The sequence below is a fragment of the Heterodontus francisci genome, chromosome 4 (genome assembly GCF_036365525.1).
Source record: "Heterodontus francisci isolate sHetFra1 chromosome 4, sHetFra1.hap1, whole genome shotgun sequence".
Classification (NCBI taxonomy): Eukaryota; Metazoa; Chordata; class Chondrichthyes; order Heterodontiformes; family Heterodontidae; genus Heterodontus; species Heterodontus francisci.
This window is the reverse complement of record NC_090374.1, coordinates 18836688-19353081: the sequence shown is the minus strand read 5'-3', so window position 1 is coordinate 19353081 and position 516394 is coordinate 18836688. Positions and strand designations below refer to the sequence as shown.

Genomic DNA, 516394 nt, shown 5'->3' with positions numbered 1-516394 from the left:
TGAAGGGTGACCAATAGTTTGATCGAAAAGGTGGATAGTAGAGAGGGCCTTCAAGGGGGAGAGGGAGGTGGAGAGGTGAAGCTTAGCTGGCTGAAGACACGGCCACCAATAGTGGGGTGAACAGTAGTGGGTAGGAATGCACAAGAGGCCAGGTACAGACGAATGGAGAGCTCAGGGGGTGGGGAGGGGAGGGGCCGAGGGAGACATAAGAGCTTAGAGAAATAGAGAGGAGAAACACCATGAAGTGATTTCAACACAAGGATGAGAATTTTAAATCTGAGGCATTGCGACCTTTTTTTATTCTTTCATGAGATGTGGGCATTGGTGGCAAAGCCAGCATTGGTTGACTATCCCTAGTTGCCCTTGAAGGTGGCAGTGAGCCACCTTCTTGAACCACTGCAGTCCATCTGGTGCGGGTACACCCGCGGTGCTGTTAGAGAGGGTTTTGATCCAGCGGCAGTGAAGGAACAGCGATTTAGTTCCGAGTCAGGATGTTGTGACTTAGAGGGGAACATGCAGGTAGTGGTGTTCCCATGTGTCTTCTGTCCTTGTTCTTCTAGGTAGTAGAGGTTACAGGTTTGGAAGGTGCTGTTGAAGGAGACGTGGTGAGTTGCTACATCATATCTTGTACACACTACAGCAACTGTGCATTGATGGTGGAGGTTTAAGGTAATGGATGGCGTGGCAATCAAGAGGTCTGCCAAGCTTCCTGAGTGTTGGAGCCACACTCATCACACTCCTGACTTGTGCGTTGTAGATGGTGGACAGGCACTGGGGAGTCAGAAGTTGGGTTACTCACTGCAGAATTCCCAGCCTCTTTTGTAGCCACAATATTTATGTGGCTGCTCCAGTTGAGTTTCTGGTCAATGATAACCTCCAGGATGATGATGATGAGGGATTCAACGATGGTAATGCCGTTGAATGTCAAGGAGAGACAGTTAGATTCTCTCTTATTGTCATTGCTTGGCACTTCTTGCCACATATCAGCCCAAGCCTGAATATTATCCAGGTCGTGCTGCAAATGGACTGCTTCAGTATCTGAGGAGTTGTGAATGGTATTGAATCGTACGATCATCAATGAACATCCCTTCAGACCTTAGAATGGGGGGTGGGGGGGGAAGGTCATGGATAAAGTAGCTGAAAATGGTTGGACCGAGGAGAATGCCCTGAGGAACTCCTGCAGCAATGTCCTGGGAGCATTTAGCCTAAGATGCCATCTTGGTCACATCAGAGGCTCTTTCGTGCCTAACGTTTCCAGGACAAATTGCTCCCTGTTCCTCTGCCGGAGTTGCTGAGTATTTGCTGGCATTTTCTGTTTTGTTATTCATTTATGTTAGCTGGTTAGCTTTAGGTGAGATCAATCACAGAATAATACAGTGCAGAAGAGGCCCTTCGGCCCATCGAGTCTGCACCGATGCATTAAAGACACCTGACCTGTCTACCTAATCCCATTTGTCAGCACTTGGCCCATAGCCTTGAATGTTATGACGTGCCAAGTGCTCACCCAGGTACTTTTTAAAGGATGTGAGGCAACCCTCCTCTACCACCCTCCCAGGCAGGGTATTCCAGACTGTCACCACCCTCTGGGTAAAAAGGTTCTTCCTCAAATCAGTGGCGCAGTGGTTAGCACCGCAGCCTCACAGCTCCAGCGACCCGGGTTCAATTCTGGGTACTGCCTGTGTGGAGTTTGCAAGTTCTCCCTGTGTCTGCGTGGGTTTCCTCTGGGTGCTCCGGTGTCCTCCCACAGCCAAAAGACTTGCAGGTTGATAGGTAAATTGGCCATTATAAATTGCCCCTAGTATAGGTAGGTGGTAGGGGAATATAGGGACAGGTGAGGATGTGGTAGGAATATGGAATTAGTGTAAGATTAGTAAAAATGGGTGGTTAATGGTCGGCACAGACTAGGTGGGCCGAAGGGCCTGTTTCAGTGCTGTATCTCTAAATCAAATCTAAATCAATTAAACCTCCTGCCCCTCACCTTAAACTTGTGTCCCCTCGTAACTGACCCTTCAACTAAGGGGAACAGCTGCTCCCTATCCACCCTGTCCATGCCCCTCATAACCTTGTACACCTCGATCAGGTCACCCCTCAGTCTTCCCTGCTCCGGCAAAAACAACCCAAGCCTATCCAACCTCTCTTCATAGCTTAAATGTTCCATCCCAGGCAACATCCTGATGAATCGCCTCTGCACCACCTCCAGTGCAATCACATCCTTCCTATAATGTGGAGACCAGAATTGCACACAGTACTCCAGCTGTGGCCTTACCAAAGTTCTGTACAACTCCAACATGACCTCCCTGCTTTTGTAATCTATGCCTCGATTGATAAAGGCAAGTGTCCCAAATGCCTTTTTCACCACCCTAATAACCTGCTCTTCTGCCTTCAGAGATCTATGGACAAACACGCCAAAGTCCCTTTGTTCCTCGGAACTTCCCAGTGTCAGGCTATTCATTGAATACTTCCGTGTCACATTACTCCTTCCAAAGTGTATCATCTCACACTTTTCAGGATTAAATTCCATCTGCCACTTTTCTGCCCATTTGACCATCCCGTCTATATCTTCCTGTAACCCAAGACACTCAACCTCACTGTTAACCACTCGGCCAATCTTTGTGTCATCCGCGAACTTACTGATCCTACCCCCCACATAGTCATCTATGTCGTTTATATAAATGACAAACAATAGAGGACCCAGCACAGATCCCTGTGGTACGCCACTGGACACTGGCTTCCAGTCACTAAAACAGCCGTCTGTCATCACTCTCTGTCTCCTAAAGCTAAGCCAATTTTGAATCCACATTATCAAGTTACCTTGTATCCCATGTGCATTTGCTTTCTTGATAAGTCTCCCATGTGGGAACTTGTCAAAGGCTTTGCTGAAATCCATGTAAACTACATCAACTGCACTACCCTCATCTACACACCTGGTCACATGCTCAAAAAATTCAATCAAATTTGTTAGGCATGACCTCCCTCTGACAAAGCCATGCTAACTATTCCTAATCAAATTTTGCATCTCCAAGTGGAGATAGATTCTCTCCTTCAGAATTTTCTCCAATAGTTTCCCTACCACTGGGGTGAGACTCACTGGTCTGTAGTTCCCTGGCTTATCTCTACAACCTTTCTTAAATAGTCGGACCACATTAGCTGTTCTCCAGTCCTCTGGCACCTCCCCCGTGGCCAGGGAGGAATTAAAAATTTGGGCCAGAGCCCCTGCAATCTCCACCCTCGCCTCCCACAGCATCCTTTTTGAATGCCCCCCACTGCTTTTCTGTAGATTTCCCGAAGAGTAACTCTTTCCAGTCTACCTTGGCCAGATCCTGCCTTATTTTACTAAAATTCGCTCTCCCCCAATCCAAAACCTTTTTTGCAACTTGTCTATTTCTTTCTCCACAACAAGCTTAAATTGTTCCGAAGAAGGGTCACTGACCCGAAGCGTTAACTCTGCTTTCCTTTCCACAGATGCTGCCAGACCTGCTGAGTGGTTCCAGCATTTTTTGTTTTTATTTAAGCTTAAATTGTACCATGTTGTGGTCGCCATCACCAAAATGCTCCCCCACCAACACATCAACCACCTGTCTGGCTTCATTCCCCAGAATTTGGTCCAGCACTGCACCCTCCCTTGTTGGATCCTCTACATATTGAGCTAAAAAGTTCTCCTGTATACATTTTAGGAACTCCACTCCATCTAAGCCCTTAACATGATGATTATCCCAATTAATGTTGGGAAAGTTGAAATCACCTCATATAATTACCCTATTATTATTTTTACACACCTCTGCGAATTGCGCACATATTTGCTCCTCAATTTCCCGCTGACTATCTGGGGGACTATAATAAAGGGCGGCACTGTGGCGCAGTGGTTAGCACCGTAGCCTCACAGCTCCAGGGACCCAGGTTCAATTCTGGGTACTGCCTGTGCGGAGTTTGCAAGTTCTCCCTGTGACCGTGTGGGTTTTCGCCAGGTGCTCCGGTTTCCTCCCACCGCCAAAGACTTGCAGGTGATAGGTAAATTGGCCATTGTAAATTGCCCCTAGTGTAGGTAGGTGGTAGGGAATATGGGATTACTGTAGGATTAGTATAAATGGGTGGATCTTGGTCGGCACAGACTCGGTGGGCCGAAGGGCCTGTTTCAGTGCTGTATCTCTCAATAAATAAATAAAATAAACACCTCGCAATGTGGCTGTCCCTTTTTTATTCCTAAACTCTACCCATAAAGCTTCATTTGATGCCCCCTCCAAGATATCATCTCTCCTTACTGCAGTAACTGACTCCTTAACTAATATTGCAATGCCCCCTCCTCTTTTACCCCCTCCTCTGTCTCGCCTGAAGATTCTATATCCCGGGATATTGAGCTGCCATTCCTGCCCCTCCCTCAACCTTATCTCCGTGATGGCTACTATATCACAATTCCACGTCAATCATTGCCCTTAACTCATCCGTTTTACCTGCAATACTCCTGGCATTAAAGTAGAGACCATCCATCCTGGTTTTACTCCCTTGAAACTTACTTCCGCTGTATTCCCACTGACTTGTTTGCTTTCCTGTGTTTAGCTGTGACCCTATTCTGCAATCAACAACGGTGAGACGCTGCACACACAAGCAACGTTTCACTTATTCAAAAGCAAAATACCGGATGCTGGAAATCTGAAATAAAAAGAGTTTTGATGAAAGATCATTAACCTGAAATGTTGACACTATTTCACTCTCCACATATACTGGCAGACAGGCTGCATATATTCAGCATTTTCTGTTTTTATTTCACTTATTCAAAGTTTAGTCCTTCAAATAAGGCAAAGCACTTCTCATATCAAACAGATCTGATCGGGGGAACCAAGGTCAATCGAGTGTACAGTCCTTGAACTCAAACTTCCTGGGTCAAATCAGGAATCTAAATGTTCTCATAAAGCCTCTAAAGTATGCAACTACTTCTAAACTATAAAATCATATAATTAGAGGATGAAACCACAGCAGAAGACGGCCATTTGGCCCATCATGCCTGTGCTGGCTCTTTGAAAGAGTTATCCAATTGGTCCCACAATCCCTGCTCTTACCCCCATGGCCTGTAAAATTTGTCCACTTCAAGTAATTATCCAATTCTTAAGATGTGTATATATGAACAATTTATATAAATGGTTGACATGGATGAGATAATTTAATGCTATTCCCATTCACATCCCCATACATCTTCACTGCAGACCACCAGATCTATTGCATTTAAGCACGTCAGTGCAAAAGACAAGGCTGAACGATTTGCAACCATCTTCAGTCAGAAGTGCTGAGCAGATGATTAATCTTGCCCTCCTCCTGAGGTTCCCAGCATCACAATCTTCACCCAATTCAATTCACTCCACGTGATATCAAGAAATGGGTGAAGGCACTGATACTGCAAAGGCTATGGATCCTGACAACATTCTGGCTGTGATACTGAAGACATGTGCACCAGAACTAGCTGCAACCCTAGCCAAGCTGTTCCAGCACAGCTACAGTACAGACAGCTACCAAACAATGTGCAAAACTGGTGAAGTATGTCCTACCCACAAAAAGCATAACAAATCCAAGCTGGCCAATAACTGACCTATCAGTCTACACTCGATCACAAAGTGATGAAAGGTGTCGTCGACAGTGTTGCATTGGTACTTACTCGCCAATAACCTGCTCACTGATGCTCAGTTTGGATTCTGCCAGGGCCTCACAGCTCCAGATCTCGTTACAGCCTTAGTACAAACATGGACAAAAGAGCTGAATTCCAGAGATGAAGTGAGAGTGACTGCCCTGGACATCAAAGCAACATTTGACTGAGTGTAGCACCAAGGAACCCTAACAAAATTGAAGTCAATGAGAATCGGGGGCAAACTCTCCTCTGGCTGGAGTCACACCTGGCACAAAGAAAGATGGTTGTGGTTATTGCAGGCCAATCATCTCAGTTCCAGGACATTGCTTCAGGAGTTCCTCAGGGTAGAGTCCTAGGCCAACCAACTTCATCAATGACCTTCCCTCCATCATAAAGTCAGAAGTGGGGATGTGCGCTGATGATTCATAGTATTCCATTTGCAACTCATCAGATACTCATGTTTATATGCAGCAAGACCTGGGCAATATTCAAAATAAAAATAGAATATGCTGGAAATACTCAGCAGGTCAGGCAGCATCTGTGGAGAGAGAACTGGTTAGTTCTGATGAAAGGTCATTGACCTGAAACGTTAACTCTGCTTCTCTCTCCCCATTTGCTGCCTGACCTACTGAGTATTTCCAGCATTTTTTGTTTTTATTTCAGATTTCCAGCATCTGCAGTATTTGCTTTAATTTTGCTGCACAATATTCAGACTTGGGCTGATAACATTCGTGCCACACAAGTGCCAGGCTATGACCATCTCCCCAATAAGAGAAATTCTAACCATCTCCCATTGACGTTTAACGGCATTACCATCACTGAATTCCCTCCACTATCAACATCCTGGGGGTTACCATTGACCAGAAAGTAAATTGGGCCAGCCATATAGATACTGTGGCTCCAAGAACAGGTCAGAGGCTGGGAATTCTGTGGTGAGTAACTCACCTCCTGACTCGACAAATGCCATTTACAAGGTATAAGTCAGGAGCATGATGGAACGCTCTCCACTTGCCTGGATGACTGCAGCTCCAACAACATTCACACCATCCATGACAAAGCCACCCACTTGATTGGCACCCCATCCACCATCTTAAACATTCACTCCCTCCACCACTGACGCACAGTGAGTACCATATACAACTCGCCAAGGCTCCTTCGACAGCACCTTCCAAACCTGCAACCTCTACCACCTACAAGAACAAAAGCAGCAGATGCATGGGAACACCACCACCTGCAAGTCACACAGCATCCTGACTTGGAACTATATCATCGCTCCTGCACTGCCTCTGGGTCAAAATTCTGGGACTCCCTCCGTAACAACACTGTGGGTGTATCTACACCTGCACCTTCTCAACAGCAGTTAGAAATGGGCAGCTATTTCTGGCCTTGCCAGAAATGCTCATATCCCATGAATGATTAAAAAAAAGTCCTGCACAGTACCATGTATGGGTTCCTTCATACTGGACAAGCTAAATGTGTAGGTGCTTATCTTATTTTTGAGGCCTGGTTTACTTTACAGTACAGACATGAAAAGCAGGAAATCCTATCGCTCCATCTCCACTGTTCTTTTGAAAACACAGTTCACCCTTTCTCTTGCACATGTCTGCTAGCATGACGATGACAGATATTGACTGCTAATCCACTTAATAAGATGAAATTAATTATAACATATTGGTTATCTGAGAGAGATTAAAAGGCAATGATATCACTGAACAACACAAGTCACATCACATACATAACTGTGAAGCTCAAAGTATTTTACAATTGCCATCTGAACCCTTAACTGGAATTACTGCCTGTAACTGCTCCCATGTTTTCATTTGTTTTAAACAATGCGGCATGCAGCTTTCCTCAAGGTTATCCGGTGAGTTTATGAGACAGACAGATAATGAAGTCTTAGGCTTAGCCCCCAGTGTGATTGGGTTAATTTATCTCAGCTTGGATGTAGTAGGAAAATCTACAGTTAACCTGGCAATTTACACTAAATGGGATGCAAGAACAGACAGGAGCCTGAGAGCACATGCTGCTCCTAAACATGGGAGAAATGTATGCCCAAGGTACTTACTGACCCCTTAGCAAGGCTCAGAGCTATGGTGCTGTTGAGGACCTGCCAGCACTGACACTGCAGCTTCTTATATCAAGAAGCCATTGGCATTGGTCATAGAGGTCAGCAGTACCTTATCTTTCTCGCTCTCTCTTTTGTACTTGCAGGAGATGTGGGCACATAATGCCTGCGAAAGGGCCCAGACAGCAGGAGAGGTCCCCATCCTTCACATCCTCAGTACCATGGAAGCCACGGTTGCTCACCATGAGCAATTCGGAGAAGGCGAGATGGGCATTCCTGGTGGAGAGGATGAACAGAAACTGGAATAGGTAGATTAAGGGGATGCACTGCACTCCAGCCCATCTGACTGCATGTCGAAGACAGTGCTCCAGAGGCTTCTGCTCTCAAAGGCTAATTTTTATGATCTTGTCTCTCACAGCTTCAAACGTTGAGGCAGAAGGACAGATTACTGTTTTGACACCAAGCCAAGCGCTGTCAGAGATGACCTTAGAGCTAGAATCGTCAAGCCTCAAAAGCTCAGATACAGTCAGCATGGTGGCTCCTCGCATGTGCATAGAGAGGGTGGGACTGAGTGATAAGCATGTCATCAGTGTGCAGGAGGAGGTGAGAGAGGCAGAGGCAGCTGACGGAAGGCCTCTCAGAGAATGAAGGACAGACTCAGCCCTGCTCAGTTGGGCACAGATGCAGGGCCTCAGGAGTCACAAGAAAGGAGACTTTACCTGGACCATCAGCAACATGTCAGAGTTTCCTGAAGCAGTCATGGGCTGAGAATGGAGGAGCCCATTCAGCTCATGTGCGGCACCATGGCTTAGGACTTTGAGCACATGAGCTCCTCCATCGAGAGTGTGGCCAACCTCATGGACAGCCATATGCACCAACACTCACAGTGCATGCAGGAACTGCACACTGATTTTCACAGAATGCATGGCATACTCTGTAGCATGGACCGGTCAGTGGTGCTAGTGGCAGAGGATGCCAGTTGCACCCCAGTTGGTGGTTCCCTCCAGCCATCCAAAGCACCCCTCAGTCACTGAGAAGGATGAGGGGAGATGATGGCGTAGTGGTAATATCATTAGGCGAGTAATCCAGAGGCCTAGGCTAATGCCTTGAGGACTGGGTACACATTGGTACAAACGACGTAGGTAAAAAAAAGGGATGAGGTCCTAAAAGCAGAATATAGGGAATAGGGAGTAAGTTGAAAAGTAGGACCTCAAATTTCAGGATTACTACCAGTGCCACATGCTAGTCTGAGTAGAAATAGCAGGATATATCGGATGAATATGGGGCTGAAGAGATGATTTAAGGGGGAGGGTTTTAGATTCCTGGGACATTGGGACCAGCTCTGGGGGAGGTAGGACCAGTACAAACTTGACAGGTTACACCCAGGCAGGACCGGGACTGATGTCCGAGGGGGAGTATTTGCTAGAATGGTTAGGGAGGGTTTAAACTAAAATGGCAGGGGGATGGGAACCTTTGCAAGGAGTCAGAGGAGGGGGGATCAAAGACAAGAACAAAAGACAGTAAGGGGAATAAGAAAAGTGATAGGCAGAGAAATCAAGGGCCAGAATCAAACAGAGCCACAGTGAAAAATAGTGGGAAGGGGACAAGTAATGTTAAAAAGACAAGCGTTAAGGCTTTGTGCCTTAACGTGCGGAGCATTCACAATAAAGTGGATGAATTAATCATGCAAATAGATGTAAACGGGTATGATATAGTCGGGATTACTGAGACATGGCTGCAGGGTGACCAGGGATGGGAAATGAACATCCAGGGGTATTCAGTATTTAGGAAGGACAGACAAAAACCAAAAGGCAGTGGAGTTGCATTCCAGTTAAAGAGGAAATTAACACAATAGTGAAGAAGGATATTAGCTCTGACGATGTGGAATCTATATGGGTAGAGCTGAGAAACACTAAAGGGGCAAAAAACATTAGTGGGGGTTGTATATAGACCCCAAACTGTGCTGGTGATGTTGGGAATGGCAATAAACAGGAAATTAGAGACGCATGCGATAAAGGAACATGTGTAATTATGGGTGACTTTAATCTGCAGATAGATTGGGCAATCAAATTAGTCACAATACCGTAGAGGAGGAATTCATGGAGTGTATTCTGGATGGTTTTCTGGACCAATACGTTGAGGAACCAACTACAGAACAGGCCATCCTAGACTGAGTATTGTGTAATGAGAGAGGAATAATTGACAATCTAGTTGTGCGAGACCCTTTGTGGATGAGCGACCATAATATGATAGAATTCTTCCTCAAGATGGAGAGTGACGTAGTTGATTCTGAGACTAGGGTGCTGAATTTTAATAAAGGAAACTATGAAGGTATGAGGTGCGAGTTGCCTGTGATGGATTGGGAAACGTTACTTAAAGGGATGACGGTGGATAGGCAATGGCAAACATTCAAAGAGCGCATGGATGAACTGCAACAATTGTTTATTCCTGTCTGGCGCAAAAGTAAAACAGGAAAGGTAGCCAAACCATGGCTTACAAGGGAAATTAGAGATAGCATTAGATCCAAGAAAGAGGCATACAAATTCACCAGAAAAAAAAAAGACCTGAGGATTGGGAGCAGTTTAGAATTCAGCAACGGAGGACCAAGGGATTGATTAAGAAGGGGAAAATAGAGTACGAGAGCAAGCTTGCAGGGAACATTAAAACTGACTGTAAAGGTTTCTATAGGTATGTGAAGAGAAAAAGATTGGTGAAGACAAATGTAGGTCCCTTACAGTCAGAAACAGGGGAATTTATTATGGGGAATAAAGAAATGGCTGTCCAACGAGGGTGGCACAGTGGTGCAGTGGCTAGCACTGCAGCCGCACAGCTCCAGCGACGCGGGTTCGGTTCTGGGTACTGCCTGTGTGGAATTTGTAAATTCTCCCTGTGATCACGCGGGTTTCCTCCCACATGCCAAAGACTTGTGGGTTGTTAGGTAAATTGGCCATTGTAAAAAAAAAATGCCCCTTGTATAGGTAGGTGGTAGGAGAATTGGGGGAAGGTGGGGGTGAGAGAGAAAATGGGATTAATGTAGAATTAGTATAAATGGGTGGTTGATGGTCGGCGCGGACTCGTTGGGCCGAAGGGCCCGTTTTGGTGCTCTATGACTCTATAAATACATACTTTAGTTCTGTCCTTACAAAGAAGGACACAAATAACATACCAGAAATGTTGGGGAACACAGGGTTTAGTGAGAGGGAGCAACTGAAGGAAATCAGTATCAGTAGAGAAATTGATGGGATTGAAGGCCAATAAATCCCCAGGGCCTGATAATCTACATCCCAGAGTACTGAAGGAAGTGGCCCGAGAAATAGTGGTTGCATTGGTGGTCATCTTCCAAGATTCTATAGACTCTGGAACAGTTCCTACAGATTGGAGGGTAGCTAATGTAACCCCACTATTTAAAAAGGGAGGAAGAGAGAAAGCAGGGAATTATAGTCCAGTCAGCTTGACGTCGGTAGTGGGGAAAATTCGAGAGTCCATTATCAAAGATTTTATAGCAGAGCACTTGGAAAACAGTGGTAGAATCAGACAGAGTCAGCATGGATTTACAAAAGGGAAATCATGCTTGACAAATATACTAGAATTCTTCGAGGATTCCTCTTGCTCAATGTGGGAGCTCAGGGACATGGCTGATGTCCCTGACTCCTTCACGTGCAGGAAGTGTGTCCAACTGCAGCTCTTGTTAGACCGCATGACGGCTCTCGAGCTGCGGATGGACTCACTTTGGAGCATGCGCGATGCTGAGGAGGTCGTGGATAGCACGTTTAGTGAATTGGTCACACCGCAGATTAGGATTGCTGAGGGAGAAAGGGAATGGGTGACCAAAAGGCAGAGAAAGAGCAGGAAGGCAGCGCAGGAGTCCCCTGCGGTCATCTCCCTCCAAAACAAGTATACCGTTTTGGATACTGTTGAGGGAGATGGCTCACCAGGGGAAGGCAGCAGTAGCCAGGTTCATGGCACCGTGGCTGGCTCTGCTGTTCAGAAGGGCGGGAAAAAGAGTGGAAGGGCTATAGTCGTAGGGGATTCGATTGTAAGGGGAGTAGATAGGCGGTTCTGTGGTCGAAAACGAGGCTCCCGAATGGTATGTTGCCTCCCAGGTGCACGGGTCAGGGATGTCTCAGATCGGCTGCAGAACATTCTGAAAGGGGAGGGTGAACAGCCAGTTGTCGTTGTGCACATAGGCACCAATGATATAGGTAAAAAACGGGATGAGGTCCTACAAGCAGAGTTTAGGGAGTTAGGAGCCAAGTTAAAAAGTAGGACCTCAGAGGTAGTAATCTCAAGATTGCTACCAGTGCCACATGATAGTCAGAGTAGAAATGAAAGAATAGTCAGGATGAATGCGTGGCTTGAGAGATGGTGCAGGAAGGAGGAGTTCAGATTTTTGGGACATTGGGACCGGTTCTGGGGGAGGTGGGACTATTACAAATTGGACGGTCTACACCTGGGCCGGACTGGAACCAATGTCCTTGGGGGTGCTTTTGCTAACGCTGTTGGGGAGGGTTTAAACTAATGTGGCAGGGGGATGGGAACCAATTGAGGAGGTCAGTTGACAGTAAGGAGGTAGTAACAAAAGCCTGTAAGGAACTAGATAATGAAGTCAGTGTGACTAAGGGGAAGAGCAGGCAGGGAGCAGATGATGAATGTAAAGGGACTGGTGGTCTGAGGTGCATTTGTTTTAATGCAAGAAGTGTAGTAGGTAAGGCAGATGAACTTAGGGCTTGGATTAGTACCTGGGAGTATGATGTTATTGCTATTACTGAGACTTGGTTGAGGGAAGGGCATGATTGGCAACTAAATATCCCAGGATATCGATGCTTCAGGCGGGATAGAGAGGGAGGTAAAAGGGGTGGAGGAGTTGCATTACTGGTCAAAGAGGATATCACAGCTGTGCTGAAGGAGGGCACTATGGAGGACTCGAGCTGTGAGGCAATATGGACAGAACTCAGAAATAGGAAGGGTGCGGTAACAATGTTGGGGCTGTACTACAGGCCTCCCAACAGCGAGCGTAAGATAGAGGTACAAATATGTAAACAGATTATGGAAAGATGTAGGAGCAACAGGGTGGTGGTGATAGGAGATTTTAATTTTCCCAACATTGACTGGGATTCACTTAGTGTTAGAGGTCTAGATGGAGCAGAATTTGTAAGGAGCATCCAGGAGGGTTTTCTAGAGCAGTATGTAAATAGTCCAACTCGGGAAGGGGCCATACTGGACCTGGTGTTGGGGAATGAGCCCGGCCAGGTGTTTGAAGTTTCAGTAGGGGACTACTTTGGGACCGTAAGCTTTAAAATACTCATGGACAAAGACGAGAGTGGTCCTAAAGGAAGAGTGCTAAATTGGGGGAAGGCCAACTATACCAAAATTCGGCAGGAGCTGGGGAATGTAAATTGGGAGCAGCTGTTTGAAGGTAAATCCACATGTGATATGTGGGAGGCTTTTAAAGAGAGGTTGATTAGCGTGCAGGAGAGACATGTTCCTGTGAAAATGAGGGATAGAAATGGCAAGATTAGGGAACCATGGATGACAGGTGAAATTGTGAGACTAGCTAAGAGGAAAAAGGAAGCATACATAAGGTCTAGGCGGCTGATGAAAGACGAAGCTTTGAAAGAATATCGGGAATGTAGGACCAATCTGAAACGAGGAATTAAGAGGGCTAAAAGGGGTCATGAAATATCTTTAGCAAACAGGGTTAAAGAAAATCCCAAAGCCTTTTATTCATATATAAGGAGAAAGAGGGTAACTAGAGAAAGGATTGGCCCACTCAAGGACAAAGGAGGAATGTTATGCTTGGAGTCAGAGAAAGTGGGTGAGATTCTAAACGAGTACTTTGCATCGGTATTCACCGAGGAGAGGGACATGACGGATGTTGAGGTTAGGAACAGATGTTTGATTACTCTAGGTCAAGTCGGCATAAGGAGGGAGGAAGTGTTGGGTATTCTAAAGGGCATTAAGGTGGACAAGTCCCCAGGTCCGGATGGGATCTATCCCAGGTTACTGAGGGAAGCGAGAGAGGAAATAGCTGGGGCCTTAACAGATATCTTTGCAGCATCCTTAAACACGGGTGAGGTCCCGGAGGACTGGAGAATTGCTAATGTTGTCCCCTTGTTTAAGAAGGGTAGCAGGGATAATCCAGGTAATTATAGACCGGTGAGCCTGACGTCAGTGGTAGGGAAGCTGCTGGAGAAGATACTGAGGGATAGGATCTATTCCCATTTGGAAGAAATCAGTGATAGGCAACATGGTTTTGTGCAGAGAAGGTCATGTCTTACCAACTTAATAGAATTCTTTGAGGAAGTGACAAAGTTGATTGATGAGGGAAGGGCTGTCGATGTCATATACATGGACTTCAGTAAGGCGTTTGATAAGGTTCCCCATGGTAGGCTGATGGAGAAAGTGAAGGCGCATGGGGTCCAAGGTGTACTAGCTAGATGGATAAAGAACTGGCTGGGCAACAGGAGACAGAGAGTAGCAGTAGAAGGGAGTTTCTCAAAATGGAGACGTGTGACCAGTGGTGTTCCACAGGGATCCGTGCTGGGACCACTGTTGTTTGTGATATACATAAATGATTTGGAGGAAAGTATAGGTGGACTGATTAGCAAGTTTGCAGACGACACTAAGATTGGTGGAGTAGCAGATAGTGAAGGGGACTGTCAGAGAATACAGCAGAATATAGATAGATTGGAGAGTTGGGCAGAAAAATGGCAGATGGAGTTCAATCAGGGCAAATGCGAGGTGATGCATTTTGGAAGATCCAATTCAAGAGTGTACTATACAGTAAATGGAAAAGTCCTGGGGAAAATTGATGTCCAGAGAGATTTGGGTGTTCAGGTCCACTGTTCCCTGAAGGTGGCAACGCAGGTAAATAGAGTGGTCAAGAAGGCATAAGGCATGCTTTCCTTCATCGGACGGGGTATTGAGTACAAGAGTTGGCAGGTCATGTTACAGTTGTATAGGACTTTGGTTCGGCCACGTTTGGAATACTGCGTGCAGTTCTGGTCGCCACATTACCAAAAGGATGTGGATGCTTTGGAGAGGGTGCAGAGGAGGTTCACCAGGATGTTGCCTGGTATGGAGGGCGCTAGCTATGAAGAGAGGTTGAGTAGATTAGGATTATTTTCATTAGAAAGACGGAGGTTGAGGGGGGACCTGATTGAGGTGTACAAAATCATGAGAGGTCTCGACAGGGTGGATAGCAAGAGGCTTTTTCCCAGAGTGGGGGATTCAATTACTGGAGGACACGAGTTCAAAGTGAAAGGGGAAAAGTTTAGGGGGGATATGCGTGGAAAGTTCTTTACGCAGAGGGTGGTGGGTGCCTGGAACGCGTTGCCAGCGGAGGTGGTAGATGCGGGCACGATGGCGTCTTTTAAGATGTATCTAGACAGATACATGAATGGGCAGGAAGAAAAGAGATACAGACCCTTAGAAAATAGGCGACATGTTTAGATAGAGGATCTGGATCGGCGCAGGCTTGGAGGGCCGAAGGGCCTGTTCCTGTGCTGTAATTTTCTTTGTTCTTTGTTCTCTTTGTTCTTTGAGGATGTAACTAGTAGAGTTGATAAGGGGGAGCCAGTGGATGTGGTTTATTTGGACTTTCAGAAGGCTTTCAACAAAATCCCATATAAGAGATTAGCATGTAAAATTAAAGCACATGGGATTGGGGTTAGTGTATTGCGATGGATAGAAAATTGGTTGGCAGACAGAGAACAAAGGGTAGAGATAAATAGGTCTTTTTCCGAATGACAGGCAGTGACTAGTGGGATACCGCAGGGATCGATGCTTGGACCCCAGTTATTCACAATATACATTAATGATTTAGATGAGGGAACTAAATGTAATATCTCCAAATTTGCAGATGACACAAAACTGGGTGGGAGGGTGAGTTGTGAGGAGGATGCAGAGAAGCTTCAGGGTGATTTGGACAAGTTGAGTGAGTGGGCAAATGCATGGCTGATGCAGTATAATGTGGATAAATGTGAGGTTATTCACTTTGGTAACAAAAACAGGATGGCAGATTATTATTTGAACGGCTATAAACTGAGAGAGGGGAATATGCAGCGAGACCTGGATGTTCTCGTACACCAGTCGCTGAAAGTAAGCAAGCAGGTCCAACAGGCGGTAAAAAAGGCAAATGGCATGTTGGCCTTCATAGCGAGAGGATTCGAGTACAGGAGCAGGGATGTCTTTCTGCAATTATACAGGGCCTTGGTGACACCACACATGGAATATTGTGTGCAGTTCTGGTCTCCTTATCGGAGGAAGGATGTTCTTGCTATAGAGGAAGTGCAGTGAAGGTTTACCAGACTGATTCCTGGGATGGTGGGACTGACGTATGAGGAGAGATTGAGTCGGTTAGGATTATATTCGCTGGAGTTCAGAAGAGTGAGGAGGGATCTCATAGAAACCTATAAAATTCTAACAGAACTTGACAGGGTAGATACAGGAAGGATGTTGCCGATGGTGGGGGAGTCCAGAACCAGGGGTCATAGTCTAAGGATACGGGGTAAACCTTTCAGGACTGAGATGAGGAGAAATTTCTTCACCCAGAGAGTGGTGAGCCTGTAGAATTTGTTCCCACAGAAAGCAGTTGAGGCCAAAACATTGTATGCTTTCAAGGAGGAGTTAGATATAGCTCTTGGGGTGAAAGGCATCAAAGGATATGGGGCGAAAGCCGGAACAGGCTACTGAGTTGGATGATCAGCCACGATCATAATGAATGGCAGAGCAGGCTCAAAGGGCTGAATGGCCTACTCCTGCTCCTATTTTCTATGTTTCTATGACCTGGAGAGTCATAGTCTCCTGTGGCTCTGATTCTCCGACATCTCAAGGTTGCTCCGTCTTCGGCAGTAGACCCTAAGCTGAGGGTATGGTCTCCATTGCCTTCCTGCCTCTCATCCCTCTCCGCTACCCTCCTCACGCCCAGGGCTCTGCCTCCCCTGCAGAGTATTTTGCTTCTCAAGACCCAAAATCTGAGAGTATTGCTCCCAATGCCAGCTGCTGCCTTCCTTGCACTCAGGTGGCCTGCCAATTGTGTCTTTCCCCCCTCCCCTTATGTCCTCACGATGCTAGGAGGGTGACGAGCCCCTGCACTGCTCAAGCACGTGCTGAACACTCTCCCCACAACCAGTGCACACCCGATGGCACCTATGTGCCCCTCTGAACCATTCCCTCTTTTATACACCCAACTAAAGTGAGTTCCCTGAGATCAGAGGGAAACAGCGGGAGCGGGGCTAACCGCTGTTGTTGCTGCCACCAGTCTGTCAGTTCAGAGCCAGTGTTCAAAGTGTCACATCACAGGAAGGTAGGTAGGTGATTGGCTGGTGAGTATTTCCTAGTTATCTTATCTAAACTAGGGAATAAACTGGTGTGTCTTTCTTTTTTTAAAAGTATGCGTTATTACTACTAGTAAGGCATGTTAGGTATTAGTAGAGTTTATCAGTATTAATAAGGTTTATTAGCATTAGTAAGGTTAATTAATAGTAGTAAGGTTTATTAGTGTTGGTAAAGGTTTATTAGCAGTCATAAGATTATGAACTAATAGATAAAGGAATAGCTGGGCTACTCCAAACTCTTGAGTGCACATCCTGTGCTCCGTGGGAGCTCCAGGATGCTCGTCATATCCTGGATAACCATCTGTGCAGCAAGTATCAGTTGCAGCAGCTTGAGCTTGGAGTTTCAGAACTTGAGCAGCAAGGGGCATCACTGCGGTGCATCCGTGAGTTCGAGAGCTTCGTGGATAACATGTTTACAGATGTGGCCACCCTACTTAAGAGTATCCAGGGACAGAGGGAATGGGTGATCACCAGACATCAAAACAAAACAGTCAGGTAGTGCAGACGACTCCTAAATGCATCTCACTCTCCAAACATATTCAGTTCTGAAGACTGAGGAAGGTGACGGTCCATCTGGGGAGAACCGTTGGAGCCAAGCCATGGTACCACGGCTCGTTCAGCTGCATAGGGGCACAAAGAATACTGGAAGAGTGATAGTGATAGGAGATTCGATAATCAGGAACAGACAGGTGTTTCTGTGGCTGCAGACATAAATCCAGGATGGTATGTTGCCTTCTTGGTGCCAGGGTCAAGGATGTCACTGAGCAGCTGCAGAGCACCCTGAGGGAGGAGGGTAAACAGCCAGCAGTCGTGGTCCACATTGGTATCAACGACATAGGTAGGAAGAGGGATGTGGTCCTCCAGAAAGAGCTTAGTGAGTTAGGTAGGAAATTAGCAAGCAGGACCTCAAAATGAGTAATCTCTGGATTATTCCCAGTACCACGCACAAGTGAGTATAGAAATAGGAGGACAATGCCAATGAATGTGCAGCTGGAAAGATGGTGCAGGAGAGAGGGCTTTAGAATCCTTGGATACTGGGACCAGTTCTGGAGAAGGTGGGACCTGTAAAGGCCGGATGGGTTGCACCTGAACAGAGCTGGGACAAATTTCCTTGCTGGGCGATTTGCTAGTGCTTTGGGGGCAGGGTGGATGCTGGGAAGAGGGGATTTAAACTAACTAGGCAGGGATGTGGGAACCAAGAGGAAATATCAGAGAGGAATACCAAGGTGCACAGAATACTGGGAGAGATAATGGCACTAGAGTTGGGAATAGTAAGTTATTAAGTCAGAGTAAGGGAGAAAGTAATAAAGTCTAAATCAGGGTTCATGTGCATGTATGTGACTGCATGTAGTGTTCTTAATAGGATTGATGAGTTTGTCATGATCCTGTTGTTTTTTTCTCTCAGGAAATATTGTGGTATGCCTTTAAGGCAGCAAAAGATCAGTACTGCTTTAAGGCCGCCTCAGAAGTTATCAAGTGAAAGTGCATCTTGGTTGCCCTGGATACAACCATACAGAGAGGGAGAACAAACAAGCTTCAGGAGTTACCAAGTAAAGGTGCATCTTGGTGTCCCTGGATACAACCATACAGAGAGGGAGAACAAGCAAGCTTCAGGAGTTACCAAGTAAAGGTGCATCTTGGTGGCCCTGGATACAACCATACAGTGATTGAGGACAGGACATACAATGTTGCGATTGACTTTTGAAAAACTGGCTTTTGCAGAGACAGAGACAGACACAGCTGGGCCAGCATGAACTGAAGAAGTGATCTCAGTCAATTTAAACTGAAGGAAGTGAATTTAGACTGATTATTTTTACCCCTCAAAGTTCTAAAAGTTAAGCCAGATTGATTCTTTTTAAAGTGGTTGCGAGTTGTTGATCTGCTGTGGTCACCACTGGAAGGAAGAGGAGTTTGAAGCTTCGGATATTGGACTGAATTCCCAACTTCCTCATCGGACCCTGAAAGATTGCGAATGGACTTTGAATCAGAGGACCGTTTTATCAGGAAGTGTAAATCTGAAAGGACTTGATTGTTATTCCTATTTTTTAAATGTTGTTTTATCTTAGTAGCGTTTAAGATTTAAGTTTTTTTCTAATAAACAGTTAATTTGTTGATATCTAAAGATAGCTGGTTTGGTTCACCTTGTGATGAAACATAGGCATAACAGGCTTAATTAGGTATAATTTAGATATAATAATACATTATACCTTTTACAATTAAAGATTGAATAAATGGTCAGTTTTCAAGACTCACTGAAATCCCCGCAGCCTGATTTTGCAGCTAGGAACTAGGTGGGCTGCAATACCCATTTCTACCCCTTGGAGCCTGGAATGATTGATCCAAAGAATCATAGAATAGTTACAGCACAGAAGGAGGCCATTTGGTCCATCATGACCGTACAGGATCTCTGCTAGTCCCAATCCCCCACCTTTTCACCATAGCACTGCAAACGTTTTCTCTTTAAGTGCTTATCCAATTCCTTTATAAAAGCTCCAATTATATCTTCCTCCATCACACTCTCAGGCAGTGCATTCCAGATTTTAACCACTGTGCGTCACCACCGATTCTTTGTCCAATCATCTTAAATTGGTATCCTCTGGTTCTCGACCCTTACACCAATGGGAGCAAACTCTCTCTAACTATCTATAGAACCCTCATGAGTTTGAACACTTTCTGTCAAATCTCCTCTCAACTTTCTCCTCTAAGGAGAACAACCCCATCTTCTCCATTCTATGCGCGTAACTGAAGTCCCTCATTCCTGGAACTATTCTCATGAATCTCTCTAAAGCCTTCACATCCTTCCTAAAGTGCAGTGCCCAGAATTGGACAATACTCCAGCTGAGGCTGAACCAGAGTTTTATAAAAAGTTCATCATAACTTCCTTGCTTTTGTACTCTATGGCCCTATTTATAAAGCTTAGGATCCCGTATCCCTTTTTTTTAACCACTTTCTCAAACTGCCCTGCCACCTTCATTGATTTGTGCACATATACATGTAGGTCTCACTGTTCCTGCACCCCCTTTAGAATTGTACCCTTTATTTTATACTGCTTCTCCTTGTTTTTCCTACCAAAATGTACCACTCCACACTTCTCTGCATTGAATTTCATCTGCCATTCCATCAGTTTGTCTACCTCCTCTTGAAGTCTATCACCAACTTACTCAAAGTTCACAATACTTCCAAGTTTTGTGTCATCTTTAAATTTTGAAATTGTGTCATGCACATTCAAATTTAGGTCAGTAATAGAGATCAAGAAAAGCAGTGGGCCCAAGGAACAGTGATATACAGTCGAGTGGGTATTGCCCTGGGAGTCCTCAACATCAACTCTGGACCCCATGAAGTCTCATTGCATCAGGCCAAACATGGACAAGGAAACCTCTTGCTGATTACCACTGACTGCCCCTTTCAGCTCAGTTGAAAGCACTTGGAGGAAACACTGAGGGTGGCAAGGGCACAGAATGTACTCTGGGTGGGGGACTTCAACGTCCATCACCAAGAGTGGCTCGGTGGCACCATTACTGACCGAGCTGGCCGAGTCCTAAAGGACATATCTGCTAGACTGGGTATGCGGCAGATGGTGAGGGAACCAACAAGAGGGAAAAATATACTTGACCTTATCCTCATCAATCTGCCTGTCGCAGATGTATCTGTCCATGACAGTATTGGTCCCGCACAGTCCTTGCGGAGACAAAGTCCCATCTTCACATTGAGGATATCCTCCATCGTGTTGTGTGGCACTACCACGTGCAAAATGGGATAGATTTCGAACAGATCTAGCAATGCAAAACTGGGCATCCATGAGGCACTGAGGGCCCTCAGCTGCATCAAAATTGTACTCAACCATAATCTGTAACCTCATGGCCCGGCATATCCCCCACTCTACTATTACATCAAGCTGGGGGATCAACCCTGGTTCAATGAAGATTGCAGGAGGGCATGCCAGGAGCAGCACCAGGCATACCTCAAAATGAGGTGTCAACCTGGCGAAGCTACAAACCAGGACGACTTGCGTGCAAAACAGTGTAAGCAGCAAGCGATAGACAGAGCTAAGCGATCCCACAACCAACGGATCAGATCTAAGTTGTGCAGCCCGACCACATCCGGTCGTGAATGGTGGTGGACAATTAAACAACTAACTGGAGGCGATGGCTCCACAAATATCCCCATTCTCAATGATGGAGGAGTCCAGCACAGCAGTGCAAAAGATAAGGCTGAAGAATTTGCAACAATCTTCAGCCAGGAGTGCCGAGTGGATGATCCATCTCGGCCTCCTCCTAAAGTCCCCAGCATCACAGATGCCAGTCTTCAGCCAATTCGATTCACTCCGCATGATACCAAGAAACGACTGAAGGCACTGGATACTGCAAAAACTATGGGCCCTGACAACATTCCGGCAATAGTACTGAAGACCTATGCTCCAGAACTTGCCGCTCCCCTAGCCAAGCTGTTCCAGTACAGCTACAACACTGGCATCTACCCGACAATGTGGAAAATTGCCCGAGTATGTCCTGTACAAAAAAAGCAGGACAAATCCAACCCGACCAATTACCACCCAATCAGTCAACTCTCGATGGAAGGTGTCATTGACAGTGCTATCAAGCAGCACTTGCTTAGCAATAACCTGCTTAGTGACGCTCAGTTTGGGTTCCGCCAGGGCCACTCAGCTCCTGACCTCATTACAGCCTTGGTCCAAACATGGACAAAAGAGCTGAACTCAAGAGGTTAGGTGTGAGTGACTGCCCTTGACATCAAGGTAGCATTTGACTGAGTATGGCATCAAGGAGCCCTCGCAAAACTGGAGTCAATGGGAATCAGGGAAAACAGCCCACTTGGTCAGGACCCCCTTCACCACCTTAAACATTCACTTCCTCCACCATCAGGGCACAGTGGCAGCAGTGTGTACCATCAACAAGATGCACTACAGCAACTCACCAAATCTCTTTCGACAGCACCTTCCAAACCCGTGACCTCTATCACCTAGAAGAACAAGGGCAGCAGATGCATGGGAACATCACCACCTGCAGGTTTCCCTCCAAGTCACACACCATCCTGACTTGGAATTATATCGCTGTTCCTTCACTGTCGCTGAGACAAAATCCTGGAACTTCCTCCCCAACAGCACTGTGGGTGTACCTACCCCACATGGACTGCAGCAGTTCAAGAAGGTAGCTCACCACCACCTTCTCAAGGGCAACTAGGGTAGGGCAACTAAGGTTGGGCAACAAATGCTGGCCTTGCCAACGACGCCCACATCCCATGAAAGAATAAAAGCAATCTGTTATTTTACAAGATTAATTTTGCAAGGCGAGGCTCCCAGTGCAGATCGGAATAAAGCTTTAACACTATAGGTCTCACTGACCAAGCCGGGCTGTCGGTCAGAATTCATTGTCTCGAGACTGCACTATCATTTCTAATTCACAATGTAAAATGTTTAAAATTGTTGATGAGAGATTTAATTGAATGAGGAAGTATGAGACAACACTGAGTTTCAGAACGGTAGGAGGTGAATCAACAGGCAGTGATTTGGGTGAGAGCAAGTGAGAAGGACTCAAGTCTGATGGCGTGCAGTTGATAATTTTACATCAGCAGGAGGTCAGCTTCCTCAGTTAGTGACAGAACAGGGACGAAAACTTTCCACAGTTTGTCCTAACCAGCGGAAATCTGCAATATGAATTAGCAGATGACCTTGTACCATATAGTAGGGTGCCAACGGAAAAACAGATAGCAGGCACAGACAGATAGGAAGAAGCAACACCATTAACGCAATGTGCATATCCTGTAGACTTCCTCTGAAACAATGTACTGGTTCTTTTTATTTAAAAAACAAGCGTGTGACAATCAAACGACAGGAGTGGAAACTTGATCAAAGAATCATACAGCAGAAAAGGAGGCCATTAAGCTCATCATGCCTATGCTAGCTCCATCAAAGAGCTATCCGACTAGTTCTTCTCCTTTTCCATAACCCTGCAAATTTTTTCTTTTCAACTTTTTATTCAATCACCTTTTGAAAATTACTATTGAATCTGCTTCTGTCACCTTTTCAGGCATGGCATTCCAGATTGCCACAACTCATTGTGTAAAAAGAAAACTCATTTCCCTACTGGTTATAGAGTCATAGAGTCGTACAGCATAGAAACAGGCCCTTCGGCCCACCGCGTCCATGCCGACCATAATGTCTATCTATACTAATCCCACCTGCCTGCATTAATTCCATATCCCTCTATGCCTTGTTCATTCAAGTATCTGTCCAGATGCCTCTTAAATGTCGCTACTGTTCCTGCCTCCTCCACCTCCTCAGACAGCTCATTCCAGATACCCACTATTCTTTGTGTGAAGCATTTACCCCTTTGATCCTCTTAAAACCTCCTCCCTCTCACCTTAAATTTACTCTAGTTTTAGTCACCCTACCATGGGAAACAGACTCTGGCTATCTACCCTCTCATAATTCTATATACCTCTATCATGTCCCCTCTCAGCCTCCTTCGCTCCAGGGAAAACAAACCCAGCCTATCCAATCTCTCTTTATAACTCAAGCCCTCCAAACCAGGCAACATCCTTGTGAATTTTTTCTGCACCCTCTCTCGCTTAATCACATCTTTCCTGCAGTGCGGCGACCAGAACTGCACACAGTACTCCAAACGCGGCCTAACCAACGTTATGTACAACTGTAACATGAAGTCCCAACTCTTGTACTCAATGCCTCGGCCGATGAAGGCAAGCATGCCATACGCCTTCTTCACCATCCTGTCTACCTGTGTTGCCACTTTCAGGGAACTATGTACTTGCACCCCAAGATCTCTCTGCTCAACAACATTCCCCAGGGCCCTGCCATTCACTGTATATGTCCTGCCCTGGTTTAACTTCCCAAAATGCATCACTTCACATTTGTCTGCATTATATTCCATTTGCCAATCCCTTGCCCACTTTCCCAGTTGATCTATATCCTGTTGTAACCTTAGACAACCTTCTTCACTGTCCACTATACCACCAATTTTGGTGTCATGTGCAAACTTACTAATCATGTTTCTTTTTCCGATTAACTTAATTCTGTCTCCTCTGGTTACCAACTACCTATCTACTCTGTCAAAATCCCTCATAATTGTGGACACTTCGATAAAATCTCCCCTAAAGCTACATAGGATTGGAGAATGATATAGCGCTGCAAAATACCATGCAGCCCATCGTGTCTGTGCCAGCTTTTTGGTACAGCTATCCAATTAATCTCACTCCCCTACACTTTCTCGATAGCCCTGTAATTTTTTGCCCTTCAAGTATTTATCCAATTTGCTTTTGAATGTTACTAATGAATTTGCTTCCACCACCTTTTCAGGCAGTGCATTCTAGATCATAAAAACTGTTACGATCACCTGATTCATAGTTTGTATTAATTTTCTAGAGGTGACTTTTAATTTGGGAATTGATTTTTTTTAATGCAAGACAAATGAAAGCGCCTGGTTTGAGAATCTGGCAAACAAGCCTAGGGTGGTTACAAAACAAAGGGTGGCCCATGTTTATTTAGTAAGGTCATATTGGGAGGTGGAAAGACCCTACACAATGGGAACAACTTTTAACTTGTTGATGGAGACGGTATGTCTGCAGCTGCCATCATCAGAGGTTTAAATTATTCATATGATTTCCCAGAATAAAGAGAAGATTTGGAGTTGGAGGTTTGCTATCTGAGACATCTCACATGTACCACATTGCTATGGAGATATTGCTAGGGATATGCCTTTTGTGTCAGTTGTTTTTTTGGGTGCTTGCTCACACAGTCAATCAGTTGGCCTTTGGTCAGTCAGTTGGTTTTTGCAAGGCTGTTAGCTTTGAAAGCAGCTGGGCTCAGGAGCAAAGAGGCCATTGGGAACCAGGGGTGTTTCTATTTTGAGGCAGGCTGATGCTCAAGCTAGGAAGTCCAGATTCAGGAAGTGATCTCATATCTCGGAAAACAACTAAAGAATTTAGTAAATCAAAGTGAATTCCTAAGAGTTGTGGTACACATTGGATTGCTCCCAGGAGAAGTGAACAAACCGCCAAGATCCTGTAACGTATTGTGAAAATTCTTGGGTGGAAGTAACTATCGAATAAGAGTATTCTGTTGAGATCTAGGGCTGAATTTTACTAGTCCGAGGTCGTGGTGGGGTGGGGGGAGGGGGGCCCAGAAAATTCTTCTGGGAGAGGCCCGCCACAACCCCTGATGCCAGGAAGGCCCCGCTGCATTTTACCAGTGGCGGCGAGGCCTCAGTGCGGCCCCCCATCCCTGCCTCCACTCAGTAGCAGGGCCTTCATTTAAATATGCAAATGATATTACAGTTAAAGAATAATTACTTACCTGGTAGTGACGGCTGTCCCACGCCGATATTCTGGCCGCTGACCGGAACTCCCATGCCTTCGGAACTCCATTCCAAGTTCTGAGTCGTGACAATGGCGGGAAGGGGGGAGGAAACGGGGAAAACTGCTCCGATTGGTTGTGGGGATGGTGGGAAGGGGTTGAAGGTCAATGGTGCTGAAGTTGGGGGGGTGAAAGTTGGTCATTTAAAAAATTGGTTTTCTGGGGGATAGGTTATTTTATTCATTGAGAACTCAAGAGGGTGGGATGGGATAGGGGATTGAAGGTTTCACTAGAATTTTATTTCTCATTTCAGTGAGGCAGCACCTTTAAAAATTCAAATCTGCCTGAAGGGCTTGAAGCCCTTTAAAAATGGCACCAGTGCCGGCGCAGTGGTTCTGGACGGCATTGCCAGGGATGGAGCAGCCGCCCCGATGACGTCATCGGGGCGGCCGTTCTTCCCACTCCATTTAAATGAGCCCCTGTGCGAAATAGCGCAGGAGCTCGGCAGCGGCCACTCCATGTGCCCCTTGTTCTGGACTCCCCAACCAGGGGATACATCTTACCTGCATATACCCTGTCTATCCCTTTAGGTATTTTGTAGATTTCAATGAGATCATCTCTCATTCTTCGAAACTCTAGAGAATACAGGCCCAGTTTCCCCAACCTCTCTTCATAGGACAGTCCCACCATTTTGGGAACAAGTCTGGTGAATCTTCGTTGCACTCCCTCTATGGCAATAATATCCTTCCTAAGGTAAGGGGACCAAAACAGTACACAGTATTCCGGGTGCGGTCTAACCAAGGTTCTATACAATTAAAGCAAGACTTCACGACTCCTGTACTCAAATCCTCTTGCGATAAAGGCTAACATACCATTAGCCTTCCTAATTAATTGCTGCACCTACATGTTGGCTTTCAGTGACTTATTGACAAGGACACCCTTTGTACATCTACACTTTCTAATCTCTTACCATTTAAGAAATACTCTGCACATCTATTCCTCCTACCAAAGTGGAGAACTTCACATTTTTTCACATTATATTCCATCTGCCACATTCTTGCTCACTCACTCAGTCTGTCCAAATCCCCTTGAAGCCTCTTTGCATCTTCCTCACAACACACATTCCCACCTAGTTTTGTGTCATCCGCGAACTTGGAAATATTACATTTGGTCCCCACGTCCAAATCATTGACATATATTGTGAACAGCTGGGGTGTAAAGTTGTGTGGGAGGTGGTGGGTGCTGTTTCCATTGCCTTCCTGCCCCCACTGCAATTTTACAAGCGGCGGGGGAGGTGACAAACAGCCCACCCACCCCAAGCCAATTGAGGCCCTGAAGTGGCCAATTAATTGCCACTTCCAACTGCTACTGGTATTTTACCAGCGGCAGATGGGAACTTCAGTACCTGTGGAGGCCACGTGGTAAAACCAAGCAACCTCCATGCGGGCCTGGGCGGGTGGCCCTCCTGATTGGGCACCCTGTGCCCCACAGAGGGCACCCCCCCAGCCCCTTCAGGGCTATGGGCCAAATGCTGGAAGGTGGGATTAGGATGGGTAGCTCATTTTTCAGCCAGCACAGACACGATGGGCAGAGTGGCCTCTTTCAGTGCCATACATTTTTCTACATTTTCTAAATATTTTAAATATCTGAAAAGGAGGGATGTGAAGGAATGTAGGGAGGGAGCAGAGGAGTGGCAGTACGTGAATTGCTCTTTAGGAGAGCCAGCATGGACACGGATTTTGTTCCCAGCCCAATGTTGGCTTCCATGGTGGGGGAGGGCCGGAGAATCAGAGTGGTAGCGGCTGCCACGGAACAGAACACCGGGATTGCTGGGCCCAATCTTTCCTGCGGCAGGGAAACTCCGTGGCGGCCCCTCGACCGCTCTGCGACGGAACCCAAGTTAGCAAATTTAAATTACCTTTCTGTATTAATTAAATGTAATTCAACACAATCCTACCAGCCATTTCCAATCTTGTGCTCAACGTGTGGGACTCACATGCCTTCACTTTCCCCTCCTTGAAAAGCTGGCGCCACTGAACAAGAGTCCTTGGTACCTGCAAACGTTGGTAAGTAGTGCCCTGCTCTTATTCATTTTTGTAGAGAACTCAGATGTTTGTAGTGAAGTTAAATCACCAGAAATGAGGGGCGTTGGAACTCTGCATCCATTTCTCATGCATTGGCAAGGGGTGGGGGAAGGGGTTTGTCTGTCGGCAAGGGGATGGGGAAGGGGTCTATTCTGCATATGTCTGTCGGCAAGGAGAGGGAGAAAATGCTGGAAATACTCAATAGGTCAGGCAGCATGTGTGGAGAGAGAAGCAGAGTTAACGTTTCAGGTCAGTGACCTTTCATCAGAACTGGCAAAGGTTAGAAATGTATTAGGTTTTAAGCAAGTGAAGGTGGGGAGGTGGGGAAGAGAACAAAAGGAAAGGATAGGACAGAGGGCAGGAGATATGCCATGGAACAAAGTCAGAGGGAGTGGAATGCTTGTGGTGAAAGACAAAGCATTAGTCCAGAGACAGTGTTAATGGCAGAGTAATGAGCAGTTCTGTCCAAAAGCACAACATGAAAAACCAAGTTTAAGGCAGGCACATGGTAAAAAAATAAAATTTAATTTTTTTTTTAAAAAGCCCGTCATGCTCTGAAATTGTTGAACTCAATGTTGAGTCTGCAAGTCTCTAGTGTGCCTAATCAAAAGATGAGATGCTGTTCCTCGAGCTTGTGTTGATGTTCACTGGAACACTGCAGCAATCCCAGGACAGAGATGTGAGCATGAGAGCAGGGGGGAGTGTTGAAATGGCAAGCAACTGGAAGCTCGGGGTCCTGCTTACGGACTGAGCGGAGGTGTTCCGCAAAGCGGTCACCCAATCTGCGTTTGGTCTCCCCAATGTAGAGGAGACGTCATGGTGAGCAGCAAATACAGTATACTACATTGAAAGAAGTACAAGTAAATTGCTGATTCACCTGGAAGGAGTGTTTGGGGCCTTGGATAGTGAGGAGAGAGAAGGTAAAGAGGCAGGTATTACACCTCCTGTGATTGCAGGGGAAGGTGCCGTGGGAAGGGGACGAGGTGTCGGGAGTAGTGGAGTAGTGAACCAGAGTGTCGCAGAGGGAACGATCCCTTCGGAATGCTGACAAGGGAGGGACGATGTGTTTGGTGGTGACACTACAATGGAGGTGGTAGAAATGGTGGAGGACATGGAGGCTGGTGGGGTGGAAAGTGAGGACAAGGGGAACCCTGTCGTGGTTCAGGGAGGAAGGGGAAGGGGTGAGGGTAGAGGTGCAGGAAATGGGTCAGACACAGTTGAGGGCTCTGTCAACCACAGCGGCGGGGTGGGGGTGGGGGCGGGGAATCCTCGGTTGAGGAAAAAGGAAGACATATCAGAAGCACTGTTGTGGAAGGTTGCATCATCCGAACAGATGCGTCGGAGACGGAGAAACTGGGACAATGGAATGGAATCCTTACAGGAAACAGAGCGTGCGGAAGTGTAGACAAGATAGCTGTGCGAGTCTGTGGGCTTATAATGAATATTAGTGGACAGCCTATCCCTAGAGATGGAGACAAAGAAGTCGAGGAAGGGAAGGGAAATGTCGGAGATGGACCATGTAAATAAAGCAGTCCAAAAAGTCCAAAAGCATGACCCTGAGCTTCCGGTTGCTTGCCATTTCAACACTCCCCCCTGCTCTCGTGCCAACATTTCTGTCTTTGGCCTGCTCCAGTGTTCCAGTGAACATCAACACAAGCTCGAGGAGCAGCATCTGATCTTTCGATTAGGCACTCTACAGCCTTGCAGACTGAACATTGAGTTCAATAACTTCACAGCATGACTGGCCTTTTTTTTAACATTTTATTTAACCAAGTGCCTGCTTTTCATGTAGTCAGAGCTGCTCATTATTCTGCCATTAACACTCTCACTGGACTAATGCTTTATCTTTCACCACAAGCATTAACACACTCTTTGCCTTTGTCCCAGGACCGCTTTGTTATTTAATCTTTCCTGCCCTATCAAACACCTTCCCCTTTGTTCTCTTCCCCACCCCCCTCCCCTTCACTTGCTTAAAACTTAGTTCTTTTCTAACCTTTGCCAGTTCTGATGAAAGGTCACAGACCTGAAACGTTAACTTTGCTTCTCTGTCTGCCAGACCTGCTGAGTTTTTCCAACACTTTTTGCTTTGGGTCAGCATTCCTTTCTGATCTGCATCTTTTTATATTTGAACATAAAGTATTATAGTTTAAAGTGCATATGCTTCCAGCAGAATGGGTGTGAATTACCTGAGATCGCAATGTAAATGTGATGAATTTTCATGTTTTTCCTAGGGGGGAGGTGTTACGATCAACTGTTTCATGGTTTATATTAATTTCCTAGAGGTAACTTTTAATTTAGGAATTGAGTTTTTTTTAATGTAAGACACTTGGTTTGAGAAGCTGGCAAACAAGCTGAGTGTGGTTACAAATCAAAGGGTGACCCATGTTCATTTAGTGAGGCCATATTGGGAACTGTAAACACCCAATGGGAACCACTCAACTTGTTGATGGAGACAACGTGTCTGTAGCTGCTGTCATTAGGGGTTTAAATTATTCATATGATTTCTCAGATGAAGAGATTTGGAGTTGGAGGTAATTAGCAAAATTGCCATCTGGGACATCCCATATGTACCACATTGCTCTGGCGATAGATGTTGCTGGGGAGATCTCTTTTGGGTGAGGTGTTTTTTTTTGGGTGCTTGCTGACACAGTCAGTCAGTTCGCTTTTGGTCAGTCAGTTGGCTGTTGGAAAGCTGTTGGTTTTTGGAAAAGTAAGTTGGCTTTGAAAGCAGCTGGGCACAGGAGCAAAGAGGCTATTGGGAACCAGAGGTGTTTCTGTTTTGTGGTGCTTAAGCTGGGAAGTCCAGATTCGAGAGGTGATCCTCATACCTTGGAAGACAGCTAAGGAATTAAAAGAAATCAATGTGAATTCCTAAGAGCTGTGATACACTTTGGATTAGTCCCAGGAGAAGTGAATAAACCGCCAAGATCCTGTAACATATCATGAAAATTATTGAGGTGGAAGTAACAGTTGAATAGGAGTGTTCTGTTGAGATTTAGAGCTTAAAGTATTGGTCTTCATATTCTGTTAAGATTTTAAGTTTAAAATATGTTTCCATATTGTAGTGTTAGTAGTGTTTTCTTTGTTTAACTCTTGTAATTTTTTTAATTTAAAATGTGAAATCTTGTGGCGTAATTCTTTCAGTACTAACTGGATTTGGACTTTCTCTTTTTAAAAGTTAACTGTTCCTAATAGGATCGTAATGGAACTAACTAAAAAAAAAAAAATACCTCAGGCCACCTCTACTCTTTTGCCAAACTGCTTTAATGAGAACTCCAGCTTCTTTAGTGTCCCCATATAATTGAAGCCCCACCTCACTGGTACCACACCAGTAAACATCTTCTGCACCCTGTCCTAGGACCTATATTTTCATTTCTTTGGTTCATCATTCAGTGCATAAAAACCCATTTTGATGGGTTTAGTGTGTGCATTCTTTGGAACTATCGGCATCGTGATGGGTATATGCATATATCCCTCGTGAGTATTTGCAGGTGCCTGTGAGTCAGAAAACAGCCTCTGATACACACTGTGTCAGATCCCACATGAGAGATGACCACCTTGGTAACTAGGGTTGACTGGCAGCCTTGGAAGCGCAATGCCTCAAAGGGAGGAGAGGTTACAAGAAAAAATCTGGTGGAGAAAAAAAAGGCTACATATTTCTGCCTAACTTGTCAAGTTTTTGCTGCAACGTGATGCAAAATATATTTGGTTCCAAGAGGCTCACGGAAACAAGATTAAATTTTAATATAAAACAGAAGATTGTGGAAATACAATAAGATGAAACTTGGAACAAGAAGTACAATCCCATTGTGCTAAACAACAAGAAAGAAACATTACATAAATCTCAGATTACCTTACTGGCCAATTCATCTTATAAAGATGTCACTGGAAGGAAATAACAATGTTTTAGTTTACAATGTAATGTACTGTGCTTCCGCTATGAGTGAAGTTGATGAAGAATTGCAGGGTTTAACGGTATAGTTTTGCTGTAGTTAGCCAGGATTTAATAAATACCTAAAACATCTGTATAAAGTGTCAGCACGAAATAACCACCACCTAATCCCTCTTGTGCAGTGAGAGAATAAAACACTCCTGTCACGTTGCTGCTTGAATGGTGCAAATAAAGCTCAAGTGTAACATAATAATTTCCCCCCTTGTCATTCCCTCACTTATTGAATACCCGGAAATCTCATAGGGGGTGTGGTGGGTAGACGATTTCCACTATGTATTATGTGATAAGAGAATTTCAAGGCCACTTATGAGCTGCCTCTAAGATGGTACACTGGCAGCAGTGAGTTGGAACAAAGTCAACCCTGTGCCAGACTCCATAATCCAATGTTTGAGTCATGCAGGTCCATCGTCTTCCAAGAATACTGTTAATGATTACCAGCCACTCTGAATTATGTATGGAATGTACAGAAGTAAACCTGTCAATGGGGGTTTCTCACTCAGCTCAGATTCCCCTGTAAACCAATGCACTAAAGGCTGCAGGTGCTGGGTGAATTGGAATTTTCAACACTGAGGGTACAAGGGATATAGATTTTTAGATTTAGATTTAGATTTGGAGATACAGCACTGAAACAGGCCCTTCGGCCCACCGAGTCTGTGCCGACCATTAACCACCCATTTATACTAATCCTACACTAATCCCATATTCCTACCACATCCTCACCTGTTCCCCTACCACCTACCTATACTAGGGGCAATTTATAATGGCCAATTTACCTATCAACCTGCAAGGCTTTTGGCTGTGGGAGGAAACCCACGCAGACACAGGGAGAACTTGCAAACCCCACACAGGCAGTACCCAGAATTGAACCCGGGTCGCTGGAGCTGTGAGGCTGCGGCGCTAACCACTGCGCCACTGTGCCCCCCTCGATATGAAACAAAGGTAGGGAAAAAGAGCTAAGGTACAGATCAGCTTTGATATAACTGAATAGCAGAACAGGCTCAAGGGTAGTAGTCTCTGAAATAATCATCCTTTCTAATTTTTCTCTCCCCCACCGCCCATCCCACACCCCAGCAAGCACTGACTCATAATAAAAGCAAAATACTGCGGATGCTGGAAATCTGAAACAAAAACAAGAAATGCTGGAATCACTCAGCAGGTCTGGCAGCATCTGTGGAAAGAGAAGCAGAGTTAACGTTTCGGGACAGTGACCCTTCTTCGGAACTGACTCATGTTAGGCTACAGTTTCACTGCAAGCAGTCTGTTTTACTGTGGTGGCATCACAGCAGAGGCTGATCCACAAACATGTTCAGCTCCAGAAAGTCACGATCTAGTGATCAGGAGCAGAAATCCTGGCCTATTTTATATAGGAACAGCAGTAGTCCATTTAGCCCCTTAAGCCTCTTTTGGCCATTCAATTAAATCATAGGTGATCTATCTCAACTCCTTACCCACCTTTGCTCCATATTCTCTAATCATCTTTCCTAAAAAATATTCATCAATCTCAGTTTTGAAATTCTTAATTGACTCTACAGCTCGGTGAGGAAGGAAGTTCTAGATTTCCACAATTGTTTAGGTGAAGAAGTGCTTCCTGATATCACCTCTGAATGGCCTATCTTTAATTTTAAGGTTATACTCCCTTGGTCTGGACTCCCACAGTAGAGAAAATAGTTTCTCTCTACCTACCCTATCAAATCCTTTAATCATTTTAAACACCCCAATCAGATCGCTCCTTAATCTTCTATACTTAAAGAAATTTTCTCCTCTCAAACTCAGAGCTTCCAAAGCACCAGTAATGTTTCATGAGTTGATACCTTTATTGTATTCAAGATGGAAATAAACTGCGAGGGACATTCCTTCATGAGATATTGGACTGTTTGTATGTAATTATACTTACAAGAAATAAATTGCCCAAATCATTATATTCTCACCTTCTTTGCCTGCTTGTACGTTGCTTGGAAGCAGAGAGCTGTGAGTCAGAAAATAATAAAGGCCTCACCCTGACTGGAGTGGGGAGGAAATATCACACCATTATTAGTGCCAGACATTATGCAATAGCACAGTGACAGCTCTCAGGAACAAGCCAACAATCCTCCCTAAAAAAAAGTTAACACAAAGTTTATACTTGAGGCCAACCGGTTTCAGAATTATTTGCAATGCTGGTTCAAATCCGGTAGATTTTTTTTTTTTAGAAACAGCACAGAAACAGTCATTTGGCCCTCAGATCCACACTGGCATCTATGCTCCACAGAAGCTTCCTCCCACCTTACTTCATGCACCGAGCAATGCAATAGTTGGAATATTCACCGACAGTGTAGTTACTGCAGTCTTAAAATTCCCAATGCAGGAACTAATTTTATGGATCTCAATCAGTCTGCTGGTGAATTGTCATCTTCTACACCTTGTGTCATAAAAACTTAGGAAGCACACTGGACAACACACAATTGAGACAAGTGCAGCAGTGAAGTGCACTCTTCCCATTCTCTGCTATCACCACAATGGGTGATACTAATGGCACTCCTAATGTCCAGTTGCACAATATCTGGTATTGTGACAAAACATTTTCAGGGAACTTTCACCATTTAAACAACAGTGTCATAATTCTGCAGCATTAATCGCTCACTAATGCTTATCCATGATTATAGCTGAGGCCACTGGTTTCCACAGAGAAATGGTCAGACCACAGGATGTAATCAACCAAATATCCCATCAATGGCAACAGAACTTGATTGATTCAGCTACCAGAGGCCCTGATTATAAATGGATGGAGTCACGGAATGTGATCCCCAAAACACCAGTTTAAAAACTCCAGAATCCCATGAAATTAAAAACAGAAGTTCTGATGAAAGATCACCAACCTGAAACATTAACTCCTTCTCTCGCCACAGATGCTGCCTGACCTGCTGAGCATTTCCAACATTTTCTGTTTACATATTACACATATATACAAAATTAAAAACAGAATTTACAGTCACAATAAACCAGTGATCCTAATTACAGTAAAACACATTTTTACAGCAGATTTTCTATGAATTAACGACATAATTACCATGACAGTAAAAGCATTCCAAATCGATGTTGGATTTTTTGTACTTGTTACAGAAGTTTTTTTCTCCCACATACAAATATTTTCTAGGATTTATTAAAATGCAAGAAATCATATATTTTACATAATCTTTTTTTGTATTGCACTGTAGCAGGATCCTTGAGTACTAAGAAACTAACTAACAACATGTAAAATGCAGAGTGGAATTCATTTTTCCTTCATTTGAAATGAATACTTGAAAGTAAGTCTTTGGATTATTGATGAGACAGCAACTAGTCTCAATGTTTATACTGGAGACATTAAATGAAATACAATTAAAGGGGGAAGTATATCCTGCTGAATGGATTCTTAATATTATAAAGGCTGAGATCTGAGTTGTCCACTGTCACCTTCTTTTTAACCTTATCTTGCTGTTGCATTTCTTGCAAGTATCCTAAGACCAGGAGCGCAGTCTGGATACCAACATAGCCTATTCCCTTTAAGGTGACTCCTCAAGTCATCCCTGTGGGAATCTGGGGATAATTTCAGCTGCTTGGAAATTCCTGGAGGCCCATTTGAGGTTAGCAACTGCTTGTAGGTTGTAGTGCAGATCAGATGAACTCGGATGAAGCACCTGACTGACTTTCTGCTTTATGACATTCTTTTGCATCATGACAGCCAAAAGGTTTGTGAAAGAAAGAACCTGCATTTATATCATGCTTTTCACATCCTCCAGACATCCAGAAGAATCTCACAGCCAATTAATTACTCTTGAAGAGTAGTCACTCTCATTCTGTAACAAACGTAGCAGCCAATTTGCATACAAGGTCCCACAAACAGCAATTGGATGAATAAAATTATAAATCTATTCTCAAATAGCAATGAGTTTAAAAAGCTTGGGGCAGTAATTTCCTCAGGGGTTTCCTCCCATTGATCGATGTAACTTCAATGAAAGAACCAGATAAACCAGTTAAATATAAAGGGCTGGATTTTATGAGTGCGCCACAAATCACGGCGGCACACTTTGTAGCTGGCGGTCCGAACGCGCAGAGCGGCCGCCGCTGATCTCCCGTGATGTTTCGCGCGGGGGCTCATTTAAATGGAGGGGGCGGAGCGAGGGGGCGGCTGCTCCATCCCCAGCAATGGCATCCAGCGCCACCGCGCAGGCGCTATATTTAAAGGGCTTCAAGACCTTCAGGTGAATTTACATTTTTAGAAGCAAAGAAGGTGCAAAAGTGCAGTTACAGATGGAATTATATCTTCACTCCCCTCACCCACAACCCCAAGGAAGAATTGATTCATTAATTGCCCATTCCCCCCCACCTTTAATAACTTTAAACCTTAACCCCTTTAACCCCTTCCCACTATACCCCCTCCCACCAATAAAAAGTGTTTCCCCACTCCCCCACCTCCCTGCCCTGAGAATTACACTCCCTCCCCCCCCTCCCCATCAGTGTCTCGCCTTGCAACCCCAAACAGGGATCGGAAGGCATGGGATCTCTGGCCACCGACCGGAATATTGGCGTGGGACGGCCACGTGATCCAGGTAAATTCATTAATATTTATTTGAATTAATTTCACTACGCAAATGAAGACTCTGCCGCCGTGTGGCGGGGTGCCACACCGAGGTCTCGCCACCGGTAAAATGCGCCGGAGCCTTCTTGGCATCGAGGGTCAAGGCAGGCCCCTACCGGAAAATTCTCTGGGCCCCGCCCCGCCATGATCCCCGACATCGGAGGGCTGGTAAAATTCAGCCCAAGGTTTCTGCCAATCTTCCACTGAAGTCACAGTGGCCAGTTAGGAAAACCTCCCAAGTCCCAGCCTCCATCTCAATGCCAGAGAGAAAAAAAGTTAACAGAGGACCTGTTGAAGTACATTAATTAATAAGTGACCTAGAATCATACAGCACAGGAGGAGTCCATTCAAACCATTGTGCCTGTGCTGGCTCTTTGATAGAGCTATCCAATTAGTCCCACTTCTCCACCCTTCCCCTATAGCCCTGACAATTTTCCCCTTCAAGTATATATACAATTTCCTTTTGAAAGTTACTGTTGAATCTGTTTCCGCCACCCTTTCAGGCAGCGCATTCCAGGTCAAAACAACTCGTTACGTAAAAAATTGTTATTTTTCACCTACCCTCTGATTCTTTAGCCAACCCCCTAGCCAAGAAAATCCTGAGTCATACTTTAAAATAAGCCAGGATGATAGAAGCAGAAATCATAAATAAACTAAACATAAATTCAGAACAATAGTAGAGATGTAGATGTTAAAGGCATTCAAAACTGTTGGAAGCTAACATGAAATAGTTTGATTATTGGGTGGACAGGTTTTGGTGGGCCAAATGGCCTTATCTCATCCCGAGCTTTTCTTATGTTGACAACTGGGTACAGGGAGCTTGTGAGGGCACCGTTTTTAATATATAAAACACTATCCAGTAACACCACGAATGAAAACTACTGCCCATAGGCCAGTGTACTTACTGTTAATGCCACTGAAATTACACATTGAGGAGCTCTATAGGAAAGATCTTGCTACCAGGCTGCTCCCACCTTCAAACCCTAAAATGTAATGAGGGACAATTGAGAGATACCAGTTAAAGAACCTATATTTCTAAGGTTTCAATTATAGGACAATTCAGTAGAAGATACTCCTCTCTTTATAGTCAACTGTTTTCACTTATGTAACTAATCCTGTTCTCATCCCTCAGCAGGGATATGGCGTTAGAACATGCTCAAAAGAAAAAACATCAATAAAAGCTTTGATTTGCTTAAGCCACACTCAACTTACTTCACATTTCGTCAAAGTTCTCTCAAGATAATACATCAAAAAAACTTGACTGCTTAGTGTAAATAAATGCTCCTGGACATTGCCACAGGAGTTCTTCAGTACAGTGTCCTAGGTCAAACCATCTTCAACTGCTTCATCTTCTTCATAAAGTTAGAAGTGTGGATGTTTGCTGATGATTGTACATTGTTCAGTACTATTCGCAACTCTTCAGATACTGAAGCAGTCCATGTCCATAGGCAGCAAGACCTGGACAACATTCAGGCTTGGACTGACAAGTGCCAATCTCCAACAAGAGAGAATCTAACCATCTCCCCCATGACACTCAACAGCTGACTCCCCCACTATCAACATCCTGGGCTTACCATTGACCAGAAACTAAACTGGACCAGCCACATAAATACTGTGGCTAGAAGAGCAGGTCAGAGCCTGGGAATTCTGCAATGAACAACCCACATCCTGACGCCCCAAAGCCTGTCCAACATCTATAAGGCACAAGCCAGGAGTGTGATGGAATACTCTCCACTTACCTGGATGAATGCAGCTTCAACAACACACGGGAAACTCGACACTGTCCAGGACAGATCAGTCCGCTTGACTGGCACCCCATCCACCACCTTAAACATTCAATCCCGCCACCACTGACACACAGTGGCAGCAGTGTGTACCATCTACAAGATGCACTGCAGCAACTCACTATGCCTCCTTCTACAGCACCTTCCAAACCCCTGACCTCTTCCAACTAGAAGGACAAGGACAGCAGACGCATGGGAACACCACCACCTGCAAGTTCCCCTCCAAGTCACACACCATCCTGATTTGGAACTATATCGCCGTTCCTTCACTGGAACTCCTTCCTCAACAGCACTGTGGGTGCACCTGCACCAGACGGACTGCAGCGGTTCAAGAAGGCAGCTCACTACCACCTTCTCAAAGGCAATTAGGGATGAGCAACAAATGCCGGACTTGCCAGTGCTACCCACATCCCATGAAAAGAATTTTAAAAAATGTTACTACATTTTGGATACAAAATTGGCTTGGTGTTGGGAGACAGGGTGGAAGTGGAGGGTTGTTTTTCAGATTGGAGGCCGGTGAGCAGTGGTGTGCCGCAGGAATGAGTGCTGAGCCCTCTGTTGTTTGTCATATATATTAATGATTTGGATGTGAATGTAAGGGGCATGATCAGTAAGTTTGCAGATGACACCAAAATTGGTGGTATAGTGGACAGTGAAGAAGGTTGTCTACTGGGAAAGTGGGCAAGGGATTGGCAAATGGAATTTAACGCAGACAAGTGTGAAGTGATGCATTTTGGGAAGTTAAACCAGGGCAGGACATATACAGTGAATGGCAGGGCCCTGGGGAGTGTTGTTGAGCAGAGAGACCTTGGGGTGCAAGTACATAGTTCCCTGAAAGTGGCAACACAGGTAGACAGGGTGATGAAGAAGTCGTACGGCATGCTTGCCTTCATTGCTCAAGGCATTGAGTACAAGAGTTGGGACTTCATGTTACAGTTGTACATGATGTTAGTTAGGCCGCATTTGGAGTACTGTGTGCAGTTCTGGTTGCTGCACTACAGGAAAAATGTGATTAAGCGAGAGAGGGTACAGAAAATATTCATAAACATGTTGCCTGGTTTGGAGGGCTTGAGTTATAAACAGAGATTGGATAGGCTGGGTCTGTTTTCCCTGGAGCGAAGGAGGCTGAGAGGGGACATGATAGAGGTATATAAAATTATGAGAGGCAGAGATAGGGTAGATAGCCAGAGTCTGTTTCCCATGGTAGGGGTGACTAAAACTAGAGGGCATAGATTTAAGGTGAGAGGGAGGAGGTTTAAAGGGGATCAAAGGGGTACATTTTTCACACAAAGAATAGTGGGTATCTGGAATGAGCTGCCTGAGGAGGTGGTGGAGGTAGGAACAGTAGCGACATTTAAGAGGCACCTGGCCAGGTACTTGAATGAGAAAGACATAGAGGGATATGGAATTAATGCAGGCAGATGGGATTAGTATAGATAGGCATTATGGTCAGCATGGACGCAGTGGGCCGAAGGGCCTGTTTCTATGCTGTACGACTCTATGAGAAAACATGCCAATATTTTACTTGCCTAGTTTTAGCTACGACAATCAAATTTTAGAATCAATACAATTCATCATGTTTTAGTTGAACATCATCTGTTCTTATTTCTCCAACGTTTCAGATTTTAGAGTGGTTAATTTCTGTTCAATATTCCTAAGCTAGTGCTGGAGGTACAGGGTGAGGGTAACTAAATTGTCGGCACTAATTATCCAGTTTTTAGCAACAAATTAACTTTCCAAATATTACTTGAAACAAACATTTAGTGACCCTGAAAGAAGAAAAATGCATGATTGAGATTCAGACAAAAGTAGCCTTATGCTGTGCCTCCCATGTCTTACTCCTCTCACACTTTACTGTGATCAGTGATGGCAGTTCTGACATCCGATAAACCCCAGTGCGCATTCGCCCCTGGCAACATTTCAGTTCAGAAATATATCCTTCAAAACTCAGGTTCCCATCCGACTCTTCGGTTCTTGCCTCAGCATATTCTGATTTCACTCCATCAATGTCAATAATCTTGTTTACAGGAAGTCCTATGCAGGAGTGGTTGGTGCTCGGGGCCAAGGCAGCACTGTTTACACTTGTCTGTGTGTTAGGATTCTGTCCAAAGCAAGCAGGCTTCATCCAAGCAATCTTTCCCCTTTCATTCATCGAATCTTTAGAGGGGTAAGAAAAACAGACAAATTATGTTAACTACAAACAACAGGATTTAAGAACTAATGTGTCGGTTTATATCCAAAAAACGTGCACATTCTATGAAGACATGAAATGAATACCCTTTGTTCAGTATTATCAAGTTGCAACATATCATAGATATCATCAAACCGTGCTGAGGACTTCATATCAAAATCTTGAGCAACTAGTCAGATACACAGGTCAATGAGGTGAGATGGACCTTTTTTCTTTAGGTGCAAGACAGAAACATGTGTGAGATATCGGAATATATGAAGAATGCGTCTTGGCATTTTTATACAGACTGAAAGAAAAAATCCTGCAATCTCTGTAGTCACATCCTCACAATATCCCAAAGTACTTCATGTCTAAGCAACTACATCTGATGTGTTGTCATTAATGTTACACAGGTAAATCCGGCAGTTAGTACCGACATAGCAAGATCTCACAAATGGCATATTACCAATACAATCATGTAATTACAGGAAAATGCCACTCAGTGTGTAAAGCTTTGTGACTACAGTCTCACGCCACCTTTTGACTAGATGGTAAAAACACTGATAACATTTTTGTCTGCATCCTGGATCATGCTTATTGTAATTTGAACACTTTCCAAACTCGTGTCGTGGAAAAGACCTTACTATAAATCATCGTTTGTTTCAGTAAAAACATCAGTATTATAACCACAAGTCAGTTGTTTTATGCGTAGTAGGTTTGCTATCAAACAACCATAAAAGCTGCCAAAAAACTGTAGAAAATATATGTACATGTAAGGGGGAGTCACTGCGATGTCTGAGTAATATATTTATATGCAAATAATGTGGATAGCTGATTCAGAATTTTTAATGTCATTATCTAATGACTCATGATTTAAAGCGAATTCCCAAAATTGCATTAATGAATTGGAATGACTAACAGTCAAATTGCTAAATCTTCTATCATTATTTCATCTCTGAATGATTGGCTTGTCTTACTTACGTGTGTTATTCAGCACATTTACATATTGAACTAAACTGTGCACATTGTGGCTTTGATAAAAGTATCCAAGATGGTATTTTGCATCTCATAACTGTAACTAACTAAACAACCATACAGCATTCCACAGAAATCTGTTTTTCTCTGATGTCCATTTGACTTTGAATTTCTGCAGCATTAAGACTGCTACTGCAGCAGCCACTGGAATGTAAACATAGCAGACCTCCTTATGGTTCTGCTCATGGTATTTTGTCAGATCCACTTTTTTCAAAAATAAAGTCAACAGTATTGTAGCATGTAATGCATAATGTATTAATCTGCAATTAAATTACTGCAGCATTCTGTATCTCTTTGAAGACATAGGGCTGGATTTTACCAGCCCCCCTGACGTTGGGGTTCGTGGTGGGGTGGCCCAGAAAATGCATCCGGGAGAGGCCTGCCATGGGCCTTGACGCCGGGGAGGCCTCGCACCCCCCCTCACCCCATATTACTGCCGGCGTCGAGGCCTTGTGGCGGCCCCCCCACTCCCTGCCGCTCGGCGACGGGAGAAGGATTTAAATATGTTAATTAATGAATTAATTACCGACCTGCTCCCGTCGGCTGCCCACTGCCATATTCTGACTGGTTGTTGGGACTCCTGCGCTGCGTCTCTGGTTGGCGATCCGATGCGGGACACTAGCGGGGAGGGGGAGGTGGTAATTTTTCAGGGCAGAGGGGGAGGGGGCAGCAGGGTGAAACCATTTTGATTGGTCTGGGGGGTGCTGGGAAGGGGTTAGGTTCAAAGCGTATAAACTTTGGGGGGGGGGGGGGCGGTGGCGGGGAGGTCGGGACCGAAAGTTACCTTTTTTGGAGGGGGAGGAGTGGGGGGAGGGCAAATAATAATGTGTTTTGTCATTACGGGGTAGGAAAGGATATCGAAACTTTTATTAAGTTTTTAATTTTTAATTCACACTCCCTATTACTTTAAAAATGTTAATGAATTGGAAGGGCTTGAAGCCCTTTAAAAATGGCACTGGTGTCTGTGCGGTGGCGCCAGACGCCGCTGCCGGGGACGGAGCGTCCGCCTCCTCCACGTCATCGGGGAGGGGGCCGTCCGCTAGGCTATTTAAATGAGCGACCGCACAAAATATCATGGCGGCTCCACGGAGTAACGCTTGCACGTGCTGTGCTTTTGTCAGGCTCAATAAAGGATGGATGCACTTTGCAGGTCCTCAGGTCAGGTATATGTTAGACTGGGCACTGAGAGAGGAGCAGGGAGTGTCAACAAGAATTTGTAAAGACATGGTTGTGTCTGAACAATGTTTTGAATAAATCACAGAATGTCTACATAGAGACTGTGTATTTTTTCTGTGTCTTTTTAAATGCCAACAGCAATTGCACCATGTGGTCTTAAGGGGACACAGAGATACACACAGCACTTAAGCAGCAGAATTAAGTACGTATTCAGGACAAAGAAGCCCGCTTGTTCGGCACTCCATCTACCACAATAAACATGCACCTCCTCTACCAGCAGCGCAACATCGCTGCAGTTTGCACCAGCGACAAGATGCACTGGAACAGCGCGTCCAGGCTCCTTTGACACCCCCTCCCAAACCCGCAACCTCTACCATCTAGAAGGACAAGCGCAGCAGGCACATGGAAACGTCACCACCTCCAAGTCACACACCATCCTGACTTGGAAATATGTTACTGTTCTTTCATCGTTGTTGGGCCAAAATCCTGGAACTCCCTACCGAACAGCACTGTGGGAGTAACTTCACAGTACAGACTGCAGCAGTTCAAGGTGGTGGTTCACCATCACCTTCTCAAGGCATTTAGAGATGGGAAATAAATCCTGGCCTTGTCAGTTGCGCATACATCCTATGAACGAATGAATGGAACGTGGCATAATAGTTACAACCTTATAAAACTGTGTATCCAACAACCTATCATGAACAGAATTACATTAGATTTTCTAATTTTATATCAAAAGTGCAGTGCATTTGTAGCTTTAAGGTTGGAGGAGCTCAAGGTTATTTTTATGGATTTTCCAAAGGTGTGTGAGAATCCTTCATTTAAGAAACTAAAGTTAAGGCACTTGATTGAGTTTTTTGAGGAAGTGACAAAGATGATTGATGAAGGAAGGGCAGTGGATGTTATCTATATGGACTTGAGTAAAACCTTTGACAAGGTCCCTCATGGCAGACTGATACAAAAGGTGAAGTCACAAGGGATCAGAGGTGAGCTGGCAAGATGGATACAGAACTGGCTCAGTCACAGAAGACAGAGGGTAGCAGTGGAAGGGTGCTTTTCTGAATGGAGGGCTGTGACTAGTGGTGTTCCGCAGGGATCAGTGCTGGGACCTTTGCTGTTTGGAGTATATATAAATGATTTGGAGGAAGATGTAGCTGGTCTGATTAGTACGTTTGCGGACGACACAAAGGTTGGTGGAGATGCGGATAGTGATGAGGATTGTCAGAGGATACAGCAGGATATAGATCGGTTGGAGACTTGGGCGGAGAAATGGCAGATGGAGTTTAATCCGGTCAAATGTGAGGTAATGCATTTTGGAAGATCTAATACAGGTGGGAAGTATACAGTAAATGGCAGAACCCTTAGGAGTATTGACAGGCAGAGAGATCTGGGCGTACAGGTCCACAGGTCACTGAAAGTGGCAATGCAGGTGGATAAGGTAGTCAAGAAGGCATACGGCATGCTTGCCTTCATCGGTCGGGGCATAGAGTATAAAAATTGGCAAGTCATGCTGCAGCTGTACAGAACTTTAGTTAGGGCACACTTAGAATATTGCTTGCAATTCTGGTCGCCACACTACCAGAAAGACATGGAGGCTTTGGAGCGGGTACAGAAGAGGTTTACCAGGATGTTGCCTGCTCTGGAGGGCATTAGCTATGAGGAGAGGTTGGATAAACTCGGATTGTTTACACTGGAACGACGGAGGTGGAGGGGTGAAATGATAGAAGTTTACAAAGTTATGAGTGGCATGGACAGAGAGGATAGTCAGAAGCTTTTTCCCAGGGTGGAAGAGTCAGTTACTAGGGGACATAGGTTTAAGGTGCGAGGGGCAAAGTTTAGCGGGGATGTGCGAGGCAAGGGCGGCACAGTGGCGCAGTGGTTAGCACCGCAGCCTCACAGCTCCAGCGACCCGGGTTCAATTCTGGGTACTGCCTGTGTGGAGTTTGCAAGTTCTCCCTGTGTCTGCGTGGGTTTCCTCCGGGTGCTCCGGTTTCCTCCCACATGCCAAAGACTTGCAGGTTGATAGGTAAATTGGCCATTATAAATTGCCCCTAGTATAGGTAGGTGGTAGGGAAATATAGGGACAGGTGGGGATGTGGTAGGAATATGGAATTAGTGTAGGATTAGTATAAATGGGTGGTTGATGGTCGGCACAGACTCGGTGGGCCGAAGGGCCTGTTTCAGTGCTGTATCTCTAAAAAAAAAAAAATAAAAAAAAAAAAAAGTTCTTTACACAGAGGGTGGTGAGTGCCTGGAACTTGCTGCCGGGGGAGGTGGTGGAAGCAGGTACGATAGCGACGTTTAAGAGGCATCTTGACAAATACATGAATAGGATGGGCGGCACAGTGGCGCAGTGGTTAGCACCGCAGCCTCACAGCTCCAGCGACCCGGGTTCAATTCTGGGTACTGCCTGTGTGGAGTTTGCAAGTTCTCCCTGTGTCTGCGTGGGTTTCCTCCGGGTGCTCCGGTTTCCTCCCACATGCCAAAGACTTGCAGGTTGATAGGTTAATTGGCCATTATAAATTGCCCCTAGTATAGGTAGGGAAATATAGGGACAGGTGGGGATGTGGTAGGAATATGGGATTAGTGTAGGATTAGTATAAATGGGTGGTTGATGGTCGGCACAGACTCGGTGGGCCGAAGGGCCTGTTTCAGTGCTGTATCTCTAAACTAAACTAAACTAAGAGGGATACGGTCCCCGGAAGTGCAGAAGGTTTTAGTTTAGACAGACATCAAGATCGGCGCAGGCTTGGAGGCCGAATGGCCTGTTCCTGTGCTGTACTGTTCTTTGTTCTTTGTATGTCATTAAAGAGGATACTGCTGCATGGAAAGAGGGATGACTAGGGAACAGAAAGCAAAGGGTTGTAAGCAAATGGATATTTTCAGATTGGCTCAATGGGTTAGTTGGTGTTCTTCAGGGATCTGTGCTGGAATCTCTTTGGTTTTCCATTCATAGAAATTGAATCACAGAAATGATTTGGATACACGGAGAATGATATTGAAATAAACTAATATCGAGAAATGGTGACATAGATTGGGACCTGAAGATTGAAAGGTACATGACATTTAGGAAGGACAGGAAGTTAGGAAAAGGTGGAGGGGTGACTCTGTTAATTAATGATGGTACTAGCACAATAGAGAGGGATGACCTAAGTTCAAGAAACCAGGATGTAGAAGCAGCTTGGGTCGAGATGCGAAATGTTAAAGGCAAGAAGTCACTTGTCGGAGTGGTGTACAATCCCCCTAACAGTAGCCACACGGTAGGACAGGGTATAAAGGAAGAAATAATGGGAGCTTATCAGAAAGGTACGGTGATAATAATGGGGGATTTAAATCTACATATAGATTGGAAAAATCAGATGGGCACAGGTAGCCTAGATGAGGAGTTCATAGAATGTTTTAGGGATAGTTTCTTAGAACAACACATTCTGAAGCCAACCAGAGAGCAGGCTATACTATACCTCATACTGAACAAAGAGATAGAATTAATTAATGACCTCATGGTGAAGGCACCTCTAGACAGCAGCGATCATATTATGATTGAATTTTGTATTCAGTTTGAAGGTCAGAAGAGTGGGTCTAAGACGAGCATTTTAAACTTAAATAAGGGCAATTATGAGGGCATGAAAGCAGAGCGAGCTAAAGTGAACTGGCAAATTAGGTTAAGGGATAGGTCAATAGATATGCAGTGGCAGACATTTAAGGGGATATTTCAGAATACACAGAATAGATACATTCTAACGAGAAAGAAAAATTCCAAAGGGAGGACCCACCATCTGTGGTTAACTAAAAATGTTAAAAGATAGTATTGTCATGCAGACCCCCAAGAATGAGGCATATTAATTTTGCCATATGAACATTGATTTTAAACTGTTGCTGGTTTGAGTAAATGACTCATTAAACAGATCAGCCGTGGCTGGAAAAACCATTTATATACTAACAGACAGTGCTTATGGAGACAAAGAACCATTTCCTGACACATTCAACCCACAATGGACTTTGATCACCAGACATTGATGGTGAGGAAGCTCACATTCCAAGATGACTGCGAAGATGGCCGAATCCTCAAACAGACGTGGTCAAACCAGCTAGTCGGATGACGAACCTGCTGGGCAACCTGAGTTTTTTTGAATTGCACATACAGTTTAGGAGAGACACTGTTTGCTCCTGGACTGTAAAGACCCCTCCTGACTGGCTCGCCACAGCCTCTCCTGTTTGTTCCCATCCCTTTCTCATGGAGCTTCAAATCCACTGAAGACGTGAACGACAAGAGAGAATGGTTTATATCGAACAAGATTTAAGAAGAATACTGGGCCCCAACGAAATGCAAGACCTACCTACAATCAAGGACTGGGTGGCACAGTGGCACAGTGGTTAGCACTGCAGCCTCACAGCTCCAGGGACCCGGGTTCGATTCTGGGTACTGCCTGTGCGGAGTTTGCAAGTTCTCCCTGTGTCTGCGTGGGTTTCCTCCGGGTGCTCCGGTTTCCTCCCACATGCCAAAGACTTGCAGGTTGATAGGTTAATTGGCCATTATAAATTGACCCTAGTATAGGTAGGTGGTAGGGAAATATATAGGGACAGGTGGGGATGTTATTGGAATATGGGATTCGTGTAGGATTAGTATAAATGGGTGTTTGATGGTCGGCACAGACTCGGTGGGCCGAAGGGCCTGTTTTCAGTGCTGTATCTCTAAACAGACTCTACAGCGGTCTCGAAGAACAGTGACCAAAACCATCTTCAGAAATTGTCTCAAACATTTCCACTTTATTTCTTCTGCTCTTTTCTGTCTCTATCTGCATGTGTGTATCGCGTATGCATGCTAGCATGGGTGCGTTGCGTAGCATAGGTGTTAACCAAAATAGAGTTTAAGTTAAAGAAAAAGGAAGCATTCGTAAGGGCTGGAAGGCTAGGAACAGACGAATCCCTTCAGGCATATAAAGACAGTAGGAAGGAACTTAAGCAAGGAGTCAGGAAGGCTAAAAGGGGTCATGAAAAGTCATTGATAAACAGGATTAAGGAAAATCCCAAGGTTTTATATACGTATATAAAGAGCAAGAGGGTAACTAGGGAAAGGGTTGGCCCACTCAGGGACAGAGAAGGGAATCTATGTGTGGAGCCAAAGGAAATGGGCGAGGTACTAAATGAGTACTTTGCATCAGTATTCACCAAACAGAAGGACTTGGTGGATGATGAGCCTAGGGAAGAGAGTGTAGATAGTCTCAGTCATCTCATTATCAAAAAGGAGGAGGTGTTGGGTGTCTTGCAAAGCATTAAGGTAGATAAGTCCCCAGGGCCTGATGGGATCTACCCCAGAATACTGAGGGAAGCAAGGGAAGAAATTGCTGGGGCCTTGACAGAAATCTTTGCATCCTCATTGGCTACAGGTGAGGTCCCAGAGGGCTGGAGAATAGCCAATGTTGTTCCTTTGTTTAAGAAGGGTAGCATGGATAATCCAGGAAATTATAGGCCGGTGAGCCTTACGTCAGTGGTAGGGAAATTATTAGAGAGGATTCTTCGGGACAGAATTTACTCCCATTTGGAAACAAATGGACTTATTAGCGAGAGGCAGCATGGTTTTGTGAAGGGGAGGTCGTGTCTCACTAATTTGATTGAGTTTTTTGAGTAAGTGACAAAGATGATTGATGAAGGAAGGGTAGCGGATGTTATCTATATGGACCAGTAAAGCCTTTGACAAGGTCCCTCATGGCAGACTGGTACAAAAGGTGAAGTCACACGGGATCAGAGGTGAGCTGGCAAGATGGATACAGAACTGGCTCAGGCATAGAAGACAGAGGGTAGCAGTGGAAGGGTGCTTTTCTGAATGGAGGGATGTGACTAGTGGTGTTCCGCAGGGATCTGTGCTGGGACCTTTGCTCTTTGTAGTATATATAAATGATTTGGAGGAAAATGTAGCTCTGATTAGTAAGTTTGCGGACAACACAAAGGTTGGTGGAGTTGCAGATAGTGATGAGGATTGTCAGAGGATACAGCAGGATATCGATCGGTTGGAGACTTGAACGGAGAAATGGCAGATGGAGTTTAATCCGGACAAATGTGAGGTAATGCATTTTGGAAGACCTAATACAGGTGGGAGGTATACAGTAAATGGCAGAACCCTTAGGAGTATTGACAGGCAGAGAGATCTGGGCGTACAGGTCCACAGGTCACTGAAAGTGGCAGTGCAGGTGGATAAGGTAGTCAAGAAGGCATATGGCATGCTTGCCTTCATCGGTCGGGGCATAGAGTATAAAAATTGGCAAGTCATGCTGCAGCTGTACAGAACTTTAGTTAGGCCACACTTAGAATATTGCTTGCAATTCTGGTCACCACACTACAAGAAGGACATGGAGGCTTTGGAGCGGGTACAGAAGCGGTTTACCAGGATGTTGCCTGGTCTGGAGGGCATTAGCTATGAGGAGAGGTTGGATAAACTCGGATTGTTTTCACTGGAACGACGGAGGTGGAGGGGCGACATGATAGAGGTTTACAAAGTTATGAGCGACATGGACAGAGTGGATAGTCAGAAGCTTTTTCCCAGGGTGGAAGAGTCAGTTACTAGGGGACATAGGTTTAAGGTGAGAGGGGCAAAGTTTAGAGGGGATATGCGAGGCAAGTTCTTTACACAGAGGGTGGTGAGTGCCTGGAACTTGCTGCCGGGGGAGGTGGTGGAAGCAGGTACGATAGCGACGTTTAAGAGGCATCTTGACAAATACATGAATAGGATGGGAATAGAGGGATACGGTCCCCGGAAGTGCAGAAGGTTTAGTTTAGGCAGGCATCAAGATCGGCGCAGGCTTGGAGGGCTGAATGGCCTGTTCCTGTGCTGTACTGTTCTTTGCTCTTTGTTTAATAAATTTCAACATTTCTTCTTTAAACCTAAGAAAACTTGTTTGGCTGGTTTCTTTGCCTTACATTTGGAAAGCAGTGAACAAGGGCTCACTAAGGGGGAGCTAAAAAAAAACCGTGTGTTTAAAAATAAAATCCTGTTACGGTAAGACCAGCTGAGAGGGAACCCTAGGCCCCTTTCTCACCGGATCGTAACTATCAACAAAATAGTATCAAACTTAAAGAAAAAGCATATAATGGCACAAAGATGGGTGAAAGGTCAGAAAATATGATAGAATATAAAAAAAACAGCAAAGAATGACTAAGGAGGGAAAAATTAGAGCAGGACAGAAAGCTATCTAGAAATATAAAAAGATAGTAAGAGCTTTGATAGATATTTTAAAAAGAAAAGAGTTAACAAAGTGAATATTGGTCCTATAGAAAGTGAGTCTGGGGAATTAATAATGGAAAATAAGGAGATGGCAGATAAATTGAACAGGTATTTTGCATCAGTCTTCACTATAGAGGATACAAGTAACATCCCAGAAATAGCTGCAAATCAGGAAATGGAAGGGAGGGAGGAACTCAAGAAAATTACAATCACCAGGTAAGTGGTACTGAGCAAATTGTTGGAGCTACAGGCTGACTAGTCCCCGGGTCCTGATGGACTTCATCCTAGGGTGTTAAAAGAAGTGGCTAGTGAGATAGTTGATGTGTTGGTTGTAATTTTCTAAAATTCCCTAGTTTCGGGAAAGTTCTATTAGGTTGGAAAAAAGTTAATGTAACTCCTTTATTCAAAAAGGGAGGGATACAGAAAGCAGGAAACTACAGGCCAGTTAACTTAAGATCTATCATAGGGAAAATGTTAGAAGCTATTATTAAAGACATTATAGCAGGACACTTAGAAAAATTCAAGGGCATCAGGCAGAGTCAACATGGTTTTGTGAAAGGGAAATCATGTTTAACCAATTTATTGGAGTTTTTTGAAGAAGTAGCACATGCTGTGGATAAAGGGGAACTGATGGTGTGCCACATCAAAGGTTATTGTGGAAAATAAAAGCGCATGGTGTAAGGGGTAACATATTGGCATGGATAGAAGATTGGCTAGCTCACAGGAAACATACAGTAGACATAAATGGGTAATTTTCTAGTTGGCTAGATGTATCGAGTGATGTGCCAGATGGATCTATGCTGGGGTCTCAACTTTTTACAATTTACATAAATGATTTGGATGAAGGGAATGAAGGTAAGGTTGCTAAATTTGCTGATGACACAAAGATAGGTAGGAAAGCAAGTTGTGAAAAGAACATAAGGAGGCTATTGAGGGATATAGATAGGTTAAATGAGTGGGCAAAGATCTGGCAAATGGAGTATAATGTGGGAAAATGTGAAATTGTTCATTTTGGCAGGAAGAATAAAAAAGCATATTATCTAAATGGTGAGAGATTGCAGAGCTCTGAGATGCAGAGGGATCTAGGTGTCCTAGTGCATGAATCGCAAAAGGTTAGGATGCAGGAACAGCAAGTAATTAGGAAAGCTAATGGAATATTATCGTTTGTTATGAGGGGAATTGAATACTAAAGTAGGGAGTTTTTGCTTCAGTTATACAGGGCATTGGTGAGATCATATCTGAAGTAATGTGTACAGTGTTACAACCAGGTGAGAAAGGTGTCTAGGGGTCTTTTACAGTCTTCACCTGGTCTTATTGTAACAGGGTTTAATTTTAAACACACTGTGTTTTGAGCTCCCCCTTCGTGAATCCTTGTTCACAGCTTTCCAATTATAAGGCAAAGAAATGAGCACACCAGGTTTTCTTTAGGTTTAAAGGGTGTTTCTTGTTACTGTTTCTGTGTTTCCAGCTCACCGTACAGTCCTTGATTAGTTTAGTTTAGTTTAGAGATACAGCACTGAAACAGGCCCTTCGGCCCACCGAGTCTGTGCCGACCATCAACCACTCATTTATACTAATCCTACACTAATCCCATATTCCTACCACATCCCCACCTGTCCCTATATTTCCCTACCACCTACCTATACTAGGGTCAATTTATAATGGCCAATTAACCTATCAACCTGCAAGTCTTTGGCATGTGGGAGGAATCCGGAGCACCCGGAGGAAACCCACGCAGACACAGGGAGAACTTGCAAACTCCACACAGGCAGTACCCAGAATTGAACCCGGGTCGCTGGAGCTGTGAGGCTGCGGTGCTAACCACTGCAGCACTGTGCCGCCCTTACTTTTTGTGGGGGCCCAGTATTCTTCTTAAACCTTGTTCATTGTAGGAGACTTTTCTCCCTTGGTGTTCATATGTCTTCAATGGTTTCCAAAGCTGGTGAGAGTGAGATGACAGCAGACAGGAGAGAGGTCTTCTCAGTCCAGCAGCTAACAGCCTTTTGAGTTTCAAACACTCTGTTGGAAGTTCAAATTCAAAAAATCTCCAATAGCCAGCCATGTAACCAAACCAGTCCGACCACGTCTGTTTGGGTATTTGGCCATTTTAGCAGTTCAGCTGGAATTCTCGCCTTTCCACTTTCAATGTCTGGTAATCAAAAGCCCATTGTGGATTAAATTGGAGCAGGGAATAGCTCCTTTGAAGTACTTGTCTGTTTATATGCTAATGTCTCTCTTTCGCCAAAGTTTCCAATTGTTTTTTTAATGCAAGCTCTTCCTTCACGAACAATAGTTTAAAATCAATGTTCATGTGACAAAATTAATTTTTCTCATTCTTGGCAGGTGGGGGACTTGCCTGACAGCAGTATTGGTCTCCTTATTTAAGGAAGGATGTAAATAGGTTGGAAGCAGTTCAGAGAAGGTTTACTAGACTAATACCTGGGATGGGTGGGTTGTCTTATGAGGAAAGGTTGGACAGGCTAGGCTTGTATTGCTGGAGTTTAGAAGAGTAAGAGGCGACTTGATTGAAACATGTAAGATTTTGAGGGGTCTTGACAGGGTGGATGTGGAAAGGATGTTTTCTCTTGTGGGAGAATCAAGAACTAAGGGTCCTTTTTTAAAATTAAGGGGTCAACCATTTAAGACAGAGATGAAGAGAATTTTTTTCTCTCGGAGGGTTGTATGTCTTGGAACTCTCTTCCTCAAAAGACGGTGGAAGAGTCTTTGAATATTTTTAAGGCAGAGGTAGATAGATTCTTGATGAGCAAGAGATGAAAGGTTATCGGGGGTAGGCAGGAATGTGGAGTAGAGGTTACAATCATGATCGTATTGAATGGCAGAGCGGGCCAAGTGGTCTACTCCTGCTTCTGATTCGTATGTTCATATGTAACTCTGAGAAATTCTGTAACAGATTACAGAAGGATACAGGCAGGTTAGTGGAATGGACAGATAGTTGGCAGGTGCAGTCAATGCAGAGAAATGCAGGGTAGTGCATTTGGAGAAAAATAACAGTTGAAAGAAATTTACCCTGAATGGTCAAACACCTTATGGATATGGGAATGGAGAGATTGAAGGTTGCAGGTACAAATCTTTAAAGGTGAAGTGAAGGTAGAAAAGGCCACAAGAAAGGGAAATGGGATTCTTCACTTTCTACATAGGGGAACTGAATACAAATGTAGGAATTGATGTTGAATCTGTACAGAACATTGCTAAGGCCACAGTTGAAGTATTGCATGCAGTTCTGGATATGCTGCTATATATAGGAAGGATATTGAAACTATGAAAAGGGTACAGCAAAGATTCATTCCTATGATATCAGGAATAAAAGGATATAGTTGTGAAGGAAAGTTCATAAATATTAGCTTTTTCAGTGGATCAGAGGTTGGAAGGAGTGGACTAATTAGAGAATCATGCAAGCTTTTGGGCAGGTAAACACAGAATTTACAGCACAGAAACAGGCTATTCATCCTAACTGGTCTATGTTGGTGGCTGTGTTCTATATAAGCCTCCTCCCACCTTACTTCATCTAACCCTATCAGCATAACTTATACTTCTTTCTCCCTCATGTACTTATCCAGCTTCCCCTTAAATGCATCTATGCTATTCATCTCAATTACTGCACGTGGTAGCAAGTTCCATTTTCTAACCACACTCTGTGTAAATAAGTTCCTCCTGAATTCCTTACTTGATGTATTAGTGACTATCTTAGATTTATGACCTAGTTTTCAACTCACCATAAAGGAAAACATTTCCTCTATGTCTATCCTGGACGATTTTAAAGAAACTCCATTAGGTCACCCCTCAGCTTTTCTTTTCCAGAGAAAAAAACCTTAGCCTGTTTCATCTTTCCTGATAGTTAATACCTCTCAGTTCTGGTATCATCCTTGTTAATATATTTTGCACCTTCTCCATGGCTCTACATCCATTTTGTAATATTGGGCACATTACTCCAACTGTGAAAATCTTTTCTCATAGGTTGGCAAACTGGTAAACCGAGCATAGACTCAGAATTATCAGTAGAAGAATGAAGGGGAGAGTTAGAAGAAATGTTTTCAAAAAGATTATTAGAATATGTGAAAATGCTTCAGCACAAGTGTCTATTGAAGCAGAGACATCATTTATAATGAAATTGGATAAGTACTTGAAATGCATGAATATAAAATGTTATAAGCTAAAGATAGGGCAATGATATTTGAGCAGACAACACTAGCACCAGCCCCAGCATAATGGGCCAACAGGTCTCCTGTTCGGATTCTTTCTTTGTGTTACTTATGAAGTCAACTAAATTATATTTTCTGTGCCTTCCAGAGGTTAGAGAGTTCTTGCTGGCAGTTGATCCTCAGGTAAATAGGGTTTCTAGGTTTTTTTTAGATGCAACACAAAAATCTTCATTTGTGATAACTGAAGTGTAATGGGTGAAATAAAAAGCTTGTATTTTTATGGTACCTTATTACATCCATATGATATCCCAAGGTAGGTGGTACCAGTTGAGGGAGAAATTTTGGCTAGTACATGAGGAGAACTCCATTCACTTCTTCAAATGGTATCAAAGGATCCTTTCTATTCATCTGAACTGGAAGACAGCGCTTGGTTTAATGCTCCCTTCAATGTTGCATTACAGTATCAGCCTAGGATACATGCTTGGCATCGGACCTGAACCAATAACCTTATGACTCAAAGGCAATAACCAAGATGACATGCACTAAATGCTAGCAAATCTCCCAGGGAGCTGTTCATGAGTAGTCTGAACCATAGTGGTGGCTATCAAGAATGAAAGGTAGATAAAAAGATTCTTTAAATCTGATATTAGATGAACAGCATACTGTTCAAAACATTAAGGCAGAATTCTTTGTGCTGGGTCTCAAGGTCAGTCTACAGATTTTCTCTTTAGTCGGAAACCTGACTTAACAAATAGACTCTGGTTTGATGTTGCTGCAATTGTACCAGATGAAATGATTTATTAAAATAGGTAGGGCATCACCAAATGACTTTTGTTATTTAATCACTCCTGCTCTCCATCCTATCATAGAGCCTTCCCATTGCGCCCCCACCCCGTAACCCCATCCTTTTCCTTGATGCTGTACTTACAAACTGTTAATCTCCAACACCTTCCAGTTCTGAGGAAGGGTCATTGACCTGAAACTTTGGGTCCAATTTGAACCCATTCAAAACCCATCCACTTGCAGAGAGTTAAAACTGGGCCCATTAACTCTGTTTCAATTTCTCCAGATGCTGCCTAACCTGCTGAGTTTTTTCCAGCATTTTCTGTTTTATTCCATCACTGGATGGATAGATAGGTCATTTAAAACACTAAAGTTGTTTACAATGTTAACTGGGGCAAGCTACCTTGAGCATTTTCACTTTTGTACTCTTTTTTTTCAGCAGTTGCCCTTGCTTGTTTGTCCTACATAAATTAGATGGAGTTGAATGTAACTATGAAGTACCTACAATCCTTAAAAGTATAGACAACAAGCAGTGCCCTTTGCTCAATAAAATAATTGGCATAATTACAGCAAAATACTGTGGATGCTGGAAATCTGAAATAAAAACAGAAAGTGCTGGAAATACTCAGCAGGTCTGGTAGCATCTGTGGAGAGAGAAACAGAGTTAACGTTTCAGGTCAGTGATCTTTTATCAGAAATAATTGGCATGGCTTTCTCAGTACTAAAAATACAAAATTTGTCACTCTTACTTTCTCCACATTTTGCACCTTCCCTCCCATCCCTCCACCAATTGACCTGGGTTTTTATCTGGTTTTTCATCTCTTTCAGATTACATGACTTCCAAGTGGGTGGGGTGCATATGTATCATGTATGGTCTCCAAGGAATCACAATTGAGCAGGACAGACAGTCATTTGCTATCCACCACTGCTCATATATAACATAGTGGGGCCAAGCGTATTTTACTGATAGATCCCAGTAGGTGGGTTTACCAAAGAAACACTTATTTAACTGGCTTGATGTTTGCATTCTCTGATAAGGGCACGTAGTCAGTTCAGCAACTCAACAGAGATGCCAGAAGAAGCCAGCTTCTTTGTAAAGTTAGATTCATTCCATTCTGTATCTAAGACTGGGTGTGTCACAAATTGGTCACACAGGGATTACATTTAAGTTACTTATTTATTATGGCATTCAAAATGCTTGACAGTGGGGATACTGATCCATATGCATCATTGTCTAACTTTAATTTTTCCAGCAGGTTAATCAGATGTAGGGATTGGATACTGCAAAGGCTGTGGGCCCTGACAACATTCCAGCAATATTATTGAAGACTTGTGCTCCAGAACTGGCCAGGCCACTAGCCAAGCTGTTCCAATACAGCTACAACACAGGCATCTACCTTAGCAAATTGAAAAATTGCCCAGCTATGTCCTGTACGCAGAAAGCAGGACAAATGCAACCTAGCCAATTGCTGCCCTATCACTCTACTCTCAATCATCAGCAAAGTGATGGAAGGAGTCATCAACAGCGCTATCAAGCGGCAATTACTCAGCAATAACCTGCTCAGTGACAGTCAGTTTGAGTTCCGCCAGGGCCACTCAGCTCCTGACCTCATTACAGCCTTGGTCCAAACTTGGACAAAAGAGCTGAACTCAAGAGGTGAGGTGAGATTGACTGCCCTTGGCATCAAGGCAGCATTTGACCAAATGTGGCATCAAGGAGCCTGAGCAAAACTGGAGTCAATGGAAATCAGGGGGAAAACTCTCTGCTGGTTGGAGTCATACCTAGTGCAAAGGAAGATGGTTGTGGTTGTTGGTCAATCATCTCAGTTCCAGGATATCAGGAGTTCCTCAGGTTAGTGTCCTAGGCCTAACCATCTTCAGCTGATTCATCAATGACCTTCCCTCCATCATAAGGTTAGAAGTGAGGATATTCGCTCGTGATTGCACAAGTCGCAATTACTCAGATATGTGTCCATATGCAGCATGACCTGGGCAACATTCAAGTATGGGCTGATAAATGGCAAGTTACATTCGTGCCACACAAGTGCCAGGCAATGACCATCTCAAACAAGAGAGAATCCAACCATCTCCCCTTGACATTCAATGCCATTACCATCGCTGAATCCCTGACTATCAACATCCTGGGGGTTACCATTGACCAGAAACTGAACTGGACCAGCCATATAAGTACTGTGGCTACAAGATCAGGTCAGAGGCTGGGAATTAGCAACGAGTAGCCCACCTCCTGGCTCCCAAAGCCTGTCCACCATCTACAAGGCGCAAGTCAAACGTGTGATGGAATACTCTCCACTTGCCTGATTGGGTGCAGCTCCAGCAACATTCAAGAAGCTTGACACCATGCAGGACAAAGCAGCCTGCTTGATTGGCATCCCATCCCCACCTTCAACACTCACTCCCTCCAGCACTGCCGCACAGTGGCAGCAGTGTGTACCATCTACAAGATGCAATGCCACAACTCACCAAGGTTCCTTCGACAGCACCTAACGAACCCGCAACCTCTTCTACCTAGAAGGACAAGGGCAGCAGACACATGAGAACACAGCCATCTGCATGTTCCCCTCCAAGCCACACACTATCCTGACTTGGAACTATATCACTGTTCCTTCACTGTTGCGGGGTCAAAATCCTGGAACTCCCTTCCTAAGCACTTTAGGCGTACACCACATGGGCTAAAGCGGTTCAAGAAGACAGTTCATTGCCACCTTTTCAAGGGCAATTAGGGATGGGTAATAAATGCTGGCCTAGCCAGCGATGCTCACGTCCTGTGAAAAAAATTCTGATAATGCCAAGTTATGCTTAGTCTCGCGGTAGGGAAGAGTTTGAAGAGACAACATTACAACAACCTGCCTCAAAGTTGTACTATAACAAGCTCACAAGAGATTTGCACACTGGGACTTGAGACTCACGGTCCTTAAATTTGTCACCTTATCAGTCCCCCATCCAATTCTGCATTGTCGCCAAAGCGACAGCACATTCACCGATTTCATGGGACAATGGAAATTGATAGAGTGAATAGGAAGGACCTATTTCTGTTTCCAGAGAAGCCAATAACCATGGGGCATAGATTTAAAGTAATTATTGGAAGGATTACAGGGGGGTTGAGGAGTAATTATTTCACCCAGAGGGTGGTGGAGTTCTGGAATTCACTACCTGAAAGGATGGTAGAGGCAGAAACCCTCATCACATTTAAAAAAAACACTTGGATATGCACTTGAGGTGCTGTAACCTACAGTGTTATGGACCAAACAATTACACGGTAGGCGGCCATTTAACATAATGCAGGCGCTGGTCACTCCCAATCATTTGGCAGTGGCGGAAGACAAGACGCCGATTACGGTGTCAGCTGACAGAGGATCAGGTGCTGGCGCCATCTTTAAAAGCCTGCCAGCCCTGTATTCACTCCTGCCTTGCAGTCACTAGAAGGTTTGTTTACAGTGAGGCACAAAAATTCACAGCTGTTTCCTGCACCACCCAACCCCCATAGGAAGAGTGGACATGCTGGCACAGGGTAGACCAAGGGTGGCCCCACGCTTCAAACCTCACTGCAAATTCTCCTCCAGGTTGCAAGGGAAAGTTGGGAGGTTCTCTTCCCCAGCAATGGCAAGAAGAGGTCCTCCTGCCTACCAGCAAGCCTGGGTGGAAATTGCCGAGGAGGTCAGCAGCCATGGGGTCAACTGGGTCTAGTGCAGGAAAAGGCGCGACGCCTGAGGAGAGTCCTGCACCAGTACAGGAAACCCTCAGGCAACCAGGTTGCCATCCAAGCGTCAGGCACACAGAGGACGGCTGCCAAAGTCATCTCAGACCAAGGGACATCCTGATCAACAGCCTGCCTCCAGCACAGCTACTAGAGCAGGGGTCACACTGCGTAGGAACACCCACAAACATATCAAGAAAAGCACTTAGCCATTCTTGGGTATTCACGGGTGTTGCAAATATGTTGCTTGGAATTAAATGTTCTTTTGTGCCAATAATTAGCCATCATTGTTTGAAACCCATGTTCCATCATGCCTTAATTGTGAGCTACTGACTTCCAACTTACCCCTTAGTGCAGTGCTAATGTGACCTCAACCATCATTATCATGGCAATGTGATTGCAGATCTCATTAACATGCGTTCTCTCATCAGCATTAGCACGCATTGCAGCTGGTCGGCATTCAGAGAACACAGATGGAAAGGAGGCAGCAGACTCCCTGCATAATGTGAGTCCTTATTAAATTCTCAGTGAGTGGACATAAGGGTGGCTGAAAGCAGGTCATTTTGAGGTAGTCTCTTGCCTCCTTTGTGCATCGCTCAACATGTTTTGCTGCCATCGCTGTATTATCATCAACCATTGCCGGTTGTGCCGGTTTCTCCTCTGCGTCCTCATCGTCAGAGGATGATTGTTGCTCAGGCATATCTTCATTATGTAAGGCCTCCCCTCTCTGTAGTGCTAGATTGTGCAGAGCACAGTCCACCACGATATGCAGGACCCTCGACAGGGCATACTGCAGGGCTCCACCAGATCAATTGAGGCAGCAGAACCGCATCTTCAGCAGCCCAACGCCCTGCTTAATGGTTGTTCAGGTGGAGCCATGGCAAGTGGTATACCTCACCTGTGCTGCATTGTGAGGGTTCTTTACAGGTGTCAGAAGCCATGTCTTCAATGGGTCACCCTTGTCCCCGAGAATCTATTCCTGAAAGCGAGCAGGTGGTTTGAAAAGCTGAGGTGCCTGGGACCGTACAAGGCATCGTGGCTGCTTCCCAAAAAGCGGGCACACACCTGCAGCAAACCCTTTCAGTGGTCACAGATGTTGATTGAATGGAAGCCCTTCCTGTTGATGAAGGCGGCTGGTTGGTCCGTGGGAACCTTGATAGCCACATGCTTGCAATCTATTACACCATGCACCTGTGGGAATCCAGCTATGGTCCCAAAACCAATGGCCCTCTCGACCTGACTGTCAGGGTCAGTCTGGTAGCCCACAGTCGCCGTCTCTCTTGAATAGTGCATTGATCACCTCCTTGATGCAGTGATGGGCTGCGGCCTGCAAGACCCCACTCATGTCCCTGGTGGATCCCTGGAAAGATCCAGATGAGTAGAGGTTTAGTGCAACGGTACCGTTTAGGCCCAAATCCCAGAGGCTGCAAGTCATCCTGCAGAAGGCCGCATAAATTGGTGATGGCCTCGATGGAGAGCCAGTGACAGTGGCATTCGGACATTTGGAGATAGGTGATGCGAGTCCTGTAGACTCTCTGGCGCACGTGGGCCTTTCTTGGCCTGGCCAGCTGCTGCTGCTGTCGTGGTGGAGCTTCAGGGTCAGGCACACTTGCCTCTTGGGCCTGCCTCCACTGGAGGTGCCTCAACACATCAAGAGAATCCCAAAACAGAGGGTGTATGAAACCCACAGCAGATGCCCTGGGGCCTTTGAATCACTTCAGATGCAGAGACAACCCTGCCTTGGCAACGATACTTATCACTATTTGAACTGAAACTTACTGATGGGCCACCATATTTTCCAGCAATGTGAGCCACCACGCACAGTCACAACAATGCCCACCTACACCCAACCAAGCACTCACAGAGCCCCCGATACACAATACCCCCTTGCAGAGTTTACATCAGCAAAGCAACAATGGCCTCAGAACCCACCACTTTCCCTATACTGCAATGGTCAGGATACCTCCCTGTCAGGACACTGAGGCCTCCCGCCTGGGTGCTGCCAGCTTTTAACATTTGCAAAACTGAAGGAAAGTGAGTGCCACATGCCATTCACAAAATCACAGTCCAGTCATTAAATCAGAGATAATTACACTTAAATTCACGTTAAGCAGGATATCAGCAATTTAAATTAGATTGCCGTCACCTCGGGTCGTCAATGCCGCCATGGTAATTCCCCACCTCTGACAAAATCGGGAAACAACGTAACGACGCCAGATTTCAGAGCAGATGGCTCCGCTGCGATTCTCCGTTCCCCCATGCCACTGGAACCACCTGAAACAGCCGCACAAAATTCAGCCCCATATGTGCGAATATGAAAACAGGATCAAACTCTGTTACACCGTCAACATTGCTGAACAATCTGTTGATACTTGGAGGTTTACTTTTCAAATTGGCGGCCAGGTATTAAACTCGCTTTACAGATCGACCACCTGTTATAGAAATGACTGATTTTAATATCTACCAATTCCAGTTGAAAATCTACCCTTCACTGTCTAGACCAGGACTGTCCAAATATTTTCAGGCAGTTTATGCTAGGTCCGGGGAGCTAGTGAGCAAATTTCGAAAGATAAAGGCATTAAAAATTTATCTTACTCATAAAAACAACAAATGTGCATTTTTGCAAAGAAGCTTTAAATGAGAAGACTAATTTATTGACTTACTTTCTCATCGCTAGATTGAAAACCGATTTAGTGACATACCTGGCATTGTTTTTGCTTTAATAAGCAGTCAATCTCTGCCCAGACACTTGATGTAGCAATGCAGAGTATTCTGGATAGATGTCCATCTTTTAGGAGATCTTAATCTCTCTTCCCCTTCTCCCCGTGCTCTATGTGTGTGTGTCTCATTCTCTCTTCCCTCCCCTCTAGGACTGGGGGACACAGATTGAAAGTTTTGTGCAAAAAATGCCAGGGGAATATGAGGAAGCACCTTTTTACTTGGGTGGCAATGACCTGGAACTCGCTGCCAACAAGGGTGGTGGAAGTGGAGACGATCAATGACTTCAAGAGGAAGTTGGATGGCCGGTTTTCTTAAAACAAATGTCAGAACCTGCTGAAAAGCCCCTAGTCTGTTCCCGATGTCAGTAGCTGTCACCTGTGAAACTGACAGTGATTCGTTTTGAAAAGAAATGACTTTTCAAAGAACTTGAAAAGAGCGTTCCACTCTCTGCAATGGTGTGACAGTCAACAGCTGTCACCTGTGAAACTGACAGCGCAATAGTTTAAAAGCTGGACTGACAATGGGAAATTTCACATCTCCACTCACGATGAGGATGAGGAAAGGCCCCGGGAACAGTTTACATTCGCGGGCCAGATCAAAACCTTTGGCAGGCTGGATCCTGGCCCGCAGGCCGTATGTTGGACAACCATGGTCTAGACTTATACATGTGGGCGGCACAGTGGCGCAGTGGTTAGCACCGCAGCCTCACAGCTCCAGCGACCCGGGTTCAATTCTGGGTACTGCCTGTGTGGAGTTTGCAAGTTCTCCCTGTGTCTGCGTGGGTTTCCTCCGGGTGCTCCGGTTTCCTCCCACAGCCAAAAGACTTGCAGGTTGATAGGTAAATTGGCCATTATAAATTGCCCCTAGTATAGGTAGGTGGTAGGGGAATATAAAGACAGGTGAGGATGTATAGGGACAAGTGAGGATGTGGTAGGAATAGGGGATTAGTGTAGGATTAGTATAAATGGGTGGTTAATGGTCGGCACAGACTCGGTGGGCTGAAGGGCCTGTTTCAGTGCTGTATTTCTAAAATATTAAAAAAAAATGTAGAATAGGCATTGGGTGAGGTATTGGAGGACTGTTAGTACCTGTGGAACTATTTCTCTGTATGAATAAACATCCTGAGAAGGGAAAATGGTTGGGGGGGGGGGCACGGGTGCGCTGCAGAGGTAGCTAGAGGATGTGCCTTTTGGGCTAAAAAAAAATGATGAAAGCAAGCTTGAATATGTATGTTGTAATCACATTGATATCAATGCACACTTATTGTTTAACATGTTTCAAAGTCCCCATGACTATATAAGAAAATTGGATCTATTTTCTACATCTTCAGTTGCCTGCCTTATCTTCATATTATAACTTTGTCTATTGTTTCCCCATTCCTGAGTGAGGGGTGGAGTGGATCCAAGTGTTGTCTTCAACTGGTATGGTGGTACTGGTTCTAGGTAGTAAACTCGTTAACTTATTTGCCAACATATTGTCTTCAGAAGGCACAGTTAGAACTCTATAATTTATAATTCAACAAAAGAACAAGCAACTTTCTTAAATGAATGGTGTAATCCTTTGGCACCCAAGAAATCTAAAGTGATGGCTCAAAGGTAAGCATCACCCAAGAACTCTGCTTAGAGTAGGGGTTTAGTAAATCAGATTCAGTTTCTGAACTCCCATTGGCACCTCCAAGAAAATATCTTGCTTTACACTGGCTATGACACTTAAAAAAGGACTACCTCAAAAGGACTTGTATGTCTCTCTCCCTCAATCAAAAAAGAGGGATATTTAATTATTCCTGAGTAGTATGTGCTTGTATTCGAGTCTTCTAAGCTTCTTTCAATGAGGAAATTCTTCAATTTAAGCCTCCACAGTTTATTTCTCCTTCAATATGAGATAAAGGAGTTCAGTCCTGACACTGAGTGCAATGTATAAGAGATTGACGGTTAATTATTAAGACTTAGACTGCAGGCTGCCATCCAGGATCACCTGACTCACAAACTGCCTGAAGCTCAAACTTAGTTTAATTACTTCACGGGCAAGAATGAACTCTGTCCCTCGTCTCAGAACAAAGATCAATTGATATACTTTGCATCATCTCTATAGGAAATGCTGGCAGTGAACCATGTAAGTCTTGTAACAGGCATACTTAACCTACAAATATATTGGCTAAAAACATTATATACAAGCATTTCTCCTCGAGAAGAGGATTGGTTTCAGTTCGCTTCATGACAACAAGCTGAGGAATGAAGTCATCAGGTTACAAAAGTAGAAGAAATAATTCACATTTTTAGTCTGCTTGCATTACAGCAGACAGTTAATAACAAATTAATTTAAATAGACTGTGGACATACTGGAAAACTGGGGCTGTGTAAAATAGGAAGTGACCTTGAGAACCCAATACAAGTGCTACAACTATTTTCTCCCCTGGCCAATACAAACAGAAGGGAAAACAACCCCACAGTCAAGATATGACACACTGGGGCCAGATGTATAGAAGTTTATTTGAATGTTTCACAATGATGCCACGTAGCAACACGTCTTCAACAAAGGGGTAAAATACTTCCCAACATAGCACGTGCAACAGGAGTGGTACCTTTAAGCACTGTATTAATTCGCTGCCCCTTTTATAGTAAATCCCCAATCCTCCTTTTAGCACCCAAGGAGGCATCTCATGGGTGGTATGTATACTTTTCAATTTTCTAACTTACTGTGCAGCTAGATCAATCCCACACAAGTCTGTGTGGAAGATGAAGCTAAATGAACCAAGTATCTTGACACAATCCTTTTGTGTGAAATCCACTGTTCTTAAAAGATACTCAATAATTAGGATTTTATAATGGGTTTTATGACTCATTTAATTGACTCTATTGGAGTATAGGACACAAGTCCAGGCTAATAATTGCCCATATGCATGATCTAAGCTGTTACCACTTGGAAAACCAACCACTTGGAAGTCTGCTCTTTTCCCACAATTGAACAAGAAAAAAAGATTACGACATCCTGGATTGTTGTCAACTAACTTTCCAGCAATCAGATATAGTTTGGGAGCTGGATTCCAGTCAAGAAAGTTGTGAGACATGGATCGTTTTCAGCAGAGGATCAGGAAAGGAAGGGATTTTCCATTTCTCTTTAATGCCTCCAGATGCAAAACCAATTCTTTTATTTGTCTTTTTATCGCCTAATCTACTGTCACTTTAATGGCCTATATTCTGCATACCAAGGTCCCTCTGCTCCTCCACTCCATTTAAAATCTTACTATTTAAGGTGGGATTCTTGACCCTCTATTCTTAGTTTCAAACTCATATTTTTCTCCATGAAACAGCATCTACCTCTTCCCATCCTACATTTGCCTTCCTGCCATGATTCATAAAAGAATATAGCAGTGCAATGTTTTAGTTGATTTAGAGATACAGCACTGAAACAGGCCCTTTGGCCCACCGAGTCTGTGCCGACCATCAACCATCCATTTATACTAATCCTACACTAATCCCATATTCCTACCACATCCCCATCTGTCCCTATATTTCCTTACCACCTACCTATATTAGGGGCAATTTATAATGGCCAATTTACCTATCAACCTGCAAGTCTTTGGCATGTGGGAGGAAACCGGAGCACCCGGAGGAAACCCACGCAGACATAGGGAGAACTTGCAAACTCCACACAGGCAGTACCCAGGATTGAACCCGGGTCGCTGGAGCTGTGAGGTTGCGGTGCTAACCACTGCGCCGGTTATTTAACTGTGCAGCTAAATCAATCCCACATAAGTCTGTGTGGAAGATGAAACTATTTTTTTATTCATTCATTGGATATGGGCGTCACTGGCTAGGCCTGCATTTATTGCCCATCCTTAACTGTCCTTAAGAAGGTGGTGGCGAGCTGTCTCCTTGAACCGCTGCAGTCCTTGGGGCGTAGATACACCCACAGTGCTGTTAGGAAGGGAGTTCCAGGATCTTGACTCAGCAACAGTGAAGGAATGGCGATATAGTTCCAAGTCAGCATGGTGTATGGCTTGGAGGGGAACTTGCAGGTGGTGGTGCCCCCATGCATTGCTGCCTTCTAGGTGGTAGAAGTCGCAGGTTTGGAAGGTGCTGTCGAAGGAGCCTTGGTGAGTTGCTGCAGTGCATCTTGTAGATGGTACACACTATTGCCACTGTGCGTCGGTGGTGAAGGGAGTGAATGTTGAAGGTGGTAAATGGAGTGCCAATCAAGCAGGCTGCTTTGCCCTAGATGGTGTCGAGCTTCTTGAGTGTTGTTGGAGCTGCACTCATCCAGACAGGTGGAGAATATTCCATCACACTCCTGACTTATACCTTATTGATGATGGACAGGGATTGGGGAGACAGGAGGTGAGAATTCCTAGCCTCTGCCCTGTTCTTGTAGCCACAGGATTTATGTGGCTGGTCTAGTTCAGTTTCTGGTCAAGGGTAGCCACAGCATTTATGGGGCTGGTCCAGCTCAGTTTCTGGTCAATGGTAACCCCCAGGATGTTGATAGTGGGGGAATTCAGCGATGGTAATGCTACTGAACATCAAGGGGAGATGGTTAGATTCTCTCTTATGTGACATGGTTATTGCCTGGCACTTGTGTGGCACGAATGTTACAGTAGCAGCAGGACTTGGGGTAGCAGCAGAATTGTGGAACAGGGGGCTCAAGTCCATACTGATTCCACTACAATTTTACCTCCTCTATTCCATAGCAGCTTGTTTTCCACTTTCACTGCCCTCTTGTTATTAATGTGCATACAGAAAGCCTTTTCTTACTTACCTGCTATGTAAGTGCCCTGGAAAGACCATACCTGGAGTACTGTGAGCAGTTCTGGGCACCACACCTTAGGAAGGATATGTCGGCCTAGGAGGGAGTGCAGCGTAGATTTACCGCAATGATACCTGGACGCCAAGGGTTAAATTATGAGGAGGGATTACACAAACTAGGGTTGTATTACCTGGAATTTAGAAGGTTAAGGGGTGATTTGATCGAAGTTTTCAAGATTTTGAAAATTGATAGGCAGATGTACTGGAAAGGTTGGCTACGCTTAAGAGTGGATAAGTTGCCTGGTCCAGATGGCTTGCATCCCGGGGTGTTAAAGAAAGTGGCGGTGGAGATAGCGGAAAGGCTTGCCATAATCTTCCAATCTTCCCTCGATACAGGGGAGGTGCCAGTGGATTGGACAGTGACAAACGTGACATCGTTATTCATGAAAGGTTGCAAGGACATTCCTAATAACTACAGGCCGGTCAGTTTAACATCAGTGGTGGGTAAGGTTTTAGAAACAATAATCAGGGAAAAATCAACACACGCTTGGAGAAATTTGAGTTAATTAAGGAGAGCCAGCATGGATTTGTAAATGACAAACTAATTGAATTTTTTGATGAAGTAACAGAGAAGGTTGATGAAGGGAATGAATGGATGTTGTTTATATGGATTTTAAGAAAGCAATTGACATATACCTCATAAAAGGCTGTTTAACAAAATTGAGGCTCTGGAATAGCACAGAAAATAGCAAGCTGTGGTAAATGGTTGTTTTTCAAACTGGAAGATGGTAGACAGTGGTGTTTCCTAAGGGTCAGTGTTTGGACCACTGCTTTTTTGACATATATAAATGATTTGGATATTGGAATACAGAGTAAAATTTCAAAATTTGCCAATGATACCAAACTTGGAGGTATGGCAAACAGTGAGGATAATACCAACCGACTGTAACAGATCTTCGATAGGCTAGCAGAATTGCAGACAGTGGCAGATAGAATTTCATAAAGAGATGGGTGGGGTCATGCATTTTGGCAGAAGGGACAGGAAGAGGCAATGTGGACTAAATGGTAGTTCTAAAGAGTGTGCAGGGACAGAGGGACCTGCAAGTTCATGTGCATAGATCTTTGAAGGTGGCAGGAAAGATTGAGAGAGTAGTAAGCAAAGCATATGGGATCTTGGGCTTCATAAATAGAGGAATTGAGTACAAAAGCAGGGAAGTTATGCTGAATCTTTATAAAGCTCTGGTCAGGCCCAACTGCAGTATTGTATCCCGTTCTGGTGGTCATACTTTAGGCAGGATGAAAGGGTGCAGAGAGGATTTACCAGAATAGTTCCAGGCATGAGGAATTTTAGCTACAAGATTAGATTGGAGAAGTTTGGGTTGTTCTCCTTGGAGCAAAGGAAATTGAGGGGAGATTATGACAGGTTTAGATAAGGCTGACAAAGAAAAACTGTTCCTAAATGCTGATAGTACAAGGACAAAGGGACACAGATTTAAGTTTTTGGGCAAGAGATACGGGGGGGGGGGGGCTGTGAGGAAGAACTTTTTTTATGCAGGTCGTGGTAATGATCTGGAACTCGCTGCCTACAAGAGTGGTGAAAGCAGAGACCATCAATGATTTCAAAAGGGAATTGGATGGGCCCTTGAGGGAAACAAACTTGCAGGGATGTGGGGATCGAGCCAAAGAATAGGATTGGCTGGAGCGCTCTGCAGGGAGCCGGCCTGGGCTCAATGAGCTGAAAGGCCTCCTTATATGCCGTAAATGATTCTATGGGCAGGAGTTTCCTTTTTTTGGGGGGTGGGGGGGGGTGGGAAACGGACGACAGGACTGCTTCTGGGTCCCGATCCCACCTCAAGTAGGAGGATGGGTGGGTAACAGGTACAGCCCTCGATTTTTACATGGGCGGGACAAGGAGGGAGCAGGCCTAATTTAAATACACTACAGTAGCTATTACTATGGCTGCGTTTCATTGCATTACCTACTGGTGGAAAGACGTTTCAAGAAAGGCAGAGGCCTGGAATCCTCCTCAAGACAGTGAGGGAGAGGAGAGAGGTCCTCTTCCCAGATAATGCAGAAGGCGACCAAAAATCAAGCAAGCCTGGATGAGCTCACCAAACACTATGAGCAGACAGATCTGGGCCCAGTGTAGGAAGGGGTTCAATGACTATTTGCTCTGGCAAGGTGAGTGCAACGCCAAATCCTCAGGGCAGGCTCTGGGTATTAATCCTCCAGCAGACAGTCCAGCTGAGGAGCCTGAGGGCGCAGGCTGCTCCTAAACATGGGAGACGTGTGTGCCCAGGGCTCTTACTGACCCCTCAAAACGGATCAGAACCATAGTGCTGTTGAGGACCTACCAGCACTGATCAATGTAAAGAAGCTGCTGGCATTGTCCTTGCAGGAGAAATGGGTATATAATGCCCAGAAGATGGCCCAGACGGGAGGAGAGGTTCCATACCTAAAGTCATCACCAAAATGGAGGAGGGAGCCATGAACAGCACATGTCACTGACCAGGAGGAATTCAGGCAAGGTGAGATGGGTATCTGTGGAGGAGATGGTGCTCAGAGAGTGCAATGTGTTCATTAAGGGGGTGCACTGTACTCCACCCCATCCAAAAGCTGAAGACTGTGCTGTATTGGGAAGCCTCTGCACATGCAGAGGGTTCTGCTCTCCAAGCCAGTTCTCAGAATCTCTTGTCTTTCCCACAGATGCAGACATCGAGGCAATAAGACTTACTCCCTCACCATCAATGGGCCAAGTGCAGCCCACACAGAGTTTACATCAAGCGCCGTCGCAGCTTATAAGCGCTCCCTTCACCAGCGCAGATATAGTCACCTCAGTGGGTCCTCATGCAATTCAATAGGGTGGCACTGGGTGATGAGCAGGTCATGAGTACGCAGAAGGAGATGCCAGAAGCAGAGGCAGCTATGGGCAGTCCCCCTTGGAGGATGGAGGACAGACACAGCCCTGCTCAGTTGGCACAAATGCAGGGCCTCAGGAGTCACAAGAAAGGAAGCTCTACCTAGACCAGCAGCAGCAGATGTTCTCCCACATGTCAGAGTTCCCTGAGATAGTGTGGGGTTATGGTTTGAGAATGGAGGAGTCTATCCATAATGGCTCAGGGCTTTGCATGCATGAGCTCCTCCATTGATAGAATGGCCAACCTCATGGACAGCCATATGCAGCAGCACATGGAGTGCATACAGGAACTGCACTGACATTCACAGGGTGTCAGTGGGGCTAATGGTGCCAGGATGTCTGGAGGCGATGCCAGGTATGCCCCAACTGGTTCTCCCCTCCAGCCGTCCAGTGTGCCAGCCAAGGGCTGAGGCAACCACTGAGGAGAATGAGAGTGCCACATCTCATGGGCGCTACTGCCAAAATCTCAACATGGCCCTCAATAAGCCTTTACGTACCTTAATTGGCATCATTATGAGATTGACTCACGCTGGTGAAAGTTGCCAGCACCGGGAACAGCGACGGGAAACTGGCACGCTAGCCAGCGTTAGTATTTTCATTCCCTGCCCGCCGGGACCTCAAAATTCAGCTCTATGACATTTTAAGGGAAATAGGTAGGGTAGATAGAGAAAAACTACTTCCATTGGTTGGGGAGTCTGGGACTAGGTAGCATAGTATAAGAATTAGAGCTAGATCTTTCAGGTGTGAAATTAGGAAACACTATTACACAGAAAAGGTGGAAGAAGTTAGGAACTCTCGCCTGCAAACTGCAATTGATGCCAGATCAATTGTTAAATTTAAAACTAATTTTGATAGATTTTTGTTAACTGAAGGTATTAAGGGATATGGGGCAAAGCCGGGTATATGGAGTTAGGTCATAGATCAACATCCTGGGGGTTACCATTAACCAGAAACGGAACTGGAGTAGGCATATAAACACTGTGGCTACAAGACCAGGTCAGAGGCTGGGAATTCTGCAGCGAGTAATGCACCTCCTGACTCCCCAAGGCCTGTCCACTATCTACAGTCCATTTGCCTGGATGAGTGCAGCTCCAACAACACACAAGAAACAGCATAAAGAAGTAGAAATGAGGAATAAGGTGGATAATGTGAGAGTGTTGGACAGTACTAGAAAACGGAGTGGTTCCATATTAGATAGGAGCAGTCTGAGAAGGGCTACGAGTGGCGCAGTGGTTAGCACCGCAGCCTCACAGCTCCAGCGACCCGGGTTCAATTCTGGGTACTGCCTGTGTGGAGTTTGCAAGTTCTCCCTGTGTCTGCGTGGGTTTCCTCCGGGTGCTCCGGTTTCCTCCCACAACCAAAAGACTTGCGGGTTGATAGGTAAATTGGCCATTATAAATTGCCCCTAGTATAGGTAGGTGGTAGGGTAATATAGGGACAGGTGGGGATGTGATAGGAATATAGGATTAGTATAAATGGGTGGTTAATGGTCGGCACAGACTCGGTGGGCCGAAGGGCCTGTTTCAGTGCTGTATCTCTAAATCTAAATCTAAAATCAAATGCAAAGACAAGATTAGAGTGCGTGTATGTAAACGCACAAAGTATGCTGAATAAGGTTGATGAGCTACAAGCACAAGTAGCAGTCTAGGAGAATATGATGTAGTGGCAATAACGGAAATGTAGCTTAAAAATGGTGAGGACATGGAGCTTAATATATAAGGGTATAAAGTGTTCAGAAAAGATAGTGAAGGAGAAAAAGGGAGGTGGAGTGTTAGTACTGAGATTAGGGAAGAGATTGTAGTGTTGAAAAGAGGGCAGGTCATTGAGGGGGCAAGGACAGAATCCATTTGGTTAGAGTTGAGAGGCAAAAACGGTATGATCACACTACTAGGGGTATTCTATAGACCGCCACATAGAGAGAGATAGAGCAGGAAATCTGCAGGAAAATCACAGAGATATGCAATGGTGATATTGGGGGACTTTACTTACCCATATAATGATTGGGATAATTTTAGAGTAAAGGGAAAGAAGGGGGAGAAATTTCTAGATTGTGTTCAGGAGAATTTCCTTGATCTGTATGTCTCGGCCAAACTAAAGAGGAGGCATTGCTGGATCAAGTGTCTGGGGAAGCACTTGGGTAAGAGTGATCATCAATTCATAACATTTAGACTCGTAATGCAGAAAATCAAGGAACGATATCAAGTAGAATGGCAAAATTGGAAGAGGGCTAATTTCAACGCAATGAAAATGGATCTAGCCAGGATAAAATGGAACCAAAGACTGACAGGAAAAACTGGAACAGAAAAATGAGCTATCTTTAAGGAAGACAAGTTTCAGGTACAGACTAGGTACATTCCAACCATGCTGAAAGGTAGGGGAACCAAAAAACAGGGCTCCTTGGATGAAGAGGAAGATAGAGATCATGATGAAGCAAAAAAAAAAGAGCATGTATGATGCATGTCAGGTGAATTCTTCAAGTGAGAACTAGGCTAAATACAATAAGTTGAGAGGGGATGTGAAGAAGAAAATAAGACTGGCAAAGAGAGAATATGAGAATAGAATGGCAGTCAACATAAAAGGGAACCCAAAAATTTCTACCGGGATATAAATAGGAAGCGAGTAGTAAGAGATGGCATGGTGCCATTAACTGATAGTCCAAGGACTAGGGGACACAGATTGAAGATTTTTGGCAAGCAATGCAGGGGGAATGTGAGGAAGAACTTTTTTTACGCAGCGAATGGTAATGGCCTGGAACGCACTGCACATGAGGGTAGTGGAAGCGGAGATAATGATTTCAAGAGGAAATTGGATGGGCACATGAAGGAAATAAGCTTGCAGGACTACGGGGATCAAGTGGAGGAGTGGGACTGACTGAATTACATGGCGGCGTGATGGCATGGACTCGATGGGCCAAATGGCCTCCTTCTTTTCAATAAATGACACTATGACCATCCAGGGCGATCCATATTAAGTTTGAAAGTGACTACTCCAACCTCAAACAAGAATCTTAAACTTAAAGACAATTACGTAGGTATGATGGGGGGAGCTGTCTAAGGTTGATTGGGTAAATAGACTAAAAGGTATGGCAGTAAATGAACAGTAAAAACATTTGAAGGAACAATTCAAACGGCCGGATTTTAAAGGCCCTCTGTCACCGGGAATGGTGGCGGGGGGCAATGAAGATTGGAATGGGAGGCCCGCCACCGACCCCGACAGGCTCTGTATCAATCTCAGCAGGCGCCCCGCTGCTCAGCGATGGGACCCGCATTAAAATATGTTAATTGCTACTTACCATGTAGGCCGCAGCAATTCTTCCAGCACTTTGCAATCTTCATTCTGGCCGCCGACAATGCCGTGCCTTCGAATCCCTGTTCGGGAAAACGTGGCGTGACACCTGTGGGGCGGGGGGAGCGGGGTTAGAATGACTCAGATTGGTTGAGGGGGTGATGGGAAGGGGTAAAGGACAAAGCTGCTGAACTTTGCAGGGGGGGATGGTGGGGGAGGTCAAATTTTCAAAATATGTATTCTGGGGGGCGGGGGGAAGGGCATGAATGTTGTGATATGCCATTGGGATTGTGGGAGAATGCATGGGAAGACTTGAATTTTTTAAACTTTAAAGTTACTGGCCCTTTAAAAATTTCAAAGGTCTTTTCAGGCCGCAAGCCCTTTAAAAATGGCACCGGCCCCTGCACATTGGCGCCAGATGCTGCTGCTGGCGACGGCTTGTCTGCCCCCTCCACATCATCATGGGCGCAGGTGCCACAGCCATGCAAATGCGCCGCCGAGTTTGAAATCATGGCAGCTCTGTGACGTGGTCCCCGTGCGTGAAGGCCGCATTTTTTTACGCCCGACGCCTATTTCAGCGGTGGAGTCTTAAAATGCAGCCCAAAATGTTCAACAAAAATACATTCAATTAAAAAACAAAAACTCACCAAAAAAAATTCATCCTCGACTTACTCGGGAAGTTGAGGATAGTATTAGATTAAAAGAAGAGGCTTATAATGCTGTAAAGAATAGTAGTAAGCCTGAGGATTGGCAGTGTTTCAGAAACCAGCGAAAGGCAACCAAAAAGCTGATAAAAAGGGGAAAAAAATAGAATGAGAGTTAACTATCCAGTAATATAAAACCACGTCATGAGCTTTTAAAAGTATATAAAAAGGAAAGCAGCTAAAGTAAGTTTTGGTCCCTTAGAGGCAGAGACAGGAGAAATTATCAGGGGGAATGAAGAAATGGCAGAGGCATTGAACAAATATTTTGCGTCTGTCTTCACAGTAGAAGACACAAACCAGAAAAAGAGGGTAACCAATGGACTAATAAGAGTGATGAACTTAAGGTATTTAATATGAACTTAAAAAAAAGTATTGGAGAAACTTAAGGGACTAAATGCTGATAAACCCCCAGGACCTGATGGCCTATATCCTAGGGTTCGAAAAGAGGTAGCTGCAGAGATGCACTGGTTATGATTTTCCAAAATTCACTGGATTCTGGAATGGTCCCAACAGATTGCAAGTTAGCAATGTAACTTTATTATTTAAGAGAGGAGAGGGGAAACAGGTCAGTTAGCCTGACATCAGTCATCGGGAAAATGCTGGAATCTATTATTATGGAAGTCTTTACAACGCGCTTAGAAGAGCATAGTATGATCAGACAAAGTCAACATAGTTTTACAAAAGGGAAATCATGTTTGGCAAATTTATTGGAGTTGTTTGAGGGTGTAACTAGTAGGGTCGACAAAGAGGAACTGGTAGATTTAGTACACTTAGATTTCCAAAAGGCATTCAATAAGTCCGCCATACAAAAGGATAATATGCAAGATAAGGAGTTGAGAGTGATATATCAGCATGAAGGGAGGATTAGTAAACGGACAGGAAGCAGAGAGTAGGGATAAACAGTGCACGTTCAAATCGGCAGGCTATAACTGGTGGAGTGCCGCAAGAATCAATGTTACGGCCTCAGCAATTTACAATCTATACTAATGGCTTAGGCGAAGAGCCCAAGAGTGATGTATCTATGTTTGGTGATGATACAAAGTTAGGGGTGAATTGTAATTAGGTATGAATGTAAGCTGTGAAGAGGACACAAACGAGCTGCAAACAGATATAGACAGGTTAAGTGAATGGGCAACAAAGTGGCAGATGGAGGATAATGTGGGGAAGTATGAGTTTCTTCACTGTGGTAGTCAGAATAGAAAAGCATTCTTAAAAGGCATGAAACATTTAAATAAAACCAAAAACATGCTGGAAATACTCAGCAGGTCTTGCAAATGGCATGTTGGCTTTTATTGCAAGGGGATTGGAATACAGAACAAGGAAGTCTAGCAACAAATGTGTCGGGCTTTGGTGAGACCACACTGGTAAGTACTGGTCACAGTTTTGGTCTCCATATCTAAGGAAGGATACACTTGCCTTGGAGGCTGTAGTGAAGGCTCACGAGATTATGACGAAAGGTCACAGACCTGAAACATGAACTTTGTTTATCTCTTTGTTTCTGAGTATTTCCAGCATTTTCTGCTTTTGTTTCACTGCATTGTTTCTTGGGATGTGAGGTTATCCTACGATGAGAGGCTGAGTAAATTTGGTCCTGTCGTCTCTGGAGTTTGGAAGAGGTAATCTCATTGAAACATACAAGATTCTGAAAGGGCTTGACTGGGTAAACACAGAGGTTTCTCCCCCTGGCTGGGGAATCCAAAACACAGGGGCAAAGCCTCAGGATAAGGGGTCAATCATTTAGGAACTGAGATGAGGAGAAATTTCTAAACTCAGAGGATTATGAATTTTTGGAATTGCCTACCTCAGAGGGTTGTGGATGGTCCATTGTTGAGTACATTCAAAACTGAGATCAGTAGATTTTTGATCTCTCAGGGAATCAAGGGATATGGGGACTGTGCAGAAAAATGGTTAAGGTAGAATAACATCCTTAATTATACTGTATGGTGGAGCAGACAGAGGGGCCAAATAGTCTACTCCTACTCCTTTCTTGTAAATTCTTATGTTCAAAAGTCCACTTGCTTGGCACCTCACCCACCACCTTAAGCATTCAGTCCCTCCACCACCAGCGCACAGTGGTAGCAGTGCACATCATCTACAAGATGCACTGCAGCAACTCACCAGGGCTCCTTTGGCAGCACCTTCCAAACCCGCGACCTCTACCACCTAGAAGAACAAGGGCAGCAGACGCATGGGAACACCACACCTGCAAGTTCCCCTCCAAGCCACACACCATCCTGACTTGAAAATATATCACTGTTCCTTCATTGTTGCTGGGATCAAAATCCTGGAATTCCCTCCCTAATAACACTGTGGGCGTACCTACACCAGATGGACTGCAGCAGTTCAAGAAAGTGGCTCACCACCACCTTCTCCAGGGCAATTAGGAATGGGCAATAAATGCATGTCTTGCCAGCAACGCTCACATCCCATGAATAAATAAAAAAAGCCACAACCTCATTAAATGGGAGAACAGGCTTGAGGGGCTAAGTGGCATACTCCTGTCCCTCTGGCCGGAATTTTACCAGGAGCCGGTGGCCCTGGAAAACCGGGGGCGAGCCCGCCTCCGCCGGCCATGAAAGCCATGACTGTATTTTGCACTGCTCAGGCAATTAATTGCCTACGGTCGTGGCTTCCACCCCTCTGAAGCAGGATGTCCCCCCTCCAAGAGCTGCCAGCCAATCAGAGGAGCAGCATCTCTTCAGACCCAGTAGCGCCATTGGGAGCAGTGTTCATTGCTGGGAATATGGACTTCGGCCTCGGAAAAGTTAAGCTGGGTTGGGTTTTGCCAGAGTCAATCGCCAAGGCCCTGGCCAGGGGGGGGGAGGTTCGATGGAGAGGGTATGGGGGGTCTTTCTGCAGGGGAAGCCCTTTCCACGGTGTGGGGGGGGCGGGACCCACCATGGGGAACAGAATGCACTATCACAAGGGTCGCGCCCCAGCCATTTAGGAGGCCGCTAGATTTTACTAGATGGCCTCCCCAGGAGCCGAAGTACACATCCGTCGCTGGTAAAATACCAGCGGTGGGGGAAGAGGCCCTTAAGTGGCCACTTAAGGCCTCCATTGGCCCAAGGGTGGACGGACCGCCTGCCACCTCCCCCACCACTGGAAATATACTCAGGGGGAGGAGTTGGGGAGAGCCCAGTAAAATTCAGGTCTTTGTTCCGAATCTGGCTCTTACTGTCTTGGAGAGTTGGGTCAGGATAGGCAGCTAGAGTAGTAATGGAAAGACAGTAGGTATTCTACAAGTGCAAATCAAATGGAACGGAGGGACCTTCTTCATCTAAACCTTCTGGGTGTCTGCAAGCTTGTTGGTGTGACTGGAAGCTGAATACATACATAGCAAGAATCAGTAAGGCTTTCACATCACCACGGTTGTCACATATGTACAGTCACCTCTCACCATTTAATCTTTCAAGCCACATTTTATCCTTGCCATCACTATCTTTAGAACAACAGTTTACCAAAAAATCCAGCATTGCAATATTGTACACTTTAAATACATTGCAAGAAAAACAATTGTAAAATATTTTACAGTACAGACTGTTATTTCAGGTCACAAAAGTATAATCACATTTAATTTAAGGACAATTTTACATTCTCTCTTAAAGACCTTCTGCTGCCCTAGATCAACTTTTTGGAAAAAAAAGTGGGTGACTTTTTTTAAAATTTAAAGCACAGCCTAGCTTTTTAAAATATTCAAATTTTATGTCAACGAGTTCATAAATGAGGGCAAAGATGGAGTAAATACCAGTCAGCATTCTTTCAATCTGTGCCGTTTTCAATTTTATTTTGATTCCTTTCGAAACTACATGCATAATTACATAGGATTTTACAGCACAGAATCAGGACATTTGGCTCATCAGGTCCATGTCAGTGTTAATGCTCCGCATGAGCCTCCTCCCATCTTTCGTCATGGACGAAGCAGAGCAACAATTGGAATATTTAGCTGCAGCATGATGGCAGCAAACTCTAAACTCCCAATGCAGGTAACTAGTTTTATGAATCTCAATCAGTCTGTTGGTGAGCTGTCACTCTATGCACCTTGCCTCATAAAAATACTTAGGAAGCAATGTTTTATATTAATCTATTGACTACAAATTTACAAACAAAATGCCCTTATTGTGCTCAGTATCATTCTACTCCCAGGACTACAAGACTGTGATAAATGGGAAAGAATGGAAAGTTATTTATACAAGCATAATAGGAAAAATACATAAAAATTAAAATAATATTTAATAGTGTTAAACAACTTAGATTGAGAAAAAGGGATATCATCTCTTTAGAGAATTTAATATAAAAATTGAAAGACAGTAATACATCAGTGAAAAAATTTCTAACAGCTATGAAGCACAGAAAAATTGAAATGTAAGAATACGTTTTCAATTCGCTAGAGAGATTTATGACAATTAAATGTCATCTATATTAGTGTACAGAACGGGACAAGCAACAGACAGATCAATGTACATGTCATTATTAACAATATTTTTAAATCATTAAGTATTTGAGATTTATTAGATGAAGTCAAAGCAGCACAACTCTTTGGAATAAACAGAGGATTACCCAGTTATTATCCACAGAATATAAACTCCTGTTAACCCGAGGTCACATCTCATGAGGGACAACATCATGATTAAGTTGTGGCATTCAGGTTCTAAATGAATGTTTTTTCATCTTCAAACATAGGACAGCTAATATTTGTATTTTCTAAAATGTTAATAAACATTTGCTTGTGCAAGGTAACTTTCACAGACTTATGAGCAGCAAATAAAGACAAGCAGTGTTTCAGCAATTTATATGGAAGTCCAGCATCTATGGTTTTTACAACCACTTTTGAAGTAGTCATCTCTGTATTTACAGTCCTACCCACTTATCCTGAACACCTTTACGTTGATGTTGCACATATTGCAACAAAAAAAGTCCAGCAGTCCTAGTTCCTTCTCTGCACACTGATACCAAATACTTAGCACATATGATTTTTTACTATTTATTTATGGGATGTGGGTGTGTCTGGCAAGGCCAACATTTATTGCCCATTCCTAATTGGTCTTGAGAAGGTGGTGGTGAGCCACCTTGAACGGCTGCAGTACATGTGGTAGAGGGAGTTAGGAAGGGAGTTCCAGGAATTTGACATCAACATCAATAAACTCTGGCAGGCTGAATTCAGTAAAAATGTATTTGATCACTTCTTGTCTTCACTTGTGACATTTCAGTGAGTGTGATACGTGTTTATTAGGCCTATAAATTAGCTATGTTGCGAGTGTCCATCACAGTTTACTTAAGATGGATACCAAGACTGGAATTAAACACAAAACTTTCTTTGAGAACGCTTGAGAAGAACGCTCGTGCAAAGCAATTCAGAGCGAAATGTCCAGAAAAGTAGTCGGCCACAGAAGTCAGTGAAGTATAATAGCCTACATAGCTGGTCGAAATCTGCCAAATGTGTAAAGTCCAGGTATAAAGCAGGACCATCCACACTGCAGACAAAAGAAAGCTGCAAAATAGTCATTTCAAGATCCATCATGGTGTTGTGCATAAGAAAATTTGCAGTGAGGGTAAATGTGCTGACCGGTCTCGCTTTGCCTCGATGAGTCAAGGACTTGTCTCCATGAAATTCTGGAGGACTACAAATCTGGCTATTTTAATAGTGCAGATGAGATAAACCTATTCATTTATGGGATGTGGGTGTGTCTGGCAAGGCCAACAGTTATTGCCCATTCCTAATTGGTCTTGAGAAGGTGGTGGTGAGCCACCTTGACCACCACCTTGAGCACCAAGGGACAGTGTACTGGGGGTAAACAACAAAGACACTGTTTCAATTCTCATCAGCACCAATGTGAGAGGAATAGATAAGCTACAGCTTCTTCTAATCAGAAAATCAAAAAATCCAAAATGCTTTAAAAATATTAAACAACCACCAGTCGTGTCCAAGGTCAATGCCAAAGCCTGCATGATACTTAATTTTTTTTACAAGTTAGATTGAAACACACAACTGAAAGATGACAATGCTTGGTCAGAAAACAGTGCTTTTAGTCAATAAAACTGCTTTCTCATGTCAATACGAGCATTAACTCCCTTCCTCACAGCACTGTGGGTGCACCAACCCCACATGGACTGCAGTGGTTCCAGAAGGTAGCTCACCACCACCTTCTCAAGGGCAATTAGGGATGGGCAATAAATGCTGGCGTAGCCAGCGACGGCCACATCCCATGAACCAATAAAAAAAACTTAGTTTTGCTTCCTCCAAATACAGCGTCCTTAATTCAGACAGTGAATTAAGGGATTATTCAAAAGCTTAAATACCACTACCGAAAATTTTTAGCTCAAGAATTTCGAAGCTACTGATGCCAAGGAAGAGTGTACAGAAAATCTATAAGGTCGTTATACAATCTAATAAAAGGCTGGACATTGTCAAAACAAGAGACAATTCAAAATTGTTTTATGAGTGCTTATCTCTGCAACCTAAATTATGATGAATTCACAGCTGATGGAGTTGAAGAAGATGAAACCAGACTGTGTGAAGCTCTTGGCTTGCAAAAAGAGTTAATGAATCTGTTAACATAGATAAAAACGAATGGTGTACTGCAGCACTGGCAGACGAACGTATCATCGCTTCAGTAAAGAGGGGCCAGGATTACTGCCAAGACGCTGAGGAAACCGAAAACAATGAAGAGTCCAACAAAGTCAATATTTGTCACGCGACTTGCAAAAAATGCATTTAGCATGTGTGCAGGATTGCAGCCATTTATTTCTCAATCAAAGCCATTAACAGCGATGGAAGTAGCTAAGTATTTAGATAAGCGACATATAAGCTATGATCCGCAAAGGACACTTGCCGCGTTTGAAACTCTATTCTTAAATGACTATTCAAAAAAAATTAATATAAACAATAATTGTAAACAGAAATTTAACATTCAAAAATTCTGTGTTGATTTTATTTTTATGTATTATGCCCGTTTATATTGACAAAATTAGAAGGTGTTGATTTAAGTGGGTAGGACTGTATATGTGCATAATCTTAAGACTCTTAAAGCAAATATAAAATCTACTCAGGGTATCAAGCTCAACTGATACTGATACTCATTAACAAGATGGGAAGGTAGAATAAGTTATGTCATTTTGTTACAATTTGCCTGATGTGAAACGGATTCTGAAATGTCATTCAAAGCTTCTGCTAAGTGTGTAAGGTCCCCATGTACCCTTGTGACAATTTCTCAACCACCAGTGAATTAAAGTTTAATTTATGTGGAAACAAGAAGAATATGTTACAGCAATTATCCTAGAAAGTTCAGCAGGGCAGATAAAATATATCTTCAGACATAGTAGAACAGTTTACATAAAAGTAAATCCTGATTGGTAGATGCTCAATAAAACTTGACTCTTGTACGCCAATCCAGACCTTTTTCCATATATACTCTACAATGCTAGAACTATCAACAGTTAGACACTTAGAAAAGGTGTAAGCTGAAACTAGTGCATTATGTATCAAGTTTTTGGATAGTCTTTTCCAGTTTTTTTTTTCCTTTTAAACATGATCAATCTCAACACAATTAACCTATTTTAGAAGATTTTTTTTCTCTACAAACAGATATGCCACATTTAAATACCTGAAGTGGATCTGCAGTGTGAAGCGTTCTCCTGACCATCTGTGTATGGAGTTGGTGGAGTATAGTTAGCTATCTCCAGTTTACTGACAGTGGATGGTGGTGTTGGCGGGGGCGGTAACAATGTGCTGTTTGGGCTATTGATATCACCTTCTGCCACAAGAGTCAGATCAAATGCATTTTCATCCTCATAAGGTGGGACAGTTTCCGACTGCCAGTCTCCAAGCTGCTTTTCCCACCTCTGTTCATTGACATGTGGAATGGGAGAGACCGGCACATGGAAAGGTGCATCATTTGTCGGCTGAGTATCTGGCTTTACATAATCGGGTGGCACTAACACAGGCCGATGACAGTTATCTTGTTGATGTTTAGTCTTGGCTTTCACGTTGTTGGAGTTTTCGCTGAAATTCACTGATGAGATAGCTGTGCTGGAGTCTGTATTTACCAATTTATCAGACTGTTGTGCTGATATTACGCTCCTGTGCGCAGTTTGGCTTTTTTCCTCTCTCTTCCTACCATTTCCCTTATTTGCTGCAGGTGTGGAGGAGCCTGGTTCAAGTATGCTTGGCTTGAGGCGTAGAAAATCTGGAAGAACAAGGTCTTCTTTCTTCAGAAGTCCACGTTGATCATTCACTCGGTTACTCTGAGCTTTGGACAGAAGGTCAAAAAACTCTGCCACAATACAAAATAGAAAAATAAAAGTCAGAAAGGTAGTTATTTACTGTTTTACCCATATTTTTAAAAAAGTAAGCCTCTCAAAAAGTTAACATTTGGATTAAAGCCTAGATGTTATTTTTCCTGGGTAGAGGGTCCAGTTTGAGGTGTAATACATTCAAGTCCAGCCTGTTGGTTGACATCTTTGTCATCTACAAAAGATGATGGACATGCAGCAAACTATCCACTTAGGTGGGGTGTCTTCTCTTGGGGCACCTTTGCTGATGGCTGTGAAGGTCAATCCTTGAGAGGCAGGTTCTGCCACAACTGCTGCACGCGAAGCTGCCAAGTGACACTGTGAGTTTTTGTTTTTGGATTTGGTGCCTGTTGCCACTCTGCTGTAGCCATTGGTCAAACGAACATATGAATTAGGAGCAGAAGTAGGCCATTCGGCCCCTCGAGCCTGCTCCACCATTCAATAAGATCATGGCCGATCTGTTTGTGTCTCGAATTAAACATTCCCATCTACCCCCGATAACCTTTGGTTCCCTTGCCTAACAAGAATCTATCTACCTCCACCTTAAAAATATTCAATGACCCCGCCTCCACCACCTTCGAAGGTAGAGAGTTCCAAAGTTGCACAACCCTCAGAGAAAAAATTTCTCCTCATCTCTGTCCTAAAAGGGCAACTCCTACTTTTAAAACAGTACCCTCTAGTTCTGGACTCACCCACAAGAGGAAACTTCCTTTCCACATTCACCTTGTCAAGACCGTTCAGGATCTTATATACTTCAATCAAGTCTCCCCTCACTCTTCTAAACTCCAGGGAAAATAAGCCCAGTCTGTCCAACCTTTCCTCATCAGACAATTCGCTCATTCCAGGTATCAATCGAGTAAACCTCCTCTGAACCACCTCCAACACATTCACATCCTTCCTTAAATAAGGAGACCAAAACTGCACACAGTATTCGAGATGTGGCCTCACCAATGCCCTGTATAACTGAAACATAAAATCCTTACTTTTTTTTTCAATTCCTCTCGTAATAAAGGAAAGCATTCCATTAGCCTTCTTTATGACCTGCATATTAACTTTTTGTGACTCATGCACTAGAACACTTAAATCCCTCTGCACCTTGGAATTCTGCAGTCGTTCTCCGTTTAAGAAATACTCTGCTTTTTTATTCTTCCTGCTAAATTGAACTTTACATTTTCCCACATTATACTCCACCTGCCAGATATTTGCCCACTCACTCAATCTATCTATGTCGGTCTGCAACCTCCTTATGTCCTCTTCACAACATACTTTCCTACCTATCTTTGTGTCATCTGCAAATTTAGCTACCATGCCATCACTCCCCTCATCTAAGTCATTGATATAAATTGTAAAAAGTTGAAGACCCAGCACAGACCCCTGCGGATTCCACTTGTCACATCCTGCCAATCAGAAAAGGACCCATTTATGCATACTCTCTATTTTCTGCCAGCCAGCCAATCTTCTATCCATGCTAATATGTTACCCCCTACACTACTTTACGCAATAACCTTTTATGTGGCACCTTGTCAAATGCCTTCTGGCTCCCCTTTATCCACAGCGCATGTTACTCTTTCAAAGATCTCCAACAAATTGGCTAAACATGATCCCCCTTTCACAAAGCCACGCTGACTATTCCCGATTACCTTGAGTTTTTCTAAGTGCCCAGCTACAGCCTCTTTAATGATCGATTCTTATACCTCCCCCACAAAAGACGTCAAGCTAACTGGCCTATAGTTACCTGTTTTCTGCCTTCCCCCCTTCTTGAATAGAGGAGTTATATTTGCTACTTTCCAGACTGATGGAACCTTTCCAGAATCCAGCGAATTTTGAAAAATTAACACCAACGCATCTACTACCTCATTAGCCATCTCTTTTAAGACCCTATGATGAAGCCCATCAGGACCTGGGGACTTGTCAGCCCGCAGCTCCATCAGTTTGCTCAGTACCGCTTCCCTGGTGATTGTCATTTCACCAAGTTCCTCTCTTCCTTGCACCTCCTGATTTACAGTTATTACTGGAATATTTTTGTATTCTCTATCGTGAAGACAGAAGCAAAATATTTGTTCATTTCATCTGCCATTTCCTATTATCTACTATTAACTCCCCAACTCACTCTCTAGAGGACCTACTCTCATTTTACTTACTCTTTTCCTTTTTAAATACCTGTAGAAACTCTTGCTGTCTGATCTTACATTTCTAGCTAACTTCCTCTCATACTCTAATTTCTTTCACCTGATTAACCTTTTAGTCATTCTCTGCCGTTCTTTATATTCTGACCAATCATCTGACCTGCCATTCATCTTTGCGCAATTATATGCTTTTTCCTTAAGTCTGATGCTTTCCTTAACTTCTTTAGTTAACCACGGATGGTGGGTCCTCCCCTTAGAATTTTTCGAAGTATTGGTCGTTGTGGTAGTGCACACCAGTCCACAGGATCTGTCGCCATTTCCCTCTTTTGCCAGCTAGTGACTCTCAGGTGCGTCGGGCCTTCATGTCACACTTGCAAGCATCCTTGAAGTGGAGCTTTAGGCACCCCACTGGACGTCTGGCACCGGCTACCTCACCAAACAGAAGGTCCTTGGGTACGCGACCAACTTCCATCCTGTGGATGTGTCCAATCCTCCAAAGTCGCCTCTGATTAGTGCCAACACACTTGGGAACTCTGCCTTTGAGAGGACTGCCAAATTTGTGATTTTGCCCTGCCAGGATATACCCATGATGTGCCACAGACAGCGAAGATGGAAATTATTGAGCTTCTTTTCCTGGTAGATGTAAGTCGCCCATGCTTCACAGCCATACAGCAAGGTGCTGAGAACACCAGCCTTATAAACCATCAGCGTGGTCCTGAGGGTCAGCTTGGTGTTACCCCATGCACGTGTCGCGAGTCGGCCAAAGGTGTAGCTGATTTCCCTATGCATGTATCGAATTCTGCGTCAAGGAACAGATTGTTAGGAGCAGCCTACCTGCATGTCAATATGGTGCTTTTTTTTTATCTTCCCTGTCCAACTTGATACTGTCCTGATACTACTTTTTAGCCACAGAACCAAATACTATTTTACTTAAAAGGGATATAATTCGGAGGAGGGGCGTACAGTTCCCCAAAACAGACAAGGGAAACAAACAGTATCCTCGAGAGAAGTTCTGACAATAAAATGAAGCCTTAAGACTGAACACACAGAAAACATGCTGTGTCCTTATCCTTCTCCCCGACTCCTGTTGCCATCAAGCTGAGCAAAGATCTCAATCATCCTGAACCCTGTCTGATCCCAGCCCCTGAACTTGATCCAAAGTGCAGCATTGGTAGAATTCAAGAAAGGAAGTTCACCTGCTTATCTGATAACTCTGGGAAAATAACATTATAGGGCAGCACAGTGGCGCAGTGGTTAGCACCGCAGCCTCACAGCTCTAGCGACCCGGGTTTGGTTCTGGGTACTGCCTGTGTGGAGTTTGTAAGTTCTCCCTGCGACTGCGTGTGTTTCCTCCGGGTGCTCTGGTTTCCTCCCACGTGCCAAAGATTTGCGGGTTGATAGGTAAATTGGCCATCGTAAAAAAAAAATTGTCCCTATCTTAGGTAGGTAGGAGAATTGTGGGGATGTGAAAGGGAAAATGGGATTAATGTAGGATTAGTATAAATGGTTAGTTGATGGTCAGCGTGGACTTGTTGGGCCGAAGGGCCAACTGCTGTATCTCTCTATGTGAGTGGGAGAAACCCTGAAGAAGTGAACCTCCAAAATTGCAAAGCTATGTAATAGGTACATACTATATGGAGCGAGGGGGAGAGGGCAAGAGAGAGAAAGAAGTAAGGACAAAAGGACAGATGCATATATACAGTGCCTTTTACCACCTCAGATGTCTCTCCAAGTAAGTACTTTTGAAGTGTAGTCACTTTGTAGGGAAGTAGGGAAACATCACTTTCTACGTTGAAAATAACTAGCCAAATTCTTAAATTTTGTTAACGCCTTTATACATTCATTTAATAGCTTTTCTAAATCTCAAAAAGAGTGAAATAATTGGAAGAAATGATAATGAACAGAATTTTCTTACTGCTACAGAAGATAAAGAAAAGTAATTTTCTTCTTACAGCCAAATCATAACTAAAGTGTCAGCAGCATCATTAAACTACTTAAGAAGTGGCCCACTGTAACTTGCACACTAAAGTTCTTATTTATTATATTTAGAGATACAGCTCTGAAACAGGCCCTTTGGCCCACTGAGTCTGTGCCGACCATCAACCACCCATTTATACTAATCCTACATTAATCCCATTACCCTCTCACATCCCCACCTTCCCTCAATCACCTACCTATACTAGGGGCAATTTATAATGGCCAATTTACCTATCAACCAGTAAATCTTTGGCTGTGGGAGGAAACCAGAGCACCCGGCGAAAACCCACGCGGTGACAGGGAGAACTTGCAAACTCCGCACAGGCAGTCCCCAGAATTGAACCTGGGTCGCTGGAGCTGTGAGGCTGCGGTGCTAATCACTGCGCCACTCCTTTATATACAAAGACAAGGGATAAGCCTTCCTGTGGAGAAGTACTTGGTGCTTCCCCCTGTCTTGAGATTGGAGATTTTTCTGCATAAGAAAATCATAGTTTGTGAACCTGCATCCTATCATATATTTGCAACCTTGAACGAGATTATCTTTCCAACATTACAGTAGTGACTCCACTTCAAAAGTAACTCATTGGCTTTAAAGTGCTTTGGGATGGCCTGAGGTTCAGAAATGCACTATATAAATGCAAGTCCTTTTTTAAATCTGAAAGTTGATGTAGGATATGGTTATCTTTATTCATTCATCCTGCTCTAAAATTTGATGTAAATGTTCATTTGCCTTGCGGTAGTTTAACAAAATATGTTTAGAGTACGGTATTCTTCATAATTCTGGATGGACTGCAAAGTCACTTCTTATTTTAGAGTTGTTTTTGATCAGTATCATTGATAAGATACCTGGGTCAGGTTCGTGGTTCTGGTATGCAGCCAATAAATACAATGCCCTCACTTGGATTCTACAAAAGTCCTTGAATTACGGATGAGAAATTTGTCCTTTCAATATTAGGCTGCTTCTCCAGAGAATATTTCAAGGTGTAGAACGCCACGGTTAACAATTGTGGTTGCATGTCTGCCATTGGTGGGAGCAATTTGAAATGATGAATTAAGAACATCGTAGATGAAACATATACATTAAAGTACGCTGGGTTCAGTGGGTGTTGTTCTGTGTGTGGGGACCAATAGTTCATAGGACTTGTTGTAACACTGGAATGTCATGCAGACTTTTCATAATTGCATAGAATGGTTACAGCACAGAAGGAAGTCAAACGGCCCATCGTGTCTATGCCTGCTCTCTGCAACAGCAATCTACCAAGTCCCAAATGTTAGAGAAATTCCCAAGCCTGTTTGTGAAGAAGACATTGTACTTTGCATCGGTATTCACCGAGGAGAGGGACATGACGGATGTTGAGGTTAGGGACAGATGTTTGATTACTCTAGGTCAAGTCGGCATAAGGAGGGAGAAAGTGTTGGGTATTCTAAAAGGCATTAAGGTGGACAAGTCCCCAGGTCCGGATGGAATCTATCCCAGGTTTCTGTGGGAAGCGAGAGAGGAAATAGTTGGGGCCTTAACAGATATCTTTGCAACATCCTTAAACACGGGTGAGGTCCCGGAGGACTGGAGAATTGCTAATGTTGTCCCCTTGTTTAAGAAGGGTAGCAGGGATAATCCAGGTAATTATAGACCGGTGAGCCTGACGTCAGTGGTAGGGAAGCTGCTGGAGAAGATACTGAGGGATAGGATCTATTCCCATCTGGAAGAAAATGGGCTTATCAGTGATAGGCAACATGGTTTTGTGCAGGGAAGGTCATGTCTTACCAACTTAATAGAATTCTTTGAGGAAGTGACAAAGTTGATTGATGAGGGAAGGGCTGTAGATGTCATATACATGGACTTCAGTAAGGCGTTTGATAAGGTTCCCCATGGTAGGCTGATGGAGAAAGTGAAGGCGCATGGGGTCCAAGGTGTACTAGCTAGATGGATAAAGAACTGGCTGGGCAACAGGAGACAGAGAGTAGCAGTGGAAGGGAGTTTCTCAAAATGGAGACTTGTGACCAGTGGTGTTCCACAGGGATCCGTGCTGGGACCACTGTTGTTTGTGATATACATAAATGATTTGGAGGAAAGTATAGGTGGTCTGATTAGCAAGTTTGCAGACGACACTAAGATTGGTGGAGTAGCAGATAGTGAAGGGGACTGTCAGAGAATACAGCAGAATATAGATAGATTGGAGAGTTGGGCAGAAAAATGGCAGATGGAGTTCAATCAGGGCAAATGCGAGGTGATGCATTTTGGAAGATCCAATTCAAGAGTGAACTACACAGTAAATGGAAAAGTCCTGGGGAAAATTGATGTACAGAGAGATTTGGGTGTTCAGGTCCATTGTTCCCTGAAGGTGGCAACGCAGGTCAATAGAGTGGTCAAGAAGGCATACGGCATGCTTTCCTTCATCGGACGGGGTATTGAGTACAAGAGTTGGCAGGTCATGTTACAGTTGTATAGGACTTTGGTTCGGCCACATTTGGAATACTGCGTGCAGTTCTGGTCGCCACATTACCAAAAGGATGTGGATGCTTTGGAGAGGGTGCAGAGGAGATTCACCAGGATGTTGCCTGGTATGGAGGGCGCTAGCTATGAAGAGAGGTTGAGTAGATTAGGATTATTTTCATTAGAAAGACGGAGGTTGAGGGGGGACCTGATTGAGGTGTACAAAATCATGAGAGGCATAGACAGAGTGGATAGCAAGAAGCTTTTTCCCAGAGTGGGGGATTCAATTACAAGGGGCACGAGTTCAAAGTGAAAGGGGAAAAGTTTAGGGGGGATATGCGTGGAAATTTCTTTACGCAGAGGGTGGTGGGTGCATGGAACGCTTTGCCAGCGGAGGTGGTAGACGCGGGCACGATAGCGTCTTTTAAGATGTATCTAGACAGATACATGAATGGGCAGGAAGTAAAGAGATACAGACCCTTAGAAAATAGGCGACAGGTTTAGATAGAGGATTTGGATCGGCGTAGGCTTGGAGGGCCGAAGGGCCTGTTCCTGTGCTGTAATTTTCTTTGTTCTTTGACTAGGATGCTTTGGTGAGACTGTTTATTGCTTGCCACAGAGCTTACTTCTGCTCTCCAAACACCACCACCAGCGTGCTTGCTCGCTCTTTTTTATATTTACACTTGAATACAATTAACTAATTAACACCCAACACATGTTCACCCTATAATCTTGAACTACCAGATATTTATCATCCATCAACAGAACTTCAGACCCTAACAGCACTCCCCCGCCTTTTCCCTATTTTCCCCATTGCCCTGTAAATTTTTTAATTCTACCTCAAAAGTGAATGGAAACGTATATTTTTTTAGAAGTGCATTTGCTTCCTTCTTAATATACTTTTTAAGAGGTAGTTCCACGTACCACAACAAATGAGCACTAGATCAAACTCAAAAGCTCTCTGATTTTCGGAGGTTTAATCAAGCTGAATCTTAGCTGGCTTCGTTTATGATTCAGCACCAAAACTTCATTTTTTTTGTGCACAGCACTGCTTTTTCCCTCTTGTGAATGTTAGGCCTAATCCGAACTCAAACTAAGCTCAACCGTACACATCTTTACTGTATCTGACAATACATTTCACAATTTTGCTGATTCTACAGATGCAACAATTAAGACTTTTCTTCAGAATCTTAATAAGTCACTTCCCTAAATCCCTTTGCGCATCACCTCCTTCCTAATTTTGAAAAGCTTCCTACAACTTTTTTCTTCAACAACACCACCCCCTATAAAGTGCTTCAAGACATATCTGAGTAAGAAGCTATTTTATACTAATGTTCTCTGGATTATTAGTCCATTAAGTAGTTTACCTTCTACTTCATCCATATTTAGCTTTGGCTGTCTCTTTCTGTTTGTCCTTTGAATTACATCTTCTTTTTTCAAAGGTCGTGCATCTTTGGAAGATTTTCCATTATCTCCTCTCACTTTAACCGAAGAGGGCTTTTCCACAGGTCTTCCATCCTCCTGGTGTTGATAAGATTGATGAGTATAAATGAGAGATATGTTATTTTGCATCTAAAGACATCAGAATATATTAATATAATTTGAAGGCATTATCTAGTAAGGGACAACTGAAACTAAATATGGATGAGTAGAGGGGAAATTATTTACTGGACTAGTAATCTTAATAATAAAATTGATGAGCATAAATGAAAAATTTATGTTACATCTAAAAACATCAACAGAATATATTGATATAATCGGAGGGCACAGTAGCTGCCAAAGCATCTATTTTCCCATGTTATGCTATCTTTTTTTTAAAAATCTGCAAACATCAATGGCACAATAATATTTCTATAGCATATAAAAAGGTAAAAGTTTACCTTTACACCATTATTTTGTGTGCCAGTGTTGGAAGAGCCTGGTTTTCCTCCTGCAATCTTCTCTCTGTCTGTAAGTAAACAGTGTAATGCCACACACACTATTAAATGATCAGATGAAAGACTCAGTGACATTTTGACTGACTGATTTTACCTTTGATAATTTGGATAACTGTTAACGTTAACAATATTTATTCATTACTCTAACACTCTCCTCTGGTGTTCTCACAGTGTTACAGGTTACACTGTTTCTGTGGGGGGAGGCGGGGGGGCGGCGGGGGAGCACAACTCCGATGAAAGGAATTGGAAAATAATTTTGCTCCAATTTGATCAGCCTGAAAAAAAAATTTTTTTTTTTAGCTACTTCAGTTAAATGAATTTTTTTTCTGCCTGACATACCAGTTTAAGAAATAAATACCTATGGTAACCGTTTTTTTGTTACCCAAGATATCAAATTAGTATTTTATCTCAAAATAAAAGCAAAATACTGCGGATGCTGGAAATCTGAAATAAAAACAAGAAATGCTGGAATCACTCAGCAGGTCTGGCAGCATCTGTGGAAACAGAAGCAGAGTTAACGTTTCGGGTCAGTGATCCTTCTTCGGATTTTATCTCATCAGTTTAACATGTAGGTTTTTACAGTGAGAAATATAAAACTGACAATTAACAAATCAATATATTTTTACTGCACCTTGAGCAGCAAATTGGTAATCTGACTGGGTGATTAAGAGAGCAGAATAATGAGCATGAGGGAGGACAACAAAGCAAGATTGAGGGACTGGGTGCGGTGTGGCAGCAGCAGCTTGGACTGAGGACGATGCTGGGGGAGTAGGAAGAAACAAAGTAGGACTGATGGAAAGGATGCCATGCAACAACATCAGTACAACTGTGGATGGAGGATAACAGTGGAGTAGGAGACTTTAACAATTCCAGACAGCTGTGTAGGGCAGCAACAAAGTGGGACTGAGTGAAGGGGGAATGCAGTGTGGCATCAGAGCAGGATTGAAAGAGGGCTACCATAGTGAACTAAAACAGAGGAAGTTACTGAGGTGGTGCTATAGCCAGCAGCACTGAGGTGGGGGGGGGGGGGGGGCGGGGGGCACATCCAAACAACAGCAAAGTAGACTGAGGATCAGCTCTGCAGGGAAGAGACAGGTGAATTGAGTGAAGGAGGGAACTTTTTAAAAGGAAAATTGGAATTCCCATGGCATTGCTCACAGAATGATTGTAACAGTGGTGTCTGAGGTTAGCTGCACCGGGAGTCACAACAGCAACCTCAAAGCCAACTCAAACCTCAGGCTTCTAAGACAATTTTCATTCCTGCTTTTCACTGGTATATTGCTTATCAGTTTAGTTGTGATGTGTTACTCTTTTATGAATATGACATTTAAGCCCATCAGGTGAGAGACAAAAATATTTTGCATATACATTCGTATGATGCCTGAAGAGACACCAGAGGTACTACAAATAGAATGAAAGCTAAATGTAAGACTTTTATATATTATTTATATATATTCCTATCCTGAGTGGCGTGAAACAGGGCTGTGTTCTCGCACCTACACTGTTTGGGATTTTCTTCTCCCTGCTGCTCTCACATGCAGTCAAGTCTTCAGAAGAAGGAATTTTCCTCCACACAAGATCAGGTGGCAGGTTGTTCAACCTTGCCCGTCTAAGAGTGAAGTCCAAAGTACGGAAAGTCCTCATCAAGGAACTCCTCTTTGCTGACTATGCTGCTTTAACATCTCACACTGAAGAGTGCCTGCAGAGTCTCATCGACAGGTTTGCGGCTGCCTGCAATGAATTTGGCCTAACCATCAGCCTCAAGAAAACAAACATCATGGGGCAGGACGTCAGAAATGCTCCATCCATCAATATTGGCGACCACGCTCTGGAAGTGGTTCAAGAGTTCACCTACCTAGGCTCAACTATCACCAGTAACCTGTCTCTAGATGCAGAAATCAACAAGCGCATGGGAAAGGCTTCCACTGCTATGTCCAGACTGGCCAAGAGAGTGTGGGAAAATGGTGCACTGACACAGAACACAAAAGTCCGAATGTATCAAGCCTGTGTCCTCAGTACCTTGCTCTATGGCAGCGAGGCCTGGACAACGTATGTCAGCCAAGAGCGACGTCTCAATTCATTCCATCTTTTCTGCCTCCGGAGAATACTTGGCATCAGGTGGCAGGACCGTATCTCCAACACAGAAGTCCTCGAGGCGGCCAACATCCCCAGCACATACACGCTACTGAGCCAGCGGCGCTTGAGATGGCTTGGCCATGTGAGCCGCATGGAAGATGGCAGGATCCCCAAAGACACATTGTACAGCGAGCTCGCCACTGGTATCAGACCAACCGGCCGTCCATGTCTCCGCTTTAAAGACGTCTGCAAACGCGACATAAAGTCCTGTGACATTGATCACAAGTCGTGGGAGTCAGTTGCCAGCGTTCGCCAGAGCTGGCGGGCAGCCATAAAGGCGGGGCTAAAGTGTGGCGAGTCGAAGAGACTTAGCAGTTGCCTCTGAACCCACCTCAGGGGGGCCCATAAAATCCCAGCCATTAAGTACTAATGCTCAAGCTTTGTGATGCTTATAATATTAGCCAAGTTTTAGCAACACACAAATCTTTTGGCAATAAACTGTGGCAGAAAGTGTGGCATGTCTTTAAAAGTCTGCTGCTGCTGATGGCCCACAGCCCCTCATGGACGCCCAGTTTTGCATTGCTAGATCTGTTCTAAATCTATCCCATTTAGCATGGTGATAGTGCCACAACACGATAGTTGGTATTCTCAATGTGAAGACGGGACTTCTCTCCATAAGGACTGTGCGGTGGTCACTTCTGCCAATACTGTCATGGACAGATGCATCTGTGGCAGGTAGGTTGGTGAGGACGAGGTCAAGTATGTTTTTCCTCTTGTTGGTTCCATCACCACCTGCCTCAGACCCAGTCTAGCAGCTATGTCCTTTAGGACTCGGCCAGCTCAGTCAGTAGTGGTGCTACCGAGCCACTCTTGGTGATGGACATTGAAGTCCCCCACCCAGAGTACATTCTACGCCCTTGTCACCCTCAGTGCTTCCTCCAAGTGGTGTTCAACATGGAGGAGTACTGACTCATCAGCGAAGGGAGGGCGGTAGGTGGTAATCAGCAGGAGTTTTCCTTGCCCATGTTTGACCTGATGCCATGAGACTTCATGAGATCCGGAGTCGATGTGGAGGACTCCCAGGGCAACTCTCTCCCTACTGTGTACCACTGTGCTGCCACCTCTGCTGGCTCTGTCCTGCCGGTGGGACAAGACATACCTGGGGATAGTGATGGCAGTGTCTGGGACATTGTCTGTCAGGTATGATTCCGTGAGTATGACTATGTCAGGCTGTTGCTTGACTAGTTTGTGGGACAGCTCTCCCAACTTTGGCACAAGCCCCCAGAGGTTAGTAAGAAGGACTTTGCTGGATCGACAGGGCTGGTTTAGCTGTTGTCGTTTCCGGTGCCTAGGTCGATGCCGGGTGGTCCGTCCGGTTTCATTCATTTTTATTGACTTTGTAGCAGTTAGACACAACTGAGTGGCTTGCGAGGCCATTTCAGAGGGCATGTAAGAGTTAACCACATTGCTGTGGGTCTGGAGTCACATGTAGGCCAGACCAGGTAAGGACAGCAGAATTCTTTCCCTAAAGGAGATTAGTTACAAAAGTGCCTCTGTGTTTTGTTAAATATATTTTTTGAGGATTCCTTTTCGAAAGATTAAAGAAATGTTAAACTTTGGAGTTTTCAAAGGGAGTCATGTAAAGGTCACCCGACTTTGAAAAACAATCCCTGGAAATGTTTTTTAAAAGGGGCACTGAGAGGTCTTGTGAGAAAAACAAGTCTTTCCGGGAAACCACCTGACTTCCAGCTCAATCAACAACATAGAACTTTGGACACCTGGAGAAGTTGTTTACAAACAAATGACAGGTCAAGATTGATGGAGGTCAAAAGGTTGACCCCCTGTTGGTCTCACTTTTGAATTGTTTTGAGTTGGGGTTGAACTTTATAAAATGGGAGAGAACTTCCAAGGAGAGAAGAGAACTTCCAAAGAGAGAAGAGAATTCCCAAGGAAGGAGAGACGACCATAACCCAGCTCAGCTTTCCAGAACCTCTCTAAAAGACCCTAAGAAGTCCACTGTGTCAACTCATCTTGTCTCCAGTCTTTGAAGAAAACCTCTCAACGCCAATTGAAAAGAACTGTTCTAAAATATCCCAGTGACCTGTCTATGTGTACTCGGAGGCCAGACTGTATGCCAGTTTTGGAACACAACATATCTCATCTGCTGTTTCTCCAAGAACAAGCAAGTATTCAGCACAAGGGTTTTTTCTGTCTGTAACTGAGCTCCAAAAACTAAAATCCCTTTATTTTTCCAGTGAACTGGTGTATGTGTGCGTCTGTATGTGAGGGGCTAAGGTAAAAAGGGAACTTTAATATTTCAATCTGAGTGTTTATGCATTACTTCATTACAGGTTAAGACTTGTTTTAGAATAAACTGATAATTCTGTTGTTTATTAAAGAAACCTGATTGGTGTGTTTTATTCTGGGATAAAAATTGAGTCTATGATTGACTGTATTGGTAAGTGGGAAAAAATGTAAATACATGTTGTGGTCCGTGGAGAAGTGGAGCTAGAATAAACAGTGCACTCCTCCCACCTCGGTCATAACAGTGTTAATGCTTTGCTTTGTTACTGCATAAGTCTTGTTTGATAATAAACTGATAATTTTGTTCTTTATTAAAGAAACCTGGTTGCTGTATTTCATTCAGGGATTAAGAGTAGAGTATCTGATCGACCGCATCGGTAACTGGGTAAACATTTTAAAAAAATATATGTTGTGACCTGCGGAGTAGTGGAACTGTTTATTCTAGTTCCACTTCTCCACGGATCACAACATATATTTACATTTTTTTCCACTTACCAATATGGTCGATCATAGACTCAATTTTTATCCCAGAATAAAAATGAAAAGACAGTGCACTCTTCCCACCTCAGTCTAATAATTCCATTTATTATCATCTTGCCAAACTTAATTCAAACAGTAAAAACTAATAAAATAATTGGTCATTAAGTGATTAAAATTACTTGGTCAAATCATTATTCACTGAACTGTTTTGGACTCGAATAACAGTTATATACTAGAGCAGAGAAAAAAATCATTGAGGGGAAAAATGCACACCTCCTATATCGTGCTTACCTTTCTCCTTAACATATTCTGCAATATCCAAAACAACACGTTGTCCATCAAGATTAGAGATAGGAACTCCAAGATCTAAAGCCTCTGATTCTCCATTCTATGGAATATAAAAAACACAAAATATGTCTTTCAGTAACAAAAGGGAAGGGAAGGAAAGAAAGTTACACAGAAAAAATATGAGATAAGAATGAGAAAACAAATTGGTTCATAGGCGTCTCCTTGCTCTCAAGGCCCATGTGCTTACACCTTTTTATATCCACTTTACTGCTTCGATTAGCATTCCTCTACTTGTTGTTGAACTGTCAATTAAAGGCTCTTTTACTCGGCAGCACTTCTAAAAATATTTGTAACTAATAATTTCAAACACACTCAAAAGAACCGAACCCAATCCTGCTGACAGCAGGAATCTAGAGACTGAATTAGGACTGGTTTGATGAGGAAGTGGTTGGGGGTGGGATGGTAGGGTGGTACTGTGAGCAGATCGTCACAATGTCATTTTATCTTACAGATGCAGTTAGAATAACATTCATTAGCACCACTTTGGAGATGGAAAACATTAAATTCAAGCAAAGGTAAAGATATCAAGCCAAGTTGAATTGTGAAGTAAACAATGTAACTGAAATGACACAACACAAAGATAGGTGAGGTGAGAGTGACTGCCCTTGACATCAAGTCAGCATTTGACCCAGTATGGCATCAAGGAGCTCAAGAAAAACTGAAGTCAATGGGAATCAGGGGGATAACTCTCCACTGGTTAGAGTCATACCTAGCACAAAGGAAGATGATTGGGGTTGTTGGAGGTCAATCATCTCAGCTCCAGGACATCACTGCAGGAGTTCCTCAGGGTAGTTAGTGTCCTAGGCCCAACCATCTTCAGCTGCTTCATCATAAGGTCAGAAGTGGGGATCTTCGCTAATGACTGCACCATGTTCCAACACCACTGGTGACTCCTCAGATACTGAAGCACTCCATGTCCATATGCAGAAAGACCTGGATAATATCCAGGCTTGGTCTGATAAGTGGCATGTAACAGCCGTGCCACACAAGTGCCAGGCAATGACCATCACAAAAAAGAGAGAATCTAACCATCTCCCCTTGACGTTCAGTGGCATTACAATTGCTGAATCCCCCATTATCAACATCCTGGGGGGTCACCATTGACTAGAAACTGAACTGAACCAGCCACATAAATGCTGTGGCTACAAATGCAGGTCAGAGGTTGCAAATTCTGTGACTTCCCAAGCCTGTCCACCATCTACAAGGCACAAGTCAGGAGTGTGATGGAATACTCTCACTTGCCTGGATGGGTGCAGCTCCAACAACACTCAAGAAGCTCGACATCATCCAGGACAAAGCAGCCCACTTGATTGGTACCCCATCCACATTTACTCCCTTCAACACTGACACACAGTAGCAGTAATGTGTACTATTTACAAGATGTACTGTAGCAAAGCATAAAGGCTCCTTTGACAGTACCTTCCAAACCTACAACCTCTACCACCTAGAAGGACTAGGGCAGCAGATGCATGCGAATACCACCACCTGCAAGTACCCCTGCAAGCCACACACCATCCTGACTTGGAACTATATCACCGTTCCTTCACTGTCGCTGGGTCGAAATCCTCGAACCCCCTTCGTAACAGCACTGTTGGTGTACCTACACCCTAAGGACTGCAGAGGTTCAAGAAGGCAGCTCACCACCACCTTCTCCAGGGCAATTAGGGATGGGCAATAAATGCAGGCCTAGCCAGGGACACCCACATCACCCAAACGAATAAAAAAAGTATCACATAAAGCATTACATTTACAATAAATGGATCCAAACATTGGACTTTTAATCTATTACGAGAAGATCTCCCATGACATTGCATATGGCTATTTTACAACAAAGTGGCTGTTGGCTACCTTTTTGAACTGCTGCAGTATGAGTGGTAGGGACAATGCACAGAGATAGGGAGGTCCAGTATTATTTAGCTAGCCATCATGAAAGTTGGGCGATATATATCCAAGTTAGGATGGTGTGACTTCGAAGTGATGGTGTTTCCATCAGCACTTGCTGTCCTGGGTGGTGGACATTGCTTGTTTGGGAGATGCCGCCGAAGGAGCTTTGACAAATTGCTGCAGCCTAGATCAGGCTAGGGAATGGATATTTAGACTAGTGGGTGAAGTGCCAATCAAGCAGACTGCTTTGACCTGCATGGTATTGAACTTCATAAATGCTGTTACAGCTGTATGAATCCAGACAAGTAGAGAGTACTCCATTACATTCCTGAATTGTGTTTTGTTGGTGGTGGGGAGATTTAGGGAGTCGGGAGGCAAGCCATAGCATACGCAGCTTCTGAGTGCTCCATGATCTGACCTGCTCTCATAGCCACAGGATATGTGGCTGGTCCAGTTGAGTTTCTGGTCAATGGTGATCCCCAGTATGTTGATAGTGGGGCACTCAGCAATGGCAATGCCATTGAATATCATGGGGAGGTGATTAGATTCTGTCTTGTTGCAGCTGGTCATTCCTGGCACTTGTGTGGTAAGAATATTAATTGCTATTTATTGGCCTAAGCATGGATGTGAATCAGGTCATTCAGCTTGCGGGCACAGACTGCAATTTGCCCAAAATTTGCTGAATTATTTTTATAGTCATTCTTGGGATATGGGCGTTTCTGGCGAGGCCAGGGTTTATTGCCTATCCATAGTTGGCCATACAGCCAAGAACACATGCCATTAGGTTGGCACAGATTTTCTAGGAAATAATGGCATGAGTGACTCAGCCTGTTACTTCCAGGTGCCCTCTGCAACATGAACTTTGCTGAAAATTATGAGGTTTAATTTTTCTAGCTGCACCTCTCTATAAATCAATGGCAATGTCCAATTTGGTGGATTAGCACAGCTTTAATCAACGCTGCCACTTAAGACTGAACCAGAAGGCCACTGGTGACCTGGCAATGATTTACTGCTCAAAGATTGTTTTCTCTTAAGCTTTGCTGATTTATTTAGCTAAAGCAAAACTAATTGATCTTTGTGTGTGTTAGTTGGCAGGAATGTTTCCTGTTGAATGGAAATGAATTTCAGATAGCCATTTAACGATTGAACCCATTCACTGATCTCTGGTCGCTAATTTAGAATATTAATCTATTTAAAGAGTTAAGAGGACCAGTGGACACCATGCAGCTACAGTTGCACTAAATTTAAAGGCTGAGATATCTGACAAATTAATTATGAAACAACTAATTCCTACATATCTTGCATCAGTTTTGAACATCTTTCCCCTGCAGAACACGTGCTTTGAAATGAATTTGCCCACCAACATCTGAAAATGATTACAATTTAGAGGCCTCCAATTAGTTCACGTACCTGCAGCCACATAAGCAGCTCATATTACACCCAGGAATTATATTTCCAGAGCTTTAGAAAAAACAATAAAGAACTTGACGAGCAGATTTTTGACAAATTTCTGAAATGGGACAATGGAATAAAACATACTCTGAGGGAGACGATGGTGTAGTGGTAATGTCACTGGACTAGCAATCCAGAGGCCCAGGCTAATGCACTGGGTTCAATTCAATTAATAAATGCAATTAATTAATAAAGCTGGAACTGAAAGCTAGTCTCAGTAATAGTGCCATGAACTTATCATCGATTGTCGTAAAAACTCATCTGGTTCACTAATGTCCTTTAGGGAAGGAAATCTGCTGTCCTTACTCGTTCTGGCCTACATATAATTCTAGATCTACAGCAATGTGGCTGCCCTCTGAAATGGCCTAGCAAGCCACTCAGATGTTCAAGGGCAATTAGGGATGGGCAACAAATGCTGACCTTGCATTAATGTTTACGTGTTTCTCCTATAAAAGACACAAGATAATTTTATAGCTTATTCATTTCGTAAAGTATAGATTTTTTGTGTCTTTATGATACAAACCATATCTTGGATATTATCAGTTTTAGTTACTGATAACAGGTCATCAGCCGTTCAACTGGTCCGCTGTCTCCTTTTATTGGTTGGCCCTCAATAGGAAGGACAGTACCAAGAGCAGTGGTGGAGTAACATATCTCCATGTCCTCACCCCGACAGAGGCGATGACCATGGAACCGGCAGAGCAACAAGGCCATAGCTGATGGTCAGACAGAGGCACCTACCCACGAGAGTGAGTGAGCATCTCCTGGGCCACAAGGGTGTATTTGGTACCAAACAGCAATGCCGCGCATGTGATCATCACTGCATCACTGGAGGAGCAGTTGGGGTGGGTGGAATTTAACAATGGACAGACCCTAATCCTTCAAAGGCTAAGATTTCTCATGCAGGGCAAGATGATCGACATGAGAGAGGAGTTGAAGAGGCAGGGGAAAGGCAGCCACCTTTGAGGAGGAGGATGAGGGGGCCTCAGAGGGTGCACTGTCGCATCATTCCCTCATACCCTCCACCAGCACAGATAATCTCACGTTGGTGAGTAGTCACTTGCGTTTAGATTCAGGCACACAACCTGGTGAGCACATCACAGACACACCGGGGAAAATGACAGAGACTGAGAGGGCCCATCCCACTGGCAGTCGGGGGACTGTGGGAGGCCAGACCCATGCTCAGCCCCAGGCTGTTGATGTGCTGGTGTCAGCAGCAACACAAGAAAAGCTGCAGGGAGAGGTCAGGCAACATCAGGCAGAGATGCCAGAGTCTCTAGGTACACAAGTGCAGATGATGGAAGAGTCCATCTAGGCCTTGGATACTGCACTGCCTCTGCCCGTTGTGCATCTGACTTCCTCCATTGAGAGATTGGTGACTCTCATGAGAGCCACGACCAGCAGACCAGTCAGTGGCTGCCGGAGATGCATGCAGACAAGGGATAGGCATCAACATGTTGCACCACGGATATCTGACAAAATTATTGACTCAGCCACAAACATGGGGGTAATTAATCTATATATAAAGTGCATAGCCAACCGAATGCCATCAAAACATAGTCCGATTTAAAAAATTAATTTCCCACTATTTAGTGAGATACCTGACATTGTTTTTGCTTGCACAAGTAGCCAATGTCTACCTGTACACTTGATGTAGCGATGTGGAGATTCGGATAGGTGTCCATCCATCAGCAGTGATCTTGATCTTTTTCTCTCTCCTCTTGCTCTTTCTCTCCCTTTCTATATCAATACCTCTCCCCTCTCTGTGTCCATCTCTCTCCCCTATCTCTCTTCCCTCTGTGTACATCCCTCTCCCCTTTTTCTCTCTTCCCCCTCTGCCTCCCCCCCCCCCACCCCCCTCTTGTTGTTGCAGAGCAGAAACTCTCAGCTTTGTGGTTGGTCATATTTTTAAAAAATCAGTCATCAGTTTCAGTTTCAGACAGCTGCTTAAAGCAGCAACAGTGGCTATAGAACCTCAGATAGATTCATGGTTTTCGGCGGGCTTTTAAAAAAATTCAGAACCCGCCAGAAAACCATGCATCTGTCCGTGGTTCGGAAGCCGCTGACCTTGCTCTAAGCACCTGTCAGCTGTGAAACTGTAACCCACGGCTGTGATTTTGAAAAAAAGTCAGACTGGTTTGAAAGAAGAAGCCAATGGGAAATTTATTATCCTTGAAATTACCAGTCATGGACTTCAACATTTTTTACCACAGTCACTGCTGTCCATGTACAGACACGTTGTCGACCCCTGCTGCAGACCAGCACTCCATCATTTTGTCCATGAGCTCCATTCAGCGGTGGCAAGGCGAGAGAGAGACAAGGTAGCTAGAGTCTCCACCAAGTCCACATCGCTCACAGGTTGGCAGGGAGATGCAAGCGTGTCTTATAAGGCCCGAGGAGCGGCTGCCTTCCATACATGAGGGCTCCTCTCAGGGCGCTCCTGATGCGGACAGTGGCTCCAAAGCTCCTCGGCCAGTGATGCCAGCAACTCCCTCATTACAGCTGACAGAGGTGGTCCCTGCACCTGTGCAGGAGGCTCTCAGTGTACCGGGGCCCTCCAGGCCTCAGGCAGCCACAGGACGTCTTTCAAGGTCATCCCAAGTCAGGAGGCAGCAAAGACAGCAGCCTGCCTTCACCTCGGCTGACAGTACAGGGGGAGCACCATGTAGGAGTGCCTGGAAAAGATTTAAGAAGAACACCCAGATGCACTTAGGGGAATACTGGTGAAGATGTAATTGAAATCGGTAGTATTGTGTTTGCTGTGACGCAGAACAAAATAATGATATTCACGCACCACGGGGGAGGCAGTGATGTAGTGGTAATATCACTGGACTAGTAATCTAGAGGCCCTGGCTAATGCTCTGGGGACATGGATTCATATCCCACCATGGCAGATGGTGAAATTTGATTTCAATTAATAAAAAAAAAATCTGGAATTAAAAGCTAGTCTAATAGTGACCATGAAACCACTGTCAATTGTTGTAAAAACTCATCTGGTTCACTAATGTTCTTTAGGAAAGAAAATCTGCCATCCTTACCTGGTCTGGCCTACACGCGACTCCAGACCCACAGCAACACGGCTGACTCTTAAATGTCCTCTGAGATGGCCTAGCAAGCCACTCAGTTCAAGGGCAATTAGGGATAGGCAATAAATGCTGGCCTAGCCAGTAACGCCCACTTCCCACAAACAAAAAAAAAGTCTCCTTTTGTTTGTTGATGCCCTTTGGAGATTCATTTAAACCCTTCTTGCCAAGCAGCTGGATGCAAGAGACCAAGCAAGCTTAATGCTTTGGCTTTGCCAAAGTACACCTGGGTGCTGCAGTGCAGAAGAAAGGAGGTGACAACAAGGCTGCTTAAGGTTTATTTTGCAATTCCAGAAGGTGGTAAGGGTCAATGGAAACATGAATGTATAAGGGCGTCTTGTGCTTCCCTTGCGCGTAGCTCATATCGCCTTTCCTGCTGTGCCAGGGGCTCTTCATCTGACAAGGCCTGGGCAGCATCCTCCTCCGCATCATCATCATCATCATCATCGGAAGAGGCATCACACTCCACGATATCCTCACTTGTTACCCCTCTGTAGCACCAGGGTGTGCAGTTTACAGCAAACCACCACGATACACGAAACCCTCACTGGGACATATTGAAGAGCTGCCCCAGACCGATCTAGGAATGTGAATCGCACCTGAAAAGATGGTGTACACATCTGTATGTACCGTTTGCTGTGGTCACAGACCAGTTGTACACTGTGCGACTGGAAGCTCTTCCGGTTAAGGAAGGCAGCAAGCTGGTCAGTGGAAGTCTTGATTTGGAGGAAAATGTAGCTGGTCTGATTAGTAAGTTTGCAGACGACACAAAGATTGGTGGAGTTGCGGATAGTGATGAGGATTGTCAGAGGATACAGCAGGACATAGATCGGTTGGAGACTTGGGCAGAGAAATGGCAGATGGAGTTTAATCCGGACAAATGTGAGGTAATGCATTTTGGAACGTCTAATGCAGGTGGGAAGTATACAGTAAATGGCAGAACCCTTAGGAGTATTGACAGGCAGAGAGATTTGGGCGTACAGGTCCACAGGTCACTGAAAGTGGCAATGCAGGTGGATAAGGTAGTCAAGAAGGCATACGGCATGCTTGTCTTCATCGGTCGGGGCACAGAGTATAAAAATTGGCAAGTCATGCTGCAGCTGTACAGAACTTTAGTTAGGCCACACTTAGAATATTGCGTGCAATTCTGGTCGCCACACTACCAGAAGGACGTGGAGGCTTTGGAGAGGGTACAGAAGAGGTTTACCAGGATGTTGCCTGGACTGGAGGGCATTAGCTATGAGGAGAGGTTGGATAAACTCGGATTGTTTTCACTGGAACAACGGAGGTGGAGGGGCGACATGATGGAAGTTTACAAAGTTATGAGCGGCATGGACAGAGTGGATAGTCAGAACTTTTTTCCCAGGGTGGAAGAGTCAGTTACTAGGGGACATAGGTTTAAGGTGAGAGGGGCAAAGTTTAGAGGGGATGTGCGAGGCAAGTTCTTTACACAGAGGGTGGTGAGTGCCTGGAACTTGCTGCCGGGGGAGGTGGTGGAAGTAGGTACGATAGCGACGTTTAAGAGGCATCTTGACAAATACATGAATAGGATGGGAATAGAGGGATACGGTCCCCGGAAGTGCAGAAGGTTTTAGTTTAGGCAGGCATCAAGATCGGCGCAGGCTTGGAGGTCCAAACGGCCTGTTCCTATGCTGTACTGTTCTTTGTTCTTTGATGGCCATCTGCATGCAGTTGATAACCCCCTGCACCTGGGGGAATCCAGCCATAGCCCCAAATCCTATAGCCCTCTCAGCTTGAGAGTTAGGATCGGTGCAGCAGCGTACATAGTTGCCAGTCCTCCTGACAAAGGCATTGGTGACCTCCTTGATGCACCGATGAACTACAGACTGAGAGATTCCACACATATCTCCAGTGGACTCCTGGAATGATGTGGAGGCATAGCAGTTCAGTGCCAAGGTGACCTTCAGCACCACCGGCATCAGGTGCCCTCCAAGTCCCATGGGCCTCAGCTCATTCTGCATCATGGCACACGGATCATTGACCACCTCCCTGGAGAGGCGCAGTCTGTGGAGACACTGCCAATTGGACATCGTAAGGTAGTGAGCCTCAGCCGGTAGACCCTCCCTGGAGGGTAACTCCATTTGCACGCAGGAGGCAGCTGACATGCCCCTCTGCATCCTTCTAAAGCCTTCAGTGCCCGAGGCTAGACCTCCTGTGTGTGCCCACACAGCGTTAGTGCCCGTGCCGGTTCATGCTCCTTCCTCCCTCTCCGCTGCTCCTCCTCCTCAAAAAGGGCCTCGAAACCAGGGCGAATGAAGCCCATGAGAGGTTGCCTTGCACTGTGTAAGGCCTTCCAGCCAATGGGATCCTCTCCCTCCCCTCACACGACCTCCGAGGAGGTGGCACTACCATGATAGCACACTGATATTGGCTCCCCCACAGTCCTGTCACCTTGGCCCCTAATCCTGACAGTCTTTCCTGATGACCCCCCTCTTCTACCCTACTGGCCAAGTGACGCTGCCACACTTGATGACTTCCCAGTGAAGCCAACACTAAGCTCCTGTATCCTTGTCGCCTCCTTTCACCAGGCAAGGCCCTGAAGCCCCTTGGTTCCTATTCGCTACAAGGAAAATTAAAAATGGTGAATAAAACTGCTGTCAATTGGGCTCTTAAATACCTTAATTGGCTTCTCTTCTTGTGAATGTGTGAAGTCTGCCCTCCATGTCGGCCACCGACAGTAAAGTCCAGAAGGGATGTCATAGAGTCGGACAGAAACTTATCCATATTTTATGCACCACCACTCCCCCCACCTTCCTGTTTCAAATGGTCCCTTAAAATTCAGCCCCCAGTTTCAGCTCTAATCACAGAATTGTTACAGTGCAGAAGGAGGCCATTCATGTCCGCACCGACTCTCCGAATGAGCAATTCACCTAATGCCAATCCCCCACTGTCTCCCCATAACGCTGCACATTCTTCCTTTTCAGCTAACAGTCTAACTCCCTTTTGAAGGCCTCGATTGAACCTGCCTGTACCACACTCTCAGGCAGTGCACTCCAGATTGTAACCATTCACTGCGTGAAAACGCTTTTCCTCATGTTCCTTTTGCTTCTTCTGCCAATCACTTTAAATCTGTGCCCTCTCCTTCTCGATCCTTTCAAGAGTGGGAACAGTTTTTCCCTGTCCACTCTGTCCAAACCCCTCATGATTTTGAATAGCTCTATCAAATCTCCTCTCAGCCTTCTCGGCTTCAAGGAAAACAGTTCCAACTTCTCCAATCTATCTTCATAACTGAAATTCCTCACCCCTGGAACCATTCTCATGAATGTTTTCTGCACCCTTCACATTTTTCCTAAAGTGCGGCACCCAGAACTGAAGGCAATGCTCCAGTTGAGGCTGAACTAGTGTCTTGTACAAGTTCAACATAACCTCTTTGCTCCTGTACTCTATGCTATTAATAAAGCCCAGAACACTGTATGCTTTATTAACCGCTCCCTCAACCTGTCCTGCCACCTTCAACGACTTATGCACATATACCCCCAAGTGCCTTTGTTCCTGCACTCACTTTAGAGCTGTACCCTTTATGTTATATTGTCTCTCCATGTTCTTCCTACCAAAATGAATGATTTCACATTTCTCTGCAGTGAACTTCATCTGCCACTTGTCCGCCAATTGCACCAACTTGTCGATGTCCTTTTGAAGATTACACTAACTTCCTCACAGTTCACAATTGTTCCAAGTTTAGTATCAGCTGCAAATTTTGAAATTGTGCCCTATACACCAAGGTCTAGCTCATTAATATATATCAGGAAGAGCAAGGGTTCCAGCACTGACCCCTGAGGAACTCCACTACAAACCTTCCTCCAGCCCAAAGAACATCCATTAACCACTACTCTTTGTTTCCTGTCACTCAGTCAATTTCGTAACCATGTTGCTACTGTCCCTTTTATTCCATTAGCTATAACTTTGCTCACAAGTCTGTTGTGCAGCATTGTATCAAATGCCTTTTGGAAGTCAATGTACACCACATCCACAGCATTGCCCCCATCAACCCTCCCTGTTACCGCTTCAAACAACTCCAGCAAGATAGTTAAACATGATTTTCCCTTAACGAATCCGTGCTGACTTTCCTTAATTAACTATTAATCTATGTGACTATTAATTTGGATCCAAATTATTGTTTCTAGAAGTTTCCCCACCACCAAAGTTAAACTGACTGGCCTGTAGTTGCTGGGCTTATCTTTACACCCTTTTTTGAACAAGGGTGTAACATTTGCAATTCTCCAGTCCTCTGGCACCATCTGAGACTGGAAAATTATGGCCAGTGCCTCTGCAATTTCCACTCTCACTTCCCTCAGTATCCTTGGATGCATCTCAACCAGCCCTGGTGATTTCTCAACTTTAAGTATAGATAGCCTATCTAATACCTCTTTCCTATCAATTTTAAAGCATTCTACTGTATTAATTACCTCCTCTTTCACTGTGGCCTGGGTAACATCTTCTTTCTTGGTAAAGACAGATGCAAGGTATTCATTTAATATCTCAGCTATTCCCCCTGCCTCCGTGTGTAAATCCCCCTTTTGGTCCCTAATTGGCTCTATGCCACCTTTTACCACCCTTTAACTATTTATATGCTTATAGAAGATTTTTGAATTCCCTTTTATGTTAGCTGCCAGTCTCTTTTCATACAGGGCAGCACAGTGGCGCAGTGGTTAGCACCGCAGCCTCACAGCTCCAGCGACCCGGGTTCAGTTCTGGGTACTGCCTGTGTGGAGTTTGCCAGTTCTCCCTGTGACCGCGTGGGTTTCGGCTGGGTGCTCTGGTTTCCTCCCACAGCCAAAGACTTGCAGGTTGATAGGTAAATTGGCCATTGTAAATTGCCCTACTGTAGGTAGGAGGTTGGTGGGGATGTGGTAAGGAATATGGGATTAATGTAGGATTAGTATAAATGGGTGAACGTTGGTCAGCACAGACTTGGTGGGCCTGTTTCAGTGCTGTATCTCTCTTTGCTTTTTCACTTCCCCCTGAATCTTCTATATTCAGCCCTTGGTTCTCCATTGTATTATCTACCTGAGATCTGTCTCCTTCATCTCTATCTCTTTTGTCATCAAGGCAGCTCTGGATTTATTTGCCCTACCTTGCCTCTTCGAGGGAACATACCTTGACTGCGCCCAAACTATCTCTTCTTTGAAGGTAGCCCGTTGTCCAGCTACCATTTTTCCTACCAATGTTTGATTCCAATTTATTTGGCCCAGATCCATTGTTACCCCATTGAAGTTGCTTTCCCCCAAGATTGTTCATTGTCCTTTTCCATAACCAATCTAAACAGTAAGATACAATGCTCACTATCCCCTAAATATTCTTTTACTGATATTTGATCCACTTGGCCCAGATAATTCATATGAACATACAAATTAGAAGCAGGAGTAGGCCACTCAGCCCCTCGAGTCTGCTCCGCCATTCAATAAGATCATGGCTGATCTGATTGTAACTTCGACTCCACATTCCCACCTACCCCAACAGCCTTTCGCCCCATTGCTTATCACGAATCTATTTACCTCTGCCTTAAAAACATTTAAAGACTTGTCTTCCACTGCCTTTTGAGGAAGAGAGTTCCAAAGACTCACGCCCCTCAGAGAAAAAAATTCTCTTCATCTCTGTCTTAAGTAATAAATTCGCAAGAACCAGGTCCAGCAAAGCCTTCCCTTTCGTACTCATGTAGAAACATACTCTTGTAGAAAATTTTCCTGAACACACTCTTGCCCCTCTCTGCCCTTTACACTACTGCTATCCCAGTCTTTATTTGGATAGTTCAAGTCCCCCATTATAACTACCTTATAATTCTTGCATTTTTCTGTAATTTCCTTGCAAATTTGTTCCCCTTCATCCTTTCCACTAGTTGGTGGGTTATAGACCACACCGAGCAATGTAATTGGGCCTTTTTTGTTTCTTAGCTCTAGCCAAATAAATTCTGCCCTTGACCCCTCAGGGGTATCCTCTCTCTCCAGCACTGCAATGCTCTCCTTACTCAATACCATCACTCCTCCCCCTTTTCTGAACCTTGGGCTGGATTCTGTTATCCTGCTGCCGTTCACGGAATTGGGTGCGCAAAATGGCGGCAGTCCCAGCTGTGATGTTTTCGGCCACATCACTATGATTACACGGTGGGCGGCCACTTAGCATAATGACAGCAGCCGTGCACCCCAATCATGTGGCGGGAGCAGCATTGACAACGCTGTCCTGATGTTGGATTACACAGTTCAACCCTCCCCCCACAGTACCCACTCGCAGAGATCCCCCCTCCCCCCGCCACAGTACCCACTTGCAGAGCTTCCCCCTTTCCTCACATCTGCAGTTTGAGCAAAGTCCGATACTGAAAAATATTCATGAAGATAACAACGCATAACTTATCTAACCTTCGCAGGCACCGAGGACTCCCACCTCGGTGGCACCCGCTTCTCCAAAGACGGGAAAGTGAAGGCAAGTGAGTGCCACACGCCATTCAGATGATCGTGAACATCTGGTAGAATCCCAGTGATATATATGTACACACTAACGCATGCAAAATAGTATTTAACATATTTAAGCCACAATCCCGTCACTCCGCGGTGGAGGTGCTGCCACGGAACTTGGCTACCTCTGAGAAAATTGAAACCCAACAACAACAGGTTCCGTGGCGGACAAATCTGCGCTGATTCTCCACCCTCCCCAGGCCAGAAAACCCGCTTTCCAATGGCGTATAAAATCCAGCCCCAAGTATCCAGAAATATTTAACACCCAGTCCTGTCCTTCAAGTGGACATTAAAGATCCCATGACACCATTTAAAGAAGAGCAAGGAGTTCTCTCAGATGCTCTGACCAATATTCCTCAACTCACTGCTGACTGAGCAATTATACTGTTCACAAATGGTTGCTGACTGCCTAGATAACAGTTATAGCACTTTAAACACACTGTACACAAAGGACTTTGACCCATGTCTGTGAGATCTGATGAGGTGCAATTATAAATTCAAGTCTTTTTCCTTCCTTCTTATTTCCATATACTTACAATTCTAGCCACTAAGTCACTGAGATTTAAGCCGTATTTTGCCACCACTGGTCGTAGCACTTCTGTCACTGGTTTGGTGGGTTTGGCCTTTAGACCGACTGATCTATTTATCGGAACAAGGTCCAGCCTGAAAATGGAAGAAAGCGTATGCTGTCATATTTTAACCGCCTACTTTCAATCTCACAGCTGGAGTATTCAACCTTTAAGTATTCTCAAAAGCCAAACATTTTAACGAAACAGAAAATTTTATAACTTCATTTTTTCTTTACCTCATTGATTGCATAATCCTTTTCAACTGTGATTGCACTGAGTGCTACTGAAACAAAGGGGTATTTTTGCCTGCTTCCCCTTCACCTGTGCATTGTTAGAAAGGCACAAGTTGCAAGTTCCTTGTGTGAAAATTTGTGAACAATGCAATGTGAACCCACAAGTCTGTGGCACAATATGTTGGACAACTGATGCGCTGAATCATCGTGCCACCATTCTTCGCCCATCCAACCTAATTATCACAGGTTAAAAATAAATTTGATTTGGGACCTAGCTGCGAATCAAGTCCCAGCTCATGGGAAGGAATGTTGGCTGCAAGAGTCAAACATGAAAGAGACTTGTTCAGTCACAACCCATTTCTTAAAAGAAAAATACTGTGGGATGCTGGAAATCTGAAATAAAAACAGACAGTGCTGAAAATATTCAACAGGTCTGGCAGCATCTGTGGAGAGAGAAACAGAGTTAACATTTCAGATCGATGATCTTTCATCAGAGCTGGCAAAGGTTAGAAATGTAATAGATTTTGAGCAAGTGAAAGGTGGGGAAGCAGGGAGAGAAAAACAAAAGGGAAAGTCTGTGATAGGGCGGAGGGCCTAACTTTTGCCAGTTCTGATGAAAGATCATCAACCTGGAACGTTAACTCTGTTTCTCTCTCCACAGATGCTGCCTGACCTGCTGAGTATTTCCAGCATTTTCTGTTCTTATTACAACCCATTTCTTAGTGGGCTTAGGTCTAAAGGACAGAATTATCTCCTGAGGGACCACAGAATAGTTGTGGTAAATGGAAAATGTGAAGTAGGATTCACTCTGATGTTAAGGCTGTATGCATTGTTGGAGCAGAACTGTTTTATTCTGCTCTGAGCATTGCTTTTCCTTACCTGAGAGTCCTTGATACTGAAACTGAATGTCTCAAAATAGAAAGTACTATATTGCTCAAAAATAAGATCCCTCAAGCCGAATATAAAATTCATAAAAAGACAAGTCCCATGGCAGGAATTTCGTCAAGGCTTCTCCCACTCTGCCTGACTTAATTGGTAGAAGTTCTGTTTATGTGTCCATACCGCATTCCACTGAACTTCTGCCAAAGTTACAGCAACAGAGTGGAGAAACCAGCTCTGAGGAACTTCTCGGTGCTAAATATTTTAATAAATTTTTCTACCTGCTTTCCAAACTTATAAAAACTGATTTGAAATTTAAGTGATCTTTTGAAAAGCTAACAATGACTATTACAATCACAGTCGAGTTAGGAAGTATAGTGGTTATGTTATGTTAAGTAATCTACAGGCTGTGATTAATAATCCAGCAAAGTGACAATGAAGCTGTTGATTATTGTAAAAACCCAACAGGTTCACTAATGTTCTCTATGGAAGAAAACCTGCCATCCTTATCTGGTCTGGCCTATATGTGACTCCAGGGTCACACCAAACTGGCTGACTGTTAAATGCCCTCTGAGGTGGCTTAGCAAACCACTCATTGTATCGGATCAAGAAAGTTAACCTATCTCTGTAGCTTACCTACCTGTAACCTACTTCCCCCAGCCATAAAATTCCCCACCCCCACAACCTCCCATTCTGTTTCTCTGATTCTAGTCTCCTTTGTATCCTATTCCCTTTGCTTCAGCCACCTACCCTGTGCTCTGGAATTCCCTTCATTAACCCTCCACTTCTCCATCTCACGCTCCTCCTTTAAGATGCTCCTTAAGACCTATCTCTTTGACAGTGTGCTTGGTCATCTTCCTAATATACAAAAACTACTTTTGTTTTTTTACAATTTGGGTAGCGCTAGGAACATAGTATGCCATTTAGCCCCTCGAGCCTGTTCTGCCACTCAATGTGATCATGGCTGATCTGCAACCTAGCTCCATATATCGACCTTTGCCCCATACCCATAATACTGTTGGTTGATAAAAACCTTCAATCTCAATTTTAAAATCAACAATAACAAACATCGATCTAATGTATATCAATTGCTGTTACTGCAAATATCAACAGTCTTCTGACAGGTCTGCAACAGTTCACTGAACCTCAGGATTTAACTGATTCGGAAATAAAACAGACAATGGCGTCATTTCGTTAAGGCAAGCTGTCAAAATGGTTATCAGAATCCTGTTTCTAGGCCAAGCAAGGCCTATAATTGTCATTCTTCATCCCGACTAAATTGATTTCTAATGTGGTAGCCAAAGATCATTAGGAAAAAGCAGAGGCCATGGGTATATCCAAATGACGGAATATGTTTCAAATAGAAATTGTAAACAACACAGGCTTATTGGCTATAAAATTAAGAGTTCACAGTTCATTCACAGTTACATTTTGTAGATCACAACCGTCAGCTAGATTGCATCAATTAAAAATTTTAAAACTGAAGTTGATAGGTTTTTGTTAGGCAAAGGTTCCAAGTATTAGGGAACCAAGATGGGTAGAAGGACTCAGGATACAGATCAGCCATGATCTAATTGAATGGCAGAACAGACTTGAGGGGCCAATTCCTGTTCCAATGTTCCAATCATAATAATGTTAACTTACCGAAATAGTGTACGCTTCTCTAATCGAATCTCCCGTGAGTTCAATGTGCTACAGTCTTGATCAAGTACAAGAGGCTTAAAAAAAATTCAGAATTAATGCAAGTAAGCATTGGCAAAATATTGTTTAAAATAGTATGCAATAAAAAAATCCTCAATATGCCTTCTCCCAGAATTAACAATCACATTTGGCTTACTGACATGACACCCAAAAAACTAGTAAAGCAGTTTCAAACAGATTCAAAAAGCTGACAACTCAAGATTATGCATATGACAACAAATTATTAGATGGACTCTGTAGTTTAAACTTGCATTGAAAGCAACAAATACTAATGTTGAAGGAACGAGATTGGTGCTGCACTTTATAAGACAGTGCCAAACTCCCTCGTGACAAGCTGGCGTTCTTTTTCCTCTGTGCCTGCAAAATCGGCCTGGAACTCTTCTCCTGCTTTGACCTAGTTCATTACTTGCATTATTCTTCTCTCTGCCCTTCCATTCAGAATCATTTTCTCCACCAAATCAGCTCAATCTGGCTCCATTTCCTCCCCCATTATTCCCATTATTTAATGCGGAATGTTTTCCTTTCCTATTCCCTCAATTAATTCTGGCACGTCCTTTCCTGCCTATCACAAGTGGCATTCCTATCTTCTCCCCTAAATCCCCTGAAAGCAACCCGACAAACTACTGCTCCCTCCCTCTGTCCTTCCTATCATCTGTTCCCTTCTCACTTCAGCCCTGCTTCCTCTTCATTGCCAGCTATTACCCTCTCTTCACTGCTATTCCCCGGCCTTTTCAACATCAATTTTCATTGTCAACAATTTCTCACTCTTCACTGCCATTCAAATAAGGCGTATACAACCCTTAACTCAACCCCACCATCGCTGAAACTCTTAACCTCACCTTCCTTCAGACCATCAAAAGATGCACAGTGCAGTTTGACTTACCTTGTCACCTCCAACCAGAAAGAGATCTATGGCTGCCAACTGGATTTGTAGTTTTTCACAGAGCTCTGTCAGCAGTTGTCTAATAGAAAGGCCGGTTTGGATTGAAATTGTGTGCGACGAGCCATCTGGAAGACTCACAGTGCAATGTTTTGAAGGTTTTTCTCTCTGTGTCACAGGCACTTTGGTGGAATTATACTTTTGGAAAAAGAAGATCTTCGATCAGGCTTGAATACTAAAAGAGCAATAAACTGGAACACAATTGAAACCAGTGGATTCTAAATCAGTATTAATCCCTTATGGATAAAAGCTATAAGGATTTACAAAAAATGTTTGCTTGCCATTTTAAAATGATCTGTGCTTTGTGCCAGTTAGCTTTTGTTCTTTAAAAATCAAAATATTTGGTATAATGTTTATAGGTTATCTTATGAAACACACATGAATAGGTTCACTACTTTTTTTGTCAATCTATTGTTTTGAGAGAATCTGGCAGTTTTAGAGTTCCACCACCAGTGGTTCAACAGCAACTCTCCTGCCCACTTCCCAGTAGGATCACTGCCTGTCCAATTGTTCAACAGTTTTAAATTTAAAACTGTGTGATTCTTATGATTTGCCAGAAGATGCAACTATATTTCTTCATAATATCATAGAATCACAGAAAGTCTACGGCACAGAAAGAAGCCACTTGGCCCATCATGAATGCACAGAGCCACCCAGTCTAATCCCACCTTCCAACATTTGGTCCGTAGCCCTGCAGGTTACGGCATTTGAGGCTCAAACTATTTCACATGTTGGCTGATTGTGCTTGCCTTGGGGAATACAATTCTTCTGTACAACAGTTTAGAGTCATAAAGTCCAAATAGCACTGGAAGAGGCCATTCGGGCTGTTACAACTGAGGTGGGAGGAGTGCACTGTTAATTCAGTCCCACTTCTCCACAGGTCACAACATATCAATAAATGTTCCCATTTACCGAAACAGCCAATTAGATACTCTATTTGTCCCCAGAATAAAGCATACCAACCACGTTTCTTGAAGAAACAATAAAAATCATCCGTATATTATAAACCAAGTCTTAACCGATAATGAAGTAAATACATATGCAAATTGAGATATTAAAGCTCCTTATTTTTTCCCTAGGCCTCACGCACATGCACATACATCTAAAAAAGGGATAACTGAGGAAAAAAAGGGATTTTTGTTTACAGCTGTTACAAAGAAATAGAAGGAATAAAAAAAAACTTAGGCTGCGACGATATGGAAGTCCTGGGCGGGGTATCCCAAAGTTGAATAGATGGCTGCCACTAGGAGTCTTTCCAGGCAAGGTTGATGAACAGTTTACTTGGGTAGGCAAAAAAATTCAACTGCAGAGGGCTTTACATAGGTCTTACAGCAGGTGTGCAGCAACAAAGTTTCAGTTCTCACACGCATTCGGTATAAAGTCCTTTTAAAGTTGCAAGGTTTTTGCAACCATTCAGGGTGTCTTCAAAATGCAGCAGGCAACAGTACAACTTCATACAAACTTTTGCTTTTCCAGAGCAGGGATTCTTCAGAGAGGTAACAGTTTTCTTCTGAACTCCCTGGCAGGTCCATAAACAAATTCCAATTGCCTCTTTTAGCTCAAACCCATTGGCTTTTAACAGTTCAAAATGAAACGACTATTTTTTCCCAAGCAAGTTCCAAGGTAATCATAAATTCTCTCTTGTCACAACACAAAATAGCTCTCAAGTCAAACCCCCTGTGGTGTTTACTTGAAATCACATGCTTTCTGGCAAAACCTGTTTACAGTTCACCTTTTGTTAAACTTCCTTTTTAAAAAAACACCCAAAGGTCAACCTCTTCAGCTTTAAAATATAGATTCAAAATTTTAACAAAGATATATGGAAACTCTCATAACAGGCCCACTGAGTCCATGGCAGCTCTCTACAGAGCAACCCAGACAGTCCCATTCCACTGCTCCAACCCTTTAGTCCAGCAATTTTATTTCCCTCAGGTGCCTACCAACTTCCTTTTGAAATCATTCATCGTCACCATTTCTACCACCCTCGCAGGCTGCGAGTTCCAGGTCATTACCACTCGCTGTGTAAAAAAAGCTTTTCCACATAACCCCCTAACCCTCGCTGTATTTCTTGCCCAAAACCTTAAAACTGTATCCCACAGTCCTTGTACCATCAGCTAATGGGAACAGCTTTCCTTTATCTAACTTACCTAAACCTGTCATAATCTTGTACACCTCTACTGGATCTCCCCTCAATCTCCGTTGCTCCAAGGAGAACAACCTCAGAATCTCCAACATAACCTTGTAGCTAAATTCCCTCATCCATTGGAATTATTCTGATAAACCTCCTCTGCACCTTCTCTAGGACCTTCACATCCTTCCTAAAGTGTGGTGACCAGAACTGGATGCAAAACTCAGGTTGGAGTCTAACCAGAGCTGTACAAACATTTAGCATAACTTTCCTACTCCTATACTCAATACAATTTCTGAAGCCCAAGATTCCACATGCTTTGCTAACTACTCCCTCAATATGTCCTGCCACCTTCAAAGAACTATGCACATGAATCCTCAGGTCCCTCTGTCCCTGCGCACTCTTTAGAACTGTGCCATTAAAAACATAAGAACTAGGAGTAGGAGTAGGCAATTCAGCCCCTCGAGCCCGCTCCGCCATTCAATATCTCATCTTGGCCTCAACTCCACTTTCCTAGCTGTTCTCCATAACCCTTCAACCCTTTACTAAGTAAAAATCTGTCTACCTCCTCCTTACATTTACTCAATGTCCCGGCATCCACCGCATTCTGGGGTAGTGAATTCCACAGACTCACGACCCTTTGAGAGAAGTAATTTCTCCTCATCTCTGTTTTAAATCTGCTACCCCTTATCCTAAAACTATGACCTCTTGTTCTAGATTGCCCCACCAGAGGAAACATCCTCTCTACTTCTACTTTGTCAATCCCCTTAATCATCTTATATACTTCAATTAGATCTCCTCTCATTCTTCTAAACTCTAGAAAGTAAAGGCCTAAACTGCTCAATCTCTCTTCATAAGACAAACCCCTCATCTCTGGAATTAATCTAGTGAACCTCCTCTGAACTGCCTACAATGCAACTACATCCCTCCTCAAGTAAGGGGACCAATACTCCAGGTGCGGTCTCACTAATGCAGCAACACTTCCCTACTTTTATACTCTATTCCTTTAGCGATAAATGCCAAAATTCCATTTGCCTTCCTTATTACCTGCTGCACCTGCATACTAGTTTTCTGCGATTCATGCACGAGAACACCCAGATCCCTCTGCACTGAAGCACTCTGAAGTTTCTCTCCATTTAGATAATAATTTGCCTTTCTATTCTTCCGACCAAAATAGATAACCTCACACTTATCCACGTTAAAATCCATCTGCCAAATGTTGACCCATTCACTTAACTATCCATATCCATTTGTAAATTTCTTTATTGCAACTTACTATCCCACCTATTTTAGTGTCATCGGCAAATTTGGCTATAGTATCTTCTATCCCTGCATCCAAGTCATTAATACAGATTGTAAATAGTTGGGGCCCAAGGACTGAACCCTGTGGCACCCCACTAGTTACATCTTGCCAACCAGAAAAGGACCCATTTATCCCGACTCTCTGTTTTCTGTTGGCTAACCAATCCTCTATCCAAGCTAATAAATTGCCCCTACCCCCATGTAATCTTACCTTGTCTATGAACCTTTTGTGCAGCACCTTATCAAATGCCTTCTGGAAGTCCAGATATACTCCATCTACAGGATCCCCATTATCCACTTTGCTTGTTACCTCTTCGAAGAACTCTAGCAAATTAGTCAAACACGATTTACCCTTCATAAAACCAGGCTGACTCTGATGGATTGCGTTTTGACTTTCTAAATGTCCTGTTATTACTTCCTTAATAATGGATTCTAACAATTTCCCAACCACAGATGTTAAACTAACTGGTCTATAGTTTTCTACTTTCTGCCTCCCTCCTTTTTTGAATAAGGGGGTTATATTAGCATTTTTACAATCCACTGGAACCTCGCTGTGTCCCGCTCACTGAGTAAACTCTCTCTGTCTCTGGTCCCAGCATGATTCAGGTGGAGCCCATCCCATCGGAACTACTCCCTCCTCCTACTGGTGCCAATGTCCCACGAATTCAAACCCATTCCTCCCACACCAATCTTTGAGCCACGCATTTACCCCTTTAATCTAATTGACCCTGTGCCAATTAGCTCGTGGCTCAGGTAGTAATTCGGAGATTATTACCTTTTTGGTTCTGCTTTTTAATTTAGCTCCTAGCTGCTCATATTCCCTCAACAGAACGTCTATCCTCGTTCTACCTATATCGTTGGTACCTATGTGGACCATGACAACTGGATCTTTTCCCTCCCACTCCAAGTTCCTCTGCAGCCCAGATGAGATATCCTGTACCCTGGCACCAGGTAGGCAACACAGCCTTCGGAACACTCGATCCTGGCCACAGAGAACAATGTCTATGCCCCTAACTATACTATTCCCGATTACGACTACATTTCTCTTTTCTCCCCCCACTTGAATGGCTCCCTGTACCAAGGAGCTATGGTCAGTTTGCTCATCCTCCCTACAGTTCCTGCTCTAGTCCACACAGGGAGCAAGAATCTAGAACCTGTTGGACAAGGACAAGGGCTCAGGCTCCTGCAACACTACCTCCTGGATCCCTCTAACTGCCTCACTCATAGTCACACCCTCCTGTCCCTGACCACTAGCCGAATTCAAGGTAGTTAATCTAAGGAGTGTGACTATCTCCTGAAACACAGTGTCCAGGTAACTCTCCCCCTCCCTGATGTGTCACAGTGTCTGAAGCTCAGAATCCAGCTCATCAACTCTGAGCCGGAGTTCCTTGAGCATGCCAACACTTACTACAGATGTGGTCACTAGGAACCACAATGGGGTCCACTAGCTCCCACATCATGCAGGTACAGCACAATGCCTGGCCCTGCAACTCTATTTTATTTTATTAGATTTTAATTTGTTTTTTAAATTTCTGACTTGTCTTTAGCTTTTTAATCTGTAAAATATTTCTCCTATTCACCTTTAATCTGTAATCAACATAGAATAGGTAATTCAAATTAGCAATTACTTACTAACCAATGAACTTAACGGTTTTCCTGTAATGTCACTTTTTTTTTCACTCTGTTTTTACTCCCTTAACTTACCCAAAAATTAGATTATTTAAGCTCGGAACCTTGATTCCCTAAAAAAAACTACTTTTTTAAAAAAGAACTGCAGACCTTTCTCTTTACTTCAGTTACTTACCGAGCTATTTAGAATTTTTTCCTGACAGCTGTTTTTCACCAAGCAATCACCTTGCAGCTTTCCTGTGATGCCACTGTTGAATTTTTTTTCAAAACTGCAGCGCGCCTGGACTGCTCCCAGAAGGTAAGCCGGCTCGCACAGTGATCTCTGTCTCTCTCTCTATGTCTGTCTCTCTCTTCCCCCACCACCCCCCCACCCCCGGTCTCTTTGTGCTTTGGCTCTGCTCTCGCTGTGTCCCGCTTGCTGAGTGAATTCTCTCTCTCTCTCTCCCGGTCTCTGTGCTTTGGCTCTGCTCTCGCGGTGTCCCGCTCGCTGAGTGAACTCTCTCTCTCTCTCTCTCTCTCCTGGTCTCTCTGTGCTTTGGCACCACTGTCGCTGTGCCCCGCTTACTGAGTGAACTATCGCTCCGTCTCTCCCGGTCTCTTTATGTTCCGGCTCCGCTCTCGCAGTGTCCCGTTCGCTGAGTGAACTCTCTCTCTCTCTCTCGGTCTCTCTGGGCTCCGGCTCCACTCTCACTGTTTCCCGCTCGCTGAGTGAACGCTCGCTTTCTCCCGGTCTCTCAGTGCTTTGGCTCCGCTCTCGCTGTGTCCTGCTCGCTGAGTGAACTCTCTCTCTCTCCCAGTCTCTTTATGCTCTGGCTCTGCTCTCACGGTGTCCCGCTCACTGAGTGAACTCTCTCTCTCTCTCTCCCAGTCTCTTATGCTCTGGTTCTGCTCTCGCAGTGTCCCACTCGCTGAATGAACTCTCTCTCTCTCTCCCAGTCTCTCTATACTCCGGCTCTGCTCTCGCTGTGTCCCGCTGTCTGAGTGAACTCTCTCTTTCCTGGTCTCTTTATGCTCCGGCTCCGCTCTCGCAGTGTCCCACTCGCTGAGTGAACTCTCGCTCTCTCTCCCTGCCTTTCTATGCTTTGTTTCCGTTCTCGCTGTGTCCCGCTCACTGAGTGAACTCTCTCTCTGTCTCCCGATCTCTTTGTGCTCCGACTCCACTCTCGCTGTGTCCCGCTCGCTGAGTGAACTCTCTCTCTCTCTCCCGGTCTCTGTGCTTTGGCTCCACTCTCACTGTCCCTTTCGTGGAGTGAACTCTCTCTCTCTCCCAGTGACTTTATGCTCCGGCTCTGCTCTCGTGGTGTCCCGCTCGCTGAGTGAACTCTCTCTCTCTCCCAGTCACTTTATGCCCAGGCTCCGCTCTCGCGGTGTCCCGCTCGCTGAGTGAACTCTCGCTCTCTCTCCCGATCTTTCTATGCTTTGTCTCCGCTCTTGCTGTGTCCCGCTTGCTGAGTGAACTCTATCTCTCTCTCCCAGTCTCTTTATGCCCCGGCTCCGCTCTCGCTGTGTCCTGCTGGCTGAACTCTCTCTCTCTCTCCCGGTCTCTCTGTGCTCCGGCTCCACTCTCATTGTTTCCCGCTCGCTGAGTGAACGCTCGCTCTCTCCCGGTCTCTCTGTGCTTTGTCTCCGCTCTCACTGTGTCCCGCTCGCTGAGTGAACTCTCTCTCTCTCTCTCCCAGTCTCTTTATGCTCTGGCTCTGCTCTCGCAGTGTACTGCTCACTGAGTGAACTTTCTCTCTCTCTCTCCTGGTCTCTTTATGCTCCAGCTCCGCTCTCGCAGTGTCCCGCTCACTGAGTGAGCTCTCTCTCTCTTTCCCGGTCTCTTTGTGCTCTGGCTCCACTCTCACTGTGTCCCGCTCGTGGAATGAACTCTCTTGGACTGCCAGTCTCTTTGTGCTCCGGCTCCACTCTCGCTGTGTCCCGCTGGCTGAGTGAACTCTCTCTCTCTCTCTCCCGGTCTCTATGCTTTGGCTCCGCTCTCACTGTGTATCGCTCGCTGAGTGAACTCTCTCACTCTCTCCCCCTCTCCCAGTCTCTTTATGCTCTGGCTCTGGTCACGCGGTGTCCCGCTCGCTGAGTGAACTCTCGCTCTCTCTCCCGGTCTTTCTATGCTTTGTCTCCGCTCTTGCTGTGTCCCGCTCGCTGAGTGAACTCTATCTCTCTCTCCCAGTCTCTTTATGCCCCGGCTCCGCTCTCGCTGTGTCCTGCTGGCTGAGTGAACTCTCTCTCTCTCTCCCAGTCTCTCTGTGCTCTGGCTCCACTCTCATTGTTTCCCACTCGCTGAGTGAACGCTCGCTCTCTCCCGGTCTCTCTGTGCTTTGTCTCCGCTCTCACTGTGTCCCGCTCACTGAGTGAACTCTCTCTCTCTCTCTCCCAGTCTCTTTAAGCTCTGGCTCCGCTCTCGCAGTGTCCCGCTCGCTGAGTGAACTCTCTCTCTCTCCTGGTCTCTCTGTGCTTTGGCTCCGCTCTCGCTGTGTCCCGCTCACTGAGTGAACTTTCTCTCTCTCTCTCCTGGTCTCTTTATGCTCCAGCTCCGCTCTCGCAGTGTCCCGCTCGCTGAGTGAACTCTCGCTCTCTCTCATGGTCTTTCTATGCCTTGTCTCCCTTCTTGCTGTGTCCCGCTCACTAAGTGAGCTCTCTCTCTCTTTCCCGGTCTCTTTGTGCTCTGGCTCCACTCTCGGTGTGTCCCGCTGGCTGAGTGAACTCTCTCTCTCTCTCCTGGTCTCTGTGCTTTGGCTCCGCTCTCACTGTGTCCCGCTCGTGGAATGAACTCTCTTGGACTGCCGGTCTCTTTGTGCTCCGGCTCCACTCTCGCTGTGTCCCGCTGGCTGAGTGAACTCTCTCTCTCTCTCCCGGTCTCTATGCTTTGGCTCCGCTCTCACTGTGTATCGCTCGCTGAGTGAACTCTCTCTCTCTCTTTCCCAGTCTCTTTATGCTCCGGCTCTGCTCTCACGGTGTCCCGCTCGCTGAGTGAACTCTCGCTCTCTCTCCCGGTCTTTCTATGCTTTGTCTCCGCTCTCGCTGTGTCTCGCTCACTGAGTGAACTCTCTCTCTCTCTCTCCCGGTCTCTTTGTGCTCCGGCTCCGCTCTCACTGTGTCCTGCTCGCTGAGTGAACTCTCTCTCTCATTCCCAGTCTCTTTATGCTCCAGCTCCGCTCTCGCAGTGTCCCGCTCGCTGAGTGAACTCTCGCTCTCTCTCACGGTCTTTCTACGCTTTGTCTCAGCTCTCGCTGTGTCCCGCTCACTGAGTGAACTCTCTCTCTGTCTCCCGGTCTCTTTGTGCTCCGGCTCCACTCTCGCTGTGTCCCGCTGGCTGAGTGAACTCTCTCTCTCTCTCTTTCCCAGTCTCTGTGCTTTGGCTCCGCTCTCACTGTGTCCCACTCGCTGAGTGAACTCTCTCTCTCTTTCTCTCCCGGTCTCTTTGTGCACCGGCTCCGCTCTCACTGTGTCCCGCTCACTGAGTGAACTCTCGCTCTCTCTCCTGGTCTCTCTGTGCTCCGGCTCCGCTCTCCCTGTGTCCCACTCACTGAGTGGACTCTCTCTCTCTCTCCCGGTCTCTGTGCCTCGGCTCCACTCTCGCTGTATCCCACTCGCTGAGTGAATTCTCTCTCTCTGCTGGTCTCTGTGCCTCGGCTCCACTCTCGCTGTGTCCCACTCGCTGAGTGAATTCTCTCTCTCTCTCTCCCGGTCTCTGTGCCCCGGCTCCGCCCTCGCTGTGTCCCACTCGCTGAGTGAACTCTCGCTCTCTCTCCTGGTCTCTCTGTGCTCCGGCTCCGCTCTCCCTGCGTCCCACTCACTGAGTGGACTCTCTCTCTCTCTCCCGGTCTCTGTGCCTCGGCTCCACTCTCGCTGTATCCCACTCGCTGAGTGAATTCTCTCTCTCTGCTGGTCTCTGTGCCTCGGCTCCACTCTCGCTGTGTCCCACTCGCTGAGTGAATTCTCTCTCTCTCTCTCCCGGTCTCTGTGCCCCGGCTCCGCCCTCGCTGTGTCCCACTCGCTGAGTGAATTCTCTCTCGGTCTCTCTCCCGGTCTCTGTGCTCCAGCTCCACTCTCGCTGTGACCCGCTCACTGAGTGTATATTCTGTCCCTATCGCTTCTGCCAAAATGCATCACCTCACACTTAGCTGTATTAAATTTCATCTGCCACTTGTCTGCCCATTCTGCCAGCCTATCTATGTCCTGTTGGCATCATGACTGGTATCATCCTCACTGTTTGTCATACCTCCAAGTTTGGTATCATCGGCAAATTTTGAAATTTTACTCTGTATTCCAATATCCAAGTTCTATCACTGATCCTTGGGGAGCACCACTGTCTACCATCATCCAGTCTGAAAAACAACCATTCACCCCAACTCACAGCTTCCTATCCTTAAGCCAATTCTTTTTTTTATCAATGCTGACACTAACTCCCTCCTATTCCATGAGCCCTAATTTTGTTAACCAGCCTCTTGTGTAATTTTATGTCAAATACTTTCTTAAAATCAAGATAGACATCATCCACTGCATTCCCTGCATCAACTTTCTCTGTTACCTCATCAAAATTCAATTAGATTAGTCAAACATGATTTTCCTTTTACAAGATTTACGCATGTCTAGGACATTCAGGATTAAGGTGATCCACGAATAAGAAATGAACGTTTAGTTATAAAAGAACAAAAGATATCCCCTCAGCTTTATATATCCCATTCCTTTTTCAGTCAATTTTTTCCCCCTTCTCCTCTCTCGAAGGTGTTGACTCCTTTCTGGGTTTTAGCTCAAAGTGCCTGACTCCTTCTAGGGTCTCACACAAGTAACATTTTAACATCAGCCTAGCTGGAAGGCAGTTTGACTGTGGTGTCTAATCCTGTCTTTACCTGACACTCACATAAGTCTATATTCCAGCAAAGTTCACTGCAAAGCAATAAACAATTGAACTTTGGACAATTTTGCTCACTAAGCCAATGTGACTGAGGCCAATTGCAGTGACCCTTCTGCCCTGCCCCTCGGCCGGCACAAACACAGATCAGAGATAAAACCTGGGATTTTCCCAAACTGTATGGCACACTGGCTTAAACCAGCACACCTTACCCCAAGTCTTTTTTTTTTAAAAGAGAAATCTTGAAATAAATAAATATGAACAGATTTCTTCCTGCAAATTACCTAGAGCTGGTGAACCTCTACTAAACTAAGCAAATGTTTTCAAACAGTAGTCAAGGTTCAGATCCTCCAGAACCTCCACTTGTGAGCTGTGGGACTACTCCCATATTTCTGTTTAATTTGCACTAACCTCTTGTTTGTTATTTCCTGGACAGCCAGAAGCCATTCCTTCTGTGCTCGTGGAAGATGACATGGAGCCAAATGATTCCCGATGCCACTGAGACAGCCCATTACTTTCAGACAGGTCTAGTGAATGAGAGAAAGGATCCTCATTATATCAACATAAAATGATTTCCTGCAATCCTCTACCTTGTAAAACAACCTATTGCTGCTTTTGCTGCATAAAATTATGATACTTACAATAGTTTAAAAAGGTAGAAGATAATCTTAATATGGTTTAGTAGATGCAATCTAAAATGGTAGTGACCGAACCCTGTTTACATTGCCAGTTTTCTTTTTGGGCCTCTTTTCTCACTTCATTTAGATTTAGATTTAGAACATTACAGCGCAGTACAGGCCCTTCGGCCCTCGATGTTGCGCCGCCCTGTGAAACCATCTGACCTACACTATTCCATTTTCATCCATGTGTCTATCCAATGTCCACTTAAATGCCCTTAAAGTTGGCGAATCTACTACTGCTGCAGGCAGGGCGTTCCACGCCCTTACTACTCTCTGAGTAAAGAAACTACCTCTCACATCTGTCCGATATCTATCACCCCTCAACTTGAAGCTATGTCCCCTCGTGTTTGCCATCACCATCCGAGGAAAAAGACGCTCACTATCCACCCTATCTAACCCTCTGATTATCTTATATGTCTCTATTAAGTCACCTCTCCTCCTCCTTCTCTCCAACGAAAACAACCTCAAGTCCCTCAGCCTTTCCTCGTAAGACCTTCCCTCCATACCAGGCAACATCCTAGTAAATCTCCTCTGCACCCTTTCCATAGCTTCCACATCCTTCCTATAATGCGGTGACCAGAACTGCACGCAATACTCCAGGTGCGGTCTCACCAGAGTTTTGTACAGCTGCAGCATGACATCGTGGCTCCGAAACTTGACCCCCCTACTAATAAAAGCTAACACACCATATGCCTTCTTAACAGCCCTATTAACCTGGTTAGCAACCTTCAGGGATTTATGCACCTGGACACCAAGATCTCTCTGTTCATCTACAGTACCAAGAATCCTCCCATTAGCCCAGTACTCTGCATTCCTGTTACTCCTTCCAAAGTGAATCACCTCACACTTTTCCGCATTAAACTCCATTTGCCATCTCTCAGCCCAGCTCTGCAGCCTATCTATGTCTCTCTGTACCCGACAACATCCTTCGGCACTATCCACAACTCCACCGACCTTAGTGTCATCTGCAAATTTACTAACCCACCCTTCTACACCCTCTTCCAGGTCATTTATAAAAATGACAAACAGCAGTGGCCCCAAAACAGATCCTTGCGGTACACCACTAGTAACTAAACTCCAGGATGAACATTTGCCATCAACCACCACCCTCTGTCTTCTTTCAGCTAGCCAATTTCTGATCCAAAGCTCTAAATCACCTTCAACCCCATACTTGCGTATTTTCTGCAATAGCCTACCGTGGGGAACCTTATCAAACGCCTTACTGAAATCCATATACACCACATCCACTGCTTTACCCTCATCCACCTGTTTGGTCACCTTCTCGAAAAACTCAATAAGGTTTGTGAGGCACGACCTACCCGTCACAAAACCGTGCTGACTATCTCTAATGTACTTATTCTTTTCAAGATGATTATAAATCCTGTCTCTTATAAACTTTTCCAACATTTTACCCACAACCGAAGTAAGGCTCACAGGTCTATAATTACCAGGGCTGTCTCTACTCCCCTTCTTGAACAAGGGGACAACATTTGCAATCCTCCAGTCTTCCGGCACTATTCCTGTCGACAATGACGACATAAAGATCAAGGACAAAGGCTCTGCAATCTCCTCCCTAGCTTCCCAGAGAATCCTAGGATAAATCCCATCTGGCCCAGGGGACTTACCTATTTTCACACTTTCCAAAATTGCTAACACCTCCTCCTTGTGAACCTCAATCCCATCTAGCCTCGTAGCCTGAATCTCAGTATTCTCAACAACATTTTCTTTCTCTACTGTAAATACTGACGAAAAATATTCATTTAACACTTCCCCTATCTCCTCTGATTCCACACACAACTTCCCACTACTATCATTGATTGGCCCTAATCTAACTCTAGTCATTCTTTTATTCCTGATATACCTATAGAAAGCCTTAGGGTTTTCCCTGATCCGATCCACCAATGACTTCTCGTGTCCTCTCCTTGCTCTTCTTAGCTCTCCCTTTAGATCCTTCCTGGCTAGCTTGTAGCTCTCAAGCGCCCTAACTGAGCCTTCACGTCTCATCCTAACAAAAGCCTTCTTCTTCCTCTTGACAAGCGCTTCAACTTCTTTAGTAAACCACGGCTCCCTCGCACGACAACTTCCTCCCTGCCTCACAGGTACATACTTATCAAGGACACGCAGTAGCTGCTCCTTGAATAAGCTCCACATTTCGATTGTTCCCATCCCCTGCAGTTTCCTTCCCCATCCTACGCATCCTAAATCTTGCCTAATCGCATCATAATTTCCTTTCCCCCAGTTATAATTCTTGCCCTGCGGTATATACCTGTCCCTGCCCATCGCTAAGGTAAACCTAACCGAATTGTAATCACTATCACCAAAGTGCTCACCTACATCTAAATCTAACACCTGGCCGGGTTCATTTCCCAGTACCAAATCCAATGTGGCATCGCCCCTGGTTGGCCTGTCTACATACTGTGTCAGAAAACCCTCCTGCACACACTGGACAAAAACTGACCCATCTAAAGTACTCGAACTATAGTACTTCCAGTCGATATTTGGAAAGTTAAAGTCCCCCATAACAACTACCCTGTTACTCTCACCCCTGTCGAGAATCATCTTCGCTATCCTTTCCTCTACATCTCTGGAACTATTCGGAGGTCTATAAAAGACTCCCAACAGGGTAACCTCACCTCTCCTGTTTCTAACCTCAGCCCATACTACCTCAGTAGCCTCATCTGCTGCTGAACACCTCAATTGCTTCTGGGATGCTTTCCATCTTCCAGCTGACCTCCACATATTGATAGAAGACAATTTTACATGTATGAACCCAGATAGTTGAAGGAAAAAAAGACTTGTATTTCTATAGCGCCTTGCACAACCACAGGACACCCCAAAGCACTTTACAGCCTATCAAGTACTTTTGAAATGTTGTCACTGTTGTAAAGTAAACACAGTAGCCAATTTTCACACAGCAATATCCCACAAACAGCAATGTGATAAGACCATATAATCTGTTTTTGATATGTTGATGGGGGCTAAATATTGGCCCACAACACCAGGGATAACTTCCCTCTTTTTTTTGAAATGGTACCAGTGGATCTTTTACATTCACCTGAGAGAATTGACACAGCCTTGGGTTAATGTCTCTCCCTTTGTGGGAGAATCTATAACTAGGGGGTCACTGTTTAAAAATAAGGGGTCGCTCATCTAAGACAGAGATGAGGAGAATTTTTTTCTCTCAGAGGTTTGAGTCTTTGGAACTTTCTTCCTCAAAAGGCAGTGAAAGCAGAGTCTTTGAATATTTTTAAGGCAGAAGTGGATAGATTCTTGATAAGCAAGGGGGTGAAAGGTTAGCTGGGGTAGACGGGAATGTGGAGTTGAGGTTACAATCAGATCAGCCATGATCTTATTGAATGGCGGAGCAGGCTCAAGTGGCCTACTCCTGCTCCTAATTTGTATGTTCATATGTAACGTCTCATCTGAAAGACGCTCCCTCAGTACTGCACTGGAGTGTCAACAGAGGGACTTGGCTCAACTGTAGGGGGTATCAGCCAGGTTCAATTCTTCTGTCCATATCTATCAGGAGCATGGGGAGTGTTTGAATGTCTCCTCTCTCATCAAGAGCTGTTGAGGCCAACTGTAGTACCTTGACAAGATCAGCTAGCTCAGTACAGAGCACAGATCAAACCAGAGACCGTCCTGACCCTTATGGTTTAGTTACTCACTGACTTAATCAACTGAACCACCAGATGGAGTATTTACTATGTTGCCTAGATGACCTAAGTTTAAACAAAATTAATCATTAGGTAGTAATCTTATTAATATTGCAGTCTGCTGAAGCTATATCAATTTCAGTTAATTCCATACCACTGAATCAGCAAATAACAAAAGTCAGGGACAAGTGATCCAAATTAAAGACCCTTGTTTCTGACTGCTCATAATTTCAAACCAGTCTGTCTCAATTTCCAAACCTCAGTATAACATAGTAATCAACCTCAAATATATAGCCTCTCAAAGAACCAAATGATATTACTGCCATTAAAATTGAGACCATCTGTAATGGATGTTGACCAAGGCTGTAATGAGGTCAGGAGCTAAGTGGCCCTGGTGGAAACCAAACTGAGTGGCAGTGAGCAGGTTATTGCCAAGTAAGTGCTGCTTGATAGCACTGTCGACAATACCTTCCATCACTTTGCTGATAATCGAGAGTAGACTGAAAGGGTGGTAAGTGGCCAGGTGAATTTGACTTGCTTTTTGTATACAGGACATACTTGGGCAATTTTCCACATTGTTGGGTAGATGCCAGTGTTGTAGTTGTACTGGAACAGTTTGGCTAGGGGCGCCGCCAATTTTCAAGCACAAGTCTTCAGTAATATTGCTGGAATCTTGCCAGGGCTCATAGCCTTTGTCGTATCCAGTTCCTTCAGCCGTTTCTTTTCTCACATGGAGTGAATCGAATTGGCTGAAGACTGGCGTCTGTGATGCTGGGGACCTCAGGAGGAAGCCGAGATGGATCGTTCACTCGGCACTTCTGGCTGAAGATGGATGCAAATGCTTCAGCCTTGTCTTTTGCACTGCTGTGCTGGGCTCCTTCATCATTGAGAATGGGAATATTTGTGGAGCATCCCCTTCCTGTTAGTTGTTTAATTATCCGCCACCATTCACGGCCGGATGTTGCACAACTGCAAAGCTTAGATCGGTTGACTGTAGGATCGCTTAGCTCTGTCTATCACATGCTGCTTTCACTGTTTGGCATGCATGCAGTCCTGTGTTGTAGCTTCACCAGTTTGACACCTCGCATGCCCTTCTGCACTCTTCATTGAACGCAACTTTCACAACTACCCTTAAAGCCTCTCCAAGCTTATCTTGTCCATGAGATCACTTCCTGCTCTCTCAACCCTATTCTCCCCAAACTGCTGACCACTTAACTTCCATTTCTGGTCCCCATATTATCTGATATTGTTAATGGCTCGCTCTCCTCAGATACAGTCTCCTTCCCCTTTATATCTGCTGTCATCACCCCTCTCAAGAAAAACAACCCTTCACCTCTTTGCCCTTGCAAACTGATGCCCCATTTTCAACCTCCCTTTCCTCTCCAAGGAAGGTAGGCTGTCATCTACCAAATTTGTGCTCTACTTTCCAAGAACTCCACGTACCTGTCAGTACTGAAACGGCCTTTATTAAAGTCATAAATGACAGTCTTTGCGACTATGACACTGGTAAACTCTCTCTCCTCGTCCTTCTCGACCAATCTGCAACCTTTAGTAGTTGACCACATCATCCTTCTCCAAAACCTCTCCTCTGTCATCCAGTTGAGAGTGATTACATTCACTTGGTTCTATTGTAACCTATCCAGCTGTAACAAGAGAATCACCTGCAATGGCTTCTCTTCCTGCTCCTTCACCGTTACCGATGGTGCCTCTCCAAGGATCGATCTATCTTTAGGCCTTCCTATTTCTCACCTACATGCTGCCCCTCAGCAATATCATCTGAAAATATGTCAGATTCCACATATATGCAGGTGGCACCCAGATCTACCACCAACACCTCACTCAACCCCTCCACTAACACTAAATTGTCAGACTGAATTTGGCAATAAATACTCCAATAACCTCCCAATTATGTCCCATCAGTAAAGCAAGAAATCATTGGAAGCAGCCTGGATCTGTGCTTAAGAGCTAGAGTATCAGCCACACATGATGGAGACTTGTTTTGTTTAGCCTGTATCAGAATTAAATTTGCAGACCTGCACCTTTTTTTGATGCATTCTAATTTATGAATACTATTGTGGTAACTTCCCCTCTGAACTTTCTTCTTGTTCTATTTCAAATTTGCATTCCAGCATGCTTTCCCTCCTCCCTACATCCCTCGTATTGAAATCATGGCTCATTCCACAGTCTCCTACTCTAACTCACATTTTGAGCAAGAGCTCAAAACTACATATCTCTCATCTCCTGCAATCTTTCCCTCCTCCTACAATTTTTAGGCTTTTACAACCCAAACTTGATGGTACCTGATCAATACTTCTCGAGTTACCTCCTTTCCTTTTTGGTATCCTGCACTTTAGGTCTTGGCCACCCTGGATTCTCAGTCACAAAATTGTAAATATTGCGCTGAAATCAAAGCTTATTGAATGTTCCCCTACTCAAACTCAGTTTTTTCACATGAATGAAACCTGAGCGACTCTGCACCTCCTTCAATATTTTCTTCCTCTTAAAAGAAACAACACTTTTAAAATGTAGCTCGGCACCTGATATAATTGAATGGCAGCATAGGCTCAAGGAGCTGACTGGCCTACTCCTATTCCTATGTAATCAATCCTGCTTAATTTACTTCACCAATTTTCTTATTCTTTTCAACCTTATCATTGTACTGTAAAGCAAGCCATGCTTGGCCCTTAATATTTACTGAGAGATCACGATAAAAGACATCTACAGAATCTTAGATATAAACAATTTGTTAAAGTTTCCAAAGAATAATGTTATAGTAAACACTGTAAAAGATTCAAATTTCTGTCATCTTTGCAAGATAATTACAGAGGAGGGAGGCCTCATCCCTCAGCTCATTTTTGTTCACCAAACTAGAAATACCCTAGATTGCTCTCACTGGTTCTTAAATGATTCCATGGTCTCCCCTCCACTACTTTATTTACTTTTTTATATGTTTGAATATGTGTCCCCTTGTTCTTGAAATCTAGAACTGAGGGCCACAGTCTCAGAATATGGGGACTGAGATGAGGAGAAATCTTTTCAATCAAAGGAAAGTGGATCTTTGGAATTTTCTACTCCAGAGAGCTGTTGATGTTCAGTCATTGAATAAAGTCAAAACAATGAGATAAATAGATTTTTGGATACTAAGGGAATTAAAGGATATGGGGATAATAGAATTGAGGTTGAAGATCAGCGATGATCATACTGAATGATGATCAGAGATGGAGGTAAGAGAGGAGGGGGAGTTGCACTATTGATTAGGGAGGACATCACAGCAGTACTTAGAGAGGATATCCCGGGGGGAATGTCCAGCGAGGCCATATGGGTAGAACTTAGAAATAAGAAAGGGGTGATCACTTTGATGGGATTATACTATAGGCCCCCCCAGAGGGATCAGAGGGATGTGGAGGAGCATATATGTAGGGAAATCACAGGTCGGTGTAAGAATTATAGGGTTGTAATAGTAGGCGATTTTAACTTCCTTAATATTGACTGGGACTGCCTTAGTGCTAAGGGATCAGATGGGGAAGAATTTGTTAAGTGTGTCCGGGATAGTTTTCTGAAGCAGTATGTGGATGGCCCTACTAAAGAAGGGGCTACACTCGACCTCCTCTTAGGAAATGAGGATGGGCAGGTGGTTGATGTGTCAGTGGGGGAGCACTTTGGGGCCAGTGACCATAACTCTATTAGCTTCAAGATAGTTATGGAAAAGGATAGGACTGGTCCTCAGGTTGAAGTCCTAAGTTGGGGGAAGGCTAATTTCGATGGCATCAGACAGGAACTCTCAAAAGTTGAATGGGAGAGGCTGTTTACAGGTAAAGGGATGTCTGGCAAGTGGGAGGCTTTTAAAAGTGAGTTAGGAAGAGTTCAGGGCCGGCATGTTCCTGTTAGATGGAAGGGCAAGGTTGGCAAGTTTAGGGAACCTTGGTTGACGAGGGATATTGAGGGTCTGGTCAGGACAAAGATGGAGGCATTTGTCAAGTATAGGCAGAAGGGATCAAGCGAGTCCCTCCAGGAGTATAGGGGATGTAGGACTACACTTAAGAAGGAAATTAGGAGGGCGAAATGGGGCCATGAGATTTCCCTGGCAGATAAGATAAAGGAGAATCCTAAAAGATTCTTTAAGTATATTAAGAGTAAAAGGGTAGCAAGGGAGAGAGTAGGTCCCCTTAAGGATCAGTGTGGCAATCTATGTGTGGAGCCACGGGAAATGGGCGAGGTCTTAAATGAATATTTCTCGTCTGTATTTACCATGGAGAAGGTCATGGAAGCTAGTGAGTTCAAGGGAGGGAACACCGATATCCTGGAGCATATCAAAAATACAAAGGAGGAGGTGTTGGAGGTTTTGAAGCGCATTAAGGTGGATAAATCCCCAGGGCCTGACCAGGTATATCCTAGGATGCTATGGGAAACAAGGGAGGAGATTGCTGAGCCCCTGACAGAGATTTTGGTATCATCGTAAGCCACGGGTGAGGTACCGGAAGACTGGAGGATAGCTAATGTTTAGGGACATTACTTTTTATGTGACCATAACTCTATTAGCTTCAAGATAGTTATGGAAAAGGATAGGACTGGTCCTCAGGTTGAAGTCCTAAATTGGGGGAAGGCAATTTTTTAGGGACATTACTTTATTTAAGAAGGGCAGCAGGGATAAGCCAAGGAACTACAGGCCGGTGAGCCTTACATCAGTGGTTGGAAAGTTATTGGAAGGGATACTGAGAGACAGGATTTATATGCATTTGGAAAGGCATGGTCTGATTAGGGATAGTCAGCATAGCTTTGTGCGTGGGAAATCATGTCTCACAAATTTGATTGAGTTTTTGAGGAGATGACCAAGAGGACTGACGATGGCAGGACGATGGACGTTGTCTACATGGACTTTAGCAAGGCCTTTGACAAGGTCCCGCATGGTAGGCTGGTCCAGAAGGTTCGAACACTTGGGATCCAGGGTGAGCTAGCAAATTGGATACAAAATTGGCTTGGTGATAGGAGGCAGAGAGTGGTAGTGGAGGGTTGGTTTTCAGATTGGAGGCCAGTGATCAGTGGTGTGCTGCAGGGATTGTAGCTGGGCCCTCTGTTGTTTGTCATATATACTAATGACTTGGATGTGAATGTAGGGGGCATGATTAGTAAGTTTGCAGATGACACCAAAATTGGTGGTATAGTGGACAATGAAGAAGGTTGTCTAAGGTTACAACAGGATATAGATCAACTGGGAAAGTGGGCAAGGTAGTGGCAAATGGAATTTAACGCTGACAAGTGTGAAGTGATACAATTTGGGAAGTTAAACCAGGGCAGGACATATACAGTGAATGGCAGAGCCCTGGGGAGTGTTATTGAGCAGAGAGACCTTGGAGTGCAAGTACATAGTTCCCTGAAAGTGGCAACACAGGTAGACAGGGTGGTGAAGAAGGCGTATGGCATGCTTGCCTTCATCGGCCGAGGCACTGAGTACAAGAGTTGGGACGTTATGTTACAGTTGTACATAATGTTGGTTAGGCCGCATTTGGAGTACTGTGTGCAGTTCTGGTCGCCGCATTACAGGAAAGATGTAATTAAGCTAGAGAGGGTGCAGAAAAGATTTGCCTGGTTTGGAGGGCTTGAGTTATAAAGAGAAATTGGATAGGCTGGGTCTGTTTCCCTGGAGCGAAGGAGGCTGAGAGGGGACATGATAGAGGTATATAAAATTATGAGAGGCATAGATAGGGAAGATAGCCAGGGTCTGTTTCCCATGGTAGGGGTGACTAAAACTAGAGGGCATAGATTTAAGGTGAGAGGGAGGAGGTTTAAAGGGGATCAAAGGGGTAAATTTTTCACACAAAGAATAGTGGGTATCTGGAATGAGCTGCCTGAGGAGGTGGTGGAGGCAGGAACAGTAGCGACATTGAAGAGGCATCTGGACAGGTACTTGAATGAGCAAGGCATAGAGGGATATGGAATTAATGCAGGCAGGTGGGATTAGTATAGATCGGCATTATGGTCGGCACGGACGTGGTGGGCCGAAAGCCCTGTTTCTATGCTGTCCGACTCTCTGACTCTAATGGCAGAGCAGGCTCGAAGGACCAAATGTACTCCTTGCTCTATTTCTTATGTTCTTATCTTCTACTACACAATTTAATTTAAAGTAATATCCCTTATCTTCCATCGGCAAAGGGAAACCACTTTATACCCTCTTCCCTAGACATGCTCATCTCTCCTGCGTGGAGAAAAAAAAAGAGCAGAGGATCTGCCCTTAGTCAGAACACAGCCACAGCATGGCACCTCTTCCATCATTTTAACTATCTATTGGAATGCTATGTCTAGCTTTTAGCTGCTTCCTTTCCCATTTAAAAAGGCCAAGTTACTTCAGTCTCTCCTTTATTACTAGATCTCTAATGTTTGAATATCTTCCTTGTTTACTGGACCACAATTGATCAAAGTACTCAAGGAGCAGTCTGGCCAAAGTCAGTTTAATCATGAATTTCTGTGACCTGTAATCTACCGTAGTATGTAGTTGAACATTCTGTTAACTTTGTTGATTGCTCTGCATTGGTTGGGCATGTTCAACATCAAATCTACTAAGACTCCTGGATGTCTTTCAACTTCATCCTAAGCTACTTCAACACCATTCATGGAATAGATGTATTGCCTATTTTTCCTTCTAATGTGCAGCACCTTACACTGGCCCACAGAGAATCACTGAATGGTACCGCACAGAGGAGGCCATTTCCCATCGTGCCTGTTTATTGAATCAATTACAACTTAGCTTTTAATTGTGCTGTGTATCACAATCCCACAACAAATACTGTCCCTTTAAAAAACAGAAATGAGCTATTTAGCAGCATTAAAATGTACGCATATAGTACTGACCAGCATGTGAAGCTCCATTTTCTTTTCTCTTTTGTGTTCTTCCCAGGCTCCTTCGTGACCAGGAAAAAAATGTTCCCCTCTTCTTAATGCCATTGTCGTCTTCAAGTTCAATTGGTAGTAATCTGCCCGATTTAAATTTTGTACTGGACTGAACAAAAAAAGCCACCACTGGTGTGAATAAGGCTCGCGATTAGATAATTACCTCTGATGCTGTACAGGTTTGCCTGCCGATGGTTGTTATAAACTTAAACCTATTTAAAACTAAACAGAAAACACAGAGCCTTTCCATGTTTTAACTTCTTCCTGTCTCTTCCTGAATCAGTAAACTTCAAGGAAAATTTCCTTCCCATAAAACAGCAAGCTCCAAGTAAAAATCTTTTAAAATTTAATTTAATCTTTGAGAGGTTTGATGGTTATGAGAACAAATGTACTTTCTGTAAAATTTAAGTTCTCATTTTTAGCTCAACAAAGTATTCATATAATAGCTATTTATAAAGGAGAAGGAAACAGGCTAAGCAGGGTGAATATTAAGTTTATATTCACATATATGTCCAATAATTGTTCAGGTGAGAGATAAAGTGGTTGCAGAATAATGGCTGTTCTGTAGAACCTTATTATTAGAGTTTGTTCACTGAAGCACTCTTGCACTACCTATGCCAGTCAAAGAAATAGCCCTTGTAATAGATTTGCTTCCCATTACTAGTGTCCGTATGTTTGGCCTGCTATCTCTCAGCCTCTGCAGCTTTTCAGAAACATAGCAAAACCTGGAAAAGATGGAGGGCAAAAAGAAAGCAGAAATAAAATGATGTTCATGATCAATCTGATATTGGATTTAACACAAATCTGCTTGTGATTGCTCTAAAAAGTTATAGCCAGATGTACAAACACTAGCAGCAGGAGATGGAGATGCCCCAAAGTGAACCCCCACAGCTGATGCAAACAGAATCCGTTTGCTTTAACTAAATGCCAGGTTTTTTACTAACTCATCTCCACTGAAACTGATTGCCCAGCTCAGTCTTGACAGAATGTTTCTGTTTTCGTTCCAGATTTCCAGCATCTGTAGTTTTTTGCTCATCAGGTTTTGAAGTGTATTTCTTCCCTGCGAGTAATAACTAAACTATCTCTGCTACAAGAGCTTTCAAATGGAAATAATAGTAATCTAAAGAAAAAGCAATAAGAGTAAAGATCAGAGTACATAAATGCATAGCTTAAAGAAAAGGCTATAGCAAGTAATAAATAATACCCATTACAAGTAATGAAAAATAAGAGCACCTTAAATCATCTGGATAGCAATGTGCACAGCATCAACAACTAAAGGGAAATTGAAGGCAGTAATTTGAAAACAAATGTAAATGGATAATGGAAACATAGCTACAGAGTGGATAGGATTGGCAGTTGAATAGCGCAGGCTATAATGCATTTCGAAATGACGGAGGAGGAGGAAGGGGTGTTAGGGTCGTTTTTGTGTTTATCAGAAATAGCATAGCAGTAGCAAGAACTGACCAATAACTAACAAAAATAAATTAAAACAATCCATATGGATTGAGATAAAAGCTAAGAAAGCACCATCACACTATTAAGTATGGCCATCAAATAATGGAAGGGAATTTATGAAATGAGTCAGGACAGAATCATAAGGGATTTCATCTACCCCAAATAAACTGACAGAGAGAGTTAAAAGGGGAGAAAGGGTAGAGTTTTAACACAAACATAGGAACATAGAAACAAGAGAAGGCCATTTAGCCCCTGGAGTCTGTCCGCCATTCAATGAGATCATGGCTGATCTGCGAACTAACTCCATATAGATTCCAAGAGTGTATGGTGGATGCAAGTTCAATTGAAGCATTCAAAAGGTATATGAAAAGAAAGAATGTGCAGGGTTACAGGGAGAATGCAGGGGAATGGCAGTAGGTGAATTGTTCTTTCAAAGAACAGAACAGCACAGGAACAGGCCATTCGGCCCTCCAAGCCTGCGCCGATCTTGATGCCTGCCTAAACTAAAACCTTCTGCACTTCCGGGGACAGTATCCCTCTATTCCCATCCTATTCATGTATTTGTCAAGATGCCTCTTAAACGTCGCTATCATTCCTGCTTCCACCACCTCCCCCGGCAGCAAGTTCCAGGCACTCACCACCCTCTGTGTAAAGAACTTGCCTCGCACATCCCCTCTAAACTGTGCCCCTCTCACCTTAAACCTATGTCCCCAAGTAACTGACTCTTCCACCCTGAGAAAAAGCTTCTGACTATCTACTCTGTCCATGCCACTCATAACTTTGTAAACCTCTATCATGTCGCCCCTCCACCTCCGTCGTTCCAGTGAAAACAATCCGAGTTTATCCAACCTCTCCTCATAGCTAATGCCCTCCAGACCAGGCAACATCCTGGTAAACCTCTTCTGTACCCTCTCCAAAGTCTCCACGTCCTTCTGGTAGTGTGGTGACCAGAATTGCACGCAATATTCTAAGTGTGGCCTAACTAAAGTTCTGTACAGCTGCAGCATGACTTGCCAATTTTTATACTCTATGCCCCGACCGATGAAGGCAAGCATGCCGTATGCCTTCTTGACTACCTTATCCACCGGCGTTGCCACTTTCAGTGACCTGTGGATCTGTACGCCCAGATCTCTCTGCCTGTCAATACTCCTAAGGGTTCTGCCATTTACTGCATACTTCCCACCTGCATTAGACCTTCCAAAATGCATTACTTTCGGAGAACCAGTACAGACACTATGGGCCAAATGGCCTCCTTCTGCACTGTAACATCCAATTCTGTGATTCTATGACCTAATATATAAGAAGCCCAACAACAAAGTATGCACTGCCAATGGAAAATAACCACAGCAGGTAAGAGAAGTAAACTTGGGAGAATATTAGGGTGTAGTGATTACAAAGCCATTATTGTAAACCTTCATCAAGAAGAGATCCCAGCATTCTCAAACTGTATAAACAACTAGACAGGATGACAAAAGCAAATATGACTTAGCTTAGCTTAGGAAAGAGGTAAAAAGTCAATCAGAAAGGAAGAGTTGAAATATAAAATTAAAATGATCAAATATAGGAAGACATAATAAGGATTTTATAGAAATATAAGTAGCAATAGGAGAATAAGATAGATCACGAAAGATAAAACTCACAGGAGATACTAAAATGACAGGGATACTAAAAAGGTACTTTGCTTCAGTTTTCATTGAAGTACATGCATGAGGGAGAAGGAAAAAGAGGGATAAGGAGACAGAGTGGGGAAAAGTAACTAGAGTAGGAGGAGGCTTGTCTGGAGTATAAGCACCAGCATTAACCAGCCGGTCAAATAGCCTGTTTCTGTGCTGTAGATTCTATGTACTCTCTCTGGCATTGTAAAAGGGTCATAGAGTTATACAGCACAGAAACAGGCCCTTCAGCCCATTGTGTCTGTGCCGGCCATCAAGCACCTACCTATTCTATTCCCATTTTCCAGCACTTGGCCCCGAGCCTTGTGTGCTATGCATTTCAAGTGCTCATCTAAATACTTAAATGTTGTGATGGTTCCTGCCTCTGCCACCTCTTCAGGCAGTGTGTTCCAGATTCCAACCACCCACTGAGTGAAAAAGTTTTTCCTCAAATCCCCTCTAAACCTCCTGCTCCTTACCTTAAATATATGCCCCCTGGTTATTGACCCCTCTGCTAAGGGAAAGGGTTTCTTCCTATCTAATCTATCAATGCCCCTCATAATTTTGAACACCACAATCAGGTCCCCCCTCAGCCTTCTCTGCTCGAAAGAAAACAACCCTAGCCTTTTCTCTTCATAGCTGAAACGTTCCAGCCCAGGCAACATCCTGGTGAATCTCCTCTGCACCCGCTCCAGTGCAATCACATCCTTCCTATCGTGTAGTGACCAGAACTGTACACAGTACTCCAGCTGTGGCCGAACTAGCGTTTTATACAGCTCCATCATAACCTCCCTGCTCTTATATCCGATGCCTCAGCTAATAAAGGCAAGTATCCCATATGCCTTCCTAACCACCTTATCCACCTGTGCTGCTGCCTTCAGTGATCTATGGACAAGTACACCAAGGTCCCTCTGTACTTCATAGGGTCCTACCATCCATTGTTTAGTCCTCCCAAAATGCATCATCTCATACTTCTCAGGATTAAATTCCATTTGCCACTGCTCCGCCCATCATACCAGCCTGTAATCTAAGGTTTCCTCCTCACTATTTACGACACCACCAATTTTCGTGTCATCTGCAAACTTACTGATCATACCTCCTATATTCACATCTAAATCATTAATGTACACTACAAACAGCAACGATCCCAGCACCGATCCCTGCGGTGCACCACTGGTCACAGGCTTCCAATCACAAAAACAACCCTCGACCATCATTCTCTGCCTCCTGCCACTAAGTCAATTTTGGATCCAATTTGCCAAATTGCCCTGGATCCCTGAACCAATCTCCCATGCGGGACCTTATCAAAAGCCTTACTGAAGTCCATGTAGACGACATCAACTGCTTTACCCTCATCTATAAATCTAGTCACCTCCTCAAAAAATTCAATCAAGTTAGTTAGACATGATCTCCCCATGACAAAGCCATGCTGACTATCCCTGATTAATCCCTGCCTCTCCAACCGGAGATTAATCCTGTCCCTCAGAATTTTTTCCAATAGTTTCCCTACCACTGATGTTAGACTCACTGGCCTGTAATTACCTGGTTTATCCTTGCTGCCCTCCTTGAATAATGGTACCACATTCACTGTCCTCCAGTACTCTGGTACCTCTCCTGTGGCCTGAGAGGATTTGAAACTTTGTGTCAGAGCCCCTGCTATCTCCTCCCTTGCCTCACATAACAGCCTGGGATACATCTCATCTGGGCCTGGGGATTTATCCACTTTTAAGCCCGCTAAAACAGCTAATACTTTTTCCCTTTCAATACTAATATGTTCAAGTATATCATGATCCCCGTCCCTGATCTCTGCGCCTACACCATCCTTCTCCATAGTGAACACAGGTGAAAAGTAATCATTTAAAACCTCACTAATATCCTCCGGCTCCACACACAGATTGACACTTTGCTCCCTAATGGGCCCTACTCTTTCCCTGGTTATCCTTTTACCCTTAATATACTTATAAAATGCCTTAGGATTTTCCTTTATCTCGCCAGCCAGTGTTTTCTCATGTCCCCTCTACGCTCTTGTAATTACTTTTTTCAGTACCCCCCTACACTTTCTATACTCCTCGAGGGCCTCCGCTGTTTTCAGCGCTCTGAATCAGCCATCAGCCTCCTTTTTTTCCCTGATCCAATCCTCTATATCCCTTGACATCCAGAGTTCCCTGGACTTGCTGGTCCTACCCTTCACCTTAAGGGGTACATGTTGGCTCTGAACTCTCACTATTTCCTTTTTGAATGACTCCCAGTGGTCTGATGCAGACTTTCCGACAAGTAGCTGCCTCCAGTCCACTTTGGCCAGATCCTGTTTAATTTTTTTTTTTATTCATTCACGGGATGTGGGCTTCGCTGGCCAGGCCAGCATTTATTGCCCATCACCAATTGCCCTTGAGAAGGTGATGGTGAGCTGTCTGCCTGTGAACGCTGCAGTTCATGTGGGGTAGGTACACCCACAGTGCTGTTAGGAAGGGAGCTCCAGGATTTTGACCCAGCGACAGTGAAGGAACGGCGATATAGTTCCAAGTCAGGGTGGTGTGTGACTTGGAGGGGAACTTGCAGGTGGTGGTATTCCCATGCATCTGCTGCCCTTGTCCTTCTGGTTGGTAGAGGTCGCGGGTTTGGAAGGTGCTGTCGAAGGAGCCTTGGTGCATTGCTGCAGTGCATCTTGCAGATGGTACACACTGCTGCCACTGTGCGTCGGTGGTGCAGGGAGTGAATGTTTGTAGATGGGGTGCCAATCAAGTGGGCCGCTTTGTCCTGGATGGTGTCGAGCTTCTCGAGTGTTGTTGGAGCTGCACCCATCCAGGCAAGTGGAGAGTATTCCATCACACTCCTGACTTGTGCCTTGTAGATTGTGGACAGGCTTTGGGGAGTCAGGAGGTGAGTTACTCGCCTCAGGATTCCTAGCCTCTGACCTGCTCTTGTGGCCATGGTATTTATACGGCTGCTCCAGTTCAGTTTCTGGTCAATGGTAGCCCCCAGGATGTTGATAGTGAGGGATTCAGCGATGGTAATGGCGTTGAATGTCAAGGGGAGATGGTTAGATTCTCTTTTGTTGGAGATGGTCATTGCCTGGCACTTGTGTGGCACGAATGTTACTTGCCACTTATCAGCCCAAGCCTGGATATTGTCCAGGTCTTGCTGCATTTCTACACGGACTGCTTCAGTATCTGAGGAGTTGCGAATAGTGCTGAACATTGTGCAATCATCAGCGAACATCCCCACTTCTGACCTTATGATTGAAGGAAGGTCATTGATGAAACAGCTGAAGATGGTTGGGCCTAGGACACTACCCTGAGGTACACCTGCAGTGATGTCCTGGAGCTCAGATGATTGACCTCCAACAACCACAACCATCTTCCTTTGCGCTAGGTATGATTCCAGCCAGCGGAGGGTTTTCCCCCGATTCCCATTGACCTCAGTTTTGCTACGGCTCCTTGATGCCATACTCGGTCAAATGCTGCCTTGATGTCAAGGGCTCTCACCTCACCTCTTGAGTTCAGCTCTTTTGTCCATGTTTGAACCAAGGCTGTAATGAGGTCAGGAGCTGAGTGGCCCTGGAGGAACCCAAACTGAGCATCACTGAGCAGGTTGTTGCTAAGCAAGTGCCGCTTGATGGCACTGTTGATGACACCTTCCATCACTTTACTGATGATTGAGAGTAGGCTAATGGGGCGGTAGTTGGTCGGGTTGAATTTGTCCTGCTTTTTGTGTACAGGACATACTCGGGCAATTTTCCACATTGCAGGGTAGATGCCAGTGTTGTAGCTGTACTGGAACAGCTTGGCTAGGGGCGCGGCAAGTTCTGGAGCACAGGTCTTCAGTACTATTGCTGGAATATTGTCAGGGCCCATAGCTTTTGCAGTATCCAGTGCCTTCAGTCGTTTCTTGATATCACGTGGAGTGAATCGAATTGGCTGAAGTTTGGCATCTGTGATGCTGGGGACTTCAGGAGGAGGCCGAGATGGATCATCAACTCGGCACTTCTGGCTGAAGATTATTGCAAATGCTTCAGCCTTATCTTTCGCACTGATGTGCTGGGCTCCCTTATCATTGAGGATGGGGATATTTGTGGAGTCACCTCCTCCAGTTAGTTGTTTAATTGTCCACCACCATTCACGGCTGGATGTGGCAGGACTGCAGAGCTTAGATCTGATCCGTTGGTTATGGGATCGCTTAGCTCTGTCTATCGCATGCTGCTTACGCAGTTTGGCATGCAAGTAGTCCTGGCTTGTAGCTTCACCAGGTTGACACCTCATTTTTAGGTATGCCTGGTGCTGCTCCTGGCATGCCCTCCTGCACTCTTCATTGAACCAGGGTTGGTCTCCTGGCTTGATGGTAATGGTAGAGTGGGGGATATGCCGGGCCATGAGGTTACAGATTGTGGTTGAGTACAATTCTGCTGCTGCTGATGGCTCACAGCGCCTCATGGATGCCCAGTTTTGCATTGCTAGATCCGTTCGAAATCTATCCCATTCAGCATGGTGATAGTGCCACACAACACGATGGACGGTATCCTCAATGTGAAGGCGGGACTTTGTCTCCACAAGGACTGTGCGGTGGTCACTCCTACCAATACTGTCATAGACAGATGCATCCGCGGCAGGCAGATTGGTGAGGACGAGGTCGAGTATGTTTTTCCCTCGTGTTGGTTCCCCCACCACCTGCCGCAGACCCAGTCTAGCAGCCATGTCCTTTAGGACGGCCAGCTCAGTCAGTAGTGGTGCTACCGAGCCACTCATGGTGATGGACATTGAAGTCCCCCACCCAGAGTACATTTTGTGCCCTTGCCACCCTCAGTGCTTCCTCCAAGTGGTGTTCAACATGGAGGAGTACTGAGTCATCAGCTGAGGGAGGGCGGTAGGTGGTAATCAGTAGGAGGTTACCTTGCCCATATTTAACCTGATGCCATGAGACTTCATGAGGTCTGGAGTCGATGTTGAGGACTCCCAGGGCAACTCCCTCCCTACTGTATACCACTGTGCCACCACCTGTCTTGCCGGTGGGACAGGACGTACCCGGGGATGGTGATGGCAGTGTCTGGGACATTGTCTGTTAGGTATGATACCGTGAGTATGAGTATGTGAGGCTTGACTAGTCTGTGGGACAGCTCTCCCAACTTTGGCACAAGCCCCCAGGTGTTAGTAAGGAGGACTTTGCAGGGTCGACAGGGCTGGGTTTGCCGTTGTCGTTTCCGGTGCCTAGGTCGATGCCGGGTGTTCCGTCCGGTTTCATTCCTTTTTATCGACTTCGTAGCGGTTAGGTACAACTGAGTGGCTTGCTCGGCCATTTCAGACGGCATTTAAGAGTTAACCACATTGCTGTGGGTCTGGAGTCACATGTAGGCCAGACCAGGTAAGGACAGCAGATTTCCTTCCCTAAAGGACATTAGTGAACCAGATGGGTTTTTACAACAATCGACAATGGTTTCATGGCCTTCATTAGACTAGTTTTTAATTCCAGATTTTTATTAAGTTCAAATTCCACCTTCTGCTGTGGTGGGATTCGAACCCATGTCCCCAGAGGAATACCCTGGGTCGCTGGGTTACTAGTCCAGTGATAATACCACTACGCCACCGCCTACCCTTTTGGTCTTCCCCCAAGAAGTACCTTTATTTACGATCCATCTTTGTCCTTTTCCACAACTACCTTAAATCTTACAGTTATGGTCACTATCCCTGAAATGCTACCCCACTGACACTTCTATCACTTGTCCAGCTTCATTCCCAAGGATTAGGTCCCGTACTGCCCCTTCTCTTGTAGGACTTTCTACGTACTGGCTCAAAAAGCTCTCCTGTATGCATTTTAAGAATTCTGCCCCCTTTAAACCTTTTGCACTATCCCAATTGATATTAGGGAAGTTGAAATCCCCGACTATTATTACCCTATTATTTTTACACCTCTCTGAGATTTGCCTGCATGTCTGCTCATCTATCTCTCCCTGACTGTTTGGAGGCCTGAAGTACACTCCCAGCCTAGTGATTGCCCCCTTTTTGTTTATAAGTTCTACCCATATGGTATCATTTGAGGAACCTTCTGTGATATCATACCTCCTTCCTGCAGTAATTGACTCCTTGATCAACACTGTAATACCAGCTCCTCTTTTATCCCCTCCTCTGTCACGCCTGAAGATTCTATGCCCTGGAATATTGAGCTGCCAGTCCTGCCCCTCACTCAACCATGTCCCTGTGATAGCAATAATATCATAATGTCATGTGCTAATCAATGCCCTCTATTCATCTGCCTTCCTAGTAACAGTCCTTGCATTAAAATAGATGCAATCCAGCCTTGCATTTTTCACTTGTGCCTTAACAGGTCTATATTTGCTCTGCCTTCCAGACTGACTCTGTTTCTCTTCTGCATTTGACTGTGCATCACCCCTTACTGTACCTCCACTCTGTATCCCATCCTCCTGCCAAATTAGTTTAACCCCCACCTCCCTAAAAAGACTGCAAAGAATGAAAACATCATACAAACTGTAATAATTTAAATAAAATGACCTGAAATCGAAATGCTTTACATAGGCTCATGGGATATGAGGCAAATTTTGTCACTCCACTCCTTCACTAAGCAACTCAGGTCTCGGAATTGGCCCTGCAATATCATAACCCTATCTTTGATCCATTTTCCTGTCTAGCAAAGCTCCTTGCTGGGAATGGCGACTTGCAATATTTATTGTACAATTTATATTCCACTAGCAAATTGGCCTGATAATTTAAAGCACTTAAGCTGAAAGCCAGTTTAGTCAATGCTACAAGAGGGGCTAAAATCACAAGACCACATAATGGGCAATATTTTATGCTTCCCCACACCCCCCAGCCGCATTGGAGGTGGGGTGGGCATTTAATTGGGTGGATAGGAACTCGCACCTTCCCACCTTCACCCCAGTTAAGTCCATGGGAGGAAGGCCTGCAGACAGCCTTCCCATCCGGCTGCCAATTGAGGCCCTTAAGAGGCAATTAATACCCAATTAAGGGCCTCTTTCCGCCACTGCTGATATTAACTCAGTGGCAGCTGGGCCTGTCCCTACATGGGGAGCATGAGATGCAAGCCCGTGTGGGGTTGCCTGCGATGTAAGAGGGTGTGGGGGGTGTCCTTCATTCAAAGAACCCGGCATGGGGAGGGGTGGGAGGGGTTTGTTGTCAGCCAGCCCTCTGCCCTTGTTGCTGACTCCCCTGCATCCCCCTCCCCTGGGAAACCCCTACCGCCATCACATACCTCTGGCCTGGATTGCTCCGTGGTGAGCGTCACTCCGGCGGCAGCTACCACCTCCCTGCTGGCGCTGCTGAGCAAAAGGGCTGCTGACTTTTGATTGGCTAGCAGCTCAGCGGGCGGGACTTCCCACCCACCCCCCACCCCCCCGGTCCTTAACCCAGGAAAGACCCAGTGGTGGCCTCTCAAGTGCCTGATTGGCTCGTGATACGGTGGGCCTTCCTCAAAGGAGGCAACAGGGGTCTCTCGCCTGCTCTCTAGCTGGCAGCCGAGAACCCCCCCATCGCCTCCACAAAATTCCCCCAAATGCATCTGTTCATAAGTACTTGAATTTAATCTAGTTTAAGAGTAGCTAAACTTAATAGGGTAAAAATAAACAGATCCTTCAGCATTTGTGAAGTAAATACTTCAGGTGTATACCTTCATCAGATCTGAAAACTGAAAGATAAGCCATGTTGTAAGAGTAATTAGAGGAAAAAGGGGAGAAGAGCAAAAGAGACATTCGGGGTAAATTTCATCTTCACCACCTAGGTTGAGCAGATTGCCCCTCCATTGCAGAACCTACCTGATTTTCAACATAATTTCCATCATTTATTTTTATTTGTTCTCAGCACATCAGCATTTATTGCCCATTTCTAGTTGATCCAACAAGGTAGTGGTGGGCCTTCTCCTCGAATCGCTGCATTCTGTGTGCGGATGGTTCTCCCACAGTGGGTGATTCCAGGATATCGATCCAGTGACAATAAAGGAATGGAGGTATATGCCCAAGTAAGGATACTATGTGACCTGGAGCTAAATTTAGAGGTGATGACAATTTCCAATGACCTTGTTGCTCTTATCCTTCTCGATGGTGGAAGTCACAGTGGTTCAGATTTGCTGTCATAGTAAACTTGGTGAGCTGCTTCTCTCTTAAGCAGTCTGCAGGTCATTTGACTTATTAATTTCCTCATTGCCGTATCTGTTGTCTCTTTCCCCCTCATATCATTTTATCCTCTTACATCCCATAAAAGAGCACGAATATCTTTCAAATTCTTTCATAAAACTTTCAAATCTAGTGAATGGTAGATACCTGAAATGTTAACCTGCCTTTTCTCTACTAAGATGCTGATAGATTTACTGTACAATTTCAGCATTTTTATTTTCCTTACTTTGCTGCAGTCATTTTTCTGCAGCACAAATTGTGTCATTATAAAAGTCCTATTCAACTATCATTGCATTGGTAAGATTAAAATGATGATTATTTATTTATACTAGGACCATTAATTGGAATATGAATTACTATCTTCCCCATAAAGTTCATATTCACATAATATAATGCACATAAACATTCAATTTAAATAATTTGCACCAAAGTAAAAGAAGATTGCAGTTACCTAGCATTTTATTAGTTTCCACCACTATACTACTACAGCGATAATGAATGTGATTGTAGTGGAATACGAAAGATGCTTTCGTAGCTATGCTGCAACATGTTCTCAACCTCTTGCTACTTATAATGAACTGACAACACTAATTGGATTAACAAGTGTCTTATTTGCTTGTAGAAGTATGTAACTTCCTCATCTTTGGAGGCTGCACTTTTTTTCTTAATTCGTTGTTCTTCTCCCTCCACAATTTTCTTGTCTTCTTCTCTGGAGGCACGGGCAACATGCTGGGCTGCACTTCCATGGGCAGCCCACAGTACCTCACTCAAGTGCCAATGTATCATTTGAGTCTCAGAAGTGAGCACTGAGGTTATCAGAGCCCAAGCCCTTCTTCATTTACATGCTTACTTTCTGCATGGAACAGTGGATAATGATCAGGAATTGAGAACCATAGCTGTTTTTTCCCCTCATCCTATCCCAGGCCACTCAAATCACGTACAAGTTGAAGTTAAAAGAAAATTGATAGGTGAAATACGTACTTTGTTTGGGGTAGAATGGTTGGATCGGTCCGAGCTGGCACTGTGCCTTGAGGCAGGACTGCATGGTATCTGACAGGGATCAGGTAAGGAGCGGCCCTCCACTTCTGCCAACATGCATTCTTGGTACAGTGTTGATTTCAGAAAACGAGTGTAGCTGTCAAACTTCATCAGGTTAAAAATCTACTTGGGAGGAAAGAAATACCTTAATCTTTTTTCTAAAACTGTTGTTTTCAGATGAAAAGAAAGGGATAACATTACCTTGGCATACATAGTGAATGCTACTCAAGAGTATATAAATGTATAAAAATATGCAACTGAATAACAAGTAAAAGCAATGAATATATTGGAATCAATATGTGAAATCACTGGCTATGTGACTGAAAATTCCTTTGTAGGCTAAAATATTTTCTGTAATTAGGCTTAAATGACAATGTTATTACTTCTACTGAATACTAAATACTTCATGGTTTTTGAGCTATGAAATCGTGGGAAAAGAGCTTATCAGTGAAAGATGTAAATGAAGAAATGTTCTGCTTGTATTACTATACCTGCAGTTGCTGCTCTTTAAACATATCTGGGTGCGGTGCGTTAATGATATCATCAGCTAACTGTGCCTGGCTGTCGATATTGACAGGTGTGACTGCCTTGTTGGATAAAAAGTTGTTGTAGATCTCCCGAGCTCTATATAAAAGCTGTAAATGATAGAGGAATCATAGTCAAAGAATAAAAATCTGTAAAATGCATGTCTGCATGTTGGGGTTAAGTATCAGACAGCTACTGTTGTTAACACATGTATATTTAAAAAAAATTAAATTCAGAAACAAAGGAGAAAGATTGTAACTTTTTTAACCCTCACAAACTACAGTAACCATGCAGGCTGATGCACAATATGATAAATAACAAAACTTTCAACCAATTGTTGCAGAGAAGCACGTTTACTACAGGCCTCCCAACAGCCAGCGGGAGGTAGAGGAGCAGATATGTAGACAGATTTTGGAAAGATGTAAAGGTAACAGGGTTGTAGTGGTGGGTGATTTTAACTTCCCCTGGGACTCACTTAGTGCTAGGGGCTTCAATGGGGCAGAATTTGTAAGAAGCAGCCAGGAGGGCTTCTTGAAACAATACGTAGATAGTCCAACTAGGGATGGGGCCGTACTGGACCTGGTATTGGGGAATGAGCCCGGCCAGGTGGTCGAAGTTTCAGTAGGGGAGCATTTCGGGAACAGTGACCATAATTCCATAAGTTTTAAGGTACTTGTGGATAAGGATAAGAGTAGTCCTCGGGTGAAAGTGCTAAATTGGGGGAAGGCTAATTATAACAATATTAGGCAGGAACTGAAGAATTTAGATTGGGGGTGGCTATTTGAGGGTAAATCAACATCTGACATGTGGGAGTCTTTCAAACGTCAGTTGATTAGAATCCAGGACCAGCATGTTCCTGTGAGGAAGAAGCATAAGTTTGGCAAGTTTCGGGAACCTTGGATAACGCGGGTTATTGTGAGCCTAGTCAAAAAGAAAAAGGAAGCATTCGTAAGGGGTGGAAGGCTAGGAACAGACGAATCCCTTGAGGAATATAAAGACAGCAGGAAGGAACTTAAGCAAGGAGTCAGGAGGGCTAAAAGGGGTTTAGTTTAGTTTAGTTTAGTTTAGAGATACAGCACTGAAACAGGCCCTTCGGCCCACCGAGTCTGTGCCGACCATCAACCACCCATTTATACTAATCCTACACTAATCCCATATTCCTATCACATCCCCACCTGTCCCTATATATTTCCCTACCACCTACCTATACTAGGGGCAATTTATAATGGCCAATTAACCTATCAACCTGCAAGTCTTTGGCATGTGGGAGGAAACCGGAGCACCCGGAGGAAACCCACACAGACACAGGGAGAACTTGCAAACTCCGCACAGGCAGTACCCAGAATTGAACCCAGGTCCCTGGAGCTGTGAGGCTGCGGTGCTAACCACTGCGCCGCCCCCAGTACCTGCAATAAAACAAAAGCAAAATACCGCAGATGCTGGAAATCTGAAATAAAAGGAGAAAATGCTGGAAATATTCAGCAGGTCAGGCAGCATCTGTGGAGAGAGAAACAGAGTTAACGTTTCAGGCACATCGAACTGCTGCAGCCTGGAACTCGGAGTGCAAGAAGGAGGAATAACGAGGAGAAGCAATATAGTCCAACACTCACAGCAACCTACAATCCACCTCCATTACCATTGTGAGAAGTCATTGGCAAACAGGAATAAGGAAAATCCCAAGGCTTTTTATACGTATATAAAGAGCAAGAGGGTAACCAGGGAAAGGGTTGGCCCACTCAAGGACAAAGAAGGGAATCTATGTGTGGAGCCAGAGGAAATGGGCGAGGTACTAAATGAGTACTTTGCATCCGTATTCACCAAGGAGAAGGACTTGGTGGATGATGAGCCTAGGGAAGGGAGTGTAAATAGTCTCAGTCATCTCATTATCAAAATGGAGGAGGTGTTGGGTGTCTTTCAAAGCATTAAGGTAGATAAGTCCCCAGGGCCTGATGGGATCTACCCCAGAATACTGAGGGAGGCAAGGGAAGAAATTGCTGGGGCCTTGACAGAAATCTTTGCATCCTCATTGGCTACAGGTGAGGTCCCAGAGGACTGGAGAATAGTCAATGTTGTTCCTTTGTTTAAGAAGGGTAGCAAGGATAATCCAGTAAATTATAGGCTGGTGAGCCTTACGTCAGTGGTAGGGAAATTATTAGAGAGGATTCTTCGGGACAGGATTTACTCCCATTTGGAAACAAATGGACTTATTAGCAAGAGGCAGCATGGTTTTGTGAAGGGGAGGTCGTGTCTCACTAATTTGATTGAGTTTTTTGAGGCAGTGATGAAGATGATTGATGAAGGAAGGGCAGTGGATGTTATCTATATGGACTTCAGTAAAGCCTTTGACAAGGTCCCTCATGGCAGACTGGTACAAACGGTGAAGTCACACGGGATCAGAGGGGAGCTGGCAAGATGGATACAGAACTGGCTCGGTCACAGAAGACAGAGGGTAGCAGTGGAAGGGTGCTTTTCTGAATGGAGGGCTGTGACTAGTGGTGTTCCGCAGGGATCAGTGCTGGGACCTTTGCTGTTTGTAGTATATATAAATGATTTGGAGGAAAATGTAGCTGGTCTGATTAGTAAGTTTGCAGACGACACAAAGGTTGGTGGAGTTGCGGACAGTGATGAGGATTGCCAGAGGATACAGCAGGATATAGATCGGTTGGAGACTTGGGCGGAGAAATGGCAGATGGAGTTTAATCCGGACAAATGTGAGGTAATGCATTTTGGAAGGTCTAATGCAGGTGGGAAGTATACAGTAAATGGCAGAACAGCGGCACAGTGGTTAGCACCGCAGCCTCACAGCTCCAGCGACCCAGGTTCAATTCTGGATACTGCCTGTGTGGAGTTTGCAAGTTCTCCCTGTGTCTGCGTGGGTTTCCTCCGGGTGCTCTGGTTTCCTCCCACAAGCCAAAGACTTGCAGGTTGATAGGTAAATTGGCCATTATAAATTGCCCCTAGTATAGGCAGGTGTAGGGGAATATAGGGACATGTGAGGATGTGGTAGGAATATGGGATTAGTGTAGGATTAGTATAAATGGGTGGTTAATGGTCGGCACAGACTCGGTGGCCCGAAGGGCCTGTTTCAGTGCTGTATCTCTAAATCTAAATCTAAAACCCTTAGATCTGGGCGTACAGGTCCACAGGTCACTGAAAGTGGCAACGCAGGTGGATAAGGTAGTCAAGAAGGCATACGGCATGCTTGCCTTCATCGGTCAGGGCATAGAGTATAAAAATTGGCAAGTCATGCTGCAGCTGTACAGAACTTTAGTTAGGCCACACTTAGAATACTGCGTGCAATTCTGGTCGCCACACTACCAGAAGGACGTGGAGGATTTGGAGAGGGTACAGAAGAGGCTTACCAGGATGTTGCCTGGTCTGGAGGGCATTAGCTATGAGGAGAGGTTGGATAAACTCGGATTGTTTTCACTGGAACGACGGAGGTGGAGGGGCGACATGATAGAGGTTTACAAAGTTCTCAGCGGCATGGACAGAGTGGATAGTCAGAAGCTTTTTCCCAGAGTGGAAGAGTCAGTTACTAGGGGACATTGGTTTAAGGTGAGAGGGGCAAAATTTAGAGGGGATGTGCGAGGCAAGTTCTTTACACAGAGGGTGGTGAGTGCCTGGAACTTGTTGCCGGGGGAGGTGGTGGAAGCAGGTATCATAGAGATGTTTAAGAGGCATCTTGACAAATACATGAATAGGATGGGAATCGAGGGATACGGACCCCAGAAGTGCAGAAGGTTTTAGTTTAGGAAAGCATCAAGATCGGCGCAGGCTTGGAGGGCCGAATGGCCTGTTCCTGTGCTGTACTGTTCTTTGTTCTTTGTTTGTTCTTTGTTTTGGACTCATTTTATAAAGGAGCAAGGCGATTAAAAAACAACGTAAAATGCTTCCGATCGTAACTAAAAATACTTGCAATAGAAGTAGAACAAGTCCAGCCTAAAGCTCGAGCACTAATTAAATTATGGACTATGATGATGGTCGCTCTCTTTTTTAAAATGATCTCTCTTCCAGGCCCTGCTGCAGGGTGTGGAAGAACAACTTTCGTTGACTAGCCGAATACAAGTGTACTTGATCGCTGCTCAGTATCTTCCCAAATTAGACAGATCGAAATTAGAAGTTTGCTTTTTGTGTATTCTCATCCTAATGCATTTTGGCGCAATGCATTAGTTTGCCAATATACTGAATCATTTACACTGCCTTAGGTTGATTGTTCAAAAACTATTTTTGCAACAAATTCTAGGAGTGATACAAATTCAGAATAAATCATAAAATTGTACAGCATAGAATGAGGCTATTCATCCCATCAAGTCTGTGCAGGCTCTTTCAAAGATCAATCCAGTTAGTCCTACTACCCCGTTCTTTCTCCATACCCCTAAAAAAAATTTCCTCAAAGTTTTATCCAATTCCTTTTTGAAAACTACGATTGAATCTGTATCCACCACCCTATCAAGCAGTACATTCCAAATCTTAGCCACTTTTGCCTATCTGTGCTGTCTTGTTTATCAACCTATTGGCCACTGGAAATAGTTTTTTCTTTATTTACTCTACACCTTTCATTATTTTTAAACACCTCTGTCAAATCTCCTCTTAGCCTTCTCTGCTCTGAAGAGAACAACCCCAGCTTCTCCAATCTATCCATGTAATTAATCCCTCAGCCCTGGAACCACTCTAATAAATATCTTCTGTATCCTCTCTGTAACTAATTTAAACCCTACTTTCCAGAGATGTTCCCCAACTGTGATGTTCTCCACTTGACCCACTCCATTTCCCAGGATTAGAACCAGCAATGCCTCCTTGCTTGTTGGGCAGGAAACATAATGATGAAGAAAATTCTCCTGAACGCACTTCAGAAATTCCTCCCCTTCTCTGCCCTTAACAAAATCACTGCCCCGTTCAATACTGGGGAGGTTGAAGTCTCCCATTATCAATACTCTAAATAAAGTTCTTGCACTTCTCAGTAATTTGTTTGCAAAAATGCCCTTAACCCCTCAAGGACATTCTTTCTAGCACTTCAATATTTCCCTTCATCAAAACTGCTACCCTGCCTCCTTCTTTCCCTTCCTTATCTTTCCTGAAAATCTTGTACCAGAAACATTAAGAATCCAATCCTCCCCTTTTTTAATAAAATAAAAGCAAAATACTGCGGATGCTGGAAATCTGAAACAAAAACAAGAAATGCTGGATTCACTCAGCAGGTCTGGCAGCATCTGTGGAAAGAGAAGCAGAGTTAACGTTTCGGGTCAGTGACCCTTCTTCGGAACTGACAAATATTAGAAAAGTCACAGATTATAAACAAGTGAGGTGGGGGTTGGGCAAGAGATAACAAAGGAGAAGGTGCAGATTGGACCAGGCCACATAGCTGACCAAAAGGTCACGGAGCAAAGGCAAACAATATGTTAATGGTGTGTTGAAAGACAAAGCATTTTAAGCCTGCTAAGTCTACTAGAAAGTGTGGCAAAGGCAAAAAAAAATTGGTGGTGTTATGAATACAGCTGGACACTAAAATGGGAGAGTTATAGAGATGGGTTTCAATGTGTTGAGTGCCCATTTTCTCAGCCCTACCTTTTCTATTCTAGCATCTCAAAATGTGAGCATTTCACAGGTTTGACGTTCAGAAAGGTTAAATGGGCCTTTTCTTATTGTTCTAATACTAAGTAAATAAGGTACCAATGAGCAATAGTAATTGAAAGAAGGCTACTTCCCACAGGCCAATTTGTACACTTTCTCCAGAATGCCTCGCAATGTCTTGCTTGAGAGCATTCTCAACAGTACTCCAAACACACTACGCATGGTCAGAGGTAGGTATTAAGGATCACCTTACAGGAGGAAAGGTAGAGAGGCAGATGTTAGGTGCAGGAATTCCAGAGCTTAGGGGCTAGGAAGCTGAAGGCACAGCCACCAATGGTGGCAAAATTAAAATCGGGAATGCATAAGAGGCCAGAATAGGAGGTCAGCGATCCTAGAAAATTGTAAAGCTGGAGAAGACTACAGAGATAGGGAGCGCCGAGACAATGGGGGGGTTTTGAAAACAAGGATAAGAATTTTAAAATCAAGGTGCTGCCGGACAAGGAGCAAGCACAGAGACTTGGTGCAAGTTAGGATACGAGTTTTGGAAGAGCTCATGTTTACAGAGTATATTAGGTGGGAACCAGGTTGGGAGAGCATTGGAATAATCAATTTCAGAGGTAACAAATTCATGGATAAGGAGTAGCGGATGAGCTGAGATGGAAGTGGAAGTAGGCAGTCTTGATAATGGAATGGATATGTGGTTGGAAGCTCTACTTGGGGTCAAATATGACACCATGGCTGTGAACGGTCTGAATCAACCTCAGACAATGCATAGGGAGAGAGACGGAGTCAGTGGCAAAGGAACAGAGTATATGGCAGGTGCTGAAGATAATGGTCTTTATAATATTTAGTTGGAGATTTCTGCTCATCCAATACTGGATGTCTGAAAAGCAGAGAAACAATCAAAGACAACGGTGTGCTCGAGAGAGAGGTGATGGTGAATTAGTGCTGGCGTCATCAGCGACTTGTGAAACCTCCACGCTCTCTAAACTTCAGCTCAATCTATAACTCTACTGTCTGTATTCTAGCCTGCACCAAGTCCTACTCAGCAATCACTCCTGTTCTTACTGATCTACACTGGCTCATGCCTCCCCAACGCCCCATATTTAAATTCTCATCATGTGTTTGAACCTCTTCATCACCTCCCCCCTATCATGTAACCAAAGCAGCCCTGCAATACCCCCATCAAATTCTCCATCCTGATTCTAACCTTGTGTGCATTCCTCCCTCCTTTTGGTCGTACCTTCAGCCGTCATAGCCCCACAATCTGAAATTATTCCTTCAACTCCTCTACCTTTAATAACCTCCTCTGAACAAACTTTTGATCATCACTACAATTCATCTTTTTTGGTTCAATGTCCATTTTTGTTAATTTATACTTTAGATGTTTTCCTACATTAAAGGTGCTATATAAATGCAAGTTTTTTGAGGTCGGGTATTAGTAAGGCTTCTTTACATCTTTGGCGTAACATGGCACCCTTTCTCTTCACTAAGACACCACACTTTTTCCAGACCTCCTCCTGACTGCCATTTCAAGCTAATTTATATTTGATCAGTTATCGATAAATACGTAATATGCACTTTTAAATGAAATTTACTTAACAGAGATTTTAAGTTAAAAAGAGCAAAATACTGCCAATGTTGGTAAACAAACAAAAAAAATGTTGAAAATACTCAGCAGATCCTTTTGAAATGCAATAAGATAAAATTATGGATGTAAATAATATAATAATGTAAATACATTCTTCTTTCCACAGCTGCTGCCTGATCTGCTACGTGTTTCCCCAAATCACCATGTGACTGGCTTCAGCCTTTTAAAACTGACTTCTACCTATACTCCCTTTAAAAGTTATTAACAAGTCACTGGAATAGAGAGGGGGCAGTTAGCCAGCTCCTAATCACTACTCAGGTGACTTCTTCTGGAAGCGCACCTGTGCAGATGTCGAGATCGGATAGAATATGGCCTGGCAGTATTTTCAAGCATGGTCACAAAACCTATTAAGACTCATTAAGGAGAAGTACCATAGGGCTTTCTACGAAGAGTAAAGACCTTTAGGAGAGGAAGTGCAGAGGGACGGAAACCATTCATGAAAAGAAAACATTAATCTTTTAACATATTTCTCACCTGTTTCTTGTCATGTTGAGAGATTTGGCTGAAGTACTCGCAGTTCTGCCAGAACAAAATGTTTTCTTCACTGAATTCTTTCTTAAGGAACTCCTAACAACATAAAATAAAACATCCTGAATAATGAGCCATTATATAGAGTCATAGAGAGATACAGCACTGAAACAGGCCATTCGGCCCGACTCTCTGCTGACCAACAACCACCCATTTATACTAATCCTAATTAATCCCATATTCCCTACCACATCCCCATCATTCTCCTATCACCTACCTACACTAGGGGCAATTTACAATGGCCAATTTACCTATCAACCTGCAAGTCTTTGGCTGTGGAAGAAAACCGGAGCACCTGGCGGAATTATTAAATTATTAAATTATTATATTAAATTAAATTATTATATTAAATGATCCAATACAAACAGTAAGAAAAACTTGCATTAATATAGCACTTTTCATGCTCACCAGATATCTCAAAGCACATTACAGCCAATGAAGTACTTTTGAAGTGTAGTCACTGTTGTAATGTAGGAACAATATAGAAACAGTTCTATTTATCTTGCCTATTGTGATGCTCAATTCTAAGGAAAGTATACTTAAATAAAGATACTTTATATACTTATATATATATTTTTAATGTGGCAGCTTGGCTAAGTCAGTAACACTTGTGCATCTGAGCACTTTGAATCAGAACACAAAATCTGGACTGATATTCTGGCACATGGCTGAATGAATGCTGCCTTCAGTGCTGACCGCCAGAAGAATTGTCAAACGAAAGTCTCATTTCCCTTTTTCAGTCATTTGTATATACATTAAAAATCCACGGCACTATTCAAAGAAGAACTGGGAGTTCCCTAGTGTCCGTAGCCAGTTTTCTTCCATTGGCCAAAGACAGACTAACTGGTACTTCCTTTTGTGACTGTTGGGATCTTGGCACATGCAAAATAGCTGCTGCATTTGCCTACATGGCAAAACTTACTGCATTCAAAGTAATTTGTCATTTTTGAGAATTAAAAAACTATACGACTGCAAGTTTTTCTATTTTCTTTACTTGTGTTTGTTTACTAAAATTATTAGAAGACCGGCCCTGCAATAATTTCAAGAAGAAAAACCTTTTGGTAAATCAGTCAGCAGGCAAAATTAACAAAATATTGTGGTAATTTTCAACCAATTGAACCAAAAACATTCTCGAGACTTTTGCACATTGATTATCTTTAAAAACAGGGTGATGTTTATTAAAAAGTTGTAAAAGTCATTCCAAAATTATTTAAAATAACACGAGTACACATAAACATGTTGATGCCACTGTACACAAAAAATGACCTTTTCAGCACTGTAAGCAAGTTCACCTGCTCCATGCTTTGATGCATAAAAATCTATTAAAGATGCAACCATGCAAATCTTCACTTTTTGGGATTTTGATTCACTCAACATTTAAGCTTGTTTTTTAAAGAGTAAACTTGTTTCTTCCAAAAAGGATGGTGGGAGCCAGGAGGAAGAAACAGGAAAGAAAGCATTCTGTGCAAAAAAAATTAAGGTGGAATTGTTTCTATTCTAGGTAGAAAAAAGTAAAATCATGGAACAACTAACTCACCAACATTTTCTCAGTGGCAATTAGGGAATTGACAATAAATGCTGGCCTAGCCAGCCATGCTCACAGCCCATGAACGAATAAAAAAAAACTAGAAGAGTGAACATGGAAAAAATAGGATGAGCAGATTTTAAAAATATTTTTAATCTATTTCATGTCAATGTTAATCCTATAAGCTTAATGTTACTGCAAGAGAGCTACCAGGGAAATTGAAGCATTGTTAAGGTAACTTCATTTCACTGTTGCGATGTGCAAGTGTTGTCTCAATTTGTCACCGACTTGCAGGTTCAAGCCCCACTCCAAGCAATTTTGTTAGCTGACATGCGAACATGATATGAATTGAAACAAGAGAAAGTCTAAATTGCCGATTTATGAATACTTGCAATGCCTATTTCAAGTAGCAGCCACCAATAGAGTGCTAGCACACTGTCATGCAGACCCCCTCCTGCCAAGAATAAGGCACATTAACTTCACCACATGGACATTGAACTTAAAATTGTTGCTAGGAAGAAAAAAGGGCCTAACACAAGGAATTGCCAGGCCCCTCACCGGAAAGACATTTTTGCATACTAGCAGACAGTGTTGGAACAAAGGAACCAGTCCCTGCTCCCCAATGTACAGAAGACGTGCCAGACCAGTTTAATCACATAACTAACTGGCTGTTGCAGAGTTTTGAACTGAGAGTTTTAAATTGTCCACAGAGAATTTGAACTCAGAAAGCTGTTTGCTCCTGGACTGAAAAGACCTCTTGCGGTTGGCTCATTGCAGCCTCTCCTGTCTGCTCTGCTCTCATCTCTCTCACCAGCTTTGGAATCCATTGAAGTCACATGAACTCCAAGAGAGAAAAGTCTCCAACAGTGAACAAGGTTTAAGAAGAATACTGGGCCCCAATGAAATGCAAGAATTACCTATAAGCAAGAACTACCTACAAAAGGACTGCAGTGAGCTTGAAGCACAGTAACAAGAAACTCTTCAGGTATTGCGTCAAACCTTTCCACTTTATTTTTTCTTCTCTTTTCTCTCCCTAGATGCATGCGAGTATCACGTATGCATACTAGCGTGGGTGCATCGTGTTTCCATAGGCGTTAATCGAATTAAAGTTTTATTAAATTTCACTTTTCTTCTTTAAACGTAAGAAAGTCGGTTTGTGCTCATTTCTTTGCCTTATAATTGGAAAGCGGCGAACAAGGATTCACCAAGGGGGAGCTCAAATCCTGTTACCGTAAGACTAGGTGAAGGCTGAAAGGGACCCCTAGACACCTTTGTCACCTGGTCGTAACAGAAATTTGGGTGCTAGTGTCCGGAGTTTTACCCACAGACGAACAAGAGAAATTGGAAATGGGAAGCCAAATTGTTCCCAATCAAAAAAAGAGCAAGTTTTTAATACAGGTTTTCTTGTAGTTGTGTGTGATTGAATACTAACATGTTTGCAACTGAAGCTAGCAGCTCTCCAATCCAGGATGAAGTAAGTTGGGATGAGTTAAAAGCACTGTCTATGCAGGAGTTGAGGAAAATGGCTGAGTAGTGTGGGATCACTGTACGTGGCAAGGCTAGGAAATCTGAACTCCTAAGGCTAGTGGCCAACCATTTTTCCCTTAAATCAGAAGAAGAAGAACAGTGTTAGAAGTAGACCCAGACAGGGTACCACTAGCAAAGATACAACTGGAACAAAGGAAACTTGAATCTGAAGACATGGAAAGTGAAAGAGAAGAGAGAGAGGAGAGGGAGAAAGAGAGAGCCTTCCAGAAGTAATGGGAAGAAAATGAAAGGCAGGAGAGAGAGAGAGAGAGAGAGAGAGAGAGAGAGAGAGAGAGAGAGCGAGTGCAAAGAAAGAGAGCTGAAGGAGCTTGAGTTAACTCGGAGGGGGGGTGGGGTGTTGGTGACAGAGTAACCCCAGTAAAGCATGGCCAATATGGAGGAGTAGAATTCAGGGCTGGGTAAAAAATTGCTAAAGCTCGCTCAACTAATTCCAAAATTCAATGAGGAAGATGTGGATGCGTTTTTTTGTGTCATTTTGAGAAACTGGCAAAGCAGCTAAAATGGCCAGCTGAGACCTAGTCTCTTTTACTACAAAACAAACTAACCGGAAAAGCCCATGAGGTTTATTCCTTGTTGCCAGAAGAGAGTTCATCAAATTATGAACTGACCAAAAATGCTATCCTCGGGGCATATGAATTAGTACCCGAAGCCTATCGCCAAATGTTTAGTACCCTCAAAAAGCAAGCTAATCAAACTTATCTGGAGTTTGAAAGAAGTAACCAGCTGGCTTTTGACCAGTGGCTGAGGGCTCTTAAAAAACAGCTCAGCTAAGAGAATCTCAGGGAAGTAGTTCTGTTAGAGGAATTTAAAAACTCTCTCCCACTCTCAATAAAGACCCATGTAGAGGAGCAGCGAGTTCAGAGAGCCCAGAAAGCGGCCAATCTGGCCGATGAGTTTGCTTTAATTTATAAATCGGTTTCCTAGGGGAGAACCTTTCCTAATCATCCCCACAAATCCGAAAAGGACAAAGGGTGGAAGGTGATATACGCCCAGGCAGGAGACACAGGGGCCCTCCCCTAGTCGAAAAGCTGCTGTGAGCAAGAGTGAGACCCGGAGACCTGTGTGTTTCCATTGTAATAAGGCTGACTGCGAGCTAAAGGGAAAACCAGTCGGGTTAATCAGGGCACACCCACTCAGTGAAGGCAGGACTCTGATGGAAAGCACAGCAGAACAAGTTGTGGCTTTAACTGCAGCAAGAGTGAGACCCAGAAAGCTTACGGCTGCAAGTGCAGAAAAAATGTAATAGGATTCCTGAGGGTTATCAAGGCTTGGCGTCTGAAGGGAAAGTAACCCCATACCCTTCGAGTGGGGCAAGCAAGCCCATAGTAATTCTCAGGGACACAGGGGCCACTAGATCCCTCTTACTGGGAAAAGGCCTGACCTTTCCCCCAGAGAGTGCAGTAAGCCCCAGAATGGTGCTGAATGGTATTGGGGGGCAGTGTATGCCTGTACCTGTAAACCGGGTGCACCTGGAGTGCGATCTAGTTTCGGAACCGGTGACCGTAGGGATTGTCCCTAGTTTGCCTGGAGACGGGGTTGATCTGCTCCTAGGTAATGATCGGGTGGGGTAAAGGTGATAGCCCCCCCAGTAGTGAAAGAAAGACCGCAGGAGGTCAGAGAGACAGGGCAGTGGCAGGAGACGGACCCCTGCAGAGTCCCTGAATGCGTAGTGGATCAGGCCATGATCAAACCAGCTCCCCCAGAGGAGACTGAATAAGCAATGCAGGCAGATGACTCGGTCAGTCTGTCTAAGACTTTCTTTGGAAAGTTAGGAGACCCAGGGAATGAATTAAATGGATTTTCCCTAGCTGAGGCTCAGCGAGCCGACCCTGTATTACGAGAGTTAGCACAGGATGCCCAGTCTGAAAGTGAAGCAGAGGGATCCCTGATTGCTACTATTTAAAGAATGAGGTACTGATGGGAAAATGGAGTTCTCCTCACAGATCTGAGAGCAAGGAGTGGACAGTAGTCCACCAGTTAGTGGTGCCGCTGAGGTACATGCCAGTATACGAAAGACCAAAGCCCGCATAAGACAGCAGTTTGACCGGCCAAAACTCCACAAAGATGTGGTGGAGTACTGCAGGAGTTGCCACATGTGCCAGGATGAGAGGAAACCTGCACCCCTAAGTCCTATAGCGGTGTTAGGAGGACCCTCCAGCAGTGAGCTGGTGAACTGTAAGGGACCCCGCCGACAGCAAAAAGGGACAGGCAGGCACACGGTTGGCAAAAGTTTCGAAAGAGATGGGGAAAAAGTGACCAAAAGGGCAGGTTCAAGGAAGTCTGGAAGGAAGGCCGGATGAAAACGCTTACTGTCTGGTCAGCCAATCCCGAAAAATGTGAAAAGTAAGACCCCACATCCTCATATGTAAATGCAGACACTAGAAGCACCCCACCAGAGCTGCTAACAGCATTTACAGGAACCAGCAGAGACAAGGGGAGACCTCTAAGTGGGCACAGAAACCGCGAGGGTAATACCTAGTCGAAGTGCCACAGGAGAGTGCAGTCAAGTCTGCACAAATAACTACAGGTAGGAACGTCCCAGAGAACAAAGGGAAGATTAACAAAGAATGCTCCCCACAGTCAGAACCACCCATCCCCTGAAGTCAAAAGCCTTTGTATGACTTCGCAAAGCACTGAAAGAGAGTTCAGGATAGACCTGCTCACTACTAACTCTCCTGAAAAAATATTACCTCAGCAGGAACCCAACCCTAGGCAATCATGGCAATGGGCAAACTGAAGAAAAGCTTCCCCAAAGAACCACATGATTACTAGGATTCCAAAAAGGGGAAATTAAAGCAGCACTGGCACCCAGAAAAGACAATTTTACTAAGCTTTAAGATATATAAATGAATGGAAATGAATGAGAGAAATGCATGATTTTTCTTTCTGTATCTTATATTTCTCTCAAACCTTTTAATGAAATGTGCCTTTTTTTTCCAAATCGCATTTCATTCCCCTGGCAGGTGAAGATGTCATGCAGGCCCCCTCCTGCCAAGAGTGAAGCGCAATAATTTCACCACATGGACATTGAACTTAAAATTGTTGCTGGGAAGAAAAGAGGGCCTATCACAAAGAACTGCCAGGCCGCTCACCGGAAAGACATTTTTGCATACTAGCAGACAGTGTTGGAACAAAGGAACCAGTTTCTACTCCCCAATATACAGAAGACGTGCCAGACCAGTTTAGTCACATGACTGACTGGTTGTTGCAGAGTTTTGAAATGAGAGCTTTAAATTGGCCACAAAGATTTTGAATTCAGAAAGCTGTTTGCTCCTGGACTGAAAGGACCTCTCGTGGTTAGCTCGCCGCAGCCTCTCCTGCCTGCTCTGCTCTCATCTCTCTCTCACCAGTTTTGGAATCCATTAAAGTCACATGAACTTTTTTTTTATTCATTCATGGGATGTAGGCGTCACTAGCCAGGCCAGCATTTATTACCCATCCCTAAGTGCCCTTGAGAAGGTGGTGGTGAGCTGCCTTCTTGAACCGCTGCAGTCCATTTGGGGCAGGTATACCCACAGTGCTGTTAGGAAGGGAGTTCCAGGATTTTGACTCAGCGACAGGGAAGGAACGGTGATATAGTTCCAAGTCAGAATGGTGTGTGACTTGGAGGGGAACTTGCAAGTGGTGGTGTTCCCATGTATTTGCTGCCCTTGTCCTTCTAGTTGGTAGAGGTCGCGGGTTTGGAAGGTGCTGTCTAAGGAGCATTGGTGCATTGCTGCAGTGCATCTTGTAGATGGTACACACTGCTGCCACTGTGCGTCGGTGGTGGAGGGAGTGAATGTTTATAGATGGGGTGCCAATCAAGTGGGCTGCTTTGTCCTAGATGGCATCGAGCTTCTGGAGTGTTGTTGGAGCTGCACCCATCCAGGCATGTGGACAGTATTCCAGCACACTCCTGACTTGTGCCTTGTAGATGGTGGACAGGCTTTGGGGAGTCAGGAGGTGAGTTACTCGCCTCAGGAGTCCTAGCCTCTGACCTGCTCTTGTAGCCACGGTATTTATATGGCTACTCCAGTTCAGTTTCTGGTCAATGGTAGCCCCTAGGATGTTGATAGTGGTGGCTTCAGCGATGGTAATGCCGTTGAATGTCAAAGGGAGATGGTTAGATTTTCTCTTGTTGGAGATGGTCATTGCCTGGCACTTGTGTGGCGCGAATGTTTCTTGCCACTTATCAGCCCAAGCCTGGATATTGTCCAGGTCTTGCTGCATTTCTACACGGACTGCTTCAGTATCTGAGGAGTCACGAATGGTGCTGAACATTGTGCAATCATCAGCGAACATCCCCACTTCTGACCTTATGATTGAAGGAAGGTCATTGATGAAACAGCTGAAGATGGCTGGGCTTAGGACACTATCCTGAGGAACACATGCAGTGATGTCCAGGAGCTCAGATGATTGACCTCCAACAACCACAACCATCTTCCTTTGCGCTAGGTATGACTCCAGCCAGCAGAGGGTTTTCCCCCTGATTCCCATTGACTTCAGTTTTGCTAGGACTCCTTGATGCCATACTCGGTCAAATGCTGCCTTGATGTCAAGGGCAGTCACTTTCACCTCACCTCTTGAGTTCAGCTCTTTTCCCATGTTTGAACCAAGGCTGTAATGAGGTCAGGAGCTGAGTGGCCCTGGCGGAACCCAAAGTGAGCGTCACAGAGCAGGTTATTGCTATGCAAGTGCCGCTTGATGGCACTGTTGATGACACCTTCCATCACTTTACTGATGATTGAGAGTCGGCTGATGGGGCGGTAATTGGCTGGGTTGGACTTGTCCTGCTTTTTGTGTACAAGACATACCTGGGCAATTTTCCACATTGCAGGGTAGATGCCAGTGTTATAGCTGTACTGGAACAACTTGGCTAGAGGCGTGGCAAGTTCTGGTGCACAGGCCTTCGGTACTATTGCTGGAATATTGTCAGAGCCCATAGCTTTTGCAGTATCCAGTGCCTTCAGTCGCTTCTTGATATCACGCGAGTGAATTGAATTGGCTGACGTCTGGCATTTGTGATGCTGGGGACTTCAGGAGGAGGCTGAGATGGATCATCAACTCGGCAGTTCTGGCTGAAGACTGTTGCAAATGCTTCAGCATTATCTTTCGCACTGATGCGCTGGGCTCCCCCATCATTGAGGATGGGGATATTTGTGGAGCCACCTCCTCCAGTTAATTGTTTAATTGTCCACCACCATTCACGGCTGGATGTGGCAGGACTGCAGAGATAAGATCCGATCCGTTGGTTACGGGATCGCTTAGCTCTGTCTATCGCATGCTGCTTATGCAGTTTGGCATGCAAGTAGTCCTGGGTTGTAGCTTCACCAGGTTGACACCTCATTTTGAGGTATGCCTGGTGCTGCTCCTGGCATGCCCTCCTGCACTCTTCATTGAACCAGGGTTGGTCTCCTGGCTTGATGGTAATGGTGGAGTGGGGGATATGCCGGGCCATGAGGTTACAGATTGTGGTTGAGTACAGTTCTGCTGCAGCTGATGGCCCACAGCGCCTCATGGATGCCCAGTTTTGCATTGCTAGATCTGTTCGAAATCTATCCCATTTAGCACGATGATAGTGCCACACAACACGATGGACGGTATCCTCAACGTGAAGGCGGGACTGTCTCCACAAGGACTGTTCGGTGGGCACTCCTACCAATACTGTCATGGACAGAAGCATTTGCGGCAGGCAGATTGGTGAGGACGAGGTCCAGTATGTTTTTCCCTCGTGTCGGTTCCCCCACCACCCGCCACAGTCCCAGTCTAGCATTAATGTACTTTAGGACTCGGCCAGCTTGGTCAGTAGTGGTGCTACCGAGCCACTCTTGGTGATGGACATTGAAGTCCCCCACCCAGAGTACATTTTGTGCCTTTGCCACCCTCAATGCTTCCTCCAAGTGGTGTTCAACATGGAAGAGTACTGACTCTTCAGCTGAGGGAGGGCGGTAGGTGGTAATCAGTAGGAGGTTACCTTGCCCATGTTTGACCTGATGCCATAAGATTTAATGGGGTCCGGAGTCGATGTTGAGGACTCCCAGTGCAACTCCCTCCCTACTGTATACCACTGTGCCGCCACCTCTGGTGGGTCTGTCCTGCCAGTGGGACAGGACATACCTGGGGATGGTGACGGCAGCGTCTGGGACTTTGTCTGTAAGGTATGATTCCGTGAGTATGACTATGTCAGGCTGTTGCTTGACTAGTCTGTGGGACAGATCTCCCAACTTTGGCACAAGCCCCCAGATGTTAGTAAGGAGGACTTTGCAGGGTCAACAGGGCTGGGTTTGTTGTTGTTGATTCCGGTGCCTAGGTTGATGCCGGGTGGTCCGTCCGGTTTCATTCCTTTTTACTGACTTCGTAGCAGTTAGAACATAGAACATAGAAAAATACAGCACAGAACAGGCCCTTCGGCCCACGATGTTGTGCCGATCCTTTGTCCTCTGTCAAGGACAATTTAATCTATACCCCATCATTCTCCTTTATCCATATACCTATCCAAAAGCCTTTTGAAAGTCCCTAAAGTTTCTGACTCAACAACTTCCCCGGGCAAGGCATTCCATGCCTCGACCACTCTCTGGGTAAAGAACCTTCCCCTGACATCCCCCTTATATCTCCCACCCTTCACCTTAAATTTATGACCCCTTGTAACGCTTTGCTCCACCCGGGGAAAAAGTTTCTGACTGTCTACCCTATCTATTCCCCTGATCATCTTATAAACCTCTATCATGTCACCCCTCATCCTTCTCCTTTCTAATGAGAAGAGGCCTAGAATGTTCAGCCTTTCCTCGTAAGACTTATTCTCCATTCCAGGCAACATCCTGGTAAATCTCCTCTGCACCCTCTCCAAGGCTTCCACATCCTTCCTAAAATGAGGCGACCAGAACTGCACACAGTACTCCAAATGAGGCCTTACCAAGGTCCTGTACAGCTGCATCATCACCTCACGGCTCTTAAATTCAATCCCTCTGCTAATGAACGCTAACACCCCATATGCCTTCTTCACAGCCCTATCCACTTGAGTTGCAACTTTCAATGATCTATGCACATAGACCCCAAGGTCTCTCTGCTCCTCCACATGCCCAAGAACCCTACCGTTAACCCAGTATTTTGCATTCATGTTTGTCCTTCCAAAATGGACGACCTCACACTTTTCAGGGTTAAACTCCATCTGCCACTTTTCAGCCCAGCACTGCAACCTATCCAAGTCCCTTTGCAGACGACAATAGCCCTCCTCGGTATCCACAACTCCACCAACCTTTGTATCATCTGCAAATTTACTGACCCACCCTTCGACTTCCTCATCCAAGTCGTTAATAAAAATCACAAACAGGAGAGGACCCAGAACTGATCCCTGCGGCACGCCACTGGTAACTGGGCTCCAGGCTGAGTATTTACCATCTAAGACCACTCTCTGCCTTCTATCAGTTAGCCAATTCTTAATCCAATTGGCCACATTCCCCACTATCCCATGCCTCCTGACTTTCTCCATAAGTCTACCATGGGGGACCTTATCAAATGCCTTACTAAAATCCATGTACACCACATCCACTGGTTTACCCTCATCCACTTGCTTGGTCACCTGCTCAAAGAATTCAATCAGGCTTGTGAGGCAAGACCTACCCCTCACAAAACCGTGCTGACTGTCCCGAATCAAGCAGTGTCTTTCCAGATGCTCAGAAATCCTATCCCTCAGCACCTTTTCCATCAACTTGCCTACCACTGAAGTAAGACTAACTGGCCTGTAATTCCCAGGGTTGTTCCTATTCCCTTTCTTGAACAGGGGCACAACATTTGCCACCCTCCAATCACCTGGTACCACCCCCGTCAGCAGAGAAGATGAAAAGATCATTGCCAGCGGCCAGTTAGGTACAACTGAGTGGCTTGCTAGGCCATTTCAGAGGGCATGTAAGAGTTAACCACATTGCTGTGGGTCTGGAGTCACATGTAGGCCAGGCCAGGTAAGGACAGCAGATTTCCTTCCCTAAAGGACATTAGTGAAACAGATGGGGTTTTACAACAATCGACAATGGTTTCATGGCCATCATTAGACTAGCTTTTAATTCCAGATTTATTCATTAAATTCAAATTCCACCTTCTGCTGTGGTGGGATTCGAACCCATGTCCCCAGAGAAATACCCTGGGTCTCTGGGTTACTAGTCCAGTGATAATACCACTACGCCACCACCTACTCCAAGAGAGAAAAGTCTCCGACAGTGAACAAGGTTTGAGAAGAACACTGGGCCCCAAAGAAAAGCAAGAATTACCTACAAGTAAGAACTACCTACAAAAGGACTACAGTGAGCTTGAAGCACAGTAACAAGAAACTCTTCAGCTATTGCCTCAAACCTCTCCACTTTATTTTTTCTCTGCTCTTTTTTGTCCTTAGATGCATGTGTGCATTGCGTATGCATGTTAGCGTAGGCGCGACGTGTGTCCGCAGGCATTAACCGAATTAGAGTTTAAGTTTTAGTAAATTGCACTTTTCTTCTTTAAACCTAAGAAAGCCGGCCTGTGCTCTTTTCTTTGCCTTATAATTGGAAAGCGGTGAACAAGGATTCACCAAGGGGGAGTTCAAAACACGGTGTGTTTAAAACTAAATCCTGTTATAGTAAGTCCAGGTGAAGGCTGAAAGGGACCCCTAGACATCTTTCTCACCTAGTCATAACAACACTAAGAAACAACGATCTTTTCACCAGCCCAGTTATTAAATGGCTCATTCTGCCATTTTTTTGGTAAAAGAACTTGTTTATCAGTTCTTACTTGAATCTGTGTTGGTGATGACATATGCAACGAAAATAAAACCAACATTCTGTTAACAAGTGAAGTACATCGGATCAGGAGCAGTTGTACAGGACCAGAACAGACTACTTTGGTCCACCTGGCTGGACCCAAACTTCAAAAGAGCACGTTACACTCTTATATCCCCAAATCGCTTATTTCAACACAAAACTATGCAGTTCCTTCTTGAATATTCTGCCTCCGATGTCTCCCTGGGCTATCTTGACAGAATTTCATTTTTTAAAAAGTGCATCACAAGAGCATGCTATTCATCCTAACCAGTTGATGTTTATACCCCACGCAAGCAGTAGTCTTAATCCACTTGTCCCAACAGTTTCAAAGCCTCACAGAGCTCCGTATTAAAACAGTGTTACCACTCTCTAACTTAATTCTCTTACATTTAATCTTATATTTATGTCACCTCAACCACAGTTTCTACCTAACATGTGCCATCCCTTCATAATTTTAAACATTTCTTATTAAATTAAACTCTAGGTTCTAAAGAAACAGCACTATGTTTTCAAGTTTAGGTATTTGTGGTTCCTCATGCTAGGCAACATCTGAGTGAATCTACACTCTCTTGCCTCAACATCCTTCCCATCGTGTGACGGCCAAAACTTCATGCAGAACTCCTACTGTAGTCTTAGTACAGCTTTGCATCTCGACTTATATATTCTATACCTTTTGCCATAAAACTTAGCATTGCACTGTCTTTTGTTGTCAATTTGAGATGCTTTTTTAATGTCCTGTGAACCTCCAATCTGTTTGCTCTTCCACAGCACCCAGCGTTCTCCCATTTAAAGTACAATTATTACATTTTTTTTCACATCTTTCCTCAAACTAGCAGCATCGTAGTCCATCTGCATTGTAACTCTGAGGCTTTAATATCTTTCTTGTAATGAAGAGCCCAATAATGGACACAGTACTCTAATTGTGTTATTATTTTATGTAAGATCATTAAAACTTGTTTTTTATATTTTTAACAAAATCCCTTGCATGTTCCTTTGATCCTTAGAATTACTCACCCTAGTTTAGCACTGGCTGCACTCTCGCCAGCCTTATATCCAAATAACTGAAAAACATAGTGAATAGAAGTCCCAGAGTGAAACACTGTGAGGCACTGCAAACCAATCACTCTGAGAAACTTCCCTTGACTCATGCTGCCGGCGTCTTTCTATCTAACCAGTTTCAAATCTAATTTGCTACCTTCCCCTTAATTCCACAACTCTTAATCTTATGTTGTTTTGTTTGGTACCTTGTTAAAAGCTTTCTGAAAATCCATCTAGACCACATCCAATGCATTGCTCCACATCCATCATATCTTCAACCTCTTCACGATTGGTCAAGCATGATCTTCCTGTTCAGCAATTCTTATTGACTACTCCTAAATAGTTCTCCATATATTTGTTCCATATATTCCCCACCTACGTGTTAAGCAATTAAATGAAAAAACTATCCACCTTTCTTCTTCTGAGCTCGAATCTTGGCCTCTGATTAGAGTTTATGGTTATGTCAAATATATTATTCAGTTTCAGTTTCTCTATTCCTCTTAGAGCCTAAGAAATGCTGATAAGATTTCCTGAACCGTTTTTCCTCTAATGAGGCAAAATAATATAAAAAGATTTAATCTATTTGATAGCAACATTTTTTAAACATAATTTCTGAGCAAAATTAATTGCTGCTTCAAGATTTTCCTCAGAGACATGTTTGCTAATTCACTGCAGGTTACATCCATTTAGTAACAAAGTACCATATTCTTGGCTACTTTTAGAGAGGTTTTATCAACTAGCCAAAGATATATTATTCAAATATGAAAAAATAAACTCCTGCAGCAGAGATATCAGTATCATTCTGGATCTATGAGATGCATAGATGCATGTTCTATTCTCAGAACTTACGTCTAACTTATGATCAAAGTATAATTCAGAAGACATCTCATGTTTGGTGCCAGCCAGATATTTTAATGCAATCATACCAACAAAAGAACAAGAATAGAGGCATACTCGGATTTATTTTGGTTTACTTTCCATGTGCTAATTTCTGAAGGTAAAGCAGCTCAAATAAACCTAGAATCTAATTTGTTTTTGTAACAGCCAAATGTTTAGAAATTGTCGAAAAATAGGCAGAACTGCTGAAAACAGTCGCCCCCAGATACCAATATGTAAAAATTTATCTGTCACAATAAACCAGTGACAGTATTATGACAAGAACAGCTAAATGACAAAAAAAACCTTTAAAACTTTTGCATAACCAGTTGAATTTCAGGTGCAGTTCACAATTTTATAACATACTGCAAAATGATTTTAGGCATGAATATAAGAGGAAATGAAGATGCTTTGATTGATAGTTTCCATCCTACGCAGATGACAGGCAAACCAAGAGGGAGGAGCACAGGAGATAAAAGTCAAATGAAACCAAATGAAGAACGAATTGTTAGTGGAAGCTACAACTGACAGGAAGGACTTCAAACAGATTTAAAATATAAAGCTTTTTTATTAATTGTCATGCAGGCCCCCCCATCTGCCAAGCGCAAGGCATATTAATTGCGCCACATGGATATTAAATTTAAAACTGTTGCTGGAGTGAAGAAAGGACTTGCTTTAAAAAAGATTGTCAGATCTTGACTGGAAAGACATTTGAATATTAACAGACTGCTTGGAAAGGACAAAGGACCATTCCCTGACACATTCAACCCACAATGGACTTTTGATCACCAGACGTTGAAGGTGCAGGAGCCTGCATTCCAGGTTGACTGCTAAGATGGCTGACTATACAAATGGACATGGTCAAACCAGCTAGGCACATGACTAACTTGCTGGGCAACCTGAGTTTTTTGAATCTGTACAGTTTGTGGCAGAAAGCAGAATGCTCCTGGACTGAGAAGATCTCATCTGGCTGGCTTGCCATAGCCTCTCCTGGCTGCCTGCTCCCATCTCTTTCTCACAAGCCTCTGAATCCACATGAACCCCAAGAGAGAAAAGTCTCCTACAGCGAACATGGTTTAAGAATACTGGGCCCCAACGAAAAGCAAGATCTACCTACAATCAAGGACTTTACAGTGAGCTTGAAGACCCATATCAATAACCCTCTTCAGATATTGCCTCAAATTTTTCTGCTTTATTTTTCTTCTGCTGTTTTCTGTCCCTATCTGCATGTGTGTATCGCATATGCATGCTAGCCTGGGCGTGTCGTGTATCCCTAGACGTCAACCGAATTAGAGTTTAAGTTTAATAAATTTCAACTTTTCTTCTTTAAACCTAAGAAAGCCTGTTTGTGCTGCTTTCTTTGCCTTGTAATTGGAAAGCGGTGAACAAGGATTTACCAAGGGAGAACACGGTGTGTTTAAAATTAAAGTCTGTTACAGTAAGACCAGGTGAAGGCTGAAAAGGAACCCTAGACCTCTTTCTCACCTGGTCGTAACATAATCAAAAATGCTAACTCTCGCTCCCAAAATGGTTAATAGGTAAACGTATCATCTTGCCATCATTCTCTCAAGTCTCTTGACAACTTACTCAACAAGTAAGTCTTCCTTTTTTTAAAATCTCATCCCTCCTGTCCTCGTTAAGCCTCTGCCTCAAGCAACTAACCATAGTCAGTGACTTATCTAAACTCAGCCTGTTAGCTCTATTCCAACATCTTCATCCTCCTGTCTTTACTCAAGCTCCCCATGCAAATAAACACTACTATAACCACCAATAGCCATCTCTTGGACCTCTCCACCTCCAAGGCGTTGCTCACCAACAATGCAATCTTTTGCCCATTTCCTCACCTCCATCGTTCATATATCTTTAACTGCCTTCAACCTTTCTTCACTCATGCTCTAACAGTGAATAAATTGACTCCCTGAATCCTGCAATACTTCACTTAAATGCCATTTTACAAGTGACGCTAGGCAATGAGTATCAACAAACAATTTCCCCTTAATGGCATTACAGCCAAGTTGATCCCATCCTCGCCAAAGTACCACATATTTGTATTTTCTTGCATGTCATTGGATAGCGATTCAGGAGAGGCAAACAACCCCTTCCTAGCCCACAGTGTCAGGCAAACCTGCCAAGACTGAGGCACACATTATTTTGCCACATGAACGTTAAAACTTAAAATTGCAAGCCCCTGACTGGAAGGACATTTATAAAGTACTAGCAGTGTTGGAACAACGGGGACAGTCATTGCTTCCCCAATACGCAGAAGAAGTGGTCAGACCAGTTTTTGTCACATGACTAACTGGCTGTTACAGAGAATTTGAACTTCCAACAAAGGATTTGAACTGAGACAAAGCCGTATGCTCATGGAGTGAAGATCTCTCCTGGAACTGAAGCAAGAATTACCTCCTCTCATCCTGCCTGCTTCTATCTCCTCCTTGTGAAAACACATGAAACTCAAAGTGAGATAAGTTTCCTACATGAACAAGGTTTTTTAGAAGACTACTGGGCCCCAAGGAAAAACAATTCTACTTACAAAAGGAGTACAGTGAGCTCGAAGCACCGCAACAAGATATTGCCTCAAACCCCTCTCTACTATATTTTCCTCTTCTCTTTTCTGTCCCCATCTGCATACGATATTGCATGTGCATGCTAGCGTGGGCGCGTCGTATATCCATATGTGTAACCAATGCTGCTTTAACATCTCACACTGAAGAATGCCTGCAGAGTCTCATCGACAGGTTTGCGTCTGCCTGCAATGAATTTGGCCTAACCATCAGCCTCAAGAAAACGAACATCATGGGGCAGGATGTCAGAAATGCTCCATCCATCAATATTGGCGACCACGCTCTGGAAGTGGTTCAAGAGTTCACCTACCTAGGCTCAACTATCACCAGTAACCTGTCTCTAGATGCAGAAATCAACAAGCGCATGGGTAAGGCTTCCACTGCTATGTTCAGACTGGCCAAGAGAGTGTGGGAAAATGGCGCACTGACACGGAACACAAAAGTCCGAGTGTATCAGGCCTGTGTCCTCAGTACCTTGCTCTACGGCAGCGAGGCCTGGACAACGTATGCCAGCCAAGAGCGACGTCTCAATTCATTCCATCTTCGCTGCCTTCGGAGAATACTTGGCATCAGGTGGCAGGACTATATCTCCAACACAGAAGTCCTTGAAGCGGCCAACATCCCCAGCTTATACACACTACTGAGTCAGCGGCGCTTGAGATGGCTTGGCCATGTGAGCCGCATGGAAGATGGCAGGATCCCCAAAGACACATTGTACAGCGAGCTCGCCACTGGTATCAGACCCACCGGCCGTCCATGTCTCCGTTATAAAGACGTCTGCAAACGCGACATGAAATCGTGTGACATTGATCACAAGTCGTGGGAGTCAGTTGCCAGCATTCGCCAGAGCTGGCGGGCAGCCATAAAGACAGGGCTAAATTGTGGCGAGTCGAAGAGACTTAGTAGTTGGCAGGAAAAAAGACAGAGGCGCAAGGGGAGAGCCAACTGTGCAACAGCCCCAACAAACAAATTTCTCTGCAGCACCTGTGGAAGAGCCTGTCACTCCAGAATTGGCCTTTATAGCCACTCCAGGCGCTGCTTCACAAACCACTGACCACCTCCAGGCGCGTATCCATTGTCTCTCGAGATAAGGAGGCCCAAAAGAAACCATATTAGAGTTTAAGCTTAAGATTTAATAAATTTCATCTTTCTTCTTTAAACCAAAGAAAGCCTGCTTGTGCTCATTTCTTTGCCTTACAATTGGAAAGTTGTTAACAAGGATTCACAAAGGGGGAACTCAAAACACAGTGCGTTTAAAATTAAACCCTGTTATAATAAGACCAGTTGAAGATAGCAACAGACCCCTAGACACATTTCTCATCTGGTCGTAACAACAGTAATTCACCTACCATTGTGCCAACTGAGATTAACTAGCTTGGTTTGACTAGGAGCAAATCTGGGGCCTTTCCCACAGTCCTGTTGAAAAGCTTATGAACATTTGGCTTTTTAGGGAAAACCGCAGTAGTTCCTATACAAAGTTCTATATTGTAAAAGTTCCATATTGTAAATGTTGAAAAAATTATCAAAATCATCTGAATGCGAACTTACAAAGTTACTTCATCGCTTTTCTATTCTACTGGATTTTAAACAATTAGTTCAGAGACATTAGGCACAGTTACCCCAGAGAACAGTTGAATCCTATAAAGGGGGTAAATTACAAAAATCAAGAATGGGGACGAGCTGTTATCAAAGATTAGAGTGGGTCATGTAAAAGCTGAAAAAAATTACTATTAAACAGAAAAAAAGCTTAAACACGTGACAACTGACTGCTCCAGTCAAAGCCCCCATTCAAACTATACAATTCTGATTGTGGTGGGAGAAACGCATTGTTAATTCAATCCCGTCCTTCCACAGATCGCCTGATATATCATTTAAAACTTTCCAAATTAAAGAAAGACCCAACCAAATTGTACTATCTATTAACCCCAGAATGAGGCTAGCCAAACCAGGTGTCTTTAAATTAACAAATTAACTGTTTAATTAGAAAAATTTAATTCTTAAACAGTACGACGATATAAACAACATTAAAAATAGAAAACAACTGCCTGAGGTGAAAAAGTCCAAGGTTGCTTCCTAGTCCTCACAGCCATCCAAATGGGGAGAAATAAGGTTCTTCAACAGCAGAACAGTCCGTAGTCTAATTCCAGCAGTAAGTGATGCTTCCCTTCTCCAGTAATGACCGCAGCAGATCAACAACAATCTGGCTTCAAAGTTTTTGAGGGATAAAAGATTGTCACAGTTTAACTCCCCTTCCTTCAGTTTAAATTAGCTAAGAGGTCTCCTTTCTGTCTGAGCTGTCTGTCTGTATCCTCTGTTAGAACAGGCTGTTTGCACTATCAACCAGTTCAAAATTAAATTGTAACAAATGTATCTCTCGATGCTCAGTCCGAGTGGCTGTATCCAAGGTAATGAGAATGCACCCTTTGAATCGCAGTCTCCGAATGGCTGTATCCAAGGCAACGATTCAATCTATTCATTTTGTCATACCTTTCTTCAAAAACATATCTAATTATCTCAAACACTCTGTAGCACACTTCCAGCAGGCAGAAGACATACACAGTCGTACACGGGTAAACTTCAGACATTAACCACATCGCTCACCCTCGAAGGGTCATATTTCCCTTTCCAGAGTCGTATTACAGTAAATAGAGTTTACTTACAGAGAAGTATCTGACGCCAACTGGATCTTGCAGGAGTCGTTCAAAGCACACAGCCCAACTAGCCACTTGCCGCTCTGCATGTTTTCTGCAACTCTGGACACTGGGAAGACTGGCATTGCTGTTGATGCTGTTCTCACTGTTGTAGTTCTTGAGATCTGCACAGTTTAACTCTGCCAAACAAGAACAACCTTGTAACTCAAATAAATTTGTATTGTGCAGCATTGTAACCAAAATCAAGTCAGTGTCATCATAAACATTGAAAATAATAGAATCACAAGGCCCAAATTTCACTGTCAGTAGCGAAGTGAAGGCGCTCGCCATTGTCCAGTAACCTCTGGAGCATGGATTTCCCCTTTCACAATGTCAGTTTGAATCTGGTGTCGAGGCAACGGGGACTCTCCAGGCATCTTTTTTTTAATTCATTCCTGGGGTGTGGGCATCACTGGCTAGGCCTGCATTTATTGCCCATCCCTAATTGCCCTTGAGAAGGAGCTACCTTCTTGAACCGCTGTCCTTGGGGTATAGGTACACCTTTAGTGCTGTTAGGAAAGGAGTTCCAGGATTCTGACCCCGCAACAGTGAAGGAATGGCGATATAAGTCAGGATGGTGTGTGGCTTGGAGGGGAACTTGGTGTTCCCATGCATCTGCTGCCCTTGTCCCTCTAGATAGAGGTCGCAGGTTTGGAAGATGCTGTTGAAGAAGCCTTGGTGAGTTGCTGCAGTGCATCTTGTAGATGGTACACACTGCTGCCACTGTGCGTCGAGTGGCAGTCAAGCGGACTACTTTGTCCTGGATGGTGTCGAGCATCTTGAGTGTTGTTAGAACTGCACCCATCCGGGTAAGTGAAAAGTATTCCATCACATTCCTGACTTGTGCCTTGTAGAAGATGGACAGGTATTGGGGAGAGGTGGTGAGTTACTCTCTGAAGAATTCCCAGCCTTTGACCTACTCTAGTAGCCACAGTAGTTATGTGGCCTGACAACAGTGATGCCATCAAGCAGGATAAGCAGCCAATTATATTGAAATATTCTCACAGACAGAAAACTAGGAAGTAAAATGCACTGAATTTATCACTTTTAAATTAAAATTTTACAGCGGGTGAAATAAATGATCGGGAAATCTACATGGGATTGTGGTTGAAGCTGAAATATCATAAAAAAATAAAAATAAGTCATTTAAAAATGTGATATTTATATCATAACGAAGAAACTGTTCAGTCACTGTTATGAATTTAGTACATTGTTAAAAGCTCAGTTACCTCATTCAACAAAGAGGAATATTTTCAAGGATTTTTACAGCGAGACTAATAATGTAAAAGGGCAAGTTTGTGTCAGTTCAATGACATTTACTTGATTGCAGTCTGAGGAGGGTTGGGGAGGGCGGTGGGGAGGGGTGGAAGCCTTCAACAGCACACCCCATGGGAAAGCATAGAATCACTGACAGCAACTTCTGCATTTCTGCTTTTAACTGCACAGGTACAGATTCCAGAAGTTTTTTTTTATTCTTTCATGGGATGTGGGCTTCGCTGACTAGGCCAGTATTTGTTGCCCATACTAATTGCCCTCGACAACTGAGTATCTTGCCAGGCCACTTCAGAGGGCAGTTAAGAGTCAACCACATTGCTGTGAGTCTGGAGTCACATGTAGGCCAGACCAAGTAAGGACAGCAGATTTCCTTTCCTAATGGACATTAGTGAACCAGATGGGTTTTATGACAATCAATGATAGTTTCATGGCACTATTCCGGAGACTAGCTTTCAATTCCAGATTTTTTTTAATTAATTGAACTTATAAATTAATTGAATTTAAATTCCATCAGTTGCCATGGTGGAATTTGAACCCTTGTCCCCAAGGCATTGCTCTGGGCCTCTGGATACTAGTTCAGTGACATTACCACTTCACCACCATCTCCCACTGCAATCAGTTTCAGAGGAGTAATGACAGCAAATGCGCTCCGTCATTATTACCATAAAAGCTGGCTCATAGAATCTTATAACATAGAAGGAAGCTACTTAGTCTACTGTGCCTGCCCAAGAGCTGTCCAATTAGAAAGTGAGGTAGTTCAATCTGAAGCCACGGTGTTAAATTTAAACAAAGGAAATTATAAAGCTATAAGTGGCAAATTGGCTGATAGATTGGGAAAATACATTAAAAGGTATGACAGTACATAGGCAATGGATAGTCTTTAAAGAATTATTACATAGTTTACAGCAACTATATATTCCGCCAAGGCAGAAAAACACAAAAGGAAAAGGCAGTCAACCATGGCTAACAATGGAAGTCAAGGATTGTATAAGATTAAAAGAAAAGGCCTATAAAGTTGCCAGAGGACTTTAGAATACAGCGAAGGAGGAGCAAGAAACTGATAAAGAAAGGGAGAATAGAATATGAATGTAAACTAGCAAAAAACATAAAAATGGACTGTAAAAGCTTCTATAGGTACATAAAAAGGAAATGTTTGCCGAAAACAAATGTGGGTTCATTACAGGCAGAGTCGGGAGAATTTATATTGGGGAATCGAGAAATGGCAGAGAAGCTAAATGATTACTTTGTGTCTGTCTTCATTGAGGAAGATACAAGAAATCTCCCAGAATTAGAGATCCGAGGAACTAGGGAGAATGAGGAATTGAAGGAAATTAGTAGTAGTAAGAAGGTTGTATTGGAGAAATTAATGGGGCTGAAGGTTTATAAGTCCCCAGTACCCACAGCTCCAGCTCTGTAATGCGGGTAGCCAGTAGATGCAGATGGTTACACTTCCTGCACACATGGTCGTCGGGGACACTGGAAGCATCCCTGATTTGCCACATAGCACAGCAGGAGCATATCAGGGGTGCGAGCTCTCCTGCTATGACTTACCTTTAGATTACTTAGTTACTCCCTTTAATTAAAAAATACTATTTACGCTAAGGGCCTTGTTCGACTCCAAACACTACCCACTACAATCTAAAGCCCTTAATAAATTACACTAATTAAGAAAAAACACTTTGGTAGTACTAACCTTACCACTGATACGGTAAGATTTGAGGTTTTTTTTCAAAAAAGAACTTTCCCCTTATTATTTTTTAAGCTATTTACAGGCACCAACAGCGGTTACCTACCCAATCAATCACCTTGCAGCTTTCCTGTGATGTCACTGTTGATTTTTTTTTTATTATTATTTCAAAACTCCGGCATGCCTGGACTGTTCTCCGCTCCCGGAAGGTAAGTGTCTAGTCCAAGATCCTCGGGCTCTATTTATCCGCACCTCTCTCGGCGTTCTCCCCTCAGGTCTGCTCCACTCCGGGAAGGTAAGTGTCTAGGCCGCGATCCTCGGGCTCTATTTATCCGCTCCTCTTTCGGCGTTCTCCCCGCAGGTCCACTCCTCTCCACTCCCGGAAGGTAAGTGTCTAGGCCGTGCTCCTTGGGCTCTATTTATCCGGTCCTCTCTCGGCGTTCTCCCCACAGGTCCGCTCCGTTCCCTTTAAGAAGGGACGGAGAGAGTAAAGAGGGAATTACAGACTTGTTAGCCTTACAGCAATAGTAGGGAAAATGCTAGAATCTATTCTAAACAATGTGATAAATGGACACTTGGATAATAATGATCTGATTGGGCATAGTCAACAGGAATTTATGAATGGGATATCATGTTTGACTAACCTGTTGGGGTTTTTTTTGAGGATGTTACTAACAGAATAGATAAAGGGGAGTTGGTAGATGTAGTATATTTGGATTTTCAGAAGGCTTTTGATAAAGTCCCACACAGGAGATTGGTTAAAGAGATTAAAGCACATGGAGGTAATATACTGGCATTGATTAAGGATTGGTTAACAGGCAGAAAACAGAGAGTAGGAATAAATGGGTCATTCTCCCGTTGGCAGGCTGAGACTAGTGGGGTACAGCAAGGATCAGTACTTGGGCCCCAGCTGTTCACAATATATATCAATGATTTGGATGTGGGGACCAAATGTAATATTTCTAAGTTTGCGGATGACACTAAACTAGGTGGGAATGCGTGTTGTGAAGAAGATGCAAAGCGACTTCAGGGGGATTTAGACATACTTAGTGAGTGGGCAAGAACGTGACAGATGGAATATAATGTGGAAAAATCCACTTTGGTAGGAGGAATAGATGTGCAGAGTATTCCTTAAATGGTAAGAGATTGGAAAGTGTACAAAGGGACCTGGTTGTCCTCATCAATAAGTCACTGAAAGCTAACATGCAGGTGCAGCAAGCAATTAGGAAGGCTAATGGTATGTTAGCCTTTATCGCAAGAGGATTTGCGTACAGGAGTAGTGAAGTCTTGCTTCAATTGTATAGAACCTTGGTCAGACCGCACCCGGAGTACTGTGTGCAGTTTTGGTCCCCTTACCTTAGGAAGGATATTGGCACTGTGGGGGTGGGGTGCGTTTAAATGTTTCTGGAGCACTGTTCCTCTGGTCAGCCACCGCAAGGCTGCCCTCCTTTCACTGGCCATGTTTTTGCCACCTCAGGGGCCTGCCTACTGACTGGAAAATTCCAGTCAGCATGGCAGAGGTCCCTTAAATAGCCTTTATTGGTTGCTCACCACTTGCAGGTGGTGCCATTTTGCACTCGAACTGGCCTGTTTGAAAGTGGCCTGTAGATGGGAAGATGCTAGCAAACTGGTATGTTGCTCTCCCATGATGATTTTTCTGCCCGGGCACCTCCAGTCCTGCCTCCATGGCTATTGGAAAATCTGTGTTACAGGACAATTCTTTTAAGAAATTACCGATTTGAAAAATACTGGACGGGAAAAACAAGTAGTCTAAGCTTATTCTCAACCACATTTAGCACTTTTAAACTGGCATTCTTACAGAGGAGACGGATAAACACAGTGCAATCATCAGCAAACATCACCACTTCTCACCTTATGCTGGAGGAAGTTCCCTGATGAAGCAGCTGAAGATGGGCCAAGGACACTACCCTGAGGAACTCCTGCAGCAATGTCCAGTGGCTGAGATGATTGGACTCCAACAACCACAACCATCTTCCGCCATGCTAGCTATGAATCCAACCAGTGAAGAGTTTTCCTCCTGATTCCCATTGACTTGAATTTTGCCAGGGCTCCTTGATGCCACACTCAGTCAATTGCTGCCTTGATGTCAACAGCAGTCACTCTCAACTCACCTCTGGAATTCAGCTCTTTGGCACACATTTGGACCAATGCTGGAACCAAGTCTGGAGCTGAGTGACCCTGGCAGAACTCAAACATTTTTAAAATTCAGTCATGGGATGTGGGCACTGCTTTATTGCCCAACCCTAATTGCCCTTGGGAAGGTGGTGGTGAGCTGCCTTCTTGAACTATTGCAGGTACACTAATAGTGCTGTTAGCGTGGGAGTTCCAGGATTTTGACATCAGTCACAGTGCAGGAACGGTTATATAGTTCCATGTCAGGATGGTATGTGGCTTGGAGGGGAACTTGCAGGAGGTGGTGTTCCCATGCATCTGCTACCCTTGTCCTTCTAGGTGGTGGAGGTCATGGGTTTGGAAGGTGCTGTCGAAGGAGCCTTGGTGAATTGCTGCAGTGCATCTTGTAGATGGTACATACTTCTGCCACTGTGCTTCGCTGGTAGCGGGAGTGAATGCTGAAGATGGTGGATGGGGTGCCAATCAAGTGGGCTGCTTTGTCCTGGATGGTGTCGAGCTTGAGTGTTGTTGGAGCTACACTCATCTAGGCAAGTGGAGAATATTCCATCACACTCCTGACTTGTACTTTGCAGATGGTGGACAGGCACTGGGGAGACAGGAGGTGAGTTACTCACCTCAGAATTCCCAGCTTCTGATCTTCTGACCTGCCCTTGTAGTCACAGCATTTACGTGGCTGGTCCAGTTCAGTTTCTGGTCAATGGTGACCCCCAGGTATATACTGATCATAACCCATAACTTTTATGGCAAAATTTAAAACTCAGAATGCCAGAATATTTCAATGGAGTTTACTGTTCCAGCCCCATCACTTAAAAATTGTCCACATTTCAGGAATAAATGTTTTCGCAGATGCTTTGTCGCAAATCTAAATTTGTTTGAGTTATACGAGTAAAGATGGTACAAAGCAAAATTGTATTAACTACAAGAGTGAATGGGGGATGAGTGAGAGAATGTGTTTAAAATGTTTTCAACTTCTGTTTTTATAAATTGTAATGAAACGCATTCAAAAATGGTGTTTCATTTCCCCAAGGGTGGAGGTGTTACGGAGTTTCCATTTTTTTGTTAAAACTTGAGAATCAATATTTTAAAAAACTGTAAAGGATTTCATGGACATTGAATCATCTGGAGATTGTTGAACTTTGTTTTTTTAAAAAGGAAGGGCAACAAGAGGTTGACCTGTAAACAAGTACTGGAAAACATGTGATTTCAAGTAAACACAGTAGGTGTTCTCGCCTGAAGGGACAGATCTTTACCAGACCACAATATATGGCTGTCACAGGACTGTTGCTGAACTGTTTTTAGTTTCACTTTGAACTGTAGGTTTTTGGACTAAAAGAAGCAGTTGGAGAATTCTCCATTCCTCTACCTATCTGCTCCTTAAAACACTGCTTAAAATCTACCTCTTTACCCAAGCTTTTGGCCGTCTGTCCTAATATCTCCTTATGTGGCTCAGTTCAAACACCATAGGCATTTTACCATGGTAAAGATGTGACATAAATGCAGATTGTTGTTAATAAAATGATGGGCCATGTTCTATGACCTCACTTACCACACTATTTACTTATGTCATAGAGTCATTATGGCACAGAAGAAAGCCACTCAGCGCATTGAGTCCATGCCGGCTCTCTGGAAGTTCAAGAGCAAGATGATGCTCTCATTTCCTCTTTCTAGCTCATGCTAGTTAGTGATGTTTCTCCTTCTCAGCTTCAATTTCATAGTTCTTGCTATTTTTCCAATCTACATTACTGCCATTTTCTCTAGATAAAGCTCCCACTCTCTCAATTAAAACTCTTGTTCCCTTAGCTGGAATTTTCTCTCTTCCTTGCATTTTCCTCTGCTGCTAAATAGGCCATTTCTGTTTCTGGCTCTTTTGTCCTGGTTGACAAATTTAGTTACTCCCTTTTCTGTTCACATTCAAATTTTAAATTTGTATCGCCTTCGTCACCAGTGTAACTGTCACCAACTGTTATGAATTTGCAACCCACCTCCCCCGCCCCCCGCCCATGGATATTAACTCAGTGTTCTCTGCTCACTTACGAGATCTGGTTGCCTGCTTCTTATGGTCCTGTATCTACCGGCACATTGGCAGAATCTGGGAGTATAGTAATGAAGTCCATTGGGCAAGACAATGTTTATTTCAATTCTGAAGATGCTTTATTCCATAGTAGGCAAAACATGCAGAACATAGAAGAGATATTTGGTATAATCAATATAACTTCTCTTCAAGTACTATTCAACAATAACGATCACATGTGCACTGTCCCAATTAAATGGGCTTTTTACTGAACATAAAAACATAATTCGCCCAGCCCAAAGGAAAAGTTCTCTTGTGTCCTGCTGCTCCTGTAGCTTTGATGTATGTGCTCTGATTTTTAAAAGCATCTCTCAAAGCACACACAGAGATCAAAACAGGTTCCCAACATCAAGGCACAAAGTGATTTTCTGGACAACCAGACAAGTGTCAGTTGTCTGGATTTTGAGAAACATTTTTCCACCTCACATTACAATCTGTAAGATTTAAGGTAGTTATGGAAAAGGACAAAGATGGACCAGAAATAAAGGTACTGGATTGGGGCAGGCCAATTTCAATATAATAAAACAGAATCTGGCCAAAGTGGACTGGTAGCAGCTACTTGTAGGAAAGTCTACATCAGATCAGTGGGAGTCACTCAAAGAGGAAATTGTGAGAGTTCAGAGCCAACATGTACCCATTAAGGTGAAGGGTAGGACTAACAGGCCCACGGAACCCTGGATGTCAAGGGATATAGAGGATTGGATCAGGAAATAAAAGGAGGCTGATGGCAGATCCCAAGCGCTGAAAACAGCGGAGGCACTAGAGGAGTATAGAAAGTGTAGGGTGGCACTTAAAAAAGTAATTAGGAGAGCAAAGAGAGGACATGTAAAAACACTGGCGGGCAAGGTAAAGGAAAATTCCAAGGCGTTTTACAAGTATATTAAGGGTAAGAGGATAACCAGGGAAAGAGTAAGGCCCATTAGGGACCAACGTTGCAATCTTTGTGTGGAGCCGGAGGACATAGGTGAGGTTTTAAATGATTACTTTTCATTGGTGTTCACTATGGAGAGCGACGATGTAGGTGTAGAGATCAGGGAGGCGGATTGTGATATACTTGAACATATTAGCATTGAAATGGAGGAAATATTAGCTGTTTTAGCGGGCTTAAAAGTGGATAAATCCTCAGGCCCAGATGAGATGTATCCCAGTCTGCTATGTGAAGCAAGGGAGGAGATAGCAGGGGCTCTGACACAAATTTTCAAATCCTCCCTGCCACAGGAGGGGTACCAGAGGATTGGTGGACAGCAAATGTGATACCATTATTCAAGAAGGGTAGCAGGGATAAACCAGGTAATTATAGGCCGGTGAGTCTACCATCAGTGGTTGGGAAAATATTGGAAAAAATTCTGAGGGACAGGATTAATCTCCACTTGGAGAGGCAGGGATTAATCAGGGATAGTCAGCATGCTTTGTCAGGGGGAGATCGTGTCTAACTAACTTGATTGAATTATTCGAGGAGGTGACTAGATGTGTCGATGAGGGTAAAGCAGTAAATGTTGTATATATGGATTTCAGTAAGGCTTTTGATGAGGTCCCGCATGGGAGATTGGTTAAGAAAGTAAGAGCCCATGGGATCCAGGGCAATTTGGCAAATTGGATCCAAAATTGGCTTAGTGGCAGGAGGCAGAGGGTAATGGTTGAGGGCTGTTTTTGCGATTGGAAGCCTGTGACCAGTGGTGTACCACAGGGATCGGTGCTGGGACCCTTGCTGTTTGTAGTGTACGTTAATGATTTAGACGTGAATATAGGAGGTGTGATCAGTAAGTTCGCAGATGACACAAAAATTGGTGGTGTTATAAATAGTGAGGAGGAAATCCTTAGATTACAGGGAGATATAGATGGGCTGGTAATATGGGCGGAGCAGTGGCAAAGGATTTTAACCCAGAGAGTTGTGAGGTAATGCATTTTGGGAGGACTAACAAGGCAAGGAAATATACAATGGATGGTAGGACCCTAGGAAGTACAGAAGGTGAGAAGGACCTTGGTGTACTTGTCCTTAGATCACTGAAGGCAGCAGCACAGGTAGATAAGGTGGTTAGGAAGGCAGATGGGACATTTGCCTTTATTAGCCGAGGCATAGAATATAACAGCAGGGAGGTTATGATGGAGCTATATAAAGCACCAGTTAGGTCACAGCTGGAGTATAGTCACCACACTAGAGGAAGGATGTGATTGCACTGGAGAGGATGCAGAGGAAATTCACCAGGATGTTACCTGGGCAGGAGCATTTCAGCTATGAAGAGAGACTGAAAAGGCTAGGGTTGTTTTGCTTGGAGCAGAGAAGGCTGAGGGGGGACATGATTGGGGTGTACAAGATTATGAGGGGCATTGATATATTAGATAGGAAGAAACTTTTTCCCTTAGCGGAGGGGTCAAGAAGCAGGGAGCATAGATTCACCGAGGAGAGGGACATGACGGATGTTGAGGTTAGGGACAGATGTTTGGTTACTCTAGGTCAAGTCGGCATAAGGAGGGAGGAAGTGTTGGGTATTCTAAAAGGCATTAAGGTGGACAAGTCCCCAGGTCCGTATGGGATCTATCCCAGGTTTCTGTGGGAAGCGAGAGAGGAAATAGCTGGGGCCTTAACAGATATCTTTGCAGCATCCTTAAACACGGGTGAGGTCCCGGAGGACTGGAGAATTGCTAATGTTGTCCCCTTGTTTAAGAAGGGTAGCAGGGATAATCCAGGTAATTATAGACCGGTGAGTCTGACGTCAGTGGTAGGGAAGCTGCTGGAGAAGATACTGAGGGATAGGATCTATTCCCATTTGGAAGAAAATGGGCTTATCAGTGATAGGCAACATGGTTTTGTGCAGGGAAGGTCATGTCTTACCAACTTAATAGAATTCTTTGAGGAAGTGACAAAGTTGATTGATGAGGGAAGGGCTGTAGATGTCATATACATGGACTTCAGTAAGGCGTTTGATAAGGTTCCCCATGGTAGGCTGATGGAGAAAGTGAAGTCGCATGGGATCCAGGGTGTACTAGCTAGATGGATAAAGAACTGGCTGGGCAACAGGAGACAGAGAGTAGCAGTGGAAGGGAGTTTCTCAAAATGGAGACGTGTGACCAGTGGTGTTCCACAGGGATCCGTGCTGGGACCACTGTTGTTTGTGATATACATAAATGATTTGGAGGAAAGTATAGGTGGTCTGATTAGCAAGTTTGCAGATGACACTAAGATTGGTGGAGTAGCAGATAGTGAAGGGGACTGTCAGAGAATACAGCAGAATATAGATAGATTGGAGAGTTGGGCAGAGAAATGGCAGATGGAGTTCAATCAGGGCAAATGCGAGGTGATGCATTTTGGAAGATCCAATTCAAGAGTGAACTATACAGTAAATGGAAAAGTCCTGGGGAAAATTGATGTACAGAGAGATTTGGGTGTTCAGGTCCATTGTTCCCTGAAGGTGGCAACGCAGGTAAATAGAGTGGTCAAGAAGGCATACGGCATTCTTTCCTTCATCGGACGGGGTATTGAGTACAAGGGTTGGCAGGTCATGTTACAGTTGTCTAGGACTTTGGTTCGGCCACATTTGGAATACTGCGTGCAGTTCTGGTCGCCACATTACCAAAAGGATGTAGATGCTTTGGAGAGGGTGCAGAGGAGGTTCACCAGGATGTTGCCTGGTATGGAGGGCGCGAGCTATGAAGAGAGGATGAGTAGATTAGGATTATTTTCATTAGAAAGATGGAGGTTGAGGGGGGACCTGATTGAGGTGTACAAAATCATGAGAGGTATAGACAGGGTGGATAGCAAGAAGCTTTTTCCCAGAGTGGGGGATTCAAATACTGGGGGTCACAAATTCAAAGTGAGAGGGGAAAAGTTTCGGGGGGATATGCGTGGAAAGTTCTTTACGCAGAGGGTGGTGGGTGCCTGGAACGCGTTGCCAGCGGAGGTAACTCTCAACCGCCCTAACTGAGCCTTCACGTCTCATCCTAACATAAGCCTTCTTCTTCCTCTTGACAAGCGCTTCAACTTCTTTAGTAAACCACGGCTCCCTCGCTCGACAACTTCCTCCCTGCCTCACAGGTACATACTTATCAAGGACACGCAGTAGCTGCTCCTTGAATAAGCTCCACATTTCGATTGTTCCCATCCCCTGCAGTTTCCTTCCCCATCCTACGCATCCTAAATCTTGCCTAATCGCATCATAATTTCCTTTCCCCCAGCTTTAATTCTTGCCCTGCGGTATATACCTGTCCCTGCCCATCGCTAAGGTAAACCTAACCGAATTGTGATCACTATCACCAAAGTGCTCACCTACATCTAAATCTGACACCTGGCCGGGTTCATTACCCAGTACCAAATCCAATGTGGCATCGCCCCTGGTTGGCCTGTCTACATACTGTGTCAGAAAACCCTCCTGCACACACTGGACAAAAACTGACCCATCTAAAGTACTCGAACTATAGTATTTCCAGTCAATATTTGGAAAGTTAAAGTCCCCCATAACAACTACCCTGTTACTCTCGCTCCTGTCGAGAATCATCTTCGCTATCCTTTCCTCTACATCTCTGGAACTATTCGGAGGTCTATAGAAGACTCCCAAACAGGGTGACCTCTCCTCTCCTGTTTCTAACCTCGGCCCATACTACCTCAGTAGACGAGTCCTCAAACGTCCTTTCTGCCGCTGTAATACTCTCCTTGATTAACAATGCCACACCCCCCCCTCTTTTACCATCTTCTCTGTTCTGACTGAAACATCTAAATCCTGGAACCTGCAACATCCATTCCTGCCCCTGCTCTACCCATGTCTCCGAAATGGCCACAACATCGAGATCCCAGGTACCAACCCATGCTGCAAGCTCACCCACCTTATTCCGGATGCTCCTGGCGTTGAAGTCGACACACTTTAAACCAAGTTCTTGCTTGCCAGTGCCCTCTTGCGTCCTTGTAACCTTATCCTTGACCTCACTACTCTCAACATCCTGTACACTGGAACTACAATTTAGGTTCCCATTCCCCTGCTGAATTAGTTTAAACCCCCCCGAAGAGCACTAGCAAATCTCCCCCCCAGGATATTGGTACCCCTCCATGAAGACAGACACAAAGTAATTATTTAGCTTCTCTGCCATTTCTATTTCCCATTATAAATTCTCCTGTCTCTGCCTGTAATGGACCCACATTTGTCTCTGCTAATTTTTTCCTTTTAACATACCTATAGAAGCTTTACAATCAGGCAGAGTCAGGAGAATTTATAATGGGGAACAAAGAAAAGGCAGAGAAGCTAAATAATTACTTTGTGTCTGTCTTCACAGAGGAAGATACATGAAATCTCCCAGAATTAGAGATCCAAGGGACTAGGGAGAATGAGGAATTGAAGGAAATTAGTATTAGGAAGAAGAAATTGAATTGAAGAAATTAATGGGGCTGAAGGTTGGTAAGTCCCCAGGACCTGATATTCTACATCCCAGAGTGTTGAAAGAGGTAGCTATGGAGATGGTCGATGCATTGAACAAACAAAGAACAAAGAATAGTACAGCACAGGAACAGGCCATTTGGCCCTCCAAGCCTGCGCCAATCTTGATGCCCATCTAAACTAACACCTTCTGCACTTCCGGGGCCCATGTCCCTCTATTCCCTTCCTGGTTGTGGGAAGGGCATGATTAGCAACTAAATATCCCAGGATATCGATGCTTCAGGCGGGATAGAGAGGGAGGTAAAAGGGGTGGAGGAGTTGCATTACTGGTCAAAGAGGATATCACAGCTGTGCTGAAGGAGGGCACTATGGAGGACTCGAGCAGTGAGGCAATATGGGCAGAACTCAGAAATAGGAAGGGTGCGGTAACAATGTTGGGGCTGTACTACAGGCCTCCCAACAGCGAGCGTGAGATAGAGGTACAAATATGTAAACAGATTATGGAAAGATGTAGGAGCAACAGGGTGGTGGTGATAGGAGATTTTAATTTTCCCTACGTTGACTGGGATTCACTTAGTGTTAGAGGTCCAGATGGAGCAGAATTTGTAAGGAGCATCCAGGAGGGTTTTCTAGAGCAGGATGTAAATATCCAACTCGGGAAGGGGCCATACTGGACCTGGTGTTGGGGAATGAGCCCGGCTAGGTGGTTGACGTTTCAGTAGGGGACTACTTTGGGAATAGTGATCACAATTCCGTAAGTTTTAGAATACTCATGGACAAAGACAAGAGTGGTCCTAAAGGAAGAGTGCTAAATTGGGGGAAGGCCAACTATACCAAAATTCGGCAGGAGCTGGGGAATGTAGATTGGGAGCAGCTGTTTGAAGGTAAATCCACATGTGATAAGTGGGAGGCTTTTAAAGAGAGGTTGATTAGCGTGCAGGAGAGACATGTTCCTGTGAAAATGAGGGATAGAAATGGCAAGATTAGGGTACCATGGATGACAGGTGAAATTGTGAGACTAGCTAAGAGGAAAAAGGAAGTATACATAAGGTCTAGGAGGCTGTAGAAAGACGAAGCTTTGAAAGAATATCGGGAATGTAGGACCAATCTGAAACGAGGAATTAAGAGGGCTAAAAGGGGTCATGAAATATCTTTAGCAAACAGGGTTAAGGAAAATCCCAAAGCCTTTTATTCATATACAAGGAGCAAGAGGGTAACTAGAGAAAGGATTAGCCCACTCAAGGACAAAGGAGGAAAGTTATGCGTGGAGTCAGAGAAAATGGGTGAGATTCTAAACGAGTACTTTGCATCGGTATTCACCGAGGAGAGGGACATGACGGATGTTGAGGTTAGGGACAGATGTTTGATTACTCTAGGTCAAGTCGGCATAAGGAGGGAGGGAGTGTTGGGTATTCTAAAAGGCATTAAGGTGGACAAGTCCCCAGGTCCGGATGGGATCTATCCCAGGTTTCTGTGGGAAGCGAGAGAGGAAATAGCTGGGGCCTTAACAGATATCTTTGCAGCATCCTTAAACACGGGTGAGGTCCCGGAGGACTGGAGAATTGCTAATGTTGTCCCCTTGTTTAAGAAGGGTAGCAGGGATAATCCAGGTAATTATAGACCGGTGAGTCTGACGTCAGTGGTAGGGAAGCTGCTGGAGAAGATACTGAGGGATAGGATCTATTCCCATTTGGAAGAAAATGGGCTTATCAGTGATAGGCAACATGGTTTTGTGCAGGGAAGGTCATGTCTTACCAACTTAATAGAATTCTTTGAGGAAGTGACAAAGTTGATTGATGAGGGAAGGGCTGTAGATGTCATATACATGGACTTCAGTAAGGCGTTTGATAAGGTTCCCCATGGTAGGCTGATGGAGAAAGTGAAGTCGCATGGGGTCCAGGGTGTCCTCGCCAGATGGATAAAGAACTGGCTGGGCAACAGGAGACAGAGAGTAGCAGTGGAAGGGCGTTTCTCAAAATGGAGACGTGTGACCAGTGGTGTTCCACAGGGATCCGTGCTGGGACCACTGTTGTTTGTGACATACATAAATGATTTGGAGGAAAGTATAGGTGGTCTGATTAGCAAGTTTGCAGACGACACTAAGATTGGTGGAGTAGCAGATACTGAAGGGGACTGTCAGAGAATACAGCAGAATATAGATAGATTGGAGAGTTGGGCAGAGAAATGGCAGATGGAGTTCAATCAAGGCAAATGCGAGGTGATGCATTTTGGAAGATCCAATTCAAGAGTGAACTATACAGTAAATGGAAAAGTCCTGGGGAAAATTGATGTACAGAGAGATTTGGGTGTTCAGGTCCATTGTTCCCTGAAGGTGGCAACGCAGGTAAATAGAGTGGTCAAGAAGGCATACGGCATGCTTTCCTTCATCGGACGGGGTATTGAGTACAAGGGTTGGCAGGTCATATTACAGTTGTATAAGAGTTTGGTTCGGCCACATTTGGAATACTGCGTGCAGTTCTGGTCGCCACATTACCAAAAGGATGTGGATGCTTTGGAGAAGGTGCAGAGGAGGTTCACCAGGATGTTGCCTGGTATGGAGGGCGCTAGCTATGAAGAGAGATTGAGTAGATTAGGATTATTTCCATTAGATAGACGGAGGTTGAGGGGGGACCTGATTGAGGTGTACAAAATCATGAGAGGTATGGACAGGGTGGATAGCAAGAAGCTTTTTCCCAGACTGGGGGATTCAATTACTAGGGGTCACGAGTTCAAAGTGAGAGGGGAAAAGTTTAGGGGGGATATGCGTGGAAAGTTCTTTACGCAGAGGGTGGTGGGTGCCTGGAACGCGTTGCCAGCTGAGGTGGTAGACGCGGGCACGATAGCGTCTTTTAAGATGTATCTAGACAGATACATGAATGGGCAGGAAGCAAAGAGATACAGACCCTTAGAAAATAGGCGACATGTTTAGATAGAGGATCTGGATCGGCGCAGGCTTGGAGGGCCGAAGGGCCTGTTCCTGTGCTGTAATTTTCTTTGTTCTTTGGATTCATATATTTGTCACTATGTCTCTTAAACGTCGCTATCGTATCTGCTTCCACCACCTCCCCTGGCAGCAAGTTCCAGGCACTCACCACCCTCTGTGTAAAAAAGCTTGCCTCGCACATCCCCTCTAAACTTTGCTCCTCGCACCTTAAACTTATGTCCCCTAGTAACTGACTCTTCCACCCTGGGAAAAAGCTTCTGACTATCCACTCTGTCCATGCCGCTCATAAGTTTGTCAACCTCTATCATGTCGCCCCTCCACCTTCGTCGTTCCAGTGAAAACAATCCGAGTTTTCTGAACCTCTCCTCATAGCTAATGCCCTCCAGACCAGGCAACATCCTGGTAAACCTCCTCTGTACCCTCTCCAAAGCCTCCACATCCTTCTGGTAGTGTGGCGACCAGAATTTCACGCAATATTCTAAGTGTGGCCTAACTAAGTTTCTGTACAGCTGCAACATGACTTGCCAATTTTTATACTCTATGCCCTGACCGATGAAGGCAAGCATGCCGTATGCCTTCTTGACTACCTTATCCACCTGCGTTGCCACTTTCAGTGACCTGTGGACCTGCACGCCCAGATCGCTCTGCCTGTCAATACTCCTTAGGGTTCTGCCATTTACTGTTTACCTCCCACCTGCATTAGACCTTCCAAAATGCATTACCTCACATTTGTCCGGATTAAACTCCATCTGCCATTTCTCCGCCCAAGTCTCCAACCGATCTATATCCTGCTGTATCCTCTGGCAATCCTCATCACTGTCCGCAACTCCATCAATCTTTGTGTCGTCCGCAAACTTACTAATCAGACCAGCTACATTTTCCTCCAAATCATTTATATATACTACAAACAGCAAAGGTCCCAGCACTGATCCCTGCGCAATACCACTAGTCACATCCCTCCATTCAGAAAAACACCCATCCACTGATACCCTCTGTCTTCTGTGACTGAGCCAGTTCTGTATCCATCTTGCCAGCTCCCCTCTGATCCCGTGTGACTTCACCTTTTGCACCAGTCTGCCATGCGGGACCTTGTCAAAGGCTTTACTAAAGTCCATATGGACAACATTCACTGCGCTTCCCTCATCAATCATCTTCGTCACTTCCTCAAAAAACTCAATCAAATTAGTAAGACACGACCTCCCCTTCACAAAACCATGCTGTCTCTCGCTAATAAGTTCGTTTGTTTCCAAATGGGAGTAAATCCTGTCCCAAAGAATCCTCTCTAATAGTTTCCCTACCACTGACGTAAGGCTCACCGGCCTATCATTTCCTGGATTATCCTTACCACCCTTCTTAAACAAAGGAACAACATTGGCTATTCTCCAGTCCTCTGGGACCTCACCTGTAGCCAATGAGGATGCAAAGATTTCTGTCAAGGCCCCAGCAATTTCTTCCCTTGCCTCCCTCAGTATTCTAGGGTAGATCCCATCAGGCCCTGGGGACTTATCTACCTTAATGCTTTGCAAGACACCCAACACCTCCTCCTTTTTGATAACGAGATGACTGAGACTATCTGCACTCCCTTCCCTAGGCTCATCATCCACCAAGTCCTTCTCCTTGGTGAATACGGATGCAAAGTACTCATTTAGCACCTCACCCATTTCCTCTGGCTCCATGCATAGATTCCCATCTCTGTCCTTGAGTGGGCCAACCCTTTCCCTGGTTACCCTCTTGCTCTTTATATATGTATAAAAAGCCTTGGGATTTTCCTTCATCCTGTTTGCCAATGACTTTTCATGACCCCTTTTAGCCCTCCTAACTCCTTGCTTAAGTTCCTTCCTACTGTCTTTATATTCCTCAAGTGCTTCATCTGTTCCTAGCCTTCCAGCCCTTACAAATGCTTCCTTTTTCTTTTTGACTAGGCTCACAATATCCCGTGTTATCCAAGCTTCCCGAAACTTGCCAAACTTGTCTTTCTTCCTCACAGGAACATGCTGGTCCTGGATTCTAATCAGCTGACATTTGAAAGACTCCCACATGTCAGATGTTGATTTACCCTCAAACAGCCGCCCCCAATCTAAATTCTTCAGTTCCTGCCTAATATTGTTATAATTAGCCTTTCCCCAATTTAGCACCTTCCTCTGAGGACTACTCTTATCCTTATCCACAAGTACCTTAAAACTTATGGAATTATGGTCACTGCTCCCGAAATGCTCCCCCACTGAAACTTCAACCACCTGGCCGGGTTCATTCCCCAATACCAGGTCCAGAATGGCCCCATCCCTAGTTGGACTATCTACATACTGTTTCAAGAAGCCCGCCTGGATGCTCCTCACAAATCCTGCCCCATCCAAGCCCCTAGAACTAAGTGAGTCCCAAACAATATTGGGGAAGTTAAAATCACCCACCACTACAACCCTTCCAAAATTCTATAGATTCTGGCGCGGCTCCTGCAGATTCGAAAGGAGCAAATGTCACCCCACTATTTAAGAAGGGAGGGAGAGAGAAAACAGGTAACTCAAGACCTGTTAGACTTACATCAATAGTAGGGAAAATGCAAGAATCTATTCTAAACAATGTGATAAATGGACACTTGGATAATAAAGATCTGATTGGGCATAGTCAACATGGATTCATGAATGGGAAATCATGTTTGATGAACATGGGTTTTTTTGAGGATGTTACTAACAGAATTGACAAAGGGTAGTCGGTGGACGTAGTATACTTGGATTTTCAGAAGGCTTTTGATAACGTACCACATCCCACACAGGAGATTGGTTAACAAAATTAAAGCACGTGGGATAGGAGCTAATATACTGGCATTGATTAAGGATTGGTTAACAGACAGAAAACAGAGAGTCGAAATAAATGGGTCATTCTCCCATTGGCAGGCTGTGATTAGTGGGGTACCACAGGGATCAGTACTTGGGCCCCAGCTGTTCACAATATATATCAACAATTTGGATGTGGGGACCAAGTGTAATATTTCCAAGTTCGCAGATGACACAAAACTAGGAGGGAATGCATGTTGTGAGGAAGATGCAAACCGTTTCACGGGGATTTGGACAGACTTAGTGAGTGGGCAAGAACATGGCAGATGGACTATAACATGGAAAAATGTGAGGTTATCCACTTTGGTAGCAGAAACAGATGTCCAGAGTATTTCTTAAATGATAAGTGATTAGTGTAGAAGTACAAAGGGACCTGGGTGTCCTCGTCAATACGTCACTGAAAGCTAACATGCAGGTTCGGCAAGCAATTAAGAAGGCTAATGGTATGTTAGCCTTTATCGCAAGAGGATTTGAGTACAGGAGTAGTGAAGTCTTGCTTCAATTGTATAGAACCTTGGTTAGACCGCACTTGGAGTACTGTGTGCAGTTTTGGTCCCCTTACCTTAGGAAAGATATTATTGCTATAGAGGGAGTGCAGCGATGGTTCACCAGAATTGTTCCCGGGATGGTAGGACTGTCCTCTTAAGAGAGATTGGGGAAACTGGGCCTGTATTCTCTAGAGTTTCAAAGAATGAGAGATAATCTCATTGAAACCTATAAAATACTTTGAGGAATAGACAGGATAGATGCAGCTAAGATGTTTCCCGTGGTTGAGGAGCCGAGAACCAGGGGACACAGTTTCAAAATAAGGGGGAAGCCACTAAGGACCGAGATGAGGAGAAATTTCCTTACTCAGAGGGTTGTGAATCTTTGGAATTCTCTACCCCAGAGGGCTGTGAAAGCTCAGTCATTGAGTATGTTTAAAGTAGAGATTGACCGATTTCTAAATACCAATGACAGAAAGAAATATGGGGATAGTGTGGGAAAAAGGCATTGAAGTGGATGATCACCCATGAATATATTGAATAGTGGAGCAGATTTGATGGGCTGAATGGCCTACTCCTGCTCCTATATTCCTAATCCACATTTATATTTCTTGCTAGTTCACATTCATATTCTATTCTCTCTTTCTTTATCAATTTCTTGGTCCTCCTTTGCTGGATTCTAAAATTCTCCCAATCGTCCAGCTTACGATTTTTTTGGTAACTTTATAAGCCTCCACCTTTGATCTAATACTATCCTTAACTTCCGTTGTTAGCCACAGCTGACTCGCTTTCCCTAATGGGTTCTTTGCCTTAAATGAATGTATGTCTCGCTTTCCCTATTGGGTTCTTTTGTCTTAAAGGAATGTATGTTTTTTGAAAACCATGCATTCATTCTTTAAATACTAGCCATTGCCTATCTACCATCAAACCTTCTAATGTATTTTTCCAATCCGTCACTTGCTCCTCATACCTTCATAATTGCCCTTCTTTAGATTTAAGACTCTAGTTTCAGATTAAACTAATCTTTTTCAAACTTTATGAAATTTCTATCATACAATGGTCACTTTTACCACCAGATTATTAATTAGGCCTTTCTCATTGCATAATACTAGATCCAAAATAGCCTGCTCCCTAGTTGGTTCCTCAACATATTGCTCCAGAAAACCATCTCGGACACGTTCTTGGAATTCTTCTTCCATTGAATTGGTGCTCATTAGTTACCCAGTCTATATGTAGATTGAATTACTGCATTGCCCTTGCTACATGCACTTCTAATTTCCTGATTTATACTATGTCATACATTACCACTACTGTTTGGTGGCCTGTAAACTACTCCTACCAATAATTGTGGCCCTTGTTGTTTCTTAGCTCCACCCAAACAGATTCTACACCCTGTTCTTCCGATCGAAGATCCTTTCTCACAAATGCACTAAATCCCATCCCTTATCAGAACTACCCCCACCCCGCCACTTCCTTTTCCTTTTTGCCTGCCCCTCCTAAATGTGGAATCTCCTTTAATATTTAGTTCCCGATCTTGGTCACCGTGGTTCTAAAAGAGGTAGCTACAGATGTAGTGGATGCAGTAGCTGTGATTTTCCAAAATTCCCTGGATCTAGAATAGTCCCAGCATATTGGAAGTTGGCAAATGTAACACCACAATTCAAGAAAGGAGAGAGAGAGAGAAAACAGGGAACTAAAGACCAATTAGCCTGACATTAGTCTTCAGGGAAATGCTGGAATCTATTATTAAGGAAGTCTTAACAATGCATTTAGAAAATCATAGTATGACTAGACAAAGTCAACATGGTTTTACAAAAGGGAAATCCTAATTGACAAATCTATTAGAGTTTTTTGAGCATGTAACTGGTAGGGTTGATAAGAGGGAACCAGTATACTTGGATTTCCAAAAAGCATTCAATAAGGTGCCATATAAAAGGTTAATACACAATATAAGGGCTCATAGAGTTCGGGCTAGCATGGATAGAGGATTGGTGAATGGACAGGAAGCAAAGAATAAATAAATGGGGCATTTTCAAGTTGGCAGGCTATGACTGGAAGAGTGCTGCAAGAATTAGTTCTGGTGCCTCAGTCATTTACAACCCATATTTACAACCTTAAACAAAGAGACCAAGAGTAATGTGTCCATGTTTGCTGACGATATAAAGCTAGGTAGCTTCTGAGCTATTTTCCACACTTTTGATTTATATGTTTCCAACCTCTTAATTGCTGCCATTTTACTTTGAACCAATCAAGTAAGTGTGATGGCACAAATGTCATCGCCAAAAGCAAAGGTGTACAGGTCACAAGACTTTTGATAGATACATTTATGGATAGAACACACATATATACATCTCCCATTGTAGACAGACTTAGAGTGAATCCTTCGCTCATCAAGAATGAAGTATTCTAAAGCTGAGAGGATAAACGGGGCAGTGTCAAGTTGGCAAGGTGCAACTTGTGGAGTGCCGCAAAGGTCAGTGCTGGGGCCTCAGCTATATTAATGACTTAGACGAAGAGGCCGAGAGTAATGTATCCAAGTGTGCTGGCAATAAAAAGCTAGGTGGGAATGTAAGCAGTGAGGAAGACGTAAAGGTTAAGCCAGTGAGCAATAAGGTGGTAGGTGCACTATAAGGTGGGGTAGTGTATGGTTATTCAATTTGGTAATAAAGAGGTGGGAAGTAGCGAACTATAGCTGCTCCCTTCTCAGGCCTGGAGGACAAGATCACACCTACTTTTGTGCTTATCTAGGACCCTGCCAGTTGGTGCCTTCAACATTAACAACAACATCAAGAGTTAATGGCTAAGAGAGTAAACCCAACAAAATCTGGAGTGGAGTCCCAATAGGCAGTTGGTGTTTCCCTCAGGTTAGCACCTTCCGGCAACCGAATAGGCCACAGGCTTTCATTTTTCCTCTGGACACCAGCCTACGGGGTCGAGAGGCGGGTGCAGATGCTGGACAAATATGCATCTCCTAAAACCATGTCTAGGCTACACAGCAAACCAAGAAAGGTAACCTTTCAGCTTAGACGCTGGAATGTGAGGACTGTGTGTCCTTGAATGAACAGCGACCCACACTCCACAGCTAGTGTACATGAGACAGCCCTGATTGACCGTGCGCTACACAAGCTTGGTGTCGACATTGCTGCTCGACAAGAAACCACATTAGCTGACACAGGCTCTCTTCGAGAGGCTAATTACACCTTCTACTGGCATGGAAAGAGTGCTGAAGATCATCATCAGCATGGTGTAGGGTTCACATTGAGCAACCAGCTGACACAGCAATCAGCAGCAACCTCTGACAGCCTCATCTCCCAGCGGTAATCATCCGATGGAGGCAATCAACATCATATGTGTCTACGCACCAACTCTGAACGCCAACATCTCAGATAAAGAGCATTTCTATGACTCTCAGTGACATTCTGAGGAACATCCAAAATGGCAAGAGGCTATTCATCAAGGGTGACTTCAACGCACATGTTGGGGCAGACAGTGATACATGGCCAACGTGCCTTGGTCGTTATGGGGTGGGCAAGATAAACAATAATGGACAACGCCTTCTTGAGCTTTGTGCCCTGAATGAACTCTGCATCACCAACATCTTCTTCCTGCGCAGACATTGCCACAAGGTATCATGGCGTCACCCAAGGTCTAGTCATTGGCACCAACTAGACCTAGTCATCACAAGGAGGAGCAATCTTCCCAGTATTCTTCACACCCGCACCTACCGTAGGGCAGATTGCGACACTGACCATTCTCTTATCAGCAGCAGAGTGAAGGTTCAGCCCTGAAAGTTCCAAAGCTCCAAACATGATGGCCCGTCAGGCATCAACATCCCTTGCACAAGCAATGCAGTCAAATACCACCACTTCGCACTGTCGCTACCAAAGCCTTGACAGGAAGCACCGATGCCAGCATTGATGAAGCTTGGAAGTCATTAAGCTCAATCATCTATGAAGCAGCAGAAGCATCATTCGATAAAGGCGGAACCCGCAACAAGGGCTTGTTTGAGACCTACTTAGTTGCAATGATATCTGTTATTGATACAAAAACAAGGCCTAATGATGCAGAACATAAATCCAACAGCTAAGACACTGCATTACCTGAAAGTAGCAAAGACGGCCATGCAAAGGAGAGGGAGATACTGCACAAACAAACACTGGATCAGCTTATGTCAAGAAATCCAAACTGCATGTAACAAAGGAAATCTACGAGCTATGTACAAAGGGATCAAGAGGGCGGTTGGCCCTGCCGTCATCAAAGTTGCTCCCCTGAAGGCGGCAGATGATGAAGTATTCACCGACAGAAGTAAACAAATGTCCCACCGGGCTGAACACTACTGTGAGCTGTACTCCTGAGAGTCTGCACTCTATGCTCTTCCACAACTTCCTTTGATGAATGAGTTAGAGGAAGAACCCTCATCACTGGAGCTTGAGAAGACCATAAACCGCCTAGCAAACAGAAGGGCACCAGGAAAGGGCAGATTCCGACCTGAACTGCTCAAGCACGAAAAGTCCCATCTATTGCCACATCTTTAAGACCTTCTCCTTCTTTTCTACTGGAAAGTAGGCTCTGTTCCACAGGAGATGCCAAAATCATCACACTATACAAAAATAAAGGCGACAGAGGAGACTGCAACAACTATAGGGGCATCTCACTCCTTAGCGTCACGGGGAATGCCTTTGCTAGGGTCATACTTAAAAGACTCCATTTACTTGCAGACTGAGTGTACCTGGAAGTGCAGTGCGATTTCTGTGCCAGCAGGTCTTCTGTGGATATGATCTTCTTCATACACCAGCTATAAGAGAACTGTAGGGAACAGAATATACCCCTTTACCTTACTTTTGTAGCTCTCATTAAGGCATTCAAAACCAGCAGCAGAGCAGGGCTTTACAAGATTTTGAGAAAAAGTGGCTGTCCACCGAAGCTCCTCAGTCTCATTTGCTCCTTTCATGACAACATGCACCGCACTGTACAGGTTGATGGCTCCTCTTCCGATAGTTTTGGAGTGAAGAATGGAGTGAAAAAGGCTCGTGTCCTAGCCCCCACACTGTTTGGCATGTTCTTCTCCATGCTCCTGACCTTTGCCATCCGTGCAGATATGGAAGGAGTCTACTTGCACACTAGGTCAGACGGCAAGCTCTACAATCTATCAAGGCTGAAAGTGAAGACAAAAACACATCACGTCTTGATCAGAGAACTCCTCTACACTGATGATGCTGCGCTAGCCGCTCACACGGAAACTCAGCTACAGAGACTCGTGGATTGTCTCTCCAGTGCCTGTAACGTATTCTCCTTGACAATAAGCGTCAAGAAAACTGTGGTCATGGGGCAAGGTGTTGCATTTCCACCCCTGATCGCACTAAATAACACCCCATTGGAAGTGGTTAACAAATTCTGCTACCTTGCGCCTACAGTGACAATCTGTCCCTTGATGCAGAGCTCGATACATGCATAGGGAAAGCAGCTACCAACTTTGGCCGACTTGCGAAACGCGCATGGACTAACACCAAGCTGACGGTTTATAAGGCCTGTGTTCTCAGCACCTTGCTGTATGGCTGTGAAACATGGGTGACATACAGCTATCAGGAAAACAAGCTTAATCATTTCCATCTTCGCTGTCTGCGGTGCATTATGGGTATATCCTGGCAGGACAAAATCACACATGTGGCAGTCCTCTCAAAGGCAGAGCTCCCAAGTGTGTTGGCACTAATCAAACAGAGGTGGCTTTGGTGAATCGGTCATGTCCGCAAGATGGAAGTCGGTCGCATACCCAAGATCCTCTGTGTGGTGAGGTAGCCAAGGCCAGACAACCAGAGGGGTGCCTAAAGCTCCGCTTCAAGGATGCTTGCAAGTATGACATGAAGGCCCTAAATGTCGACTGTCACACTTGGGAGTCACTAGCTGGTGAAAGAGAGAAATGGCGACACTTCCTGTCGACTGGTGTGCACGAGCATAATGAGCAGTTGCTACAGAAGCTTGGCAACAGGCGCCAACATTAAAACAACAACTCACAGCCTCACTTGGCAGCTTCACGTGCAGCACTTAGGTAGAGCCTGCCTCTCAGGGATTGGCCTTCACAGCCATCAGCAAAGGTGCACCAAAAGGAGACACCCCACCTAAATGGATTGTTTGCTGCGTGTGCATCATCTTTCACAGATGGAAGGATGCCAACCGCAATAAGAATAGAAAAGCAGAATATTTTTAAAAACATTAAACTTTTAAATGTTTATGTTCAGAGAAACTAAGTTGTGCTCATACAACGAACACAGAAAGTTAGCATGCAGGTACAGCAAGCAATTAGGAAGACAAATGACATATTGGCCTTTATTGCAAGGGGATTGAAGTACAAGAATAAGCAAATCTTGCTACAGTTATATAGGGCTTTGGTGAGACCATACCTAGAGTACAAAACATGGTTTTCATCTCCATATTTAAGGAAGGATATACTTGCATTAGAGGCGGTACAGGGACGATTCACTAGATTAGTTCCTGGGATGAGAGGGTTGTTCTATAAGAGGCTGAGCAAATTGAGTGGAAACTCTCTGGAGTTTAAAGAATGAGAGGTGATCTCATTGAAGCATACAAGATTGTGAAGGGGCTTGATAGGTTAGAGACTGAGAGGTTGTTTCCCCTGGCTGAGAAATCTAGAACACAGGGACACAGTCTCAGGATAAGGGGATGATCATTTAGGACTGAGATGAGGAAAAATGAGGAAGCAGTTTGGGTAGAGATGAGGAATGATAAAGGCAAGAAATCACTTGTGGGAGTGGTGTAACAGTAATCACATGGTAGGACAGTGCATAAAGGAAGAATAAGGGAGCTTGTCAGAAAGGTAACGCGATAATCATGGGGAATTTTAATCTACATATAGACTGGAAAAATCAGTTAGGTAAAGGTAGCCTAGATGAGTCAAAGAATGTTTTCCGGATAGTTTCTTAGAACAGCACGTTCTGGAGCCAACCAGAGAGCTGGCGAGACTAGACCAGGTATTGTGCAATGAGATAGGATTACTTAATGAGCTGACAGTGAAGGTGCCCCTAGGCAGCAGCAATCATAATATGATTGAATTTTACATTCAGTTTGAGGGAGAGAAGAGTGGGTCTGAGACAAGTATTTTAAACTTAAGTAAGGGCAATTATGAGGGCATGAAAGCAGCTAAAGTGAACTGGCAAACTAGGTTAAGGGATAGGTCAACAGAGATGTAGTGGCAGACATTTCAGAGAATATTTCAGAATACACAGAATAGATACATTCCAACGAGAAAGAAAAATTCCAAGGGGAGGACCCACCATCCCCGTGGTTAACTAAAAAAGTTAAAGATAGTATCAAATTTAAAGAAAAAGCATATAATTGCACAAAGATGGGTGGCAGGTCAGAAGATTGGACCGAATATAAAAAAAAGCAAAGAATGACTAAAAGACTGATAAGGAGGGAAAAATTAGACTACGAGAAAAAGTTAGCTATAGTAAGAGTTTCTATACACATTTAAAAAAGAAAAGAGATAAAGTGAGGATTGGCTCTAGAGGAAGAGTGTCTCGGGAATTAATAATGGAAAATAAGGAGATGGCAGATAAATTGAATAGATATTTTGTATCGGTCTTCAGTATAGAGGGTACAAGTAACGTCCCAGAAATAGCTGTAAATCAGGAAATGGAAGGGAAGGAGGCACTCAAGAAAATTACAATCACCAGGGAAGTGATACTGAGCAAATTGTTGGAGCTGCGGGCTGACAAGTCCCTGAGTCCTGATGGACGTCATCCGAGGGTCTTAAAAGTGGCTAGTAAGATAGTTGATGCATTGCTGTTACTTTTCCAAAATTTCCATAGATTCAGGGAAGGTTCCATTAGATTGGTAAATAGCCACTGTAACTCCTTTATTCAAAAAGGGAGGGAGACAGAAAACAGGAAACTACAGGCCAGTTAGCTTAACATACGAATTAGGAGCAGAAGTAGGCCATTCAGCCTCTCGAGCCTGCTCTGCCATTCAATAAGATCATGGTTAATCTGTTTCTGTTTCGAATTTCACACTCCCATCTACCCCCGATAATCATTGATTCCCTTGCCTAACAAGAACACATCTACTTCCACCTTAAAAATATTCAATGACCCCGTCTCCACCCCCTTAAGAGGCAGAGAATTCCAAAGTTGCACAACCCTCTGAGAGAAAAAATTTCTCCTCATCTCCGTCCTAAAAGGGCGACCCCTAACTTTCAAACAGTGCCCCCTAGTTCTGGATTCACCCACAAGAGGAAACATCCCCTCCACATCCACCCTGTCAAGACGTTAAGGATCTTATATACTTCAACAAAGTTTTCCTTTACTCTTCTAAACTCCAGTGAAAATAAGCCCAGTCTGTCCAACCTTCCCTCAAAAGACAACCCGCTCATTCTGGGTATCAATCTAGTAAACTTCCTCTGAACTTCCTCCAACACATTCACATCCTTCCTTAAATAAGGTGACCAAAACTGCACACAGTATTCGTGATGTGGTCTCACCAATGCCCTGTATAACTGAAGCATAACATCCTTACTTATATTTTCAATTCCTCTCGTAATAAAGGATAACATTCCATCAGCCTTCTTTATTCCTTGCTGTACCTGCATACTAGCCTTTAGTGACTCATGCACTAGAACACCTAAATCCTTCTGCACCTTGGAATTCTGCAGTCCTTTCCCATTTAAGAAATACTCTGCTTTTTTATTCTTCCTGTCAAAGTGAATAACTTCATTTTTTCCCACATTATACTTCATCTGCCAGATTTTTGCCCACTCACTCAACCTATCTATAATAGGTCTGCAACCTCCTTATGTCCTCTTCACAACATACTTTCCTACCTATCTTTGTGTCATCTGCAAATTTAGCTACCACGCCATCACTCCTCTCATCTCAGTTATTGCTATAAATTGTAAAGAGTTGAAAAGTTGAGGCCCCAGCACAGACTCCTGCCTGCAGGACTCCACTCATCACATCCTGCCAATCAGAAAAGAACCCATTTATGCATACTCTGTTCTCTGCCAGCCAATCTTCTTTCCATGCTAATATGTTACCCCATACACCATGAGCTCCTACTTTACGCATAACCTTTTATGTGGCACCTTGTCAAATGCCTTCTGGAAATCCAAGTGCAGGACGTCAACGGGCTCCCTTTTATCCACAGCGCATGTTACCCCTTCAAAGAACTCCAATAAATTGGTTAAACATGATTTCCCTTTCATAAAACCATGCTGACTATTCTCGATTACCTTGAGTTTTTCTAAGTGCCCAGCTATAGCCTCCTTAATGATCGATTCTAACACCTTTCCCACAACAGACATCAAGCTAACTGGCCGATAGTTACCTGTTTTCTGCCTCCCCACCTTCTTGAATAGAGGTTATATTTGCTATTTTCCAGTCCGATGGAACCTTTCCAGAATCTAGCGAATTTTGAACAATTAACACTGACGCATTAACCACCTCTTTTAAGACCCTAGGATGAAGCCCATCAGGACCTGGGGACTCGTCAGCCCGCAACTCCATTAGTTTGGTCAGTACCACTTCCCTGGTGATTGTAATTTCACCAAGTTCCTCTTTTCTTTCCACCTCCTGATTTATAGCCATTACTGGAATGTTTTTAGTATCCTCTATAGTGAAGACAGAAGCAAAGTATTTGTTCATTTCATCCGCCATTTCCTTATTATCTACTATTAACTTCCTCAAAAGGCAATGTAAGTAGAGTCTTTGAATATTTTTAAGGCAGAATTAGATATATTCTTGATAAGCAAGGGGATGAAAGGCTAATCGGGGCTAGGTGGGAATGTGGAGTTGAGGTTACAACCAGATCAGCCATGATCTTACTGAATGGCAGAGTAGGCTTGAGGGGTCGAGTGGCCTACTCTTGCTCTTAATTCGTATATTCGTATGTTCTTCACTCGAAGGGTTGTGAATCTTTGGAATTCTCTACCCCCGATGGTCATGGATGCTCCATCCTTGAATATATTTAAGGCTGAGATGGACAGATTGTTGGTCTCTCTGGGAATCAAGGGATATGGGGAGCGGGCAGAAAAGTGGAGTTGAAGCCAAAGATCACCACAGTCGTATTGAATGGCAGAGCAAGCTCGAGGGGCCATATGGTCTACTCCTGCTCCTATTTCTTCAGTTCTTATATTTAGGTATGCCCGCTGCTGCTCCTGGCATGCTCTCCTACATGCCTCTATCTTGAGTTTGTTCCTTTTACACTATTCCTTGATCCATGGAACTCTCTGCATTGAATTGATTATGACCAGCACTTGGAAAAAAAAAGTGTATTTCCTACTAAACAGGTAATAACATACCCTGTCTTGTTGACTGCCATATTGTTTTTACTCTCAAATTAAAGAAACAATTATCTTAAGACGAAGTCTATCAAATAGCTACAATTATCTGCATCAAACTGAAAGAGATCTTTCTGATTTCCAAATAGTTTAATGTACAGCTCTCAGTGGGTGGGTTTTGCCAGTTCTGCATGGAAAAAATATATGCACTTTACTCTCTTCCTCTCACTAAATGTATCAGTTCAGTATTTATCTTATCTTAAAAGAAATACATTAACTTTGGTATTTTAAGTTCAATTAATCTTTGTTCACAGTAGCACAAACATTTCTAACTACAAACAAAATCCACTGCGTTAGGCACACAAGTGTAAAAGTCACAGTAGATATTCGCCATTCCCTGTCTTTGCTGAAAACAGTGGGTGTACCACTAATTCCATGGTTGGCAGTCACCCTCGCACCAATGGCCATTCGACTGTGAATGTCAGCAGGCTACCTGCCTTCAGACGCACTCGGTCTGCATGGTGTGGATTCATATTCAGTAATGCATTTATCAGCTGAGCGAGTTGGGAAGTTGGTTGCTATACTAACTTTTAAACAAGGTGATTGTGCTGCTTTGAAAGACTGTCTACCATATCATATCACAGTTACTTATCAAAATACTGAAACCTAGCCATCACTGCAATTCTAGGCTACGGTGAACAGAGGAACATCAGAACAGTTCATTCTGTTAGGCTTATACTTTTGAGGTTTCTGTCCCAAAAACTGCCTCAAGCATAATTTTGGCACTAGCTATATTAAGATAATCTTTTGCATTTCATAGCAAATATCACAGAACAGAATACATAGCTAAAAGGCATACTCTGGCCCTTCTTACCTGACTGTACCTGGTAGGATCCACTGTAGTGTCGTCTCACCAAATATTTTAAACTATTCACTGGAAGCCAACTTCCAGAATCCATGCCAGTCTCAACTGTACTTTCCCAGTAACAACTGGAAGCTAACTACTGTCAGCCTCTGTGACATTTTGTACAGATTATCTAATTCTGAAATCAAGAAAATGCAGTTCACTCTCTGAATAGTTGAAGATGCACAAGACACCAGTTCAGTTTGCCTCCCCGCATGATCAAAATTATTCTTTTCCTCATGACCACAAGTACAGGAAACAGATAGAATGTCAAAGACAAAGCTTTAATCGTGCTAGCTAAATTATTTAGGAGGCGTTATACCCTGCAGTTACCACAGAAACATAAATTATTGATGAAACAGTGGGGTGGGGGGGGGGGGGGGAAATCACGTGTGATCTAGCACTGAGGAGAGAACTACAGGGAAGTATCCTATGTATAGGAAATGCTAGCTGAATTATTTTAGGAAAGAAAACTGCTCTGGGGATCATTTTTAAAGCTGCCCTGCAGTTACAAGAAAATAGAACTTGGATATTACTGATGAGATTGTCAGCACTTTTTTTTTTAAAGAAAATTATAAATGTAAAAGATAGCTGTGGACTGCTTGTTTAACTTTCAATTTTTAAAGTATAGAAAGGAAGTTACACACTGATTGTACATCAATGTGAAGTCAAAGAAGTGCGATACTGCCTCCTTCAGGTGCTCTCACACTCAACATAAAATGCCAAACTGATATCAGCTCTCATGCTCTACTTATATCTCTGGTCCAGAAACCACTTTACAGCCATGTAAAATTTGCAACTTGCACTAACTGTAGCATTCAGATTTTTTTTAAACTTAATTATACTGTAAGGTAACTGTTATTTGTTAATATGTATTTCAGCAGAAGAAAAGTACTAAAATAAATATTGCTAGGCAATATTTATGGCTGGGCTGGGGAGGCAGTGGCATAGTGGTAACCCAGAGACCCAGGCTACTGCTCTGGGGACATGGGTCCAAATCCCACCATGGCAGATGGTGAAATTTGAATTCAATTAATCTGAAATTAAAAAGCTAGTCTAATGGTGACCATGAAACCATTGTTGATTGTTGTAAAAACACATTGGTTCACTAACGTCCTTTAAGGAAGGAAATCTGCCATTCTTATGGTCTGGCTTACATGTGACGCCAGACCCACAGCAATGTGGATGACTCTTAAAATGCCCTCTGAAATGGCCTAGCAAGCCACTCAGTTATATCAAACCGCTACAAAGTCTAAGAAAAGAATGAAACCAGACAGAGCACCTGGCATTGACCTAGGCGCTGGAAAGGACAACCCAGCCCTGTCAACTATGCAAAGTCCTCCTTACTAACATCTGGGGGCCTGTGCCAAAATTGGGAGAGCTGTTCCACAGACTAGTCAAGCAACAGCCTCACAAAGTCGTACTTGCGGAATCATGCCTTACACACCATCACCATCCCAGGGTATGTCCTGTCCCACCGGCAGGACAGACGCACCAGAGGTGGCGGCACAGTGATAAACAGTAGGGAGGGAGTTGCCCTGGGAGTCCTCAACATTGATTCCGCAGCCCCTGAAGTCTCATGGCATCAGGTCATGGGCAGGAAAACCTCCTTCTGATTACCACCTACCGTCCCGCCACAGCTGATGAATCAATGCTTCTCCATGTTCAACACCAACTGGAAGAAGCACTGAGGGTAGCAAGGGTACAGAATGTACTCTGGGTGAGGGACTTCAATGTCCATCATCAATAGTGGCTTGGTAGCACCACTACTGACTGAGCTGGCTGAGTCCGAAAGGACATAGCTATTAGACTGGGTCTGCGGCAGGTGGTGAGGGAACCAACAGGAGGGAAAAACCTACCTGACCTTGTCCTCACCAGTCTACCTGTCGTAGGAGTGATCACTGCACAGTCCTTTTGGAGACAAAGTCCCATCTTCATGTTGAGGCTACCCACCATCATGTTGTGTGGCAGTACCACCGTGCTGAATGGGACACATTTCGAACAAACCTAGCAACTCAAAACTGGGCATTGATGAGGCGCTGTGGACCATCAACAGCAGCAGAATTGTATTCAACTGCAGTCTGTAACCTCATGGCCCGGCATATCCCCCATTCTACCATTACTATCAAGCCGGGGACCAACCCTAGTTCAATGAAGAGAGTAGGAGGGCACGCCAGGAGGAGCACCAGGCATACATAAAAATGAGGTGTTGGCCTGATGAAGCTACAACACAGGACTATTTGCATGCCAAACAGTCGAAGCAGCATGCAACAGATGGGGCTAAGCGATCCCACAACCAACAAATCAGGTCTAAACTCTGCAGTCCTGCCACATCCAGTCATGAATCGTGGTGGACAACTAAACAACCGACAGGAGGAGGAGGCTCCACACATATCGCGATCCTCAACAATGGGTGAGCCCAGCACATCAGTGCAAAAGACAAGGCTGCAGCATTTGCATCCATCTTCAGCCAGAAGTGCAGAGTGGATGATCCATCTCGGATTCTTCCTGAGGTCCTCAGCATCACAAATGCCAGTCTTCAGCCAATCTCATTCACCCCACGTGATATCAAGAAATGGCTGAAGGAACTGGATACTTCAAAGGCTATGGGCCCTGATTACATTTCGGCACTAGTACTGAAGACTTGTGCTCCAAAACTGGCCGCACCCCTATCTAAGCTACAACACAGGCATCTACCTGGCAATATGGAAAATTGCCCAGCTATGTCCTGTCCTCAAAAACTAGGACGTCCAACCCAGCCAATTACCGCCCCATCAGTCTACTCTCAATCATCAGCAAAGTGATGGAAGGTGTCGTCGACAGTGCCATCAAGCAGCACTTGCTCAGCAATCACCTGCTCAGTGACACTCAGTTTGGGTTCCGCCAGGACCACTCAGCTCCTGACCTCATTACAGCCTAGGTCCAAACATGAACAAAAGAGCTGAACTCCAGAGGTGAGGTGAGAGTGACTGTCCTTGATATCAAGGCAGCATTTGACCGAGTGTGGCATCAAGGAGCCCTAGCAAAACTGGAGTCAATGGGAATCGGGGGGGAAAACTCTCCACTGATTGGAGTCATACCTAGCACAAAGGAAGATGGTTGTGGTTGTTGGAGGTCAATCATCTCAGTCCCAGGACATCACTGCAGGAGTTCCTCAGGGTAGTGTCCTACCATTATAAGGTCAGACGTAGGGATGTTCACTGATGATTACACAATGTTCGGCACTATTCGCGACTCCTCAGATACTGAAGCAGTCCCTGTCCAGATGCAGGAAGACCTGGACAACATCCAGGTTTGGGCTGATGCAAGTTACATTTACAGCACACAAGTGCCAGGCAATGACCATCTCCACCAAGAGAGAATTCAACCATCTCCCCTTGAAATTCAATGGCATTACCATCGCTGAATCCTCCATTACCAGCATCCTGGGGGGGTCACCATTGACCAGAAACTGGACTGGAACAGCCATCTAAGTACTGTGGCTACAAGAGCAGGTCAGAGGCTGGGAATTCTATGGTAACTCACCACCTGACTCCCCAATGCCTGTCCACCATCGACAAGCCACAGGTCAGGAGTGTGATGGAATACTCTCCACTTGCCTGGATGAATGCAGCTCCAGCAACGCTCAAGAAGCTCGACACCATTCCAGGACAAAGCAGCCTGCTTGACTGGCACCCCATACACCACCTTCAACATTCACTCCCTTCACCACCAATGCACAGTGGCAGCAGTGTGTACGATCTACAAGATGCACTGTAGCAACTCAACAAGGCTCCTTCGACTACACCTTCCAAACCCACGACCTCTACCACTTAGAAGGACAAGGGCAGCAGATGCATGGGAACAGCACCACCTGCAAGTTCCCCTCCAAGCTATACACCATCCTGACTTGGAACTATATCGCCGTTCCTTCACTGTCACTGGGTCAAAATTCTGGAACTCCCTTCATAACAGCACTGTAGTGTACCTATACCCCAAGGACTGCAGCGGTTCAAGAAGGCAGCTCACCACCACCTTCTCAAGGATAATTAGAGATGGGCAATAAATGCTGGCCTCAACAGCGACGCCCACATCCCACGAACGAAAAAAAAATTGATATTCACTAATGTTTAATTTTAAATCCTTACTTTAAGGCTTTAGATGTAAGGCTTAGGTTAGTAAAGGGCCAAGTTCACTAAAAGCATAAGATTGCAGAATAGAAGCATTTTGTGTCTGGAAAGGGTTGCGACGATAGAGTTAATCTGTCCCTCGTTATTCCAGATCCTTCCTTCCGGCTGAGGATCAGTATTAAGCTGGGACGAGCTAAGTATTCATTAAATACACAAACTCTCTTCATTACAAACCTATTGCAAAATACAGATTAAGAAAAACCAAACACAGCAGCCTCACTCACAGGCCAACCTAAACTTTTTTTTAAATTATTCGTTCATGAGATGTGGGTATCGCTGGCTAGGCCAGCGTTTACTGTCCATCCCTAGTTGCCCTTGAGTAAGTGGTGGTGAGCTGCCTTCTTGAACTGCTGCAGTCCTTGGGGTGTAGTCCCAGTGCTGTTAGGAAGGGAGTTCCAGGATTTCGACCCAGTAAGAGTGAAGGAATGGTGATATAGTTCCATGTCAGGATGGTGTGTGGATTGGAGGGGAATTTGCAGGTGGTGGTGTTCCCATGCATCTGCTGTCCTGGTCTTTCTAAATGGTAGAGGTCGTTTGGAAGGTGCTGTCAAAGGAGCCTTGGTGAATTGCTGCAGTGCATCTTGCAGATGGTACACACTGCTGCCACTGTGCGTCAGTGGTAAAGAGAGTGAATGTTGAAAGTGATGGATGGGGTACCAATCAAGCAGGCTGGAATGGTATCGAGCTTCTTGAGCTTTGTTGGAGCTGCACCCACCCAGGCAAGTGAAGAATATTCCATCACACTCCTGACTTGTGCCTTGTAGATAGATAGTGGACAGGCATAGGGGTGACAGGAGGCGAGTTACTCATGACAGAATTTCCAGCCTCTGACCTGCTCTTGTAGGCTGGTGCAGTTCAGTTTCTGGTCAATAGTAACCCCCAAGATGTTGATACTGAGGGTTTCACCGATGGTAATGCCATTGAACGTTAAGGGGAGATGGTTAGATTCTCTCTTGTTTGAGATGGTTATTGCCTGGTACTTACGTGGCACGACTGTAACTTGCCACTTATCAGCCCAAGCCTGGATGTTGTCTAGGTCTTGCTGCATCTGGACACGGGCTGCTTCAGTAACTGAGGAGTCACGAATGGTGCTGAACATTGTGCAATCATCAGCAAACATCCCCCCTTCTGACCTTATGATGGAGGAAAAGTCACTGATGAAGCAGCTGAAGATGGTTGAGCCTAGGACACTACCCTGAGGAACTCCTACAGTGATGTCCTGGGACTGAGATGATTGACCTCCAACAACCACAGCCATCTTCCTTTGGGCTAGGTTATGACTCCAACCAGTGGAGGGTTGTCCCCCTGATTTCCATTGACTCCAGTTTTGCTAGGGCTCCTTAATGTCACACTCGGTCAAATGCTGTCTTGATGTCAAGGGTAGTCACTCTCACCTCTTGGAGTTCAACTCTTTTGTCCATGTTTGGACGAAGGCTGTAATGAGGTCAGGAGGTGAGTAGTCCTGGAGGAATCCAAACTGAGTATCAGTGAACACATTACTGCTGAGCAAGTGCCACTTGATAGAAGTGTCGACAACCCTTTCCATTTCTTTGCTGATGATCGAGAGCCGACTGATAGGGCGATAATTGGCGGCCGGTTTGAATATGTCCTGCGTTTTGAGGACAGGACATACCTGGGCAATTTTCCACATTGCCAGGTAAATGCCAGTGTTGTAGCTTAGCTAGGGGCGTGGCTAGTTTTGGAGCACAAGTCTTCAGTACTATTGCCGGAATGTTGTCAGGGCCCATAGCCTTTGAAGTATCCAGTTTCTTCAGCCCTATCATGGGATCACGTAGAGTGAATCGGATTTGCTGAAGTCTGATATCTGTGATGCTGGGGACCTCAGGAGGAGGCCGAGATACATCATCCACTCTGCACTTATGGCTGAGATGGATGCAAATGCTTCAGCCTTGTCTTTTGCACTGATGTGCTGGGCTCACCGATTGTTGAGGATGGGGATATCTGTGGAACCTCCTCCTCCTGTCAGTTGTTTAGTTGTCCACCACCATTCACGACTGGATGTGGCAGGACTGCAGAGTTTAGATCTGATCCGTTGGTTGTGGGATCGCTTAGCCCTGTCTATGGCATGCTGCTTCCGCAGTTTGGCATGAAAGCAGTCCTGTGTTGTGGCATCACCAGGCTGACATCTCATTATGTATGCCTGGTGCTGCTCCTGGCAAGCTCTCCTGCACTCTTCATTGAACCAGGGTTGGTTCCCCGGCTTGATGGTAATGGTAGAATGGGGGATATGCCGGGCCATGAGATTACAGATTTTGGTTGAATACAATTTTTCTGCTGCTGATGGCCACATTGCCTCATGGATGCCCAGTTTTGCATTGCTAGATCTGTTCGAAATGTATCCCATTTAGCACAGTGGCAGTGCCACACAACCCAATGGTGGGTATCCTCAATGTGAAGACGGGACTTTGTCTCCGCAAGTACTGTGCGGTTGTCACTCCTACCAGTTCTGTGATTGACAGATGCATCTGTGACGGGTAGATTGGCGAGGACGAGGTCAAGTAGAGTTTTCCCTCTTGTTGGTTCCCTCACCACCTGGTGCAGACCCAGTCTAGCAGTTATGTCATTTAGGACTTGGCCAGCTCGGTCAGTAGTGGTAGTACTGAGCCACTCTTGGTGATGGACATTGAAGGCCCCCACCCAGAGTACATTCTGTACCCTACACTGAGACAAATTAATTTTTATTTTTACAACATGCTGCTGGAATAGCAACTTCATTTTATTCTTGAAAGTGAATGGTTTATCAATCATCTAATTGGCATTGTTACTGGATGTGAGTTTTTTCACTGATTTGCTGTCTCTAGTGTAGTAAATTTAGTGAAGTGCACTCAGAAATAAACTTGTTCATGCAGAAGTATCTGTGGTATGGGCAAGACATTATGGATTCACATTACTTGGTGAAGTTAAATTATCTTAAAAACATAAACAATGAACTCCATACATCAATGGACTCTTTGGATTTCCAGGATGCTGACATAATATACCATATACACAAAAATCTATTGTTTCCAAAGTATCTTTTACATAATTTGGAAATTCTTCATGTATTTATGGACAGTATTGGCTTACATAAGCAAAATGACAGTTTCTGCAGTGAACGGTTTTCTGAGCTGGCTAGTGAAAAAAGGGCCATTATGTTTGGCGGCTTTTACTCTACTTCACTGTCTCAGACCAGTCCTGTCGGAAAGCTATCACTTCAAAACTTTTGAATATGCCTTTACCTTACTGATGTCTGGCTAATATGGAGTGGAATTAATCAGAAAACCCTTGATACTGTAGTTTGGCTAGTGGTTATGTTAGATGCCCTTGAGTAGCCAGGCTGCAACATTCAAGAAGCTCATCATCATCCAAGATGGTTCGGTGCTCCTGCCATTGAAGTGACTATCTACCTCCTCCATCGCTGGGTGCACTGTGTTGCACCGCAGCAAATTGGGCATATATTGCCACTCCATCATTATTGGGTTAATATCCTGGAAGTTCCTACCTAATATCATTTGTGGAAGCACCACTGCCACAGGATGGCAGTACTTCCAGGAGAAGACCCACCACCACTTATTCAGGGCAACTTGGATAGGAAGAGGCCATTCAACACATTGGGGCTGCACCGGCTCTTTAAAAGATCAATTCTGTTAGTCCCACTCACCCGCTCTTTTTCCATATCCCTGCAAATTCTCAAGTATTTAATCCCTTTTGAAAACTACCACTACCACCATCCTATCAGGCAGTGCATTCCAAATCCTAACCATGCGTTTTTTCTTATATCACCTCTGGCTCTTTTGCCAATCACCTTAAATCTGTGCTCTTTGGTTATCAATCCTTCAGCCGTTAGAAATAGTTTTTCTTCATTTACTCTATCAAATTATTTCTATCAAATCTCCTCTTCGACTTCTCTGCTCTGAGGAGAGCAACCCCAGGTTCTCCAGTCTATCCATGTAACCTTAATCCATCATCCTTGGATCCACTCTAGTAAATTTCTTCTGTCCCTCTTCAAAACCTTCACATCCTTCCTAAAGTGTGATGCCTAGAACTGGACAGAATACTCAATCTGGTATTTAGTATAACTTCCTAGCTTTTGTACTCTTTGCTTCTATTTATCAAGTCCAGGATCCTTTATGCTTTATAAACTGCTTTGTTAACCTGCCCTGCCACCTTCAAATATTTGTGCATAAACACCCCAGGTATCTCTGCTCTTGCACTCCCTTTAAATGGACAATCAATGTGGTGTTGCCAGTGTTGCCTGCATCCTAAGAACAAATACATTAAAAATCTAAATCTGCTCAGATTAGATAGAAACTAACAGGCACATCTACTGCAGTAAATTGCACTGCACATATGGGGCAGAATATTATCCTAACAGACACACACACAGGAGAGGCCAATAGCAAGGCAGGAACCTGTTTGATTCAGTAGTGGGCTTTGCCATGACTCTTTCAATCTGGCTCAGTTATTAGCATCCCGCTTCTGGGTTTCCCAGCCAGAGAAGATGGGCAGGATGTCATGCCGAATCTGTCAAAGGAAAGATTTCTAGTTAAAGGGACTCAGGTCGGCATCAGAATTGCTGAACTGTATATTGTTTCCTGAGGCTTCAGCAACCAAAAGAATGGAAAGGATATCTGCAAACCTCAACACCAGGTCTCTGACTCTTACCGGGAGGTCCTGCTGCGGGATCTGAGGGACTGAAATAAGGTGACGTTTACCAAGGATGGGAGGAAGACACCAACCTCTCAAACCAAGCAGGCTTGTATGGAAGTGGCCAAGGAGGTGAGCAGCAGAAGTGTCGTCTCTTGAACCTAGAAGGACCTCAGGGGGCAAGGAAAGGTGAGTGGCATAACACTTTCAGGTGCCAAGACCAACACTCTGACTTTACCCACATTCTCCTGTGGAATACTCCTCAGACCAACACACCTTCCAGCTCCACTCATTCCCCTCTCTCCAGGCACCTCCTCACGTCAACGTCTGAAAGGTCAGCACTCACACTCACCTTCATCTTTGTGCCATCTCACATCCATGCCCTTCACCCCTCGCCACACAATCCATTTCTCACACTCACAACTCTCTGTTTTCTCTCCTTGCAGAGAAAGGGGGCTGGATTTTTAAAGCCCACTGGGGGCAGGAGCAGATGCGTGTGCAATTTAAAGATTGCGTACTCGGAGGTTGGCACTTGGTCCTGCCACCTCCGAAATGAGATGCCAATTTTAAAGGGATGCCGGGAGGGAGAAAACGTCAACCCTGCAAGCCTCCAATTAAGTGCCTATTGAGCTCACTAAGGAGCTCATTAACAGGCTTGTCAGCAGCAGTTTTGAATTTTTAAAGGAATGACATGGAGAAAACATCTGGAATACGGTGGGGTATACAAGTCGTCAACACTGCAGGAGACCATGAGGGCTATGGGAAAGTCGGATTAAAATAAAGCAGCAGCCCAAAATAAAGCTCAGATGCTTCAAAAATGCCACAGAGTCGCCATTGCTGGAGCTGGAAAGCTTGCTTTTCTCAGTGGTGAGTGGTAGCAATCTGGAGAGGGAAGTGAGCCCGCTGGCATCATTTGGGCAGTTGTGGTTAGCAGGGGAAGGCCTGGTAAACGCTCAAAGCCCAGCTAAAGAACTTTAGATGGGAACAGGCTACTCTGACATTGGACAGAGCAGCCTGGATGAGCTTCAGCAGAAACAACCTCCTGGACAGCAGGAGGTCAGAGCAGCATAACTGGGGGCTTCAAGGGGAAGAAGGCACTACCCAAGAATTGGGTCTACCACCCAAGAGTCAGTTACCTGCAAATAACAGAGCGCCAGTGCCATAGGAGGCTACACATATCCAGGCGGATGGTCTCGGACCTGTGTACTCTGATCCACAATGATCTAAAGCCTTGGGGCCCCGGTGGCAGTCCCCTACCTGCAGCCATAAAGGTCAGCGCCGCCCTGTATTTCTATGCAACCGGGTCATTCCAGGGATCAGCTGTGGACCGAGGTGGCATCTCGCAATTGGCAGATCATAATGGCATCAGTAGGTCATATTCATAGACCATATTCAGGAGAGCAGGGGACTACATCCACTTTGACACGGATGGGCCAGCGCAGGCACAGAGGGCATTGGGTTCTGCCTCCATCGAAGGATTCTGCTAGGTGCAGGGCATCATCGATTGCGGCCAGCTGGCTATCAGCACACCCAGTGAGATCCATCAACAGGAAACGCTTCCACTCCTTCAATGTCCAACTGGTCTGTGACCACAACAAAAGCTCCCTTCATGTATGCGCTTGCTTTCCTGCAGCTGTCATGACGCCTTCATCCTCTGCCAGTCCAGGTTGCCTAGGATCTTCATTCCTTTCCCTAAAGAGTGTGGATGGATCATAGGGGATAAGTGAAATTCCTTGAAGAGGTGGCTACTGTATCCTCTATGGGAGCCCTAGACAAAGGCACAGAGATGATACAAACAATGCCACCTGCTCAAAAGCTCAACCATTGAGCAGGCCATCAGGCTTCTGAAGAAGCAATTCTGGTACCTGAACCAGTTGGGTGGCATCCTCCAATACCCTCCTTCAATGGTCTTTGCCAATGTGGTGGTCTGCTACGCGTTCCATAGCATGGCCCTCCAGAGAGGCATGGACCCGGAGGACAGTGAGGCCCTGGAAGGAGACAGCTCATTGGGGGAGGAGCAGGAGGAAAGAGAGGAGAAGGAAGCAGGGACAGAAGGGGAATAACACTAAACAGAGAGGTGTCCTGTTGCACAACAAGGTGGCTTCCTCCTGCCACCCTCCGGGAAGAGGACCTCCCTCCTCTCCAACACTGCCTTCAGCAATAGTGCCAGGCCTTCGGCTCCCCTGTGACATTTCACATCCCTCTGGTGAAGTGCAAACTTTTGGCACAAAACACAGATCTCTCCCTCAGGACAACCAACAGCCTCAGTGAAGACTGCCATGGGATGTCCAAATGAGCCCCACACTTGATTTGATTCACCTCCATTCCCAGCCCCACTTGCTCTAAGGAAACCCATCTCTACACCAATTAAGGGCTTACCCATTTGAAAATCTGGATCAGTTTCTCACCTGAGGCAGGTTTCTGACCCAAAACCAAACCCAGCTCCTGTTTCCCACCTCCGTAACAAAAATCCAGCCCAGAGAGCGCCGAAGGAGAGGCAGAGAAACAGGGGCCATAGGGGAGGAGGTTGGCCCTCCAGTGCACAATGCATTTCCACCTGATCCACTGAGCATGAGGTATTGTTCCAGGAGGCTACAAATCATTAATGACCTGGTTTCCTTTCTTACAACCTGCTCTGAGACTACTATGGCTGGTTTCCTTTCTTACAGTCTGAGAGGGTCAAACCCACTGTTCTTCAGGTGTTGCCCTTGCAATCTCGGTTTTTCAAAAAAAAGTCTTTGATCTGTGTACTCTGTTGCCCTGGTAACCAAGATTTCAGTCTTGTCCTGAAGCAGAGTGGATGTGAGATCACCTGATTTCTCAGACTCCATCTTAAACTTTTAAAATCACAGTTTTTAAAACATAATCATGTTACAAAGTCCAGTGTTCATAACACTGGTTAAACCCTCAGTTAATTGAGCATTAAAAAATTGAAATTTCTTACAAAACAGCTCCACAGGGGTTTGCTGCTTGCCTGCAAACGGTCCTGGGTTAAACCCACAAGTGGGTGGGATCATGTCGGGTCCCTAACCCAATGCCATTTTTTGGGGCTTTAACCCCACCCACAACCCTGTCCGCACCCAAACCTACTCCCTTGTTGGCAGTTAGAATTCTTCCTGTGGTCTTAGAATATTAACCTGTATGTGGTAACTTGTTGAGTGCCTGATCTACCCAGTTTGTATCTTACTCTGATGGCTTCAAGTGGGCTACTTAGTTTGAATAAGACAGGCTAGAAAATAGTTTTCAGAAAATGACCAAGGTGAAAAACCTTGAAATATGGGTCTGAAATCAAAAGAGAATTGGCAACCAAATACATATTACAAATAAAGCCTACAAGATGCTTATTATTGAATAATATGGATGAGCGAGTCTGGCCAGACAAAACATCCGTAGTCTGCAGGCGACTGTATCACCTGAGTAAGCCTTGTTTATAGCCCCACGTACATCATGACAGAAAGAGGGAAACCAACACAGAAAATCGTAAGCTGAATCCCCAGGTACGTAAATACTCACTCACAAGGGACTATATAACTATATTGTTACATAGGGGTGGCGCAGTGGTTAGCACTGCAGCCTCACAGCTCCAGCAACCCGGGTTCGGTTCTGGGTACTGCTTGTGTGGAATTTGCAAGCTCTCCCTGTGACCGCGTGGGTTTCTGCCGGGTGCTCCGGTTTCCACCCACAGCCAAAGACTTGCAGGTTGATAGGCAAATTGGCCATTGTAAATTGCCCCTAGTGTAGGTAGGTGGTCGGAGAATTGAGGGAAGGTGGGGATGTGGTAGGGAATATGGGGTTAATGTAGGATTAGTATAAATGGGTGGTTGATGGTCGGCACAGACTCGGTGGGCCAAAGGGCCTGTTTCAGTGCTGTATCTCTCTATGACTCTATATTGGTTATAACACTATTCTTTAACTTCTAGGATTTGATTTTAAATCTAGTTTATACTAATAGAATATATGTCTCTTCTCTCAGACTATCAAGTCATAAAGGAGATTAGACTGAGCAGGCCCAACTCAATGCCCAATGGAAATGTAGGGGAAAACAGCCCAAGATAACAGTCAGAGGTAATACAAGACTGACTGGTATAGGAAATGGATTTGATATTGCAAACTGATGCAGCGTGAAGAGACTAGGCAAGCTGGCATCATTCTCCTTAGAGCAAAGATAGTTAAAGGGAGATTTAATAAAGGTGTTCAAAATTACAAGGAATTTGATATGGAGTAAATTTCCATTGGTGGGTAGTTGGGTAACCAGAGGATACAGATTTAAGATAATTGACATACAAACATACGTACATACATACGAACATACGAATTAGGAGCAGGAGTAGGCCAGTTGGCCCCTTGAGCCTGCTCCGTCATTCAACAAGTTCATGGTTGGTCTGACTGCAACCTCAACTCCAGATTCCCACCTACCCTCGATAACCTTTCACCTGCTTACTTATCAAGAATCTATCTACCTCTGCCTTTTGAGGAAGAGTTCCAAAGACTCACGACCCTAAGAGGAAAAGATTTCTCCTCATCTCTGTCTTAAATGGGCAACCCCCTTATTTTTAAACAGTGACCCCTAGTTCTAGATTCGCCCACAAGTGGAAATATCATTTCCACATCCACCCTGTCAAGACCCCTCAGGATCTTGTATGCTTCAATCAAGTCACCTCTTACTCTTCTAAACTCCAGCGGATACAAGCCGAGCCTGTCCAACCTTTCCTCATAAGACAATGAGCCCATTCTAGGTATTAGTCCAGTAAACCTTCTCTGAACTGCTTCCAATGCATTTATATCCTTCCTTAAATAAGGAGACCAATACTGTACACAGTACTCCAGATGTGGTCTCACCAATGTCCTGTATAACTGAAGCATAACCTCCCTATTTTTGTACCTAATTACTTGCTGTAATTACTTGCTGTACCTGCATACCAAACTTTTGTGATTCATGCACGAGGACACCCAGATCCCTCTGCATCTCAGAGCTCTGCAATCTCTCAACATTTAGATAATATGCTTCTTTGTTATTCTTCCTGCCAAAATGGAGAATTCCACATTTTCCCACATTATACTCCATTTGCTAGATCTTTGCCCACCCACTTAACCTATCTGTATCCCTTTGTAGCCACCTTATGTCCTCTTCACAACTTACTTTCCTACCTATCGGTCTGTCATTAGAAAATTAGCAACCATACCTTCGGTCCCTTCATCCAAGTCATTTATATAAAATGTAAAAAGTTGAGGCCCCAGCACAGATCCCTGTGGCACACCACCCATTACATCTTGCCAACCAGAAAATGACCCATTTATGCCTACTCTCTGTTTTCTGTTAGCTCACCAATCTTCTAACCATGCTAATATCTTACCCTCTTCACCATGAGCTTTTATTTTCTGCAATAACCTTTGATGTGGCACCTTATCAAATGCCTTCTGGAAATGTAAGTACGGTACATCCACTGGTTCCCCTTTATCCACAGCACGTTACTTCTTCAAAGAACTCCAACAAATTGGTTAAACATGATTTTCCCTTTTACAAAACCATGTTGACTCTGCCTGATTACTTCAAATTTTTCTAAGTGCCCTGTTATAATATCTTTAATAATAGCTTCTAATATTTTCCCTATGACAGATGTTAAGCTAACTGGCCTGTAGTTTCCTGCTTTCTGTCTACCTCCCTTTTTGAAGAAAGGAGTTACATTCGCTATTTTCCAATCTAATGGAACCTTCCTCGAATCTGGGGAATTTTGAAAAATTAAAACCAACGCATCAACTATCGCACTAGCCAGTTCTTTTAAGACCCTAGGATGAAGTCCATCAGGACCTGGGGACTTATCAGCTCGCAGCTCCAACAATTTGCTCAGTACCACTTCCCTGGTGATTGTAATTTTCTTGAGTGCCTCCCTCCCTTCCATTTCCTGATTTACAGCTATTTCTAGGATTTTACTTGTATCCTCTATAAAATAATCGGGGAGGGAAGGAGCTGTTTTTTTAAAAATAAAGTTACTTATTATGATCTGGATGAAAGGGGGAAGCAGTGGAATCCGATTGAATAATAATTTTCAAGAGGGAATTGGATATATACTAGAAAAGGAAAAAAAAATGCAGAGCGCTGGAGAAAAAGACCATAGAACCAAAGAAAAATTACGGCAAAGAAGGAGGCTATTCAGCCCATCGTGTCCGTGCCGGGCGAAAAAACAAGACACCCAATCTAATCCCACCTTCCAGCACATGAACCATAGCCTTGCAGGTTACAGCATTTCAGGTGACGTCCAGGTACCTTTTAAAAGAACTGAGGATTTTTGACTCCACCATCATTCCTGGCAGTGAATTCCAGACACCCACCACCCTCTGGGTGAAAAAGTTTTTCCTCATGGCCCCTCTAATCCTTCTACCAATCATCTTAAATGTGTGCCTCCAGTAACTGACCTCTCCACTAGGGGAAACAGGTCCTTCTTGTCTACTCTATCTAGGCCCCTCATAACTTTGTATACCTCAATTAAGTCAGCCCTCAGCCTCCCCTGTTTTAAGGAAAACAACCCTAGCCTATCTAATCTTTCCTCATAACTGCAACTTTCAAGTCCTGGCAACATTCTTGTAAATCTCCTCTGTACTCTCTCCAGAGCATTTATGTCCTTCCTATAATGCGGTGACCAGAACTGTACGCAACACTCCAGCTGTGGTCTAACCACCGTTTTATACAGTTCCAGCATTACATCCCTGCTTTTGTATACTATACCTCAGCCAACAAAGGAAAGCATACCATATGCCTTCTTCACCACTCTATCTACCTGTCCTGCCGTCTTCCCAGACCTGTGGACATGCACTCCAAGGTCTCTCAATTCTTCTACCCCTCTTGATATCCTTACATTTATTGTGTATTCCCTCGCTTTGTTTGCCCTCCCAAATGCATTACCTCACACTTTTCTGGATTGAATTCCATTTGCCAGTTTTCCGCCCACTCAACCAAACCATTGATATCATTCTGGAGTCTAAAGCTATTCTCTTCACTATCAACTACACGGCCAATTTTTGTGTCATCAGCAAATTTCCCAAGCATGCCTCCCACATTTAAGTCCAAATCATTAATATATACCACAACAACAAGGGACCCAACACTGAGCCCTGTGGAACACCACTGGAAACCGCTTTCCATTTGCAAAAACATATTAGATTAGATTAGATTAGAGATACAGCACTGAAACAGGCCCTTCGGCCCACCGAGTCTGTGCCGAACATCAACCACCCATTTATACTAATCCTACACTAATCCCATATTCCTACCAAACATCCCCACCTATTCCTACCAAACATCCCCACCTATTCCTATATTTCCCTACCACCTACCTATACTAGTGACAATTTATAATGGCCAATTTACCTATCAACCTGCAAGTCTTTTGGCTTGTGGGAGGAAACCGGAGCACCCGGAGAAAACCCACGCAGACACAGGGAGAACTTGCAAACTCCACACAGGCAGTACCCGGAATCGAACCCGGGTCCCTGGAGCTGTGAGGCTGCGGTGCTAACCACTGCGCCACTGTGCCGCCCATATGTCGACTACTACCCTTTGTTTCCTGTCACTGAGCCAATTTTGGATCCAACCTGCCATATTCCCCTGTATCCCATGGGGTTTCATTTTACTGACCAGTCTGCCATGTAGGACCTTGTCAAATGCCTTACTAAAATCCATGTAGACTACATCCACTGTACTACCATCATCAATCCTCCTTGTTATTTCCTTAAAAAACTCAATCAAGTTAGTAAGACATGACCTTCCCTTAACAAATCCATGCTGATTATCCCTGATGAATCCATGCCTTTCTAAGTGGCAGTTTATCCTGTCCCTCAGAATTGATTCTAATAATTTACCCAACACCGAGGTTAGACAGACCGGCCTGTAATTATTTGGCCTATCCCTCACACCCTTTTTAAACAGTGGTACAATGTTCGCAGACCTCCAATCCTCTGGTACCTCTCCTGTATCCAGTGAGGATTTGAAGATGATCCTCACCGCATCCGCTATTTCCGCCCTGGCTACCTTTAACAACCTGGGATGCAATCCATCCGGCCCTGGCAACTTATCCACTTTCAAGGATGTCAGACCCTCTAGTACTTCCTCTCTCATTATGCTTATCACATCTAATATATCTAATATATCTAATACATCTAATAATCCTCTTTAACTACAATGTCTGCATCATCCCTCTCCTTTGTGAAGACAGAGACAAAAAACTCATTAAGAACCCTGCCCACATCTTCTCATCCATGTGTAAGTTCCCTTGTACCCCACTGATAGGCCCTATCCTTGCCTTAGTTATCCTCTTGCTCTTAATGTACTGATAAAACATCTTTGGGTTTTCTTTGATTTTACCTGCCAATAATTTTTCATGTCCTCGCTTGGCTTTTCCCTTTTAACTTCACCCCTGCACTTTGTATACTCCTCTAGGCTTTCTAAAGTATTACATTTTTTGTGATTGTCATAAGCTTTCTTTTTCAGCTTTAACTTACCCTGTAAGCTTCTGGATAACCAGGGGCTCTCACCAGGGTAGTTGAAATCCCCAACTATTATTGCCCTATAGTTTTTGCACTCAGATATTTACCTACATATTTACCTATCTCCCTCTCACTATTTGGGAGTCGATGATACTGTCCTTGTAGTGTGGCTGCCCCTTTTTTATTTCTGATCTCCACCCATTATGGCCTCACTTAATTTAACATATCATCCCTCCTCACAGCTGTTATTGATTCCTTAACCAATAATGCTACACCCCTCCATTTTTATCCGCCTCTCTATCCCGCCTGAAAACTCAATATCCAGGGATGTTGAGCTGCCTTCTTGCCCCTCTTTAAGCCAAGTTTCCATTATAGCAATGATATTGTGTTGCCATGTGTCTATCTGTGCCCTACGCTCATCAACTTTATTTACTATACTCCTTGCATTTAAATAAATACCTTTTGACACTGCAAATTCCTGTGCTGCACACTTTTTAACCTTTGCTTCTTCTGTCTTTCAGAGTCACGGGCTAATTATTTGCCTCCCATTCCCTGCCCTGACATTGTGCTATCTGAAACTGCCCTCAGGTTCCCAACCCCCTGCCAAACTAGTTTAAACCATCCCCAACAGTACTAGCAAACCTTCCTGCAAGGATATTTGTCCCAGTTCTGTTCAGGTGTACAGCTCCCACCTTCCCCAGAACCGGTCCCAATGCCTAAGAATTCTGAAGCCCTCCCTCCTACATCATCTCTCGAGCCACGCATTCATCTGGTGTATTCTCCTATTTCTATATTCATTAGCATGTGGGAGTAATCACCCTTAAACATGGGTGAGGTCCCGGAGGACTGGAGAATTGCTAATGTTGTCCCCTTGTTTAAGAAGGGTAGCAGGGATAATCCAGGTAATTATAGACCGGTGAGCCTGACATCAGTGGTAGGGAAGCTGCTGGAGAAGATACTGAGGGATAGGATCTATTCCCATTTGGAAGAAAATGGGCTTATCAGTGATAGGCAACATGGTTTTGTGCAGGGAAGGTCATGTCTTACCAACTTAATAGAATTCTTTGAGGAAGTGACAAAGTTGATTGATGAGGGAAGGGCTGTAGATGTCATATACATGGACTTCAGTAAGGCGTTTGATAAGGTTCCCCATGGTAGGCTGATGGAGAAAGTGAAGTCGCATGGGATCCAGGGTGTACTAGCTAGATGGATAAAGAACTGGCTGGGCAACAGGAGACAGAGAGTAGCAGTGGAAGGGAGTTTCTCAAAATGGAGACGTGTGACCAGTGGTGTTCCACAAGGATCCGTGCTGGGACCACTGTTGTTTGTGATATACATAAATGATTTGGAGGAAAGTATAGGTGGTCTGATTAGCAAGTTTGCAGACCACACTAAGATTGGTGGAGTAGCAGATAGTGAAGGGGACTGTCAGAGAATACAGCAGAATATAGATAGACTGGAGAGTTGGGCAGAGAAATGGCAGATGGAGTTCAATCAGGGCAAATGCGAGGTGATGCATTTTGGAAGATCCAATTCAAGAGTGAACTATACAGTAAATGGAAAAGTCCTGGGGAAAATTGATGTCCAGAGAGATTTGGGTGTTCAGGTCCATTGTTCCCTGAAGGCGGCAACGCAGATCAATAGAGTGGTCAAAAAGGCATATGGCATGCTTTCCTTCATCGGACGGGGTATTGAGTACAAGGGTTGGCAGGTCATGTTACAGTTGTATAAGACTTTGGTTCAGCCACATTTGGAATACTGCGTGCAGTTCTGGTCGCCACATTACCAAAAGGATGTGGATGCTTTGGAGAGGGTGCAGAGGAAGTTCACCAGGATGTTGCCTGGTATGGAGGGCGCTAGCTATGAAGAAAGGTTGAGTAGATTAGGATTATTTTCATTAGAAAGATGGAGGTTGAGGGGGGACCTGATTGAGGTGTACAAAATCATGAGAGGTATAGACAGGGTGGATAGCAAGAAGCTTTTTCCCAGAGTGGGGGATTCAATTACTAGGGGTCACTAGTTCAAAGTGAGAGGGGAAAAGTTTAGGGGGGATATGCGTGGAAAGTTCTTTACGCAGAGGGTGGTGGGTGCCTGGAACCCGTTGCCAGCGGAGGTGGTAGACGCGGGCACGATAGCGTCTTTTAAGATGTATCTAGACAGATACATGACTGGGCAGGAAGCAAAGAGATACAGACCCTTAGAAAATAGACAACATGTTTAGATAGAGGATCTGGATCGGCACAGGCTTGGAGGGCCGAAGGGCCTGTTCCTGTGCTGTAATTTTCTTTGTTCTTTGTAATCCAGAGATTACTGCCCTTGAGATCCTGCTTGCTAATGCCTTTCCTAACTCCCTAAACTCAGCCCGCAGGAACTCATCCGTCTTTCTTCCTATATTGTTGGTACCAATGTGGACCACGACCTCTGGCTGTGCACCCTCACCCTCCAGAATGCCATGTAGCCGCATGGTGATATCCATGACCCTTGCACCGGGGAGGCAACATACCATCCTGGAATCACATCTGCGACCACAGAAACGCCTATCTGTTCCCCTAACTATAGAATCCCCGACCGCTATTGCTCCGTTGTCTTTTCTCCTCCGTCCCTGCACAGCTGAGCCACGCTTGGGACTCCGGTCATGCCTCTCGTTGCACTCTCAAGAGGAACCCTCTCTCACATCGGTACTCAGAACTGAATACCAGTTAGAAATTACAATGCTCTCCGGAGACTCTTGCACTACCTGCCTTGATCTTCTTGTCTGTCTGTCAGCCACCCAGTCCCTCTCTGCCTGTACTCCCTTAAGCTCCAGGGTGATTTCCGACACAGACACGATGGACCAAGTGACCTCTTTCTGTGCCTTAAACTTTCTATGATTCTATGACTACCTCCTGAAATGTGCTATCCACGTAGTTCTCTGCCTCGCGGATGCTCCACAGTGACTTCAGCCACCACTCAAGTTCCAGAACCTGGAGCTCAAGATTCTGCAACCGGTGACACTTCCTGCAGATGTGCTTGCCAAGGACATGTTGCGTCCATGACTTCCCACATACCGCAGAAGACACATTCCACTTGGCCGAGCTGCCCTGCCATACCTTAGCTTTACAAACTAATTATTGCTAATGTAATAAGTAGAATAACTTACCAATTACTTGTCAATCAGCTTCTTTCAAAGGGAGCAACAATCCTATTACTAGACTTTTATCACGTTCTTATCAAAGAGTCAGGCAGACTGGTCTATCATCAACACCCTGGCATGAGGTATTGGATCACCAGTCTGCCACAGAGGCAAACTGATTCCGTTCTTCCATCACTAGGTGTGCCATCGTGAAGGCAGAGACCTCAGCTATAATTTGAGTATGGAGAGTAAAACTAGAAGCCATAAGCTTGCAGTACATCTGTGAATGTGTTTTCTCAGGCAAAAGGTTCACTGAAATAGTGCATTTTTTTACACAAACTACAATTGCAGGAATAAGAGTAGCAAAGTTCCAACACTGCATTCTAGTGTTCAGCTATGCTTTATCAAATGCCAATGTGTCAGCTAAGAAACTAACATAATATACACTGGCAAGGTTGACTCAAATCCTGGGAAATGCAATGTGCTGACGACAGCTTGGATGTAACTTACACCCGGTTTGCAAATTATAGGGCTCTGAATTGCCTAACCAATTATAGGGCTCTGAATTGCCCAACCATAGCCATCGGTCATCACCACTCCCTACAAACAGCATGGAATCACAGAATTAGTCCTTATTTGTACACAGATAATATAAGTTATTTTTAAACCAGATAGAATGTAAGAGAAAGATCATATATAAGTACCTGATCTGATGGGAAAACACAAACCACCTTGATTATAAGATTATCAATCACAAATACCGCCAAGAAAATCTGAATACTCTGCAGTGTCTGCCGACAACAAAATCTGTTTACGGACCCCAAAATTCATTTAGCAAAGTAGTTAATGCCAAATTAGGAACAGAAAATAAATTAAAATATGAAATGTACACCCTACCATGTCTTGTCTTTACTTATCTGAAAATGTGCACTAACCTCCATCGGAGACAGCTGCTGTCTGTAAGAAAGGAGAGAGACATGAGTGAGAACACTTCATTACTATGATATAAAATATTTTCTTTGCTGTTTTGTTGAGAAACTAAATATCAACGATGAATGTAAGCAGCTTCCAAAACAAATATGTTCACTCTGAAGTGAAAAGGAAAGACAGGCCCTGCCAGAATGAGCCAAGATGCATTTTTTCCAGCAGATGTTAGCACCTCCCTCGTAACTCCTCCTAATGGCACTTTCTAACAGATGAAAAAAAAGGGTAAAGGAGAGACTACATTTCTTACCGTAATCCCACAAACAATATACTTTGATGTTGAATAAGCGCTAGAATAAAAGACAATATTTCCAAATATTTGAAGTTCTGCATCTAACTTTATGTAGCAGTTAACCTACTGAGCAGCACATTGTCTAGCAGTTAAAAAGTTTCCTTTTTCCATCTAAATGGCTCCACGATGTAATGTTATAAAGAACACCTGACCAGGAGAAAAATTCTATTTCAGATGGGGGGAATGAAATGAAGCAAAGAGAACTGGACTATAGCTATCTACGCAACAGCTGAAACTTAGGGCAGCTTGGAGGGGAACACAGAGGCAGGGGGCAAACAAAATGGCAGGGGGTGCCATTCCCAACATTGCCCAGGCCTCCTGCCGTTTTGTCCGGAGCGGAGAAGGCTGAGGACAGCTTTCCCGCCCCAGGCTAATTGCAAACCTTAAGTGGCCAATTATTGGCCATTTGAGGGCCTCTTTCAGCCGCCACCTCAATTTTGTAGAAGGCGGAGGGGCCCGCCGCCACAGGGAGACAGGTAAAGCCTGGTGGCCTCCTAGCAGGGTGGAACGGGTCCCTCCTTTGGAGGCAATCTGGGGCCCTCCAAGTTGCGATTGTGGCCCCCCCCCACCCCCAGGAAAGACACCACCCCCTCCCTAGTAATTGTGCCAGGACACTATCATCCTTTGTTGTAAAGACCCATCTAGTTCATTAATGGCCTTTAGGTAAGGATGTGAAGGTTACAGAGAGGGTACAGTAAAGATTCATGAGAATAGTTGCAGGGATGAGAGACTTCAGCTACGTGGATAGATTGGAGAAGCTGGGGTTGTTCTCCTCAGAACAGAGAAGGTTGAAGGGAGATTTTATAGAAGTGCTCAAAATCATAAGAGTCTAGACAGAGCAGATAGAAACTGTTCCCATTGATGCATGGAACGAGAACTACAGAACTACAGGACACCGGTTTAAGGTGATTGGCAAAAGAACCAATGCAACTACTGAGCTCTGGGAAGCACTGGCTGTGAGTGTGCAGGAGGCAGATTCAATCCTGGCTTTCAAAAGAGAATTGGACAAGCATCTGAAGAGAGAGAATTTGCAGGACTACAGGGAAAAGGTATGGAAGTGGGACTAGCTGAATTGCTTCTGCAGAGGGCTGGCATGGACTCGATGGGCTGAATGACCTCCTTCTGTGCTGTACCCATTTTATGATTCTGTGAAATCTGCCATCCCTACCTGGTCTGCCCTACATGTGAGTCCAGGCCCACAGCAATGTTATTGACTCTTAACTGCCCTCTGTAATGGCCTAGCGATCCTCTTAGCTCCAGGGCAACAAATGCTGGCCTGCCAGTTACGATGACATCCCATGAATGAATAATTTTTAAAAAAGACTGGTTTAAGTCAGTAGAGCGAAACAGGTTCATTGTGATTCTGCATCCGGTTTTACATTGCACCCCATCTACTTTCCACTTTAGTACACAGAACAACAGTTCAAGCTCTTTTTGGAGACTCGACTAGTTTCACTGTCAGTTTTACTTGGTTTGAAATTAAAAATCTTGGCAATAGTTTCCAAGTCAATGGAAAGTAAAAACTGGTGCGAAGTATAAAGGGCTTCCGATTCACTATCACCCACTTCGCACGACTGAGCTAGACCAATTTCATTCCCAATATGTTTTAAGGTCCAGTCTTGAACTTTGTTCAAATAAATTTTCAAATCATCTTCCACAGTGATTTTTCTTTGGCTTACTGTAAATACAGACAATATACTAACATAATTCAAAAGAGCAGGATAATTGGATATCAGCTTGCTGTACATAATTCAGACTGTTTTTGTAAGTTTTCCTTGTAGTAAAGGTGTGGTGCATAAGCACTGAAACATCCTACATAAAAAGGTACATTAGAACCTTTATCCTACTGAACAAGTCAGAAATTCAAGTTTGCAAAACAAATGTTCGGTCTAAGTAAAACATGGAATGGTAAGTTTCCCTGTTAGGTACTAGTTAATTTACTTAATATTTTTATTAATAATCAATACAAATATGCATTTTAATATATGACCAACAATACAGTATAATTGTTTACGCTAAATTGTAAGTGGAATCCTAATCACACATAACCCCATATTTTCACTCAGACACCTACTGGTGATTAGCATTTCAAAGTGTAATACTTGCACAGATAACCATAAATACGAGCCTTCAATTTCTAAGCAACTGAAGATATGCCTCATGCAGACAGACCAGGAATCAACGTTTAAAGCTACAGTGCAAAGATTTTCTTGCTGAGAGAAGTGATGCAACATTTAAAAAAAATATATAGTGAAAGATTTATGAGCATGTACAGACATGAATTATATGCTCTACATATAAAAGCTTGTGTAAGAAAATCAAACAACAACTTGTCAATTATGCACGCAACCTCTCAACGGCAAACTATATTATTATTGGTTAATATCAGAACAACTTAGATTTATAGAGCGCTCCTTATGCAAGAGAAGTTTTCATGGCATTTTACAAGGAAGGATGGGGGCAGAGGGTGGAAAAAAATACTGAGTGCAAAATTAAGGAATTTCTAAAGGCATGGATTAAGGAGGTTCTTGAAGGTGGTGAGCGACTTAGCAAATTAGACTTGTCAGGACAGTGCAGAGGGCAGGAGCCAATAGTTGAAGTGGAGGAGGTGACCAGGGATAATTCAGAATTAGAATGGAGGGAGCATGCAGGGAATAATAACTGATTTTTCAAAGAGGGTAAGGCAAGGCCACAATAGGGGAAGGCTAATTTCGATGGCATCAGACAGGAACTCTCAAAAGTTGAATGGGAGAGGCTGTTTACAGGTAAAGGGACGTCTGGCAAGTGGGAGGCTTTTAAAAGTGAGATAGGAAGAGTTCAGGGCCGGCATGTTCCTGTTAGATGGAAGGGCAAGGCTGGCGAGTTTAGGGAACCTTGGTTGACGAGGGATATTGAGGGTCTGGTCAGGACAAAGAAGGAGGCATTTGTCAGGTATAGGCAGCTAGGATCGAGCGAGTCCCTTGAGTATAGGGGATGTAGGATTAACTTAAGAAGGAAATCAGGAGGGTGAAATGGGGCCATGAGATTTCCCTGGCAGATAAGATAAAGGAGAACCATAAAAGATTCTATAAGTATATTAAGAGTAAAAGGGTAGCTAGGAAGAGAGTAGGTCCCCTTAAGGATCAGTGTGGCAATCTATGTGCGGAGCCACGGGAAATGGGCAAGGACTTAAATGAATATTTCTCGTCCGTATTTACCGTGGAGAAGGTCATGGAAGCTAGTGAGTTCAAGGGAGGGAACACCGATAACCTGAAGCATATCAACAGTACAAAGGAGGAGATGTTGGAGGTATTGAAGCACATCAAGGTGGATAAATCCCCAGGGCCTGACCAGGTGTATCCTAGGATGCTATGGGAAACAAGGGAGGAGATTGCTGGGGCCCTGGCAGAGATTTTGGTATCATCGTTAGCCACGGGTGAGGTACCGGAAGACTGGAGGATAGCTAATGTTGTGCCTTTATTTAAGAAGGGCAGCAGGGATAAGCCAGGGAACAACAGGCCGGTGAGCCTTACATCAGTGGTAGGAAAGTTATTGGAAGGGATTCTGAGAGACAGGATTAAGCTAGAGAGGGCGCAGAAAAGATTTGCCTGGTTTGGAGGGCGTGAGTTATGAAGAGAAATTGGATAGGCTGGGTCTGTTTCCCTGGAGCGAAGGATGCTGAGAGGGGACATGATAGAGGTATATAAAATTATGAGAGGCACAGATAGGGTAGATAGCCAAAGTCTGTTTCCCATGGTAGGGGTGACTAAAACTAGAGGGCATAGATTTAAGGTGAGAGGGAGGAGGTTTAAAGGGGATCAAAGGGGTAAATTTTTCACACAAAGAATAGTGGGTATCTGGAATGAGCTGCCTGAGGAGGTGGTGGAGGCAGGAACAGTAGCGACATTTAAGAGGCATCTGGACAGATACTTGAATGAGCAAGGCATGGAGGGATATGGAATTAATGCAGGCAGGAGGGATTAGTATAGATAGGCATTATGGTCGGGATGGACACGGTGGGCCGAAGGGCCTGTTTCTATGCCGTACGACTCTATGACTCTAATGGGCTTTGCCAAAGAGAAGTATGATGAAATCAATTCATTATGAGACAGAGAGCCAAAGTGACCTGGCTGAGGATTGTGTGATGGGTGTCTGGGACAGGAATTAGGCAATGAAGCTCCAGGTTAGCTGATGTTTATTAATGGAATGGGACAAGGTGGCGATGAGAATGTCTGAGAAAGCAATCTTCCAGATGATAAAAATCTGAAAAGTTATATCACTTCCTCATAGTCTACAATAATCAAGCTGCAGTAGCCTGTTTCTCCCCTGAAAAATGAATTACAAATCTTCACAAAATATATTTTTTTTTTACAGCCTGTGGAGATATAATTCCGCAACAAAATGTTTATTTAAGGTCTCAAAGCCCCTTCACAGCACACACCAATCTGATCTGGCAAGATTTAAGAACCTCATACAAAACTTTCAGTGGCACAATAATTGGTTTTCAACTCTCTCAAAAAATCTCAAAGCAATATTAATTCTACTCCACAAAGCTGGCAACTGCTCTGAACAGCTGCAATGCACATAGCAATTACACACTCAACTGACGCCAGTCTCCATATGTAGAGGCTTTTTCAGATGAGCAAGTATTTTGCAGCTTTCATTGTCCTCAAGCACCACAACTGACCAGAGCTTATATTAACCTGAATCGCAGAATACCAAAACTCGTGCATTAAATTTTCTGAGAGTCATTTGACAACTTCCTTATTCTTTTTTTGACTTTTTTTTAAAAAAACAGGATGTGAGCATCGCTAGGAGGCCACTATTTATTGCCCATCCCTATTTGTCCTTGGATGTGACAATTGTCATGGGTGACCACACAATCCTCCTCCAAAGCCTCTCCACTGTCATCCATTCTTATCTACCTAATCGTAGCCAGAGAATCACTTGCAATAGCTTCTCTTCCTATTCCTGTACCATTACCTCTGGTGTCCCACCAAGGATCTATCCTTGGCCCTGTCCTATTTCCCATCTACATGTTGGTGATATCATCCAAAAGCATGGTGTTAGTTTTCACATGCACACTGTCAACACTCAGCTCTACCTCACCATCACTTATCTCGACTCCTCCACTGTTGCCAAATTATGACTGCTTATCCGACATCCAACACTGAATGAGCAGAAATCTCCTCCAATTAAATATTGGGAAGACTGAAACCATTGTTTTCGGTTCCCACTCCAAACTCCATTCCCTAGCTACAGACTACATCCCTCTCCCTGGAAACTGTCTGAGATTAAGCCAGTCTGTTCACAATCTTCATGTCACATTCCACCCCGAGATGAGCTTCTGCCTATTTTCACCTCCGTAACATCTCCCAACTTCACCAATGTCTCAGCTCATAGAGTCAGAGCTATACAGCACAGAAACAGGCACTTCGGCCAATCGTGTCTGTGCCGGCCAACAAGCACCTATCTATTCTAATCTCATTTTCAGCACTTGGCCCGTAGCCATATATGCTATGGCGTTTCAAATGCTCATCTAAATACTACTTAAATGTTGAGGGTTCCTGCCTGTACCACCCCTTCAGGCAGTGTGTTCCAGATCCAAACCTCCTCTAAACCTCCTGCCCCTTACCTTAAATCTATGCCCCCTAGTTATTGACACCTCCGCTAAGGGAAAAGTTTCTTCCTATCTACCCTATCTATGCCCCTCATAATTTTGTATACCTCAATCAGGTCCCCCCCTCAGCCTTCTCTGCTCTAAGGAAAACAACTCGTGCCTATCCAGTCTCTCTTCACAGCTGAAATGCTCCAGCCTAGGCAACATCCTGGTGAATTGCCTCTGCACCCTATCCAGCGCAATCATATCCTTCCTATAGTGTGGCGACCAGAACTGTACACAGTACTCTAGCTGTGGCCGAACTAGCGTTTGATACAGCTCCATCATAACCTCCCTGCTCTTATATGCTATGCCTCAGCTAATAAAGGCAAGTATCCCATATGCCTTCCTAATCACCTTATCCACCTGTGCTGCTGCCTTCAGTGATCTATGGACAAGTAGACCAAGGTCCCTCTGACCAGCTGTACTTCCTAGAGTCCTACCACTAATTGTATATTCCCTTACCTTGTTAGTCCTCCCAAAATGCATCACCTCACACTTCTCAGGATTAAACTCCATTTGCCACTGCTCTGCCCATCTCACCAGCCCAACTATATCGTCCTGTAATCTAAGGCTTTCCTCCTCACTATCTACGAATTTACTGATCATACCTCCTATATTCAGGTCTAAATCATTAATGTACACCACAAACACCACTGGTCACAGGCTTCCAATCACAAAAACAACCCTCGACCATTACCCTCCTGCCACTAAGCCAATTTTGGATCCAATTTGCCAAATATCCCTGGATCCCATGGGCTCTTACCTTCTTAACCAATCTCCCATGCGGGACCTCATCAAAGGCCTTATTGAAGTCCATGTAGACTATATCAACTGCTTTACCCTCATCTACACATCTAATCATCTCTTCGAAAAATTCAATCAAGTTTGTTAGACATGATCTCCCCCTGACAAAGCCATGCTGACTTTTCTTGATTAATCCCTGCCTCTCCAACCGGAGATTAATCCTATCCCTCAGAATTTTCCCCAATAATTTCCCAACCACTGATGTTAGACTCACTGGCCTGTAATTACCTGGTTTATCTCTGCTACCCTTCTTGAATAATGGTATCACATTTGCTGTCCTCCAGTCCTCTGGCACCTCTCCTGTGGCCAGAGATTTTTGAAAATTTGTGTCAGATCCCCAGCTATCTCCTCCCTTGTCTCACATAACAGACTGGGATACCTCTCATCTGGGCCTGGGGATTTAACCACATTTAAGCCCGCTAAAACCGCCTATACCTCCTTCCTTTCAATGCTAATTTGTTCGAGTATACCACAGTCCCCCTCCTTGATCTCTACACCTACATCGTCCTTCTCCATAGTGAACACAGATGAAAAGTAATCATTTAAAACTGCACCTATATCTTCCGGCTCCACACATAGAGTGCCACTTTGGTCCCTAATGGGCCCTACCTACCCTTTCCCTGGTTATCCTCTTGCACTTAATAAACATATAAAATGCCTTGGGATTTTCCTTTATCTTGCCCGCCAGTGTTTTTTCATGTTCCCTCTTCGCTCTCCTAATTATTTTTTAAGCACCTCCCTACACTTCCTATACTCCTCCAGGGCCTCCACTGTTTTCAGCCCTCTGAAATCCGCTATAAGCCTCCTTTTCTTTCCTTATCTAATCCTCTGCTGTTGAAACCCTAATTCGTGCCTTTGTTACCTCTAGACGACTTTTCCAATGCATCCCTGGTTGATCTCCCACATTCTACTCTCCGTAAACTGGAGGCCGTCCAAAACTCTGTTACCTGTGTCTTAACTAACATATAAACATAGAAAATAGGAGCAGGAGTAACCCATTCGGCCCCTCGAGCCTGCTCCGCCATTCATTATGATCATGGCTGATCATCCAACCCAGTAACCTGTTCCCACTTTTGCCCCATACCCTTTGATGCCTTTAGACCCAAGAGCTATATCTAACTCCTTCTTGAAAACATACAATGTTTTGGCCTCAACTGCTTTCTGTGGTAGCGAATTCCACAGACTCCCCACCCTCTAGGTGAAGGAATTTCTCCTCATCTCAGTCCTGAAAGGTTTACCCCGTATCCTTAGACTATGACCCCTGGTTCTGGACTCCCCCACCATCAGGAACATCCTTCCTGCATCTACCCTGTCAAGTCCTGTTAGAATTTTATAGGTTTCTATGAGATCCCACCTCACTCTTCTGAACTCCAGTGAATATAATCCTAATCGACTCAATCTCTCCTCATCTGTCAGTCCCGCCATCCCAGGAATCAGTCTGGTAAACCTTCGCTGCACTCCCTCTATAGCAAGAAGATCCTTCCTCAGATAAGGAGACCAAAACTGCACACACTATTCCAGGTGTGGCCTCACCAAGGCCCTGTATAATCCCTGCTCCTGTACTCAAATCCTTTCGCTATGAAGGCCAACATACCATTTGCCTTTTTTACCGCTTGTTGGACCTTCATGATTACCTTCAGCGACTGGTGTAGGAGAACACCCAGGTCTCGTTGCATATTCCCTTCTCTCAGTTTACAGCTGTTCAGATAATAATCTGCCTTCCTGTTTTTGCTACCAAAGTGGATAACCTCACATTTATTCACATTATACTGTATCTGCCATGCATTTGCTGACTCAACTTGTCCAAATCACCCTGAAGCCTCTCTGCATCCTCCTCACAACTCATCCTCCTCCCCGCTTTTATGTCATCCGCAAATTTGGAGATATTACATTTAGTTCCCTCATCTAAATCATTAATATATATATTGTGAATAGCTGGGCTCCTAGCACCAATCCCTGCGGTACCCCGCTAGTCACTGTCTGCCATTCCGAAAAAGGCCTATTATCCCTACTCTTTGTTTGCTGTCTGCCAACCAATTTTCTATCCATCGCAGTACCCCCAATCCCATGCGCTTTAATTTTACACGCTAATCTCTTATGTGGGATTTTGTCGAAAGCCTTCTGAAAGTCCAAATAAACCACATCCACCGGCTCCCCCTCATCAACTCTACTAGTTACATCCTCGAAGAATTCTAGTAGATTTGCCAAGCATGATTTCCCTTTCGTAAATCCATGCTGACTCTACCCGATTCTACCACTGTTCTCCAAGTGCTCTGCTATAAAATCTTTGATAATGGACTCTAGAATTTTCCCCACTACCGATGTCAGGCTGACTGGTCTATAATTCCCTGCTTTCTCTCTACCTCCCTTTTTAAATAGTGGGGTTACATTAGCTACCCTCCAATCTGTAGGAACTGTTCCAGAGTCTATAGAATCTTGGAAGATGACCACCAATGCATCCACTATTTCTAGGGCCACTTCCTTAAGTACTCTGGGATGCATACTATCAGATCCTGGGGATTTATCGGCCTTCAATCCCATCAATTTCCCCAACACCATTTCTCTACTAATACTGATTTCCTTCAGTTCCCCCCACTTTTGTGTTCCCCAACATTTCTGGTTTGATATTTGTGACCTCATGTGTGAAGACAGAACCAAAGTATGCATTTAGTCGGTCAGCCATGTCTTTGTTCCCCATAATAAATTCCCCTGTTACTGACTGTAATGGACCTATATTTGTCTTCACCAATCTTTTTCTCTTCACATACCTATAGAAGCTTTTACAGTCAGTTTTTATGTTCCCTGCAAGCTTGTCCTCGTACTCTCCTTTCCCCTTCTTAATCAATCCCTTGGTCCTCCTTTGCTGAATTCTAAACTGCTCCCAAACCTCAGGTGTGTTGTTTTTTCTGGCGAATTTATATGCCTCTTCCTTGGATCTAATGCTATTTCTAATTTCCCTAGTAAGCCATGGTTTGGCAACCTTTCCCGTTTTACTTTTGCGCCAGACAGGGATAAAGAATTGTTGCAGTTCATCGCTGCGCTCTTTAAATGTTTGCCATTGCCTATCCACCGTCATCCCTTTACGGAACGTTTCCCAATCCGTCATAGACAACTCGCGCCTCATACCTTCCTTTACTAAGATTCAGTAAGTCCCACTCCCCTATTAGCTCTGTATTCACTGACCTACTACATTGGCTTGGGGTCAAGCAACATCTTAATTTTAAAATTCTCATCCATGTTTTCAAATCCCTCCATGGCCTCACCCCTCCTTATCTCTGTAATCTCCTCCAGCCCCACAACCCTCCAAGGTAACTGCGCTCCTCTAATTCTGGCCTTTTGTGCATCCCTGATTTTAACAGCTCCACCATTGGTGGCTGTGCCTTCAGCTACCTGGGCCCCAAGCTCTGGAAGTCCCTCCCTACACCATTCTGCCACGCTTCCTCTTTTAAGGCATTCCTTGAAACCTACCTCTTTGAACAAGCTTTTGATCATCAGACCTAATATCTCCTTTTGTGGATTGGTGTCATGCTTTGTTTTATAATGCTCTTGAAAGCATCTTGGGACATTTCATTACATAAAGGCACTAGATGAATATTAGTTGTTGTCGTTGGCAAATTCAGCAGATAAGCTAGCTCATCTGACTTTTCCATTATTAAAATTAATGACTTAATTAAAACCAAAAGCAAGAAAATTGAATACTTCCATCAAATGCAGCTCCAATCACAGTTGGATAGGGTGCTGAGGCAGGGTGCGGTTGCGTGGAGTCTCAGAAACTTGCCTTTTCATTTTTAGGTCTGATTTAATTTAATCAGAGTTAGCAGCAACCCCCTGTGAATGCCATCCTTTGATGTAGAACGGCCCGATTTTATTTTACAGAAGTCTGTGCACCATCTAAGAACTATGAAGTCTCCAAAACATTTTTACTGGGACTCCGACAATTGTAGTCAAGAGTTTAAAAGTTGTACATTTTTGGTCATGCCAAGTTCTAGCTGACAATTTAGGAACAGCCTGAAAAAGCACATCACTGGGCACAATTTAAATTAATGTGCTTAGTTTGCTACACTTTTAACATATAGAATCATATGTGGTGATCCTGCTTCAAAAGAATATATATTAAACTAGGTCAATCATTATTTACAATATTTCATGTTTTGACGAAAGAATATTGAATCTGGACAACTCCATTTTTTTGGCTGGGTTATTTGCAGCCAGTAATTAAAAAATTTCCTGTTTCTGCATTTCATGCTTTATTTAGCGCCGTTTTTAAACATTACTATCTGTGGCACAGATTCCTCACTTTTTTTTTATTCATGCATGGGATGTGGGCGTCGCTGGCCAGGCCAGCATTTATTGCCCATCCCTAATTGCCCTTGAGAAGGTGGTGGTGAGCTGCCTTCTTGAATTGTTGTAGTCCATGTGGGGTTGATACACCCATAGTGCTGTTAGGAAGGGAGTTCTAGGATTATGATCCGGCGACAGTGAAGGAACGGCGATATAGTTCTAAGTCAGGATGGTGTGTGACTTGGAGGGGAACTTGCAGGTGGTGATATTCCCATGCATTTGCTGCCCTTGTCCTTCTAGTTGGTAGAGGTCGCGGATTTGGAAGGTGCTGTATAAGGAGCATTGGTGCGTTGCTGCAGTGCATCTTGTAGGTGGTACACACTGCTGCCACTGTGCATCGGTGGTGGAGGGAGTGAATGTTTGTAGATGGGGTGCCAATCAAGCGGGCTGCTTTGTCCTGGATGCTGTCAAGCTTCTTGAGTGTTATTGGAGCTGCAACTATCCAGGCAAGTGGAGAGTATTCTAACACACTCCTGACTTGTGCCTTGTAGATGGTGGATAGGCTTTGGGGAGTCAGGAGGTGAGTTACTCGCTGCATGATTCCTAGCCTCTGACCTGTTCTTGTAGCCATGATATTTATATGGCGACTACAGTTCAGTTTCTGGTCAATGGTAGCTTCTGACCTTATGATGGAAGGAAGGTTATTGATGAAGCAGCTGAAGATGGTTGGGCCTAGGACACTACCCTGAGGAACTCCTGCAGTGATGTCCTGGAGCTCAGCTGATTGACGTCCAACAACCACAACCATCTTCCTTTGAGCTAGGTATAACTCCAACCAGCGGAGAGATTTCCCCGATTCCCATTGACTTCAGTTTTGCTAGGGCTCCTTGATGCCATACTCAGTCAAATGCTGCCTTGATGTCAAGGGCAGTCACTCTCACCTCACCTCTTGAGTTCAGCTCTTTTGTCCATGTCTGAACCAAGGCTGTAATGAGGTCAGGAGCTGAGCTGCCCTGGCAGAACCCAAACTGATCGTCACTGAGCAGGCTATTGCTAAACAAGTGCCGCTTGATGGCACTGTTGATGACATCTTCCATCACTTTACTGATGATTGAGAGTAGGCTGATGGGGCAGTAATTTTCCAGGTTGGACTTGTCCTGCTTTCTGTGTACAGGACATACTCGGGCAATTTTCCACATTGCAGGGTAGATGCCAGTGTTGTAGCTGTACTGGAATAGCTTGGCTAGGTGCGCGGCATGTTCTGGAGCACAGGTCTTCAGTACTATTGCCGGAATATTGTGAGGGCCTATAGCTTTTGCAGTATCTGCTGCCTTCAGTCGTTTCTTGATATCACGCGGAGTGAATCGAATTGGCTGAAGTCGGCCATCTGTGATGTTGGAGACTTTAGGAGGAGGCCGAGATGCATCATCAACTCGGCACTTCTGGTTGAAGATTGTTGCAAATGCTTCAGCCTTATCTTTCGCACTGATGTGCTGGACTCCTCCGTCATTGATGATGGGGTTATTTGTGGAGCCACCTCCTCCAGGTAGTTATTTAATTGCCCACCACCATTCACGGCTGTATGTGGCAGGACTGCAGAGCTTAGATCTGATCCGTTGGTTATGGGATCGCTTAGCTCTGTCTATCGCATGCTGCTTACGCAGTTTGGCATGCAGATAGTCCTGTGTTGTAGCTTCACTGGATTGACACCTCATTTTGAGGTATGCCTGGTGCTGCTCCTGGCATGCCCTCCTGCACTCTTCATTGAACCAGGGTTGGCCTCCTGGCTTGACGGTAATGGTAGAGTGGGGGATATGCCGGGCCATGAGGTTACAGATTGTGGTTGAGTACAATTCTGCTGCTGCTGATGGCCCACAGTGCCTCGTGGATGCCCAGTTTTGCATTGCTAGATCTGTTCGAAATCTATCCCATTTTGCACGGTGGTAGTGCCACACAACACGATGGAAGGTCTCCTCAATGTGAAGGCGGGACTTCGTCTCCACAAGGACTGTGCGGTGGTCACTCCTACCAATACTGTCACGGACAGATGCATCTACGGCAGGCAGATTGGTGAGGACGAGGTCAAGTATGTTTTTCCCTCTTGTTGGTTCCCTCACCACCTGCCGCATACCCAGTTTAGCAGTATGTCTTTTAGGACTCGGCCAGCTTGGTCAGTACTGGTGCTACTGAACCACTCTTGGTGATGGACATTGAAGTCCCCCACCTAGTGTACATTCTGTGCCCTTGCCACCCTCAGTTCTTCCTCCAAGTGCTGTTCAACATGGAGGCGTACTGACTCATCAGCTGAGGGTGGGCAGTAAGTGGTAATCAGCAGCAGGTTTCCTTGTCCATGTTTGACCTGATGCCAGGAGACTTCATGGGGTCCGGAGTCGATGTTGAGGACTCCCAGGGCAACTCCCTCCCAACCGTACACCACTGTGTCGCCAGCTCTGCTGGGTCTGTCCTGCCGGTGGGACAGGACATACTTGGGGATAGTGGTGGCAGTGTCTGGGACATTGTCTGTCAGGTATGATTCCATGAGTATAACTATGTCATATCTGTTGCTTGACTAGTCTGTGGGACAGCTCTCCCAACTTTGGCACAAGCCCCCAGATGTTAGTAAGGATTGCAGGGTTTACAGGGCTGGGTTTGCCATTGTCGTTTCCGGTACCTAGGTCGATGCCGGTTGGTCCGCCCACTTTCATTCCTTTTTATTGACTTCGTAGTGGTTAGATACAACTGAGTAAAAACAAGAAATGCTGGAAATACTCAGCAGGTCTGGCAGCATCTGTGGAGAGAGAAGCAGAGTTAACGTTTCAGGTCAGTGACCCTTCTTCAGAACTGGCAAATATTAGAAATGTGAAAGGTTATAAGCAAGTAAAGCGCAGGTGGGGCAAGAGATAACAAAGGTTTAGATAGGACAAGGTCACAGCTTGCTAGGCCAATTCACAAGGCATCTAAGAGTCAACCACATTGCTGTGGGTCTGGAGTCACATGTAGGCCAGCAGATTTCCTTCTCTAAAGGAAATTAGTGACCAGATGGGTTTTTACAACAATCGACAATGGTTTCATGGCCATCATTAGACTAGCTTTTTAATTCCAGATTTATTAATTGAATTCAAATTCCATATGGTGGGATTTGAACCCATAACCCATGAGCAATACCCTGGGTCTCTGGGTTACTACTCCAGTGACAATACCACTACGCCACCGCCTCATCCTTGTTGCAAAATGGTATTAAGTACAAGATTACTTCTTACTCTTTAATGAACTTGAATCCTGCAAAATTGGCAGATAATAGTTACTACCTCCATGGAAGTAAATAAAGAAGTCAATCACATCTCTCTTCTTCAGGGCAAATCAGCGACCACAATAAAGCCATAAAAGGAAATTATTCTGAAGTCATTTTTAAAATCACAGCAAATAGAAAGTGTCAGAAACACAGACCTGTAAATGGTAGCCCTGAAGAAAGGGTGGGGAAGCATGAATTAATCGTTTGTTTAAACAGCAAAGGGAATTACAATTGCATACAATAATGGACTGAAATATGTTCCACAGCTGTCCAATTATCAAGTTAACACAAACAAGGACATTTTCAATTCTTTTCCATATCAGTAAGCTATCTGACAATGAAACGTGACCAGGTTAAATACTGTAGTTGATATATCCAGTACACAAAAGGTGGCAAAATGACAAACATATGAACAAGAAAACATAGAAACTTGTTTATATCAAAAGAAACCAAACAAAATATGGCCCTTCAAATCTCTTCAAGGTTAAGTGGCTATTTTGCAAATTTCTTTAGTATAGCAAGAAAAATCTTTGGAACCATCTCAGCTTCCAAATGAAGCTACTGGAATGCTGCAATTCAGATGAAGTTTAGATCCATTGGTCAATAAATGTCCTCTGATCAAACTTTATGAATAGGAACAGATCATACTTGACCCTGCAATTACATCTGCTTTACATAATATTTACAGAACTCATTTCATTGACTTAGGGCTGGATTTTGGTCCCAAGATGACGTTGGGTTCCGTGGTGGATGTGGGGGCTGGAAAACCGGAGCAGCAGTGGCTACCACAGAACCAGAAGCCGGATTGTTGGGCTCAATCTTCCCAGTGGCAGGGAAGTTCTGTGGCGGCCCCTCCACCCCCCTGCTACGGGACCCGACTTAGCATATTTAAATTACACATTTACATGAATAAAGGCAGAAGGGGGGGGGGGGGAGGGGGAACTGGGGAAAGGGGAGGAAGAGGGAGGAGGAAAGGGGAGGAAGAGGGAGGGGGAAAGGGTGGTTGAAGTGGGGAGGAGGAAGGGGTAAGGGGGGGGAAGAGGGTGGAGAAGGGATGGAAGGGGGAAAGGGGTGGGAAGAGGGTGGGAAGGTGAAGTAGGGGAGGGGGAAGGGTGGGAAGGGAGGAAGTGTGAAAGGGAGGAAGGGGGAGGTGGAGAAGGAAGTGGGGGGAAGCGGGGGAAGCGGGGGAAGCAGGGGAAGGGGTGAACTCTGCACTTTGTTGAACAGCCTTTTAAAAATGGCACCAGCACTTGCAGATCCCATTGCACTATTTGAAGAGTTAAGGAATTCTCTCAATCTCCTAGTCAATATTTATTCTTCAACAATGACCATTAAAAAACACAGATTATGTGGTCACTGTTGTTTGTGAAGCCTTGCTGTGCACAAACTGGCTGCTAGATTTGTCAAAATACAACAGTGATTACACTTCAAAAGACCTTCATTGGCTATAAAAATAAAAAAACAAAAAAGATGGAAATACTCATTGGGTCATGTCGCATCTGCAGAGAAAAAGTCAGTCAGTCAACATTTTAAGGACATAATAATAAAAGCAAAATACTGCGGATGCTGGAAGTCTGAAATAAAAACAAAAGGTGCTGGAAAAACTCAGCCGGTCTGGCAGCATCTGTGGAGAGAGAAGCAGAGTTAACGTTTCAGGTCAGTGACCCTTCTTCAGAACTCATTTTAAGGACACTTTGATTACCTGAGGCACGATATAAATTCAAGGTTTTTTTATATATATAGTGTTCAAGTTAAAACTTCCGGAAATAAACTGGGAAAAAACAGCTAAATCAGTAAACTTTATCTGATATATGATTAAACATCTGTTTATGGTACAAACTCTCTCCAAGAATTTGTAAATAAGCACAAATCTACAACATTTAGATAGAATTTCACCTGATGGCACTCCACAGATGCAGCTAAGTGGCAGAACGCCAAACTATACTGCAATGTTATCTTTTTTTAAAAACTTGAATAATTCGATTCTATACCACAAATATCACCAGAGAAGCAATCAAAGAAGAAAATAAAACTACATATGAAAGTAGGGTTGGAGAAAAGGCAATTTGGCCTAGTCTACTCCTTCCACAACCTACACTACCATAGGGATGGAAGTAGGCCATTCCGCCCCTCGAGCCTGCTCTGCCATGTAATGTGATCATACTGATCCATCCTTCAACTCCATTCACCTATCTTTGAGCCAATACTTTGGACACCCTCACCGAACAAAGATCTATCTCAATCTTCAAAACTCAACTTGTCCCAGCACTCCCAGCCTTTTAGAGGGAAGAATTCCAAATTTATTCTACCCTTTATCAAAAAGCGCTTTTTGATATCCCTACTAAATGCCCTGGCTGGAATTTTAAGATTATGCCCGCACCCCCCCCATACTTGATTCCTCCACCAGAAGAAATGGTTCCTCAGTATCTATTGCTTTTTTTGTTTAAACATTTGATCACCCCAGTCTCCTATACTCAAGTGAATACAAGCCAAATTTATGCAGCCTGTCCTGGTAATTTAATCCTCTAAAACCCAGTGTCTTGCTGGTGAATCTGAGCTAGATAGACCAAATAATTACAGGCCAGTCAGTCGAACCTCTGTAGTGGGCAGATTATTGTAATCTATTCTGAGAGACAGGATAAACTGTCACTTAGAAAGGCACAGGTAAATCAGGGATAGTCAGCATGGATTTGTTAAGGGAAGATTGTGTTTGACCAACTTGATCGAATTTTTTGAAGTAACAAGGAAGATAGATGAGGGTAGTGCAGTTGATGTGGTCTACATGGATTTTAGCAAGGCTTTTGACAAGGTCCCATATGGCAGACTGGTTAAAAAAATTAAATTCCAAGGGATCCAGCGAAATGCAACAAGGTGGATACAAAATTGGCTCAGTGGCAGGAAACAAAGGGTCATTGTTGACAGCTGTTTTAGCGACTGGAAGGCTGTTTCCAGTGGCGTTCAAAAGGGCTCAGTACTGGGTCCCCTGCTTTTTGTGGTGCATATTAACGACTTGGACATAAATGTAGCGGGCATTATCAAGAAGTTTGTGGATGACACAAAGATTGGCCAAGTGATAGATAGCGAGGAGGATAGCTCATTACAGAAAGGATGTAATTGCACTAGAGAGGGTAGAGGTAATTTACGAGGATGTTGCCAGGAATGGAAAAATGCAGCTATGAGGAAAGATTGGATAGGCTGGGGTTGTTCTCCTTGGAACAGAGAAGGCTGAGGGGAGATCTGATTGAAATGTACAAAATTTTGAGGGGCCTGGATAGAGTGGAGGTGAAGGGTTTATTCACCTTAGCAGAGAGGTCAGTGACAAGGGGGCGTAGATTTAAAGTGATTGGTAGAAAAATTAGAGGGAAGATGAGGAAAAACTTTTTCACCCAGAGGGTGGTGATGGGCTGGAACTCACTGCCTGAAAGGGTAGTTGAGGCAGAGACTCTGAACTCATTCAAAAGGAGTCTGGATATGTACCTCAAGTGCCGTAAATTGCAGGGCTACAGACCAAATGCTGGAAGGTGGGATTAGAATAGGCGGACTGTTTTTCGGCCGGCACAGACACGATGGGCCAAGTGGCCTCTTTCTGTGCCTTAAACTTTCTATGATTCTATGACTCATGAACTGACAGCCTAATAAACAGCATGACTTGCTCCAAATGAGCCACACTCATGGTAAACAGGATGTGATAGCTCAGAATTGGGTTATTAAACAGTGGAAAAGAATGATCAGGATCCTGTATCAGATGACACAGAATGTGCACCATGGAAAAAGGCCATTCAGCCTAACTAATCTGTGCCAGTATTATGTTCCACACAAGCCTCATCCCACCCTACTTCAACTAACCCTTTCAGCATAAACTTCTATTCCTTTCTCCCTCATGTACATATCTGCCTTCCCTTGAAATGCAGTTATGCTATTTGCCTCAACCACTCCATGTGCTATAAGAAGTGCTTCATTTTGGTAGTTCAACATTGACTGACATGTCAACTTTGTGAAGAACTACAACAGCAGTGCATGATATGTTTGGGCGCAAAAGTACAACGTATGAGAAACTTTATAAATAGTACAAAATTCTAGAACATGAGCTCCCTTATGAGCTTCAATGGGTAAATTTCATAACAAGCTCATGTAGTATGATGTCCCAGATTTAATCCTGGGATTATGTTCAATTATCAGTCTTAGTTAAGGCACCGGTAATAGTGCAGGAAGATACTACAATTGGCTTCTCTTTAGGGTGGTGGGATGGGCAGGAAAGGGAGGAGGATAATCAGCCAGGTTTTGAACCCTGCTACAAGTACATATGTGGGCATCATGTGAAGATGGGTTTGAGTTTGGTTATGATGATTCTCTTGAACAAATAGGCCATTAATAGGCTTCAATATGAGACAAACACTTATACAAAGAACCAGAAGGTCAGGACACCCAGCAAACTGTTCCTCTGTAGGAGATAGTATTTTCAAAACACATGGCATGGGAGGGGCAGGTAAAGTTGTTCTTGACCAAATAAAGTAATTCAGTGAAAATTTATAGTTAAAAAATCAAAAAATAAATTTATATAGAAAAATAATTTGGAGAAGGTCTAAAAAAAGAATTTTGCTGCTGCACAAATGTTCAATTATATACTGATTCACTAACAATATGTTGGGGGCTGTTCATTAGTAACAAAATTACAATAGTAAAGGAACGCTGAACTCACCAGTGTCAGTGTCATAACACAAATGGCAGGCTGTCTCAAACATAACCACAGAGTAAATCTACTTTTTATTCAATGGAATCCAGGAAAAAATCCCAAGATACATAATAATGAACACTGGCACACCAAAGTCTGCTGTCAATCCTTAAAATATTTTACGAATCACATAAAAAAATACACATGTAAACCCCCAGTTGTTTTAATCAATGAGACTACAAGACACCAATATTCCATTATGCCATTGCTAATTATAGACCAAAATATACAAATTCTTCAAATTAGTGCAGTGAATCTTTACACTGAAGTGCCAAAATAATCTCTTAAATATGGTTTACAGAGGTAGCGTCGTCATGAATGAAGGATTAATAGACTTAGCGCTTCTTGAAAAGCTCTGAACTTTCTACAGGAAGTATTATATAGGCAATGTTTTTAACAAAAAATATTTATATAATTTGACATTACAAAATCTGCTCTACAAGACCTACATCAATGCCAGTTTAGGTAATAAAATATAAAGCAAGCCAATTCAAGGTACCACCACATAATTGCAGGCACCAACCAATTTTAAAAACCCTGACTTATCATGTACATACCATTAACTTCTGCCGAGCATGAAAATTTTTGGAAGAAAACCTTCTTCTGTACATAACGAACTGCTTGGTTTAATAAGTTGTTTCCAACAATAGGACTGACTGTGCCTATGTAACATGCAGGCTTTGCAGGATCAATTTACAGTATTGTGTTATTTCAGCGCCGTGTCTGTACATGTTAACCACAACTTTGACAAGGCAGTCAACTGGGAAGTTTCTTACAATTCTTCTCAGGTTATCCATAGCAACACCAGAAGTTATTGGTTAATTTGATACTCCTATATTGACAGACACTCTCTCATCTCCGTTTCAGAGTTACTAGTGGATGGAAATCATAGAACATGCTTACTTCACACACAGACCAAATCCATTCCAACATCATGTCCGCATTCAACCTGAAACTACCACTGATAATTGCAGGATAATTTGAACAAATCACTTAAAATCACATTAGATCAGCGGCCCTGGCAATCTCCTCTGGGTCGTGTGAGCAATTTCACAGGGCATCCACTATCACAGAATCATAGAATGGTTGCAGCACAGAAGGAGGCCATTCGGCCCATCGTGTCAGTGCCGGCTCTTTGCATCAGCAACTCATCTCGTCCCATTTACCCGCAGCCTTGCAAATGTTTTCTCGTCAGATAATTATCCTTAACAGGGTAGATGCTGAGAGGATGTTTCCCTCATGCGGGAATTTAGAACAAGGGGACATAGTTTCAGAATAAGGGAATGCCCATTTAGGACAGAAATGAGGAGGAAATTCTTCTCTCAGAGGGTCATGGATGAGTGCAGCTCCAACAACACTCAAGAAGCTTAACACCATTCCAGGACAAAGCAGCCCCCTTGATTGGAACCCCATTTACCACCTTCAACATTCACTCCCTCCACCACTGCACAGTGGCAGCAGTGTGTACCATCTACAAGATGCACTGCAGCAATTTACCAAGGCTCCTTAGACAGCACCTTCTAAACCCACTACCTCTACCATCTAAAAAGACAAGGGCAGCAGAAGCATGGGAACACCATCACCTGCAAGTTCCCCTCCAAGCCGCACACCATCCTGACTTGAAAGTATATCGCCGTTCCTTCACTGTCGCTGGGTCAAAACCCTGGAACTCCCTTCCTAATAGCATTGTTGGTGTACCTAAATCCCAAAGACAGCAATGGTTCAAGAAGGCAGCTCACCACCACCTTCTCAAGAGCAATTAGGGATGGGCAATAAATGCAGGCCTAGCTAGTGACGCCCACATCCCACGAACGAACAAAAAAAACATGTTTTTCACTGGGAAGTTCTCCTGACTGATCATTTAAGATAGTTGTTTTTATAAGTTGTTTGAAGTATCATGCTACAATTTAACTTGCTTTTGATTTGTGTGGTCCCTATCCCTGATATTGTCTTGCTGCTATTTTAGTTTGAGACAATTACTAACAAACTGTGATGGTAAAATGTTGATAAAGAATTTTACCATTAAATGTTGACCAAGAGTATTACCATTATAACATGTGGACATAAAAAAAGTGAATTAAAAATTGTGGCAGAGGTTAGCTTGGACAGGAATTGTATACCATACCCAAGATGTTTGTTTCTCAGTAATAGCTTCACCAGGATCGTGACCGGGCAGGTAACTCAAAAAGATTGAGCTGATAGGGCCTTAAAACATTTCTATGAAAATACTAGGTGTATCAGAACTAAACTGTTAGAGGTACAGTCTTAGATGCGTGGCTATGGAGAGCATGGAAATAATATGTATTTCCGGGACTTGACTAGATGCAAATGATTGGTCAGAACTAAAGGCTTATAAGGGATTTCAAAATGATAGACTCCGACTTTAGCAGTTGAAGAAGGCAGCTCACTTCCATCTGCTCAAGGGCAATTCGGGATGGGCAATAAATGCTGGCCTTGCCAGGAACACCCACATCCCACGAATGAATAAAAAAGGCAGAGATTGCTACGCATGGCATCATAGAGTCTTTATTATCAGAGTCATTTATGGCATAGGAGGCCATTCGGCCCATGAGTCTAGCTCTCCGTGAAGTAATCCAGTCAGTCCCACTCCCCCGCTCAATCCCCGTAGCTCTGCAATACAGGTGCCACATCAAAAGTTATTGCGGGGTAACATTCTGGCATGGATAGAAGATTGGATAGCTAACAGGAAACAGAGAGTAGGCATAAATGGGCCATTTTTTGGTTGGCAAGATGTAATGAGTGGTGTGCCGCAGGGTTCATTACTGGGGCCTCAACTTTTTACAATTTATATAAATACCTTCGAAACCCGCGACCTCAACCAACTAGAAGGCAAGGGCAGCAAATACTTGGCTGAAGGGACTGAAGGTATGGTTGCTAATGACACAAAGATAGGTAGGAAAGTAAGTTGTGAAGAGGACAAAAGGAGGCTATAAAGGGATATAAACAGGTTAAGTGAGTGAACAATGACCTGGCAGAAAGAGCTGTAAATCAGGAAATGGAAGGGAGGGAGGAACTCAGGAAAATTACAATCATCAGGGAAATGGTACTGAGCAATTTGTTGCAGCTGCGGGCTGACAGGTCCCCGAGTCCTGATGGACTTCATCCTAGGGTCTTAAAAAAACTGGCGAGTGAGATAGCTGATGCGTTGGTTTTAATTTTCCAAAATTCCCCAGATTTGGGAAGGTTCCATTAGATTGGAAAATAGTGTATGCAACTCCTTTATTCAAAAAGGGAGACAGAAAGCAGGAAACTACAGGCCAGTTAGCTTAACATCTGTCATAGGGAAAATGTTAGAGGCTATTATTAAAGACGTTATAGTAGGGCACTTAGAAAAATTTAAGGTAATCAGGAAGAGTCAACATGGTTTTGTGAAAGGGAAATCATGTTTAACCAACTTATTGGAGTTCATGTGCTGTGGATAAAGTGGAACCGGTGGATGTAGTGTACTTACATTTCCAGAAGGCATTGGATAAGGTGCCACATCAAAGGTTATTGCAAAAAATAAAAACTTGTGGTGTCAGCGCAACATATAGGCATGGAAAGAAGATTGGCTGGTTAACAGGAAACAGAGAGTAGGCATAAATGGGTCATTTTCTGGTTGGCAAGATGTAATGAGTGGTGTGCCACAGGGATCAGTGCTGGGGCCTCAACTTTTAAAAATTTATATAAATGACTTGGATGAAGGGACCGAAGGTATGGTTGCTAAATTTGCTGATGACACAAAGATAGGTAGGAAAGTAAGTTGTGAAAAGGAGTTGTCAGGAGGCTACAAAGGGATATAGGTGAGTGGGCAAAGTTCTGGCAAATGGAGTATAATGTGGAAAAATGTGAAATTGTCCATTTTGGCAGGAAGAATAAAAAAGGAGCATATTATCTAAATTGTGAGAGATTGCAAAGCTTTGGGATACAGAGGGATCTGGGTGTCCCAGTGCATGATTCACAAAAGGTTAGTATGCAGGAACAGCAAGTAATTAGGAAATCTAACAGAATGTTATAATTTATTACGAGGGGAATTGAATACAAAAGTAGTGAGGTTATGCTGCAGTTATACAGTGCATTGGTGAGACCACATCTTTAGTACTGTGTATTGGTCTCCTTATTTAAGGAAGGATGTAAATGCACTGGAAGCAGTTCAGAGAAGGTTTGAGATGGGCAATAAATGCTAGCCTAGCCAGCAACACCCACATCCCATGAACGAATAACTGGAATGGGCGGGTTGTCTTATGAGGAAAGGTTCAACAGGCTAGGCTTGTATCCGCTGGAGTTTAGAAGAGTAAGAGGCGACTTGATTGAAATATGTAAGGTCGTGAGCGGTCTTGACAGGGTGTATGTGGAAAGGATGTTTCCTCTTGTGGAAGAATCTAGAACGAGGGGTCACTGTTTAAAAATAAGGGGTCACCCATTTAACACAGAGATGAGGAGAAATTTTTTCTCTCAGAGGGTTGAGTGTCTTTGGAATTCTCTTCCTCAAAAGGCGGTGGAAACAGAGTCTTTGAATATTTTTAAGGCAGAGGGAGATAAATTCTTGATAAGCAAGGGCATGAAAGATTATTGGGGGTAGCCAGAACGTGGAGTTGAGGTTACAATCAGATCAGCCATGATCCTGTTGAATGGCAGAGCAGACTCGAGGGGCCGAATGGCCTGCTCCTGCTCCTAATTCCTATGTTTGTATGTATAACTGAAGCTATTTGGGTTCAGGTAGAATAAGCTCTTGCCCCTAAATTGATCACTGACTCAGAGAAGGAGGGTTGTGGATAAGTATGGGGGAACTCAGGGAGTTGTCAAGTGGTGGAAATCAGGCTTGAGTTCTCAGCCTCTAGGGCCAAACATAACTACAGAGAATATGAAACTGGGGAAGGGGAGAGAGCAGATAGGGAGGCAGCCAAACCATCAGTTTAGCATCTGGAAATGGGTTGGACAGGTAGGCCTGAGCTCTGGACTCAAGGCCAGTCTATGATAACTGAGAAAGGGAAACAAAATGAATAGAAATCAGAAAGGCCATAGCTGGAGGCCTGGATTAGGAAGCTTGGGTAACTGTTACAAATTTTCAGCTCCAGGGAAATAGGGTAAATGGCCAAAAATCAGCAACCCAGCCTCCTCCCAGAAAATCAAGTAGAAAAACAAAATAGTGGTAGACTTAGGTGACTCATGCCGCCATGTGTCTAGGTTCCGGCAGTTACACTTGACAAGATAATGCTGCTATAGCCTTTTCTCAATGATATCTGTTGACAAAAAATGTGTTGAAATCATGATACAAAAAGTAAAGTTACTATGGATAGAACCTGCCTACCATACAAAAGACCTAACATACTATAAATATTTACTTACGGAGGGGAGACTAGATGGCACTGTGACAAGAAAAGTTTTGTAATATTTCCCGAACCACTCCTTAATCCAAGCACCATAACAGTTTCCATTATAGTTAAAGTTTACTTCAAATTCATCATTTCAATTACTCATCTCATGTAAAATGAAAACAAAATATATAATAATGAAGAGCTGTGGGATACAATCTATATGTTGCTCAGCCCGACTCAATCATAGGATCTTTTAGACATGAACTATAGATTAGGTCATTATGTGCACAGTATATTTGTCCTAAGAGATCTGTCCCTTGTGACAAAGCAGGACATTTGTTTTTAAGACTTACAATTTCCAAAATCAAAAATGCAGGAGGTCCTAAACAATAAGTGCCAAATTCATCACTTCCCTAGCAAGAAGTAAAATAGACAAAATAACTAAAAATAAAAGTAAAATGGGGGGCCCGTCACTCTGAAATTATTGAACTCAATTTTCAGTCCGGCAGGCTGTAGTGTGCCTAATCAGTAAATGAGATGCTGTTCCTCAAGCTTGCGTTGATGTTCACTGGAACACTGCAGCAAGTCCAGGAAAGAGATGTGAGCATGAGAGCAGGGGGGAGTGTTGAAATGGCAAGCAACCGGAAGCTCAGGGTCCTGCTTGCGGACTGAGCGGAGGTGTTCCGCAAAGCGGTCACCCAGTCTGCGTTTGGTCCCCCCAATGTAGAGGAGACCACATTGTGAGCAGCGAATACAGTATACTACATTGAAAGAAGTACAAGTAAATCGCTGCTTCACCTGAAAGGAGTGTTTGGGGCATGGGATAGTGAGGAGAGAGGAGGTAAATGGGCAGGTATTACACCTCCTGCGATTGCAGGGGAAGGTGCCATGGGACGGGGACGAGGTGGTGGGGGTAATGGAGGAGTGGACCAGGGTGTCGCGGAGGGAATGATCCCTTCGGAATGCTGACAGGAGAAGGGAGGGGAAGATGCGTTTGGTAGTGGCATCACGCTGGAGGTGGTGGAAATGGCGGAGGATGATCCTTTGGATATGGCAACTGATGGGGTGGAAAGTGAGGACAAGGGGAACCTTGTCACAGTTCTGGGAGGGAGGGGAAGGGGTGAGGGTAGAGGTGCGGGAAATGGGCCGGACACGGTTGAGGGCCCTGTCAACAACAGTGGGAGGGAATCCTCGGTTGAGGGAAAAGGAGGTCATATCAGAAGCACCGTCATGGAAGGTAGCATCATCAGAGTAGATGCGTCGGAGACGGAGAAACTGGGAGAATGGAATGGAGTCCTTACAGGAGGTACATTGATGATTGTATCTGTGCCGTTTCCTGCTCCCGCCCCGAACTGGAAAACCTTATCAACTTTGCTTCCAATTTCCACCCTTCTCTCACCTTTACATGGTTCATCTCTGACACTTCCCTTCCCTGACTTCTCTGTCTCCATCTCTGGGGATAGGTTGTCTACTAATATCCATTGTAAGCCCACCGACTCCCACAGTTACCTGGACTACACTTCTTCACACCCTACCTCCTGTAAGGACTCCATTCCATTCGCCCAGTTTCTCCGTTGAATGTCAAGGGGAGATGGTTAGATTCTCTTTTGTTGGAGATGGCCATTGCCTGGCACTTGTGTGGCGCGAATGTTACTTGCCATTTATCAGCCCAAGCCTGGATATTGTCCAGGTCTTGCTGCATTTCTCCACAGACTGCTTCAGTATCTGAGGAGTCACGAATGGTGCTGAACATTGTGCAATCATCAGCGAACATCCCCACTTCTGACCTTATGATGGAAAGAAGGTCATTGATGTAGCAGCTGAAGATGGTTGGGCCTAGGACACTACCCTGAGGAACTCCTGCAGTGATGTCCTGGAGCTCAGCTAATTCAACAACCACAACCATCTTCCTTTGTGCTAGGTATGACTCCAGCCAGCGGAGGGTTTTCCCCGATTCCCATTGACCTCAGTTTTGCTCGGGCTCCTTGATGCCATACTTGGTCAAATGCTGCCTTGATGTCAAGGGCAGTCACTCTCACCTCACCTCTTGAGTTCAGCTCTTTTGTGCATGTTTGAACCAAGGCTGAAATGAGGTCAGGAGCTGAGTGGCCCTGGCGGAACCCAAACTGAGCGTCACTGAATAGGTTATTGCTAAGCAAGTGCCGCTTGATGGCACTGTTGTTGACATCTTCCATCACCTTACTGATGATTGAGAGTAGGCTGATGGAGTGGTAATTGGCCGGGTTGGACTTGTCCTGCTTTTTGTGTACAGGACATACCTGGGCAATTTTCCACATTGCAGGGTAGATGCCAGTGTTGTAGCTGTACTGGAACAGCTTGGCTAGGGGCGCAGCAAGTTCTGGAGCACAGGTCTTCAGTACTATTGCCGGAATATTGTCAGGGCCCATAGCTTTCGGAGTATCCAGAGCCTTCAGTCGTTTCTTGATATCACGAGGAGTGAATTGAATTAGCTGAAGTCTGGCATCTGTGATTTTGGGGACTTCAGGAGGAGGCAGAGATGCATCATCAACTCGGCACTTCTGGCTGAAGATTGTTGCAAATGCTTCTGCCTTATCTTTCGCACTGATGTGCTGGGCTCCTCCGTCATTGATGATGGGGATATTTGTGGAGCAACCTCCTCCAGTTAGTTGTTTAATTGTCCACCACCATTCATGGCTGGATGTGGCAGGACTGCAGAGCTTAGATCTGATCCGTTGGTTATGGGATCGCTTAGCTCTGTGGATCGCTTAGCTCTGTGTATCGCATGCTGCTTACGCAGTTTGGCATGCAAGTAGTCCTGGGTTGTAGCTTCACCAGGTTGACACCTCATTTTGAGGTATGCCTGGTGCTGCTCCTGGCATGCCCTCCTGCACTCTTCATTGAACCAGGGTTGGTCTCCTGGCTTGATGGTAATGGTAGAGTGGGGAATATGCCAGGCCATGAGGTTACAGACTGTGGTTGAGTACAATTCTGCTGCTTCTGATGGCCCACAGCGCCTCATGGATGCCCAGTTTTGCATTGCTAGTTCTGTTCGAAATCTATCCCATTTAGCACGGTGATAGTGCCACACAACACGATGGATGGTATCCTTAATGTGAAGGCGGGACTTTGTCTCCACAAGGACTGTGCGGTGGTCACTCCTACCAATACTGTCATGGATAGAAGCATCTGCGGCAGGCAGATTGGTGAGGACGAGGTCAAGTATGTTTTTCCCTTGTGTTGGTTCCCCCACCACCTGCCGCAGACCCAGTCTAGCAGCTATGTCCTTTAGGGCTCGACCAGCTCGGTCAGTAGTGGTGCTACCGAGCCACTCTTGGTGATGGACATTGAAGTCCCCCACCCAGAGTACATTTTGTGCCCTTGCCACCCTCAGTGCTTCCTCCAAGTGGTGTTCAACATGGAGGAGTACTGACTCATCAGCTGAGGGAGTGCAGTAGGTGGTAATCAGTAGCAGGTTATCTTGCCCATGTTTGACCTGATGCCATGAGACTTCATGGGATCCGGAGTCGATGTTGAGGACTCCCAGGGCAACTCCCTCCCTACTGTATACCACTGTGCCACCACCTCTGGTGGGTCTGTCCTGCCGGTGTGACAGGACATACCCGGGGATAGTGATGGCATTGTCTGGGACATTGTCAGTAAGGTATGATTCCGTGAGTATGACTATTGTCATGGCTGTTGCTTGACTAGTCTGATGGACAGCTCTCCCAACTTTGGCACAAGCCTCCAGATGTTAGTAAGGAGGACTTTGCAGGGTCTTTGCTCATAGTAGTAAGGTTTATTAGAATTGGCAAACTTTATTAGCATTGGTAAGGTCTATTACCAGCAGGAAGGTCTACATAGCTGCGTAATCAAGAAAAGTATAACTTTAGTTGAAGGTGGTACGAGCATTTAATAAGCACAGTAAATTCTACGATATGTCGGAATTATTCTAAGTTAATTAAGAAAGTAAATTAACTAATAGCATAAATAACAATGGCAGGACAGGTGTTATGTTGCAGCTGTGGTATGAGGGAGCTCCTGGATGCCAAGGCGATCCAGGACAAACACATCTGCAGAAAGTGCAAGCAGCTAAAGGAATTCCAGATCAGGATTACCAATCTGGAAGCCAAACTGCAAACACTGCGCAACATAAGTGAGAGGGAGAAATACCTGGGCACTTTGTTCCAGAGGACGGTTGCACCTCTTAAAATAGGATCATGTGTTTTTGTCTGCAGTGACAGACAGGAGGATATGACCGTGAGCGAGGCAGATAAAGTGGCCGAACTGACAGTCGTGGAGGAGCAATTGTCAAACAAGTTTGAGGTGCTCTCAACCTGTGTGGATAAAAGCAAGGTCTGCAAGGTGGATGAGCAGACTGGCCATGGCACTGTTGTACAGAAAGCCATTCAAGTGGGGGGTGCAAAAAGGAATGTAGTGGTCGTAGGGGATAGCATAGTGAGGGGGATTGACACTGTTCTGTGCAGCCAAGAGCACGAGTACAGAAGGCTGTGTTGCCTGCCCAGTGCCAGCGTTTGGGACATCTGCTCAGGGCTGGACAGGAACTTGGAGTGAGAGGGGGGAAGATCCAGTTGTCGTGGTCCATGTAGGTACCAATGACATAGGCAGGACTAGGAAAGAGGTTCTGCTTAGACAGTATGAGGGGTTAGGCAACAAACTGAAGAGCAGAACCTCAAGGGTAATAATCTCTTGATTATTACCTGAGCCACATGCCAACTGGCAGAGGGCACATGAGATTAAAGAAATGAATACGTGGCTCAAAGACTATTGTGGGAGAAGTGGGTATCGGTTCCTGGGGCACTGGCACCAGTACTGGGGAAAGTGGGGGCTGTACCGTTGGATGGTCTGTACCTAATATGTGCTGAGACCAGTGTTCTAGCAAATCATATAACAAGGGAAGTAGAGAGGGCATTAAACTAAATAAGTGGGGTGAGGGATCAAGCCTGGGTAGACATAGCAAACCAAGGGGTAGAGTCATGGCAGGAGAGCAGAATATGGAAAATGAAGGTCAGAGAATGGCAGGAAGGGAGATAGAGAAAAAACCTAAGAACACACCAACAGTCAAGAGTAGATGTTACAAAGATAACAAAAAGACAAAACTTAAAGGCTCTGTATCTGAATGCACATAGCATTCATAACAAAGTAGACGAACTGATAGCGCACACTGAAGTAAATAAATACGATCTGATAGCCGTTACGAAGACATGGCTGCAGGATGACAAGGATTGGGTCCTCAATATTGAGGAGTACATAACATTTAAGAAAAAATAGGAAGCTAGGTAAAGGTAGAGGGGTAGCACTGTTAATCAAGGATGGCTTTGGTGCAATAGTTAGAGATGACCTTCGTTCAGGAGATCAGGATCTAGAATCAATTTGGGTGAAGATGAGGAATAGTAGGGGAAAGAAGTCACTAGTGGGAGTGGTTTACAGGCCCCCTAACAGTAACCACAATGTAGGACGAAGTATCTCAGAGGAGATATTGGGTGCTTGTGATAAAGGGATGACAATAATCATGGGTGATTTTAATCTGCATATAAACGGGAAAAATCAGATTGGCAATAGTAGACTAGAAGAGGAGCTCATAGAATGTTTTTGAGATCGTTTCTTGGAGAAGAACGTTCTGGAACCAACCAGAGAGCAGGTTATATTAGACTTGGTATTATGTAACGTGACATAATTAATTAATGACTTCAGAGTAAAGGCACCTCTAGGTAGCAGCGACCACAATATGATTAAATTTTACATTCAGTTTGAAAGAGAGATGAGTGGGTCTAAGACTAGTATTTTAAACTTAAATAAAGGCAACTATGTGGGCATGAAAGCTAAGCTAGCTGAAGTGAACTGGGTTACTAGGTTGGGAGATAGATCAATAGAGAAGCAGTGACAGACATTTAAGGGGATATTTCAGAATACTCAGAATAAGTATATTCCTAATATAAAGAAAAATTCTAAAGGGAGGGCCCACCATCCGTGGTTAACTGAAGAAGTTAAGGAAAGCATTAAACTTAAAGAAAAAGCATATAATCATGCAAAGATGAATGGCAGGTCAGATGATTGGTCAGAATATCAAGTACGGCAGAGAAGGACTAAAAGTTTAATCAGGGGAACAAAATTAGAGTATGAGAGGAAGTTATCTAGAAATGTAAAAACGGATAGCAAGGGTTTCTACAGATATTTAAAAAGAAAAAAAGAGTAAGTAAAATAAGTGTTGGTCCTCTAGAGAGTGAGAATGGAGAGTTAATAGTAGATTATAGGAAATGGCAGATAAAATGAACAATATCTTGCTTCTGTCTTCACGATAGAGGATACAAAAAACATTCCAGTAACAGCTGTAAATCAGGAGGTAGAAGGAAAAGAGGAACTTGGTGAAAATTACAATCACCAGGGAAGCGGTATTAACCAAACTAATGGAGTTGTGGGCTGACAAGTCCCCAGGTCCTGATGGGCTTCATCCTAAGGTCTTAAAAGAGGTGGCTAATGAGGTAGTAGATGTGTTGATGTTAATTTTTCAAAATTTGCTAAATTCTGTAAGGTTCCATCAGACTGGAAAATAGCAAATATAACCCCTCTATTCAAGAAGGGGGAGAGGCAGAAAACAGGTAACTATAGGCCAGTTAGCTTACGTCTGTCGTGGGGAAGGTGCTAGAATCGATCATTAAGGAGGCTATAGCTGAGCACTTAGAAAAACTCAAGGTAATTGGGAATAGTCAGCATGGTTTTGTGAAAGGGAAATCATGTTTAACCAATTTATTGGAGTTCTTTGAAGGAGTAACATGCGCTGTGGATAAAGGGGAACTCATTGACATACAGTACTTGGATTTCCAGAAGGTATTTGACATGGTGCCACATAACAGGTTATTGTGCAAAGTAGGAGCTCATGGTGTATGGGGTAACATATTACCACAGATAGAAGATTGGCTGGCTGGCAGAAAACAGAGAGTATGCATAAATGGCTCCTTTTCTGATTAGCAGGATGTGATGAGTGGATTCCCACAGGGGTCTGTGCTGGGGCCTCAATCATTTACAATTTATATCAATGACTTAGATGAGGGGAGCGATGGCATGGTAGTTAAATTTGCAGATGACACAAAGATAAGTAGGAAAGTATGTTGTGAAGAGGACATAAGGAGGTTGCAGACCGATAGATTGAGTGGGCAAAAATCTGGCAGAATTCCGAGGTGCAGAGGGAGCTAGGTGTTCTAGTGCATGAGTCACAAAAGGTTAACATGCAGGTACAGCAAGTAATAAAGAAGGCTAATGGAATGCTATCCTTTATTACGAAAGGAATTGAAAATAAAAGTAAGGATGTAATGCTTCAGTTATACAGGGCACTGGTGAGACCACATCTCGAAAAACCGTGAGCAGTTTTGGTCTCCTTATTTAAGGAAGGATGTGAGTGCATTGGAGGCAGTTCAGAGGAGGTTTACTGGATTGATATCTGGAATGAGCGGCTTGTCTTCTGAGGAAAGACTGGGCTTGTTATCACTGGAGCTTGGAAGAGTGAGGGGAGATTTTATTGAAGTATATAAGATCCTGAACGGTCCTGACAGGGTGAATGTGGAGGGGATGTTTCCTCTTGTGGATGAGTCCAGAACTAGGGGGCACTGTTCGAAAATTAGGGTCGCCCATTTAAGACAGAGATGAGGAGAAATTTTTCTCTGAGGGTTGTACGACTTTGGTATTCTCTGCCTCAGAAGGTGGTGGAAGCAGGGTCATTGAATAATTTTGAGGCAGGGGTAGATAGATTCTTGTTGGGCAAGGGAATCAGATGTAGATGGGAGCGTGGAATTCGAGACAGAAACAGATTAGCCATGATCCTAACGAGCTGAATAGCCTACATCTGCTCCTAATTCATATGGTCATATGGTGACCTTCTACCCCCGCAAAGTTCATAAACTCTAATCCTCAACCCCTTCCCATCATCCCCCATCCAATACAAAGCGCTCCCCCCACCACTCCCCTCCTCAAGACCTGAGAAAATCACCTCCTCCCTCCTCCCCAGAGGTATCATACCTCGTTTCCCCAAACAGGGATTTGAAGGCACAGCATTGCCGGCTGCCAAAATGAAGATCGTAACCTGCTGTCTGAATCACAGCGGCTGGCATGTTAAAGAATGGTAAGTGCCCATCTACATATTGTAATGCAGGTCCCGTCGCCGAGCGGCAGGGGTGGGGGGGGGGGGGTGTGGAGGTGGGGTTGCGGCATGAGGCCTCGCCGTCACTGCTGAGATTGGGACGGGCCTTGCTGGCATCGAGGTCGGCGGCGGGCCTCAACCCGCAATTTTCATGTGCGCCCCCACCCACGCCACCGTTCCCGATGTCGAGTGTTCTATAAGAACATGAGAAATAGGAGCAGGAGTAAGCCATTCAACCCCTCCAGCCTGCCCCACCATTCAATAAGATCATGGCTGATCTGTCCCAGGTCTCAACTCCTCTTTCTGGCCTGCTCCGCATAACCCTCGACTCCCCGAGATTTCAAAAATCTACCTTCTCCTTAAATACATTTAGTAACCTAGCCTCCACAACTCTCTGAGGTAGAGAATTCCAGAGATTCACCACCCTCTGAGAAGAAATTCCTTCGCATCTCAGTTTTAAATGTGTATTCTGTATCTATGTCCCCTAGCTCGAGATTCCCCCACCAGTGGAAACATATTCTCAACATCTACCCTGTCGAGCCCCCTTAAAATCTTATATGTTTCAATAAGATCACCTCTCATTCTTCTCCAATGAATAAAGGCCTAGCCTGTTTAGCCGTTCTTGATAAGACAACCCCCTCATCCCAGGAATTAGCCTAGTGAACCTTTTCTGAACTGCCTCCAATGCTAGTATACCCTTCCTTAAATATGGGGACCAAAATTGTACGCAGTACTCCAGGTGTGGCCTCACTAACACCCTGTACAGTTATAATAAGACTTCCCATTTTGATACTCTAACCCCTAGCAATAAAGGCCAAAATTCCAGTTGCCTTCCTAATTACTTGCTGCACCTGCATGCTAACTTTCTGTGTTTCATGTACAAGAACACCCAGATCCCCCTGTACTGCAGTATTTTGTAGTCTTTCTCCATCTAAATAATAATCTGCCTTTTTATTCTTCCTACCAAAGTAGATGACTTCACGCTTTACCACATTGAACTCCATCTGCCAAGCTTTTCCCCACTCATTTAACCTATCTATATCCCTTTGCAGATTCCGTGTGCCCTCATCACAACATGCCTTCCCACCTATTTTTGTATAGTCAGCAAATTTGGATACATTACACTCTGTCCCTCCCTCCCAGTCATTAATATAGATCGTAAATAGTTGAAGCCCTCGGACCGATCCTTGCAGCACCCCACTAGTTATGGCTTTCCAACCTGAAAAAGACCCATTGATCCCAACTCTCCACCTTCTGTGTGTTAGCTAATCCTCAATCCATGCCAAGACATTACCCCCAATACCCTGACCTCGTATTTTGTGCAATAATCTTTTATGTGGCACCTTGTCGAACGCCTTCTGAAAATCCAAATACACTACATCTACCGGTTCACCTTTATCCACTTTGCTTGATATATCCACAAAGAACTCTAACAAATTTGTCAAACATGATTGCCCTTTCATAAAACCATGTTGACTCTGTTTGATTGCATTATGTTTTTCTAAATGTCCTGCTATTTCTTCCTTAATAATGGACTCTAGCATTTTCCCAATGACAGATGTTAAGCTAACTGGTCTATAGTTTCCTGCTTTCTGTCTCCCTCCTTTCTTGAATGGAGGTGGGACTATTACAAATTGGACGGTCTACACCTGGGCCGGACTGGAACCAATGTCCTTGGGGGTGCTTTTGCTAACGCTGTTGGGGAGGGTTTAAACTAATGTGGCAGGGGGATGGGAACCAAATGAGGTCAGTGGAGAGTAAGGAGGTAGTAACTAAAGCCTCTAAGGAACTAGATAATGAAGTCAGCGTGACGAAGGGAAAGAGTAGGCAGGGAGCAGATGATGAAAGCAAAGGGACTGGTGGTCTGAGGTGCATTTGTTTTAATGCAAGAAGTGTAGTAGGTAAGGCAGATGAACTTAGGGCTTGGATTAGTACCTGGGAGTATGATGTTATTGCTATTACTGAGACTTGGTTAAGGGAAGGGCATGATTGGCAACTAAATATCCCAGGATACCGATGCTTCAGGCGGGATAGAGAGGGAGGTAAAAGGGGTGGAGGAGTTGCATTACTGGACAAAGAGGATATCACAGCTGTGCTGAAGGAAGGCACTATGGAGGACTCGAGCTGTGAGGCAATATGGGCAGAACTCAGAAATAGGAAGGGTGCGGTAACAATGTTGGGGCTGTACTACAGGCCTCCCAACAGCGAGCGTGAGATAGAGGTACAAATATGTAAACAGATTATGGAAAGATGTAGGAGCAACAGGGTGGTGGTGATAGGAGATTTTAATTTTCCCAACATTGACTGGGATTCACTTAGTGTTAGAGGTCTAGATGGAGCAGAATTTGTAAGGAGCATCCAGGAGGGTTTTCTCGAGCAGTATGTAAATAGTTCTACTCGGGAAGGGGCCATACTGGACCTGGTGTTGGGGAATGAGCCGGGCCAGGTGGTTGACGTTTCAGTAGGGGACTACTTTGGGAATAGTGATCACAATTCCGTAAGTTTTAGAATACTCATGGACAAAGACGAGAGTGGTCCTAAAGGAAGAGTGCTAAATTGGGGGAAGGCCAACTATACCAAAATTCGGCAGGAGCTGGGGAATGTAGATTGGGAGCAGCTGTTTGAAGGTAAATCCACATTTGATATGTGGGAGGCTTTTAAAGAGAGATTGATTAGCGTGCAGGAGAGACATGTTCCTGTGAAAATGAGGGATAGAAATGGCAAGATTAGGGTACCATGGATGACAGGTGAAATTGTGAGACTAGCTAAGAGGAAAAAGGAAGCATACATAAGGTCCAGGCGGCTGAAGAAAGACGAAGCTTTGAAAGAATATCGGGATTGTAGGCGCAATCTGAAACGAGGAATTAAGAGGGCTAAAAGGGGTCATGAAATATCTTTAGCAAACAGGGTTAAGGAAAATCCCAAAGCCTTTTATTCATATATAAGGAGCAAGAGGGTAACTAGAGAAAGGATTGGCCCACTCAAGGACAAAGGAGGAAAGTTATGCGTGGAGTCAGAGAAAATGGGTGAGATTCTAAACGAGTACTTTGCATCGGTATTCACCGAGGAGAGGGACATGACGGATGTTGAGGTTAGGGACAGATGTTTGATTACTCTCGGTCACGGCGTAAGGAGGGAGGAAGTGTTGGGTATTCTAAAAGGCATTAAGGTGGACAAGTCCCCAGGTCCGGATGGGATCTATCCCAGGTTACTGAGGGAAGCGAGAGAGGAAATAGATGGGGCCTTAACAGATATCTTTGCAGCATCCTTAAACACGGGTGAGGTCCCAGAGGACTGGAGAATTGCTAATGGTGTCCCCTTGTTTAAGAAGGGTAGCAGGGATAATCCAGGTAATTACAGACCGGTGAGCCTGACGTCAGTGGTAGGGAAGCGGCTGGAGAAGATACTGAGGGATAGGATCTATTCCCATTTGGAAGAAAATGGGCTTATCAGTGATAGGCAACATGGTTTTGTGCAGGGAAGGTCATGTCTTACCAACTTAATAGAATTCTTTGAGGAAGTGACAAAGTTGATTGATGAGGGAAGGGCTGTAGATGTCGTATACATGGACTTCAGTAAGGCGTTTGATAAGGTTCCCCATGGTAGGCTGATGGAGAAAGTGAAGGCGCATGGGGTCCAAGGTGTACTAGCTAGATGGATAAAGAACTGGCTGGGCAACAGGAGACCGAGAGTAGCAGTGGAAGGGAGTTTCTCAAAATGGAGACGTGTGACCAGTGGTGTTCCACAGGGATCCGTGCTGGGACCACTGTTGTTTGTGATATACATAAATGATTTGGAGGAAAGTATAGGTGGTCTGATTAGCAAGTTTGCAGACCACACTAAGATTGGTGGAGTAGCAGATAGTGAAGGGGACTGTCAGAGAATACAGCAGAATATAGATAGACTGGAGAGTTGGGCACAGAAATGGCAGATGGAGTTCAATCAGGGCAAATGCGAGGTGATGCATTTTAGAAGATCCAATTCAAGAGTGAACTATACAGTAAATGGAAAAGTCCTGGGGAAAATTGATGTACAGAGAGATTTGGGTGTTCAGGTCCATTGTTCCCTGAAGATGGCAACGCAGGTCAATAGAGTGGTCAAGAAGGCATACGGCATGCTTTCCTTCATCGGACGGGGTATTGAGTACAAGAGTTGGCAGGTCATGTTACAGTTGTATAGGACTTTGGTTCGGCCACATTTGGAATACTGCGTGCAGTTCTGGTCGCCACATTACCAAAAGGATGTAGATGCTTTGGAGAGGGTGCAGAGGAGGTTCACCAGGATGTTGCCTGGTATGGAGGGTGCTAGCTATGAAGAGAGGTTGAGTAGATTAGGATTATTTTCATTAGAAAGACGGAGGTTGAGGGGGGACCTGATTGAGGTGTACAAAATCATGAGAGGTATAGACAGGGTGGATAGCAAGAAGCTTTTTCCCAGAGTGGGGGATTCAATTACAAAGGGACACAAGTTCAAAGTGAAAGGGGAAATGTTTAGGGGGGATATGCGTGGAAAGTTCTTTACGCAGAGGGTGGTGGGTGCCTGGAACGCATTGCCAGTGGAGGTGGTAGACGCGGGCACGATAGTGTCGTTTAAGATGTATCTAGACAGATACATGAATGGGCAGGAAGTAAAGAGATACAGACCCTTAGAAAACAGGCGACAGGTTTAGATAGAGGATTTGGATCGGCGTCGGCTTGGAGGGCCGAAGGGCCTGTTCCTGTGCTGTAATTTTCTTTGTTCTTTGAATAGGGGTGTCACATTAGCAGTTTTCCAATCCATTGGCACCCTACAGGAATCCAGTGAGTTTCGGTATATTACGACCAATGCCTCCACTATCTCTTCAGCCACTTCTTTTAAAACCCTTGCATGCAGGCCATCAGGTCCTGGTGACTTGTCTGCCTTTAGTCCCATCAGTTTGTCCAGCACCTTTTCCCTCATGACAGAGATTGTTACAAGTTCCTCCCTCCCATTTACACCTTGCTCATCTATTATTGTTGGGATGTTTATAGTGTCCTCCACCGTGATGACCAATGCAAACTATTGGTTTAATTTATCTGCCATTTCCCTGTTCCGTTATTAATTCCCCAGTCTTATCCTCTAAGGGTCCCACACTTACTTCAGCTACTCTCTTCCTTTTGATATACCCGTAGAAGCTCTGTTTTTATATTTCTTTCCAATTTACTCTCATAATCAATTTTCTCCCTCTTTATTAGTTTTTGTCATCCGCTGCTGGATTCTAAAAAATTCCCAATCCTCTGGCCTACCACTAGCTTTTGCCGCTTTGTATGCCTTTGTTTTTGATTTGATACTCTCCTTAACTTCCTTTGTTTTCCATGGATGGTTCATCGTTCTCATCGAGTCCTTCCTTCTGACCGGAATAAATGTTTGCTGAGTGTTATGAAATATCTGCTTAAAAGTCTGCCACTGCTCCTCTACTGACTTTCCCTGTTGTCTATTTTCCCCAGCCCGCTCTTGACAACTCTTTCTTCATACCTCTACAATTGCCCTTGTTTAAGTTGAAGGCCAAGAGAGTGTGGGAAAATGGCGCACTGACACGGAACACAAAAGTCCGAGTGTATCAGGCCTGTGTCCTCAGTACCTTGCTCTACGGCAGCGAGGCCTGGACAACGTATGCCAGCCAAGAGCGACGTCTCAATTCATTCCATCTTCGCTGCCTTCGGAGAATACTTGGCATCAGGTGGCAGGACTATATCTCCAACACAGAAGTCCTTGAAGCGGCCAACATCCCCAGCTTATACACACTACTGAGTCAGCGGCGCTTGAGATGGCTTGGCCATGTGAGCCGCATGGAAGATGGCAGGATCCCCAAAGACACATTGTACAGCGAGCTCGCCACTGGTATCAGACCCACCGGCCGTCCATGTCTCCGTTATAAAGACGTCTGCAATCGTGTGACATTGATCACAAGTCGTGGGAGTCAGTTGCCAGCATTCGCCAGAGCTGGCGGGCAGCCATAAAGACAGGGCTAAATTGTGGCGAGTCGAAGAGACTTAGTAGTTGGCAGGAAAAAAGACAGAGGCGCAAGGGGAGAGCCAACTGTGCAACAGCCCCAACAAACAAATTTCTCTGCAGCACCTGTGGAAGAGCCTGTCACTCCAGAATTGGCCTTTATAGCCACTCCAGGCGCTGCTTCACAAACCACTGACCACCTCCAGGCGCGTATCCATTGTCTCTCGAGATAAGGAGGCCCAAAAGAAAGAAAGTTGAAGATACTAGTTTGAGACCCGAGTTGAATTTGAAATTCTACCATGTTATGATCACTTCCCCCTAGAAGATCCTTAACTGTAAAATTCAACCCATTCGCTCTCACACAACAGGAGAGTGTTTTTCTCATACAGGTTCACTACATCATTGTGCTAATTCTTGTTAATTATATATAATTAGCCAATTAATCTTTTTTTTATTCTTACATGGGATGTGAAAGAATTGTCACGGTTGTGAGAAGTATGACAATGAAAAAATATACTCTAACTGAAGAGTGAATAAAAATTGCCCTTTGCGCATGTGTCAGTACTGCGCCACCTAGTGGTTGCATTGTCAGCAAACGCTGACACATGTGCAAATGCAGCCTCATCCACTGAAACGTCACTGTCTGCAACGTCAGTAATAAAGATGGCACTGCTCAATTTCTCACAAAAAACAAATTAAACCCAAACCCCCTCAGTGGCTGTGATTGCCGCCTCCATCCCACCCTCCAACAGTATCCCGCTCCCTTCTGCCACCATGCTTCTCTTCGCCATTCCCTCCCGCGCCCATCTGGCCAGAAGAAACCGTTCTGCACATGTGCGCTGCTGGGAACGAACTGATGACATCGGCGCCATTGCCTGCATTGTCATGAGTCACTTTGAAAAAAATTGGACAAAGCTGTAAAAGATGGCCACAGGTGAACTCGAACATTGCCACAATGTCTGTTTAGAACAAAGGATGCCTAACTAGGTTGAAAAGTGTCAATTGCACCCAGCCTGAAACATTCCTGAATTGAATGGGTTCTACTGAAACAAAGAAGGTATTCAGTGGAAACATCATAACCAGATTATTCTCATCTGGGCCATTGTGTGATCATTATAGGGGAGAAATCAAAGCTGTAAATTCTACATTTTCAACTTTTGCAGCAGTGAATTGTAATTAATCCTCTGTCTTCAAAATGAACTTTCAATCAATAGACAGAGTTATACAGTACAGAAACAGGCCCTTCGGCCCATCGTGTCCATCAAAAGAGAAACCTACAAACACGTCAGGCCTGCAACCAAAGAAAATTTGACCAAGAGAATTCAACAGGTTTACCATGAACCCTGAAACACTACCACACTTGAAACCCTTTTCATCTCTAAATGTCTCTTCTTGTGTGTGTGCGCAAGTGAATGCGAGTGGATGCAACTGGAACAATTTCAGGATAAGGCATATTGCTCAATAAATAATTAATCTTCTGTTTTAAACCTACAAGAAAACCTATTGCTGTCTGTTTATTTGACAAATAAAATATAAAGGGGTTAAACCCTAATAACAAAAAGCACTTGCTGCTGTCAGGTGGGAGTTAAACAGTGGGTGCCACCAACACGCCTCACCACGTGGCTGTAACAGAATAAAAAAAACAAATATGAGATTAATTGGCTAATTATACATAATTTGTAACATTTAAATCTACATTCTACCAAAGTAGAATTTAAACTTTTATTCACTATTATGAACGAGTCTCATAAAATGATTACTTCTTTGTTTTGTTTGGTAGACTATATGTTGGCATGTTATAGTCATGAAAATATTGGGAGTTGATGTCAAATTGCCTTTTGATAGATCCCATTTTTCATGTTTCTTACTTTTCTCATGCTGAATTTAATTGTATTCTATTTGCTAAGAAAACATGGAACAAGAAAAGGATACAGATACCTCTGAATCTTTTCCACCCTCCTACTTTAAAATTCTATTTTATTTGTTCATGACAGAGACTTCCACATTCTAACTACAGGATTATAGTTGGAATATTGTGTACTCCATTATAGGACTCAAATATAATGGAAAAAGAGTCATTGGATGTTACAGGTCATGGGGTTATAGTTAAATTGAAACTTCAATGCTACTACCTTGCTTTTGCATTCTACTTCCCCAGATCCAAAACTAAAAAATTCTTTCGTCCTTTTTTTCTCGTCTTACCTACTCATGGTGGCACCTCTAAATGATCACTATGTTCCATTTAAAATCTTACCATTTGAGGCATTTCCTTTGTCAATACTGCCATCTAAAATGTACTCCACTTTTTTTCTGCATTGGGTTGATTCCTCCAAACAACCCCAAAACACAATCCTAGTCCTATTTTGATTTAAAACTGCTCTGTTTACATCAAACTCCAGCTAAGTCACTGAGCAAGTAGAAATGTGCAGTATAAAGTCGATGTTGAAGTTTATCTTTTCTGCTGGAATCACCTTGATTTTCTCCTCTGTGCTTGCTATGCTTGTTTCATGCAGTGAAATACCTGATGTGAAGACAACTGCTTTTAAATATCCTTCCAGTGTACTTGAGAGGGCAACGTCTGTTGTTAATAATCTCTTTGTTGGTCAAAGGTGCCAATTATACCAGAAGTGGAAAACCAAAATACTAATTTAGATGATAACATGAGATATCTTATTCGTCCTAAGTTACCTGATTCTAATGCGAGGGAAAGAATCATTGTTTTTAATTTCAAACAGCTTTCCTGTTGCTATTTAGCCAATGTTTCTTATGTTAAATGTTAAGCACCAGGTTTTTCAGTTTGATCCCATTCTATTCCATTGTGTTGACTTGCTGGAGGGATCAATTTTGTCTCAACCTCCATTTTAAAGTAAAGTACAATAAAACAGGAAGCAGGTAACATTTTTCAATCAGGAATTTCTACAAGACCATTCTCTTGGTGAGCACGAAATTTATTTTCTGCTGCTAGTTTCAACAGCAATGTGAGTCAAGTAAATATTGCAAAAAAGATTGCAGTCATTTATGTTTTTGTAGCTAGATTTTGTTCATTATGATGAATGAGTCTCAAAATGATTAGTTATTAAATGTTATTCTGCAGTTTTATGCCATTTCATCAGCTTTAATTGGCACACATGTTACAACAAGCCTTTTCCCAAGACCAACTCTTATGCGAGTGCCTCGGGACAATCCATACTTTTATGGATTATGAAGTATGGCAATGCTGTTCACATAGAACAAATAATAACTGCAGAAGCTCCATGACTTTAGCAAACTGTAAATAGCCAATAACCTCAGCACACAAGAAAAGGCTGCCAAAAAAGGCAATAAAATGACAAAAGAGTCCAAGCGTGTCCATTTATTCATTTATGTGTCAACAAGACATTTAAACAGTTCTATTTTAAGACTAACAGCTGATTTTCAGCTAACACTTGCCTAAAATGATGGGAAATACCAACAGGAGTTTGAAATGTTGGATACACAGTGTATAGTGTTGAAGGCAGAGAAAAGGCTCTTATGATAACAACAGAATTAAAGCTCTGAAGACAGTTCTTTCAGTCTAGCTTCCAAGTAAGCAGACTGCTTCAGGATTACAGAATGTGAGCTATCAGGTGTCTGGTTGCTGGAAACTCTTTCCAAGAAATAAAAAAGCTATGCATATTTTTAAAGGATGACCACCCCATTTCAATGGTATCACATCTTGCTTAAAACATAACAGTATTTCTGTAAACATCTGAGTGGTAGTAAAATACTATAAATGTTGCCTTTCAGTAGTGGCTACACCAAAAAAAAACTTCATGTCAAAGAGAACGTCTATTGTAATCCCAAGCCACAAGGTCTAATTCCTGCTAATTGTTGATCCTTCACAGAACAGAACAGTTATGATCCATCCTCAGAAACCCAAACATAGAAAAGAAGTGGGTGAATCTACCTATCAGCATTAGTTCATTTGCACTGTGTTCTCAGCAGTTTTAAACAAAGCACCTCTAGGGTCATGAGAAGAAAACAGACACATACTTCCAGCATGAAGGAAATGGAGCTTGTGCTGTTCAGACCAATATGAATTCAACCTCTCAGCAGATAACAATGGTATTGGGAGCATTACTGAAGAGAGCTGATTCACAGGACAGAAGCAGGTAATGGTGAAAGAAAAAGAAAACTAAGCTTTCTGAAATTGCTGGAGCTATAGAAAAGTCATGCCATGGAAAGCGATCAGTCAAAAAACAGTAATGTAGGTTGTAAATCTTCTAGAGATTTACTTGCTTACCTTTACAGGGAGAAATGAAGAGAGCTAGAACAGTTCTTCAAGACAATTCAGCATTTAAAGGACATAGTAGAGGGTTTTGTTTTATTGCCCATCCCTAATTGCCCTTGAACTGACTTGCTAGGCCATTTCAGAGGACATTTTAAGAGTCAACCACATTGTTGTGGGTCTGGAGTCACATGTAGGCCAGGCCAGGCCAGGACAGCAGATTTCCTTCGCTAAAGGACATTAGTGAACCAGATGAGTCTTTACAACAATCGACAATGTTTTCATGGACACCATTTGACTGATTCCATATTTATTAATTGAATACAAATTTCACCATCTGCTATAGTGGTATTCGACCTCATGTCCCCAGAGCACTAGCCTGGGCCTCTGCATTACTAACTAGTCCAGTGACATTACCACTATGCCACCGCCTTCCAAACTCAGCAGCTAAGGGGTGAACTAATAGGGAAAACTGCAAATGATGGACTGAATTTTATAGTCCGCCACTGGTCCTGTCAGTGGGACCAGACGAGGGTGGCGTCACTGCTCATCAAGTGTGTGGGTGGCTAACTGCGATCAGGCGGCAGCCAGCCCACCTGAGGTGTGGGGATGTCCCATTGGAGGTCAGGGGCAGGAGACGAACAAAGGAGTCCTGCTTAAACTGCTGCTTCACTGAGTGACTTTGTTGCTGATCTCCCTGGCGCTGGTGTACTGCTGTGCTGCCGACACGCCATGGATGCAGTCCCCCTGCTGCAGGCTCCCTCCCAGCTGGAGTTCCTGTGATGGTGTACTGCTGTGCTGCTGACTCCTCCTGGCTGGAGCCCCCGTGCTGCTGGCCCCCTCCCATCTGGAGTTCCTGTGGTGGTCTATTTCTGTGCTGCTAACCTCCTTGGCTGGGTACTGCTGTGTTGCTGATGCCCCCTGACTGGGATTCCTGTGTTGCTGTACTGGGCCTCATAAGGCCAGAGCTGACTGATAGACAAGAGGGACCATGTCAGGCAGAAGACACCAGGTGACCCCATGGTTCAGTGATGACTACCTGCGGCTTCTCCACCTGTAAGGCTGCAAGGGAAAGGCATAAGCTCCTCTCACCGTGATGGCAGGAAGAGACCCTCCCCTCCTGACCAAGAAAGCCTAGACAGAGATCGCAGAGGAGGTCAGCAGATGTGGGGTCACAGGAGGATCAATGAACTCATTCGTTCTGCCAAGGTGAGTCTTCCATACCCATCCCGCCTTTGGGATTTGCATGTGGTCATGCAGGAGGGAGCATGACATGGTCAGGCAGTGGTTGCAAAGGGGGTGGCAAGGAGCTGAGGCAACAGCAGGTCATGCCAGATGCATGGCTACATCTCCAAGGCAGCCGTACTTTTATCCTAGCTTGCCTCCTGCACATCCCTTGAGAGCAGATGTTTTGGAGGGGGCATTTGGGAGCCACCATCAGGGGCCAAAGGGATGCCACCAGAACAAGGGCCCAGCTGGGAAGTCAACAGTGTCCCTCCTTTAGCTCACAGGAGAAAATAGGGAAACAACAGGGAAAAAGCAAACACTGGAGGTGGACATCCCGGACATCTGAGAACTGACTATGGCAAAGGCGGCAGCCCTGGAACTAGCAGGCTCCGAGGGCAGCCGATCTTTGGCAGAGAGACTGGAGGGTTCACCCAAAAGAGTGAGGAGGTATTGTAGCCTCCACCAATCTTCTAGAGAACTACATCACGCATGGTTGGTATAGCCAGATCCATGCAGCAGGACCCCTAAATGTTTGTGATGAAAATAGAAAGTGCCGGAAAAGCTCAGCAGGTCTGGCAGCATGTGTGGAGAGAGAAATAGAGTTAACGTTTCAAGTTTGTGATCTTTCATTAGAAAGGTTTATCGTGAAAGGGAGAAGGAGATGAAGCACCTGGTGTCTTCTCCAGGTCCTCATCTATCTGTGGTCAACAAGGAGGTTCAAGTGAGAGTTGAAAGGGAGGAGGAGAGACTGACTTCCATGTCTGGAGGGTGTCCTCGGGTGCTCCTAAGCCACTCCGCCAGTGACCCCAGCTCCAATTGCTGTGACGACTGAGGAGGCTCCTGCAGCTATGCAGGAACCCCTTAGCCAGCCAGGGCCCACCAGGCATCAAGCAGCCAGAGGACGCCAGCTAGTTATCCCAGGCCACAGGATAGCATATTCAGCAACCTGCCATCACCTCAGCTGCCAGGACACAGGGAGCACTTCACAGAAGCGAGCGACAAAGAGCACCTAAATGCATTTGGGGTTTCATGGGTGTGTGCAATTTTGTCTTGTAATTGGGTATTGTGAACATTTAAATAAATGGAGGTCACTATGATTGTTTAGAATCTCACACTTTCCCTGCTGCCATGTCAGATGCCACCCTTCACACTTACTCCCTCAATGCGATGCCAGTGCAGGAGCAGGTTGCGTATAGAAATCTTTTCAGCTTTGTACATGTACCTGGTGAGCCTCGGCGCAAAGTGCAGGAGTGCGGTGGTGACATGCAGAATACAGTGAGGTGAGTATTTATTGAGTTCCCTTGGGGCGGGCATCATGGTGGCAGAAACCAGACATGTATGAAATTATCCCGAGCCTCCCTTGCACGTCTCTCAATGACCCTTGCCTCCAGTACAAAGGCTTTATCATCCTACACGGCCTGCTTGGCATCCTCCTCGTTGGATGAGGCATGGTGATCAATGAAGTCCTCTTGATGCAAGCCTTTGCCCCCTTTGCATTGCTACCTTGTGCAGAGCATAGCAGACCATCTCAATACATAAGACCCTGGAGCATACTGCAGGACTCTACTCGATCCAGGCACTGAAATCTCACCTTCAGCAGCCCAATAGCCTACTCAATGGTTGCTTGAGTTGACCCATGGTAGGTCTTGTACCTCTCCTCTGCTGCAGTATGAGGGTTCCTCACAGGCGTCAGTAACATGTCTTCAATGGGTAGCCTTTGTCCCCAAGAACCTATCCCTGAAGGCAAGCGGGAGCCGGGAATGGCTGTGGCACCTGGAAGTGCTGAAGTATTTAGGCGCCGTAGCCTCTTCCTGGAAAGCGGACACATGCCTGCAGGAAACGCTTTGGGTAGTCGCAGACGAGTTGAATACTGATTGAATGGAATCCCTTCCTGTTGATGAAGGCTGCTGTCTCTACAAGGGAGCCTTGATGGTTACAGGCATGCAATCAATATCACGCACCTGTGGAAATCCAGTGATGGCTCCAAATCCGATGGCCCTCTCCGCCTGACTGTCAGGATCTGTCCAGTACCGTATATAGTCGCCGGCCCTCTTGAATAGGGTATTGGGCACCACCTTGGTTGGGCTGTTGCTCACTCTTGTCCCCAGTGAATCGCTGCAAAGAACAGGAGTCATAAATGTTGAGTGCCATGGTGATCCTCGGGCCCAGGGGCATAGGATGTCCACCAACGCCCATGGGTCGCAGCCCATCCTGCAGCATAGCACATAAGTCAGTGACGGCCTCCCTGGAGAGCCACAGTCTTTGCTGACACCGCCGCTCTGACATCTAGAAGTGTGAAGTGAGTCCGGTACACACACTGCTACAGATAAGCCCTTCTTGGCACGGCCGCCTGCTATGGCTCTCCTGGTTGATTTTCACCAGCGTTGCCTGGCCTTGCCTCCCTCTGAGTCTCTGCTGCGCGGCACGAATATCTATAAAGACTGGGTGTATGAGATTGCAGCTAGTCACTCCCCCTCCTATGTGCTGTCTCTGGAAAAATGACCTTGCCTTTGGAGTCTTCCCCTTGCCACTCCCCTCTGATCACAGGGCAAATGCCCCACTATGTCCACCCATTCTGTGAAGGCTGCACACCCCTCTGCACCCGCCCTTGCCGTGAGGTTGCACCTCCTCTGCACCCACCCTTGCCATGACAGCTGCACCCCTTCAGCACCCACACGTACCGAGGGCTGCACACCTTCTGCATGCACCCTTGCCTCGAGGGCCACACACCCTCTGCACGCACCCTTGCCATGAGGGTTACACCACCACCCTTGCCATGAGGGCTACACCTCCTCTGCACCCACCCTTGCCATGACAGCTGCACCCCTGCGGCACCACACTTACCGTGAGGGCTGCACACCTTCTACATGCACCCTTGCCTCGAGGGCCACACACCCTCTGCATGCACCCTTGCCTTGAGGGCCACACACCCTCTGCACGCACCCTTGCCATGAGGGCCGCACCCACTCTGCATGCACCCTTGCCATGAGGGCCGCACCCACTCTGCATGCAACCTTGCCGTGAGGGCTGCACCCATTCTGCATTCAACCTTGCTGTGAGGGCTGCACCCATTCTGCATTCAACCTTGCCTCGAGGTCCGCACCCACTGTGGACACACCCTTGCCTCGAGGGCCACATCCCCTCTGCACCTACCCTTGCCGTGAAGGCTGCACCCGCCCATGCCGTGAGGGCTGTGCTGCTGTCACGCAATGACCACCTACCACTCGTTCCCCTTCTGGATTCATCCAACACTCCCCATGGCTGCCTTCCCACGGTGGCACCGAGGCCTTGCCTTGATGCCCCCACCTTTAAATAGCCGGAGCTCTGAAGACACACAATCCCCCTACGCTGTTCATTAAATACAAACCTTCCCCCACTTCCCCCCACCACCCCATTTAATTTGAGTCAGGCCGGTCAATACCTTTTCAGCATTTATAATTGCAGTCCCCTCGTATTGTTGCAAGAACGCTGCCTTGGACCTTTCCCACCACTGACAAATTCTGGAACCAACGTCATGACCTCAGGTTTCCAGCAAGCGCCTCTCCTCCCAATTTCCCCCCACGCCGTCACTCCCACTCCTAATAAAATCCAGCCTGATCTGTGCAAATATCATTAGTGAACTCAAATTTCTTCCTAAAATAAAATAACGAAGAATAAAACATAACCGCACAACAAAAGCAGTGCAGACTAATAACACTATCAACATCAGCGAAGGAACTTACATGTCAGACTAGGGGAGGTAGTCAGTGGCCCGTGCCCCTGAATTTTATGAAGAGTTTCACTGGGTCCCCAACCATTGCACTAGAAAGTAGTAAGGACGCAATTGCATTCCTGGGCTTTTTCTAGAAAACAAAACCGGGACACCAATATATACTCACTATCATGGATATGGCTACTCGGTTCCCAGAGGCCATTCCCTTAAGAACAATTTCTGCTACGGTGGTGGTCGAGAAGATAACCCAGTTCTTCACTAGATATGGATTACCGACTGAGATTCAGTCAGATCAAGGTTCCAATTTTATGTCTAAAATTTTTCAGGAGGTTATGGGTAATTTGGGTAAAACACAGTTACAGTCTTCAGCATACCACCCACAGACACAAGGAGTTTTAGAAAGGTATCATCAGACCCTCAAAACGATGATTCGGGCATACCGTCATGAACATACCAATGATTGGGATAAAGGACTAGAATCAGATTGAAAGTTGGCAAATGATCACCGCTTTTCAAGAAAGGAGGGGGAGAGAAAACAGGGAACTGCAGGCCAGTTAGCCTAACAGCAGTCATTGAGAAGATGCTGGAAACTATTATAAAAGAAGTCTTAACATTGCACTTGGAAAAGCATAGTACGAATAGAACAAGTCAGCATGGTTTTACTAAAGGGAGATCTTGTTTAACAAATTTATTCGAGTTTTTTGAGGATGTATCTAGTAGAGTAGATAAAGGGGAACCAGCAGATGTAGCATACATGGATTTCCAAAAGACATTCGATAAGATGCCACACAAAAGATTAATAGGCAAGATAAAGGCTCAGAGTGTTGGGGGTAATATATTAACGTGGATAGAGGATTTGTTGACAGACAGGAAGCAGAGAGTGGACATAAATGGAGCATTCTCAAGTTGGCAGGCAGTGAACAGTGGGGTGCCGCAAGGATCAGTGCTGGCGCCTCAGCTATTTACAATCTATATTAACGACTTGGATGAAGAGACAGAGTAATGTATCTAAGTTTGCTGATGATACAAAGCTCGGTGGAAAGGTAAGCTGTGGGGGGACATAGAGAGGCTGCAAAGAGATATAGATAGGCTAAGTGAGTGGGCAAAAAGATGGCAAATGGATTATATTGTTTGGAAGTGTGAAGTTGTTCACTTCATCATAATAATAGAAAAGCAGAATATTTTTTAAAAGGTGTGAAACTGGAAAGTGTTGATGTTCAGACAGACTTGGGGGGACTTCAACAAGGAAAGCACAAAGTTAACAGCAGGTGCAGCAGGCTATTAGGAAGGCAAATGGCATGTTGGCCTTTATTGCAACGGGATTGGAGTACAGGAATAAACAAGTTTCACTAAAACTGGATTGGGCTTTGGTGAAACTGCACCTGGAATACGGTGTGCAGTTTTGGTCTCCACATTTAAGGATATACTTGAACTGGAGTGAAGATTTACTAAATTGTCTATCTAGCCAAGCTGTTCCAGTACAGCTACAACACTGGCATCTACCCGGCAATGTGTAAAATTGCCCTGGTATGTCCTGGACACAAAAAGCAGGACAAATTCAACCCGGCCAATTACCGCCCCCTCAGTCTATTCTCAATCATCCCCACCTTCCCTCAATTCCCCTACCACCTACCTATATCTTTGGCTGTGGGAGGAAACCGGAGCGCCCGGCAAAAACCCACGCGGTCACAGGGAGAACTTGCAAACCCCGCACAGGCAGTACCCAGAATTGGACCACCTTATCTACCTGTGCTGCTGCTTTCAGTGATCTATGGACAAGTCCACCAAGGTCCCTCTAACTCCCTGTACCTCCTAGAGACCTATCGCTCATTGTATATTTCCTTGCCTTGTTCTTCCTCTTCTTTGGCCTCCTTGTCTCGAGAGACAATGGGTAAGCGCCAAGAGGTGGTCAGTGGTTTGTGGAGCAGCGCCTGGAGAGGCTATAAAGGCCAATTCTAGAGTGACAGACTCTTCCACAGGTGCTGCAGATAAAATTGGTTGTCAGGGCTGTTTCGCAGTTGGCTCTCCCCTTGCGCTTCTGTCTTTTTTCCTGCCAACTGCTAAGTCTCTTCGACTCGCCACAATTTAGCCCTGCCTTATGGTTGCCCGCCAGCTCTGGCGATCGCTGGCAACTGACTCCCACAACTTGTGATCAATGTCACAGGACTTTGATGTCGCGTTTGCAGACGTCTTTAAAGCGGAGACATGGACGGCCGGTGGGTCTGATACCAGTGGCGAGCTCGCTGTACAATATGTCTTTGGGGATCCTGCCATTTTCCATGCAGCTCACATGGCCAAGCCATCTCAAGCGCCGCTGACTCAATAGTGTGTATAAGCTGGGAATGTTGGCCGCCTCGAGGACTTCTGTGTTGGAGATACGGTCCTGCCACCTGATGCCAAGGATTCTCCGGAGGCAGCGAAGATGGAATGAATTGAGACGTCGCTCTTGGCTGACATACGTTGTCCAGGCCTTGCTGCCGTAGAGCAAGGTACTGAGGACACGGGCTTGATACACGCGGACTTTTGTGTTCCGTGTCAGTGCGCCATTTCCCACACTCTCTTGGCCAGTCTGGACTTAGCAGTGGAAGCCTTTCCCATGCGCTTGTTGATTTCTGCATCGAGAGACAGGTTACTGGTGATAGTTGAGCCTAGGTAGGTGAACTCTTGAACCACTTCCAGAGCGTAGTCACCAATATTGATGGATGGAGCTTTTCTGACATCCTGTCCCATGATGTTCGTTTTCTTGAGGCTGATAGTTAGGCCAAATTCGTTGCAGGCAGCCGCAAACCTGTCGATGAGATTCTGCAGACACTCTTCAGCGTGAGATGTTAATGCAGCATCGTCAGCAAACAGGAGTTCCCTGATGAGGACTTTCCGTACTTTGGTCTTCGCTCTTAGACGGGCAAGGTTGAACAACCTGCCACCTGACCTTGCGTGGAGGAAAATTCCTTCTTCTGAAGACCTGAACGCATGTGAGAGCAGCAGGGAGAAGAAAATCCCAAACAGTGTGGGTGCGAGAACACAGCCCTGTTTCACGCCACTCAGGATAGGAAAGGGGTCTGATGAGGCGCCGCAATGCTGAATTGTGCCTTTCATATTGTCATGGAATGAGGTGATGATACTTAGTAGCTTTAGTGCACATCTGATCTTTTCTAGTAGTCTGAAGAGACCACGTCTGCTGACGAGGTCAAAGGCTTTGGTGAGAACAATGAAAGCCATGTTAGTCCTCCCAAAATGCATTACCTCACACTTCTCAGGATTAAATTCCATTTGCCACTGCTCTGACCATCTTACCAGCCCATCGATATTATTCTGCAATCTGAGGCTTTCCTCCTCACTATCTACGACACCACCAATTTACATGTCATCTGCGAACATACTGATCATACCTCCTATATTCACATCTAAATCATTAATGTATACCACAAACAGCAAGGGTCCCAGCACCAATCCCTACGGTACACCACTGGTCACAGGCTTCCAATTGCAAAAACAACCCTCGACCATCACCCTCTGCCTTCTGCCACCAAGCCAATTATGGATCCACTTTACAAAATTGCCCTGGATCCCATGGGCTCTTACCTTCTTAACCAATCTCCCATGTGGGGCCTTATCAAAGGCCTTACTGAAGTCCATGTCGACTACATCAATTGCTTTACCCTCATCTGCACATCTAATCACCTCCTCGAAAAATTCAATCAAGTTTGTTAGATATGATCTCCCCCTGACAAAGCCATGCTGACTTTTTTTGATTAATCCCTGCCTCTCCAACCGGAGATTAATCCTATCCCTCAGAATTTTTCCCAATAGTTTTCCAACCACTGATGTTAGACTCACCGGCCTGTAATTACCTGTCCTCCAGTCCTCTGGCACCTCTACTGTGGCCAGAGATTTTTGAAAATTTGTGTCAGAGCCCCGGCTATCTCCTCCCTTGTCTCACATAACAGCCTAGGATACATCTCATCTGGGCTTAGGGATTTTATCCACTTTTAAACCCGCTAAAACTGCTAATACTTCCTCTCTTTCAATGCTAATTTGTTCCAGTATATCACAATCCCCCTCCCTGATCTCTACACCTAAATCATCCTTCTCCGTAGTGAACACAGATGAAAAGTAATCATTTAAAACCTCACCTACGCCTTCCGGCTCCACACATAGATTGCCACTTTGGTCCCTAATGGGCACTACTCTTTCCCTGGTTATCCTCTTGCACTCAATATACTTATAAAACACCTTGGGATTTTCCTTTATCTTGCCTGCCAGTGTTTTTTCATGTCCCCTCTTCACTCTCCTAATTACTTTTTAAGTACCCCCCTACACTTTCTTTACTCCTCCAGGGCCTCCGCTCTTTTCAGCCCTCTGAATCTGCCATAAGCCTCCTTTTTTTTCCTTATCCAATCCTCTGCTGCTGAAACCCTCATTCGTGCCTTTATTACCTCTACATGACTATTCCAATGCACCTGTGGCTGGTCTCCCACATTCTACTCTCCATAAACTGGAGGCCATCCAAAACTCTGTTACCTGGGTCTTAACCCACACTAAGTCCCATTCTCCTATTACCTCTGTGCTCACTGACCTACTACGCTGGCTTGGGGTCAAGCAACATCTTAATTTTAAAATTCTCATCCATGTTTTCAAATCCCTCCATGACCTCGCCCCTCCCTATCTTTGTAATTTCCTCCAGCCCCATAACCCTCCCAGGTAACTGCGCTCCTCATATTCTGGCCTCTTGTGCATCCCTGATTTTAATCACTCCACCACTGGTGATGCGCCTTCAGCTACCTGGGCCCCAAGCTCTGGAAGTCCCTCCCTACACCTCTCTACCTCGCTTTCCTCCTTTAAGACATTCCTTAAAACCTACCTCTTTGAACAAGCTTTTGATCATCTGACCTAATATCTCCTTTTGTGGCTTGGTGTCATGCTGTTTTATAATGCTCCTGAAAGCATCTTGGCTGAAGCAGTCCGTGTAGAAATGCAGCAACACCTGGACAATATCCAGGCTTGGGCTGATAAGTGGCAAGTAACATTCACACCACACAAGTGCCAGGCAATGACCATCTCAAACAAGAGAGAATCTAACCACCTCCCCTTGACATTCAATGGCATTACCATTGCTGAATCCCCCACTACCAACATCCAGGGGGTTACCATTGACCAGAAACTCAACTGGAGTAGCCATATAAATAAGAGCAGGTCAGAGGCTAGGAATTCTGCGGCAAGTATGTCTCAATTAGATTGCCTCTCATTCTTCTAAACTTTTTTTTTATTCATTCATGGGATGTGGGTGTCGTTGGCTAGGCCAACATTTATTGCCCATCCCTAATAGCCCTTGAGGAGGTGATGGTGAGCTAATTGCTTGAACAGCTGCAGTCCATGTGGGATAGGTACACCCCGAGTGCTGTTAGGAATGGCAATATGTTTCCAAGTTGGGATGGTCTGTCCTCCTGACTCCCCAAAGCCTGTCCACCATCTACAAAGCACATGTCAGGAGTGTGATGGAATACTCTCCACTTGCCTGGATGGGTGCAGCTCTAACAACAGTCAAGAAGCTTGATACCATCCAGAACAAAGAAGCTGGCTTGATTGGCACCCCATTCACAACATTTACTCCCTCCACCACCGACACACAGTGGCAGCAGTGGGTACCATCTACAAGATGCTCTGCAGCAACGCACCAAGCTTCCTTCAACAGCACCTTCCAAACCTGCAACCTCCACCATCTAGAAGGACAAGGGCAGCAGATGCATGAGTACACCACCACCTGCAAGTTCCCCTCCAAGCCACAGACCATCCCAACTTGGAAACATATTGCCATTCCTAACAGCACTCGGGGTGTACCTATCCCACATGGACTGCAGCTGTTCAAGCAATTAGCTCACCATCACCTCCTCAAGGGCTATTAGGGATGGGCAATAAATGTTGGCCTAGCCAACGACACCCACATCCCATGAATGAATAAAAAAAAAGTTTAGAAGAATGAGAGGCAATCTAATTGAGACATACAAGATTCTGAAAGGGCTTGATAGGGTAGAAGCTGAGAGACTGTTTCTTAGGGTCACAATCTCAGGATAAGGGGCCGATCATTCAGAATTGAGATGAGGAGAAATTATTACACTCAAAGGGCTGTGAATCTTTGGAATTCTCTACCCCAGAGGGCTATGGATGCTCCATTGTTGAATACATTTAAGGCTGGGATAGACAGATTTTTGGTCTCACAGGGAATCAAGGGATATGGAGGTGGGCAGGAAAGTGGAATTGAAGCCCAAGATCAGCCATGATTGTATTGAATGGCAGAGCAGGCTCGATGGGCAATATGGTCTACTTCTGCTCCTATTCATTGTGTTCTTTTGTTTGCCACTAGGGATTCACCTAATGAATCTACCCGTTTTAGTCCTTTTGAATTAGATTATGGACATGAGATAAGAGGTCCTCTTAAACTAGATAAAGATAGGTTTTTCAGAACAGAGGGACGAATATTCTGTGCTAGATTATGTATCAGTGTTCCAGGAACAGCTCACGAGAGCTCAGAAACACCTTAAAGCTTCCCAAACAACTATGAAAAAATGGGCAGACAAGAATGCCAAGACCTGAACATTTCAATCAGGGGTTATGGTGTTAGATGTACAACCTTAGCCACATATGATGTGGCTGTAGGGGAATCCTTTCCAATAAAACAGGCCCAGGTGAAAGCAGAAATGCAATACATGCTGGAAAACCACCTAACTGAACCCATTCAAAAGCAGCTAGAGGTCCCCAGTGGTACCAGTACCTAAACCTAACGGTTCAAGTAGACTTTGCATAGACTACAGAAAAGTTGCTCTAGTTATAGTCCCAAAGGACCATCGGCATCGCTCGCCATTAGAGACAGTTGGTGATGTATAGCTTGAGGGTCACCATTCCTCAAGCATGGGGTAAAGCGAAGAGGCAGGCCTCCATGAGCTACCACAGCCAGTATGGGGATTGAACCCACGCTGTTGGCGTCTTTCTGCATCACACTCTAGCCATCTAACCAACTGCAGTAACAAAGACAGAAGACTGTATTGACAGAGTGGGCAGTGCCAGTTTCTTTCAAAAATAGATTTGTTAAAAGGATACAGGCAAGTTCCTTCAACACCCCAAGCTAAAGAAATATCCGCCTTTGTCACACCAGACAGTCTTTTCCAATGCCGAGTGATACCATTCGAGCTAAAAAATGCCCCAGAAACCTTTCAGAGACTAATGAACCAAGTGGTAATTAGTGTTCCTAACTGTGCAGTTTACCTTGATAATGAGCTGGTGCAGTGACACTTGGAAGAACCACTTGGAACAACTAGAAGTTCTGTTTAGAAAATTACAATCGGCTGATTTAGTAATAAACCATGCCAAAAATGAATTTACAAAAGCAAGAATGACCTCCCTTTGGCATATAGTAGGGCTAGGACAAGTGTTGCCAAGAACAATGAAAATACAAGCATTGGTGGAGTTCCCTACCCCTAAGACTAAGCAAGAAATCATGAGGTTTTGGGGGAATTGTGGTTTCTACCGCAAGTTTGTACCAAATTTTAGCTGCCTCAACAAGCCTCCCGACAGCGGGAGGTAGAGGAGCAGATATGTAGACAGATTTTGGAAAGATGTAAAGGTAACAGGGTTGTAGTGGTGGGTGATTTTAACTTCCCCTATATTGACTGGGACTCACTTAGTGCTAGGGGCTTGGATGGGGCAAAATTTGTAAGGAGCATCCAGGAGAGCTTCTTGAAACAATATGTAGATAGTCCAACTAGGGAAGAGGCCATACTGGACGTGGTATTGGGGAATGAGCCCAGCCAAGTGGTCGAAGTCTCAGTCGGGGAGCATTTCGGGAACAGTGACCATAATTCCGTAAGTTTTAAGGTACTTGTGGATAAGGATAACAGTAGTCCTCGGGTGAAGGTGCTAAATTGGGAGAAGGCTAATTATAACAATATTAGGCAGTAACTGAAGAATTTAGATTGGGGGCGGCTGTTTGAGGGTAAATCAACATCTGACATGTGGGAGTCTTTCAAACGTCAGTTGATTAGAATCTAGGACCGGCATGTTCCTGTGAGGATGAAGGATAAGTTTGGCAAGTTTCGGGAACCTTGGATAACGAAGGACATTGTGAGCCTAGTCAAAAAGAAAAAGGAAGCATTCATAAGGACTAGAAGGCTGGGAACAGCCAAAGTCCTTGAGGAATATAAAGAAAGTAGGAAGGAACAAGGCATCAGGAGGGCTAAAAGGGGTCATGAAAAGTCATTGGTAAACAGGATTCAGGAAAATCCCAAGGCTTTTTATACGTATATAAAGAGCAAGAGGGTAACAGGGAAAGGGTTGGCCCACTCAAGGACAGAGAAGGGAATCTATGTGTGGAGCCAGAGGAAATGGGCGAGGTACAAAATGAGTACTTTGCATCAGTATTCACCAAAGAGGACTTGGTGGATGATGAGTCTAGGGAAGGGAATGTAGATAGTCAGGGTCACATCGTTATCAAAAAGGAGGTGTTGGGCGTCTTGCAAAGCATTAAGGTAGATAAGTCCCCAGGGCCTGATGGGATCTACCCCAGAATACTGAGGGAGGCAAGGGAAGAAATTGCTGGGGCCTTGACAGAAATCTTTGTATCCTCATTAGCTACAGGTGAGGTCCCAGAGGACTGGAGAATAGCCAATGCTGTTCCTTTGTTTAAGGGTAGCAAGGATAATCCAGGAAATTATAGACCGGTGAGCCTTACGTCAGTGGTAGGGAAATTATTGGAGAGGATTCTTCGGGACAGGATTTCCTCCCATTTGGAAACAAACGAACTTATTAGCGAGAGGCAGCATGGTTTTGTGAAGGGGAGGTCATGTCTCACTAACTTGATATGAGTGTTTTGAGGAAGTGACAAAGATGATTGATGAAGGAAGGGCAGTGGATGTCGTCTACATGGACTTCAGTAAAGCCTTTGACAAGGTCCCGCATGGCAGACTGGTACAAAAGGTGAAGTCAGACGGGATCAGAGGTGAGTTGGCAAGATGGATACAGAACTGGCTCGGTCATAGAAGACAGAGGGGAGCAGTGGAAGGGTGCTTTTCTGAATAGAGGGCTGTGACTAGTGGTGTTCTGCAGGGATCAGTGCTGGGGCCTTTGCTGTTTGTATTATATATAAATGATTTGGAGGAAAATGTAGCTGGTCTGATCAGTAAGTTTGCAGATGACACAAAGGTTGGTGGAGTTGCGGATAGTGATAAGGATTGTCAGAGGATACAGCAGGACATAGATCGGTTGGAGACTTGGGCGGAGAAATGGCAGATGGAGTTTAATCCGGACAGATGTGAGGTAATGCATTTTGGAAGATCTAATACAGGTGGGAAGTATACAGTAAATGGCAGAACCTTTAGGAGTATTGACAGGCAGAGAAATCTGGACGTACAGGTCCACAGGTTACTGAAAGTGGCAACGCAGGTGGATAAGGTAGTCAAGAAGGCATATGGCATGCTTGCCTTCATCGGTCGGGGCATAGAGTATAAAAATTGGCAAGTCATGCTGCAGCTGTACAGAACTTTAGTTAGGCCACACTTAGAATACTGCGTGCAATTCTGGTCGCCACACTACCAGAAGGACGTGGAGGCTTTGGAGAGGGTACAGAAGAGGTTTACTAGGATGTTGCCTGGTCTGGAAGGCATTAGCTATGAGGAGAGGTTGGATAAACTCGGATTGTTTTCACTGAAACGATGGAAGTGGAGGGCATGATAGAGGTTTACAAAGTTATGAGTGGCATCGACAGAGTGGATAGTCAGATGCTTTTTCCCAGGGTGTAAGAGTCAGTTACTGGGGGACATAGGTTTAAGGTGAGAGGGGCAAAGTTTAGAGGGGTTGTGCGAGGCAAGTTCTTTACACAGAGGGTGGTGAGTGCCTGGAACTTGCTGCCGGGGGAGGTGGTGGAAGCAGGTACGATAGCGAAGTTTAAGAGGCATCTTGACAAATACATGAATAGGATGGGAATAGAAGGATACGGTCCCCGGAAGTGCAGAAGATTTTAGTTTAGGCAGGCATCAAAATCGGCGCAGGCTTGGAGGGAAGAATGGCCTGTTCCTGTGCTGTACTGTTCTTTGTTCACTGCTCCACTGACAGATTTACCACAGAAAAAAGAAAACAAGGTAGTGTGGTCAGGAGAGTGCCAAGCATCTTTTGAGAGGCTGAAAGCCATTTTAATTGATGAACCAGTGTTGGCTGCTCCAAATTTCACTAAGCCCTTCAAGGTAGCAATTGATATAGTGACCTGGGGGTTGGTGCAGTCCTGCTACAAGACGACGAATCAGGCATAGAAAGGCCAGTGGGATACTTTTCCAAAAGCTAAAACGACACCAAAAAAGATATTCAACAGTGGAAAAAGAAACCCCAGGTTTATTATTGGCTCTTAAACATTTTGAAGTATATGTCCGCCACAACTACAGAGACACTGGTATATACCATCATAACCCCCTAGCATTTGTGGAAAAATTCAAAAACCGGAATGCCGACTATTCCAATGGAGTTTACTATTGCAACCTGATCACTTAAAGATTATCCACATTACGGGCAAAAATAATGTAATTGCAGATGCTTTATCTAGAATCGAACTTTGCTTTGAGTTATCTGAGTGCAAAGAGAGTACAAAGCAGGACTGTAATAGCTATAGGTAAAGAGTGAATGGGTATGAGCATGAAAATGTGTTTTAAAATTTTCATTTTTTTTCTCCATACTTGGTAATGAAACGCATTTAAAAATGTCGTTTCATGTCTCCAAGGGTGGAGGTGTTCCGAGTGCTTCCATTTTTTTGTTAAATTTTGAAGATGTGTGGTTTAAAACTGAAAAGGAGTCCATGGATGTTTTTTCTTTGATAAGGGTCACTGAGAGGTCTGAACCATAAAAAGTTACTGGAAGGCACCTGTCTTCAAATAATTACCCAGCAGGGGTTGTTTTTGACTTGGGGAGATGTTTACTAAGTGACAGGTCAAGATTTATAGAGGTCAGGAGGCTTGACTTCTGGCATGTTTTCGGTTTCACTTTGAATTGTTACAAAAGGCAGTTGGGGATGAACAGTGGTTTGAAAAGGAGTTGAAGAATCAACTTGCCAAGAAAAGCAAATGACCCCCAACTCAGTCAGTTCCAGCTCTTTGGAAAAAAAACCCTACCAGTTTTCCATTTCTCGAGAAACTGAGAGGCAAGTGCAAGAAGCAGACTGAAACTGCTGTAAGGTCTGTCTGAAATCTCTGGAAGCTTTGGAAAGGGTGCAGAGGAGATTTACTAGGATGTTGCCTGGTATGGAGGGAAGGTCTTACGAGGAAAGGCTGAGGGACTTGAGGTTGTTTTCGTTGGAGAGAAGGAGGAGGAGAGGTGACTTAATAGAGACATATAAGATAATCAGAGGGTTAGATAGGGTGGATAGTGAGAGTCTTTTTCCTCGGATGGTGATGGCAAACATGAGGGGACATAGCTTTAAGTTGAGGGGTGATAGATATAGGACAGATGTTAGAGGTAGTTTCTTTACTCAGAGAGTAGTAGGGGCGTGGAACGCCCTGCCTGCAACAGTAGTAGACTCGCCAACTTTAAGGGCATTTAAGTGGTCATTGGATAGACATATGGATGAAAATGGAATAGTGTAGGTCAGATGGTTTCACAGGTCGGCGCAACATCGAGGGCCGAAGGGCCTGTACTGCGCTGTAATGTTCTAATTCTAATTCTCTGTTGCTGCATTTCTCCTGGAAAGCCTATCCAAATTGATCTTCAGCGTCGCCTGAAAAGAACTGCTCTAGGAAGATCTCAATGACAGCCATCTATATGCATTTGGGACACCAAACTAAAAAAAAAAGGACAACTTTCCATATCTACTTTTTATCTTCTTCAAAAATTAGCATGTATTTAGTCCAAGTGTTTTTTTGTCTTTTTTTTGTAACAGAGCCCTAAAACCGTCTCCAATGCAAGTATATCCTTCCTTAAATATGGAGACCAAAACTGCACAAAGTACTCCAGGTGCGATCTCACCAAAGCCCTATACAATTGTAGCAAGACCTCTTTACTCTTGTACTCCAATCCCCTTGCAATAAAGGCCAACATGCCATTTGCCTTCCTAATTGCTTGCTGTACCTACAAACTAATTTTCTGTGTTCCTTGTACAAGTACACCCAAGACCCTCTAAACAATAAACCTTTGCCAATTCTGATGAAAGGTCACATACCTGAAAAGTTAACTTTGTTTCTCTCTCCACAGATGCTATCAGACCTGCTGAATATTTCCAGCATTTTCTGTTTTTATTTACAAGTTTCATGTCTTTTAAAAAATATTCTGCTTTTCTATTCTTACTACCAAAGAGCTCTAAGGACACCAGCCCCACCTTCTCTAGTTCTCCACTTACATCCCTAGTATGATTCTAGGGCAGCACAGTGGCGCAGTGGTTAGCACCGCAGCCTCACAGCTCCAGCGACCCGGGTTCAATTCTGGGTACTGCCTGTGTGGAGTTTGCAAGTTCTCCCTGTGTCTGCGTGGGTTTCCTCCGGGTGCTCCGGTTTCCTCCCACATGTCAAAGACTTGCAGGTTGATAGGTAAATTGGCCATTGTAAATTGCCCCTAGTATAGGTAGGTGGTATGGAAATATAGGGACAGATGGGGATGTGGTAGGAATATGGAATTAGTGTAGGATTAGTATAAATGGGTGGTTGATTGTCGGCACAGACTCGATGGGCCGAAGGGCCTGTTTCAGTGCTGTATCTCTAAATAAAAATAAAATAAATAAAAATAAATCTCTTCTGCACCATCTCCTAAGGCCTTAACATCCTTCCTAAAGTGTGCTGCCCAGATTTGGACAAATATATACTAGCTGAGTGTTAACAAGTGATTGATAAAGGTTTAGCTTTAAAGGTTTTGCTCTTATACTCTAGATAAGCTCCATAGCCCAAGTTTCAGCAAGTCTTGGGCTAACGCACCTTTGTGCGTATGTTCTAGGCATGCCACCCACTCCGAGCTGGTTTTTAGCACTCGCCTAATGTAATCTGATTACCCCAACAGAGAGCTGAGCTGGATATAATTTTAGCAACAAATCAAATGGAGCAGGTTGCAGCATCTTCAATAAACAATGTGCTGCACCATGCAATCCTCCACTTGATCTCACTGTAACAATGTGCAGACACAATGACTCTTTCCTATAGAAAGGAAAGAAAAATTAAGGGTCACATCAGCTACTTCCATACAGGAGAAAATATTTTGCAATTGCCATGTACAAACAAGAAAGGTGGGGAGAAAATGCCTCCTTAAAAAGGGAATGGGCTTACAGTCAAGCCAATCTATGTGCAGGATGCTGCACAAACCACATTTAGCAGAATAACCAGAGTGAACATATAGCAATGGAAAATAATCATGCTGCTGGCAGAACCAGACTTGACCCAGACACTACTTTAATGTCTGGACTGCCACATCTTATATAACAGCAAGAAGCTGCAATACATAACCTTCATTAGCAGTATTCACTGCCAGCACAACATGGGGGAAAGCAAAATTTACAAGGAAAAAGCAAGAACATTCTCCCTACACTGTACTTGTTGATGGCAGACAGCAAGAGCAATGTATGCTAAACTATGCCACCCATCTTTGGCAGTGTCAAAGTAGTGTTCTCACACGATATATATGCACTTCATATCAGTTGTAGAACTAAAATAAAACAAGCTGATTTAACATTTAACTTCACTCATAATATACACAATGCTCATAATGCTGATCTCCAAGAATAAAACTTAATTCGATATTGACTGAGGAATAAGAAATTCGTGAACATTTTTCTCCAGATGGTCATACAGCAAGGCATTACTACCCCCTGCTGTCTGGTTAAAAGTAATTACTATAAATTGTTAACTAACACAAATAAAACTAATATTTTTATTAAACCTCAAACTTGTGTTTACGTTTATATAAAAGTTGCAGAAAACTACATTTTTTTTAAAAGTTGTTCAAAGGCATTAAAGTAGTGTCTGGGTCAAGTCTGGTTCTACTTACCCAATTTTTAAGTTTTTATATATTTAAACACAGTATATATTGTATACAGTAAAACTGATAAAGACCAATCATAAATTGCTGCTTAATACTGGATGGCAAAGCATGCAACATTAATTTTTCAAGTGTATCTTACACTCCAACACTTTTTACTTCCTGTTCCTTACAATAGTAGTTATGGCAAACAATCTCAAAGTATTAATTTTTCTTAATTTACCACTTTTAAATTTACAACTCTAACCAGCATTACAAATCTTTTGAGAAATTTAAATATTTACATCAGAGCATATTCATATCCAGCACCAGGTCAAGCAAAAGACAATGGTTTTTCTTACCCGATTGTCTAATAAATATGCTCCATATATTATGAAGCTTTCAGAAAATCTCCTTGGCACAGATTATAGCACACGGTTTTTAAAAGGATACTGCTCAATATCAATGCTTGACTTTCCTAAGATTTTATGTGAAAAAATATTTCTGTTCGATACAGTACCATCATTCCCTCGGTTCCTCCCTTCTGTGTTTTCTCTCTCTCCAGACTAAATGCTATTTTTCCAGCTGCCCACTGCCTCAGCATGTTAAATGCCCTGAGGCTGCACAACAACGTTGCACTAGCATGCTCAGTAAAAGAAAACCAATAATAGAGAAAAATACCCTGTCACTCAGGAATTTTTAAATCTTTGATTGCAACATAGACCTGAGGATCAAGAGGTGGGGAAGGAAAATCAAACCTGCTGTTTTTACAACATCCTACCAAACTTAATTTAGGTGTTTATCAGTAAACTAAAGTGCTCCAGTATAAATTTATAGCATTAAGCACTCACTGATTGGATTCACTCAAATATTGCTCCCCTATTAGTCCAATTAGTATCCAGCCGTGTCAAACTTGTACAAACATCACTCAAGATCGGCACAGGCTTGGAGGGCCGAATGGCCGGTTCCTGTGCTGTACTGTTCTTTGTTCTTTTTTTATATTAAAACAAAGCTGCAGATCCCAAGACAATATTAAACTAAGGGCTGGATTTTGTTCCCAGCCCAACGTTGGGATCTTTCCAGCGGCGGTGGGCGGGGTGGGGGGTGGGAAATGCCTCTGCCTCGGGGGGAGGACGCCTCTGAAAATGAGGCGCCCTCCCTGTGGGCTTGGGGGGGGGGGGGGATATCACTCCTTCCTGTCAGTTCATGGCCTACGGAGGAACCCCGGCCCTGGTGACCCCACCTCACCTACCTTGGGTCCAGGGTTCCAACGCTGGGCCTGAGTCCGAGGCCTCTTCAGTACTGGCAGCTTTTGGGGGGTGGATCCCCTTCCCTATTAGGTGTTTAAAGGGATGGGGATCCCACCTCATTCAACTTTGACCCCAAAGACTTGAGGATCACTCAGGAAGTCAGAAAAAAATGAAAAGGCGGGGTTCCCCCTTCCTTTTCGGCCCGACACTAGGAGCTCTACCTGCATAAAATTCAGCCCTAAATTTCTAAACAGAGGCTGTATAATAATGCATTTTATTGTCCTTCTAAGATTTCAACAACTCAGTAAATGCAACAAACAAATTAATGGTTTGGATTTTGCAGCACTAATGAAGGTGAAACTGTCAGCATTCATCGCTGTTACTCTACTTTAACTGACAGCAACTTCAGGATTTCGCACATGTAACAGTCTAATTCCCTTTTGAATGCTTCACTTGAACCTGCCTCCACCACACTCTCATGCAGTGCATTCTAGACCTTAATCACTCGCTGCATGAAAAAGATTTTCCTCATGTCACTTTTGCTTCTTTTATCAATTACTTTAAATCTGCGCCCTCTCGTTCTTGATCCTTTCACGAGTGGGAACAGTTTCACCCTATTTACACTGTCCAGACCCCTCATGATTTTGAATACCTCTGTCAAATCTCTTCTCAGCCTTCACTTCCCCAAGGAAAACAGCCCCAACTTCTCCAATCTATCTTTATAACTGCAGTTCCTCATCCCTGGAACCATTCTCGTGAATCTTTTGTGCAACCTCTCTAACACCTTCACATTCTTACGAAAGTGTGGCGCCCAGAAGGGGACGCAATACTCCAACGAGAAGGCGGGAGAAGGCAGGTGAAATGCTCATTCGGAAAGCTCGTGCAGACACAATCAGCTGAATGGCCTCCTTCTGTGCTATAACAGTTCTGTGATTCTATGTTCAAAATAATGCAGAAATCCACAAGCTGGGTACTGCCTGTGCGGAGTTTGCAAGTTCTCCCTGTGACCGGGTTTTCGCCGGGTGCTCCGGCTTCCTCCCACAGCCAAAGACTTGCAGGTTGATAGGTAAATTGGCCATTGTAAATTGCCCCTAGTTAAGGTAGGTGATAGGGATTATGGGATTACTGCAGGGTTAGTATAAATGGGTGGTTGTTGGTCAGCATAGACTCGGTGGGCCGAAGGGCCTGTTTCAGTGCTGTATCTCTAAATAAATAAATTTAAAAAAATTAAAAAGCTGCTGTCTGTGAATCAACACTCCTCCTGTGGGTGCACTGTTGAGATCCCCCAGACTGCAATCCCCAAGTAATCAGTGACTTGATGAAAACTTCCACTTTTACGTTGTTAGCCTCACTGCAAAAACCCTTGAAAAAGTTCCATCTTGTTGAATGAGGTGTACTAACTTCATAATTACTGATAAACACTCCCACTGGTCCTCAAAAGCTAATTTTATAGTTATGGAATGTCAAATTTTTCCATTAAAATAAAAAAAATACACTTTAAAAAACTGCTTATAATCACAGGATTATAAGAGCAGAAGTAGGCCATTCAGCCCTTCGAGCTGCTCCGCCACTCTAGATCATGGCTGATCATCTACCTCAACGCCATATTCCCACACTATCCCTATATTCCTTGATGTCATTAGCAACTAGAAATCTATCAATCTCGGTCTTGAACTTGTCAGTGATTGAGCTTCCACAGCCCTGTGGGGCAGAGAATTACAAAGATTCACCACCCTCTGAGTGAAGAAGTTTCTCCTCATCTCAGTCCTACATGGCTTGCGCTTTATTCTGAGATTGTGTTCCCTGGTTCTAGACCCCACAGCCAGGGGAAATATCCTTTCTGCATCTATCCTGTCTATCCCTTTAAAAATGTTGTAAGTTCCTGTGAGATCGCCTCTCATTCTTCTAAACTCCATCGCATATAGGCCCAGCCTCCTCAATCGCTCCTCACAGGACAATCCCACCAACCCAGGAATCAGTCTGGTGAACCTTCGCTGCACTCTCTGTATGGCAAATATATCCTTCCTCAGACAAGGGGACCAGAACTGCACACAATATTCCAGATCATTTTAGCTTCTATCTTAATTTCTAATATTATGACCGAGGCTGGAGATCAAAACAGATCCACAGATCAAAACATATATTTACATGTTTTTACCCAGTTACTGATGCCAATTATATACTTTATCTATTTTAGTTTCAGAATAAAATCTACCAACCAGGTTTCTTTAATAAACAACAAAATTAATCATTTTTATTATAAAACCAGACCCATTCAATAAAGATGCAAAGCTTTAACAAACAGTCTGTAAGAGTACAGTATAAATATATACCCTTCTAAAATAACCCCAACATATACGCACACCATGCACTCCCTCTAGGGTAAGTAGTCCTTCCCTCACTAAGGAGACCAAAACTGCACAATGTACTTCAGGTATGGCCTCACCATGTCCTGAATGGAATAACATGCTCTTAAGAGAATATGGTCAGAAGATGCCAAAAATTGAGACAGTGCTCATCAATACAAAACTTTTCCTAGCAACATGCACAAGATATATAATTTGATCAGTTTTAGAATTGCTTTGAATAATTACGAATAAGGAAGGCCATGTTAACTTGTGCATCCAGAAAGTTCCTAAAGCTCCCTCACTGAAGCAACCAATTATTTCTTCAGTGGTTCCAGGTTTTTTTCTTCCACCACCATCTGGAAAGCCAGGTCCTTTGTTTATTGGACCATAAACCACTTAACAAATTTTCCATTTCAGTAGCAGCTCAAAGGATCAGTGGTTGTATAAGAAATATTAGAAAGTGCACAATTTAACAGTTTAATTTTAAATGAGTCACATCAATCATAAAAATAATTAGCAGTGTGACACAAGATTTTTCAACTTCCAAAGCTTACAACCAAATCTACCCAACCATGTACAGCGGAAGCACCTAGAGTCAACATCAGCAAGCTCCTTATCTATTTAAAAACCCACAGTAATTACACTTCTCCACATTTCTGAAGTAAGTGGTAGATGCTAAAGAACACAGAAAGGTTCTTATATTTAAACAAAAGCACGTGTGATATATAACAGTTATTGATGGAGTCCTTCATTTTGAAAGTTGTTCCATTCGCTTGACTGCAGCTTCTTCATTTTGTAACTTGTTAGGAAGGCTTAGGACTGCTCGCAAAAATTTCTCAAATATTAAACATCATATTCAAAAATTCATTCCATGACAATATGAAAGGCACAATTCAACATGGTGGCTCCTCATCAGACCCCTTTCCTATCCTGAGTGGCGCGAAACAGGGCTGTGTTCTCACACCCACACTTTTTGGGATTTTCTTCTCCCTGCTGCTCTCACATGCGTTCAAGTCCTCGGAAGAAGGAATTTTCCTCCACACAAGATCAGGGGGCAGGTTGTTCAACCTTGCCCGTCTAAGAGCGAAGTCCAAAGTATGGAAAGTCCTTATCAGGGAACACCTCTTTGCTGACGATGCTGCTTTAACATCTCACACTGAAGAGTGCCTGCAGAGTCTCATCGACAGGTTTGCGGCTGCCTGCAATGAATTTGGCCTAACCATCAGCCTCAAGAAAATGAACATCATGGGGCAGGATATCAGAAATGCTCCATCCATCAATATTGGCGACCACGCTCTGGAAGTGGTTCAAGAGTTCACCTACCTAGGCTCAACTATCACCAGTAACCTGTCTCTCGATGCAGAAATCAACAAGCGCATGAGAAAGGCTTCCACTGCTATGTCCAGACTGGCCAAGAGAGTGTGGGAAAATGGTGCACTGACACGGAACACAAAAGTCCAAGTGTATCAAGCCTGTGTCCTCAGTACCTTGCTCTATGGCAGCAAGGCCTGGACAACGTATGTCAGCCAAGAGCGACGTCTCAATTCATTCCATCTTCGCTGCCTCCGGAGAATACTTGGCATCAGGTGGCAGGACCGTATCTCCAACACAGAAGTCCTCGAGGCGGCCAACATCACCAGCTTATACACACTACTGAGTCAGCGGCGCTTGAGATGGCTTGGCCATGTGAGCCGCATGGAAGATGGCAGGATCCCCAAAGACACATTGTACAGCGAGCTCGCCACTGGTATCAGACCCATCGGCCGTCCATGTCTCCGCTTTAAAGACGTCTGCAAACGCGACATGAAATCCTGTGACATTGATCACAAGTCGTGGGAGTCAGTTTCCAGCATTCGCCAGAGCTGGCGGACAGCCATAAAGGCGGGGCTAAAGTGTGGCGAGTCGAAGAGACTTAGCAGTTGGCAGGAAAAAAGACAGAGGCGCAAGGGAAGAGCCAACTGTGTAACAGCCCTGACAATCAAATTTTTCTGCAGCACCTGTGGAAGAGCATGTCACTCTAGAATTGGCCTTTATAGCCACTCCAGGCGCTGCTCCACACACCACTGACGACCTCCAGGCGCTTACCCATTGTCTCTCGAGATAAGGAGGCCAAAGAAGAAGATGATTCAAAAATTAATAGTTTCACCTGTTTACTTTCAGTTCATCAGTATTATTACCACAGAATACAAGAAGTATTTCAAACACTTATGTCATTGATACCCTTAAAATTATTATAGGCAGAAATTTAAAAAATAAAGACAAAACAACTCAAAACAGTACTCGATATATTGTTATTATATATCATAGAAATTTACAGCACCAAAGCAGGCCATTCGACGCATCGTGAGCACGCCAGCTGACAAGTAGCCACCCTGCCTAATCCCACTTGGTGCATAGCCTTGTAAGTTATGCCACTTCAAGTACATAGCTGAGTAATTTCTAAATGTTGAGAATTTGTGCCCCTACCACTCTTTCAAACACTAAGCTCCAGATCCCCAACACCCTCTGGGTGAAAACATTTGCCCTCTAAACCTCCTACCTCTTACCCTAAATCTATGCCCTCTGGCTATGATTCCCTCAGCCAAGAGGAATAGGGCCTTCCTATCCACTCTATCTAGAACCCTCATAATGTTGTGCACTTCAATTAGATCTCCCCTCAGCCTCCCCTGTTCCAAAGAAAACAACGCAAGCCTTAATCCAATCCAGGCAACATCCTTGTAAATTTCCTCTCAACCCTCTCTCTTGCAATCACATCCTTCCTATAGAGTGGTGACCAGAACTGCACACAGTATTCCAGCTGTGGCCTAACTTGTGTTTTATACAGTACCAGCATAACCTCCCCTGCTCTTGTATTCTACAGCTCGGCTAATAAAGGCAAATATCCCGTATGCCTTCTTGACCACTTTATGTACCTGCCCAACCACCTTCAGAGATCTGCAGCCACGGACTCGAAGGTTCCTCTGCTCCTCTCCACCTCAATATCCTACCATTTATTGTATATTCCCTTGCCTTGTTAGCCTGCCCCAAATGCATTACCCCACACACTGCTCTGGACTGAACTCCCATTTGCCACTGTTCTGCCCACCTGAATAGTCGCAGAATCACAGAATCACAGCACAGGAGGAGGCCATTTGGCCCATCATGTCTGCACCAGCTCTCCAAATAAAGAATTCACCCGATCCCATTCCCCTGCCTTCTCCCCGTAACCCTACACATTCTTCCTTTTCAGATAACAGTCTAATTCCCTTTTGAATGCTTTGATTGAACCTGCCTCCACCACACTCTCTGGTAGTGCATTCCAAATCCTAACTGCTCGCTGCGTGAAGAGGTTTTTCCTCATGTTTCAATTGCTTCTTTTGCCAATCACATTAAATCTGCGTCCTTTCATTCTCGATCCTTTCATGAACGTGACCAGTTTTTACCAATCCATTTTGTCCAGACCTCTCATGATTTTGAATTTCTCAATCAAATCCTCTCTCAGCCTGCTCTTCCCCAAGGAAAACAGTTCCAACTTCTCTAATCTATCTTCATATCTGAAGTTCCTCATCCCTGGAACCATTCTCATGAATCTTTTCTGTACTCTCTCCAATGCCTTCACATCTTTCCTAAAGTGCCCTGCCCAGAACTGGACACAATACTCCAGTTGAGGCCAAACTAGTGTCTTATACAAGTTTAACATAACCTCCTTGCTCTTGTATTCCATGCTCCTATTAATAAAGCCTAGGATACTGTATGCTTTATTAATCACGCTCTCAACCTGTCCTGCCATTTTCAATGACTTATGTACATATACACCCAGGTCCTTCTGTTCCTTCACCCCCTTTAGAGATGTACCTTTATGTTATATTGTCTCCCCATGTCTTCCAACCAAAAAGAATTACTTCACATTTCTCCAGATTGAACTTCATCTGCCACGTCCACCCGTTCCAACAACTTGTCTATGTGCTTTTGAAATTCTACACTATCCTCCTCGCAGTTCACAATGCTTCCAAGTTTCATATCATCCACAAATTTTGAAATTGTACCCTATATACCAATGTTCTAGGTCATTAATATATCAGGAAGAACAAGGGTCCCAACACTGTTCCCTGGGGAACTCCACCACAAACCTTCCTCCAGCCTGAAGAACATCCATTAACCACTAATCTCTGTTTCCTGTCACAGAGCCGATTTCAGATCCATTTTGCTACTGTCCCTTTTATTCCACAAACTATAATTTTTCTCACAAGTCTGTTGTGCACACTGCAGCAAATGCCTTTTGGAAGTCCATGTGCACCACATCTACAGCATTGCCCTCATCAACCCTCTCTGTTACCGCTTCAACAAAACTCCAGCAAGTTAGTTAAACATGATTTTCCCTTAACGAATTTGTGCTGGCTTTCCTTAATTAACCAACATTTGTCCATGTTACTAATAATTTGGTTTTGTTTCTAGAAGTTATTGCAATTATTGCTTCTAGAAGTTATTATTGTTTCTAGAAGTTTCCCCACCACCGAAGTAAACTGACTGGCCTGTAGTTGCTGGGCTTGCCTTTACATCCTTTTTTGAACAAGGGTGTAACATTTGCAATTCTCCAGTCCTCTGGCACTACCCGAGCCTAAGGAAGACTGAAAAATTATGGCCAGTGCCTCTGCAATTTCCACTCTCACTTCTCTCATCTCATCCAGCCCTGGTGCTTTATCAACTTTAAGTATGGATAGCCTACCTAAAACTTCCTCCTTATCAATTTTAAATCCTTCTGCTCTGTTAATTATCTCCTCTTTCACTGTGGCCTGGGTAGCATCTTCCTCTTTAGGAAAGACAGATGCCAAGTATTCATTTAATACCTTAGCTATTCCCCCGGTCTCCATGCGTAAATCCCCCTTTTGGGCCTTAATCGGTCCTACTCTACCTTTTACCATCCTTTTACTATTTATATACCTATACAAGACTTTGGGATTCCCTTTTATGTTAGCTGCCCGTCTCTTTTCATTCTTTGCTTCTCTTATTTGCATTTTCACTTCTCGTCTTAGCCTTCTATATTCAGCCTGGTTCTCCATAGTATTGTTTACCTGCCATCTGTCATAAGCACACTTTTTCTTCTTCATCTTCATCTCTATCTCTATCTCTTCTGTCATCCAAGGAGCTCTGAATGAATTTGCCCTAACTTTCCGCTTCGAGGGAATATAACTTGACTGTACCTGAACTCTCTCTTCTTTGAAGGTAGCCCATTGTTCAGCTACTGTTTTACCTTCCAACCTTTGATTTCAATTTATTCGGCCCAGATCCATTCTTACCTGATTGAAGTTGGCTTTCCTCCAGTTAATTATTCTTATTTTAGATTGTTCTTGTCCTTTTCCATAACCAACTTAAACCTTATGATACAATGATCATTGTGCTCATTGCTATCTTCCTGCAGTCTACACCTTTCTTCTTTATTAATAACCACAAGGCCAATTTTTGTATCATCTGCAAATTTCTTAATCATAACCCCCAAATTCAAGTCCAAATCATTGACATATACCATCAAAAGCAACAGACCGACTACTGAGCCCTGTGAAACCCCACTGGAACATAGCAACAGGAGTAGGCCATTCAGCCGGCTCCACCATTCAATGCGATCATGGCTGATCATCCACTTCAATGCCTTTTTCCCACACTATCCTCATATCCCCTTATCTCATTTGTATTTAGAAGTCTGTCACTCTCTGCTTTAAACATACTTAATGACACAGTCCTCTGGGGTAGAGAATTGCAAAGAAATTTCTCCTTATCTCGGTCCTAAGTGGCTTCCCCCTTATTTTGAAATTGTGCCCCCAACCAGGGGAAATATCTTAGCTGCATCTACCCTGTCTATCCATTTAAGTATTTTGTAGGTTTCAATGAGATCACATCTCATTCTTCGAAACTCGAGAGAATACAGGCCCAGTTTCTCCAATCTCTCTTCATAGGACAGTCCTGCCATCCTGGGAACAAGTCTGGTAAACCTTCGTTGCACTCCCTCTATGACAATAATATAATTCCTAAGGTAAGGGGACCAAAACTGCACACAGTACTCCAGATGCAGTCCAAGCAAGTTCTATACAATTGAAGCAACACTTCACTACTCCTGTACTCAAATCCTCTTGTGATAAAGGCTAACATACCATTAGCCTTCTTAATGGCTTGCTGCACCTGCATGTTAGCTTTCAGTGACTTATTGACAAGGACACCCAGATCCCTTTGTACATCTACACTTTCTAATCTCTTACCATTTAAGAAATACTCTGCATATCTATTCACCCTACCAAAGTGGAGAACCTTATGTTTTTCCACATTATATTCCATCTGCCATGCTCTTGCCCACTCACTAATTCTTTCCAAATCCCCTTGAAACCACTTTGCACCTTCCTCACAACACACATTCCCATCTAGTTTTGTGTCATCCATGAATTTGGAAATACTATATTTGGTCCCCACATCCAAATTATTGATATATATTGTGAACAGCTGGGGCCCACGCACTGATCCCTGCGGTAACCCACTAGTAACAGCCTGTCAACATGAGAATGACCTGTTTATTTTACTCTGTAAGCGATTCTGTAACCCGTACCCCCTTACTACAGTTCTTAGACTATAGGAATTACAAGAACAAAATTACACATGACACAGGGTTTGGCTTAACCATGAATTGTTGTTTTATTGAATCTAATAATATCCCTAATACAGACCACCTCTATGGTTTGTTGTAGCAGAAATAAAACAAAACTGTCCTCAGTACAAAGCCTCCTGCAGTAACTTAAAATTGACACCCAATTCCCAGCTGAACCCTTCAGCAATTTGACCTCTGTTCCCAGTTACCCAAAACAAAGTCATTATGACTTGGCTCTTCACTTCCCAGTTACGCAAAACAAAGTCACTACAACTTGGCTTGCACTTACAAATTTCAGGCAAAAACACTATGCTTTTGTCCCAAAACCCTCAGATCAAGATCACTACGATTTGGCTGAACCACAAATACGGGCAAAACACTCCGCTTTGTCCTAAACGCTCAGACCAATATCACAACGAATTGGCTGAACACAAATACAGGGAAAAACACTACGTTTTTCTTCCAATCCCTCAGACCAAGATCACTACGATTTAGCTGAAAACACTTAGAATCACCCACACAGCCGGTCGGTCCCGGTGTTGATTGTAGGTCCTGAGACAAGATGACCAACTTTGACCCTTCTTCCGACTGCAGCCCCCACAGTACAAACCCCTTCAAGAATTGACTGAAAAACTTAATCACCCACACGGCTGGTCATTACCAATGTTGATTATGGGCCTGCACCTGTGCGCCCAGTCCCCGTCCTTCTTCACATAACTGCAGTGCCAATCCCTTCGATCTTGTCCTTTTTATGATGATCCTTATCGAAATATCATGAACACACCTCCCGAAGCCATCCTGCTGGATGGTCAGCACCTAGCACCTTTTAATCTCTTTCCTCTGTTACCTGCCTGGTCCAGACAGATCCATTTAGTGCTGATGTTATTTCCATGACTGAGAACAATGAACTCCACCAAGGTAGCCCAGGCTCCAGAGCTGATATAAATGACAAAGGTTTCTCTCTTGTCTTGACAGGAATGAATGCTGTGATCTGGGGCTGATTAGTTGTAACAATGGCCTCCCAATTACTTAACATGATGGCAGTTATCCTGTGTCACTGTAATGATAATGTCCTAAATTCCAGTCCTTTAACAGCATCAGTTCTGTTGTGATGTTGGAATGTTTGAAATTGAGCCATCGGAATGCAGCCTGCCTCTGTGATTTTTATTGAGGTTTGGCTCTCATTCACAGTACTATTGTCATGGGGGTTGGGGTTCCTTCCCCATACGCCACAAAGTCCAGTTTTAAAGTCCAGTTAGGGGGGGGGGGGTAGGGGATTCCGATCCTACAACTCTCTGTTTTCTGCCTATTAACCAATCCTTAATCCATGCGAGTATACTACATCCGATCCCATGTGCTTTAATTTTGCTAACCATCCTCCTGTGGGGGACTTTATCAAAAGCCTTCTGAAAATCCACGTATACCACATCAACCAACTCCCCTTTATCAATTGTCAGCAACATCCCTAAAAAACTCCAACAGGTTCATCAAACATGATTTCCCATTCATAAATCCATGTTGACTATGCCCAATCAGATCATTATTATCCAAGTGTCCATTTATTACATCTTTTAGAATAGATTCTAGCATTTTCCCAACGACTGATGTAAGGCTAACAGGTCTGTAATTCCCTCTTTACTCTCTCCCTCCCTTCTTAAATAGTGGGGTGACATTTGCGACCTTCCAATCTGCAGGAGCCGCTCCAGAATCTATAGAATTTTGGAATATGATCACCAATGCATCCACTATCTCCATAGCTACCTCTTTCAACACTCTGGGATGTAGAATATCAGGTCCTGGGAACTTATCAACCTTCAGCCCCACTAATTTCTTCAATACAACCTTCCTAATACTAATTTCCTTCAATTCCTCATTCTCCCTAGTCCCTTGGATCTCTCATTATGGGAGATTTCTTGTATCTTCCTCAGTGAAGGCAAGAAGGCATACGGCATGCTTTCCTTCATCGGACGGGGTATTGAGTACAAGAGTTGGCAGGTCATGTTACAGTTGTATAAGACTTTGGTTCGGCCACATTTGGAATACTGCGTGCAGTTCTGGTCGCCACATTACCAAAAGGATGTAGATGCTTTGGAGAGGGTGCAGAGGAGGTTCACCAGGATGTTGCCTGGTATGGAGGGCGCTAGCTATGAAGAGAGGTTGAGTAGATTAGGATTATTTTCATTAGAAAGATGGAGGTTAAGGGGGGACCTGATTGAGGTGTACAAAATCATGAGGGGTATAGACAGGGTGGCTAGCAAGAAGCTTTTTCCCAGAGTGGGGGATTCAATTACTAGGGGTCACGAGTTCAAAGTGAGAGGGGAAAAGTTTAGGGGGGATATGCGTGGAAAGTTCTTTACGCAGAGGGTGGTGGGTGCCTGGAACGCGTTACCAGAGGAGGTGGCAGACGCGGGCATGATAGCATCTTTTAAGATGTATCTAGACAGATACATGAATGGGCAGGAAGCAAAGAGATACAGACCCTTAGAAAATAGGCGACATGTTTAGATAGAGGATCTGGATCGGCCCAGGCTTGGAGGGCCGAAGGGCCTGTTCCTGTGCTGTAATTTTCTTTGTTCTTTGTTCTTCTTTGTTCTTTGAAGACAGACACAAAGTAATCATTTAGCTTCTCTGCCATTTCTCTATTCCCCAATATAAATTCTCCTGACTCTGCCAGTAATGGACCCACATTTATCTTAGCCAAACGTCTCCTTTTTATGTACCTGTAGAAGCTTTTACGGCCCGTTTTTATATTTTTTGCTAGCTTACATTCATATTCTATTCTCCCTTTCTTCATCAGTTTCTTCGTCCTCCTTTGCTATATTCTAAAATCCTTTCAATCCTCGGGTTTATTACTATTTCTGTCAACTTTATAGGCCTTTTCTCTTAATCTTATACAATCCTTAACTTCCTTTGTTATCCACGGTTGACTGCCTTTACTTTTGGGGTTTTGTGCCTTGAAAGAATGTATAGTTGTTGTTAACTATGTAATATTTCTTTAAAGACTATCCATTGCCTATTGTTACGACCAACCGCTCTAGTCAAAGCCCCCTATCAAAATATACGATTCTGATTGTGGTGGGAGAAACGCACTGTTGATTCAATTCCGTCCCTCCACAGATTGCCTAACATATTATTTTAAAACTTTCCAAATTATGAAAGACCCAGCTAAATTGTACTATCTATTAACCCCCAAATGAGGCTAATCAAACCAGGTGTCCTTAAATCAACAAATTAACTGTTTAATTAATATAAACAACATTTAAAATAGAAAAAAATAGAGTCCTTGCAAATTTACAGCCCAATGTTGCTTGAAGTCCTCACAGCCGTCCAATGGGTGGAAAAAAAGGTTCTTCAACAATAGAACAGTCCGTAGTCGAATTCCACCAGTAATTGATGCTTTCCTTCTTCATTGATGGACTTCAACAATTAACAACTTGCAAACACTTTCAATGGAATCACTTTAGAGTTTTTGAGGAATAAAAGATTGTCACAGTCTAACTTCCCTTCCTTCAGTTTAAATTATCAGAGATCTCAGTTTTGGCCTGACTTTTGTAGAATTTTGAAAGATAGTAATAATTAAACAGACTAAATTCTCTTCCTTCAGTTTAAATGGCTGAGAGCTCTTCTTTCAGGTACTAACACCAGCTGTCTGTGTTCTGTTAGAACAGACTGTGTTCAACTAAAAAGCCAGTTCAAAATTGAATTGTAACAAATGTATTGCTTGATGCTCAGTCCAAATGGCTGTATCCAAGGTAACGAGAATGCACCCTTTGAATCGCAGTCTCCGAATGGCTATTGCCAGGTAACCAGGATGCATTCTCCGAAGCTGGTTGGTTCCCTCTCCATATAGTCGTATCAAACGGCAACCAAAAATGCATTTTCTATAACTCCTCAGGCTTGCTGGTTCTTAAAGCAGTATGGCTCCTTTTCCAGCCTTAAAGACACACCACATATTCCACAGAGAAAAAAAACTACAGGACCATGACACTATGTACTGTCATACCTTTGAAAGTATTTTCCCAAACCACCTCAGCTAATTTGCCCCTCATACCTTCATAATTTCCTTTGTTCAAATTTAACACCCTGGCTTCAGATTGAACTATTTCACTTTCAAACGCAATGTAAAATTCTATCACATTATGGTCACTCATCCGTAAAGGTTCTTTTCTCTTCGTCTCTTTGGCCTCTTTGTCTCGAGAGACAATGGGTAAGTGCCTGGAGGTGGTCAGTGGTTTGTGAAGCAGCGCGTGGAGTGGCTATAAAGGCCAATTCTAGAGTGACAGACTCTTCCACAGGCGCGGCAGACAAAATTGGTTGTCGGGGCTGTTACACAGTTGGCTCTCCCCTTGCGCTTCTGTCTTTTTTCCTGCCAACTGCTAAGTCTCTTCGATTCGCCACTCTTTAGCCCCGCCTTTATGGCTGCCTGCCAGCTCTGGCAATCACTGGCAACTGACTCCCACGACTTGCGGTCAATGTCACAGGACTTCATGCCGCGTTTGCAGACGTCTTTAAAGCGGAGACATGGACGGCCGGTGGGTATAATACCAGTGACGAGCTCGCTGTACGATGTGTCCTTGGGGATCCTGCCATCTTCCATGCGGCTCACATGGCCAAGCCATCTCAAGCATCGCTGGCTCAGTAGGGTGTATATGCTGGGGATGTTGGCCGCCTCGAGGACTTCTGTGTTGGAGATACCGTCCTGCCACCTGATGCCAAGGATTCTCCGGAGGCAGCGAAGATGGAATGAATTGAGACATCGCTCTTGGCTGACATACTTTGTCCAGGCCTCACTGCCATAGAGCAAGGTGCTGAGGACACAGGCTTAATACACTTGGACTTTTGTGTTCCGTGCCAGTGCGCCATTTTCCCACACTCTCTTGGCCAGTCTGGACATAGCAGCGGACGCTTTTCCCATGCGCGTGTTGATTTCTGCATCGAGAGACAGGTTACTGGTGACAGTTGAGCCTGGGTAGGTGAACTCTTGAACCACTTCCAGAGCGTGGTCGGCGATATTGATAGATGGAGCATTTCTGATGCCCTATCCCATGATGTTCGTTTTCTTGAGGCTGATGGTGAGGCCAAATTCGTTGCAGGCAGCCGCAAACCTGTCGATAAGTCTCTGCAGACACTCTTCTGTGTGGGATGTTAATGCAGAATCGTCAGTAAAGAGGAGTTCCCTAATGAGGACCTTCCGTACTTTGGTCTTCGCTCTTAGACGGGCAAGGTTGAACAACCTGCCATCTGATCTTGTGTGGAGGAAAATTCCTACTTTGAAGACTTGAACGCATGTGAGAGCAGCAGGGAGAAGAAGATCCCAAACAGTGTCGGTGCAAGAACACAGCCCTGTTTCACGCCACTCAGGATAGGAAAGGGGTCTGATGAGGCACCGCTATGCTGAATTGTGCCTTTCATATTGTCATGGAATGAGGTGATGATACTCAGTAGCTTTGGTGGACAACCGATCTTTGCTAGCAGTCTGAAGAGACCATGTCTGCTAACAATGTCAAAGGCTTTGGTGAGATCTATGGAAGCAATGTAGAGAGGCATCTGTTGTTCGCGGCATTTCTCCTATAGCTGGCAAAGGGAGAACAGCATGTCAATGGTGGATCTTGGATAGTGCCAACGGAGGTTACCACAGGGAGATACGTCGAGCTCGACCATGGTTTGGTAGTATTTTGAAGAATGATTGAAAAGCAGCTCGATGGATATCATCTGCTGAGAAACCCGTTGTCCGCCTGGGCTGTGGAGCTCTACTCATGCTGGTGCGGCCACTATGTGAGCTACGCGCCCACCTGGAAGGTGCTGGCCAGGGACGTGAAAGGCGGCCCGTGTGCCCATGAGGCAATCGCGAGGCTCAGGGCCTCAATCCGGCCTCGGTCGCCCTTCCGCTGTCACAGCTGGGAGCTGGGAAAGAAGCTCCACCGTGAGCTCGATGGCGAACACGAGCGCAGTGTCAGCTGGAGGACGCTGATATCAAGGAGGCCATGCAGGCTGTGGGCTGGCCCGCTCGCTCGGGTCGCAATCCCAGCCGGACCCCTCCCCCCCTGCACTGATAATGAAGTCAGTGTGACTAAGGGGAAGAACAGGCAGGGAGCAGATGATGAATATAAAGGGACTGGTGGTCTGAGGTGCATTTGTTTTAATGCAAGAAGTGTAGTAGGTAAGGCAGATGAACTTAGGGCTTGGATTAGTACCTGGGAGTATGATGTTATTGCTATTACTGAGACTTGGTTGAGGGAAGGGCATGATTGGCAACTAAATATCCCAGGATATCGATGCTTCAGGCGGGATAGAGAGGGAGGTAAAAGGGATGGAGGAGTTGCATTACTGGTCAAAGAGGATATCACAGCTGTGCTGAAGGAGGGCACTATGGAGGACTCGAGCAGTGAGGCAATATGGACAGAACTCAGAAATAGGAAGGGTGCGGTAACAATGTTGGGGCTGTACTACAGGCCTCCCAACAGCGAGCGTGAGATAGAGGTACAAATATGTAAACAGATTATGGAAAGATGTAGGAGCAACAGGGTGGTGATGATAGGAGATTTTAATTTTCCCAACATTGACTGGGATTCGCTTAGTGTTAGAGGTCCAGATGGAGCAGAATTTGTAAGGAGCATCCAGGAAGGTTTTCTAGAGCAGTATGTAAATAGTCCAACTCGGGAAGGGGCCATACTGGACCTGGTGTTGGGGAATGAGCCCGGCCAGGTTGTTGAAGTTTCAGTCGGGGACTACTTTGGGAATAGTGATCACAATTCCGTAAGCTTTAAAATACTCATGGACAAAGACGAGAGTGGTCCTAAAGGAAGAGTGCTAAATTGGGGGAAGGCCAACTATACCAAAATTCGGCAGGAGCTGGGAAATGTAGATTGGGAGCAGCTGTTTGAAGGTAAATCCACATGTGATATGTGGGAGGCTTTGAAAGAGAGGTTGATTAGCGTTCAGGAGAGACATGTTCCTGTGAAAATGAGGGATAGAAATGGCAAGATTAGGGAACCATGGATGACAGGTGAAATTGTGAGACTAGCTAAGAGGAAAAAGGAAGCATACATAAGGTCTAGGAGGCTGATGAAAGACGAAGCTTTGAAAGAATATCGGGAATGTAGGACCAATCTGAAACGAGGAATTAAGAGGGCTAAAAGGGGTCATGAAATATCTTTAGCAAACAGGGTTAAGGAAAATCCCAAAGCCTTTTATTCATATATAAGGAGAAAGAGGGTAACTAGAGAAAGGATTGGCCCACTAAAGGACAAAGGAGGAATGTTATGCTTGGACTCAGAGAAAATGGGTGAGATTCTAAACGAGTACTTTGCATCGGTATTCACCGAGGAGAGGGACATGACGGATGTTGAGGTTAGGAACAGATGTTTGATTACTCTAGGTCAAGTCGGCATAAGGAGGGAGGAAGTGTTGGGTATTCTAAAGGGCATTAAGGTGGACAAGTCCCCAGGTCCGGATGGGATCTATCCCAGGTTACTGAGGGAAGCGAGAGAGGAAATAGCTGGGGCCTTAACAGATATCTTTGCAGCATCCTTAAACACGGGTGAGGTCCCGGAGGACTGGAGAATTGCTAATGTTGTCCCCTTGTTTAAGAAGGGTAGCAGGGATAATCCAGGTAATTATAGACCGGTGAGCCTGACGTCAGTGGTAGGGAAGCTGCTGGAGAAGATACTGAGGGATAGGATCTATTCCCATTTGGAAGAAAATGGGCTCATCAGTGATAGGCAACATGGTTTTGTGCAGGGAAGGTCATGTCTTACCAACTTAATAGAATTCTTTGAGGAAGTGACAAAGTTGATTGATGAGGGAAGGGCTGTCGATGTCATATACATGGACTTCAGTAAGGCGTTTGATAAGGTTCCCCATGGCAGGCTGATGGAGAAAGTGAAGGCGCTTGGGGTCCAAGGTGTACTAGCTAGATGGATAAAGAACTGGCTGGGCAACAGGAGACAGAGAGTAGCAGTAGAGGGGAGTTTCTCAAAATGGAGACGTGTGACCAGTGGTGTTCCACAGGGATCCGTGCTGGGACCACTGTTGTTTGTGATGTACATTAATGATTTGGAGGAAAGTATAGGTGGACTGATTAGCAAGTTTGCAGACGACACTAAGATTGGTGGAGTAGCAGATAGTGAAGGGGACTGTCAGAGAATACAGCAGAATATAGATAGATTGGAGAGTTGGGCAGAGAAATGGCAGATGGAGTTCAATCAGGGCAAATGCGAGGTGATGCATTTTGGAAGATCCAATTCAAGAGTGAACTATACAGTAAATGGAAAAGTCCTGGGGAAAATTGATGTCCAGAGAGATTTGGGTGTTCAGGTCCACTGTTCCCTGAAGGTGGCAACGCAGGTAAATAGAGTGGTCAAGAAGGCATACGGCATGCTTTCCTTCATCGGACGGGGCATTGAGTACAAGAGTTGGCAGGTCATGTTACAGTTGTATAGGACTTTGGTTCGGCCACATTTGGAATACTGCGTACAGTTCTGGTCGCCACATTATCAAAAGGATGTGGATGCTTTGGAGAGGGTGCAGAGGAGGTTCACCAGGATGTTGCCTGGCATGGAGGGCGCTAGCTATGAAGAGAGGTTGAGTAGATTAGGATTATTTTCATTAGAAAGACGGAGGTTGAGGGGGGACCTGATTGAGGTGTACAAAATCATGAGAGGTATAGACAGGGTGGACAGCAAGAGGCTTTTTCCCAGAGTGGGGGTTTCAATTACTAGAGGACACGAGTTCAAAGTGAAAGGGGAAATGTTTAGGGGGGATATGCGTGGAAAGTTCTTTACGCAGAGGGTGGTGGGCACCTGGAACGCGTTGCCAGCGGAGGTGGTAGACGCGGGCACGATGGAGTCTTTTAAGATGTATCTAGACAGATACATGAATGGGCAGGAAGAAAAGAGATACAGAACCTTAGAAAATAGGCGACATGTTTAGAGAGAGGATCTGGATCGGCGCAGGCTTGGAGGGCCGAAGGGCCTGTTCCTGTGCTGTAATTATCTTTGTTCTGTGTTTGTTCTTTCTCACCCTCTCCCTCTTCCTTACCATCTCACCCCCCCTCCTTCCCATCTCGCCCCCTGCACCCCCTTCCTCCCACATCCTCATCCCCCCCAGCACCCCCACCCCCTCACACTCTTTCCAGCTCACCCCCATTCCCCCCAACCTCTCACACCCGCACCCCCTTCCCCCATCCCCTTCCCAGCTCCCCCTCACAACCCCCGCATCCCCTTCCCCCCGCACCCCTCCCCCCGGCATCCCCGCACCCTCTTCCCCCATGAAATCACACAGCTTACTTGTTAGGGCCCCTGCTCAGGGATAGGAGTTAACAACCCCACTGCCTTGTGGGCGTCTCGGGAGAGACTAAGGCTAAGGGAGTAAACCCTAACAGAAAATCCGGAGCGGAACCCCGAAGGCGGTCATGTGTCACCTTTGGCATGTTTCCGGCAGTTCCTGCAGCCATACTGGTGCCAAACTTTGTGCTCTGCACGCCTTTGGACCCCACTAGAAAGGCCGAGAGGGCGGGTTTTGACGCTTGGGCAACTCACAACCTCCATACATCGCCCAGGCATGCGCCATGGAGAGGTCACTCCATAGTCGCCTCACAGCGACCAAACCAACACGGAAGGCGGCAGTTACAGGTTATAAGTCCAGCTCAACTGGCATAGCGATTGGGCGCCACGGGTTGCCTTTGTCGGTGGGAGAGGTCATTGCATCTGACTGGACAGCTACTGCCCGCCTCAAACCGGGCAGACCCTGGTCAGTAAGGTTCTGTCCCGCCACAGTCCACCTGCTTCAATGGTTGCTTGGAGCTCAGGGTCATTGCCCGACAAGTGGACTGTAACACCGCACCAAACAGCATGACAAAAAAAGGAAAGAAGGTACCAGCCCTACGTTTTGCAAGCTGGAACGTCAGAACTATGTGTCCTGGCCTGTCGGAAGACCTTACACAAATCAACGATTCTCGGGAAACCGCCATCATTAACAATGAGCTCAGTAGACTCAATGTGGACATTGCAGCACTTCAGGAGACACGCCTACCTGCGAGCGGATCTCTAAGAGCAAGACAACACCTTCTTCTGGCAGGGTAGGGATCCTGAAGAACCAAGACAGCATAGAGTGGGCTTTGCCATCAGAAACTTTTTGTTCAGTATGATAGAGCCACCTTCAAACTGCTCGGAACGCATATTGTCCATCCGACTGCTCACTGCCTCTGGTCCAGTACACCTACTCAGCGTCTATGCTCCAACACTCTGCTCCACACCTGAAATTAAAGACCAATTCTACAAGGAACTCCATAATATCATTAGTAGCATTCCCAATACCGAACAATTATTCCTGCTGGGGGACTTTAACGTCAGGGTTGGGGCCGACCACGACTCATGGCCCTCCTGCCTTGGGCGCTATGGCATTGGAAGGATGAATGAGAATGGACAGAGACTGCTGGAGCTGTGTATCTATCACAACCTCTGCATCACCAACTCGTTCTTTCATACTAAACCCTGTCACCAGGTTTCATGGAGACACCCAAGATCACGTCATTGGCACCAGCTGGACCTCATCGTCACAAGGCGAGCATCTAAAAAGTGTCCAAATCACATGCAGCTTCCACAGTGCGGACTGCGACACCGACCACTCCCTGGTGTGCAGCAAAGATAGACTCAAACAAAAGAAGCTTCATCACTCCAAGCAGAACTGCCGCCCGCGCATCAACACCAGCAGAATTTCTTATCCACAGCTGCTACATAAGTTTCTAAATTTACTTGAAAAAGCCCTTCAAAACACTCCTACAGGGAATGCAGAGACCAAGTGGGCCCACATCAGAGACACCATCTATGACTCAGCAATGACCACCTATGGCAAACATGAGAAGCAGAATGCAGACTGGTTTCAATCTCACTTTGAAGAGTTGGAACCTGTCATAGCCGCTAAGTGCATTGTATTGTTGAATTACAAGAAACCCCCCAGCGAGTTAACATCCGTAGCACTTAAAGTAGCCAGAGGCGCCGCACAAAGAACAGCCAGGTGCTGTGCAAATGACTACTGGCAACACCTATGCAGTCGTATTCACCTGGCCTCCGACACTGGAAACATCAGAGGAATGTATGATGGCATTAAGAGAGCTTTTGGGCCAACCATCAAGAAGATCGCCCCCCTCAAGTCTAAATCAGGGGAAACGATCACTGACCAACGCAAGCAAATGGACCGCTGGGTGGAGCACTACCTAGAACTGTACTCCAGGGAAAATGTTGTCACTGAGACCGCTCTCAATGCAGCCCAGTCTCTGCCTGTCATGGATGAGCTGGACGAACAGCCAACAAAATAGGAACTCAGTGATGCCATTGATTCTCTAGCCAGTGGAAACGCCTCTGGGAAGGACGGCATTACCCCTGAAATAATCAAGGGTGCCAAGCCTGCTATATTCTCAGCACTCCATGAACTGCTTTGCCTGTGCAGGGATGAGGGAGCAGTACCACAGGACATGCGCAATGCCAATATCATCACCCTCTATAAGAACAAGGGTGACCACGGTGACTGCAACAACTACCGTGGAATCTCCCTGCTCAGCATAGTGGGGAAAGTCTTCGCTCGAGTCGTTTTAAACAGGCTCCAGAAGCTGGCTGAGCGTGTCTACCCTAAGGCACAGTGTGGCTTTTGAGCAGAGAAGGGTTCTTTTACAACAAGATTATTAATTAGCCCTTTCTCATTACATAATACTGGATCTAAAATAATCTGTTTTCCAGTCGGTTCTTCAACATACTGTCGGTTCCTCAACGTACTACTGGAAACAGCCTTCCAGGCACAAAAATCTATTTAGTAGATATTTAGCCGTATGTGGAGGCAGAGGATGTTGGTATGAACACTTTGGATCTGTTTTTGTAAGTGAGGGCAATAGGAAAATGATGGTCAGAGCCTCCATTATTTCTTCTCTTGCTCCTCTTAACAGTCTATGATACATTTCGTCCAGGCCTGGGGATTTATCCACTTTCAAAGATGTTAAATTGCTTAATACGTCTCATTCACTATGTTAATTGCATCTAATATTTCACACTCCTCCTCCCTTATTGAAATGCCTCTATCATCCCTCTCTTGCGAAAACAGTTCCAAAGTGTTCACACCAACATCCTCTGCCCCCACACACAGCGTAATATCTACTAAATAGATTTTTTTCAGCTTTTTACAGCATTCAATCGGAACAATAGGAAAATTCAAAACCACGAAACCAAAGAATAGAATTTCAGCACTTTCACAGGAGAGAATTTTCAATAATTATATCACATTCTCAGCTAGCAATAAGTAGTATTTGCACAGCAGTGCAAAGCACATTTGAAAGAAACTAATCTCATACAAATAAATAAACTGCTCCTTTTGATCTTTCATGTTTACAGCACATCTGGAACAAAACTAAAAATGACAGACAAATAGGGTTTTTGACAGATTAAGCAGCTTTGCCCTACCACGTAAAAACACAATCCAATCCCAAACTGCAGTCTGAGAATTTATTTTACCTCCTTTTCTGAAGGAAAACAGTAATAAAAAGGCAAACTGTAATTGGCAGCAAGAGATTTCTCAAGAAACTTTGTAAAGATAGCCAAGAGATTGGCCATATAAGCTAACTTTTCAATAGTGCGATACCCACAACAGCACATTGGAAGGCTAGTTTTAGAAACAGACTAATTATTTTGTAAATATTCTAAGTTTGCTTCATCTACATTTTTTTAAGATTGGCTTCTAAATGTCTAAACCGTAATCCTGCCAACATTTTACTAATAAACCTCAATGAAGAGGTTTGTGGTTGAAATGAGACAGCTTTAGGGGCTGTAGTACACATTAGGAGGGATCTTAATCCAATGCACCCTGTGCAAACCAGCAAAACAGGAGTTAAAATCAAGCAGATCTTTTTCTGTTCCAATGCCACCCCACAGCAACTTTGTATATGCTAATTGGAAACCTACCATCGTTTTGTCACTGAAAGTTGTCAGACCAAGGTATTGAAAAAAAACTTTTCTTTGTTAGCTTCTGCCATCTCAGGCTCCCCTCCCTTGTCACATCCAAAACTCTGCTAACCTCCAAACCGCTCCCCCAACCCTGTGGGAATCTACTAAACTGCACCCCTCCATGACTTGCCTCCAGTCTGCCTGATCTGTGCCTGCCAGCAGCCTGCCAGCCACCTACCTTTTAAGCTTGGCTGCTACCTGGTGGGATGTTAATGAGACCCAGCCATTAAAATGTCTGAGGCTCCCAGATGGGAAGCTTTGAGTCTCCCCCAGCTTTACATCTGGGAGTTAAAATTAGTGCTATTGTCAAAATATTTCATACCTTCATTGGGCCTTGGAGTTTTTTGGACCATAGAATTTTTAAACTTACCTCTAAATCATCCAACGACCGAGTTATACTGAAACGTTTTGATCTTCCATATGATCGCCTAACAGAAGAACGTTGGGGAGCCTGTGGGAATCCAACTGAAATTCCAGAAAACCTTGCACCCTAAAAAATGAAACATAATATATGAAATCAGTTTCATAATATAATTTGTAAAACTGAAAAGAAAACTTCCACAATAGCTGAGCGGAAAAATGCATTGCATGTGCAGTACCATGTTAAACACACCAGGAATACGCAAATTTAAAAGCAAAATACTGGGGATGCTGGAAATCTGAAATAAAAACAGAAAATGCTGGATATACTCAGCAGGTCAGGCAGCATCTGTGGAGAGAAAGAGAGTTTCAGGTCAATAACCTTCCATCAGAACTGGGAAAAGTTAGAAATGGAATAGGTTTTAAGCAGGTGAAATGGGGGAGGGTGGAAAAAGAACAAAAGGGAAGGTCTGATTAAATGTCAAAAGACTTGGTGGTCCAGGGCCAAAGGGAGTTGCGATGGGACAAGTAAAGAAACAAAATATGTGTCTAGAGTGGGTTAGAATGGCAGAATGATGAAAAGCTGCTGTTCAAAAGCAAAAATAAGGATAAGACTGAAACATGCAAAGGAAAGGAAACAAATGAGGGACAGAGTTTATGGTCCGAAATTGTTGAACTAAATGTTGAGTCTGGATGGCTGTAAAGTGCCTAATTGAAAGATGGGGTGCCGTTCCTTGAGCTTAATTGAGCTTCATTAGAACACTGCAGTAGGCAGAGATCAGAGAGATCAGCGTGAGAGCAAGGTGGAGAATTAAAATGTCAGATGACCGGAAGCTCAACATCCTCCCTGAGGACTGAACAGATGTGTTTCACAAAACGGTCACCTAATCTGCATTTGCACATGTACATTGCTGTTTCACCATCAGGGCAGGTGTTGCATCTCCTCCGCTTGCAATGGGAAGTGCCATGGGAAAGAGACAGGGCTGTTGGGGATGATTGAGGAGGAGATGCAATATCTTCCCTTTTACCTCCTCTCTCTTCACCATCCAAGGCCCCAAACACGCTTTCCTGGTGAAACAGCGATTTACGTGTACTCTTTCAATTTATAATACTGTATTCACTGCTCACAATGCGGTCTGCTCTACTTGGTGGCAGACCGAATGCAGCTTGTCCCATCAACTCTTTTGTCATTTAATCTCTCCTGTCTTCCATCCTATCACAGACATTCCCTTTTGTGCTTTTTTCACCCTCCCCTAGTTCACCTGCTTAAAACCTATTCCATTTCTAACTTTTCTCAGTTCTGATGAAAGGTTATTGACCTGAAATGTTAACTCTGTTTCTCTGTCCACAGATGCTACCTGGCCTGCTGAGTATATCCAGCATTTTCCGTTTTTAAATGCAAGTTTAATCCTGATATGCTCTAAATTACCCAATCTCAATTTAAAAAGCAGCCTGCAATTCCAGGTTTGGGAGGGGAAAAAATTGACAATATTTCCTTTTCTGAGAAGGCTCCTACAAAGCATCAGCCTTGGCTCAAATATAAACAGGAAGTGCTGATGAAAGGTTACAGACCTGAAACGTTAACTCTGTTTCTCTCTCCACAGATGCTACCAGACCTGCTGAGTATTTCCAGCACTTTCTGTTTTTATTTCAGATTTCCAGCATCAGCAGTACTTTGCTTTTATATCAAGTCTTAGCACAGTGGGTAGCACTATTGCCTCTGAGTAAGGTGATTATGGGTTCAAGCCCCACTCCAGAGGTCTGAGTACATAATCTAGGCTGACACAAGATCCTGTACACCTCTTAGTTAAACATCAGAGATTCTATGGCACTATTCAGAGAAGTGCACCCATTGACTAGCTGACATTTATCCTCAACCAGCGCCATGAAAATTGATTTTTATTTATTCGGGGTGGCAAATCGAAAAATATTTCTCCTGCTCTTCGTTAAATTTCCTATCTAAAGCCTACTATTATGTCCTTGTACAAGACTGGGGGTGGCGATGGCGTAGTGGTACTGTCTGTACTAGTAGTCCAAAGACTTAGGCTAGTGCTCCAGGGATCGAATCCCACCATGGCAGACGGTGAAATTTGAATTCAATTAATAAATCTCAAATTAAAAACTAGTCTAATGATGACCATGAAACCAATGTCAATTGTTTTAAAAACTCATCAGGTTCACTAATGTCCTTTAGGAAAGGAAATCTGCCATCCTGACCTGGATCTGGCCTACATCCCACAAACGAATAAAAAAAGATTAGTCAGGCTTCAGGTAGTTAGACTCAGAGTCATTTATGGCACAGAAGGAGGCCATTCAGCTCATCGAGTCCATGTCCAGTCAGTCCCACTACACTGCAGCCCCCAACCCCCTCTCATCAATCCCTGTAGCCCTGCAAGTTTATTTCCCTGAAGCAGTCATCCAACCTCCTCTTGAAGTGATTGATTGCATCCGTTTTCACCACCCTTGTGGGCAGCGAGTTCCAGGTCATTATCACCCACTGAATACAAAAGTTCTTCCTCCTGCATCTCTTCCCCAAAACCTTCAATCTGTGTTCCCTAGTCCTTGTACCATTAGTTAATGTTGTTATGACCAAGGCTGGACTAATGTACTGTAAATTCAGTCCCACTACTCCACAGGTCATAGCATATCAAATAAATTTTCCCACCTACCAAAAAGTAGCCAAATTAAACACTGTATTTTTCCCCCAGAATAAAACACACCAAACCAGATTTCTTTAAACAACAATGACATTAACTATTTATTAGAAAAGAAATAATAGGTCTTAACTACTAATAAGATAAATCTATATATGAAAAACCCCTTATTCCCTTAAGCCTCACACAGACACACTTTCAAAAAGAAACCAGTTAACAAGGAAAAAAGGATTTTTGGTTTCAGCAACCAGTCTGCTTGGGTTTTTAAATACAGCAGTCTGGCAGTAAAAGCTTTCTTGAGATTTCAGGATCTCCCAAAACACAGGAGGCGACAGGAACCACTCTGGATGCAGGAATTCTTCAAAGACTAGAGACAATAGGAATCTGCCACCTTTCAAATACAGGATTCCTTTTCAAGAGATGCAAGTCTCCTTGACAAGGAGAGGTAACACTTTTTCTAGGTCTTTCTGCCTTGCTCCAGGCAGGTCAAAGTAAGATTTCAAATGCCTGCCCTTTGCCCAATTCACTGGCTCTGTAAAGAGTCCATAGTAGTAGAAACATAGTAACTTAGGAGCAGGAGTAGACCATTCAGCCCATCGAGCCTTCCCCGCCATTGAATATGATCATGGCTGATCATCCACTTCAATGCCTTTTTCCCACACTATCCTCATATCCCCTTATCTCATTTGTGTTTAGAAATCTGTCACTCTCTGCTTTAAACATACTCAATGACTGAGCTTCCACAGCCCTCTGGGGTAGAGAATTCCGAAGATTCACAGCCCTCCGAGTAAAGAAATTTTTCCTCATCTCTATCCTAAGTGCCTTCCCCCTAATTTTGAAATTGTGCCCCCTGGTTCTAGACTCCCCAATCAGGGGAAACATCTTAGCTGCATCTACCCTGTCTATCCATTTAAGTATTTTGTAGGCTTCAATAAGATCACATCTCATTCTTTGAAACTCTTGAGAATACAGGCCCAGTTTCCCTAATCTCTCTTCATAGGACAGTCCCACCATCCCAGGAACAAATCTGGAGAACCTTCGTTGCACTCCCTCTATGGCAATAATATAATTCCTAAGGCAAGGGGACCAAAACTGCACACAGTACTCCAGGTGCAGTCTACCCAACGTTCTATACAATTGAAGCAAGACTTCACTACTCCTGTACTCAAATCTTCTTGTGATAAAGGCTAACATACCATTAGCCTTCTTAATTGCTTGCTGCACCTGCAGGTTAGCTTTCAGTGACTTATTGACAAGGACACCCAGGTCCCTTTGTACATCTACACTTTCTAATCTCTTACCATTTAAGAAATACTCTGCATATCTATTCCTCCTACCAAAGTGGAGAACCTCACATTTTTCCACATTATATTCCATCTGCCACGTTCTTGCCCACTCACCAAGTCTGTCCAAATTCCCTTGAAGACGCTTTGCATCTTCCTCACAACACACATTCCCATCTAATTTTGTGTCATCCGCAAACTTGGAACTACTACATTCGGTCCCCACATCCAAATCATTGATATATATTGTGAACAGCTGGGGCCCAAGCATTGATCCCTGCGGTGACCCACTAGTCACAGCCTGCCAATGCAAAAATGACCCGTTTATTCCTACTCGCTGTTTTCTGCCTACTAACCAATCCTTAACCCGTGCCAGTATATTACTTCCGATCCCATGTGCTTGAATTTTACTAACCAACCTCCTGGGGGGACTTTATCAAAAGCCCTCTAAAAATCCAAGGATACCACATCCACCGACTCCCCTTTATCAATTCTGTGAGAAACATCCCCAAAAAGCTCCAACAGGTTCTTTAAACATGATTTCCCACTTATATATCCATGTTGACTATGCCCAATCAGATCATTATTATTCAAGCGTCCATTTATCACATCCTTTAGATAAGATTCTATCATTTTCCCAATGATTGATGTAAGACTAACAGGTCTGTAATTCCATATCCAAGATGAAAAGAACCTTCCTGAACATGGTCACATATCCAAACACAGTGGCTGGAATTTTCCGCCACCCCAGTGAGCCAGATGATGGCGTAAAATGGAGTGGGAGGCTCCGGGAGGCCTTCCCGACCCATTCCTGCCTCCGCCCCACTTCACGTAGGGCGGGGTGGGGGGGGGGGGGGGGGGGTGCGGTTGCGGAGAACAGGCCGCCCGCCCCAGGTCATTCAAGCTCCTTAAGTTGTCAATTAACAGCCACTTAAGGGCCTTCACCCGCCTCCATAAGGATTTGAATAGATATTTTGCATCAGTTGTCACTATTGAGGATACAAGTAACATCCCAGTATTAGCCATAAGTCAAGAAATGGAAGGGAGAGAGGAACTCAAGAAAATTACAATCGCCAGGGAAGTTGTACTGAACAAATTGTTGGAGCTGCGGACTGACAAGTCCCCGGGTCCTGATGGACTTTATCCTGGGGTGTTAAAAGAAGTGGCTAGTGAGTTTGTTGAAGTATTAGTTTCGCAGAAGGTTCCATTAGATTGGAAAATAGCAAATGTAACTCCTTTATTCAAAAAGGGAGGGAGACAGAAAGCAGGAAACTACAGGCCAGTAAGCTTAACATCTGTCCGAGGGAAAATGGTAGAAGCTATTATTAAAGACGTTATAGCAGGGCACTTAGAAAAATTCAAGGTAATCAGGCAGAATAAACATTGTTTTGTGAAAGGGAAATCATGTTTAACCAATTTATTGGAGTTCTTTGAGGGAGTTACATGTGCTGTGGATAAAGGGGGACTGGGGATGTATTGTACTTAGATTTCCAGAAAGCATTTGATAAGGTGCCACATAAAAGGTTATTGTGGAAAATAAAAGCTCATGGTGTAGGGGATAACATATTGGCATGGATAGAAGATTGATTAACTAACAGGAAACAGAGAGTAAGCATAAATGGGTCATTTTCTGGTTGTGAAGACATAACAAGTGGTGTGCCAAAGGGATCTGTGATGGGGCCTCAACTTTTTATAATTTATGACTTAGATGAAGAGACCGAAGGTATGGTTGCTAAATTTGCTGATGACACAAAGATAGGTAGGAAAGTAATTTGTGAAGAGGACATAAGGGGGCTACAAAGGGATATAGATAGGTTAAGCGAGTGGGCAAAGACTTGGCAAATGGAGTATAATGTGGGAAAGTGTGAAACTGTCCACGTTGGCAGAAAGAATAAAAAAGAAGCATATTATCTAAATAGTGAGAGATCCTAAGGGGTCTTGACAGGGTGGATGTGGAAAGGATGTTTCCCCATCTGGGAGAATCTCGAACTGGGGGTCACTGTTTAAAAATAAGGGGTCGACCGTTTAAGACAGAGATGAGGAGAAATTTTTTTCTGCAATCCTCTGGCACCTCCCCCATATCCTGGGAAGATTGTAAAATTATGGCAAGCCCTTCCACTCTCTCCACCCCCACTTCCTTTAGCAACCTGGCATGTGAGCCATCTAGACCAGTTGACTTATCTACCCCAAGCATAGCCAGCCTTTTTAGCACCTCCCCCTACTCTTTAATTTTTACCCTATCCAATGCCTCTACTCTCTCCACTCCTACTGATATTGTCAAATTCCATTTCTTTAGTGAATACTGATACAAAGTATCAGTATATTTAGCCTTGCCCTGTGCTTCTAAGTATATATTACCCTCTTTGCCCCTAATAGGCCGAATTCCACCTCTTACTACTCACTTACTATTTACATGCCGCTAGAAGATCTTTGGGTTTCCTTTTACATTGACTGCCATTCTATTCTCATTTCTCTCCGCTACTCTTCACCTCCCCTCTCAACTTATTGCATATGGCCTGGTTCTCACTTGAAGAATTCACCTGACATGCATCATACACCTGCTTTAGTTTCATCATCATCTCCATCTCCCTCGTCATCCAAGGAGCCCTGTTATTGGTTCCCCTACCTTTCACCCTTGTTGGAATGTACTTAGCTTGTACCTGAAGCCTCCCTTCCTTAAATATAACCCACTGTTCCGATACAGCTCTTCCTGTCAGTCTTTGATTTCATTTTACCCTGGCTAGATCCCTTCTCATCATGTTGAAATTAGCCCTCTTCCAATCTAGACATTCTACTTTATTTTATTCCTTTCTTTTCTGAATTACTGGTCTAAATCTTATGATACAAGTTTCACTCCTGTCCAAGTGCTCCCCGACAAGACACTTGGTCCACGTTATTTCACAGCACCAGACCCAGCAATGCCTCCTTTCTAGTTGGGCTGAGAATTTACTGATCAAAGAAGTTCTCCTGAACACATTTCAAAATTCATGCCCCTCCATACCCTTTAAAATTATCCCAATTGGCATTTGGGTAATTCAAGTGCCCAATATCACTACTCTATAGTTCATGCGCATGGTGATATCGGTGATATTGAAGCTTTAGAAGGGGGTGACGATTAATGATTTTAAAAAGAAAAAAACTTGCAGAGCTACGAAGATCCAGCAGGGGAATGGGACCAACTGGATTTCTCCACCGAGAGCCAGGTGGGCAGGATGGCCTCCTTCTATGACGTAAATAACTCTATGATAATAAGGACTCTCTATGGTTCAGAGGAGAGACACTAAACTAATTCCCAGATTAAAGCATCATAGTTATCAAAATAAGCTAAAAGATTTAGGAGTCTACACTTTAGAGAAGCTAGACTTAGGGGTGAATAAGTACGTCAAAGTTTATGAAAATCATTTATGATGGGAATAGATTGTGTTTGAGTAGACAGTTTGTTCCAATTAATTAGGTTAGGGAGGACCAGTGGTCTCAATTTTAAGTTACATAAGGCCAAATCTAGGTTTGATGTTAGGAGGTGGTTCTTTTCCCAGATAATACTAGACCTCTGGAACAGGTTGCCAGCTTGTGCAGTGGATACTGATTCCCTGAATTTCCTCAAGTGACAGCAGATCCTCTTTCTGGCTGGGGTGGAGGAAATCACAGACATAAAAGATTCTATGGCACTATTCAAAGCAGTGCATGAGAGTTCTCCCATTGACTGGACAAAAGGTAGGTACTGTAGAGAATTATATGGTCCAGAGCGATCTTCCGAACTAGTTTCAATCGCCTGGACAAACCAGAGGGTCTATTCCTGTCCGCCATTGTTTGTATCTTTGTAATCTTTTATCTAGGCCCCCTCACCCAACTAGAAGTAGTCTGTTTCTATTTACCATGCCTCATTACTTAATTTTAAATGCCTCAATCAAATAACCTGGATTCTCCTTTGTTCTGAAGGAAACAGCTCCAATTTTTCTCAAAAAACAACTAATGCAGTCAACAATGGCGGAATAGAGGAATTGGGGGGGGGGGGGGGGGGAGAAAGAGATTGCTCCTAAAGTACAAAATAGAGCCAGCAAGGTAGCCCAAGGAAGATATTGATGGTCTGGTCAGATGGGCAGAAAAGTGACAAATGGAATTCAACCTGGAGAAGTGTGAGGTGATGCATTTGGGGAGGTCAAACAAGGCAAAGGAATACATGATTAATGGAAAAATACTGAGAAGTGTAGAGGAACTGAGGGACCTTGGAGTGAATGTCCACAGATCCCTGAAGGTAGCAGGACAGGTCGATAAGGTGGTTAAGGCATATGGAATCCTTTCCTTTATTAGCCGAGGTATAAAATACAAGGGCTGGAAGGTTATGCTGGAACTGTATAACTAATTGGATAGGCCACAACTTGAGTACTGTGTGCAGTTCTAGTCACCTCATTACAGAAAGAACGTAATTGCACTAGAGAGGGTACAGAGAAGATTTACGAGGATGTTACCAGGACTGGAAAAGTGCAGTGATGAAGAAAGATTAGATAAGCTTCGGTTGTTCTCCTTGGAACAGAGAAGGCTGAGGGGAGAGCTGATTGAAATGCACTAAATTTTGAGGGGCCTGGATAGAGTGGAGGTGAAGGGTCTATTCACTCTAGTAGAGAGATCAGTGACAAGGGGGCATAGATTTAAAGTGATTGGTAGAAAAATTAGAGGGGAGATGAGGAAAAGCTTTTTCACCCAGAGGGTGGTGGTGGTCTGGGCCTGATAGGGTTGTTGAGGCAGAGACCCTCAACTCATTCAAAAGGAGTCTGGATATGCACCTCAAGTGCCGAAAGCTGCAGGGCTACAGGCCAAATGCTGGAAGGTGGAATTAGAATAGCTGGATTGTTTTTCGGCTGGCACAGACATGATGGGCTAAGTGGCCTCTTTCTGTGCCCTAAACTTTCTATGATTCAATGAGAAAAATATAAAGACAAGTAAATTAGAAAACTGGATAAGGGTCTCTTAGCTAAATAGAGCTAAATAGAAAATGAGAAATCTTAGAATGAATGTCAAGCATTTTTGTAAACATATTTGATTCCACTGTGCTCGTGAAACGTGATAAGATGAGGAAGTTAAGGAATACAAGTCACTGAATCATGCGAGAACATTTAAACAGGTCAGCAAAATCTGTCACATATTTAACAGATCCTGAACAGCAAAAATGCAATAATTACATGGACAGCCTTAGGCACAAAAAGGAAAAGAAACAGCTCTTTTTTATTTACATTATACTACAAAGAATTTAAAAAGGAATATTTTAAATGCTATGTTTAATTTATTCCATACTGGGGTGGTGGTGGTGATGAGATGCTGTGCTGCAGTATGTTAAGGTGCAGGTCCATACTTGCTACACTCATGCAGAAAATTTTTAATCTTATCTAAAACTTCTGGACGAAGAGAAAAACGTATACACAGACTGGGGAAAAACAAATGGCAAGTTAAATCTTGCCATTCTTATTCACTTTATGGCAACCAGCTAAGGGGCCTAATCGGCAGCAATGACAGAAAATTGCCAGTCCACCGTCTCCACTTGGAATGATACATAGCTAGTCTTGGAAAGGCTAGCAAAAAAGCTTACTTTATTCCATGCAAAATGAGTATTTTTGCTTTATACAACTTTCTGGTTAAATTGTTCTTGAACAATTTGACCTGTTCTTGAACAATTTGATGAACAAATTTTTAAATTTAATATGTGACAACCAAACCCCACCCAGCTCCATCTAGTGCCTTATGAAATATGATGTTTCTTCCCCTGATCCTATGGAACAAACGTGTTGCCAGAATCCCAAAATTTTAATTATGCTAGATCTGCTGCATGGCCTTAATTTCCTCCATTAAAATAATATTTAATAATCTTTCGCAGATACTCAGTTAAACTACCCATCACAGGTACAGATGGGATAATTCAGTTTCTTAAAAAAAAGTACAGATCTAGACTAGATCAAGTAAGGCAGGAAGACACAAAAAATTTAAGCTAATCAGCAAAAACAGGGCAGCAAAGGAATGAGAAAGAGAACAGGGAAAAGAAGTGTTTACAATTTTTAATGAAAACTAGATATCTCTCGCACTATTCATAGGATATCCAGTTTCTTGAGCAGTTTCTGATGTTTTACATATATCATTCTTCCTCCCAGCCTGAGTTAACCAAGTTGCTATTTAGTCATATATCTGTGATAACTTTCTGGTATATGAATTGTCACCCGATACCCACTAAAATCCTCAAGTAAAATTCAAAGGAAACAAATACTAAACGTAAACTAAAGAGCTGAAAAATTTTCCCAAAAGTCTGGGAAGTTTTTTCAGGTGTTGTGAGGCAGATAACTGCTGCTTTCTTTTTTAAAAGCTCAAATGCGTTTGGAAACAGTCATTCCTTTGACAGTGCCGGAAAGTGAAGTAAGCGGGCTCAGTCTGCAGCACAGAGCCTCAAAGCACAATATTACAGCCAGTGGAATGAAATAAAATGTCGTTATCTCCGAAGTCTGACTCACTGATTAACCAGGACACAGAATAGCTCAGAGAGCTGAATTTATGTTGAGAAATATTACAAACACAAAAATAAAAGCTGTATATAACTAATTTCATATTTAGGTTAAGTATGTCGGAAAATGTAATTGCTAGAGGGTTGGAATATAAATAAGCTCATTATAACTCTGTTACAGTAGGATCCTAGAGATACTTTAGAAAGCTTTTCCACCTTCTTAGCAGAACTAGAAAACTTTTTCTGCATGGTTTTCTGAAGTAAATTTACAAAAATGTTTGCATTGATTAATAGTCAATTCCACTGTTCATATTGCTGCCACCTAGTGGAGCTGACATGTCTTGGTAATACTGATTTCCAATATTCAATTATATTTCTTAATTTTGTAGAATCACGTTTGAATGCTGGGCATATTAATCATTCATTTGTTGGTGTTATCTTCTTCCCAGAAGGTTGACTACTATGGATCTCCACCTTGTCTGTCCTGTGCTGCCCTTACACACTCTGCACAGGTCAACTGCATCCAGTCTATTTACATCCATCATCCATTTTCTTCTCGGCTTTCCTCTCCTACGTTTTCCGTCCATCTTTCCTTCCAATAATTGTCTCTACCTTCTACTCTAATTATTGTGACCAAAATACTGTACCTTTCTCTCTTTGATGTTATGCACTAATTTCCTCTTTTCTCCAGTCTTTTCCAGCACTTCCTCATATGTCTTTCTGTCTGTGCAGGATATGTGGAACATCCTCTATTATGTCCACATCTCGAATGCACTCTTTATTTATTTAGAGATACTGCACTGAAACAGGCCCTTCGGCCCACTGAGTCTGTGCCGACCATCAACCACCTATTTATACTAATCCTACATTAATCCCATATTCCGACCACATCCCCACCTTCCCTCAATTCCCCTACCACCTACCTATACTAGGGGCAATTTATAATGGCCAATTTACCTATCAACCTGCAAGTCTTTGGCTGTGGGAGGAAACCGGAGCACCCAGCGGAAACCCACGCGGTCACAGGGAGAACTTGCAAACTCCGCACAGGCAGTACCCAGAACCGAACCCTGGTCACTGGAGCTTGATGTCAGTAGGAGACGGAGAAGGATTATTCACTCAGCAATTTTGTCTGTTGTCACTTACAGGCATTTCAGCCTCACCTCTTGCTCCCATTTGCTGGTAACCAGCACAGTTAAGGATGGGCATCTTAGCAGTACACTCTAATGTCCGCCACCCAGAGTACATAGGTGCCCTTGCTACCTTCAGATGTTTAACTTGGAGAAGTACTAATTCGCTAATTATGTGGGCACGATCAACAGGCGTTTTCCTTGATTTTGTTTAACCTGAAGTCATGAGACGTCACGGATTCAGAAGCAATGTTGAGGAATCCCAAGGACGCAACCTCCAAACTGTATGTTACTGTGTGTGGCTCCCACCATGTGTCTATACATTTGATGAAACAGAACAAACTTGGGTAATGGAGGAATGGAAGATGTTAGATGATATAAATGATTCTGTGACTACTATGACACGCTGCTGCTTAACTAGTCCATGGGACAGCGTTCCCAACTTGAGCACCTGCCCCATGACGTCTATGGGGAGTATTTTGCAGGACCAACTGTGGTAAAATTGCCGTAGTCTTATCCCGATACAATGCTTGGATCATTGCAGATCGATCCATCCAATTTTCTTATCGCACTTTGCAGCAATTGTTTAGAACTCAGTCGTTTGTTAAGCCACTTCAAAGAGTATTAAGAATCAACCACCTAATGTGACGACTAGAGTCACCAGCAGGACAGACCAACTAAAGGTGAACCAGCTATGTTTTTGTGACAATCAAAAAGCGCTCATTGTTGTTTTCATGATGCGAGCCACAAATTACCAGTTTTTATTGAATTCAATTTCATTATTTGCTTAAGGAATTTGAACTCACAACCCAGAAACTATTAAGTTACTGTAGTAACAGAAAATGCTGGAAATAGTCAGCAGATCAGATAACATCCATGGAAAGTGAATCAACGCCACTCAATGACCTTTCATCAGAAAGTTACTGTACCTGGTTATATAAAAATAACATACTTCTCTGCTTTCACAACACTTTATAAAAGTGTTTTTACAATGTTTACTCTTATTATGGAATAGCTATGATGTCTTTGATATTGATGGTGAGAGATACGAGAAGTGCTGTTAAGAAAGAGGATACTTACAGGCAAGTATAATTTTTCAAGTTACACATTTTATTTAAACCATACTATTAGAAGTTTAACTGAATGAAGAATGGAAACTGGGTGATGCAGTGGGGTGGCAAACTGCCCTTTCAGATCCAGGAGTGGGGAATCCATTTATACAGTTGGGATGTCTTGACCAAGTGCTGGCTGCACAGGCCACACACGAAACAAGTCTAGGGCCTAGACACAACTCAGTTGCATACTTCTACAAAAACTGCCTAAAATTTGGTACAAATTTGAAACTTCTCTCAAAGATAGTTGACCTATGAAATGGAATGTTTATTTTGGTGCATTAGAAGGCTTTCTGCAGTTAAGATATTACTTCAATGGAAGCCACAAGAATGTGTAATTTGTATTGAACAAGATTTACACGTCTTTGGGACATGAGACATTGCAGACTACATGGCACTTCTAAGTACCTTCACTGAAAAACACATATCTGTATAGTTGGATAGCACTACAAACGAATTGCCAACAAAGCCAAGGTCATTCCTCGACACACGGATCAAATTAAAGCGACTGGCAAGGCTATAGGGGCTTGCTGGACACTTTGCATGAGCAAGCTATCAGTCCTGTGTAATACTTGCAAGTTCCGTGTAATCTGCCAGGTAATATGTTGTGCCTGCAGCACATGGGAGCTCCTGGATGTCACAGCAATCCATGGCAACCACACCTGTAGTAAGTATCTGCAGCTTGAGGAGCTTAGGCTTAGAATTAACGAGCTGGAGGCTGAGCTGCAGACATTATGATGCATCAGGGAGGGGGAAAGTTACCTGGACACATTGTTCCAGAAGGCAGTCACACCCCTTAGGATAGGGTCGTCTGATTTGGTCAGTCATCAGGGACAGGAGGGTTTGACTGAGTCAGGCAGGGAGGGGATCGAGAAGGTAGGAGTGGAGAAACCTCAGCCCTTGCAATTGAGCAACAAGTTCAAGGTTCTTGCAGCTTGTATGGCCAAGAGTGAGGGCTGTAGCATGAACGAGCAGACTGACCATGGCACCGTGGTACAGGAAGCCATTCAAGTGAGGTGGCGGGGGGTGGGAGGGAGAGCAGTTAAAAGGAATGCAGTGGTTGTATGGGTCAGTGTCGTCAGGGGTTATACAGTTCTCTGCAGCCAAGAATGGAAAAGCGGTATACTATTTAAGTGGTGAGAGATTGCAGAACTTGGTGGTACAGAGGGATTGGGTGTCCTGGTACATGACTCACAAAATGTTAGCATGCAGGTGATTAGGAAGGCAAATGGAATGTTGGCGTTTATTGCAAGGGAGTGGAATAAAAAAATAGGAACGTTTTACGGCAGCTGTTCAAGGCTTTGGTGAGATGACATCTGGAGTACTGTGTACAGTTCTGGATATAGTTGCCTTAGAGGCAGTTCAGAGAAGGTTCACTCGACTTATTCCTGGGATGAAGGACTTATATCATGAAGAAAGGGTGAACAGGTTGGGCCTTTAACCAATGGAGTTTAGAAGAACGAGAGGTGATCTTATTGAAGTACATAAGATCCTGAAGGGTCTTGATAGGGTGGATACTGGGAAGATATTTCCTCTGTGGGGAAGACTACAACTAGAGGACACAGTCTAAAATTAAGAGGTCTTCCTTTGAAGGTGAGGTGAAATTTTTTCTCTGAGAATCATTAGTCTATGAAATTCTCTTCCCCAGAAAACAGTGGAGGCTGGGTCATTGAATTTATTCAAGGCTGAGTTAGATAGATTTTTGATAGACAAAGGAGTTAAGAGTTATGGGGGGCAGAGAAGAAAGTGGAGTTGAGATCACAACCAGATCAGCCATGATTTTATCGAATGCCGAAGCAGGCTTGAAGGGCCGAAAGGCCTATTCCTGTTCCTATGTTCCTAAATTGGATGTGCGTTTCCTGCATGACAAGAGTGACTACACTTCAAAAGTGCTTCACCGACTGTAAGGCACTTTGGAACGTTCTGAGGTCATGAAAAGCACCATGAAAATGCAAGTATTTACCTACGTTTCACTGAGATTACGGAAGCATTTTTGACAATAGGATAAGTAGGCACAGGCAATTCTAACGTTCCAATAAATTCTGACCACGCAGAAAGCTGGGACCATGAATTGAATAAGAAATATCTTCAGTCGAAAAGATTCAATCTCCAAACTGTGCTGAGTTGGCTTACTTCTGCCACAGTGGTAGGAATGCTAAAATTAGTTACAGCTGTGGGCTAGGAGCAAGGGGGTATGGGGGGATTTTTTTTTTTGAAAAACACAGCCAAGGTTCCTTTCTGCGCCTGATTATTTAGGGAACCCTGCTGGTAGTTGCCTTTTATTCTTCTTCTTCTTTGGCCTCCTTGTCTCAAGACAATGGGTAAGTGTCTGGAGGTGGTCAGTGGTTTGTGCAGAAGCGCCTGGAGTGGCTATAAAGGCCAATTCTAGAGTGGCAGACTCTTCCATAGGTGCCCGCCAGCTCTGGTGATCGCTGGCAACTGACTCCCATGACTTGTGATCAATGTCAAAGGACTTCATGTCGCGTTTGCAGACGTCTTTAAAGCGGAGACATGGACGGCTGGTGGGTCTGGTACCAGTGACGAGCTCGCAGTACAATGTGTCCTTGGGGATCCTGCCATCATCCATGCGGCTCACATGGCCAAGCCACCTTAGGCGCCGCTGGCTTAGTAGGGTGAATATGTGCGAGGACTTCTGTGTTGGTAGTACGGTCCTGCCACCTGATGCCAAGGATTCTCCGGAGGCAGCGAAGATGGAATGAATTGAGACGTCGCTCTTGGCTGATGTACGTTGTCCAGGCCTCTCTGCCATAGAGCAAGGTACTGAGGACACAGGCTTGATACACTTGGACTTTTGTGTTCTGTGTCAGTGCGCCATTTTCCCACACTCTCTTGGCCAGTCTGGACATAGCAGAGGAAGCCTTTCCCATGCGCTTGTTTAATTCTGCATCGAGAGACAGGTTACTGGTGATAGTTGAGCCTAGGTAGGTGAACTCTTGAACCACTTCCAGAGTGTGGTCGCCGATATTGATAGGTGGGGCATTTCTGACGTCCTGTCCCATGATGTTCGTTTTCTTGAGGCTGATGGTGAGGCCAAATGCATTGCAGGCAGCCGCAAACCTGTCGATGAGTCTCTGCAGACACTCTCCAGTGTGAGATGTCAATGCAGCATCGTCAGCAAAGAGGAGTTCCCTGATGAGGATTTTCCATACTTTTCTCCTCGCTTTTAGACGGGCAAGGTTGAACAACCTGCCACCTGATCTTGTGTGGAGGAAAATTCCTTCTTCTGAGGACCTAAATGCATGTGAGAGCAGCAAGGAGAAGAAGATCCCAAACAGTGTAGGTGCAAGAACACAGCCCTGTTTCACACCGCTCAGGATTGGAATGGGGTCTGATGAGGGAGCAGCTCAAAGTTATACAGGCTCTTTTTAAGTTGACTTCTTGCTGGGGCACCTATTTTAATGGACCAATCAGAGTGACACTGGGTTTCCCCAGGGTCACTAAACGAGGATCAGCACAGTTGCCCCTTTAAGGGCACCACTAATATTGGAAAGAACCATACGGGCCACTCAAACTAAAACAAGCTCAATGTAAGCAATATTATCGCAATTTCACCATACAGGAACAAAGATTGTTATGGCAAAACCCTAGGGCACTACAATATTCTCTTCTCTTTGGCCTCCTTGTCTCGAGAGACAATGGGTAAGCGCCTGGAGGTCGTCAGTGGTGTGTGGAGCAGCGCCTGGAGTGGCTATAAAGGCCAATATTAGAGTGACAGACTCTTCCACAGGTGCTGCAGTAGAAATTGCTTGTCGGGGCTGTTACACAGTTGGCTCTCCCCTTGCACTTCTGTCTTTTTTGCTGCCAACTGCTAAGTCTCTCCGACTCGCCACACTTTAGCCTCGCGTTTATGGCTGCCTGCCAGCTCTGGCGATCACTGGCAACTGACTCCCATGACTCGTGATCAATGTCACAGGATTTCATGTCGCGTTTGCAGACGTCTTTAAAGCGGAGACATGGACGGCCGGTGGGTCTGGTACCAGTGGCGAGCTCGCTGTACAATGTGTCTTTGGGGATCCTGCCATCTTCCATGAGGCTCACATGACCAAGCCATCTCAAGCACCGCTGAATCAGTAGTGTGTATAAGCTGGGGATGTTGGCCGCCTCGAGGACTTCTGTGTTGGAGATACGGTCCTCCACCTGATGCCAAGGATTCTCCGGAGGCAGAGAAGATGGAATGAATTGAGACGTCGCTCTTGGCTGACATACATTGTCCAGGCCTCACTGCCATAGAGCAAGGTACTGAGGACACAGGCTTGATACACTCGGACCTTTGTGTTCAGTGTCAGTGCGCCATTTTCCCACACTCTCTTGGCCAGTCTGGACATAACAGTGGAAGCCTTTCCCATGCGCTTGTTGATTTCTACATCGAGAGACAGGTTACTGGTGATAGTTGAGCCTCGGTAGGTGAACTCTTGAACCACGTCTAGAGCGTGGTCGCCGATATTGATGGATGGAGTATTTCTGACGTTCTGCCCCATGATGTTCGTTTTCTTGAGGCTGATGGTTAGGCCAAATTCGTTGCAGGCAGCCACAAACCTGTCGATGAGACTCTGCAGACACTCTTCAGTGTTACAGCAGCATCGTCAGCAAAGGAGTTCCCTGATGAGGATTTTCCGTACTTTGGTCTTCGCTCTTAGATGGGCAAGGTTGAACAACATGCCCCCTGATCTTGTGTGGAGGAAAATTCCTTCTTCTGAAGACTTGACCGCATGTGAGAGCAGCAGGGAGAAGAAAATCCCAAACAGTGTCGGTGCGAGAACACAGCCCTGTTTCACGCCACTCAGGATAGGAAAGGGGTCAGATGAGGCGCCGCTATGCTGAATTGTGCCTTTCATATTGTCATGGAATGAGGTGATGATACTTAGTAGCTTTGGTGGACATCCGATCTTTTCTAGTCGTCTGAAGAGACCACGTCTGCTGACGAAGTCAAAGGCTTTGGTGAGATCAATGAAAGCAACGTAGAGGGGCATCTGTTGTTCGCGGCATTTCTCCTGTATCTGACGAAGGGAGAACAGCATGTCAATGGTCGATCTCTGTGCACGAAAGCCACACTGTGCCTCAGGGTATACGCGCTCGGCCAGCTTCTGGAGCCTGTTTAAAGCGACTCGAGCAAAGACTTTCCCCACTATGCTGAGCAGGGAGATTCCACGGTAGTTGTTGCAGTCACCGCGGTCACCTTTGTTTTTATAGAGGGTGATAATATTGGCATCACGCATGTCCTGAGGTACTGCTACCTCGTCCCAGCACAGGCAAAGCAGTTCATGGAGTGCTGAGAGTATAGCAGGCTTGGCACTCTTGATTATTTCAGGGGTAATGCCATCCTTCCCAGGGGCTTTTCCGCTGGCTAAAGAATCAATGGCATCACTGAATTCCGATTTTGTTGGCTGTACGTCCAGCTCATCCATGACTGGTAGAGGCTGGGCTGCACTGAGGGCGGTCTCAGTGACAACATTCTCAACCCAGCGGTCCATTTGCTTGCATTGGTCAGTGATTGTGTCCCCTGATTTAGATTTGAGGGGGGCAATCTTCTTGATGGTTAGGGTTAGGGTTAGGGTTAGGGTTAGCTCTCTTAAAGCTCTCTTAATGCCATCATACATTCCTCTGATGTTTCCGGTGTCTGAGGCCAGCTGAATATGACTGCATAGGTGTAGCCAGTAGTCATTTGCGCAGTGCCTGGCTGTTCTTTGTGCAGTGCTTCTGGCTGCTTTAAGTGCTACGGATGTTAACTCGCTGGGGGCTTTCTTGTAGTTCAACACTGCAATGCGTTTAGCGGCTATGACATGTTCCAGCTCTTCAAAATGAGATTGAAACCAGTCTGCATTACTCTTCACACGTTTTCCATAGGTGGTCATTGCTGACTCATAGATGGCGTCTCTGATGTGGGCCCACTTGGTCTCAGCATCCCCTGTGGGAGTGTTTTGAAGGGCCTTTACAAGTGAATTTAGAAATTTTTGTAACAGCTGTGGGTGAGAAATTCTGCTCGTGTTGATGTGCGGGTGGCCCTTCTGCTTGGAGTGATGCAGCTTCTTTGGTTTGAGTCTAACCTTGCTGCACACCAGGGAGTGGTTGGTGTCGCAGTCCGCACTGTGGAAGCTGCGTGTGACTTGAACACTGTTTAAGGAGGCTCGCCTTGTGACGATGAGGTCCAGCTGGTGCCAACGACGTGATCTTGGGTGCCTCCATGAAACCTGGTGACAGGGTTTAGTGTGAAAGAACGAGTTGGTGATGCAGAGGTTATGATAGGTACACAACTCAAGCAGTCTCTGTCCATCCTCATTCATCCTTCCAACACCATAGCGCCCAAGGCAGGAGGGCCATGAGCCATGGTCGGCCCCAACCCTGGCATTAAAGTCCCCCAGCAGGAACAGGTGTTCGGTGTTGGGGATGCTACTGATGATATTATGGAGTTCCTCGTAGAACTGGTCTTTAGCTTCAGGTGGGGAGCAGAGTGTTGGGGCATAGATGCTGAGTAGGTGTACTGGACCAGAGGCGGTGAGCTGTCGGATGGACAGTATGCGTTCCGAGCCATTTGAAGGAGGCTCTATCATGCTGAGCAAAGAGTTTCTGATGGCGAAGCCCACTCCATGCTGTCTTGGTTCTTCAGGATCCCTACCCTGCCAGAAGAAGGTGTCTCCTGAAGTGCTGCAATGTCTACATTGAGTCTACTGAGCTCGTTGTTCATGATGGCAGTTTTCCGAGAATCGTTGATTTGTGTAAGGTCTTCCGACAGGCCAGGACACATAGTTCTGACGTTCCAGCTTGCAAAACAAAGGGCTGGTACCTTCTTTCCTTTTTACGTGCTGTTTGGTGCGGTGTTGCAGTCCACTTTTCAGGCAATGACCCTGAGTTCCAACCACCCATTGAAGCAGGTGGACTGTGGCGGGACAGAACCTTATTGACTGGGGGCTGCCCGGTTTGAGGCGGGCGGTAGCTGTCCAGTGAGGTGCGATGACCTCTCCCACTGACAAAGGCAACCCGTGGTGCCCAATCTCTACGGCAATTGAGCTGGACTTATAACCCGTAACTGCTGCCTTCCGTGTTGTTTCGGTCGCTGTGAGGCGACTATGGAGTGACCTCTCCATGGCGCATGCCTGGGCGAATGTACGGAGGTTGAGAGTTGCCCAAGCGTCAAAACCCCCCTCTCGGCCTTTCTGATGGGGTCCAAAGGAGTGCAGAGCACGACGTTTGGCACCAGTATGGCTGCAGGAACTGCAGGAAACATGCCAAAGGTGACACATGACCGCCTACGGGGTTCCGCTCCGGATTTTCTGTTCGGGTTTACTCCCTTAGCCTTGGTCTCTCCCGAGACGCCCACAAGGCAGTGGGCTTGTTCGGGCCCCTACACAGGGGTAGGAGGATGCCGGTGGGAGGAGAGGATGCGAGGGGGAGGGGTGGAGGGAAGGGGGTGCGAGGAGGAGCTGGGAAGGGGACTGTATGGGGGAAGGGGTGTGCAGGAAAAGGGGGTGCAGGGGGAAGATGGTGCAAGGGGGGAGCTGGGAAGGGGTTGCGAAGGCGGAAGGGGGTGGGGGAGGGGGGTGAGCAGGGAGAGTGGAGCGGGGAAGGGGAGGGTGGGGGGGAAGGGGTTGGGGGAAAAGGGGGTGCAGATAATAAACCATTTCATCAGTTCCCACCATCGACGCCGGGAAAGCTCATCCGCGTCCTCCGGGAGGTGAGCGACAACCTCGGATGCCAGTACCAGCAGGAATTTGCCGACATTGCGCTGCAGATGCGCTACGAGCCTCACATCTCCCTCGGGCGTTTTGAAGTTGTGGCCAAGGAGCCGTTCGTGGTTTTTTACGTGTTCGGGGCACCTTTTTCTCAAGGCTTCCCCTCTGTCATAGTCTTATTACCCTAGGGTTCCGCTGCTCCTTCCTCTCTACAATGGACTTACTACACGCCGTGGCCGCGGACAATCTGGACGGTGTAGACAACAGGATAGAAGATCAGAGTATCAGAGTACTTTGCAATTTCGTCCGGATTTCATTCAATTTCATTGAGTGCTCAATGAGGAAAACAAAGAGCAGGTATGGCTGGGGGAGGGGGGAGGGCAGTGGGCCCATGTAACATTAAACTAGCTGTTAACTTGTAGTTAGGGTTAGAATAAAGAGCCAGGGGAATTTAAACAGTTTAAGAGGGTAGATTGGGGGAGAAAGCACTAAGAAAGGGAGCAGATGGCCATGGATAGAGTTGCACAGCAAGGGAGCTTCCTCGGGAGCTTATAGCCCAGGAGCCATCTTGAACTGGCCACAATATAAAACAAACAATAACAAGGTCTAGCAGGCGTTCTCAACTTTTTTGCTTTTGATGCCCTCCTCCCGTGTTATAAAAATTCCACAGAACTCTGTAACATTTTTCTGTATAAAATTTAGATATACAATTAAGCATATATTTAGCAATATTGTTTTATTTACAACTTGACTGCTATCTTCCAGTCTTTTCCCTTCTTGGGCTGATATTCTCTCTTTTCTCTTCGACAAACATCTCACAAAATTATCCTTCCAAATTGCACTCTTTTGTACCTTAAGCACCATTTTGTTTTAAATGCATATACTCTATAAATATGGACATAGTTCTAATTCCCGATGAGTGGAACTAAGGAGACATCAGAGCCGTGATGAAAACATGGACACTGATTTGACACACATAATTAAGCTACTGGGGAAACAAGAGATGAAGATTTAAGTCATGGCCTCTCTCTCTGGCACCGTTCCTAAATGTGGTACAGAGAGAAAATAATTTACATGATCTTTACACAAGTCCTGATGCTACAGAATACACTAAAATGTAATCAGACGTTGACTCACTGAATTTCCTTGCCAAAAAGAATTTCTCATCAAACTAAAATCTTGCTTGAAGTGCTAGTAGCCAAATATAAAGTATGCTTGTGAACTGAGTATGGCAGCAAGGAGCCCGAGCAAAACTGAAGTCAATGGGAATTAGGGGGGAAACTCTCTGTTGGTTGGAGTCATAACTAGCGCAAAGCAAGATGATTGTGGTTGTTGGAGGTCAATCATCTCAGCTCCAGGACATCACTGCAGAAGTTCCTCAGGGTAGTGTCCTAGGCCCAGCCATCTTCAGCTGCAGTCAATATAGTGCAGATACAACAACAATACTGTTAGGAAGGGAGTTCCAGGATTTTGACCCAGCGACAGTGAAGGAATGGCAATATAGTTCCAAGTCAGTATGGTGTGTGGCTTGAACGGGAACTTGCAGGTGGTGGTGTTCCCATGCATCTGCTGCCTTTGTTCTTCTAGGTGGTAGAGGTCATGAGTTTGGAAGCTGCTGTCGAAGGAGCCTTGGTGGGTTGCTGCAGTGCATCTTGTAGATGGTACAAACTGCTGCCACTGTGTGTCGGTGGAAGAGGGAGTGAATATCGAAAGTGGTGCATGGGGTGCCAAACAGGCTACTTTGTCCTGGATGGTGTCGAGCCTCTTGAGTGCTGTTGGAGCTGCACCCATCCAGGCAAGTGAACAGCATTCCAAAACACTCCTGAATTGTGCCTTGTAGATAATGGACAGGAGGTGTGTTACATCACAGAATAATACAGTGCAGAAGAGGCCCTTCGGCCCATCGAGTCTGCACCAATACATTAAAACACCTGACCTGTCTACCTAATCCCATTTGCCAGCACTTGGCCCATAGCCTTGAATGTTATGACGTTCCAAGTGCTCATCCAGGTACTTTTTAAAGGATGTGAGGCAACCTGCCTCTACCACCCTCCCAGGCAGGGCATTCCAGACCATCACCACCCTCTGGGTAAAAAGGTTCTTCCTCAAATTCCCCGCCCCTCACCTTAAACCTGTGACCCCTCGTAACTGACCCTTCAACTGAGGGGAACAGCTGCTCCCTATCCACCCTCCTCATAATTTTGTACACCTCGATCAGGTCACCCCTCAGTCTTCTCTGCTCCAGTGAAAACAACCCAAGCCTATCCAACCTCTCTTCATAGCTTAAATGTTCCATCCCAGGCAACATCCTGGTGAATCGCCTCTGCACCCCCTCCAGTGCAATCACATCCTTCCGATAATGTGGCGACCAGATTTGCACACAGTACTCCAGCTGTGGCCTTACCAAAGTTCTGTACAACTCCAACATGACCTCCCTGCTTTTGTAATCTATTAATTTACATACCACAGAACTCCCAGCATCTGCCCTACTCTTGCAGCCACAGTACTTATATGGCTACTCCAGTTCAGTTTCTGGTCAATGGTAACCCTCCAGGATGTTGATAGTGGGGGTTTCAGCTATGGTAACATTGAATGTCATGGGGAGATGGTTGGATTCTCTCTTGTTGGAGATGGTCATTGCCCTGGCATTTGTTTATTTTATTTATTTAGAGATATAGCACTGAAACAGGCCCTTCAGCCCACTGAGTCTGTGCCAACCATCCACCCATTTATACTAATCCTACATTAATCCCATATTCCTACCACATCCCCACAATTCCCCTACCACCTACCTATACTAGGGGCAATTTATAATGGCCAATTTACCTATCAACCTGCAAGTCTTTGACTGTGGGAGGAAACTGGAGCACCCGGCGAAAACCCATGCGGTCACAGGGATAACTTGCAAACTCCACACAGGCAGTACCCAGAATCGAACCCGGGTCGCTGGAGTTGTGAGGCTAACCACTGCGCCACTGTGCCGCAAACATTACTTGCCACTTATCAGTTCAAACATGAATGTTATCCAGGTCTTCCTGCATTTCTACACGGACTGCTTCAGTATCTTGAGGAGTAGTCGCAAATGGTGCTGAACATGATACAATCATCAACGAACATCCCCACTTCTGACCTTACGATGGAGGGAAGGTCATTGATGAAACAACTGAAGATGACTGGGCCTAGGACACTACCCTGGGGAACTCCTGCAGTCATGTCCTGAGACTGAGATGATTGACCTCTAACAACCTTTGTGCTGGGTATGACACCAACCAGTGGAGAGTTTTCCCCTTGATTTCCACTGACTCCAGTTTTGCTAGGGCTCCTTGATGCCATACTTAGTCAAATACTGCCTTGATGGCAAGGACAGTCACTTGTGCCACACCTTCGGAGTTCATGTCTTTTGTTCATGTTTGTCCAAGGCTGTATATATTGGGGGTTCCCCAGGGGTTGGTGTTGGGAACCCTGCTTTTCTTTATATATTAATGACCTAGACATAGCTGTAAAAGGCACAATTTCAAAACTTGTGGATGACACAAAACTTGCAAATATTGTGAACTGTGAGGAGGATAGTGATAAAATATCAATAGGACATTGACCGGCTGCTGCAATGAGGGGAACAAGTGGCAGAAATTATTTAATGCAGAAAAATGTGAAGTGTTTCATTTTCGTAGGAAGAACGAAGAAAGGCAATATAAATTAAAGGGTACAATTCTAAAGTGGGTGCAGGAGCAGAGGGACCTAGATGTATATGTCCACAATGGTTTAGTGAAGAGTGCAGGAGGGCATGCCAGGAAGCAGCACCAGGCATACCTAAAAATGAGGTGTCAACCTGGTGAAGCTACAACACAGGACTGCATGCATGACGAACAGCGGAAGCAGCATGCTATCGACAGAACTAAATGATTCCCCCAACCAACAGTTCAGATCTAAGCTCCGAAGTTCCGCCACATTCGTCGTGAATGGCGGTGGACAATTAAATAATTAACTGGAGGAGGAGGTTCCACAGCAGCAGTGCAAAAGACAAGGCTGAAGCATTTGGGACCATTTTCAGCCAGATGTGCCGTGTGGATGATCCATCTCGGCCTTCTCCTGAAGTCCTCAGCATCACAGATGCCAGTCTTCAGCCAATCCGATTCACTCCACTTGATATCAAGAAATGGCTAAAGGCACTGGATACTGCAAATGCTATGGGTTCTGACAACATTCCGGCAATAGTACCGAAAATTTGTGCTCCAGAACTGACCGCACCCGTAGCTAAGCTGTTCTAGTACAATTATAGCACTGACATCTACCCGACAATGTGGAAAGTTGCCCAGGTATGTCCTGTCTACAAAAAGTAGGACAAATCCAACCCGACCAATTACCGCCCCATCAGTCTACTCTCAATCATCAGCAAAGTGATGGGAGGTGTCGTGTCCAGTGCAACCTAGCGGCACTTAATCAATAACCTGCTCAGTGACACTCAGTTTGGATTCTGCCAGGGCCACTCATGCAAGCTTGAGGCTGTAATTGGGCGAATCAAAGGCATCTTGCGTGACAATGGTTACCTTGATCAGCTCATTCCTCACTGTATATCGCGCAAACTCATAAACGGGCTTAAGGCTGACATTTTCAGCCCTGAAAAGTGCCCAATCTACCTCAGGTTACCCTGGAAGGGTAATGTATCCCAAAAATTTGAGCAACAGTTGAAGCTAGCTGTTTCACGCTGCTACTATGCAGTAGCAACACTTGTGGTGTGCGCCACTAATGGGATGCTGCCATCGAGCCAAAAAGACGTTCTGCCTATCACACAAATGAGTAATGTGATATATGAATTTCAATGCCAGTGTGATGCGCGGTACATAGGCCGTACGCCCCAAAGACTGGCAGATCACATCAAACAGCATGTCCCTTCCGCTGTTTGCAAAGGGCAAGATACAGACCATACCCAACCAGCCCGTGCTTGCAAAACTCAAAACACAGTGTCTAACATTAGATGGGATTCCGTGATTGGACAACATTTGCTAAATAATCCTCAGTGTGCTAAGAATTACGCTGACAACCAATTTAAGATAGTCAGTCAGGCTCACAGTGTGGCACATTTGTGCGTACTGGAAACTACATATATTAATACACAGGGCCCTGTCCTTTGCAGACAGAAAGAACATGTACACACATTGTGCCTGTTTCAGCTAAACAAAATAAGTGAAAGCCATTCGCTGGTTCATTCCTCAGGGCAATGCCTGGACCAGTCAGAGTCAAGCTACCTGGTTTAAATTTCAAACAAAGCTGGGCAGTTAACTGTCAGTCACCATAAACTGCATTCTCCATGGCAATCACAGTCCACTTGCCAACTAATCAGCACTCTCTTCTCATACAGTATAAATTTGTTGCTTTCCCTTACATTGGTATTCTTGCGAATTGTCCTGATAATGAGTGCAAGACAAAAAGCTTCGACAAAATGTCTCCATTTTCAGCAATAGTCAAATTATCAAATATTTGGCCAATGGTTTTCTTTTTGTCTTTTTCTTGTAACAGATCTCTGCAGGGAGAATTTCTGTATTTTTTTTTAGTGTGTGAGTTTGTGTGTGGGGGAATTTTAAAAGGGAACTTTCATATTTCAGTCTGTGTGTTAATGCTTTGCTTTGTTACTGGATAAGTCTTGTTTTATAATAAACTAATAATTTTGTTCTTTATTAAAGAAACCTGGTTGGTGTAGTTTATTCTGGGATAGAGTACAGCATATGATTGTGACCTGTGAAGAAGTGGAACTAGAAAAGACAGTGCACTCCTCCTACCTCGGTTGTAACAAGATAGACAGCTCATAAGAAGAAACAGATCTGGGAAAAAGGCGGGGGGAGGGGGGGAAAGAGGATGGGGTGGGGGCAATATAGAAGGAGAGAGAATAATTTGCGGTGAGGACAAAGGTGATAAAGGTGATTGCAGTGAAATAAAAGATATATCGGAGACCCAGAGGTTGCGTGAAGAGTTACAGAATAGCAGAGGGAGAAGAAAGCATGGAAAATTTGGCAAAATAGAGACGGTTCCAGTGGCCCAGGAATGTGGTGGAAGAAAAACCAGGATGCAGACTATCACACTAGTTCTGTCGTGGATAGGGATCCCCATACCATACACCACCCAACAGCCTCCCCTATACCCGAACAAGGAATGGACTGAAAACCAAGATTCGAGAAGTGCAAGTTTTCAGGCCCAGAAAGAATTTAGGAGAGGGAGGGTGGCCCAGAATTTGCTGGGTCTTGTGGTGTGCCCTATTTGTTAAATTTATTTTCCCTCACCCTTCAGCTCAAATATTTTTTGTGCTGCAATTTGTTGGAAGTGTGAGGTCAACGGGCATTTGAAACCTTGGTGAACAACAGAACAAACAGTCTATCTCCTTAATGAATGAGATCCAAGGAGAGAGAATGAAACTAATGCACGCTGGAGAAGGCAACAGGGTGAATTAAGAGTCAAATTAGGTACCAAAAGAGAAATAGAAGGAAAGAAAGTTTAAATTAAGAGAGGGAAAAAAAAGAGAAAGAAAGGGATAGCAAGAAAAAAAAATTAAGTACTGCTAAGAACACTTTACTACCTGCAAGAATGAGACTCCACAGTTTCAGTTGTTTCCTTTGTGGGCCAGAGAGATTTAGTGGCATTGCAGGAATGTATTTCTCATCATTAAAAGGATCCATACACCAATAAAAGTACTCAGCCTAACTTTCTGCAGTGAGTTTAATTTGTTTTAAACCGCAGCAATTTCTTGAAACTCACGGGGAAGTTGATGGCAGGCTCCCATTTTCAAGAGGCCAACAGCGAAGCAGCATAAAGTGTCCAGCAACTTGCGGTGATTGGCAACTAACTGGTACCTTTTCCGCTCCACAAATTGCTGGCTTATTTACGCGCTAACGACAGCACGCACATTAAACTCGCCATATAGCTCCAGAAAATTCTGGACAGGTATCTTATGACAGAATATAAAAATAATATTCTCAGTTTACCCGATTTATTAATCTAAACTAAGCCAGGAAAGTAACATGACGAGATAACAAAGTTCTTCCTGATGAAACAGATGAAACATCAGGAAGAACTTTACTCAAATAATGATACCGTTTATAATAATCTGTTCGGCAAAAACATTGGATACGCTCAAAATGCAGCTGGACGCTATAACATGAGAGTTCAGGTATTGGTGGAATGAACTTCAATAAGATGAATAGCCCTTTTACATCCCTAAATTTTATGTTCTAAAGTAGTAGTAGGCCCCATCCCAGCTTCTTCTTACTAGCTTCCAATAATGTAATTACTAACAGTCTTACTCTTGCCCCACAAGTAATTTGCTTTTTAATAAAGACTTGCTAATAGCAGTCATCCCATGAATTTTCTTTTTTTTTGTAGGATGTGATCATCACTGGCAGGGCCACCATTTGTTGCCCATCCCTAATTTCCCTTGAGCTAACTGGCTTGTAGGCCATTTCAGAGGACATTTTAAGAGTCAACCACATTGCTGTGTGTCTGGAGTCACATGTAGGCCAGACCAGGTAAGGATGGCAGATCTCCTTCCCTAAAGGACATTAGTGAACCAGATGGGTTTTTACAACAATCGACAATGGTTTCATGGTCATTAGACTAGCTTTTACTTCCAGATATATTAATTGAATTCAAATTTCACCATCTGTGATGGTGGGATTTGAACCCATTTGAACCCAGAGCATTTGACTGGACTCTGGATTGCTATTCCAGTGACATTACCACTATGCCACCGCCACCCCCTAGCAGAAACACATGACTAGATCACTTTTTTTTTCAATTCATGCGGCTTAAGGGATTAAATGTCGTGCAGGACACCAGGGGAAACTCATCTGCTCTTCTTGAAAATAGTGCCATGGGATCTTTTACATCGGAAAGATACTCCATGAGTGCATCGCTTCCTCAATCCAGCACTGAGTTGACAGTCCAGTTTATGTGCTCAGTCTGGAAGTGGGATTTGAATCCACAACCTTCTGACTCAAAAAGGTACGAACAATACCACTGAGCCAAGCCGACATTTACCGAAAAAAAAGTGGCATGATGGTGAGAACTGCAATATGGAACAAAAAGCAACTAGGAAGATATTCTCTACCAAAAATCCACTGCCAACCTGGGGTTTGGCTACCAACAAAAAAAATCAAAGTCTTAGAATTCAATGAATGTTTTGTTCACACTCCACCTCCACTTGCAACTTTTCTCCCTCCTTTTCCTGAAGCTATTATTTTTTATTTGTTCCTGGGATGTGGGCGTCGCTGGCCAGGCCAGCATTTATTGCCCATCCCTAATAGCCCTTGAGAAGGTGGTGCAGTCCATGTGGGGTAGGTACACCTACAGTGTTGTGAGGAATTGAGTTCCAGGATTTTGACCCAGTGATAGTGAAGGAACGGCGATATTGTTCCAATTTGAAGGAACGGCGATATAGTTCCAAGTCAGGATGGTGTGTGGCTTGGAGGGGAGTTTCCAGGTGGTGGTGTTCCCATGCATCTGCTGCCCTTGTCCTTCTAGGTGGTAGAGGTCGTGGATCTGGAAGGTGCTCTCGAAGGAGCCTTGGTGCGTTGCATCTTGTAGATGGTACACACTGCTGCCACTGTGCATCAGTGGTGGAGGGAGTGAATGTTTGTAAATGGGGTGCCAATCAAGCAGGCTGCTTTGTCCTGGATGGTGTCGAGCTTCTTGAGCATTGTTGGAGCTGCACCCATCCAGGCAAGTGGAGAGTATTCCATCATACTCCTGACTTGTGCCTTGTAGATGGTGGACAGGCTCTGGGGAGTCAGGAGGTGAGTTACTTGCCGCAGGGTTCCTAACCTCTGACCTGCTCATGTGGCCACTGTATTTAATTGGCTACTCCAGATCAGTTTCTGGTCAATGGTAACACCCAGGATGCTGATAGTTGGGGATCAGCGATCGTAATGCCATTGAACATCAAGGGGAGATGGCTAAATTCTCTCTTTTTGGAGATGGTCATTACCTGGCACTTGTGTGGCGCGAAGGTTACTTGCAACTTATCAACCCAAGCCTGGATGTTGCTGCATTTCTACACGGACTGCTTCAGTATCTGAGGAGTTGCAAATGGTGCTGAACATTGTGCAATCATCAGCGAACATCCCCACTTCTGACCTTATCATTGAAGGAAGATCATTGATGAACAATATGAAGATGGTTCGGCCGAGGACCTCCTGCAGTGATGTCCCAAAGCTGAGATAATTGACCTCCAACAACAACAACCATCTTCCTTTGTGCTAAATACGACTCCAACCAGCGGAGAGTTTTCCCCAATTCCCATTGACTCCAGTTTTCTAGGGCTCCTTGATGCCATACTCGGTCAAATGCTGCCTTGATGTCAAGGCAGTCACTTTCACCCTCTTGAGTTCAGCTCTTTTGTCCACGTTTGAACCAAGGCTATAATGAAGTCAGGGGCTGAATGGCCCTGGCGGTATCCAAACTGAGCGTCACTGAGCAGGTTATTGCTAAGCAAGTGCCACTTGATAGCGCTGTCGACGACACCTTCCATCACTTTACTGATGATTGAGTGTAGACTGATAAGGTGGTAATTGGCCGAGTTGGACTTGTCCTGCTTTTTGTGTACAGGACATACCTGGGCAATTTTCCACATTGCCGGGTAGGTGCCAGTGTTGTAGCTGTACTGGAACAACTTAGCTAGGGGCACGGCAAGTTCTAGAGCACAGGTCTTCAGTACTATTGCCGGAATATTGTCACGGCCCAAAGCCTTTGCAGTATCCAGTGCCTTCGGTTATAGAGTCATAGATTCATAGAGAGATACAGCACTGAAACAGGCCCTTCGGCCCACCGAGTCTGTGCCGACCATCAACCACCCATTTATACTAATCCTACATTAATCCCATATTCCCTACCATTCTCCTACCTACACTGGGGGCAATTTACAATGGCCAATTTACCTATCAACCTGCAAGTCTTTGGCGGTGGGAGGAAACCGGAGCACCCGGCAGAAACCCACGCGGTCACAGGGAGAACTTGCAAACTCCGCAAAGACAGTACGCAGAAGTGAACCCGGGTCGCTGGAGCTGTGAGGCTGCAGTGCTAACCACTGTGCCACCTGTTTCTCATAATACTGAACTAAATTGCCCATACAAAAATATTATTGGTTCCATTCCATTAAATGCGTTGCCAAAATGTTTAATTTACTGTTTCTCCATTCAATTTTTCCCACAAGTGGAGACAGTGGTAATGGCACTGAACTTGTAATCCAGAAGCCCAAACTAATGTCCTCCCACCACAGCAGCTGGTGGAATATAATTCAATTTTGGGTGGCACAGTGGTTAGCACCGCAGCCTCACAGCTCCAGCGACCCGGGTTCACTTATGTCTACTGTCTGTGCGGAGTTTGCAAGTTCTCCCTGTGACCATGTGGGTTTCCGCCAGGTGCTCCGGTTTCCAACCACAGCCAAAGACTTGCAGGTTGATAGATAAATTGGCCATTGCTAGTGTAGGTCGGTGGTCGGGGAATTGAGGGGTTGTGGTAGGAATATGAGATTAATGCACGATTAGTATAAATGGGTGGTTGATGGTTGGCACAGACTCAGTGGGCCGAAGTGCCTGTTTCCGTGCTGTATCTCTAAATAAAATAAATAAATAAAATAATTAATGAATTCAATGAATTAATAAAAATCTGGAACTGAAAGCTAGTCTCAGTACTGGTGCCATGGAACTATCCATTGTTGTAAAAACCCATCTGGTTTCGGAAAGTAAATCTGCTGTCCTTACCTGACCTGGCCTACATGTGACTCCACACCCACAGTAATGTGGCTGACTCTTAACTGCCCTCTGAAATGACCTAGGCTAGCCACTCAGTTGTCAAGGGCAATTAGGGATGGGCAACAAATACTGGCCTTGCCAGCAACTCCCACATCCCATGAAACAATTTTTAAAAAGGTACTCTACTTGGCCTTTTAATTACTAATACAGAATGCCCAAATCCTTTAAACTCTTTTGAACTTCCAATTTTCGACATTTTCAAGTAGCCCCGCCAATGATCATGTGAAAAATACTTCAAGTCATTATCTGGAAATCCACTCATGCAAGTCCTCATGCGCAAGTCTAGATACCTAATCTTCACAGGCAATTTGACCACCAAAGGAAGCACGGCCAAGCTGGATTCTGTATCTTGTTCTCTCACGTACGTATATGCACTTGCTTGCTAGCAGGAATAACTATATAATAAATTAAGAGCACAAATCCTGCTCCAGGATTGCAAATCCCAATTACTGACTGAGATCTTCCAACTCAGCAGACCAAACACTAACCCTGCAACCATCTGGTTTCCAAAGTGTGGTGCCTCTACTCACTTTGTGATAGAGGCATTGACCTGAAGAACTGGGCCTTTCTACTCTCAAAAAGCGTAGGATGTAGGGTTAAAGTGTTTAAAATGATGAAGGGACTAGATCGTGTCTATCTAAACAGTCAATAAACCAGATAATTAGGAAAAGTGAGGGGTCATGCATATAAGCTATGAAAGTTTAGATGTCTGGAAAATATTCTTTACGCTGAATGTTGTCAGCACTTGGAACAGACACCAGTTTGTGCAGAGAGCGTGAATTTCCTGCAACAGTTCAAACAGAAGCTAGGCAAGTTTCTTTCAATGGTTATCATCAATGGGTTTAGTTGGTGGCAGTGAGCTTTCTCCTCCAGCCACTGCAGTTCTCGTGATGATGGTGCTTCCACAATGGTGTTTGGTATTGAATGTTGAACTAGTGTTGAGGAAGAAACAGCTATATACGTCTAATTCAGCAGTGTTCCCATAATACTGAGCTCTTGTCCTTGTGGTTGCTGTTACACAAGAGGGAGATGTGTCAAGTAACATTGGTGAGTTGTTGCAGTGCATCTATTGATCATAGGTACTTCAACCATAGTGCACATGGTGAAGAGGGTGGATGTTGAGTCCAGAGGTAATGATGTTGTTGTTATTACAGAGACTTGGTTGAGAGAAGGACAGGATTGGCAGCTAAATGTTCCAGGATTCAGAAGTTTCAGGCGGGATAGAGGGGGATGTAAAAGGGGTGGGGGTGTTGCATTGCTGGTTAAGGAGAATATCACAGCTGTACTGTGGGAAGACACCTCAGAGGGGTCATGCAGCGAGGCAATATGGGTGGAGCTCAGGAATAGGAAGGGTGCAGTCACGATGTTGAGGGTTTACTACAAGCCTCCCAACAGCCAGCGGGAGGTAGAGGAGCAGATATGTAGACAGATTTTGGAACGATGTAAAGGTAACAGGGTTGTGGTGGTGGGTGATTTTAACTTACCCTATATTGACTGGGACTCACTTAGTGCTAGGGGCTTGGATGGGGCAGAATTTGAGAGGAGCATCCAGGAGAGCTTCTTGAAACAATATGTAGATAGTCCAACTAGGGATGGGGCCATACTGGACCTGGTATTGGGAAATGAGCCCGGCCAGGTGGTCGCAGTTTCAGTAGGGGAGCATTTCGGGAACAGTGACCATAATTCCATAAATTTTAAGGTACTTGTGGATAAGGATAAGAGTAGTTCTCGGGTGAAGGTGCTAAATTGGGGGAAGGCTAATTATAACAATATTAGGCAGGAACTGAAGAATTTAGATTGGGGATGGCTGTTTGAGGATAAATCAACATCTGACATGTGGGAGTCTTTCAAATGTCAGTTGATTAGCAACCAGGACCAGCATGTGAGGAAGAAGGATAAGTTTGGCAAGTTTCGGGAACCTTGGATAACGCGGGATATTGTGAGCCTAGTCAAAAAGAAAAAGGAAGCATTCGTAAGGGCTGGAAGGCTAGGAACAGACGAATCCCTTGAGGAATATAAAGACAGTAGGAAGGAACTTAAGCAAGGAGTCAAGAGGGGCTAAAAGGGGTCATGAAAAGTCATTGGCAAACAGGATTAAGGAAAATCCCAAGGCTTTTTATACATATATAAAGAGCAAGAGGGTAACCAGGGAAAGGGTTGGCCCACTCAAGGACAGAGAAGGGAATCTATGTGGGGAGCCAGAGCAAATGGGCAAGGTACTAAATGAGTACTTTGCATCAGTATTCACCAAGGAAAAGGACTTGGTGGATGATGAGCCTAGGGAAGGGAGTGTAGATAGTCTCAGTCATCTCATTATCAAAAAGGAGGAGGTGTTGGGCGTCTTGCAAAGCATTAAGGTAGATAAGTCCCCAGGGCCTGATGGGATCTACCCCAGAATACTGAGAGAGGCAAGGGAAGAAATTGCTGGGGCCTTGACAGAAATCTTTGCATCCTCATTGGCTACAGGTGAGGTCCCAGAGGACTGGAGAATAGCCAATGTTGTTCCTTTGTTTAAGAAGGGTAGCAAGGATAATCCAGGAAATTATAGGCCGGTGAGCCTTACGTCAGTGGTAGGGAAATTATTAGAGAGGATTCTTCGGGACAGGATTTACTCCCATTTGGAAACAAATGGACTGATTAGCAAGAGGCAGCATGGTTTTATGAAGGGGAGGTCATGTCTCACTAATTTGATTGAGTTTTTTGAGTAAGTGACAAAGATGATTGATGAAGGAAGGGCAGTGGATGTTATCTATATGGACTTCAGTAAAGCCTTTGACAAGGTCCCTCATGGCAGACTGATACAAAAGGTGAAGTCACATGGGATCAGAGGGGAGCTGGCAAGATGGATACAGAACTGGCTCGGTCATAGAAGACAGAGGGGAGCAGTGGAAGGGTGCTTTTCTGAATGGAGGGATGTGACTAGTGGTGTTCCACAGGGATCAGTGCTGGGACCTTTGCTGTTTGTAGTATATATAAATGATTTGGAGGAAAATGTAGCTGGTCTGATTAGTAAGTTTGTGGACAACACAAAGGTTGGTGGAGTTGCGGACAGTGATGAGGATTGTCAGAGGATACAGCAGGATATAGATCGGTTGGAGACTAGGGCGGAGAAATGGCAGATGGAGTTTAATTCAGACAAATGTGAGGTAATGCATTTTGGAAGGTCTAATGCAGGTGGGAAGTATACAGTAAATGGCAGAACCCTTAGGAGTATTGACAGGCAAAGAGATCTGGGCGTACAGGTCCACAGGTCACTGAAAGTGGCAACGCAGGTGGATAAGGTAGTCAAGAAGGCATACGGCATGCTTGCCTTCATCGGTCAGGGCATAGAGTGTAAAAATAGGCAAGTTATGCTGCAGCTGTACAGAACTTTAGTTAGGCCACACTTAGAATATTGCGTGCAATTCTGGTCGCCACACTACCAGAAGGACGTGGAGGCTTTGGAGAGGGTACAGAAGAGGTTTACCAGGATGTTGCCTGGTCTGGAGGGCATTAGCTATGAGGAGAGGTTGGATAAACTCGGATTGTTTTCACTGGAACGACGGAGGTGGAGGGGCGACATGATAGAGGTTTGCAAAGTTATAAGCTGCATGGACAGAGTGGATAGTCAGAAGCTTTTTCCCAGGGTGGAGGAGTCATTTACTATGGGACATAGGTTTAAGGTGAGAGGGGCAAAGTTTAGAGGGGATGTGCGAGGCAAGTTCTTTACACAGAGGGTGGTGAGTGCCTGGAACTTGTTGCCAGGAGAGGTGGTGGAAGCAGGTACCATAGAGACGTTTAAGAGGCATCTTGACAAATCCATGAATAGGATGGGAATAGAGGGATACGGACCCCGGAAGTGCAGCAGGTTTTAGTTTAGGCAGGCATCAAGATCGGCGCAGGCTTGGAGGGCCGAATGGCCTGTTCCTGTGCTGTACTGTTCTTTGTTCTTTGATAAATCAAGCAAATTCTCTGTCCTGGGTAATGTCAAGCTTCTTGAATGCTGCTGTGCCTGTAACCATCCAGATGACTGGTGAGTACTCCTGACTCTAAGAAAGCCAACAACAGTCAAATATACCTGCTTTCTTATGGAACTCCCATAAGTAAGCAGTTCCATAGCGTCCAAGGCAGCATAGCACAGTCAATTCTCATTCACAATGAGGAGTGTTTAAGACTGGAACATGCAGTATCAAATGAACAGTTAGCGTGAAGCCTCAAACACTCTCCAACGGAACTTAGAACCATATAGGGCCCAGAATTGCACTGGCATCTACAGAAGCTGACTTTAGATTAACAAGAACTTAACTGGAGGAGTCAATGTACTGAAAGCATTCCAACATAATAGAGATATTCAAATGGTGCAATATATTAGAAACAAGCAGCTACAGAAATAAAAGGAAAATACTGTGGATGCCGGAAATCTGAAATAAAAACAAGAAATGTTGGAAATACTCAGCAGGTCTGGCAGCATCTGTGGAGAGAGAAGTAGAGTTAACGTTTCAGGTCAGTGACCCTTCTTCAGAACCATCTACAGAAATATTGGTTCACTTCACCCTAAGGCAAATAATAGATTCAATTATCAGATATAAACTTGAAAATGATGTGTACAAGTACAACTTAATAAACAGCAGTTAACATGGATTCAGAAGCAACACACCATGCCTAATCAGCCTCCGTGAACATGTGTACTGTTTTGGACACAACAATACAGGAAAGACACTAAAACCACACAGAGTGTACAGTGTATGTTCACGAGGATGAGGAGGGATGAGAAACTACAAGTTAGGTTATTACAGTAAGACAAAGAGACACAGGTTCAAACAAGTTAAAGACAAATTTAGGATTGATATCAGGAAGTTCCTGTACACACAAAAAGTGATGGACATGGAATGAACTTCTGAATAGCATAGGAGAAGCAAAAACCTTAGAATTTAAGAAACACTTGAATGTTGCAATTCACTTTAAGATCCTCGTCACATTTCAATTATTTGTACTAGGAAGAATTTTGGGGTGGTTTGGATCAATAGATTTGTTAGGTAACAATGTTAAGTGACATGGAATAAAGGCAACTAAATGGAGTTGAGGTGCAGATCAGCCATGACCTAAATGGCTGGCAGTTGATACTTGATGGGTTGACTGGCTTACTCCTGTGAAGTAAATGCTATTAATTAGGCTACCAATCAAAAAGGGGCCATCTGGCCCATTCAGTCCATTTTGGGACTCCACGTAAGCAATTAAATTCCAATCAGCAGATGATTAAATCCACACAACACACATTAGATGCAGAACGATGCTTTTTGCTACCATAATTATGCATACTAACTATGAGCAGGAATAGGCTATTCAGCCCCTCGAGCCTGCTCCACCATTCTATAAGATCATGCCTGATCTGTTTGTGGACTCAACTCCACTTTCCTGTCTACCTCCGATAACCTTTGACTCCTTTGTTTGTCAAGAATCTGTCTACTTCTGTCTTAGAAACATTCAATAACCCTGCCTCCACCACTCTCCAGGGAAGACAGTTCCACAGACTCATGAACCTCTGACGGAAAAAAATTCTCATCTCTGTCTTAAATGGGAGACGCCTTATTTTTAAACTGTGCCCCCTAGTTTTAGTCTTGCCCACAAGGGGAAACATCCTTTCAACCTCCACCCTGTCAAGTTCCTTCAGAATCTTATATGTTTCAATAAAATCACCTCTCATCCTTCTAAACTCCAATGAATAAAGACCCAAATTGTCCAATATTTCTTCATAAGATAACCCACCTCATCCCAGGAATCAGCCGAGTAAACCTTCTCTGACCTGCTTCCAATGCAATTATATCCTTACTTAAGAAGACCAAAACTGTACACAATACTCTAGATGGGGTCTCACCAATGCCCTGTACAACTGTTCTGTTGAATATCTGTTTGATATTCCATTCCCCTGGCAATAAACAACAACATTGTATTTATTTTCTTAATCACTTACTGTACCCGCATACTGACTTTTTATGTTTTGTGTACAAAGACCCCCAGATCCTTCTGCATCTCAGAGTTCTGCAATCTCTCTCTATTTAAATAATATATTGCTTTTCTATTCTTCCTGCCAAAGTGGAAAAGTTCACACTTTCGCACATTATGCTCCATCTGCCAAATCTTTGCAAACTATCTATATCCCTTCACAGACTCCTTATGCCTGCTTCACAACTTACTCTATCTTTGTGTCATCAGCAAATCTAGCAACCATATATTCTGTCCCTTCATCCATGTCATTAATATAGACTGTAAATAGTTGAAGCCCCATCATTGATTCCTATGACAGTCCACTAGTTACAGCTTGCCAATCTGAAAAAGATCCATTTATGCCTACTCTCAGTTTCCTGTTAACTAACCAATCCTCTATCCATGCTTATATATGTTCCCTCCATACCATGGGTTCTTATTTTGTTTAGTAACCTTTCATGTGGCACCTTGTCAAATGCCTTCTGGAAATCCAAGAACACCACATCCACAGGTTCCCCTTTATCCACATTGGTTGTTACTTTCTCAAAGAACTCTAATAAATTAGTCAAACACAATTTTCCTTTCACAAAACCATGTTGACTCCGACTGATTGCATCGAGATTTTCTAAATGACTTGATATAACCTCATTAATAATAGATTCCAGCATTTTCCCTATGACAGATGTTAAGCGAGCTGGCCTGTAGTTTCCTGCTTTCTGTTTTCATCCTTTCTTGAATAGCAGAGTTACATTCGCTATTCTCCAATCTGGTGGGACCTTTCCAGAATCTAGGAAATTCTGGAAAATTAAAGTCAGTGCATCCACTATCTCAGCAGCTACTTCTTTTAAGACCCTAGGATGAAGTCCATCAGGGCCTTGTCTGCTTTTAGTTCGAATAATTTTATCAGTACTCTTTCCCTGGTGATGGTAATTCTTTTAAGTTCCTCCCTGCCTTTCAACTCTTGATTCACAATTATTTCTGGGATGTTATTTGTATCCTCTACAGTGAAGACAGATGCAAAGAATCTATTCAATTCCTCCGCCAATTCCTTATGTTCCATTATTAAGTCACCAGACTCACTCTCTGGAGGACCAACACTCACTTTACTTACTCGTTTCCTTTTTAAAATACATGCAGAGTCTATTACTATCTGTTTTTATATCTCTAGCTAGCTTTCTCTTGTACTCTAATTTCTCCATCATTATTCTTTTGGTCATTCTTTGCTGTTTTTATATTCTGTCCAATCTTCTGAACTGCCAGTTCTCTTCGCTGAATTGTACGCTTTTCTTTCAACTTGATACTATCTTTAACTTCCTTAGTTAGTCAAGGATGGGTGCGTCCTTCCCCTAGAGTCTTTCTTTCTCACTGGAATGTATCTTTGCTGAGTTTTATGAAATATCTCCTTAAATGTCTGCCACTGCATCTCTATTGACCAATCCCTTAACCTAATTTCCCAGTTTACTTTAGCTAGCTCTGCCTTCAAAGCCTCATAATTACCCTTATTTAAGTTAGTCTTAGATCCACTAGTCTTAGATCCACTCTTCTCACCCTCAAACTAAACGCGAAATTCAATCATGTTGTGATCACTGCAACCTAGGGGCGGCTTTACTATGAAGTCATTAATGAATTCTGTCTTGTTACATATTACCAGATCTAGAACAGCCTACTCTCTGGGTGACTCTAGAACATGCTGCTCTAAGAAATATTCCATGAACTCACCTTCTAGGCTACCTTTGCCAATCTGATTTGTCCAATCTATCTGCAGATCAAAATCACCCATGATTATTTCCCAACCTTTCTCACAGGCCCTCATTATTTCTTCCTGTATGCCCCATCCGACAGCGTGGCTACTGTTAGGGGGCCTATAAACTACTCCCACAAGTCCACAAGTGACTTCCTACCTTTACGATTTCTTATCTCTACCCAAACTGATTCTACATCTTGGTTTTTAGAACTAAGGTCACCTCTCGCTATTGTACTAATGTCATCTTTAATTAACAGAGCTGCCCCTCCACCTTTTTCTAGTTTCCTGTCCTTCCGAAATGTCATGTACCCTTGAATACTCAGGTCCCAGCCGATCAGATCATACATATTTATTTCTATTTGAGCTATCACTTCATTTGTTTTGTTATGAATGCTGCGCACATTCAAATACAGAGCCTTTAGTTCTGTCTTGTTACTATTTATGCAACCTCTAGCCTTAATTGCTTCCACACTCTTAATTTTGTACATTTTGTCTCTTCCAGCCATGTTTTGATTGTTATTTCCCTTATTGCTACCTTGGTCTCTTGCCTTGTCCTCTCTATTTAATTTATCATATAGACACATAGAAAATAGGAGCAGGAGTAGGCCATTCAGCCCTTCGAGACTGCTCCGCCATTCATTATGATCATGGCTGATCATCCAACTCAGTAGCCTGTTCTCGCTTTCTCCCCATATCCTTTGATGCCTTTCACCCCAAGAGCTATATCCAACTCCTTCTTGAAAACATACAATGTTTTGGCCTCAACTGCTTTCTGTGGTAGCGAATTCCACAGGCTCACCACTCTCTGGCTGAAGGAATTTCTCCTCATTTCAGTCCTGAAAGGTTTACCCCGTATCCTTAGACTATGACCCCTGGTTCTGGACTCCCCCACCATCGGGAACATCCTTCCTGCATCTATCCTGTCAAGGCCTGTTAGAATTTTATAGGTTTCTATGAGATCCCTCCTCACTCTTCTGAACTCCAGCGAATATAATCCTAGCTGACTCAATCTCTCATACGTCAGTCCCACCATCCCAGGAATCAATCTGGTAAACCTTTGCTGCACTCCCTCTATAGCAAGGATATCCTTCCTCAGATAAGGAGACCAAAACTGCACACAATATTCCAGGTGTGGCCTCACCAAGGCCCTGTATAATTGCAGCAAGACATCCCTGCTCCTGTACTTGAATCCTCTCACTATAAAGGCCAACATACCATTTGCCTTATTTACCACCTGTTGCACCTGCATGCTTACCTTCAGCGACTGGTGTACGAGAACACCCAGGTTCTCGTTACATATTCCCCTCTCTCAGTTTATAGCCGTTCAGATAATAATCTGCCTTCCTGTTTTTGCATAACCTCAGTTCTGAAGAAGGGTCACTGATCTGAAACGTTAACTCTGCTTCTCTCTCCACAGATGCTGCCAGAACTGCTGAGTATTTCCAGCATTTCTTGCTTTTATTTGTAATAGTGATGCTAAGTCTGTATCAGAGGCTTGGTATATATTACCAAGAAAACCCAATATGCCAAATGAGAAATATTAAATTCATCATCAATTGGAAACTTACATTAGATTTTTAATGGGAAAATCCTACAGTTAACTTTTTAAAAAAATAGCAGCCAAGATGGCCACTGCAATACTAGGAGATTGAACTGGAGTCAAAAGTCTAACAAGAAGCCCAGCCAGGAAAATACTGAGTAGATTATGCAGATCATCCTTGTTAGCAGGACAATCAAAGCTATCTTGAGGCATTCATAAGTGAAGACATTCCTCCAGGGGATAAACACTGACAACACCACCTGAGAGAGGTTTTAGACTTTGGACAAAATTATGAGCGGCATAGATAGGGAAACTTTTTCCCTTAGCGGACGTGTCAATAAACAGGGGGCATAGATTTAAGGTAAGGGGCAGGAGGTTTAGAGGGGATTTGACAAAAAGAATTTTCACCCAGAGGGCGGTTAGAATCTGGAACAAACTGCCTGAAGGGGGTGGTAGAGGCAGGAAAGGAACCCGCACAACATTTAAGAAGTATCTAGATGAGCACTTGAAATGCCGTAGCATACAAGGCTGCGGGCCAAGTGCTGGAAAATGGGATTAGAATAGATCGGAGCTTGATGACCGGCATGGACATGATGGGCCGAAGGGCCTGTTTCTGTGCTGTATAACTCTATGACCTCATTAAAAACAATGGGGATTGAGAACCATGTGACCATCTGTCCATCTGTGAAAAACTGGGAGTTTTGTGACACAGGGAAGACAAGTAGTAACTGAGTGTGCAGCAGCAGAGAAGGCTGGGTGCCTCCATTTCTCTCTCTCTCTCCAGAAAACATCAAGCTTGAAAACCGTCTGTGACTGTGGACCCTGCAAGACTACAGATTGCTACAGCCAGAAACCAGAGGAAGAAAGCAAACTACAATTCTGCCTTCAAGAAAATCCAGAGCAGAGCAGGCCAGCCACAGCATGCATTATGACCAACCAAGGACTTCAAGAGTACAGCTCCAGCCAGACAATCACTGAATCATCCAACCTCAAACTGTGTATTTAACTTTTATTTATTCTGGACTTTAATCCAACCAAAAACCCTACTTTCCACATTATGATCTATTTGTGTGTGTGCGATTCTCGTGTGTTTGTGTGCGTGAAATGTGCAGCGTATTTTTTTATTATTTTTAAATCGGGGTTAGAGTAGTAAGTGTAATAAACGTAACTCTTTCTTGTTTAAACTCAAGAAAACCATTCCGATTGGTCTTTCACAATCATAGTAAATGTAAAAGGTAAAACACTCACAGAGGTGGTAAGTACAACCACTGTTTAAAAGGTATAAACCCGGGGAGCCCGAGACACTGCCCCCCCCTCCCTGCCTCCTCATCTGGCTGTAACAATATAATTTGTTATTTTTGATAGGATTAAGATTGAATTTCAGTGAGCAATGCGTTGTATATGTTCATACATAAAATACACCAGCTTGTTGGTTTACATGTTGTCTTGTCTCACTCAAGTGACTAGTTTGCTTGTAGGAGAAATGCACACTGGGGCACATACAAGATTACAGCATTCAGTTCACATAACATTATCATTATAACTATTATACCATAAACTGGGGGTTATGATGTGAGCAGATATTGGACAGCAAAGGTTAACACCTGATCATTGGGTCATGGGATCCACTTAGAGCAGCGACAGCTGAAGCCGAGCCAAAGATAATATCTAAGGCAGACCGAAAATTTGTAAGAGTCATTCTGCACAGAAGAAACTAAGGGTGACTAAACAGCCTTCTTCATCCATATTTAACTTGTTATCGCTATCCTGACCAAGTAAGTATGTAAGTGAGAGACCTAAGCTATTCTATGGTCTGCCACTTGGAAGTGGGCAACAGAGGGTACAGTGACTTAGTCACACTTTCCTTCCCTATAAGTAAGTGTTCAGCCTCTGCTCAAATGTTCCCCATTGCGGCATGGTTCAGATTGTGAACTACATGGGGAATAAAAGACATTAAACTTGCATATTGCATGTCCCAGAAACTGGGGCTTCTTTATAACGTGCCCCATATTATCTATGCAAAATTGCAATATTTACATGAGATAAAAATACATAAAAAGATACATCGAGTTCTTACAATCAGCATTCATATTATTTATTATAAAAACAAAATACTGCAGATGCTGGAGATCTGAAATAAAAACAAGAAATGCTGGAAATACTCAGCAGGTCTGGCAGCATCTTGGAGAGAGAAGCAGAGTTAACGTTTCAGGTTAGTGACCCTTCATCAGGACTGGCAAATATTAGAAATGTAATAGGTTTTAAGCAAGTAAAGCAGGGGTGGGGCAAGAGATAACAAAAGAGGTGTTGATAGGACAAGGTCACAGAGAATAACTGACCAGAAGGTCATGGAGAAAAGGCAAACGGTATGTTAATGGTGCGGTGAAAGACAAAGCGTTAGTACAGAAAGGGTGTTAACTGACAGAAAAATGAACAGCCCTGGCCCCAAGCAAAAACACGAAAAAACAGTGGGTAGGCACAGTAGAAACAAACTAAAACTAAAATAAAACAAACAAATGAAAAAGAAAAAATAACTAAAAATAAAAAGTGGGGCCCATAATGCTCTGAAATTATTGAACTCAATGTTCAGTCTAGCAGGCTGTGGCGTGCCTGATTTTTTCTTTTTTCTTTATTTGTTTGTTTTACTTTAGTTTGTTTCTATTGTGCCTACCCGCTGTTTTTTTTTTCATATTCCTACCACATCCCCACCTGTTCCTATATTTCCCTACCACCTACCTATACTATGGGCAATTTATAATGGCCAATTTACCTATCAACCTGCAAGTCTTTGGCATGTGGGAGGAAACCGGAGCACCCGGAGGAAACCCACGCAGACACAGGGAGAACTTGCAAACTCCACACAGGCAGTACCCAGAATTGAACCCGGGTCGCTGGAGCTGTGAGGCTGCGGTGCTAACCACTGTGCCACTGTGCAGCAGTGTTGAGACAACAAAAACACAAGTTTGCAAAAGCAAAACACTGCAGATGCTGGAAAGCGTAAATGAAAACAGAAAATGCTGGAAATACTCAGCAGGTTTAGCAGCACCTGTGGAGAGAGAAACAGAGTTAACATTTCAGGTTTATCAGACCTGGGAAATGTTAGAAATATAATAGGTTTTGAGCAAGTGAAAGAGAAGAGGGTGGGAAGAACAAAAGGGAAGGTGTGTGATAGGGTGGAGGGCAAGAGAAATTAAATGATAAAAGGTTGCAAGGTGCAAGGTCAAAGGGAGTGGTAATGGGACAAGTAAAGAAATATGATGTGTCTAGAGGAGGCAGAACACATGCCATTAAACACAAAGTAAAGGAAATAAGAAAGAACTGAAAATAAAAAAACAAACCAGCCAAGGAGTAGAGAACAAAATGGGGACAGAGGTTATGATCTAAAACGTTGAACTCAATGTCGAGTCCAGAAGGCTGTTAAGTGCTCAGTCTGTTGAACGAGTTTGCGTTGAGCTTCAGTGGAACTGTAGCAGGCCAAGGACAGAAAGGTCAGAGTGGGAGCAAGGTGGAGAATTAAAATGACAGGCACCTGGAAGCTTGGGGTCATGCTTGTGGGCTGAATGGAGGTTCCGCCAAGCGGCCACCCAGTCTGTGTAGAGGAGACCACATTGTGAGCAGCGAATACAGTATCCTAAATTGAAAGTACTACAAGAAAATTGCTGTTTCACTTGAAAGGAGTGCTTGGGATAAAAGCAGAAAGGACTGGAAATACTCAGCAAGTCTGGCAGCATCTAAGGAGTTTTTGGGGCCTGGGAGGGTGAGAAGGCTGGGGAAGGGGTGACAGCAGAATTGCATGAAACAGAACGAACACAGTTGAGGGCCCTGTCAATCACAAGTCAGGAAGGTGGTGGGGGGAGGGCGGAATCCTCGGTTCAGGAAAAAGGAAGACAGATCAAAATCATTCATGTGGAAAACTGCATCGCCCAAACAGATGCGACGGAGACAGAGAATGGAAGAGAGTCTTACAGGAAGCAGGGTCTGCGGAAGTGTAGCCAAGATAGCTGTGCAAGTCAGCGGGCTTATAGTGAGTGAATAAAAGCAAAATACTGCGGATGCTGGAAATCTGAAACAAAAACAAGAAATGCTGGATTCACTCAGCAGGTCTGGCAGCATCTGTGGAAAGAGAAGCAGAGTTAACGTTTCGGGTCAGTGACCCGAAACGTTAACTCTGCTTCTCTTTCCACAGATGCTGCCAGACCTGCTGAGTGAATCCAGCATTTCTTGTTTTTGTTATAGTGAGTGAATATTGGCTGATATATAGATATATATACCCTTTTCTGGAGATAGACTAACATAGGTTTGATGGGCCAAATAACCTCCTTCTGAGCTGAAATTTCTATGGTTCAATTGTCTTAAAATCCTCACACTGATTACATTTGGAACCCAAAGATTTGCTCATTTGGATGGTATATGCAAGAGTCCCAATTCTTTAAAAGCTACATTTAGAAGTATTAAAAGTCACATATAGGATTTTCTACTTTACAACTATATCCTGACTATTGCAATTCATTTACATTTACAACTACATTTGACTTCCTTAAAAGAATATTAAACCTAACTCCTGGGAAAACTGGATTTTGCATTTTAACAGACGAGAATGCCATTCAAAATTAAGTCAGCCTGACAATGTATAAGGCTACAAGCCTTGTAGCAAAATATGTATTCATCTCATGGAGCCTATGGCTAGAGCTAATTAGAGTCATAGAGTTATACAGCACAGAAACAGGTCCTTCGGCCCATCGTGTCTGTGCCGGCCATCAAGCACCCACCTATTCTAATCCCATTTTCCAGCACTTGGCCCGTAACCTTGTATGCTATGGCATTTCAAGTGCTCATCTAGATACTTCTTAAATGTTGTGAAGGTCCCTGCCTCTACCACCTCTTCAGGAAGTGCGTTACAGATTCCAACCACCCTCTGAGAGAAAATCTTTTTCCTCAAATCCCCTCTAAACCTCCTGCCCCTTATCTTAAATCTATGCTCCCTGGTTATTGACCCCTCTGCTAAGGGAAAAAGTTTCTTCCTATCTAACCTATCAATGCCCCTCATAATTTTGTACACCTCAATCATATCCCCCCTCAGCCTTCTCTGCTCCAAGGAAAACAACCCTAGCCTTTTCAGTCTGTCTTCACAGCTGAAATGCTCCAGCCCAGGCAACATCCTGGTGAATCTCCTCTGCATCCTCTCCAGTGCAATCACATCCTTCCTATAGTGTGGTGCCCAGAACTGTACACAGTATTCCAGCTGTGGCCTAACTAGCATTTAGTCTTCCAGGCAGACTCAGTTTCTCTTTTATATTTGACTGTGCATCACCCCCTACTGTACCTCCACTCTGTATCCCATCCCCCTGCCAAATTAGTTTAAACCACACCACCCTCCCCCCCCCCCCCCACCCTCCCAAGGGCACCAGCAAACCTCCCAGCAAGGATGTTGGTCCCGTTCCAGTTCAGGTGCAACCCGTCCAACTTGTACAGGTCCCACCTTTGCCAGAAACAGACCCAGTGATCCAGGAAACTAAAGTCGTACCTCCTGCACCATCGCCTCAGCCATGCATTCATCTGCTCCATCCTCCTATTCCTATATTTACTAGCACGTAGCACCGGACGTAATTCCAAGATTACATAATTCTCTATTATTACTTGATAAAAATCCTTGTTAATAGGTAGAGGGTTCAGCAGGTTCAAACATGCTAGTGAAACAGTGGAATAACCTTTAAAACATAGAGGCATAGAGTTATGTACAGCATAGAAGGAGGCTATTTGGCTCTTCGAGACAATGCCAGTTCTCTGCGGAGCAATCCAGTCAATCCCATCCCCTGCTCAATCCCCATAGCCTTGCAAGTTTATTTTCCTTCGTGCCCATCCAATATCCTTTTGAAATCATTGATTGTCTCAACTTACACCACCCTCGTGGGCAGCGAGTTCTAGGTCATTACAACTCGCTGCGTAGAAAAGCTCTTCCTCACATTCCCCTTGCACGTCTTGCCCAAAGCTTTCAATCTGTATCCCCTAGTCCTTGTACCATCATTTAATGGCAACAGTTTTTCCTTGTCAAACTTATCTAAGCCTGTCATAATCTTATACACCTCAATTAAATCTTCCCTCAATCTCCTTTACTATCTTTGGCCTCCTTGTCTCGAGAGACAATGGGTAAGCGCCTGGAGGTGGTCAGTGGTTTGTGAAGCAGCGCCTGGAGTGGCTATAAAGGCCAATTCTAGAGTGACAGACTCTTCCACAGGTGCTGCAGATAAAATTGGTTGTCAGGGCTGTTACACAGTTGGCTCTCTCCTTGCGCTTCTGTCTTTTTTCCTGCCAAATGCTAAGTCTCTTCGACTCGCCACGCTTTAGCCCCACCTTTATGGCTGCCCGCAAGCTCTGGCAATCACTGGCAACTGACTCCCAAGGCTTGTGATCAATGTCAAAGGACTTCATGTCACATTTGCAGACGTCTTTAAAGCGGAGACATGGACGGCCGGTGGGTCTGATACCAGTGGCGAGCTCGCTGTACAATGTGTCCTTGGGGATCCTGACATCTTCCATGCGGCTCACATGGCCAAGCCATTTCAGGGGCCGCTGGCTTAGTAGGGTGTATATGCTGGGGATGTTGGCTACCTCGAGGACTTCTGTGTTGGAGATACGGTCCTGCCACCTGATGCCAAGGATTCTCTGGAGGCAGCGAAGATGGAATGAATTGAGACGTTGCTCTTGGCTGACATACATTGTCCAGGCCTCGCTGCCATACAGCAAGGTACTGAGGACACAGGCTTGATACACTCGGACTTTTGTGTTCTGTGTCAGTGCACCATTTTCCCACACTCTCTTGACCAGTCTGGACATAGCAGAGGAAGCCTTTCCGATTCGCTTGTTGAATTCTGCATCGAGAGACAGGTCACTGGTGATAGTTGAGCCTGGGTAGATGAACTCTTGAACCACTTCCAGAGTGTGGTCGCCGATATTTACAGATGGGGCATTTCTGACGTCCTGTCCCATGATGTTCGTTTTCTTGAGGCTGATGGTTCGGCCAAATTCAGTGCAGGCAGCAGCAATCCTGTCGATGAGTCTCTGCAGACACTCTTCAGTGTGAGATGTTAATGCAGTATTGTCAGCAAAGAGGAGTTCCCTGATGAGGACTTTCCGTACTTTGGTCTTCGCTCTTAGACGGGCAAGGTTGAACAACCTGCCACCTGATCTTGTGTGGAGGAAAATTCCTTCTTCTGAAAACTTGAACGCATGTGAGAGCAGCAGGGAGAAGAAGATCCCTAACAGTGTAGGTGCGAGAACACAGCCCTGTTTCACGCCACTCAGGATAGGAAAGGGGTCTGATGAGGTGCCGCTATGCTGAATTGTGCCTTTCATATCGTCATGGAATGAGCTGATGATACTTAGTAGCTTTGGTGGGCATCCAATCTTTTCTCGTAGTCTGAAGAGACCACGTCTGCTGACGAGGTCAAAGGCTTTGGTGAGATCAATGAAAGCAACGTAGAGGGGCATCTGTTGTTCACGGCATTTCTACTGTAGCTGGCGAAGGGAGAACAGCATGTCAATGGTGGATCTCTCTGCTCAAAAGCCACACTGTGCCTCAGGGTAGACACACTCAGCCAGCTTCTGCAGCCTGTTTAAAGCGACTCGAGCGAAGACTTTCCCCACTATGCTGAGCAGGGATATTCCACGGTAGTTGTTGCAGTCACCGCGGTCACCCTTGTTCTTATAGAGGGTGATGATATTGGCATCGCGCATGTCCTGTGGTACTGCTCCCTCGTCCCAGCACAGTCAAAGCAGTTCGTGCAGTGCTGAAAGTATAGCAGGCTTGGCACTCTTGATGATTTCAGGGGTAATGCCGTCCTTCCCTGGGGCTTTTCCGCTGGCTAGAGAATCAATGGCATCACTGAGTTCCGATTTTGTTGGCTGTACGTCCAGCTCATCCATGACTGGCAGAGACTGGGCTGCATTGAGGGCGGTCTCAGTGACACATTTTCCCTGGAGTACAGTTCTAGGTAGTGTTCCACCCAGCGGTCCATTTGCTTGCATTGGTCAGTGATTGTGTCCCCTGATTTAAATTTGAGGGGGACAATCTTCTTGATGGTTGGCCCAAAAGCTCTCTTAATGCCATCATACATTCCTCTGATATTTCCGGTGTCAGAGACCAGCTGAATATGACTGCATAGGTGTTGCCAGTAGTCATTTGCGCAGCGCCTGGCTGTTCTTTGTGCAGCACTTCTGGCTGCTTTAAGTGCTACGATGTTAACCCGCTGGGGGCTTTCTTGTAGTTCAGCAGTGCAATGCGTTTAGCGGCTATGACAGGTTCCAGCTCTTCAATCTGAGATTGAAACCAGTCTGCATTCGGCTTCACACGTTTGCCATAGGTGGTCATTGCTGAGTCATAGATGGAATCTCTGATGTGGGCCCAATTGGTCTCTGCATCCCCTGTGGGAGTGTTTTGAAGGGCTTTTTCAAGTGAATTTAGAAACTTACGTAACAGCTGTGGATGAGAAATTCTGCTCGTGTTGATGCACGTGCGGCCCTTCTGCTTGGAGTGATGCAGCTTCTTTGGTTTGAGGCTAACCTTGCTGCACACCAGGGAGTGGTCGGTGTTGCAGTCTGCACTGTGGAAGCTGTGTGTGATTGTATTGTATCATCATAAAATTTTGAACTTCAACTCTGTATTCCAAGATCCAGATCATTTATACATAGCAAAAAAGCAGGGGTCCCAGCACTGACCCTTGGGGAATGCCAGTGTCTACCATCCTTTACTACAGGCAGAACAAACCCAGCTTTTCCAACATAACCTTGTAACCAAAATTCCTCATCCCTGGAACTATTCTGGTAAATGTCCTCAGCACCCTCTCAAGGACCCTCACATCCTTCCTGAAGTGTGGTGCCGAAAACTGGATGCAGTACTCTTGTTGGAGCCTAACCAGAGCTCTTTGAAGGTTCAGCATAATGTCCCTGCATTTCGACTCTATGCCTCTATTTATGAAGCCCATTTGCTAACAACTCTCTCAATATGTCCTGCCATCTTCAAAGATCAATGCACATGTACCCCCAGGTCCCTCTAAAACTGAGCACCCTTCAGAACTGTACTATTAGGTCTATATTGCCTCACCCTACCCCTTTTGCCAAAATGCATTGTCTCACACTTGTGTGTATTAAATTCCATCTGCCGCATTTCTGCCCATTCTGCTAGCCGATCTCTGTCCCGTTGCAGGCAGTTCATATCATCCTCACTGTTTGCAACTCCTCCAAGTTTTGTATCATCATAACATTTTGAATTTCAACTCTGTATTCCAAGATCCAGATCATTTATACATAGCAAAATAGCAGGGGTCCTAGCACTGACCCTTGGGGAACGCCAGTGTCTACCATCCTCCAGTTTGGAAAATAACCATTTACCACAATTCGCTGTTTTCTGTCCTTCATCCAATTTTTTATCGAATTGGACCATGACCCTCCTGTTCTATGAGCCTCAACTTTGTTAACCAGCCTTTTATGGTGTACTTTATCAAACATTTTCTTAAAATCCATGTAGATAACCTCCACTGCTTTCCCTTCATCAACCTTCTACGTTACCTCACCAAAATATTCAATTAGATTAGTCAAGCATGATCTGCCTTAAACAAATCCGTACTGGCTATCCAAGTGCCTGTTGATATTTTCCTATTAATGCTTCTAAAACCGTATCCACCACAGATGTTAAACTAACTGGTCTGCAGTTGCTAGGACTGTCCTTACACCCTTTCTTGGAGGGTGTCACATTTGCTACTCTCCAGTCCTCTGGCACCTCCCCAGATTATGGCAAGCCCTTCCGCTATCTCCACTCCCACCTCTTCCTTTAGCAACCCGTTTTTGGTTCCCCTACCTTTCGCCCTTGTGGAAATGTGCCTGGCCTGTACCTGAAGCATCTCTTCCTTAAAGTTGTTCCGTTACAATATTTCCTATCAGTCTTTGATTCCATTTTATCCTAGCTAGATCCCTTCTCATCGCATTGAAATTAGTCTCTTCCAATCTATTCTAATTCTACCTTATAGCATACCTTGCTTTTCTGCATTACGAGTCTAAACCTTTTGAGACGATGATCATTCTTACCCAAGAGCTCCCCGACAGTCACTTGGTCCACTTGACCCACTTCATTTCCCAGCACCAGATCCAGCAATGCCTCCTTTCTAGTTGGGCCACGAACATACTGATCAAGGAAGTTCTCCTAAACATAATCCAGAAATTCTTCACCCTCCTTTCCCTTTACCCTAAAATTATTCCAATCTATATGGGCTTGTTAAATCCAATGTTTTTTTTAAATGGAGACTGCCAAGAGTTTATAAATAAAACCAAGCAGAAATTTAGATTTTGAGCATGTGGCCAAGTTTCTGACTGGTTTGTGGCCAATGATCTCAACATGGGCAGTCTATCTTCAGGCATCACTCTCTCCCTCCCTACCATCATAACTGTAGACATTTGAATTTTGTTGCCTAACTGTGAAGACTGGATATTAAAAAAAACACAGTCGTAGGGTACAGAAACAGAAAATGTCAGAAATACTCAGCAGGTCAGGCAGTATCTGTGGAGAAAGAAACAATTAATGGGCTGGATTTGCAGGGTGGAGGGGTGGGAGGAGGCAGTCAACAGCGAACTGTCAGAGTTTGGCGTCATTACCCTTCTAAAACTGACTGCAACCAACTGCTGGATCTCACAGAGACACTTACTTCGTGGTCAGTGGCAAGAGCCCTTGCTTCACTGCTGACCATGAAATCCGGCCCAATGTTTCAAGTTGCAACATCTTTTAAGCAAGCACAGAGGCCGGTAAGGGAGAGGAGGAAAGAACAAAGGAGGTCTGTGATAGGGTGGAAAGCAGGAGAAATTAAATGATAAAAGGGATGATGGTGCAAAGCAAAAGGGGAATGATAATGGGACAAATAAAGAAACAAAAGATGGTTCTTGAGGAGCTGTAAATGAGAATAGCAGAACCAGCACCAGCACCTGCTGTCTGAAAAAATGTGAGCAGTGGTTATGATCTGAAATTATTGAACCCAATATTGAGAAGGGAAATGTGTAAAGTGCCTAACTCAAATTTCCATTAAGCATCATTGGAACAGTGTGGGAGACAGAGGACAGAAAGATCAGAGTGAGATGGGGAATTCAAATGGCAGGTGATCAGAAGCTCAGTGTCACACTTGCAGGCTGAACGGATGTGTTCAGCAAATTTATCAACCGAACTGCATTTGGTCTTTTCAATTTAGATGAGATCACATCATGAGCAGCAAATACAGTATACTAAATTGAAAGAAGTACAAGTAAATCACAGTTTCACCTGGATGGGATGAGGTGAAAGGGAAGGGAATGTGCTGCAATCTTCTGCGCTTGCGCGGAAAGGTGCCAGGATGGGAATGAGGGGGTGTTGGGAATGAGTGAAGAGTGGACCAGTGTGTCGTGTAGGGAATGATCCTTTCAGAATGCTGAAAAGGGGGTGAGGGGGGTGGGGGGAATTTGTTTGGTCATGCTATCGCGCTGGAGGTAGCAGAAATGGTGGAGGATGATTAACTGAATGCAGAGGCTAGTGGGCCAGAAGGTGAGGACAAAGGATACCCTATCTGGGAAGGAGGGGAAGGGATGAAGACTGAAGTGCAGAAAATGGAGCAAACTTGGTCGAGGGCTCTGTTAACAGTGGAGGGGAATCCGTTGAGAGAAAAGGAAGACATATCGGAAGCACTGGTGTGTAAGGTGTCGCTATCAGAACAGAAGAAATGGGATGAACAAACTACCTTTACAGGAAACAGGCTGGGAAGAAGCACAATCGAGGTAACTGTGGAAGTCAGTGGGTCTATTTTACATATTGGTTGACAGCCTACCCCAGAAATTAAACTAGGCAAGTTGAGGAAGAGAAGAGCCAGGGACACATCATGTAAAGATGTAGAAGGGATGGAAACTGGAAGCAAAGTTGATTCAATTTTTCAGCTCAGGACGAGCGCAGGAATCAGCACTGATTCAGTCATTAATGTACTGGAAAAAGAGGAGAGGGAGGTGGCCAGAGTAGGACTGGGACAAAGAATGTTCCACATAATCCCACGAGAAGGCAGGCATAGCTAGGACCCATATGGGTTCCCACAGCAACACCTGAAGGAAGTGAGTGGAGTAAAAGGAGAAGCTGTTTAATGCAAGAACAAGTACAGAGGAGGGTGGTAGTGTAAGCAGATTGGGTGGGCCTCCATTCAAAGGAAGGATTGACGGCCTACAGGCCGCACTGGTGAGGATTGGAGGTGTAGAAGGACTGGACACCCATAATGGAAAGGAGGCGGTTAGGGCCAGGAAACCGGAAACTACGATGGAGGGTATTGGAAGAGAGCAGACATCTCGCAAGCTAAATAAAGTTGCTGTAAGTCATCTGCCACAGGAGTAATCAGAAGACTTTTTTTTAATAACTTTGTGAAGCTGCGATCTGCCTCTTTGCTGCTGCATCACATAAAAAGAAATTAAATAAATTGAGCAAAGTCTGCAAAATAAGTCCATCTTCTTTGAATTTGAAAGTTTTTGTTCCCCTTTGTGTTGGTGTGTTGCTTTCAGTATTGCTTTCAATACATATTTCTGCACTACGTTACATCTGGTCTTTGTTGAAAAAAAATAAATGCTGTATTGCAAAATGTTTATTAGCTATTTTTAAGGAAGCCTGGGGAGTCACTGGAGAACCTAGCTAACTTTTTTCATTTGCTGGAATTATCGCCAGCCTCCCTTGCTGCATGACATCAACAGCAAGCAATAAATAGAAGTCTGCAAAGGTCGACAGTGCCAACTTGTAGTGATTTTTATTCCCTTGCTGTTTGTGCTGCTTTTCCTTTAGGAAATACTGTACGATAAAAATAGAATGTGCATCCTGTTAAGACCTGTACATTTGATCTGTTGGAAGCCTGTAACTAGCAGATCTTTTCGGTGAGCCTGTGACTGTTAGATCTCTTATTGTTGATCAATTACTTTGTTATTAGCATCTAATCAAATGGAACGAGAAGATCTTAAAAAGGCTTTTTGACTCAATAAGCCGATTCAAATCTAGAATTTTTGAATGGCTACTCTAGGGGGGGGGGACGGTAGCATAGTGGTAATGTTACTGGAATAGTAATCTAGAGGCCTGGACTAATGCTTTGGAGGTATGAGTTCAAATCCCACCATGGCAGCTGGAAAATTTAAATTCAGTTAATTAATAAATAAATCTAGAATTAAAAGCTAGTCTAATGATGACCATGAAACCATTGTCAATTGTCATAAAAACCCAGCTGGTTCCTTGAGGGAAGAAAATCTGCTATCCTACATGTGACTCCAGACCCACAACAATGTGGTTGATTCTTAAATGCCCTCTGAATGCTGGGCAAGCCACTCAGTTTATCAAACCCCGACAAAATCGATAAGGAATGAAACCAGACAGACCACCCGGCATTGACCTAGGCACCGGAAATGACAATGGCTAACCTGACCTGCAAAGTCCTCCTTACTAACATCTGGGGGCTTGTGCCAAAGTTGGGAGAGCTGTCCCACAGACTAGTCAAGCAACAGCCTGACATCGTCATACTCTCCAAATCACACCTCACATTGTGTCAGACACCACCATCACGATCCCTGGGTATATCCTGTCCGACCGGCAGGACAGACCCAGCAGAGGTGGCAGCACAGTGGAATACAGTTGGGAGGGAGTTACCCTGTGAGTCCACAACATCAACACCGGACCCCATAAAGTCTTATGGCATCAGGTCAAAAATGGGCAAAGAGATCTCCTACTGATTACAACCTACTGCATCCCCTCCTCCCCCCTCACGCTCCCCCATCAGCTGATGAATCAGTACTCCTCCATGTTGAATCATAGAACATCATAGAAAGAGGCCACATGACCCAGCGTGTCTGTGCGGCCGAAAAACGATCCACCTATTCTAATCCCACCTTCCAACAGTTGGTCTGTAGGCCTGCAGCTTACGGCACTTGAGGGGCACATCCACACTCCTTTAGAATGAGTTGAGGGTCTCTGCCTCAACTACCCTTTCAGGCAGTGAGTTCCAGAGCACCACCACCCTCTGGGTGAAAATGCTTTTCCTCATCTCCCCTCTAATTTTTCTACCAATCACTTTAAATCTATGCCCCGTCATCACTGACCTCCCTGCTAAGGTGAATAGACCCTTTACCTCCACTCTATCCAGGCCCCTCAAAACTTTGTACATTTCAATCAGATCTCCCCTCAGCCTTCTCTGTTCCAAGGAGAACAACCCCAGACTATTCATTCGTTCCTCAGAGGTGCATTTTTCCATTCCTGGCAACATCCTCGTAAATCACCTCTGTACCCTCTCTAGTGCAATTACATCCTTTCTGTAATGAGGTGACCGGAACTGCACACAGTACTCAAGTTGTGGCCTAACCACAGTTCCAGCATACCCTCCCTGCTCCTGTATTCTATACCTTGGTTAATAAAGGAAAGGATTCCATATGCCTTCTTAACCACCTTATCAACCTGTCCTGCTACCTTCAGGGATCTGTGGACATTCACTCCAAGGTCCCTCATTTCCTCTACACTTCTCAGTATTTTCCCATTAATAGTTTATTCTCTTTCCTTATTTGACCTCCCCATATGCATCACCTCACACTTCTCCAGGTTGAATTCCATTTGCCACTTTTCTGCCCATCTGACCAGGCCATCAATATCTTCCTGCAGCCTTCAGTTACCCTTCTCACTATCGACCATATAGCCAATTTTGTGTTGTCTGCAAACTTCTTGATCATGCCCCACTACATTTACGTCCAAATCGTTAATATACAACACAAAACTGAGCCTTGTAGAACGCCACTGGAAACAGCACTTCAGTTGTAAAAACACCAGTCAACAATTACCCTTTGTTTTCTGCCACTGAGCCAATTTTGTATCCACTTTGCTGCATTTCCTTGGATCCCATGGGATTTTATTTTTTAACCAGTCTGCCATGTGGGACCTTGTCAAAACCCTTGCTAAAATCCATGTAGACCACATCAACTGCACTACCTTCAAAGAAACATAAAAACATAGAAAATAGGAGCAGCAGTAGGCCATTCGGCCCTTCACGCCTGCTCCACCATTCATTATGATCATGGTTGATCATCCAACTCAGTAACCTGTTCCCACTTTCGCCCCATATCCTTTGATCCCTTTAAACCCAAGAGCTATATCCAACTCCTTCTTGAAAGCATACAATGCTATGGCCTCAACTGCTTTCTGTGGTAGCGAATTCCACAGGCTCACCACTCTCTAGGTGAAGAAATTTCTCCTCATCTCAGTCCTGAAAGGTTTACCCCGTATCCTTAGACTATGACCCATGGTTCTGGACTCCCCCACCATCAGGAACATCCTTCCTGCATCTACCCTGTCAAGTCCTGTTAGAATTTTGTAGGTTTCTATGAGATCCCCCCTCACTCTTCGGAACTCCAGCGAATATAATCCTAACCGACTCAATCTCTCCTCATTCGTCAGTCCCGCCATCCCAGGAATCAGTCTGGTAAACCTTCGCTGCACTCCCTCTATAGTAAGAACATCCCTCCTCAAATAAGGAGACCAAAACTGCAGACAATATTTCAGGTGTGGCCTCACCAAGGCCCTGTATAATTGCAGCAAGACATCCCTGCTCCTGTACTCGAATCCTTTCCTTGTTACTACTTCAAAAGAAAAACGATCAAGTTGTCAAACAAGATCTTCCCTTAACAAATCCATGCTGACTATCCTTGATTAACCTGTGCCCAAGTGACAGAATCTATTTTGCGAGACAGGATAAACTAATAGTTTGCCCACTACTGAGGTTAGACTGACTGGCCTGAAATTATTCAGTCTATCCTTCGCTCCCTTTTTAAACAGAGGTACAAGGTTAGCAATTCTCCAATCCTCCGGCACCACACCTGTATCCAGTGAGGACTGGAAAATAAAAACAAGAAATGCTGGAATCACTCAGCAGGTCTGGCAGCATCTGTGGAAAGAGAAGCAGAGTTAACTCTGCTTCTCTTTCCACAGATGCTGCCAGACCTGCTGAGTGATTCCAGCATTTCTTGTTTTTGTTTCAGATTTCCAGCATCCGCAGTATTTTGATTTTATTTTATTAGAGGACTGGAAAATGATGGTCAGACCTTCTGCTATTTCCTCTCTTGCTTCTTTTAACAGCCTAGGATACATTTCATCTGGCCCTGTGATTTAACAACTTTCAAGGATTCTAATCCCATTAATACTTCCTCTCTCCCTATGTTTATCACATCCAATACTTCACACTCTCCCTCTTTAACTACAATATCTGAATTGTCCCCCTCTTTTGTGAAGACAGACGCAAAGTATTCATTAAGAATATCTTTCACTCCTGCACATAGGTTACCTTTTTGTTCTTTTATGGGCCCTACTCTCTCCTTGGTTATCCTCTTACTCTTAACGTATTGATAAAACATCTTTGGCTTCACCTTGATTTTGCTTTCCAATATTCTTTCATGCCCTCTCTTTGCTTTCCTCATTTCCTTTTTGATTTCACCCCTCCACCTTCTATACTTCTCTCGGCTTTCTGTAGGAGTGAACACCACTTGGAGGAAGCACTGAGGGTGGCAAGGGCACAGAATGTACTCTGGGTGGGGGACTTAAATGTCCATCACCAAGAGTTGCTCAGCAGTACCATTACTGACATAGGACATAGCTACTAGACTGCGTCTGTGGCAGTAGGCGAGGGAACCAAAAAGAGGGAAAAAACATACTCACTGATCTGCCTGTCACAGATGCATCTGTCTGTGACAGCCACACAGTCCTTGTGGAGACAAAGTCACGTCTTCACATTGAGGATACTCTCCATCGCGTTGTGTGGCACTACCACTGTGCTAAATGGGATAGATTCCGAACAGATCTAGCAATGTAAAACTGGGCATCTATGAGGTGCTGCAGGCCATCAGCAGCAGCAGAATTGTACTCAACCACAGTCTGTATGTCACCTCATGGCCCTGCATATCCACACTCTACCGTTACCATCAAGGTGAGGGATCAACCCTGGATCAATGAAGAGTGCAGAAGGGAATGCCAGGAGCAGCACCAGGTATACCTCAAAATGAGGTGTCAACCTGGTGAAGCTACAACACAGGACTACTTGCGTGTCAAACCGCGTAAGCAGCATGCGATAGACAGAGCTAAGTGATTCCACAACCAACAGATGAGATCTAAGCTCTGCAGTCCTGCCACATCCAGTCGTGAATGGTGGTGGACAATTAAATTAACTGGAGGAGGTGGTTCCACAAATATTCCCATCCTCAATGATGGGGGAGTCCAGCACATCAGTGCAAAAGACAAGGCTGAAGCATTTGCAACAAGTGCCGAGTGGATGATCCATCTCGGCCTCCTCCTGAGGTCCCCAGCATCACAGATGCCAGACTTCAAGCCAATTCGATTCACTCCATGTGATATCAAGAAATGACTGAAGGCACTGGATACTGCAAAGGCTATGGGCCCTGACAATATTCCAGCAATAGTACTGAAGACCTGTGCTCCAGAACTTGCTGCATCTCTAGCCAAACTGTTCCACTACCCTGCAATGTGGAAAATTGTCAGCTATGTCCTGTCCACAAAAAGCAGGACAAGTCCAACCTGGCCAATTACCGCTCTATCAGTCTACGCTCGATCAACAGTAAAGTGATTGAGGTGTCATTGACCTATCAAGCGGCACTTGCTTAGCAATAACCTGCTCAGTTTGGGTTCCGCCAGAGCCACTCAGCTCCTGACCTCATTACAGCCTTGGCTCAAACATGGACAAACCTGGGAGGTCAATCATCTCAACTCCAGGACATCACTGCAGGAGTTCCTCAGGGTGGTGTCCTAGGCCCAATTATCTTCAGCTGCTTCATCAATAACCTTCCTTCATAAGGTCAGAAGTCAGGATCTTCGCTGATGATTGCACAATATTCAGAGCCATTTGTGACTCCTCAGATACTGAAGCAGTCCATGTAGAAATGCAGCAAGACCTGGACAATATGCAGGCTTGCGCTGATAAGTGGCAAATAACATTCGCGCCACACAAGCGCCAGGCAATGACTATCTCCAACAAAAGAGAATCTAACCATCTCCCCATTACGATCCTGAATCCCCCACTATCAACATCCTGGGGGCTACCATTGACCAGAAACTGAATTGGAGTCAACATATAAATACCGTGGCTACAAGAGCAGGTCAGAGGATAGGAATTCTGTGACGAGTAACTCACCTCCTGACTCCCCAAAGGCTGTCCACCATCAGCAAGGCACAAGTCAGGAGTGTGATGGAATACTCTCCACTTGCCTGGATGAGTGAAGCTCCAACAACACTCAAGAAGCTCGACACCATCCAGGACAAAGCAGCCCACTTGATTGGCACCCCATCCACAAACATTCACTCCCACCACCACCGACGCACAGTGGCAGCAGTGTGTCCTAGTTACTAAAAGTGATGATCTAATTATAAGCTATATCCTGATGGGAAGCTAATGAGATCACAAAGGCTCCCACTGCAACAAACTCTATGGTTACTATTCTTGTCATAAGTGTTTATGGTAAGCATAACATCTATTAGGGATGAGCAATAAATGCTGGCCTAGCAAGCAACGCCCACATCCCATGAATGAATATAAAACATATCCAAGCTTCATTTGACTGCTTCTAAAAGTAGTATCCTTGGCCATTTAACATCATATTTTTACCATGCATCTAATGCAATTAAGTTTCAGTTTCAAACATTGGCATTAATTACAGACGCACATTATCCATCTGTGCAGTGCGAGCCCATAGACCTAGTTAATTAGGCACAATGGATGAATAATTTAGGCTCATCTGAAACTCTAAGACATGCTTTTGTCCGAATTCACCGCGTAGCAATCTTCAGAAATGAACTCAACAGGAATCAGCAGACACTTGCTTGGTTAATGGCACTTATCCTGATGAGAGAAATTCTCCCAAATGCAAAATTAAAGGCTAAACATTACCATGAAAATGAAGATCAAGTTTTCAAAGGATCTTGAAAAGTGCAAAAAAAGATTAATTTATACATAATTGAACTATCAGCAAACTTTTGTAGGATAAATACAATCTCGATGAAAAAACATTATGTTCCTAAACTATAATTTATTAAATAATGATTAAACAGTTATATTAAGATACCCAGAAAATTATGCACCATTTATCACAGGTTTTTCAAGGATAACAGCTGCCAAGGCCTCAGCTATGATTAAATTAGGGCAGTTATGAGTTTAATTTGATTTCAGTACTCATGCACTAGTTCAGATAGTTTATTAATAGTTCTAATTCCTGTTCCCTGACCATGGTTTCCCAAATCAGTTCTCATTTCTGCCATTTGAACATACATTAATATAGAACACATCTAAATGCATAATTTTAATGAAGCACCACAACCTGATTCATGGAAGTTATGACCTTGAGTCCAAGACAATACCCAGTTCAAGCGTTTGCATGATCTTAACTGCTAACAATGTCTACAGTTATGAAGAGAGACTTGAGAGGTTAGAGCTATTATTCCCCACATTACAGCAGAGAAATTTAAGAGTGATCTGACAGAGGTCTTCAAGTTTATGGCAGATTATGACAGTAATAAGAGGACACAACTTGAAGGTAATCCCAAAATGATTAGCTGGCTTTCGCTTTAAAATGTAGAATCCTCTTATCACCTGTTTTTGAAGGACTTTTAGAAAATTGCTCAGAAATAGAAATGTTAAAAGGATTCAGGGGAAGAATGCAGGAGATGACTAGCTGGGTCAAGAAAATAAAAACAACAGACTTGATGCGTCAAATGGTCTATTACTGTGCTGTCACATTCTATGATTCAATAAAAGCACATCCTAAAAGCCAAAAAAAGACTTCCAAAAGCATTTACTCAGCATTCATTCATAAGACATCAAACCATCCTCCAAATAAAAGTGTAACTTATTAAAATGTCAGTAACACGTAAAACAGATTCCTGTCACAAAATTATTGTTGGTGCATCAAATCATTATTGAACAGAATAAAGGCAAACAAGCCCTATAGAAAATCTTAACTAGATTACAAGATACCATATTGGTACTTAAGGTGATTGGTAGAAGGAACAGAGGGGACATGAGGGAAAACTTTTTCAGCCAGAGGGTGGGTATCTAGAATTCATTGCCCCAATTGGTGTCGGAGGCAGAAACCCTCAACTCAATTAAAAGGTACCTGAAGTGCTGTAACCTGCAAGGCTAGGGACCAGATGCTGGAAGGTGGGATTAGATTGAGCAGCTAGTCTTTTCAGCCGATGCAGACACGATGGCTCAAAGTGAACTTTTGAAATGTAGTCACTGTTGTAATTTAGGAAGCATGGCAACCAATTTGTGCACAGCAAGCTCCCACAAAGAATAATGCAATAATGACCAGATAATCTGTTTGTGTTATTGATTGGAGGATAAATATTGGCCAGGACAAGGGGGATAACTCCACTGCTCTTCTTCGAAATCGTGCCGTGGGAGCTTTTGCGTCCACCTGAGTGCAGACAAGGCCTCGGTTTAATGTCTCATCAGGAAAACAAATGAAACATTAAATACTTCAGCAGGTTGCAATTCACCTCTTGGCAATACTCAAGTCAAAATCTTCCCACAACCAATTACAGATCTGCAACCAGTACTTGAATCTGGTATTATTTACACAAAATACTCCAGACAAAAATCATGTTTGGAAGGATAAAATATATAGTTGTCATTACCTACAGTTATCGTACAGAAGGAGTTCTTCACAGTTCAAATATGAAGTTTTTCGCTTGCTGAAAGTTAAAGATTCAGTTCTGCCATAGACACCTTCTCGGCTTTGGTAACATCAATTACTGCTACAGGCAGTCTAAGCATCATTTATAGGAGTTGACTCAAACCATACAAGTATTAATACTTGTACAATAGTGTGACATGAGGGTCTAACAACAGAGCCCCATGCAATCTAAACTGTACATCCATGTCTTCTGCTTGTATATTTCTTCAATCTTTCTAGTAGCGAAACTCAGTTAAAATCATTAAGCGGATTTATTCTACAGCATGATGAGGGTCCAGAGCAACAGTTATGATCAGAGCTAATTAGTAGAATCAGTAAAACGTATCCATGCAATTATATAAAAATAGTGAATATGCTCTGCTGCCCTAGTTTAGATAGTCCACTTACAGAGTAGCTCCTCTCCATTCCGTTCTACAGTCTAGGGGAGCACCTTCGCTCCTTGTAATCTTGTCCCTACTGGGAATTATTAACTCATCATTTACTCTGTTGCAAAAACTAGATTACCTTTTAGGTGTCTGTCTTTTCTATCTTTTTACCCCGTGTTTGACAGAAAACCCTTTCCTGGAAATCCCTGTCTAACACAGTAGGCAAAAGGTGTTTTCCACTTTGTCAGACCCACTAACAAACCCTTTATTGGTTAGTGTCTGGGGAAAACAATTTCCATTTAAGATAACGACCAACCTCTTTGTTTTAAGCTTGACGAGAATTCACAGTACTTTTAAAACTCAGCAATATAAGTCGCTCTTCTTCCAAATCATTTCCTGGGAAAATGGTGAAAAAAATTATACCCATTATTATACTTTGCCGAAATCCTAGAAACAAATGCTACAAACCTGGAAATATATTAGTCTTTATTATCACAGAGTCATTTATGGCATAGGAGGCCATTCAGCCCATTGGAGTCCATGCCGGCTCTGCGTGGAGCAATCCAGTCAGTCCCACTCCCCCGCTTGATCCCCGTAGCTCTGCAAGTTTATTTCCTTCAAGTGCCCATCCAATTTCCTCTTAAAAGCATAACCATCTCCGCTTCTACCACCCTCGTGGGCAGCGAGTTCCAGGTCATTATCACTTGCTGTGTATAAAGGGTCTTCCTCGCAGTCCCCTGTATCTCTTGCCCAAAACCTTCAATCTGTTTCTCCTAGTTCTTGTACCATCAGTTAACGGGAACATTTTTCTTTGTCTAACGTATCTAAGCATATCAAATCAATCAATTTTTACTCAACCAAATTTCTGTCAGATACTGGTCCAGAAATTCCATGATTCTGCATTCTTATTTCATACGCGGATGCTATCGAAGAAACTGTCTCAATTGGAAAGAAATTGGTTTAGCTGTGAAATAAGAGCGGACATCAGAAAAATTTAATGTGGATAAGTAATCACTTTTTAGTTCCTGCTCCAAAGATATTTCCCTCTCCCACCACCACCTATTATTTCTACACCTGCAACTCCAAAGATAAGAACATTAAGAAATAGGAGCTGGAGTCAGACATTTGGTCCTTCGAGCCTGCTCCCCCATTCAATAAGATCATGACTGAGATTCTACCTCAACTCCACCTTCCCGCACTATCTCTATATCCTGTAATTCCCAAAAATCTTTCAATATCTGTCTTGAATATACTAAACAACTGAGCATCCACAGCTCTCTGGGGTAGATAATTCCAAAGATTCACAGCCCTCTGAGTGAAGAACTTTCTCCTCATCTCAGTGCTAAATGGTCAACCCCTTATTCTGAGACTGCGACCCTGTGTTCTAGATTCCCCAGCCAGGGGAATACTTTTCTCAGCATCTACCCTGTCAAGCACCTGAAGAATTTTATAGGTTTCAATTAGATTCTCTCTCACTCTTCCAAACTCCAGGGAATGTAGGCCTAGTCTACACAATGTCTCCTCATAGGTCCCAAGGAACCAGTCTAGTGAACCTTCATTGCACTCCCTCTAGGGAAAGTATGTCCTTCCTCTATACACTACTGAACAACTACTGGGACTAACAATCACTTCATTTAGTGTTTCAATTATGTTATTAGATAAATATCTCTTCACCTGGAAAATGCACAATTAGCAATACTAGATGTGATTACAATCTGTCTTACAAAAGATCAAGGTGAACTGAAGAAAGCTGATGTTCATGTTCAAGGTTTTCCCCTATTTGGCAAGACTATAAAGAAATCCTATTATTCAGTTGAAAAAGAATTTAAGTACACAATAGCGTACAGTTATCCTGTCATTTTTGCTTTGTTATTTTTCACTTTTAAGTTATACAAAAGTGTCAGCAATGCTGTGGAGTCCCATTTTGACTAACTGAAACAGTGAGACGCGCTCAGGAAGACTATTTTACCTCCTTCGGCTCGCAATTGAACATAACCAGCTCCATATTAGACAAAGTGCAAGAAATGTTCAGGGGATCTGATGAACTCATGGGTGCTTTATAAACTTTAGCAGAGCATTTCTTCACATGTTCTGAAAATCCAGCTGTTGCTATCTGTACTTTTGAAACGTGAACTCAAGAATGGAATTCATAACCAAACAATATAACAGGAATCTTTATAAGACCATAAGAAATAGGAGCAGGAGGAGGTCATTGGGCCCCTCGAGCCTGCTCCACCATTAAATAAAATCACAGCTGATCTAATTTTGGCCTCAACTCCATTTTCCTGTCTCTTCCCCATAACCCTGGACTCCCCTACTGTTCAAGAATCTGATTATTTCAGCCTTGAATATTATCAAAGACTCAGCTTCCACAGCTCTCTGCGGCTACCACTCAGACCAGTAGTGCAATATGGCTATAGCTTGAAATAGTTTTTAAGGAGGATGTTGGAAACAAAACTGAGAATCCTGGCTCCCCCCGCCCCCCACTCCATCCACAATGGAATACCTTCACTTATAACTTAAATGTGAGAACCCAATTCATCTCCACTACTGACAATTTCAGACTGGACTAACCTCTTCAGCTAAGAATAAAACCATGTTCTGAAACACATTACTTTAAAAAGTGACTGAACAAAAAAGAGGCAATAGATATGTTTCATTATATTCCTTCCATGTCTATTTGTCAATTACATAATTTACATGCATTGGATACGTCAGTTTCTTACAATGCATTAGAGTTCATTTAAACTCCATGTCATTTCGTGGCAATGTTTTAAAATGCCTGGTCAACATGGAGTAAAGGTATTGCAACAATGGCTGTAGTGCATGTAAAGATTTTGCCGCACTACAGATGCAGTATCTTCAGTATGTACGCACATACCATGGACACCCTGCTTCCGTCAGCCGACTTCACAGCGACTTAAAGCCTTTGTAAACGCTTTTTACTGCAAAGGGAAGATAAATCAACTTTAAGGTAAGGTCGATGTATTCTGTAGCATGTAAAGAGTAGTGGAGTTGTTTAGAATTATTACAAGCACATGCAATAAGCTAGCTGAAGCCCAAACAGAATGAATGACCGTTCCATGCTTGCAATTATGTGGCAATTTTGGTAGCTACAAAGGATAAAATTGAAACATGCTATGTCAGCATTCTTAAAAACAAATTCTGCGAAGCAAAAAGGGGGAAAAAAATCAGTTCTACTGTGCACTTTTCACAACTTACCAGAGACATCATACTAAAAGATAAAGCATATTGTACACTAACAAATCATATACATTTTTTGGTGTCCCACCCTTACCTTTTTGTCTTTGCTTTTCTTGTTATTTTGTTGCATCCCAAACATTTTTTCCATCCCAAACAATTTACTTGTCAGTTCATTCTTTTGAGCTACAATGCGAAAAGGCTGGCCTAAGCCACTTCCAACTCTATACTTTTCGGTCTGAATCTTGCTCATTGGAGGGGGAAGATCCTGCTTCAGTGTACTACAATTAACACTGGACAGTCCATCTGTGGATTCTGCATAGGATTCCTGATCACTGCTGCTACAGTACTGCCAGTCCTTACGGATATGAAGGGGAAGCCATCTTGGAGTTGCACAAGGAGGACTGTTTATTATATCTGATTTCTTAGCTGAAGTAAACACAGACCATGGAGATGCTCCTGGAACATCAAGCCGAGAAGGAGGACCAAGGTGTCTGTTACCATTATGCAAAGAGCAGTCACTCTGTGCCAACTCTGAAAGTCGAGGTGTATGAAATTTGCCTTCCAGGTCCGGACGACAACCATTCCACTGCGAAGTACCTTGCATCTGTCCTTTACCTTGTATATTACCCCAGGCACCATGGGGGCCATGTTTGTTTGAGCTGGTACCCAGATCAACAACTAAAACTCTACTACTCTTTTCCTCCTGACTATGGCATCCAATTCCACTATCACTGTTACTACCAATACTATTGTTCTGCTGGCCATCAGATAAGTCCCCATCAAGAAAAGCTCTTGCACGCATGCTTTCAAATGACTCCCCCATGTCCTTGTACAACACAGACACAAACTGAAGAACAGGCTGAGAGGAAGGGGGAAACTCCAAGCAGCCACTGGTATCTGGATCTGGCGTGCACTCAATACTAAACCGCCGAGCAATACCCTGGTGAATTTTATGCTGACAGAGATCTGGATCTACCATGAAGACATGACATGAAGTCCTCAGTCCACCATCATTTTCATTAGCAAGGCTATGATCATCAGACATCTGCATGGTGACCAATCCAAAGAATCTTCGGTCATCCGGGCACACAGCACTGAAGGCCAACTTTTCTGCAGGGTACATAGCTAGAACAATATTTTTGTCATTGAAAAGCTTAATGCAGTCATGCATTATCTTCATTAGGACAAGGGAATGAATCTTTTGCTCAGCACGCAAGCGTCGCATGCAGCCACGGATGGCCTGTAAGCTATCATTTTCCAGATTTGAACTCGTTAAAGGCAATTCAATGGAACCTAAGTAGCCTACTATCATGCCAACATTCAAAATGCTCGCATCTAGGACAAATCCATCTTGGTTTTCAAGGCCATTGACAAAGACGGAGTCATCATTCAACACCTTCATTACTTCTTCTTCAGAAAGTGAATTGTGGCTTGTTTTTGCACTTCCAAGTTTGGTCGGAAATCCACTGACTTTTTCAGTCACTTGTCTTTGTTGCTGTATATAATTCCTAACACATTTTGTAGGATTACTGGAATTGTCAAAAAGCATTTTAAATATGCCACCTGACTGTACATCAGCAACAACCTTTTCAGCTCTGTTTAGACCCAGTATTTTTGACTTTGGCTTACTGTTTATCCAAGCTGCTTTGCCTTCATTGAAATAAAGTTCTTCATCGCTAGAACCTGTATCAGAGTGACTACGACCCTCAGCAATGACAAGCCGTAGTACTCCTGTACATTGTCCTATCAGTTTCACAACATCTTCGTGAGAGGCTTTAGAGACATTAATATCATTAACATTAAGTATGCGATCGCCAGATCGAAGCCCAACATAATGTGCTGGGCTTCCTTTCAGAATGCAGCTAAGCACACAAGGAGCTTGTCCAGAAAGAGTGAATCCATATCCAGTTCTTCCTCTAGCAATATCTACATTCCTCATCCGAATGGAAGGATTAGTGCATGAACGACGTTTCACTTGATCAGCTTGTCTATGCATTGTTTATATTCCTACTACAGCACAACATTAAACTTGAAGGATAACTGAAATGGCCAGGGACTGACCGGTCAGTTGAGTGTTTTAGGAAAATATTTACTGTAACCATGTCTTTAAATGCCACTCTAGCTCACGCAAGCTGTACCAATAAAAACATCTGAAAGGAAAAGAATAGAATAATATCAAAACAAGTTCCACATAAGCCATAGCTAGAAAAGACAGCAAATACTTAACTTAGAACCTGAAGTTCCACCCACATCAAGTTTATAATATAAGTCTCTCATTTCATTTGGGAGGACTTTTGCAGAAAAGTTGTCAAAACAATCAAGTAGGGCATTCTTGTTAACATGAAAATTTCATATTAAGCCATTTTTGACCTTTGCGCTCTTAAACGATATGCATCTGGGCTGGTGCTGATCTGTTAACAGGAATATACAGCAACAATTTATCCTGTTATAGACACTGTACTTTCAGCATTTGGCCTTGCATACATGACAGGTGGAATTCTAATTCATAGAGAGCTTTTTTGATCTGACAGCATTTTCTCTCCCAAAAGATAGTTTTTGCAGGCTCACTGTAAATAAATACCATTGTGTAAAAGAAAATGCAGGAAGAAAGAGAAACACTCCATTTATTGTGAAGAACTTACAAAATGTTGTGTTCTGTCACCACAAAACATTTTTACAGTATACTATAGTATAGAAGATTAGATTAGATTAGAGATACAGCACTGAAACAGGCCCTTCGGCCCACCGAGTCTGTGCCGAACATCAACCACCCATTTATACTAATCCTACACTAATCCCATATTCCTACCAAACATCCCCACCTGTCCCTATATTTCCCTACCACCTACCTATACTAGTGACAATTTATAATGGCCAATTTACCTATCAACCTGCAAGAACTTCCACAGAACACAAACTTAGTAGAAAATGGCTAATTTTCAATTATTGCAAATGTCTACAATAAATAACAAACTTCCATAGAACTGATAGAAAATTAATTGGATTTATGTTGTCAATTTAAATCTTATTCTAATAAAAATAAACGTCCCCAAAAACAGAAACTTTTATAGCAACCATACTAAAAAAAAATCTTCTGTAATATTTTCAATAGTAAATGAACCTTTGCTCCATTTTAAAGTATAATTTTTAAAAGTGATGATCCACACCAAATTCATAATTCAAAATTCCACATATTCTCAACTATATATCCGTAAACAAGCAAGTAACGATCAAGAATTCCAAATAGTGTCTCGAGTTAAAAGATTTAAAACCCCAACCGTCTCCATCACATTTGCAATTCATACTAGGTTTTAAAAACATTACAATTTACCAGATTCAGAATCTATTTATCAAGAGGGGCAAAGCACAGCTAAAACAGTACAGTAGGGCACTTTGGGTTCTTATAGATACCCCAGAACAGGTTTTACACCAAAAAGCAATCAAACTACATCTGGAAAGAGATGGACCTAAGGTCAAGACAAGGCTCACTTGTTTGACTACATGGATTGCCTAGATTTCAGCAGGTCGGGCGCGGTTTAAAGCTTTCTTTTTTATCGGATCGATAAAATTTACCTACAGTTTGATTTTTAGCCGTTGTGTTTCGGCGCTAAAGATAAGGACTCAGATATCACACCCAGAATAAAACGCCAGATAAAATCCCACCCCCCTCAAAATGATGAGGATTTTCCTCTTGCGTGGCACAACATAAAATACAAAACTAAACAACCGCACAATGTTGAATGAAACAGGACACACGACAAATAATTAATTAGACAACAATGGACTGCATTTTTCCAATCCTTTACATACCGAGGCATCTTATTCCCAAATCCAACGCGCATTAAATACATTTGCACTGCTTCTACACATTACTTTGAATCCGTGCCATAAATGGATGCCCATTCCCCTGGGGATCACTCCAAATGGCTCCTCGGTCTCAACTTTGGAGACTTCTTTCTCCACACCGCAAAAAACTTCCAGGATTGCTACACTGCGAGAAGGAAAGGGGGGGCGGGGCAAAACGCGGACCCTAACCTGATAGCGGACGCATCCGCCACTTAGTGGCGGCGTTTAGTGTTTCGGCACCGTCGCTAAGGGCAACCGCGACTTCTATTGGAGAAACCAGCCATCATTCAGCATCAATACTCCGCCCCTCTCCCCATCAGGTTTGGTTGACCGTTAACAGCAGAGAGTTAGGTTGGAAAGAAAGGAGCTGTAACATTAACCTGTCCGTTTCTCGACGACCACATCACATATTTGAAACTATATATTTTTTTGCAAACGTATTTTTTACACATTAAGATGATTGACGAGGTACTGCTTTTCCCCTGATGAAGAGATTTGGAGAAATAAACATTCCATTGCTCCGCGACCATTGTCAACTAAAAACACGCATAACAATAGGGATGTGCAAAAAAAAACGGTTATCTTGGATCCTAACCGCTTAATTGATACCCGTTACAATAGAAGTTCGTAATAAAAAAGTTAGTTAAAAAATGCGTTTTTCTTTATATCACAAAACTTTCAACTTGGGAGTTGGGGGAAGAAAAATAAATCAGTCGATGCGTCAAACTGGTTGTAAAGACGCTTCCAGAATGTTTTGTTTTAATGTCGTTCAATTGATTGACACCCCCCTCCAATCGTGCCGGGAGGCTCACTAACGTGGATGATCCGTTAGGTTTTGAATTGGAACGTTCGTTGGAAGCACGTTCCAGGCGCTCGAGCGTCTCGCTCTACAAAGAACAGAAGTCAAGAGCAACGGTCACCCCATCACGTCAACCGCCCTCAAGCGCCTGCCACGCGCACCCGCGCAGGCGCACAGCCACACACACACACACCTACACACCACTCATTCATCCAACCAACCATCAAAGATGGTCAGCCCCCACCTTTGAAACAAAAGATAGGAATTCGCATTGATAAAGCCACACCCACAGGGTATCGCCTTGCCAATGAAGTACTTTCTTTGAAGCGCAGCCGCAATGCCAATTCATGCACAGCAAGATCCCACAAACAGCGACGCGGTAACAACCATGTGATTGCAGGACAAATACCAGGACCAGGACTCGCCCTGCTTTTCTCCAGCGTAGTGACCTGTCAGATCTTTTGCGTTCCACCTGAGAGGGCAGACAGGGCCTCGCTTGACATCTCATCCAAAAGATGGCACCTCTGACAGTACAGCACTCCCTCAGTACTGCACTGGACATCAACCTCGGTTTTCCTTGCTTAAGTGTCTGGACTGGGACTTGAACCCACAAGCTTGAACAGGCAAACATGCAACAGGGACTCTTACAACACATTCATTGTTTTAACCACAATGTTGCTGTTAAATGCTGATGATCTTCATGCAAAAAGTTGCCTTTTTGAAGGTTTTTTTGATGGGTTTAAGGAGAAACTGTTTCCACTGGCACGAGGGTTCAGTGACCAGAGGACAAGCGTTGATGGCCATTGGCAAAAAGAACCAGAGGTGGCATGAGGGAAAAAAATAAATTTTCATGTAGCAAGTTATGGGGATCTGCAACGCACTGCCTGAAAGGAAAAAGATCCAATAATATCAAATGTGAATTACATAAATATTTGAAAAAGATAACATTGCAGGGTATTGGGAAAGAGCAGAGGAGTGGACTCATTGAATAACTCTTTGAAAGAGCTGGCATAACACAATGGACTGATGGTCACTTCCTGTGCTGTATCATTCTATGATTTAGCCTTTATTATGAAGGTGTTTCCAATTTGAATAATTTTTGAGGACTTGTGTTTAAAAGACTGTTTAAAAGAAGAGGTGCCAGACTTGATTTTTTTAAAAGGGTCACTGGAAGGACATTTGGGACTACGTTTAAAACAAACACTTACTGGAAGAGGCAATGAAGTTAAATCAACCTAAGGAGCCATGCTGGCTATTGGAGTTATTTACAGAGAAGTCACATGTCTGGGTTTATGGCTCAGGAGTTTTGGTTTGATTATTGGACATTGTTTGAGTGCAGTTGGGGTGTAAGCCTGCTAAGAGAGAGAGAGAACCAGCTCATCCTATTCCACCTCTTTGAGAAACCTGAGAATCCAGTCTGAGAAATGCAGCATTTCTCCTGAAAAGCCTGCCAGTCTAATCCGCAACGTCGCCTGAAGAGAACCGCTCTGGAATGATCCCAGTGACAGCTGTCTCTGTGTACCTGGACACCAGACCAAAGGAACATTCCATATATTATCCTTTTTCTTCAACAATTAACAAGTAGTTGTTTAGTAGTACAGAACTTGAGTATTGCTGATAATAGAGACATTATGTTGAAGCTTTTCATCTTGCACTCATCAGGACAATCTGAAAGAATACCAATGTAAGGGAAAACAAGTATAAATTTGTTGTTTTCCCTTACATTGGTATTACATTGGTTCTCAGTACCTTGCTCTACGGCAGCAAGGCCTGGACAACGTATGCCAGCCAAGAGCGACGTCTCAATTCATTCCATCTTCGTTGCCTCCGGAGAATCCTTGGCATCAGGTGGCAGGACCGTATCTCCAACACAGAAGTCCTCGAGGTGGCCAACATCCCCAGCTTATACACCCTACTGAGTCAGCGGCGCTTGAGATGGCTTGGCCATGTGAGCTGCATGGAAGATGGCAGGATCCCCAAGGACACATTGTACAGCGAGCTCGCCACTGGTATCAGACCCACCGGCCGTCCATGTCTCCGCTTTAAAGACGTCTGCAAACGTGACATGAAGTCCTGTGACATTGATCACAAGTCGTGGGAGTCAGTTGCCAGCGATCGCCAGAGCTGGCGGGCAGCCATAAAGGCGGGGCTAAAGTTTGGCAAGTCGAAGAGACTTAGCAGTTGGCAGGAAAAAAGACAGAGGCGCAAGGGGAGAGCCAACTGCGAAACAGCCCTGACAACCAATTTTATCTGCAGCACCTGTGGAAGAGTCTGTCACTCTAGTATTGGCCTTTATAGCCACTCCAAGTGCTGCTCCACAAACCACTGACCACCTCCAGGCGCTTACCCATTGTCTCCGGAGACAAGGAGGCAAAAGAAGAAGGTATTCTTGAGAATTGACCTGATGAGTGCAAGACAAAAAGCTTTGACATAATGTCTCTATTATCAGCAATTAACAAGTATTTGGCCAAAGTTTTCTTTTTTGTCTTTTTTGTAAAGTTAATCTCTGCAGAGAAAGCATCTTTATTTTTTGTTTAACTTGTGTATGTGTTGGGTTATTTAGAAGGGAACTTTCATATTTCAACCTGTGAGTTAATAAGCTTTGCATCTTAATTTATTATTAAAACAAGACTTATTCAATAAATAATTTTGTTGTTTATTAAAGAAACCTGGTTGGCAGATTTTATTCTGAAACTAAAATAGATCAATTATATAATTGGCCATATCGGTAACTGGGTAAAACATTGAAATATATGTTGTGACCCGTGGAGAAGTGCAACTAGAGAAAGACAGTGCACTCCTCCAGCCTAGGTCATAACGCCTTCTTTATTGTCCCTCAGAAACTGTCTCAAATTACTGCACACACCAGAGTGTGATGCCCAGAATGGAACCAGCACTCCAGATGAGGCCTAACCAGTACTTCATAAACGTGTGCTTTTGTACTCTACCCCTCTATTAATAAAGCCAAGGCTCCCATATGCATTTTTATGCTTTCTCAACTTGTCCTGTCACCTTCCATGATTTGTGTCCAACTTCCGAAATCAGTCCTAAATTTGGCTCGTGCCAGATTGTAGCTGGGCCTCGTTATCCTACTATCATTCTTTCCCTTGAAGTGCTGCTTTGGTTAATGTTCTATAAAGTTACACTCCTTCACTCATCACATTCCCCATTTTCACAGTGTCTGCCACATAGTAGAAGGACAACATCAACAAAGAACTAATTCTGTAAACCCACCACAATGATTTTCTGGGTCTTACCCAGTTGGTTGGAAAAGATATTAGAGAGCTTGGTGAGAGTATAATAGTTCCTTTGTATGGTTATTGGATAAGTTACAAATGCTACATGTGAAGATGAAAGTGCAGCTTATCGTCCACACAAATCAAATCACTAAACCTTCAGAAAGATTAGCAAGGCGATATCTCAGTTGCAGTGAATAAAAAGCAAGATTTTGTGCAAGGCAAAACTCTTAATACATTTTAAGCAGCATACCAAAAGACTCTATAAGGTCAGTTCATGTTTTAGTGCTATGCAGTGTCTCTAAGCAACAAGATAAGACCTACGACTCATTTAGCTACTTTCATGTGGGTGCCTTGCAGTTCAGAGTGGGCCTTTCCATGAACCGAGAACAAAAAGAAAACTTTTTCATGTGTTATTGTGAATTACAAATAAAAGCTAATAAACAATTTAAACCAAAGACCTCTGTCTCCAGGAGAAAATCCTGTAAAGAAATCATAGTTGATATACAAAACAGTATATTTTTCTAAAATTTCTGTGATTAATAGATCTCTGTGTTGTCCAGTTGGCTGTAAACCAGCTGGCTCAGATGGATTGTTTTTAATAAACATACTGCACATGCAGAAGTTGAAATGAAAATAAAAACACCAATTGTGCTTTTACACTTTTAGAAGTGTGCACAATGTATAGGCCCCTGTGTGTGAACCCCAATGTTGTTTCTGCCATTCCTATTTCCTTAAGCATACAGTTTAGCTTTCATACCGATCAGACTACTTTATAGTTGACCTACAGAAAGGGGGATAACATTCTTCTGCAATTCTTAGAGCTCCATGATATAGCTGGTAGTATTCTAAAGAAATATCTTTCTCCTCATTTCAAAGGGATCCCTGATGATTACTATTTTAAGATGAAACGTCCAACCCTTAAAGATTCTCTCAAAATTTCTTGGGTATGTAAAACAGTTTCTCAAATAATATAAGAAGCTGGTAGTGGCGGAGAGGTGTTACTTCAAATACAGTACACATTAGAAGGGGAACAAATGATGAACTAGGACAAGCACGAAGACATCATACTTTAGTGTCACTGCCTGCCTAAAATTAAGAACCGGTATGAAAATGCTAGCTGTAATCAGAACGCTGCCACATGCTTATGGATGAAAAAACAGTTTCAAAAATATAGGGCTGAATCTTCTGGACTTTGAAGATTTTCGTCAGTCAGTTCACTGTTCGGTCTTGATCCCATTCACAGCAGCAGTCTGCCTCCCGGGGTAATTTTACAGGAGGCACCCAATTAAGAGGCCGCCTCTGAGATCACTGCCCAATTAGGGATAGCGAGCAGGTTGTGACGGCAGGAGCGCACGTCACCACGTGAAACTGCAAGGCCAGTCGGCATCCTTCACTGAGTATGCAGTGAGTGTATTGGTAGTGTGCATGATGCACGAGACGGCTGGACAAAACGGCAGAGTGGAACAGCTAGAGGCCACAACCACCACTTCCTCACCACCAGCACTTTTCCTTCCTGCTGTCTCCAGGAGATTAGAAGGAAATGGCAAGCATCTGCTTGTGGACCACTTCAGGCTTGCCGATTTGCATCTTCAGGCAGTAGATTTATTTTGGCATGGTATTTTTATTATTCATTCATGGGATGTGGGCGTCACTGGCTAGGCCAGCATTTATTGCCCATCCCTAACTGCCCTTGAGAAGGTGGTGGTGAGCTGCCTTCTTGAACCACTGCAGTCCATGTGGGTTAGGTACACCCACAGTGCTGATAGGAAGAGTGTTCCAGGATTTTGACCCAGCGACAGTGAAGGAATGGCGATATAGTTCCAAGTCAGGCTGGTGTGTGACTTGGAGGTGGTGATGTTCCCATGCATCTGCTGCCCTTGTCCTTCGAGGTAGTAGAGGTTGCGGGTTTGGAAGGTGCTGTTCTAAGGAGCCTTGGTGCGTTGCTGCAGTGGATCTTGTAGATGTTACACACTGCTGCCACTGTGCGTCAGTGGTGGAGGGAGTGAATGTCTGTGGATGGTGTGCCAATCAAGTGGGCTGCCTTGTTCTGGATGGTGTCGAGCTTCTTGAGTGTTGTTGGAGCTGCACCCATCCAGGCAAGTGGAGAGTATTCCATCACACTCCTGACTTGTGTCGTGTAGATGGTGGACAGGCTTTGGGGGGTCAGGAGGTGAGTTAGTCGCCTCAGGATTCCTAGCCTCTGACCTACTCTTGTAGCCATGGTATTTATATGGCTTAAAAACAAGAAATGCTGGAACCACTCAGCAGGTCTGGCAGCATCTGTGGAAAGTTTTTATTTCAGATTTCCAGCATCCGCAGTACTCCAGTTCAGTTTCTGGTCAATGGTAGCCCCTAGGATGTTGATAGTGGGGGATTCAGCGATGGTAATACCATTGAATGTCAAGGGGAGATGGTTAGACTCTCTCTTGTTGGAGATGGTCATTGCCTGGCACTTGTGTGGCACGAATGTTACTTGCCACTTATCAGCCCAAGCCTGGATATTGTCCACGTCTTGTTGCATCTCTACATGGACTGCTTCAGTATCTGAGGAGTCGCGAATGGTATTGAATATTGTGCAATCATCAGCGAACATCCCCACTTCTGACCTTATGATTGAAGGAAGGTCATTGATGAAGCAGCTGAAGATGGTTGGGCCTACCCTGAGGAATTCCCGCAGTGATGTCCTGGAGCTCAGATGATTGACCTCCAAAAACAACAACCATCTTCCTTTGCACTAGGTATTACTCCAACCAGCAGAGTGTTTTTCCCTGATTCCCATTGACTTCAGTTTTGCTAGGGCTCCTTGATGCCATACTCGGTCAAATGCTGCCTTGATGCCAAGGGCACTCACTCTCACCTCACCTCTCGAGTTCAGCTCTTTTGTCCATGTTTGAACCAAGGCTGTAATGAGGTCAGGAGCTGGGTGGCCCTGGTGGAACCCAAACTGAGCGTCACTGAGCAGGTGATTGCTGAGCAAGTGCTGCTTGATGGCACTGTTGATGACACTTTCCATCACTGTACTGATGATTGAGAGTAGACTGATGGGGCGGTAATTGGCCGGGTTGGACTTGTCCTGCTTTTTGTGTACAGGACATACCTGGGCAATTTTCCACATTGCCGGGTAGATGTCAGTGTTGTAGCTATACTGGAACAGCTTGGTTAGGGGGGGGTGGCAAGTTCTGGAGCACATGTCTTCAGTACTATTGCCGGAATATTGTCAGGGCCCATAGCCTTTGCAGTATCCAGTGCCTTCAGTCGTTTCTTGATATCACGTGGAGTGAATCGAATTGGCTGAAGTCCGGCATCTGTAATGCTGGGGACTTCAGGAGGGGGCCGAGATGGATCATCAACTCGGCACTTCTGGCTGAAGATTGTTGCAAATGCTTCTGCCTTATCTTTCGCACTGATTTGCTGGGCTCTCCCATCATTGAAGGGGATATTTGTGGAGCCACCTCCTCCAGTTAGTTGTTTAATTGTCTACCACCATTCACAACTGGATGTGGCAGGACTGCAGAGCTAAGATCTGATCCGTTGGTTATGGGATCACTTAGCTCTGTATATTGCATGCTGCTTACGCAGTTTGGCACACAAGTAATCCTGGGTTGTAGCTTCGCCAGGTTGACACCTCATTTTGAGGTATGCCTGGTGCTGCTCCTGGCATGCCCTCCTGACTCTTCATTGAACCAGGGTTGGTCTCCTGGCTGATGGTAATGTTAGAGTGGGGGATATGCCGGGCCATGAGGTTACAGATTGTGGTTGAGTACAATTCTGCTGCTGCTGATGGCCCACAGCGTCTCATGGATGCCCAGTTTTGCATTGCTAGATCTGTTTGAAATCTATCCCATTTAGCACAATGATAGTGCCACACAACACGATGGATGGTATCCTCAATGTGAAGGCAGGACTTCGTCTCCACAAGGGCTGTGTGGTGTTCACTCCTACCAATACAGTCATGGACAGAAGCATCTGCAGCAGGCAGATTGGTGAGGACAAGGCCAAGTATGTTTTTCCCTCGTGTTGGTTCCCCCATCACCTGCTGCAGACCCAGTCTAGCAGGCATGTCCTTTAGTGCTCTGACCTCCAGCTCTGTATATGCTTCCTGTTTCGTGATGAGCTGCAGACATGGTGGGGGGCCCAGGCAAATCCGGTAATCTAATTTATATCGGAAAATTGCTGATAATTGGTTGATGAGCCTTAATTGACTTCCCACCACTGCCAGGCAAATTGCTGTCACCACATTGAAGCAATCTCTGGAAAAAGCGTAAGCAGGTGGGAATGTGTTGGGGAACCAGCACAACACCTTTCTCCATGATTTTGCCAGCCCCTGCACCCCCACATCCCTTCAAACGTGCCTCCAAGTGGTTGGGAAAATTCCACCCATAAATTGTATTTTAGGAAGGGAAGCACAGACTAAGTCCATTACAGAATCTCATCGATACAATATTCCATTATTTCCTGCAACAGTGACTACACTTCAAAAGTACTTCATTAACTTTAAAGTGTTTTGGGATGTCCTGAGGTTGTGAATGCACAATATAAATGCAAATCTTTCTTTTGATTATTTTAATATAGACACCCAGATAGCTCAAGCTGGTTCATCAGCGGGTCATTGAGCCACGTTTGATCATTGGTCTGTGCTGAATTGGTTAATTTCAGTTCAGAGAAAAATGAAAGAGTTCCTGCTGTTAATAGCTGCCCTGCGTGCATGGGTGAAGGTGGTTTGAGGAAGGATCAGGCTAAACTGCAGTACCATTCTGTCGACAAATAGTCTGCCAACACTAGTCAAGATAGAGATGAAGATTAGTACCTTGCACAAGGTACTGCACGGCAGCGTACTCGTAGAGCCATAGACCATAGGAGTCAACACCTTCAGGAAAGAAAACTAGCAGGCCCCATTGCTCCTGAGGATAAACATGAACGCCAGTGGCACTCTTAAAAGTCAGCTGGTAAAATTTCAGCATTCACCTGGGCGATGAACAAACGACAGTCACCAACTCACCAAGACAATCAAGCAAACCCAACCATATTGAGTTGCTTCATCAATGACCTTTCCTCGATCATAAGTGGGGATGTTCAATGATGAATGCACTGTTCAGCACCATTCGCAACTCCTCAGCTACTGAAGCAGTCGGTGTCCATATGCAAGACCTGGACAACATTCAGGCTTGGGCTGATAAGTGGCAAGTAACAATCATGGCACACAAGTGCCAGGTAATGACTATTTCTAACAAGAGAGAATTTAACCATCTCTGTCTGATGTTCAATGGGATTACCATCACTGAATCCACCACCAACAGCCTGGGGGGGGTTCACTATCGCCAGAACCTTAACTCAACCAGCCCTAGAGATACTGTGGCTACAAGAACAGGTCAAAGCCTGGAAATTCTGCTGCGTGTCACACACGTTCTCACTTCCCAAAGCTTGTCCACCATCTACAAGGCATCGGACCACGAGGCAGCCAAGGAACACCAGGAAGGTACTGCAGAGATCCGCAGAGTACATCTTGCCCTCCAATCGTTATTCAGTTTTGAATACTGGTGAGAGTGATGGTTCTGTGGGAAGTGCAAGTAGAGCCAAGTCCATGGCACCATGAGTGGTTAACTGCATAGGTGAGGAGGAAGAAGAGTGGAAGAGCAATACAGGTAGGGGATTTGATAGTGAGGGGAACAGACAGGCGTTTCTGCGGCTACAAAGGTGACTCCAGGATGGTATATTCCCTCCCTGGTGCCAGGGTCAAGGGTGTTATTGAAAGGCTGCAGGATATGCTGGGCGTTGGGGGGGGGGCGGGGGGAGAAAGTGGGGTGGTGGAAGGGTGAACAGTCAGAAAGAGGGATGTGGTCCTGAAGGCAGAGTTTCATGAGACATGGTTGAAAGAAGGGCAGGAATGTCAGCTTAACATTCCTGGTTACAGGGTTTTCAGACGAGTTGGAGAGGAGATAAAAAAAAAAAGAGGTTGCAATAAAGAAACAATTTTAGCTTCAAGAAGGGATGATACGGTAGAAAGATCATCAAATGAGGCCATATGGGCTGAATGGAAGAACAAAAATTGAGCAATCATACTACTGGGAGTGTACCATAGACCTCCAAACACTCAAGAGGGAGATAGAAGAGCAAATATGTAGTGAAAAAGCAATAGGGCAGTGATAAGAGGGGATTTCAAATACCCTATAAACTGGGATAGATTTAGTGTGAAAGGCACAGAGGGAGCAGAATTCTTAAAATACATTCAGGAGAACTTTTTTTACCCAGTATGTAGCAAGCCCAACAAGAAAGGGGATAGTTCTGGACATAGCTTTAGGGAATGAAGCTGGGCAGGTGGATGGGGTATCAGTTGGGAAGCACTTTGCTAGAAGTGGTCATAATTCAGTTAAATTTATGGAAAAGGACATAAAAGTTCTCAACTGTGGAAAAGCTGATGTTACTAAGCTGAGATGTAATTCAACTAAAGCTACTTTAAGGTAAATCAGTGCCAGATCAGTGGGAGGCATTCAAGGAAGATATAGGGAGGGTTCAGGGCAAGTCTGTTTCTTTCAGGAAAGAGAGTGGAACTAACAAATCCAAAGCCTGGCAGATGTCAAGAGGCTTAAAGGAGAGGATAAAGAAAAAAAGGGAAGCTTATGACAGATACTGAGGGCTCAATACTGCAGAAAACTTAGAGATGTATAAAAAGTGTAGGGGCGAAATTAAAGAAGAAATTACGAAAGTAAAGAGAGGGCATGAAAAAATATTGTCAAGACTTTTTAGCAATAGATAAAGAGCAAGAGGATAACTAAAGAAAAAGTAGGGTCTATTAGGGACCATAAGGGTGAAGGCGGAGGATGTTGGCATGGTTCTTAATACTTTGCATCCATTTTCACAAAAGAGAGGGACGATTCATGCACTGCAATTAGGGAGGAGGAGCGAGAGATATTCAAAATTAACATAGCAAGAGAGGAACTATTAAGGGGTTTAACATCTTGAAAGTGGATAAATCCCCAGGCCTAGACTGTTAAGGGAAGTAAGAGAAGAAATAGCAGAAGCTTTGACCATCATTTTTCAAACCTCTTCAGGTACAGGCGTGGCGTGCCAGATGACTGGAAGGTAGCTAACAGTGTATCATTGCTCAAAAAGGGAGTAATTACATGCAAGTCAGCTTAACCTTGGCAGTGGGAAGATTATTGTAAAATATTCTGAGTGATAGAATAAATCTTCATTTAGAAAGACACAGAATAATCAAGGACAGTCAGCATGGATTTAAGGGAAGTTCAGGTCTTACTAACATGATTGAAAAGGAGGGTCGATGAGTGTAGTGCATTTAATGTAGCCTATATGGATTTTACAAGATTCTTGGTAAGGTCCCACATGGCAGACTGCTCATGAAAGTAAGAGTCCATGGGATCCAAAACAAGGATCCAAAATTAGCTTAGAGGCAGGAAGCAAAGAATAATGGTCGATGGGTGTTTTTTATGAATGGAAGGCCATTTCCAGTGGGGTTCCATAGGGCTCAGTGCTAGGTCCCTTGCTTTTTGTGATAAATGCCAATGACTTGGACTTGAATGTAGGGGGTATGATTAAGAAGTTTTCAGATGATACAGAAATTGGCTGTGTCGTTAATAATTATGAAGTTGTAGACTGTAGGAAGATAGCAATGGACTAGTCAGGTGGAACAGATATCAAATGGAGTTCGATCCAGTGTGTGAGATAATGCATTTAGGAGAGGCAAACAAGGGAATACACAATAAATGGTAGGATACTGAGAAGTGTAGAGGAATGGAGGGACCTTGGAGTACATGCCCATAGTTCCTGATGGTGGTTGGACAGGTAGATAAGGTGGTCAAGAAGGTATATGGGATACTTGCCTTCATTAGCTGATGCATACAGTCTTTGAGCTGGGAGGTTGTATTGGAACTGTACAAAACACTGGTGGGGCCACAGCTAGAGTACTGCATGCAGTTCTGGTCACTGCACTATAGGAAAGATGTGATTGCACTAGAGAGGATACACAGGAGATTCATGAGGATGATGCCTGACCTGGAAAAATGTTAAGTTATGAGGAAGGATTGAATAGAGTTGTTTTCTTTGGAACAGAGGAGGCTGAGGGAGACCTAATTGAAGTGCATAAAATTATGAGATAGATAGAGTGGATAGGAAAGCCCTATTTCCCTTGGCTGAGGGGTCCAGAACCAAGAGGCATAGATTTAGGGTAAAAGACAGAAGGTTTAAAAGGAATTTAAAGAGACACTTTTTGACCCAGAGGATGGTGGGTATCTGGAACTCACTGCCTGAAAGGGTGGTAGAGGCAGAAACCCCCTTAACATTTAAAAAGTACTTGGATATGAAGTGCCGTAACCTACAAGGTTATGGATCAAGAATCGGAAAGTGGGATTGGCATGATGACTCCACGTTGATTGGGACGGACATGATGACCTGAATAGCCTCCATCCATGCTGTAACTTCCTATGATTTCTTAAGTCAGGAGTGTGATGGAATACTCTCCACTTGCCTGGGGTGGGTGCGGCTCCAACTCTCAAGAAGCACGACACCATCCAGGACAAAACAGCCCGCTTGATCGGCATCCCAAGCACCATCTTAAAACATTCACTCCCCCCCCCTACTGGCACACAGTGAAGCAATGTGTACCACTTACAAGATGCACTGCAGCAACTTACCAAGGCTCCTGAGACAGCACCTTCCAAACCTGCAACATGGGCAGCAGATGCAAGGGAATATCACCACCTGCACGCTCCCCTCCAAGTCACACACCTGCCTGACTTGGAACAATGTCACCGTTCCTTCACTGTCGCTGGGTCAAAGTCCTCAAACTCCCTCTTAAACAGCACATTGGATGTACCTACAACACATGGACTGCAGCGGTTTATCTCCACCTTCTCCAGGGCAATTAGGGATGGGCAATATTTGCTCACACCCCATCAACAAATAGAAAAAGAAAGCCACTGTTACCAATGACACACCACCTGTTGCACAGAACTAAAACTCCTTCACCTCTGGTTATAATGCTCTAGAAACAAAGAACCCAAAGATCCTTTCCATCCACCAAGCCAGTCCTTAAGGTCACACTTCAATTAACCTGTCCAACAAAGATTTATCGTCCATCAAGATTTTTAACACCCTCTGCCTCTACTGCCTTCCTAACTTTGCTGCTTTACATGTTCTGTGTATTCACCTTTTCCACGTCCACTTATTCTAAAGGTTTGCGTCATTATTGAACACTGCTACCAGCTCCAGTTTATCAAATCCCTTTATGATCTTAAATATCTCAATATCCTCTCTAAGTTGTCTTTTTTCAAATGTAAACATAGCTAGTACCCATAGTATTTAATTTAGGTTACATAAGCAAAATACCGCAGATGCTGGAAATCTGAAACAAAAACAGAAAATGCTGGAATTACTCAGGTCAGGCAGCATCTGTGGAGAGGAAAAAGTGTTAATGCTTTAGATCTGCGTGACCTTTCATCAGAACTGCAAAGTCCTCCTCCCAAAATTCCGGCCAAATTGGGAAAACTGTCCCACAGATGAGGCAAGCAACAGCCTGACAATAGTCATACTCAGTAAATCATAGCTGACAGCCAATATCCCAGACTCCACGATCGCCATCCCTGGGTATATCCTGTCTAGACCTACCAGAGGTGGCGGCACAGTGGTATATAAGTCAGAAGGGAGTTGCCCTGGGACTTCTCAACATTGACTCTCGACCCCATGAAATCCCACGGCATCAGGTCAAACATGGGAAAGGAAACCTCCTGCTGATTACCGCCTACCGCCCTCCCTCAGCTAATGAATCAATACTCCATTGAGTATTGATCTATACCACTTGAAAGAAGCATGAGGGTAGCAAAGACACAGCATGTACTTTGGCTGGGGAACTTGAATGTCCATTGGCTTGATAGCACAACTGACCAAGCTGGCTGAGTCCTGAAGGACCTATCTGCCAGACTGGGCCTGTGGCAGATGGTAAGGGGACCAACAAAAGGGAAAAACCTACTTCACCTCAACCTCATCAATCTACCTTTCACAAGGTGCATCTGTTCATGACAGAATTGGTAGGAGTGACCACTGCACAGTACTTGTGGAGATGAAGTGTTTGTGTGACACTGACACTGTGCTAAATGGGATAGATTCAGAACAGATCTAGCAGCTCAAAACTGGGCATCCAAGAGGTGCTCTGGACCATCAGCAATAGCAGAATTGTATTCAACCACAATCTGTAATCTCATGGCTTATATCTCCTTCTCTCAATCATTACCATTAAGCCAGGGGATCAACCCTGATTCAATGCGGAGTGCACGAGCACATGCCAAGCATACACAGGACTACATGCATGCTAAACAGTGGAAGCAGCATGTGATAGCCAGAACAAAGCGATCCCCTCCAAATTTAGCATCACCAACATACGGAGCTTTAATCCTCCAAATAACTAACGTACATTGAAACAGCCATGGTCTCAAAACCTATCCTTGCAGTAACTTGTTAGTTACATTATGTGGTACTTACAGCACAGAAACAGGCCATTTGGCCCAACTGGTCCATGCTCCAAACAAGCCTCCTCTCACCCACCTTCATTTATCCCCATCATACCCTTTTATTCCTTTTCCCCTCATGTCCTTATCTAGCTTCCACTTAAATGCATCTATGCTATTTACCCCAACTACTCCATGAGGTAGCGAGTTCCACATTGGAAGTACTCTCTGGGTGAAGAAGTTTCTCCTGATTGCCTATTGGGCTTATTAGTGACTACCGTATATTTATGGCCACTACTTTTAGTTGTACTTTTAGTCGCCCTCAAAAGTGCAAACATTTATCTATGACTATCCTAGCAAACCTCGTTAAAATTTTTAATTCTATCAGGTCACTCCTCAGCCTTCTCTTTTCTGGAGTATATTTATTGCAATGAACCAACCACGCAACACTTTTAGTGCTCAGTTTTTTTTATATATAACTTTGACAGTTATCTAATTGCATTTTTCCCAGATGTGCCAAAAAATATTTCCAGAACATCGTTGGTTTTGAACATGATGAGCATGCAGTTCAATGGCTCACGGGTAAACTGTACACTCAAGTTTTCTTCCCTTAGAACCAACAGTATACTGTTTTGTGTCATAGGAATGAAAACATCTGTAAACAACTACTGTAATAAGCTCAGTTAAGTGCTCTTTTTCCTTCTTTCAACAATTTGTAAAGCATGCTCATTACTAATTTAATGTACAAGCATTGTGTAGGAATCTGGTATACATAGTTTTATTATTTATATTCTGTCTTCTCATATCTTCATACATGATGCCTTACTGCATCACTGATCTTACAACTAAAATAAAAATTGCTAACACAGCAAGTTAATGCCGCTAAGACAAACCTTACTTTAAATTTAAAATGAGACATCCTCATTTCAGAATATAAAACGTCACAAATTACAGGTACCATGTTTCAGTAAGTCCTTTTATTTTTCAAAGTGCAAATTAAGTCATTTAGAATTAAAATGCAACATTTCAGTTATGGTTTTAATGGGTACTATGAGGACTAACACTTAATACAAGGGCTCTAGCCATGTGTCTGTCATAGCCATTGTATAAACATAGTCAGATCAAGAGTCTCTGTGGAATTTAGAAGCAGCTCCACCGTACCTGTATTACTATTGACAGTCTGTTCAGCTATATATATATATATATGTATACATATATAAATAAAAATAGACACCCTGTCTAACTTGGGACACAGCAACAGTATGGCAGGAAGTTGTCACAATATATACCATGAGTAAATCTCCACTGTGTAATGGTAAGAACTTAGCCTATTGGCTAAGTCTAAGTTTGTTAGATACTGTTGTCGGCAATATATAAATCACATTGCAGAACATGACAGAAGCACAAGGTTGTACAGCATTAAATTTGGAAACTACGATGAAAATTCAAGTTCCCTTCCCCATCCTGCCCCCCACCTCTCAACCCCAAACATCAAGTAGGAGGTTAACTACAGCAGACTTAAAAGAACGTGGTGGTCCTGCCATTTCATTCAATGTTCTCATTAACATGTGCAACCAAGCAAGTGTCTGTCCCAGTATTAGACATGTGGAAGATGATAAGACAAGATGTGTTCACACACATTCACCTTAACAAAACATGAGAATGCTTGATGTGGATAGCAACATGACTACAAACACTATTAAAAAAAAATTATTGCTTTACTGAAGCATTTCTAAGGTTGATTCTGTCTCAAAACACCAAAAATTGAATTATATAGTCAAGTAATGATTTAAATCAGTAAATGCATGATTAGTTTAGGGTTTTCTTGCCACTTTATATATTCAACTGCATATCATAACTCTGATTTGGGGAAAAATTGAGTAATTGCAAACAAATTAAAACTTTACAAAAACAGCTCAAGTTCAGTTTGTTAACATTTGCGTTTTGCTATAATAATCCATCATAGGGTTTTGATATTCTAGTCTGATCTCATTGTGAAACAATTTAGCCAGACAGACAAAAGACAAAAAAAAGAGATCTGGAAATGTTATGGAAGTTCATATATGGAAAACACTGACTAATTTGAACACGGACTCTTGTGTTGAGGTGACGAATAGTTATAAACTCTGACTTGCTGTAATGTTTAACCTCATAATATCAAACCCACGTGCTAAATTTCATTTTCCACTAAATAGGTCATCTTGATAGAATTGGTTCATTTTTTCCCTTCTCAAATATGACCTGAATACCAGATCGTGTTATGTCTAACTTCACAGCTAATAATAAATATATTTTTCTTTGTATAGTACATAGACACACTATTTCATTAAGAAATCAAATGCCGTTTGATGGAAATTGTGAACTCAATGCTGCATTATGGGCCCGCACCAAATCAAAATAAATATTCACTCATACATCACAGCCACGCCTGTTTTGAAACCTCACTCAGACTTCATCCACAGCCAAAGACAGACAGACATAGAAGACATTCAACATAGTGGTTTTGTTCATTGCAAGTTATGTGATAAATTCATGCATCACAGGTTTTACAATTGTACATACTTTACATGATATATAAATCTTCGGTTAAAAGACAAGTTTTACTGATATTACCACATCTTACATCCTGAGAAGATTAATGTTTTGTGATTATATGCACTAAATTAGACATACAACCACATTACAACAAGTAACTGAAAGAGTCAGAACATTTGGAAGGAACATGCTGAGAGTGTGACTTGAGAATACTGAGATTGCTGCAAAGGGACTCTTGTGTCCTGTCCCATCCCACTGAGTATGCCACTGTGTTTAAGAAGTCCTCTCCACATGTCAAGTCCCCAGACACTGCAATTCAGAACTGCGCAACCTGGTGAATGCTTCGCAAGCAGGTCAACAGCTGATGATATGGGCTGCCAGGAGTTGCCACCATTTCAAAGACTGACTGGAAGGCACGGCGATCCAGCTCCTCATCAATCTGTTTCCTGTAGAAGTCCATGGCCAACAAGCAGAAGAGGTTTACATCCATTTGTTCAGATTTTCCCATTCGGCTGATAATGTGGGGGAGGCTGCAAGTCCAGTTAAGAAATCATTTCACTGTAACCATACTGTGATCTGTTCTGTAATGGCATTAACGTCATGTTTGATCTAGACCAGTTTTCTAACCTTCCCAGATAATATGCATCAAGCCAATTACAATTCTTACCAAGCTCAAGTAGGAGCACACGGCTTCCTTTAACCCCTCCCTTTCTATTTCACAAAACATTCACAAAATCTCTCATTACATCTTAGTTATTACGATCTCCAGAATAGGCTAACACTTCCGTGCAGTACTGAGAGAGTGCTGCATATTGGAGATGTCATTCTGTTGGATAAGACATTAAAGCGAGGTCCCATGTTCCCTCTCAGGTAAAATACACCATGGCACCATTTGGAAAAGCAGCAATAGAATTCTCTCCGGTGGTTCTGGCCAACATTCATCTCTCAACTAATATCACTGAAATAGATTATCCAGTTGTTAACTCATTACTATTTGAGGGAGCTGGGTCAAAATCCTGAAACTCCCTCCCTTACAGTACCGTGGGTGTACTTACTCCACATGGAATGCAGCAGTTCAAGAAGGAGACTCACCATCACCTTCTGATAGGCAATTAATGCTGGCCTTGCCAGCAATGCCCACACATCCCATGAACCAAAAAAAACTTGGCCTGCATAAATTGGATGCTGTATTCCCATTTATAGGATATTTATAGGTCTATTCATCTACACTCACCCACACATTCTATGAACATGGGTACAGAAGAGTAAATCAACAGATATGGCTAAAGGTTACAAAAATGATAAAAGGACAAAACTAAAGGCCCTGTATCTGAATGCACGTAGCATTCAAAACAAAACAGATGAACTGAGAGCACAAATAGAAATAAATAAGTACGATCTGATAGCCATTACAGAGACATGGCTGCAGGATGACATGGATTGGGACCTGAATATTGAAAGGTACATGACATTTAGGAAGGACCGGAAGCTAGGAAAAGGTGAAGGGGTGGCTCTGTTATTTAATGATGGTATTAGCACAATAGAGAGGGAATTACTTCAGTTCAGGAGACCAGGATGTAGAAGCAGTTTGGGTAGAGATGAGAAATCATAAAAGCAAGAAGTCACTTGTGGGAATGGTGTACAGGCCACCTACATTAACCACACTGTAGGACGGGTTATAAAGGAAGAAATAACGGCAGCCTGTCAGAAAAGTACAGTGATAATTATAGGGGATTTTAACCTACATATAGACTGGAAAAACAGTTGAGCAGAGGTAGCCTAGATTAGGAGTACATAGAATGTTTTCTGAATAATTTCTTGGAACAATATGTTCTGGAGCCAGACAGCAGGCTATACTAGACCTGGTATTAAGGATGTAAATGCGTTGGAGGCAGTACAGAGAAGGTTTACTAGACTAATACCTGGAATGGGCTGGCTGTCGTATGAGGAAAGATTGGACAGACTAGGCTTGTATCCGCTGAAACTTAGAAGAGTAAGAGGCGAATTGATTGAAACATATAAGATCCTGACGGGTCTTGACAGGGTGGATGTGGACGTTTCTCCTTGTGGGAGAATCTCGAACTAGGGGTCACTGTTTAAAAATAAGGGGTCGCCCATTTAAGACAGCGATGAGGAGAAATTTTTTCTCTCAGAGGGTCATGAGTCTTTGGAATTCTCTTCCTCAAAAGGCGGTGAAAGCAGAGTCTTTGAATATTTTTAAGGCAGAAGTAGATGGATTCTTGATAAGCAAGGGGGTGGAAGATTATCAGGGGTAGGTGAAAACGTGGAGTAATCAGTTCAGCCATGAGCTTATTGAATGGCGGAACAGGCTCAAAGGGCTGAGTGGCCTACTCCTGCTCTTAATTCGTATGTCCCCTTTATTACAAGAGTAATTACATTTCAAACATACCTCATTGGCTGTAAAACACTTTGGGACGTCCTGAGGTTGTGAAAGACGCTATATAAATGCAAGTCTTTCAAGTTGTATGAAATGAAGAGATTTTGGGAAAACATTTAAACTATTTTGTAAGAGCTAATTTATGGTCATGTATGTTCTTTTAAGTGAACTTGTGCAAGCTTAATTTTGAAAATAACAAGTTATAGGGCAGACCTGTATCTGATTTTTCTACTTTATTCCACACTATTTGACAAATACGGTGGGACATGGATTCAAGTCCATTATCCAGAAGATCTCAGCTGTGCCCTCCAGAAGGGAGGAAGTCACTCAGGCATCCTCCTGCACACCTCTCGAAGCTTAAAACTACAGTGAATAAGGCTGCAGAGTCAGTTCTGATGAAAGGTCACAGACCTGAAACGTTAACTCTGCTTCTCTCTCCACAGATGCTGCCTGACCTGCTGAGTATTTCCAGCACTTTCTGTTTTTATTAGTCAGGCTATTCAGCCCAACTGATCTATGACTCCTCCCACTTCAATTACGTCTTTCCACCCTGCCCTCCGTATTCTTCTATCACTTTCCCCTTTATGTATACACCAAGCTTCCCCTTAAATGTGACACTTTTCTCTGCTGCAATCAATCCATGTGGCAGCAAGTTCCAAATTTTCACCACTCAGTGTAAAGAAATTCCTCCTCAATTCTTTCTGATCTATTTAGTGCGCACCTTGTATTTATGCACCCCACCCTGTGCTAGCTGCAGTGTAGCTCAGGGAGACCCAGAATGAAAAAAAAGAGCAAAAATACAATAAAAGGCTTTTAGTGAATGATTTAAAACTAGAAAACTTACTTAGCATCTTTCATGACCTCAGGACTTCCCAAAGCACTTTACAGCCAATGAAGTACTTTTGAAGTGCAGTGTTGTAACATAGAAGTGCTGGAGTCGTGATATTTGTAAAGCTATTCTTACAAGATTTATACATTAATCTGTACACTGCACTGTATGACAACTACAGTCAAACAAAGCCAGACTAGTCACTAAAATATTGCTGCCCATTTCAAATACTCCACTGACTGCACCCTTGGCAGAACACAGCAACTGCTCCAGGTAATAGCAGATCCTGAAGCTCGCATCAACAGCTTGGCTCAATCACAATCTGGTGCAACATCCATTCGAGCCTCTAAGTATGCGAATAATTAACAAGGATACAGAGCCGAGATCCATGCACTGGTTGAAGCACTGACGAAGAAACAGGAGAGGCTCCACATTGCCATTGCTATTGGTGTTCTCTGCGTAAAGTTTGAAAGTGACAACATTACCCAGTCCCTCACCATGGAAGATTGTCCAGTATTATGTAAAGTCTGAAACACCTGCAAAGGAAAGAACACACAGAATCTCTCTGAATTCAGGACAGAATTATTAAATAGTTTCACGTGCCAAGAAAGCTGACATGTAATACTGTAGAGTACATGCGAGCAGCTTTGACTCAACAACCTTACAATACAATTAACGTAAAGAACATCAGTAACATGGAAATTAATGGAACTAAAAAGTGAGAAATCCTCAGGACCTGACGGTTTCCATCCGAGGGTGTTAAAGGAAGTAGGGGAGCACATTGTAGATGCCCTAACTATCGTCTTTCAGAGTTCCCTAGATTCAGGAGTGGTCCCTCTGGATTGGAAAGTTGCACATGTCACTCCACTTTTTAAGAAGGGTGAAAGGGGGAACCAAGGAAATTACAGACCAGTTAGCCTGACATCTGTGGTGGGCAAGTTGCTGGAGTCTATAATCAAGGATAGGGTGACTGAACACCTAGAAAAATTTCAGTTAATCAGGGACAGCCAGCATGGATTCATGACGGGAAGGTCATGCCTGACAAATCACATTGAATGTTTTGAAGAGGTAACTAAGGTAGTGGACAGGGGAATGTCTATGGATGTTATTTATATGGACTTCCAGAAGGCATCTGATAAAGTCCCACATGAGAGACTGTTAACTAAGGGAGAAGCCCATGAAGTTGAGGGCAAATTATTGACATGGTTAGGAAGTTGGTTGAGTGGTAGGCGACAGAGAGTGGGGATAATGGGTAAGTACTCCGATTGGCAGGATGTGACTCGTGGTGTCCCGCAGGGATCTGTGTTGGGGCCTCAATTATTCACATTATTCATTAACGACTTGGATGATGGCATAGTAAGTCATATATCCAAATTTGCTGATGATACAAAGTTAGACGGCATTGTAGACAGTCTAGATGATAGCATAAAATTGCAAAGAGATATTGACAGACTAGGTGAATGGGCAAGACTGTGGCAGATGGATTTCAATGTGGGCAAATGTGAGATTATCCATTTTGGACCAAAAAAGGATCGAGCAGGGTACTTTCTAAATGGGAAGAGGTTAAATACAGTGGCTGTCCAAAGAGACTTGGGGGTTCAGGTGCATAGATCTTTAAAATGCCACGAGCATTTGGGGCGGCACAGTGGCGCAGTGGTTAGCACCGCAGCCTCACAGCTCCAGCGACCCGGGTCCAATTCCGGGTACTGCCTGTGTGGAGTTTGCAAGTTCTCCCTGCGTCTGCGTGGGTTTCCTCCGGGTGCTCCGGTTTCCTCCCACATGCCAAAGACTTGCAGGTTGATAGGTAAATTGGCCATTATAAAATTGCCCCTAGTATAGGTAGGTGGTAGGGAAAATATAGGGACAGGTGGGGATGTGGTAGGAATATGGAATTAGTGTAGGATTAGTATAAATGGGTGGTTGATGGTCGGCACAGACTCGGTGGGCCGAAGGGCCTGTTTTAGTGCTGTATCTCTAAAACTAAAATAATCATAAAAGGTGAATGGAATGCTAGCCTTTATATCTAGAGGATTGGAGTGTAAAGACACAGAGGTTATGCTGCAGCTGTACAAAACCCTGGTTAGAGCCCACTTGGAGTACTGTGAGCAGTTCTGGGCACCACACCTTAGGAAGGATATATTGGTCTTGGAGGGAGTGCAACGTAGGTTTACAAGAATGACACCTGGACTACAGGGGTTAAGTTACGAGGAGAGATTACACAAATTAGGCCTGTTTTCGCTAGAATTTAGAAGGTTAAGGGGTGATCTGATCGAAATCTTCAAGATATGAACAGGAAAAGACAGGCTAGATAAAGATAAACTATTTCCACTGGTTGGAGATTCTAAAACTAGATGGCATAGTCTAAAAATTAGGACCAGACGGTTCAGGAGAGATGTTAGGAAGCACTTCTTCACGCAAAGGGTAGTAGAGGTTTGGAACTCTCTCCCAGAAACAGCAGTTGAAGCTAGAACAGTTGTTCATTTTAAATCTGAGATAGACAGATTTTTGTTAAGCAAAGATATTAAGGGATATGGGCCAACGGCAGGTATATGGAGTTAGGCCGCTGATCAGCCATGATCTCATTGAATGGCGGGACAGGCTCGAGGGGCTGAATGGCCTACTCCTGTTCCTATGTCCCTAACAACCTCATTAAGTTCCCTATTCCAGTCGCACTGAGGCTCCACATTGAGCCAAAGCCAATTTTTTCTTGGGGGTGGAGGGGGGTAAAGAAGAGAGAAAATTAGAGCAGGGATGGTCACTGGCTCCTTCTCATCCACCTCTTGCAAATCAGAGGTTGAGCATGCCTGGACCATCTGTCCTTTTACTCCCACTAGGACTTGTAACCTGTGAAACCAGAGAGCAGGACAGCAAGAAGGAAAGTAGTTACTGAGAACAATCACACGATTGTCTATGTTAGGGGACTTAATTGGCGAGAAAAATCTTAAAATTCTCATATATGGTCTAAATTTTAAGCTTTTACTAAGCTATAGTAAATAGTTCTATATTTTACATGCACATTTATTTTGTGATGCACCCCTGTGTGGAAGCCTCATTAATCACCAAATCAACTCTTAAGGGGAAGCTAGGTATGTACATGAGGCAGAAAGGAATAGAAACATATGCTGATAGGATGAGATGAAATAGGGCGGGAGGTGCCTTGTGCACAGCGTTGAGACCAGCACATACTAGTTGGGTTGAATGGCCTGTTTCTATGCTGTAAATTCTATGAAATAGAAGAAAGCAGAATACCTTATAAACGACTGTGGCCATGAATTGTGGGTAGGGCTGCTGATTGGAAATAAATTCTCCAATGACCTTGTTCATCACGTCTTGAGGTGGAAAGAAGTCATCAAGGAACTGTGGAAGGATCCGTGCCACAACCCGTGCCTCACAGGGGAAGCCCCTCCTGATTCTATCAACAAAGAAAAACAAACTCAATTATCTCTAAAAAGGTGACAAACAACTTGGACGAACATAAAAAAAAACGTTATTCTTTCTGCCATCATTCGGTGCCTTAAATGCAGCAAGACCACAAGTAAATTCAGCACATCATAAGGATCCTTTCCTGAATTGGCAGGTAGAGTATATTAACAATGCATTATTTTGATTCACGCCGGTCTATAGTTTTAGATGGCTGGACACACTCTGGTCCCTCATCCAAATGCCCATTTCTTTAGTTCCAAAGCTGATCAATAAGTGCCATCACAGTAAAACTCAGAAGTCTGCTCACCCAATGCCACATTCACTGCCCAGAGATATTAAAGCCTGTTGTGCTGATGCTCACCACCACCCCAGCTACTCAAACCTAGGTCAGAGCCCAATGTGGGGCCTTTTTGTTTTTTATGGCTCAGTGCCATATACCTTAAGGTGCATATTTTAGTTGAGACAGGCATCAAGATCGGCGCAGGCTTGGAGGGCCGAACGGCCTGTTTCTGTGCTGTACTGTTCTTTGTACCCACTGAGCCACCAGGAGAGCTTGAGGAGTTTTTAAAAAATTCTAAACGGTAAAAAAAAAACTTCAAAAGGATACAGTACTTTAAAAAAAAAACCTGACTGCCATTTGCTTGGTCTATGCGATAATTGATGCACAGTTGGAAAGGCGCAAAATTGCCCAGTACGCACAAGACTGCACAGCTGAATTCAGAAACAGCAGCTCCTAAACTAAAGCATTCGATCTTCTACTTACTTTAGGTCTTTATCCCCTTAAGTACAGAACACCCTTCTGAATAGTATTTTGTTTCCATCGACACAAAGTGATTTGTGTTGATTTCTAAAGTTAATTGTAAGCAGAATGTTCACAGAACAAGTCTCGATACTTCAACATTCTACTTTTCATATGCATTGATTTTGGTACTGAGTGTGCCACGATTCCCACTGTGAAAGGGTCTCAGAATGCCTCTATTTTTCCCTTTGATAAATGCACCATTCAGTCCAGAGAGCTCTTCTGTGTTGTCCACTGTTGTCCGATAGCTAGTTCTACACTGCGGACACCCAGCAGTTATACAGTTATGTTTACTCAGCTGACCTACTCAAACCTCATTGTATTCCGCACCAAAAACCACCAGGCTAAATCCAAAAAGCCCCGAGAAAAGTTTTCAGAAAGCAAATTAAAGAACTTTGGGGAGAACTGAGGGCCGCAGACAGAGCGGATTCATTTACAGAACAATGATCAATTTACAGAGATGGTTTAAAATCAGCTATAAATCATGGGCTTGTAGCCTTTAAACAATCACCCACTTCAACTTGAAACAAGGAGGGAATTCCAAAGCTTCGGGCTGAGGCAGCGACAAAAATTGGAATACGAAAGAGGCCAGAATTGGAGGAGTGCAGGGATCTTGCAGGGTTGTAGACAACGTTCTCTCCAAGCTGCGCAGTCCTGCAGCAACCTGGTAGCGCTCGTGCAGGTCCCACGCAAGTCAGCCCTTTTAAGTTAGTGCATGTGCATGGCCACATAACAAGATTTAAAGGGCCTGTGCATTTAAACGAATCAGTCACACACTAGAAAAAAATTTAAAGGGTGCATTTGTTGTGGGGCCGAAGGTTACAGATAGGGAGGAATTTGAAAATAAGGATGAGAATTTTAAAGTAGAGGCGTTGCCAGATGGGGAGCCAATGTAGGTCAGTGAGCACAGGGATAGTGGGCGAACTGGACTTGGTGCAGCAAGTTAGGATACAGGCAGCAGAGTTTTGGATGAACTCAAGTTTACAGAGGGTGGAAGGTCAGAGGCTGGGTGGGGGAGCATTAGAGTAATCGAGTCTAGAGATACCAAAGGCTTGGATGAGGGTTTCAGGAGTAGATGAGCTGAGGCAGGGGTGGAGATTGGCGATGTTACAGAGGTGGAAGTAGGTGGTCTCAGAGATGGTAGCACAACGAAGCGGAGAGGCAATTCAGTCAGTTCTACTTGGGTCCACTCTTTGAGCTATCCAATTAGTACCACTCCCCTGCTCTTCCTCCATCACCTTGTAAGTGTTCCCTTCTAGTATTTATCCAATTCCCTTTTGAATCTTACTATTGAATCTGTTTCCACCACCCTTTCAAGTATGCGTTCCAGATCACAACTCCCAGCATTAAAAAAACATTTGTTCTTTTACTAATGAAGAGGACATGGAAACGGAAGGTTACCTCAGAGTCAAATAAGTGCCTAAGTGGTGAACAGTCTGGTTTAGACTCAGACATTGGTCAGGGAGAGGGAAAGAGTCGTTGTCTAGGGAACAGAGCTCATGGTGGATACCGAAGGCAATAGCTCTGGACTTGCCAACATTTAACAGTTTCGGCCAAAAGCATAGATTGTAATAGGCTTTGAAAAGGAGAGGGAACGTAAGCTGACGTAGCTTTGATTAAGTTCCGGCACTTATAGATGGAAAGATTAGCCTCAAAAAAGTAACTTGGAGCCAGAAGAGCAGAGTTGGGCACAGGCTTGGTACATGTGGGTGGAGATTTCTTCAACAGTTAAACTTCTCTACGAATCAACAAGAATAAAAATCCCACCTGTCAAAGAGAACGGACACTCGCTCCATTGCCACAATAACGGACTCGCTGTCTGGAGCCGTGGTGTCAGTTTCTGAACTCCGACCAGGGCTGCTCTTTTCCTTGCCTGCTCACAGCACAAACAATTCAGTGTTACATAAATAATGTACACATCTGCAACTATGACCCATTACCGATCTAGGAAGGGAAGGTCCCACCCCTGCCCAGCGTAGCCTACACAACACTCCAGTCCCAAACCCTGTGGCTGCCTCTTTGTGCCCTAGGAAGCTGTAAAAACAAAGAGGCAGCCACAGGGTTTGGGACTGGAATCTTCTGCAGGCTACGCTGGGCAGTGATGGGAGCTTCCCTTGCTAGATCGGTTTTTACAACATCTGGCCACAAAATAAGTAGATTCACAAATAAATTTCACAACTTGCCATAAAAATTCTTTCAATCTTAGAAAACAGGAGGCCAGTCGGCCCATCGTGCCTGTAACAGTTATCCAATTAGATCCATCACCTGCTTTTCCCCATAGGCCTGCAAATGTTTTCATCTCAAGTATGTATCCAGTTCCAGATTACCATTTTGTAAATTTTCTTTCCCTCATTTCCCTCTTTAATTTTTTGCCAATTATCTTAAATCTGTTTCCTCTGGTTATCGACCCTCCTACCAAAAGAAACCCTTATCTACTCCATCAAAATCCCTCAATTTTGAATGCCTCTATTAAATCTCACCTTAACCTTCTCTGCTGTAAGCAGAACAATCCCAGCATCTCTAGCCTCTCTGGGGTTTGATCTCATGAACTATTGACCATTATATCCTCATATTCTCCCTGCGTCTCTTCCCCAAAACCTTCAATCTGCATCCCCTCGGCCTTGTACCATTAGTTAATGGGAGGTTTTTCCTTGTCTATCTTATCTAAGCCTGCCACAATCTTGTACACTTCTATTAAATCTGGCTTTTTCAACACAATCTTATAACTAAAATCCCTCACCCCTGGAACCATTCTGGTACATCTCCTCTGCACCCTCTCAAGGACATTCACATAAAAAAAGGTGGATACAAAATTGGCTCAGTGGCAGGAAACAAAAAGTAATTGTTGACGGATATTTTTGCGACTGGAGGGCTGTTTCCAGTGGCGTTCCGCAGTGCTCAGTCCGGGCCCTCTGCTTTTTGTAGTATATATTAACGGTTTGGACGTAAATGTAGGGGGCATGAGGTTTGCAGACGACACAAAGATTGGCCGTGTGGTAGATAGTGAGGAGAATAGCTATAGGCTGCAGGAAGATATTGACGGTCTGGTCAGATGGACAGAAAAGTGGCAAATGGAATTCAACCCAGAGTAGTGCGAGGTGCTGCATTTGGGGAGGTCACGCAAGGCAGAGGAATACACAATTAATGGGAAAATACTGAAGTGTAGAAGAAGTGAGGGACCGTGGAGTGAATGTCCACAGATCTCTGAAGGTAGAAGGACAGGTTGATAAGGTGGCATAGGGAATCCTTTCCTTTATTAGGCGAGGTATAGAATACAAGAGCAGGAAGGTTATGCTGGAACTGTAGAAATCATTAGTTAGGCCACAACCTGAGTACTGCGTGACTTTTTGGTCACCTCATTACAGAAAGGACATAATTGAACTAGAGAGGGCGTTGCTGGAACTGGAAAAATGCAACTATGAGGAAAGATTGGATGGGCTGGGATTGTTCTCCTTGGAACAAAGGCGGCGGAGGGGAGATCTGATTGAAACGTACAAAACTTTGAGGGGCCTGGATAGAGTGGAGTTGAAGGGCCTATTTACCTTGGGAGAGAGGTCAGTGACTAGGGGGTGTAGATTCAAAGTGATTGGTAGAAAGATTAGAGGGACATGAGGAAAAGCTTTTTAACCCAGAGGATGGTAGGGGTCTGGAACTCACTGCCTGAGGCAGGAATCCTCAACTCATTCAAAAGGAGTCTGGATATGTACATCAAGTGCCGTAACCTGCAGGGCTATGGACCAAATGCTGGAAGTTGGGATTAGTCTGGGTGGACTGTTTTTCAGCCGGCAGTAATGGGCCAAGTGGCCTCTTTCTGTGCCGTAAACCTTCTATGATTCTATGATCCTTCCTAAAGTGTGGTGACCAGAACTGGATGTAATACTCCAGTTGGGGCCTTTAGAGCTTTATAAAAGGTTCAGCCTAATGTCCCTGCTTTTGTACTCAATGCCATTATTTATTAATCCCATATGCTTCTCTAACCACTCTCTCAATATGTCCTGCCATTGATTGATGCAGATGCACCCCCAGGTCCCTCAGTCCCTGCACACTCTTTAGAACTGTGTCATTAAGTATATATTGCCACTCCCTAATCCTTCTGCCAAAATGCATCACCTCACTCTTGTCAGTATTAAATTCCATCTACCACCTTTCTGCCCATTCTGCAACCCTATGCCCTGTTGCAGACGGTTCACATCATCCTCACTATTTGCCACATCTCCAAGTTTAGTGTCATTGGCAAATTTTGAGATGCTACTCTGTATTCCAAGATCCAAGTCATTTATATACAGCAAAAAAAAACGGTGGTCCTAACACTGACCCTTGGGGAACACCATTGTCTACCATCCTCCAGTCTGAAAAATAAACATTTACTACTGTTAACAGAAACTGCCTTTCCCCTCGAGAACAAAAAAAATGCTTCTTCAAGAAAATAAGAAACTCAAAATATAGTGAACCTTTCCTAGTTCAAGTTTATTGCTCAGGCTATTATCTCGTAGCAAGTAAAGAGGTGCGCTCTCATGCAATATCTCAACACATCATCACAGTACCTGTGTACATGCAGGTTAGCATCAGTCCCAGGGCAGCCATGGCTCGGTGAGGACTGTGCATATTCAATCTATCCACGCTGAGTTTCACCAGGGCCTCCCCGTCCAAACGCGAAAGCTGCTCCGAGAGAAGAAGTCGTTCCATTCCACGCAACACGCAGTGGTAGATTATGGAAGGTGTGGACTCCTCACTGGCAGAGACCATTACTCCACACATCTAAAAATCAGGAACAGCTTGTTACACAGAAATGGCATATTTATGCAACACACTGACAACACAGCCTATTCTCAATGGGTGACACAAACGACAGCTTCATTTGGAGATGCTTGTTTCACTATGTTTGCGGGAAGTTTGGAATATTTTAGGACGGGAAAAAATTTGCTTCCTTGCAACTAACCTTTTATCAAAATATTACAGTACAAACCATTGATAGTTTGCTGTATGTCAGCTTACTTCAGTAGGTAGCACTCATTCTTGGCTCTAATCAGAAGACTTTGGGTTCAAACCACACTTTAGGGACTTGACCACATAGACAATCAGAAACCGGTGAACCTCCTGATTGGCATTGCTCGATTACTCTCTGCCTTAATCAGCTCAGCCATTCAGGAAGCCGAAGTTGCAAGATTTCAAAGCAGCCCGCTTGATTGGCACCCCACCTACAAACATTCACTCCCTCCACGGCTGCGTTTGCTGGCAATGCTACCACTAGGTGGCGCTGCAGTGCCACATGCGCAAATGCAGCCTGTACCACTAAAATGTCACAGTCTACGACGTCAGCAGCTGCCAGGACTAAAGATGGCGCTGCTCAAATAATCACATGAAGGCAACCTAACCACATGGCAGCACACAATGGCAGGAGGGAGAGAGCGAGCGCGACCGCGAGCGGTAGGAGGAGAGCGCACCCGTCACCACCAAGGTCTTCGGCCACGCTCTCCCCGCTTCCCCCAACCCCGCTCTCTGCTTGCATTACTCGATGACCTAATCTGCGCATGCGCCAACCAGTCCTGGCAATGCGGAACGCAGCGCATGCGCAGAGAGTAGGAGCCAATCTGCGCATGTGCATGGAGTGGCGCAGTCTGATGACATCAGCTGCTGGCTGCGTTGTCGATAATCACTTTGTAAACATTTTTGGGCTGCCACCAAATATTTCTGTAGTGCTCAGTGTTGAATATTCAGATTCTCCAAAGCCAGCCTTTAGGGCCGCCAAGTAAGTTGCAGAAGCACTTCAGACAAGTTACAGATGCTGTTGTTCTTTCTAGCAGGCATAAAAAATACAGACACACATAGCCACCTTGGTAGTGGGACATCTTGTACCTGGTTGGACACACATCGTTCAAAATGCATATTTGAACAACAGGGATAAAAAGCAGTGATCTCCAAATAGTCCAAAGTTGAGTGTGGTGTAATCGTTTCCAGTGGCGGGAACATAAGAAATAGGAGCAGGAGTAGGCCATTTGGCCCCTCAAGCCTGCCCCGCCATTCAATAAGATCATGACTGATCTGCCCCAGACCTCAACTCCTCTTTCATGCCAGCTCTTCATAGCCCTCAACTCCGCAATACTTCAAAAATCTATCTACCTCCTCTTTAAATACTTTCTGCGATCTAGCCTACACAACTGGGGTAGAGAATTCCAGACATTCACTACCCTCAGAGAAGAAATTCCTTTGCATCTCAGTTTTAAATGAGTGTCCCTTATTCTGTAACTATGTCCCCTAGTTTGAGATTCCCCCACTAGTGGAAACATCTTGTCAACATCTACCCTGTCAAGCCCCCTCAGAATATTGTACATTTCAATAAGATCACCCCTCATTCTTCTAAACTCTAATGAATAAAGGCCTAACCTGTTTAGCCGTTCTTGATAAGTCAACCCCTTCATCCTAGGAATCAGCCTAGTGAATCTCTTCTGAACTGCCTCCAATGCCAGTCTATCCTTTCTTAAATACAGGGACCAAAACTGTACACAGTATTCCAGGTGCGGCCTCACCAACACCCTGTACAGTTGTAACAAGACTTCCCTATTTTTAAACTCCCGAGCAATAAAGGCCAAAATTCCATTTGCCTTCTTAATTACTTGCTGCACCTGCATGTTAACTTTTTGTGTTTCATGCACAAGAACACCCAGATCCCTCTGTGCTGCACTTTTTTGGAGTCCCTCTCCATTTAAATAGTCTGCCTTTTGATTCTTCCTACCAAAGTGCATGACCTCACACTTTCCTACATTTAACTCCATCTGCCAAGTTTTTGCCCACTCACTCAACCTATCTATAAATCCCCTTGCAGATTCCTTATGTCCTCATCACAACATGCCCTCCCACCTATTTTTGTATCGTCAGCAAATTTGGATATATTACACTCTGCCCCCTCCTCCAATTCATTAACATAGATAATAAATAATTGAGGACCTAGGAGTGATCCTTGTGGCCCTCCACTAGTTATGTCTTTCCAACCAGAAAAAGACCCATTAATCCTGACACTGTCTTCTGTCAGTTAATCCTCAATCCATGCTAATACATAATCCCCAATACTGTGAGCTCCTATCTTGTGCAATAATCTTTTATTTGGCACTTTATCGAATGCCTTCTGGAAATCCAAATACACTACATATACCGGTTCCCCTTTATCAACTCTGCTTGTTATATCCGAAGAACTCTAGCAAATTTGTCAAACATGAGCAAGGAAGCACACCTGAACAGTGCCAAAATCAATCAAGACACAAACACTGAACGTCTATGAGCTCATCATCTTCTGGCAAGTCTATGCTCCTAAGGCAACGACAGTCTAGCTGCTTGCCGTTCAGGATGTCCTCCTCTACTACCCTCCCTCGTGAAATTAAATGCTCTCCAATTCCCTCATTACCATGTTGGGAGTGGTTGAGACAAATAGCTTGATGTTTTTAAGGGGAAGCTAGGTGAGCAGATGAGGGGCCAAAGGAATGAAAGGACATATGTTGATAGGCCTTGATGAGGAAGATGGGAGGAAGCTCATGTGTAGCGAGTTTATGTTGTAAATTCTATGTAATGCTGGTATTGATATTGAAATGTTACCGTTACACTTAAATATGTTCCATCGATTCTACAGCACAGAAACAGGTTATTGTCCCAACTGGTCCATGCTGGCGTTTATGCTCCACATGAGCCTCCTCCCAGCTTTCTTCATCTCACCCTATCTGCACAACCATCAATTACTTTCTTCCTCATCAGCTCCTCCTTAAATGCATCTATACTATTTGCCTCAACTACTCCTTATGGCAGAGAGTTACATATTTTCACCACTCTAGGTAAAAACATTCCTCCTGAATATCCTATTGGATTTACTAATGACTAGCTTATACTTATGGTCCCTAATTTTGGATCCCCCACAAGTGGAAACATTTTATCTACATCTACTCCATCAAACCCTGTCATGATCTTTGAGACATCTAACACACTACCCCTCAGTCTTCTCTTTTCTGGAGAAAAGAATACCAGCCTGTTCATCCTTTCTTGATAGTTCTAACCTCTCAGTTCTGGTACCATCCTTATAATTTTTTTTCACACCTTCTCCAATGCTTCTATATCCTTTTATCATCATTTGGGGACAAGAGTGTACAGTACTCCTAGTGTGGTCTAACCAAGATTCTGTACAAGTTTAACATAACTCCTCTACTTTTCCCTCTAGAAATAAACCCCAGTGCTTGGTTTGTTTCTTTAACAGCCTTATTGAGCTTCATCTCTACTTTTAGTGATACAAGTAAGCAATACCTGAATGATGCCTGCAGTAAATTCATGGCCCACATCGAGTGGGTAGTTTTCGATCAGGTAAAAGGCCGTTGCACACATCACCAACACATGTTGTTGGTTATGGATATTGACACAGCTGCAGGGGGATAAAACAATTGGTCATTAACACAGCATGTGATCAGGTGTTTATGTGACTATACTATATGACTCTATGAGCATACAAGGCTACGGGCCAAGTGCAGAAAAATGGGATTAGATTGGATGGGTGCTTGGTGGTCAGCACAGACGCTTTGGGCCGAAGGGCCTGTTTTTGTGCTGTATAACTATGACTTTAGGTGCTCTGTTTCCATTGGCACACAGGCCATTTTACATCTAACATATCATTCTTTACAACAATGTAGCATTCTTTATCTCCCTGCAACACTTGCAAAACATTTCAAATTCTTACATTATGTGCACTGAGTTGTGAAGAACAGTAAGTCACAGTAATTACAGATTTTGTCTGTTCCCAAACTTGGGTTTTGTCTTAGCATTTTAGCATAACACTAGCATGCAGCAGTACTGGAGACATCACGTGTGACTTGAGGGTAGTGGGTGGCAATAATCAAGACAATGAATTAACAGCAGTATACAGAGTCTGTGAACCAGACGTGTTTTTACAATAATCTATAAATTTCATGGTCACTTTGATATTAGTTTTTCTGAATCCAGACTTATTTAATTAACTGAATTTAAATTCGCCAACTGCCACGGTAGGATTTAAACTCGAGCATTAGTTGAGGCCTCTGTATTACTAGTCCTGTGACATGCCCACTTTGCTATCATTTCTGATGCTGAAAGGTATAAAACAAATATAGCACACCAGTTAATAAATAATTTGGGACATGGCATGTGGTGAGTGTAGCATTCCGAGGAGCAACAGGTGATTGTGGATCCATGGTTCCTAAAGCTCTCCACCACTGGGGAGTTTATCTCATCTCATTTCGGAGTCTGGTGCAAATTAATTAACAAGAAATGGATTGCTGTGATTAGTTAACAACGCCATTATCTTTGTATCACATGGCCACCAGGATGGTATAAGGCGAACTAGATGGACCTTGATCTTTTGTCCAGCAATTCCAATATTGATTACTAAAGCAAAGAGAGAATAGTGATCCCACTCAGGATATCAAGCATCTGTGGAGAGGATTGACAAGTTGAAATTCTGAATACTGAACCTTCTCTATTTTCTAGTTTGGGTTCACATTTATACCATCTGTAGCTTTTTTTTTTGCTTATTGTTAGGAATTTATAATCTTTTTGACAATTATTCATCATTTTTCCAAAATGAGAAAAAAAAACTGATGAAGCAACTACAGCAGGAGCACAGCTTGAAAGTATTTTAAGAGATATTTCCTTCAAAATGGAAGCACCACTGTGTGTACATAAATCAACTGCCATGTTCACAGAGGGAACAGTTATGAAATGAACTGCAGGAATTATGAAATAAAAGTAAACTGCTGAACTAAGCTACAAGAAAATGGACACTTTGCTACCTGGCAACATGGAAGGAGGTCAGGTGATCCCCTCCTGTACTGCCAATCAACACATTTGTCTGTTGAAGATGGCACCATTATTAATGCCTGGAATTGCTTTGAGGCCCACTGATATGTAAAACAGCCCATTTCATGCTAACGACTCCTATCAAAAATTAAGCTAGCAAAGGCATTTGCAGACAGATTGTCCCTAATGCCAAGGCCAAGATAATAGGTGTGAAATAACACCTATCAAAATGGACCCCATTCAGACGCTAGAAGTAACAATCGTCCCCACATCCCTGGACATTGTATGAACACTCCAGGAGACAGCATCTTGAGTCACCTGACTAAAACCAAAACCTGCTAAATTTTTAGCTTAAAAGTAGTAACATCTCTGAGAGGGGCTGTGAGACAGAACACCATTCCAGCTGGAGAAGCTGAGAGATCAACCCAGTTAAGCAAGGAGCCCTGCCAGAACCATCTTTAAATTACTAAGGCAGAGAGTCGGCAAGGTGACCTTGAAAACTCCCCATCTTAGAAACTGAACCAGGACTTGCACCACTAACTTCGGGCTGAGTTTTAACCAAAGAAGTCTGCAACACTTCAATAATTCCAAGACAAGAAACATTCAGGCCTGCAACGCTGTTAAAAATTCCTCCCGAAAAACCAAGGTTGTTTCAAAGTGAACTCTCTTTACAACAATCGGACTCTATTGCATGCCAACATCTACTCTCTATCTTTTCTTGCGTATGCATGTGTGCGTGTGAGACTGGGTGAGGTTGCGATCATTTTCAGGTATTGCATAGTGAAGTTTTTTAAAAGCCTATGAGCAAATCTGTTATTTGTCTGTTTATTTGACCCTTAAACACTCAGGAACTAAAACACTATTTGTTAAAACAGCTGCCCTTACCATTTCCCACCTGTCTGTAACACAATATTTATCTCAAGGTGAAATTCAGTTCTTTTTTATATCCTAGAGACCTTTGTAACAATGCAACATCGTGTGATCATGCACAGCGACAAACAACATTCTTAATCTTACTATCCTCTCACTGATGAACCCTCCTTAAAGTTCTAAAACCAAGGCACATGCAATGCATCCAAAAAGATGAGGATAAATCCCGTACTGTGCAATTCCACGCAGATTGGCTAGCAGGTAAACACTAATGGTTGGAATGAGCTGCTTTGCTGTCTCATCCAATAGATCACACTCCAGAATGTACAGGATTCCATGCAGTGCTCCTATTCGAGATGGCATGTGGGTACTGCGCATCGTGGTCTCCAACAGACGACTTATCGGCTCCGCAATGGCCTTATCCTACAAAACAGCAGTATGAACAACAAATAAATCCCTACAAAGATCTTAATCGCACAGGTTCAAAATTCTTGTATTTATACACACAGATTTTTTTATTCAACAGAATGATGTAGATTTCACAACATTGAAACAGGCCAGTCAGGCTAACTGATGCTGTTTATGCTCCACCCCTCATCATCTAACCCTATCAGCATATCCTTCTATTCCTTTCTCCCTCCTATGTATTCAGCTTCCCTTTAAATCCATCTGTTATTCAACTAACGGCTCCATGTGGTAGTGAGTTCCACATTCTAACTACTCTGTTGGTAAAGAAGTTTCTCCTGCATTCCCTATTGGATTTATTAGCAATTATTATACTTATAATCTATGCTATAAATATGCAAAGGTGAATAAGCAAAGTCATATAGAAGAACTGTACTTTCTCTGATACTAGTAACAGTTTAAATCCCCAGTTGGCTGACGTTGCCATTTATTTCTTGTAGCAACAACCAAAGCATTAGGTAGGGATTCACTGCAGTGCTTCAAAAAACAAGTTCCTGAGGCAAGGACATATCCATTTAGACTATAGGTAAGGGCTATCTGAAATTACTGATTTCAGTTGCTACAATCTGTAGCTTATTTCATTGTATTCTGGAGTCAAAGAAGAAGCTCCCAGATTGATTTCCTAAACTGACTCAAAATTTCTTCCTGGTTTCTTTGCCCCTCCCAGAACGAGTGCAACTGATGGGCCACGTAGGCTGCACAGTGCATAGATGAGACAAGCTTGATGGACTAATGAGGTGTTTCCCCAACAATACACAGATGGATGAATATAGGTGAAGATGTATACGAACACAGTTAGGGTGAAAAACAGTATATTATGGCTGAAATCCTAAGGGAAAGTTCTCTCAAGGTTTGGACATTTTCCACTACAAACTGTCTGGAACAAGGGAGCAACGGGATTTCCTACAGACTTCAGCATATTTCCAGCTTTCTTAACCAGCCGACAGGGTGGGTTTTTTTCCTCCTCTTCCTTACCATGCCCAGAACAGCTGCTGCTTTGCAGATGGCGGGGACCAGATACTGATTCAGAATCTCATCTTCCGCTGGATGAATTTTTTGAAGTTCTGTCAGAGTGCTGTACATCATCTCAAACTGGGTCCGCTCGGTAAACAAATCTGAGACTGCCAAAAGCTGCAACGGAAACGCACCTTTCAACAATGGTGGGAGCTAATTGTCATCTATTCATTCTAAATTTGTACAGTTTACAGTATTTCAAATGGGTAACACCAACACTCAAAGTGGAATCTCATCAGAAAAATATACAAGACTAGAAATTCTTATTGAACCATACAAAGGGAGGGTAGAAGGAAGGGGAAAGTGAGGGGGGTGGCGATGGTGGGCAAAGGAAGGGGAGGGAGAGAGATGGAGATGAATCTCAAGGCTGGAAGAAAAAGAAAACAAAGGCAAAGACTATTTCTTGACTGGAATTGGGTATGCAGTGACTATAAGTGAGCGCCAACAAGCGGATACACAGTTACAGTTTGTGTGGACAGCTCGCCGGAGAAGCTGCATGAACTCCATTATAGGAAATCTGTAAAACAACTTGCATTTATATAAGACCTTTAACGTAGTAAAACATCCCAAGGCACTTCACAGAAATGTTATCAAGCTAAACTTGACACCGAGCCACATGAGATATTAGGACAGACGACCAAAAGCTTTGTCAAAGATAATAAAAACGGAAAATGCTGGAAATACTCAGGTCAGGCAGTATCTGTGGAGAGAAATAGTGTTAACGTTTCAGGTCGGAAAGGCCACTGTTGTTGATGCAGAAATTCTTTTGAAGGGGAATGAGGCAGTTTACGTGAAAAAGGATATTGAAGGTTGAGCCTAGGGTGGAGTGTTCACATCAAGAACAACACTAGTGCAGATTTAACTGACCTGTTTCTGTGCTTTATCCTTCTATGATTCATTTTAAAAATTGTATGCTTACTTTCTCATTTCAGTGATTCTTTCAGTAAGCTCTTCATTAGTTCTGCTTTCTTACCCCACCCACACAACCACCACTCAACCTCCTCGCTCCATCCCATCTGTCTTGCATTTATCTTGGTTGCAACAGCTGGGGCCCTGCTCAATGGGTCAGGCAATGAATTATCCCTAGCATGCCCGAGATCCTGGCGTCTGTCCTGTGACTTTTCCAGGATTCTGTAATGTGTGTAAAATGCCAGATCTGCACTTCACAAATACAAAAACTCAAGATGTACTGGACAATAGATCAGTACTTAGCAATTCCACATCTTAATGTAAAATATTCACAACCAACTGAATGTTTAACAGTATTTATTTATTTAGAGATATAGCACTGAAACAGGCCCTTCGGCCCACCGAGTCTGTGCCGACCATCAACCACCCATTTATACTAACCCTACACTAATCCCATATTCCCTACCACATCCCCACCATTCTCCTACCACCTACCTATACTAGGGGCAATTTATAATGGCCAATTCACCTATCAACCTGCAAGTCTTTGGCATGTGGGAGGAATCCGGAGCACCCGGAGGAAACCCACGCGATTCACAGGGAGAACTTGCAAACACAGCCAGTACCCAGAATTGAACCCGAGTCGCCAGAGCTGTGAGGCTGTGGTGCTAACCACTGTGCCACCCAAATGGGGAAATTTAATGGCTAACATTTATTTTGACTTTAAAATGCATACATAAATCCACGAAAGGTTCTGATGAAAGAGCACAGACCTGAAACGTTAACTGAGTATTTCTCTCTCCACAGGTGCGACCAGACCTGCTGAGTGTTTCCAGCATTTTCTGTTTTTATTTCAGGTTTTCAGCATCAGCAGTATTTTGCTTTTGTATAAATTGAAACCTGGATAGTAACTTAGCAGACTTGCATATATTCATCCCTTTAACATAGTAAAATACATTCAGGTACATCACAAGCCCCAGTTTCTTGGCTTTGCATTAGTTTAACTGATTTGCAAGAAATGCTCAAAGATTTATCTTGCCCCCCCTTAACGGCTCTGTGAGGAACTGCACAGCATTAAAATGAAGGCATCAACTGTAGTTCAGTAGGGACCGCTCTTGTCTCTGAATCAGAAGATTGTGGGTTCAAGCCTCACTCCAGAATCTTGAGCACACACTAACACTCCCAGTGCAGTACTAAGGGAGTGCTGTGCTGTCAGAGGTGTCATCTTTTAGATGAGATGTTAAACTGATGCCTCGTCTGCCCTCTTTGGTCGAAGCAAAAGATCCCACGGCATAATATTTTAGAGCAAGGGAGTTCTCTCTCAAACCATATTACTAAAAAGAGATATTTGGCCAATAACACATTCAGAAAAATCAAAGTGCAATGTCACAGAAAAGCAGGTAAGTCATTGGATGGTGAGTATATTTCTTTTTTTTTTTTACCTCTCTAAATTAGGACATTGGTTTGAACCAGGAGCCAGGAAATTAAAATTTTCAATCAGGGATAAAAATAAGTGAATTACTAATAAGAGTATTAGCACAGAGCAGGTCTAGAGGAATTAAGTGAAATTAAAAGTTTAAACAAAGTATTAACAAGATTCCAAAAGAGGGAAGAAAGATTTTTTTCAGATCATGGATGGGCAGCTGAGACCTGTTGCCTGCAAATCCTGCATCACGTGCAAAATTCAGGACACTCTGCCTTAGGGGATCACGCGTGTAGGAAGTGACTCCAGTTGCTGGAGCTCAGGATTTTCCAGCTCTAGGGACAGCTGGAGTCACTGCAAAGCATCAGGGAGGCTGAGACTTTCCTGGATCATGTGTTCCAGGAGGTGGCCACACCAGAGACAGAGCACGCTCAGGACAGTAGATGGGTGGCTGTTACGATCATGTGAGGAGGGGTCACAAGGCTCACCTCTTGCCCTTCCTCTTTCATTAAAAGGTTGTAAAAAAAAAACCACACATGCTCATTCTCAAATTCACACATTAATCTTAGAATTGCTGCAACAGCTATTCTGGTTAAATTTTTTGGAGATTTGTCATAACCCTTCCTTTGGCTGAGGTACTGTTAAGAAATTGCATTTCTTTCAGGTTATGTGTTCTCCAATTGGGTTAAAGTTTCTCTAGTATCAATTTGTAATGCTCTGGGAATGTGCATCTCAATAAACGTGTGGTTGCTGGTGAAGCTTGAGGTATGCAAATTTCCATGACTGCTTGTGGCAAGTCCTCCTGTATGTACAAACTTTAACCTTTCAACTGCTGTTTCAGCAACACGTAGCTTTAATCAATCAGGTTCCAGCAACTTGCTAATTTTTCTCTCGAAAGTGATAGTGAGTATTTTTTTTTTTGTGGGGTGTCAGAGATTTCATCTGGGCCCTGTTCTTGTTGAGTTCTGAAATGAAATTGTTGGGTTTGATTGGTTTTGGATTTGGGACCTGATCATTGGGTTTTTCAGTGGGTTGATCCACACTTTTAGTTTTCTGATGAGTTACACAAGTGCTATTTACTTTAGGACAGTTTTCCTTCCCTTTTCCCTTCATTGTGGGGACGATCTTTACTCTAATCTGCCCCATGTCCTCTGGGACATGACTGCTTGCAGGTGTCTGCCCAGCTTTCACTGCACGCCCCTGTGGCACTTCAACTAGGTGAGGCACCTCCCTCACATTTGGCTTGCCATTTTAGGAACATTCCTTGTCTTTGCAGATTTCTGTAAATGCTGTTAGCAGCCTTTTTAGGGCATCCCTTTGTTCTGCAAGTAAGTAGGAGAGTGCGGGGTCTAATTTTTCTAACATTTCAGGGTTGGTTAACCGGACAGTAGGGGGTTCAATTTGGGAATCCTCCAGATCTTCCTCTATCTTGTCGTCACTGTCCCCTTCCTTCCTGATTGTCAGACCTGTGCTCGTCTGCCCTCTTCCCGGCTGTGGTATTGTTTTAACATGTTAATGTGGCACAGCCTTTGTTTTTCCTATGGTCTGGGGTGTCAATTAAATAATTTACCTGGTTAATCCTTTTTCTCACGCGGGATGGGCCACTGAACTGGGCTTTCAAGGGTTCACTGTGAATTGGGAGTAGGACGAGCACATGATCTCCAGGCCAAAACGTTCTGGCCTTGGCATGATTGTCTGCCTGCCTTTTCATAGCTGTCAGGGAGTTAGAAACATAGAAAAATAGGAGTAGGCCATTCGGCCCTTCGAGCCTGCACTGCCATTCAATACAATCATGACTGATCATCCAAACTCAGTACCCTGTTCTCGCTTTCTCCTTGTATCCCTTGATCACTTTAGCCCTAAGAACTAGCTCTTTCTTGAATATATTTAATGATTTGGCCTCAACTGTTTTCTGTGGTTGAGAATTCCACAGGTTCACCAATCTCTGGGTGAAGAAATCCCTCCTCATCTCAGTCCTAAACGGCTCACCCCTTATCCTTAGACTGTGACCCCTGGTCCTGGACTACCCCGCCATCGGGAACATCCTTCCTGCATCTAGTCTGTCCAGTCCTGTTAGAATTTTGTAGGTTTTTTTGTAGAGTTTTTAAGGTGTTCCTGAGCTACTGCACAGGCTTTCGTGAGCCGCTCCCAGAACATGCGTCTCAAAAACCTCTCCTTGATTAGTTTAAGAGGGCCTCTCACCTTGTGTCCATAAACTAATTCAAAGGGACTAAAGCTGGTGGACTCATTGGTGAGTCCCTGGTGGCAAACAGGAGAAATCCCAGCCCTTTGTCCCAGTCATGGAGGTACTTGTAGCAGTATGCCTGATCATTGGCTTTAGGATCTGGTGGTACCGTTCCAAAGCCCCTTGTGACTGTGGCTGGTCGGCTGAGGATTTGAGTTGGGTTATGCCCAGATTACCCATGACTTTTTGAAAGATTCCAGACATGAAATTCATGCCCTGATCCGACTGAATCTCAGCAGGCAGCACTGGTAAAGAATTGGGTTAGCCCCTCCACCACTACCTTGGCAGAGATAGTTCTTAGGGGAATGGCCTCTGGGAATTGGGTATCCACATCCATAATGGTGAGAAGATACTGGTAGCCACCTTTTGTTTTCGGCAGGGGTCCCACACAATTCACAAGCACTCTGCTGAAGGGTTCCCCAAAAGCCGGCCTGGGAATTAGGGGTGCGGGTTTTATTGCAGGTTGGGGCTTCCCCACAACCTGGCACGTGTGGCAAGTTTTACAGAACTCCACCACATCTTTGTGTTTTGCCAGTCAAAATGCTATCTTTTGCGGGCTTGGGTTTTTTGTACACTGACATGTCCAGCCATTGGAAGCTCGTGGGCTATTCTTAGTATTTCCTTACGGTACCTTGGCGGCACCACTATCTGGTAAACCACTGTCCATTCTTTTGTCCACAGTTCTGTGAGGCGGTCTTCATTTACTCATCAGCACCTCATTCTTTAAATAGTAGCACGCTGTGACTCTCTCTGCTACAGTTTTGGTTTGGGCAGTCTGCGCTAACTTTAATACCGGGTCGCTTGCTGAGCCTCGTCTAAGGAAAATCGGTTTAACTCGCCCTCTAACTTCCCAAAGAAGGTTTTAGATAACTAGACAGTAGAGTCATCTGTCTGCAGTGCCAATTCAGCCTCCTCTGGTGGAGCTCGTTTGGCCACGGGCTGCGTCACCACACAATCAGGGAAAATGCCGGGGACCTTCTCCTGCAATTGCTCGGGTCTCCCTGATCTCTTTTGGTCTCTGTAAACTAGTGGGGAAACTATCACCTTTGCTCTGCCAGGAGCAGGTCAACCCCATCCATCGGTAGACTAGGGATAATCCACAGGGTCACATGCCAGGTGCACCCGATATAAAGGTACGGGCATACACCCCACCCCACCCCTCTGATACCACTCATTAACACCCTAGCATTCAATGCATTCTCTGGGGGAAAGGTCATGCCTTTTCCCAGCAGAAGGGAATTGGGTAACCCCTGTATTTCCAAGTATAATTATGGGCTTGCTTGTCTCATTTAAGGGGTATGGGGTCACTTTTCCTTGTGACACAAAATCCGGGTAACTTTCAGGGATTTTGTTAAGTTTTCCCACACTCTCAGCGGTAGGTTTACTGGGTCTTACTGCCTGCTCTGCTGTGCTTTCCATCAGGGCCCCTTTTTCTGCATTGGACTGGTGCACCCTGATTAATCCTACAGGTTTTCCCTGTAACTTCCAACAGTAAGCTGAAAGGTGACTTGCCTTGTTACAAGGGGAAACACACAGGTCTTTGGGCAAAACTCCTGCTCTCAGCACCTGGCCTGAGGAGGGCCCACTGAGTGTCCAGCTTTTCATTCTCATTCATGGCTGTTCAGTCTCCTATCACCCGCCCACCTTTTATCCTTTCCAAGTTTTTGGGGTGACTAGGAAAGGGTTTTCCTTGGGGTAAGGGATTGTCAACAAGCGTAAATTCATCAGCCAGAAATAGGGCTTGTCTGGCTCTTGGAACCTTCAATTCCTCTATGTGGGTTTTAATGCGAAGGGGAAACGAGTTTTTAAACTCAGAGAAGGATCACCTCTCTGAGGTTTTCATATGTGGGCTGTAGCTTGAGTGCCCGTAAACACTGGTTAAAAGCAAGCTGCTTACTTCTTTCAAACTCGAACTAAGTTTGTTCAGGCTGCTTTCGGAGGGTTCAGAACTTTTGGCGGCGCATCTCCAGTACTAGCTCATATGCGCCCAGGATAGCATTTTTAGTCATCTCAGTCTAATGAACTCTCAAATGGCAACACTGAATAAACCTCGTGGGCTTTTCCTGTTAGTTTGCTTTAGAATAACAGCGTCCAGCTCTCTGTCAGCCATTTCAAAAGTGATGTAAAGTACTTCCACATCCCTTTCATTTAACTTTGGAATCAACTGGGAGAACTTTAAAGAGCTCAGCACTCGCTCCTGAGCGAGGCATAGCTCCCTCACCATATGTGCCTTCACTGGGTGCATTGGGTCTTTCCCTAGTTAGTTCGAGCAGCCTGAACTCCCTTTCCTCCTCCTCCTTTCAGAAAGTTTGTTCTTTTTCCCTTTTTTGACAGTCTCTCTGCTCTTTCTTTCTCTGGAATTCAAATTCTATTCTTGTCTCCTCTGTTCCAGCTGTATCTTAGCTAACATTACCCTGTCTGTTTGACTCTAAAGCTGTCTCCTGTTCTTCAGTTTCAAGCGCAAAATGGTTGGCCACAAGTTTTAGGATTTCGTGTTTCCTAGCCTTTGGATGGATAGTAATCTCTAACTGCCCAGCTATGTTCCTCAACTCTTCAACAGATAGGGCTTTTAACCTGTCCCAAGTTACTTCACTCTGGCTTAGGAAGGTACTGGTCTAGAATGTGGACATGCTGGTACTCTAGCAGCGAAAACCACAAGAAACAAGACGGGCCAAGTGTGCTGTAAACTTCCTATGATTCAATGAAAACCTGTATTGAAGTTTTAAAAATTTTGATGAGGATTAATATGGGTTCCCACTTTCAATTTCTTGTTTGTCACTGGGTTATGACCATGGACTTGAGCCCCCAAATTTCTGTCACGATCAGGTGACAAGGCTCCCCTCGAACTTCTTCTGATCTGATCACAACAGGGTTTATTCCTTTTTTCAAAGTGAATGTGCTTACCACTTCAGTGAGTGTTTTACCTTTGTTGTAATCGTAAAAAGAACAATTGACAGGTTTTCTTGAGTTTAAACAAGAAAAAGGCGAGTTTATTATACTTAAAAATCTAAACCCGATCTAAATAAAATAACGCTACACTTACACACACACACGCAGATGAGGAATAGAAGCAAAATACTGCGGATGCTGGAAATCTGAAACAAAAACAAGAAATGCTGGAACCACTCAGCAGGTCTGGCAGCATCTGTGGAAAGAAAAGTAGAGTTAACGTTTCGGGTCAGTGACTCTTCTTCAGAACTCCGAAGGGTCACTGACCCAAAACGTTAACTCTGCTTCTCTTTCCACAGATGCTGCCAGACCTGCTGAGTGGTTCCAGCATTTCTTGTTTTTATTTCAGATGAGGAATAGATTGTGTTGGATTAGAGTCCAGAGCAATTAAAGTAACACACAGTCTGTGCTGACTGGTGACTTTAGTGGTCTTCGGGTTGAATTTGTGGCCCTAAAGTGCCGCGTCGATAGTTGTTCTAGGAGGCAGTTGAGCAGATTGCTTTATTCTCGGTGTCTTTGGCTTGGAACTAGCAGCTGGCAATTAGGCTTCACACACCCCACCAGGAATTCTGGAGAGACACAACCCTTCTGGCTTTTTTTTTTATTCATTCCTGAGATGAGGGCATCACTGGCTAGGCCAACATTTACTGCCCATCCCTAATTGCCCTTGAGAAAGTAGCGATGAGCAGCCTTCTTGAACCGCTGCAGTCCATGTGGGGTAGGTACACCTACAATGTTGTTGGGAAGGCAGTTCCAGGATTTTGACCCAGCGACGGTGAAGGAACGGTGATACAGTTCCAAGTCAGGATGGTGTGGGGCTTGGACAGGAGCTTGCAGGTGATGTTTCCATGCGACTGCTGCCCTTGTCCTTCTAGGTGGTGGAGGTCACGATTTTGGAAGGTGCTGTCTAAGGAGCCTTGGTGCGTTGCTGCAGTGCATCTTATAGATGGTACACACTGCTGCCACTGTTCATCGATTGTGGAGGGACTGAATTTTTGTGGATAGGGTGCCAATCAAGCGGGCTGCATTGTCCTGGTTGGTGTCGAGCTTCTTAAGTGTTGGAGCTGCAACTATCCAGGCAAGTGGAGAGTATTTCATCACACTCCTGACTTGTGCCTTGTCGATAGTGAACAGGCTTTGGGGAGTCAGTAGGCGAGTTACTCGCCGCAGGATTCCTAGCCTCTGACCTGCTCTTGTAGCCACGTTATTTACATGGCTACTCCAGTTCAGTTTCTGGTCAATGGTAACCCCCAGGATGTTGATAGTGGGGGATTCAGTGATCGTAATGCCATTGAATGTCAAAGGGAGATGGTCAGATTCTCTCTTGTTGGAGATGGTCATTGCTTGGCACTTGTGTGGCGCAGATGTCACTTGCCACTTATCAGACAAAATCCAGATACTGTCCAGATCTTGCTGCAGTTCTACACAGATTGCTTCAGTATCTGAGGAGTTGCGAATGGTGAACATTGTGCAATCATCAGCGAACATCCCCAATTCTGACCTTATCATTGAAGGAAGGTCATCGATGAACCAGCTGAAGATGGTTGGGCCTAGGACACTACCCTGAGGAACTCCAGTGATGTCCTGGAGCTGAGATGATTGACCTCCAACAACCACAACCATCTTCCTTTGCGCTAGGTACAACTTCAATCAGCGGAAAGTTTTCCCCGATTCTCATTGACTGCAGTTTTGCTAGGGCTCCTTGATGCCATACTCGGTCAAGTGCTGCCTTGATGTCAAGGGCACTCACTCTCACCTCTTGAGTTCAGCTCTTTTGTCCATGTTTGAACCAAGGCTGTAATGAGGTCAGGAGCTGAGTGGCCCTGGCAGAACCCAAACTGAGTGTCACTGAGCAGGTTATTGCTAAGCAAGTGCTGCTTGATAGCACTGTTGATAACACCTTCCATCACTTTACTGATGATTGAGAGTAGAATGATGGGGCAGTAATTGGCCAGGTTGGACTTGTCATGCTTTTTATGCACAGGACATACCTGGGCAATTTTCCACATTGCCGGGTAGATGCCAGTGTTGCACAGATTGAGTCCCTGGCTTATCTGCTTGTCCAAGGGAAACTCCCAGCTTTCAGAGAGATGGATGACAGTCACATGTCTGTCACAGTGTATTCTCTGGCACCTTCTAATGAGATTCAAGTTTAGGAATTTCCATCTCTCAAGCCTCATGGTGCCAATGTTTTCCCCTCGAGGGGCTCGCCCTTTCAATGTTAATATCCCAGGATGGCTTTGAATATCTTGCTAATGAAAACAATCTCAGGTAGTTCAATCAATATGGTAAGCCATTGTTTTGGGTACAGGATAATCAGACATATGCCTCCACTTTTGATGCCTTGGAATGTGCAAGATTTTCAAATGTAAATGGTGGCAGCCATTTTTAGCTGTAGCAAAGTCTTTGTAAAAGTTATCTGCAATATTCCAACTTTCCTTTGTTTTAAAAAAAAGTTTAATGCGAGTTTCCAACTGATGAATTAAAATCCTCGTTTGGCACAGCATATTTTCTTGACGGTAGCCATCCAGAAGAGTAGGAAGAGGCAAGAAGTGCAGCATTGTGTCTTCAGGGTATGTGCCTCTCAAACTGGTACTCAGCTTTGGAGACTGCTGGAAGTCTCGACACCTTGAAGGAGTGCAGTCCAGACCATGGCACCAATGGGCAAGTGACTACATTGGTGGTGGGGGGGGGGGGGGGGGGGTTGGAGATCAGCAAAGTGTAGAAATACAGTTATAGAAGATTCCATAGTTAGGGGGACAGACAGACATTTCTGTAACTGTCATCATGAATCCCAAATGGTCTGTGGCTTCCCTGGTGCCAAGGTAAAGATCACAGACAGGGTGCAGAATATTCTTAGAGGGAAGCAGAGATTGTGGTACACATCGATAGCAATGACAGAGGGGGCAGATATTGAAGTCCTGCAGTCAGACTGCCAAGGAGCTAGGGAGGAAGTCAAAAAGTAGACCTCGAAGGTAGTAATCTCTGGATTATTCCCAGTGCCACTGGCTAGCAAGAGTATGAACAGGAAGATAGGGAGGATCAATGTGTGGTTTGAAGCATAGTGCAAAAGAGGGAAGGTTCCAGATTCTTGTGACCAGTTCTAGGGTAGCAGGCACCTATTCAAAAGAGATAGCTTACACTTCAACAGGACTGGGACCAATGACTTTGCGAGAAGGTTCACTAGTGTGGTTGGGGAGGGTTTAAAATAAATTGGCAGAGGGATGAGAACCAGCATATGGAAGTAGAAAAGAGAAATAAGGTGCATAAAGGATTGAGAGCATTGGATAGTACTACAGAAGGAAGTAGTACCATATTAGATAGCAGACTAAGAAAGACTACGAGGAATACAAAGACAAGTTTAGACTGCATGAATGCAAATGCACAAAGTGTGGTGAATAAGGTTGATGAGCTGCAAGCACAAGTAGCTATCTGGGGATTTGATGTAGTGGCAATAACGGAAAGGTGGCTTATAAATGGTGAGCACTCAAGGGAACAAAGCGTTCAGAAAAGATAGGGAGAGCAAAAAGGGCGGCAACTTGGCAGTACTGATTCGGGAAGACATTGTAGTGAGGATGTCCTTGACAGGGCAAGGACAGAATCCATTTGGTTCAATTTGTGAATGAAGAAAGGTATGATCACGCTACTGGGGGTATTCTATAGGCCTCTAAATAGTGAGAGAGATAGAGCAGCAAATCTGCAAGGAAATCACAGAGGTGCAAGAACTATAGAGTGGTGATAATGGGGGACTTAAATTACCCAAATATCGATTGAGATAACGTTAAGAGTAAGGGGAAAGGAGGGGGAGGAATTTTGGATGTGTGTTCAGGAGAACTTCCGTAACCAGTATGTTCTCGGTCCAATTAGAAAGGAGGCATTGCTGGATCTGGTGCTGGGGTGGGCCAAGTGGACCAAGTGTTTGTGGGGGAACATTTGGCTGAGTGATCTTGCATCATTAGGTTTAGACTAGCAATGGAGAAGAGCAAGGGACAATATAAAGTAGAACTTCTAAATTTGAAGAGGGCCAACTTCAATGGGATGAAGTGGGGGGGGGGTCTAGCCAGGGTAAAATGGAACCAAAGTTTAAGAGGAAATACGTTAATCGAACAATGGGTTATATTTGAGGAAGAGATGCTTCAGGTACAGACTAGGTACATTCCAACAAGGGGCAAAAGGTAGGGGGAATTAAATGCAGGGCTTCTTGGATGAGGGAGATGAAGAATATGATTAAACCAAAAAAAAAGTGGGGCATGGGATGCACGTCAGATGAATGCTTCAAGCAGGAACCAGGCCAAATACAATAAGTTGAGAAGGGAAGTGAAGAGGAAAATATGACTGGCAAAGAGAGAATAGAATGGCAGTCAACATAAAAGGGAACCCAAAAATCTTCTACTGGCATGTAAATAGTAAGCCGGTAGGAAGAGGCAGAGTGGGGCCTATTAGGGGCAAAGAGGGTGATATTTATCCTAAAAGGTGCAAGGCAAGGCTAGAATACTTAATGAGTACTTTGCATCTGTTTACTAAGCAAGAGGCTGCTGACAAAATATCAGTGAAAGCAGAGATGGTAGTGGCAATGGATAGGGTAAAACTTGATAGGCAGGATGTACTGGAAAGGCTGGCGATTCTTAGAATGGATAAGTTACCTCGTCTGGATGGTTTGCATCCTAGCTTGCCAAGGGAAGTGGGGATGGAGATAGCAGAAAAGCTTGGCATAATCTTCAAAACTTCCCTAAATATAGGGGAGATGGCTGGTCATTTTAACATCAGTGGAGACTAAGGTGTTAGAAACAATAATCAAGGAAAGAATTAACAGGCACTTGGAGAGATGAGAGTTAATTAAGGAGAGCCAGCACAGATCTGGAAAAGGCACATCGTGTTTGACTAATCTAATTGAATTTGTTGATGAGGAAAAGGTGGTGGATGTTGTCTATATGTCTAGCGTTTTCTTAAAATCCAAAGTACCACATAAATGGCTGGTTAACAAAATTGAGCCTCATGGAATAGAAGGGTCAGTGTCAGTTTGGATAAAAAATTGGCTTAAGGAAACAGCAAGTTGTGGTAAATGGTTGTTTTTCAAACTGGAGGATGGTAGACAGTGGTGGTCAAAATTTGCCAATGACACCAAACTTGGAAGTGTGGCAGACAGCGATGAGGATAGCACATGACTGCAACAGGCCATAGATAGGCTAGCAGAATGTGCAGACAAGTGGCAGATGGAATTGAATACAGAGAAGTGTGAAGTAATGCATTTTGGCAGAAAGGATAGGGAGAGGCAGTACAGACTTAAGGACACAGTTCTAAAGAGGATTCAGGGACAGTAGGACCTTGGGGTTCATGCACATTGATTTTTGAAAGTGGGAGAACATATTTAGAGTGTAGTTAGCAAAGCATATGGGATCTTGGGCTTCAAGAATAGAGGGTACTGAATACAAAAGCAGGGAAGTCATGCTGAACACCGATAAAGCTCTGGTTTGGCCACAACTAGTGTATTTTGTCCAGCTCTGGTCACCACACTTTTGGAAGGATGCCAAGGAGGGTCCTTGACGGGGTGCAGAGCAGATTGCCAGAATGGTTCCAGGATGAGGGATTTTAACTACAAGGTTAGAATCAGAAGCTGGGGTTGTTCGCCTTGGAGCAAATAGGCTGAGGGGGGATTTGTACAAGATTATGACAGGTTTAGATGAAATAGACAAAGAAAAGTTGTTTCCATTACCTGACGGTACAAGGACTAGGGGACACAGATTTAAAGTTTTGGGCAGGAGATACAGGGGGATGTGAGGAAGAACCTTTTTTTTTTTTAAACACAGCAAGTTAAATGACCTGCAATGTGCTGCCTACGAGGGTGGTGGAAGCAGAGACATTCAATGATTTAAAAAGGAAACTGGATAGGCACTTGAGGGAAATAAAATTGCAGGGCTATGGAAATAGAGCAGAGTACTGGGACTGACTGGATTGCTCTACAGAGAGCCATAATGGATTTGATGGGCTGAATGGCCTCCTTCTATGCCATTATGACTGTGCTGGACCTGTTGCACACAAATTGCCTGCCACTTTTTTTTTCTAAAAACAGATTATCTGGTAATTATCATATTGCTGTTTGCAGTAGAGGTGTGCAAAGGAAACCCGACCCAAGTCCGAATGCTGGACCCAGAAACCCAACACGACCCGAACTTGACACATGCCGTCGGGGTAAGGTCGGGTAGCAGGCCTTTACCCATGTACTGATGTAAAGGCCTGCCACCCGACCCGACCCTGACGGGTCCCAACGACATGTGTCTAGTTCGGGTCGGGTGGGGTCGGACTTCCAGGTCCAGAATTCGGGCTCACGTCGGCTTTCCTTTGCATACCTCTAGTTTGCAGGACCTTGCTGTGCACAAATTGGCTGCCACATTTGCTACATTATAGAAGTGAGTACACTTCAAAAGTACTTCATTGTCTGTAAAATGCTCAAGATTTTGGAAGTCATTATATAAATACTAGTTCGTTCTTTCTCAGCACAGGATAGTACTGAGCCATATAGATCAGATAGGTTCCCAATCTGGGATGAGGAGACTTTTTCAAAGCACCACAATTGGCTTCAGCGGCTCTGCAAAGTGTGGGCGGTGGAGGAGGGGGGAGCTGGTAAAGAGAGATACAGAATTCCTGCTCGCTATCCAGTGCACTGGAAAAGGTCCCTGCTTCACAATCAGATCCAACACTTACCGATCTTACCACCTCACTGACTAGGACGACGGGGGTTTTCTTGCCAGTGTTCGTGGGAAGGACCCACTGACTGTAGAGCTCCAGCAGGAATTGAGAACATGAATGAATGTCAACCCCAGCTCGATGCTTCCTGGAAATAAAGTGTGTTAAGTGTTAAAGGTTGTTCAAACACGCTATAAACTAAATTTCTGCAGAACGAAGCAAAGATATTGTTAGCATTATCTGTACTACCTTTACAGGTCAGCTTAATTCAGTAGACCGCACTCTCTTCTCTCAAGGTTATGTGCATAATCAATGGTGATGTTCCAATGCAGTTCTGAGTGCTGCATTGTGAAAAGTGTTTTAGATAACATGCGAAAGCCTGCTTGTTCAGAACACTGGAAGCTGTAAGTCGAAGACAGTTGAGCTCAGACAAATCTCTTCTGCCCGTATCCCAACAAACAAAGTCCTGTTCACCCATCACTCCTGTGCTTGCTGACCTACACTGGCATCCGGTCTACCAACACCTTAATTTTAAAATTCTCAGCCTTGTTTTTAAATCCCTTCATGATCTCCTCCTTCCCTATCGCTAACCTCCTCTGGGACTACAACCCTCTGAGATCTCTGCACTCCTCCAATTCTGGCATCTTGCGTATCCTGATTTTAATCTCCCCTCCACTGGCAGCCATGTTTTCAGCTGTTGAGGGCCGAAACTCTGGAATTCCCTTCCGAAACCTCTCTAGCTCCATCTCCCCCTTTAAGGTGCTCTTTAGAACCTACCTCTTTGACCATGTTTTCCGCCATCCATCCTAATATCTCATCTGGCTCGGTGCCAAACTTTGTCTGATAATGCTCCTGTGAAGTGTCTTGGGACATTTTACCACATTAAAGGTGCTATAGAAATGCAAGTTTTTGTAGTATTCGGGAACAGCAAAAACAAATGAGCTAAAGGGCTTTCTTTGTCCAACCAATCCTGTGATTTCACATGGCCACAGACGGATGCTAACAACTAAGTATATGAACATAGAAAATAGGAGGAGTAGGCCATTCAGCCCCTTGAGCCTGTCCCACCATTCAACAGATCATGGCTCATCATCTGCCTCTACACCATTTTCCCCCACTATCCCCATATCCCTTGACGTCATTAGTATTCAGAAATCTATCAATTTCTGTCTTGAACATGCTCAATGATTGAGCTTCCTCAGCCCTCTGGCGTAGAGAATTCCATAGATTCACCACCCCTCTGAGTAAAGAAATTCCTCCTCATCTCAGTCTTAAATGGCCTGCCCCTTATTCTGAGACTGTGTCCCCTAGCTCTAGACCCACCAGCCAGAGGAAACGTCCTGCCCATATCTACCCTGTCACATTCTATAGGAATTTTGTAAGTTTCAATGAGATCACCTCTCATTCTTCGAAACGCTAGAGAATACAGGCCCAGTTTCTGCAATCTCTCCTCATAAAACAATCCCACCCATCCCAGGGATTAGTCTGGTGAACCTCTGTTGCACTCCCTCTATGGCAAACATATCCTTCCTTAGATAAGGAGACCATAACAGTACACAATACTCCAGCTGTGGTCTCACCAAGCCTTTATACAATTGTAGCAAAACTTCTTTACTCCTGTACTCAAATCCCCTTGCAATGAAGGCCAACATACTATTTGCCTTCCTAATTGCTTGCTGTACCTGCAGACTAGCTTTCAGTGACTCACGAACAAGGACACCCAGGTCCCTTTGGACATCAACACTCTCACCGTAGAGGAAATACTCTGCCTTTCTGTTGTTTCTATCGAAGTGGATAACTTTACGCTAATTCACATTATATTCCATCTATCATGTTCTTGCCCATTCACTTAGCCTGTCCAAATTCCCTGGAAGCCTTGCATCCTCCTCACAACTTACATTCCCACCTAGTTTTGTCTCATCAGCAAGTTTGGAATTATTACGTTCGGTCTCCATATCCAAATCATTAAGATAGATTGTGAACAGCTGTGGCCCAAGCAGTGATCCTTGCAGTACCCCACTAGTAACAGCCTGCCATCCTGAGAATGACCCATTTATTCCTACTTTCTGTCTATTAACCAATTCTCAATCCATAGCAGTATATTACTTCCAATCCCATGTTCTCTAATTTTGTTTACTAACCTGTGTGGAACTTTATCAAAAGCCTTCTGAAAATCCAAATACACCACATTTACTGATTGTCCTTTATCTATGTTACAAGTAACATCCTCAAAAAAACTCCAATAAGTTTGTCAAACATTTTCCTTTCATAAATCTATATTGACTCCACCCAATCATATTATTTTCTAAGTATCCAGTTAACATATCCTTCATAATAGATTCTAACATTTTCCCCACATTTCCCCATTCTCCAACACAAACTCTCCTGTCTCTGTCTGCAATGGACCCACATTCGTCATTGCCCCTCTTTTTCTTTTCACATACCTAAAGAAGCTTTTACAGTCCGGCTTTATGTTTCTAGCTAGTTTGCATTCATAATCTCTTTTCCCTTTGTCAGTTTCTTGGTCCTCCTTTGTTGGACTCTAAATTGCTCCCAATCCTCGGGTTTACCACTTTTTCTGCTGACCTTAGAAGCCACTTCCTTTGACCTAATGCAATCTTTAACTTCTTTTGTTAGCCACGGTTGATTAACCCGTCCTGTTGGGTTTTTGTGTCTTAGAGGAATGTATATTTGTTGTAAACTGTGTAATACTTCTTTAAATACTAGCCATTTGGTCCCCTTACCTCAGGAAGGATATTATTGCCATACAGGGAGTGCAACAAAGCTCCACCAGACTTGTTCCAGGGATAACGGGACTGTCCTGTGAAGAGACATTGGGGAAACTGGGCCTATATTCTCTAGAATTTTGAAGAATGAGAAGTGAACTCATTGAAACCTACAAAATATTTAAAGGGACAGACAGGGTAGATGCAGCTAAGATGTTTCCCCTGGTTGAGGAGTCCAGAACCAAGGGACACAACTTCAAAATAAGGGGGAAGCCACTTAGGACAGACCTGAGGAGAAATTTCTTTACTCAGAGGGTTGTGAATCTTTGGAATTCTCTGCCCCAGAGGGCTGTGGAAGCTCAGTCATTGAGTATGTTTAAAGCAAAGACTGACAGATTTCTAAATACAGATGATATAAGGGGATATGAGGATCGTGTGGGAAAAGGCATTTAAGTGGATGATCAGCCATGATCGTATTGCTTTATGGGCTGAATGGCCTATTCCTGCTCCTATGTTCCTATGCCTATCTGTCAAATCTTTTCATGTATTTTCCCAATCCACCTTAGCCAACATGCCCCTCATACCTTTGTAGTTTCCTTTGCTCAGATTAAAGACTGTAGTTTCATTATGAACTGTACTTCTTTCAAACTTCATGTAAAGTTCTATCATAAAATTCTCATTGCATAAAATTTTGTTAATCTACTACCATATGGCATATGCAGCCTGTGGTGTGGCATTAAGCCATTCAAACCAGAAGATATTAGGTCAATGCTGAACCAGCTAATCTTAGCAGCAGTAGGGAGTGCTATGATTGGCTTTCATTGTCTCTGGGTTCAGCAGGCCTGTGGACATGAATTGTGAATCATTGATCTGAAAATCAGAATTTGGCCACGTTCATCAAAAGAGCTGATTCTGTGTGGCAGATTCAGGTTCACAGTACTCCATGTTACTGTTGATTGAACAGACAGCTTGGCTTCTTGATATTTGGAAGAGGATGATCTGCTGGGAGCATGGGATTCTTCCTATCTGACTTCAGATAACCCTGAAAACCCACAGATTGCATTGGCAATTTTAGCTGGTTGATCAATATTTTGAACACCTCTATCAAATCTTCTCTTCACCTTCTCTGCTGTAAGGAGAACAACCCAGCTTCTCCAAACTCTCCATATAAAACTTGAAGTTCCTCATCCCTGGTACCATTCTAGTAAATCTCTCCTGCACCCTCCCCAAGGCCTTGACATCCTTCTTAAAGTGTGATATCCAAAATTGAAGACACTAATTCAAATGAGGCCTAAACAGTGTTTTATAAAGGTTTAGCATAACTTCCTTGCTTTTGCACGCTATTCCTTTATTAATAAACCCAAGGATCCCGTATGCATTTTTCACAATCTTCTCAACTATCCTGCCACCTTCAAAGTGTACATACACCCCCAGACCTCTTGGTTCCTGCAACCCTTTTAAAATTATACCCTTTTGTTTATATTGCCTCTCCTCATTCTTCCTACAAAAAATGCATTACTTCACAGTTGGGGAGACAGTGGCATAGTAGCAATGTCACTGGACTAGTAATCCAAAGCCCAGGCAAATGCTCTGGGGACATGGGCTCGAATTCCACCATGGCAGATGGTGAAATTTGAATTCAATTAATAAATCTGGAATTAAAAGCTAGTCTAATGATGACCATTGTCAATAGTCATAAAAATCCATCTGGTTCACAAATGTCCTTTAGGGAACGAAATCAGATGGTTTCACAGGTCGGCGCAACATCGAGGGCTGAAGGGCCTGTACTGCGCTGTAATGTTCTATGTTCTATCTGCTGTCCTTACCTACTTTTGCTTACATGTGACTGACTCTTATAATGCCCTCTGAAATGGCCTAGCAAGCAAGCCACTCAGTTCAAGGGCAATTAGGGATGGCCCAGCCAGCGACGCACACATCCCACAAACAAAGAAAAAAAGTTCTCTGCATTAAATTTCATCTGTTAAGTGTCTACCCATTTTACCAGTCTATGTCCTTCTTGGGTTCTGTTACTGCACTCCTCATTGTTTAGTACATTTTCAAGTTTGTATCACCTACAAACTAGTTGCCTGGTTTAACTCTCTCCTCTTTTTTAAACAGGGATGTAACATTTGTAATCATAGAGCCATAGAATCAGAGAGATACAGCACTGGAACAGGCCCTTCCGCCCACTGAGTCTGTACTGACCAACAACCACCCATTTATACTAATCCTACATTAATCCCATATTCCCTACCACACCCCCACCATTCTCCTACCACCTACCTACACTGGGGACAATTTACAATAGCCAATTTACCTATCAACCTGCAAGTCTTTGGCTGTGGGAGGAAACCGGAGCAGTCGGCGGAAACCCACGCGGTCACAGGGAGTACTCCACAAAGGCAGTACCCAGAACTGAACCCGGGTCCCTGGAACTGTGAGGCTGCGGTACTAACCACTGCGCCACTGTCCCGCCCCAGTCCTCTGGCACCATTTCCATATCCAAGGAGAACTGGACTTTTCTAGGCTAAGGGATCTTTGTTGGGGCCTCAATTATTCACATTATTCATTACGACTTGGGTGATGGCATAGTAAGTCATATATCCAAATTTGCTGATGATACAAAGTTAGGCAGCATTGTAGACAGTCTAGATGATAGCATAAAATTGCAAGGAGATAGTGACAGACTAGGTGAATGGGCAAAACTGTGGCAGATGGATTTCAATGCAGGGAAGTGTGAGGTTATCCATTTTGGACCAAAAAAGGATACAGCAGGGTACTTTCTAAATGGGAAGAGGTTAAGTACAGCTGTTGTCCAAAGAGACTTGGGCGTTCAGGTGCATAGATCTTGAAAATGCCACAAGCAAGTGCAGAAAATAATCAAAGACTAATGGAATGCTAGCCTTTATATCTAGAGGACTGGAGTATAAAGACACAGAGGTTATGCTGCAGCTGTACAAAACCCTGGTTAGACCCCATTTGGAGTACTGTGAGCAGTTCTGGGCACCACACATATATTGGCCTTGGAGGGAGTGCAACATAGGTTTACAAGAATGATACCTGGACGACAGGGGTTAAGTTACGAGGAGAGATTACACAAATTAGGCCTGTTTTCGCTAGAATTTAGAAGGTTAAGGGGTGATTTGATTGAAGTCTTCAAGATATGAACAGGAAAAGACAGGCTAGATAAAGATAAACTATTTCCACTGGTTTGATATTCTAAAACTAGGGGGCATAGTCTAAAGATTAGGACCAGACGGTTCAGGAGAGATGTTAGGAAGCACTTCTTCACGCAAAGGGTGATAGAGGTTTGGAACTCTCTCCCAGAAACAGCAGTTGAAGCTAGAAAAGTTGTTAATTTTAAAACGGAGACAGATTTTTGTTAAGCAAAGATATTAAGGGATATGGGCCAAAGGCAGGTATATGGAGTTAGGCCGCGGATCAGCCATGATCTCATTGAATGGCGGGACAGGCTCGAGGGGCTGAATGGCCAACTCCTGTTCCTATCTTCCTATGTTCCTAAGTGGGGTGTGTTCCTACATGGAGCGAGTGCACATTCCATATCAAGCCATCATAAAGTCTATATCTGTGAATTTTTTTAGTAGTTTGGTTTGGACACTCAACGATAGTGATGGGATTGTGCACATCAAGGCATGTGGCAGACCAAAATAAAAGACGTGTTGCACTTAGTAAATATATACTCTACCAACGTCGGAATCTTGGTTCACAGTTTGCCTGTATTCTGTGCACACTTGCCTCATAGGTCAGACTCCTAACCTTTTTTGCTAAAGCTGTGCAGTGGTGGCACAGTGTGACTGATTGTCTGATAGTGGGTTCAGTGAGATTGAGTCATAGAGTCATAGAGAGATACAGCACTGAAGCAGGCCCTTCGGCCCACCGAGTCTGTGCCAACCATCAGCCACTCATTTATACTAAGCCTACATTAATCTCATATTCCCTACCACATCCCCACCTTCCCTCAATTCTCCTACCACCTACCTACACTAAGGGCAATTTACCATGGCCAATTTACCTACCAACCTGCAAGTCTTTGGCTGACAGAGACAAGAATTGACACATTACTTGTTGGTGAAAATCTAGACTGACCTAGAATTTATTGGAGAGGTTGGAGGTGAGGATGTAGCAGGCACATCACTTTCATCTTCCTCATCTTGACCCCACTCCTCTTCTCTCAAGGGGGTTATGTTGTTTCCCAGCCAAACAGAATGAATGGAGACCTGTGCATAGTGGACAAACACCTCATGAATTCAAAATCAAGTCTGAATAGCATCATTTCATAAGTATTTAGTTTGTTCCTTTCTTCTCTTCTGAAAGTTCAAAATCTTGTTGCGATGCAGCTCCAGGGGTCTGAAGCAACCCTTCCATCGGTTTCCATTCTACATGCTTAAGCCTGGGCAATCAGTGTCAATAGGCTACCGAGTCATGCAGGGCATCACAGCTCACCTTCAAACCCTACACAAATCCATCCAAGAATTAGTGGTTAAATGCATTACTGGGTCAAATGTTTGATTCCTGGTCCTTGAAAAATTGGTAATCACAGTTCGTGCAACAGCATGGGTCTACAAAAGAGGGGTTTGGAAACTTCAGAGTGTCCGCACTGCATAAACATGCAGCAGCCTCCTTCCTGCTATCTGTGAGAAGGCACATATACAGATAATGGGCTGGGACAGAGTAATGCTCGGCTGTAAAATTCACCACTGCTAAATAATCTGTGGAAACTGAACACCAAACACACTTTTACCATACCTGCCCCAGTTTATAATCCATGTTCCCCATTTCCCGTTCTGTGTTTATCTGCAGTAAAAGCTTTTCATGGCTTATCAGGACACCTACATTTAATTTAAAAAACACAATAAGTTGATTAAAAACAGGTTCAATAAATAACATACTTTTAATTACAATTGAAGGTATAAGCTGAGTTTCTCTGATAATCTTAGCCCTCTATTGACTTTACACAATGCTGGGAAACATTCCAAAATGTACATCATGGCTGAGCTCAGCACTGCACTGTTTAATAAAACTTAACTCCTGGCATTACAATGTAGTCCAGCTGTTGATCTCCCTCAGGCTTTCTCACTCGCAACTCTCCATGGATTACAGAAAGATCTAATTGCATGCTCTTGGTCCAATGACACAGAATGTACATCATAGATGACTGATTCCTGAGGCCCCACCCCCCACCCCATCCTCATTTACTGTCTATATTTTATAAATGCTCTGAGTAAATACATCACTTCAAGAATGCTTTGAACTGATCCAGAACCACCACAGACGCATTAGGAAGGTTCAACAGAGATTTGTGCCAACACTTAGCACCAACAATGACTAACTGGCAGGTTGAATGTTACCAGTACAACATACCGGATGTGGAATGGGAGAGGGATGGAACAGGGTCCCATGCCTGATAAGGATAGTGCGATGCTATGTTGTCCCTTTTTGATACCATTGCTTGGATTTCTCGCTCCACTATTCCCCGAATGACACTCAGTTTTCTTCCAAACCTGTGAACGCGATTGTTAAAGCGTCAGATCAGCCAAACACGTGTCATCAAGAAAATAACAGTAGGTGCGACAAGTATTATGTCAAAAACCTTGACAAAGTTCAAAACTTCAGGAGAGGGGTAACGGGTGCTGACCCCATCATAAAAACAATCCATTTGCTCGATTCATGAACTTGTTACTTGTGGTTCAGCATTTGACAACACCCCTGTGGAGTGCCTTGAAACATTTTGCTGCATTTAAGGCACTATATAAATGCAAGTTGTTGTTAAGAAATACATTGTTGCAGATTAAAAAATAACTGGCAGGTTAATTCAGTCATGCTTGCAGCTGGATATGCAGATGATGTATAACTGACCTTGTGTCCAGAGCCTTCAGAGCTTTATTACGGGGCTGATGCTCAAGACAACTGGTGGCTGGATTCCCTGCCACTGGAATCGACATCGCACTTAGCACCAAGGACGTTATCGCTTGCACTGCAAGAATATTAATCTGGGTCCTCTCTGTATCCTCCTTAATAAGAATAAGAGGATGCTGTCACAACGAGAGAAATGGATTTTACAAGGACACAAAACAGACATCCAAGTTTTACAAATATTACCAAAACTGTGAAATTGTCAGCTGCTCAAAGCTCACAGGAACAGCAGGAGGCTATTCAGCCCGCGAACCTGTCTCCCCAATTAGATCATGGCTGATCTGCATCTTAATTCCATCAACCTGCTTTGGCTTCGTAATCCTGAACACCCTTGCCTAGAAAAAAACTACTAATCTCAGTTTTGACATTTTCAACTGACTCCTAGCCTGAACAGCTTTTTGGGGAAGAGCTCCAGATTTCCACCACCTATTGTGTGAAGAGGTACTTCTTGACATTAACCCTAAATGGCCTAGGTCTAATATTTAGGTAATGGCCCCTTGTGCTCGAGTCCCCCACCAGAGCAAATAGTTTCTCTCTTATCTACCCTATCAACTCCTTTCATCATCTTAAACACCTCAATCAGATCACCCCTTAATCTTCTATACTCGAGATAATGCAAGCCTAGTCTGTGAAACAACCATGCAAGGTTTTAGGAGAAGTGCAGCTATCAATCGGAGACTGGGGCATGCTCAGTGCAGCCTGGTTATAAACACAGATGGATCTCAATCTGACCGGTGCCAAGACGCTGCTACAATAGGGCTTCAATACAAACACAACTCATTTTTCATCTTAGGACAACATAGGTGGGACTGTCTGCTTTCTCCTCATGCTAAAGAAAACTGTGCAAGATTTTTGAAACATTTCAGAGGCATGAGAAGCTAGATAAATGTAAGTCTTCACAGGGAGGTTCAATGATTTGCCAAACCATTTTAAAAACACAGCTTTGCACCTCACCAGAGCTATGCTGCAGCTGCTGCAAACCCAAAGCCATGAGAGGCAATTTCTTGAAGAGCTTTGTGCACCATTTGGATTTATTGTGCTTGAGTATTGGATCAAGAACCAACACGTATGTTGCACCAACACGTTCCATCTTGATGTGCTCCACAACCACTGTGTCACATTGTCATATAATATTAACGACTAAATATAAGAAACACTTTTAAAAAGTTTAGTTACATAATGATTTAATCTAAACTCATCACCTCCAAAAATAAGAGACAAGTGTAAGCATTACTGTCAATCATATACTACAATGGATGCTTCACACCTGGTCAGGTACATGCAGCTAAATGTCTATTCACATTCTGCAGATACATCCAGCCAAACACCTGATCACGTCCTGCTGCAGTTTTCAGCAAAAGCTAGCAGAATGTTTTATTTCCTAACTGCATCACGTGAACAAGTTGAGGTCTTTGCATATTTCGATAGTTCTACATTTTATGCCAATTTTTCTTGCAACAACACTCAGCTGTAGCCAGTATACATATTCAGAGCACATTGCAATGTTGCAGGAGAGTTGTAAAGAGATGTTTAAACAGATGGCAGGCCACACTTTCGTGTAGAAGAGGAAACATAAGAAATAGGAGCAAGAGTTGGTCATTTGGCTGATCCGCTACTGTTTTTGTTATCCGTTTAATGGGATGTGGGCGTTGCTGGCAAGACCAGCAGTTGTTGCAGATCCCTAGTTGTCCTTGAGAATCTGGAGTTGAGCTGCCTTCTTGAATCGCTGCAGTCCATGTGGTGTAGGCACACCCACAGTGCTGTCAGGGAGTGTGTTCCAGAATTTTGACCCAGTGACAGTGAAGAAATGGCGATATATTTCAAAGTCAGGATGGTGTGTGGCTTAGAGGAGAACTTGCAGATCGCAGTGCTCCCATGCATCTGCTATCCTTGTCCTTCTAGGTGGTAGAAGTCGTGGGTTTGGAAGATGCTGTCGAAGGAGATGTGGTGATTTGCTGCAGTGCATCTTGTATATGGTACATGCTGCTGCCACTGTGCGTCGATGGTGGAGGGAGCGAATGTTTAAGGTGGTGGGTGGGATACCAACCAAGCAGGCTGCATTGTCCTGGATGGTGATGAGCTTCGAGTGCTGTTGGAGCTACACTCATCCAGGCAAGTGGACAGTATTCCATTACACTCCTGACTTGTGGACAGGCTTTGGGAAGTCAGGAGATGAGTTACGCAGAATTCCCAGCCTCTCACCTGCTCTTGTAGCCACAGTACTTAGGTGGCTGCTCCAGTTCAGTTTCTGGTCAATGGTAACCATAGGATGTTGATAGTGGGGGATTCAGCGATGGTAATGCCATTGAACGTCATGGGGAGATACTTAGATTCTCTCTTGTTGGAGATCATCATTGCCTGGCACAAATGTTTCTTGCCACTTATCAGCCCAAGCCTGAATGTTGTCCAGGTCTTGCTGCATGTGGACACGGACCGCTTCAGTATCAACTCCACCTTCCCACACTATTCCCATATCCCTTAATTCCTTTGGTATCCCAAGATCTAGCGATCTCAGTCTTGAATATACTCATTGACTGAGCATCCACAGCTCTCTGGGGTAGAGAATTCCAAATGTTCACAATCCTACGAGTGAAGAAATTTATCATCTTGGTCCTATATGGCCAACTACTTATTCTGAGACTGGGAGCCCATGTTCTAGATTCCCCAACTAGGGGGAATAACCTCTCAGCATCTACAATTTGCAGGAATCTTAATGTGTTTCAGCGTTCACCAAGTAACAATAACATTATTGAAAATATGCAGATGTTTCTTGTAATTCCAAGCAATGGGCTGCCTCTAGCATACATTAAATATTATTCCCCTGACAGTCTGAGGAGAGTATCTAATCTGTAACTGGGTACACAAAAGCAATATGGGGTCAGTCCCACTCACTAAGTAGCCTGGCTGAGCTCCAAAGGAACCATGGATCTAGACCTGTGCCCTACTGCAGTGTAATACTTTGATATAGATCATTTTAATCATTAACCATTCTAAGTTACCCATTTCTGACAGTCAATTATCAAGTTGAAAAATCTACTAAATTAAGTCCAAATGGATTACAGTCCCACAAATTCCAGTCTTCTCCAATAGCTGCACCAAATGGTCATCATGGGTAAGTTGAGAGGCAAGTGCAGGCAGGCTGTGTGACTATAGGGATATTGCAATTAATCTCACACTTATCATTTGACATCCATAAATTTTCACATCCAGCAGGGAGATCTGCTGAATAGCAATCAGGAGCAAGAATCTTGGCTGCTTTTCCCCTCCTTGACCTAGAGGAGGCACTTAGACCAACTGCAACACTGTCACTGCTACTCACGACTTAAGATTAACTAACTCAGCATGATCGTCCTGTGGTGCTACATGGCTGCCTTTAACAAATGGGTCACATGAAACCCAGTTAAGAATTGAGATTTATTTCAATTGTACGTTACCCTCCTTATTTATTACCCCTTCTGTATTCATTGTCTGTTTTGAATTGGCCAATCTCCTGTCGAGTCGGCTCCGGTATACAAGTATGTAATCCAGTGACAAATCTCCCTTCGCTTTTCACCATGTGTCTGACCTCTGTGTGTCATCCTTCCTCCACAGACATGGGCAAGATTAGAGACCCAGTAGTGCAGGAGAAAAAGCAAAAGAATGGGCAAATTGAACCTAAGATACCCCAGTCCAGTGCACTACCAACTTCTTCATTCTCAAAATACCAATTCCCCATATCTCTATTCCTCTAATCTCCATGTCCATTTGGTTGTACCTCTTGTGGAACTACTTCTTCCTGGTCCATCGCTAGTGGCTGAGTCACAAGCACACCAAGTAGAGTTGCCCAGGTTTCCTCAAACTGAGTGCGGCTTGTCCATCCTGAAACAGAAGAAACCAACTGTAGCATTTCTGATTCTTTCACTTCAAAACAAACTACATTGACTCTCGTTCAATGCTTACAAAATTTGGCATGTGGCCAAAGGGCCAAGAGCACAATGGTGCAACATGAAAGCCAATTCTAATGGACTTCTGTGGAATTATGAGTCTATAAATGAACAGCAGCCAGTAAAATCCAGACTAAGATCCATTTTCTGAGAAGTTTTTGCCACTTACCAAGAACATTTATCCTGTAGATGAACTCTTTGAAGACCTCTTTTTCCTGAAGGAACTCAACTGGAATTTCAGGAAGATTTGTACCAAATTCACCCCCAGCTTGTGGTGACCATCCCAACTTCCACACCTGAGGAAAGTTGATTGAGAGTTCATGGTCAGGGAACATTCTTCACATATAATGAGGTTTGTGACATGCAAGCTCATAATTGCTTACTTGCCTGTAAATCTTGACAGAGATTAAGTGATGTCCATGATGTATGAAACATACACCCTTCTAGATTAGATTAGATTAGATTAGATTAGAGATACAGCACTGAAACAGGCCCTTCGGCCCACCGAGTCTGTGCCGAACATCAACCACCCATTTATACTAATCCTACACTAATCCCATATTCCTACCAAACATCCCCACCTGTCCCTATATTTCCCTACCACCTACCTATACTAGTGACAATTTATAATGGCCAATTTACCTATCAACCTGCAAGTCTTTTGGCTTGTGGGAGGAAACCGGAGCACCCGGAGAAAACCCACGCAGACACAGGGAGAACTTGCAAACTCCACACAGGCAGTACCCGGAATCGAACCCGGGTCCCTAGAGCTGTGAGGCTGCGGTGCTAACCACTGCGCCACTGTGCCGCCCTATAAATTGAATTTAAATTCCACCAGCTGCCATGATGGGATTTGAACCCATGTCCCCGGGGCATTAGACTACACCACTGTCTTACTAAAGTGTTTTAGACAGTGTCACAAGCCATTAGTTCAATTATCATTTTGTTGCTGTTCCCTTATCTATCAGCCACAGGAGTTTAAACTGGGACGGGATAATAAAATCAACACACCTCAGCACCAATAGATTTCAATTTTGAACAATTTGGAATGAAAAACAAAGGAGAAAGGACGAGGCCCATACTGCAGGAGATCAAGGATGAAAACGGCAAGAGAAAAGGCAAGGTAAGACGAGAGGGTGGTGCCAAGTCTGAAAGCTTTAGATGGAAGAACAGACTGAGTGAGGTGAGACAGGATGCTGCCAAGTATGAGGAAACACAAATACTGAGAAAGGCTTGAAAAATTGGATCTTTTTTTCTTAGAATAATGCAGATTACTGGACGATATGAAAGAAGTATTTAAAATTAAGAAAGGTTAGGACAGCGTATTTAAAGCGGACTGTTTCCAGGGGCCACAGATGGAGTCATACAGCACAGAAACAGGCTTTTTGGCCCATCATGTCCGTGCCAGCCATCAAGCACCTAACTATTCTAATCCCATTTTCCAGCACTTGGCCCATAGCGTTGTATGCTATGGCGTTTCAAATGCTCATCTTAATAATACTTAAATGTTGTGAGGGTACCTGCCTCTACCACCTCTTCAGGCAGTATGTTCCAGATTCCAACCACCCTCAGTGAAATTATTTTTCCTCAAATCCCTTCTAAACCTCCTGTCCCTTACCTTAAATCTATGCCCCCTGGTTACTGAACCCTCCACTAAGGGAAAAAGTTTCTTCCTATCTAAGCTATCAATGCCCCTCATAATTTTATATACCTCAATCAGGTCCCCATTCAGCCTTCACTGCTCTAAGGAAAACAACCCTAGCCTTTTCAGTCTCTCTTCATAGCTGAAATGCTCCAGCCTAGGCAACATCCTGGTGAATCTCCTCTGCACCCTCTCAAGTGCAATCACATTCTTCCTATAGTGTGCTAACCAGAACTGTACACAGTACTCCAGCTGTGGCCTAACTAGCGTTTTATACAGCTCCATCGTAACCTCCCTGCTCTTATATTCTATGCCTCAGCTGATAAAGGCAAGTATCCCATATGCCTTCCTAACCACCTTATCTACTTGTGCTGCTGCCTTCAGTGATCTATGGAAAAGTACACCAAGGTACCTCTGATCCTCTGTACTTCCTAGGGTCCTACCACCCATTGTGTATTCCCTCGCCTTGATAGTCCTCCCAAAATGCATAATCTCACACTTCAGGATTAAATTCCATTTGCCACTGCTCCGCCCATTTTACCAGCCTATCTATATCGTCCTGTAATCTAAGGCTTTCCTCCTCATTATTTACACCACCAATTTTCGTGTCATCTGCGAGCTTACTGATCATACCTCCTACATTCACGTCTAAATCATTAATGTACACTAGAAACAGCAAGGGTCCCAGCAACGATCCCTGTGGTACATCACTGGTAACAGGCTTCCACTCACAAAAACAACCCTCGACCATCACCCTCTGCCTCCTGCCACTAAGCCAATTTTGGATCCAATTTGCCAAATTGCCCTGGATCTCATGGGCTCTTACCTTCTTAACCAATCTCCCATGCAAGATTAAACGCAAGAGATTTATAACAGAGTGCAGGAGGAAGTTCTTGACAGAGATGTGAGAATATGGAATTCATTTCCGAGGGTAGTGGTTGAAGAAATAATGTTAACATTCATGATTAGGTTGGATAAGTGGATGAAGGATAAGGGCTTGAAGGGGTATGGGAACAGGGTGATTCATGCAATTAGGACTATTTACTAATTTTAAGCTTAAATTAACTAGAAGGCAATCAATATATTCTATTGAACAAGTTCTTCAAAGGCATGAGAAAATTTAATTTGAAAAGTGATGACTGAATTTCATATACCTGCTGTATTAAAACACTAAAAAAATGTTAAATAGAAACAGAAAATAACATAAGAAATAGGAGGAGTTGGCCATTCGGCCCCTCAAGCCTGCTCTGCCATTCAATAAGATCATGGCTAATCCAATTGTGGCCTTAACTCCACTTTCCCACCCACCCCCATAACCCTCGACCCACTTGTAAATCAAAATGTGTCGAAATCAGCCTTGAATATATTCAATGATCCAGCCTCACTGCTCTCTGGGCAAGAGAATTCCAAAGATTAACAACCCACAGAGAAGAAATTCCTCCTCATTTCAGTCTTAAAAGGGAGAGTCCTTATTTTGAAACGGTGCCCCCTAGTTCTAAATTCCCCCACTAGAGAAAACATCCTCACAGCATTTACCCTGTCAAGCCCTTCAGAATCTTATAATTTCAATCTTATAGAACAGTTTCAATAATATCTGTTCTCATTGTTCTAAACTCTAATGAGTATAGGCCCAACCTGATCAACTTTTCCTCATAAGACCACTCCATCACAGGAATCAGCCTAGCGAACCTGCTCTGAACTGCTTCCAATGCAAGTTTATCCCTCTTTAAGAAAGGAGACCAAAATTATGCAGTACTCTAAGTGTAGTCTCACCAATGCGGTGTACAGCTGTAGCAAGACTTACCCACTTTTATACTCCATCCCCCTTGCAATAAAGGCCAACATTCCATTTGCCCTCTTAATTACTTGCTGTACCTGCATGTTGACTTTTTGTGATTCATGTACAAGGACACCCAGATTCCCCCCCCACCCCCGAACTGCAACATTCTGCAGTCTCTCTTCCATGTAAACAGTTGAGGCCCCAGCACTGATTCCTGTGGCACTCCACTAGCCACAGTTTGCCAACCTGAAATGCCCCATTTATCGCGACTCTGTTCACTGTTAGTTAGCCAGTACTCTACCCATGATAATATATTATCCCCAACACCATGAGCTCTTGCCTTGTGCAGTAACCTCTTATGAGACACCTTAATGAACGCCTTTTGGAAATCCGAATAAACCACATCTACCGGATTCCCCTTTATCTAACCTGCTTATTACTTCCTCAAAGGACTCTAATAAATGTCAAACACTATTTTCCTTTCATAAAACAATGCTGACTCTGTCTTATTGTATTATGATTTTCTAGATATCCTACGACTACTTCCTTAATAATGGATTCCAGCATTTTCCCAATGACAGACATTAGGCTAACTGGCCCAGAGTTTCTTGCTTTCTGTCGTGACCCCCTCCCGCTTTTTTGAAGAGGTGTTACATTTGGGATGTTTCCAAAATCTCGGGATTCATCCACTACCTCTGCAGCCACTTCTTTTAAGATCCTAGGATACAGTCATGCAGATCCAGGAGAATTGTCAGCCATTAGTCTTCCTAGTACATTTTCTCTAGTCATAGTTTTAAGTTCCTCTCTCCCTTTTGCCTCTTGATTTTCTGCCATTCTCGGGATGCTTTTTGTGTCTTCTACTTTGAAGACAGATAGAAAATGCTTGTTCAAAGTCCCTGCCATTTCCCCCTTTCCCATTATTAATTCCCTAGTCTCAACCTCTAAGGGATTTCAGTTACTCTCTTGCTTTTTATCTATTTGTAGAATGATAGAAATCTATGTCCTGTGCCACCAGCAGGACAGACTAATCAGAGGTGGCAGCACAGTGGTATACAGTTGGGAGTGTTGCCCTGGGAGTCCTCAATGTCGATTCTGGACCCCATGAAGTCTCATGACATAAGGCTAAACATGGACAAGGAAACCTCCTGCCCTCCTCCCACCTCAGCTGATGAATCAGTGCTTCTCCATGTTAAACACCAACAGGAAGAAGCACTGAGGGTAGCAAGGGCACAGAATGTACTCTGTGTGGGGGTCTTCAATGTCCATCACCAAGAGTGGCTCAGTAGCAGCACTACTGACCAAGCTGGTCACGTCCTGAAGGACATATCTGCCAGACTGGGTCAACAGTAGGTGATGAAGGCACCAAGAGGGAAAAACCTACTTGACTTTGATCTCACCAATCTACCTGTTGCAGATGCATCTGTTCATGACAGCATTGGTAAGAGTGACCACCGCATGACCCTTGTGAAAATGAAGTCCCATCTTCAAACGGATGATACCATCCATTATATTGTGTGCCACTACCACCTTGCTAAGTGGGGTACATACATGGCAGCTCAAAACAGGGAATCCATGAGGTGCTGTGGGCTATAAGCAGCAGCAGCATTGTATTCAACCACAATCTGTAACCTTATCACCCGGCATATCCCTCACTTTACCATTACCATCAAGCCAAGGTATCAAATAAAAGCAAAATACTGCAGATGTTGGAAATCTGAAATAAAAACAAAGTGCTGGAAATACTCAACAGGTCAGGCAACATCTGTGGAGAGAGAAGCAGAGTTAACACTTTAGGTCTGTGACCTTTCATCAGAACAGCCTGACCTGCTGAGTATTTCCAGCACTTTGTTTTTATTTAAGCCAAGAAATCAACCCTGGTCCAACAAAGCGTGCAGGAAAGCATGCCAGGACAGCATCAGAAATACCTCAAAATGAGGTGTCAACCTGGTGAAGCTACAACACTGGACTACTTGCATGCCAATCAGCAGAGGCAGCGGGCAACAGACACAGCCAAGCGATCCCACAACCAAAGGATCAGATCGAAGCTCTCCAGTCCTGCCACATCCAGACGTGAATGGTGCTGGACAATTAAACAACTAACAAGAAGAGGAGGCTCCACAAATATCCCCATCTTCAATGATGGAGGTGTTCAGATAAGTCCAGCAAAAGATAAGGCTAAAGCATTTGCAACCATCTTCAGCCAGAAGTGCCGAGATCCATTTTGGCCTCCTCCTGAGGTCCCCAGCATATATCTTCTGCCAATCCTATTCACTCCATGTGATATCAAGAAAGGGCTGAAGGCACTGGATACTGCAAAGGCTATGTGCCGATAACATTCCGGCAATTGAACTGAAGACCTATGCTCCAGAAGTTGCCGCGATCCCAAGCCAAACTGTTCCGGTACAGCAACAACAGGCATTTATCCAGCAATGTGGAAAAATGCCCAGGTATGTCCTGTCCACAAAAAGCAGGACAAGTCCAATCCAGCCAATTACTTTCCCCATCAGTCTACTGTCAATCAACAGAAAAGTGATGACAATGCTATCAAGCAGCACTTAAACAGCAACAGCTTGCTCACGATGCTCAGTTTGGGTTCCGCCAGGGCCATTCAGCTCCTGAGCTCATTACAGCCTTGTCCAAACATGGACAGAAGAGCTGAACTCAAGAGGTGAGGTGAGGGTGACTGCCCTTGATATCAAAGCGGTATTTGACCGAGCGTGCCATCAAGGAGCCCTAGCCAAATTGAAGACAATGGGAATCAAAGGGGAAACTCTTCATTGGTTGGAGTCATACCAAGCGCAAAGGAAAATGGTTGTGGTTGTTGGAAGTCAATCATCTCAGCTCCAGGGCACTGCTCCAGGAGTTCTGTAGGGCAGCGTCCTCGGCCCAACCACCTTATGCTACTTCATCAATGACCTACCGTCCATCATAAGGTCAGAAGTGGGGATATTCACTGATGATTTTATGATATTCAGCACCATTCACAACTCCTCGTTTACTGAAGCAGTTTGTGTTCATATGCAGCAAGACCTGGACAACATTCAGGCTTGGGCTAAAAAGTGGCAAATAACATTCGCGCCATACAAGTGCTGAGCAATGGCCTTCTCCAACAGGAGAGATTCTAACCATCTTCCCTTGACAATTAATGGCATTACCATCGCTGAATCCCTCACCATTAACATTCTGGGGGTTACCGTTGACCAGAAACTGAACTGGACCTGCATATAACTACTGTGGCTACAAGAGCAGGTCAGAGGCTGGGAATTCTGCGGCAAATAACTCATCTCCTGATTCCCCAAAACCTGTCCACCATCTACAAGACACAAGTCAGGGTGATGGAATACTCTCCACTTGCCTGGATGGGTGCAGCTCCAACAACAGTCAAGAAGCTCGACACCATCCAGGACAAAGCAGCCCGCTAAATTAGCACCCCACCCACCACCTGAACCATTCCCTCCCTCCACCACTGACATGCAGTGGGAGCAGTGTGTACCATCTACAAGATGCACTGCAGCAATTCACCACACCTTCTTCGATAGCACCTAACAAACCCACTTCTACCGAGAAGTGCTCCCATATCCCATAAAAATAATTTTTTAAAAATTTGACCGCAGGACCTGCAACACACCCTACATTTGATAAATATGCCACACCTAAAACATGAACCCAATTTTCTCTTTTCAGATGATGACTGGATTGCCGTGTATTTCCACAACCTTCTATTTTTATTTGTTTTTTTAACTCGTTCTTGGGAAGCGAGTGTCGCTGGTAAGGCCAGCATCTACTGTCCATGCATAATTGGCCTCAAGAAGGTGTTGATGAGCCTTGCTTTTAATTCCTTTCCCATCTCTGAGGAAACACAACTCAGTAGTCAGATATTAAAATACAATATATCTAACAAAGAACAAAAATCAACCTGCTATCCAAATATTAAGTGCTATTGGTTTACAAATCCTTTTGAGAACATAAGAAATAGGAGCAGAAATACAGACCCTCAAGCCTGCTCTGCCATTAAATATGATCATGGCTTACGTTTTGCCTTAACTCCATTTTCCCACCTGTTCCCCACAGTCCTTGATTCCCTAAGGGATAAAAAAACTGCCTTGAATATACTCTGATGGAGCCTCCACAACCCTCTGGGGAAGAGAATTCCACAGATTCACAACACCCTGAAATTTCTCATCTCACTCTTCAATCATCGACCCTTTACCCTGAGACTGTGTCAGATACCCTAGATTCCCCAGCCAAGGGAAACAACCTCTCAGTGTCCATCCTGGCCATATTTTAATACTGCAACAATTTTCTGGTCAACCAGACCAGACTGCTTCACATGAATTCTTCAAGCCCAGGAAGGACAATCAAGTTACCCATACTCACCAATGGAGGGGTGCGGGTGTAGCTGTTAACCACAGGCAGTCTGGCTAAGCTAATACCAATATTCCTGAGAGTCGGGTTCAAGAACGCTGGGATTCGTGTGTTGCTGGCATGCCCAAAGGACAGAACAGACTGGAGACACTCCACCATTTCAGTCATCACATTGCAGGCCTTTGTTATGCACTTGGATCCTAAAATAGAAGAAAGTGAAAGGGTCAGACCTCTATAACCTCGATCACAACTGCAAACCAAAATACTACACAGCTCAACTGCTCCAACCAGGTAGGAAGAAAATACATATGAAAATGTTAACCAAAAGAGACAAAGACTTGCATTTATTTTTCATTTCAACAGACCTCTCAGGAACATTTTAAAATATTTCACACAACTTGACTTTGATGTAAAGTAACCCGTGTGCAAGCAACTGTCTTCACATGAATTTGTACATCGGCCAGTGTACTGAGAGTTTTGGACAGAACTCAGTCAGTTTCTTCTGAAGGAATTTATTTTGACTTGGTCCTTTTTTTTATTCTTTCATGGGATGTGGGTGTCACAGGCCAGGCCAGCACTTATTGCCCATCCCTAATTGCCCTTGAACGGAGTGGCTTGCTAGGCCATTTCGAGGGCATGTAAGAGTCAACCACATTGCTGTGGATCTGGAGTCACATGTAGGCCAGACCAGGTAAGGACAGCAGATTTCCTTCCCGAAAGGACATTAGTGAACCAGATGGGTTTTTACAACAATCGACAATGGTTTCATGGCCATCATTAGATTAGCTTTAAATTCCAGATTTATTAATTGAATTCAAATTCCATCTTCTGCTGTGGTGGGATTCGAACCCATGTCTCCAGAGCAATACCTGGGTCTCTGGGTTACTAGTCCAGCGACCATACCAGTACGCCACCTGAAGCCTCAATTTTAAGTAATTCTTCAGACTAAAAAAAAGTTACCTCAAGGGGAGGTGATTTGCTTCTTGACATTCTTGCTTGAGCAGAAGGGCACAGATTCAAACTTCACTCCAGGACATCAGCACACAACTTAAATCGACACCTAGTACTAAGGGAGTGCTGCAATGACAGAGGTGCCACCTTTGGGCTGAGTTATTAAACCAAGGTTCTGTTTGCCTGTTCAGATGGATGCAATAGATCCCACTGTACTATTGGAAGAACATGGCAGTTCTCCTGGTGTACTGGTTAACATTTTTCCCTCGATCAACATCAAGAAAACAATCAAGACAAGATTGGGACTGACTGGATTGCTCTTTGAAAAAGCCGGCAGAGTTGATGGTCGAATGGCTTTGTTCTGTGCTGTAGTATTCTCTGTACAGTTGTTTAGTTAACGATGAAGTTATACATTCACGGTGAGAGTTTACCGTGCGCATTGGCTGCTGCATTTCCTACAATATAATGGGGACAAAACTCCAAAAGTAATTAACTGGCTGTCTAGCACTTCTGGATGCTGAGGTTGTGAAAGGTGCAATGTAAATATAAGTTCCTTCATTTCTTTGTGTTACTGGCTATTAACAGTCAGGGTTGTCTTGCTGGTACATTGCATTTGTGAATTTCTAATGTGGACAAATGTGGTCACACTGAGAAGAAATGTATCTTTCTGTTTGTGATTACCACAATCATCTGAACAGGAATCCACACTGAATGGAAAGACATTGAAAGGTGTGAATGAACAGCGAATCATGGGTTTAAAACACATGATTCACTGAAAGTGAGAGTACAGTAGGTAAAGCCCTAAAAAATCCCAAAATTCTGTTGGCTTTAATGATAGCACCACAGACGACATGAGGAATTTATTTTAATGCAACAAGTGATTAGGGAATTTGGAATGCATTGCCTGATAGGTTGGTGGATACAGATTCAATAGTAGCCTTCAAAAGGGATTTGGATAAATACTTGGAGAAAATATTGCAGGGATATGGGAAAGACAAGATTGGGACTGACTGGATTGCTCTTTGAAAAAGCCGGCACCGTGTTTATGGGTCGAATGGCTTTGTTCTGTGCTGTAGTATTCTGTGCAGCTGTTTAGTTAACGATGAAGTTATACATTGGTTAGGTCTCAGTTGGAGTAATGGGTTTAGGTTTGGGAACCTTATTACAGGAAGGGTATTAATACCATCACGTACAGCATAGATTCACCAGTATGATGCCAGGGGTATAAACCTGGAGACACGAGATGCTGTGACTACCTCCACTGGAGTAGAGACTGTTAAAAAGAGATTTAATAAAGGCTTTTAAAGTTATGAAGAGTTTTGATAGAGTGAATAGGGTAAGACTGGCTGGGAGGTCAGTGATGAGGAGTCACTAATTTACATTGAAACCCTTCCCTCGCTCTCAAAGAAATTCTGTTACACAGAGGACTGTTGGAGCACTGAATGCTTTGCACAGGGAGTGGCTGAGACAGAGACCTTTACGTCGTTTAAGGAAAAGGTGGCTAAATATTTGAAACAGATGATGATATAAGACTATGGGGAAAGAACAGTGCAGCAAGTTCAGTTTTGGATCACTCTAGCAAAGAACTGCCCCAGATACAACAGGCTGAATGGCCTTTCCTGTTGTAAACTTCTACAGCTCTACAGTAAGTGGGTATCAATACCCCCAAGAACTACAGGAGATAAATTTGACTTAACTGTCACATTCAAATGTTAGCAGACAGCTATGATAGTTGGAGTTTCTTTTTGATGAGGGAACAATGTGAAGCCACATTTACTTACGCTCATAGACATTCGCACTCTCTTCATCTTCAACTGTAATTCCATTGGTATTTGACTTTCTGCTCTCCTCATGAAGAAGCAGCTGCTCTCCTGGTTCAACCACCACTGAACAAACAAATAAATGAATCACAAGTCTGGAGAGTCAGACAGCAGGTGAGAGGTGCAATCACTGAACTCGGGGTTGAGATTTTTCATTCCACTGAGCTATTTTCTTCAAATAAAGATACAGTCCCATTACCTCATTTACTATGTTAACAAAAGGATGTCTGCTTAACACATTACAGAAATTCTGAAAACAGTCTAATGATATCTATTTGAGCCAGAGGTTTTCAAATGCATGTGGGGTCCTGCCAGACTACTGACACACTCTTGGGGATCTCTTACAGACACTGACACACTTCTGAGAACCCCCCCCCTGCAAATGCTGACAATTCCTGGGAACCTCCTGCAAATACTGACACACTCCTGAGGCCTGGGATAAGCTACAAGGAGATATTAATAAACTTGTAGTATGGGTGTCCAATTACCAAATTCATTTCAATATGGGCAAGGACAGTTTGACTAGATACATTCCAATTAGGGCGAAAGATAGGGAATCAAAAACAGGGTTCCTTGGAAAAGGAGGAAGATAAGAGATGATGATGAAACAAGAAAAAAAAGGGTGTCAGATGAATTCATTAAGTGAGAACTAGGCCAAATGCAATAAGTTGAGAGGGGAGGTGAAGAGGAAAATAAGACTGGCAAAGAGAACATGAGAATAGAAGGGCAGTCAACATAAAGAGAACCCAAAGATCTCCTACCTATGTAAATACTAAGTGGGGCCTATTAGGGACAAAGAAGGTAACATATGCATATAGTCGCAGTGCAAGGCTAAAATACTTAATGAGTACTTTGTATCAGTGTTTATTAAGGAAGAGGAATCGGTAGAAGCAGAGCGACCAGAGGCAATGGATAAGGTAAAAACTAAGAGGGAGGAGATACTGGAAAGGGTACGTAAGTCAACTGTTCCGGGTGGTCTGCATCCCAGATTACTAAAGGAAGTGATCACAAGGGTACGTAAGTCAACTGTGCCTGGTGTTCTGCATCCCAGATTACTAAAGGAAGTGATCCCAAGGGTCAGTGCTAGGAACACTGCATTTTTTGCTATATGTAAATGACTTGATTCTTGGATTACAGAATAGAATTTCAAAATTTGCCAAACATATTAAACTTGTAGGAGTGGCAAAGAGTGAGGATGATATAAATCGCCTGCAACAGGGCATAGACAGGCCAGCAGAACGAGTGGACAAGTGGCAGATGGAATTCAATACAGAGAAGGGTGAGGTGATGCATTTTGGCAGTGAGGCAATATAGACTTAATAGCACAGTTCTAACAAGTGTGCAGGAACAGATGGACATGGGGGTGTTATGTGCACTGATCTTTGAAGGTGGCCAGATATATTCAGAGAATGTTTGGCAATTCATATGGGATCTTCGGCTTCATAAATAGAGGCATATAGTAGGGAAGTTATACTGAACATTTATAAAGCTCTGGTTAGGCCCCAACTAGAGTGCTGTTTTCAGTTCTTGTCACCACACTTTAGGAAGGATGTGAGGATCCTTGAGAGGGTGTACAGGAGATTTAACAGAATAGTTCCAAAGATGGAGGATTTTACTTAATGTTAGAACAGTGTACAAGGAGACTGGCTGCTGGGCGGTTGCGCTTTGACTTCACGGTCACACTGACGATATAGCAGTCTCCTCACTGGCTTCAGGGTCTGAAGTGTACTGGCTGCGGGGTGATCTCAATCAAGTCTCTCAGATTATGATCAAGATTATGACAAGTTAAGATCTGGTAGACAAGGAAAATTGTTCCCATTAATTGATGGTGCAAGGACTAGGGGACACAGTTTGAAGGCTTTGGCCAGGAGATGCAGGGGAAATGTGATTAAGAACTTTTTTATGCAGCAAAACAGCATGCAGTTTGCAAGCTGAGTGTGGAGGTATGAGTTTGGTGAGTGGCGAGTTCGGTGAAGAGGGAAGGAGGTGCTCTTTTTTCTACTTTTTTTTTTAAACCATCCAGTATTTGGTTCTTGCTTCGCTGCAGTGAAAGGAGCTGGTTAATGAGTAACTGATAAGCTATTGCACTTATAATAGACTGTAAAGTTAAGGTATGGCAGGATAGCTCGGCCAAGTGGGGTGTACAGCCTGTGGCATGTGGGAAGTCATGGACGCACCATGCGTCCTAGACAAATGCAGCTGAAGGAAGCGTCACCGGCTGCACAAGCTTGAGCTCCGGGTTTCGGAATGCGAGCGATGGCTGAAGTCATTGTGGTTCATCCGCGAGGCAGAGAACTACGTGAATAGCACATTCAGGGAGGTGGTCACACCACAGGTTAGGAGCATGCAGGCAGATAGGGAATGGGTGACCGCCAGGCAGTCGAAGAGGACCAGGCAGGGACTACAGGAGTCCCCTGAGATGACCTCACTTGTTAATCAGTTTTCCATTTTGGAGACTGGTGAGGGTGATGGCTCCTCAGAGAAGTGCACTCAGAGCCAAGTTTGTGGCACCACAGGTGGCTCAGCTACATAGGAGGGGAGGAAGAGGAGTGGAAGAGCAATAATGATAGAGCATTCGTTAGTTAGGGGAACAGACAGGCGTTTCTGCGGCCATAGGCGCGACTCCAGGATGGTGCCAGGGTCAAAGATATCACGGAGCGGCTGCAGAACATTCTTCTGGGGAAGGGTGAACAGCCAGAGGTCATGGTTCATGTTGGTACCAATGACATAGGGGATGAGGTCCTGAAAGCAGGTTATAGGGAGCTCGGAAGATTAAAAAGCAGGACCTCAAAAGCAGTAATCTCAGGATTACTCCCAGTCCCATGTGTGAGTGAGCATAGGAATAGAAGACTTGAGCGATTGAACAAGTGGCTGCAGAATTGGTGCAGGAGGTATGGTATCAGATTTCTGAGGCATTGGGATCAGTTCTGGGGCAGGTGGGACTTGTACAAGATGGACGGGTTGCATCTTAGCAGGACTGGGATGAATATCCTCACAGGGAGATTTGCTAGTGCTGTTGGGGAGTGTCTAAACTAGATTGGCAGGGGATGAGAACCTGAGAGGGAGCTCAGATTGGAGGGAAGCAAAACTGGTAACTTGTCAGGGGTGTGGGAACCAGCAGCAAATATCAGAGGAAAACCAAATTGCGCAGAATACTGGGGGAGATAGATAGCACCAGGGAATAGTAAATGATCAGGTGGGGTCAGATTAAGGGAGGAAGTAATTAAGTCGATATCAGGGTTAGTGTGCATGTAGGTGAATACACAGAGTGTGGTTAATAAGATCAGTGAGTTATAGGCACAGATTGACATGTGGAAGTATGACGTTGTGGCTATAACTGAGACCTGGCTTAAAGAAGGGTAGGATTGGGTGTTAAATATTCCTAGATACAAGGTGTTGAGGAAAGACAGGAAAGGGAAAAAAGGGGGAGGGATGGCAGTATTAATTAAGGAGAGCATTGTAGTGTCGGAGAAAAAGTCATAGAATCATTGAATGTTTAAGGCATAGAAATAGGCCACGTGGCCCATCATGTCTGTGCCGGCCAAAAAACGATCCACCCATTCTAATCCCACCTTCCAGCATTTGGTCCTTAGCCTTGAAGATTACTGCATTTGAGGTGCAAATCCAGACTCCTTTTGAATGAGTAGAGGGTTTCTGCCTCAATTACCCTTTCCGGCAGTGAGCTCCAGACCCTCACCAACCTCTGGGTGAAGTAGTTTTTCCTCATCTCCCCTCTAGTTTTTCTACCAGTCTTTAATGCATCGGTGCAGACTCGATGGGCCGAAGGGCCTCTTCTGCACTGTATTATTCTGAGATACCAATCACTTTAAATCTAAGCAGAGAGGTAAGTGACTAAAAGGCAAAGGTGAATAGACCCTTCACCTCCACTCCATCCAGGCCCCTCAAAACTTTGTACATTCCCCTCCGCTTTCTCTGTTTTGAGAACAACTCCAGCCTATCCAATCTTTCCTAATAGCAGCATTTTTCCATTCCTGGCAACATCCTCGTAAATCTCCTCTGTACCCTCTCTCGTGCAATTATATCCTTTCTGTAAGGAGGTGACCACAGCTGCACACAGTACTCAAGTTGTGGTCTGATTAATGAGTTATACAGTTCCAGCATGACCTCCCCATTCCAGTATTCTATACCTTGGTTAATAAAGGAAAGGATTCCATATGCCTTCTTAACCACCTTATCAACCTGTCCTGCTACCTTCAGAGATCTGTGGACATTCACTCCAAGGTCCCTCACTTCCTCTACACTTCTCAGTATTTTCCCATTGACTGTGTATTCCTTTGCCTTGTTTGACCTCCCCAAATACATCACCTCACGCTTCTGCAGGTTGAATTCCATTTGCACTTTTCTGCCTATCTGACCAGACCATCAATATCTCCCTGCAGCCTTCAGCTATCCTCCTCGCTATCTACCACATGGCCAATCTTTGTGTCGTCTGCAAACTTCTGGATCATGCCCCCGATATTTACATCCGAATCGTCAATATATACCACAAAAAATAGGGGAACCAGTACTGAGCGCTGCGGAATGCCACGGGAAACAGCTCTCCAGTCGCAAAAACATCCATCAACAATTACCCTTTGTTCCCTGTCATTGAGCCAATTTTGTATTCAACTTGCTGCATTTCCCTGGATCCCATGGGGTTTTATTATTTTTTTTAACCAGTCTGCTGTGTGGGACCTTGTCAAAAGCCTTGCTAAAATCCATGTAGACCACATCAACTGCACTACTCTCATGTATCTTTCTTGTTACTTATTCAAAAAATTCAATCAAGTTGGTCATACAAGATCTTCCCTGAACAAATCCATGCTGACTATCCTTGACTCATCTGTGCCTTTCTAACTGATAGTTTATCCTATCTCTCAGAACAGATTCCAATCATTTGACCACTACTGAGGTTAGACTGACTGGCCTGTAATTATTCGGTCGATTCCTTGCTCCCTTTTTAAACAGAGGTACAACATTAGCATCAATTAATGGGAACAATTTTCCTTGTCTACCAGATCTTAACTTGTCATAATCTTGATCATAATCTGAGAGACTTGATTGAGATCACCCCGTAGCCAGTACACGTCGGACCCTGAAGCCAGAGAGGAGACTGCTATATCGTCAGTGTGACCTGTGAACCGTGAAGTCAAAGCGCAACCGCCCAGTGGTCAGTCTCCTTGTACACTGTTCTAACATTAAATAACTAAACATTAAGTGAAATCCCCCATCCCTGGAACTATTCTGTTAAATCTCCTGTACACCCTCTCAAGGATCCTCACATCCTTCCTAATGTGTGGTGACAAGAACTGAAAGCAGTACTCTAGTTGGGGCCTAACCCCTATATACTAAATATACATGGCTGCAGGGTTAGACGTCATGATAATCCAACAATCATGGTGTGGAACAGGCTTGATAGTTAGATCAGCTGGTCTTTACCTGCCCATCAATTATGTACTATTTCATTAAACATGCTACACCTAACCTGGGAGTGCTTGATGTTAGAGAGTGCTCAACAGTGACACTCATTGCACCAAATAGAAAACAGTTCACTCCCACAGCACTAATATTCTTCACTCGGACGGCCACGTATGTTACCAAAAAAAAGCAACATGTTTTGACTTAATTTCTCTAACCGATGAAAAAAATCCTTACTTGCTTCGATGATGAACCGAATGCAGTTGATAACCGAGCAGGCTTGAGTTACATAGGCTACAGACGCCATCAGGTTCCAAATGCCGGGCTGCTGCAGAACTAAGCAGCAACAATCCAAAGCAGCTTGCAGGTCCAGACTTAGAGGAACTTGATCATGCATCAACTGCCAACAGAGCGCCTGAATGACAAAATGCCAAATTCAGACAGAGTTAAAAACACACAACTATTATAGCAACATGCACAGAATTATAGAATGCACTGCACAACAAACAGGTAATTTGGCCCACCTGGTCTGTGCTGGCGCTTATGCTCCAAGCGAGCCTCCTCCCATCCCTCTTCATCTAACCCTATCAGTATAACCTACTATTGTTGGCACATCTCAGCAGGTCTGACAGCATCCGAAGAAAGAGACAGTTCGAGTAGGAGCCTTTGCTCTTTCCGGATGCTGACTGATATGCTGCGTATGTGCAGCATTTTATGTCGTTTCAGATTTTCAGCATTTGCAGATTTTCTTTCTGTCCACCCTCCTTCTTGACATTAGCACTGCTCAGTAGAAATCTGATTCAAGTAACACACTCGACAAAATGTTCACGTACCAGCTGCAGCTCCAATTATTTCAAGCATAGAAAATTAAGGGTTATAGAGCCATTTACTGTTCCAAACTACCAACCACACGTTTAAAAAAAAATACAGCCTATCTGGGATTCTCAGCTTCTAAAAATGCACTGAAAACCTGACCTATTAGCTATAGAGCTGTCTCAGGCCAATCCTTGGAAGTTTCTCCCTAAACGTCACTCAGTTGTTATTTCTTCTCTGTGAAATCCCTTAGTACATTACCTACATAAAAGGTGTTACACTTCTGATGAAGGGTCACTGACCTGAAACGTTAACGCTGCTTCTCTCTCCACAGATGCTGCCAGACATGCTGAGTATTTCCAGCATCTGCAGTACTTCGCTTTTATTATTAAAGGTGTTACATAATGTTATGAATGCTGGTTTTTGTAACATAATTAGAAATGGAGTCTGGGGAATTAATAACGGATAACAAGGAATGGCAGATGAATTGAACAGATATTTTGCATCAGTCGTCACTATTGAGGATACAAGTAACATCCCAATATTAGCTAAACTCAGGATATGGAAGGGAGGGAGAAATTCAAGAAAATTACAATCATCAGTAAAGTGGTACTGAACAAATTGCTGGAGCTATGGGCTGACAAGTCCCCAGGCCCTGATGGACTTCATCCTAGGGTGTTAAAAGTGGCGAGTGACATAGTTGATGCGTTAGTTTTAATTCTCCAAAATTCCCGAGATTCGGGGAAGGCTCCGTTAGATTGGAAAATGGTGAATGTAACTCCTTTATTCAAAAAGGGACGGAGACAGAAAGCAAGAAACTACAGGCCAGTTAGCATAACATCTGTCTTAGTGAAAACGTTAGAAGCTTTTATCATAGATGTTATAGCAGGGCATTTAGAAAAATTCAAGGTAATCAGGCAGAGTCAACATGGTTTTGTGAAAGGGAAATCACGTTTAACCAATTTACTGGAGTTCTTTGAGGGAGTTATATGTGCTTTGGATGTAGTGTACTTAGATTTCCAGAAGGCATTCGATAAGGTGCCACATAAAAGGTTATTGCAGAAAATAAAAGCTCATGATGGAGGGGGTAACATATTGACATGGATGGAAGATTAGCTAGTTAACAGGAAACAGTAAGCATAAATGGGTCATTTTCTGGTCGGCAAGATGTAACGAGCGGCGTGCTACAGGGATCTGTGCTGGGGCCTCAACTTTTCACAATTTATATAAATGACCTAGATGAAGGCACCGAAGATATGGTTGCTAAATTTGCTGACGACACAAAGATAAGTAGGAAAGTAACTTGTGAAGAGGACATAAGGGAGCTACAAAGGGATATAGACAGCTCAAGTGAGTGGGCAAAGACCTGGCAAATAGAGTATAATGTGGGATAGTGTGAAATTGTCCAGGAAAAACAGAAAAGCATATTATCTAAATGGTGAGAGATTGCAGAGCTCTGAGATGCAGAGAAATCGGGATGCCCCAGTGCATGAATCGCAAAAGGTTAGTATGCAGGTACAGCAAGTAATTAGGAAAGCTAATAGAATGTTATCATTTACTGTGAGGGGAATTGAATACTAAAGTAGGAGGTTATGCTTCAGTTATACAGGGCATTGGTGGGACCACATCTGGAGTACTGTTTACAGTACTGGTCTCCTTATTTAACGAAGGATGTAAATGCGTTGGAGGCACTACAGAGAAGGTTTACTAGACTAATATCTGGAACGGGCGGGCTGTCTTATGAGGAAAGATTGGACAGGCTAAGTTTGTATCCGCTGGAATTTAGCAAAGTAAGAAGAAAGATTGAAACCTATAAGATCCTGAGGGGTCTTGACAGGCTGGATGTGGAAAAGATGTTCCCCTTTGTGGGAGAATCTAGAACTAGAGATCACTGTTTAAAAATAAGGGGTCACCCATTTAAGACAGAGATGAGGAGAAATTTCTTCTCTGATGATTGAGTGCCTTTGTAATTCTCTTCCTTAAAAGGCAGTGGAGCAGAGTCTTTGAATATTTTTAAGGCAGAGGTAGATAGATTCTTGATAAGCAAGGGGGTGGAAGGTTATCGGGGGTAGGTGGAAATGTGGAGTAATCAGTTCAGCCATGAACTTATTGAATGGCAGAGCAGGCTCGGAGGGCCGAGTGGCCTACTCCTCCTAATTCGTATGTTCGCATGATTATGTTTTAAAAATTGTGATTTTTAAAAGTTTAAGATGGAGTCCAGAAGGTCAGGTGACACCACATCCACTCTGCTAAAGGACGAGACAGATCAAAGCCTTTTTTTTTGAAAAAAAAGGGACTGCAGGGGTAACATCTGAAGAACAATGGGTTTCGCTCTCCCAGACTTTCAGGTCACAAATAATGGGGTCAGCGATTCTGAAAATGCAATGTAATAAGCAGCTGTTAACACTTGGGAACAATGGAAGGCCCAGGTGACTTTGTGAAACCAGACTTCTGGACTTGACATATTGGAACAGGACAATAAGCTATTGACTTTTGAGTCCAAATAAATGTAACAGATTTTCTGAAGGAAGACAGGCTGAAAGAGAGGAAACCATTGGTTGCATCCTCAAGGCTGGCTGTAAGAAAGGAACCCAGTGGTTGCAGCCATGAAGGGAGGCCCTGGTACAGCAAAAGGGTGCAAAGACTTGATCCTGTTTTGAATGATAAAGCTCAACCCTCAAGGGTAATACAGGGTGAGCAACAAATGTTGGCATTAGCAACAATACCCACATACCGTGAATGAATAATGAAAAAAAAAAGCAATGGCAGATTTCCTTCCCTAAAGGAAGAGTTGGGTTTTTCCGACAAGCTTCACTTAGACTGATAGCTGCTTTTAACTTTCCAGATTTTTAAAATTCTCAAACTACTATGCCAGAGTTCTCTGGATTATTGTCCAGTAACATAGCCACTACATTACTGTACCCCATGTAGGTGTGTTTTATGTATGTATATGCAAGGTAAATAGTTCATACTTGATTCATGTAAACATACCAACTTATATAAAGTGTACAGCACAGAAATAGTCCATTTGCCCCAACCAGTCTGTCTTGCTTTTTAAACTCCACAAGGCATTACATAAAATTGTATTTATGTGTTACGACCTCTGTGAGACCATTAATGTTCAAATATGAGATATGAATCCTTGGACCAATTTAAAGAATTACACGACAAGATTTCCCTTGAGGTGGCAGTGGTGAGCTACCTAGCTTGGCCAGGCCAGTAAAGCCCACATCCCAAGAATGAATGAATAATATTTTTTTTAAAAAGCACTTACATAAGGACTTAGGCACACATGTAAAGTGGAGCCTCAATTATCTGACACAAATGTGATCTTCCCAACTGCACAACAGAAGTGGGCAGATAACTGCGAGTCCTCAAATTATTGTACACTTATTTACTCTGCTCCACCTCACTGCTTCCCAAATTCCTCTTGAGCATCATTCACTGCAGGCAAAAATCAAATGGTGCTGCAAAAGCTGATCATTCAGCTGAATGTGTCATTTAATAAGCATTTCCTTCCCCTTTGTACCCACCCTGCTGCAGACTGGAGAGCGCTGGGGAAAACATTTCCTGTGGCTTCTCAGCTAAGGAGCCTGCTATCACTGAAGTCAGTAGCTGCTCGATCCAGGTGATCCTGTCAGTAGTCAACATGACATTGATCTTAATGGAACGGCATCTTAATGGGCGGCACAGTGGTTAGCACCACAGCCTCACAGTTCCAGCGACCCGGGTTCGGTTCTGGGTATTGCCTGTGTGGAGTTTGCAAGTTCTCCCTGTGACCATGTGGGTTTTCGCCAGGTGCTCCGGTTTCCTCCCACAGCCAAAGACCTGCAGGTTGATAGTAAATTGGCCATTGTAAATTGCCCCTAGCGTAGGTAGGTGGTGGGGATGTGGTAGGGAATATGGGATTAATATACGATTAATATAAATGGGTGGTTGTTGGTCGACACAGACTCGGTGGGCCGAAGGGCCTGTTTCAGTGCTGTATCTCTCTATGACTATGACTATCTCTCTAACTGCTGGCTTTCAAATTAACGTAGAGCTATGCTTTCCAGAGGGAGCTTTTCGTGTGGCGGGGAGGTGGGGGGCAGCGGGAAAGGAAAGGTTCCTAACCACAAGTAGCCTGGAAGTATTAGAGACCTGCAGTAGGTTTATCACAAGGCACACCCAAGGGGAAAGGAGCAGCAATTTGCCAGCTTAAGGTCTTGTGAAAGATTAGATGGACTTCAAGGCCTCAAATACACTGGTTTCAAAAAAGTAAATTTATATAGAAAGTGCATCTGGGAAATTAAAATGGAATTCCGCAGCCTCTCACTACGCAATTGTGGCACAGTGGCGCAGTGGTTAGCACCGCAGCCTCACAGCTCCAGGGACCCGGGTTCAATTCCGGGTACTGCCTGTGTGGAGTTTGCAAGTTCTCCCTGTGTCTGCGTGGGTTTTCTCCGGGTGCTCCGGTTTCCTCCCACAAGCCAAAAGACTTGCAGGTTGATAGGTAAATTGGCCATTATAAATTGTCACTAGTATAGGTAGGTGGTAGGGAAATATAGGGACAGGTGGGGATGTTTGTTGGGAATATGGGATTAGTGTAGGATTAGTATAAAAAATGGGTGGTTGATGTTCGGCACAGACTCGGTGGGCCGAAGGGCCTGTTTCAGTGCTGTATCTCTAATCTAATCTAATCTAATCTAAAACTCTATGTAAACTTTACATACAAGGTTAAGAACTCCTTGGTCGATGCAGCCAATGTTAAGCCTTTTAGTTGTAAGTTTAAAAAATCTTACCTCTAGAGACAAGACCATGAATCTGGCAATATCAGCCTCGTTGTCAGTGGGAATCTGAAGAGATGGTGGCACTTTAGGAAGAGACAGAAGGTATTGGGCCACTGCATTACACAGACCAATGACAGAACGATAGAACAGCATATCTCCTGTAAGATGAAGTGTTTAATAAATGCATGTAGCTTAAGCTCAACCATTTAAACAAAAAGAGCAAAAGAAAATCTGGCCAGTATCAAAATTAAAACCTACATTTTTATACAATCCAAGAGGATTTATGTTCCAACTTTAATATCAGTATAACTGATCTTCATAATGATGCTCATGGACAAAGAACAAATTGTCTCTCTTTCTCTAACTGCTTTTCTACTCTTTTTGCACTCTACAATCTGTTTCTTGCCACTCTCGGTCCTTGTTTTAAGTGGTATTTTCCCTTCTTTCCCTCTGAAAGGCTTTCAAATATTTTTCCTATTATGGTGTCTGTGCCTGCAAGTCTTATCTGTGGCTCAGTTGGTCGCACTCTTGCCTCTGCAATAGAAAGTTGCAGGATCAGTCCCGCTTCAGCAGTGGTGCATTGTCAGAGGCACTGTCTTTTGGATTTGTCGTTAAACCTGCCTGCCCTTTAAACAAACGTAAACGATTCTAGGGCACTATTTAGAAGCGCAGCAGGGGAGTTATCCCTAGTGTCCCGGCCAATATTTATCCCTCAATCAACATCACAAACAGATTTTGTGGTTATCACATCACTTTGTGGGAGTTTGCTGTGCACAAATTGGCTGCCACATTTACGACATTACAACAGTGACTACACTTTGAAAGTACTTCACTGGCAGTAAAACACTCTGGACCTCCTAACATTATGAAAGGCACTAAATAAATACTTATACACTATTTCTTTCTTTCTGTGTCTTAACTTCACTTGTTCATTTCTCCATATTCCAGCAGGGCTCTTACCATAAAGCTCACCGACTTTATTCCAATAGGAGGAATTGGGCAAAGGACATAGCCTTTGGAACACCTGATGGTTGCTGGGAAGATGCTGGACATGGAATACCACATGATCCAAGGTAACTTTCCTGGCAGTTTCGAACAGCACGCTGGTCTGGTCTGCAAAGATTCCTTGCAACCCCAAAGCCAAGCAGGGCGTCAGAAGATTCAAGTTGAACTCCTGGAAAAAGCATCGATAAAAAAGCACATTGAGAATTAACATTTCAACCAATATTCAAAAATGTACTATGGAGACACAATCAGTTCTTCACAGATGCCATGTAACTTTGCAGCCAGCTCTCTTTGTAGAAACGGCATGCTGATAAAGGCACTGGGATAACAATATTTTTCATTGCACAAGGTTTATACCTAGTAGTACTCAAACAAACGTGTACTGTCCTTCCACTCATCACAAACTGCTGTAATCCTGCACAGGCTAAGAGTGGAGAGGCACAAATGGTCGAGAAATCTGGAGATTCACAATCCACAGGGTACGTCTTCCTCTTCACAAATTGCTGGACTAGTTATACATTAACAAAAAGCGCCAATGAACTTGTCATTATTTTGGCAGCAAAATCTGGGAGTGAAGAGGTGATAGAGGATAAGGTGTGATCCACAGATATCAGAAGTCTCCAACTATAAGATCCTTGTTGAAACGAATCTCCTTGACCAAGCTTTTGACCCTGCCTTTGGCTCAGCATTTATTTTTTTCTGACGCTCTCCTGTGAAGCATCTCAGCGTTTTGTTTTATGGCATTGTACAAATGAAAGATGCTGCTGCTGGATGAACAAAGCAGGATGATATCCCATTGTATCATAAGGTTTAGATTAGCAATGGAAAAGAGCAAAGAACAATTTAAAGTAGCACTTCCAAATTGGAAGAGGGCTAACTTCAAAGGGATGAGAGGGAAACTTGTCAGGGTAAAATGGAATTAAAGATTGACAGGAAAAACTGTAACGGAACAATGGATGATCTTTATAGGAGGAGATGTTTCAGGTACAGGCTAGGTACATTCCAACAAGGGCAAAAGGTAAAGGAATCAAAGCCAGGGCTCCTTGGATGATGAGGGAGATAGAGAACATAATGAAACAAAAATAAAAGAGGGTTTATTGATGCATGTCAGGTTATTCCTTCGAGCGTGAACCAAGCCAAATACAATAGGTTGAGGGGGGAAGTGAAGAGGAAAATAAGACTGGCAAAGGGAGAATGAGAATGGAATGGTAGTTAATATAAAAAGGAACCCAAAAATCTTGTACTGGCATATAAATAATAAGTGGATAGTAACAGATGGGGTGGGGCCTACGAGGAACAAAGATGGCATCGGTAAAAATTAAAACCCGACCTGGGCCCAACCTGACAACAGCCAACCCGAAACAAACCCAGGCCCCGAGTCCTTTAATTTTTTTAAATGCCCGACTTGATCTGACCTGAACCCGATACATGTAGTCGGGTTTGGTCGGGGAGCCAGGCTTTACTGCAGAGTGCGGAGTCCAGACTGCACGTTTTCCGCCTTCACATCCTGAGTGTTCATTTAAAGATTACTTCCAAAAGCAAGGCAGCACTATCCATGTCCAGCCCAACCCGACCCCGAACGCTGGACCTGGAAGAGAGAGCTGACCCGAACCCGACACTTGTCGTCTGGTCTGGTTGGGTTCAGGTCGGATAGCCACGCTTTAGTATCAGTGTTTTCTAAGAAAGAGGATGCTGACTAAATATAAGAAATGGAAATAGAGATAATGGATGAGGTGAAAATTAATAGGAAGTATGTACTGGAAAGCCACATGCCAAATGGAAAATATTAATTTTGTTGTATGGAACTTTGTCCCAAACTTTTTGATGGACATTATTACAAATAATTTTTAAAAAGCAGAACAGAGCAGCTAAAGATGGCCACACCCAATTTGCATATGAGAAGCCAAAGGCTGGCTGGGAGACAGAGCTGAGTACCCAGTCTAGCCAGAACAATAGGGATGCTCCCTGATTCAATTACCTATAACGGTTTTATCAATGTTGATCAAAAGCCATCAACACCCATTGACTTTGAAAGAGCCAAACCCCTCTCCCCAACCAAATACATCTGAACAGTCTTGAATTTCAAAGATCATTCCAGAAACTTCTGCTTCAAGCAAAGAGGTGGTCAGATGACATGACTACCTGTGTAACTCAGTTTGTGAATTGTAGCAGAAAGAGACTAACTAAGCCAGCAGGAGCTATAATCTCTCTCTCCAGCAAAGTCCTCAGGGAACCTCGGCTACAGCTAAACCTCAAATCTACAAATCCTCACAGTCAACAACAAAAAGGACAGATAAAGCCTCTCTTCAGTCTTCCAGAACCAGAGAAGCAAGCCCAAATTGTGTACATGGCTCAGCGAGGACTTCAATTTCAACTAAGGACACTGGGAGTTTACTTCCTTATTTAAATTCCATTTTTGTTAAGGACTTTACTCCAACCTCCCAACTCTGTTTTTTCCCACCCTGTATCTATGTGTGTGTGTGCACCTCTCATGTGAAAGAGAGTGTGGATGCGTCACATATTTTAGTAACTTTAACTGGTTGAGAGTGATAAGGTTAATAAACTTACATCTTCATTGTTTAAACTCAAGAAAACCTGTCTGATTAGTTTATTTACAAGGATATATATTAGAGTAACAGGAGCAAGTGCTCACTGAGTTGGTAAGTTAAATCACTGTTTAAAAGATAAACCCTGTTGCAGTCAAACCAGAGAAGGGGCAAAAGGGCAGCCCGAGACCCCTTCCTAACCTGGTCCTAACACTATGCTTAGATTGGATAAGTCCCCTGGTCTGGATGGCTTGCATCCCAGGTTGCTCAACGAGTTGGGAAGAGAGATAGCGGAAGGGCTTGCCATAATCTTCCAAAGGGAAGATGCCAGAGGACTGGAGAGTGACAAGTGTGATATCCTTATTCAAGAAAGGGTGTAAGGACAGAGCCCGTCAGTTTAACATCAGTGCTAGGTTAGATTTTAGAAACAATAATCATGGGGGGAAAAATTCTACAGTTATTTGAAGAGGTTTGAGTTAATTAAGGGAAGCCAGCATGGATTTGTAAAAGACAGATCGTGCTTGACTAATCTAATTGAATTTTTTGATGAAGCAACAAAGAAGATTGATGAAGTAAAAGCAATGGATGATGTTTATATGGATTATGAAAGCGTTTGATATAGCATCACATAAAAGGTTGGTTTACAAAATAAAGTCTCATGGAATAGGAGGCCCAGTGTCAACTTGGATAAAAAAAATTGGCAAAGGACAGTAAGCAGTGAGTCATGGTCAATCATTATTTTTCAGACTAGAGGATGGTATACAGTGGTGTTCTCCAAGATATAGTGCTAGGACCACTGCTTTTTTTGATATACATAAATGATTGATACTAGAAACCAGTAAAATTTCAAAATTTGTCAATACCACCAAACTTGGAGGTGTGGCAGACTGTGAGGGTGATGTTCATCAACTGTGACAGGGCACAGATAAGCTAGCAGAATGGACAGACAAATGGCAGGTGGAATTTAATAGAGAGAAGTGTGCGGTGATGCATTTTGGCAGAAGGGATAAGAGGAGGCAACATAGACACCGGCATAGTTCCAAAGAGTATGCAGGGAGTTCACTTGGGGGTTCATGTGTGTACATCTTTGAAGGTGACAGGACATATTGTGAGAATAGTTAGCAAAGCACAACGCATCTAGGATCTTGGGCTTCATAAGTAGAGATATGGAGTACAAAAGCAGAAAAGTTACACTGAACTTTTGTAAAGCTCTGGTTAGGCCACAACTAGAGTTTCTTTTTTTATTCGTTCATGGGATGTGGGCGTCGCTGGCTAGGCCAGCATTTATTGCCCATCCCTAATTGCCCTTGAACTGAGTGGCCATTTCAAAGGGCATTTTAAGAGTCAACCACATTGCTGTGGATCTGGAGTCACATGTAGGCCAGACCAGGTAAGGACGGCAGACTTCCTTCCCTAAAGGACATTCGTGAACCAGATGGATTTTTACAACAATCGACAATGGCTTCATGGTCACACTGGACTAGCTTGTTAATTCCAGATTTATTAATTGAATTCAAATTTCACCATCTGCCGTGGTGGGATTCGAACCCATGTCCCCAGAGCATTAGCCTGGGCCTCTGGGATACCAGTCGAGTGACATTACCACTGTGCCACCGCCTCCCCCACTGAACGGCATCCAGTTCTTGTCACCACATTTTAGGAAAGATGTGAGCATTCTTAGAGGGTGCAGAGGAGATTTACCAGAATAGTTCCAGGGATGAGGGAATTTAACGACCAAGTTAGGTTCAGAAGCTGGGGTTCTTCTCCTTGGAGTAAAAGAGAATGAGGGGCGATTATGACAGCTTTAGATAAGGTAGACAACGAAAGGTTGCTCCCAACAGCTGGTGATACAAAGGCTAGGGGACACAGATTTAAGTTTTTGGGCATGAGATTAAAGGGGAAATGTGAGGACGATGTTTTTAACCAGCGAGTGGTAATGACCTGGAACTTGCTGCCTAGGTGGGTGGTGGAAATGGAGACTATGAATGATTTCAAAAGGATATTGGATAGGCACTTGAAGGAACTAAACATGTAGAGCTACAGGGATAAAGCGGGGCAATGGGACTGATTCGATTGCTCTAGACAGCTGGCACGGACACGAAGGGCCGAATGGTCTCCTCCTGTGTTGTAATCACTACGACTAAAGCTGCACAGTTTGAACAAGCCATTACCTTGGTCGTCATGACAGAGCGGAGGTCATCTTCGGGAAGTTTATCTAGTAGTTCTGTGCACTCCATTAAAGCAGTATTTAGCTGGCTGCAGCACTGCCATTTAATAAGCGATACATACCAGTCCTGAAACACATAAAAACAGTATGCAGTATATTTAACAGAACAGGGTCTTACAGACTGGTCATTAGAGCAAGCATTGCCCCCTCACCACCGCAGAATTCTTGTTCACAATGTCAGAGCTTACACTAATATTGGAAAGTTCTTTGGTTAAAGGTTAACTTCTTACTGCTCTCCTACAGAAGGTTGAAAATTAACATATTGTTGGTACTAAGATTTTTTCCCAAGAATGGAGGAAATTAAGGATCGAAATTTTTTTCAAAAAGGATTTTTATTTTGCTCCTTGAGAATCTTGATCTCTGCCCTCCAGCAAGCCTAGCATCATTTTCCCCAATCAGCAGGAAAGGAAATGATGTCCCAAGTCAATCTGTCCAATGCCACCAAAAAGTAAACAAGGAGGTCAGACTGATGTTCTCCATATTTACTACTTCAGAGAAAGGGGCTAGTCTCTGCTAGCGCCGTGATGTATTAAGTGAACTTCCATACTGTCCATGGGAGAAGACTGCAGTGTACTTAAATAGACTTGCATTTGTCCAGCACTTTTCACAACCAAAGAATTTTACAGCTAATTAAACTTTCTGAAGTGCAGTCACTGTTGTAATACAGGAAACATGGCAGCCAATCTGAGCACAGCAAGCTCCCACAAACACCGATGTGACAATGATCAGATAATCTGTTTTTATGATGTTAATCGAGAGGTAAATATGGGCCAGGACACTGGAGAGAATTCTCCTGCTCTTCTTTGGAATAATGCCATGGGAGCTTTTACGTCCACCTGAGAGCAGGCGGGGCAGCAGTTTAACATCTCGCATGAAAGATGGCACCTCCGACAGTGCAGCACTCACTCAGTATTGCACTGGGAGCACCAGCCTTGATTTTTGTGCTCCAGTTCTGGAGTGGGACTTGACCCACAACCTTCTGACTCAGAGGCAAGAGTGCTACCCACTGAGCCACAGCTGACACCTAATAAGAATAATGGGTTTATCGATCACCCAGAAAATCATGACCTCGAAGATCATTTTGTGCATCAGGTCATGTTTCACTTCTACGTAAGGAACTTACCTGTGGCAGCAATTCTTTATGCTGGACATCAGTAAAATTATATAGAGGGCACCCAAATCATAATGAGTTATCTCATGAATTTTAGGACAAAGATTTCACACAAGTGTGTCAGTACTCACAGGTGCCCCAAGAGAAAACAGTTTAAAACCATTGTCCAAAGGCAATTAGAACCAGAGAAGTTTACAACACAGAAGGAAGCCATTCAGTCCATAAAGTCTGTGCTGGCTCGTGGATGGAACAATCCAAAACTAATCCCACCAAAAAACTCTCCCCCTAACACTTGCATCTTCCTCTATTCAAACATGTACCCACTTTTCCCTTAAATGGTCTCGAGCACTCCCTGTAACAAAACATTCCATGATTTATCAACATTTGGAATAAAGGACATTTCTCCAGACTTCTAACAACTTTGGAGGATCGCTGACCTATCAAAAAGGGGATGTCTCTTTCTATAATGTACTCACCCTATTATATCCCTTAAATTTTAAAAAATCCTCGTAAAGGTCATTAATTGTTCCCATCTGATAAAACATAGAAACATAGAAATTAGGAGCAGGAGTAGGCCATTCGGCCCTGCTCCGTCATTCAAATATGATCATGGCTGATCGTCTAATTCAGTACCCTGTTCCTGCTTTTTCCCCATATCCCTTGATCACTTTGGCATTAATATATCTATCACCTTCTTGAATATTTGATGACTTGGCCTCCACTGCCTTCTGCAGTAGAGAATTCCACAGGTTCACCAACCTCTGGGTGAAGAAATTTCTCCTCATCTCGGTTCTGAAAGGCACACCCCGTGTCCTAAGACTGTGATCCCTGGTTCTGGACTCCCCAGCCATCGGGAACATCCTCCCTGCATCTAGCCTGTCTAGTCCTGTTAGAATTTTATAGGTTTTATGAGATCCCCTCTCATTCTTCTAAACTCTAGTGAATATAGGCCGAGTCGACCCAACCTCTCCTCATACGCCAATCCTGAAATCCCAGGAATCAGCCTAGTAAATCTTCTTTTCACTTTCTCCATGACGAGAACATCCTTCCTCAGATAAGGAGACCAAAGCTGCACACAATACTCCAGATGTGGTCTCACCAAGGGCCTGTATAACTGCAGTACGACATCCTTGCTCAGATTCATCAAAAGTCATTTTGTAAAAATGAATAGAACCTTTTATTAAAAGAACCTTCAAGATTTTGAAACTCTATCCTCTCCAGCATCTATTGATGCTACACCACAACAAAAACAATTAGCCCATGAGGAGAACCAGCCTCAGTCACTCTCACTCAATTTAATGCGAGTCTTCAAACAGACCCAAAGAAAAAGGCAATCCCGTTGCTCTAGTGTTCTCACCTTGTCTACAATGATAGATTCCATGGACGACAGCTTGTCCCCATCCAGCGGGTGAGAGGTCACAATTGGCGACGGACTAATTGTGTCTGCGGCGACTGTTGTACGGAACCTGTCCAGCAGGGAGTACAATCTTTGGTGTCTGAAAGAAAAGGAAAAAATATCACTCCTCAAGCTAAAGCAAGGCTTTTGTGTCACAAGAACACAAGAAATAGGAGAAGTAGACCATATGTCCATATGGCCCATCGAGCCTGCTCCGCCAATCAATATGATCGTGGCTGATCTTGGGCTTCAATTCCACTTTTCTACCTACCCCCCAAATTCCCTGCGAGACCAAACACCTATCTATCCCAGCCTTAAATGTATTCATCCACAGCCCACTGGGGTACAGAATTCCAAAGATTCACATCCCTTTGACTGAAGGAATTTCTCATCTCAGTCCTGAATGATCAGCCCCTTATCCAGAGACTGCGTCCCTGTACTTTAGATTCCCCAATCAGCGGAAACAATCTCTCAGCTTCTACCATATCAAGTTCTTTCAGAATCTTTTATGTCTCAAGGAGATTGCCTTGCATTCTTCTAAACTCCAGAGAATACAGGCCCAATTTACTCAGCTTCTCATGAGAGGACAACCCCCTCATACCAGGGACGAACTTAGTAAATCTTCGCTGCACTGCCTCCTAACCTCATCTAAGGCTAGACTTCAAAAAGTCTTGGGTCATCAAGTCTATTCAAGCATGAATTCACCAGGCGAGGCTCAGCACCGACGCTCCCCAGTTTTGGCGAGGCACAATGTTAATGCTCTCTAATTCAGACTAGGTACAGTCCCAACACTCCTGACTTTAGATAAGGCACAGCGGTAACTACTTTCTTTTTATTTCCTCACTAACCCAGAGGCGCTGAAGGTCAATGTAATGCCCCCTTCCCCCTCCCAGCATAGATCGGCTAAACTCAAGAACCAGTGAATGCAAGGTTTTGTACCTCTGAGCAAGGCAAGTGGTCTGTAGATAACGCTGAATCCTTTCCAACTCTTCACGTGGCACTTGGGCAACGCTATTCTAAAAAGAGAGGATCTTTATTTTAATATTAATTATAACCAGATCACAACAGGCGTTGTAAACCTGAAATAAGAACAGAAAACATTAATAGATACTTTCAGCAGATCAGCCAGCTTCTGTGGACAGAATAGTGGCGACGTGGGATGGTTGGACTGGTGTCTCTGGGGATGGGGCTGAGGGAACGGGTGTTGCTTGAGGTGACGACATCCCATCACAACATCCTACTGACAGGTTGGTCTTTGCCCATGCTGATGACCTGCTTTTTTCTGTTCCTAGGCTGTTGGAGCCTGCTCCACTTTGTCAGTTTTTTTATGCTTCCTTTTTTTCTCCCATCTCTAAGCTATTTATAGTGTGTGCATCTTGCAAATGTGTTTGATTTCTCTCTTTATGTCCTTCCTTTTTATCTCATACTAAATTCACTTCTGCCATTTAACCATCTTCTGTTTTCCATTAATGAAATTTAAGTGCATTGTATTGTGTGAGCGTGTCCCTCTCTTTGTTTTTAAACACTGATCTGTAAAATCCTCTAGTGTTGACAAAGGGTTCAAGGCTTCAGTGAAGCCCCTGTACACCACATCGCATTTCCCCACCTACCATGTCTTACCATCTGAGATTTATGGAGCATGATGGTATCTTTTAAAATCCTTGCTGGCTACTTCTAACTATTTCCCCTTTACCAAGCTAAGTTATAAATTCATCCTTAAAGACTCCAAAATTGTTTCCACCATGGATTTCAAGCTAACTGGCCTGCAATTTGCTGGATTAGCCCTTTTTAAAACATGAGTACTACATCGGTCAATCTCCAGTTCCCTGGCAAACATTCACACTCGAATATAATTTCTAGGTCCTCAGCAATTTTGTGCCTCATCTCTCTCAGGATCCAAGGATGCATCACATTGGGCCCTGGTGCTTTGTCTTCCTTCAGCTTAACTAAGTTGTCTAAAGTGTTCCATTCATTTCACCATATTATCTCTGATCTTGCTCTCAGCCATAGAACATTACAGCGCAGTACAGGCCCTTCAGCCCTCGATGTTGCGCCGACCTGTGAAACCATCTGACCTACACTATTCCATTTTCATCCATATGTCTATCCAATGACCACTTAAATGCCCTTAAAGTTGGCGAGTCTACTACTGTTGCAGGCAGGGCGTTCCACGCCCCTACTACTCTCTGTGTAAAGAAACAACCTCTGACATCTGTCCTATATCTATCACCCCTCAACTTAAAGCTATGTCCCCTCGTGTTTGCCATCACCATCCGAGGAAAAAGGCTCTCACTATCCACCCTGTCCAGCCCTCTGATTATCTTATATGTCTCTATTAAGTCACCTCTCCTCCTCCTCCTCTCCAACGAAAACAACCTCAAGTCCCTCAGCCTTTCCTCGTAAGACCTTCCCTCCATACCACGCAACATCCTAGTAAATCTCCTCTGCACCTTTTCCAAAGCTTCCACATCCTTCCTATAATGCGGTGACCAGAACTGCACGCAATACTCCAGGTGCGGTCTCACCAGAGTTTTGTACAGCTGCAGCATGACCTCGTGGCTCCTAAACTCGATCCCCCTACTAATAAAAGCTAACACACCATATGCCTTCTTAACAGCTCTATTAACCTGGGTGGCAACTTTCAGGGATTTATGTACCTGGACACCAAGATCTCTCTGCTCATCTACACTACCAAGAATCTTCCCATTAGCCCAGTATTCTACAATCCTGTTACTCCTTCCAAAGTGAATCACCTCACACTTTTCCGCATTAAACTCCATTTGCCATCTCTCAGCCCAGCTCTGCAGCCTATCTATGTCCCTCTGTAACCTACAACATCCTTCGGCACTATCCACAACTCCACCGACCTTCGTGTCATCCGCAAATTTACTAACCCACCCTTCTACACCCTCATCCAGGTCATTTATAAAAATGACAAACAGCAGTGGCCCCAAAACAGATCCTTGCGGTACACCACTAGAAACTATACTCCAGGATGAACATTTACCATCAACCACCACCCTCTATCTTCTTTCAGCTAGCCAATTTCTGATCCAAAGCACTAATTCACCTTCAATCCCATACTTCTGTATTTTCTGCAATAGCCTACCGTGGGGAACTTTATCAAACGCCTTACTGAAATCCATATAGACCACATCCACGGCTTTACCCTCATCCACCTGTTTGGTCACCTTGTCAAAAAACTCAATAAGGTTTGTGAGGCACGACCTACCCTTCACAAAACCATGCTGACTATCTCTAATGAACTTATTCTTTTCAAGATGATTATAAATCCTATCTCTTATAACCTTTTCCAACATTTTACCCACAACCGAAGTAAGGCTCACAGGTCTATAATTACCAGGGCTGTCTCTACTCCCCTTCTTGAACAAGGGGACAACATTTGCTATCCTCCAGTCCACCGGCACTATTCCTGTCGACAATGACGACATAAAAATCAAGGACAAAGGCTCTGCAATCTCCCCCCTGGCTTCCCAGAGAATCCTAGGATAAATCCCATCTGGCCCAGGGGACTTATCTATTTTCACACTTTCCAAAATTGATAACACCTCCTCCTTGTGAACCTCAATCCCATCTAGTCTAGTAGTCTGTATCTCAGTATTCTCCTCGACAACATTTTCTTTCTCCACTGTAAATACTGACGAAAAATATTCATTTAACACTTCCCCTATCTCCTCCGATTCCACACACAACTTCCCACTACTATCTTTGATTGGCCCTAACCTATCTCTAGTCATTCTTTTATTCCTGATATACCTATAGAAAGCCTTAGAGTTTTCTTTGATCCTATCCGCCCATGACTTCTCGTGTCCTCTCCTTGCTCTTCTTATCTGTCCCTTTAGATCCTTCCTGGCTAGCTTGTAACTCTCAAGCGCCCTAACTGAGCCTTCACGTCTCATCCTAACATAAGCCTTCTTCTTCCTCTTGACAAGCTCTTCAACTTCTTTAGTAAACCACGGCTCCCTCGCTCGACAACTTCCTCCCTGCCTGACAGGTGCATACTTATCAAGGACACGCAGTAGCTGCTCCTTGAATAAGCTCCACATTTCGATTGTGCCCATCCCCTGCAGTTTCCTTCCCCATCCTACGCATCCTAAATCTTGCCTAATCGCATCATAATTTCCTTTCCCCCGGCTATAATTCTTGCCCTGCTGTATATGCCTGTCCCTGCCCATCGCTAAGGTAAACCTAACCGAATTGTGATCACTATCACCAAAGTGCTCACCAACTTCTAAATCTAACACCTGGCCGGGTTCATTACCCAGTACCAAATCCAATGTGGCATCGCCCCTGGTTGGCCTGTCTACATACTGTGTCAGAAAACCCTCCTGCACACACTGGACAAAAACAGACCCATCTAAAGTACTCGAACTATAGTATTTTCAGTCAATATTTGGAAAGTTAAAGTCCCCCATAACCACTACCCTGTTACTCTCGCTCCTGTCAAGAATCATCTTTGCTATCCTTTCCTCTGCATCTCTGGAACTATTTGGAGGTCTATAGAAAACTCCCAACAGGGTGACCTCTCCTCTCCTGTTTCTAACCTCGGCCCAGACTACCTCAGTAGACGAGCCACTTCAGGATTCACTTCCTCTCAGATACTCTGAGCTGTCAGAGATGCTTTTTTTTTTAAGCGGAGATGCTAATCCAATGTCTCATCTCTCTGCCCTGAGGTTAAAAGGACGTCTGCAGGGATGGTTTTCTGGAAAGACTAAATCAAATGGGCTAAAGGGCCTCCTTCACCCAGACTAACCTTGCGATTTCATTACTGAGCCAAGCTAAAGGCCATTGTTGACAGCAACTCAACAGATGACAAAGATCGGAAAGATCAGAATTAGAGGATCTGCAACATTTGAATATTTCCAATTATTCTTGTTTCAACAATTTTTTGCAGAAAGTTAAAATGGATTCCCCCACCCCCATAGAGAAAAAAAGCTCAAAAATATATTCAACATATAAACAAAAGGTTCAGTTAAGTCTTGTCAGTAGTTTTTTTTTTATTCATTTGTCTTACATTCAGTAATACAACACAGAAACAGGCCCTTCGGCCCATCGTGCCCGTGCCGGTATCAAGCACCTATCTATTCTGATCCCATTTTCCAGCACTTGGCCCGTAGCCTTGTATGTTATGGTGTTTCAAGTGCTCATCTAAATACTTCTTAAATGTTGTGAGGGTTCCTGCCTCTACCAGCTCTTCAGGCAGTGCGTTCCAGATTCCAACCACCCTCAGGGTGAAAAACATTTTCCTCAAATCCCCTCTAAACCTCCTGCTCCTTACCTTAAATCTATGCCCCCTGGTTATTGACCCCTCCGCTAAGGGAAAAAGTTTCTTCCTATCTACGCCCCTCAATTTTGTATATCCCAATCAGGTCCTCCCTCAGCCTTCTCTGCTGTAAGGAAAAGTACTCTAGCCTATCCAGTCTCTCTTCATAGTTGAAATGCTCCAGCCCAGGCAACATCCTGGTGAATCTCCTTTGCACCCACTCCAGTGCTGTGAGGATGTTCCCCTTAGTGGGAAATCTAGAACTAGGGGCACAGTTTCAAATTAAAGGGATGAGGAATTTCTTCAGAGGGTCGTTCATCTTTGAAATTCTCTTCCCCAGTGAGCAGTGGAGGCTGATTTTTGATGACAAGGGAGTCAAAGGTTATAGGGGGCAAGCAGGAAAGTGGAGTTAAGACCACTATCAGACCAGCCATGATCTAACTGAATGGCAGAGCAAGCTTGAGGGGCCAAATGGCCTACTCCTGCTTCTATTTCTTATGTTCTCTGTCTGCCTCTCAGATGGACACAAAAGATCCCATGGCACTAGTTACAAGAGGAACAGGGAAGTTCTCCCTGGTGTTTTGACCCAGATTTATCCCTCAACCAACATCACTTAAAAAAAAAAATTCTGATCACTATTACATTGCTGTTTGTGGGAGCTTGCTGTGCAGAAATTATCTGCCACGTTTCTCATATTATAACGGGACTGACGTATGAGGAGAGATTGAGTTGGTTAGGATTATATTCGCTGGAGTTCAAAAGAGTGAGGGGGGATCTCATAGAAACCTATAAAATTCTAACAGGACTTGACAGGGTAGATGCAGGAAGGATGTTCCCGATGGTGGGGAGTCCAGAACCAGGGGTCATACATAGTCTAACGATACGGGGTAAACCTTCAGGACTGAGATGAGGAGAAATGTCTTCACCCAGAGAGTGGTGAGCCTGTGGAATTTGCTACCACAGAAAGCAGTTGAGGCCAAAACATTGTGTGTTTTCAAGGCGGAGTTAAATATAGCTCTTGGGTCTAAAGGGATCAAAGGGTATGGGACGAAAACGGGAACAGGTAAACTGAGTTGGATGATTAGCCATGATCATAATGAATGGTGGAGCAGGCTCGAAGGGCCGAATGGCCTACTCCTGCTCCTATTTTCTATGTTTCTCAACAGTGACTACACTTAGAGTCCTTTATTAGCTACAAAACACTCTGTGGCATCACGACGCCTTGAAAGATGTTGCATAAATACCAGTATTTATTTTTGAAAGAGAAGGCCTACCACCACCACTGGGCGTCTAGGAATGGGCAATAAATGTGGCCTTGCTAGCATCACTCCATATTCTCCCCATTAACAAGATCACCTACTTCCACCTCTGTAATATCATCCATCTCAGTACCTCCTCTGCCCATCTGCTGCTGAAACCCTCACCCTTGGTTTTGCACTTCCAGACATGATTATTCCGATGTTCTCCTGACTGGCCTCCGATCTTACAGCCTCCGCAAACTTCAGCTCATCCAAAGCTCTGCTGCCTGTATCACACCAAGTGCAGTCATCCATCACCCGTATTCGCTGACCTAGACTGGCTCTTGGTCCAGCATCAGCTCAAATTTAAAATTCTCATCCTTGCATTAAAATCCTTTTATGACATGTAAAATCTTTTTACATTCCTGTGAAGTACCTTGGGATGTTTTACGAGGCTAAAGGCACCATATAAATGTAACTTGTTGCCCACACAAGTAAAAAATACAGTTGAACAGACTAACCAAGCTACGGAACTCCTAATATTCCAGGCCTGTGAAGCTGTGTGCTCTAAACTGCATACCCATGATATACCTCTGTGCATCATGTGCAGGGGACTTCAGTTGAAAATACATGCGGAAATTGCACTCATGCATAAGGAGTATATGGTTGAAAGCGCAGCACTAAGTGTACAAGTTGTGGACTAAATTAAACTCTAAGGTTCCGTTTTACCTGCAAGCTTTCCGCCAAAAGCATCTCAACTCGACGACAAGCCAGAGTGTCCACCATCCGTGCCAGTACTCGGAAAGGTGTACTAATGAGCTTGTCAATATACAGCATCAAGACTGCCCCTGACTGGCTGAGATGGATACCTTCCAAGCACTGCAGCGTCTTCTTTAACATGGTTGGCTAGAAGAGGGGGGGGAAAAAAAAATCAAGATTCAAACTAACAAAAACTGATGAAATAAATCCAATCAGGAATTCAGGAGAAACTTCTTTACTCAAAGAGTGGTGAGAATGTGGAATTTTGTTACCACAGGGAGTAGTTGAGGTGAATAGCAGAGATACATTTAAGGGGAAGCTAAAGAAACACATGAAGAAAGAAAGAAATAAAAAGGTTATGTTGATATAGTTAGATAAAGTGGGTTAGGAAGAAGCTCGTGCAGAGCATAAACACCAGCATAGACCACTGGCCCAAATAACTTGCTCCTGTGCTGTAAATTCTATGTCCCTGTTCGGACCCAGCTAGCTTCTGTAGGCCTCACTGGATAGATTGCTTCCATTTGACATGTTACAGGCTAGGTTCACGTGAGAGGCAAGAAAAGAATCTGCTGCAGATGGAGGTTCAATAATCATTTACCACTCAATAGCCAGACCACCTAAAGGACCTGACTGGATGTAAATACAGGATCTGACCCCACAGTCACAGTCCTGGCAGAAAGTGAAACTGCCAGACACTGTTCAATGCCAAGGTCCCCAAGAAATGCAGGTTTGAGAGGCCAGTGAAGCACCATCGGAATCACACCTGGTCCCTCTGTGCTGACTTTCTCCAACAACTTCAATCAGGGGAAAGGCAGGAAACGCAAGCACAAACCTTTGTTGATCCCGCCAGGTTGCTGATGGCCTGCACAACTATTGTGCCTATCCACAGCACAGTTACGTCTCCTGCTCCACAGCATGAGTATCTCAGTGCTAATCATACCACTCACAGTTCAAGCCTGTTGATAAGGTGAGTGCCCTGAATCCGTCAGCCCTCTCTCTAAAGATTCTGTCTCCGAGGCCATCTATACCCATATAGAAAGCTTTTGTTATCAGCACCAGCTGAAGTGATGGTTGGTGCAGCAAGACCCTACTGATTCTCTCCTCCAACCTTTGAGTTCAATTGTCATGCTCCTAAACCCAAGGTTGAGTTCAAACAGCTCAGCCCGAGCACAAATCCAACTTCCTAGTCTGGATGGTTCAGCTGCTCAGCGGCCCAAGATCAGTCAGTGGGCAGTTTGAAGAGTTGAGTGAATGAGCTAACAGCACAGAAGCATATTCTGGGGAAGATCATACTTACTGTTGCAAGATTGTCACATCGGGACTGGATAGCTTGAATGAAAAGCCCACTGGCAGCAGAGTTACGATGAATAGCACTGATAAAATCTTGTACTGGAGGCTCGTGAGAAAGATTGATGAGATCTTGGACATGATTAACTATCAGCCAAGTCAGGTGCTCAGAATCATGAAGATTTTGACACTGGAACAACAAATGGCAGAAATCAGCATTCACAGAACCATAGAAAGGTTACGGCACAGAAAGAGGCCATTCAGCCCATCGTTTTACGATTCAACATACAACAAATTAGCCCAATCTCTCACAAGCAATGAAAAGCATTGTTTATCATCTTCACTTTTGCCACTGCACTCCATATGTTCAAAAAGATGGAACAGGCTCAACAAGCCAGATTCTACTCCTGCTCCTATTGAGGGGAATTGAGAACAGAAAGATGAAGAGTTGCTGGAACGTAACAAAATCATGAAGCAAGGCACAATGGATCGAACTGCCTATATTTCACCTAATTGCAGGACATGGGGGAAAAGACGGAGAACTGGAAATAAAAAGTTGAACAAGCCGCTGGCTGTAACAAAATGGTGGAGCGAGTTCAAATGGGCCAAATGGCCTACTCAGGTTGTGAGGAATGAACAGGACATTGAGTTGAAAAAGATGCCTTTAACTAACAAAGTGGCAGAGCAGTCACAGTAAACCTATTCTTGCTCTTAGAAACAAAACTCAGAACAAAATATGGGACAAGAGAGAGAAAAAAAAGACTGAATTTATACCAACTAAACTAACCCTTCTTCTGCATGATATGTATAGCATTGCTGAACTATAATATTTTGCTTTGGAACGCAAAGAATTATTAATGAAGCTTACCACATAATCACAGAAAAGAATGAGAGCTCCTCTTCGAACTATTTCTCTATTGCACACGCCCAACTTAGATAGAGATTTTGAATCTTCATTTTCAGATATCTGAGGACTCAACAACTTAGTGCTGGACAAGCTGTGTCTCCTGTGTGTTTTTTTTTTAAAGAAAAAGAGAAGTGATCTCACAAACGAAACAGTTTTCTAGTCAAAAAAAACCTTTCCTCAAAACAGCAGCTTAGGCTCTGAATACTGGATGTCAATGGTAGATTGTGTTGTTAAGTTAAACAGGTCAAGGGCATTGTTTAATTAAGGACTGAGGGGATAAAAAGAGCACCTGCTAAGACCAGGGTGTGGGTTTGTAGGAGGCAAAGTTTTGTAATGCTGCAATCTGTGAATAAACCAACTATCAAGAAAAGGATGTGCGTCTGGATTCATTCTTCACCATTTGGCTTGGATCCAATTAACACTGGAAACAGCCACATAACAGAACCAAGGGCTTTTACATAAGTAATCAGAGGACAGGTAAACAAGTACATACAGTCTGCAGAGTTATAGACTTCTACAAAGTTTTGGGTCAGGGGCAGGAAAGGGAGAGTAAAACTAAATGACGAATAACCAGCAACATGTGTCCAAGTCAGGATGTTGCGTAAGTTGCAACGGCTGGAAGGGAGCGCGAGCACGAGCGCGGTCGGAAGGGAGCAAACAAGAGTGATAGAGTGAGCACATGAATAAAACTGACAAAGCCAATCATGTGGTAGCATCTCATTGGAGTAAAACACCACATTATCAACCTTATCCAATACGCTATTTAATTGATTTCCTTTCCGACAGTGCGTCTGCGTGAGTATTTTTTTAAATTGGTTTGTGGGATGTGGGCGTCACTGGCATTTATTACCCATCCCTAACTGCCCTTGAACTGAGTGGCTTGCTAGGCCATTTCAAAGGGCATTTTAGAGTCAACCACAATGCTGTGGATCTGGAGTCACATGTAGGCCAGACCAGGTAAGGACAGATTTCCTTCCCTAAAGGAAGGACACCAGGGAACCAGATGGGTTTTTACAATAATCGACAACGGTTTCATGGCCACCATTAGACTAGCTCTCTAATTTGAATTAAATTTATTAAATTCAAATTTCACCATCTGCCATGGTGGGATTCGAACCCATGTCCCGAGCATTAGCCTGGGCCTCTGGACAGCTAGTCCAGAGAGATTACCACTACGCCATCACCTTCCATGTCTGCATGATTGTACCTGCGTGAATGTGAGAAAGGGTGAGTGAGCATAAATACTTCTTGGGCCATTCTTCACTCAAGAGCAAAGCAGCACAATATGCAACAAATATAGTTTGTGACAGGTTGTGGAGGGGATGGACAATATTCTCCCCCCCACCCCTCTATCAATTGACAAAGGCCTGTAATGTCTTTTCTAGAGAGGGGAGAGGGAGGATGGTTAGAGGTGGGGGCTGCGAATGTGTTTTTTTTTCATCAGCCTTCTTGCTTTCAGAAACCTCTAGAATGGCCTCATCTTTGTCGGTACTTTCATTCCCAAACTGCTTAACTGGTGTGCCCCCTTCCCTTGACAACAAGGTGCATTTACACAGCGCCCTTTAAAATGTCCCAAGTGGCTTCATTAGAGAATAGTCTGACAAAAATTGGCACCGAGCCAAAGGAGGAGACATTAGAACAGATGACCAATTAGTCAGCAAGGTAGGTTTTATACAGCGTCTTAAAGGAGACAGCAGCGGAAAGATTTAAGGTAGGAACTCCAGAGCTTAGGGCCTCGGTAGCTGAAGGCACAGTCGCCATTAGTGGAAGTGTGGGATATACAAGGACAGAGTTGGGACAGCATAGTGATCTAAGAGAGTTGTAGGGCTGGAGGAGGTTACAGAGATAGCGAGGGGAAATGGAACACAGAGCACGCAGTCAATGTACGTCAGCATATTTTATCAACTCTATTCCTTTTGTGCTCAGAGATGGATTTTCCATATGCAAAGGAACACTATGTAAGTGTAAGAAGATATTGTACTTCACATTAAGATTCAAGGACTCAAGAGCCTTCAAATTCTTTTACTTACCTCGGGGTCTGATGCACTTCTGACCACCAGATATAGTTTGTGTAGTTCACAAGCAGCAGGATTTGACACCAAAGCAACACCAGAGATGGGTGAGTTGGAATTATGGACTGAACCAAGGCATTCAAGCTTTCCAATGTGTAAAAGCTCCCGTCAGAACCATTCCCCACAATCAATTTGGTGGCAGCTGCAGTGATTCTTCTAAACATGCCTGAAAGAAACACATGCTTGCATTTATATCGCAGCTTTCATGACCTCAGAATGCTGCAAAGTGCATTACAGTCAGTGAAGTACTTTTGAAATGTAATCACTCTTGTAATAGTGCAAAGGTGGCAGCCAATTTGTACACAGCAAGATCCCAGAAACAGCAATATATAATTAGGAAATTAATCTGACTTTCTTTAGTGATATTGGTTGAGGGACAAATATTGTCCAGGACACGGGGAGAAATCCCCTGCTCTTCTTCAACTAGTTTCATTGGATCTTTACAACCAATTGAGGGGGCCTCGGTTTAACATCGCATCCGAAAAATGGCACCTCCGACATTGCTGCACTCCCTCAATGTTACACCAAGAATGTCAGCCCAGATTCATGCACTCAAGATTCTAGAGTAAGGCTTGAACCGATAAACTTCTGACTCAGAGTACTCCCTCAAGAGTACTGAGGGAGTGCTGCCATCTTTCTGGTGATCTCAATGAAACCTACAAAGTACTTAAAAGGGATAGATCGGGTAGATGCAGGTAAGATGTTTCCTCTGGTTGGGGAGTCTAGAACCAGGGGACACAATTTCAAAATAAGGGGGAAGCCACTTAGGACTGAGATGAGGAGAAACTTTTTTACTCAGAGGGTTGTGAATCACAGAAATCATAGAATCAAAAAGTTTAAGGCACAGAAAGTGGCCACTTGGCCCATCGTGTTTGTGCCGGCCAAAAAACAATCCACCCAGTCTAATCTCACCTTCCAGCATTTGGTCCGTAGCCCTGCAGATTACAGCATTTGAGGTGCATATCCAGACTCCTTTTGAACAAGTTGAGGGTTTCTGCTTCATTTACCCTTTCAGGCAGAGGGTTTCAGACCCCCACCACCCACTGGGTGAAAAAACTTTTCCTCGTCTCCCCTCTAATTTTTCTACCAATCACTTTAAATCTATGCCCCCAAGTCACTGACCTCTCTGCTAAGGGAAACAGATCCTTCACATCAACTCTATCCAGGTCCCTCAAAATTTTGTACATTTCAGTCAGATCTCCCCTCAACCTTCCCTGTTCCAAGGAGAACAACTCCAGCCTATCCAATCTTTCCTCATAGCTGCATTTTTCCAGTCCTGGCAACATCCTCGTAAATCACCTCTGTACCCTCTCTAGTGCAATTACATCCTTTCTGTAATGAGGCGACCAGAATTGCACACAGTACTCAAGTTGTGGCCTAACCAATGAGTTATACAGTTCCAACATAACCTCTCTGCCTGTGTGGAGTTTGCAAGTTCTCCCTGTGACCGCGTGGGTTTTCGCCGGGTGCTCCGGTTTCCTCCCACAGCCAAAGACTTGCAGGTTGATAGGTAAATTGACCATTATAAATTGCCCCTAGTATAGGTAGGTTAGTATAGGTAGGTGGTAGAGAAGGTGGGGATGTGAGAGGGTAATGGGAGGGATTTGTAGGTGTGTTTAGTGTAAACGGGTGGTTGATGGTCGGCATAGACTCAGTGGGCCGAAGGGCCTGTTTCAGTGCTGTATCTCTAAGAAAAAGCTTTCCTTTTCTGCCTTATCTTAGCCTGTAGGCTCCTTGATATCCATGGGGCTCTAGATTTGGCTGTCTCACCCTCTTTCGTTGCGGGGACATGTTTACTCTGAACCCCTTGAATCTCCCCTTTGAATGACTCCCAATGTTCTGACACTGATTTACCTTCTACTAGCTGTCTCCTGTCCACTTTCGCTAAATCATTGCTCAGTTTAGTAAAATTAACCTTGCCCCAATTGAGAACTCCAACTCCTGTTCTATCCTGTCCTTTTCCATAATTATGTTAAAACTGACTGAATTATGAATCTTTGAAATTCTCTACCCCAGAGTGCTCTGGAAGCTCAGTCATTGAGTATGTTTAAAGCAGGGATTGACAAATTTCTAAATACTAATGACATAAAGGGATATGGGGATAGTGTGGGAAAAAGGCATTGAAGTGGATGATCAGCCATGATCGTACTGAATGGCGGGGCAGGCTCAATGGGCTGAATGGCCTACTCCTGCTCCTATTTTCTGATGAGATATTAATCCAAGACCCTGCTCACTAAAGTAAACGTTAAGGCTGGTCTAAGAATACTGTAATTCTGGAAGAAGTGCTGAGTGTTGGCATTTATTATAACCACAAGTCCAAGCTGAAAATTTCACAAATATTTCAGCTCGTAAAACTGCTTCTGGAAAGGACTGGCTACGTTACCTGACTTGAAGATATGAATGAGACACATAAGCAGAGTGCCAACTTGCTGACAGTAAAAAGAGTGCTGCTGTTCACTCATGTCCACGCTTAGTTGTTTGTTTACAATGTCCTCCAGGAGGATTCCCACCATTTGTAATAAAAACCTGCATAAGGAAACGATGCACCAGTCAGTCTTCCAGTACAAGACATCTCGGGAGAAGCAAATCCATAAACATACAAAGTGAGAAGGCTGTTAAAAAGGCACAAGAGATCCTTGACTTTACAACAGAGGCAGAGTGAACAAAAGGAAGTTATGCTAAACCTTTATAAATCACTCAGCTAATGTATTGTGTCCAATTCAGGGCACCACACTTTAAGAAGGTTGCCAAGGCCTTGGAGAGGATGCAGAGGAGATTTACCAGAATGGTTGCAAGGATGAAGGAGTTCAGTTGTGTGAAGAGACTAGAGAAGCTGAGATTGTTCTCCTTAAAACAGAGAACATTAAGAGGAGATTTGATAGAGGTGTTCAAAATTATGAGGAACTTCGATAAGAGTGCATAGAGAGAAACTTCCTACTGGCAGGAGAGTCAGTAACCAGAATTTAATTGGCAAAGAAAAGGCAAGTTTTTTTACTCAGCAAATTATGATGGGCTGGAATGTACTCCCTGAAAGGGTGGTGGAAGCAGATTTTATACCAAGTTACAAAAGGGAATTGGATCTCTACTTAAAATAGACCAGTTTTGCAGGGGTATGGATCTAATTGGTAACTCTTTCAGAGTGCCGGCACAGGCATGACGGGGTGAATGGCCTCCTTCTGTGTTGTACGATTCTATGACCTGGCACTGCATAGTTGTGTGTGTCAGCCTACAAGGTGAAGACTGGCACGTTTTTGTCTGTGGAGGGTGTCACAGCCAGGTCCAAGGCTCTCCTCACTCAATATCCACATACCTTTACTTTCAACTGGAATCCCTGGATAGCAGATCAGGAGTATGAGCACCGGTTAACCCAGGAGCCCTGAGATCATCTGATGTGCCCCAGCTGAGATTAGCTAACTTGGCATATAACAAGGGTTGAATCAAGGATCTTCTCGTAGATGCGGTTCAGTTACACCCTGCCTCTATCTTATCAGCCATCAGGGAGCAGCCCTCTTTACCAAATCTTGCTATTCCTATACACTCAACTTGGCCAGTCTCACCACACCAAAGAGCGAACTGTTAAGCCATGGTTATGTGGTTCCTGTGCACAACTTCAAATTGCACTGATTTTAGTCTCACTTTAGACAAGAATATCCTGCATTTACTTAACACTTTAAAGTACTAACAACCCAAAGGATTTCACACAGGAGAAATGAGTGCCAAGCAGAAGTGACGGGGGGGGAAGAGACTTAAAACATTTGAAGAGATGAGTCCTAAGCAGTCTTTTAAAGACAGAGAGAGAAGGAAGGAGGAGGGTGGAACAACAATATTTGAAGGTTTGGCCACCAAAAGCAGAGCTTCCAATAACGCCAATGGCAAGACGGCCCATCAATTGTGACTTTCTCTTTCCCTATGTAGACGATGCCTGACCTCTGCTGGGCCTCACCCTGCTACAGGGTGGTTCAAAATCAGCAATCCTGTTCATATTGGGAGGACAAAATGGACCTTCATCTTACATCACATGAAAGAGGATCGAGCATTCCACCTGAAATGCTGGATTTTGGTCCATAGAGAGCAGCTAAATGCAGAAGAGTAGTATCTGATATATTACAAACTAATCGTCACAAAAGCATGTTATAAAGTCCAAATATTACATTTCTTGACAGTGCAAACATTTGCTTTTACAATGGAAGGGTGCTGTGGAAATCTTGCGCAACAGTCGATAACAATTTTCTATTTTTTTTTTTAAAAAGTCTGACTTGAATCTCTCACAAATGTCTCAAAATGCTTCACATACAATGCAATACTTTGAAATGCAGTCACCGTGAAGTGCATGACAAACAATTCATACAGAAGGAACACACAGACAGCACTAAATCAGCAGTTAATTGATTTTATAAGGGGCTTGGTTTAACGTCTCACCGAATTGACGGCATCTCAAACAATGCAGCAACTCTCCCAACACTGCACTACAATGCCAGTCTACATACAAGTGTTGGAGTAGGGCAGGAACACCTCACCTCGGGCCCGGAGGTAGAAGCGGCAACCTGGGTGCTTGCGGCACTGCCTTGTCACTTTACTAAAACAAAGTAAAAAAATGCCATGAATACCTCACAAAGGTTTCTTCTGGTAGATGTTTGCTCTGTGTCTCTTCATCCTGCTCCTCTGATGGGGTGGTCTGATTCCCTCGGTCCCTCAACGCGCTTATGTTCTGGCAGGAAATCAAATATGGGGACAAGGCCAGTTCCTGAACCCGTGATAGGACAATATCCTCAGTGGACTGAGAAATAAGGACCCGCAGGATAGCTAGGATGCCTGATATCCAAAGCTGAACTGTTCCCACTGATGCCTATAAGATAAAAACAGTTTCCAAGTATTAATCCTTTTGTTCATTTTCACAAGGGAAAAAAAAATCTTTTAACTTTAAGATTTCAGAAGTCCAATTTACTAATTGAACACTGTCCCCACTTTTGAAATCCAGTAACGACCAGCAACTACTCACAACCAACTCAGGTACAAGTGCAGGTGAAGCTCCACCTAAACCTGCTTCAACACAGCAACTCAACCTCAGACTTAATAAATAACAATTTTCATTTATATAGCACCTTTAATCCTTTAAAACATCCCAAGGTTGCTTCACGGGAGCGCTATGACCTCATCCTCCAGGCTACCTTTGCCAAAAAGCTTTGTCAAAGAGGTGGGTTTTAAGCAGTGCTTTAAAGGAGGAAAGCGAGGAAGGGAGGTGGAAAGATATAGGGAGGTAATTCCACAGGCCAGGGCCTAGGCAGCAAAAGGCATGGCTGCCAAATATAAAATCGGGAATGCTCAAAAAGCCAGAATTGGTGGAGTGCCTCGAATCTAGGGAGGTTGTAGGGCTGAAGCAGATTACAGAGACAGGAAGGGGTGAGGGTGTAGAGTCTTTCGAAAACAGGAATGAGAATTTTAAAACCGAATGGGAGGCAGCGTGAATCAGTGAGCACAGGCAATAGGTGAATGGGACTTGGCACGACTTAGCACATGGTCAGCAGAGTTTTAAATGACCCCTCAAGCTTGTGCATGATAGAATGTGGGAGACCAGCCAGCAGTGTGTAGGAATAGTCAAGTCTAGAGGTAATAAAGATTTCCAAAGCCCTGTGGAGTGGCTTACCAAGGTAACAGGCATAGCAAACATACTCTTCAGCAGCATGTCGACAGGTCGCAGTGATGAAGGTGCCACCGTCTCAAACAGTGTATTCAGCACTCCTAAGGCCTCATGCGAATCGAGGTGCATCTACCACAAACAAACAGGAAATTATGCATACATTTGTATTCTTTCTGCAAGATGTAAAACTGAACTCATGTTATCAAGTCCGCATCCAAAGCTTGCAATAAGTTTGCAAGTTTAAACACACCTACAAATCCCTCCACGCCTTGTTCCCCCATGTCTTTGCAACCTCCTTTCGTCCATTCGAGCTAAGCCTGCTCTCTCGGGTCTACCAACTCTGGGCCGCAGTGTGCCTCCCCTCATCGCCACCATGAGGGAAAGAACCTTCAGTTGTCAAACTTTTGAACTTGGCAATTTTTTTCACCCTTTAAACCTTGCTCAAAATCTCCACTTCCAAAGGTGGGCTCAAAGTCTTATTCTGCATTCGATTCCCCTCGTCAAGATTCATCATGGAAAGTCTTACTATGTTAAAGAAACTGCGTGCGTTAATTTGCTGTACTAGCCCACACTGCGGCGTGGAGTCCCTGCTCGATTGCATTGGTTTCTGGCTTTTTACATAGAATTTACAGCACAGAAACAGGCCATTCAGCCCAACTGGCCCATGCTGGTGTTTACGCTCCACATGAGCCTCCTCCCACCCATCCTTCATCTAACCCCAGCAGCATATCCTTCTATTCTCTTCTCCCACATCTGTGAATCTAGCTTCCCCTTAAATGTGTTTATTATTCTCCTCAGCTATTCCTTGTGGCAGTGAGCTTCACATTCTCACCACTCTATGGGTAAAGAGGTTTTCTACACTTCTGTGCATATCACAAAACTATCATGTGGGGCAAAGAAAGCACGTGGAACTGTGCTAGCTTTTCATAATTCTTTCACGACCAGAGCCTGCCCATTTGCCTGTCTGTACCTGTTGTTTAGCCAGCAATGGTAGAATCATGTCAGCTATCTGACGGGAAAGGCGTTTCCACTTATCCTCATTCTCCTTGTGACACTGCTGCAGCACCAGAATCAACATTTCCAGGACCTGCAATAACAAAAAAAAATGCAGCAATTAACAGTATACGTCTCCACTGCCTACGTTTATGGCGAATTTCATGTCATTCAAGAGATACAAGACTGAGGGAGAGTTGAGATGGCGATTTCCTCCCCCGCCCCCCAACTCCTCCCCCGCCCCCCAACTCCACACAGGGAATGTGGGAGAGGGGAAGGGCAGGGAGAGGGGAGAAAAAGCCCAAAACAAAAAACCAGAGCTGTTCTTAAAACTTTCCCCCCCGCTTTTATACCAATGCTTGTTGAGTTGGGATTCATAGAAACCAGTGTTTGTAATCCAGCCCCCCTCATTTGCACTATATACAACAACTCGCATTTATAGAACGCCTTTAACATAGTAATATGTCCCAAGGCACTTCACAGCCCCCTATCAAAGAAAATAGGACACTGAGCCACATAAGGAGATATTAGGAAAGGTGTCCCAAAGCTTGGTACAAGGTAGGTTTTAAGGAGTGTCTTAAAAGGAGGAGGGGGAGGTAGAGAGGAGGAGAGGTGTAGGGAAGGAATCCCAGAGCTTAGGGCCTAGGCATCTGAAGGCATGGCCAGCAATGGTGGAGCAATGTAAACTGGAGGTGCACAAGAGGCCAGAATTGGGAGAGCGCAGAGATCAAGAACAGGCCGTTTGAGCTTGTTCTGCCATACAATTAGATCATAGATGGTATGTACCTCAACTTCATATCCTTTGATACCCTAACCGAACAAAAATTAATTGATCCCTAACATCCACAGGCCTTTGGGGCAGAATTCCAGATTTCCAATACCATTTGTAAAAAAACTGCTTTTTGATTCCACTTCCGAATGCAATTAAACCTAATCAGAACCTATGAAACCTTCCCCCAGGAGGAGGCTATTCAGCCCCTTGAGCCTGTTTCACTATTCAATTACATCATGGCTGATCTGCACCTTAACTTAATTTATCTGCCTTAGTTCTATATCCCTTTATATATTTATATAACAAAAATCTAATCAGTCTCAGTCTTGAATGTTTTAACTAATTCAACATACACAGCTTTTGGGAGAAGAGTGTTCAGGATTTCCACTGCACTTTATGTTAGAGTACTTCTCCTCCACAACCACTCACCCCCCCGTTCTGATTCTAAACCAGGCTCCCGTGCCAGCTCAAGAGCTTTGGACCTTGAATTTTTTGTAGGTGTACAAATCTGCCAACAGGATAAGGGAGCTGATTTAATTGCACAAGCATGAAGGGTCTGCGTATGGACACCAGTCTCCCTGAATCCCAAATAAACAAGTGTTTCCACAGATCAACATAATCAATCAATAAAGTATATAACCTAAAGATGGGAAAACATATTTAATACCAGGGCAGGGGGTTGTGGGAAGAAGAGAGAGCAAAGGATGTTTTCTTCTAAAGATTCCCTGTTCCCACCACCTTTCACCCAAAAAACAGCCATTGTATTCCTGGGGCCAATGTTTTTTTTTAAATGCACCCAATTACAACATCAGGCATTTCCAGGTCATGTATAACAATGGCCAGGAGCAGTTCAGAGCTCCCACTGGACTGTTCCAACATCATGCCGTAACCATCAACTCAGCAACGGCAGCACAAATGAGTTCAAAACTGTTTCTGAATGCTGAAAAGCGTGTTACGTCAATTTTAACCATATAATAATTAAACCTGCAATTCTTACCATTTCAAGATGTTTATTGCAGCTCTATTTAAAAAAAGAAAACTATGTTTATTAGAGCATTTGGGCTAACACGATATGACAATTGCTACACTGCAATTCTAACGAGCTGGAGCCACTAAACTTGGAGTTATCCATTCAGTGCGATGTTATTAACTGCTCTTTTGTAAATGCTGGAGCTGTGAAGTTAACCTGCCTAAATCAATGCATTTCAAATATTTAAAACAGACGTAGAAGTGGAATTGGGAATGAGACATGCAAACAGAGGCCAGACTGCACACTAGGAACACGCATGATATGAAACACAAACAGGAAATGGTGGAAATAGATAGCAGGTCTGTGAGCACTTCCAAAAAAAAAGTCAGTTTCTACACCAGAATCGTTAGCTTTACAGGCACAAAAAGGTCTACACTCAGAAAATTAACTATCAGGTCTCTGGTCAGCTGCCGACAGACGTGCTGTGCATTTCCAGTTCCAATTCCAGATTCTGAGCATATGCAGGGTTTTTTTCTTTTTTTAATCTCTGCAGATGGAAAGCAAGGGTACTGAGGGGGACAGCAGACCAAAGATCAATATGGATGACACAAAATATTCCAGCCGTAAACTTACGCAAACAACAAATGGACACCTGACGGCAGGTTTTAAGAATAAGGAGTGGATAAGTGTGTACTAGGATGCTGGGAGACAATGTTTTAGTGATGTCCAATCATTACTCCCCACTTTTGGGTTGTATCCCACTGCCCCGACCCCACCCCCCACAACCTTGGACTGGTGACTGTGGGCCACACTGGAGGACATATGGCGAAAAGACAATTTTTTCCCATGCCACCTAAGTTCCACTGAATTCAGACAAATTAGAGAGAGACAGCCACTTCCTGATGCAACCCATGCACAATGAATGAAGACAGATGCTATATTGATTAATATTAACATGCTGGATAAATAAAACTAGCAGCACAGTGTCATGCTAGGCCCCCACCTGTCAAGAATGAGGCACATTAATTTTGTCATGAATATTGATTTTGAACTGTTACTGGAGTGAAGAAAGGACTTGTTAAACAGATCAGCCGTGGCTGGAAAAGACATTTGTATATTAACAGACCGTGATTGGAAGGACACATTCAACCCACAATGGACCTTGATCATCAGGTATTGTGTGTAAGAGGAGCATTCCAGAGAGTGCTAAGGCGACACAATCCAAGATGTGGTCAGACCAGTTAGTCACATGACTAACTTGCTTGGCAACCTGGGGTTTTTTGAATTGTACAAACAGTTTGAACTCAGTGTTTCTTTACTCCTGGACTGAACATTTCTCCTGTCGGCTCCCATTTCTTTCTCACAAGCCTCTGAATCCACTGAAGATACATGAACCCCAAGAGAGAAAAGTCTCCTACAGCGAACAAGGTTTAAGAAGAATCCTGGGCCTCAATGAAAAGCAAGGTCTACCTACAATCAAGGACTCTACAGTCAGCTCGAAGAGCAGTAACAAAAACTCTTCAGGGATCTGCGCTGGGGCCTCAACTTTTTACAATTTATATAAATGACTTAGATGAAGGGACCGAAGGTATGGTTGCTAAATCTGCTGATGACACTAAGATAGGCAGGAAAGTAACTTGTGAAGAGGACATAAGGGGGCTACAAAGGGATATAGATAGGTTAAGATGGCAGAGATCTGGCAAATGGAGTATAATGTGGGAAAATGTGAAATTATCCACTTTGGCAGGAAGAATAAAAAAGCAACTTATCTAAATGGTGAAAGATTGCAGAGCTTTGAGATGCAGAGGGATCTGGGTGTCCTAGTGCATGAATCACAAAAGGTTAGTATGCAGCTACAGCACGTAATTAGGAAAGCTAATAGAGTGTCATCATTTATCGCGAGGGGAATTGAATACAAAAAGTAGGGAGGTTTTGCTTCAGCTGTGCAGAGTATTGGTGAGACCACATCTGGAGTACTGTGTACAGTACTGGTCTCCTTATTTAAGGAAGGATGTAAATGCATTGGAGGCAGTTTAGAGAAGGTTTACCAAAGTAATACCTGGAATGGGTGTGCTGTCTTGTGAGGAATGATTGGACAGGCCAGACTTATCAGCAGACTGTATCTGCTGGAATTTAGAAGAGCAAGAGGCGACTTGATTGAAACATAGGATCTTGAGGGGTCTTGACAGGGTGGACGTGGAAAGGATGTTTCCCCTTGAGCGAGAATCTAGAACTAGGTGTCACTGTTTAAAAATAAGAGCTTGCCCAGTTAAGACAGAGATGAGGAGAAATTCAGAGGGTTGTGAGTCTTTGGAATTCTCTACCTGAAAAGGCGGTGGAAACAGTCCTTGAATATTTTTAAGGCAGACGTAGATAGATTCTTGATAAGCAAGGGGGTGGAAGGTTATTGAGGGTAGGTGAAAATGCAGAGTAATGAGTTCAGCCATGAACTTACTGAAAGACGGAGCAGCCTACTCCTGCTCCTAATTCGTATGTTCGTATATTGCCTCAAACTTTTCCACTTTATTTTACTTCTGCTCTTTTCTGTATGTATCACGTATGCATGCTAGCGTAGGCATGTTGTGTATCCATGGGTGTCAACCGATTTAGAGTTTTAGTTTAATAAATTTCAACTTTTCTTCTTTAAACCTAAGAAAGCCCGTTTGTGCTGGTTTCTTTGCCTTATAATTGGAAAGCGGTGAACAAGGATTCACCAAGGGGGAGCAAAAACACTGTTTAAAAATAAAACCCTGTTACAGTAAGACCGGGCGAAGGCTGAAAGGGAACCCTAGACCTCTTTCTCACCTGGTCATAACAGCAGGAAAAATTAAGATTTGATTCACAGGTAAGTTTTCCCAGAAATGGTCCGAATGTGCCAGATTTCAAGTTAACATACAAGAACTATCTAAAATGGGGTGAGAACAGAACGAGAGAGAGGAAAGACGAGATTGGAACACAAGTAATGCACAACACAAACAATAAATCATTTAGACTTTAGGAATACATGGTTGAAGAGGGAGGCGAAGAGAACAGAGACATGTAAATACATCATGTAAACAGAAAGTACAGAAAAGGATGAAGATGAAGCCATCTGTTGCAGACCACTCAACAACTGCCTACCTTAGACTCCCCACCTTCCCATTTCTATGACGTTCCTCTATATTATTTTAATGGAGATATTAACTAGTTTAGAATGAGGGGCAACACAAGTTTTAAGAGCAGACCGAGGAATGGTTGCTTCAAGTGATCATACTTTAATGCTGCAAGTAGCCCGTATCTTAAATCAAATTCTGTGTTGGGCTGTCGCTGTACATTACTGATCAGACATTCGTTACAAGAGAAAAACTGCTTTGTTACTTAAGCAACTGTAATCAACATAAGGTTTAATACAAAGAGTCCCTGCTGGCGACTGAAAGGAGTGAATCATTATGATCTTAGTAAAAAGACAGACTGATGACCAGCCCTTCATCCTTACTTCCAAAACCACAAATTTAAAAAAAAAACTTTTTATTCCTTTTGATGGGTTGTTGACAGATGCTCAAACAAGTCCAAACTAGGTCAGTTCCAGGTCACGTACCTCAAGAGTATATATCGGCTTTAGAAGAGGTGTAGTGTAAATTCACCACAGTGATTCTGGGTTAAATTATAAGGGTAAGCATGGACCAGGTCTGTCCTCACTTGCATACAGGTTAAGGGTGATGTAATTAAGGTGTTTACAATGATTAAAGGATTTGATTAGGTTGATTCAGAAAAACTATTTCCTCTGATGTGGTAATCCAGAATATAAGGGGCATAATTGAAAATTAGTGCAGGATCATCTGGAGTGATGTCAGGAAACTCTACTTCACACAAAGGGTAGTGGAAATCTACCCCCCCCCCCCCCCCCCCCAACCCCACCAAAAAGCTGCTGAGGCTGGGAGTCAACTGAAAATTTCAAAACGGAGATTGACAGATTTTTGTCAGGTAAAGGTATTAAGGCTTATGGAACCAATGCAGGTAGATGCAGTTAAGATACAGATCTGCTATGATCAACTTCCTGACTCCCCAAAGCCTGTCCATCACAAGGTACAAATCAGGAGTGTGATGGAATACTCTCCACTTGCCTGGATGAGTGCAGCTCCAACAACACTCAAAAAACTCGACACAATCCAAGATAAAGCAGCCCACTTGATCAGCACCCCATCCACCACCTTAAATATTCACTCCCTCCACAACCTGCAAACAGTAGCTGCAGTGTGCATCATTTACAAGATGCACTGCAGCAACTCACCAAGACTCCTTCTACAGTGCTTTCCAAACCCTCAACCTCGAAGGACAAGGGCAGCAGATGTACCAGCAAGTTCCCCTCCAAGTCCTGCATCATCCTGACTTGGAACTATACCGCCGTTCCTTCACTGTCACTGGGTCAAAATCCTGGAATTCCCTCCTCAACAGCACAGCGGGTGTACCTTCACTGCACAGACTTCAGCAATTCAGGGCAGCAGCTCACCACCTCCACCTCAAGGGGCAATATGCGATGGGTAATGAACGCTGGCCTTGCCAGTGATGCTCAAATCCCATGAATGAATAAATAAAGAAAAACAATGGCAGAACAGGTTTGAGGGGCCTAAATGGCCAACTTCTGTTTCTGTGTCTTGGGTTCAATACCCTGGGGCTGGTATACATCATTGTGCACTGTGGCCATTTTAACCATCTTTCTGTGCCACTACATCAGCCTGGCTCAATCCACAATCCAAAGCACTGCAAAGAGGGGTGAGTGAGGAAGAAAAAGGAAGAAGGTGGGTTTATTTTAGAAAAAAAAAAATAAGTAGGGTGTACCTGGTGGTACTGGATGAGTCTCAGCAACATAGAAACCACCACTTCCTTCTGTGTGTCCAACTCCTTGCCAGCATCAGCTTTATTGGTCCCTCGTAGAACAAACAGATCGTGAACAATAGGCTGCAGTGCCGGGATTGCTATTGCAAAGTACAAAAGGAAAATTTGTCCTCTGGAATCTTAGAAAGGTTAAATAATAAATACAGGTTCTTCAATAAAGGTTTCAAACAATTAAACAAACTATTCCGAAATTTAGCAAAGATGAAAATTCTGCAACTAGACAGCAAGTCCATCAGCCTCTCCAAAAATAGAGCATCTTTCACAACCTCAGGATGTCCCAAAGCACTTTCCAACCAATTAATTAATTTTGAACTGCAGTCAATGTAGTAAATGTGGCAGCCAGTTTGTGCACAGCAAGGTGAAAGTGACCAGGTGATTTTTTTTTTTTTAATGATGTTGGTTGAGGGATAAATACTGGCCCAGGTACACTGGGGAGAACTCCCCTGCTCTTCTTCAAAATACCTTTTACACCCACCTAAGGGGACAAGCAGGGGCTTGCTTTAATGTCTCATCTGAAAGACAGTCGCTCCAACAGTCCAGCTTTCCCTCATTACTGCACTAAAGTATCAGTCTAGATTATGTGCTCAAGCCCTGGAGTGGGGCTCAAACCCGCAACCTTCTGACTCAAAGGTGAGAGTGCTACTCACTGAGCCACATTTGAAATTGGTAAAGGTTTCAGAAAAAATGTTTTAATAGGTACTTTGATTAAGCAATGTGTGAATTATAAATCAGATGTTGAGGAAGGCCATGTGACATCTGATGATGAAATAATGCAGCAAATGTAAGCTTAAAGAATACAATATCCGTTGCTACATCTCTTGCACGATGCTCTCACGTATCACCAGAACTCGAGAGAATTTGACTTCTAATTTTGTGCGACAATAATCAGCATTGGTCCTGTTGCGTTCAGTAATTCTGGTGCAGTGGCAGCAGTATGCACCATCTACAAGATGTACTGCAGCAACCCACCAAGGCTCCTTCGACACCATCTTCCAAACCCGTGACCTCTACCACCTTGAAGGACAAGGGCAGCAGATGCATTGGACCACCACCACCTGCAAGTTTCCCTTCAAGCCGCACACCATCCTGACTTGGAATTATATCGCCGTTCCTTCACGGTCACTGGGTCAAAATCCTGGAACTCCTTTCCTGACAGCACTGTGGGTGTACCTACCCCAAATGGACTGCAGTGGTTCAAGAAGGCAGCTCACCACCACCTTCTCAAGGGCAATTAGGGATCGGCAATAAATGCTGGCCTGGCCAACAGCACCCACATCCTGTGAAAGAATTTTAAAAAACTCCCAACATATCGCACTCAAAAGCAGACTATTGCCAGCTGTGATTTTTAACTCACACCGTCAGCTTTACCAGTAGAAATCGAACTACCCTTGAGACCATTCCAGTAACAAATATAACAGCCAAGCAGAAAGTCAGAAGCTGAAACATGCACAGGCTTCAGTTTGATGGCTCTGACCCCTGTAGTCAGTGAGTATCAAGCTCAGCTGGTGACACCAAAGCTACACTACAACCTGCCTCTGGCTATGAATCTCACTCATGCAGAGGTGCAGTTAAAGTTTAACTGTCAGCTCCTGCCACCACTCCAGCAAGTAAAACCCCACTCACTGTTTTGTTATGTTAGGCGAAGCTCATTGCGGAGAATCCCAGCCCCACACAGCAGTTTATCCTTTCACGTCACATTAATTAGGTTGGTCACTCAGGCATCAACAGTTTAGTTTAGTTTTTAGTTTAGAGATGCAGCACTGAAACAGGTTCTTCGGCCCACCGAGTCTGTGCCGACCATCAACCACCCATTTATACTAATCCTACACTAAAATTCCATATTCCTACCTATATTTCCCTACAACCTACCTATACTAGGGACAATTTATAATGGCCAATTTACCTATCAACCTGCAAGTCTTTGGCATGTGGGAGGAAACCGGAGCACCCAGAGGAAACCCACACAGACACAGGGAGAGCTTGCAAACTCCACACAGGCAGTACCCAGAATTGAACCCAGGTTGCTGGAGCTGTGAGGCTGCGGTGCTACCCACTGCGCCATTGTGAAGCACTACAGATCTTCCTGACTCGGCACTCAAATAACTGAGCTTGCTTGCAACAGTCAACTCAGTTACAATCCTCCAATGGCAGGAGGGCCATTTTGGAGCCAACTCTACACAAAGAAGAACTCCATCACCCTCCCAATCCTCTCAGAGGGATGGTTGAGAACCTGTCCTGAATTCTCTTAATAGGTTTTGAGCTTAGTGTGTAATTACATAGAATATACAGCACAGAAAAAAGCCATTCTGCCCAACCAGTCCATGCCAGCATTCATGCTCCACTCGAGCCTCATCCTTCCTCATCTACCTCTATCAGCATAACTCTCTATTCCCTTCTCCCTCGTGCTTACCTTGCGTTCCCCAAATGCATCTATACTATTTGCATCAACTACTCCCTTGATAGCAAGTTCCACATTCGCACCACTCTCTGGGTAAAGAAGTTTCTTTGGAATTCTCTACGTGATCTCTTGGTGACTATCTTATATTGGTGACCTCTAGTTTTGCTCTGCCCCATAAGTGGGAACACTCTCTCTGTCTACTCCATCAAAAGCTTTCATAATTTTGAAGACTTCTATTAAGTCACTCCACATCCTTCGCGTGTCAAGAGAAAAGAGAGCCAGCCTGTTCATCCTTACCTGATAGTTTAGAACTCATGTACATGAGTTCTAAACTAAGAACATGAGTTTTGTTGAGACAAGGTCAAAATAACTCAACAGACTATCAATAAAAAATATTTTGCAGTTCTGATTTTGCTATCAATAGTTGTGACCAACATAAGAAGAAAAGGATAAACAATGCAACCAGAACACATTACAGATCAGGGTCATTACCGTGCGTAACAGCTTTCCGACCACTGGCCATGATCCCGTCACACAGTTGAATAATTTTGGGAATTCCAATGATTGGCTTGGAGTGATAGCGCTCGTAAGACAGCAACACCAGGAAGAAAAATATGTTTGGAATGATGGCCTCGGATTCCCTGACAAAATTGCAACAGATAAGTACATAAATGGTAAACCAGTGCAAATTATTACTTGAAAAGACAGGAAGGCAGTAGGACCAGAAGATGCAAATAGGAATGTGGGAAAAGTGAATTTGACATCAGATACAGGGGTTCATATGTATGTCAGCAAGTACTAAATTTCCATTGGCTGTTATTGGCACTCACCTAAACTGGCCCACCTCGATGTATTCAAACTGCTTCAGAACAAACCCAATGAATACCTATAAATAAAAAGAAATCCAACTAGATCATTGAATTACATAGATTTTACAGCATTTAAACAGGCCATTCGGTCCAACGGCTCTATACCAGTGTTTATATTCCACATGTGCTTCCTCGCACCTGCACATCTAATTCTACCTGAAAATCCTTCTATTCCTTTCTCCTTCATGTATTTATCGAGATTCCCCTTGTATGAATCCAAGCTATTCACCTCAGGTACTCCTACTACCATAGTGAGTTCTACATTCTAACCACTCCCTGGGTAAAGAAGATTCTTATGAATTCTATATTGGATTTATTAGTGTTGATCTTATATTTATGGCCCCTATTTTTGGAGTGTCAGAGCAAACAAATTTTAATAATATACAACATTTTCTCATCTGGATCCCATAGAACACAGGACAACGCCAGGCAGAATGACCTCAGCATAGACTATCGCTTTAATGAGAGAAATGAGTATACTACCTCCTCCATTAAAGAACCTAACAAAATTTTTCTTTTTAAAAAGGTCAGTCACATAGCTTCCTGCTGGTATTCAACAGGACAGATTTCAGCACAAGAACATTCACCCAGATTTATTTTGTTTAGGAAATTCAGAAATGAACTCTACAGATTCAGTTCATATACCTGGGACTTGATCCTTCTACCATCGTTTCATTCTTTTGCTGTAACAAATTGGATTTAGATTGTAAAGATTGAAAAGCAAGCAGTAGATGCATATCTGAATGGTTCATTAGGTTAAAGAAGTGAATCTATCTGCTGCAAGAACCAATCTCAGGGTGGCTATATGTAGTTTACATAAGCAGATTCTGCACCCTGAGCTAGAAAGGGGAAAGGAGGCAGAAACACAGGCAAAGTGTCTGCTCCTGATCTTTTGACTGTGCATCCTGCTCCATTCCCCACACTTGCTGGAAGTGCATGGGTGAATATCACGATCGAGCTCAGTGGCAATTCCTTTTTCTTCGTCTACCCACACAAAAACAGCTTGCCAACACCTGCTGTCTGAGGCTCACAAACAAGACCAGCTACTTGGGTGAGACGTATGCAGTCTATGGAACTTTACCCACACTGTGGCTTCTCACACTAAACAAGGAACATGAGAAAGGTTAGCAAACTCCGAACCACATCCCGGGTAGATTAAAAGCAGAACTGACAAAAGGTCTTGGTAACAGGTTTACCTGTCCAGTCTCACTGGAACATAATGGGAGCATGTCATTCAGCTCCTCGAGCCATTCAATTTGACCGTGCCTGATCTTTACCTCAACTCTATTTACCTGCCTTTGCTCTCCAAGTGAAAGAAGATCCATGATATAGGACAGCGAGGGGGAGAGAAAAGCACACCACTATGTTTAAAAAAAAAATTACATTTTAACAGTGTTGCACTGTAATGGAAAAATATTCTCCAGATCTTAAATTTTTTCATCGCTTTCCTCCCCAGCTTCAAGGTGGTGAATACTGGTACATTTAAAAATAAAATTGGGTGCTTTTAAATGAACATTCTTTACATTTTAGCTATCTTTAAGCCCCTTCCTGTCCCCAGCGTAGTTTTCCACCAAAACAGTTTTCCTAACCTAAAGCAAGCACCAACCTGATCTGAATCGAGTAGGCAGTAGTTCACCCTGAGCTGTACAAGCTGAGCCAACAAGTCAAGCACTTGTCGCTGCAGGTGGACTGAAGTGGTCGTGGTGTACTGCTTCAAGGCCTTGATGACCAGAGGCTCAAAGAGCCGGATGTAGTTGTGTATTGCATTCTACAATGCAGAAGGGCACAAATAAAACATGTTAGAACGTCCCAAAGCACAACACACAAGTCTGTTTTGAAGCATGGTGACTGTCAATGTGGGCAAACATGGCACATCCCACACACAACCACAGCATGAGTGGCCAGTTCACATGTTTTTGGCAGTGCCATCAGAGCTGGAAATGCTGGCCAGACCACCAGGAGAATCTTTCATTCTTCAAATAGTGACATGGGATCCCCAAAGTCCAACCAAACTCAAACCCACAACCTGCAGACCCCAAGGAAACAGTGCTACAAACTGGGATAAACTGACAGACCAGAATGTGAAAACTAAAATGGTGAATTTGGGACACATTGCCGCATGGTCTCAGTTAATTATTAAATTAGGTTATCTTAGGATCCTCTTTGAAGTGGCCAATCGATAGAAAACATTTGAGATACAGTATACAAATAATTTGGGATATGGCATGAGCTAAGTGCAGACTGTTTGAGAGGAACAGGTGATTTTGGATCTATGGTTTCCAAAGCTCTCCACCACTGAGGGTTTTCCTTATGTCATGTCTAGGTCTGTTGTAGACTAATTGATGAACATTAATTGTTATGATCAGTCAATTGTCATCATTGTATCATGCAACTGCCAGAAGGCGAACTAGATGCATCCTGATCTTTTTAATGTCCAGCAATTCCTATGTATAAGAATAATATAGGTCAGGAGAGAATGAACTTGCACTGAGAATATCTACAAAATGCCAAATGGCCTTCTGTGTACAGAAAAATTCAATTATATAAATACCCGTTTAACATAGCCTCTCCCCTTGCGGTTTAATGCCAGCATCCTTTCCTTCTTCCAATCCTAGCATTATATTTCTAGAAGTACAATTACTTCACTAATTGCTCTTATAACCATATTACCACAGATCAACTCATCCATTCGACAAAAGCTACATACGGTTAGTCGGAACAGAAAGTACCTTATCAGCTCGATGCCTGGCTACATTCGTCAGGCTGACCTTCAGCTGTGTTGAAACCTTTTGCAGTACATCAAACCATCTAAAATTTAAAATAAACAAGTATTAAAAAGTTGGGACATGAACGTTCTTTTGTACGACAATATATAATTTTTCTGAAGACTAAAATTGCATTAGACTTTAGTTTACATATTTTACATAAAGCTAAAGCATAAGCTACTACTGAAGCTCCTTTTGGTTCCATAATGTAACTATGCATTCTTTTTGGTCTTGTTGGTTATAATGGTCATTGAAAGATAAACAGCAAAACTATAAACAGATGACAATCTACCCACTCCATGACAAATAGCTAGTTTCAGGAGAAACATCTTGACCCAGAATGTGGAACTCATTATCGCAGGGAGTGCCTGTGGCAAATAGCTCAAATTAATTTAAGGGGAAGCTGGATCACATGAGGGAGAAAGGAATAGAAGAGTATGCGGATAGGGTTAGATGAAGTCAGGTGGAAGGCGGCTTTTATGGAGCATAAACCAGTTTTTGTGTTGTAAATTCTATGCAACAGGAAGTAAAGTTATTGAACTGAGCCGACTGTGTGTTGCACTTTGAAGGAATCTTCACGTTATTGCTTGCAATGATTTTTCTGGAGTCAGCCAGGTGAGTGACACAGGTGATGACCACCAGGATAAAGTCTCCAAACCAGACTCATGGAAAAGCCACATAGGCGGAGTTTCCATTTGCCCAACATGGGAGGCACAAAGATCAAAAGTGAGCATACAATGAACAACAACTCACTCATTTTTGCAACTCAAGGCAAGTTCTTCCCTACACTTGCTGGCCGATTTGCATGTTAATAACGGCATTTCACCAATGAACACATCGTTACCTTTCCAGCAAGATCTGGCCCATTATTGTACACTGGCTTTCCAATCATATCTTTACAGCTACATTTTAACGTTTTACATAGAATGTACAGTACAGAAACAGGCCATTAGGCCGAACTTGTTCACGCCAGTTTTTGTGCTGTACATGAGCCTCCTGCCAGCTTTCATCCAACCTGATCAGCATGTCCTTATATTCCTTTGCTGTATGTGTTTATCTACCTTCCCCTTAAATTGATTTATGTTGTGCACCTTAAGTACTACTTGTCGTATTAAGTTACACATTCTAACCACTCTGTTGGTAAAGAAGTTTCATCTGAATTCCTTATTGGATTTATTAGTGATTATCTTATATTTATGATCTCGAATTCTCATCTTGCCCACAAGTGGAAAGATCATCTCTATGTCTAACCTATCAAAATCCTTCATAATTTTAAATATTGTCACCCATCAGCCTTCTCTTTTCTAGAAAAAGGAACCCCAGTCTTAACTGATGAGTGTAGGCATCAGGTTCAGACATAACAAATGCACGTTCAGCCCATTCAACCATGCAAAATCCTTCAACATCGCTGGGTCAAATTCCTGCAACTCACTACCAATGGCACCACCTTCTCAAGGGAAATTAGAGATGGACAGCGACAATCCACATCCCTTGAATAAAACAAAAATAGCCTCTTAGTTCTGGTATTATCCTGTGCATCTTTTTTGCACCTTTTCCACTGCCTCTATACATCTTCTTTTGTAATATAGAGATCAGAACTGTACACTGTAACTCCCAAGTGTGGACTAAACAATGCTCGATACAGGGTTAGCATAGCATCTCTACGAAGAATAATCGATATGATGCCTCACCCGGATGTGTCCTGCTCAGGTTCTGCTTGGACCATGTTCCTTAGACTAGCGTCAGCCAGTGCCTGGGTGAAGTGGGTATAGGGCGCCATAAAGCAGTAGTGGTAAAGTCCTGGCCTTAGATTGGAGGAACCCAGACGCTGCACTTTCCCTTGTGATTTGCTGGGGTTGGAGGAAGAGCCGTCATACTGCGACGCTAGGTTTGTTCCAAAAAGCGTCTTCAATAGCTGGAGTTCAAAGATTTCAGTATTAAATACATGCAGTTAAGAACCGCAACAATTAACAGGGCATTGAGCAAATAGGTAATACAAATGAGTAAAAAGCACAAGTATTATTGGGGGTGGAGAAAAGGCACAATATTGATCATCATTTGAGGTTTTGAAATCTCTCCCATTTATATTTCTTCCTTCCATATTTACTTGAAAGACTGGTGTTTAGATCGAGGCCCATCAGTCAATGATGTAGGAAAAGCAGTGAAGACTTTCTCATCTATAATAAAAGCAAAATACTGCAGATGCGGAAAATCTGAAATAAAAACAAGAAATGCTGGAAATACTCAGCATCTGTGGAGAGAGAAGCAGAGTTAATGTTTCAGGTCAGTGATCCTTCATCAGACCTGTTTTAGTTAAAATAGAATCAGAGAATGGTTACAGCACAGAAGGAGGCCATTCAGCCCATGGCGTCCCTGCCAGCTCTCTCTAAGATCAACTCAGCTAGCCCCACTCCCCCACCTTTTCCACGCAGCCCTGCAATTTTCTTTTCTTCAGATAACTATCCAATTCCCTTTTGAAGGCCTGGATTGAATCTGCCTCCACTGCGTACTCAAGCAGTGCATTCCAAATCCTAACCACTCTAACCATCAAAAAGTTTTTCCTCATGTTGCCACTCCACAGATTTGAGCATAACATCTAGGCAGACGCTGGCAGTGCAGTACTGAGGGAGCAGATGTAATCGACCTACATTTTGTAAGATTGGATCATCTTCACCTTTTCCTGAAACAAGTATCGGGTCTTGGCCTCAATCACACTTCCTGACAGCCTGTTCCATGTCCAAAACGTTGCCAAGACACAGTAACTAAAAACGGTGTTTTGAAAATCATGCAAAATCTTATATCAACAGGGCTTCTGATCACTTGGTTAAACCTAGCTCTTAAAAACCACACAAGTTAACATTCTTGCAATCAACGTATCTTCTAATTTTTTATATATAATACACAAATTTGTTTAAGTGCATGGGCCCTTCAATTTTTTGCCCAGCCATGCATGTTCAGTAACTTGAAAGGGTCATCTTGTGCACAGCCTGGAGGGAGCACTGCTTACAACACACTTGTTTCATCAAATCAATTAAGCACTGCTCGACATTTCTGTAACTTAGAATGTATATCTTTAAATATCATTTATGTAGTAATTATTTCCATTTAGATATAAATTTGAAGGTATTTGTTTTCCCACTGTATATAATGAGAGCAAATAAAGATGTGTTGTATGACATTTCTCTGATACTCTGGAATGGAAAGCATGGTACTGAGGAGAGACTGGAACTATCCCCATTGCGACTTAGAAGGCAAAAAAGAAAAGGTTTAAAAGGAGTTTTTATTTTAAAGTATGAAGGGTTTTGATAGGGAGAACAAGAAAACATAACTTCCTCCAGTTGAGGAGTCAGAGACAAGGGATCAGCAATTTAAAATCCTCACTAAGAGATGGAGGTTAGTGGGAATTTCTCTGCAGTGTTATTGGTGTGAGGAATCTTTGTCATAGGAGTGGTTGAGGCAGAGAACACTGCATCTTTTGAGAGAAAATAAATATTTGAAGCTCAGGACCATACAGGGCTATGGGGAAAAGGGAACAGTGCTTAGGTTGGACCATCCAAACTCTTGGAAGACAACAGCACTGATATGACAGAGGAGAAAAAACAGAAAACAGCCAAAAAGTACAGCATTTGAGGTGACATGCTTGTGCAATTCATACAGTAGGGGCAGGCACTTAGAAACAGCTTACCTGCTGTACACAGACAGTGGCTGCCATGGGTTCCCTGCAGAAACAGGACTTCAGATAGCCAAGAATTTCTTCCACACACTGCAAAGGATTTTGTAGAAGCAATGTTAGGTACTAGACCAGTTTCAGTAACTGCAGATTGCGTGAACATTAAAACGAAAAATACATTTCAAAACCTGCATTTAGTGCAAGTGTTTCTGAAGCTCATACTTCAAGATATGAACCTGTGCACATGTAGAACCGGTAGCACCTAATGACAAAATGCACAGTACAGTAAACAAACATTCCATTCGGTCCAACTGGTCTACCTCAGTGTTTATGCTTCATTCAAGCCTCCTCCCACCCCTCTTAATCTTATGTTAGCATCATATCCTATTCCTTTCTCCCTCATCTGTTTATCTAGCTTCTCCTTAGATGCATCTATGCTATTTGCCTCAACTACTCCATGTGGTAGTGAATTCCACATTCTTACCACTCTCTGGGTAAAGAAGTTTCTCCTCAATTCCTTATTGGGGACTATTCTATATCTATGATTCCTAGTTTTGGTCTCCACACAAGCAAGACAACCCTGTCATAATTTGAAAGATATCTACCAGATCACTCCTCAGCCTTCTCTTTTCTACATGAAAAAAGAACTCCGACCTGTTCAGTCGTAGAGTCAGAGAGATACAGCACCAAAACAGGCCCTTTGCCCCAACGAATCCATGCCGACCATCAATCACCCATTTATATATACTAATCCTACATTAATCCCATTTCCCTCTCACATCCCCGCCTTCCCTCAAATCTCATACCACCTACCTACACTAGGGGCAATTTACAATGGCCAATTTACCTATCAACCCGCAGGTCTTTAGCATGTGGGAGGAACCCGGAGCACCCGGAGGAAACCCACGCGGTCACAAGGAGAACTTGCAAACTCCGCACAGGCAGTACCCAGAACTGAACCCGGGTCACTGGAGCTGTGAGGCTGCGGTGCTAACCACTGCGCCACCTCAGTCTTTCTGACAGGTGTAAGATCTCAGTTCTGGTATCATCCACGTAAATCTTTTTTGCACCCTCTCCAGTGCCTCTGTATCCTTTTCATAATATGGAGATCAGACTGTGCACACTAACTCTGTGTGGTCTAACGAAAGTCTAATACCAGCTTAACATAACTTCTCCATACAGAAACAATTTACCTTCCCGATGTCTGGAAGTGTTGCAATCTCAAGAAGCTGAGATAGAACATCCAAAGCTCCTCGTAAGAAGCTGCCAAACTTCTCATTATTGTTCTGAAGGTCCAGAGTGACCTAAAACAGGAGTAGACATTTTAATAGATTTAGTAGAGCTGATTAAAATTGAAAGGTTTTGATAAAGACAAGGAGAAAGTATTTCCATTTATGGGTCAGTAACCAGAGAATTTAAGATAATTGACTAAAGAATCAGAGAGGATATAAGGAGAACTTTCTTTTACACAGTAAACTGTATTAATCTGACTGAAAAGGTGGTGGCAGCAGATTTGATATTAACTGGATAGATATTTGAAAAGGAAAAAAATTACAGGGCAATGGGGAAAGAGCAGGGGAGTGGGATTAATTGGATAGCTCTATTAAAGAGGCACAATGAGCCAAATGGCTTCCCACTGGGCTTTATAATTCTATGAAATCACAGCACTCTATCTAGTCTAGTCTAATGGTGACCATGAAACCATTGTCGATTGTTGTAAAAACCCATTTGGTTCACTAATGTCCTTTAGGGAAGGAAATCTGCCATCCTTACCTGGTCTGGCCTACATGTGACTCCAGACCCACAGCAATGTGGTTGACTCTTAAATGCCCTCTGAAATGGCCTAACAAGCCACTCTGTTCAAGGGCAATTAGGGATGAGCAATAAATGCTGGTTTAGCCAGCGACGCCCGCATCCCACGAACGAAGAAAGAAAAAAAAAAGCACTTTTAACATGGTAAAAGACCCAAATCACTCGATGTTCCCTTATATGAAAGTGCTGCAAAATCCAAATTGTTCTCATTGATGCAGATTTTGCAGACAGGAAGTGGCACAGATACAAGAAATTTAATCATTTATAGAATTTTTTTTTCATTTTGCCCTCGAGAGATGTTGCTATCAGAAAATGGTGCCAGCATCAGGGCCAGAAGTGAACCCAGAGATGCAGAGTAAAGCTCTCTGCTCTGCCCTGACAATAAAACAATCTTGGAAGAGCCAACCCTACAGCACCACTGTGACTTATACTTCCCATTTCTTACAGAAGCCATTGCCTGTAGCCTTGTTCAGTTAGATTGACAACTAGTCATAGAGTCACGGTTAGATTGGAGAATCTGGGGCTGTTCTCCTTAGAGAAGAGAAAGTTGAGAGGAGATTTGATAGAGGTGTTCAAAATCATGAGGGGCCTAGACAGAGTAGATGGGGAGAAAATGTTCTCATTGGTGAAAACATCAAGAACCAGAGGACACCGATTTAAGATGTTTGGCAAAAGAACCAAAGATGACAAATGAGGAAAAACATTTTTACGCAGCAAGTGGTCAGGATCTGGAATGCACTGCCGGAGAGTGTGGTGGAGGCAGATACAACCATAGCTTCCAAAAAGAAACTGAATAAACATTTGAAGAGAAAAAAATTACAGGGTTATGGGGAAAAGGGTGGAGGGGGAGGGGGGGGGGGTGAGGTCAACTGAGTTGCTCTTGCAGAGCGCGGGCATGGACTCGACATGCTGAATCAGGAACAGCTTTGGGTTGCCTGTGTGTTAATACCAACTAGGAACTGCGGCTAAAGCTGCCCAAGCTCGTTCCACATACAGTCCTTACAGCTGGTGGACTTTCATCCCATCAGTCTGGGCTAGATTTGAATCTAGTTCCCAGGGCTGAACAGTGGAAGTATAACCTACTGCATCGCCCAGTTCCTCACTATTTTTAAACCTGAATTTTGGACTTGCATTGCAGGACTCTTAACTTTTTCAGATGACACAAATAATGCTCAAAGGTTAAAACTGGAATTTGCACACAAACTTCACTGTATTTTTTTTTGAAAAAGGGGAAAAATCCTGAGAGTTTAGCTTACTGCAGGACATACTCTTCCATACTGGAGTCTCTGGACACTAAAGCATCCACAGAGATCCCACAGGATCTAGAATTCATTTTTTTAAAAAACTTTCTTCTGTATTTCTTTGCTTGGTGGTATGTTACTGGACATTGTTCAATAATCGTCATGTTTTCTTTTCCCTATCCCTAACTAGTACGATCTTTGTGAATGTTAGAACAGGAAAATGCCAGTATTCGCAGGGACACTCTCAGAAGTGTTCCAATAATTGCAGGGACATCCTGGGTTTCTGCCAGATTTGTTACGTATTTCTGCATTCTCTGAGTTACACCAGGATTTTGTGTCCAGAGGAAAAGTTACCCCATACACCTCAAGTGAGGCGAATAAGCCCATAGTCATACTTATGAATGTAGGGACCATCTAACCCCTTCTGCTGGGAAAAGGCATGACCTTTCCCCCAGAGAGTGCTAGTAAATGGTATCGGATGAAAGTACATGCCCATACCTTTATACCGGGTGCAACTGGAGTGCAACCTTGTTTTAGGACCAGTAACCATGGAGATGGTCCCTAATCTACCTGTGGACAGGGTCGACCTGCTCCTGGTAATGATCTGGCAGTGCCGAAGGTGGCAGCTTCCCCAGTGGTCTTAAAGATACTGAACGAGGTTAGGGAGAGAGCAGTTACAAAAAAATGTCCGTGTAATTTTTCCTGACTGCGTGGTGACCCAGTCCATGGCCAAACAAGCTCAGTCAGAGGTGGTCTGAAACCTCCTTTTGGAAGTTATAGGAGCCAAAGTATGGGTTAAACAGGTCTTCCTTGCTCAAGGCTCAGCAAGCCAACCCAGGGTTAAAAAAGTTAGCACAGTCTGCCCAAACTGAAGCTGAAGCAGAGAGTTCCAGAGTGCTACTATTTAAAGGATGAGGTGCTGATGAGGAAGTGGAGACTGCCTCACAGACCTGCAGCTGAAGAGTGGACAGTGGTTCACCATGTAGTAGTGCCGCTGAGGTACCGTAGGGAAATACTGAGAATAGCCCTCGAGTTTCCAATGGCTGGACATGCCATTATCAGAAAAACCCAAGCCGGCATCAGACAGCATTTTTACTGGCCACAACAAGGATATGGTGGAGTTCTGTAGGACTTGCCACACGTGCCAGGTTGTGGGGAAGCCTCAACCTGCAATAAAACCTGCACCTCTAATTCCCACACCGGCTTTTGGGGAACCGTTCAACTGACTGCTGGTAGATTGCACGGGATCCCTGCTGAAAAAAGGGGGCTACCAGTATCTTCTCACCGTTATGGATGTGGCTACCTGATTCCCAGAGGCTATCCCTCTAAGAACTATCTCTGCCAAGGTAGTGGTAGAGGGGCTAACCCAATTCTTCACCCGATATGGGCTGCCTGCTGAGATCCTGTCGGATCAGGGCATAAATTTTACGTCCGCTATCTTTCAAAGATCGTGGGTAATCTGGGAATAACCCAGCTAAAGTCTTCAGCACCACCCAGTCACAAGGGGCTTTGGAGTGATACCACCAGACCCTAAAGACAATGATCAGGGCATGCTGCTCTGAGTATCCCCATGACTGGGACAAAGAGCTGGGATTTCTTCTGATTGCTACCAGACTCTCACCTAATGAGTCCCTTTGAATTCATTTATGGTCAGGAGGTGAGAGATCCTCAAACTAGGAGAGTTTTTGGGACCCAGGGACAAATCATCTCGGTTAGGCTCCATCTCTATGTTTCGAGAACAGCTCACGAGAGCCTGTGCGGTGGCTCAGGAACACCTAAAAACCTCCAGAAAACCATGAAAAGGCAGGCAGATAAACATGCCAAGGCCAGAAAATTTCAGCTCACAGATCACGTGCTATTACCAATACAGGGAGAACCACAGAAAGCCCAGTTCAGTGGCCCATACAGAGTAATAAAGAGAATTAGCCAAGTGAATTATATAATTGACACGCCAGAAAAAGCAACGGCTGTGCCACATCAATATGTTAAAATGGTATCACAGCTGGGAAGGGAACAAGCAAAGGTCTGTCACAAAGTCAGGAAAGAGGAAGGCGAAAGGGACAATGAGGATGAGTTAGAGGGAGGCCTGGAGGATTCCCAATTCGAACCCCCTATCGTCCGGAATGTTAGGAAAATTAGACACCATACTCTCTTATTTAAACACAGAACAGAGAGGAGACCCAACAAGTCTGCTCATAGCGTTTAGATGGATCTCCAGGGACAAGCCAGGGTGCACAACCCTAACTCTGGATGCAGATGTCGGAGACCCTCCCTTCCATAAAACAAAATCCTTATTGCCTAGATCCCAGGAAACTGACCCAGGTTTGGGAGGAAATTCAGATTGAAGACCTATAAATTAAAGATATAAATTCTGAAGGGAGATGCAGAAAAGCTCATAAGCCAAAGAAAAACCCTAAGCTCAAAAAGGTTTTTGTGGCAGATTTGGAGGATGGCGATGGTGATGGTGACTGCAAGGCAAGTATCCTAACTGAGGAGGAATTGTGGGCCAGGCTGAATGAGCACAGGAAGAGCCATGTACAAAATGCACTGGAAGATTTTCACAAAGTTCCGAACAACTTTGAATCCAGGGTTGAGTTCACTGATATAGAGAAACTAGGAAAGGAAGATATTGTAAAAATATATGAGGAAATTCAGTGTATGCTAGAGCACAAGCTGATTGAGCCCAGTCAAAACAGTTGGAGTTCTCCAATTGTGCTTGTGTACAATCCCAGATAAGAAAAAATTAAAACTGTCCTGGGAATGGGATGATTGACCTCCAACAAGCATAACCATTTTTCTTTATGCTCGGCATGACTCCAACCAGTGGAGAGTTTTCCCCGATTCTCACTGACTCCAATTTTGCTAGGGCTCCTTGATGCCAGACTTGGTCAAACGCTGCCTTGATGTCAAGGGCAGTCACTCTCACCTCACCTGTGGAGTTCAACCTTTTGCCCATGTTTGTACCAAGGCTGTTTTGAGATCAGGAGCTGAATGGCCCTGGTGGAACCCAAACTGAGCGTCAGTGAGCAGGTTATTGCTGAACAAGTGCCGCTTGATAGCACTGTTGACGATGACCCTTCCATCACTTTGCTGATGACCAAGAGCAGACTGATAGGGCGGTAAGTGGCCGGGTTGGATTTGTCTTGCTTTTTGTGGATAAGACATACCTGGCCGATTTTCCATATTGCCGGGTAGATGCCAATGTTGTCTCTGTGCTGCAACAGCTTGGTTAGTGGCGCGGCCAGTTCTGGAGCACAGGTCTTCAGTACTATTGCCGGAATGTTATCAGGGCCTTTGCCACATCCAGTGCCTTCAATTGTTTCTCGATACTACGCACAAAACTTATTCCCAAATCGCAGCTCTTTGACTGTAACTCTAAGTTCCTCATCCTCAAACACCTGTCCATCTCCCTTGTAGAATTATTTATGAAATCAGCTTGCACCACCCTCTCAGGTAGAGTGCTGCAGATCCCGACAACTGAGTAAAAAATTCTCATCTCTCCTAGATATTTTCCAAATATTCTGAATCTGTACCTTTAGTTATTGACCCACTCACCAGAGAGAATAGTTTTTCTCCATCTGCACTACCAAAACCTATCTTAAAAACCTCTATTAGGTCACCTCTTAACCTTCTCTGATCCAAGGAGAACAGTCCTAACTTTTCCAAACTCTCCTCATAACTGATGTCCCTCATCCCTGTGAATGTGCTGTAAACATTTCTAAGGCCTGAAGTGTCCACAATACTCCAGCTGACTGTTGCCTGATGAAGTCACTGACTGTCCCCTCCATTTTTGTTTTTGACATCTGAAAGCCAAATATAAAAAAGGAACATATAAATAATACCTACAAATAGGCATACAGACCAGCAGCACCTTTGCTCTCTGATAATGTACATCAACTGTATTCTATGAACAGGCATCAGCTTTGTGTGATGCAACTCAATTCTTGGGGGCAGGGAAGGCTTAGGAACTGGGAATCATAAAACATCCCCTTTGCGCTGGTACCTTGTAGTTTGCGTATGTAGCTTTCAGAACATCGTGCAGCTTCAAATATGGAGGCAGGTGGTAAAAACTGCCGAGCGAGGTGGACTTGCTCGTTGGTGCAGCCCCGACAGCATCTGCAGGCCTGGCAGCTGTAAACAGAATATATAAATCACAGGAAAACGTCAAGTAGAGTACACATTTTAAAGGTCTGTCTCTAGTTACAGTCAGAGGGTCAGCAACCAGTGGATACAAATTTAAGGTGAACCAGGGGCCACATGAGAGAAGTTTTTTGTTTAAAACACAGCAAGTTGTGATCTGCAATGCATTACCTGAAAGGGTGGTACAATTATATTCAATAGTACCTTTCAAAAGAGAACTGGATACATAGTTGAAGTTAGAACAGAAGTTGAAGGGAAATAACTGGCAGGGCTCTGGGGAAAGAGCAAGGGAGTGAGATTAGCTCGATGTCTCTACTAAAGAGGCAGGACAGGCACAATGGGCTGAAAGACATCCTTCTATTCTGTATCATTCTGTGATTCTATTATATTCTCAGACACAAATATAGTTACGTAACCACGGTTACCAAGGTAATCATGCCTGAGAAAAATGTATAACATTGCCTCTTCTTCAAATTGACACAGGGCTTCAAGGGTTAAATTATGAAGACCAGTTGCATAAACTTGGCTTATATTCCCTTGAACATAAGAGATTCGGGGTGATATGATTGAAGTGTATTTTTTATTCTTTCTTGGAATGTGTCACTGGCAGGGTCAGCATTTGTTGCCCATCCCTAATTGTCTTTAAGAAGGTTGTGTTAAAAGGATTCAATAGGGTATATAGGGAGAAACTATTTCCTCTGGAGGGAAAATCAAGAACGAGGGAACATAATCTTAAAATTAGAGCTAGGCCACTAAGGACGGAAATCAAGAAGTAGTTTTTCACAAAAAGGTAATGGAATCTGGACCTCTCTCCCACAAGAAGCTGCGGATGCTGAGACAATGGGAGCTTTCCAGACCAAGACAGACAGATTTTAGTTAGGTAAATGTATCAAGAGACATGGAGCTTGGGAGGTAAATGGATTTGAGGGACAGATCAGCCATGGTCTAAGTGAATGGAGAAGGAGGTTCAAGGGGCTGAATGGCCTCCTCTCGGTCCTATATCCCACAAGATTTTAGGAGACACGAACACATTTTTCAGGTTGAAAGTTTCCAAAAGTCCTTGGTTTTACATACAACATTTAAAAAAGCTTACAACTTTAAATGCAACACTGAATCACAACAGTTTTCTACATTAGGAAGGATAAAAAACACAGCAGCAACTTGCCTTTGTATAGCAGCACGAACATACCTCTACTCATGAAGTCCCTAAACCCTTCACAAACCGGGCTATAGAAAACAAACATCAAACCAGAGGGATTGAGATTAGGAGTGACCGACAACTTAGCCCTGCTCCTTGGAATTCCCACCCCAGACCTCTCCACCTCTCTCCCCCATCTTTAAAACGTTCTTCGAAACCAATCTCTGCATGATTTTAGAAATTCCACCAACAAGCAAGTCAAGCTCACAAGGCAGTTGAAAGTTTACACATCAAAACAAGATCATAGAGGGGAGATGCTCAGAAAGTCAAAATAATAGCAATGCAACATTTAGGGGGGGCGGGGCAGAGGGTACCTATACAGCTGGAAGACGTTGTACAGATAAGGTACAACCATGGTTACAAAGGACTTTACAGACAAGGACAACAATGCTAAGGATGTTTACAGCTACGAAAATGTTAGTCGCTGTCTTGATAAGGAAATTCTCTAGTAAAATCCTAACTTTTTCTAAAGAGCGTGCAGGAAGAGAGACCCGAAGGTGCATATGTATTGATCTTTGACGGTGGCAGGACCTACTGAGAGAGTGGTTAGCAAAGCATATGGCATCTTCATAAATAGAGGCACTGAGGGCAAAAGCAGGGAATTAACGCTGAACCTTTATAAAGCTTTGGTTAGACCCCAACTAGAGAATTGCATCCAGTTCTGGTCTCACTGTAGGAAGGATGTGAGGGTCCTTGAGTGGATGCAGAGGAGATTTACCCGAATGATTCCAGGGATGGGGTATTTTAGTTACAAGGTTAGGTTGGAAAAGCTGGGGTTGTTCTCCCTGGAGCAAGGGAGATTTGCTAGAGGTGTACAAGATTATGACAGGCATAGCTAAGTTAGACAAGGAAAAACTGTCCCTTTTAACTGATGGCACAAGGACAAGGGGACACAGATTGAAGGTTTTGAGGAAGAGTTGCAGGGGGAATGTGAGGAAGAATTTTTTTAATGTAGCAGGTGGTAATGGCCTGGAACTAGTTGCCGAGGGCAGTGCAAGCAGAAACAATGATTTCAAAAACAAATTGGATGGACCCTTGAAGGAAATAAACTTGCAGGGCTACGGATATCGAGCAGGCGAGTGGGACTGGCTCTGCCGAGCGCCGGCATGGACTGTATGGGCCAAATGACCTCCTTTTATGCCGTAAATAACTGCATGACATGTAAAGATGATAATCCATAGTAAACCACGTACCTAAACAGCACTGTATCAAACTGCTGTAGACAGGCAGTGTGTATGTTTGCAGTATCAGAAGGGAGGAAAATGTTGCAGAGAAACAGGCCATTTAGCCCAACCGGTCAATGCTGATGTTTTATATTCCTCATAAGCCTCCTCTCTCACTCCAGTTACCTCCTCTAACCATGTCTCCATGTACCCTTCTGCATCATGTGTGCATCAAACCTCTCCTTAAATGAGTCAGTGCTCTCTACTCCAACTATTCCATGTGGCAGAGTGTTCCAAATTCTCCCCACTCTCTCGGTAAAGAAATTCCCGCTCATTGCTTTATTTGATCTGTTAGTGACTACTGTAATTATGCCTCCTCACTCTGGACTCACCCACAAGCAGAAAGTTTCTCCTCACCCACCCTATAAAACCATTACACAACATTAAAACTTATCAGAAATTCTAAGTCTCTTTTCCAGGGAGTTAAAAATCCCCAGCATGTGTAATTAACATAAAGCTTTCAACACCAAATAACGCGAGTAACAATTCCAATTCTTTCCTTCCCCTGAAGGATGATGCCACTAACCAGTGGCTGGTGTCCTCCGGCAGCACAGAGCATTCATGGTCAACGCACTCTCCATCCAAAGCTGCTCCTTGTGCATTTCTTTTTTTAAATGGATAAATGAGCCCAGTGTTGCCAACAGTGCTGTCATGATTTCATCAAGCTATTGATCTTGGATTTAAGGTACACGATTCACAAAAATTCTCCCTCCTTCCTCCATGAACTCCTCACACTAATTAGTACAAAATGAATAAATCTTACAAAACACTGCAAGTGTTCAAAGAAACAGAAAGTGCTGGAAATACTCAACAGGTCAGGCAGCATCTGAGTTAACGTTTCAGGTCTGTGACCATTCAACAGTTTTTCTCTCCCAGATACTTCCAGATTTTCTGAGTATTTCCAGGATTCTCTGTTTTTGTTTCAGGCTTCCAGCATCTGCAGTATTTTGCTTTTGTACAAGTGTTCACAGCACCTGTGGCTCCTCTCCTCAAAGACACCTAGAAGCAAGATTTTAACTTTTTAATCAAGTTTACGTTTTACTATTTGAGGAAGAGCAGGGGAGTTCTCCCCAGTGTCGTTGGCCAATATTTATCCCCCAACCAAAATATAAAGCAGATTATCTGGTCATTATCAGATTGCTGTTAGTAGGACCTTGCTGTGTACAGATTGGCTGCCACATTTCCCTACATTACAACAGTGACTACACTTTTTTTTAAAAAGCACTTCATTGACTGTAAAGCACTTTGAGATGTCCTGAGGTTATCAAAGGTGCTAGATAAATGCAAGTTCTTTCTTCCTTTAAAGTATCAGCTACTGCCCAACGCAGATGGTCTAAAGCAGCTTGAGACATTCATCTTCTCACCTGGACTGGACTCGGTATTTTTCTTTGGACTCATTGGTGCAGCTGTCTGCTCTGCTGACTCCCTCTCCTTTCCCTTGCGTCTGATTGGGCTGAGGGATGGAGTATTCGCAAGTGAAGGTAGAGTTGCCTGAGAAGTAGAACACAGTGAAGAAGCAGCGCACGACACAATGTCCAGCTGTGATATGAATCGCATTTTATCAAATTAACTGCATTTTTTCCACCAACTTATCTACCATAATTAT

At 44.0% G+C, this 516394-nt stretch overlaps 2 protein-coding genes across 10 annotated transcripts in view; both read right to left on the bottom strand.

Annotated features, from left to right (window-relative positions):
* Positions 1-35855: 35855 nt before the first annotated feature.
* Positions 35856-377545, bottom strand: rgs12b (regulator of G protein signaling 12b). 4 transcript variants are annotated; one of them, XM_068029254.1, is made up of 19 exons: positions 377374-377545; positions 373658-375713; positions 308850-308969; positions 223620-223641; positions 172244-172413; positions 153211-153303; positions 145478-145621; positions 144930-145109; positions 132669-132816; positions 121898-122013; positions 111516-111710; positions 110576-110649; positions 107787-107913; positions 94305-94401; positions 89097-89164; positions 88584-88737; positions 79992-80660; positions 39609-39917; positions 35856-36959 (listed from the first exon to the last, which is right to left on the bottom strand). In XM_068029254.1, the coding sequence occupies exons 2-19, from the start codon at positions 375557-375559 to the stop codon at positions 36916-36918; spliced, it is 4632 nt and encodes a 1543-aa protein (XP_067885355.1). In that variant the 5' UTR covers positions 375560-375713; positions 377374-377545; the 3' UTR covers positions 35856-36915. The 4 variants fall into 4 exon arrangements, with proteins under 4 accessions (XP_067885355.1, XP_067885353.1, XP_067885354.1 ...); XM_068029252.1 differs by having other exon boundaries at positions 35856-39917; XM_068029253.1 differs by having other exon boundaries at positions 35856-39917; positions 377437-377545.
* A 15317-nt stretch (positions 377546-392862) lies between these two features.
* The window catches only part of htt (huntingtin), a 260486-nt gene continuing 136954 nt past the window's right edge, over positions 392863-516394 (bottom strand). For 4 of the 6 annotated variants that reach the window (XM_068029245.1, XM_068029246.1, XM_068029248.1 and 1 more), the window contains 41 exons: positions 516153-516279; positions 512231-512358; positions 506368-506478; positions 505190-505267; positions 503196-503419; positions 501469-501547; positions 500346-500507; positions 498701-498756; positions 498363-498511; positions 495416-495552; positions 488833-488949; positions 487869-487991; positions 486832-487070; positions 484608-484750; positions 482183-482390; positions 480114-480252; positions 479256-479435; positions 477929-478105; positions 471617-471693; positions 470639-470777; positions 468115-468237; positions 463353-463566; positions 462405-462550; positions 457048-457225; positions 451354-451458; positions 448634-448821; positions 441004-441130; positions 440666-440769; positions 436855-437030; positions 436360-436499; positions 435745-435827; positions 435085-435215; positions 428270-428399; positions 414003-414158; positions 412795-412985; positions 410172-410286; positions 406433-406646; positions 403656-403761; positions 400916-401078; positions 398042-398202; positions 392863-394969 (listed from right to left, as the gene is read on the bottom strand). In XM_068029245.1, coding sequence (XP_067885346.1) covers positions 394756-394969; positions 398042-398202; positions 400916-401078; positions 403656-403761; positions 406433-406646; positions 410172-410286; positions 412795-412985; positions 414003-414158; positions 428270-428399; positions 435085-435215; positions 435745-435827; positions 436360-436499; positions 436855-437030; positions 440666-440769; positions 441004-441130; positions 448634-448821; positions 451354-451458; positions 457048-457225; positions 462405-462550; positions 463353-463566; positions 468115-468237; positions 470639-470777; positions 471617-471693; positions 477929-478105; positions 479256-479435; positions 480114-480252; positions 482183-482390; positions 484608-484750; positions 486832-487070; positions 487869-487991; positions 488833-488949; positions 495416-495552; positions 498363-498511; positions 498701-498756; positions 500346-500507; positions 501469-501547; positions 503196-503419; positions 505190-505267; positions 506368-506478; positions 512231-512358; positions 516153-516279 — 5958 coding nt within the window. In that variant the 3' untranslated portion in view covers positions 392863-394755. The remainder of the gene's footprint in view (positions 394970-398041; positions 398203-400915; positions 401079-403655; positions 403762-406432; positions 406647-410171; positions 410287-412794; positions 412986-414002; positions 414159-428269; positions 428400-435084; positions 435216-435744; positions 435828-436359; positions 436500-436854; positions 437031-440665; positions 440770-441003; positions 441131-448633; positions 448822-451353; positions 451459-457047; positions 457226-462404; positions 462551-463352; positions 463567-468114; positions 468238-470638; positions 470778-471616; positions 471694-477928; positions 478106-479255; positions 479436-480113; positions 480253-482182; positions 482391-484607; positions 484751-486831; positions 487071-487868; positions 487992-488832; positions 488950-495415; positions 495553-498362; positions 498512-498700; positions 498757-500345; positions 500508-501468; positions 501548-503195; positions 503420-505189; positions 505268-506367; positions 506479-512230; positions 512359-516152; positions 516280-516394) is intronic. The other 2 variants (XM_068029247.1, XM_068029250.1) reach the window with 1 other exon arrangement.

Excerpts from the sequence above, each read along its gene's own strand:
- rgs12b (XM_068029252.1), bottom strand. The coding sequence starts at position 375,559 with ATGCATAGACAAGCTGATCAAGTGAAACGTCGTTCATGCACTAATCCT. Across the intron at positions 94,402-107,786 it reads GTGACTTAGTGGCTAGAATT|AATGGAGAATCAGAGGCTTT; the intron begins GTAAGTATATGG and ends TATATTCCATAG. Across the intron at positions 89,165-94,304 it reads AGAATATGTTAAGGAGAAAG|ACAGAGAGAAGATTGCAGGA; the intron begins GTAAGCACGATA and ends GTTTACTTACAG.